The following is a 517,358-nucleotide window of genomic DNA, read 5'->3' as shown; positions in this document are numbered from 1 at the left end:
TGATCGAATGCTAGGATACAGGAGAGGTAATAAAGCTAACACGACGTTTTGTTTTATTTTCCTAGTATTCCGGAGGTAAAACTCCGATGTTTTGTATTTACAGACCATTTCGACAGGTTGACAAAATGCGTGACGAACTGACTTCGACCCATCTTTCCTTCAAATAATTCGAACAAATAACCTTGTACGCAATGGTGTTTGTGTTGTTCGAAAAGCCAACATAGATAATTGTTAAGTGCGTCAATCTCAAATCTTCTTGACAAAATTTATGATAGCATTGGCCATAGCCTCTGGTTGCTCAGGTGCCATAGCATGACCTGCACCCTTAATGACCTGCACCTCAACACGATCACCCAAACACGGCTTCATGACATCCTTCACAACAACAGCATCATGTTCAGCCTGTAGATCCAGAATCGGAACAGTCTCTCCGGCACTAAAGTACTCTTCAACAGGTGTGTACATACGCGCATGCGCCTGAGCATGGTGCGCCGCCTCGTTCCACCCGTCTAGCCACAAACGCGGGTTGCCCTCAGGCCCGAAGAATGCGGCTTGCAAATATTCAAGTCGCTTGGACTCAGGAAGAGACATATCTCCCGACCCGTCAATCTCGGTGCGAAGTCGGCTGAACGGTTCCTCGGTAGAGCCTGGGGGCAATTTCCCTGCTGAGGCAGCTGCCATGACGACCCCGCGGACGAGGTCTGGACGGTCGACGGCTAGCATGCGCGCCGGCTGGCTTCCCCATGCGTGACCCACGATGATGGATGGGCCGGAGTTGATGTGATCTAGGACCATGGCCACGTCGGCGGCGAAGTCGTGTAATGTCAGTTTGTCCATAGGTCCGTTGCTTCTACCGATCCCGCGGGGTTGAGGGCGGATAACGCGATAGCCAGCTTTAGTGAGGATTGGAGCGACGACGTCGTAGTCGTTTGCTCCACGTGCTAGCGAAGGAAGGATGACGATGACAGGACCAGTGCCTTGATCCAGTGCCTCAATATTGATAGGACCTTTGGTGACTGTAAACGAAGTCGGTGTTGCCATGTTGGTGGTTGTATAAGAAGACTTGTGATGGTAATCTGCGCGTATGCACTTGACTTCAGCAATCAGAAAGAGGTTTAAAATATATTGAGGGCTAATTTGTTAACCAAGCTGGAATAAATAAGCCCAGGTTCGGTGTTCGGCGTTTACGGCGATGGACATCACGGAACAAAGAAGAATAGCATAGCCACTGTGAACCTTTCGACGGCAAATATCTGGACTTGTGAATCTTCCACATAGAAACTACAGCGGACTTCAAGTTGTATCAAGCCTTGTCCCTTGAATCAAAGGATGCATGTCTTCAAAGCCAATTTGTACAATTTCGCTATCAGTAGTCCCCATATAACCCTAAAGCTCAAAGACTCTATCGTAATCTACAATCTTGCCTGCACCAACCCAGCCTGAGTCCAGTTCTTCCATACCTGCACCTCAGGAATCTGCTCATATCCAGGACTCGGAACCAGCTTAGGTCCCAGGATCTTCTTCTGTACCTTTCCGGTATTACCCTTGGGAAGTTCCCCCTCTAAAACCCTCAGCACAGTCGGTAGCTTATACCCAGCCAACTGGTTCCTAAGAATTTCCCTAACGTCGGCGAGGCTGACATCTGTCGCATTCACATTCTTCACAGCCAACACTGCACCGACACGCTGCCCAAACTCCTCGTCCTCAACGCCTACTACCATAGCCTCATTTACATAGGGCAGCGTCAGGCATGCGCGCTCAACGTCTAGTGCCGAGATCTTGTAGCCACCAGATTTGATGATGTCGACTGATGCGCGACCGACGATGAAATAGAAATTACCTTCACGTCGTGCGATATCACCGGTTTTGTACCAGCCATCGTCATCATGAGCATTCTTGGTTGCCTCGGGATCCATAAGGTACCTTGGTTGTTGGTCAGCCATGAACATCGAGATAGAATCATGAAATACTCACTTGGCAAACATATTTGGCGTCTTGACTAACAATTCACCTTCAGGTGAGATCTTGAGCTCCACGCCTGGCATAGCCTGGCCTACGCTTCCCTTGGGAGCATCATGAAGATCAACAGAGACACGAAGACAACCAGGAATCTCCGTAGCGCCATAACGTGGAAGGATGGATCTGCCCATGGACTCAGTCCAGAAATCCTGCACATGCTCCTGCAGCGCGCTAGATCCGCAAAGGAAAGCACGGAACTGGCCAGCGGATTGTTTATAGGGGATCTGTTCTCTCTCAGGGCGCTGCTCGATGAACCACTTCAGGCGCATGTAGATGGTGGGCACGGCGGAAAAGACAGTTAGACCGCCTTGTAGCCAGCGCTGCAAGACGGTCGCTGCGTCGAATTTGCCATGGAACTCGATGCACGCGCCCGCGTTGAGAAAGGGAAAGAAGGATGTTCCTAGACCCGTCTGATGATGTACTGGTAGTGTGTGTAGGAGTACATCTGTATGCGTGACGCCATAGCTGTCGCCGACCGAGATGGCGCCCTCGTGCGTGTATGTACGTCGTAGGACTACACCCTTAGGCTTACCAGTTGTGCCAGAAGTGAAGATGACCACGCCGGGTTCTCTAGGGTCTTGTGGAGAGTTGGATGATAGTGATATGTCGTGTGGCTCTAGACGGGTTGTTCGAGGTAGGTTGGGTAGAATGCTCAGCTGTACAATCCCACAGCGATGCGCCACGTCTTGAGCAAGTTGTGATGTTGCCGAGGTGGATAGAATAGCTACCTGTTGTGACTTGGTAGCGTAGTAGACAACCTCGTCTGCAGGTGCCATGGGGACTGATCAGTTAGTTGATGAATGACATCTAGGCACGGGGTATATACGCACACATTGGCACAACCGCTGCCCCAAGCGCCAGAACTGCTAGAACGGCGACCGTGAACTCGTAGCCACCTGCAGCCAACACGCCCACATAGACTTCATTACCGTTGCTCAGTCGTCGCTGCACCTTGGAAGGCAAAGCTTCGCGTAGCACTTCCCTGAAGACCAACACTGCATCGAGAAGTTCCCCGTATGTCTTGGACACACCGAGCTGCCGGTCTTTCAGGGCAATGCGATTTCGATGGGCGTGACGTAACAGTCTGGTGAATAATGGGTTGTTGGGCAAGACATGTGGACCATCGTGTGATGGCACCATCTGCGTGCGGTCTGTGTTGGTAGTTGCAGTCATATTGAGATAAGATGATTGACTTTGTCAAGGGATTGTGTTTCATGCCGTGAAGACAAACACATCTTTCTCGTTGACATCGAGACTTAATTATTAGGGTGCGTTTTCATTGTGATAGCGTCTATGATCTGCCTCCTCTCCCAAGTTTCCCCAGGCTCGGGTGTTGTCAAGTGCCGATAATGTGGGGTTGTGGCCGAGATGAAAATCCCGAGTGTGGAGTGCTTCGGCGTTTGCTAACGCGGTGTCTCGGCGAAATGGATTGACCTGCACTATGACGGATCTATCCCTGGGGGCTGTGGCTGGCTCGGTCTAGAGCCAGGTAGTTAAATGACCCAGCTATGAGCTATTGTGATTGACTTTGCATCTACCAACTTGCCACAAATTCAGCTCTTGGCACACAAGCCCAACACCAACACAGGCATCACTGTGAATCCAGACCGGCGTTCTGACCAGAATCGCAACCATGGCAGTAATAGAGGTCGAATACAACGGTCCCATTGCCGTCGTAACGCTCAACAAACCCAACAAGCTAAATGCTTTGACGAAAGACGAGTTCTATCAGCTCGCGCGCACACTTCAAGAGGTGGCAGAGCACGATGAAGTAGTGGCGACTGTGCTGATAGGCACTGGGAGATTCTTTTCAGCGTAAGGAGATCCTCCATCTTTCCACAAATCTATGGTAATAACATACATCTGCAGTGGCGCCGACGTGTCCGTCTCTAGAAAGGTGGCCGAAGGCACAGATCTGTATCGGCACAATTTGACCGTCACAGTAGCCAGCAACATGAATCTTGCACGGGCCTTTTACACGCATCCCAAGATCTTGGTCGTAGCCCTTAACGGACCGGTAGTGGGCATGGCTGCTGCGCTGATCGCTTTCGCTGATTTCATCTACTGTACACCGGAAACCTATCTTTTGACACCTTTCGCCAGCCTCGGCCTCATAAGCGAGGGTGTCTCGTCGATAGCTTTCGCAGAGCGCATGGGTATTTCCAGAGCGAACGAAGCCTTGATTCTGGGGAAGCGAATCACGAGTAAGGATTTATTTGCGACTGGCTTTGTGAATCAGATTTTCGATTGTCATGCCGAAGCATTTCGGAGCGAAGTCCTCAAGGAGGTTAAGGAACGGTTCCATGATGGTCTGAATGCGTCGAGTATGTTGCAGATCAAGAAGATGATTCGACAAAGGTCAAGACGGGAACTGGATGCACAGAATGTGGATGAGGTTTTTGGAGCGCTGGAGAGAAATGTCCAGGGGATTCCGCAGAAGGAGTTTGAGAAGCTGAGGACAGGGAAGAAGAAGCATAAGCTTTGACGTGACTGGGTTGTAGTTTCATTTAAGGGTCGAACAAGAACCCATCATTAAGTATCCAGTTCTCTACATGCTCGAATTGAATCGCGCCCAAATCCCACGCTTCTCCAGTATCAATGAAGGGACCCGCCTCCAGAGCGTCGCTAAGTGGTTGTTGCATCGGCTCCGACACGGGCATTTGCTCTTGAGTAGCCAGCGGGCTCGACGATAGCTGCTCACTCAGAGTGCTCCATATGCGGCAGTAACTAAGATCTATCATCTTGAAGTATTCCAGAGAACTCTCATTGTCCATCTTCAGTCCGGACGTAGAACTCTCGGTACGTTGTTGTCTCTTGTTGATAGCATTCTGGAGAGCCCTAGAAGCCCCAATCGCCGACCGCCAACGCTTGGACAGTTCTGTGAGTGCTTGTTGTAATACTTCTAGATCCGGCTGGACGGCATCCCAGAGTCTCTTATCAGGCATGACTGAGACTAGTGCCATGCTTGAAATTAGGCAATACCGAACACTGATGGGTGCCGAAACTTTAATCTCATCTCTGGCTAGAAAGTCCTCAAAAATACGGGCGACAAACGACGCGGCCAACGTGGCGGTCAGCGATAGTGATCCCGCTGAGTGCTGCATTCGAGAAAGCACTATTAAGCTGGTGAGGTATGGTAGATACAGTTGACGGGCCGGCAGATTGTGGGTGGTTGCGAAATAGCTATGTGGTGGTTGATTGCTGGGTGCAACCCAGAGCTCTTGAGGTAGACTCGTTGTCCAACGACATAATGAGTTGACGATGTAGAGTCGTTTTGTTCGTGACATGTGTCTCCTCATGCAGCAAGACGATATATCCCCAAGTACGGTGCAGATATCGACCCAGGCCGAGAACAGCTGGAACGAGAAAAGTGAGTCTGGGAAGTCACTTGCCATCGGAGGCTGCACGTCGCTGTCGTCGAGGTTGATGACCCGTGGTCTACCATGCGCGACAGAGATTAACGAGTCTCTCACTACCAAGCTCCACCACAATCTCCGTCGGATTGCTCTCGATGGTCCTTGAGGGGACTCCCTGTGCAGGCCAATCTGATGTGCGATTCCAACCCCGATTTTGAGCCAGAAGCCACTATTATCGAATGAGATATGCTCGGGGGCCTGTGGGTTGTACCATTGGAGCATCAATGAGGCTTTGATGGCGGATAATCCGTCCGTCTCAACTCCAGACCAGAATACCGCTTTGGCCCTGTGGTAGAAGTCGTCGGATGAAGCAAAGGCAACCACAGAAGGCGCATTCGTGACTCTACTGCCGGCCAACCATAGCGATTGAGCCAGGAGCATTGACGTCCTTTCCTGGTCGAAATGCGAGAGCTCCTGAATATCCTTTGGTTCCAAAACAGGCGTCCATAAATTGCAATAGTCTAGGAAAGCACTGAGTAGGCTTTGACGAGCTGCTGGAGGAGGTATGTCCAAGGCTTTCCAAAGAACCAGTGTTTCCTTTTGTGTGCTTGCATGAGGACCTACCTTTATCGTTGCCGGTTCAAATGCCCGGGCACTTGACTCATCTATCTCATCGTCATCTGCGATGTAGTGGCCTCTGCCTATGTAGGTTGTCGCTTGACTTGTACATGGGGTCTGATATGCATCCCTTACTTCAATGCATGGCCTGGCTGACTGCGAGACGTCTCGACTGTTCTCAGTGCTGTAATCCTGGTCAGGCTGTTGGACCGTAGAAGCACCTCCCACGCGACGGCGCTTTCTGGTGCGCGGACTGGATTATCACATCAGCCTTGTCCGGAATTGGATGTGGTGGAATGCCCACATGCACTCAACTCCTGCAGCTTTACATGTTATGCAAGTATTTGAATCGCCGTCAACTTCACAGCGGACCTGGGGGTGTTAGCCTGTCTGGACACCACTGAGCAAGGCCAAACTCAGCAAGGGTTGGAGATCCGGGACGATCTCTATGACTCACTGACCTTGCGATTGTGACAGAGCGTGCACGCGATCATTTTCGATTAATCGCCGGTATTTAGTGTTGCGAATGAGGATTGTGCCGGTCGGGAAAAGTGACGGAGAGTGACGGCGGGGAAAGATTAGATTTTGAAAGGGTATTCTTAGTGCTGTAGTCCCGAAACACCGAAACTCCGGCTGGCTAGCCAGCCCAGCTTTAGCTTACCCCGCGTTTGCACGAGTCAGCAAGATTGTAGACTGAGCTCTCATCTATTCTAGTCTAGACTAAACTAGTGGATATTGAACTTGTCATTTTTGTTTTGGAAAGGCGACAGATTCGGTCTTTCGCCGAATTCCCGGTAGTCACTACCAGTCCCACAAGTCAAAGCGCGATAGTATTTCCAGTGAGCACGGAACTGGGGTCTGGCTACCCGCTACCCGTCACTAAGTGAATCCACATTCAGCTGTTGGAGTCTGATTCTACTTTTGTTATGGTTGTAACAAGATATTTGAGTTAATTGCTTTAAAATAAACTTGAATTGAATGGCCATACGTATTTGTGTACTCAGTGTGCAACAGCGATAATCCTCCAAACCGTTCGCGACAAGTAGAGACAACAGCATCAACAGTCCAAGACTGACAAAATTGATACCCTACTCAACGTATCGCCACCGCTTTGGCAGGTTGTTTGCCACTTCGTGCTCTTCCATCTTCTTGTTAAGTCTCTTGACGTACCATTTGCAAACGAGACAGCCGATGATGCCCATGACACAGCCCGCAATGATCAAAATGCCACCATTCTGATAGCGAGGCTCTTGGGAGCGAAGCTTGACTGGTCAGCGAGAGTTTAGAATACAGAGTATAGGGGACTTACGAAGAAATACGGTGTGAACCAATGCGAGACTGACGCGATGCAGTTGGTGATGGCAACCAGGGCGCCACGCTTTGTGCGAGGGCGGGCCACGTTGGTAGTTTCCCAAGGAATGTGGATCTGTTACTTTTAGCATCGAGCAGTACTTAGAGATGGGGCACTCTGCACGTACATTCAGACCAACAAAAGGTCCGGCACACAATAGGAACATGCCAAAGTATCGGGCACCTGGGTTCAGTGTGGAAATCATGATGACGACGCCAACAATGCAAGCAGCTGTGCTGCCAATGATATGCCAGCAATGCTCCATGTATCTTCCGGACGACCAAGAGATGGCACAGGTGGCGATGTAGGCAAAGATGTATGGTGGCGCTTGGATGAGATAGGTCATGAGGTTCGAGTATCCGAGGGTTTTGACAATCTGGATGGACTTGTTAGTCATTGCGGATAGCTTGACGGTGCGACTTACCGATGGGAAGAAGTCCTTAAATGAAAGGGCGACGATGAGACCAAAGTGAAGAACCGTGTAAATCCAGGTGAACGGGTCTTGACAAGCAAGCTTGACACCTTCCCAGGCACCACCTTCGTCATCCTCAGATCGACCGCCTGCTGATACAATCATACGGTATTGGGCCATCTCGGACATCTCGGGTGTCATGAAGTATGTACCGGTGTTGTGGGGGAAATTGGGGATGCACCAGAATCCCGCGGCAGCGACGAAAAGTCCGACGACACCTGTAGGAGTTAGCGTTGAGGAGCTGTACTTTATGGTAGGGATGGTGTTTACTTACCCTCCAAGATAACAAACCATTGCCAAGCGCGCATACCAGCAACCCCGTTCATATTCTCCAAGATACCAGCGGCAAGTAGACCTGAGAAGATGTTGGACGCGATGTTACCAGCATGCCAGATGGCCATTCGCAGCGGCGCCTCCTCTTTGGTATACCAAGACGAAGTCATCAAGCTAACCATGGGAAGGAAAGGGCCCTCAGCAACACCGACCATAAATCGGCACACCAGGAAAGACCAGCCGCTACTCATAGCAGCCATACAGGCTGTAATGACAGACCATGCGATAACATAGGCCGGCATCTGCCATCGCGGCAGTCCTTTGGCAAGGTAGACAGTAGCAGGAAGCTGAGTGACAATATAGCCAACGTAGAATAGAGATATCCCCGCAGACCACATAGTATCAGACATGTGCAAATCCTCCTGCATACCTGCCAGCCTCGCATTGGCCACGTTGATGCGATCAAGGTAACCCATCAACAGCATGAGCGTGACGACCGGCAAGAAAACCCAATCTAGCTTGCGCTTGAGTTTCTTTTCGATTTGCTGACGTTCCTCGAGGCTCTTGGTTGCCAAGAGGGGAAAAAGGGAGAGGTACTCATCTACTACCGCATCGTTTTCGAGGTGAGTAGTCGCCTCCTTCTCCATCGAACTGGCTTGGGATGTTGTGCGTTGAACGGTCATTGCTGAAGTCAATAGCCTCGTGATATTGTTGTCGAGTGTTGGAAGGCTGCTTGGAAGAGTTCATATCCATCATTATGGCGGCAAGGATAGACTGTTTTATACGTGAAACAAGAAGTCGAACACTTTGTTGAGACGCAGGTCCAGACCATCAACAATCCAATCATGGCAGAAGGCGATGCCACAAGCCTACGAGGTGAGCAGGCTTCCCCGCGTTCCCCATGGGGACCCCAGACTTGGATAAGCCTGGCGTCGTCTAGCGCAGTAACCTTATCTCGATAGTATCGGCGTTTCGGGACTTCGGTCATTTCAGCACAAAGGTAACAGAGGCCGACTGTGTTGGGAAGTACTGCGTGATTAGCAACATCATACGCCAATTTACTTTATAACATGGTCAGTACTACATGGAACAGAATACAGTTAGCTGTCACCCACTTGGCGATGTTAGCTTTTGCTAGTGAATGTCCGTACGCAAACACCGAGGCGATCCAAGGCCGAGTTCTTAAGGTAGACGACTTCTATTTGGCAGTGCATCCAAAGCGCCACTGGCTGCTTTGCAACCTAGACCACGAGCTACAAGCACATGGCAAGTGAGAGTTGGAATGGTTCGAATGGTTCCAATGGCTCAATCGGAAATGCTTGAGGATGGTGCCGGGTTGCTGTAGACCAGAAGACCGCAGTATAGAGAAGCGCATTTGCTATGTTTCACCACCTGCGCTGTCCTGCGAAACAAGCCTATCCCTCCTCCAGTGGTGATTAGTTCCTATAGGTGGGTTCTATTTTTGGGGCCTAAAGAGTTTCTGGCTTTTGCCGTTTAAGTCTACGGTTGGTATCACTGAGAAGTTGAAGGACTTTAGCTTCTGTCAGGCTCTTAGATTGGATGCAAAACTTGATCAAGCTGTTTTTAGCTAAAGAATTCCTCGTTCAGTCATTTTCAGTAAAGAAATTCAGCGTAATTACGTTTACAGTCTGCCTTGTAAGGCGTAAGGCGCATGTGACTGGTCAGACTCATGCCAAGACCAATAGTTGCAAAACATGGCGCTTGAGGTTTTCAGCTTTGAACGCCAGACCAATTGCAGCTCGAACTTATGCCTGTAGGGTGAATTAAAATGTCAATGTTTGATTCCAGACATTGTTATCAGGCGTTCAAAGAGGGCCAACAGAATGCTCGTACTACGTTGTCCTCCATTTTACCCTTTCCTCCCTTTCGCAACTGTACGATATTTACTCAGTGATCTCAAGAGATTCGATTATTCCTTCATCTGTGCCGTAGTTCTACTCAATAATGTCATTCGATATTTACACAGGGACCTGGACTGACTGGTCGCGTGGACCTGTTCTTGGTGCAACTATCACCCTTTCGTCGAGGGACGCTAGCCTGCTCCTCGCCTTCATCGCCGCATTCGTAACCATCGTCGCGATGAGACTATGGGTCATCATCGGCTTTTCTGCCCATCAAGTCTTAGCCACCGGCAACAAGCATGATGGTCTCTACTATCAAAGACAAGTTATACTGCGAAACGCAAAGTCTGCCCCGGCGGCTGCATGGCTGTTTCTGCAACAGGCCTGGTACTGGACCGGTATCGCGAAATCGGCCGTTCTTAGAACTGTTCCTTTGGCGATGTTCTGTGTTCTCTATTTCATAGGATTCACGGTGCTCGCCATCTTCTCTTCCCAGATCTCAGACTCGGCTTCAGAGTTCCGTCTGGCCTTGAGCTCAAACTGCGGTATCAAGAGACCTATTGACAGCGACGCGCTTCAGGACAAAGCGAGGCTTGATAACTTGCAAGCTTCCTTTTATTCCAGACAATGTTACCACAACGCTACGTCCAGTCTCTGCAGAACTCTTCCAGTTTCCCATATACCATGGACGAATTTATCCGTCGAGTGTCCATTTGGAGGAGACATATGCTTGCCAGTTTCTGCTTTCAAGATGGAGACAGGTATGATGGATTCTCATCGCGACTTTGGATTTAATGCCCCAACCCAGGACAGGATCACATATAAGAGGGAGACCGTCTGTTCTCCACTAAGAACTAAACCGGGATTTGTGGAGGAGGTGAAAGAACGAGAAGACGATGCTGATACTCTGATAAAATATTACTACGGACCAATGCAGTCTCAGACACAACCTGATACGAAGATGAACCACACTTTTCAGTACGATACGCACGGTCAGACGATGGACCTTGGCTATTCAGCCTGGGTGTATTACTATCCTTCAACCGGTCCTTGGCAGCCTATAGACGAGTTAATGGTACCAAATACGGACCTTACCCTCATCGCAATCGCACAAAATGGTGTCCGACACGAGCAGGGAAATAGAGATCCGGTCTTCGGTACAATTGGTGACAAAGCAGAGCGGTATGTCAGCCCAATCGCATGTGTGGATAAGCATATCATCTGCAATCCCAACAACAACGAATGCACACCATTGATGGACAGTCGCGGTGTTATCAAGAACGCAACAGAAGCCCGTCTAGCTTTGAACCGCGCGCAGTTTGTGGCAGTTCAACGTCTCGGACTCGTACTGTTAGAGTCTAGTACCTTCTTCCATGCGATCTGGACACGTACCCAGGGATTCCTGCGTGCACAGGAGAAAGTGGCAGGGACCAGAAGCTTAGGTTTACCATCGAACCAGTGGGAGATTGAGATGGCTTCCCTTTTCGATGACACCATGGCGATGCTGCAACATCGCATGATGGAGTATGTAGTTGGATCTTCCGCACCAGGCAACTTTGAGACTGTAAAAGTCTGGGAAAACATGGAAACTGTAAACCTGTGGGAGAACGTTTCCGATATCGATCAATATGCTGGGTCCTTCAAAGATATGTGCTACAATCAGAGGATCAAGGAAACTCAAGGGACACTGAACTTTTCTGTCCTCGGCCTGTCTTTGCTTCTTGGTCTTGGTACCTATGTCATCTTGTTGTCTTTTATCTTGGAATTTCTTATGGCTCGGATTCAGGCTTGGTTGGGACGAGGAATTGGAAGGGCCAAACGATGGGAAAGAGATGGAACTTTGCAGCAGATGAGGTTATTGTACGAGATGCAAGGCGATGGTGTTTGGGCAGGCACCACAGAGGACTTTCCTCGAACAGTGTCAGGAGATTTGTTTGAGCACGAAGGGGAGCCCGTCTCGTCGGTAAGGGAAATTTGAAACCCTGTTTGGAATATCAGTATACCTTTCACGAGCATGTTACTTTACTACAGGCTATAGTGGTGTATTATTTTACTGAAGTCTATTGAGCTATGGAATTTCAAGTCTTTGCAGGTATAGGTAATGGTTGGGGGAGAGTACCACCATATCAATTTCTGGAATTCGGTATGAACTGTGGAGTCAAGCTGCTAAATGTATGCTTCTCTATTGGCCAGTTCGACAAGTTATAAAACGGAAGTGCTAGGGGGGCTACTCTTAGAACTTTCTTCTTAGCCAATGGACGCAGCGGAGCGAAAGACTGGGTGGGGCCTTCACATCCACCGCTCATATGAACTTGATTTAAGACATGCAGGAATGCAAAACGACAAACATCGAAGCCAAAATCGCTGGAAAATATCCTGTTCCTACGATCGCCTAAACTTTACGATTGTTTTAAGTCTTAACCACTCCGTCTTATAGATGTATAGTCTCTTCAATTACATTTCAAACGGCTTTTGTATGCAGATTGAACACAATCAAGGCTGACGCCAGAATGTGTTGTCTCCATACCCTATAGTCTAGTCTACGCCCATCCTTGAAAACCTGTCGCGTGTAAAAATGGACCACTTTACCGAGAACCCCTGCCCTTTGATACGCGCTATGCAACCCCTGCTCATCTGGGGTCGTACACCAATGAATCACAAGCCCGTGTGCGCTCGCTGTCTCACAGTCCTAATTAAAATGTGTCACTGGTGCACATCACGACTAAACCAAGATGGGGCCTAGCCTCTCTGCAATCAGAATGAGATATCCATTAAACTTATAGCGAGATACCAAGCGTAAACAACAACATGTATCAGCCCTAGGATGAGAAGGATGCGTGGTATCTTAGCAAGGGACGTTCGCATAATCTCGTGCGGGGTTGGAAGGATTGTGTTACCGGTCTCGGATCGCGCTGACAGTATCTTACCACATTGCGAAAATCTCACTGCGTTGCCGAAGCAGGGGTGAAGCTCAGCCCCAGGTTGTCACACAGATAAGCTCATCAATTCCTTAAATCTAGCATCCGTTCCATTTCTTTTGTTCCTCAGCTCTCCCTTCCCGTACTGAATTTCCGAGACGTGGAGTAGACAGACACCATTCTAGTTATCGTGAGTAACACTGCTTACCAATGGAGGAGTTTGATCTGGTCGTCGTCGGAGCCGGTAAGTCTCACCCATCGTCACACCTACACGCAATTAACAAATCACAACAAAGGCTACTACGGTCTCGGCGCCGCCAAACAATATCATGTTACGCACCCAGACCATTCCCTCGCAATCTTTGATGCCAACGCCTCGGTAGGCGGCGTCTGGTCAAATGAGCGGGTTTATCCATGCCTCAGATCCAATAACCTGTGGGGAACCTACGAGTATCCAGATTTTCCCATGACCACCGAACGTTTTGGCGTCAAGCTGCGCGAGTATATCCCTGGGGAAGTCATGCACAATTATCTCGAGTCGTACGCACGCGAATTTGGCATTAACCAGTATTTGCGGTTGGGTACTAAAGTCCTTTCGGCGGAGCATCAAAGCGAGGGTGGTTGGCTGCTTGAAATCCAGAGCGAGCAATCAGAGGCGCCTACCAGAGTCATCGCCAGGAGGCTGATCGTTGCAACGGGTCAGGATTCGGAGCCGTTAATGCCTCACATCCGAGGTCAAGAGGAATTTGACAGGCCACTCTTTCACAGCAGAGACTTCCAAAAGTATAGAGATACTGTCAATACTGTCAAGCGAGTGACCGTCTTTGGAGGAACCAAATCTGCTTGGGATGCCGTCTATGCGTACGCCACTCATGGTGTCAAAGTCGACTGGATCATAAGACGTAAGCAATCCTAGCGTAAAACACCGCCAATGACTTGAGGAATCTGAGTTGACGATATATGTATTCAGCAACGGGCCACGGTCCAGTTTGGATGTCGCCCTCTTTCGTAACGCCTTTCAAAGTATGGATTGAGAAGCTCGTTAGTAAGTTGAAAGAAACATCAAGATCTAAGTATTTGTGAGCCCTGTAGCTAAAATTGTTCTTTTCACAGATATTCGTTGGCTTCACTGGTTCGCGCCATGTATCTGGGGCCAGGATAGCGGCTACCACGGCATCAACTACTTCTGGCATCGCACAACTATCGGTCGCGCCATCACCTCTATCTTTTGGAAAGTTCTAGCTGCCGACGTAATTGATCTGATGCAATTCGATACGCATCCCGAACTCAAGAAGCTCAAGCCAACTTCGTCAGCCATGCATACCGGTACAGCCTTTGGCATCTTGAACTATCCAACCGACTTCCACGAGCTTGTACGCAATGGCACTGTGAAGATTTACGAGAAGGATCTATCGCATCTTAGTGAGGGCAAGGTTCATCTGGATGATGCTGAGGAGACTGTTCTTAACTCTGACGCATTTGTTGCTGTTACTGGTTGGAAGCCATTCTCACCTCTTAAATTTCTGCCCGAGGGTATTGATCGCAAGATTGGTCTTCCTTATGTACCAAACACGACCGACAAGGGAAACCTTCCAGACGACGGGCTCGGGAGTTGCACTACCCTTCTTAACAAGGCCGACCAAGAGATCCAGCAGCGGTTCCCAAGTCTCAAGACTCCAATGAAGTTCAACCCGAACTATAAGCACCTCAGCGAGACCAAGGCCTTCAACATGGCTCCTTCAGATGCTCCTATACTTTCGCATACACCTATGATGCTGTACCACTTCATGGTCCCTGCCACGACCGAATTCCTCCGCACCAAAGACCTTGCCTTTACAGGATATTCTACCAACTTCAGCAACGGTACCTGTGCGCACATACAGGGTCTTTGGATCAGCGCTTTCTTCGATGGTACGCTAGCCCGGGATCCAAGTTCGGCTGTGACTGCAGGGGACAAGGGCATGACATTGGACGAGGTCCACCGGCAGACGGTTCTACATAATCGATTTGGCAAATGGCGTTATCCAAATGATGCAGGCGCCCGAGTACCAGACTTCATTTTTGAAGCAGTGCCTTTTATGGATATGATGATGGCGGATCTAGGCTTGGCTGTGCACCGTAAACAAGGGTGGTTTAAGGAGATGACTGAACCGTATGGACCTGAAGACTATAGGACCATCAACGAGGAGCACGCCACCAGAGTTTTCAAGGTCAAATAATTGTTTTCTTATTGGACCTGCTTCGTTTTACCGGCATGGAAACAGTGTGGTCTACTCTGAGAGGGTTGCTTTCAGCGAATACATATAGGTCATGAGCAAGTTTGCGCAAATTTATATGGATGTCTTATAATGCAACCCTATGAACCTGGTACCACGGCAGCGGAAATAGGCTGATTGAATGAGCCAGTTTGCGCATAAATCCTCTTGACCTACAGTAATACTCGCGTTGTCATTGGTCTTGATGTTTGAGCTATTGAATTGGCATTATTGGACCCATTCCCTTTGGCGTCCTGCCAATCTTTAGCTCAGCTCGAATTCAGCCCTATCTATATAACCCCACTCACAAACACTGTCTTTATTTCAAACACTCGCTAGATACCTTCCTGCTTTCACCTTCCAAGATGAAAGTATCTATCGCAGCTCTGTTACCCTTCCTGGCAAGCATAGTGACCGGCTCCAAAACAGGCCTCATAGGCTATGGCCAATTATGGTACGACCCTCCTTGTGCCTACGCCTGTCGCGCCGTCATCGGCAATGCACCACTCGAATGTCCATCATTGGATCATAGCAACATGGATATGGGCGGACACTCACACGGTGGCTCACCCATGGCGCCTTGTATCGCGGAGAATGACGCCTTTCTACTTACGCTCGCACATTGCCTTAGCACTCGTTGCGAAGATATCCCAGCTTCCAAGTTAGAAGCTTACTGGGCTGATCAGACTACGGGTGATAAGAGCGTCGATGCGAAATGGACTTATGGTGCTGCGCTGGCTAATGTTGAACGGCCGGAGAGAGAGTACATTGCTGGAGAAACATTGAACTATACAGCCCTGATCTCGGATGAGAGTTATGAGTATCAGTATGACTTCAACGTCCATTTTGACTGGGAAGAGACAGTCCAATCGACCTTTGTGTGAGATCTGCCATTTTCTTTTGCTTTTATCTGACTGACGAAATTATAGTATCGTTTTGATCTCCACGGGTGTAGCGACACCCGTCTTTCTCTCAGCTATTACATACCTACCCTTCATGACAACCGCCATAGCAAGGATCAAGCCCTATCTAATCTACCCGTCGATAATCCGCGACTACAATATTCGTCCTCTACCTTATCTTCTCGGCAATGCACCAACCATGGGTACTGGCCTCTGGATCGCCATGTTCGTTATACTCAACATTATCCTCGGTGCCGTTTCGTACAAGACCTTCTCATATCCTCATCCTTGGGGCTTTACCAAGTCTACCGAAGTGTTGGCCTATGTCGGCTATCGGACAGGTCACATATCCTTTGCGCTTCTGCCGCTAACAGTGCTCTTTTCGTCACGGAACAACATATTCCTCTGGATTACCAACTGGCACTTTTCCACTTTTCTTGTACTTCATCGCTGGGTAGCTCGCCTTTGCGCCATTCATGCGATTATACACTCTATTACTCTTCTCGCTGCATATGTCAGTCTTGGGACATACTACATAGACGTTCACAAGCCATATTGGATTTGGGGCATTGTTGGAACCCTTTGTCTTCTCCTCCTCCTACTCCAAAGCCTCCTCTGGTTCCGGCGTGCTTCGTACGAGGTTTTCCTCATCCTTCATATCCTTCTTACTCTTTTTGTCATGGTAGGTTGCTGGTATCATATTTACTACTGGAAGCCATACTCTGGTATTTACGAGCTATGGATATATATGGTCTGCGCAGTATGGTTCTTTGACCGTCTGTTTCGAGCTTTTCGTGTCGCCAAGAACGGCATTCGACGCGCGACTGTTGTTGAGTTGTCTGACGAGATTGTCCGGCTCGATATATCAGGCGTGAGATGGTTGAGTGCACCGGGATATCACGCTTATGTTTACTTTCCCACACTTCAACCATTGCGTGCCTGGCAGAATCATCCATTCTCCGTCAACAACAGTGCTCTCTTGCAAAAATGCACTCCATCAACACGAGAGCTGTCGCATGATAAAGACATGGAACTGAATCGGACTGCGCCCCAAATTACCGTATCCCAGAAAGCGACAGGAACTGATAGTATCTCTATCTACATCAAGAAACACCGCGGCACCACAAGTCTTCTCACTGAACGATTCGGCCTTCCCGTGCTGTTGGAAGGTCCATATGGCAGCCCAAGTCGGGAGATACTCAAATGCGATCGTGTACTACTCATCTGCGGCGGAATCGGCATCACTGGACTCCTCTCTTGGGCGCAAGCACACGTGAACGTCAAGCTAGCCTGGAGTCTGAAAGAGTCATCTCAACCTCTTTCAAAGGATCTTGAGACTGCATTGACAGGCATAGATGATAAAACCGTCTTGGTTGGAGAACGGCTTGATGTGAAGGCGCTACTGGAGCAGGAAGTGGAGGCCGGTTGGAAGAAGGTCGGTGTAGTTGTTTGTGGTCCTGCTGGGCTTTGTGATAGTGTTCGTGCAGTCGTTGTTACTTTGGGAAGGACTAGTGGAGTTGTCTTTGAGTTGGAAGTGGATGCATTCAGTTGGTGAGAAGAGTACATGAGATGTGTTGCTTATATTTATTGGAGGCTAAGATGGCTAAATGGGACGCTTGTCTCGGTCTGTGACTTGGCTTATACTATTGATCATCAAGCAAAGGATTGACGATTCCCGCTGCTTCTCCTTCAACTAAGCATCTGATTAGATTATTCACCAGTACAGCTGTCGCTGCAACCACAGTGTTGACACCTACAACATTGTTTAATTGACCAGATTCTAAAAGTTTCCAGTGAAGCAGATTACTTTTATATAAGTCATAGACTCCCTGAGTAGAACGGCAATCTCGAACAAAGAATATGTATTTACAAGAAGACACCAAGTCGTTCAAATGCTCCCACTAACTTCGGAGTCGCTCCCAACCCCTCATATGTCGTTTACAAATCATTAATCTCAATCTTCCAAATCACACACTGCTCATCACCTTGCTGACTTCCACCATATCTCGGCGATCCACTATCCATACCATCCTTGCCACCACACGAGTCCAGCACATCGTACATGGCCTTCTTGCAGTGCTTCGGTTCCGTGCCTCTGGTCCTATCAGGGCACCCATCGCCCTTGACATCCTTAACCCAATTGGCGCTGAAGACTAGCTCCGTAGTCTTTGATCCAGCCTTGGAACTACCGTATGTGGCGACGACTTCCTCCTTGCGGGTGTCATCTTGGCTGATTGTCTTTCCGTCCAAAGAATCACACCATTTGTTGATACGGCCTTCGATGTTGCCTCGGCTAAGAACTGGGCCATTGTTGTCGGTTCGAGCGCACTCAAGGGTGAAGGACTCGTCGGTGTCGTCCCTGGGCACCACGACGGCATCAGGGGTTCCGAACAGGGCCTCGAAGTACTTGAAAGTAGCGTAAAGGGCAAGAGAATCGGCTGCGAAAAAATGTCAGCATAGTAATACTTCAGGCCACAAATTCACATACCATTCTTCTGTGAACGATCTCGCACAGACTGTAACTTATGCATTCCCATTCGTTGAACGACTTCGGGTCCGTATACCGGGATGGGTCTCGGGGCTTCCGGACGAAGCTTTTGGTCAATAACGACGACTGGTTTCTGGTTAGTGACATGTATGACAGTAGGGTATGACTGGAGTCACTTACCGGATTTTGTCTCAGCCATGGCAGCCAAGTGGGTAATTTCATGGAGCAGCATTCTAGTCTTGCCGAGCAACTGATGTGGGTCCTTCTGGTAAGACTTGTGGCTTCGCAGCTCCTCGAGCAAGTCTAAGAGTAGAGGCTGGCCTGCCCGGAAGAAGGGATCGCACATGACAATAAGTTGCTCGTTAATATCGTCACTGTATGACCAGGCATATCCGCCAATCTCGCCATTTTCAAGTTCAGTTTTGCAAGTAACCTGGACGGCCCTGTTTTTCTGGTAGACGTCCTGACAGGCGATGTGGATCTTGCCGTAGACCTTGTTCTCGTAAAGGTTCAAGATATTCTCGTAGATTTCTGTACGACAAACGTTAGCCAATCATTGGGGGACACACTGGGTGAGTGGTGGCAACTCACTGTGGATAAAGTCGCCGGCGCCTGATCTTGTGTGCACATCGTCGCCAAAGATACGACTCTCCAATGTTCCCGGCTTCTTGCTAAAGTCAATAGAATGAGCGACCTTAACAAAGTCGACAACGTCGAACCAGCTGCGAACGATGTCATTCTTTTTGGAAGCTGTGCAGCCGCTAAATTCGTTGAACGGGGTATCCCTATGCTCGTCAAAGCCGACATTGCCGCTGCTGCCGCTACCACTACCGCCCTTGTTGGGCTCTGTGCTGCCCTGACCAGGGCCCAAGACGGGGAGAGCACTGACGTCTTCGGACCTGTGGTTTTGTCAGTTATCTTGAAAGAACCGCCGGGGTGGACATGGCTTACTCTTGGAAATCAATACTCCAGACCATGGTGCCTCCAAAGCAGAAGCCATCAGCCCAGGCCTTCTTGTCTGCAAAGGTCTCTTCGTCTGTGGTGGTTGTTAGTAACGAGGAGACACAAAAGCCAGACCCATGAATATCTTACCATCATATCCGATCCATTGATCATCCCAAGCAATTTGCTTCATCATAGAGTCCTTGAGGTATGTTGACTTGACGCCCCTGTTCTTGATCATCTTCTTGATTTCACCCAGAGACATGACACCATCAGAGTCGGTGCACTCTCCCTTCCTACTGGGACCAGCGAAGGAACATCCAAGATCCTTGCAGCTTGGGTCAGACACAGTGTAACCGCGACCGTACATAGCAAGACCGAAGTTGATCTTCTTGGGATCGAGGCCGGCGAACCAGAGAGGGATGGTGTTGTTGTGGATTTCACGGATATCGGACTGTCCGCGGATGATCTTACCGAGGGTCAGAACATCTGAATCCCAGGATCCATGGAGATCTAAGAAGCATGTTAGTCGTAAAGTAAAGGAGTCGAACAAGACTGGTGCTTACCGTAAGCCATGAAGCCAAAGAAGTCGACATAAGGCTCCATTGCCTTTGCATCAAACCAACGGAGATACCAGTAATCAGGCGCCAAAGTCAAGCTAATACCGTACTTGGAACCGTATGCGGCGCGCATCTCCTTGAGCAGCATGGAGAGATTGCGAGTATCAGCAAGCTTGCGACCACCACGCTTGGGCTCACCAGGGTACTCCCAATCGAGATCAACACCAGTGAAGCCATACTCATCCATGTAATCGCGAACGGATGCGATAAAGGCAGCTCGGTTAGCCTTGGTAGACACCATATCGCTCCATGTAGTGTGAGTAGGAGCTTTCTCGTTGCTCATGTCGTAACCACCGATAGCAATCCAAGTCTTGAGCTTGCCACCCTTGGACAGGTCGGTGAACTCGCGCATCTGCTTAACATCATCGTTGTGAGCAGGAGTGAGTGCGAAAGAGACGGGGTCGATGAAGGCGAATGAGTAGAAGAGATGGGTGTAGCCCTTTGTGTTTAGTTGCTTGGGTGTCTTAGTGTCGCATTTGCGAGCGCGGACGTTCCACGATTGGTAGTAGCCGATCGTTCGTCCGTTTGTGCTGCCACTTCCCTTTGCGCAAGAAGGAGATGAGACGATGTTGCAGCCTCCGTAACCGGCCTGGCAGGGGAGGGTCTTATGCAGGGGATCGGCGTTGTCGCAGAAGACACTGGTGGTCTAAGAGTAGGGTTAGCTAAATGTGCATAGTGACAAGGCTTGTGATGGAGACTTACACCGCACCAACCAGTGGCAGAGCAGCAGAGGTTCATGCCACAAGGCATCTCACCCTCTTCACTGTACTCTCCACACATGGCCGTAGCATCACAGTTGGATGTGCAGCCATCGCCACAGTAGTCAGGGCCATAACCGCAGATGCCCTTGGGACCACAGCAACTATCCAAAGTCAGGCATTACTTTCACATGTTTTGTTATCTGAACTTACCTCTCGTCAGGACATTTACGGTCCTTGCAGTAGAGAGGACCGTCACCGCGCTTCTCGAGAGAACGACGTGATAGACCAGATTTGTTGGGGGTCACACCAGCAGAGGACTCAGTAGCATTCTGAGCATCCTTGTAGTACTGATCAAGACTAACACCGGAGTCGATGGAGAGCTCAAGATCTTCAGTGGGGTTCGGGGGGGCCTCGGCAGGGTTCTGGTGACCAGGGCTCATGACAATCTTCTTGGTCCATTCCGGGGCCTTGGCTATTGGTTGAGAGTCAGTATGATATTGACGTGCTTCGAAGGGAAAGCCTTACTGATGACAGAACGGCGGTTGATGCGGCCATGAGGGTGATGGAGCGTATCGGCATTGCTCAAGGTGACAAAACACAAGAAACAAAAAGCAACCGCCCAGAAGGCGATGCTCGAAAGTCGTGACACCATAGTTATTACCTAGGTTGAGGTAAACAAGTAACTATCGCTGTGTCTGTCTAGCAATAGACTCTATAGGCGCACTCAATAGACTATATACGTCGAAGCATTCGCCCCCAAGGAAAATATACAGCTCTGTATCCGCATCCTTACATGCCGGAAATTGCAACACCCATGTCAATCCAATGGCGAAGTGCACTGTATACGACGTTACAATTCACTTTCACGATAAGCATGAGGGAAAATTTAGATTGCAATCATGTTCGTATCGCCTCTGCCTCGGCAGTAAATTCTCATCATGATCCCATGGTACGGTTCTTTAGTTCTAGACTATGGATATTTCCAGGGCCCATAGAAGGATGGACTCCACAGCTCAACCTGCCAGCCCTGTCTCGGCCGAACCTGTGAAAAAGAAAGTCCCGGGAGTCAACCGGATCCAGCCAAGCGTAGGATCGGGGTGCAGTAGACTCGGCAGGGCAGGATCCTGGCCAATAAGAATGGAGGAGGTTGTGTGACAAAAGGTCCCGAGTAAAAACATGCGCCTGATAATGCCGGCCGTCTGGGCTGTGTATTCTTTTTACCCGACGCGAAGGATGAGGGTCCCATCGACGGGCCGGAACGTTTCTGCAAGGGACGGTTCTTGACATCCTACAAAGAGTTTAGGGTAGAATGACAGGACGAAAACTCTGAGCGACAGGTTGATTCGGATCGGACGGGATCAGTCAATTGATCACAAGAAATGCTCGAACGATCAGTAAATACCCTGGAGGCTTCTGGTTGGATATCCAAAGTAGTTTTAGTGAAGGACATTCATTTCATCTGTGTGAGCAAAATTGTTATTTTATTTGATACACTTATGTAAATATTTACAGATGTGCTTTTTTCCAGACGTGTGTGTGACTTTACTGCATGTGTTATAATTCCAGTCAAATAGTTAGCTATTAAAAAGACGTATCTAACGCATCACAACTCTGGAACCTAAACAAGAGAACCTCAAATGTTAGTAGGTTGATATTAAGTCCGTCTTCTTTGAAGTACTGTTGGTTTCACGAGATCGGATGAGAACGATTAACCTTAACCTAAACCCTATCAGCCCCCAAACGGCGGCCGACTCTATGGGTACTCCACTAAAGGTTACTAGCTCATGTAACGGTATGCCAGTGGCCTGTTCGGCCTGTCGGGCTGTGCTGCGCTAATTAACATTCAAGTCGACCATTCGAGCTTAACTTCAGGCTGCGCTGTTAAATTGTCAGAGCAATGTCGATTCATAGGGCATGTTACGATTCATCCGTTGAGGAAAATAATTTCCTTGGCGGTCCCTGCATGACAAGGACATGGGTCAGGGGTTGTGGCTCAATTGGGACGATCCTTCCGATCGTGTTCGCCGAGAAAAGTGGTGCCGATGAAATTGCCCGATCGTGAACTGCAGACACTAAACGAGTACTCGTATATGAGGACTCTTATATGAGTTACCACTGTCGTCGTAGACGCTGAGAGAATCAACAGCACTGTCAACCACTTCGACACACTCTCACACCATGAAGGTCGCTGCTCTTTTCTGGCTTCTGCCAGCTATCGCTGCTGCCCAGTCCCCTACTCAGACTCTATCACCATGGCAGACTGGAATGGTTACTGAAGACGGTACTTGTGGAGGAGACACTGGTTTCGTCTGCAGTCCTATCTGGGGTGCTTGCTGCTCCAAGGATGGTCAATGTGGCCGATCCAGCAAATTCTGCGGAGAAGGATGGTACGTTCTCTATCTACTCACTATTATTTAAGACACAACTAACACAACGTAGTCAGAGCAAGGCCGGAAACTGCAATGCTGCTGCCCCTCCTCCTGAAGTTCCTCTAGGACCTGGAAGCGTCTCCCCCGACGGTTCTTGTGGCGGCACAAACAAGTTTGTTTGTGGTGGCAGTGCCTTTGGCGACTGTTGTTCTACTCAGGGCTGGTGTGGTAACTCTACCGCCCACTGCGGTAACAACTGCACTCCGGACTTTGGCACTTGTGGTCCCCCCAGCAACATCACCTTTGACGGTCAGTGTGGCGCAAATGGCAAGATCTGTCTCGACTCTGGCTATGGCGACTGCTGTTCTGTGGGCGGCTGGTGTGGAGACAAGGCCGAGCATTGCGGTGCTGGTTGTCAGAAGGGCTTCGGAAACTGTACCCTGACCAATGCTGGAGATATCTCCACTGATGGCTTCTGTGGAAAGAACGGCAAGACCTGCAAGGGAAGCACCTTTGGTGACTGCTGTTCCAAGGAAGGCTATTGTGGCAAGGATGGCCATTGTGATGCCGGATGCCAGACCAAGTTTGGTTCCTGCAATGCTGAGACTGACATCTCCACCGACGGCTTCTGCGGCAAGAACGGAAAGACTTGTAAGGGAAGCACTTACGGCGATTGTTGCTCTGCCGAGGGCTACTGCGGCAAGGAAGGCCACTGTGGTGCTGGATGCCAAACCGCTTTTGGTACTTGCAAGGCTGACTCCGGCACTGTGTCAACCGACGGTCGTTGCGGAAGCTTCAACGGCAAGACTTGCAAGGGTAGCACTTACGGCGACTGTTGTTCCGTTGGTGACTGGTGTGGTAGTAAGAAGGATCACTGCGATGCAGGCTGTCAGTCCAAGTTCGGTACTTGCAACAGCGAGGCCAGCAACATTTCTACCGATGGTTTCTGTGGTAAGAATGGTAAGACCTGCAAGGGAAGCACCTATGGTGACTGCTGTTCTGCTGAGGGCTATTGCGGTAAGGAAGGTCATTGCAAGGCTGGCTGCCAGTCTAAGTTTGGTACCTGCGATGAGGCGTCCAGCAACGTCTCTACTGACGGCAACTGTGGCAAGAATGGCAAGACTTGCAAGGGAAGCTCATACGGCGACTGTTGCTCCGAGTACGGTTACTGTGGCAAGGGCGATACCTTCTGCCGTACCGGATGCCAGAAGGGCTTTGGCCTCTGCACCGGTATCTCCTCTGACTCTGAGTGTGGTACCAGGAACGGCAAGACTTGTGCTGGATCTGGCCTCGGAAACTGCTGCTCGTCCAATGGATACTGTGGAAGCACAGCTTCTCACTGTGGACAAGGCTGGTAAGTGCATATTCTCTATCATATTGCGACTTTTACTAACATCGTTACTTTAGTCAAAAGGGTGCCTCCAGCGCCTGCCTCACCAAGGACATTCCTTCACTGGACAGCACTTGCGGAAGCAAGGTCGGTCTGACATGTGCTGGCGGTCCCTTCAATGGCCAGTGCTGTGGTTCTACTGGCTTCTGTGGAACCACCAGTACTCACTGCGGTGCTAATTGGTAAGCGGCCACTCTTTACTACCGGCCTTATTAACGTTGCTAACTTCGTTCTCTAGTCAAAAGGGCTTCGGTCGCTGTAATTAGTCGTAGTATATAATTTCTTTGTACATAGATTGGAAAAGAGTCCACACTATAGGCAGATCAATTTTGGTAACTTAATTCTCTTTACACCTCCTATACTCTAGAAAGGATCCTTAAAATTCATTGTCTTCTGTTCACTCAATTTGTCTGATTCTTAATGTGGTATTCTAAGTTTTGGTAACTTGACTTTCAGCCTTCGTTAAGCATAATTCACCCCTGTCCCCTTTACATCAGAGGTCACAATTATTCAATTGCCTGGGGACTCGTGCTACCTCCTACCCTGGGCCGCCATTATTTGACAACCTCTATGCAACAGCTAGGAGTTGACCTTTTCCAATAGCTCCGATGATTCGCCATAAATCGTGGCGAATAGTCGTCTGGGTCCACCAGTAAAGTCCTTTTTCCGCGTATGATAGTCGTGTGACACAGCCCACAAATAGGAAAATTTTCCTTGAGCTTAATTTCTACATGGGTTTTAACATTCCGATCTGAGCCTTCAATAGCCACTCACGCTCCAGTAATTGATCACATGCTCATTTTGCTTTTGCCTCCCAATCACCCTAGCTCACAGACTCACCCGATCGCTGTCACTGCTGTGCCTCAACTAATGGGGATATACCCTGCATCTGCCTAGACAAGCCTCTGCCGAACTGAAGGATTTGCCAAGGTATTAAACGAGAGAATGCATACAGGAGGAGCCTTTTACCCTGTATACTAAGTTGCGAAGACGAGACCTTGCAGTGGTAAGGCTATGCGGTGTGAAAGACCAGAGTCTGATTGAACTAGGATCGCCATCCTACAAGTGGGTCAATTGCTGGTAACATCTTGACCTTCCTGTCGCTAGTATGCGACTGGATGATTTACGTTCTTGGGAGTTCTAGACTGCACGGAAAGTGTTGAACGGTATCATACTATTGTTTCACCGCAAAATACAAATTGCTTGTTGAAATAGATATGAAGGTAATAGGTCATTCCTTCTTTTTTCTCATCCACTCATCTTACCATTACTTTAATACTTCCACCGACCACCAACACTCCACTTCACAGACATCATTCTCATATCCAACATGCAATTCTCTACCGTCCTCTCTGCTATCGCCTTTGCCACTGGTGCCCACGCCTGGGCCCAGGCTGGCAACGGTGAATGGATCGCCAACAACCAACCCTACGGTCCCATGCCCTACTCTGGAGGTGCCAGTAAGTCTTTTCCAGCCTCAGTTATGTTCAAAATGAAGCTTACACAATGGAAAGTCAATGCCTGGGAGGCATGCACCTACTATGGCTCAAACGCTTTGGTCCCTGCTGGTCACGGCTGTCGATACTGGACCAACGCTCAGGGCGGTATCTTCTCCGGAAGTAAGTTAAACCCTTTTTTGTTTGACTGTTTGAAAGATGCTAACATAACTATCAGCTTGCCGTGATACTCCTGGTCATGTTATCACTACCCGTAACTGCCAATAAGCTTACAGTCAATTATCGTCTACCTGGGGAAAAGGGAAGGGCCGGGCTTCAGAAAATGAATTGTTTATGGAGTAAATGTACATTTTTCTATCGCTGCAATATATTCATGTGATATTTATGCTCTCTGCCACCTAATCAATCAACATGAAAGAACCAGCAGAACGCCCATTATCAGCCTTTGCAATCAATACGATGAGAAATTGATCTCTAGGAACCTTGGCCAAAGCTGGGTATGTATCAGTGCTCTTCGGCCGAGTAAGACGGCCCGTCCATACCCAGTTGCTTCCCTCCCAACTAACCGCGTTAGTTGGCTCACCATTAGCAAAGACCTTCAAGCTGACTCCTTCGCCAGTTGAAATTCCGAGGTGACAAGCTCCTGTTACTTTGACCACGCGAACATCAGAATTAGGGTCGTCCTCTTCTACAGCTGTTGTAAACGTTACAGTCAAAACAGGTGTCATCAGAGTGGGAGGTTGAGGCTTGGAGTCGGCAACAGAAATATCATCCGAAGGCAGAAGCGGTGCCAAAGGTGGTGCCTCCCGGCGGTTCGACGCTGTCTCATAGGCGTAGGCGTAGCTCATCAACGTAGAATCGTCGTATGCCTTGCCGCAGAAGGACAGGCCAACGGGCATCTTCTCCTCCTCAAGGTTTCCCATGGGCACGGTGATGCAAGGAACTCCAAGATGCTTCAGTGACCGTCCACCATTTGCATACTTGACTCCATCACGTAACGCAGAGATCATCGACTCGTAGTTTTCATCCGCATCAGTCAATGCAACATCGCCATTTGTTGGAAACACGACGGCGTCGTAATTGTTCTCGATCATCCAATCTTCCAGGTCTTTCTTTCTCATGGCTTCCAAGGCCTGGAGTGCATCCTTACATCCCGGCAGATCGATGAGGCGGCTGTCTCCCCGGTTCTTTACCGCTGCGACCATGTCCTCATAGCGAACTTGATTCTGAGACTCGGTGTGCTGCGATGGATCGTCCATAGGAGCAATGTGAGGATGGATCTTGTCAAGCTCGACAGACAAGAAGCCCGGGATATCCTTGTCGCCATTGCCACGAAGGAAGTCATCCCAACTCAAGGCAATTATCTCGCAACGCTCGAGTGCCGCCCACTCTTGAGATAGATTGGGTACATTCATGCTCTGACCAGCAAAGTCTTGTCTGGTGTAGTTCTCAAAAAGTGGGAAATCCGTCTCGATGACAGTAGCGCCCAACCTCTCAAGATCTGCTCGAGCTCTCTCCCAGAGAGCCTTGACACCTGGAGAACATGCGTTATCTGGCTTCGCACCTTCAACTCCAATGAAGCATCGAGGGACAGCTAGTCGCCGACCTTGGAGCGCATTCGGATTGGCGAGTGTAAGATAATCGGCCGGTCGTACCTCGCTGACTCTTGGCAGTGGTACGAACGGCTGAGAGCGCCAAAAGTCAGAGTCTCCAGCCTTGTCGTCATCGGCGGCAACAACATTGAGCACGTGGAACAAATCCATCATCGTCCTTGTGTGGGGAACCACTTGATCGCAAGTCGGATATAAGGGCCACAGCCCTCGGGGAGATATCATACTGCGGGAAGGAGCATAAGCAACCAGTGCATTGTTCGATGCAGGCGAGCGGCCTGAGGTCACGGCTTCTCCAGCAAAGCCAAAGGCAGCTAGGCTTGCTGCTGTAGATACGCCACATCCATAGGAGGATCCAGACGCATAAGCAGTGCACATATACTTCTGGTTATATGGGCTCTCTGAACGGCCATACAAACCACGCTGACAACCACCGTCAGCCATCGGTGGCATGTTTGTCTTGCCAAGCACAACTGCTCCAGCATTGCGAAGAAGCTCGACGATAGCGGCATCCGAGGTTGCTTGAAGGTCAGCAAAAGCAGGCGAAGCAGCAGCGACTGTCATGCCTTTGACCTTATAACTATCCTTGACCGTGAAAGGAATACCTTCCAAAGGTCGTGGCTGCTTTCCAGAGGCGCGATAATCGTCTGAGGCTTGAGCTTCGGCGAATACACCCGGGTTGATTGAACAGACTGAGTTGAGACGTGGACCTCTACAGTCATATTTGCCGATTCGATGAAGGTAAAGAGCGACGAGTTCGACACTTGTAATAGTTCGCTTGTCTAGCAACTGTTTGAGGTCACTGATGCTAGCCTCGAGCAGTTTGATTGTCGGTTGGTTGGTCATGTTGAGCAGAGAATGAATTGGGAGTTGGAGTCTGATGGTTAAAGAGATTTAGATTGAAGCTTTGGGGACAATGATGATACTTATAGGAATTTTCATGGTGGTCTTATCTAATGTTCCCATAGTGAATTCACAGTTGCTTCGTCCTCCGAAGTTGAAAGATCAGCATTCCGACATTCCCCCATTAACCTAGTGGCTCCGAAGCTCAATCGCCGAAGTCACTAACCTCCAAACGGAAGTCCGGTCGAGCTTTTTATGGACCTTGATCGAATCAGAGGTACGAGTCATTGCATTACCCCTCCCCCAAGATCAATCAATCAGCCTTTCCGAACTTCAAGAGACTCTTCCATGTTCGGAAGACAGAAGCCAACGAAGCGAAGTCCCCGTTCATTTCAACTCAGCCATGGAAGAAACCGTGAAAACTCGCTGTTGCTGGACATGCAAAATTCGGCATGTGAAATGCGACGGGGCACCAGATGCTTGTCTCCAATGTACCAGTAGGCAGGTTCATTGTCATGGATATGGGCCAATACCATTGTGGATGGACGGAGGCGAAAATGAGAAGCAAGAGAGACAACGCATCAAGTTTGCTGTTAAGAAGAACTTTAAGCAACAAAAGAAACTGCAGGCACATCAACTAAGAGGTTATAAGCAAAAGACACAGAGGCAAGCAAAGCCTTCTGCAGAGGGCCTACAACTCGATGGGAATTCTCAATGTAAGTACCAAGTTGTCATGTTTACAAACTTTTACCTAAGTCAATAGTGAATGTCAACTCAGGCCCTCCGTCCTTGCAAACTCGAATCCTCGCAGGAGATTCATTCGCAGAACCCCTCCAACACGACGAAGCCAATCTTCTGATGCATTACCTGGATCACGTATTTCCCTATCAATACCCTTGTTATGATAAGGCAAAGTGGTCTCGTGGCTGGCTTCTATGGCTTTTGAGCAAAAACGGGCCTCTATATAGAGCGTCATTGGGTCTCGCTGCGTTGCATCAGCGCTCTTTGGCAGGCGAAGCAGACAACGGCCACCTGGAGCTTGAGTTCCATACTAAAGCCGTGAGACAGCTTCAAGACTTCCTTACGTCTATTGATACTACTGCCCTTGAGCCTGAAAATGAGACTCTTGTTGAGATCATCACTTGTGGTGTAGCTCTGATTAGCTTTGAGGTGAGTTTGGACATGAAGATGATGTATCTTTACTAAAAGACTGAAGGTACTTCGAGGAAGCACGGCAGACTGGCAATCACATTTATGCGCCATGACCTCTATCGCAATCACGATGCATCACCAGCCTCAATTTCCGAAATCGTCAGATCAACTTCTTGGGAGCAGAGGTATTGCCGCTATTGAGTTCCACATTCCTGTTCTGCTCTGGATGGATCTACTAGCATGTGTAGCGACACAAGAAAAGCCGAAGCTTCCATACGATGAATGGCTAGGACCCGATTGCACGTTCCAGCTAGGAGATATAATGGGCTGTAACAACTCGGTCATGAAAGCCATAGGGGACTTGGCAGTTTTGAGTCAGTGGAAGTTGAATTCTGTTACCGGTGACCTTGATCTCGATGAATTCCACCTCAGAGCACGACAAATCGAAGATGATCTAGAAACCGCCCTGGAAGCGACACCGATGGTATCAATGCAGCCTCAAGTATTGCCAATGACGGGCACAACATCTAACTCGGATCAACGACCCAGTCAGAATTGTGTCACTCGCATATTCGCTGCCGCAACGTTAGCACAGCTCGCTTCTGTGAGCTCGAACGCCCGAGATTATACCACATCAACTCGAGTGAGACGAGCTGTGAGCCGTGTGATCCTTGAGATTCAGATGGCGGGTCAAACAGTCACTCCTCGTCAACTCAGCTGGCCTCTATGCGTTGCTGGGTGTCTAGCCGACCAGGACCAGCAGGGTTTCTTTGAAAGATTCCTGGATACTGTACTGTCTGAAGGAATTGGCATGATCGGAAACTGTGGGACTGTTCGTGATATCTTGAAAGCTTGTTGGACGAATAAGATCGAGAGGCCGAATGAACAATGGGATTGTAGTAGTACTATGAAAGAAATAGGCACATATGCGCTTTCGATATAATAGCAACTCTAAAAGACTTGGATTAAATCAATATTTAGATGAAACTAACTAATTGAAGGTATCTCGGGAACATAAGTGATAGGTATTGTCAGAGTTGCAATCATCAGTACCCATAGAACGAAATTAACCAGGTATGGGCTTATGAGTCGAAAAGCGGATTGCCAAAAGAGTATTGGCCATGGTCCAGTGACTTGAAGCTTTGACATGGGAATCCCTTCAACTATATCTGGTGTTAGTGACAACCACACACGGAGTTCATCATCTCTCGACTCGCATGAGACCGCTTTCGAGTGTATAGTTGTCTCTGTCAATGATGCCACAGCATCGAGAAACCTCGTGCTCTTTTCTCCAAGTTCCCATCGGCTTAGGTACGTGGCCGTCACCCAGTGTTCGCTTCCGCTTTCATCTGGTTGCAACTTTCGACCCAATAAGACCAAGATCAGGTCTGAGCTGGTGGTGTCTTTGTAAAGAAGCACAACACGAAAGTTGGGATATGTCTTCAGCACAATATCCATATGTCGATCATCGGGGTAGAAGCTGAAAAAGCGGAGCAGCCCACGAGAGTCTGTCATCATGACACCACGAAGCTTGTATTGACCGAAGATGGTGGAGGGTTTGAGACCATTCGCGCTGATATAGAAACCATGTTCGTATCTCTCTTTCGCAGCCTGGCTCTTTTCAAATTTTGAATGGGCCAGTTCTTCTAACTCGCGTCGGATCGTGTACGAAGATGTCCAGGGTTGATCGTAGAAGTGTCCACGAACTTCGTCTGCATGTCGCAGCCCGTACAGGCTATATGGAGATATGATGCTTCGGAGAGGCTCAACACTGGCCAGCTCACCAGGGCGAATTCGTGCGTAGCGATCTCCATCTTGGCGTCGAAGGTAGATACCCACTATGCGACCTGGATTCCCACCAAAACAACAGTTTAATAACAGAATCACAGTATGGTAGCGCTCATAGTTAGGCCTTAAATCCTGTATCCGACCAATGACTCTGATTCCTCTGTTACTGACAGTCCAGGGCTCCCGGGGTGCCCTTGAGTCCCATAGTCGCATCAAGTTGTCTTTCGAGTGTTCTGATCTCTGTCGCTTCCGGGTTGAGTTCTCCCCTCTATCCAAGAAGTTCTGAAACTCTCTTGGAGAGTGGGCAAATAGCCCTCGGGCTTCCTCTTTATTAGCCCCAGACGCGGTTGAGCGCCATGCAAACAAAGTTTGGTCAGCTGACTGCTTGAGAATCTCTTCTTGTAGTCGCAAGAAAGACCTGTTCCCTTCTCCGTACAGAAGCGGCATATTAACACCGAAAATACCTAGGAGAGAATAGGCAATATCTTCCTCACGGCTAGTCTGTCTGAAAGCCGCCCAGCTCATCCTCCTGGCTATACTGACCTGTTCCAGAGGACCACCTTGGAGAACAAAGGTGTCAATACCCGTTATATTCCGTAACTCGGAGACCATATCTTGTTTTTCTCCAATCAGATTCCAATCCATATCGTAGAATTCCATATTGCATGGTGCTATCAGCTCTTGGAGGGTCCAGCCTCTTGTGAACCACCGGCTATTGGTAAGCCCAACGCCTCCCGATGTTGGTTTGCATTTCCGTTTAGGCTTAGCAAGCTGCTTTGTTGATACGTCTTCCAAGAACGCATAGCAGACAGCTGCTTCACGGTACCACTTGAACATGGAGTTGATGGCCTCTCCGAGCTCTGTGCTACTAGTCTTATCGATAGAGCATGTATCCACCCAGGCGTAATCGAGTCCTTGGGATCGCGCTTGGCGGCATGTAGCGAAGATCTTAGCAATTTCCCTGCTTCCTTTCCTGTAGGTTCGGGTTTGGAACTCCTGCAAGGTTGTTTCGCGATCGCCCCAAGTGTGAGAGAGGATGGCATATGGAGGGACTTTTCCAATGAATTCCTGCAGTTTGAGCGTTTTCGTGTTGATTAGTCTCATTTTTGTTCTTTCTATATTGCATTAGTTAACGAAAGATCTTTATCTAGATACCGCAGTATAAGTATCGCTCGATAACATCGCAGCCTGATTTAACAGTGGCGTTCGCTAAAATGGACACATCTGCTGAATGCTTACGCGGACGAAAATAGAAATGACTGCATATTTTGGAATCAAGATGTGCTAATATTTACCCTAAGAAAAAAAAAAAAAAAAGAAAAAGAAAAAGATACCCTAAGTATTATGCACTCTCCTGTCAGCACCTCATTCGGTCTAACTGCGGGGTAATTGCCATAAGCGATGGTGCCTCCCATTGTTGGAAGAGCTTGACATTTCGAGGGTAAAGTAGTCTGCGGTTGAACCTGTGTTATGTTTTGCGAGCCTAGGCTATTCGCGTAACAGGGATCCAGGCCTCTTGTCGCTATGAGCGGTTTCAAAAGGGCAGGAGTAAGGAAAATAAACAAGAAACACGGGTCTGTTCAAGGAAATAATTAGACCTTTGAGGGGCTTAAACTCAGAGTGGCACAGCCTAATCCTTGTGACATCCTCACTTAAATTTTGTGTCCCGGTTTGTCTTCGACCTACCCAATCTGACAGTCTCGCTCCGTTCTAGACTTTGTTGCTTCAGGACATCATCCCTAGGACAGAATATTGATCAATTAGCAATTACGGACAATAATTGAAAGAAATACTGGTCTGCAAAATTGCAATAGCTCATTAGCAGAGCCTGATTAATATCAAGTAATAAACACTAGGAGGTATAGCGTATGTGGCTTGTCAATCATTTATTAACCTGCCAAAGGAAGGTAAAGATTGATGAGACTCAAACGCGCTACGGACTGCCACAGTTACATGGCGTTGGTGCACGAGTCAGCGCGAGTCATGCGACAGCTTATGAACTCTCGCAAAAAGAAGAAAAGTACAACCAAAGGGTAATCGCAGTGAGAATTATCTAACATTGACAGAGTCAAGACTGATATGGAAATGGCTAAATATGCAACAAGACTGAATGTTATTCTTTTGAGACCATCGAGTAATGGAGAAATCAGCTTCCAAAGCGTCAAATCTGACAGGAAGGTACAAGCGCAATAGAGCCCCAACCGTCAGCCCTGGAGAAAAAGGTCCTAACTCGATACAATGCCTGTCACATTGAAATAAGCCTTGCAGATCACCGGCCTAACGGAAATAAAGCACGTCGCTCGCGAGTCAAATACCAGTAATCGAATGACTAACGCAACAAAGGGATGCACTAATATGCAGATCACCTGGATTCCAGCCTGTTGGACATTACTTTCGCGTAACCAGGGCACAATACGATACGAAACCGACAATGTCATTGGGTCTCGAGAATATGCATATGTCAGCCTCAAAAGAAGAGCCGAGACGCGTCTCCACAAGGCGTAGGCTGCCTTCTTGTTCCACACTAGCTTCTCACAGTGACGACTGCTTCATATCCCGAAGGCTTAACTAAATAAGGCATCTGTTGGACTCTCATCCCCTGAAGATCCCCAGTTTCCTGCTTTATACCAATCAGCCCTCTTACCAATTGACTCTGTTTCTAAACTTGTCTCGGTAGAAGATCGTCAACGGTTTGCTTCCGGTCGAAGATCATGATCCACTGTTGGCTGTTCCCCTGTTGCAGATCAAATCTGCATGAAAGGAGGCCTGTATTTTAATAACTCATAAAGACCGTAGGTAGATAATTCCAAGTCTTGACAATCCTTTTAGGGACGAAGACAATTTTTGTTAATTGATTGTTCATACCAGCGAGCCAAGATGTTGCTGTCCCGAATGTTAACATCTGGTCTCTCTCTCGGTGACGTTAGAGTCATCACTGTCATCCAGCAAGTCTGCTCGGTTCTGTCAATCGTAGGCTGTTTGTTTATCATCACCACATTCCTTCTTTGCGATGCCTTCCACAAACCCATCAACCGACTAGTCTTTTACGCCTCATTCGGCAACATTATGGCCAGTATTTGCTTTATCATGGCTGATTCATTTGTCAAACACCCAAATGGACCTGGCTGTCAGACGCAGGCTTTTCTGCTTCACACGCATGTACGCTACTCTCCTACTCCCCCATCTTTTGCTAACATATTGCAGCTTCGTAGGCGCCGATGCAATGTGGACTTTGGCTATGGCTGTCAATGTTTATCTCGCCTTCTACCACCGCTTCGACGCACAGCGACTGCGCAAGATGGAGCTGCCTTACTTAGCGCTCTGTTACGGGATTCCTTTTCTACCAGCATTCATCTTTTTCTTCATCAAGAATGGGGATGGCGTTCGCGTTTATGGTAGTGCTGTTCAATGGTGCTGGATCACACCTGAGTATGACATATTGCGTATCGCAACATTCTATGGCCCGATCTGGTAAGCCTAGAAGTCTCGTCATTTGTTAAGGAAAGATACTAAATCAGCGACAGGGTTGTCATCACAATTACTCTAGGAATCTACGTTCGATCCGGCGGCACGATCTATCGCAAGCGTCAACAACTTCTAAAAGCCCAAGGATCAGGTTCTGGGTCGGGAGGTCTCTCATACGGCAACCAAAGTTCGACCAATTATGTCAAGACAACCGAAGTCACTATCGTACGCGAGTCTATAAATCAACTAGAGGCAGTTCAGCTCCAGAACCTGGGTCATCAAGCGTCTGTTCGCGTCCACAAGCCAACGTTCGACCGGGAGGACACTCGAGCAAGTGTAGCTGTCAACCCACAACCAAACAACCCCCGACCGACCGTGCGACCGAGCAACGATGTTTACAAGGCAGCATGGGCTTATACAAAAGTCGCCATGCTTTTCTTCGTTGTCATCCTGACTACATGGATTCCATCCAGCGCCAACAGGATGTACTCGCACATCCATCCGGACCAGGTTAGCAAGCCATTGCAATTCATGAGCGCGACAGTCCTTCCGCTACAAGGGTTCTGGAACGCTGTTATTTATGCAGTCACCAGTAAGGCGGCTTGCAAAGCTCTGCTGGAAGAAAGAGGGCTTTGGGTCCAGAAGACACGATTGAACGAGCCGACTTGGGGTGATGAGCAAAGGGAACAGAGAAGGAGCAAGAGCAGGACGATGCTAGGCACCAAGACAGAGGATTCAGAAAGTTTGAGAGAGTTAGCGTGCCCGACCAAGTCTGATGATGGAAGAAGCGTATGAAGTTATGTTAAGCTTCCAATATCTAAGTACAGAATTATTCCTTTATAGTAACACTACAATAATTACTTCAATTCTCAAGCCTTTGAAAGAGTCTCATATAGATTATTCGACGTTTCATATGTCAATCAGAATAACACAGATCCTCCCGAAAGACTTCTCCCAGTCTTTGGCACTTCCAAAATGCCATGCGCCACCAGATCTTGAGCTAGCCTAGGGATAAGACCGTCACAGCCCCGAGCTACCATAATGTCAACAGTAACAGGTAACTTCTCTTCATGGCGAGTAATATTGCTAAAGCCTGAGACTTCTCCAAGAGGATAAACGCTATCTGGCGCTTCGCTGAAGATGGACAACTTGCTGAGAGACCAACCGAATGGAACCCTGGGAGGATCCTTGTAAACGTCGCGTCGGCCAAAACTTCCAGTGCTTTCAGTGTGAAGAAGAATTCGAGTGGAGCATCTTTGAGGGTCCTCGTCTTTTGGAAGAACTTGCTCGTTGAACCAGTCCATGAAGATCGTCTTGTTCTTCAGAGCATCGTCAAGGATGGAGTCTGGTTGGCTCTCGCCCCAGGCCCAACGCACGCTGGGAGCCGGGTTGATGTAGGGCTGTCGACCTTCATTCACGGCTGGTTGTGTATCAGTTATTATACATATTTAGTTCTGGTTACTGAAACTTACCGGCATAGTCTCTGAAGAATGGCCCCTTGACCAATGCGATCTGCTGCTTTGTAATGAGCGCAGGATAGGTCGTGTTGAGAAAGTCAGTTAAGAGAAGATCTCGAACAGGCTCTGGAGCTGTCGAAGCCCAGCTTTGGTCCAGATCATATTCGGTAACATTTGTAGCGAGAAAGTCCGCGAGATCATTGGCGAAACGATGTAGTATCGCACCGTTAGGCGTACTGTTGTCAGGAAATCCCAGAGTGTATATGATATGTGGGTACTTGACGTCTTCCTCAGTAAAGACGGTGTAGTTGTCCTTGTACATAGCCGCTTGAGCCAATCCCCAAAGCTCCGGATCACGAGTAAGAAAGCCTGCTGTATCCATAGCTGGTGATAAAGGCATTGCGTTATCGAGAGTGACAAGGTTATGCGTGGGTCTGTTACCAAAGACTCCGGTAACTCCAGCAGGTCCACGAATAGAGCCTCCCGTATCACTGCCAACAGCGATATCCAACCACGGGTAAGATGCCACGGAAGCTCCTGCGCCCGATGAAGACGAAGAAGGACCTTGGTAGCCGTCTCCACGTGGATTGAATGGTGCAGAATAAGAGACCCAATCTGCTGTAGGATTTTCTCCGTTGGCAAATTGAGAAAGCTTCTGCGTTCCAACTATGACGGCTCCAGCGTCGATCAGGTTCTGGATAGCCGGTGCTGTTTTGTTGGCTGCGGGATAAAGGTTATACCACGCACGGTTTCCTCGAGAGCTTTTGACTCCTTCAATATCGAACAGGTCCTTGACTGCAACTCGAACACCTGCCAATGGCTGATCCTTGGTACGTGTGTAATAGAGGCGCGATGGGACGCCGATGGTTAGAGAAGCGCTGCTGGACATGTGTGCTGAGAGAGTGTGGAATTTTCCGTCCGGCAGGTGAAGAAGTGACTCGGCGAAAGTCCCTGAGAAGTCATCATAAAGTCGGTATACTCTATGGAGCTGTCCACTATGTGTGTTCAAGAAATATGGCCCCGGGGGAGTCTTGATCGACTCGTCGGCGCAAGAAACCGCGGATTCAATTCCATCATGGAAGGTGTCGGTTCCTGATTTGCAGTCTGCAGAGCTCTTGACGATCACTTTATCCAAGAACCCAGGTTGCCACACGTCATCCTTCTGCTTCCAATCGGAGAAGACAGTGTTAAGCTTATCTTGTGTGGTGTTTCCGACCACTGTAATAGGCGTAAAGGCGAAGGAGTCACCAGTCCCAGCTGACGGACGAAGGCCGGAAGGTAGCTTTGTTTCGGGCAAAGGCGACACGAAATAGTCAATCCCGTTGAGACTTAATGATATGCCGTGGGGACGTAAAACCTCTGCCGCGGCTGAGGTGGTCAGACTCAGTAAAGCTATGAGCAGCATCGTGAACAAGAAGCTATACGGAGAACGGCTTCTATGAATTGAGAAGTTTAAAAACCAGGCGATGCCTTTTATGCCCTGTGCAAAAGCTTATCTTGGGGCGGGGTAAATTGAAGTCACGATGCTTCAAAAGTGTAACTTTGTTGAGCGTAACCTTGTCTATGATTATCCCGAGGAGTCGGTCAACGGATGCAAATGCTATAATCCATGTCTGCGATATCGGATCTACTAAACATATAGATTCTGTTACATAACATTATATCGAGCTATTTTATTGCAGTTGATCATATGCCCGTCTAGGCGTAGGTTTTTGAATGCCAAGTTGAAAGTGGTGGTTTCAATGGAACAGGTACGGACTATCCAGGTATAATCCCGGCTATAGATAGGGTAGATAAGCCGTCTTAGGAAGGTGGGAATGGCCAAGGACCACTTAGATAGAGTTATCTGATGGGGCCTAGATAACAAGCCTACGTTTATCCGGGTCGTGGAAGACGATAGCTTATATCCGAAAGGCATTGAGACGATAATCGAGAAAGAAGTGGTATGTTATTGTTGACAAGGAAGGTTATGGCTTCTTGAGAGAAGAGCACGAAGCGACGTAAATATATGAGTTATTGTAGTATATGACATAGCAAACAGCTTCACTGGTCTCTACTCTCAATCTCAAACAGCTGAGGCAGTAATCCCGATAACATATCCTCAAGCGATTGCCACTTGATCCTCAAAGCTTTCTCAGTCTCACTAGCATCAACACCAAAATGAGTCTCAGCCTCTCTCAACCCAGGACTCCCAACAGGTATCTTAGTCTTATGCTTACCAGCGATTCCTCGCGCGACATCGGCGATCTCCTGATTACAGTATACCCCAGCAGCTAAAAGATATCTTTCTCCTCCAGCTTCAGGAACTTGAATTGCCCTGAGATGTGCGAGTGCAACATCTTGGACACATACCCAGACTGGGCCTCGAGTTGGTGGGATAGAACCATCTTCGCCGGCTGAAACAATGCCGTAGACGATCTGGTTGGATGTATTGAGTTCTTTTGGAGAGTTGGGGACGGCGCCTTGCAGGAATGGTCCGAATACCATTGCTGGATTGAGGCTCACGAGGTCGAATTGAACGGAGGGATTGTCATCAATCCACTGCCAGGCCACTTTCTCCGCTACCGTTTTACTGGCTCGGTAGGCTATTGCCGCAGCAGGGGCGTTGACACCATCTTCATAGGTCAAGGGTGACCAGTCCTTGGCAGTATATATCTTCCCAGTTTGAAGTCCCTTCGACGCATCGTAGATCCCAGCAAATGAGTTGGTATGCACAATACGTTTCACACCTCCCAATTGTTTCGCTGCATTGAGAATAGCCGTTGAGCCTTTAACGGCCGGAATCATAAGGTCCTTCTCCAGGTCTGTGGCATCGTAGTTGAATGGTGCAGCGAGATGTAAGATGGCATCTGGTCTGGTTGACCCGAAGGCTGAGAGATATGAGTCGACTGAAGTAATGTCTTCTACCACTTTCACAGAAAGGCTAGGGTCTCTTCCATGGAGGTTCAAGACTTGTTTGGCTTTTGTAGCCGAGCGGACGGTGCCCACAACTTTGTAGCCTTCTGACAAGAGAAGTGTGATACAGTGCTGGGCTATAAAGCCGTTGGCCCCTGTCACGGCGATAAGGGACGGGGGCAGGATGGGTTTGGGGTATGCTGACGGCATCTTCAAACGAGATTATAACAAGACAATTGATTATGATTTGAAGAGGTGAAACTGCACGGCATGGAAATCCAGGTTCAAATAGTTAAGACATCGATATTCTGGCACCCAATTGCTGGAACCTACAATGACAACGGCGGATGCGAGCTTCAACACCGAGTGACTTTATTCCTGTTTGGCTCTAGCGTATGACGATCCCCGTCGGAAAGATAAATTTGCGACGGTAGCAGCGGGGCTGACCAGTGATTGGTTAGCCTGGATCTGGCATCCCTACCGCGCACTCGACGCGTCGCAATTATTGTGTAGCCGCGTCGGTAACCGGCGCTCAACTATCCAACTGGTCATGTTGTGCCGGTTGTATCATCTTTTGACCAAGAGAGGCAATTGATCCAACTGGTCATAGAACCTGGCGGTTCGGGCTGTTAGCACACGTCGCATAGGTTCGGGGTGATTGATGCTATGGAAGGTTTACGTCGCAAACAGTACGCAGCGGTGCTTAGCGCTTTCCCAGGAAGTCTGGCCACATTGATCCACTTCTCAGCACAGCCACACAACACAGCCATGGGTGGCTTGCTTCCTACCCTATGTTATGAGATTAATTAACCTGATAATAACTTTATAAAGTTAAGAAGACTTTTTTATCTTTCCTAAGGTATATCTAATAAATGTAAAATAATAGTATAGACATCTTAGTTTTCTCTTATATATGGGCGGGTGGAACGATAGTAACAATAAATTAGATAAAATAAATTGCAGCACACTTAGACGTCAGCATTGCAGCAAAATATCACAGGAAGAACATTGACAAAAGCGACACATCGCTGAGACAAAGGCTCTTGGATCTATCGATAACATGTACTCAATGACGTCACCACAATCAAGTTTGCCGAGATTAATGACGTCCCTAAATTGGAAGAGGATACCTAGACACCGGCGATAGCCCTCTTCTTCAATACAGCAGAATTCTCATTCAAACCGTCCCAATCATGTGCATCCAAACAAGCCTGCCGACTCAACAACACAGCAACACTGGTTCTCTCCCTTAACTCCGTTTCATAATCATCAATAGCCTGTTTCAAATCTTTACCTTGGTGATAGACTGCTTCTAGACCTTTGCTTAGCCTATACGCGTCCAGAATACCATGATTTGCGGCCTCTCCCCGGTACATAGTCATCGCGTGCGCCGCGTCGCCAGCAAGGGTAATTCTACCGTTTCTATTGTCCCAAGGTGGACATGGCCAGTCTTGGAGGACTATTTCGATTACCTCCGACCCCTCGGGAATAGCGTGTACGACGTCGCGTAGCACGGGATTGAACTCGGTTGCTCGTTGCTTCATATATGCCAGACGTTCCGCATCTGTGGGCTTGACTTCATCTTCTTCTGTCTTCATAGACCATGATATCATGACTTGAACTCGATAGCGTTCATTATTCGTCCCTGCTGTACCGTTGACTTGTGGTGTTTCCAGCATACTGAACCAGAAGAATGTTCCTGTCACAGGATGGCAGCCTTGGAAGAGTAGAGGGTCGATATCCTTCAGCGGCTTAACTTGCTCTGGCGCGAGATCTAGAGCAGCACCGGTGAAACGCATCGGTAGTCGGATATTCCGATATGAATCGGGCACCAAGTGTTTCCTGGTGCTCGAGTTGCTGCCTTCAACACCAATGATGAGGGAACCCTCGGCTTGAGTTCCGTCCTCGAATATCGCTGTCATTTGGTTGTCACCCTCCTGGATAGAAGCAAGACGTTTGTTCCATGTGACATGTTCAGACACATCCTTCATAAGGACCCTCCTCAGTTTCTCTCTATTGACTCGACGTCGGTCGCCAGGCGGAATAAGAAATTTAGGCTCAAGGGTTTCAAGGTTGATAAAGACAAACTTTCCCAGACCTTGACGATCAGCTTCGGGGTCAACCTGGACTGATTCGACGCCTTTGAATGTATCGTCTGATAAGAGCTCACGGAGAAAAGGGAGGACCCAGTGAAGGGTTATGGCCCAGCCTTGACCGCGAGAGCTGATGTGACTGTCGCGTTCATAAATTTTAAACGGAATGCCAAGCTTTTGACATGTTAGCGAAATTCTGTATGTGTATGGAGATTTAATGAAGTGTACCTTTTTGAGCCCGTGAGCTAGGACAAGGCCGACAACTCCTGCGCCGATTATCAGGACTGGTTTGCGGTCTTTGGACATTATGAAGAGAGCGGGGCTGGGGTAAGGCGGAGTCTATGGGTGGTGTTGTTAACTGTACAAGACGGCAACAGAGGATAATGGCAATCAGTAATCTTCTCAATGGAGGATCAAGAAGTGCGCATACAATATAATATCATGTCCCGATGGTTTGAGTATCAGTGAGATAACGATGCTGACGACTGCCCCAAGTCATGATGCCCCGATGAGATAGCGCGTCCCAGCACAGCGGTTCATTCCAGCGCCTGAGAGGGGAACCCCCGTCGGAATCAGCGCTAATCATGCAACCGTCGGAAAACATGAGCTGGCGCTAACCAGGGATTCCGCTCTCTGTAAAGATAGCGGGGTGCTTCGCGGTATGAGCAGTTGTGATCAGTGTGATAAAATTGAGCGATAGATTCAAGCATTAATGAAGAGTAATTAATGTGAAGGCCAGACTCACTCGATTTACAACTTGTCTCACCATTGGCCTTCTTCAATTGCACCATCAGCCAGCAACAACCATGACACAAGATCACAAACACGAGGCCCTCCAGCCCGTACACCCCTCCATGAAAGGCAAACTCGACCCTGTCTTCGAAAAGCTCTACAACGATAACGTCGCCAACACACCCCTCAAACCAATCGACCTCGGCATCCTACGATCTAAATACTCCGTCCTCTATTCCTACGGCACCGGCCCAGCGCCAGATGTCGCTCGTGAATATGACGCCCAGATCGTAACTCACGAGGACATCACTCTTGATATCAGAGTCTACGAACCTGATACCGCTGGCCCGTGGCCTGTTCATATTGATTACCATGGTGGAGGTTGGGGCCTTGGTGATCTTGATACTGAGAGCCATATCTGCAAGCATATTTGCAAAGTCGCTGGTGTTGTGGTTATTGATGTCGCGTATCGTCTTGTACCTGAGAATACGTTTCCTTGTGGTATAACTGATAGCTTTGCGGCTCTCAAGTACATCTACGAAAAGGGTGCTGAGAGATTCAGCATTGATCCGGAGAAGATATCGGTCGGTGGCGTGTCTGCTGGTGGATTTATCAGTCTGGCACTTGCCCACATGGCTCGCGACGCCGGTATCCCTCTCAAGCTCGTTGCCGTGGGCACACCAGTCATTGATGACCTGAGTAAATACTCTAGCGCATCAGACTCGCCTTTTCCATCGATGCAAGAGAATGAACATGCACCTACACTCAATTGGGGAAGATTGGCATGGTTTGACAAGCTGAAATGGAGTTCCCTCGGGTCAAGCCCAGAGGAAATTGCCAGCCGACGCAAGAAGATACCAGAGATTTATGCCAATCTCTTCAAGGCTGATGACTTTAGCAATTTGGCAAAAACAGTCATTTACACAGCTGGCGCAGACCCTTTGAGGGATGAAGGCGAGGCTTATGGTATGAAGCTGATTGAGCATGGGAATGAGGTTACTATGAAGAGGTTTCCGGGTGTGCCGCATCCGTTTATGCATATGGATAAGGATCTTTGGCAAGCGAGGGAGTTTATTTTGCAGACAGCTACTGCGATTCGGGACGCGCTTCATTCTTCGTAGTTACTTAGATCTGATATAACTGAGTTGTATTTAATAATTGAGAAGGGAACCTATTTGACAGTCTTAAAATGTTGCTCTATTAAAGCAGTTACCGAGATAAAGTAATGGTAGTGTCAGCTCCTCCCTCAGATGAACCGTCAATTGCGATCTCGGTCCCTAAAGTTACAGTGCTATCTACCCCGCTTCTTCGTTCTCGATAGCGCCCGATATGACGGGCACTCACTAACTCTTCCCAGCCTAGCCCACCCAGTATCAAGATAACTAACCACGGAACCGACATCCGACAGACCCCATAACCGCTTCCACTACCCCAGCTTTTCTCCCAAGTCAATTCATCCAAAATGACTTCGATTGACGTTTGTTTTCGATGCGCCGACATCAAGCAGCGATGCAGAGGAGGAATCCCTTGCGATCGCTGTACTCGATTAAGCCTGCCATGCCGACCCAAGGGTTTTACAGAGGCGCAGGACGTCGCGCTTCAGCAGCCAAAGGCTAGGATCCGAAGGGTTCAGACGGGTTGTTTGACGTGTAAGAGACGTAAGAAGAAGTGCGACGAGCGGTTAGTCAATATCCGTCAATGATGCGTCTAATCGCAATAAGCTAAGATGTTATAGGAAGCCGCATTGTGGCGATTGTCAAAGGCTGTGTCTGGGATGCACATGGCCAATGGAAAGACAAAGCAGAGGAAGACTCAATAGCTGGACCAGCGAGTCGTGGTTGAATGCGGACCAAGTCATTGAACTATCATCAGACCAATCACAAAGTCCATGTCACTCGACCGATTCAGCTCAATCAACTCTAGACCTCAGTATCGCGGACTTACTCTGTCAGATGTCAAATGCCATTCCCGACGACATGACCGCTCCGCTGCAAGACCTGTCTTGGGATCTTTCGCCAGATTCAGCATGGCTTGACATCCTCCCAGATACACCTGCAGCTGCAGAGAGCCCACCAACGACATCTCTCAGTCTATATACACCCAGTCTGCTTCCGGATATGACGTCTCCGCATGACAAGGCGTTACTTAACCATTACTCCACGATCGTCGCTTTCGTATTATCAAGACATCCAAACACTGCTTCGAATCCTTATACAAGTTACATCGTACCCATGGCTGTATCGAACCAACTAATCCTTCACTGTGTATTGGCGTTGAGTGCGACACATTGGCAGAAGCTCCAGCCAGATATGCGAGACCGAGCCTTATTCCATAAAGGACAAGCGACAAAATCACTTGCCAATCTACTTCCGACCGTTGATTCAAGCTCTGTTGATATCGCCTTGGTTTCGTGCCTATTGCTCTGCATGTCAGAGCTGTTCGACGGCACATCAGCTGGCTGGAAACTTCACTTACAAGGAGCGAAACGCCTTCTGTCCACCTTCAAAGTTCAGACAAGTTCTAGTTCAGCTGGCGGCCATTTCAAGTTCTTCGTCAAGCTGGCACGCTTTCTTGACAGTGCTGCTACGACGAGTACCTGCAAACCACCCTTGATCGATGAGACAACAGCAAGAGCGACTGAAGATACCAACGGTGATGATGCCGCGGTCTACGGGATACCGAAGGAGCTATTCCATATGGTCGACCGAGTCAACAATCTGGCTAGCAAGCGAGGAACAAGAGTGGATGAAGAATCAGAAGCATTGTTTCGTCAAGAGGCAGAACGAGTTCAAGGTTTACTGGATAGCTGGGCATATGACTACGGAGGCCTCGCAGGCGCAGTTGCCTCACTAAATCCAACGAACGACGACGTTCTCCACGCAACGACCGCATACGAATGGGCCCTTCGCCTTCGGCTCCACCAAATCACCGAAGGTTACTCACTAACCGAAAAAGTATCCGATTGCGTACAGCACATTCTGGACTCTGCTCAAAAGATCCGTTATGGCAGCTCTTTAGAGACGTGTCTACTATTTCCACTCGTCATGGCTGGTGGTGCGTGTAATTCCCTAGAGCAGAGAATGGTAGTGCAGGATAGGCTCATGGTTATGGAGCGGACTTGTGGGTTTGGATATGTTCACCAGAGTCGGGAGTTGGTGGAGACTGTTTGGAAGAGGAGGGAGACGGAGTCGATGGTTAATTGGGCTAGAATTCGTTATGAGGAGATGGGTGGTTTGGCTCTTTACTAGCTGGATTGACAGTGGAACCGCTTCAATTGTTATGATTATACAAACTTCTCTTTAAGACCTCGCCTCTTTGACCAGTTCTGCGATATGAGCATGCATGTCATAAGCACACACCTCATCAATCGTCAACATCCCAGGCTTAGTATCCTTACTCGACCATCCAATCCTCTCATTCAGATTTTCCCTAGCACGCTTGCTAGCTTCCTGCAACCTTGTAGCCCGCGGCTTGCGCTCCAACTCATACAATCTAAGTCGCTCCTCCACCGACAAATCGGAGTACTTCTCTGAGAAAAGAATACCCAACGCGCCAGCATCTTCGATGGCCATGCAAGCCCCCTGGCTCTGATCTGGCATCATGGGATGAGCGGCGTCGCCTAGCAGGGTGCATTTACCCTTACTCCAGTAGGGATACGGGTCGTGGTTGTAGAGTCGCCACATTTTGATGTCTTGTGCGTTGAGGAAGAGTTTGATGAGCTTGGGATCTAGGCCTGGAAAGGTGGATGCGAGGACCTCTCCAGTTGTAGAGATGTTCCATCCATCCTCTCTGATATCGTTCTTCTCAGCTGGGTAGAAGCAATAGCATGAGACGACATTGTTCTCGCTGCATGGTGAGAGAACGATCTTGGTCTTGGAATCACCTCCCCAGAACTCGATGGCGTCGTTGTGGAGATATTCTTCTAGCCCGAGTTCATGAAGCTTGTCGGCGTAAATGATGCAGCGATAGCAGCAGGATGTGCTTGGGGCAAACTGAGGAACGACACCAAGTTGCTCACGCATTATACTTCGGATACCATCAGCACAGATGATAGCATCGTGTGTAGCCTCTACCCCATTCTCAAAAGTGATATGTCCCGTCTCAGTGTCGCAGCTAGAAGCTTTGTGCCACGTCTTAAGCTCCGCAGGTCGGCCTTTTCCATGCTTCGACAATGCAACTTCCTTCAGATGATTATGCAGGTCAATCCGATGGAAGTTATTATAATCAGTGCCAAAGCGCTGGCGATAGTCTCCCAAAGGATAAGTCCCTTGCACTTCACCGGTAGAGTATTCATGCCGGATAAGATTGCGCAGAATAACGGGTTTGGCAGCTGGGATGTCGATATCCCATTCTTCTAGGAAACGGGAGCCGTTTGAGGCTACTGATAGAGAGGCGCCGACTTCACCGCCGAAGTCGTAGCGCTCGTAGAGGGTCACGTTGTGGCCTGCGCGACGGAGGGCGATGGCGGCTGAGAGACCTCCTAGGCCGGAGCCGACGATGCCGATTGAGAGAGACGTTTCGGTACGTCCAGGCATGTTGTTTGGTGTTGTGATTTGGTCGATGAGGGGACAATGATTCAATCAGTTAAGAGTGGTCATAGGCAGAATGTTTGGTGATGGTAGGTGTTTGTTCAATTGGTAATGTCTGACTGTCACTCTAAATATCCTTCACAACTCATCCTTCGCGACCAAGAACTCTTACTCTCCATACCCATCCTAGCCAGGATGAACCCCTCCTTGACAATTGAAGCTGAGCTTCCCCATCTTCAAATCCGCGCGGACCGCTATCGTCATAGGTTGAACCCAAAACATCCCCGCAATGTAATCTCGTCGATATTATTGGACGCGCCCGGTCCGACGGTTGCAGCTTATCACAGTCTAGCCCATTTGAGACAAAGTTTACCGACGTATCTACTCCCAGGTCTCGACCGAGGCGAATTGTCATGAGATCTTCACTTATCTCAAGAGCTTCTAGCTCTCTGGCCTTTTGCTATCTTGGATGGCATCGCGAGATCGGGTACTTAACTTGCCTCATGGTCGCTGCTTCAGTTCAGCCTCGTATCATCTCTCCATCGCCGACTGTACCTGATCCTACCAATTAAAAAGTCCAATTGCTTCATTGATTGCCGAAAAAGGCCTTCCCTAACAAACCGGGGAAGTTGTTCCAACGTAAGTGCTTCTCTGTTTGACGTCTTTGTCCACCAGTTAACTTATACTGTACAGCCTGAACTCGACCAGACAAGGTCACCATCCCGTCAAGATGGCTTCAAGCGAAATGGAAAATACCCAATCCAACGCCCGCCCCGCCTCCATCACGAAAGGCTCAGTCGCCGACATAATCAGCGAAGCATCCCTGAAACCCATCACCCGCAAAGTCGACTACCATCTCGTCCCACTCATGCTAGTCTGTTACTTCCTCCAATTCCTCGACAAAGTTCTCATCAACTATGCCAACATCATGGGTCTCTCCGAAAACCTCAAATTCACAGGCAACGACTTCTCGTGGATGGCGACTGCTTTCTTTATTGGATTTGCAGTGGCTGAGTTCCCGCAGGGAGTTCTGATTCAGAAGTTTCCCGTTAGTAAGGTTTTGGGAATTAATGTTGTTCTTTGGGGTGCTGTTATCTGCTGTTCTGCGGCTGCTGTTAATTTTCCGGGTATGACGGCTGCGAGGACCTTGCTCGGCATGTTTGAGGCTGTTATTTCACCTGCTCTTATCATGATTACTTCTCAATGGTACACCAGAAAACAGGCAACACCTAGAACTGGTATTTGGTACTGTGGTCTCGGCATTGGACAGACTGTCGGTGGACTCATCTCCTTCGCCGCTCAGCACGGTAGTAGGACAGGAAGCTTCCAAGGGTGGCGCATCATGTTCGTATCAGTCGGCGCTTTCAACATCATGATTGGCCTTCTTGTCGTTTTCTGGATGCCCTCCAGCATCAAGGATGCCAAGTTCCTGAACGAGCATGAGCAGCTTCTACTTCAAGAAGCCTTAGCAGCCGACCAGGGTGGACACAGTGCCAAGGTGTTCCGCCGTGCTGGAATCTGGGATGCTGTCAAGGATTTGCAAGTCTGGCTTCTCTTCCTCAACACTGTTCTCATTGTTATACCCTCCGGTATCATCACCACATTTTCTGCTACCCTGATCCGAGGATTTGGGTACGACCCAAGACAGGCGGCTTTGTTGAACATGCCCGCAGGCGTTGTTTCCGTCAGTGCGACATTTCTTAGCACTTTTGCTATTCTTTACGGCTTTCCAAGGTGGTTGGGTCTTTGTCTTCTCATGGTCCCAACTCTCATCGGAGCAGGTCTCATGTCATTTTACTCTGATAGCCAAGCTGGGTCCCTGGCCGGTATCTACCTCATCAACTTTGACGTGGCACCGCTTGCGCTCATATACGCACTCGTTGGTGCCAATATTCAAGGCTACACCAAGAAGGTTACCACTAACGCTATCATCGCCATTGGCTTTTCCATTGCCAATATTATTGGACCCCAGACCTTCCAAGCTAAGGATGCGCCGACTTTTATCCCGGCCAAGATCACAGTCTTTTGTGTCTGTGGTGGTTCAGTAGTCGTGACCATTTTGACTAGGATCCTATATGGGGTGCGAAACAGGGCTGGACGAGTATCGCGCGATGTCAGTGAGGTCGATGAGGCTGAGATGACGGATAGAAACAACCCAAACTTCTTCTATATATATTAATTAATTTCTAACAAAGTATATTATAAAAATCTAACTTATAGGAATTTTTTGTATATTTTAAGTTCTTTTTTAGAAAAAGGTAATTTTAGTGAAAAAAGTATACCAGGTCCCAGGGTGTGTGGAGTCGTGGTGACTTGGTCTACTATCGGAGTATTGGCCGCTCGATCCCCTGTGTCTTGTTCTTAAGATGTCCTTATTAGGCAAACATTACTATTACCACAGTGTAAGAGACACAAGAATGAAACTTTTATAATACTAGCCCTCAGCTTACACAACTACGGCTTACTGGAAAGGATATGACACCAAGTTCACCTGAACTTTGAGGAATGTTAGTTGACTCACTCCGTGATGCTATCTCGCTCTGAACCTCAAGGCTCTGCGACCGCATCCCCGTGGCTAGCTGAGAGAAAGCTAGAATTTGTTCCCGCAAGCATAAGGTCTCAGCCACTTACTGAGACGTCACGATAAGTGGAACAAATACGATTCAAATTCATGACCGAGATTGACGTGGCGCCGGGGAGCCGGACTGTAGCATACCTTTGAGAAACAACATGTCTTTCAATTGCCTCGCTGGAAGCCCCTTGGAGTAAGCCAAGCCATATGTAGTAAGCTTATCGCTATTGTCGCATTTCTTACGGTAACACAGTGAGATGCTTGCACAGCCCACAAAGGTAATAACGGGCACATTTCGCCACTCAACTCTAGACCTGCTTGATGCTAATTTGCGCTTGGAGCTATCGAGACCTCATTAGGGCCTGTCAATTGGGACTGACCAATTATATTTGATCTTGATCTACCTAGGGTACACTTTGTAACCTTTGGAGGCTGTATGTGTATTGCTGGAATGTCCTACTCTGTCTGAACGTTCAGCTAAGCAATTGACTAACAACGTTCAGCTCGGAACGGGCCATTCGGCCTAAGTGGAGAAGGGATTTTCCTGAGATACGCTACTCCTAAATCTGCAAGGGATGCCACTTCCCCTCGATCCTACCTTTAACATCCCTTGCCAATTACTTGCGGATCGGCCCTCCCGTCCGATTAACTTTTGTCAATCATTTTGCCGTCCTCTCCTATAGGTTTAAAACACCCCGCGTCTATCTCCCTTGCCTCCGGCCCGTGTACCCATTATGATGTCTTAGATGCGATGCGAGCCACGTCAGCTATCGATGTACTTACATCAAGCTATTCCTAACTGAACTTTCCCTAGACACAACCTTGGTTTCTCCCGGTTTGTTCCTCTTTTTCTTCTACTTCGTCTTTTCTACTCGCTCAAGAGAACAATCTCTTGTCATTTAGATATCTTACACATATATGAGAACTACAAGAAAATAACACAAATTAGAAAAGTAACCTTTGGTTTTCTGAGCTTGGCTACTTTTGTTTACTAAGCTCCCGTCTAAAAACAAGAGCGGTGTGCCAGAGGCTTATATGAATAATGTTACTGGTCAATATGTAATACAGATTGAGTTATTCCCCTTCTGATATACGCTACATATTAGTTATGCAGATCGTTTAACTAAGAAATATTCTCCGCATGTTATCTTCTCCCAGGGGGGTGTAATTACTCCACTACAAAATACTTACAAGTATGCTCAGCAAGCCACTTTCTATGCAAAGAGTTCTTGTTTAAGAATAGCAAGCAGACTCCGTGCTTTTATAAGACATTTATAAGCACTAAGAAATAAGAATGAAACGTGTTGAAGCTGGGGAATTCAAAAGACCTAAACAGAAGATGTGTATAGCACTATGGTAGGGTTTATCGGCTGCGATATCGGCTACGACAGAGGCTTGTGCCTTTTTATCTGAGATTACCGGCCGCTGCTCAATCCATAATTGCGTATAAAGCATCATCTACCGCACACTGCAACCCATCTCATCATTCCCAGAACCTTCTCTATCTTGCACCAACCTTCAGCACTTTACACTTCAAACGATTCCTAAAGCCCACCATGGTCTACTACGCATTTCTTAAATGGGTAAGTCTCAGAATCTCAGAACACGTTCAATCCAAAAGGCTCTAGTGTCCTGGCTCGACTCTTTAGACGGCCAACGAAGCGACGAATCGTTGGCTCATCACGGCTCCCACTCCGGAAGCCGTTGATGAATGGTGGCGTGAGGCTTCCGAGAAATTCGATGTCAAGCGTCTAAGTCCCGACTTTTACACTTACAACAATGGGACAGTTTGGAGCCTTGCTCCGAACGCTTCGCTCAAGATCTTTTTTAATCTGATGTACGATCGGGATTCCAGGATTCCTTTGACCTTCCACCAACCACCGAGGACCGATGTTGTAAGCGGTAATGCGTATGTACACCCTCAGTTCTTGTGTATCTCTATCTTACTGACGTATTGTAAGATACTACGTTCGTTCAAAAACCACTAAGGACCTTTACTGGCTCGAAAGTGATGGTATGATTTACGCTACCAAGACGGGTCGCACTCGCTTTGTTATCCGTATTACTGGACAGCAGAATGGCGAGAAAAACAACATTGTCGTGATAGACAAAGATCCCATCTCCCTCGGCGCCATGGGTAGCAAGGGATTGAGATATGTTACCACAAACGATGATGGTGAACTGATCCTTAGTGGACGCAGTGGTAGCTTGTTCTATGGTGATCTTAAGAAGAACTTCCTTGCTCAAGGAAAGGCTGGTGAACCTGAGAAGGCTGGTGATACTAAGAAGGCTGGTGAATCTGAGGGCATCCAGGTCACCCAGACCATTGGCTACGGAGAAGAATGGGAGCTCGTCCAATAGATTCAGACTCTGGAGCCTAGCTATACCTTTCACCTTGTGATCTATATCACATCTAGTTATGTAGATTAATTTTAATCAAGCTTTTCTTCCCATCTCTCAACTAGTTGCATTTCTACGATCTAATGCACTACACCACACTGCATAAGTGCAATTGTAGCTATTTGGAACTAGCAGTATTTTCTTTCTCATAACAAATTGATCAGAGACACCGGCGCATGATCCCAAATAACCGCAAACAAATCTTGCTGCTAAGCGGCGTGGAGACATGACAGTTCACCCTGCTTGATAAGACATCTTGTAGAGAGTAATTATCCCTTGAGAACTACCTGTCAAAGCTAAGCAATTGACAGCTATAAAAAGCGGGCCGATCTGGACTAGAGGAATGTAACCTTGTAATGCGGCGTTTGACGGGCTGGTCCGTCACAACTGGCAGCTAATAACTGAATGTACTGTACGTACCGTAGTAACTTATGAATTTGGTTAGCGCCTGTGGATCCGCAGGAGAATCCTTCATTCGACCAATCCTGCATACGGCGGAAACGGCTCTTTATTCAGATGCATTAGCCAACTGTGAGTTTAAAACATTACCAGCGGTGTGTACAGTTGTGGCTGGCTGGAAGCCTATCGGCTACGCTATCCCCGCCTCTAGTTGCTCATCTCTATCATTATCCTTTTTAATTATTAAAAGAGGTAGGCTTGATACGATGTCCTTCAGATGATACTTGTGATGTCTTACTAAATTAGAATTAGTTTTGGCCCCTACAATAATGAAAGTCCAATATTGGAGCAGTAGACACAAGTCTTCCATCACACTTCCCCGTGTCTGCTACTTCAACTTGAGTCTAGAGTCACATGTGAAACATAAGGCGCAATTTCTTAAATAGACATAACCCCGATTGCGCTGCCTCTCTGAGGATCCAGAGATTCTGTCTTGCATGATCCTGTAAATTGAACCACTCTCATCACACCGCAAGTCTAGAGCCTGTCAGCCAGCCTCAGCTGCACATATTAAACTGACGTAATTGTAAACAGGCTACTGATACACTGGAAGGTGATGCGGTACATACTGTCTTGGAAAGGCGCTGTCTACAGTAATAACAAACGGAACTCTCAGTTAATGGAATGCTACTAGCCCGTTCTAACCAATATTCCCGGCCGTGTCTCACCAGCTCCCGCAACAAATCAGCATCAAGAAGGTATGAAGTCAGGTGGCAGGTTGCGCCCTTGGCTGCTACTGCGATCGGCGTAGAGGAGGGGCAAGCCTTATGTCTTGTAAATTAACCAGCCACGAGTCTTGATCCAGTCTATTATTGTCCTGTCTACCGACTGAGAATGTCCAGAAAAATCATCGAAGCAGATTTATCTCTGTAGGGATGTCCTTTACGCCACATACCTGTCCACGTCACTCCCCCTAGTGTATAGAGTAACTGGCATTCACTGCTAGCATCCCAACTGACAAATCTTCTTTCTTGTCTCTATACTCTCACTCGACAGATAACCGATACTAGCCCCGGAGCCATACACCTGACTGGATTTCATGAATGTTGTTGAACGTAGTAGCCTTACTCCTGTGAAAGTCACACTCACCTACAGATGGAAGACCACAGAACAATAGAGATTAAATGAATGAACGGAACTTACCCGAGTGGATGAAAGACAAAGGATGTCTTTCCGTTACATTGCGTACATAACGTCCCTATTCTAGCTAAAACCCATTAACACAATAGCGGAAAGCCCGAAAGTACAAAATCTCCAACGTAATGTTATTCCATTCCGGCATTTCCGCCGCAAGACAATTATTCATGTTGATGTTTAATGTGACGCCTCCTTCAATATGTGATTGAGCATCGGGGACGACGAATGAGTAAGACAGAGGTATTAGCAAGATACTACAATGGTCAGTTGTAATATTAGAAGAACGCGGCTATTGGCAACTGACAGACATGTTAATCTCCGTCCCTAGTGGGCAAAGGAGAAGAGCCGAGACACAAAAGTCAAAGTGCGGATGGAGACCCCGACATACGTTAAGCTGAGTCTTGAAACCGTTTCAGATCTTATCTCAGGGTAATCTTAGGGTAGTCTCAGTAAGTCGATCTGCGTTCGATACCTATGTTTAAAGCTCATTTCGTTATAACCAAGGGGGAGGAGTACATAGTAGGAGGCTGGGTTCCTCTGGAATGTAGAATAGTCTAAGATTAATACCAAGTTAAACAGAAAGAATAAGGTACGATTATGCCTTAGAGTACGTACTGAGAGAAGGTTAAGACGGCTATATGTATGCAGTTCTATCTATAAAAGACAGAAATCATTCGCTGTTTTTTAGTATTCATCACCATTCTTTCAACAAACAATTCCAGTCCTTACTCTCTCTTTACATTCACTATACTCCACATGCACAACTTTTCATTTCTTCAGTTAAACATAACTACCAAAATGAAGACTTTCATCCTCTATGCATCCCTTACTTTTATGGGCATGGTGAACGCCCAGAAAGCTTGCGTCGACGGCGAAAAAGTCAATGTTAGCCCAGGCTATACTGTTCAGTATCAATGCAACAAATACCGCGATGGCACACGTTATGATAATGTGATGAGCCACAACGAATGCGCTGTTCACTGCGAACCTAACGGATATGATGTCTGTACCTACCATGAAGGCAGGAAGATGTGCATAGTTGGCTATCCTTACGGCAAGGAAGCTAACTACAATGGTTACACCTATATGATGAAGGTTAAAGAAGAGGACCCCTTCCCGGAGGATCCCTTCCCAAAGACCTGCGAGGAACAAAGGGATGAGTACAAGACGAAATTGGACCAATGTCGTGCTGATGGTAAGTAAACCTGAAACCCTTTTAATAGGCAATGTTGAAAGAAATATACTAATGGAAGGAAGTAAAGAAACGCTCTGAGGAAAAGGAGAAACGCGCTGAGGAGGAAGAAAGAAAACGGGTTAAGGAGGAAGAAAAGAAACGAACTACTGAGGAAAAGAATAACTCGTTTCTAAAAGACTTTACAGCAGAACTAATAAAGGCAAAAGCAGAAGGGGTTATTAAGAACGAGTACTTTTAGGTAGTATAGGATCTATTACTACAGATAAATACTATAGGTATTAAAGTTTAAGATTAAATTTACTTACTCTTTACCTAGAAGTAAGATACTTTAGATCGTTAAGTAACTTAAAAATCACTTAACCTAAATTATTGTAATTTAATTAAATATCTTACAAAAAGCTAATATACTATAATTCTTTTTTAAAGCCAATATTGTTCTTATTCTTTAAGCTAAAATAACAATAGTAGTAATACATGCTTAGGATAAAGCAAGGGCTAACTTCTATAATTCACATGTCTTAACTGCTCCCCGACTCACGTAGCGGGTCCTGAAGTCTCGCCATCTCTAACAGAAGGCGGTAGGTATATATAGTGAGATCGACTTCGCGAAAGGCCCGGGAGTACCATTCCTTACCAGCCTCAGCTATCTGTCTCGATAGCTCGCGACCTGCATTTGTAGATGTCAGGTAGAATACAAGTTCTGGTAGCTCCTCCATACTCTGGCTCACAGGTATATAGTGTAACCAGGGTATAAGTCGATCGTCATGCCATTCCCGCAAGAGTGTCTGCTTTAGTGGCACAGAATTAGAGGCAAGTAGCTTATAATACCTTCCACTTATACCGTTGCCGTCGATATCGAAGGCTAACGTTGACTTCAAAGCCTCATCCTTATCTGCCCAAGCTCTCGTCCTGAAGTAGGCATGTTGGTCATGGCAGACTTTCCATGGACATTGGAATATGCGTGTGAAGGAAATGTGGAACAATCTGCCATTCAGAAAGGGCGACATCACTCTCTTGATACCATTAGGTGTCTTGTGAAGGTAATAGTTTTGATTCTTTAGATTCTCACCAATCTCAACAAATCGTTGACGATGGAATAGCGGCCAGTTGGTTTTATTCGCATAGCCGCCTGTTGTCGAACCAGCCCAGTAAAGATTGTGTTGTTTTTTCTCCCAATCAATATCCTTTGATGCGTCGTACCAGAACTCTTTCTCAATATAGGCAGGACTGGGAAAAAGAATATCGCCCATTGTAGATAGTGTACCTGTTGAGAAAACGGGGACCGGACCTCTGATGGGGCGGAATGACACAGGGCTAACAAAAAGGCCATGCCATTGGCTGTATTCAGGGTGTTGACATAAGTCTTTCGCCGAAGATATAGCAGCAATGAAAGGTAGACCAAAATATGAAGTATCGTCTATTCCATCTGCTGGTTTGTTGTCTGATTGGCAAACCTCTGTCAATAGGTCCCACGTTGGCTTGTGGCTGTAGTCCTGGATAGCGATGGACCCATAGGGAGAGGATGCTGGTTTGTGGATCTGAGGCACGACTCTTGGCTCGTCGATATGATTGACAAGAAATTGGACGTCAGGAAGGTGAGTGACATTTGCCAGAAGTGTGTTAAACAATAGTGAGATGTGTCTATCAAAAGCCCGAAACGGATGGGAACATTTTGTATTTGACGTGGCGCTTGAGAACTGGCAAAGCCATAAATCGGCTCCACGTTGCTGGTACGTATAGAGCATTGTCTCCTGAATCTGCTTTCCGCTTATGGAAAGCAATGGTGCTATTGAATGATGGATAGAGTCGTATTCATCAATAATGGGGGAGTTTGCTAGACTCGCCATTTTGTACCACTCCTGAAATCCCTGTGGTGGCGCCATTGTATACCTTCGTTGGTACTCTTGATAGACGGCCTTATATGTTGACGACTGGTTGTTCAAAATGGATCGGAAGTTATTTCTCGAATGGGTGGCAGGAGACTGAGCGGGATGCGGTTCAAGGTGACTGAAAGCTGGAGCATTGTGCTGGGTGTTGTAGATAGATACCAGATTCCCGAGATATGGGACTAAAGGAAGAAGCACACAGGCATGTAGGGTCCACTTGAGCCTTTGTCCATTTGCAAAACATCCATTGAGTTGTACTAATGATAGTAATGACGCAAAAACGTTGAACAAAGCCTGACACTCTGTCTCGAAGCTCATCGGGCTACGGGTCGAAAAGAAGCTAAACGTGACCAGAATTGGTTCGACTACCCAAGAAGTCCAAGACGCCTGCAAGGATTAGTCAAGTTCGTCGATTCTCCTTTCTCAAGACACAACCAGCAACTCACAGTCAGAGCGATGTACCTCCAGGAAAGAGCTTTCATAACGCCCAATGATAACGCATGTATGACGTCGCTGGGTGGAAAACCGAGGACCCAGACTCGTACTGCCAGCCCCATAAAAAGGAAAGCCATAACCCTAGGGGCAAGGGACCTAACAACACTTTCGAAAGGCGGTAACGCCGGTATGTATTGCTGTCCAGAACCCGACAAAAAGGCCGCGTAAACTGCAAATGAAGCGCAAACACTGACACCGGACGATACAAGATCTCTGTAACTCCAACTTGGGATAGCTCCAATTTGGAAAACTGCAACCAAGGACGCCGCAATAGGATCTTTTGCTAAGCGAACAGGTAGCGTTTCACCAGACCTGTACCTAGCTTGAGGCATGCTGTTTTTCCAGACAAGGATGAGCAACGGAGTCAGTGCAGGCTAAAGTCTTTAGCAACCAACAAGCAATTTGAGGTCAATCAAGGCTGGCTATCAGTGTACTCACCATTAACTTTGAACAGTTCGTCTCTGCTCGGCAGATGGACGAGATGCCGAGGAAGCCGGCAACGGTCCACAAGAACAAAGGTCGAGCTGGTCGAATGGCACCACTGAAAGGCAAAGTCGGAGTAGATTTCTGATGCATGGACTTCGCTTTAACCATCAGGGGTAGGCAAGCCCAGCATATGATCTCTGACCAGATCTCTTGCTCCCTCCTGAACTGATATTGTGTCGCTACCGTTGCAAGAATGACAAGTATAGTTGATGCATGACTACATTGAAAGTCAGTATCATTTCTAGAGTCGGTTCGTGATATCATGGCTGATGGAATAGAACGCGAAAGACCCTGCTGTTGAGAGTATGACCTTTATTGTCTGTCGAGATGGAAAGAAAGCCTAGAGTGCATACCAGTGATGATTTCGTTGAAAAGTTCCAGGTCATCCGGTTCCCCATATCACACGGCACAACTTTGCCGAGAACTCAAAGGATGTCCTATAAGGTCTCGGTCCTTTTGACATGAGTCTGTTGGTTGTACCCTTGTTATGATACAGATTACCGTAGGAGTTTCCGAAAATGGTTGACTTGCAGGCTGTTGTGCAGGGGGGAAGGCCGAGACCGTTCAATCAAGGCCCGGAAGCGACTCACTCAGAAAATGGCCTGCTGTTCACAATAGCTTATCCTTTTTGCATCATTCTATCTTTCACGAAACTCGCAAATAGTATATATACATTTTCCAGGTTGCCTAGAATGTTGTAACTTTCGGCACTTGAATCTGAAGAAGTGGGCTCCATGTCGATGCTGCTGGGGGTCCTTCAACGGATGTCACTGTGCTTTGATTCGGTTAAGGGTCAAAGCGTAGCTAACGAAGCGACTGCGGGTCCGGGATATCTCTTTGGATGGACTGACTATCGCATCTGGACTACTATACTGGGTACAGTGTCTAATCCTAGTATCCAAGATACCTACATTTCGCGAATCACTGGCACCGGGTTGAAGTACTCCTGATTTGTGCCATCTGCAAATTACAACATTAGCTGTGCAGGGCGTCAACCAACAGTCAATTATTACGGGACAGTGGCTCAGATAGGCCACACACCGATTCGTCGTTGACATGGAAGTCCGCAGACATGGCCAGTAGGAACAGCGAAATAACGTTCACGACCAACAACTCATTGATAGACATGGCTTGAACCAACAGTCTAAGATTGTGGAAGAGCAGAGGCGAATGGCCCAGGGTCTGGATCGTGACGTGGATTAATCTGTTCATACAATGAACGGTGCTTATGTGGTTGGGATGGAAAAGAGGTCTATAAAAACCGTCTTGGCATCCCATTAAGATTGAAGAAAAAGCATCCTCAAAGTTCATCTCCATCAAACGATCGATCTATCACAACTTCCCACACTATCCGATATGCAAATCCACAAGCTCGCACTTCTTGCTCTGCTCTCTGCCACCGGAGAAGCATGTCGATGCTACGGCAGCAAGGGCAACCCTAACAACGGCGCAACTCACAAGTGCTGCAACGACTTCAAAGGCGTCTTTTCTGGTGTCGACTGCAAGGCTAGCTCGATCTCTGAGCACCTCAGTGGGTTTGACCGTTGCTGCAAAGGTCAGGGGTCTGACTGCGACTGGCCTCACCGAGCTGCGGCCATGTCTGAAGACAAGATGGTCAAGATGCCTAAGCATGTCGAGATCAAGACCGCCCTCAGTACTGAAAAAGCTGACATGACTTGTCCATATTCGTAAGTTCCTCCTGTTAGTTACACTACTTTCTGGATTAACAAGTTAGTAGGACGATGCTTGCACTCTGGACATTACTAGCAACCCATCATCAATGCGTGTTTCTATTGTGTGGGATACAGCGACAAGAGGACATATGTACTAGTTGCGTCGATAAGCAGTCAACGCTCTACTGGCCAAGCTTCAGAATGCCTGCCTGAGTTTCTCGTGGTCCTATCATCCCTATCTGGCTGGAATTCACTAAGGTCTTTTTGCAACCGACACACTAGAAGTTAGCATAAATTCTAAGTGGTATTACTCCATTATATCATTTCCCTATGTCTCTGAAACCTGATATGTAAACTAAAACTTTATTACAATCCCTTCTCTGTGGATAGAATGACAGACTGTTATTAAACAAAACCGACGTGATTGGCCATGGGGTACTGTACTAGGTTAAACCCGGTTAGCTCAGCTACCCTGTTTGAAACATTCTCTTATTGTTATTGTGGTTCGCAAAGTCCAAGACCTTTTGGTTACCAGCGATAATTTCTGAATACAGCTGGCAATTAAAAGTCAATCAGGGTCTATCATAGTTGACAATATTCAGCACACCATTAGAAGGCACAGTTCTTGAAAACTCTCAGGTCAGAGTTTGACCGCTTTCCTGGCTTTCCTGAACGTGTGAATTTTCGCCACTGCTGTTCTGATCTTAGATCACCGTACACACATTGGAACTTAACATCCTATTCGGTATCATAATTAAATCATTGTTGGCAATATTTCCCAAACTTGTCTACTGCCCGCCGCATACCAAGATGGCTCTGTTGGCTAGCCGAGCCTTAGCTCAATCCAAGCTGGAATGGCCTGATCCAACGTCTAACAAAATTCGGTATCAAACCCGTGTGAAAGCCAGGAAGATCAAACGTTTTCGCATAGCTTTCCACATTAGGAAATGCCCTCAACAGTTGGCGTTCTTGGTAGAACGCAAGCGTTATGCCTTACCACTGCCATGATTCAGGTACCAAGACAAGCAAGCAATCAATTCCATCAACTCATCCATCAAAACCCTCGCTGATAGGTCCCCCGTAGAGAAATCACCGAAAGGATCTGCGCTTGGACTCGAAACGTGACCTCAGCTCGTCAGCCAAGAACCCCATGGGGCAAAACGCCTCGCCGCCAAGCGCGCTTGACGTAGCGCAACCCATTAGCAAAGGAGAATATTCGCGTCTAGTGACATTCAAACAAGTAATGCTCGCTTGGCGCGCATGGCAAATTTGGACTTGGCAGCATTTCCCCGGATCGTCAAATAGTCTCCGTTCCCTCCTCGCTTAGCCTTACTCCTCATCAACTTCAGCTGGATTCTATTGCCAGTCTCTACACTCTTATTCATCCATTATGCCTACCGCTACAGAGTTCTTTGGATACAGCGCCCACAACTTGGGTCCTCTGACAACAACATTCACCGCCCCATCGAGCTGCGCGACAGGAACAGATCACATTGTTTTCGTCAACGCAAGTGATCCTGTACATATCGGTGGCATCCCAACATGTGGCACGACGGAATTCGGCGATTGCCTTCCCAGCGGAAGTGCCAGAGACGATGTGTTTCACCAGACTACTGAGTGGGTGCAGGGCCAATACGTCTATTACTCGCCAGGTATTGCTTGTCCTTCTGGATGGCGTACCGTGGGCGCCCTTAAGCATGATGGTGATGAGTCGAGTGCTTCTGGCGCACTTGCGTCTCCTACGTGGGGCGATATTGGAGGGGCCCTTCGACCTCTTCCTCCCCAAGAGTTCTGGCTTGGACTCCTGGACCCTTCTGAGACACTTGCTTTTTGCTGTCCATCGTAAGTACATGATGACCTCTACTCAACATCTATCTAATGAATGTAGTGACTATCAGGCCGATGCCTACGGACATTGTATCTCCACACTTGGTCCGACCCAATCGTACACCTACTCTGAGATGTGTCTGGTCTTTAGCAGCAACAGCATGGTGCCAATCAGTACATTTGATGGCACAACACTCGGCAGGAACGAGTTAATTTCTTTGGCCTCTGCGACCGATGAGCCTAGAACTACCCTGGATGACATTTTCTTGACCCCGACTGAAGTTGCAGAGTACTGGGGCATTGGTACTTTTGTGCCAGCTATACCATTGATTTACAAGGAGGAAGATGTGAAGAATGCTACTGAAACGGGAACTGATGATGAGGAAGGCGATGATGACCCTGTTGAGATTGATAACAGTGCTCCGTCGCGAGGAGGTGTTGTGAGCGTGCTTGGTGTAACTCTGGGTTTACTCGCTGGAGTGGGTTTGATGATGTAGTGGTAGTTGACGATACCCGTCCTGGAATTTTTGCAATACTTTCTTTTACTAAGCATCCACATAAACGATTTAACGATCAATTGAGCCTCTGCACCTAAATAAACATGACTTGACATTTACTTTGCCGCCCTGCAGCGTAACATTGTGCTGAAACGCTGGTCCTGCACGGATCTAGCGTTCCCTAGTTTCGGTATACGCGGGCTTCAACCATCGTCCAATGACACGAAGCCCGAGGTGTGAGAATGTCGCTCAACCTTGGGCGCCATAATAAAACTCCAATTGATTTTATCGATAATCTGTGGAATTACCCGTCGAAGCTTGCGTAACCAAGTTTCGCATACCGGAGAAATCCGATACCCACTATGTTCTGCCTCCTCATCTAGACCCCATCTGAAACATCTAATCCCTACCACCAACAACGGGGCACTTCTCATCCGAGTTCCAGATCAAGCCTCTCCACTAGGGTTTCGAATCGCCAAGGGAAAGCTTAACTGTAGATCTCTCTGTTCTAAAACTGCGACGCGTTTTCCTGGGTAAACTGATACTGCAAACGAACCAGGCTTGGCGTTTTGTGTCTCAGCGTTGTTTGCAGACAAGCTTTTCGGTAGATCTATTTTGAGATCGTATGAGGTTGCGTAATGAGATCGAGATACTTCTATAAGAAGGTTGTTTTTCTCTGTGGGTAATCTGTTTATTCAATTCATCATCCATTCAGACTTTGTAGATTGCTTGACGCAATCTTTCTTTTCTTCTATTCAACTGCTGTGCGGTCTATTTCCAATTGTTCTTTTTTTCTCTCTCTTCCTTTTCTCTTGCTTGGATCCGAATTACTTTTTTCATCCCTTCCTTCAATCAAGATGTATTTCTCAAATGTTGTCGTCGGCATCCTCGCCGCCCAGGCCATGTCAAATGACAGACGGCCAAACCCAGCTCAGGCTGGCAAGTATGCCGTAAGTGATTTCTCTCAGTATCCTCCTCCAGGGTTACTAATGATAGAAGGCCTTGATGGCTGCTGCAGCCCTTCCTGTTTCTGGTGCACCCTTGATGGGCCTAATTGAACCACGCATGGTAAGTCACAACTTGCTAGCCTTTGTCAGTGTTCGATACTAATGATGTAGCCCCATCACAAGCGAGGCCAGAACGCCCAGGGCGGCCAGAACAATAACAATCAGAACAACCAAGACGATGCCCAAGATCAGGAAGACCAAGACCAAGACAACCAGAATGACCAAGACGAGGAGGAGGAACAAGACAATGCTCAAGGCCAAGACGGTCAAGGCAACGGACAGGGTAACCAGAACAATGGAAACCAAGGAAACAACCAGAACGACAACCAGAATGATAACCAGGACGACGCTCAGAACGACAACCAGGGCGGTAATCAGAATGAAGACGAGCAGAATAATAATAACGGCAACGGCAACGGCAACGACCAGAACATGGGAGACAACAACGGCAACCAGAACGGCGGCGCTGACCAAACCGCCACCGAGACTCTTGCCACTGAAACCCAAACTGATGCCGCTGCCACCGAGGCTCAGACTGACGCTGCCAACGCCACCCAAGATGCTGGTGCTGCCGAGACTACCGCTGTAGTTGAGACTGGAGCCGCTAACGAGACGGCGGCTGCTACTACTACTGCGGATGCTGCGGCGACTGATGCTCCTCAGGGTTGTAATGCCGGTAACAACAATGGCAACAACAACGGAAACGGAAACAACAATGGCCAGACGAATGGTAATGGAAATGGCAACCAGGGCGGTAACGGTAATGGCAACGGCAACGGCAACGGCAACGGCAACGATGATGCCGAGAACGATGACGCAGACGACAATGGAGATGCTGGTAATGATAACGCCAACAATGGTAACGATAATGCAGGTGGCAACAAGGATGACGCTGCAAACAATGACGATGCTGCTGGTAACGATAATGCTGCTGGAAATGACAATACTGCTGGAAATGACAATGCTGCAGATGGTGGTAATGCCAACAACGGCGAGGATGCGGCAGGTAACGCTGGAAAGGGCAACAACGCAGATGCAGGCGCTGGCAATGGAGACGATGCAGCAGCAGGTGACAATACTGGTGACGACGCTTCTCAGGACGGTAACAATGCTCAGGATGGCGCCAAGGCTGGTGGAAACGAAAACGACAACGCAGCCTGCAAGGCCAAGGCTAAGCGTGGTATCTTGGACAACCTCCTTGGAAGCTTGACGGGAGGTGCAGCTGGTGCTGGTCAGGATGATGCTGCAGCTGAGTGCGACAACTAGATGGTTACTGTAATATCTTATGGGATGGTATTGGATCCTCTGAGCAGTGATTAGGTCAGTCTGCTGGTACCGGATTGATATGACTGTTCGGAATGGGTGCTGGGCACCGACGGGCAGGCCCAGGATCGTAGCTAGACTACTACATTTACGTATTGGTAATTGAATCAGTTTAAGTCATACTATATCTGGTATCACGGGCGATTCGAACAAAATTAACATTATCAAGAATAAATGAGATAGACATTGATATTCCTTGCAGGAAGTAACTATCAATAGTAAAGAATGTTAAGAATAAGTGAGCCATCCATGCCAAGCATTCCTCATACGCTCCGCCCTATCAACAGTCAAGTAAGCCGAGTTAGCCAATCTCTGCTGCAACTCCTTAAACTTAGCAGTCGGTGCACCCTTCTCAAACAACATGTCCAGCTCCAGGTATGAAAGACCTTGGGTCTCAGGCAGACGGAAATAACAATACAGGAAACAAAGGAGAGCAGTAGCAGCGTAGATGAAACAGGACTTTCCCTGCATGTTCCACGCTGTGGGGTTGAGCATCTGCGGAACGATCACGTTGTTGATGATCATGAAGACGTTATAGACAACGCGGGCCAGAGCGATGGTCTTAACGCGCAGACGTGTGGAGGGGATCTCGGCGACGATGACGTAGCATGTTGGACCGATGCTGAGGTTGTAGAGGAAGGTTGTTGTGATGAGGATAGCGCCGAGGGACCAGTTGAGACCCTTCTTACCGTCGAGAACGACAGAGAGAACACCACCGGCAGTAAGCATAACTACAGCAGCGGCAAGACCAGTGAGGTATAGCTTTCGACGACCGATGTGAGAGAGCAAGAACCAAGAGATAATGCCTCCCACTAGAGCCATACCGTACATGCCAGTAGACAAGCTGAACGAATGAGAGGAGTCAAAGCCAGCTTGTTCGAGAAAGTACGGGGCATAACCAGTCAAGATCCATCCACAAAGAGCTTGGACAGACCAAACCATGCAGGAAATCTCAGTACGACGAAGGTTCGCACCCTTGAACAGATCCATGTAGGATGAACCACCATAGTTAAGCTTGCGCTCGATACGGTTGGTGTGTTCCATGACAGCGATGGTGTCGTCAATATCAAGCTGGGATTGCTTGGTGAGACGTTGAAGGGCATGTCTAGCCTCGACTTTGCGCTCACGACGGATGAGCCACCAGGGACTCTCGGGTGCGAAGCAGATGCCGATGAGGAGAGGGATGGCAAAGGCCCATTGAAGAGCAAAGGGGATACGGTAGGACCATTCCGAGTCATTATGGACGAGGGAACGGAGGATACCAGTACCGAGGAGCTGACCGATGACCCAGCACATGTTGACGTTGCTGAGAAGACAGGCTCGGATGGCTGAGGGTACAACTTCGGCGGCGTATGTAGCAGCCAGAGTCTGAATAACACCCCATGAGATACCTGATGATAATTAGTAAAAGGATATTCATAGTGAATGTGTGTTACTTACCACAAAGAGCCTGAGAAGCAACCAGAACACCAATGTTATGCGCAAAGAAAGCCGGAAAGACAGCAATGCACATCCAAGCCAGACTGATAAGCATCATCTTCTTGTACCCGATACTGTATGTAATCCAACCATGCAGCAACAGTCCAATAACCTCACACGCAATAGCAGAAACCTGCAGCGCAGTCTGCCAAAGCGGCGAGATTTCGTAGATAGGTCCATTCGGCGTCTCATAGACTTCACCATAACGTCTTCTGAAGGCCGGAAACGCCACAAACCCCGCAACGAGACTCTTATCATACCCCTCCATAACAACAGTCAAGAACAGAAGCAACGACCAAAAGATCGCTTTGGGGAATTGCTTGCAGCATCCCAGGATAGTCATATCCTTTTCATTATTCAGCGCACGACGCACTTTCTCGCCGGTATCGTCGGAGCTGTGCGAGCCGCGGGGTAACCATAGTACCTCGATGGCGTTTTTGTTGGGATGGTTATCGGGGAGGTCGAATGTAGTTGAAGCATCTTGTACGACGGGGATTTGATGACCTTCTGGATCGTGGACTTTTGTCTCGATTTCTGTCACGCGGAGAATGCCGGCTTTGGATTGGACAGGTAACAAAACTATCTCGTCTTTGCTACCATTATCGGTCGAGGAAGTTTTTCCTTTGCCGAACATGGTTGAAAACGAGTGGAAAGTATTAATTAATTAAAAAAGAATGGAATGCCTTGCGGCGCGTGCATCAGGAATGTCAGACATGGTTTTTTCGTTGCATTTGGGCCTGCATATATAGGATCGGCAGAGATGGAGCAGCTGCCCCTCGGTTAGAACATCATCTTTTACTGTGGACAAGGAGCTGGGGTAAATTGACCCATGCACCCCAGGTTCTGTACAGTAGCTTGTAACTATCACGGCGGTTCTTCGGCGTGGCACATTTTCTCCATGGGCAGAAGTGGATCTAGAAACTGGAGAAGAAAGACTGAGTGTTGTGAGCTAGCTGGACATTTACCCCAATTGGCTTGGTTCTTCCGATGCATGGAGACTCGGAGGTTTGGGAAACGGAAGCGAGAAGAGGAGAAATTCCAGCGATGTTACAGTTGCAGAATGTGAGGTTGAGGCTTTTTTCCACGTGGAATTTCTAGAAGCTTGGACAATGTCGATCATTTAAGAGTCAAATGCGGCTCTTTTTATCAGATGCACTTTTTCTGTCTTTCTTTTGGATCGATTGGACGCCAAACGATATCCCCTGGGAAATGACACGTGGATGTGAACAGGATTGGATGGTGTCGTAAATTCCTTGTCTGGTATGTCTGGCTACCGGGGATCCGGATCATCATCTAAATCCTTCGCGGCTTGTCACTGTCGATAGTACACACTCATATAGTTTAGTGTCCATCCTACCTGCTGTATCCGGAAATATCAATACCAATTATTTATGTAAACCATTACAGAGCCTCATTAAATCAAGTCAATGGCGTACCTCCGTACAGCCGTTGGTGCGAATTATTCTCGTGTGCACGTCTCACCATCAAATTTACGTCTCCACTATTTAATCCCATGGGGAATATCGTGCGGGGATTGGCTCGCAAGTAGGAGCTTCGATGAGTCTAGTTTAGCTTGGGCCCCCCTATTACGTACAGACACGATGGAATGCTCAAGTGGATGTTCAGCTCCGAAGCAGCATCAGCAGATTCTTTGTGGCGTTGCCTCTCTTTTTTTTCTCTCCCGCGGGTCCTAACGGGCGTTTTGAGGTACGGTTGACGTCTAATTGGGAAATCAGCCGCGAATGGGTGATCTTTACCTGAATCGTGTAATGTGTGTCTTTCCTACCGAGGTTAGTGGAAGGATTTGATGGCTTGTACTCCGTATCATTTCACCAAATTCACCACTTGATTGACAAGAATGTCTCGCTTGATTCAAAATCATAAGGCTGACCAAACCTGTATTTCTTTCAGAGTGTATCTAGGCTTGTCCTTGTTTCCCTGTTCTTTTCCACATACACTAAACGCCATTCGACGTACAATCCCAGGATCATATCTTCTTCCCCTCGCTTTTCTTCACCCGAGGTTACATCTGACACCAATGCCCGCTAACGATCCACAGTTGCAGTCCCCCTTATTAAAAGACGGTTGGTTTTCCAAAGTCTAGACACAGCCCGTTTTTAGCATCTGCGGAACAGTGTCCCGGATCTCCCGAGCTACAAACCAAATTGAGTCATGAGCCCCGTCTGACATGTTCGCTCCACCGTTTTTTACTTGATAATTATCTGAGACCTGATCTGACATGTCTGTGCTAACCATCAAGGGACGTTATACCCGCGACTACGCTCGGATCCCATCGGCTTTGCAGGCTTGTGTCACGAGATTGCTTCAGCTGTGTCGCTTGGCTAGAATCAATTGAGTTGGTAGGTCTTGCATCAGCCAAGCGTGATGTGCAACAGCTGCATATGAGGCGCATGTTCTAAATCCTTCGTCCGGTTTTCTACGCGTATTCTTCAAGCCAGGAACCTAGCTAGGTTTGAGCTTGGCCTTGATAACTGCCAAATCGGTTATGGCGTCTTCAACGGACGACCTGCGCCATGTGTTTCGTCGGCACGCCTTCGGATTTATGTTTAATGAGGGACATACCTCGTTAGTCATCCTTCTAGAATGATGCTCAGCCTGGATTGGGATGTCTTCATTGACGTGAGTACCCTGTAGTCTCACTATATTAATTCTTTCACACAATTTCGCAACTATAGTACTGAAGCAGGGTATCATTAACTGAAGGAATAAATTCATTTTACCATTTGCTTTTGCGTATATTGAAGTTAGATCATAGGTCCGTTCATAAAGCTCTACGGGCAATGTTGTTTGTTCGCGTCTATGTATCGTGACACGATGCAAATAGCTTCAATTGTGGTTTTTGTATATCCATCGGCCGCGACAAGCTGGAAATGCGTCAAACAATTAATCAAAAAGCAGTAAACAATAGGTGATTTGCAGTTCGGAAAGATTCACCGAATTGAACGTTATTCAATTGCTGAAATGATTGACGCGCAACCTTTTTATCCGGGGCGCGACGTCGAACGTCGTCATTAACAAGCGTTGAAATTAAATGTACGTCAAAACCAACCCCAGAACCCCAGATTTCGCTGTCAATCGCTAAATCAATAAAAAATGACGTGTGCTAGTGGAAGGGTGATTTATTCGGCCCTTCTTCAGCGACATTGAGGGGAAATAGAGTTGGCGATGCTCTGCGGGCCCTTAACGGCCCTTTTATGCTGAGAATGAGGAGGCGGGTACTTGACAGAATCTGGGGTTGGAACGGTGCATGGGTCAAGATAAAGATAAAAAGAAAAGAAGAAAAGTTGCGATAATGGATTTGGCGGTAATCTCGCTGATGATAATTCGGCACTTTTGTTATAAGATGTTGTGGTCGTTACTACGTTGGGACGAGAGATCGCCGACACAATGTAGATCAGAGGGTAATTGTGCGACAACGCTAATCATCATTTCGGCAGTTGTATCAATATCCTAATACGAAGCATTCAGGTGCAACTGGTGTTAACGTTGAGACAATATTGGCTCTTCGCATACATGATGGTCATAAACTCAATAGCAGACCCTGGACTATACAAGAACTTGCAAAGCCAATCATAGCTTGAGTGCTTATTGGGAGGTCTACGACATGGCGATTGAAAAAGCAGACAAGTGATCTTGTTTTTATTCGATGATGTGATTGACAAAACCGTTTGGTTGACATTGGAGTAAAATAACATGCAGGGCTAAATACATAGCGTGTAGAATACTTCAAACCTGGCAGAATGGACGAAAGAAAGAGGCAGACCACAGTTCAGCTACTATTATTCTTCATCTATCTCATGTATTGGCATCGGATTATGTTGTCCACCACCTGGACCAGGCATAACACAAGTTGAAAGGCTGGTATCGAAACGCTCATACTCATGCTGCAACCTGAAGGACACAACGACCAGCAACCTGCCCAGTCGCCAACTTCTCAATCCACTCATCAAGATCCTCAAGCTTACCCTTGCACAGAATCGGCTATAACACGTCAGTAAACATCTCACCACTCTTCATCAAAGAAGACTTACGCGAACAAGCCCTCTGGCCGTGAAATCAAGCGCCTCTTCAACATCTTGCAAACTCCCCGTCACACTTCCCACAATCTTCAACCTCCTCAACGCAACAGCCATTGGCGGTGCCCCAGCCATGATAGTAGGATCCGTAGGAAGTCCCACAGCCACAACTGTTCCATTGGGACGGAGGTAGTTCGGCGCTGTTTCGTATGCGGCGCGTGTGGCCGCTGTTACAATGATGCCGTGGGCGCCGTCTCCTGTGATCTTGAGGACTTGAGTAGCGATATCCTTTGTCGTCTTGAAGTCGATGTAGATCTCAGCGCCGAGGGAAAGACATAGTTCGCGCTTGGAGTCGCCGCCATCGATGGCGATTACGCGCATGCCCATTGCTTTTGCGTATTGGATTGCGAAGTGGCCGAGGCCACCTCCTGCACCTGGAATTACGAGCCACTGTCCAGGTGCAACTCCAGATCTGGGAAGGTCAGTATGCCTTAATGACTGTTATGAGAGGTGACATACCGTCTGCAGGCAGTATACGCTGTAACACCACCACACATGATAGGCCCGGCCTCTTCATCAGAAACACCTTCCGGAATCCTAGAAGTATATCTTCCATCCGCAACAACATACTCCTGGAACGTCCCCGCCGCTGAAAACCCGCTATTCGTCTGCTCGGGACAATGGACTTCATCAGACCCAACTCTACAAAAGTCACAATCGCCACAAGTACTAGCGATCCACTTGACGCCAGCTCGATCACCAAGCTTCCATCGCTTCTCCATGCCTTCACCTACAGCTACAATAATACCAGCTCCCTCATGGCCGGCGATGCCGTTGGTCACGTCCTTCATGGTGAGGCCGAAGTCTGCCCATTCATCGCGGATGAGGGATTTGTCGGAGCCGCAGAGGCCGGTCCAGTTGATTTTGACGAGGATTTGACCTGGGCCTGGTGAGGGGACGGGGATAGTTTGGATGGACGTCTTGAAGTCCGAGCCACGAACAGCGGCGCGTTGTTGGGTGGGGACATGTACCGACATGATTGAAAGACTTGTACGGGGATATAAAATTGATTGCTACGGGAACATGAATCATCTATCAACAGGAGGAACCGACAACGTTTTATACATAGCCTCATAAGTGGCGCAACAGGGAATACCTGACAGAAGCATAGTCGAACAGCCCAGAGTGCGGAAAATCGTCCGCAAAACACAGCATGTCAAATGAGGAGATTCGAGTCGGTGCGATTGGGGAGGGGAAAGTGATCTGATCTCAGGTGGATCCGGGCCTCGGCTTTCAGAACCAATACAAGGAACAATCTCAATACCAAACTTCGGACGAGAGGATTTTTCGTCAGTAATATTCTGTATGTATGCAATTTTCTAGAGTATACATGCCCGTTACCCCGGCTTGCATGATGAATGAATGCGGGGAAGTGGATTGTAATTGTTAAGTAATATTGAAGTCAAGGCAGGGATTAATCTATTAACATATAGCGTTTAATATCCTTTAGTTATTCTCAAGCAAAGGGTTACCAGGTTAAACAAATGATCTTAATGTATACATAAGTATAAAGGTACTTGCTGGAAGTGAGGTTAATGAGCCTGGCTGCCTTGCTGTGTCATTTTGTTGATATGCAGTGAAGATACTGACATGCTAAGCAGCTGGACCCCCAATGTGGTGCAGATCGCCACCGGTGAAGAAGGGCGGAATCATAGACCACTCCCAAGCTTCCTGCCGAGCTTTGAGGCCACCCCCATATATCAAATGCCAATCAGATGGTGGATATACTGTCAAACCCTTCACGTCCCCGTGTCATGCAAGCCCTACGTAGTACCACTTCTTAAACGAGATAGATGCCTACAGAAGACGGGGTAATGTTATATTGGCTTAGTTGCAAAATTCTGAGATGAAGCTTATCACTCATGAATTGTCATGCTTGCATGTGGGGCTGTCCTATCTCTATGGACCACGTCGCCAAAATATGCAAATAAATCAGCTGGCAATATTCACTCAGCCGCTTTTTGCAATGGTCCCTGGTCGAATTGCTCAATAAACAGTCCACGTTGCGACTGATGTAGTTTCTTATATAAGATATTGTATTTCTCTCATGCTGGAGATTTGACTCACCTCTTTACTATACACTATATACAATATGCCTGATGATACTAGTACTACGCCGAATAAGTGGGCGATATTGATCGGAATTGACTGCTACGACAACTCTCCTCGCTGTACCACCGATCACAACAGAATCCAGTTCAAGAGCTTAGATGGCTGCGTTAACGATGCATTTGCGTTACGACAGTACCTGATTAACAAAGTCGAAGTCAATCCTGACAACATAACTACACTTTTGGCTCCTCACGCGGACTGCAACTACGCCTACCCATTACCACCCAGTTACCAGGAGCCCACCTATGCAAATCTCGTGAAAGCACTGCAAATTCCCAAAGGCGCCAAACCGAATGATCTTATCTACATTCACTACTCCGGCCACGGAGCCCGAGCCACCACCATTTTCGACAAGAATGACACGGGGGGTGATAACCTCTTAGACGAGGCTCTGGTCCCAAGCGATGTCAGCCACGGTGGACGCTACCTCCGGGATCTGGAGCTCGGATTCTTCTTGAACCAGATGGCAAACGCTGGCCTTACTGTGACTGCAGTACTTGACTGTTGTCACTCAGGCGGTGGTCTACGGTGGAGTGAGGACCCCCACCTGGGCAAGACCCGTGGCATATCAGATGTCTATGAATCTGAAATTGACAAAGATGTACCAGCCATTGATCAGGATAGCGAACAGTGGCATGAGTGGATTGCGTGCCGAGCACGAAGACAGCACGGGTTCTTTGCTTTGACCGCATGCCAAGCAAGTGAGGCTGCTCGAGAGCGATGTGACTCTGTTGCAACTCACGGTCTGTTGACATATTCGCTACTCGAGATCCTAGCCAATAGCCCCATGGACATCTCGTCTCAATCACTGTTCACTCGTATTGTTAGCAACGTACAACATTCCAATCGCTATCAGACGCCAAGCTATGTGGGAGATAGGAACAGATCGTTCTTCAGTGATGAGCTTCGACCCACCGTTTATACTTTGACTGTAAAGAGTGATTCGGTGGGCTTGCTGAACAAGCACCTGATTGACCGGAAAATACGGTTGGATGGTGGCTCCATTCATGGAGTAAGAAAAGACTCCGTATATTCCATTGTGCGATCTCATCACCAGACGGAGGAGAGGCCTGCCGAGACTGAAGTTCTTGCTCAGGTGCAGGTGACACGGGTTGAGACTGGCGAGTCGGTCGCGAGAGCTTTGCAACCAGAAAACACTCGCTGGGGAGATATTAAGGAAGGCTGTCAGGCTATTCTCCGGTCGCTACCCACCTGTAAGAGATCAACAGTATGCTTCAAGGTTTCTGACAAGAGCAGAAAGAAGACCCTCGAGGAGGACTGGGCCATGACGGATGGCAACAGGACCTGGCTATCTCTCGTCGACGCCCATGCTAAATTTACTGTCACTATCGACGAAAACGACAACTTTCATATCGCTGATGATAAGAAAGAGTTTGACTTGGTAGTCGAAGCTGCTTTGAACCCGATACCGTCTTCAGATCTATCTGCACTCGTCTACCGTCTTGAACACCTCGCCCGTTTCAACATGACCAAGAGACTTACCAATTCAAGGGCGGATCCAGGAGCACCACGTCTCATCAAGGTTAACATCGAGCCCCTTCAATCCGATGATGATACGGAGCTTCTACCAACAAGGGTCGGGGATCCTGTTTCAGGGCTCTTCGAGGTCCAGGAAGGACAAGTATTTCGCATCAAAATCACAAACCTCTCCCAACGGCCTCTGGGGTGCGTAGTCATAGGCTGCGTCTCTGAAATCGGCGTTCATAAACTCTTCCCGGGGCAACAATCATCTTATGAACTTGAGGCAGGAAAGTCTGCCAACCCGAGGTTCGGATTCGGCATCTCGCCAGACTTTCGTGAGAAAGCAGTTCAGGCCAACATTCCCATAGTGGAAGTGGTTAAAGTGTTTGCTTGCACACCAGCAAGGGACCTCAGTCCCCTTGAACTTAAGTCGCTAGTACATAGTGAGCGAGGTGACGAGGACTTATCCCCGGTAGATTTGGATAGTCTCTTGGCTGAGCTGGATACCCAGAGATATGTGTATTGTGTTCCAGATGAAGTGCCGGAGTGGGAGACGGAAGACTTGAAGTTTCTGGTTAGCCCGAAAAGCTAAAGTATCGCACAGAAGACGGTGGATACTAAGTAAGTACTATTTGTTTATATTTATATAGCAAAAGCTTTTAACTGAGCCAAAGTATTACCATAAGTTCCTGTGATGTCGGTACAGTATAGTTTCCCCGTCGATGCCAAATCTCATATATGTCTGATTTCTTTTAGCAAGATAGGCTTGGTCAACCTTGCTTCTTCTCAACCACGAATAGGAAATCTTCCGATATTAAACCGCAAACACTTATTCTCCCACTGCCATATACTTTGTGGTTTGCTACTCTCACTCAAAATAGTAGCGGCTGCTCCGACGTCTAGTCCGGGCACCGGAAATCCTACAGCACCAGTGACAAGTGCAGAGGGGGCCTTGACTGACATTTCGAAATCGATTCTCTGTGTGTGCGTCAGGGAGACATGTGCATCGGTCAAGACTTTGAATCCGCTAATGAGATAGACAGTGCTACGCACCCGCCGGGATTGCCCCTCGAGCCACTTACGAACGCGAAACTGATGGCAGATATTCGTGGAGAATTCATTTGTGTTGGGTATTTCGGATCAGTGACCAGACGGCCCAATTCAATTGAGCTTCTGGGTATCGGCCGGTTGAGCAGGAGGCTCTTTTGGTAGAAGAACAGGGTAAATTGTTAATTCCATTAAGCAGGCCACGAACTCGGACTCAATTTGCTGTAAATCCGAGCGGAGGGTTTGTGATTTCGGCCTTCATGAGATTATTGTGTTGGCTTTAATGCATGTCTCAGTCACACTGCCGTACTTCGCCACAATTGGTTGTTATGACCCCCCAGGGGACGGCATGCCTCGGCTTGCGGCACAGATGAATTGTAAAAGTATTAGACCTTTGAAATGACAGTGAAGCTGTATTGCTTATCGAGAATTGTTGACGAGTAAAACTTCTTGGCTTTGTTGATTCTGAGCTGTGGAGGCCATCGCGTAAGCTGCCAAGAGGTGATAGAAATTGGAGGCCTGAAATCAGCCATCAGGAAACTGTGTGCCTAGTATGCACACTGTATGACTCAGGTTAGCCAGATAGCTTGGCTACTACATGGAGACTTGTGATTGGTTTCGTACGTCGCCTGCTTCCGTGGATGCAGTGAATGACTGGGTAAGCTGAAAATGAGGCCCATTATGTGGGGTGGGACGGGCTGAGTGAAGAAACAGGGTTGACAGGTCATGACTAGAATGAGAACCAAGAGTATGCCTAACTCATAGCGACACCCAATATGGAAGTACCGTTGAGAGTGATATTCGTGGATAATCTTTTTAAATCCTGATTATCGGCCTTACGTCTCTCAGAAACCGCGAGCCAACACATCGTAAAATACAATCGAAATGCCTGACGATAACGCAAATCTTTTGAATGTGTTCCAGGTGGAATATGACCTGGCTTCATATTTGTACGAGCTCGATGCTGAGAAACTGTCCTCGTTCATATCACTACGTGAAGATACTTCCGACGAAGGTCTGAACAAAGCCGCGACTTACGCATATTTTCTTCTCTTCGAAAAAACGGGCTCGACAGATTACTTACGAAAGGGAATTGCAGTAGTTGAAGAGTGGCTAGACAATGCCGAGGAAGGTTATCCCAGCCGTGTTCGTCAGGTGTTGCGTACGCAATTAAATAAGGCCAATGGGTTAGTGTTATTAATCTTTATTTTTTTCTATCAAGTACATACCCTAGCCTAATCAGCATTGACACTATGGTACACAGAATGGAGTCGACGCCAAATGCAAGTAACAACGCCTTTCGAAAAAGCCAGAACCGACCACCTCATGACCTAGACTCCGCTATCAGCGACTTGGAACGTCAGTGGCACTCCTTACCGGACATTATACAAGGGCAGAGGCTGAGCCTCCTCGGCACCTACCTTGACAATCGATATCAAGTAACCGACTGGTTGGAGGATCTGGACAACGCAATTAGGTACACAGAAATGGCAGCTTGTCTACCTTGCGATAACTCTACACTAGTTCTGCGCCTGACGAACCTCGGAGCGTATTATGGTGACCGGTACAAGAGAGCAGGCTCGACGAAAGATATTGACCGTGCGTTAGAGCTTATAAGGAAGGCAATAGAGCTCCAACCCGACGATGTGCTACAGCTCGCTCGTTCTTTTACTGGGCTAGCGGCCTTCCTGGGGATGGAGTTTGAGCGTTTTGGAAATGAAGAGGTCCTTGATGAGGCTGTTCAAGCATCCGAGATGGCTGTTGCGATGACTCCTAATCGCCACCCAGAGCTACATGGGCGATTGAACGACCTTTCCAATAGACTTTCTGAAAGATTCAATCAGTCTAGCTCTGAAGAAGACCTCTTTAGGGCCATAGAGCTCTTTGAACAGGCAATGGATTGGAAGGATGTTCTTAGTAACCATGACATTGCTGTTTACTCCAACAATCTCAGTTTGAGACTCTACGAGCGCTTCAGAAGTAACTTCTCAATCGATGATCTGAATCGCGCTGTAGAGCTTGGGGAGAAGGCGGTAGCTCTCGGCTTGTCTGAGCAAGACCCAGATGTACTAAAATATCTGAACACAGTTGCGATGGTACGCTACGAGCGATTTGCACAGGTCGGTGATCTTCAAGATTTGGATGGTGCTATTGAGCAAGCAGCTATGGCAGTCAGGCGTACGCCCCGAAACCATCCCGAAATTGTGGTCAGAATAATGAATTGGGGGTGTTGGCTTCGATGTAGGGGAGAACGGACTGGCTCTCTCGACGACGTCACTCGTGCGATCGATGTGATGAAGCCGGTATTCGAGTCTCTGCCATCGGATCATCTTTTTCGAGTAGCATTGTTGAACGAGCTGTCCAATTCACATAGCATCCGACACACCAGGACCTCCAATATCGCTGATCTCGAACTTGGCCTAAAGTACGCGAAGGAAGCCTTCGATTTTAGACCAAGAGATCATCACAGGTGGGCAGGTATCCTGAACAACTACGCGAACCTTCTTGGCCGCTATGCCGCGATAATTGGATCAGCTGATTATCTTGCTAAAGCTATTGAATACATGAGCTTGGCTATCAAGGATACTCCAACTACCCACCAAGATCTATCCAGTCGATTATGCAATCTTGGGGATTTATATGGCCAGCAGTTCCGAAACACGGGCTCAAAGCAGGATATACACGATTCAATCACTGCTACAGAAAAAGCGCTGGATCATCTCCCAAGAGAGCACACCAGTCGAGCAAAATACCTGGTCAATTTAGGGACACGGTTGACCGAGCGATACAATTTGCTCGGTCGCCAAGACGACCAACGCCGCGCACTTTCTCTATACGAGGAAGGGTCAGATATCGGAACAGCGGCACCCTCAGATCGAGTAATTTTGGCTCGGAGAGCTGGTACCATTCATGCTTCATACCTATCCTGGAACAAAGCATCTATCGTCTTCGAGAAGGCTGTCGATCTTCTCCCAAGTGTTAGTCTAAGGTCATTGAAGCACACCGATAAGCAGGATATGCTAGGACAGTGCTTTGGTCTAGCTTCTGATGCTGCAGCCGCCAGTCTCAACGCAGGAAATAGTCCGTATCATGCCTTGCAGCTTCTTGAGCGTGGTCGTGGAGTTATTGCAGGCATACTCATGGACATGCGAGGTGATCCTGCTGACTTACAAAGAGAACATCCAGATCTGGCCGAAAAGCTTGTTACTTTGCGGGACCAACTCGCATCTCAGGCTGATGCATCGGATTCCTTTACTTCCATAGATCACGTTGCTTCCTGGGACGATGAGATTCGGAAGCGTCGTGTGGCAGATCAGGATCTGAACGAGCTCATCCAAACAACTCGTGCTAAACCCGGCTTCAAAGACTTCCTCTTACTTCCTTCGGAAACGGAGCTTTTGGAAGCCGCCAAACCCGGCCCGATCGTCATCATAAACACTAGTCGCTACCGATGTGACGCCTTTCTTATCGAGAGCCAGAAGCTAAGAGTTCTCAATCTGCCTGAGCTAAAGGAAGAAGATATAGAAGAGCAAGTCAAAAGCCTTCGTTCTCTGCGTTCATCGACCCATGCTGGTATGAAAGCTCATTTGAACTGGCTGTGGGATACTATTACAGGTCCCTGTCTTGACGCCCTTGGCTACAAGACTGTGGCGCCAAGTGGCACTTTACCCCGAGTCTGGTGGGTTCCCACAGGACTTTCAAGCCAACTGCCACTACATGCAGCAGGGAACTATCGAGATCAGCCTTTCGACAGCGTCCTCGATCGAACAATGTCCTCATACGCACTATCAGTCAAATCATTGATCCACGGACGTGTGGGTCCTGGGCCGCAAGCCGTGAAGCCTTCGGATCGTGGTGTTTTGATCTCGATGAAGCACACACCTGGCTTACCTCATGGCGGAGATCTTGATTTTGCCGAGGATGAGGTTAGAATGCTGAAAGACATGTGTGCCCCACTTGGATTGAGTTCCGTTACTCCGAAGCCGTTCAAGGATGATGTATTTGAGACTCTGAAGACATGTAAGGTCTTTCACTTCGCTGGTCACGGTAACTCAGATCCTACGGAACCTTCGAAGAGCTGTTTGCTTTTGGAAGACTGGCAAACCAACCCTCTAACAGTTGGCGATTTCCGAGACCATCACCTTCGTGAGAGCCCACCGTTTCTCGGGTATCTATCCGCTTGTTCGACTGGAGCGAATTCTGTTGCGAAACTCGCTGACGAAGGAATCCATTTGATAAATTCATTGCAACTAGCCGGCTTCCGTCATGTAGTTGGAACGTTATGGGAGGTTTCCGATAGGCACTGTGTGGATGTTGCCAAGGTGTTTTACAAGACATTGCAGGTTGAGGGGTTGACAGATCTCGGGGTATGTCAGGCTCTGCACAAGGCTATTAAGCAACTGCGAGATGGGAAGCTTCCAGAGGCTGAGAAGTCACGATGGGCTTTTTGTCTGGATGACGGTGGTTCTTCATCATTTACTGGGCAGCAAGAAAACTTTCACTGGGTTCCTTATGTTCATTTTGGTAGCTAGGCAACTTGAATCATTTTGATCTGGATTACGTTTTCCTTGAAGAATCCACGATTTTGAAGTTATGAGTCAGCCTGCTGGACAAAACGCCATGTTTACTCCCTTTTTTCACTTCCCATAAACTATCAGTTTCAGAGCACAATTCGCACGGAAATTCTCGACGTTCTTTTTAGAACTTCCCTTGGCTAGAAAAGAAAGTCAAATTCAAATACGGACTAATGTCGTCACTAATTATGAACAAATACCAGCTCATCCTGCCTCCCCGATATCTTCTCTACCCAAGGAAGCATATCCTCTTTTCCGAGAGCCTTAAGCTTTTGTATCCAAATTTTCTTAATCCTCTGATTCAACAACTCATCCGGGTGTCCCTTCTCCATCAGAACCTCGAGTATATCACGCCTATCCTGCTCCATAGCAACCCAAATAGCCTTCCTCACATTCTTCCTATTCCTCTCCGCACCAATTTTGAAAAGAAGCTGAACCATTTCCATATCTCCTCTGCTCACAGCAAGCGGTAATGAGATGTCCCTAGGCTTCTCACTGTCGACCAACGTCTGGACCTCCTCGTCTTCCAGATCCTTGGCGGAATGGTTAGGGCCGAGATGATAACCCAACTCAACAAGTCTCTTGACTATTGGCATACAATCATCCAATACAGCACGGTGAATTCGCGCCGTGGCCCAAGAACGGATATTATGCGCCCCGTATTCATGCTTATACGTTGACTTGGTCCACCACACACCTTCTTCTTCAATATTCCCCACCATGATAGCGTTATAAGCACTATTAAAGACCTCCAAGCTCGTAGTCGTATCGAGAATGTTGCTCAATTCTTTGGCACCATGTTTTCTACTCCCCCAGCCTGTATGTCCAAAACGTTCCAGGTAAGAATGGAGATCTGTCCCGATGATATTAAACTTGGTGAGCGTTAGGTCTGAATTGATAGCGTACTGCAGCCATTTTAACTTGTCTGGTGTTCCTGACACTTTGATTATATCAGATATGACATGTTCTCGGTCACTGGACTCTTCAGGTAGGTTGTCCAATAGGATAGACGCGCAGGTCATGTTGTCGGTCTGCACAGCCAACACGACTGGGTTAGAGAGACGGATAAGAGAGCGGCCGCACTCTGGACGTTGAAAGCAAGATTTGGGGATCCATTCGTTATCTATCCTGACATGCGGATACGTAAAAGTTGGTAAACGACCGCTTTCTCCCTCTGACGATTGGTCGGGGTTCTGACCGTCTTGCTGATGACTTGGACAAGTAACCTTTTGCTCTTTTAAGAGGATTGTTTTGAAGATATCAGGCTCGTTGAGGTAGACTGCGACTCCGAGTAGTCCATCACGAACAACACAGCATGTCTCATCTAGTGTAATCAAGGTCTCTTCTGGGGCCGCCTGACCGATGAAGAAGTCTCTTCGGTCGTGGATGTAACCGTGCTTGACAGCCACTTCACAAACGACGCGGACAGCATCTTCTTGTGATGTGATGCAAGGCGACTTATGGAGCTGTGCATACTGCATCATGTGTTCTGCGATGGTATTCAACACGGCGTGGTCCTCGGTTGGCGGCTTTGTTCTAATCTTTCCCAATGTACGAGCCGTCAGTAATCTGATCCAGAATTCGTTGCCCAGAACGAATGGGCTTTTGGCGAAGGGTTCTGCTTCATCTTCAGCGCCGTCAGCCTGCGCTCTAAAGTATCGCGGCAGATAGTCATAATCGTCCTCATCGTCAAATTCAGTCGATTCGTCAAGGAGGCATGGGTAAGTGTATTCCTCTTTCTCCACAATCTCCTCGTAGAATGCTTTCGCTCGACGTACGGGATCCCAATATACAGCGTATTGTAGGATGGAGTCAGATTCATATATAGCCTCCATACCCATCTGGTAGAAAGCTTTATTGACGAAACAGACTTGCATCATTTCGCGGAGCGAGAATGATTCGGCACAGCGATAGAGAATTTGAAGGTGTATTTCATTGGGCAAGTCGGTCAGACCACTGGGGCCTTGGCTGTAGATTGGCGACATGTCTAGTGCTGTCGCGTGCAGATGAGAAGACTCGGAAGGAAAGTGATAGGATGAACCAAGTAATTAAGTGTTTGGGTTCTAGTTTTTTTGGAATGCGACGTTAAAAGGGCAAGGGAGGAGGTTATTCTAAAGGGAGGAAATCCTTCAGCCGGCGAGTCAGCCTGAGGCAGTGCACTTCAGCCACCTGACAGCCCTGTCCCCGCACACAGCACCACCAGTAGAGAATGTTACCATCAGATCAATTGGTTAAAATAAAACGCTTTACAGTACAATAAATGTCAAAAAACTCCTTACCAAATAAGCTTATAAGTCCTCAATCCTTATAGAACCCCATCCCTTTGCCCGTTCCCTCACAATCCCCATATCATCCATATTCAACATCCCGATCTCATTGTCAATCAACACCCGCCAGGCAATATCCCTCACATTTGGCGGTTGTTTGGGGGTATCCCAGTATCTAGCCAACAACCCTCTAGACTCAGCCTGTTCAATTTGGGTCGCGGTCATATCCCTCTCTTTCTCGGGCAAAACATCCAATCCGCTCTCATCATTAGACCGAAAGAGCTTGGCATTTTGAAACCGCGTGGATGCGAAATATGAGTTGGAGATATTGAAGCGGTATGTTGGAGGGTTGGTGCTGAAGTTGTCTTCTGATGAGACTAGGCGCTCGAGTTTGGCGTCCCAGAAGATGTCTCGGTGGGTGGAGTCCATGGCTAGGACTGATTCGAATGGTGCGTTTCCGGATAGCACGATGGTGAGGGGTCGGGTAATTCTTGCTGTGCCGTTCCAGTATGTGAGGTAGTTTAGATCTCGTAGTGGTTGCAAGTGTCGGTTCAACTCATCGAAAGTCGTAGCTCCTTTGGTCTTGAAGTCAATAAGCAAAGTCAAAGTCTGCTTTGGTGCTTTGTCGAACAGTCCTCTCCATGTATCATTGAGCCCGTCATTCTGCGCACTGATCATACGCTGCAGAGGATCGAGGTACATAGACTCCAGAGTCTTCGCACTTTTGAGACTCAAGCTTGAGTGCCCAACGAGTAGCTTGGATCCTCGTAGATGGATATCAGCCTCGACACTGATGCAACCTGAACCGAGGGCTTCGAAGAGAGGAATGTTACGCTCGTAGTCATTGTGCGAGTGGACAGGGACGGGATTAGCATTGCGAAGGAACGTTTGATGACTGTCGTCCCAGATCTCGGGGCTCTTGTAGTTGAGATGGCCGAAGCGGAGATCGTATGGGTCGTTGGAGACTCGTCTGAAGCCTTTGTTGAGATGTTGGATGTAGCCGAGTTGGACGATACACCTAACAGTCGTGAGTTATAGTAAGATGAGGCATTTGGGATGGACTTACAGGCTGAATAGGACGCCGACAATGTACCGTAGCCAGTTCCTTCGACAGTGATATCGTAGCATCATCCTTCTACTTGGACGGACCCTCTCATCAACCCTACAATCTTCACAAGAACTACTCTCCTTGTAAACAGAAGCCATTTTGGAATATCAACAGTTCAACAATGTTAGACAGCAGAGCCGTTACGATAAAGAGGGGAATTCGCTCAATTATACGACGGAAGGCGCCAGCAGAAGTTCTAGACTCTCGACTCATGCAACCGAGTTAGTACCGTGGGACCTTTTTTCGGAGGATCAGTGGCTGCATTGGGCAAAGCGGCGTAGGCGTTTACGCCTTGACCAATCAGGGTCTAGCGTACGTCAACGTTGCTCGGGGAGATTCCTCATAGCCACGAATTATAATCTGACGAATCTGATTCATGAAACCGTAAATGATTACGCAAGTACCAATTTCTTAAATGAGGTCTAAATTTCGAGGGAAATCGTCGTTGGGAATCATCTTTGCTGTCGACTTGGTCAGGTGAACAATGAAGGGTTCAACAAGTGGGTATGTTCTAGATCGTGAAGGATTAGGGGCTTGGAATTGACTAACTCGTTGAAGGAATTTTTTGACTTTGCCAAGTGTCAACGGTCTGTGCCTTGTCCCTGCATCAGTCTGGACCGTCAGCTATTGTGCTGTTCGGAAGCAATACGAAAAAGGGAATATCCGAACAGCAGCGCGGGTAAGCATTGTAAGTGGTAATAACAAATTGATGTTAGTGGGGAGAAGAGAAAAGGACAATCAAACAAAGCATTTTGTGCGGCAGCTTGAGCCATATGCATCGTACAGTACGAAAGAGGGAATGGCCGAGAAGCAACGCTTGATCGACAGCAGACAGTCGGGTAAGCATTGTAATTTACAAAACGATGTTTATGGAAAGAAGGAAGCAAGGCTTGTCGTGCAGCAGCCTGAACTTTATGTTATGATAGGGCAAAGACTGGCCTCATACAACCATTCGAGTCATGCTCCTTCCGTATTGGGAAGGAGCATGGTATGCCACAAACGCAGAGACTCGGGTTAATCAACGTACGAGTGCAATGTTTCTCATGCTTACTTTAACATGAGGTCAAGGCTGCTGCATAAAATGCCTTGCTTGATTTGTTGGTCGAAACCTATGCGTTCAGGCAGCCATACATCAAAATACAATGCACACTTGGATCGGGTAAACAACGTAATAACAAAACATCAACAGGCTGAATGTATTGGATGCATCTATGAGTAAATAATACTAGTACAAAACAGAAAATGACGTGATTACAACTTGGCCTTGATGTTGTTCTTTCGGAACAAAACATCAGACTCAGGATAAGGATCAAACACAATATCGTTCACAGGGTTATCCTCTGAAGCGCGCTTAAACAGATCCTCATACACCTTTCCGTCATATCGGCCCAGCGCACTATCAAGCTGCCAATCAGGGAACGACCAGGCATCCACGAGACGAACAGCGTGGGGACGAACCTCCTCGAGGAGAGAAAGAGTGCGCTTTGTTCGTGCGAGTTGGATTTGTCGCACAGTGGTGGCGGCACTAGTGAAGAATTCGGATGCAGAGCTTTGGAGGTGGTGTAGGGCGAAGAGCTCGAAGAGCTTGTGGAGGAGAGCGAGGGTGTTTGCGTCGAGGGAGGATTTGGTGGCTTCGTCCTTGAGAGCTTCGTGGAAGTTCTTGACGACTTGGTATTGGGCATAGGCAGTAGACAAACGCCAGAAGTCAATCAGTAGACTGTTCCATGATTGCTTCTCCTCATCTCTGTGCTTGAGAGCTTCAAAGGTGAGGAATGATACGCGCCATGCGAAAGCATCAACGAGATCTTGATCATCGCCGAGAACATCAAAGGCAGCGCCCATATCTTGTCTTCGAATAAACTCCTTGAAGATCTTCGAAATACCGTTGTTAGGAGCCTTGCCCGCGAGGACGGCACGTGCAGACTTGAGAAGGTATCGTGCAACTTGCTGAGTAAGCATGTAGTTGTCACCTTCCCATGTAACAGTAGGAAGGTAATCAGCGTACCAGCTGCCAATACCAGAAAAGGCAGAGTAACCGTGACCACCGCAAGCGCGACGACAGACTTCAAGACCCTCCGCAGCGGTAGTAGAAGCAAAAGCCTTGAGAGAGCAGGAGATGGCGTGCAGATCAGCCAAGTGATCGCTACCAGGGTTGAGCTCCTCAGGTCCAGGAGCGCGGTTGGAGGCCTTGCCGTCACGGCTTTGAGCCATGCGCTTCTGGTTCGCGTTGTAGAGGTTGATCATAGCACGACCGGTGAAGTGAAGAGCGTAGGCAGACGCAAGCAGGGGAAGAAGGCGGTGCTGAACCATGGTGTAGTTGAGAACCTGGTTCTCACCAGTCTCACCAGCACCGGCATCTCGATCCTGAAACTGGCGACGCACAGCACAGTATCTGGTAGCGATGGTGACACCGCGAGCAAGAACGGAGCCAGACTGGAAAACGATGGAGGATCGGATAAAGGTCAAAGTTCCGTAGATAAGGGCTGGGTTGGAGGGGCGGATGTACTTGGATGTCTCGGGGTCAATGCCAGAGAAGCGGTTTAGCATGTTGGCGTGAGGAATCTTGACGTGGTTGAAGAGGAGGAAACCGTTGTCCATGGTGTTGTAGCCGAACTTGGGACCGATGTCACCCACGTGGATGTTCTCGAGGGGCTCGTGGGTCTTCATGTCGCGAATGGGCACAACGAAGGGGTGAGGTCCGTAGGTCTTGCCATTGACGATGAGTTGGGCGACGACGACAGCGTGGTTGGCTGCCTTGCCGAGAGAACCGATCCACCACTTTGACGCAGTGAGGTGAGGCGAGTGGAGAGTAAAGGTCTTGTCCTCAGGGTTCCAAGTAGCGGTAGTCTCCAGACCTCTAACATTAGAACCGTGACCCAGCTCGGTCTGCGCGTAACATCCAATAATCTCATAATTCCTCGCCTTCTCAAGGAAAAGCTTATGCTGAACGGGCGAACCCTGTTCCTCCAGTGTCTTCAAGAACATAGACGCGTGCAGACCGTAAGGGGTAGGTTCGCTGATGAGATCATTTGCAGCGTGATACTCCTCCTCGCTCCACTGGTGCTGATCGCGAAGACGCTTGAGGTGCTTTGCTCTTTGGAGAGCAGCTTCAAGACGATCTGTGCGTCCGCGGAAGTAGTTCTGGGACTTATCAAACACGGGGTCTGCCTGAAGAATCTTAAGAATTCGATCATTGCGCTCAAGAATTTCTTTTGTGAAGAGGAATGTCGCGAGTTGATCGACATTGATGTCGGACTGAGCGCGTTCTTGCGCGATGAGCTCAGAGCCCTGAGGGCCCGAGGGAGTGAGGGCCTTGACCCAGTCTGGATTAGGAGGAGGCATGATGATTGTGATGTTGTTTACCCCAGATTAAAGTTCCCCAGAATTTAGCTTGATGGCGGAGAGAAGGGGGAGGATAGGAGGTGGACTTTATGGGGCATTGTTCGGCTGAGCGATGTCGGAAAATCGATGAGACTAAGACTCCCAAACCTCGGCTCTTTGTTTAAGGTGGGTCATGACGACGGCGTTTGTCTGAGGGTGCCGAGGCATGTCGATGAGCCAATATTGATATCACCAGAAGATGATCTAAAGTTTAATTAGAAACTACATGTGTTATAGATTGTAATCTGACAACTGTTTCGGTAACTTCTGATACTTTGACAGCGGCACAGAACCGTTCCGACACCGGTTGACGGCCGAGGAACAATGCTGTTCCGTTTGATCTGATAAGATTAGATGACGTGTGGATACGTCATTAAACGCCGTCGGGGTTTCTCCATGCTTGGCTTCCCCTGAGTATAGGGTGGTTTAACCTCATCTTCAGCAGATAACAATATTCCAAGCTCAGCAGTCGGTTCACTCATTATTCTCAGGTGATGATTGATATGCAGATTTTTTGGCAAGTTGAGGTATCGCGTCGTGACACGAAATCTAGGCAGCTCTGCAGGTTTGACCAATCGGAGAGGGATTCCTCCGATAAATCCGTCATCATCTTACATCTCACCGGGCATGAGTTCAAATCGCAACGTGAAGCTGTCCCAACATCTTCCATCATAGCTCGAAATACTGTTTTAGCCATGGCAGAAACTGAACAGCCAGTGATCATCCTCTACGACTTGGCTTGTACCAAGAACGTCTGCTTCTCCCCAGTTGTGTGGAAGGTCCGGTTAATGCTCAATTACAAGAAAGTCCCATACAAAACTGTCTTTCTGGAGTTTCCTGACATCGAGCCAACACTCAAGAAGCTGTGAGCCTTGTCGAAATCTATCTATGATACCTACTGAAATTCGTTAGCGGCGTGGCTCCCCATGACCCAGGATCCGACGTGAACTACACTGTCCCTACAATCCAACATGTTCCTACAGGCGTATTTATCATGGACTCTTTGCGCATCGCTAAATTCTTAGAATCTACTCACCCCGATCCACCACTGTCTTTGCTCTCCGACCTAGGCCTTGAGATAGAGTCCAAAGCCCGCAGAGCTATCGGCCCAGCATTTGCTACTTCAATCGTTCCCCGCGAAAACCTCATCCTCTCATCCCGATCTCAAGAGTACTTCCGCACCAAGAACGAAGCGAAGTTTGGCTGTAAGCTGGAAGATCTACTTGATAAAGAAGAGAAAACCTGGGACGGCGTGAGAGAGAAGATGGAGGAGCTGAGCGAGATGATGATGAAGAATGGGGGGCCCTTTATGTTGGGGGAGACGCCGAGTTATACAGATTTCTTCATTGCTGCTTCGCTTCAGTCGGCGAGGACTGTTGATGAAGGTGTTTTTGAGAGGTGTGCTGAATATCCTGGGTTTAGAAGGATTTATGAAGCTTGTTTGCCGTGGATGGAGAAGAAGGATTAGTTCGGAGGCGTTTTCTCTATGCTACTCTCCACGAGTACATGGAATCCCGCTCTCTCGACCAGTGTTCAATAGGAAAAACGGTTTACTAATCCAGCAATCTGGATAGTCGTTGCCGACCTTGATCTTCGATGTGCCAAGAGCGGCACGGTGTATGTGGAGGTTGACGCCGCATCAGAGCTTACCACCATCGATACGTCATACTTACTCCCGCCTTGGCAGTGACATGAACGAGGCTCTTGGGAATTCTTGTCCCGGTAGTGTAGTACCGCCAAGATATATTCTCTTCCGAGGTTCAAAGATTAAGGAACGGGGCTCCCAGTGATGGTAAGGTTGAAAGGGGGAATAGGTGACACAATGACATTGAGCATCGGAAAACTAGCAGAGAAAGACTACAAATTGAGTATCGATCAATCACCTAACAATGGATCGGTGTTCCACAATTGAATACTATCAGGTGAGCATACTTTAATCTGCCCCTGTTACTAATCTCATGTTGAAGGTGGTGTGATTATTCCCGGTCTGTCTCGGTGAGGCGAGATATGGCACCAGCTGAAAATGGGCTGATCCGAAACATGATGTGTCTACCCGACCGCGTTTCATCAACATACCAAAGTCAACAGATACAATCGACTTATTCTTTCGCGAAATAGAAACCTATTTATCTTGTATCGCTGATCATCTCAACGGTTTGCAGACACCCCGAATTTCACATGTTAGCTTCAAAATCCCGCAATGAGATCAATCTCCGTAACGCCCAGCCGTCGCGAACCAATCACACTCTGTGTTATCATCTTCATCGCCCGAGATAGGGCTGAACGGGTATCAACCCCGCAAGCTTTAGATAGTATTCGTCGGGTATCTATCTCTAGATCTTGCAGGTGCGGATAGCGCGTTGCTAACTTGTGCCCCCGCAATATTGTTTGTGGGGTGCATTCCCGTTCATCAGAGACAATCTGATCCATGAGAGTCTCACTTTACAGTACAGAGACAGTGGAGGTAGTACAATATACCGCGCATGACTCGACTTGGATGCTGTGACATACTACGTGAAACTAGCATTACGTAGCATCACATGATCGCAGAGCACTGCCCAGAATGATAGACGATCGAAACCTGTCTGAGCGATGATTGCGGCGACGCATGACAAGAAGGACTCGGTAATTTGCGGGATTATCAGCGGTATCTGTATGTGTTGGCACCTGACTTGTGATACATAATTAAAGCCTCTGAACGGCTTTGAAAACCAGGAACTGATTACATGCAGATAATTGTACTAGGGAGAGGGTAAAAAGGTTGCAACCTTTTCCGAAAATTGTACCGATGTATCATCTCTTATCCGACTCTTGGTTTCTCGGCACGGGTACCCAGCTCCGAATCTCAATAATATTTAATGCCCAGCAATAAAATGTTGACCTCTAATTAATTAATTGATGCCCAAGTCTTGAACTCATACGATGTTAAACACGACAATCGGAAATCAGATCATAGTTCTTCCTTCAATTAACCTTGCATGTTAAGCTTAAATTATACTCCCAGTGTTTAAAAAAACAGGACGGGGACGGTTAAGGCGGAATCAACCAGTCTTGGCAGCCATGAGTCGATCGTTTGTGGGGGGTTGACCTTAGTGTTGAAGAGAGGCCGCCAGCGCTAGAATTCCTTGTCTAGCCACTGTTACGGTTCACTGCGCAGCGCCTCTTACAGAGGTACAAAAGTTACGAGTGGACCAATGCCCTGGTCATGGTCCTTCGCTATGATCTCATTTTGCTTGGCTTGGCGTCGGCTCATGATCAGAATCTTCCTTCACGTGTGACGTTTTTTCGCACCCAAACGCCTGAGCCCGAAAAAGCCCGCCCACTTCTTGTTTTTTTGTGCGTCCTTGAAGGCGATATTACGGTGTCTTGAGCCCTGAAAAGATCAGTCATTGAACCTGACTCAAAGACCTTTGATCCAATTCAACTCTCTTCTTTCAACTCACACAAACAAACAAACAAACAACCTCAGTACAGACATCATGGGCGTCCGTGTCGCTACCAAAGAAGACATTCCCGCTTTGAAGGAGATCATCCTCAAGGGATTGTCAGAAGATTCCGTCTTCAAATACTGTTTCCCTGCTACACGCTCAGAAACGGCAACAAATCACGTCGAAACCGTCCTCAAGAGAATCATCGACGCAGAAAACCAGAACTGGCTCTGCTTTGTTTGTGATGCCCCCAAGACTCACGACCCTGTCGCCTTGGCCATCTGCCAAACTCTTCACCAGAATGCCGATGGGCAAAAGGGTGTTGCCGACCAGGCTGAGCAAGGTACGTAACATGGAAATTAGCTGCCCCTCACTCACCTCCACTTCACCCACATTATTGCAAGATTTTATTTTGAACCTTAAAAGGCTAACAAATTGAACTGCAGTTTTTGGCTTAGATGCCGATGACAACCAGACAAAGACGATAAAGAGACTCAATGCTCTTCAGCTAGGCATCACGGAAACTCAGCAAACGTATCTTGCTCGCCACGAGCAGGTCATCTTCCTCCATGCCGTCATCACGCACCCACACTGGATCCGCCAAGGTTTCGCCAAGACGCTCTCCAAGCAAACCCTGCAGGTCGCCCGCCAAAAGGGCGCTGTAGTCGTTGCCCTGGCCAGCCCCTTCAGCGGCTACGTCTTCTACTCCGGCACCGCCTTCTCCAACTGCGGCCGCAAGAAGGTCGAGACCGACAACGACATTGAGAACCTTGAGCTCCAAATCATGGTTTGCCAACCTCCCAAGCCTCTAGAACAGCGACGTAGCTCCATTATGGATTATCTTGGTGGCGGTGTCAAGAAGATGTCGCCCGCTGGTAGTCGACGCGAGTCGTATGACCAAGATGCTGCTGGTGCTCAGCAGGAGAGGCGGAGCTCGTTCCTTGACATGTTTGGATTTGGGCCCAAGACTCCCAGCGCCGTTGACGATGATACCCGCAGAAAGTCTCACGCTTAGAATTGTCTCTTTATAGATGGGGGCATTTTCTTACATGTATTTCTTTTTTCGCTATAATTCCAACTATCTACGATTTTACGAGCTGAGAACAATTATACCACTATTCGTTTAACCCCGCACCAATTGATCCAGTACAAGCCCCATTGTCAAGGGCCCAATGTTTGCTTCACCGAGTTTCATGTCTCGAATCATGCGTTTGCAAATGCATGACAACACACCATCAGCTAATTTTCCCCATTTGGCTACTAGCATACGAGCCCTAAACACCAAGAAAATGTGAAGATAATTGCGAAAAATTGATTTGTGCTAATTAGGCAAGACATTCAATTGAAATACTCTCAAGCACATTTATAGTACCCTTTCTTTGTGGATGCCGCTGAGATTTAAGCAGCACCGAAAAAACAGACATTGAGTGTCCTGGGATGCTAGCACTGGCACCAGATATTGAACAACGAATGATAGAAAGCGAATAATGGGCCATTGCCTCAATGCTGAAAGTTTACCAACTACTAACACGGTATATTTTGTTGGAAACCGAGTAACTTAACAGATGTCAAGATATCGAGCCTTCTCGTCCTCAACGTCTCAAGCCTGCTTCTATCTGATCCCTCACAATCCCCGACGACGTATAGTCTATGTAGAGGTGATATCTTGTCGCCTGACAGCATCCTGCGCCGCAATGCGCATACTAGATACAATCCCCTTCTCCCAAACTCTCCTCGGCACAAAATCATTCGTACTCTCTGCCAAACCCTGAGCCTATTGAACATGCAAGCTCCTTCTTCCACACCAGGCTCTCGCAAACGCAGCCTTGACAGCTTCATCAACAGGCCGACTCAACAAGTTTGGCTCTCCAACACCCGCAGTAGTACCTAGATTAACATTCATCACCTCTATATCAAAGTTTCCAAGCTTCATCTCCAACGCCAACGTGTCGGTCATGGTTCGAAGGAACGACATACTTGCTGCGTGCGTGGCTATAAGCGGTAGTCCTCTGTCTTGGGTGGTTCCAACCGTGATCATGAGAGAAGGTGTATTGCGGCCAAGGATAGGGAGGACCGTTTTTATGAGCAGGAGTGGAAATGTGATGTTTGCGTCTATATCTTGAGCTGTGCGTGTGTGCGAGAAGGAAGTGAGAAGGCCAAAGGGGATTTCTTCAAGTCGTCTGCCAGCGTTGTTGATAAGAAGCGTCAAGTTCAACGGCTCCAGCTGACTATGGATAGCCTCGAAATCAACTCCTTCCATCGCAGAAGAGTCGGCAACGAGTGTCATGAATGAGCAACTAGGATGCAGCTTTTCATAGTCAGACTTGACAAGCTCTAGATCGTCCTTGTTACTCCCTTGCAGAACGGCATTGAATCCTCGACTGGCGAGCTCATGAGCAAGAGTAAGCCCAACTGTGCTTGTAACCTCTGTCACGAGAGCCCATGGCTTGTCGCCATTTGGACGGTTCTGCTGGCAGCGGTGGAATTTACTAGACTGAAGGAAATAAATGTTGATGAAGTTGAAGGCTTTGTATAGCCATATTATAAAGGTTATCAGGCCGATGAAGTAAAAAGTGCTATTGAGATAAAACCTGCTGCTCTGTGGATGAGGGGTAACTCGGTTGGAAGGTTTCAGCTGAGACGCAGGACTTTATATGACTCTGCATTGCTACGAAATCTCGACCGAACTTAAAGTCTTGGCTTTTGAATGCAACTGGTCCTTGCAAGGGTTGAGGATGATGGGTGCGGCGCAGCGCCCCGTCAAGATGTCTAAGCACGGGAATAGCCTCATTTCTGAATTCTATGGGGGGGACGTATATCCGGAGGAGCTTTACTTAAGACCAGCAGTTATATACTGCATGTTTCTTTTGCGTACAGTGTTACTGGGCACATAAGCTACTGGTCCTGACGAGTAATCACGGTCCAAACAGTTTAAATTTACAGGATAGGTCTTCAGCCTGGCTATTTCCAGATTCCTTACTAGAAAACATGATTATAAAGAATCCAGTGCTAAGAAGGAGGTGAGGCCTTTCTATATTTATGGGGTGAGATATATAGCCTGGTCTTAGGTCGCTATGCGCAATGTAATAGGCTGGATAAGTACCATATCCTCGGACTTCATTTTCGGCATTTCTCAACACTACAGAGTTAAAGACCTTGACGTTTGACTCGAGTCTGGCTGAAACTATTCCGCAGTTAGTATAAGACGAGTCGTAAGCCTCTGCTGTAAGTTAAAAAAGGAATGAACCAAGTCTCTAGGTCTATGTTTAGATCCACCACGTGGTACGTCGATCCTAATAGTTCGGAAAGGATAGTGCATCCGACCGAGCTACCGAGACATGGACCTTACAAGTAGAAGTCCCCGAATAGAGGGGAAACAGGATATGAACGTTCCTAATACTACCTAGTCGGAGATGCCAAGTTGTATTGCGCCGCAATAAGCCTAATCGACCTAATCGAGTAATCTGTGCGGGCCTGGGTCCGATCCTTCTGTGGGTTCGATAAGCGTTTGAGAACATCATTATAAAGAGCCCTTCCCCTCGCGTCAAATCGTGGGCACAAGTCAATCTGTATTCATTCATCATATAAAAATATAATCATGCTTATCCTCATTGCTGGTATAACTGGAATGGTCGGGCAGCCGCTCGCCCGAACAGCGTTAGCCGACGGCCACTCAGTCCGCGGTCTAAGCCGCAACCCCGACAACCTCCCCACTGAAATATCCTCCCAACTCGAGTCCTTCGTCACTTGCCGCGACTATTTCGACACCGAAGCTTACGCAAAGGCCGTCAAGGGCGTCGATGTCGTCATTGCCGCTTTGCCAACCGTGCCAAGCATTGTCGGCGCAGGCCAGTTAGCTCTGTTGCTAGAAGCAGAAAAAGCAGGTGTCAAGGTTCGGCCCCCAAATTCGACCTGCATGGCATGATACTAATTTTCAGGTTTTCCACGCTGCTTCGTGGAATTTTGATTGGACTAGGCTTAGCTTGGGTGATCACGAGACGTACGATGCTTACATGTCATTCAAGCGTCTCGCTGAGCTTTCGAGCGGATTGAAGCCTATCTACGGATTTTGTGGAACCATTCTTGAGTATATGTTTATCAACTACAAAAAGGACGGCCGTCGTGCTGCCATTGATGTTGAGAACAAGATGGCTATGTACGCTGGTAGTGGTGAGGAGAAGATGTCTTTGACTAGCGTTGACGATCTCGCAAAGTATACTCTTGCAGCCGTTGCTGATGAAGAGATCATTCAGCGGGGTGTCTACTACGTCGAGTCGTTCAGGTGCACGTTCCCTGAGTTAGCCGACATGTATGGTAAGGTACGAGGTATGGAGATACATAAACAATGCGTTGGTGGGCAAGCTGAGCTTGAAGGAATGCTTGCCCAGGCGAGACAGTTTATGAGTCCTTTGCAAGTTAACCAGTATATCGAGTTGGCGTATGGACTTGCGATTTTGAAGGGTGTGGCTGTTTGTGATCCAAGTGATAACAAGAGATGGGAGGGAAAGATTACACCTATTGGATTTGAGCAGTGGCTTAATGAGCATCCCGAAGTTTAAAGTGGTTAGAAGGAGGCCATCTATATGTTTGTTATGTCTAATTGGAATAATGACTACTGTCTGCTACTGGCGTCAAGACCAACAAAGCAATCAATATCCTTTACACTTGGACCCTGAAAATGCTACTGCAAGAATATTGAGCGGAGCAACAATGAATCTGTTTCTATTGAACCCTGAAAATATGGATACATTGTATATTGCGAAAGGCGCATCTGAGCAGCAGCTTGACTTCAGGCAGTCATTGCACAATAACAGATTGCGCTAATTCGGCCACTCTATATTATCATACAGACATAACGTTATGCGAAAAGGTTGTGCTTTGTAGGCTCTGAAGTGAAAACAAGACTTGAGTGTTATTAATAAGGAGATGTGGCAGTAAATAGGGGTAATGCGTCTAGGAAATTGCCTAATTTGAGCTTGCTGAAGCCGCTGACTATGCATTCCTAAAGTACCACTTCAAGTTATTTAAGGTTCCCATTCACCACCATTCTCCCAATGACCGCAGCCTCCATTGCTCAAATGCCATTTCAGGTCCCACTGCTGGTCGGGATTGGTCTGGTAGAAACCGAACTTAGGCTGAGCGTTGTTGGCGCATACGTCCGGGTCTATCGCGGTAAAAATCGTGCATTCAGGTTGGGAGGACGAGAGACTGAACAGAGATGCCTTGCAGCTGGGAACAGCTGCACACGCTTGACAGCATTGCTTGGCAGTCTGAATGCCGTTGATATACTGGGTTACCACGTTGTCTTCGTAGATGTAGCCAGCAAAGTAGCCATTGTTGGCTCCGTTTAGGATGTTATCGTCCTGACATATGTCGTAGACAGTCGCGCGGGGAACCTGGCTTTCAACGGTAACTGGAAGAAGGATGTCAGCGTGATATCAAGGAGCAAGAATTGCAACGCTTACCAGTCTCTGTAATAATTAAAGTAGATGAGGTATCAGTAACCAAGGTCGTTACAGGCCAGGTGACAGTAGTCAACGTTGTCTTGACATTGGGAGGGTACTCTGTCTTTGTAACAGTCGTAGAGATAGTAGATATCTTGGTCTTGGTGACGGCCTTCAGGGTACGTCGAGGTCCTTGGACCGTCGTGCTAACGGTTTTTGTGGAGTACTGGGGTTTATCAACAACGCAACGAACACTCTGAGGCTGCTGATCATCAGGTAGAATCGTCTGGGTTCTAATGTCTCTCTTGTTGAATGTAGGTACAGCAGGCCAATCACTATCGCCGATAGGCGTGAAGCCTGCAGGCCTCGGAAAAGTGATGGTGACGTCTTTGGTGGTGTAAGTCGGCGAGACGGTCGTGCTAACTGTCACAACAGTTCGAGTGATCCAAGAGGTAGACGGAGCTAAAAGAAAACATCAGCCATAGTACAGACAAGCGCTAAATGTGTACTAACAGGTAAGAGTCACCCAAGCAGTGTCAGTCTTCTGGTCAACGGACGTGACTGTAGCGACATGCGTGGTACGAATGGTGGTGGTCTTGGCCACAGGTACAACAACGACATTGATCTTTCGGATGACCTTTTTGATGATGTTGATCTTCTTAATGGCGGTGGTAGTCGAAGTAGGAACGTTCTTGACGGTCTTGGTTCCCAGGATGGTGGTGCAGGACGCAGGCTTGACTGGGCCAGCAAGGGCCTCAGCACCAAGGGCTAGAAGCAACAGAAGAGGCTTAAGAGCGACCATAGTGACTGAAGATTGGGGACAAGAAAGATGCTCTACCACATTGTGAGGGGTATTAATTCGACTTATCAATTTAAAGACATTCTGCAATGCATCTTTCGTGAAAACAAAGCAACGATCCAGATGAGTCTAGATGCCCCTGCATTCAATAAATTCTGTGATGTGTCGGAGCTATTGATTGAGCTAGACCTTTAAACCCCGGCCAGTGGATCTTTATTCCCATAATGACAGGGGCTTTAGCACAGCAAACCTATCGCAACTCCGGTCACTGCATGGATTCGACTTAAACGAACCAATTTATTCCCATTAGCCTCTGAAAACACGCCGGGGATCAGAGGCGAGACCTGAAAATGGGACGAGTGTGTTGGTTGGGTCCGTGGAAGAATATTATCTGGTCAGTCTAGAACGGTCGCTATTCTTAGAGCTTCGTCGCAAAGCGAGAGAGAATTTTACGTTCATATACTATTCGACAAATCAAATCAATGTCGGGGTTGCTGTGAGCGAACTTGAAACTAACAAAGCGCAATTGAAGGTCAAGTCTGACAATATCCTCTGTAAACACAAGTCAAAACTGCCTTTGAACGGTTGGACGGGTAGTGACCATCGGGCTAATTTTAGTGCTCAGCTAGGGGGACGTGGCGCTGTAATATTCCGCCCAACAGGCTTACCCGTCGGGCGTGGCGTTAACTTCATCAGCTCTAATTTAGAAAGTTATTTATTCCTGTACAGTCAACTTTACAGCAAACGACAATTAGACCATATTCTAATTGAAGTCTATTATAAATATCCTTTCTAGATAGATTAATCTAGTCCCAAGTTGCAATTTATTAATTTTCTTTATCCTACCAGACTTAGATCTTGGTTTTGATTGCAAACCATTCCCCGATCAGGAATGCTCGTGCTGCAATCAGACAACACAGCCCTAAAGCGATGATACCTGTTAACAGGCCACTCAAAGCTTGAGTACCCATCTTCTCAACCATAGTGCCACTTGTAGGAATGGCGATTAATAGCGAGAAGCTGATGAAGAAGTTGAGAGTACCATAGTATCGGCCATAGTCTTTTGGATCACATGTTTTTCCGACACATACTAAATCGTGTCAGATGACCCCCGCTCGTTAGAATTAGAAGAACAATACTTACCTGGTGTGATGGATAAAAAGCCTCCGGAACAAAATCCCCAAAGACCACTGAAAACATAAAGGATGACGCTCCTGTTGCCGAAAGGCACAAACAGAGACCCCATGAAGATAAGCGTCATAATCATCATGAATATGAAAACATTGCAGTGGCCCAGCTTATCGCCAACTAGCCCAGGAATAATGCGACCGAAAGCTGAAGCTGCACCAACGATAGAAAGTAAGGTGTAACCTGCCTCAGGCTTTAGCCCGGCCTCAATAGCAAAGGTTGGCAGTAGACCTCCAATGCCATAAAGGACGAATTGAATGGCGAACGCCATAACGGATACCAATGTGAATGCCACAGATGAGAAAGCCGACAAGTTGAGGACTGCTATGCCTCCTTTCTTCGGAGTCGGTAATGCAACGAGCTTGGTGAGTCGTGTATAGGGAATCAGACACAAAGTACCAATGATGAAGATGGCAAGTGAAACAAAAGCCACCACTCGCATAGACCACGCCCATCCGAGCTTTGGAAGTAATGACCGAAGCATGATGGGAAAGATAACAGTTCCAATAGATGACCCGGTGAGGGCGATCCCGATAGCGAGTCCTCGTCTTCTCGTAAAGAGCTTCGCAGCGACAGTGACGCCGATAGTACCAGCAACAGCAGTCGCTAGTCCACCAAGAATCCCAAAGCATAGCATAAAATGCCAATATTCTTTACACTCCGCGAGCAGAATGAACATGATGACGACACCGCCTCCGCCGATAATGCCGACTGCGAAGGGTCCATGTTGGTCGAGAACGGGACCGACTTGTATGGCGGCGAGCATGGAGAGGAATACGTACATTCCAGAAATCCAACCGATTTCTCCGGCGGTGTAGTCGCTGAGTTGGTTCAATTCTAGGTAGGATTGGTACGTCCCGACGGATTGCATCATCCCTGGAAGGTTAGAGACGCAGTTTGATGAGTAGGATGGGGAAATCTACCGAATGTGGGCATCAGGAAGAGGAAGCTCCCTAGTACACATATCCATGCTGCCAAACTTGACTCAATATCGACAGCCGATGTGTCATCGCGGCTTGCTGTTAATTGCGGCGGTTGATTAGACCCATCCCCGGCGTGTTCGGGTGACTTTTCCGTCGGTGACATCGTTCGTGAGTTGCCTCCAAGCCATGAACCAAGTATAAAGGTTCAATGTAACCACTAAATTCAGGAACACTGCTTCGTTAGAGTTGAAGCTCGGAGGGAAAAAAAAAGAGTATTGGGGAAGAAGAATTAGCCTACTACGGATACGTGATCCGACTCCGGTTATTGCACTTCGCTAAGATTTACCCCGAAAGATCGCAGGTGTCCGCGACGTTACTCCACTTTTGATTACACTCTTCCAAAATGATCTAACTGGTTAGGTACCTGGATCTACAGGGCGCGCCGGTGTCGCTGGAGATGACGTTCAATCGAAATGGCTTGTTATTAATTCAGAAGGAGTCTATTGTTCTACTATTATGAATCTATATACATATCACTTGGCTGTTTACGATACCTGATATATTAAGCTACATACATGGAAAAATGGCTGTTTTCAATTGAAGGTTAATTGAGCTTTGCTGACGGCGGCTGGACGACGCCTAGAGTCAGAATCTTAACCATTTTTAACGCTTCTATGGGAATACCACCACGTGTTTACCTCGCAAAGGACCAACAAAACTCTTTTTAATGGTATGTCAAAGGAGAATAATTTTATCTTAGTCCTAGGATTGATCGATACTGTCAGTTGTGTCAGTGACTATTATGGAAAAGATCCCGCTTCCCAGCCAGAGATTTGGCGACGCCGGAGAGGACTAGTGGACATGTAGATACCTTGCTTAGGGAAGGATGCCACCGAGCAGGATATAAAGCGAGTCTTTAGCTATACAGTATGCCAGAGCTTTACAGGTACCGGCTTTCATAATGGTAGAATGGTTCTCATAAATTTCCATGATAATCACAATGCATACTTCTAAGAGCTTTAGGCAGATGAAGGTGTCGAAGACGTGCCAAAGACAGTCACGGGAGATTCTAAATCGAAAGGGATGTCTCTGGGCGCCAGTACAGTCTGGTTCTCCATCTAAAGGCTATCAGCGCGCAATTACAGAAGGGCTTCATTAAGATATTTCCTTTCTAGCATCTTATGCGTCAGTATATTTTTATAAAATGAGACATCGGAGATTTAAACCGCCGAATACCGATCTCTTGCCAGTTCAAAATATAGCAATCAGGAGCGTCGTTAAGAAGATCTGCAAGTTTCATAATTTTAACTACCCATCATATCGGCGTTTATTAAAGCCGTTGACCGTGAATCCTGGAAGCTCCATTGCGTCGTCCCGCTGAGTCAGCGGCACATATCGGCTTTTTTTGGTGCACCGATCTGAGGATCATTCGTATACCGGACAGGTCAACCCCTGTAGTTCAAAAATGAATTGAAACAAACTCATCAATCGTAGAGATAGAAGTATGTCAAAGATACAAGGGTGGAACAGCAGTGAGTTTCGCTAATTACGACATCTGTCGTCGGGTTCATATTTGAACCCGTTCACCGGGTAGGTATGTAGAACAAGTTATAAAGATAGAAGATGCCACAAAGCAACTCAATACTCAACTCTATCCCAATCATCAACTCTCAAGACATCAAGTATCCAACAAATCTCAACAATGGGATTCAAAGTCATTATCGTGGGCGGCAGTGTTTCCGGCTTGTCGGTGGCTAATATGCTCGAGCGTTTTGACATCGACTACGTTCTCCTCGAAGGTTACCCAAACATCGCGCCTCAAGTCGGTGCAAGTATTGGCATCTTACCCAACGGCTTTCGTATTCTGGACCAGCTTGGGTGCTATGAACCTATCCTGGACATTGCAGGGGAATGTCGCTATACACTTGGCTCTGTGCGAGGGCCTGATGGTCTTCCACTGACTGCCGCCTCAGAAACTAGCCTTTCTGTCCACTTTGAAAAGCGGTAATAAAAGCACAAGTCCAACGAAATCTGTAACTCTTGCTGACTGTTCGTGTAGAACTGGCTACCCGTCTATCTTCATTGACCGACAGATGTTACTACAGGTTCTTTACAACAACATCAAGCACAAAGATCGGGTTTTACCCAATAAAAGAGTTACCCGTGTCGAATGGACTTCTAACGGAGCTCGAGTTCACACCAAAGATGGCTCCATTTTCGACGGAGACATCGTCGTTGGGGCCGATGGTATTCACAGCAAAGTGAGAGATGAAATGTGGCGCCTTGGCAAGGAGCAGAGTCCTGGGTATTTTCCAGTCGATGAACACTCACGTATGTTTACCAATAATTTCCCCCATTGGCATTTCTGACAACTTCAAATAGGTATCCCAGTAACTACAAGATGCATATTCGGAATCTCTAACCGGCCGCCTAACTATGGGGGTCGAAGCCAACAGGGTGTGAGAGGAAGAGGTCACTCTTATCTTGTAATCGCGGCGCCGATGAACCGAACCTACTGGTTCCTTTTTGATGGGCTCCCGGAAACCGAATATGGTGATGGTATTTCCAAGTATTCCGAGGCCGATGAAGAAGCTCTCGTGAAAGTCCATCGTGATGACCCTATCACTGAGGACATGACCTTTGGCGAGTTGTACGACAGAAAGATCATGTCGACTTTAGTCCCGCTTGAAGAATACGTCTTTGAAAAATGGCACTATAAGCGCATTATCACCATAGGTGACTCAGCTCACAAGGTAAGTAAGTCCCAGACACAATATTTTGGCAACAGCACTGACAACCTCAATTTTCAGATCGACCCAGCGTCTGGCCAAGGAGGCAATGGTGCTATTGAGGCAGCCGCGCTTCTAGTTAACTCTCTTGTACAGCATCTGAAGACGTCGCCTCAAGGTCTCTCAGAATCTCAAATTGAGACTGCACTATCAAAAGTCCACACCCTGCGATACGAGCGATCGCGTAATCTTGTGGCACAAGCACACCTTCTACAGAAGATATCAAGTCAGAGAATGCCTTGTGCCAGCCTCTTCTCATATCTCCTCCCATTGTTTGGCCCAACTGCATTTGCAGACGTTGTCGTCCCAGTCTGCTCCGCTGCTCCTAGGATTGAGGATATTCCTCTACCAAATCGGCCTCATAGTGTTCCATTTGAGGACGAATTACCTGCCAAGCCATTCAAAGGCAACTTTGCTAAGCAGGTTCCCTGGACCCTTGCATGTGGCCTTGGCATACTGGGATACTTTGCACTTGGAAAAAATGCCATACAGACAGAAACAGGAATGGCGAAGATATTCCAGCAATTGGGCACTGGAGGTGCTTTGTCTAAACTGGCTGACCTTAAATCTCCGACTGGGCTTTTCATCAGTCTGATCCCGACTCTGTCCACATGGATGATTGAGGGGTTTCGAAACAGAAGTGTCCTTGACCCTTTGTCATGGTTCGTACCACCCGACAAGAACCTTTTGAAGTACTTATTAACTCAAGATAGGATGACATTACAATCCGTCTTTTGCACTCTGGCTGGACCAACTTCTTTGCCCACTTTCTTCAGTCTCTTTTCTGTTTTCTTCTCCAGCCCATCCATCACACAGAGGCCAGTGAGAACCAACATTGCCAAGTCCATTGTACCAGGCATGGTTTTGAGCTATATAGTGCCCACTTTGGGAGCTTTTCTTATCCAAGACACTAAGTATGTTCATCAGTTTGGTCTCATATGGCGAGCGTACCCACTGCTTTGCGTCGTTTTCACAAGAGGGATCGCAGCTCTCCGTGCTGGACGTGATAAGAAGGTGGATCGGAAGGATTCAAAGCACAACAACGAGAAGAAGCCACTTGACTTCATTACCGACCACGAGCTTGAGATGTACAAGGGTGAGGATGTGCCAGTCCTCAAATCTGTACATGGCTCTGCTTTTGCTGCTTGTATCATTTTGCCCCTTGCTATCAAGTTTGTATCAAACGTTGGTGCACATGTTCCAGAAAGCCGACTCGACTTGATCTTGCCCATGCTTGGTTCCGTTCCGATGATTGGTGTCATCAACGCAGCATCAAGTCTTATATACTGTTCTTACTCAGCCTGGCAGTTGCGATCGCTTGGGTTCGTGAAGACACGAGAGGCTCTTATCGGGGGGCTTGCTTCGCTCGCTGCTCTGGGTTTTGCAGGACCTGGTGCTGCTATAGCAGCAGTTTCTTATTGGCGGGAGTCTGTTATCTCGGGTTTGGGAAAGCTATATAGCTAGAGAAGGCTGGAGTGAGAATGGGCCAAGTAGGTGTAGAAGGATGAAAAGTGGCTTGGTATCCCGGCTACGGGTGGATCAACTGACTGAATTAGTATTTGAACGTGTTTCAAGGTGCTCAGTGGTAAGTTACACCAGGAAGAAGCAGTTACTGTGCGTATAGCTCGGCAGAAGCTTGTTTTATCTCCCTTTGAATTTAGAGTTTAATTATGATTGAGTTATTCTATCGAATGGTGGTCTGCACGTGATCTCGATCAGTTACACAAAGTCAGCCTCTGGATTTGTCACTGCTTTAAATTAACGCTTAACATCACCCTGACAGAACCTATAAACTATCCTTTCACCCCCATTTCATAGGCATCCACTTAGATGGCACCTCAATGGTCTTGAATCAATGACCTTAACCCTTCAGCTGGAGACATCCATGACATATCAGCAAAACAGATGCTAGGATCTATGTGTTATCGTTATGTATATGTTGCGACTGCCTTGATCTATAACTCAGTAGGGATAAGAAGGTATGGGTTAACTAATTGCAGGAGGAGTCAGGGTTCTTAGGTCCTACACTTTGATGCTTTTAAACATAACTACAAAAGAAGCCCCAAGTGAATACATTGCTACACTAGTAAAAATAGTTATAAAGAAAGACATGAAGATACAAGGATAATACTAAAACCGAAACCTATTGCACGAGAGAATTGACGTAGTTCTCAATGTTTGCGTAGCCGTTTAACGCTATCTTCATGCCATCTGAAGCATCCTTGGGGTTGAGGCCGTTCGCAGTCTCCCACTCATCGGGAATGCCGTCACCATCCGAGTCTTTGAGAGCGTTACCACTAGCAATCTCTCCAACACCACCGATATCGTTCTCGTTAGAGATTAACTTTCCGGTCTTACCATACGACTTGACCTCATTGATAAGGGAGGTGTCGACACGGTCTCTATGTAGCGAGTTGCCCACACCAGTGAGGACAGCATCGACTGCCTGCTCGGCCGTAAGGGTTTTAGCAGGGGGAGGGTACTCATATGGGGTCGTGACGAGGTCCATGTCAGAGTAGCAAGTTGTTTTCTGGCATAGAGCAGCACCATCAAGGTCTCCGTTGCGGTTAGAATCATAAAAATTATCCTTCACATCTGTCATGTTTTTATTAGCTTTCTATCATCATATAGGATACGGTTATACGCACAAGCGTGGAAGTACTTATTTCCCCGTGTAAAGGCAGTAACACTGGTTTCGGGACCAGAGATAAAGTAGTTGTTAATAATGTTAACATAACTGTCGGCCTCGCTACCACCAGCGATATAACCTCCTCCGCCTCCCCAATTGTAAATAACCCATAAGCTGGTCAGTAATGGAACAATAACTTGGTGATTGGTAATGCATACATTGTTTTGGAAGTCGTTGATGCCCTTGACTTTGGGGTTTCGAGTCTTGTTGTCGATGTACAAGTTGCGGAATAAGCTGACTCCACCATCAGTCTGCATCAAGCCACCACAAGAATGTGAGACAAGGCCCTGAGCAATAATACTATCTTGGATAGTGACGTTTGAAACATCACCATTGATGGAGAAAGTCTCGTCACGACCCCACGAGACGCTCACATGGTCAAGAATGATGTTCTTGCCATCCGCAATACCTATGGCATCTTTGCCTGAAGTTCCTCCTCTCCCCATCCTGATGGTAATGTATCGCACGATTGAATCATTAGCATTAGACAGGGACCAGCCATTTCCATAGACAACAATACCCTAAGACAAGTAAGTTAAAGTATGTATCTGTAATTACCATATGGACTTACGCCACCAGGAGCAGATTGTCCAGCGATGTAGATATTCTTGGATACAACAATACGCTCAGAAATCTTTATAATACCACCGACATCGAACACAACAATCCGATTAGGCTGTGATACCGCGTCTCGAAGGGATCCCTCACCCTGGTCACTATTTTTAGGTCAGGTTATTTGATGTTTAGGTTTCAAGATTTATATCAACTTACTTGAGATTTGTTACCTTGTAAACCTTACCTTCACGGCCACCAACAGCATTCCTGCCAAAGCCTTCAGCCCCAGGAAACGCAAGCTGAGCAGCTTGTGTAGCAGGAATAACTGCGAAAGCCAGTAATGTGGTAAACTTCATCTTAGATTGACAATAATAAGATCAGTCTCTACCTGATTTTTAAGTTCCAAGAGTAGCCAAGGTTTATATACCAATTGCAAAAAGAGCCACTGTGCCATTATAGGGGAACCCGGCTTGTGCTTTGTCTACTACTGCTAAGGGTTGCATACGGGACTAAAAGGTCCTCCAATACCTGAATTGCATATACTCGTTTTGCTTAATTAGCCCCTCACCGGCTAGCGAACGAATAATGATAGAGGAATCGGTTTTTCCATTCGAGTAGTGTTGGGACTGTGGTTGGTGCGATTTCTCGACAAGGGCCACCATCAGCCTGTTTCAGCTGCATAAATGTTTCATGCCCATCAGCGATCATTAGTCGATATACGGAGTAAAGTGGACCACTACCACTACCCTACCTGGCTGTTCTGTCACACTCATATGATCTTTCATTGTTAGTAGGCGCTTGAAGGGACTGAAATGTTTATTTCTTATGGCTAGGAAGTTTTTAAAGCTATAATGTTTTGAATCGCAAAGAGACCAATTTGCACTTTAGCCGATATCTAATTCTTTACCCTGCACTCCTTATATGTTAATATCCTCTTAGGATCTTACTACGATCAGATAAGCTTAAGGTTTTCAGTAATATTTACACTTTTCAAAGGGCATCATGACTCCTTTGCCTACACATAACCTTTTTTTTTTTTTACCTTACCTAAACATAAGGTTTAGGCACAGCATAAATGCCCTTCTTTCCTTACTTCTATCTGGCTTTTTTCCCTCTTCCTTCCACCCACATCCACAAGCTACAACACACCACAGCTATACCTCGTCAATAAGGTCAGTAAGTCCCTAGGGATAGTTAAAAGCAGAGACCTAACATAGATAACAGCGCACTTCACAATACCTCTTAATCCTTAGCTTATAGCTAAGATAGGCAGCCCCAGTTACAACAGCAATACAATTAACCTTATCTAAGGAATATCTATACCCCTTAACAGCCTTAACTATAATAAGAAGAGGTACCTAAGAAATTATCCCTCTTTTAATACCCTATGCAAGTTAAATAATAACCCTAACTTAAAGGTCTACGCAAAGATCTTCTATTTTACCTATATAGTTGCATACAGCAGTAACCTATAAGCCTATAACCTAGACCTAGCAAGGAAGTATATAGTTACTGCTAAGCAGGGGTCTAAGGAACCCTTTGGAAGGAATAACCCTTATGGGCTATTGGAAGTGCTGAATTTCTAGATTATCCTGGAGGAGGAATAAGGGACTGCTGGCCTTAGAAGCTATGAAGGAGTCATCTTGTGTTTTTTGGCTGGCGTTGGAAGGGGAAAATTCGGTTGGCAGCTAGGCGTTTAGGCACCTATTTCACAATATAATGCACACTTTGAGGATCTTACCAGACAGAATGGCCCAGAAAGAGTGAATAGTCCAGTCTGTATCTTACAGGCAGAGCTAACCGTATACCAGTACATACTTCACGAGGTAACCGGCCAGGTCAACCCTGGTGAAATGGTAAGTCTTATTGCTTGCTCCAAGACGCGCGTTTGCTAACAAGGCGGCTTTAAGCTCCTTGTTCTTGGAAGGCCGGGGTCGGGTTGCACGTCTCTTTTGAAGCTTCTATCCAACGACCGTAGCGGAGCCTACCAAGTAGAAGGCCAGGTACGGTATGGAAATGTTGGGCACGAAAAAGCAAAGGGCTTCCGTCAACATATGGTCATGAACACAGAAGGTACGAATTACTATGCTATCCATCGCAGATGGCGCTTACAGACAGTAGATGACATGCACTTCCCAACCCTGAAGGTATCCGAAACGATCGGCTTTGCAACCTCAGCCAAGACTCCCGCGACCAGACCCAACGACATAACCTCGAAGCAATACGTCGACCAAACCTCGAATGGTATCCTCCAATCTCTCGGCATCCCCCACACGAAGGATACCATCGTTGGCAACGAGTACATCCGAGGCGTATCGGGCGGCGAACGAAAACGCGTCTCGGTGGCTGAAGTCATGGCTACCCAAGCCCCGGTACAATGTTGGGACAACAGCACCAGAGGTCTTGACGCATCGAACGCTCTAGACTTCGCTAGAGTGCTCCGAAGGTTAGCGGATGAGCAACAGAAGACCATCGTTGCCACGCTGTATCAGGCTGGTAATGGTATCTTCGATCAGTTCGACAAGGTCCTCGTGCTCGCTGAGGGTCGTGAGATTTACTACGGCCCAGCAGCCGAAGCGAAAAAGTATTTCCAAGACATGGGTTTCAGGTATCCTCCCGGTGCTAACATCGCCGACTTTCTCACATCTGTTACGGTTTATACGGAGCGAGAGATCATTCCTGGTTTCGAAGCTTGCGTTCCTCAAACAGCCGTAGAGTTCGAGCAACGGTACAAGGATAGCGCCGTGTTCAAGCGTATGAAGGAGTCTTTGAAATCTCGAAGCGTTGACTCGCTTGAAGCTGAAATTACTGAGCTCCAAGATGCTACCTTTGCTGAGAAGTCTCGAATGGTTAAAGGTTTGTCGCGTGCATCCAGCCCATACGTCGTTTCCTTCCTTGATCAAACCTGGGCATGCACAATAAGGTAAGTCGACCCAGTACATCAATGCAGTACTTGAACTTCACTAACACCATGTAACAGGCAATTCCAGATACTCTGGGGTGACCGCTTCTCCAACGTCCTCCAGCTCATCTCAGCCTTGATCATGGCCACTGTGACCGGAAGTCTCATGTACAACCTCCCCGAGGACAGTACTTCGATCTTCCGCAAGCCCGGCGCCCTGTTCTTTCCTGTATCACTCTGGTGTATGAACAAGATGGCCGAAACAGCAGCTTCCTTCATGGGAAGGCCGATCTTGACACGACACAAGCGTCTGTCTTTTAATAGGCCGAGCGCCTACGCTTTGGCCTGTGTTATAACGGATATCCCTTACGTGTTCGTCATGTTCAGCGTCTTCAACATTGTCTACTATTCCATGGTCGGACTTCAGCACGATGCTGGCAAGTTCTTTACTAATTGGTTCGTTTACTTTGTGGCGGTTCTCTGCTTCACCAGTCTTTATCGGACACTTGGTGCTTGGTGTCGACACTTTGGGTTTGCGGCGCAGATTACTAGCTGGGTCACTATGGCGATGATGGTATACACTGGTAAGTCTCAATCTGTTTTCTTGTCCTCGCTCCACCATGACTAATACTTTGCAGGTTATCTTATTCCTGAAACGAACATGCACCCGTGGTTCCGATGGATAGTATACATCAACCCAGCCCGATATGCATTCAACGGAGTTATGGCCAGTGAGATGGCAGACCTCCAGATGACCTGCGTTGAACCCCAGTTGGTACCATACGGTCCATCGTACAACGACAGTCGCTACCAGAGCTGCACTGTGATAGGCTCTGACGGAACCATGATTGATGGCGCAGACTACATCAGACTTCAGTACGGCATCCAACGTTCAGAAGTTTGGAGGAATGTCGGTATCATCATCGTATTTTGGGTCTTCTTTGCTTTCATGACTGCTATCGGCTTCGAGGTCAATCTTGCTTCAGATGGCGGTTCAAAGATCCTCTATGATCGTCGAGCACAGTCTAAGGAACTGGCTCTGAAGGAAGATCCTGAGAAATCTGTCAATCAGCATATGCCAAACCATGAGACCGGAACCCAGGATCGTTCACGCGAGACCGTCTTCACGTTTGACAACATCAGCTATTTTGTTCATCATGAAGGGCAGGAGAAACAGTTGCTACAGCGAGTCTCGGGATTCGTCAAGCCAGGACAGCTCGTCGCTTTGATGGGCTCTTCGGGTGCTGGAAAAACAACTCTGATGGATGTGCTGGCTCAACGCAAGGACAGTGGTCGCATTGAGGGAAGCATCATGGTGAACGGCAAGCCACAGGGTATCACATTCCAGCGAACAACTGGTTATTGTGAGCAGAACGATGTTCATGAGCCGACTGCCACTGTTTACGAATCGCTACTCTTCTCAGCTCGTCTTCGCCAGCCTTACAGTGTCCCTGATGCCGACAAGGTAGTTTATGTACATGAGGTCCTGGAACTTCTGGAGCTTACACCTCTGAAGCATGCTATCGTCGGTGTCCCAGGACAGGGTCTGTCTATTGAGCAGCGGAAGAGATTGACTATAGCCACCGAGCTAGTCGCCAAGCCTTCCCTATTATTCCTTGATGAGCCTACGTCTGGACTTGACGGACAGTCCGCCTACGAGATCTGCCGATTCATGCGCAAGCTTGCCATGGCTGGCCAAACCATCATCTGTACCATTCACCAACCTTCTGCTGCTCTCTTCGAAGCTTTCGATGTACTCCTCCTTCTTGCCAAGGGTGGACGAACGACTTACTTTGGTCCTACCGGCGAGAGCTCCGCTATCGTTCTTGACTACTTCGCCAACAACGGAGCGCCTGTGCCTCTCGATGTGAACCCTGCTGAGTATATCGTTGATGTCGTTCAAGGACGCTTTGGTACGGACATTGAATGGCCTGAGATCTGGAACAACTCCAAGGAGAGGGAACTAGCGCTTCAAGAGCTGAACGAGCTAGAGCACCGTGTCTCGGAGAAGGACGCATCTGATTCAACTGAAGAAGACGCCCATGACTTCGCAACACCTGTTTCCTACCAATCCCGAATCGTCACAAAGCGAGCCTTGGTTGCACTTTGGCGCAACCCCGATTATATCTGGAACAAGATCATCCTACACATTGTCAATGCTCTCTTCAGTGGCTTCACCTTCTGGATGATTGGTAACGGTTCTTTCGATATGCAGCTACGACTCATGGCTGTCTTCCTCTTTGTCTTTGTGGCGCCCGGCGCAATCAACCAGCTTCAGCCGCTGTTCGTTCGAAACCGAGATATCTTTGAGACGCGTGAGAAGAAGAGCAAGTCTTACCATTGGTTTGCCTTTATTACCGGTCAGCTGATCTCTGAGATTCCTGTCTTGATTGTTTGTGGTACTATGTATTTCGTCTGTTGGTACTTTACAGCCGGGTTCCCTGTTAAGGCTAGTTTTTCTGGTCAAGTCTATCTCCAAATGATCCGTAAGTCAATTCCCTTCCAGTCTCTTCAATGCTAACATTATCCAGTCTATGAATTCCTATATACATCAATCGGTCAGGCCATCGCGGCCTACTCTCCCAACGATTACTTCGCAGCACTAGCAAACCCTATCTTCATCGGCGCCGGACTCATCAACTTCTGTGGTGTTGTCGTTCCATACTCGCAGATCCAAGCATTCTGGCGATACTGGATCTACTACCTCGATCCATTCACCTATCTGATCGGTGGTCTTCTTGAACCTGTTGCTTGGGATATCCAAGTCGAGTGCAAGACAGCCGAGCTGGCTGATATCCCACTGCCAACTGGCAAGTCTACAACATGCGGTAGTTACATGAAGGAATTCATCGCTAGTAACGGTGGTTACGTTACGGATCCCGAGTCGAGCAGTCAATGTTATTATTGCGCCTATGCAACTGGAGCTGAGTATGTCAAAACGTTCAACATTGGCCAGAAGTACTATGGCTGGAGAGATGTAAGTACCTTGTCCCGATATCGCCCTTTGTTCCACGTACTAATATGTCGATTGTACAGGTTGGAATCACAGCTCTGTTCTGTCTTAGCTCCTATGCTCTCATGTTTTTAATGATGAAGCTCCGAAGCAAGGCTACAAAGAAGGCGGAATGATTGGACATTAGATTAGGTCTTTCATACACTGCAAGACCATATGTCGGTCTGTGTGTTACCTCAAAGAAAAGCTTGTCACAGACGAAGCATTTGTAGTGCCTGTCAGCGGGTTGTTACAGGATTCTCAGTTCAGGATTCATATAGGTTAATGTATTTAAAATAGAAAAAGGATAGCAATACTAAAACTTAATCATGAACTTCAGCTGTGTTTGACTCTATTATTTTCTGTTTTTACTTTATCTGCACCGGTGGAAATTTGTTCCCTGTGCGATGTAGTGTAGATTACAGCAAAGTCATTGGGGGCTATTTTTAGATCGGTCGGCTTCAAAAGTGACTTTACTACATGCCGGGGATAGGAAAATCGGGGACCTAAACCTGTTATTAACTTCCTCATAAACGCGTAACACTTTCCTGTCTGTCAGAGTGGCGCTATCCGTGCAACATGTCGCAAGGCTCATTTACCAACACACCAATCGCTGCCATTATTATCATAGAGCTAGCTCCAGCAGTGGACTGTAGGGCGCATTGGATTAGTTCATGATTCCAATGTGCAATCACCGCTGACCTGCACTATTTCTAGTTTGGGTCTAAAATAGAAATTTGTTGGGGGCCGGGGGAGGGAGCTGGGAGACGGAAGTCCCAGTTGAGAAGAATGCCGCGCCCGCCGCTCATTTTTGGCCTTACCCGTTTTAGACTCTTTATTCGACAAACATACGTGGCTATCGTCTCCTTATAGAAGTATTTCTCGGGCACTAGATTATGCTTACTTGCTTTTGAGATTTTTGACTGTCCATCAATCAAGGCATACAAATTAAAGGCCTTACTGTCTTTGCAGTATTACGCTTACTGGGCGGGTCTTAATTATTGCTTTTCCGTTAGGCACTGTCAGCATGGTCGCGGGGAATAACCCTGCCGCGTGAGATTTGTATTGTTGAAGTCATCACTGTAAGCGAAGGACTTTTACACAGCCTCAGCGTGTGAAGTGCAACATGATATAAATGTTGAAGTAGACCTCGATGCGAAATTCATCAACCAGAACCTCAAGCCTGCCTCTCAAGTTTCATTGCCTCTCAATCTACCAATTCTTCAAATCAGCTTCATCCTACACTCTTTTAAGATGGGTTTGATTCCCCGTACTGGTGACACTGGCGGAGCCAATGGTCTTTGTACCACCCCAGCATGTATCAACATCGCAGATAACATCCTTGGAGGCATGGCTTTAGACCATAGTGCCATTGACCCATGCACCAATTTCGATGAATGTAAGTATTTCTCGCCTTGAAGTGAGCATAAACTAACTTTGATACAGTGGTATGTGGCAACTGGCCGGCACGCAACCCTCTCCCACCAGGTGTACCACAATTCTATGCCCTCTCCGCTATTCGGTTCAACACTCTCGAAATCGTCCGCAACATTCTCGAGAAACCATACCCGTCAGAGAGTTGGATTACCGTCAACTTTACAAAAGAGCAGACTGCCATTGACAAAGAGAACTTTGCCAAGATCCAGGGTGCTTATCAAGTTTGTATGAACTCGACAGCCCATGAGGAAGAAGGCTTAAGCCAGCTTCGGGGTGTTGTGAAGACAGTTGCTGAGAAATTTCCTGCTACCTCTAACTCCGTCCGGGGCGCAAACATGACTTACGACCATGCTGCGTCTATGGGAGAGACTTTGGCCTTCTTTGAGAGTCTTGGCATTGAGACAACTCAAAGATTCTATCAGTCTCAATACCCGAAAGATCCCAGCAAGATGATTCTCTCGTTGAACACCGCTGAGACTAGTGGGAACCCGACCGATAAAGATATCATCCCAGAGTGGTTGCTCTTGGCAAGCGAGCTTCTTCGCGTTGCTCACCCAGCCAACTTGACCAAGTCAAAGGCCTATTCCTTGATGCAGTCGGTCTTTGTTTTCCAAGCTGAATTACCTCCTAAGGACGGCGATGCACCGGTTACAAACGCAACGACCGCACCTGAGACAATCTACTTGTCCTTGCCGGAACTCAACAAACTTGCGCCTCATTTCAACTACAAATATGTTATCGAACAGCTGGCCCCCGCAGGCACCGACACGTCGATGATAGCGATGCAAGCTCTTCCCTATTGGTCGCGCCTCTCAAAGACCATCTCAAAGACACCACCCGAGGTTCTTCAAGCATTCTTCATTTGGAGGTCCATCGCTGCCCTTTCACCCTTAGTCGACTCTCCCCAAACAAACGCCTGGAATCTGTTCCAGACAAAAAGACAACAGGGGGACGATCCTGCCAGCATTCAGCCACGATGGGCTAAATGTGTTGTGCTTCTTGATGAAGGTGTTCCGTGGACGAAGGGTGTTGATAATGTTGGCCCTACAGGCTTGACCTGGCTTCTGGCCCGGTTCTTTGCAGATAAGCATATCACACCAGAAGCAAAACAGTTCACGTCTGAAATCATCGCGAATCTTGAAGAAGCATTCATCTCCCGCGTTCAAACTAGGGAATGGGCAACAGATGAGGTCAAGCAGGCTGCCATTGAGAAAGTACATGCTATGGGTGTAAAGATCGGACTGCCCACTACCCCTCTTGTAACTGATCCGAGATCCTTGAAGGAGTTCTATTCCGATGTGACCATTACCAAGTCACATGTGCTTAATGCTCTCTTATTTGCAAAGTCTCAGATCAGGAGAAATTGGTCATCGCTGAACAAACCTTTCGACAAAGGCCAATTCCTTTCTAGTACTCTATTGACCAACGCGTACCACGCTACCCGTGAAAACGCAATGGTCATTCAATCTGGCGTTATGCAGACCCCGCTCTTTAGCCCTAACTATCCTGCTTACCTTGCTTATGGCGGTATGGGCAGTGTCGTAGGGCACGAGATCACCCATGGTTTTGACGGTACTGGCCACACATTTGATAAAACCGGTAACGAAAGTGCTTGGTTTGATGAGAAATCCTCCAAGGGTTTTGAAGATGCTACCAAGTGTTTTATTAAGCAATACAGTAACTTCACAGTTACTGATCCTGACGGGGAGGAGAACAATGTTGATGGAGAAGTTACTCTAAACGAAAATGTCGCTGATGCCGGTGGCATTCTCGCGGCCTACTCAGCCTGGAAGCGATACGAGCAGGAACACGGCAAGGCACTGGATCTCCCTGGACTTGCTAGTTACAGTCACGATCAGTTGTTCTTCATCAAGTATGGGCAGAACTGGTGTGAGAATCTTGGTTCAGACGGTAGCAACGATTTAAAGGATGAGCACGCTCCAAACAGAGCGAGAATCCTGTTGCCTTTGGAGAATAGTGTTGACTTCCAGAAGGCTTTCAACTGTCCTAAGAAGGAGCCTACTTGTGAGCTTTGGTAGACGGCGGGCTTGGGAGGGTTGGAGACGCCGGGTATTCTTCTACACAGTCCTTACTGCACCTTATTTTAGTTAGATAGTACACATGCAAGCACTGGTTCATGAGGTAAAAACTGCCTCCTTCTGTAGAGGTACTCAATTTATAGTTCTACTTTGTGCATCTTCTTTTTTCTCCTTCTTTTTCTTTCTTTAAAGCAAGCAAAAGAACTGCACTAAGACTTTAAAACGAAAATCGTGAATACACATCAAAAAAAGTTCCAGCCCCATCATTTGTGTACTTTGCTTGTTCTGTCTTGCCAAACATGCTCATAAGTCTTACTTATCCCTACGCTTTCGCTCGCTGCGCTCACTGCGCTCTCCCCGCTCGCTTCGGCGGTGCTTCTTGCTCGACTTCTTGGTGCTGCCAGACGTTTGGCTCAGCAGGGAGTGAGCGTCAGAGTCGTCCTTGACCTTGGGTGCTGGCTCCTCTACTGGAGCTGGGGGCTCGGGCTCGGGGATGACTTCTTCGGGCTCGTTTTCCTCTTGCTCGCTGGTTGACTCCTCCTTCTCTTTCTCTTGCTCCTTGGGTTCCTTGGGGGTGTCGAGACCGCCGATGACGCGGGGGTTTCGGCTGCTCAGGATTCGGTTGATGCCGAATGCTGCTATCGTGGTGGCGAAAGTACCGGCGCCGAGGATGGCGAGGGGGAAATACTCTGCACCTCGTACTCTTCTGGCGATGGTGGTCGCGACGGCGGCGACACCGAAGGTCTTGATGGAGGGGAAGGGAGCGCCCTTGACGCGGAGGTTGAAAGCTGCTCCAGCTAGTGATGCTGTCAGACCGATGAGAGATGTGCTGACTGTCGCTGTTGTCTTCCAAGGACTATCTCGACGAATAGCGTTCTCAACGTGGCGGAGAACAAGAGTAGATGGGTAGTCTTCCTGGTTGGGCAAGTTCATCCAGACATAGTTGTTGCCATTGTGAGTCTCGCCGTGAATAGCCAAGTCGCCAATATCGGGGAAATCGATGGCGTCTCGGATGGCGATGGGTCGAGAGCTGGGGATGAGAATGTGGAACATGGCCGAACTGGCGCGTCGTCCGAGACGCTTTCGGATGAACCTCACATAAGCGACAAGAGCATCGAGGTTGTCGGAAAAGCCGAGGAAGTTGCTGGGAAGAGGCTTGTCCTGGAGCAGGTCGTAGAATTCGGCATGCCACTCCGCATCGGGGTGGTAGAGGATGTACAGATGTCGATCTGAAGAAGCAGACCTGCACTGACGACCGACAAATCTGTAAACGTGTCCAGCAAATTTGGCAGGTTCGCTCTGCTCAACCCAAGAATCCGTCTCCTCAGGAGGTTCGATCCCCACTTTCTTAAGAGCTGAGTCATAGATGACGCTGACGTTGCTCCTGCCGAGCTGAAGTCTAGTCAGGAACCGTTGAAGAGGCTTTTCCCACTCAGCGCCACGGCAAGCCTTGTCCAGACCCTTCACATGGGCGTGAACGGTCGGGATGTTAGGGCTGATGACATTGTTCTCAACCTCGGCATCATCGTCGCTGTCAGCGTCGAGAAGCTTGGCTCGAGCTTCCTTGGCCTGCGAAAATGCCTCAGCGTCAAAGGGAATCTCGTAGAGCTGCTGCGCAGGACTGCTTCCGCCTGAGGGGTTGAGGAGACGAGCTGCTGCCTCTGTGACTCTGGACCGTCGCGAAGATTGTCCGCTGCGAGAGGCTTTACCCATGATGATGAGATGCGGGGTGAGCCCGGTGTTTGTATTGAGGCGTGCTGGGAAGAGTTAGCTGGTGCGCCGGGATAGTCTCAAGGACCAGGAAGCGAAACGAACCTAGTTAGACAGGTACTTGAATCAAGTGTGTTTTGCTTTGGCGAGCTTGAGTGGTTCGTTTGCAGATCGCTGGTTTAAAGGTATCTCGGTAGATTCAAAGCTAAGAATTCATCCAGTGACCCGGTATCACCATTAGCTAAGCATGTTGAGCCAATTAGGATGTTTACAGAAAAGCTGACTAGGGCGGTGAGGAAAATAAACGGGTCATGACAGAATAACATGAGTAGTCTTACACTATAGTAGTATGCTACGCTGGTCAGTCCCTTTTCGTTCCTCTTCTGTTTTCTCTCTCCTTCCAAGACAACACATGATGTGGCGAAGGCTTCACCGCCTTTAGGCTTTTTTTGTGAACACTTCACCCTGCCACCTCATCCTTTTCCTCGTGGCACAGCCCAATATTGTTCTTCCCCGCAGTTGTTGCCCAAAGATGACATGACAAACATGAACATCTGGTTCCAAGATGATGGGTTCTTGATTCTGTCATTTTTTTCTCTCTGGGGTCTATTTTGGTACCTGAAGAGCATTGCGTCAGCGCGGGGTCGAATTCAGGTACGCGTCAATTTTTGAGTCTAGTCGCTTGTCTCGGTCGCGTCGGAAGATGCAGGTGATTGAGTCGCGCGATTGAGCCGAGGAACAACCAAGTCTGTGCTTTGCAGAAGACTGTATCTTAGATTTATTCTATAAATAATCAAGTAGTGCTTTGGAACTTGCGATATTTGTTATTTGTCCCTAATAGTTAGAGACGACGCGACGGAAGTTACACGGAAGCTGAAGCCAGTGAACAACCATGTCCCTTCTTCCACGTTTCATCTCATCTCTATGCAGCTAACGAGAGGGGAAATTGGAGACGTGATTGTGCCTGACCTGACGGGCATGGCTGCATGATACCCGTCACGATATCGACAGCGTATCCACCCGATCTAACATACCCTGTCGTTGACGTGGTAGATGCAGGATACAATGCCGATGTCGCAGTGACTCTTGTTCAAGAGTCATCTTTTACAAATAGACATCCTATGACGGAGATGGTCAATGCTGTACAGACCATGACTTGGAATTTGAAGAATTGTCAATTCCACTTCTTTATTTCCCTTCAGCATCGTGTCGTCAATCTTGACATATTTGCAAAAGAACTACCCTGGAGCCAAGAATGCACGGGAAGGACACGGATTCGTCAAACAATTATCACCAAGACTATATACTCAGCAGGTATAACTACATGAAGTAATAACACAGTCATTATGGAGTTATGAAACAGCAGAATATTAACAACACTTTCCAAATTAATTTTTCATCCCAACTCCAACTATCCCAGCTCATGTCAATTTCCCAGTGATGAGGGTTTCATATACCAATCCTTCGAAGACAGCCTCCTTCACAACAGCACCAAATCTAGCGTCCGTTAGCATTCACACCCATATACTCAAATGTGTCGATTTAACTCACCCATGGCATTTCACCGCCTTCTTCAATTTCCTTGCTAGCGCACCCAAACTCCTCGTATCCAGTCCTCCAAAATCCGGTCGCAATCGAATAGTATTCCACGCTTGAATCGGCGTCATCTCACCTTCACTCGACAGATCTGGCGCAAGACTCAATAACCTCTCAAGCATCTGCGTCGGTAGACTGTTGAACGTCGCAGATATAGGCGGAGGCGAGCTAATAGCAGGAGACGGATAATCACAGGCTGCCATGAGTTGAGAGGAGGCACTCAAAGCATGATTACTCGGTTCAAAAGGTTTGTCCAAGTCACCATGTAAATGATCAAGACAGGGCTCTTCGATTCTGTAGCATATTAGCAGGGGTTCTTGCTATCCGAGGGAGAAAACTTACTTTAGGACAAACTCCATGCCTGCGACTACCTGATCCACATCGCTTACACGGCAATTATACGCGACTCCTCCCTGTCCAAACAAAATAGGTGCCCGATCATGACCGTCGGATACCGGAAAGGTATTGAATGATTCCGGAGATATTAACTGCGGAGACGGGATTGTGTTTTGAGCCTGGGAACTCAGGTCGCTGAAGTAAAATGGTGATGTGCCATTTGATGAGCCTGCTGTTCTTGATACAGCGGCACTATCAGAGGGCGCGTAATCGGGCGTGTTGTCAATGGCCATGCCGATTCCCTGCTGCTGCGATAATTGTTGAAGGGCATTGCGTAGTTGTTGGTTCTCGCGCATTAGCTCAGCCTCTTTTGAGCGCGACTTGGCGAGTTCCTCCTCTAAAGTCCTTGTATATCTGTCTTTGCGATTGCGATATGTCCTATGCACGTTAATATGAGACAAGAGCATAACGCGACAGTAAGCTTACTGCTGTGCACGTCGAAGCTGGGCCCGTCTTTTCTCCACAGGATTTTCCTTGGGCTCTGCAAAACATTAGCAAGGATCAAACGGACGCAAAATGAGACGTACCGCCAGGGTTGAAGATGCGGAAAATGTTTTTACTCATCGCGAAAGCTAATACCACGCAGGCGGTAACGAACAAAAAGGGAATAAAAGATGAAAGATCAGATGAGACGAGATTTCAGCTGGTGAGATTAGTCAAGGTATTATTTGTTCGGGTGCGGCACCACAGGAGGGCGGCGCTAGATTGAACCAAGTTTCAGTTAAGTTTCGAGGTTGGACTGGGGTGATGAAAGATCAAAATTACCGGATTGGGAAAGGTTGGGGCTTACTCTCACGCACTCTTCAGACCAGAAACTGTAGTTGTTTAGCGAGAGGACAGACGGTTCGGCCTGTGCCGTTGAGTCTTGGCCTTGTTTGGCAAGATCTTCTCATTTGATGCTATCTCTGGGGTGGGACTTTGGTAGAATTTTGACGGCTAAAGTGTCGATAAGGTATTGGATGGGAGTAATTGAGATTGTTTGCGTTTATCACGTATTCGTGAGAGGTCAATCGAGGTGACTCTGGCGATATTCCGGCGAGAGATTCGCACGTTAATTGAATCAAGACAGCATGCCAATTGAAGCCCTCAAGGCACGGGCGGACCTTGCTATAATTATTTTCGCAATTTACCAAGTTATGGTTATCCCTAACGTTATTTCTCATCATCATCCCTCATCCCTGACACTGTTTCATCAATCGCCAAAGTCACAGTGGACCCTACTCACTATTCTAGGGTCAACCTTGGAGACGACGTTGCATCCGCGGCTCAATCAGGAAAGCGTGATTACTCCGAGGAACGAACATTGTTTGGGTCAGGGGTTGAGCCGACTTCCGTTGAATACTTTTCCCAAAAGAGAAATCTGGATTACTTCGATCTGGGGTTGAAGTGATATTCTAGATATTAAGAAAGGTTGTATAAAATGTAAATGTTTTGCTGTTTATTCCAATCTTCATTCCAATTCATTTCATTTCATTTCATCACACTTTAGTCTTTCATTCAAGCAGCCGGTCTGCCATCATCAAGTGTGCTTTTACATTCTCTCCCGCAACATACTTTTCACAACCCCCAACATGTTCTCCACACCAGTCTCTTTCATCCTCCCTGCTCTACTTTGCATGACTCAGCAAGTCAGCAGCCACCCAGCATGCCGTCCAGAAATGAACATGGCAGCAGCCAACGGCAAGGCTATCTACGTCCTCACCAACGATGATCAAAACGGTGTTCTTGCCCTCCCAATCAAGAAAGACGGTACTCTTGCCAAGGGCCAAGTTGCGATGACTGGTGGTGCTGGATCTATTGCTGTCGATGCTGATGGTAACCCTGCTACACCTGACGCCTTGGTCAGCCAATCTGCGCTGACTATCGCTGGAAACGTAAGTTGTGAATATTCAACCCCATCAAACTTTAACTAATATCTTCTTTTAGATGGTCTTTGCTGTCAACGCTGGATCAAACACGCTCAGCATGCTCACCGTCTCCCGCGACGACCCCACGAAGCTCACAATGGTCGGCGAGCCCGTCAAAGTCCCCGGCGAATTCCCCAACACCGTCGCCGCCTCCGCAAAGAGCAACATCGTCTGCGTCGGTATGACAGGCGCCAAAGCCGGTGTTTCCTGCAGCAGCTTCTCCGGGAAGGGTCTTAGCGCCATGGACGACCTGCGACCATTCGACCTCAAGCAGACTACACCTCCCGCTGGACCTACAAACACCGTTTCCCAAGTCCTGTTTTCAGATGATGAGAGTATGCTGTTTACAATGGTCAAGGGCGATCCTGCTGTGAACAACACTGGATTCATGGCTTCGTTCAATGTTGAACAGGCTGGTAAGGGTATGGCTGTTAGCATGCAGGAAGCGCGAAGTTCGCCAGAAGGAACTGCTGTTCTTTTCGGATCGCAGGTCATTCCTGGTACTTCCAAGGTTTTTGCTACCGACGCTTCATTTGGAGCTGCTATCCTCGAGGTTGATGGCCAGACTTGCGAAGCTACAACTGTTGCCACTGGAGAAGTTGAGGGTCAGATGGCGACTTGCTGGGTAGCCATCTCCGAGATGACCAAGACCGCGTTCGTCACTGATGTTGGACGCAATCGCGTTGTTGAGATGAGTCTCGAGGATGCCAGTGTTGTTTCTGAACTTGACCTTACCTGCAATGGTGACCCAGGCCTGATCGACCTTGCTGCTGCTGGAAACTTCCTCTACGCTCTTTCTCCAGGCAACGGAACCACCAGCGCAGCTGTCACAGTACTTGATGTTTCTGGTGGATCAGGATCAGCGAAGATGGTCCAGCACTTTGAGCTCAAAGGTATGGCAGGCAACACAGCGATGGGAATGAAGGTCATGATGTAAATAGTACAGATTGCGCGGACAGATGAGATTTCGTAAAACGATTTTATTAATAATTAAGCTTTGAAAAAAACAAGACAAGATCTTTAAGAATGTAAACTTTTATCCAAAATGGATATTACCCCCGCAATTAATGCTCCAAATTATTGCCTCCGACAAATGCTTCGCTTAAATCATGATGGCAGCAAGGACAGGAGCGAACATGATGAGCGCAATGCTGGTGATGGTCTGGGTGCTTGCAAGGGAGACCACGACAGGCTTGTCGTCTCCGGGTGCAGAGCTTTCATGCTCATTTCCAGTGCTGGGCTTCTGCTCAGAGCCTTGGTTACCACCAGCAGGTGCTTGACCGGTAGGAGGTGCTTGGTCGCCAGAAGGTGCTTGACCGCCGTTGTTGGATCCCTTGGCATCACTGCCAGATTCTTGCTTACCACCCTCAGGTGCGGGGTAGCCGCTTTCAGAGCCAGTGTTGTCACCGGTAGAACCCTCCTGGCCCTTGGGTGCCTCACCGCCGCTGACGCCCTTGCTTCCAGAGCCTTCCGAGCCACTACCAGAGGACTTTCCACCGTTCTCGTAACCCTTGTTACCACCCTCGGATTGCTTGCCACCGTTGGTGTTCTCATGGGGCTTGGGGTAACCCTCGCTCTCATGGCCCTTGGAGTTCTCATGGGGCTTGGGGTAGCCTTCACCCTCATGGCCAGTCTGTGTCTTGTCATATGGCTTGAAGAGCTGACCAGTCGTATCACACTGATCATGAGTACACTCAGAAGGATAGTAGCAAATGACATCATCGCTGTACTCAGTCTTCTCAGGCTTGTAAACCGTCTTGCCAGTGCAAGATGTGGCATCACAGTAGTGAGGAACGTACTCGACACCACCGGCGCAAGAGCAGGGGCTGGGCAAGTAGACGAGCTCATCGGCGCAGTCATCACCTGGGTAAGGCTTGAAGACGAAAACAATCGTGGGGACCGGGAGAACAGGAGGGATATCACAGCGGCCGCTGTTGCAGATGAGTGTAGCGGTGACGGTAGTGACGAAGGTCTCGGAAGCATCGGTGACGGTGGAGATGAAGGTGGTTGTGACAGTCTCGACGTCAGTCACTGTAGCACCTGGTGCAGTGACAGTAACAGCATCCTGAGTAATGACAGAGCCAGATTGAGTGATGACATCTCCAGACAGGGTAACGACATCTCCGGACAGGGTAACTACATCGCCAGGGAGGGTAACAGTAGCGCCGGGAGCAGTGATGGTAGCACCGTCAGCGTTGATATCAATGTAGATGATCAGAAGGATATTAGCAGCGACATTCTGGCGTCTAGCAAGTCGGCCAAGACGGGCTGGTGAGGTATCTCCACCACAGCGCTGCTCATCATCTCCAGGGCAGGGAATGTCGCATTGGTCATCATCCTCACGATCAGTGGTAGCGTCGTCGAGCTCATCACCACAGTAGCAAGTTCTAAGAAAGATCAGCCATTTATTCCACTCGAAATGAAAAATGTTTTCTTACCCTCTATTAGTACCGAAAAGGGGGCTTCCCTTTGCCGCGCAATTTTCGCCACAGAGTTCTTGGGTCATGGCGCCACTGGTCAGCTCAAGGCTGAAGGAGGTGAAACCAGCAGTGGAGCTGAAGCAACCGAGTAGAATGTAGTCGCCAACCCTGCCGGGGTTTTGGCCAGCCGATGTTGTCTCTGAGGCTGTAGCGGAGGTCGTGTCGGTGGTCTGAGTGGCGGTGTTGTCGTCAGTCTGAGTGGCGGTGATGCTGTCAGTTTGAGCAGTGCTGTCCGAGTTCTCAGCGGTGGTGGTATCGGCACCAGCGTCGGCGGTTGTGGTATCATCAGCAGCATCAGCGGTTGTAGTATCGGCACCAACATCAGCTGTTGTAGTATCGGCAATAACGTCGGCGGTTGTGGTATCGGCAATAACGTCAGCCGTGGTGGTATCGGCAATAACGTCGGCGGTTGTGGTATCGGCAATAACGTCAGCCGTGGTGGTATCGGCAATAACGTCGGCGGTTGTGGTATCGGCAATAACGTCAGCCGTGGTGGTATCGGCAATAACGTCGGCGGTTGTAGTGTCGGCAATCACGTCAGCTGTGGTGGTATCGGCAATAACGTCGGCGGTTGTCGTGGGTTCACCAGGCAGATCAATAGGAAGGCAGATGCCAAGAGGGCCACATCTTGGGAGGAGAGGATCGTCACAATCTTCATCGGTAACACAGCCTAGGTCGATAGGAAGGCAGATGCCGAGAGGGCCACACTTTGGTAGCAGAGGGTCGGTGCAGTCTGCGTCGGTCTCGCAGTCAAGGTCAAGAGGGAGGCAAATTCCGCCTGGACCACATGATGGCAGAAGAGGGTCGGTGCAGTCTGCATCAGTCTGGCAGGTAAGGTCAAGAGGAAGGCAGATACCAAGAGGGCCACACTTGGGTAGCAGAGGGTCGGTGCAGTCTGCGTCGGTCTCGCAACCAAGGTCAAGAGGAAGGCAGATGCCAGCTGGACCACATGATGGCAGAAGAGGGTCGGTGCAGTCTGCGTCAGTCTGGCAGGTAAGGTCAAGAGGAAGGCAGATGCCAGCTGGGCCACATGATGGCAGAAGAGGGTCGGTGCAGTCTGCGTCAGTCTGGCAGGTAAGGTCAAGAGGAAGGCAGATGCCAGCTGGACCACATGATGGCAGAAGAGGGTCGGTGCAGTCTGCATCAGTCTGGCAGGTAAGGTCAAGAGGAAGGCAGATGCCAGCTGGACCACATGATGGCAGAAGAGGGTCAGTGCAGTCTGCATCAGTCTGGCAGGTAAGGTCAAGAGGAAGGCAGATGCCAGCTGGACCACATGATGGCAGAAGAGGGTCGGTGCAGTCTGCATCAGTCTGGCAGGTAAGGTCAAGAGGAAGGCAGATGCCAGCTGGACCACATGATGGCAGAAGAGGGTCAGTGCAGTCTGCATCAGTCTGGCAGGTAAGGTCAAGAGGAAGGCAGATGCCAGCTGGACCACATGATGGCAGAAGAGGGTCAGTGCAGTCTGCGTCAGTCTGGCAGGTAAGGTCGACACCGTCGGCAATACAGATACCGAGAACACAAACTGGCAGCAGAGGGTCGGTGCAGTCCTCGTTAATTGAGCAGCCAATGTCGACAATTTCGGCAACGCAGATACCAAGAACGCAAAGTGGCAGTGAGGCATCGGTACAATCGGAATCAAGGTCGCAACCAAGGTCGATGATTGACTCGATGCATAGACCAGTTGCTTCCTCACAGTCGGACAGCGCGGCGTTGGTGCAGTCGGCATCGGTTCGGCAGACAAGGCCGGGCGCAGGAAGGACACAAAGGCCGAGGCTGTTGCAGAAGGTCAACCCCAAGAGGCTACCAGCGCAATTTGCATTTGACGTGCAAGTAAGCTGTGCATTTGCCGTAACGCCAAAGAGGGCGAGGGCCGCGAGGCCGAGTAAACGAGCGTTTGTATGCATATTGACAAAGAACGAATGAATGTCAAGAAGGAAGAAACAAAACGAAGGTTGGATGTGCTGATGCTTGCTGAATGAAAGATGTTCTGATTGTTGAGAATAGCATCGTTCTTATACCCAGAATCTCGACGCATTCATCCCCTGAGTTACCCTTGGCGATGTTGCTTCCATGCTTCATTTTCCAACATACCTTTGAGATGGTCGAAACCAAGGATCATTCCTTGTAAAGAGACATTGATATTGTTTTCGCCCTCGATGAAAACAATATCACTGTGTGTCGTCGAGGGGCTTTGAGACGCTTTGGCATGCCCTTCTGCACAGCGTCGTGGAATTGCTTCGCTTGGCCAGATACCGATACCCGAGGACGCTTCTAGACGTTGTGAAGTGTGTATAGCCCCGCAACCAGACGTTGATCAAGGAATGTGACTTCACCCTGAGTCTCATGGGAGAAGCATCATTGAAGGAATGAAGACAAGATGGAGGAGGGGATGTTACAAGCAATCAAGGGATCGAGATGCACAAGGGAAGCGAAACATCAACATAGAGCTGGCATTGTCGGGCTTGTGTGCAAGAAAGGTTGGAACAGGTGCCACTTGTGGTCCAGATAAAATTGATTTTAGGATCAATCCCCCCAGTGGCAGGAGGAGGCGGGAAGGTGTATGTCGATTGGTGGACATTCCCAGAGCGACAGCCTTGCGCCCCATTTAAAAACTCAAGAGTTATGATACGCCTGTTCCATCATACAATAGAACGCTCATTAGCCGAAGATTTATTCTTCAAACAGTGCATGCGAGCCTGGGAAAGCGCAGACTGCAAGTAGCCCAACTAGGGAGTCAAATAACAAGCGAAATCACTCCTCGAAAGCCAAGTCTCAAGGCATGCCCATCATAAAGGAAACGGCCCCTGGCTGGAAAATTGGACCAAATTACTTGCATCAAAAACTTCTGATCTTTCGGACGTCCGACAAGGAGGGCTTCGCCCCCCAGCCAAGCAAGGTCGTCCAATCAGCGCTTCGACGGTGACGCGGAGATCGGGGTCCGAAGCCCCTGCCATTGGTCAGCAGGGATGTAACGGTGCTAAAATGACATTTTGACAGTTGGTTGTTGGGTTTCTAGATAGCACATGCAACTTGTTTCAAAGCCACTTCTCCTTGGCCATTTGGGCCACGGCATATTCCGAGTATGATCCAACAGGTCGAGACATGATATCACGAGAGGTGTGCCCCTGGGAACTTGCATGTATCCACTAGCAGAGTACGATGTTTTCCATGGCACTTGGCTTGAATAATTGAACTAGAAACCTCGGCCATGTCAATTTTCGCTCTGGCGTCAATTTAAGGTAGCTTGTCAACGGGAATGGGAGCTGTGAAAGATTATTTCCAAATGAGCCTTGAGCTAGCGTTATCCCCGGCTCTAAGATCTGTTGACCGAAAATGCACAAGCTCGATCTGGGATGTTACACAAGCTACCAGAACCTACGTCTCACCGCACTGGGAAGAGAATCGACACCGGTCATCAAACGTCTTGTGGAATGTGGAGAATTCTCATCCTAATAAAATGTAGGACAGATTAACCATTACGCTACTGGTAATAAAGCGGTTGCAACCCTCCGGAGTGTAAGACAAGAGATGCCTGTACAGGTTGGTGGCGCTTGTGACAAGCCAATTAGTGAATGACAGTTGAAACATCTAGATAACAGTTTGAGATCTGGCCAGCGACGATATTCCCGGAACGATTCCACTAACGCGGAATGGCAGGTGGTTTGTGTAACCATCATCGCTCTGTGAACCAATTGGCGTGTGGATGACAGAAGGGAGGCTAAGCGCCCGCGATTGAGTACAGTGAGACACAAGGTATGGGTCTACACTGTGCATCTAAGACACACACCCCGGAACTGGCATATCCGGCCAGAGACATTGATCAGATCTGGAAACATGATTCGTGGGGTCTCAGCCCTTGTGTCATGCATATATCCTCTTACAGCTCACACGACCGTAGACTGACAACGGAATCCAGCCGCACGAGTTAACATTTGTAACCTTGAAGGGTGAAAGAGGGAGGCACAAGGGTTCATTGTGACCGTTGGTACTTGAGCTGCCTAGCACCAACGGCCCTTAGCGGTGTCCGTGCCAGCTGAGTTGCCTGACCCACCATCAGCCATTACTTTTTCTGCGGAGTGTGTCGATAATTTCGGCGATCCACAGGCTCAGGTACCGAATGTCACTGCAGGGATGAGGAGACACATTGCTACCAAGACCTTATATTCCTCTTTCTCACAACATCATATCATGTCTGGAACTCTATGTTCCTCCGTAATGTATCACTTTACGTGGTCATAATAATGCTTCTTATAGGGTAACGAGAAATGTATTGCATCATTGACCACACATTGACATTTACAGGTGAGGCTTGGTAAAGGCCTAGACTTGAGCTGTACTGTAGCCTGCAGCTGCGATCAACCAGCTGGGGAAAATAACATGTGCGCGTGCAGAAACTGGGGCCAAGACCAGAAAGCGACACGTATTAGCAAACATTTCATAGAATGAGCCATCACGGTTTTACAATTGCAGCACCTTGAACAGTGGGCTACCATTGAATTAAGATGCCCGGGCTTATGGGACACTCTCTCGAGTTTAGCATTACTGGGTACATGTGTACCTTGCGCGTCGCTCTCTAGCCTGGTCTGGATTTACCCAGCCGCTAGGTCCGGCATTCAAACGGCAGATGGAAACCAGCCACAGGAACACTTGTCAAACATTTACAAGACGTTTTCGTCATGACCGGACGCGTACAGGGGTTCTGAAATGTCAGCCCGATTGATTTATGCTTGCATGTCTTTCAGTAGTCCAATCGACGTAACATTGCTCTTGAAGCCTTGGAGGATTTCTGGTAGTAACCTACTCGTGGTTCTGATATGGCTTGGAGTCTTGGATGAGGTTCCTTATAGAAAACCTTTGCAGTGTGTTGGTTTATATTTTACAATTGGCAGCTGCGATTCCTTGATGGCAATTTACTGCTGGTGCCTCACTCGAATAACGTCTCTTGCCTTGAGAAATCAATATCAATAATTAAAACGATTGGACTAGATAAAAAGCTCCTCTGTAGGATAGAAATCGTCCAGTGTGTAGCAGTCTAGGGTATGTCGGTGGGATACTGCGCCTCTTTTTAAATGGCAACCTGTCAGCAAATGCGGTGCCCTGATTGGTCGAGTAGCAGTCACGTGGCTTCCCACGCGGTGACAATCAAGACAGCGTATCTTTCCCCTCAATTTGTTAGAAAAACAAGGCTCTTGAAATGCTATATGTAACCTTAATTAGTCTCGAGAGAGATATTCGTATAAGTTTTAAGTTAAAAAAAAAAAAAAAAGAAATCCTCTTCTGTATGCTCGATTGAGTGAGCACAGCTCGCTTTAAGACAACAATTATCATGCTGCATTTATGAGTACTAATCATATCAGAATCTACTTATAAGTCATCCTGGTAACTTAACTGGCGAATTAACCGATGTGATGTTCGCTTACAGTCAAAGATTCACGTCCAGACTGAAAGATGTTGACACAATCGTCGATTGCAATATACCCAGAAGATGATTTTTCCGTGGATAGTGGGTCGCTGAGGCTCTTTATGGAAAACCCACCAATTTACGCGTATATTGCTCTAACCGAGACTTGGTCGATGCCCTGATATTTTTCGGTGAACAAGATAATCTCTCATACAACAAGCCATTATTCCCAGATCACACCATGAAAACGGCTGTGGAGGTGGGTCAGAAGCCTTTCGCTAGAAATTAACGACGGATTTATCGAGCAATGATCGTCGTCGAAGAATTGGGCGAACAACAGCGATTCGTCTAGAAAGATTGTCGGACCGATACAACACGCGCCAAGTCCATGTTCTCGGTGCGACTCCCCAGTTTCTCCAAAAATCCCACATCATTGACATCACCGTTCTCCAGATCAGCGTGATTCTAAGTTGAGGGGATGCGGGGAAGTCGTTTTTCAACGGGCCGATATATCGTCTGGTGTTTATCTTCTGGGAATATAAAAGGGAAGATTATTCGCGATAAAAAATTGTAGGAAGCAGACTTGTTCTCGATACTCTTAATCATGATGAGAAACGCTTTGTTGTCGACCCTTGTTGGTCTTGTCGCTGCCCAGTCTTCTTCCACAACTATCACTGTTCCTACTGGTACTCCCATTGCCGGTGATTACAATGGCACATACCGTCCCCAAGTCCACTTCTCTCCACCTGAACACTTCATGAACGACCCCAATGGCATGTTCCGAGACGCCGATGGTCTGTGGCATTTGTACTACCAGTACAACCCTACACAGGTAGTCGCAGGAAACCAGCACTGGGGTCACGCAACATCCAAGGATCTGTACCACTGGGTGAACCAGCCCATTGCCATCTTCCCTCCCGACAACGAAACTTTTGTCTTTTCGGGAAGTGCAGTGATTGACGTTAACAACACTTCTGGCTTCTTTCCTGATCAGGATAACGGCGTTGTAGCCATTTACGTTAGTGCTGCGGGAAACTTATTAAGCTTCTGCTAACACCGCCACAGACACTAGCTTCACCAACGGTGCAGAACCAAGCCATTGCGTACTCCCGGGATGGAGGTTATACTTTTGAACCTTATGAGGGAAACCCTGTTATTGACAGCACGTCTAACCAGTTCCGTGATCCCAAGGTCATTCGATACAATGATTCGTGGATCATGGTCGTTGCTTACCCTCAAGACTTTGAGATTGGTATCTTTGAGTCTTCTGATCTGAAGGAATGGACTGCTACCAGCAACTTCTCCCACCATGGTCTGCTCGGTCTGCAATACGAGTGTCCCAACATGATCCCCATGCCTTACATTGACGAGGACGGCGAAAAGCAAGATGATCTCTGGCTCATGGCTATCAGCATCAACCCCGGTGCTCCTCTCGGTGGTTCCGTCATGGAGTACTTCCCCGGCCACTTCAACGGTACCCACTTCGAGGCCATCGACGGTGCTGCTCGCATCGCCGATTTCGGCAAGGACAACTACGCTGCACAGTGGTTCTACGGTCTGTCTGAAGATGAGAACCCTGTGTCCATCGCTTGGGCGTCCAACTGGCAGTACACCCAGGTTGTTCCCTCTGGCAGCGAAGGGTGGAGAAGCGCGATGAGTCTTCCCCGCGAGAACTACCTCACCAAGGCGAAGCGTGTGGGCTGGAAGATGGTGTCCAAGCCTTATGATCTCAGCCCTGTCATGGGTCGCGAACTCGCTTCCAACGATAGCTTTGGCAACTCAACTCTCGCCGTTGACTACTCTGATGTTGAGTCCAACGCGATTTACTGGGAAGTTAACATCACCGGCATTCCGGACAGCGGCATCCCTTCTACCGCTACCGTCAACATGACCTTCCTGAGCACCGTCACCGATGAATCCCTCAGGGCTGGATACTACCTCGGTGGCGACCCAGTCTTCTTCTTCGACCGTGGTAACACCCGTGCTTTTGACAACATTTTCTTCACTGATAAGATGTCCGCTGGAAGTCTTTCCCGAGACGATGGCTCATGGAGTATGAGCGGTGTGATTGACCGATCTATCTTTGAAGCCTTCATCGACGGTGGTGTTGATAGTATTACGAACACTTTCTTTGCGACTCAGCCTTTGACTATGATGGTTCTCAGCGCTAATGACCTGCCTGAGGATGTCAATGTTAGTGTCAAGGTTCACGCTCTGGAGAGCGCTTGGAGGGAGGAGGAGAGTGATGATGGGCTTGTGCGTGGTAACACAACTTCGACCAGCTCGGACTAAGCATTGTATATACAAATGTGTAAATTGACTTAATGATTCCAATAATTATCTGAAAACTGGCTCCAAACGTGGAAGTATTGCGATCATGCGTAAGCTGATGGGGGATGGCTAGCGTAATGGATATCGTGGATACCCTGGTTGCTGACGTTGGATAGGCAGCTGTAAGCTCGGAGACTTCTCGGATCATTTTCAGAACTCATAGACATACTCAAGATGGAGACCGGATATATAATGCTTTCCTCGCTCATTGTCAAACCCAAACACCATACACGTAACATTCGTATCCAGTCTATGGTAGACCTGATTGCGAAATGGCACCTGAACTTCAGAATATTGCAATTGTTGGTGTAAGTAAAGATAACTTCTAGTAACTCGCGATGAGGCTTTCAGTAATGACATGCTACAGGGTTCTGGACGCGTCGGCGCCTTTATCACAAAGGCCTTACATCAGTCCAATCAATTCAACCTCACCGTCGTTACACGAGTCAGCTCAAAAGTAAAAGACTACCCATCACCCATCAAAACCATCCAAGTAGCAGATGATTATCCCTATGACGAGGTAGTCAACGCCTTCCGGGGAAACGATGCAGTGGTCCTAGCTGTAGGATTCGCGGGCGAACATCACCTACCATCCTTGGCTCGTGCCTCAATAGAAGCTGGCGTCAAAAGGCTAATCGCCTCTGGCTTTGGCGTCGATGCAAGCAACCAAGCTGCTCCTGAAGTCTTTCCAGTAGCCGAGAACAAAGTCGCTATGATCGAAGATTTGAAGTCTTTGGAACAGCCGGGGTGGTCTTGGACTGATGTAGCTTGTGGTGTATTCCTTGACTTGTAGGTCATGCCCTTCCAACTCTTCAAAAACAGTTACTCATTTATACCAGCTGTATCCAAGTTGGCTTTTTCGGTATCGACCCAAAGACCAAGAAAGCCGAAATCTGGGATGACGGAAATGCCAAGTTCACAGCCACCACGCGCGAGGCTATAGGCCAAGCCGTCGTCGGCATTCTAAACCATCCCGAAGAAACACACAACCGAACTGTCTTTATCTCATCCACCGAACTATCATTGAACGATACACTTGCCGAAGAGCAAAGAATTGCAGGCGAGGACGGATGGGAGATCTCTTATGTCAAGACTGAAGAAGAGATTCCCCGCGCAAGGGAAGCTGCCATGACAGCGACGGAGTTCATGCCGAGGATGATGGCTGTTGGAAGAATTGGATTAGCTATCAATCTGCTGGATCGGTTTGGGTCTAATTTCAAGGAGCGAGGAGTATTAGAGAATGAGTTGTTGAGTGTCCCACAAGAAAGTCTTAGGGATGTTGTCACGAGAGTGAGAGCGCAAGGAGTTTAGATCACTTGTAGGAGCATCCCCGTTTTAGAACCGAATTAAGCGACTACCTTATCAGTTGATGTAACCACTTGATTAAGCTATTCCAGCGATGATTGGTCAGACTTGACTAGGAGCCCACCCTTACAATTCAAGGCAGCAGAGGAACAAGGGTTCTGAGACCATTTCTCGCACAGCAATTTTGGCGAAGAATTGGCGACATGAGCGATCCGCTGGGGATCACGGCGAGCGTGATAGCGGTTCTTCAGCTCGCAGTAACAGCCACAAAGTATCTCAAAGATGTTAAGAATGGATCAGCCGACAGGCTACTGCTACGGGATGAACTCAGAAGCACAGTCTGTCTGGTGGAGATGCTGAAAGACCGGGTTGAGGACATCGATGATGAGTCTGAAATTGAAGATACTCTTCAACCTGCCTCTATGAAGGCTTTAGTGGCCTCTGATGGCCCTCTTGAACTCTTTCAGCAAGTGCTTCAGGACATCGTTACCAAGCTGGAACCACAAGCTGGTCTGCGACGTCTGGCGAAACCCCTCACTTGGCCCTTTGATAAAAAGGATATCAATGAGATGCTGGCATGCCTGGAACGGCTTAAGAGTCATTTAAGTCTCATAATGCAAAATGATCTTCAGTATGACTTTGTCGAATTCCAAATTGAGATATTACAGCTTACCATTTGTTTAGTGAGCTAGCGAAGCTATCAAATCTCAAGCTTGACGATCTGAAGGACAAAGCCGATGACTTCGAGGCCAGAACGCGAGATGAGGAAGCTCTAAAGGTCATGTCTTGGATTAGCCCGCTGTCGTTCCGTGCGAAACATCAGGACGTTTTGGACAGCACTGAGCCAGGGACAGGAAGTTGGCTACTTGAGCATGGTAACTTCCAGAGCTGGATTGAAGGGGATATTGACAAACTGTGGTGCCCTGGAATACGTGCGTTATATCTTTCTTCTTCTTTATGGTTTAGCTAATATTGTGAATCAGCCGGAGCTGGAAAGACGAGTCTGGTGTAAGTCACCTGTCTGCTTACTGATATTGAACAAACAACTCAAACTTTCTTAGATCCCTGATTATCAAGCACATGGAGCATCAGGATAGAACAACTACCACACCATGCTTATATGTCTATTGCGACTACAATAGACGAGCAGATCAGACGACCTCTGCCCTACTATCCAGTCTGCTCCAACAGCTTCTTCAACACCCCACAGGTCAGCCACTACCAGCTGAAGTCTCATTACTCCACAGTCAACATCAGCGATATGGCACACGTCCTACTCAGACACAAGTCACTGAACTACTTCGAACACTCGCCTCAAGGTTAGCAATAGTGTCTATAGTGATCGATGCACTGGATGAGCTTGGCGAGTCTGAAGAGGATGCTCTCCAGTTCATGGAAATTATATCTTCTCTGGGACCACAGGTTAAGATCCTGTGTACATCCCGGTTCTCAACAACCTTTGAGGAATACTTCACTCAAGCGGCGAAGCTGCAGATTTCAGCACAGAACGACGACATCGCCAAGTTTCTCGAAGCGCAGATCAGCCAGAAGCATAGGCTCTCGAGACATGTGCGAGCGGATCCCAAGCTGAAGGATGATGTTATTGAGACTATCATTAAAAAATCTCAGGGCATGTGGGTCACACTCCCCGTCTTCCCTTTTGCATTTATGGGCGCTAACTGGGCAGGTTTCTACTACCAAAACTTTATCTCGAATCGCTCTCGCACAAGATCAACCGTAAAGAGGTACGGTCAGCTCTGAAGAGGCTCCCTGTGTCGCTCAATGCCACGTACTCGGATGCGTTGGACCGGATATACAGACAAGCGTTAGAGGCAGTAGCTTTGGCCGAGGCTGTCCTGTTTTGGATTGTGTGCGCAAAACGCTCTTTCACTATCCTTGAGCTTCAACAGATATACGCCACACAGGATTTGCCAGACGACACAGGCCTTGAAGAAGACGATCTACCCGATGCCGATATCCTGACCAGCGTCTGTGGGGGTCTCATCATGGTCGATAGTGACTCCCAGACTGTTCGGCTGGTACACTACACGGCCCAGCAATACTTTGAGCAGTTCCAGACCGAGAAACTCATGCAAGCCAGGGCTAGTATTGCCAACATCAGTCTTAAGTACTTGACTTTGCCAAACTTCTCGAGTGGGGTCTGTACCACAGACAGAGACATGGCTCAGCGTCTTGATAAATACCCTTTTATTGACTACGCTGCCAAGTACTGGGGTGCCGACATTAGCCTGATCAACGGAGAGGAGGTGGAGGAGCTCTTTCCGGCGCTAGACAAACTTGTCTCCAGTCCTACCGCATTGGGGGCCACAAGCCAAGCTTTTGCCCTTTGCAACGGCCGCCACTCCAACTGGAGTCAAGAGTTTCCAAGGAAAATTCCAGCTCTTGTACTAGCTGCTACTTTTGAGTTGCCGAGAATCCTCAAACGCATGGTAGAGGGTGGTCATGGCTTGGAAAGTAAAGGAACGGACGAGGAGACGGCGTTGATCCGCGCCGCAAGTTTCGGCCACGAGCAGAACGTACGTACGCTTCTGGAACTCGGTGCTGACAAGGAGGCCCGTGATCATATGAACGAAACGGCTCTGCAGAGGGCCGCTGGAAACGGTGAGGCCAGTGTTGTCGAAGTCCTTCTTAGCAAAGGTGCGAATGTCAATGTCCATACATCCAGTGATTGGACTGCTCTCATGTCTGCTGTGTCCAGTGGGAATATCCAGGTTGTACAGATGCTAGTGGACGCAGGAGCCAGTCTTATGGCAGAGACCGTTTGGGGTGACTCCGCCCTCAGTATTTCGACACGCAACGGTCAGGAGGCTATTGCCACGTTTCTGGCGGACCGAGGAGCGGTTCTTCCTCGTGGTCCAGCTGGCCGAAGAGCGTCGACAGTGGCGTCTCGCAGAGGCTTCACTCAGCTCGTTAAGAGACTGACGGCGGATTATGAGGCCGTCGCTCGACAACCGCTTCAACGACAGGGCTCGAGAATTATGGGCGGGTTACCTCAGATTCAAGAGACTGTCGAGCCAGCTGGGGATGGTGAAATAGTTGAGGATGACTTCTTTGCGGTAATATAAGGCCTGGAGTACAGCATCGGGTTTCCAAGACGCTATGACCTGAAAGAAAAGCTCGGCAAATGCCATTTCGCAGAAGTCTTTGCCTGTACCAATCGGGTGACGGGTATGGTATACGCAGTTAAGGCCTTCAACATACCAGAATGGAAGAACGATAGCTCCAAAGTCACAGGGCTCCGTAATGAGTTCAAGGCTCTTTTGAGTGCCTCGCACGATAACATTTTACGTGGAATCGACCTCTTCGCAGAGTACGTTGAGAACAAAATCTACATGGTCCTCGAACTCGCTCCGGGCGGCGAGCTATTCAATCTAATTGTCATGAAACAACGTTTTACAGAAGATGAGACACGAAAGATCTTTTTACAGATTTTCTCTGCGCTTGAGTTCTTAGTGAGCTTTGGTACGCCATTTATACTTGCATGGACAGCTAACACGATACCAGCATGGTCTAGGTTGGATGCATCGAGACATCAAACCGGAAAACATCCTCCTTTCCGACACGGAAAATCTACATATCAAGTTGGGGGATTTAGGGTTAGCCAAAAAGATCGGAAGTGAACCAGATGAAACGGAATTTGCAACCACGCTTTGTGGCACACCCAGCTGTGAGTTAGAATTCTTCCCTCTGCTTGACGGACAGAAAGTAACGACTCTCGAACCAGATGTTGCCCCAGAGATTCTTGCCGAATCGGCACAAAGAAAGTACGATCTAAGCGTCGACATCTGGTCTGCCGGCGTTGTATTGTATATCTGCCTTTGCGGCTTCCCGCCCTTCTCTGATGAGCTTTACTCGAGAGACTTCCCATACACGCTGTCGCAGCAGATTAAATCTGGGCGGTTCGATTATCCGTCGCCATATTGGGACGATGTTGGAGACCCAGCACTTGACCTGGTTGACTCCATGCTTATTGTCGATACGGAGAAACGATTCGACGTTAAAAAGTGTATGAGTCACCCATGGACCGCATTTAACTCTAGTACCCCAGTTTTACAGGATACTGTTAGGTCAACAAGTCCAGAGGCTATATAAAGAGAAGATGCAGGACTATTAGAGATTGAGTCTCTTAAGCCTGTTGAAAGACTGATGTGCAAGATCTCTTAGAAGGAGATCCTTGAGTAAAGTAAGGATGGGGTTGTTAGTCTGGGTTTTCAGAGGGGGCATGACTTTAGATCAGTAGAAGGATTGGATTAGCTATTAATCTACTAGACCACTCTAGGTCTAATTATAAGGAGTAAGGGGTATTAGATAATAAGCTGTTGGGTGTTCTACAGGTAAGTCTTGGGGAGGTTATTATAAGAGTTAGAGGGCAAGGCGTTTAAACTTTAATTTAACAATCTGCTGTTAACTTTTACGCATTGTTTAATTTGCCTTTCAGATAAACCTTGGATATAAGGCGAATTGGAGAAAATTACTTACCTCGGCTCCATAACATGGATGTTCCTACATATGGTCTGCTAGCGTCACGTTTCATAGTTTAGTTAAAACTCGACCTCGAGGTCGGTTAGGACGCCGGGCTTATATTGTTACTGCATATATTACTTGGGCCTCTGGATGAGTCACAGGACGTTCATAAGAGTATTTGTAAACAAACACAGTACAGTTTATCGCAAATTCTAGAATACTGGATCGATATACTGACTCGTAGGGGTGATAGAACAATCCTTTGATAAAGGCGGTAAGATGACTTTTGACTTTTATTGAACCGATGAGAGCCGAGAGGAAGCAGCAAGAAGAGCTTGGAGCTCTCATCTCGTTCTACCTCAGCTATTCTTTCATTCTTTTAAAACTTTCATTCAGTCTTCCTGTGCCCAGCCCTGTGCCGCAGCCGGTGCCCGGATCGATGCTTGGCAATCATTGGATATGACGCTATGTATTTATATTCCAAAGTCCCTTATAAATGCCTCACTCATGGTCTGCATCTTCCTTCGTCTCTGGCCAAGTAGCAAACCCGAGACTAGGTGAAGCTAAGCATATAAAGTGGATGGCGGGAATTGAAGGATTCGCTTGGTACGTGGGATTGCAAATCCTTCAAGTGTATACCCCGCGATAATCTACCAGATCGGCGATCGAAGTGGGATGTTGGTGTCATGGATTGCACGTCCAGCTTTCAAGCAAGAACATATCATAGCCTTGATTCCAGGTATAAAAGACCTCCCATCGCCTGTGGACAACTGTAAGAGGAAGACAAGACAAACCATATCACTGTTTACAAACCATACCACTCAACCGACAAGTCAAAATGAAGCCCTTCTCCCTTCTAGGCCTCGTGGCAAGCTTTGCTGGAGTTTGCTCCGCGAATTTCGACCTTTACATACAGATTGCCACCTTCTACAACGGACCGGACTTCTCTCAAGTGCAACGTCAGTGGGCTATTTATGAGTCTGACCCGAGTTGCGGACAGGCTGTTGATCAGCCGTGGTATTACGACAGCGACGATGTCTCTGGTGCCACAGGCGTCCGCTGCTCCGGTTCTGGCTGTGACCCCACAGGGGCCGCAAGCGATATCACCGAACTGGAGATGAACTTGGGATTTGGTAATGACGTCTGGCATTGGAGTAAGTGGAACAAAACCCCATGTATAGTGAACTATGCCGGTGACTGATGCAATTCCTCTACCACAGCGATTTACAAGGACAGACCCAGAGGTCAGAACGGAGGCTACTTGATGTACGGCTTAGATGGTAACACTTACGGCGAGTGCATTGTCTTTCCTGGAGACAGTTGGACCTGCGATCAAGAAGCATTCTTGATCCTGAACGGAGCGAGAAAGTTCAGATGCCTGACACAATACACTGTAAGCGATATTCAAGGATAGGAGGTATTCCCGGGGGCGCTGGGTACAGTGACACGGCACAGCCCATACCACACACACGAATGCTGCAGTCAACGTGATTAGGGCCTCAATTCTTATCAGAATAAGTGAAGTTGCAGAGTTGGAAAGTCGCTTTATACAAAATAACGGGGGTATTCTGATAGCATTAGTACGTACATAAGCTAAAGACTATGCTCAAAATAAATATAAGAAGTGACCAGATTCCACCGACGGTCCTAATCTTCGAAACCAACTATACTTACTGTTTCCAATCGCTCCACCGAACCAGGCCTTTATCATAAATTTCATGTATAAAAATAGTTATCGATTTACCCATCAGCGACCGCTTCCAGCGCCGACGTCCCGAAAGCAAAGGAGGGTAAGCTACACATATCGACTGCAGTGCAATTGGTAAACTGATAGGTTTTTTTCCGTCCAGAGGCTGTAACTACTACCATCTATTTCACTGATGGCCTTAAGCAGAGAGAGGCCTTTTACTTGAAGCTTTTTAAGTCTGGTCTTAAGAACGAAACTCTTTCCGATCTTTTATTAAACATCGCTGGCTTAACTGGCAGGATTGAGATGTAAATAATCCCGCCCTGTATTATACAGTGATATATCCTAAAGTGACGAGGCAGTTCTCATTTTTCTTTCTGTGGTAAGAAAGGAGCTGTGGTTCCGGACAACCTTTTCAGTCCAGAACGTCTTGGTGTAGATAGATATTAAGGATGCTCGTTAACTGGCAGGGCTGACATTCTAACTCCGTTGGGTAGATCGACACTAAAAATGCTGAAACTCTTGGACTCTACATGAAAGATGCAGCTACATCCGAGAAACTGGATACTGTAGGATCTGACTACGTTACTGTGTGCAAGACGTACTAAATCTAGCGGTGGATGTAGTCAACCAACGCCGCCAATCTCCTTGGTGTCAACAAGGTCGCATACCTTAAAAAGTCAAGTTGGAGACATCGCTTTCAAATGAATCACTGGAACTCAGGTAAAGTAAGCAGTGTCATAGTCGATGCTAAGAATGCCGTCTAAACTAGGTAGGGTTAGGTATGTGCCTGAGCTGGAACAGCGGGACTGGGCAGCTATCAGTAAGCCGTCTCATCTCTATCTAATTAGTCTGGACCACGTCAGGCTTCCGGCCCCAGACTACCTTCTGTTTAAAGTACGAGTGGATCTTGGGAGAAGAAATCTCACGGCGTAGGTGGGACACAAACGTAGTGACCTCCGGTTCCGTCCAGCCTAAAAGAGTGGCCATCTGTAAGACACTTCCCTTCGCATCTTGGTTAATGGCAGCTTGCATGTATTGTCCTATGCTCTGCAGCTTTGGATCTTTCGGCCAACCGCCAACAGGATTCTATAAATGGTTATTCATTGTATCACCAACCCGATCGATGCAATACTTGCCTTGAAAACTCTTTCTTCAATTTCAACAAATCCAGCTTGTCGCATAGCCTCCTTTTGTATACCGTCTTCGTAGACCGTAAATGGTCGGCCTATCTTACGTCCCCCTTCCCTGAAGAATTGACCCCATTGATCCAATGGGCTCCCTTCGACAACCGTACCGTCATCACTTTCAAAGCATGACGACGGCTCAAAGCTTTCAATGTAGCCTCCTGGCTTAAGGGTCTTATAAGCTTGTTGGAAGAGCGCTGTCCAGTCCATGATACTGCCAAGCATCCAGCGGATATGCACATAGTCAAGAGACTCAGGCTGGAAGGTCCATTCCTGAGTACAATCATCTATCTGACTAGATCGAAGTTAGTTAACATTTTCTTCGGAATGTGCATAAAGCCAACAACTCTCACAATTCTAGGTTTGGCGGGACCCAACTTGGTTGGATGGGCGCGAGATCAGTACCAACTACTGAGGCATTTGGAAACTTATCGGCAAATTCGCTAGAGTACTGTAAGAATATTATCTTAATCTGGTTTGATTCAAGGCCTACTTACATAGCCCAGATTCCTGTTCTATTGTTAGTTTCTTAACGCTGCTGATGTTATACACAATACTTGCCTGTCCCGGTTCCAATATCTACAGCTGCCTTCGAGTTATCATCAGCAATGCACTGATTATGACGCTGTTCTGGGGTCCATACCTGTACGTTGTCCGAGATTGGTGCTAGGTAGAGCTGATCACCCATCAAGAGGGTGAGAACCTGATGGCTATAGGAAATTGATAAGTTACAGCACCGAATTGCTATGCAAAACTCACTTAATGTCCATAGCTTCCTGACTTGTTTCATCAATCGGGCCCCTGTTTCATGGTTAGCTATAAGTAATTTTATTCAAGATAGTAATAAACCAATAATCAGCATTGCCCCGGTCACTGTGGTACGATCTGCCATGTATTGTCCTGTACTCCAAGATGCTAGAGCTTAGAGATCCTGTTGAGCTAGCATTGCCAGATAGGGTTGATTCAGCATCACTTCTGTCGTTGTCTTCCTAGGGAAGAATTCAGCTTTTCGAGGTCATAGGTTCTCAAATATCTGTCACCGCTTACCTCGGTTAAAGCCGCCCAATGTTCCGGAGGAAGAAGACCAGTATCACCGTGAGGGGATTCCGATTGACGAGGGCTCGCCGATGTCGATTTGGGCGAGGCCTGACGGGCAGTTCGATCTTGAGTTGCCGGACTAGACATGTTGCTGGTGATGCTCAAGTGTGTAAAAGAAGAAAGTGGGAGTGGTATGATGGATGGTTTTATTCGAGGGTCAAATGCGGAGATGACAGTTTGAAAATTGTACGCACTGTACTGTTATGCATGTTGGACCAACACACGCCCACCTTTTGTCAAGGTTGTTTGCGAGTTGGCCAACGAGATTTCAATTTGACCCTAGTACCATGCGACTTCCTGTCGCGGGACTCTTCCGGCGTATCCCCATATCTGGAAGGTGCTATTTTGCATGCATTCCTCGCCGCATCTTCTAACCGAGCCTTGGAAGTGAAGCTGGTATGATCTTTAAGTGGTGTGCCAGCTCGGACATTTTACTAGACATGATTCTTCATGAGATGAAGGTAGTTACACAACATAGTAAAGTACCTTCTCATGACGACTGCTGAAGGCGACCAGTATATCAGGATTGCCGGCCATATGATCATCGTGGTGCGGCTAACTGCAAACCTGTTTGTTCAGAAGCCACGCCAGGTGTTTGTCGACGTCGACACAGATTGAGTCCAGTCCAGTGGCATGTTCCATAAAAACCGAATACTCAGTGTCGCCTAGGATCAAATCCAGCAAAGCTAAAAGCATTCTATCGAGGTTTTCGTCAAAGGTTTCATTAGCGACAGGGTTCAGGAATCATGGGCGTGTTACCCCAGATTCGAGAGGTCGCTGAGCTTATTGCAACCCGTATCAGCCCGCTTAGAGGGGCATCAACAGCAATATTAAAAGCATAAGAATTTCAACGATTATAGTCTGGTAAGACCCCATGAGTCTCATGTGCTGTAGTTATGTAACTGTATCTATTTATCTTTATATATAGTGTGTACCTAGATACTACAGACCTGCACCAAGATGCAATAGTAAAGAATTGAGCAGCACTTTAAAGTTATAAATAATTTATAGGTGTTTGTTTCTATTTTGTTTCAGTACTTTTAAATCTCTCCTATCCTATCATCATTGAAATCTATAACAGTAAATTGGCCGTCACCTTTAGCTACAACCAAACGGTTGCCAGAGGCTGCATACACATCAGTAGGCGCGATAGGGAAAACATCATACCCTTTATAATTGACTTTCTGGTCTGTCCCGTTAAGCCCTGGAAAGCAAGCAATATAGGCAGACTGTTTGAGAATTGCTGAATCTGCTATGCATATGTTGTAGGAGTCCAGATCCCAGGCTAGTACTTCTTCCATCTCATGCTGGCGTGAGAAATAAAGAAGAGCGTATCTGCCGCTGTCTGAAAATAGAATTTCCCCTACTGAAGGCCATGTGTGTTGTTGTATCTGTAGAAACTCCCCAGGAAGGCTGACAGTAGGAAAGATGAAACTAGAGTGGCATGTGTCTTTCAGAGTTATATGGGGATAAAGTGACGACCAGCCAACTTTCATTCGGCAATGTCCAGTGGTTGCATCAATCAAGTAAGCTTCGGAGGTTGAGAATGCAACCAAGGTCAATTGATCAACTGACAGCTTTAAACTTGTAACATAGAGCGAGGGATCCTCATAAATCCATTGCCGCTCAGCAGTGGTAATCTTCCAAAAGCTTAAGCTCCCACGGTCGCCAATTGCCAAGCTTGCAGAGTCGGAGGTGAACTGCATGCATGACACAGATTCGAATGGACCAAGGGGCAACTTATTCAAATCCTTTTTGAGATTTGTTACATAGACACAGTTGTCTGGATGTCCACGAACGAGCAAGGTTCCATCGGAAGAGATCGCCTTGATCCAGCTGCCGCTGTCCCTCTGGTGTCGCAAAAGGCCCGTCTCAATATCCCATACCAAGAGGAGATGACTATTCGAGTTGGTCAAAAGAGTCCGCTTATTTGATGCCAGGAGCATAAATGAAACACGATAAGAGGTTGATAGCGGTGTATACCGAGAGTCTGAAAGGAAACTTGGCAAGAGACGACGGAAACGACGCATCTTACCTCGCGGGTGTAGGACAGCACCGGTATCAAAAAGAGTTTGCGAAACTATTGGTGTATTTCGTAATGACTTCAATGTCCTACCCACCCACCCCTCATCATTCCTTTCCAGGGTTAGGTCAGGGGTTGGCACCATGACTGTATTGATACTGCTGCCAACCGCAAGAGCTTGGCCATTCGGAGAGAACTTTATCCTGCTTGCATGAAATGTGGTCGGAAAAGCAAATCCACAGACCAAAAGGAGTGGCCCTCCATACCATCTCGCAATCCATGTTCTATGCAGATCAGTATATGCAATAATTGAGCCGCAAGCTGATATTGCGACCCGGTGGTGATGTTCTCCTCGCGAGTAAAGTGACCGAATGCAAGTCACTTCGCTTTTTACTCCCTCAGATGCCCGCCAGACAAGAATTTCTCCACAGCCATTGATCAAAACTACTGTCCAATCTTCTGGGTTTTTTACTGATAGCGAGACATCAGATATGCATTCTGTGCTGTCGTCAAACCAAACTGGACTTTCGACATCTAAAATGCTTTCAATAACAGAGTGAAAGCCTTGTTGAAAGTTCCAGACATAAACTGTGGTTCTTTTTGTAGCAACAGCCATCGAAAACTGTTCATTTATGTCTCCGTGCTCAAACGACCCGCTGACGGCTTTCAAGGAACCACAACAAACAGGGCGTCCTTTGAGTTGGATATCCCATCGAAAGATCTTTGCGTCATGGGTCAGCCCTAAAATGCGACGTTTATCTTGAGAGAAACTTATAGCGAGGATCGGCGAGATCTGCGCTGTAGGAGGTCGCAAATGCTCATCCATCTCTGGGGATCCGAAATAATGCTCCTTACGGGACCCAGCTATATAATGCGGGATTCTGTCAAGAACAAATCCGGTTTGGCCATCGGCAACCTGAATGGACTCTGTATTGCATCCTGCAATATTTTGGTCGTCCTGAGATATTGCAATACCACATGGAGCGGAGATGTTAACCTGACTCCAACGGCGCATCAACCTTAATGCACCACCACGGATACTCCCAATACTTGCTAGTCGCGTAACTCGAGAATTGGCGAAAAGCTCTTTTAATCTGCTTGCTGGATCTTCCTGTGCCAAGCAGAGGCCGTACACTTGGAGGGGGTACTGCATGATCGTCAGGCCACGTCTGTTCAAGAAGAGTTGGGCCTCTTTGATAATGTCGGGCTCTGGTAGCACTTCAACTAATGAGTGGTTCTAATTTCAGGACGTTAGATATTAGGCGACGTTCCAAAGGTCAGAGTTAGTGGGGTATGGTACCTCTTTGAGAGCAAGGAGAGTTCTGGTTGCGAAACCCCCTTCAGCTAATGAGCGTTCTCCTAATATAGAGAGTACCTCTAACCAGTTTAAAAGATGTTTCTCCAGAAATGGCCTTACGAGATCGAAAGCCTCCTTACTCCTCTCTAGGTGGTATACCCAGTGATTACAGGCGTAAGTAAGGTCTGGAGCAATGAACTTGGCAACCATGGCTGGGTCAAGCTTGTGAGGCTCCATCAATGGACTATCGGCATTGCAAACGTTCTTCCGCAATCTTTGCCTCATCAGCTCGATGCACCGTCTTGTCAATTGATCGTGTATTTGTGAGGGATTGATTTTGAAAATCGATGCAGCCCCAGCTTCTTTTTCAAGAACATAGTCTGCAAATGATTTATGGATAAGATTGACGGGAGAGTCACCGTTTGCGACGTGAACAACTGCATGAAGAGAGTCCAGGGTCATGTTGAATATATCCTTACTTATCGCAAGGAGACAACGTAGAACGTTGGCTGATAGAGGTCTAGCCATAAGAACAAGGGATCCCAAAATGAGTTGAAGGTTGAAGATCTCATTCTTGTCTAACGGCTCTCGGATGCCATCATCCGCATCACCCGCCAATATTGATGCCAATATCGGGTCGTATATGTGATCTAACTGCGAAGCACTGTGTCTGGACCTTTCCAGCCATTTCCTAAGTCGTTTGTTTGGATCCCGGCCATTTATATGTCGTAGGAAAGTTGAAGTATAAATAAAAAGTGGCGAGGGACATGTAGCGTAGTGCAGGATAGTACTGAAGTCTTCAACGCTTGGCCATGGGTCTTGTCCGACATTACGCTGCCGTCTGATCTTATCTAGACCATCCTCAAGAACTGTCTTCATTTCCAGTCGAGTGGCTGCCTGAAACTGTTCATGTAATGCCATTTCACGACATGCCATATTATCCTTGGAGGGTTGAAATCCATTGATGAGAGCACGGGTGTATCGGCTACTGAAAAAGACGCGAATTCGAAAGGTCTCGAGGTCCTTAAGGCGCGCGAACAAATTCACCATCAATTGAATGTTCTTTGGCTTCGTGCATTCATCCAGTGCATCGATGATGATGACCATGTTCCTCGGCATGTGTTTGATAGAACGCAGAGGATTGTATATGAGTGTGTCGAACTGCTCTCGTAAAGAGACCTTATCCATCGACAGGATGTTCAAGTTCCCGGTGGATACTCGGAGAGCGTGGGCGAAAGAAGGAATGGTTCTGATTAGCTGGCTAGCAATTGTAGGAAAAACACGAGAAGTGTCATTTCGCAACTCATGACCTCGTTTGAAGAAGTATCCAGCTGCTAACTGGAGTACTCTCAAATCTTCCACGAGAGTTCGAGCCAGAGTCGATTTGCCTACTCCTGCTGGACCATGCAGCCAAAACAGGGTCTCAGCCTTTGAATCATCGACCCACTGTTTGATGATATTCCGCACTTCATGCCTGGTCTTTGCGTGACACTTGGGGCTATCCTCAAGGTCCTTGCTGTCAAAACGTGCCTCAGGCACCGTCGGAAGTGACTTAAGTAGTTCATGCTGGCCGAAGCTAAACATGCGTTGTTAGTATCATTATTCACAACCTGTGTCGGCCCTTGGATCTCACTCACCCCAGTTTGTCTCTAATATCTTTCCAAATATTCTCTTCACCAATGTTGGAGAGTCGAATGTCTGCCAAGGACTTCAAGAGGAAGTCTATCGACGTCACATCTTGTGAAGTGGACGGGATATCGGGTGTGTCATTGACCAGCGCGTCCAGGTTCATCACTGTTCCTTCGTGCCCAGCCAAGTGGCTAACAGACTTTGGAAATCTGCTTCCATGTTGTACTCCTTCATGGTTGCTTTCGAGCTTTTCCTCCATGCAGGCAACAGTTATCCAATAGAGTAGAGCAGCTCCATGTCCCATGTCGATTATCATCTCGTCCCTACGTGACAGTGGATGCTGTGATCCTTTGTAGAGAAGTGGGTGGGCGAGCTTGTTGTATAAGCTTTCTGCCATAGTGGTAACTTGAATCTCAAAAAGTACTCCGGCATAGATAGTACCATGTGAACTAGACTCCGAACGCAGTAGGTAGTTGCGTGTTTCATAAGCGCCGAATTTCGGGTTCCAATGTTGACCGATAGCTCGGTCTGAAGAAAAAGAGTTGAACCGTTCTACTAGGAAGCTCTTCTCAATTATGCGGAAAGACTCCTTTAGTCCGGATGGATAGTCGACTACAATTCTGAAACCAACAAGATCGTGCAAGTCGTCGAATATACCTCGTGGGGACCGGTACTGGTGTTCCTTGGACTTGGCTCCATCACGACGGTCAATAGACTTCGAGATGGAGTCAAGAGTCTTTGTGCGACTGGCTACGGTCGCGCGCACGCTTGCTTTGTCAAGGAGATCGGCGAGATACTGATGAAGGTCCTTCCGCATGGTTTCGTAGTCCTTTTCTACATCCTGCCACATTTCGATGAAAGCGAGCTTTGGAGACTTTCCTGCTGGTGCATTCTGGAGTGCAGTGTCTATCCTGTCGCGTAGCCTCGCTCCCTCCTTTCCCAACTCTTGGCACATCTCTCAAAAGAATAGAGGATTGGCTTCTGGGTATACCTGAAGTAGGTCAGAAGAGACGGGACCGATAGCGGAACGAAATAAGTACGACGACTCTGTACTCTCAAACTTCAGGAACTAACCAACATAGACGGCATGGAAAAAACTGAGGAGTAAAAAGAGGGGTAATCGCCTGAAAGTCCTAGTCAGGCATCAAGCTGCTTATGAAGTGAAACATCTGGTGGCCTGAAAGACGGCTTGCAGCAGCCACATTCAAATGTGGCCAGTAAAAAGGGTCTATCAGGCACTGCAGTTACACAAGGGACAATACTTGACTCCTGAGCACTACAATCAAAGACACTCGTTGGCTTAGATACTAGCACTAGAACTCACTACGGATCTAGGCTATTGAATGATATAAAATAAAACCACAGTAGGTACCTGCTTGTATTCCTTGGGTTGTCTAAGCTGGCGGAGCCGCCTTCAGGCTAGATTTCTATTATTAGAATCTCCCTAGGATTCCTAACGCGACTGTCCACCAGCCGTTTGGATCACGTGATAGCATAATCCTGGATGCTTAGATTGGAGAGAAAAGAGGTAAGTGATCGGTCTCAAGTGAGATATCAGGATAAGGTTCAAGTCAAAAAAAAAGAAAAATGAGGTAAGTGGGCAATCTCGGAAAATCGGAAATAAGCACATATTATACATTCGGAATTCCCACAGTACATTCCGAGATAACGCGTAACATTTCCGCATTAGGAAAGAAGAGTCGATGTGGGACCTTGTATAATACAATATCAACTAGATACTACAACTGTTAGTACCTTCTCTTCTTGTGATACCCTGCTTCTTATACTCTCGCACAGTTGTACTCTCACTAGTCAATACCATGCCGTCCTCAAAAGAAGGTTACCTGTGGACCAGCGCCGGACTTACGACCGGTCTTGTTACTGACTCGGTCATCAACGGAACACCCGAGTCCCAGATTCTAGACAGATATGATGCTGTCGTGATCGGAACGGGTTTCGCGGGACTTATCGCAGCTCGTAATCTCAGTCGTGCTTCGAATGCCAAGGTTCTCCTCGTCGAAGGCCGCGATCGTATCGGTGGAAGAACATGGACCGCTAAAGCGGTGGGGGAAGAGTTTGAGATGGGAGGAACTTGGGTTCACTGGTAAGGACAATGATCCACTGACTCTAGCATTTTCCTAACAAATGGCTACAGGAACCAGCCGCACGTCTACTCCGAGATCTATCGATACAATCTTCAAGGCAACCTCAAAACATCGGCCGGCACGGTTGACGCCAAATCCACATTATATGCAGCAGCATTCTCAGAACCCGGCAATCTGGACGGCAAGGAAACAGCCGCAGCTGTTCAGAGGGCTGCAGATGCCTTCTTCTCCATCGACGGTCTAACCAGTCGCGATTTAATGCTTTATCCTCATGACCCAATGCGACAGCCAGCGCTCTGGATGAAATATGATTATCTTTCCGCCAAAGATCGCCTGGACCAGCTCGAAATCCCCCAGATTGAAAAGGATTTATTTGATGGCATGATCAGCTCTTTTGGATCAGTTCCTGGCTCGCAGTGTGGGTTCACCGAAGTATTGCGCTGGTACGCACTAGGTGGTCACTCGATGGCCGGCGTCTTTGAACATGCAGGTATCTTCAAGTTAGGAAAGGGCGGCATGACATCACTGGCTCGGGCTATTCTCTCTGAATATCGCGGTCATTTGCTTTTTGGGACTACGATCGACGCGATCAAGCAGGATAAGAACAGCGTTACTTTGACAGCACAGAATGGTCGGACCATTCAGACTCGCTATGTAATCTCAACAATACCTTTGTAAGTTATGATTCATCTTTGAACGTGTCTCCAGAACTGACCACAGAGATAGGAATTGCTTGTCAGACGTCATCTTTACTCCCCCACTCTCGCCACTGCGTCAAGAGGCTGTCAATTCTGGCCACATAAACCAGGGCGCTAAGATTCACTTTAAGTTGAAAGAAACCGAAGACGGCTGGTTCTCAATGGCAAGCGGCTACGGAGCATCGCCATGGTGTTTTGCCTTCTCAGACCACAACGGTACCAGTACTAAGGATGGGACATACTGTATTGGTTTTGGCTATGGTGGTCATCTTACAGATCCTCGCGCAAGCTCCGATATCATCTCCAGCTTCAAGGCTCATCTGAAACCAAATGCAGATGTTCAAGCATATCTTACACACGACTGGATGAATGATAGCCTTGCCAAAGGTACTTGGAGTTGCTGGGGGCCTGACTCTATGAGCAAGTGGTTCAGTGAGCTTCAGAAGCCGCATGGGCGAGTTTTGTTTGCTAGCGCTGACTGGGCTAATGGGTGGAGAGGCTTTATAGACGGTGCAATTGAGAGAGGTGTCACCGCAGCTGTAACTGCAGGACAACTATTGTCTCAAGATAAGATCAATTCTCAGCTTTAGATTCAGAGAGACAATGGCGAGAAAGAGGCTACAAGCCTTGCTGGAGGAACATTCGAATCCTCTGATCATTTTTATTAAAACTCGTATATCTACATTTGATAGAACTCTCCAGCAATGAGTAATGGAGTGTTCCGCCAGCAGTTTATGGAATTTGCGAGTTCGAAGTATATTTTATGCTAAGGATTCAATCGTAAATATTTTCTGTGCATAGGTATGTTATTATTGAAAGTGCCACAGAGTCTTATATTGGTAAATAAAACTTTTGTTGTTAACCCTCAACATCTGGGATAGTTCTTCTGTCTTATCAGCAATGTCGATAGATGTTTGATCCTGAGATGAATTGTAAATGCGAACTGTAGGGTACTACAGCTGTGCACAACTGTGCATAATTTCCATACGCGTCGCGACACTAGCGCGTTAGGATCGGCTGTCGGCGACCTGCGGCGTCTGTTCTGCCTCCACCCAGTTATATCCTGTATCCACCGTGCTTGCCTTCCTTAACAAGTTAGCGGACATTTTGTTGCTCTTACATAACAGAATAGCTTATTTTTTTTCTTCACTTCTGGTGCTGCAACTGAACCGTGAATGGTTTGTGCAGTAGAGCAATTATTCTTTTTTATTATCAGTCCTCAAGTACTTCCGACTTAAATCCTAAGCGCTACACTACTGACATTTGTCTTACACATTGTTGAGAAGACAATAGAAAGATGGCCCATTCCGTTGTGGACGCTTCTATTTTCATGCATGCATGGATGGCTGGCAATGGCGATGGCGATATCCTTGGCACTCCGATTGAGCTCAGAAACACTAATAGTGACCAGATTGCGGAGACTTACGATCACCGGCCTTGTCTTCGATTGGTCCAGACGCCAAAGACTAGGATGTAATTTTTCTTTCCACTTCGGAGATCCACAGAATCCACTAAAACGAAATACAAGCTTCCAGAGATCCCCCTTCCTCTTACTCTAAATATTTTTCTTCACGTAATTTCAACTCCTTTTCCACTTATCCTATCAAATAATTATTGTGTAAATACGAAAAAGATGTCTCCTGTACGAGCTCAAGAAAACGAAGCCAGTGGAGATAAGGAAGCGACGCTCTGGTCTGGAGATGATTGTCCAGAAACAAAGACCGATTGCTATGCGACAACGACCAAACAAGATGCAGCTCGACAAGCTGACATAGAGTTTCGCCAGAAGTTTGGAGATGCTGGTCCCCTCGGTCTGTCTGGATTCGCTTTTGCAACATTTCTAACGGCCTTGGTCAATCTCAATGTTCACGGCGTTACTATTCCCAACATTGTCATTGGGCCGGCTCTGGTTTATGGAGGCCTTGCTCAACTACTGTCTGGCATGTGGTAAGTTCCCGTTCGTAAATAGGATATTTCTGGATAGAATCTCATGGGACATGCAGGGATATTGCAAATGGAAACACAGTTAGCGCGACTATTGCCTGCTCGTATGGCTGTTTCTGGATCTCCTACGCCATCAGTATGGTTCCTTTCTTCAACGTCAGGGATGCATATCCCAGCGATGCCGACTACAACCATGCTAACGGACTCTTTCTGATGGTATGTCCACCACTAATTACTTCATGGGTGACTCAAGACTTACATTCCTTAGGGGTTCTTCATCTTCTCAGTGGCCATAACTCTGTGCACCATGAAGTCGAACGTCTTTTCTCTGACACTTTGCCTTCTTGTAAACTGCACCTGGCTGTTACTTGGTGTAGCTAACCTCTGCACTGAAGAGTCAGGAGCTCCTAATAAGGTACTGCTCAAGTGTGGCGGTGTTACTGGCTTGTTGGTTTCATTTACGGCATGGTATCTTATGTATGAGGGCCTGGCAAACAGGCAAAACAGGTATGTCCATCCACGTATGCAAGTAGAGTTGAAGCTGACTGAAGAAGCTTTGTTCTGCCACCGAATCCCCACCTTCCATGGAACCCAAGCCGACGACAATAAGAAACACAAAGTAAAATATCATGTATAACACAATCATTAGCTATTACAAAAATAAAGCCCGCTTCCTTCTGATAGATCTCAGTGGTTTCAAAATATGCAAATCATCCTAAATCCTGCGAATAGGTAATATATGTATGGGCGAATTATTGCTTGAATGTAATTTTGAATTCGTAAAAGCTCTCTGAAATCATCTCGCCCTCCGATTAAGGGTGTCAGATTGAAGATGTCGAACAAGTACAATTCTGGCCTCGACATTAAGCGCAAGTACCCATCCATCGCAGGATGAGCAAAAACCTTTATCCGATGCCCCCACGGGGCAACCCCAACGGTGTGGGGTACGTTAGTCTTGGATCTGAGGGTTTATTTAGATTGCATGCATAATCTTTCCTCCAATTTCATTTCCAGACGCAACCCAACGCCAAGTAGAAGCTGAGGGAGAGCCAGTTTGGAACGTATTGTAACCATCTTTTCACATCACCATTCCAAAGGCCCACACTTGCAACAGGCCACGACAGCATCATGGCAACCACCAAACCATCTCCCTTGGTAATGGGCGGCGCAGGGTTCAGTTACCAACTCACCCCAAAGCCCGAATCCCTCCCAATCGTCGACATTCTCCTCCGTGCTTTCGATCTTGGCGTACGCACGATCGACACTTCTCCATACTATGAGCCCTCAGAGCAGCTCATGGGAGCCGCCCTCTCTGACTCGCGCATTACTTCCAAATACCAGCGATCCGACTATGAACTCATGACTAAAGTCGGTCGCATCATGGAACATGAGTTCAACTACTCACCAGATTGGATCCGGCTGTCTGTTGCACGATCCATGGAGCGCTTCCAGACTACTTATCTGGATGTTGTCTTTTGTCATGATGTTGAGTACGTTCCTATAGAGGAGGCGGTGACGGCTGTTGGTGTGTTGCTAGAGTTCCAGCGCGATGGTTCCGTTTTGCGTGTTGGCATCTCAGGTTACGACATCGATGTCCTAGCAAAAATTGCTGCGATCGCAAAAGAGCGTTACGGTCGACCTGTTGATGTTATACAGACCTGGGCTCAGCTCACTCTTCAAAACACACAAGCAGAAACTCGAGGTTTCGCTCAGTTCCGCGCCGCCGGTGTCAAGTCAGTCTTTTGCTCGAGCCCTTTGGCAGTTGGACTCCTCAGGACTGGCGGTATTCCTGTGGGTTTGACCGGCGATTGGCACCCTGCCCCTCAAGGTCTGAGAGCTGCTGCTGCCGAGGCAGCGAAGTGGGTGGACGAGAATGGAAATGGGGAGAGCCTCGCATTCCTCGCGATGCAATATGCGATCTTGAAAGCCAAGCAGAATTGTGATGCTTCGTTTGAGGTGTCTACGATAACAGGAATCAGCACTCTGTCGGACTTGGAGCAGAATGTCGCTGCTGCCAAGGCAATTCTCAAATCTGCAAAAGAGTCCGAGAGTCTGCAAGACTATACTGAGCTGGATCTGAAAGCGGTTGAGAGTCGGTCTGAATTATATGACCGTGTTCAATCTATGCTTGGGACATGGGTCGACTATGACTTTGCAGCGAAGAAAGCGAAGGAATAAAACAGCTCTATCAATGTGGCTACCTGTTAAGATATTATGAAAATTGCTTAGAAACCACTCCAAGACACTAAGAAGGATCTGCCCAAAACAGCGGCTATGTTAGCTGCTCTAATTAAGGCGCGTGCTACTACGTCGATAGTAACCTGTATTGAGCCTTCTTTCCCCGCTTTGAGACGGACTTCCGCGGAATAGTGCTTAGTCTTATCTGCATGTTAGGTACATGCCAAAACTTAGTTACCTGGCACGCACCTCGTTTCCGGGAAACGCACTGCGTTGGTTTTTTCCGCAATGTCGCCCGATCAGACAATCCCAATTAGGTATATCTTAGATTTCCTCCTGAAAAGAGGGGAAGCCAACTGCAGATAACAATCAATTAACAAGACAACATCTACGATTTATCACCTTGCCTTAAAGAAGAACTCTACGGACAGACTTTTAATAGAATAGCTTCTAACCAACCTTATGTCATACCTGTGACCACGTATGGTACCTTTGTCCAGCGGTCGGTAATTGTGACGTGGGCTTGACAATGTGGCGTTAGTGTATTCGTGTCGTTCCTTGTTATACGAATGCCGCAGGAGGAGGTTCATAACTTTATTTAATGTGGCACCTCCTCTTCAGGCTGGATGCGAAACTATCCCGAAATAAGCGTTGTGTGTTTCCATTTGTAAACGGACGCCAAGAACATATAAATATGCATCCTCAGCTACTCTTCATTCCTGATCCCAATTATTGTTACGAACTTGACAGCCTGGGCCTTCGAATTTGTTCTACTAATTGCACCTCCATTATCATATACCAATAGCGGACCGTTCCAGCAATAATTCGCCATGAAGGTATCAGCTATCACTTGTGTTTTCTTCCTTGCACTGTCTTCTCAGGTAAGCTCATCACAAACACCTATGGAAAATATCAGGTCGCTAAGATGTTTTTCTATAGGCACAACAGGATAAGGTCTCTTCTGCGAGGGAACAAGTATCTTCTGCTGTTGATCAAGCGTCAAGTGCAGTTGAGAGCGCGCGTGGCGCCGTCTCCAGCAACATCGCGAGCATCAGCAGTGACATTGCTAGTCTTAGATCTAGCATTTCAACTGCGAGGGGCGCTGCTTCCACTTCTCTCAACTCACGTCTTGAATCAGCGAGCAGTGCTATTGACAGTGCTCGAGCTAGCGCGACAGCATCGTCCACAAGCAGCTCCGAGGGCGCTGGTGCGGTTCCCACTGCTGCTGTTGCTATTGGAGCCCTGATGGGAGGCGCGGCTGTTATAGTTAACATGTAGATAGGTATATCGTATAACGGTACATGTGTATTGAGTTCAGTTTGAAATATAATCCAGCTTGCATACATGGAGATGCCAATGCATCTTTGTCACTTCCACTCTGGAGGAAGCACCCTTTGTAGTCGCAAAGTGTTAAATGCCAGCTTGATCGTCCACGTTGAAACCCTATCTCTATAATAAGCATATGACGTCAGCATGCTTCTACCTCCCTCGATCTCCCTGAAAGAATGGAAAACCTACCATAAATAACACCATCTAAGCCGTTCTCTCTCGACCAAAGCTGATGGTGAAGGTTTTACTAAATCGAAATACTTAGGCCAGAAACAACAGCCAAGATCCTCTTCTATCGCAGAGTGTACGCACAATTTGGTCGAAAAGCGTCTAGCGGGTCCAAGTCAATGAAGGTGTGACCGTCTTTGGCCGCGGGAGCCACAGCCTCTCCACCTTCCCCAGTGTCATGTGGGGATTCTGCGAGATGGGAGGCAATAGAGACTTGGAGAACTGGGGTACGGCAATACCGTTAATCACGCACTTGTCATTTATAAGTGGCATTGATGCTTTCATACAAGGCCTGGTGGTCTTATTCCCGACTCTGAATATTGGGAGTGACGCGGCCTGAAGAAAGCGTCGAGGCTAAAGAAATGGTGGTGGACGATGACGACGCTCTCATTTCACTCATCCTTCCCCAGTCCCAAAGATCTATAAGCTTCAATGTAAGACGAAATAGTTACTCCTACTCCCGCAATACGTCCATTTCTAGATCTGTGCGCTGGAAATGATGAATCTTGGAAACAAATTCCGGCGCTCATTCACTCGTCTCTACAGGTATTACATACTTTATGATGAGGAGCGTTCAGTATGGGGATCTTCATTTCACTTCAGATGGCCAAAGAATCGTTTAACGTTTTCAGGTTCAAGGAGGGTGGCAGCTTACCTTCTTCTCTTTGACTTGTTCCTTATCGGACTATTAGTCCATTACCTTGAGCCCCTCATCACTTTGTTACAACGGAACCAAGAGCTTTTTGGACACCATGTGTCTTTGCCTCATCACGGAGAGACTAGCGATTTCCATCGACCAGCTGAGCAGGCCATACCACGGATCCTGCATCAAACCTGCGCTAGCGAGGTGATTCCAGAGGTATGGGTCTCTTCACAGCAAAGTTGTAGAGAAGCGTATGCCGACTTTGAATACAAGGTGGGCTTATCTGATTCCATGAACTCGATCTAGCAATTGACGTGGTACCATTTAGTTGTGGACTGACGAACTCGCTCGCGAATTTCTCGTGTCTGAGTTTCCCTGGTTTGTGTCTAGGTGGGACGATTATGTATTCCCCATTCAACGGGCTGATGCAATACGATACTTCATCCTCTACTACCATGGCGGCATCTACATGGATATGGATACTATCTGCAACAATACCTTCCCTATACACCAAATTCAGCCTAATACAACAAAAGACTATGCCTTGTTCAAATCCACATTACCTACCGGCATTACCAATGATTTCATGATATCCACAGCACAACATCCAGCGTTTAAAGAGGCAATCTTGAGACTGCCTGGCTTTCACGACAGGACTCGGTTATGGGCTCGACTGCAGCCTTATGCCGCCATCATGATGTCGACAGGGCCCCTCTTCATCACCCTTGCAGTTAAGGAATATCTGTTAAGTCAGCCTTTCCTGCCATCGCTGAGCATACAATTTGTGAATTCTTCACAACTCACACCTTATATCACGGATCTGGAAACTGCCTCTTGGCACGGCGATGATGCTCAAGCTTTGATGTGGCTTGGAGACAAGCCATGGGCTTGGTTCAGTCTGGGCATATTGGGACTTGTAGTTGGCGTATACACGGTCAACTGCGTGTTGATGAGAGTCTTTATAGATCCCCACCGCAAAGGGTCATCTACTTGTCTATGAACACTATTGAGTTTTAAGTTGAAATAGGATATCAAGTTGCCGCATGCTTCAATCATGGTTAGAATCTTATATTGGTGATAAACTTGTGACTACTCGTATAAAGCTTTTACAGTGGTCATATCAAGATCTCAGAAGAATCTGAGAATTTCCAGTTGAGCTATCACACTCACGTAGCAGATAAGTTGGTTGAGAAATATCCGAGAGATGTAAACTGTCATGAGAGGGAGGACGTCTGTTTCCCCGATCATTTACTTCTTGGTCCAGGTGGCGCCATCCCCAAAGGCACAATGACTTGACGAAAATGGGGGCTCTTGTTGCGGGGCCAAGTCCTGGGTTTCCCCATCCATGATGATGACGGCCTGGGCCTAAACTAAGCCCTAGGACACGCAAGCAAGTTGAGCGAATTAGATTTGGGGCATGACTGTGCCCAAAACTGCTTCACTAACTTCGTCCAGTTAGGTCAGAAAAAGGAGGGGCGGCAGATGATCTGGTCGTGTCACATCAGACCTTGTCAAACGAATGAACCCGTCTTGGCAAAAAAGCTTGGTATGGCTGAATGATGCCACACAAGACGTACTGATAATTTACTAAGTACACTTGTGGCTACGGCAATCCGAAAATTGACAAATTAATGACATAGAAGGTCCATTCTCCAAGACCTCAATTAAGAGATATGATATATACCACAAATCCAGTCATAATGATTCCTGCTCAGTATGATGCTCCTCCCTTGACATCAAAATCAATTGCTCCGACTTGAAATTCCATCCCGTCTCGGCCCCTGTGTCAAGATCAGACTTTGGCAATACAAGATTTGCTCCACGAATAATTACCGTTCTGATATGACGTTCGCAACCACAAAAAGTGTGATGGAGATGGAAATCAGCACCAGGAAGATAGGGTCCACTGCCACTTGAACTAAACGTTCTAAGATGGATGATGAATGAGGCTTATTAAAAACAATAGCGCAAGTCGGTTTGGCTTCCTGTTGACTGTATATAGCTACAGTGTTTATCGTTTCCTCGTACCTTATCACCGTAATCTGTGTGTTGGGCCCTGCCATCCGACCTCTTGTGGCAGGTGTCATTTTATTAGTCGCATGTCCCATACTTGGACCTTTGTTTGAGTAGCTTGGCAAGTGCAATATTGTGGACCGCATTGCCTCGTCGGGATCGACAGTGTTATGGTGAGTTTTGTCCTCGGGCCAGGGGAGATGTGCATTGAGCTTGTTTCGGTAGATAATGAAAGGCCGGGCTGAGCACTGAAAAGCCAGTCCAATGAGAAACACAATACTGGCTAGGTTCATCTTGCCAACTCTCTTATGGCTGCCGAATGATTGGAGCGTTATAAAGGCAAGGCGGCTCGGTTCAATGTCGAGAGGGAAGTGAAATAGGGATATATCTGCAAATATCTCCTGCAAGCCGTCCTATGGTTTATATATGCTTATACGTAACCTTAACGTCTGATGCCTCAAGGCCGTGAGGGTATCAATGTTCTGCGTGATGGAGAAATGAGGACATGGCCTATCATTCCATGGGTCATGCAATATGATCGATATGTTGGTAGTTGTACTGATATTTTTTCAGCTTGCCAGGATCATGACGCCACCTAGGCCATCGTGGAAGGAAATTACGTATGCTTGAGAGGAGGCTTTGCGGCACTTTCCATCAATTCCCATGATGTATGACGGGTGCCATGGGATTGGTTCTAGCTAAGCAATATTAGGCTTAGCATACTATCGGCAGTGGAGAAAAAGCAACTGATGCGTCAAGCTTTTTTAAAGCAGTGAAACCCTTGCAAGAGCCGCTGAAAGATCTTTTGCTGCATACTAGAGCTCTTTCAGAACATCACGACTAATGTTCAGCCACATTCGCTGAGCCCTACATTTTTATTGCCCAGTCCTCCGTCAAATACACAACCCCACTCTGCTCTACGCAGGCCTCGACTGCTGGGCTAGCCACCATTCGTAGATTACTGACACTGTACACGCACTTCGCCAGTCGAAATATAGCTCAGAGTTCTATATCAGCACGGGCAACACATAGGTAGCGACACATTTAGGATCCCGCGTTAATACCAAAAATGAGGATGCGTCATCGACAGAAGGGCTTATCCAAAACATCTGATCGACTTAGCTTGCTGCAAAATATTGCATGTGGTCTCTACTCTATCCGAACGACGCACAGTTGGGTGTATAGAGTCATCTGGCCAAAGGTTCCCGTCAAATAGTGGGAGGATCACCAAGTGAAGATCTCTGCTCATGTTTTACTGTAATGTCCCCTCCGCTTGCTTCTATATGTTTTGGTATTGGCACTGCACCAATCCCTTTCTTACTACGTGGTAATTTCACATACGATGAAGTATTCGACTTATTTCTGTATCAGACGCCTATCTGGGGTTGTCGGGTACAGGCTACGCGCACCGCAAACACAGACTGGTTTATACGGAGTCAAGGATAATTTTCCACAACACAAACAACGAATATGGAGATCGCAACGAGGATCGGCCAAGTTTTGGCATACTACCTTGCGGATCATAACTATACTCATGTAGGTTTAATTGAATCAGACACACCTTAGCAAGGGTGTTGTATGGCGATTGATACTTTTCTTAGGGTGCCGTTCTTTACTATGTCTATCTTGTTGCCAAGCATACTTGATGCCTACAACGCATCGTGCTTTATGCATGACGACCGATTCGACAGCCATGGAAATGCGACTCACAATGCTGCGGTATGGACCACAGAACTATCAGAGGCTGTCTTTCCGGGGATATGCCATTCCCATAACGACTACTGGAGGCCTCACCCTCTCTTTTCAGGGCTTTCCGTGGGATGTGCAAGTGTCGAGGCCGATGTTTGGCTTAGCCCAGATGGGGAGGATATCCTTGTGGGTCATGATAAGCGATCTCTTGCCCCAAGCAGGACGCTGCGATCACTTTATATTGACCTTTTATTAGAAGTCCTGAACAGAGTCAACCTGCGGTCAACTGACGACTCCACGGGCCAGGCCCATGGCGTCTTTTCGACAGAGCCAAACACGACGTTGATTTTGTTCATCGATGTGAAGGACGACCCGGCGAAGACATGGCCTCTGGTCCTTCAACAACTAGGACCCTTGCGTGATAAGAGATACTTGTCCCGACACGATAGAACCATGAACACAAATCAATCCTTTTGGAATGGTCCAATAACCATTGTTGGAATTGGGAATATTGTCAAGCGTCGCGATGTCAATATTGGTGCCGACCTCGAACAGTGGCAGCAGCGCCACGATGCCTTCCTCGACGCTCCTCTGCATCTGCTGACCGAGACCGGCTTCGCTAATGATGCCTAGTTTCGCAACGCTTCTGAATATGAAAACGAATTCTTCACTGCCTCGGCCCCTTTTAGAAAAGCCATTGGTAGTATTCTGACGGGTTTCAGCAAGAAGCAACTGGAAACTCTGAGGAAGCAGATTCAGATTGCAAGAGATCGGAAATTGAAGTCAAGACTATGGGGACTACCTAGTTGGCCGATATCTCAAAGGGATTATGTGTGGGAAACGCTTACCCGAGAGGGTATCGATTTGTTAAATGCAAATGATATCGCCAGTGCAGCGACGAGGCATTGGGAGTCAAACTATGCAAGGGGAACTGCGTGGGTGTGTGCGACTATATCATTTCTCTTTCTTTACACTCTCGGGTTACTTTGGTATATAACTAAATTTGGTGATACTTCCTCTTAGGTCAAAAATTGTATTAACTCAACCAACAGTAGCAAGATCAAAGTAGAATATAAAGAAAGTGTGTAGGCACTTGTTAGCGATACTTCAACAAGCTATTCAAAACAACTCATTTCGCTCACATCAATCTATCAAGCACTTTCTTTGCAATGGCTTCTCATACACTGGCTGTAAAACAATCTGTCCACCTTGACCTTATAAAGCGCAGGATGCTAGCTGTGACCAACAAGATCAGCCATGCATGGTCAAGCGTCATCACGTCACCCGGCGAATTTGGCCTGCAGGAGCTGCGTCTTCTGCTAGCTGGGTAGAACGGTTTATAGAGTAACCATCAGGACAAGGAAAAGACCATAATAGAGGATGCAACTATCCATGTAAGTACTATAAGTTACCTATATTATGTTAGGTAGATTGTCTACTGATTGTAGCCAAAAAGAAAAAGCATTCTCCATCGCTTCCCGAGGAGCAAAGGCGTCATTGCAGCCAGAGCCAGAGCCAGCTTGTCTCTAGGGCCCAACTACAAGCTCAGAATATCCGCACGGATAGTAGTGGGCCTTCTCAAAACTCGCGAGTTACAAGAGCCAACTATAGCCGAGATGTCATCAAACCTAGACCAGGCGAGCTCTATCATGCCTATCACAAAGATTCTTAGCGCTGGCTTGCAGCTCTTGTTCTGCCACTCACGAACTTAAGAGATATTGACATTGTGGGTACCATTGAGAGTTTGGGACTGTCAAGAAATGTACCCAATTGTGTTGTCTTCAACATAAACTCCGGAGGCGTTATGCTGAGAGTGTAAGAAACTCGTGGCCTCTGCATAAGAATCGGGCCGGGCCCATCAATACTCTCAGTAAGGCTCAACTGGCTGAGCTGATACAGCTCAAGACTATAGAGGTCGGCGACAGAAAAAAAGACAGAGCATAGTGTCTTGGTCAATATTGATCCAAAGTCTCCTCACCCGTTCCGTAACTATACCGACATCCGCCTGCGTCAAGTTCGTCTGTGGCTTGACGAGGAAGACTGCACACCTAACGAGAGTGGAAAGAAACTGGTTACGGCCAGCCTTATCCAGATGGGAGACGAAACAATACAAAACCAATACATGGAAGATCTGGAGTTCAGTCACGACCACGTGCAGATGTCATTCGAGTATCTTGCAGATAAGGTCCTGACTCGGGAACAAGCATCGTATGCCTCTGTCAACGTTCGACAAGAGATTAAGAATTATCACTACATTGGAGCCCGTGCAGACTATTCTAGTTTATACTCATTCAAGCTGCAGTATAGACGTTTCAAATCTCATAACTGTCTTTGCTACTTGACCGGGTTATCTTCTAAACTACCCTATATGGTTTGGTACTTTGGGTTAATAAAGCTATGAATACCCGAGCCTACTTTAATAACATGCTTAGAGCCAGGCATCTTCACTACCGCCCTCGAATTGGGCGGCACCTTGACTTCCAGATGGAAACTTTTGCCTTTCTTCACCGACCAGCTAACTTCAATCATACCATACGGTCCCAAATGCTTCGCAATTGCCGACGTGATCCCGCCACCAGGAATAGGCGCGACTACCACGGTTTTGTAGCCCGGGCTATCCTTATCGGGGGCTAAGCCACCAACAGTCTCGTGCAAGAATTGCGCGACAGAGCCATACGAGTAATGATTGAAGCTTGTCATCTCGCCAGGGTTCAACGTGCCATTAGGAAGCAGGCTGTCCCAGCGCTCCCAGGTCGTGGTAGCGCCCATCTCAACTTGGTACAGCCAAGAGGGAACCTTCGTCTGGAGGAGGATGCGATAAAAGTCTTCGGTTGCGTTGACGGATCTTAGTGCGTCGCTGAGAGCAGGTGTGCCGGCGAAGCCCGTCCCGATGAGGTAATTGTTGGCTGCTACGATGTCGCGCAGCGTTTTGGTTGCAGCCTTTCGCATTTTCTCGTCGTCAAACAGCCCAAATGAGATGGCCAGGGAGTAAGCCGTTTGGGTGCGGTTTGCAAGCGCCCCTTCACCATTCGTCCAAGCCTTCTGGAACTGGGCCTTCAGGTGTGTGTGCTGGCTTGCATACTTCTCAGATAGAGTTGTTTCTCTGAGGGAAGCTGTGATCTGAGACATGACCTCCGTCATACGTACCAAGTAGGCATCTGCAACGAGGAACTTGTGTGTTGTGGCTTGCCCAGGGTCGTCAGGTGGAGACTTGGGGTCAAGCCAGTCACCATACTGGAAGGTTTGGCGGTTCCAAAGTCCAGCTTCATTTCGGTAGATGCCCTTATCCAGCCATCCGACACCTTGCGCAAGATGCTCTTGCAGAAGACCATTATCGCCAAAGGACTTGTACATGTTCCAGGGATTACCCACAACCACATCGCCCCAGACAGCAGTAGCAATGGGTTGATTGGTTGGCCCGTCAAGCATAGGCGTGTACCATCGAGGGACCATGCTCCCGTCTGCAGCCGCCTCGCTAGCGAGATCCTTGTGCCACCCTCGCCAGAATCCAGCTGTGTTGTAGAGGTAGTTCGCTGTGGGCCCGAAGAGATGGGCATCACCCGTCCATCCAAGTCGCTCGTCTCGCTGTGGACAGTCCATCGGAATGGAGAGGAAATTGCCCTTCATGGACCAGCGTACGTTTGAGTGCAGTTGATTCAGGGCCTGGTTTGAACACTCGAACCAGCCGGTCTCCTCGAGGTCCGTGTGTACCACGACAGCTTTGATAGACCCTTTCAATGGTTTGTTCTTGGGCCAGCCGTCGACTTGGGCATATCTAAAGCCGTGGAAAGTGAACTTCGGTTCCCAGGTGATCGGACCATCGCCAGCAAGTATGATGGTGTCGACTGCCTTGGCCGTGCGCAGTGGTTTGAGGGCTAACTCGCCATCCACCAATACCTCTGCGTGTCGAAAGGTAATGTTCGTATTAGCAGGCCCATCAACATGAACCCGGAGCCAGCCTACAAGGTTCTGTCCGAAGTCGATGATTGTCTTTCCTGATGGTGACTTGAAGATCCGCTCAGGTTCCTTCTCCTCTATCCTTCGGATGCCGGGTCCGTCAGGTGGAGTGAGCTTACCCTTAAGCGGAGGGAGTGTGCGAACTTTGCGCCAGGCTTTTGCCTTTGCAGCGAATGTGGCCGTAGACCAGCCCTGGATTTGCTTTGCAAGTCTCGCGTCGTAGGTTTCGCCATCGTAAATTTCGCCCGATACAATAGGCCCTCCGCTGGCCCTCCAGTCCCCATCAGTGCCAACAGTGACATTTCGGCCATCCTTGAGTGTGACCACAAGCTTGTTGAGAAGTCCAATAGAATCACCGTAATTGTTCCTCACGCTTTCTGGCCCCAGCCGACCGAGAAACCATCCTTCTCCAACCACGACTCCAATGGCGTTCTTTCCACTCTTTAAAAGGCTGGTCACATCGTACGAGTCATAGACATGGCGGTGAATGTACGATTGCCACCCAGGTGCCAGAACGAGATCGCCGACCCTCTTCCCGTTGATCTCAGCCTCGTAAATACCCAGACCAGTGATGTATAGCCTTGCAGAAGCAATCGCGCCCCGAGGAACCTGGAAGTCGCGGCGGAAGTAAATGGGCCGCTTGGCGGTGATGTTAGATTGCTCAAATATGTTGGCTGTGATCGGGACTGCTCCGACCCAACTTTTCTCGGACAGGAGTCCCGTCTCCACATGAGCCCAGTCAGACCAAGGAGTGGACGACCCGTCGCTGCCATGGGCGCGCACACGCACAGACGCAGCCTCCGACTCAGCGAGCTCCTTGTCGGGCCACGGTACGTAGAGCGAATCGGAGGAGTTGAAGGAGAACAGAGAGGGTTTATGCGCCTTGGATCCATTGCGCGCAACTTCGATGTCGTAGGCGCTTTGTTCCCAATTCGAAACGGTGCCTTCGAATCTCCAGGTGATGCGAGGCTTCGTCTCAGCAATACCGAAAGCCTGGTGGTGATGTTCAAAAAGAACTGTCGCGATTGCAAGATCCGCCATCCTTGCTAGACGTCTGTGGGTAGGCAAAACCTTAGAAAGAGAGTATTATGATGATGTCTGTATGTACAGAGCAACTTGAGTCTCTTTTAAGCAGTTCATGCCTTCTTAGCAAATTAAAGTCTATCACTCGAGCTTAACCGCTCGGTCCAATATGAACCGAGATTATAATGTGCTAGTCCCCGTGTACTGAAGCCTAGTACAGCCGAGGTATGAAAATACCAGACGACGGCTGCACATTATCCGCTACCCCAGACTTCGGTTGCCTAAAAACGCGGGGAAGATGCGTGGCCCATGGGGCATAATGAAGGGAACTGGGGAAGCGTGAGCCGTAATGATTGGCGGTAAAAAGAAAGTGATGAACATCTAGGTTTACGGTGTATGTTAGTCCGGCGACGGGGTTTGAAAAAGTACAAGTTTATGCGCCATGGGGCTTTGGTCGATTTACAGAGTTAGCTTCTCGTTTTCGGCTATGGGCTATGCACGTGTACAGAGCTTAGTAATGGACGTTTGCTATCGACTAGTTCAGCAAGTTCGTAAGATCTAGAATAGTAATGGAAATCACTTTAGGAATGCGACATTGGTAAAGAACCCAATGTTATTGGAGAATAAGACATGGCACATTTGGAGTTTTGGGACGCATGGGAATGCCAGGAATAATTAACTGCTACTGTACATAATATCATATTTGTGATGTTTAAGTTTCGCTTGATCCCCGTCGAACAAGCCATAGACAGCAAATCTTTCGCCGAGAGTATGAAGAATAGTGTATTATCTTGCGATTACAATACCATTGATAGGTAGAAGTGAGCCAAATATACGACAAACTATATATAATAGCAAAGTGCAACGGAAATACCCTAACATTGAAAAGAGGTGATGATCTGGTTGCAAATAGTTAATCAAAATCTGGCAGAGTATTTGAACTACCTCTTTGCTTGTATCATGCTCTACAAGGCGCAGGGGTTTACCCTTAACTATAACTAGAGAAGAATAGCTATTCGCCAGTGAAGCAAAATGTCACTTAGGGGTGGCCTTTTGCTTGGTATGATAGATGATTTCTTGAGGTTATCCCCGAGGCCGCGTAAGGCAGCCGAGTCGGTGGGTCCGCCCGAAGTGGACCTGTTCAACCGGGGATAAGCCGATCGGTGCCGGACTATATACTTATCCGGCTCATCCGATGTTTCATGCACCAGCCAGATATTGATTTTCCCTCTAAACCACACCACTCGTTTGGACGAGTAAGACGTGGGACTAGCTAATCTTATCTGGATTAGGAAATATGTCATAGCGGCCCGAGCTAAAGCCAAGCTGAACCACCACTAGTCGCTGCCGACTATAGTCTTGCTGTCACGCCAGTTTTACTGGCTATAAACTGTTGAGAGAGACACGATTTCTTATAATGAGACATACAACATAGACAAAGAAATGGACTGGTGGGTTGTGCTTGCTGTAGTCTCAACAAAACCTGCATCTGCCATTTATTAGCAGGCTGGAAGTGCATATATATCCCACTTACCCACCACCTAAACTTTCTTCTTTTATACCCTGTAACATCAGAGTCTCGTTATTGTTCTCCTCTGCGATTTATCCACGCTTCTTTCACTGAATTACCTTATACCGTTTTCTCTAAACCTATCCGCTGTCATGTCTTCTGGTGTCATTGTTAATTCAGCTTGCCTGGAAACGTACCAGGAGCTCAAGCTGAAGAAGAACCACAAATTCATCATCCTTAAGCTCAGCAAGGATTACACCCAAATTATTGTTGATCAAACCTCCGAAAGCAGCGATTGGGAAGATTTTATGAAAAGACTTCCCGAAGATGAACCACGTTGGGCTGTTTACGACTTGACCTATGAACGGCCAGAGGGTGGTGCTGGAGGCAAACTTATCCTTCTCAGCTGGTCTCCCGATGTTGCCCATGCAAAGGCCAAGATGGTCTTTGCCTCATCAAGAAGCGCTCTCAGACGAAGTCTTGTTGGCATCGACGCAGAGATCCAGGTCAATGAATACAGCGAAATTGCATATGAAGAAGTACTGGGGAAGGTTAGCAGCCGTTTCTGAAATGCCTAATTACTGCTCTTCGAGTTCAGAAGGGGCAGGGATGGAAGATCTATGTATGGTATTTTTGATCGTTGAGACACTGAGCTAGATAAATAAAGATGGGCCGGTTATCGAAAAAGCGAGTGTTTCCTCCTGTGTAGACATATATCAAATATATCAGATGAACCGACGTACATATCACCGATACTGAGTGACGTAGTGCAGCTAATACTGGCATCACTAATTCTCATACAAGCCTCGAATATGGTAACAGAGTATTCATACATTTTACAAATACAGAAGAGTCGGAAACGTCTTTCAATTCGACCTAACAAGACAATCCATCCTTTATTCAATACTTGCCCGTTGTTATGAACTAAAACTTGGGAGCTAAATTCTGGTGCTACAGAACGCATTACCCTATGAAGATATCTTCGAGCTTGCAAGGGTGGGGCTTCCCCTCTTCATCGGACCAAGACATAGTGCTAATACCGCGGATCGATTTTACCACCGATGTAACACTGGAGCCCAAGTAGAGTGATAGGCTGCTGATTAATCTTGACATTTCTGAAATCGGTCCTAACTAGAGAAGAATAACTATTCGCTAGATATTAATTTTCCTTCTATAAGCTGTATTATTATGCCTAAAAACTACATTACTTATCTAGACTACTATCACTTGGGCTTAGGTAATCTTACATGGAGGACTTATTGCCTTAGATATCTGTAAACTAAACTGTCTTGTTAGTTGGGGTAATTGTAGCAGGAGGGAAGATAGCGAAGGTTCCCTTGTTTTGCACGGCAGCCTTATGTGTGCGTAACAGCTGTATTAACAATAGTTAGAGTTCAGTAGATGTAGTCGGTACTAAGGAAGTAAGCTGCGTTTGATCTGTTGTATAGGTCAACCTTTAAGTCGAGGAAGCCGAATAATTTATAATAATCGAAACTGATGTATATCTACTTTAAAATAGGTAACGACAGCACAGCCTGTATTAAAGAGAGATAATTTATAAATAAAAAGAAGAGGGAAAACTGGGAGACACCCAGAGGAAAAACCCGTACTCTTTAACGTCTAGCCCTGCATCGAATATTCTGACATCGTGAACCGCCCACATTAACGCGTGTAGAATTCGACATCAGTCCAAGTCACAGTGATAGGCCCTGAACCAGACACAGTAGCGTAGGCTCCATACTTGTCTCCCCAGACGTCTTGCGGTGAAGTAGTAGAGTACCTCTCCTTTCCATTGATATAGACCTTGTAGGAGCCCGTATTGGCATCGTGAATAGTGTTGACAGTGACCGTTGCACCGACTTTGGCCACTCCCTCTGCAATTACTCCTCGACCGCCGACTCCGTACAAGTCACCATTGTTACTTGCAGCTAGCATAAACCATGCACCTTTGTTCCCGATCGTTTGCTTGAGAGAGATTCGGTCGCCTTTGAAAGAGTTGATGGTGAATTTACCACTGAACTGGTGTACGCCAGTGGTATAATGATCTTTGCGGCCGAATTCGGCTCGGAGATGGCCGTTGCGGCAGCCGGAGCCGACCTTGCTGCCGTTGGCCTTTGCTGGAAGATGGAAGACATCGCCCTTGATTGAGCTTCCTGCGCATTGTTGGAGATTGAGGACAGGTTCAATCTTCTTCCATTTTCCACCCCCAACTGGAGAGGCTGCGAGTGCCAGAGGGGCAAATATAGTGATGAGAAGGCTGTTGAAAAGCATGTTTGAAATGAGAGAGGTAGCTGTGCAGGTAAAGAGAAAAGGGTTGAATGATGAAGGTAAGAGGACTAGAATGGTAGTTGGAGTATCAGCAGGTAAAGTCAACGCCTATTTATCAATACAATTCTATCATCTCCCACGAATTATCTCTCTTGATACACCGAAGCATAAAGGGGAAAACAATTCCCACAGAACATGGATTGGTTGAAAACAGGCCACTTATCTGGTTCAACTTCGTTTCGAAACGGGACTAGGCATTAATGACAATATGAATTGTAGTGCTTCCCCGTTGCTTACCTGTCCATTGAAGGATTATAGTTGAGATTTGCGATATGAGACTAGCGACAATTAGAATTGCTGCCTAAACGTGTTTCAATAAATATACCTACTATACTGTATTAAGTGAATAAAAGCGCTACTTAAGTGCGACCCTTGTCAGCCTATCATAAACATTACTTGAACGGGATCTAGTTATAGGGCCCCCCATCTAGCCCTTTTTAGATAAAACATAAAGTCTCGCTATAAACCACCAGGTTCTCAGGCCACTAGGGATTCTAGAGCTGACTTGGAGGATTTTGCCATACCGCCTCTCTTCTGTACGTAACCCCAGTCCGCGATCGACTGTGGCGGCCGACTTCTGCAGAACTCGTGCAGAAACCCTGTTCGCTCCTCGGAACTCGGCTTTAGCTATATGTGTTATGTAGGAGGGGTTTATCGTGAAAGGCCAGCGTTTAAAGTCAATATTGCAGTACCAAGCGACTACATACCTAGGATGATTAGATAGATACTGTGTGATGTACGCCGTGAAGCTGTAACATAGCGTATCAAATAGCCTCTAGGTCTGGTTGAGGTTTTCGGATACTTTGTAATTAAAAATAAGCAGGTAATGTTTTATTTTATTTTAGATTCTATGAAGCCAATTCTATTCTCAGCAGGACCTTATGCTGCAATCAACACCGGTGAGAGCAGTGGGCTGGATATCTTCGCGTGTAGAGGCCGCGGAATCTCCGTGGTTTGGTGACCGACGAGGATTTCTCAAAAGGATGTGGCCCACAGTGCCCAGTGCAACTGTTTCTTCAGTTCCATGTTTAGCTTCAAGATATCTCCATACACTGCTAGTTAGCTGCCGAAGAGAAAACGACAAGGCATTGGCCAATTTCCCGCTGTATCTCGCAAGCCAGAACAAGTTAATCGTGGCCGTGTTGACTGAGTCTAGGCATCCCCTACACTGGGGCGCCTGGCAGGTACTTTGCTGGGCCATTATCCCAATGACAATGATGCAAACCAAGGCCCAGATGTGCGTAGTTGACAAGGTGCAGAAGGGGCTAGATAAGGAGGAGAGCAGAGCAAGCTTACTGACGTCACGTCTAAGTTAAAGACTCAGAAGAAAAGCGAAGTAAATTGATGATATTCTGAGTAATAGTAAAAATGTAATTTTAATTTCAATTTTTGGGAAAACCAGGCAAACTGATAAAAAACCCAAACCAACTTCTAGCTAGTAGATATAGAACCTCCAATACAGGTACCAAGTGTCCTGACTACACATTGACTACTGCTTTCGCTCCAACTAACTTTGAGCCACCTCCTTGGAAGGTCTCTTTTAGGTGCAAAGAGCTGCTGCAATTGGAACACCAAGCCCTCCATAGGGAACCAAGGTTCCAACAATAGATCCAAGAGCACCCACGATTAAATTACAGGCTTTGCTTCCTGTCACTCCACTCAAACCACTTGTCTGCGCATTCATCCAGCCCCACTGAGCACACCCATCAAAAATAGCTGCCTGTTGGAATCTGGGTGCATACGCCTGGTTTAATCTCCCAAAGCCACAAGCCTTGCCTCCACTAGGGCAGAATACTTCTTTTTGCCAGTCCTGATTTTGTTTTGCTGCTTGAGAGAGCGACTCGGCGAGAGCGTTACGTATGTCCCATCCAGAGTACACTCCTTGCGCAGTTATAGAGATAGCCTTTCCGTAAACACCAAGTGCAGTCGCATATCTCGTATTCATGCTATAAGGCGTACCGCTGTCACAGCCGCCGTCCGAGCACACATCATAGACATGGTGGAACAAGTCATAGGGGTTGACAGAGCCAAATTTGACTTTGGTTGACCCAGATGTGATAATCGTATGAATACCAGAGCCTTGGCAGTCGAATCGCTTTTGAAGGCCCGTTTTGTTTGCCTCGACATAATAGGGATTCTCGAGCAATCGCTGCTGACAATCTCCAGCTGCGACACATTTGTCAAGGACCGCTCCTCCCAGCCAGGCCTTGAAGTCATCTTCAGGGGTAGCCGGAGCGGGTGCTGGAGCAGCTACCACGAGGACAGCTGAGCAAAGGGCAAGTAATATGGTGAATACAACCATGATGACTGGGTTGGTCAGAAGTTGTCGGGGTGATAGATAGGCGGTTATGGGGAACGAACCAGGCAGAGTACCAGATAGAAAATTGGAAGTGTCGAGAAAGGTATAATATTCTGTTGGAAGAGGAACGGTAAGATATTTATACTTAAATTGTTACATCTCTTGACTTTGAGACTAATTGAATGTTATCGTTAAATTCCTTCTATAACTCATGAAAAGTCCCATAAGCTGGCTTATCATCTGTAAATTCTCAGAACTCGCTTTCAGCTAGGAGTTTCCTTTTACGGTATGGTGTAGTTCAATGCACCGCTCTGGTTAAGTACGCATTGCGGGCATCTTACCACCAGATGTGTTCAGCAGACTCCGAGTAGCACCGCTCTGGAGTTACGAGGGGGACTGAGTGGTTACGAAAGTAGTAACTCGTGTTTTTAAACATTCCATTATTGCGTTAGATTAAATAGTAACATTAGCAAGGGCAACAATTCCTACCTCCCTACGCTAGACTTTTATACCCAATCAAATCAAGGTAAATAGCGACTGTACTGGGTTTTATCCTTGCACGGAGATAGTAAATTCCTAGCGAATCCTTTCATTTTGAGTTTTTCCCAGGCGTGGGCCCTAGAGTATACATATCGAATCAACGCAAGGATAATCGCAGATTTAGTACATCCTTCAATTTACTTACAGGAAAGTAAATACTTCAAATCAAGACAAATAGAGACTGGACTGGATTCTTATCCTTGCATAGAGATAGCGTATTCCTATTGAATCCTTTGATCTTTTTACAGTAAAGTAAACTCTTAAATTTCTACCCAATTCAAGGCAACGAAATCCCACTAGCTCATGATCCAGATCCACCACTTCAAGAAGAGCGGCCTGATCGGACAGACCAGGACGCACCCGGTGCGGCAAATTTGGTATTGACCCTGCCTGTGAGCTCCCATTGAACTCCCTTGATGACATTGTTCTTGTCTCCGTTTGGATTTCCATGAATGTTGGAGAAGGCGTCAATCATGATGTCAATGGACGCGGGTGTCTAGACACATTTATCAGCAGCAATTTCTGCCAAGTTCCTGGTTTAACATACTCTAACCCATGCATCATCAAATGCGTCGCCAATGTACATCAGCTGACTCTTGCCGGTAGTAGGATCGGTGACCTTAGCTTCCAGACCACAGTACTTTCTGGTCTGCTGTCTCCAGGCATCCTGGTTAAAGCTCCACGTGGCACCACCCATTGCTTTCAGAGACTGTGAATCATAGGTTAGTGATCAAGAACAAAGCGGTTCTGGCAACACCCACAGGAGCAAACACGGGGTCGGAGTTAGAATATCCATAGCCGCACCAACTCTGCGCATTGGTAGAATCCTGATTGGTAGAGGCGCGGTACCACGATCCAATGCCAGATTGGGGACCAGGAAAGAAGCCTGAGGGGACATTGACGTTATAGATATCTGCAGCCACAGGTGACGCAATGGCTCCAATCATCATTGAAAGAGCAACAAGAGAAGGCATTGTAGATAATAATGGAGAGGTTTTAGACGATTTCCTGTCGTTAAAGATAAAGTCCAATGCTTGGACTCCCTGCTTCTCTTTATAGATTTTCTAGTCTTACTATTCTACGTCATATGGACAGATAATTCACAGGCCTGCTGAGTCTTCCAAGGTAATAAAGTTTTATTAAAACACTACAGTCCACAAGGATTACAAACGTTAATTTGTATACATAAGCCAGTAATAATTGCCCTTTGAATCCATTCCCAGCGATCTCCAGTAAAGAACCCCTTGAAGAACCTCTTTTGCCTTTCTATGAAAGATGTTATAGGCCCGAGTGACCTGCGAAATCGCGGAATTTAACGCCTGTAATCCTTCTGGCCTGTAGCTACCTTATCAATACGAGGATATGAAACATCTAATGCATATAACTGGGACTGAGGATACCGTGATGGATTTACATGTGATAGCAGCCTAAAGTATATTATCATGGTTTGAAATCAGTTTATGTAATGAAAGGTTTTAGTTTATCAAGGCCGTATTGCCGAGCATCTTATCGCCAGATGTATCATTAGCAGACCCCGAGTAGTCACTAGCAGAACCGGAATAGAGTACTACACTCAAGGGATAGAATAAAATCATTTCATTAGTAATGCTTTAGAAAAACCAATTTAACAGATTAACTAATATCTTCACTGAAGAGAAAGTCAAACGCTGAAGTATCCATTAAAAAAAGATTATTGAGTGTCGGATCCTGACTGCCCCCAAGTAAATCGATAGGAATGTTTTGTGGATCAGTTGCTGCGTAAGTGTTGAAACCCGCGTTGGTCAAGTCTACGTTAGAATCAGTCGGTGGGACATTGTCGTTGTTACTCCAGGTTAATGAAACCCCCGTTGGTTGTTCAAACGACGGTCCATCTATCTGAAGGTTCAGACTAGGTTCTCCTGGCGCATGCACTCGATCCCCTCTCGGCCTTGACGCTCTCTGCTCAAGAACCTTTAACAGGCCTCCTGCATAATTCCAGTATTTTGCAAGCTCTTTCAAGACTTCCCAGAACGTGTGCAGGGTCTGTCGTGACTTGGCCGCCAGTAATGTTTTGTTTGTATTGATCTCGTTAATGATGTGAATTGTCGCAGTGAACACAACATGGTTGCTATACAGCCATAGAGAAGAAATGAACTTCTTGCTCAGCAAAACTTCAAACATGGATGCAATAGTAACTGTGGCTTCTCTACAGAGAATAGCATCCTCTTGTCCCTCTATGGAGCTACCCTTTCTGGATTTCGGCGAAGGTCGATGAATCAATAAGACAAAGTTGTAGTAGGTGAGATAAAAATGAGCTCGCCATAGATCAAGACAAGAAATCGTCAACTGTAGTCTTTTCGGAATTGAAAGGATTAGAGACCCGAGTAACTCATCGGCTGTTTTAATAGCTTCGAGTTTTGCCTCTGGTGTCGCACGAAGTGACCAACCCTTCCTTGTCGTTTCGGATATAATCTTGCACAACTGTGCATGAAATATGACAAACTCGATCTCTGCCCCAGGAAGATTTTCGACGTGGCAAGGTTGGAGATCTGGTACATCAGAATCATCGAGGTTGCTACAACCATTAGTGAGGGCTAGTGATAATACATATGCAGTTAGACTCACATAACCTGAGGCCGTCCAGCGGACAGGGACGCAATGGTATCGAACTGGAACAGGACCCACCACAGACGAGTGTATACGCGTTTGTAAACCGGCATCATCTTGGAATGGCTGGTATCCCGATGCAGTCCTATCGCCATGGCTGTTCTGGTAGCGATACCAATCCAATACCAAGCATTGGCGTCGGAATACCACGTCATTAGGAGAGGCACTTGGATATAGACAAGCCTGTCGGGCCAAGATTCACAGTCAAAAAGAATTTTTGTTCTTTGGAAGAAAACACGAAGAAGGGGGACCATGGTCTCATCATGCGATGCTAGAGCGTGGGCTCCTACTAGCATTATTGCATTTAGAAGTGTCAAGCAAGTCGGGTTGGCCGGGTCCTCGCCACGATACTGTGTCATGAATAAATCCTCATCGACTATCGGCCATCCCGGATTAATCATATCAAAGTATGCTCTTACCAGCCTTCTTTCAAGTTGTGTGTCTGGACGTTCCAGCGCTTCTCCCGAAACACCGTGTCTTTCATACCAGTCTTCACTCGACTCCAATTGACCATTGTTGAAGTGAAATACATTATCGTAGCCCACATTGGAGGAGCTTTGACGGAACAGGTAATTGCAGTTCGAAAGATCATTTCCGATAAAGTGCGCACGAGTCCGGTGCCCGAGCTCTGCGTCTCTGGCGTCGTTGTCATTCAAGACATGAGCTCCAAGCTCGATCTCGCCACCCTCGTCTGGGGATGAGGCTTCTGTTGCTACAGCAGAAGACGATGCCGTCGTCGGTGCATTGATTGACTGTCGCGGACGGAGAGGAGCTAGCACGGCTGATTGACGCAAAGACTGTCTGAGTTGCTTCTTGTTGGGACACGATCGGCATCCAGGGCGGCTGTGAGTACTACAGTTTGTACAAGGGACGCCTTTATCGCCGATATCACAGCGGACTTTTCGCTGACGGCAGTTGACGCAAGCCCGTCCTGAATGCAACTTTTAATAATGAAGGGAGTGACTGGGTAGTGAATGAACTCACTGCTGGGCACATCTAGGCCAAGTGGCTGTGTCCTTTTCGCCGCGATATTCTGTGACCGTAGTTGGTGCCCTGACATCTCGGCTTTCTACTTTCTGTAGAATGAAATTGCTCAGAAATCAGCTCTTGGGTGACGATGTCTTATCTTGACGGACTGGGTTTAGTAAGTCGTCATTTAATCTCGTTTGACAGCCCTCGGCGAAATGAACCAATCAGCTCTGATAATTGACTTGTTAGACGGCAAAACCACCCAATCAAAACCGTTTGCACATGACACGGCAAAACTACCCAATTAGAACTGGTCTAGCCACGGCAAGACCACCAATCACATTATTAAATTCAAGCCTATCCCGTCATGTTATCAACGACGTAAGGGCGCCCTTGGACATGATTATCAATACATCTTGGAACTACATTAGGACTGTATTATATATCTGAGACTTGTCCGCTTGATTCACATCAACAACCTGGCTTGAGCCATCATTATCCTCCCTATACCGAGCGCAATCTACTCTTCCACAACTGTCACCATGCCTTCAATCCAACACTTGAAGAGACTGACACGCATTCAGCCACGAACAAAACTCACTTGTCAGGTCGAGATCAACATTGATGGGTACCACGAAACCAAGATATTCACCACGGGCTCCACGGTCCAGGGTAGTGTTAGACTCAAAACCCAACACCAAACCACGTTTCAGTCCATCCAAATCAGTCTAAGAGGCACGAGTTCAACTCGCCAAGCCTCTCAGTATGGGCAGCCTTTCACAACCTATACCTTCCTGAACATCGAAATGCCCATATCCGACGAGGCCCTGCCCGCTGGTCGTGTCCTGGAAGCTGGAGAGTTTTACACCATTCCCTTTCTGTTCAAGATCCCCCAGGATCTCTCTTTGCATGCATGCAATCATCAAAGATCGGCAGTCAGGGAACGCCACTTAATTCCACCTCCGAGCCTCGGATCATGGACGAAGAATGATTTTACATATGGCTCTACATATATCGATTATGTGATTCGAGCGCGATTGGTGCTCAGAACAAAGGGTTGTGGCGAAGGAAAATTTGTTGATCAGAAAACCTCTCTCAAAGTCATTCCTATCTTTCCTGAACAACCACGCATTGAGGTTGTTCCCCTGAACTCACAATACTGCTTGTCTCAGACAAAGACGATAAGACGGAAGTTGGTTGGGGCCAAAGAAGGAACCTTAAAAGTTTCAACTACGCAACCTCGGCCAGTAACACTTCATCTGGATCACCTTCAGACATCGGACTCTGAACTCGCGATCAACCTTGAATACACACCATCGTCGCCAAGATCCACGCCACCCGAAATGCGTGTCAAAGGAGCCGTTATTGAGGCCATTACCAGCTTCTGGACGGGACCCGTGGGTTATCTGCCCGACCACGACGAGACGCTACCCAGTGCTATCTCTCCAGTAGCTCCATGGACAGACTCGTACCCTCTACCTTTACGAGAGGTGGGAGAGGTAACGTGGGAGAAGGTTGGAAATTCAGAGAGAAGAGCCTCAGAGCCAATTCAAGCCACACCAGACCATCGTAGCATGCAGAGGCCATCATATTCAACAGCGAGTTCTATTGATATTGCTAACAACCAGCCGGAGACACCTACTTGGAAGGCTACTTTGACACAACCTTTCTTGCTCCCGACAGAGAAATTACTATTTCTTCCCACTTTCCACTCATGTATGGTTAGCAGAAGCTACCGGATTCGAATCATCTTAGCTACGAAGGCTCAAAGCAATATAATATCTCTTATCGTACCATTTCAGATCACAAGCGAAGGACTTACCACCATTGATAGTCCTAGACTGCCAGTCTACGTAAGTAAAATAGTTCAAAATGTATCTAAGGCAGAAAGACTAACTCAGTTGTATACAGTATGACGATGAATATGAGCCAATTGGCGATTCACCTCCTCCATATAGGAAATGAAGAAAGTCAGATTATATTAATAGTTGGGGTTATAGGGTGATGAGAAAATGATTGAATAAAAATTACCATCGGGATACTTTAGCCAAAGAGAGGAATGTACATGTATATACGAAAAATAAAAACCACCCAAGACTAGATCCTGTCAGCGGTTAAGGCATTTCTCGCAGACGAAATATTGCAGTTTGTAGTATATAATAACACATCTGATATCGATTTACTTACGACATATGACAGTCTGCCTAGTTCTGTGTGATTATAACCTGCAGGATTGGAGAAATTCCAAGTTTACTGCTGCCAAGAGCACAGCCCCACCATCGTCTGAGGCTGAGAAGTTCAGTGATTGGAACGTGCTGGCGTGTTTCTGACTGATGCTAGCCGAAGGATTCAATTATATAAGGATCATCGCATTGAACTGGGGTTATGTACTCTGGATATGGAGCTGTCGGCCGACGATGATCTGTGCTCTAGCGCTACGAGTAAGACCCGCATTAACATGCTCGGACTCAGGTTACAATGCTCTCGGATGAGGCGGTGAATCGGCAAGTCAATACTCTACTGAGCCAGCATTAATGACTTACTGTCATTTTGCTTACAGCTGATAAAGTATCTGTATCGTAAGATGGTTAGACTAAGAAACTGCATCTGCTACAAATCCTCTTAAAATACCACCTTATAATAAACTGCTTGTCTTTGTATTAATAACCAGAAAACGATATAGAGGAACCAACAGTATTTCTGTTTGAAATAATTGTATAAGATATCTGCCCTGTTTTTGAGTCCGAGATGTCAAGTCCGAGGCGGGCGTCCATCTGACGTTTCTAGTCTATACTGTAATGCTGTGGGTTTGAGATCCACATATGTTGAATCCTTTAATCCTCTGCCAAGCTACGGGGTAATAGTGGTGGGGACAGGAACGGGAAAGTCATAGAGACAGTGCTCCTAGGTCACTATATAAGTCCAACCTCTCCCAACTGATATCCTTTTCTTATCCCAGTAACAGCTTGTCTTTCCACTCCTCGAATCCCTATTCTATCCAGGTTGATCTACATACATACAAAATGCATTTCTCCACTGCCACAGCTCTCACCGTCCTCGCTGCCATCTCACAGGCATCGGCATGGACCCGTAGGTAGCCCCAGTCCAACTTCATCATATTCCTTTTCTAACCCTCCAAGTTACCTTCTACGACAACGTCGACAACTGCGATGCAAATGACAGCACCCAGTACCAAATTATTGAGGGCAACCAAGGCGATTGTTATACTCTCGGCGCGTCTATGCCCCGCACATCATGTGAGCATTTCACCGACGGTGGCGTCAACAAGCAAGGCTGCAAAGGATTGTTCAAGGCAAAATCTGTCGCTATTCCCCGTGGAAGAAACTGCCAGTTTTATGGATTGGACTTTTGTCAATCACTTAGTATTTACGGGGATGAGACTCAGTGCAAAAACACGTTAGAGCTTCTTGCCGGTCCAGGGGATTATATCCGATCCTTTAAATGCGTAAGTTTGTTACTCTCATTGTGATATACTTTACTTACAAATGGCTAGGAAAACGATGAGTAGGAGTTAAGGCAGACAACTTAGTATAGATATAGATCCTTATTAACTATACTAGCTTTATATAAACATAATTAGATTAAGACACATTTTATTATTTATCCTATTAGAGAAATTATTCCTATTAAGCATAGCTATATAGCTAAAGTGTATATTTTATTATAAATTGCCTAAATACCTAGCTACTAACTAAAGTTTCCTCTTTTAATATTAGTAAAAGATATAAGATAATTCCTTTATAGTTCCTTATAATAGCTTAAAGAGATTAATAATATTATATACTTAATTAATATTTTTACTAAGGGTTACTATATTACTTTTTTTAATAGTAATCTTAAATTAAGTTACTTTTCTTAAGGTCTTTTACTTTTAATTACTTATATAAGTAATAGTTAAAAAGAAAAATACTTTATATATAAATAAATATAGAGAGTTATTTATACCTGGAAGCTAATAAAGCTAATTGTCTTACTGTTTTAAATCTCCTGGATATTAACTTACGGAGAAAGTTACTGTTCCTGGCTTACCTTTCTGCTTGCGGAACAGGAGAGATTCAGAACAAGGATTTAACTAATAAAGGTATCCATCTTATCACTGCGTTTTAGCTGTTGGGATTTCGCCATGTAATTAGTAGATTTGGGCTGTGATGGATTCTTTATGTGTACATTTTGCGAGACTTCTTTATCAGCATCTAAGAGACTATGGAACAACAGACAGAGCGGTTGCTGAAGGGTTACATCATGCTACTAGGAAACTGAGAGACAACTGGTTGGATACAGATGGCAATAAACGGAAACTATTACAGAGAAGCAAGAATAATTGGATTTATGAGAGTGTGGAAGATCGAGGAGGTCAGGAGAGTACAAGGAGTATGAGAGATGTCGTGGCTTGCGAGGACGATGTAGCTTGGCCTGACTGGATTCCATACGTTCATTTTGAAGTGTAGTTATTAGTTGGACTTAATAAGGTACATAGAGAAGACTAGAATTGTAGTTTAATTTGTTTCTTAGGCTGTGTAACAAGTGCTAAAATATATAATAGAGTAAAGTTGGTAAATAAGATATTAAAATGCATCTTCAGCCTAGTAGTAGTAAAACCATCTTACAACTTTACTATTGAATTTTAGTTATTAGTAGACAAAGGTCTAGTAAATAGATAGTTTTACTAGATACAGTAAAGGATACCGGTAGTAGCAAGCTAAGAAAAGGCTAGGTTTAATAATACATTCCGTTATATTGATAATTGAGATATTATTAAAGCAGTAGGAAGATATTCTTTACTTATTTTAAGTTGATTTAATGTAGTATTATCTTAGAGCTGGAACTGTATGTTCCCTGGGGGATGTTACTAACAATATAGATTTTAAGAAGTAAATTATTTATAAGTGTATAGGCTAAATAAGAGATATATTAAGATAGAGTTATAAAGTTGTATTTTAACTATATCTGGTAGAATAATAGAAGTAAGGATCTCTGGAGATACAGTGAAGATATAAAATGAAGCTTGTATGTCTCCGGTATTAGAGTCAGATAAGGAAAAGCATAGCACTGAAAACAACAAATGTAAATATACTACCCAGGGCAAGACGCAAGCTACTATAAATCGCTGCAATATCTTTCTCTTGTGGGTTATAATCATGGATACTATTTGTGCTTGAGTTTGTTGGTGAGGGAAGGTGATAGATGTTGGGTGTTTGAACATGATGCTTTTTGATGCGGTAGGACTGAGGTTGCTTCTGGCTCTCCCTCGTGTCGCTGGAGAGGTATGCGTTTTTCTCCTCACCAGATTGATAGTGCTTGGGGGGTTCTTTGCTGCTCTCAGGCTTGTGGTTAACGGGAGACTCCTCTTGAGAACCAGTCTGATGTTCCTTTGGTGGGTTCTAACTATTGTAACCCTCTGGACCAACTGAGTCTACTTCTCCATCGGAGTCGGCATTGCTGATGTCTGTAGTCTTAGGGGTTATTTATCTATAGAAAGTCCAAGCAGAAAGCTAGCTCATAACAACACTTATGCTCTCAAACTAATAGATCCTTGTAATCTTGAGAATGTTTAGATTACCTATACAGGCAGGCTTCTTTATCACTGTTCATATTACACATTATTCATTAAACCCGTGTCTTCTTAAATATTAAATGATAAATAAAATAAAATAATTAGAGAGTCGCTTATAAATGTAAATATTAAGTCCTTTATGGGTGATAGTCTTGCCGTCCATCATCTGATGCTGGTCGACTCTCATTGGCTAATTCAGTCATACTTTCTGTCTCAAACTTATTCGAGGGATTTGCCCTGAATGGGGGGATAGTATGTCTTTGATGAGCATGATTTCCTCCAATATCAGGCGCCATACCGTCCACAAGTTCTGTCAAATGTGGACGTCGACCTTGTCGCAGGTCAGTGAGAAGATTCTTACAGGCACTCCACGAAGTGACGATATAGATCAGTGCATTCCAAAAGCCCTGAAGAGGGAGTACAAATGCACTCATAAACTCGAGTGGTACGGATGTGCTGTTGGTGTGGAGGACAGAGTAAACACGGTTGGCGCTTGACGGGACCCATGTAACAAGGATGGCAGTGAAAAACAAAAGGGCACACTTGGTATATTGCCAAGATGCATTGTTGAGGTCTCGGTTCCTTTTTCGAGTTGCGTTACCACCCGAACGTTGCTGAGGAGCTGCCATGCTAACTCGAGTCTGTTGCTGTTCAATAGGGATCCCTTCAGATGCAATGTTTCCGGGGTTTCTATGAGCTGAGATGTGAACCGAATAGATACCGTTCGAGTTCGGATCGCTAGGGCCTGGCTCTTGAGGGGTCATGGGTTGCAAACGGATTGCGTCGGCAGGCATGGCTTCAGTTGTAACTGATACCTCGGTGGTCTTGATTGTCCCAAGGTTGTCAGCTCCGTAGGTGAGATCTCGATCCGTCGAGCTAAAGTCGTCAAGCTCTCTCCGTTTTTGGTAAATCGTGTTTCCGGCGCGGATGTAGATAAAAAGGGTGATAGCGATAACAAGCCTAGGACTTTTAGTGTTGTCCGGTTCAAGAGTGGAGGATTGCTTACCAGACAGGGCCGTAGAATGTGATGATACGCCAGATATCCCACTCGGAACTGACCCAGCACCATAGCATAGCATTGCCATACATTCGATCGCCTTCCTTATTCTTGATAAAAATATAGACAAAGGCAGGGACAAATGGAACACCGTAACAGCCGATTAAGTAGGGAACCTCCATCTTACGTAGTCTCTGAGCATCGAATTTTAAATAAAATGTCAGATATACATTGATAGCCATGGAAAGACTCCAAAAGGCATCAGCAGGCATAAACCTGGGCCTTGTTAGTCTCTTGTAGATTAAACGAGATGTATACCTACATTTGGATAAGAAAGGCCTGGAATTGACAGCCTGCCGATTCGATGGAGCCGATGTAGTGTCTCGCCATCAAAGTCCCGACATTACTGAATATATTGCCAAAGGAGGCGTAGAAGACTAGACGATTGATCGGTTTATGGAAAGCTTTGGATGACATAAAGGTAGTAATTATGAAGACGGAGCCGAGTAAAGAAAACACAGAGCATATTCGTTCGACAACGCTGAGAGCATGAAGTTGCGAATCCGTAAGAGCCGCTGACGCCGACATGGTGAGGGAGTTGTGACGAGAGGCTCAATGGGATCGTAGTAAGGGTGGCGGTGATTGAGTCGCAGTTGTCGAAGGGTCGGTTGTCGAGACCTAACGAAAGATCTTATAAGTCGGTTTATAGTAAAGGGATCATTCTTCAGCAGTATTCGGGTTTTGTTGTAGCTGTAGGGCGAAAGTTGAATGAGTAGGATGAACCGTAAGTTTCAGCGCCAAGTCTTCAACTGGCGAACGGCAGAGAGAATCCAAGATATAAAAGAAACCCGGGAATAACGGGCAAGGGTAGTGTCTAGTGTCTCGAGTGGAGTTTGATGTAAGGTGATAGTCCAAGACTAGGACCAAGGGAAGTCAAGGCGATACTGAAGTGCCCATGGAGGCGGTGGAGAATGTTAGTCTGTTAGACAGGAGAAACGCAGATCATCATGGTATGCTTCCACAGAGGAGGAACAAATGGACCATCGTGGGGAAATTATACGCCTATACAGGGGAGGATGTGGGGATGAGGAGGCAAATTTGCAAATGGCCGAGAGGACGGACCTCAAACAGTGACAAATCTGTCAGACAGGTTTATGCCTGCTACCTCAACAATGGTGCATCGAGATGCTCGAGAGTGAGAAAAGGTGCTGTAAACAGACAGTGAGTAGGACTGTTTGCCGAGATGCCGTTTTCTTGCGAGTTGTTTTCTGATAAGTTGAAAGTCTGAATTGCTGATGAGGTCAATCTTCCCCCAAGTTCACTTACCCCAATACCTGACTTGTAGATCTCCAAATTGTTTCATGCGGAGTTGATGAGGGTTGGCACATTTCTTCCCCACACACCCCGGGAATATGGCCTCGGACAAGCAATCAACCCTGGTCTCTGAAAGAGACTAGCCACTGAAGAGGAAGGCAAAAGTTGATTAGCTGTCAAAGCGCCAGTTTTAGTAACATTTACGGCCCTTTTTCATGCTTGCACAACCACTCAAGCCCCTGAACACGCTCCAGACTCATGCGAGACAGACCCCAATAATCCGAAGAGTTTTCAAGCTCTTCCCAATAAGTAGCAAGAGAGTTCCCAACGTAAGAAATGCTCCGACGATCTAACCACTAAAGAATCGCTAGTGATGATATGCACTATCCTAGTAATGATCTTCATCATCCTGACATGAAGCGGATCCGCTTTAGATTAGGATGTCACTGTTGTCTTCAACACGGCATGCAGCAGTAACTAATATCAGCATTCTACTTTCAAGCACATTCTAGCATGTGAGATCTGCTTCTTTCTATTCACCTTCCTTATCTATCTGGGGCCTGCAAATCTGCAGATCCTGATCTCCTGCGCAACACCAAGAGTATCGTGACCCCAGGGCTTTCTTTAGTGCATGTCTAAAGACCCACATTTGCCCCTGACACGTGGTTTGCTGGTCTTGGTTTTATCACTTGGCGATCGCTTTTGAGCACTGAAGATGGACTTGGCACGCGGGGTTCATTGTTGCGGTTGTTGGTTCTGTCACTTTAAATAAAGAAAAGACCGTTTGAGTAACTATACTTCTAAGCTACGAGTTAATTTGTTAGTTTGTGAACCATCGAAGCTTAGTATACAGAGGAAAGTTAAGGTGGGTAGGTAATGAATGGCAGACTTGCAGTAAGAGGCACTAACAACATGGTAGATACTGGAACAAAGAGACCCCTTTCCCTGTAAAATTGCTAGTAAGGAGTTAATGGCAGTAGCACTCCTGCACCTTCGAGAAATCATTAATCCATGTGCGGATCAATAATGCCAGCAGAGTAATTCCGCACTGCTTCCGCTAAGAACCATGTTACATTGCTAACGAACCGTGACCCGAACTCGTTAAGATCGCTGGATCCTATCATCTTGTGTTTCGCAAAGACTCAAACGTCTGTCCGTCCGCTTAGACACGGCCCCATCATTCGTCAATGGTGACATCTTCAAGTGGGACTTTGGGTTGATAGTCACCCATTAGTTGACGCTAATGGAGCCGAGGTTCCGTTACCTATTATTTTTCCCCGTCATTTGACAACCGGCCTCAATTTGGTGGAAATGACAAAGCACTAGCATGGCATGGTATATATGTCGTGTGCTTTGGTCCGGGGCAGGCATTCTTAAAGACAGTCCTTGTCTTTATAACCTTGATGAACTTGATGGCGAGATCTCCTATTTCTAGGTGGGCTGCTGTCAATATTTGGCGGTTACCAAACAGTCATCTGCTTTCACTCAGTGCACTCTTTGACTTAAAGCGCCTAGGTTGTTTGTCGATCACTGGCCGCATACCCATCGAGGCTGAGTTGTGTATTTGCATGATATTGCCACTGACTGAAACGATGATGAACCACGGTCTACTGAGCTGTAATGGCCAACTAATAATCCACTTCTAAATCGATTGGGTTCGTAACTACAGTCGCCACTATATTGAATATCAGCCATTAGTACCTTCTGTCCCCAGTAGTAGCTCTTTTAGTAATTGCTTTATAATTTAAGGTAAATATTTATCCCAGCGACCGAGGCATGGGTTATACATCAGATTCAATACAATAATTTGTTAGTAATAGTTATTGCTACCGAAAGATTAAAAGATAATACTTATCCTTAACTTTCTTATATTAATAAGAAAGGTTAATGCAGATATTGAAACAATTAATTATCAGCTTTAGCTTCTTTATTCACCTATTGTTACTTCAGGGTAGCCCTTAAGGAGGAACTACTGTCTCCAGTAAATAATACTATTAATAATATTGCCTCATATCGTAAAGCTTTCAATTGAGAATGTTTAAATAAACCAAAGAGTTCAGCTATAGCTACTAAACAATAATGAATGCATTTAATAATAAAAGAATAAGAAATTAGTAGAGTAAAGCTATGTAAATAGTACCTAAGGAACAGCTTACTGTTACATATCGTAAGAAAAGAATGCAGCTAATTCTAGATCTACAGCATATATCAATCTTCTGTCTTACCTTTCAACTGGTTCTTCTGCATCTAATAGAAAGGTAGACTCTCCAGCACCTCCCAGCACACCTCCTCTATAGCATCTACTCCTTAAAACGGCATAAAACCTATCTAAAGTCTACAGAAGTAGTAGAGATAAGAGCTTGCTTTCCTTTTTTAAACTCTAGGCTCCTAATCTAAAGACTATACTAATCCTTGTATTAATAGCACTTAACCTTGTTTTCATCTGGAATAGGAAGTCTATCTCCTAAGATTATAATACCTTTAACTTTAATTGCAATAATAGGAAGTTTATTAAAGTGTGTAAGCTTTTTAAAGGGGATGCAGATAGAAGTTGTAGTCTACTTAAGTCTAAACCTATAGATTGCACTGACGATAATGACGGCGAGGTTGTTGTCTGGGGCTACTTTGGCAACGGGAGCAGGTTTTTCAGGAGAAGCAGCTGCAGTAGAGGCAATAGCTGTGATAGTAGTGATAACAGTAGTGAAATGCATGGTGTTGGTATTGAATTTGAGTTGTTGAAGAGGTGTAGAGATAATTGGTAGAAGTAGTAGTTGTTGCTGTAGTATCATTGCTGGAATATGAGTGAAGAACTGATTTTCACTTCTGGCTTTATATAATTAATATTATAAATAAGCTATAATAGTCAGTAATATATAGTAAAGGGTAAGGAATTAAAGTTAATTAACTAACTTTTATCATATTAAGTTATTTAAAGTTAAAGAAAGAAAAAGTTACCTTATATATAGCTTAGTAGTTACTATAATTTATATATTATTAGAGTTTAGTAGTTAATATAACTTATATACCTAACCTTACTAAGATTTAACCTACTAAAGGTTACTATTAATAATATTTTAAAGAGAAAACTTATCCTAGCTTTACTGTTTAGAGATACCCTTGCTATTTATATATAGGTAAAGGAGTTATAATACCCTTGTGGAAAGTGTAAATAGCTTTACAAACCTTATCTGATCGCATAGCTGTATAGCTACGAGCAATACCACACTGAAAGCCATCTTTGACACTGAAAGAGGTAATGATGGTTGTGCCTAGACTGTCTCCTTATTTACGACGTGCTCCACAAGGTGCGGAGTTTTGCCTTCAACCATAACCTCAGCAGCATGCCCAACAACACCCTGAGGACCATCGAAGATATAAGCAATTTCCTCCAGTGACGGACCCTTTGTCTCAGGAAACACAAACCAGACACCAATAAACTCGATCATAACCCAACCAACAAAGATGATGTAAAAGCGCCAAGTGATGTCCTCAAGACCGATAGGTACAACAAAAGTGGAAAGCATCATGAAACAAAACTGGACGAAATAGAAGAAGGACAAACCCTTGGTCCTCATACGATAGGGAAGAATCTCCGGGATGTACAGGCCAAGGTTGCCGTTGAAGCCAAGATTGTAGGCGGGCGAGAACAGGTAGAGGAAGGCTACAACGGTGTAGGCTGCTGCTTTGTTGGTATTGTCCTTAGCGAAGACAGCACTTCCTGCAGTGATGCAGATATCAACAATCCAGATCGCGCCTAAAGACCAGAGGAAGAGCTTGCGACGGCCGACTTTAGCGGGCAACGTAGCGAAATAGATTGCCGAGAACCAAGAGAGCATCTGGTTAGTGGCATTGATGAGGGTTTGCTGAAGGTCCGATTTGAGTCCCACTGAGTGAAGGATAGGAGACAGGTAGTATGAAACAAAGGCGTTTCCGGACATCTGGGAACATATGGCAGCCCAGATCATGATGAACATGCGTCGACGGTTACCAGGAGAACTGCCCAAGTCCTTGAGAAAGGTAAACATGTTGTGGTCTGTCGCCTCGGCACTCAATGTTTGTTTGATCTCGGTGTATTCAAGCTGGACCACGGGATCCAGTTCATCGCCCTCACCATGGTACTTGGCAAGCATAGCTAGAGCATCTTCATCGCGGCCTTTACTGACAAGCCATCGTGGGGATTCAGGCACAAACCAGACGAGGAGGAGTTGGATGACTGAAGGGAGGCCTTGCAAAGCAGAAGGAATGCGCCAAGATGCTGTACTGTCGATGCGGAAGGTACCGAAGGTACACCAGCCAGCAATGATGGAACCGATGGAGTAGAATGTCAGGAAGAGAGCAGTGGCTGTGCTTCTCTGGTCGGGATGTGCGATCTCGGTAATGTAGGGAGCGCCGACTCCCGCAACGACCACGCTTCCGGAGCCGATGATGACTCGGGAGATTATGAACATGGCGATATTAATGGCACCACCCTGAATAGCAGCACCGATACAACAGAGCGCGGCTCCAAAGGCAATACCGCATCTTCGTCCAAAGGTATCAGCGACAGGCGAAATGGCAAAGGAGCCAACGATGCCACCGAGTGGGTATGCAGCGTTGAAGAAACCGAGAAGAGCACCAGTCGGAGACCCGAAGTAAGTTTGCCAGTGGGTCACCGACTGGAGACCGTTCATCATACTCCCATCGAATCTGGAATCGTGTGGTTAGTTGAAAGAGTCAGATCAATGATTTGGTGAATAAACATACCCTTGGGAGAAAATTGAGAGGAGCGGAATAATCATTAGAAGGTTGAGGGCACGCAGATTGGGATGTCTCCACCAACGAGTCGTGTCTACCGGCGACCGTGGACTGTGACCGGCTAGGTCCTTGGAGGGTTCTGGTGCAGACATTGTATTCAAACTTGGTAAGAGACGTAGAAGGATTAGGATCTGCTTGAGCGGGTAGTCTATCAACATCCAGTGGTACGCCAAGTTGGGCATATAAATAAGCATGATTACCCTTAGTCCGGCTGTCAATGCAGTATACTCGGATGTTATTGGGCCGAAGGCGTCTACCCCGGGTCCACGAGTAGTGCGACTTTGCGGGGAAGCCTAGCTCTCGGCGTGATCATCGGTCTAACACGACCGATATAAAATGGCCAGGGTTCCCGCCCACTCACACCTCACACACTCAAAAAGCGGCCCAACATGGTCCGAAGTATGATCTCGTACGTTCTGGACCCGCACCAAGATCGTGGTAGCTGACTCTAATGGTTCTTTTCGCAGGTGTGAACGGTGCAGACAACGAAAGGCAAAGTGTGACCGGCAATTGCCAGCTTGCGAACGATGTGTGCTTGCACAGGTCGATTGCGATTATGCAGGGCGGCGAAAGCCGGGGTTTCCAGCTGGTCACCGCCAACAGCTTGAAGACAAGATTCGTCAGTGCTTCCCTTTCTTAATGATTTTTTGTACGTTGAGCTTTCTAGTCTAACTGTCTTTAGAGAGACTGGAAGCCGAATTGCGAGCCCTTCGAGGTACCCCGGGAAGCAACGAGACCACTGTATCACCAGTCCACCATGATCAATCGCCCTCATCTTCAACCCTGCCCGCACAACAGGCTGCCGCTCCAACGTTTGAGCGTACTCGCAGAATCAAAGAACGCCATCCCCCGACTGACCTTGTCGTCTCTGTATCGTCTCTATACTTCCGCCACATCCATCCATGGTTTCCATTCTTGGACGTGCAACGCGTCATCGCCGACTTGGGCTCTACAGATGAGCCCTCGATGCTCCACCATGCTCTCTTTGGAGTCGCGTTACCCTACTCATTTGACTCCCGTCTCGACCAAATTTCTAGCGACTCATTCTGGAAATACTCCAAGCGCCGGATCTTCGTCGATGTCCTAGAAGAGCCGTCTTATAGTTCCCTAGAAGCGTTGACTGTTCTTACCTTGGACCTTTCGAGTATGACTCATAGTGCGCAGGTCTCCGGTCCTCTCGCGGTCGCAACGAGGTTGGCGCTTCAGTTGGGAAATACAGATGGTCTGATGTTTAGAACGTCGGCGGAGGCTGAGAGGCATGAGACCTTGAGCAAGAGGGACATCAACTTCCGACAGCGATTATTCTGGGCCATCTATGCCCTCGACTCCTGGATCTGCATCACAGCCAATTCCGTCTCAACTTTCAGTTACCTGCAAGTCCAGCATTTTCTACCCTTCCGCGAGGCAGTCTGGAGAGATAGTCTGCCGCAACTTGAGGAGATGGAGTTGTCTCCTACATTCATTTTTAGCTATCAGCTGGAGCTCTTGGACCTCGCTCGAATGGCTCACAAAGCTGTAACGGAGAGTGGTGATTTCTGCAACAATTACGAGGCGACATCCTCTCTGCAACAAGATGTCCAGGCAATCTCTTCAAAGCTGGATGTCTGGATTGAATCTCTTCCCCCTCAGTTGGCCTGGAGTGGCCGAGACACTTCTTTGAGTCGTATACAGAGAGCGAACCGCCCAGCAGTCTTGATGCTGCATGCTTATTTCCACGCATTGATCATATACTTGAATGGTTTCATAGCAGCTCCGGCACCGGGTATCATCCTTCCTGATATCAGCGCCGAGGCCCGGCAAGGAAGTCAGGAACGCTGTCTTCGTAGCTCTAGAGCCCTAGCTGAGATTGTCACCCAGGCCGCCGTGCACGTTGTTGACAAGCTCGGGTGGCCTTTTGCATGGTCTGTCTGGGTTGCTGCTCGTTTCTTGATCTCACAAAAGTGTACCATGGGCTCTAGTGGCCCAGAAACAAGTGCAAACATTTCTGTCTTCTCAGACTTCCTTGCCCGGATGAGTCGCTTTTCTCAGATTAGTTCCACTTATGCTCGGCTCCTCGGTCAAGCCCTTTCCGAGCTCGAGACGTGCGACGCCGGGGGTCAAAGCACTATTCTCCACCTTGTCTCCGATTGGAGAGTTACAACTTCTCGTTTAGAGGACCATCTTAGGCCAGATCCGATGTTGCATGCTGTTGTGAGTCCAAGTCTGGTGGATGGAAACCCAAACGATGCAAACATGCAGCAATTGAACACCTTACTTCCCGTTTTTCAAGATGACGCTTGGATGGATATCTCACAGAGCAGTCCGGATAGTTGGTTCCGTGGTCCTTTGTTTGCCTCATCCGCATATCAACATTTCAATGAGGTTCGGCAGGAGTGAAAATGTCAATCAGATTAAATAATGATGAATACTAGTATAGCAGGGTTTCGTAATTTACTACTTTCTCATTCGCGTGCAACGGAATACCATCTTCTCGAAGCTATTCATCACCTTCTCCGACTGACCGGGCAATTGTACAATGACTGTGACTGGCCTGGCTAACGCTTCGATACGCAGCTCAACAAGCACCTCATCGTCTGACGAGCTCCACGAAACCTCTGCCAAACCAAGTTTCCCCCTTCTGTGGAAAGGCACTGTTGCCTTGAAAGACGGATATAAACTCAACCGAGGCTCAAACCGTACTTGGTCCCAGCCAGGCTTTTCAGGCTTGATGCCCGCTACCTCTGACAGAAACTCATGAAGAGGAGCACTGCCCCAAGCGTGGCAGTCTGAGCGTTGTGATACGCTGTCTTCTTCCCACGTTGTTAAATTGAGAGCCATTTGGTCACGCCATGGCTGCCAAAACCTGGCATACAGGTCGTCGTACAGGGTGCCACCTGCGGTACTCATAGCTCGCAGGGTGTAGAATGACATTGATATCGACGTTTTGACGAGCGAGTCTTTCCCGTCTCGAGAACCATCCTGTACGTCATACAGCAGAATCTGGGCAGCCGAACCACTTATAGCGCCGCAAAGGATTGCCCAAATCTGGCTGTGCTGACTGATATCAGTCTTCGGGTCTGAGCCAGAGGCCAGACTGTCGGTGAAGTAGCGTCCGTCAAAGCAGTGCACTTTTAGTGCTTTTGCAATCCAACTTGCCCGTTGGACATACTCGCTAGCCAGATGAGGTCGGCCAGCACAAGCTGTTTGCAACCCGGAAGCCAGTACTAATGTATACGAGTACAGACTATTGACATAAGTCGAGATGCCTGACCTTTCTACCGATAGAGGAATTCCATATGGCCGCCACTGATCTGCCCAGTCATGAAAGTTCCAAATACCCTCCTCATTTCTGAGAATTACCAGACCGGTTTGTTCTTGAATGCGAGAGTGGAAGAAGTTGAGAACAGCATCGACGACAGGAAGAAAAGGCCGAATGAAGTCGATGTCGTTGTAGAACGTGAAGTGGTCATGTAACATGCATATCCAATAGAGGGAAAAGGCGGGAATAATTTGGAGTTGACTCGACGGCGCTCGGCTCGCTGTGAGTCCGACACGAGGCTGAAAAGAGTTGTGCAGCTGGATTATTGCTTGCCTAGCTAGACGGTCATCGCCAGATACATAGTACGTGAAGAGACAAGAGCTGCGTGTATCCATGGCGTACTGAAGTTGTTCATAGAATGGACAATCCTCGTAGCAGTCGTGCATGCAATTCTGTAGTGTGCGTATGCTTGTGTGGTACAGACCCTTGACATCGGTATCACTCGGGCTCGCACTGACGTTGGATAGTACGTCAAGAGGATAATGGACTGTCTCGATATCGATTCCGCGCAAGGTTAAACCGGAAGATCCCGCCCACAAGCTGATCCTCAGAAATCTGAACGATCTCCAATGGAAAGGCACATAGACCTCGTCCTCGTGTTCGCTTTCATAATAACCCAAATCTAAGTTACCTTCCTGGCCCTGGAAGTTGTAGATGTCTTGCGGTCCGAACAATGACCTTGCTGTATCGATTCGGTTTCCCTTCCGGCGGAGGTACGGGACCAGAGTTGGAGTGTCTTCATAGCTTTCCGAGTATGTAATAATCATTTTGGCGCCTGGACGGTCGGGACGCTTGAAACGTAAACGAATGAAGGCAGTTGAATGAGTCGGAGCCTCCAGATCTAGCTGATGCTTGGTGTCAGGTGGGAGTACCAGGTCAGATTCTTGGTCATCAAGGTTGATCAAGTTTCTCTCCCAGACTTCCGAGGACAATGCGCTCTCAACGTTGTAAATAGCCTTGAATTGAGACTTGCAGACCTTCATGTGAGGGATAAGACGAGGCGATAGCTTCCAGGGTGCTGTCACACCTGTCGAGTTCTGGAATTGTAATAAAATAGCCGAGGTCCACACCAAGGAAGATGCGTCTTTCTCGTCTCTCTCGACCTTTTCGTAGATATGGAGGAAATCATCTTCGGCTTGGTCAATAGGCAGCGTCACAAATCGATCTACTGCCGTTTGCCAGAGAACACTACTGCAAAGCTCTGACGCCCAGAATGGATCATCGATAGTTGTTCTGACTCGAACACCACCGCATCCCAATCTTGGAAAGCTAGTGGCATATGAGGTCCCGTGGAAGAGTCTCAAGACGTGGATCGCTATTAGATTGTGTCCCGTGTGCAGATACGGACTGATGTCGACCTCGTCGTAGAACCAGAGAGTTGCATCGCCTTTGACAGGTCCAAAAGCCACCAACTTTTTGTTTATGTACAATTTATAGCGTGTGTCAGCGGTGATGCTGATTGTGAGAGGCGTCGGTATCTCTTTGTCGACAAAGAGTGTTTTGCGGAAATGAACGAAACGACCAGCGGTGTCGGGGACATTCTCATGGAAATTGGGATGCCACATCCATGACGTGTCAACAGTCTCAGCAGCCATTGCAAATACTGTGACGTAAGACAGGGAACCGGTAAGAGAAGTATTGGTAGGGACTTACGAAACCCCTAGTACTCGGTCACAGGCTTATTTGTGCTCGTTATGAAATTCGCCGAAAGCCCATGGAGGCAGTAATAGCCTCGGAGTACTCATAAGACTGCCTACAAATACCCCACTTACTACGCGTCCCGGACAGAGATACACCGAATGTTCTTCGATCAATCAGACCAAGACCGAGCTGAGCGAAACTGAGCGAGGCTGAACGAGGTTGAACGAAGCTAAACGAATTATAGCCTTGGCGCGCTTCGAGGTTGACCCCACAGTTTAAAGGAACGGGCAAAGACGGTGCGTCTCAAGCCGCTGACTAGCGCGACCAACCCTACACCACATTAATTCGTCAATACTATACCTTCTTACTGGGATCAATTATACCGACAACGTTAACTCAACCAGCGGTAATGCAAGATCGGAGTTGTCTCCCCCGCGATCGTAAAGAATCCCCATGGGGATAGATCCAATTCATCTTGATGCCCCTGTAACGCTGTACCCTTAGGCAAATAAGATCGTTTTTTGAGAATATTTAATTGAAAAGGCTTCCCAGCAAAGCGTACTTCGTAAGCCACTTCACAGTATCAATCCCATACAACCTACTAAAATGGGTGTTTCCCAGTACTTGAAGCTTCTCAGCTTGGTCAGTGCCGCGACTGCGGCTCCAAACTATGCTGTACCTGGGACTCTGCCAAAAAACGCAGCCGCACTGGACGCCTCACCAGTAGGAGCATCGTGAGTTTCCCAGATGTGAGTCGGCAATAACATGACTGATTTATCTTATTAGGTTCGAGTTTTTCATGTGGCCTTCATACGCGACCAATATCTCGTTGACTCTTCCTTGCCTAGAGCACTTTAACAAGCTCTATAAGAAAAAGATACCTATTCGGATTGGAGGCACAACGCAGGATAGAGCGACATATGATGCTGACTTCAAAGGCTATGTCTCGTACAAGGTCGATGATCCATTAGATGCTCCGATGAGCCTCACTTATGGTCCAAAGTTCTTTGATTTAATTGGTCGGTTTCCTTTAACCATTTTGTGATGCCCAATACTGATTGCAGATTGATATAGAGACATTTGGAGCTGAAACAATCTTGGGTAAAGCGAACATCGTGCGGTTTGGTGCACGGCTAACCGTTTCCAGGACTTAACCGCGGTTTGAACAACAGAAACACCACGTTCGCTGCGGCTTCTATGGCCAAGTCCAAAGCATCTGACAATATCTGGGCAATTGAACTTGGAAACGAGCCTGATCGTAAGTCTCTCGACGACACATTGAAGAATACCGTCTTTGCTGACCTTAGCCTTTAGTGTTCTACAAGTATTGGCAATACCCTGTTGCTCAAGCACCGTGGAACGAGACACAGGAGGGATCTGATGCAGCAGACTGGGCACAGGACTTCACAAACCATTGGAAGGGTTCTCTCCCCATTCTTGCTGGTGGCGGATATGCGATTCCCTTCGAGATAGAACCTGGGTGGCCTAATCTACCATATCTGGTTAATGAGGCCTACAACCAGACTGTCAAGGCAGCGACGAAGGTGTACAACGGACATTTGTATGCTTTCTCGAATGCAACCGAAGATGGACTAGATACCGAGATGGCACACCAAAGGACGGTTGATGACCTTGACCTTCTGCCCATCTCAACTGCCAAGTCTGTCGGCAGGCCGTACATCATTGGTAAGTACATATCAAGCTCAGCGGTTTCTGGCATGTTTCCGATTATTGACTCTTTGCTTCTAGGTGAAACGGGCTTTCACGGATTAGACTACGAAATGGACGCCACTTTCGGTTCTGCCATACAAATGGTCGACAAGACCTTACGCGCTTTGTCTATAGGCACTTACCGACTGTTCTACCACCAGGGTACTGTCAATCAAGGTAAGCCCTTCAATCCCATGATTACTATCCTGCACAAACTAACGAAACTCAGCTTTTTTCAACTGGTGGCGAAGCGATCAACTCAACGCCAATTTCTACGGCGCCTACTTCGGAGCTCTTGCTGCAGCAGGCGGTGATCATATCGTGGCGAGCGACGATGGCAGCGACCGGTACGCGCAGTATATTATCTATCGAAAGGGCAAACCGTTCAAACTTGTCCTTGTCAACACTGACTACTACTCGGGTACCGGATCCCGCTCTACGACAAGCTTTACAGCTACTGGGCTCAAGAATGGTGCTGTGAAGGCGCTTCGCATGACAGGACCAAGCAGCGAGACTCTGGTTCCCCTTAAGCAGATCGATCGAGATCTTGAGCCCAGTATTGGAGGTAAGTGCTCGTTCACGTCTTTGTTAAAAGTTTACAAGTACTGATATTTATACAGGCCAATATTTCTCGAACCAGAACTGTGGTCTCAAAGGTGCCCGGAAGTTTGAGACGCTCAAGGTTAAGAAGGAAAAGCTTGTTGTGGATCTCAAAGCATCGGAAGCACTTGTTATCTACCTGTAACGGGGTTCTGTATCTAGTAGTTTTGGTAGCCCCTCGAGGGTTGGAGTACATAGATGGAGGCGGGATTTATTCTAAATTCCTTGTTATCAGGGTTTTTATCCCTGCTTGGACGATGCCCTCAATTCGCTACTACAAAGAGAGATCTCCTTACCTCTAACATCATCTGAACCTCGATGGTAGTATGCACAAGGCCCCTGGTTTCGCCGAACTTGTAGAAATACGTTATCCTTGGTGACACAGCCTTACGTACAGCATTGCAGTCGGTAGTCTTAAAGCAGGTCCTTGTAGCCTGCGGAATGTGATTACCGGTTCCATTACCTAATCTGTAAGCAGGAAAGAGTTTTATCTTGTTATTAACTTTTGGCGAAGGATATTTACTGATTCATCCCAAAGCCACCGACTGTCTGCCATTATTTTGTTGCTTTTATATGTATACCTGGGGACTCACGCCTCGGAAAAACGCAAATAGTAGACTGTCTGTCACACATTACAAGGTATCTATAGAAGCTCAGATATAGGTCCCTGTACAGGCCCACGTAATTAATCACCACAAACCTCACGCGACTCTCTGGACGTGCAATTAAATTTTGTCCTCTCCATTTCAGCCACCCGGATCGGATTTTCAAGTGATTGGGCAACCGATGAGACATCAGCCCAGTCATCGATGTCGTCACTATAATTGGGCTTCAATCCTGGCCGATGAGATTGGTCATAACCTTCAGCCTCATTTTAGAATACCCCTCATCTTCCCTTTCATCCAAACTTACTACTCAGTTGACGACGGCCCGAATCCCAATAAACTGGGCCTTGTTCGTCAAAATGGCAACTCAGCTTGAGAACCCAGAGCTTTACACTATCGCGTGGATTGCCGCGTTACCCATCGAACGAGCAGCCGCAACAGCGCTGCTTGACGAGATCCATAAGGAACCCCAGGGCTTTAGTCAACATGAAGCCGATAACAACTCTTATAGCTGGGGTCGACTTGGGCAACACAATATTGTCATTGCATCACTTCCAGCAGGAGTTTACGGAGTCGTGTCAGCAGCAACTACTGCGTCTAATTTGGTCTACTCATTGCCTCACATCCGTTTTGGATTGCTGGTAGGAATAGGTGGAGGTATCTCCCAGCCGGACCAAGATCAAGATATTCGGCTCGGCGATGTCGTTATCAGCCAACCGGAGGGAACGACTGGAGGTGTAGTTCAATACGATTTAGGCAAAGCGAAAGCTGGCGGGGTTTGGGAACAGAAAGGCTCTCTCAATAAGCCCCCTCCAGTGCTCCTCCATGCATTGGCGAGTTTACAAGCACAACATGAGATGATGCCATCAAAGATACCCGAGTTGCTCGAAGCGATGTGGAACAAGAACAACCGCTACATGACTAAGAAAAAGACCAACTACACCTACCCAGGCGTGCAGAAAGACCGGCTTTTTAGGTCAGAATACAACCATATCGACGGCCATACTTGTGCGAAATGCGACTCTGAATGGGAAGTGGAGCGGGAAGAGCGAGATTCGACTGATCCTGAGATTCACTATGGCATTATTGCCTCTGGCAACACTCTTATTAAAGACGCCGCTGTCCGTGACAGCCTATGTGAGAGACATCGGTTTCTTTGTGTTGAAATGGAAGCCGCTGGGTTGATTGATCGGTTTCCATGTCTGGTCATCCGTGGTATATGTGACTATGCAGACTCGCATAAAAACGACGGATGGCAACGTTATGCCGCTGCTACGGCCGCTGCATTTGTTGTGGAGCTTCTGGAGCATGTTCCAGTCAAAAAGGTTCAAGAGACGCAGCAGGTTATTGAGGCGGTGAGGGGACGTAAGTAGTAACATAACAATTTAGGTAAATGTCGCTTACACAAGGCAATAGTTGAACATAAAATGACCAATTTAAGGCAAGATAAAATGTCTTGATCTTAGTGTTTAATTGTTAATATGTTAACAGCACCTCCGTTGATAAAATCGATTTGAACATTGTTTTTGACCGGTTACCAGATGCAGCAGGCGCCCGTTTCGACTCTCAGGCCGAAGAACACAATCCAAAGTGCTTAGCCAATACTAGAGTCGATCTCCTTCGAGATATATCCAGTTGGATTACAAACGAGGCATCGAAGCAGATACTGTGGCTGAATGGCATGGCGGGAACCGGAAAATCCACTATTGCACGCACTATCGCCAGCGACAGATCTAATCAGCATGATCTCGGGGCAAGCTTCTTCTTCAAAAGAGGCGAAGCAGATCGAGGCAGCCTACTGAGGTTCGTGCCTAGTATTACTCGCCAACTCGCCAGAAACATCCCAGGATTCGCCCTGTCCGTGAGGAATGCACTCGACTCTGACCCTGACATTGCCAGCAAGTCTGTGCCGAAGCAATTCGCCGCGCTGGTCGAGGCCCCAATGGTAGAGCTGATGAAGAAGACATCCCGATTCGTAATAGTCATTGACGCCCTAGACGAATGCGATGGGGATGAGGAGATCAAATCGTTGATTCATCTACTCTCTCGAACCAGTCCTATCCAACATTGTCTCCGAATTCTTATCACAAGTCGACCAGATCTTCCCATTCGCCTCGGGTTTGCGAAGGTCAGCGGAAGCTATCGAACCCTGATTCTTCACGACATGCCAGCAGACACAATCAAGCATGATATCATGACATTCCTTTCATCTGAATTCAACAGTATTCGAGATGAATTCAACATGCTTGCTCCTAAACAGCTGGAGCTACCGCCTCTATGGCCCGGAAAAGATGTTATAGATCAGCTGACGAATATGGCAATACCTTTATTCATCTCTGCAGCTACCGCCTGTCGCTTCGTCAAAGACTGCAAGGTTGACAGCCCCTCAGATCGGCTGTGCAGGTACCTCCAACTGAGCAGTGGCAACTATGGGACTCACCTTGGACAGACCTACGGGCCAGTCCTGCAGTCGATAGTCACTGGGGTCTCTGAAGAGGATCGTAGGCTGATTGTTCAGCAGACCTGTCACATAGTCGGGACTATTGTTATTCTAGCGGCTCCGCTCTCAGTAATTGCCATGTCAAAGTTGCTCGATGTCTCGTTCAGCCTTGTGCATAGTCCACTCAACGCACTTCATTCCATATTGAATGTTCCGCCGGACTTGCACGACCCGGTCCGGTTGTTGCATATCTCACTTCGGGATTACCTCATCGACCCTGACCGAAGCGACAAGAATGAGTTTTGGGTCGACGAACAACATGTCCATCTAGAACTGTTGCAGAACTCGTTACGAGTCATGAACGTCAACTTGAAGGAAGACATATGTCGTCTCGTATGGCCTGGAACAAAACGCACCGATGTCCCCCCATCCCAGATAGAAACTTGCATTCCTGCTGAATTGCAGTATGCCTGCTGTTATTGGGTCTATCATCTTGAGAGAGTCAAGGCCCCTTCGCTCCACGAGGATTTGGTGTTCGGGTTCTTGCAGAGCCATCTATTCCATTGGATAGAGGTATTAAGTCTACTGGGACGATCTAGGGAAATGTTTCACGCCATCACGGTATTGAAACGTCTCATCAAGGTACGTTCCCTCGAAGAGCAATAGGACTTATGACTCTCAGCTGGACAGTGAGGTGTTCAGGTGAACTACATATCATGGGGATGTACAGGCAGGGACTCGTTACCCTCTTCACTTAGACTGTTGCTTAGATCCGGGAGCTAACGATCATACAGAAGGAAGAAGAAAACATGCATGGCCAAGTTTTGAACGAGGTCTCAAGATTCCTCCAAATCACCTCGACAGTTATCGATTCACATCCACTTCAGCTATATCCATCACTGCTGTATTCGATCCCATCCAATACCGTACTGGATAAGATGCTTACGACGAGATTCCCTCCATGGCTGCAACATGCGCCTGAACCGGATAAGACATCGGACCGACCCGAGTTCATATTGGAAGGTCATCAAACACAGATCGGGCATTGCAAAATGTCGCTCGATAACTCACATTTGGTTTCTTGCTCTAATGACGGGCAGGAGATGCGCGTCTGGGATCTTAAAACAGGTGAATGCATTCGAGTCATTACTAACAAGGGCGGGATTGGCTGGCGCGACTTCAGTTTGTCGTACAACGGATTGTGGATAGTCGCCCACAGTTCCGTGGATTCTGAAGCTGCCGGGAGGACTGTAGAAGAGGACTCTTACTCTAGTCCCGAGGATAACCCTGATGATATAAGCGAAGAAGACTCCGATACTAGTAACAACGAAAACTCCGATACTAGCAGCGAAGCAGAATCTGGAACTGACATCCACAACGACTTGCATGTCCCAGGATTGATAAAGCTCTGGAATGTTGAGTATGAACAGTTTATTGAGCAAATGTTTGTACAATACCCCTTTGCAGGGAATATTTTCCGATTCTCGCCGAACTCCAAATTCCTCGTCTTCATAGAAGATACAGGCGCGGCTGTTGTTCGACATTTGGATAAGGCTGGGCCTCCGCGAGAAATTCGTCTCACATTGAGAAAGACTGGCAGAAAGCGGTTTAGGCCTTACCGGAATGCTGAGGCTTACAACGGCGCGTTCTATTACATAGAGTTTTCTCCCGATTCTTCTCTTCTTATAGTCGTTTCGGTCATTACTGAGAAATACGCAATATGGGAAACCCAGACGTTCAAATGTATCCGTTATCGAAAGGTAAACAGGTTTCTTCGAGACTTTTTCGATCGCGATCCAGTGGAACGATATGCAACGTCATTCGCCCTAACCGAAGCTGCGTCAATCATGGTGGCTGGCGCCCTGTCCGGCGATGGTTGGAAACCTTCGTTGCTGCGCAAAGGTCACGTGGAACTAGAGATCAGATGGCTCGAGTCTGGATTGATCATCAGCACAATTCATTGCAAGGCCGATGTTATCAAGACACAGTTCTCGCCTGATCAGACAGTACTGGCATTAACTTTTCGGGATGGATCTGTGGGAACATGGAGAGTTGAAACGGGAGAATGTCTCACGCTGTCTCGATTTCAACCAAACGCCTTTGGGATCTCTTTTTCACCAGATCTCGAGTTAATAATCTCGACTGGGGTCGGCACAACGGCAAGTCTCTGGGCGAATCATCCCCGTGAAACGGACCCCAAATCGTCCAGGGACCGGTGGGACCCAATCGTGTCCGTTGTTCTATCATCAGATTACAGCCTTGCAGCTTCCTTTTCCTCCCGGGGATCTGTGAAAGTGTGGCATACGGATACATGCAATTGTATTTTTCAATTTGATACTGGCCTTCAGGAGCAAATCTCCGGTCTAGAGACAACCCTAGACCTCTTACACTTCACAAAAGATAACCGTTATCTATTTGCTGCTTGGGCTACAGCTATTAAACAACTGAATCTGTATCTCGACGATCGTCACCAGTGGGATGGGCACTTTCGGGGCTGGGATCTAATCAAAGGTCAGGAAATCATCGGCCTGAAAACCAACATCCATGCTGCACGTTCCAGAGGGTCTGCAGTACTTATAACCCCTAACGATCGTTGGATTATCTTTGCATGTGATCAGAATGTGACGATTATCGCCATTGATGCGTTTTCGATCACTCGTGAGGTGGTCTTTCCAAGGCCTATTCACGGTCTAACAATCTGCCCCAAATCACAATCTCTTTTTGTCTTGGTATTCGAAATTGAAAAGTCTGTAATACCTGAAGGCGGAGGCAGAGAGTGGACTTATAAGAGATGTGAATTCTCTTTGTTCACACTCAGCACAGTGGAGAACGAGCAACCTGTCGGCATCGCATTACCAGTGGGCGTCGAGGATATATTCGCCGTATCCCTCGACTCGAAATTCCTGGTCCTGAAAATATACGATGATCGCTGGAGCCAGTCGGTGGCCCTAGCGATGTTAGGTGACCCTGTTGAAGTGCGTTATAGGTTTTCAAACCCTGCGGACTCAATTAGCAGTCCAGCCTTCATGTCTCTAATCCAGGACGATTCAGTTCTGCTTTCATATCATTTACCAAACCTGGATCTCAGAAACAGCTTTACAGGGCAGCTGATTCGCCGCCTAAGGGTTGAGTTTGGCTTTGGCCGTGGCTGTGAGCCGCGGCGAATGCATTTTAACACCAACACTCAACAGATCCACACGAACTTCGGCACAATTGCCACCCTTGACGACGCAGCCGATGGATTGGATGTCTGCTTTTCCATAGATAAGCATCTCACGGGGTATGGGATTAGTGCTGATAGGTCTTGGCTACTCTGGAAGAATAAGCAGATTTTCTGGCTACCACCAACCTTTCGACCCAAAAGTTCCTCTGCCATTGAGGTTTTTGGATCGACGATAATTATCGGGACGTCAGACGGGCGGGTCTTGTTTTTCAAGTTTAATAACAAGGACGGGCCACAACTTTTCCAGTGATATATCCTTTTCTGGCCTGGTTTATGAGTTCAGCTATCTGCATGATAGTTTTCGGGGTGTTACAACTCTAGCAAGGCAGAGAAAAGGTTCTTTGTGGGAAGAGGAGTCATGATGCATTTTGCAAAGTCTAGATCTGGAGACTTTCTCTGATGTATGGGGTGCTACAATAGCTGGGATGTAAGTGTTGTTAGAATGGGTGATACCTAGCAGAATGGAAGACTATAAAATAATAAGATTAAACTGAATAGATTATCTGTACCTACAGGAAACTGGGAACTGTCTTTAAACACTACTTCTAATCTTAGATGTAATAACGAGAAGCGACTGTAATAGCGACTGGTACCAAGATGCCATGGCCGCAGTTAAATTATCATTGTCGGTACTCGGATCAGACTTTTTGATCAACGTTCTCTTGTTCGAAGGTAGCCGGTGTTTCAAAGTTATTATAGATACCCTATAATTAAATCGTGTTACACATAACGAATTTAGCCCGCTTATTGCGCTCGTTCCATGTGACTGTGATAAAAAGTATAAGACCAAAGGCTTGAGGTTGCTGTCGGAGAAGGGAGCCGACCCAAACCTGACATTGCCTGTGTGGGGATACAGCACGGTAAGCAGGGATCTTATATTTGGCCTCTTTTACGTCTTATGAAAAACGCTTATATAACCGCTTTCAACATATGACGATAGGCTGATATCGGAAAGACTTGGTCTGCCGTAGCAACCGCTAAGAGAAAAGAAGAGGCGAGAGTAAAGGATATTGTAAGTACAGGACGAGAGCTAACTTAGATTTCTATTGTTTAAGTACTTGTCTTCGTTGTGCAAGATAATTACATAATATTTGTCTGCCTCAACTGCTAGACAGGCGGTTGTAACCCTACCTATAATACTACCCCTACGTTACGGTACCTAGGTAACAATCAGTTGAAATGTGACTTCTAATATAAAGTACTACTGCTTTTCTTAATGTCCTTTCTTTTTTGTTGAGCTGAGCTAAATCTTATTCTCGTCCCCAGTCCTTCGTTTATACTTCTTTAAACTAGCATCCTCGTGTCTGCTTTAGGGCTCTCCACACAACCAAGCCTGTTTTGTGCAAGTTTGCGGGGCCTACTCAACGGCTTTGTAATGTACCTTGGTGAGAGTCAGACAAAAGAACACGAGTCAGGCTGTCGGCGCCCGAAGTATGAATTTACGGACGCCTTGCTCATTCCGCGGAACCCGGTTACAATTGCATATATTAACTAACATTCGATCTACGATGCTTTTATTCCGCAGGTCTTGAATATCGCTTTGGTTTGCTGCAAAGTCTAACCATGTCGGAGCCTATTATCCGTGACCCTGGACTTGCAAAGATCCATCCCGAATGGGAGGCAGTATGTACTTTCAACTCTTAGCCATCCTTGCTCATCGCTAAAAGATAATATTAGTTCGAGAAACAGTTTCCAATTCCTCCACTACTCGGAACCCCCCAGCAGCTTCGCCAGTTAAAATTTCCAATTGCCAATGATCCTCCCATCGGGTTCTCCATCAAAGACATTGAGGTCCCAGGTTACCAGGGCGCTACCAATCAGCTGCGTCTTTACACCCCTGATGACAGCTCCGAGCCTCTTCCAGTCGTCATATAGTAAGGAAGACCAATCAGATAAATTTATTGTCATGCTGATTGGTAAACAGCGTCCATGGTGGAGGATGGACAGCGGGAGACCTGGATGCAGAGGATAAGGTGTGCCGAACCATGTGTAACTCTGCAGGAGTGATTGTCGTCAGTGTGGGCTACCGCAAGTAAGGCCTCCATCTTCCCAACTTAAGAGAGAACCTATACTGACGCTTCTATAAGAGCACCCGAGAACCCCTTCCCGATTGGCTTGGAAGATGTCTGGCAAGGAGTACTTTGGGTAGGTCTTCCATCCTACTACCCCGACAGACTGCTAAAGAAGAACAGGTGTTTAACCACATTGAAACCTTGGGAGGTGCCAATGATAAGATTATCATAAGTGGTCTCAGTGCCGGTGGAAACATAGTATGCGCGTCCCTGTACATTTGAGTGTTATTGCAAAAGTCCTAACTCCTACAAGGCAGCCGTTCTCGCACAGAGATCCCAAACTGCCGGAAACGTTACATTTCGCGGACAGATACTGCGTGTTCCTCTAGTCGTACACACGGATGCTCTCCCCCAAGACTTCAACTTCTCCAGCTACACCGAGAACGCCAATCCTCCGATACTACCGGCTGCAGCGGTCACTCAGTGTCTCGGCTACTACGGGGCCCCTCCCGAGGATATACGCATCTCGCCACTTCTGGCAAAGGACTTCTCAGGTCTGCCACCAGCTTATATCCAGATTGCTGGAGCTGATCCCCTTCGAGACGACGGATTCGCGTACGCTGAGAGGTTGCAGAAGGCAGGGTGAGTAAATATCCAGACTATCGGCTGGAGAGCATTTTCACTAACTCCAGGCCAGAATCCCGGTTAGTTTGAGTGTTTACGCAGGCTTCCCGCATGCTTTTATGAGCTTTCCCTTGCCGAGTGCTGCGAAAAGTGATGAGGATTTAATTAAGGCAATCAAGTGGATATTAGAGATATAGAATTAGTTTTACTGCTGTTCTCTAAATACTAACTATATTGCATTAAGCAAAGCTTGGGTTATTGAAAGGGTTTTACAAGACAGCGGCTGGAGAAGCAAGTGAATTAAGTCAATCAACGACAGCGGCGTAGAAATAAATCGCAGGATAGCATATCAATACGTTCTTAAGATAGAGAAAGCATTAGAACTGCTGGTAGTTCTTGCCTATATTAGCGGCGGGTCCCCGCTCGGAGTATAGGAACTTCTTATTGTACGGCATCGCAACACAAGTAATGAAGGGATTCGCAATTTTCTGTGTAACTAAGAACTTATCATGATTGTTGTAGGGGCACATAAAGGCTTCACAACAACTGGAAGGCTTAAGGTTATCCACCGCTTCTTGCCGCAAGAGCTTGACACTTTTTGACGTACTGTTTATGGTTCGTTGTGCCGTTTTGGGAAGACATTTTAAGCTAATGTATGGGATAAGTCTATCTTCAACGCTGACTTATAGGTAACATAAGGTACTCAAGATATTGAGAGGCAACAGGATGGTGAACAGGCAGATGCAGCTATAGAAGCCAGTCAAGCTCAGGCTAGCCAGGACGGTGAAGTGGGGGATATCCGCAAGCTTACGAACCCAAATTTTGCATGTGGAGCTATTTCAAGGTGGTAGTGGGGATCTCAAGACTTAGTGGGTTCGATCGTATGTATTGGTAACCTAAGATAGACTAACTCATGCAGGCTATTACAAACTAACTTCCGCTACAGCTCGTTTAGAATCGTTTAGCATCCATCTTTATCGTTTAGACTCGTTAAGCCATTAAGTATTATTACACCCATCCCCCGTTTCGTTTTCCTATCCCTATTTCACATTATTTCCTCGCTTTTTACATCGTTTAATCTCGTTCTTTTTCTCCAAAGCCCTTTTCCACCATTCACCGACCAGATAAGTACATTACCACAGGGAAATGGCTACCAGCGAAGAACCTAGCAAACGGCGCCGACCGCATAAAAAGGCAAAGACTGGTTGTGCTACTTGCCGAAGCCGTCGCGTTAAAGTTTGTTTAAATTCTCTAGTCTTTAAGGGCTTCATGGTTAACTCTAAGTAGTGTGGTGAAGAAAAACCGAAGTGCGCAGCATGTGTTCGTCGCAAGAAAGAGTGTCAATATCCTATTCCAGACCCTTCATCGCCATTGGAAACTTCTTATACATCATCACATGATGATCATTCCTCTGCAGCTCAACCAACACCGTCCTCAGTCGGTGACACAACTCTCCCCTCTCTACCGACCCTTTCAGCGACAAACCAATGGCTCCCCGCATCTAAACTCCAAGACACTCCCGAAGATGTTTTCGGACTCCATGAAATGGCACTTCTTCACCACTGGACTATCTCAACCAGTCTAGAGATTTTCAAGGCTGACGATATATCTATCGTCTGGCAGGTCTTCTTCCCACAGATTGCCTTTCGACATCCGTTTGTTATGCATGCTATTCTTAGCTTGTCTGCCCTACATCTCGCGTTCCTGAATCCCACAGACAAAACACGACATATGGGAGATGCGGCCCATTACCACACTAGGGCGCTGCAAGGGTTCCAGCGGGCTGTCAGCCAAGTTGTCCCTGAAAGTAGTGAGGGCTTATTTGTGTGGACGACAGTCAATGTCCTCTATGTCTTTGGTATTTCGGGTCGCCTAAGTGATGATGTTGATCAACCCGCAACTGGTCTTAGTCATAAAGATCGTGTGCTAGGAATGGAATGGATACCAATGATACGAGGTATTGAGGCTGTATTTTGTACGACTCATAACTTCCTGAAATCAGAGGTTTCAAGGAAACTGATGGATATCGGGAACTGGTTCGAGTTGGATCCAGGTGCAGATCTAGATCCTCAAGACGTTAACTTCCGTTGCGTCAGCGCTTCGTGGGACGGCAGCCCAGAGGCGGAAACATATAATGAGGCGCTCTGGACACTTCGAAAATGCCGTGCTTTCATTGCTCAATTTGCTACTTTCAACGAGCAGATGCTCAAAAGCTGGGGCTTTAATAGAGCATGGTCCGGTCCTCTCATGTTCATACACTTTGCTCCTCATGCTTATTTTACTCTACTAGAACAACGCCAGCCAGCGGCTCTTGTTCTGTTTGCATATTTTGGGGTGTTGATGCGTCTTTTAGACTCTTGTTGCTTTATGAAGGGATGGGGTCATGACATTGTAGCTGCTGTTGATGATTCACTAGGAGGCTACTGGAGGCCATGGGTAGAGTGGCCAGCTCAGATGGTGGGCTTGCGTTAACAAGAGATAGCATTGTTACATAAAACGTATTGTATCGGTTACTTCTCTATCAAAGTTGCGAGAAGAAGTCCCGATCATAAAAGGATCATAAGTGACAAAAGATCTTCATGACCCTCCATACTACACCACAAAAGGAATGCACTCAGTATACAAGATCGCCACCATAACGGTATAACGGGACTGCGAGAGCTATTGATACAGCTTTGTTACGTTGCGTCAATGGTGTCATCACGAAAGTGAGAGGCAATTGTGAATAAGATATACAGCTTTATTACAATGGGTACCTTAACTGTCTATTAATACGAACATGAACCAGTTATAGGGAGTCCCGACTGGAAAAAGCAAGGTAGCTTCAGTGGTTATATTATACTCAAGACTAGTAGAAGGAAGAGTTCCAAGGCCGATTTTCGCGACGCAACAGGATTTAAAAATCGCGACTTTTGAATAACTTGGAAAACCCAAAAATGATTTAAATATATATTTTAGCTCGCCGATGGGGACGACGGAGGCAATCGCCGTTGTAAGCCGCGTTGCGGCGAGGATTTGTTACCCATTTTGAACTAATCCTGTCCCTCATTTTTGATGGAATTACAGTGGGTAAGATTGTAGGTCCTCATGCTCTCGCAACTATTTCCCGCTTTTTGGGCACGAAAAACACCTCGTCATCAGAGCTGCACTATCACTTGTAGTCCTCCCGCTCATTCTGGCTGCCACGCTACAGGTAATGCCTCCATCCTGCTTCTCCCAATGCAACCGCTAAGCTTGCAGACGCGGCTCTAATTGCCTCAGGCGATAGCACTCACAAACGCTCACAACCCCTTCAGCTGGGTGATGCCAGTCTCTAGGTCGTCCTATGTACAGCCCCGCGTACTTTGGATTCCGAGGAAAAATTAATGTTCGAAACCAATGCTTCTGATGTCTCTGACATTTAATATCTCTTCAGTGTTATCTATATTTGTTGTTTGGTACGGCGCGTCTTGAGAAGAGTAATGAGACTGTAAATAAAGACACCCAAAAACAGGATCAATATCATGAATCCAAACGCGACGGCACCAGCAGCGGCGCCACCGCGGACCCATACAGCCATGGCAAGGGAGCCAGAAAACCAAAACAAGCTCGTGATACCTTCCAGAACTGTAGGTGCAATGCCGGAAAAAATGCCAACCGCATAGATAGGAGCTGCTGCGACGTATGCAAGGACAAGAATAGACCAAATAGTGTTGAACAGCATGAAATAAACAGATGAAGGTGCTGAACCTGGCCAGTTATCAAGAAGACTAACACCTAGAGAAAGTTTAGCACACATTCTATAAGGAATTTACTTTGTTGGAATTTGGCATACAATACGCTGTTAACCCAAGTTCGATGACGAGGAACAAGGCTAGGACGCCGTGTATGATGGTGTGCATGTCGAGCTCCATGGTGGTGGCAGCAATAGCACTCAAAATGTGGTTACTGGGGCTGAGAGCGTATGTAGTTTATAAAGCACTGAATCGCGAGCTTTTGAAGTACAGGAGAGCAAAAATGTTGATGCATATGGCGAAATGGAGGTGTGTCGAAACAATTGAGGAAAGCAAAAAAGGGGTGATGGAGGGAACGGGACCATGACAAACACGGTCCAATCTTGGCCGGCAGTGCCAAAGCCTAACAAAAGGTTGAGGTTGACTGCGGGACATGTCGTTTAGGTCTCTTTGCTCGATAAAGTTCGCTTAGAAAACCTCGTTTAAGATTTTCGTTCAATGGCGCCGAACTAGGTTTGGCAGTCTTGTTCAACTAAGGGACACTCTCCCGATTCTCGTTTACAACGAATTTAAGTTAATCTCAATTTTAATCATGTACTTGGCATATTGTCGGGACTCGGTTAATATCCGTAGTCTATACGGAGTACAAACTAAGTGCTTTTGACACTTAGGACGTATTTTGCTGGTTTTTAGAATATTCTCAACAAGTTCAAGCGCTCCTGGCAATATATCTTTCTTAGCCATGGTTGGCGGGCTAACTCGCAAATGCAGGAGATCTTTCGTCATCAGGTACATGGCGGTGCGATGAGATAGATTTGTAGATGTACAGTGGGGGAAGCATGAATCCAAACTCAGGTGCCCTCACCCCGCCCCCACTCCCACTCTGCAGACCGTCCTTTGGCCAAATTCACTTACAGCCAAATTCACAGCAGGTCTCCAGTGCCTGAGCTTGGGTAGGTTCGTTGATACGCGTATGAAAAGATCAATATCAGCGACTCCTCGTATGAAACACACAGCCCCATGGTTGTGTGGGACCAGAGACACGCGGCCAGCTAATAGATCTTACTAGCCATCTCCTGGACTTTCTGCATATGGTGACTATTTAAGATACCGCACGACTGCTCACAGGATGATGGATTATAATCATTCGCTATCAGTCTGGGTTCCAAGGTTATCAGCAAGTCATGATTGCCTCTCTCTTATTAAGATTTGTTGTGTTTGCTACGTCAACGCATGCAACCCAATGTCCCAAACTTCTTCCAGGGTTCGACTCACCAGCCGCCATACATCGTCCAAAGTTTAGATATTGGTTTGTATTCTTTCTAATCGTTAGAGCTACAAGTCTAATTAATTGTGCTTACTAGGCTTCCCGATGCCGGCATCGACCACGAAGTTCTCCAGGATGATATCTCCCAAATCAGGAAGATAGGTGGCGGAGGTCTCGAGTTTGTTCCTTACTATAACTATGGTTTCGGCACCCTCGATAATAGCAATTGGGACCTTTACGCGTTTGGCAAGCCTGCCTTTAAGGATGTCCTCCGAACTGCTCTTGAAACATGCAAGGCCCACGACATGATCATGGACTTTGCTCTTGGTGCCAGCCAAGGTCAGGGAGTTCCTGTGGAGCCACTAACTCCAGGTCTAGCCGTGCAGCTCGTCTACGGTAGAACGACTGTCAAGGGGGGTGAGCTATTCCAGGGGGAATTACCTGAGCCCATTGCGACATGGAAGGAGACACCCGGTTTCATGCAGCCACAAGAGCGATTTGGTGGTAATCGCTTAGTTGGTGTCTCGGCTGCCGCCGTCAAGAATGGTACGTTAAGAACTCTGCATTTGAGCTTGAACTGACATGTTAAATAGTAACATACTCTGATGACGGTAATGCCAAGGTCCTGCTGGATGAGGCGTCCTTGGTTGATCTGTCGAAAGAAGCTGTGAATGGCAACCTGACCTGGAACGTGCCATCTGATCACGAGCAGTATACCATATTTGCACATTACGAACAGTACACGAACCAGAGGTCATGCGTTGGAATACCTGGCGATGTAATCTCCAACGGCTCCTGGGTTACCGACCATTTTAGTGCAGCAGGGCCGAAACTTGTAACCGAGTTCTGGGAGCGGAATCTCCTCGATCATGAAATCCGGGACCTTCTCAAGTCTGTTGTACAGCATTGTGAGTTTTCCTACTGTAGGAATGGGAACCAGGCCCGCCGCTAATGCTAACCCAATTATAGCATGGGAAGACAGTATGGAGATCCAAGCAAGCTTGTACTGGACACCCGACTTCATTGATAAATTCACAGATGGTCGTGGTTATAACCCGATCAAGTACCTTCCCTTGATGTTTACTCAATCCAACTCATTTCATGGATATCAGGATCCGTATAACACAACCTTCTATCTGCAAAGCTCCAACAACGGCGATCACAGCAAGTACTTGGAAGATTACCGCATTACCCTAACCGAAGGTTACAAGGAGTATCTTCAGGCTTTGGAATCTTGGGCTCAATCATTAGGCATATCGCATTCCTGCCAGGTTGCTTATAATCTTCCACTTGACCTGGTCAGTATTCTCGTATGGTAATATTATCTCTTACTGACACCTTTCGCGCAGCCCGCTAGTGTTCCTTTAGTCTCTGGCCCAGAGCTGGAGTCGTTGGGATTTACCAGTGTTGATCAAATGCTACAATTCGTGGGGCCGGCACATCTGGGAGGACGAAATGTTATTTCCACTGAGATCGGGGCTGTTCCTACCGGAGGATATAGCCAAACCCTGCCGTCCCTTGTTAACCTGTTTAACGATGCCTTTTCCGCTGGTGTCAATATGATGGTAATACATGGGATGCAACACAGCGGTGATCAACCTAACACGACTTGGCCCGGATATACGCCTTTCCAATATCGATTTACGGAAATATGGGGTTCTAGGCAACCTGCATGGACTTACATGGGTGAAGTCTTGAACTACACCGCCAGGAATCAGGCTGTCCTTCAGACAGGTATCGCGAAGAGGGACCTAGCATTTTACTATTGGAAGGACCCTTGGGCAATCAGCACGATTCAAGATGGTGCACATCTTCGTCGAAGCGGTATGTTGATGAGGACGTATAACCTGGTCATGATTTTACTAACACTTATCAGGTTTCACATACGAATATCTCAGTCCCTCGAACTTGAATATGGAAACCGTGCGAGTTTCCAATGGGGTCCTCGCCCCCTCCGGTCCTGGATATCGAGCACTCATATTCGACCACCAGAAGTTCATCACCCCGGAGGCATCCGAGGTGTTGCTGAAGCTGGCCAAGGAAGGGTTACCCATTGTTTTCATTGGAAGTGTGCCCAACAGCACCGTAGGATCCTCTGGTCAAAGCGTTGTATCTGAAAGAATGGCTTCTCTCAAATCAGCTAATCACTCCAACGTGAAGTTCATTCGACATTACGACGACTTGCTTGGCACGATTGATGAATTGGAAGTCAAACCTCGTGTCTCTGTGGAGTCTTCAGCGCCTTCCGAAGCTGCGAAGAATTTATACACGGTGTGGCGATCTGATCATGCTATCGATTACATCTTCCTCCACAACAAAGGTCCCTCGGCAACATACAACATTTCGATGGAAACCGACGAGAACAAGACACCATATAAGCTAAATGCCTGGACTGGAGCGCAGGAAGCTATTTCAGTATATGGTCGCTCGCCAACCGGAATTACCATCCAAGTCACTCTGCAACCCAACCAAACCACAATAATTGCCCTAGCCACTGAGAAATCTCACGGCCATGCCATTTCGCATTCCGATAATATCGTGCAAGTCTCCTCCAACTCCGCGGCCGAAGTTTCTGTCTTGGTAAACGATTCCCACACAGCATGGCTTGCGCTATCTAACGGCCAGATACGAAATATCCCATCCCTTACTGGAAACACTACCACTATGCCCAAGGAGTTCGAGATTGACCGCTGGAATCTCACAATCGAATCCTGGACCCCAAGTTCCAATATTTCTCAATCCCAATCCGTAAAGGAGATGCTGCATTTTGGCCCTCAAAGTACTCTAGTCCCATGGTCGAAGATTCCGCGAGCACAGAATGTTTCTGGTGTCGGAATTTATACGGCTAACTTCGCTGTCCAGGACTGGTGCCGGACCCCTGGAGATCATATCGCCTTCATCATTCACTTTGGACCTGTTCTCAATACATTGAGAGTATGGATTAATGGCCAGCAACTGCCGGCAGCGGATATCTTTGATGCACAGGTTGATATCTCGGACTATATAAAACCTGGGAACAACTTCATCCGAGTCGAGACGTCATCTACCCTGTTTAACGCAGTGAAAGCGAGGTCTGATATTGTCAAAACATACAACATTGGGCCTCTCGATCCCGAATTATATGACTCCGCAAGCTGGCAGCCGCACGGTCTGATTGGGCCAGTCCGAGTCACGGCCTTACGAAAGATCTCTCTTGATCGCTTGAGAGACTAGGAATTCAGACTAGGATTCTCCAAACAAGAAACCGACCTAGTTATTTAAATTAAGTAAAATAAGGTATTTATTACTTAAGTATTAAGATTTTAGTAATAACTTATTATTTTTTATTAGTAATTTTAAAAGTTTCTTTAGGTAAAGTTTTAAAGTTTACTGAATTTATATATATATTTTAGGTTTTTTAGTTTTATATTATCTTATTGTTTTTTAAGTAATCTTTCTAAATAAATATAAAGTATTCTCTTATAGTTTCTTCCATTAATCACTGATCAGACGGAAGCTGGCTCTGTGCACTAGAAGTTGAAGTTTAGGGTTTTTAGAAACAGTTTATCCCTACGTTTGATCCCCCTCCTTCAGCCTAGAAACAATTTAGAAATTCTCATTCCTGTTTATAGGTCCTTCTGGTTTGACCTTTCGGACAGGCTTCAACCGGCTCATTTGTGGTCCGTCTCTTCTTTCTTATTGAGGAAGATTTGCTTCCGTGGAAGCATTCTCTCTGCTTTACAAGAAAAAGCTCCCAAGTTTTATGCTTTGTTACAGGCTGTTGTCGTGCACCTGAGTGTCGCGTACATGTATGATGAACAACGAGTCATTGATGTGTTCAAGAAGATGCCCTCAAGGGCTTAAACTGACTGGCCCTCTTGAAGAAGCACCACTTAGAGTTTGAGAGTACATACCAATAGTCGCCTATCGATCTATTTCTATTAGCTGTACTACAGTCTTTGCCTGACATTATGTTTGATTCCTTTCAGACCTAATAGACAATTAGATCGTTTTACTATTGATACATGACACGTTTCAGTTTAGCGATCCATACAATAAGGCCCTCTATCTATATGTAGCTATTGGCTTAAAGTACGAAAAGATCAGTTACCATTAGATGAAAATAATACATTAGCCTCACCAGAGGAACGAAAGTGTGCCTGTCTACGAGAAAACAGCAGAGATAACAGGTGGAACAAAAGATAATGAAAACATGCCTAGACTGTATTGCAAAACGCGACAGCGGCCTATGGTTTTGCGCCAGATGGGCAATTCCAGGATCGAGTCCTGAGTAAATAAGACTGACCCTTGAGGGGGAGACTATAGGTATGAAGTCGTAGAGCAGAAGGCCTAGAAGCGCAGCAGCCAAGAAGAGCCTAGTTCCACAAACATATTAAAAGGAATTGCAGTCTACATGGGCCTTCAAGCACATGAAATTTTGGAACAGCGGGTTATCGTCATTGACGTTGGGGAAGTGTGCGCAGTGCGGAACAATACTAATCCGCTATGTTTCCGCTGTTTACTAAACCCCGTCATTACAGTATTATCCTTTAAACAATTAAAACAGATTCGAATTTAATTAAATCAGTCAATCTAAGTCATCTCTATACACGTACTTCCTGCACGGTGTTTTGTACAATAGTAAGCCCTAACCATTATGGGTTCTTGGCTTATTAGCAATGCACGACGAATAACAAGGGTAAAATATATATAAAATCTTCCTCCAATGATAACAAACATGCCGATACTTGAAAGGGAATAACGCACCTCGCAGGACAAGGATTTAAATGCCAAGATAAGTAAAAGTCCCTTCATCATATGATCCTCCCCTTTGATGAGGGATTTGAATTGAAATGCTATTCTAATTTGTATTAACCTTTATAAACTCCGAAGGAACACCTGTTTTTTCCATTTCACTATACCAGCTCGAGTGACCAGAAAGATCCTCGTTCAACTCACAAAGGTCTCGCCGCTAGTCAACATGGTGACCTCAACGGAATTCTTTGGCTATGAATTCTATAACCTTGGGCCATTAACAAGTACCTTCACAGCGCCTGCGTCTTGTGCAACAGTAAATACTGAGCAAGTCCACTTCGTCAACAAAAGTGCCCCATACCTGTACCATACAGGTCAGGTCAACTGCGATCATTGGACTCAGGGCGGCTGCCGGCCGTCCGGCGTCGACATTGACAGTATTATTTCAGACATCCGTCTTACCACTACTGATCCTGGACTTTCGTTATTCTATCACTCCCCTGGCATCGCTTGTCCAGATAGTTGGGACACTGTGGGAGTTATGGCCAAGTCTGACGGCACATTGTCAGTTTCTGGCTTCATGACAAATACGATAAAGGATTTCGACAAATATTCTACCTATTATCCTACATCTCAGTCAGATCAACCACGATTCATGGAATTCACCGAGCTTTGGAATGGTATTCTTAAGCCGTCCGACACGGTAGTATTTTGCGGACCAACGTAAGTTTATAAGAACTTTGGTTTTGATGTGGGATCTTTCTAACAATAGAATACAGCAGTGGCTACGACATCGATGCGGCTGGTCGTTGTATTTCAACAATAGGAAGCTTTTCCGACTATGATTACAAGACTTGGTGCTATGTGGGCATGGCATATGGAGGTAATCTCACAGATGAACTGATTGTTGTTTCCACAGTCTCCGGCATCACACATAAACCTGGCATCCTCTCCTGGGTTCTTGAAGGAGTTAGTTATTCCAGTCTTTTCACAAGGTCTCAAGACATGGCGGGATCCTGGGACACAAATGTAGGCAGAGATTTTGCAGTTGTTACTACGGTCGAGGTACTGCCTATCATCTTCCAGAAGTCGGACTTGGACGCTGCTGCAGCGACTGCAACAATCACCGAAGAGTCGGTAGTTGAGAAGACCAGTGCTGCCACAGATGATGCTGAGAGTACAGGCTTTACGTTTTCTAAGCCAGGACTTATGCCAGTCTTTACTGTCTTCATCAGTATACTTGGCTCTGCTGGATTCTTCTCAATATGAGAATAGTATAATGCCAGATCTTGGTTAGAGTTTCTCTTTTCCAACTTTGACTTCTTGAACTCCTAAACTAGATACAATTCGAGCTTTTAAGGAGCCGGACTGAACGAGATCTACTCTGATGGATATAACCAGCAGGTGTGGTGATCTATACTTCCTTCTTATGACCTACACAGTGGTCTTTATGCATACGCTGTCTCTTTTGTTCCTCACTATTCGTCCCAACAGCATCGCCATAAGCGCCATGGCCTGTCCAAGTAGGGAACCTTTTATCAGATACTTATTGTGAACTCAGGCCGGCGATAGTTCCTCCTGTCTATCTAGGACGACTTGCATAATATTGGCACTGTGATGTACTACTTATGTTTCTTTACAGAATCAAGACAATTGATAAGTATGTTATGTATCTGAATAACGACGCTGACCGCCGATTCAGGGTCTGAGGACTGTGCTTCATTCGTAAGCCGGAACCTTCTGACAATTTATTACTTTAAGTCAATATTTATTCGACACGCTCGAAACCATCGTCGATAGATACAGTTATGAAGAACAGCGTTCAACAGCTACCCAAGGTATTCAGGATATAAATAGTTTTCTTTAGCTTACCTAGTAATAATAGAAATATTAATTATAGATACAGTAAGGTATAGTCTTATACAATAGATTTGTTACTGAAATCAAAACTGTTAATTGACTATAATTCCTTTGTTACTTACAATATATACAGTAACTTATCTGTCCTATTATGAGCGACTGTCCGCCCTGCACTATCAGCTATTTAAGAAAAGTTTGACTATGGGCTCCCGTACAGGCTCACATTACCGTAACGGGATCAGACCTTTCGATCAATGTTCCCCTGTTCGAATGTGGTCGGGATTTCACTGCCAAAGCCCTTTGATTTGTTGATATCCCCAGTAACATCCGCAGCCCCTCCATCAAAGATAACGGCAATTTCTTCCAAGGCTTTGCCTTTAGTCTCAAGGAACCAGCCATATGCGATAAAACTTTCAACGACCAGAACCGCAACATACACAATGTAGTATCTCCATCCAATGTTCTCCAGGCCAACCGGGTTCACATACTGGTTGACAAACACAGCGCATTTTGTCGCGAGTACATAGACTCCCATTCCCTTAGCACGGATCGAGTACGGTAGTACCTCGACCGAGTATGCAACAGGAAGAGGCGAGAATGCCATGCAGTAGAATATTTCGTAGACGAAGATGAGTGCCATAACTGCGACGCCGGCTGACTTGGCTTCTGTCTCGGCAAAACGTGCCGAGGCGATGGTCCATCCTGTGAAGACTAAGAGCATACCGATTGTAGAGATTCGGAAGAGCGGTCGACGGCCGACACGATCGACGAAGAAGGCACTGGTTAGGGCGAGCGCCCAGTTCCAGATGTTGATGAGGCCATTGACGAGAGCTTGAGTTTTCTTATCTGTGATACCGACTGTGTCCATGACTCGGGAGAGATCTGGAGCATATGATTGTTAGCTGCTTCTGCCTTCAATGGTTCTCGTGGTGGGACTTACAGTAAGAGATGAGACCATTGCCAGACCATTGGGACATCAGACCCATACAGACGACGAGGAACATTCGATAGCGGTTACCCTTGGTGCTAACCATAGATTTCCATGTCGTGTTACCGGACACTACGTATTGTCAGCAGTAGTATCACGAATAGTTGGTCATACCACTTACACTTTTCTTGTTCAATAGCCGCACGGATCTCTTCATATTCCAACTCCACTAATTCAGTTCTCTCGCCCTCCCCATGGTATTGTGTAAGGGCCTCAAGAGCCTCTTCGCCTCGGTCGTTCGAGATGAGCCATCTAGGAGACTCAGGAAGGAACCAGATAGTCGAGATTTGTATGATACTGGGGGCCATTTGTAAAAGGGAGGGTATTCTCCATGACCATGTACTTGGAATGACTCGAGTTCCGTATGTAATCCACGCGGCGGCGATTGCACCGAGAAACCAGCTATATACATTCAGTTAAGAGTTAACATATAGCAGGACCAATACTTCTTACCAGGTGTTGCAGATGGCAGTGATCGTGACTCTATCTTTGGGGTGAGAGAGTTCGCTGACCATGCTAGGAGAAGCAGTTGTAGCGAATGAGAGACCGAATCCCAGGATAAACCGACTAATAACGAACATGGCAAAGTTGACACTCTCACACTGAATTATGGCACCTGCAATCATGACAATGCTGCCAACGGTAATACCCCATCGTCTGCCAAATTTATCGGCGACCCATGGGGCAATAGGTGTAGAGCAAATACTTCCAAGCGCCATAATAGCGCTCATGAGCCCGAGCTGAGAGCCTCGAGGGTTGTCGAAGAAGTCATCCCAGTAGGACACAGTCTGCAACGAGTTCATCATACTTCCATCGTATCCAGATGTTGCATACGATACAACACAAGCTGGGAAGAGAAGAAAGTAGAGTCGTCGTCGAGCTGCGGACTTGTACCAGCTGGGAGACTCTTTCGAGAGCTCGGAAATTCGTGACGGTTGGTAGGCTGAGTCTGTGGTTCCCTGCTGGCGAGCATGCTTTGCGAGCAAGTCCTGCTTGGGCGCCGGAAGGCGATTTCGAAGATAGTTCATAGTACAGAAGAAGACCAATGGTGGTGACAAAAAACAATTGATATGGATACAGAAAAGGCAGGATCATCACAGACAGGATATTAGCATATATACATATTTCTGACAAAATGGACACCAGGACCGAGAATCTGGTTTTTCCCTCTAAGGAACGATAGCCTAAAATGAACCTAGTTAGTATAGGCGAGCTTCTATGACAGTCACCCCATGAATTCGATAGCGTTGCAGCCAACTTCGTGCGGGGTTTATCGTAGTTTCTGGGGAACTCCGCAAATCTGGAGAAGTGTCTGTTTGTCGGGTCATGTTACAGAGTATTCCTGGGGTCATCTGTGAAGTCTCTACTGTACAAGGAACTTGTCGAGTGGAGACGTAGTAGTGGAGTGAGCCAATCATTTATGTTCGGGGGAGCTAAAAGCTATCCCCTCATTGTTAGTGATTTGAGCTCCACTTCAACCTGTTAGGGGCAGCTAAAAGCTTCCCCCGAAGACTCATGATTGGACAGAGGATGCTCCAATGGTAGGATGGGGCAGCTAAATCACTCCCCCGAACCGGTCATGTCTTCACCAGTCCCTCATTTATCCTCGGGAAAAACGCGATATCCACAACTCTCTCATCCGGCAATACCATTGGCATGATCATGATATGGCAGGAGCGGAACAGTTTGTGTCATGGGGTATTTAGAAGACGGCCATGCATGTCTGATCTTTGTTTCTTACCATGCACTTGTGTTTAGGTTTCAACCGCTGGTGACGATATTCTAACACCATGACTACCGGGATTCTAAGAACTGACAATGAGCGCATTGTCGATGCGAACGGCGATGCTGTCCTTCTGCGAGGTGTAAGTCACCATTCCTTAACCCAATCACCTTACTCTGGCTGCCAGTTTCGGCAATAACAATGCCTGACTCCGATTTCGCAGACAGCACTAGGCGGGTGGATGCTCATGGAGAATTTTATGAACGGCTTCCCCGGACGAGAACATCAAATCCGAGCAGCCCTTCTGAAAGTCCTTGGTCAAGAGAAATACGAATTCTTTTTCGACAAATTTCTAGAATATTTCTTTACTGAGAAAGATGCCGAGTTTCTTGCTTCACTCAAGTTCAACTGCCTCCGTCTGTGTCTCAACTATAGGCATTTTGAAGATGACATGAATCCCTTCGTCATCAAAGAAGAGGGCTTCAAGCACGTTGATAGAGTTATTAAAATCGTAAGTCATTATGTAGTACCCTCTTCCAAAGTCTGTAGCTAATTTCGCATTACCAGTGTGCCAAATATGGCATTTACACGATTCTCGATCTTCACGCGCTTCCAGGTGGCCAAAACCAAGACTGGCATTGCGACAACCCTACCGGATACGCTGCTTTCTGGGATCACAAGCATTTCCAAGATCGCGCCATCAACCTTTGGGAGCACATCGCACGACGATATAAAGGCAACCCATGGGTCGCTGGCTATAACCCTATGAATGAGCCTGCCGATGTCGAATGGACGCGGCTACTAGCGTTCTATGATCGCATCGTTCCAGCAATCAGGAACATTGATCCTGACCATATTCTCTTTCTAGAGGGCAATACGTAAGGAGTACCATGTCATCCTCGCTACCAGATATTAATGAGCACTTTATTACAGCTTCAGCATGGACTTCACCGGCTTCGATAAAGTCTGGGATAACTCCGTATATGCGATTCACGACTACTGCGGTTTTGGCTTCCCTAATCGGATTGGCCGATACCAGGGTACCGATGAGCAGAAGAGCTACATTAGGAGGATGTACGACAGAAAGATTGAATTCATGAAGAAGCACAACGTGCCAATCTGGAATGGTAAGTCATCTGAGCACAATCATCACTTGCTTTTTGGCTGATCTGTTTAGGTGAATTCGGACCTATCTACGAACGAAAGGAGTACAACTTGAACTGGGAGGTGGAGAACGAGGAACGTTATAACATGCTCGATCGCCAAATGGCTATCTATACTTCGGAAAGCATTGGTAGGTTGTTGAGCTTTGAACTTAGACAACGTTTGCTGATAAACCTCTAGCTTGGTCGATCTGGTCATACAAAGACGTCAACGTCATGGGCATGACCTACGTTTCTCCAGATTCTGCATGGCTCAAGCTTCTTGGCCCAATCATCAAGAAGAAACGCGACCTCGCAGTCGATTCCTGGGCCTATGACGATGCGCACCTCCAAGAAGGTCTCTTCGGTCCCCTCCACCAGTGGTTCGAGGATAACGTCCCAGCTCAATATTCCAAGAAGTACCCTTGGCAATGGCGCATGCACATGCACGTCTTCAGAGGCATTCGTGGAATCACCATGGCCGAGTACATGATCCCTGAGTGGGCCGATTATTTCAAGGACAAGACATTTGAGGAACTGGATGAGCTGGCGGCGAGCTGGAAGTATGAGAATTGCATGCAGAGAGGCAGGCTGAACGAGTTGTTAAAGCTGTATGCCCCTATGAAGGCGGATGATGGATGCTTGAAAGGCAAGGTTATTGAGTCGGAACAGATCTCGACCAGCGATTCAGTTTCGAAAGAGCAGTCTGTGTCGGGAGTAGGCATTTTCGAACTATCACCTGAAGAAAAGGCAAAGGCTGAGATGAAGAAGCAGCAAAGCCAACCTCAAGCAGTACCCGTTGCAGCATAAACTTTCTTAGATAGAATTATTCATATTTATAAAGACCAACCTTAGGTCCAGATCAGTGACTGATCATATAACTACAGTGGTGATTAATCTAGTGTTGTCAGTCTCAATCTATCACATCTGTTCAGCTAGCTAAAGCCAGATTCTTTCTTAATTAAGATGTTCATCTCATACTTCCAATTATATCCTGCGTCTCGCCTGTCGAGCTAAATCGAGATTTTCCAACACTTTGATATGCCACTCGAATTGGGTCACGCTTTGGCTGAATCGCAAAAGGTTTCTCTTTCCGTTCACGATACCTTCTTCCACGTCTTCCGGTAGAAGCTCGTGTAAAACTGGAAGCATTGTTGAAATCATCAATATTATAGTCATGGTAAAAGTCCTTGAGAGGCCACGTTAGTAATCCTTGAAGCGAAGTCGGGTTTGAAACTTACACCATGCCGGTGGGAAACAAACAGGTCAAACTATTGACTGTTTCCACATCGAATACTTTTATGAAGCCCATACAACCATCCAAGCAAGATTTCGACTTTTTGAGGATGGCCTCTTTGCATGGGTGTGTCTCGAAGTTATCGATGTTGAGAACGATAAATTCGATAAATGGTCGATGAATGATATACTGCCCTGCGAAGTATCTACCTTTGAGTCTGAGAATGTTCCAGGAGTTATTTCCAGTGGGCATATTTTGTATTCGTGCCGTTGGGGACTGGAGACTCGCAGGTGAATTTGGGTCAGTTCCTGTCATGGAGACGTCTTGTGAGGAAGCGGTTAAAAGGAACTCGGGCAGATTTCGGTAAATGGCTGAGTGATGTGACCACAGATCTTCCGAGATCCTGAGAAGCCAAGATGCGTAATTGGATTTCCTTGTCCTGAACTGTTCTTTGTCGTCATAGACCACACTGTTGACTGTGTTCAAGAACCGTCTAATGGCAGAGTTCGTTGTTATCTGGAAGGCTACCAGCTCTTCTTGGACTCGGTTCGACGGCCCAGATGACTCTGGTGCAGAAGGGGAAACTGGAGCAGGCTCTGTTACGAAAGCTGGATATGGAATTTTATCCTCATATCGCGCTATACCAGAGGGTGAGATAATTGATATCTCGGATATGAAGTCACATTCGTAGATGAAGGATATCCAATACAAGCGTCGAAACGCATCCGGGATGGATTCTTCTTTCGCGTAGGATCGAGCCATACTCTCACACTTCACGGCAGTAGCATGTGCCCAGCGGAAAGCTTCAGCAACTAGACCGCAAGCACCCGTATATATGCTACAGAGGATTGTTAGATGTTATTTATACTACAAAGGCGTTATTCACATACCTGGCCAGCATGCTGCTTTGGGCAGTGGCTAGCGACATATCTGTCATGATGTATCCTAGCACAAGCTTCGCTTTGTCCCACAAATGGTACCTGAGTTCATCCTCAGCATTGACCGTTCTAGATGGCGGTCGTTGACTTCCATCTTCCCCAGTTAGGCGGATATTCGATTGACCACTAGCACTCAGCAGCGCAAGGCAAAGAACGACCAAAAGTAGCCCATAATGAGGCATCTCCACGTTATTGTCCATTTCACGACCGTATACCTCTCTTGAAGCTGTAGCATCTAGAATCTCGATGATATCGCTCTTCAGTAACAGTGGAAAGAAGATGTTGACATCAGTGAAGTAGAGGTGGATCAATCCGCGAAACTCAAACACTGTGACATCTACCGAATTGGAGAATGATAAGGTTTTCTCGTCAAACAGTTTCCATGAACTAGGGGGGTATGGTGTTGAATTATTTGGCTGAGGATGGAAAAAGACATCCGTTGCATCGGTGTGGGCTTCCATATCGTGTACGTTATTGCTTGCCTCTGAGAGAAGGTCTTGAACGAGACCCCATGAGAAGACGTGATTTGCATTTGCCGTATGTGACAGAGGTATCTGAACTTCAAACACAGGTTCTTGTGAGACTGTAGTTGGTTCAGGCAAACTCTCGGACTGTTGCTCGGCGATACTTGAGCGGTCTATACCGGAACCTTGAGGTTGTGAAGGGTTATTTCGTGAGGTAGAAAGAAGGCGATCTTCGAGAAGTTGCATCCGCTCTAAGAGAACTTGGGTATTATAATCGATTTTTGGTTGTCTTGCATCGCGATACACACAATCGACGTTCTGCGTGGTGCATAGTCCACATTTTGGCTGGGCAGCATCACAGCGAGTCTTGCGCATACGACAGTTGACGCATGCTTGTATGACCCGCCGGCGATTGGGAAATTGGTTGTATGACATATTTACAAGGATGAAGGTCAGGGGATTCCAAGAGGTCCGCCTATTGGCAGCGTTGATTCCAAGCCAGGGTGGTGAAGCGTGGCAGATTCCGATTCAAGTCTAGTCCTCTTACCCTACATTAGATACCTCCAAGATCTTAGAATGAGTTTTGTCGCCCACTTGCTAATCTCAGCCTTTGGGATATAATTTCTAACGTGATCTATATAAAAGTTGAAATGTGAAAGTCCAAAAAGCTCTGCTAAAGAGAAGGGCTGGGTGATGGGGTTTGGATACCATCGACTGACTGGTTTTACCTTGCAATTGGGATTTGGAGCTACTGACAGGATGAGTATGACGATGTAATAAAAGTCTTAGGTCATAACATCTTGATTGAGAAGTTCTAGCATGGTATTTCTAGGAGAGGGTAGACTTCTTTCTTGCCTACGAACCAGCTAGACTTATACACCTGATAGTATATGTTGAATATTTATTTATCTTAAACCGAGAGGACTGGAAAAGTGGACGGGAGGATCCGTAAGCGAAGAGCTGATAAGTAAGCTTAGAATAGGAATAGCGTCTGGTGAAACCCAAAAAGTGGGTATTTTACCATCAAGTCAATCAATTCAATCACCAATTTTATCGAAGGGTAAACACAGATGTGTCACTAGCAGACCCCGAGTAGTAACAGTTTATTTTAGAAGAATCTCGGTCATAAGAAGTAGCAGAGGACTCATGTAATGGCCCTATTGACTGAAGGATACAGTGAGAAAAAGTATGAACTGAATTCTATAGTCCGATTAGCAACATCCCTTGGAAGTCCTTCCGTTCCGTCTACCTCGTGGAGGAAAGCTGACCTGTAACAAGCATTCCTTTAAGCCAATCACGCTGACGATAAAAACAAGGGCGTGAAGCTCGTAACGCCCCACTGTTTGGGGAGTACATCTCAAGTCGCACAGCTGGTTGATCTAGATATGTACTTAGCTAACTGTCTAGGATGATCTGACACGGGTAGATCCTAGCGGCCAATCTCGCTAACGCAGGAACCGCGCCAGAACATCTGACAATTCCAACGCTATTGCCAATAAACCACCAACTATTGAATCTAGACCATATCAATACAGCAAAAATAAACTCACCAACAGCATAAGCTTAAAAGAGCCTTGCGGCTTTCACGGGAACGACCGACGGGCTGAGAGAGATACTTCCGCTAGTGCCTGCGCTATTGACGTCTCACCAGCAGGAACCATGTCACCGACTCTGAAAGCTGAAAAACAAAGAACCAGAGAACAAGGCTTTCGGAAATTAGGAAATAAGCACAAACTGAAATTGATAGAAGCTAAAAGGAAGACGATCTTCAGGCAATTGACGGAGTATTTCCAGCATCGTCACTCTTTTTTGCAATGCTTCTTCAGAAGGTCTTGTTGGCTGCTGTAGCGGTTAGCACAGCTTATGCCAGTCCTTGTAAGCCTGCGACTGCTAGAACATCAGCGTCTGCATCTTCCGGAATATCCTCTGTCGATGCGACCAAGAAAACCGATACCGGTACTTCCGGTATTGAGCTGCCGACTTACTCTGTGTCGACTGCGCCCGAGTCTCTTACCTCTGGCCCAGTGACGGGGGTTGACTCTGCTTCCACTACAGAGGCCCTCGTGTCAGTTTCGGAGACTAGTGATGCTGAATCCTCCAACACCGACACAGTAACCTCTAAGGCCTTCTCGGTTGACACCACCGCTACTGACTCTACATCCACCATTGCTACCGGTATCACCAGTGATGCTCTCACTGACGGTTCTACCACGGACTATACTGTCACCGAACCGACTCAATCGACAACTGAGCCGGCTACAGCTGTAACAACCGCGGTCACCAGCTCCCTTACCGAGACGACACAGCCTACAACGGAGCCAGCGACCACACTTACCACTGAGCTCACCGGTTCCGCTACTGATGTCTCTACGACCGAGTATAAAATCACCGAAGGGACAACAACCACCGCTGAGTTGTGCTCGGAGCACACTGCTCTCATCTCAGAATTGGCATCTGATCTCACTGCCTCACCTTTCTGCGTCAGCTGGCTGTCCCTAGCCACTCACACCGTGTATGTCTCCTCATTTCCCAGCCTGATCCACTCAAATAATTGCTGACTTTCGACTCACAGAACCGAGTATGAAACAACTGATCCTACGAACGTTTACCAAGTTGATCTCACCACCGTTACGGCCGATGCTCTTACCCGCATCGAAACCGCATACGATGGTGTCACTGTGCTCTCAACATACTTCACGACCACAATTGAGGTAAGAATGCTTTGTCTTCTCAATCCTACATGTACTAACTCTTGGTGTCATAGTGGTCAGAGGCTACCGTTACTTCCACACGATCGGTCGAGACAATTGCTTGCCTCAATTCGGCCTACTCCTACACGACCCCTGCGCCTACTTTCGACAGCAGCAGTGGAACCCCAAGCAAGCGAGGTGAAAACAATGTCGATGTTCCTTTGGCATTGCCGCGCGACTGGACTGACGCACAGACGTCGGAAATCTGCTCTTGCCTCGACTTTGAGGCACCTACAACCACGACTGTTATCACTCAGACAGTTGAGCCAACGACATTCATTACAGCTTCCACAGATGTTGTCACCCCGATTGAAGAATAGTATGCCATAGCCCGTCCGCCTCTCTTCATACATCCAAGACTAATAGGAACTAGCACCGAGATCATTACAACCACGTCAGTTGATGTCGTGACTTCAACGGTGACTGAGAAGAGGACCAGTACAGTCACAGGTTGGGTTGTCGAAACTACCTTCGCAGACAACAACGACATCTATTACCGCCGCTTCACTTCCTCCTATGATGCTAACAAATTAAACGACGGATTCACTACCGATTACTTCAAGGGGAAGAGTCCTTTGTCATCAGGCTACATGCAATCTCTCGAGTTCAGTACATGCACTAGCATGTTCCTCCCTGGCAGCGGGACTTTCGACCACTCTCAAGCAGCCCTTGTCGTCAACGCGTACTTCTACGCCAAGGAGACGGGAACCTATACATTCAACGTTCCAGATAGCATCGATAACTGGGGCTATCTCTGGCTTAATGATGCGGCCTATTCCCGCAACTTTGGATCTTGGAGCATCGAGGGAACAAGGACCGGACCAGACCCGAAGAATTGGAAGGGAGGATCTTTCGCTATCGCGTTAAAGAAGGGTGATGCTATTCCGTTCACTTACCTTTGGGCTAACGGTGGTGGCTGCGCTGGAAACAGTCTGAATGTCCGTACCCCTAGTGGAGCTGTTGTTCCAGGCATGAAAGGCTCTACTGTCAAGGCTTGCAATGCTGGCCAGTTCGCTTGAGTATAATATTATTTACTTCTTAGTACTGCCTTTACACTGTAATTTATTTAGGTTGTATCCGCCATTTCTCTGCTCGGAAAAAAGCTGCTAAAATAAGCGAGATGGTCATGCAAATTACGCATAAGTCCGTCTCGGTATCATTTCCACGGTAGCTGGGTCTGATAACTAAGCTTGACAAGAAGGTAGTCGTAACTAGGTAGTCTGTGCCAAGTTTGCGGGGTGATATTCTGTAGGCTTTACCCCGCAAATTAGCCTGCACCGGTAACGGATTCTTTCGGTGAGAAACCGAATGGCGGCTTCGGGGTTAATCCGAAAATGCCGAGTAATAATTCCTTCGACATCACTTTCGGCCGCCTAGTAAAACTGCAGCGATATCGTTAACCGAATACTACATCCTTCTTACATTACATATTACCCTGGCTATCCGCCCATTCTTACATATCCTATCGGTCATATCCAGGCTAAAACATTATTTCAACGCCAAGATGGAGGTTCCCGAGTTCAGCAGCCTGAGCCACACCCGTGAGACCAATGGCGTTAAGGGCATGACAACACCAGGCTCCTTAGACGGACAAGTTGCACCACCTGCCAACACTGCCTTTGATCGTACCAACTTTATTGCTCGTGATATTGTACACGAGATATGGAAAGGTCTTTCGCTTCCTCCCAGCGCCCTCACGTCTCTGGAGCTTCCCGGTGATGATGGAAAGCCAGGACTTCCTTCTTCCTACAAGATCGGATCTCTGGCGCAAGGCACCATAGCCCTTTCGGGATTGTTGGCAGCTCTTATCCACTCTCTACGAAACCAAGGTCCTGTGCCAAAGGTAACTGTGCCTCAAAAGCACTCCGTCATCGAGTTCAAGTCTGAGAGGCTTTACATTCTTAACAGGAAGCCTGCACCCTCTACTCGGGGTCTTATCGGAGGTCTACACAAGACTTCAGATGGGCATGTTCGTATTCACGACTCGTTTCCTAACCATCGGTATGGGACGTTGAAGCTTTTAGGGTTACCTCTGACTGCCAGTCGCATCGATGTGACCAAGAAAACACAAGGTTGGGCGAGCATTGATCTGGAGTCTGTCGGCCTAGAATCCGGCTTGGCAATTTATGCTCTCAGGTCATACAAACAATGGGACATGTTGCCCCAATCCAGAGCTATCGACGACTTCCCTATTTCTCTGACGAGAATTGCTTCGGCACCTGTTGGACTGTCTCCTCGGCTTACACCAGGCAACGACAAATGCCTTCGAGGTCTACGAGTCGTGGAGATGAGTCGAGTCATCGCCGCACCCTTGGCCGGCAGAACCTTGGCCGCTCACGGCGCTGATGTCATCTGGGTTACTTCTCCTGGACTTCCAGATCTGCCAAATACAGATCGCGATCTTGCCCGGGGTAAGCGCACAGTTCATATCGATATCAATGATGTTGAGGGTCACGAGAAGTTAAGAGAACTTATCAAATCATGTGATGTTTTCATCCAGGGTTTCCGCCCTGGTAGTCTAGCGGCCAAAGGATTTGGTCCGGATGAGGTGGCGGCTCTGAACCCAGGTATAATCTACGCCTGCATGTCTGCATTCGGTCCAAAGGGACCTTGGTCGGAGAGGCGTGGCTACGACTCTCTTGTGCAAACATGCTCAGGTATGAATGTTTCCGAGGCTGAACATTACGGCGCTGGTGAAGCAGCTCGACCAACACCGTGTCAAGCGCTAGACCATGCTGGAGGCTATCTACTGGCCTCAGGCGTCATGGCAGCTCTGCATCGACAGTCTGTTCAAGGAGGATCCTACCGTGTCGACGTGTCACTGGCTGGAGCGATGAAATATCTGCGCAGCATGGGTCAGTACCCCGGAAAGACAGGATTTGAAGTTGGCGACTACGAGAAGCCTTCCGACGTGGAGGACTATTTGGAGACCCGCCAAAGTGGTTTCGGAGAGATGAGAGCTGTCAAGCATAGCGTAAGTGTACAGGGGGCTGAGCCATCGTGGGATATTATGCCAAAGCCACTTGGTAGCGATAAAGCTCAATGGTTGTAGTATAGGTAGATTGCTTTAGTGGTGTGTACCTAATGGACATGCATGTAGAAAGAAAAGGGTTACGCTAGTTGATCACATACACCGTTCTCGTCGCCACCTACCCTACGTACGTCCCTCTGTTGAATGACGATGAAGTGTGTTTATTCCTGCGGCCAACAAACCACATTTTCAATACTGACGAATGTGGTGACTAGCTTGACATCAATACCCAGGATTCTACCTACTGGGATAGCCTACGACACTATCCATGCCAATTCCTTAACTCTACGCCGCCTAGTCCAGTCCAGTCATCTCTCTTTACTGACTATCTACAATCCTATGCAAATCCACTCTTAACAGCCTACAATCGCATCGTAGTTCCAGACGAGGAGAAAGTTCCTGAAACAGACGGAGGCAGTTACAATGGTGGCTGGGAGGAGGATAGATACATTACTGAATATTCTAGAAGAAATAACAGAATCCTCTACACAACCTAATTTCACAGCAATTAATTGACCAATATGTTTCCCCAAGTCACAGGATTGTATGCACAGGTTGAGAGTATGCAACCTACCCTCGACTCTCCTAGTCTAATTAGCAAGAAGCACATAGATGCCGTTGACAAAGGCGACACCCACGGACGTGCACAGGTGTCCTAAATATTATTCGCAACAGTATCGAGTTTAATTATAAAGATACCTTAAGAGTCTAGGGCGGGGATGGCCTAAACTTTGCAAAAATCACACAGGTCTGAAGATGCGCTGGCGTAAAGATCTCACGTATCAAACACCGTTCAATATCCAATCAAACTTAATACATATTATCTACCTTCAAGATACATATTACTTAACTAAATACATAGGAAATGAAAACAAAAAAATCATGCATTACAGGAATATTGCGCGATGATTACATCGCAGTAAGATAAGTACCTCCTTTTCGCGCTATCGAAGCCGCCTTCCGCTGCGCATTACTCGTAGACAAAGTTGTGATATCGTCTGTCTCAATGTATGCACCTTGTGATGATAACAAATCGGCTAGCTGGACAGCATGCATGAACGTGCCGCCTGCTTGCACGAAAGAGTCGCAGGTGGACCAGGCGGTGCTGCTGCCTAGGACATCTGTCCACGCCGCTTGGACAAGCCGTAGCGATTCTGCGTCGATGTCCTCGCCGTACTCTTCGTGCTCTTGTCTGCTTATTGAAGAATATTCCTCGCGAGGCGGTGGCGGTGGCGGCTCGATTGTGTCAAGAGGAAGCCCCGCGATTGCGCGCCCAAGCGCACTTAATAGCGTATCGGCATATTCGGGCGTGATGAGGTCCTCAGCGTAGGAAAGGGAAATGCGAGAGCTGTGTCCACCGGGTTCGGCATTTGAAAGCACCTTGATGTCGATCATATCGTAGTTGTCGGGTAGAGAGTGTAGTGTGTAGGTCGTACCGCCGAGAACTAGGTTGCTGCCAATGTCCAAGTTGTGGTGCGCCACGGCTGTGTGCAGGTTCGACAGGGTGGGCCAGTCTGTGCAAGTACGGGCTAGATCTTGGAACCCTAGACTTTCGTATGGGAGACGGGCGACTTGCTGCTCTTGGAGCTGGCGCATAATGGTAGCGTGGGAATCGACTTGAACGCGAACAGGAACATAGTTGACGCAGGGCCCCTGGACGAGATCTGTGGACTGGCTTCGGCCGTTGACTAGATGCCAGAAGATGATGTCGGAGTGACCAGAAACGGCTGATAGCACCTGGCTCCATGCGCCTTGCAGGACGTTGGAAAAGGTGACGTTGCCCCCGATCGGCATCACAATTTGACGTGTGTAGTTGACACGCGATGGCGATGTGCGGGCTCGGGCTACGGGGTGCGAGCCGTTTGTGACTGATGTCAAGGAGCTGCCCTTGAGGAAGTGACGCCAGTATTGTACACTTGCCTCGCGCTGGGAATCTGCCAGTGCGGCTGAGATGAAGTGTGAGAAGGGGACAGTTGTCGGAGCTGGAGCTGTGCTTCCATTGTAGAGGGACTCAAGATGACGCCACATGGTGGGAAGGCTGATGCCATCATACAGCGCATGGGAGATGCGGAACACAATGCGGTGCTTGTCGCTGCCGAGTTTGCGGATCAGTGCCAACCGTACAAAAGGCGCACCCGTAACCTGTCGCTGGTCCATGTCACGAGCTCGAAGTGCATCGGTGTAATCTTCAATCGTCGTGGTTGTGTCAGCGCCAATATTATGCACTGTGAAGCCGAGATCGACGTTTCGCAGGACGACCTGTATCAAGTCGCTGTCCAAGAAGACGAAGGTGGTGCGTAGGATGTCCTGACTGTTTACGACCTGGGTCCAGCAGTGCTGCAGCCGCTCGATGTCGATGAATCCCGTGCCATCGAGGCATTCGTACACCAGTGACCACCTCGATGACGATAGAGCGAAGGCTGCCGAAAATTTTTGGAAGTCTGTGCTGGGATATGCGTCAACAATGTCGGCTAATGGTTGGGTTCTCTGAACCAGGGGCATGATTCGTCGTCTGATGGACTCAACGACATCGTCATTCCCGTTGCTTGTCAAGGTAGAGAAGGGCTTGACACCGGCGCGAAGAGTCAAGCCACGCGCATTCGCCTCGACGTCGGCTGTTGTCGTTGTTGTTGTCAAAGCCATGTCACAGAATTTGGGGTATTGTAGAATATTGGCGACTGTCAGCGAAATGCCGCCGGACCGTGCCAGGCCGACTAGCTCCATGGCTGAGATGGAGTCGCCGCCCATAAGGAAGAAGTCATCATCAGCCCCGACGGTACTCTCTTCCACACCAACGACCTTGGCCCACAAGGGAAGTAGCAATAATTCTTGCGAAGTTGAAGGCGTGCGCCTAGATACCGTACTCAGTCTGTACGACGCCAGCTGTTCGTCGTCCAGTTCGATCATGAGTTGACGGAGCTGTTTGCGGTCCAGCTTACCGGACTGACTCATTGGGAATCGGTCGATGGGTATGAATAGTCCAGGCACCATATAGGAAGGTAGCATTTTGTTTAAAGCGTTCTGTACATCGCGCATCTCCGCCTGGAAAGCCTCAGAGATAGGTAGCGGAACAGGTAATCCACTTGAGTTCGTGGAGGTGGAGATGTCGGTCTCTGCGACTCTCGTGACAATGAAAGCGCCAAGCGTCTGTCGCTCGAAGTGCTCATCGGAGCGCAGACGGAGCACCTCCACGGCAACGTCTTCCGACCTTTTGAGCACAGCCTTTACATGGTGTTCCACTTCGGCCAACTCGACGCGCTGACCTCGTATCTTGACTTGGGCGTCTTTTCGTCCCACGTAAACCATTGACCCATCGGAGCAGTACCGGACGAGATCTCCCGTCTTGTAAAATCGTCGCACGTGTTCATAATCTTTATCAGCGGCCCAAGATGGGTTCACGATAAATGCCGCACGCGTCTTCTCCTCGTCTTTGAGATAACCGCGCGCAAGTATGGGCCCTTCAATTAACAACTCGCCAATGTCGCCAATGCACGACAGCCGGTTCTGATTCGTTGGGTCTACAATCCATAGCCTGCACCCGAGGCCTTTGCCTATGTTGGCAGGTGACAAGTCGCCGACTGGGCCACTAGGAAGAACCGCCATGGACGTCCAGATGCTGGATTCCGAGGGCCCGTAGCTGTTGATGAGTTGCAATTTGTCCCCCCATTGACGTATAAGACTGTCCGTTACGGCTTCGCCACCCAATGCCAGGTGCCTCAGAGTAGGAACAGTGTCGGGCTCAATCTTGGATGCAAGGCTCGGTGTCATGAAGAGCCAGTTGACGTTGAAACGGGAGACCGTGTCAGAGATATTGTTAAGGCGGTCAGATTCTGATGGCATACAGACGCAGCCGCCGTAAGATAGCGTTGTGAAGATCTCGCTATTACTTACATCAAAGCTCGCAGCTGCGAATTGGAGCGTTCGGGTCGTATCGCTGAATCCCATTCGAGAGCCTTGTGCTTGGATCATGCTGCTAAGAGAAGAATGTGTTAGAACCGCACCTTTGGGCGTACCACTGCTGCCTGAGGTGAAAGTGACAATGGCAGCGTTTTCCGGAGTGGCGGCGGGCGATATGACGGCGGAGGCGGAGGTACCGACGGAGCACGGAAGAGACTGCAACAGGGCGGCGTTCAACACGACAACATGTGCATTGTAAAGGTTAAACTGCTCAGCATGGTGACCATCGGTAAGTATCAACGTGGGCTCCACTTGATCGATCATGGTCCTGATGCGCTCTAGAGGATGAGCCGTGTTGAGGGGGACGCTTGCGCCGCCCGCGTACAAGACAGCAAGCATGGCTACTACTGTGTACAGAGACTTGTCAAGGTAGATCGGCACCAGAGACTCAGGGCCCACGCCAAGCTGTCGCAAATGCAGTGATAGCCGGATTGCCAAGTCTGATAGTTCGCTGTATGAAAGGTCGCCGTCCCACGCGCATACGGCAGGGGCCCCGGGCTGTTTGACGACTTGACGTACCACCATGTCATGGACGCATTCCTCAACTGGGGAGAGGACCGTGTTGTTCCACGCTGTGATCTGATCCAGCTCTTGGGCACTGATGAGGGTCAGGTTGTGCAGCTTCGTCTGGTGGGTTGCCGGGTCCAAGAGGATGCCGCTGAATCGGGCCAGTTGGTTCAAGAGTTTCTGAACAATTTCCAGAGTCAAGACAGTGTCATCGTACTTGGCCTCAATCTGAGCGCCTTGGTCCGTGAGACTGCACTCGATGACGAGAGCGTAGGACTCGAACCCTGCAGATGCGACAGAAGCCATCGTCCCGGTATTTGTACGAAGGACACTCGCCCGACCCATCTTCTGTGCATTTGGCTGAACGACGAACAGATGCCGCAGCTCCAACGACTGGTGATTACCTACTAGCGATTTGCGAATGTTGCGAAGTCCAACGTGCTCATGCGGCATCATCTCGACGGCCTGACGGTCGATTGCCTCCAAGTATTCACGCACAGTGTCATTCTGGCGAAGTGAGATGCGCATTGGCACAGTTGTAATAGTCGGCGCAGCCATTTCGGCAATATAAGGTAGCGGAGCGTTACGTCCCGACAGCGTCATGGCGAAAATCACGTCCTCACTAGACGTGTGAGTTGCTATCACTAAAGCCCAAGCAGCGCGAAGGACATTTGCCGTCGATGAGGTTGAAGTAACCGACGACGCGATTGTGATATTGTGGATCATGGACCTGTTAGGTCTGGCCTGGTACGTCGTCGAAGGCAAAGATGGGAATCCTGAGGGCAGATCGCCCCGACCGATTTGCGAGTCCCAAAACTTGCGAGAGGAAGTGGCATCTGTCTCGCTGACGAAGCGGATGAATCGGTTGAAAGGCAATGCCTTTGGGATCTTCTGCTGATTGTACAGCTGGCTGAGGCTGCCGAGCAAGATGTCAAGCGTCCACCCGTCGTAAATGGAATGGTGGAGAGTCCAAACAAAAGTCCAACATCCTGAATCGCCGCTGTTATTGGGCTGTGGCCGCACAAGGCCATACCGGACAAGCGAGTCCCCATACCGCATAGGTCTCTGCTTGTCTTTACTTATATATTCGTCCACCGAGTCTGGGTACTGCCAGGCCGTCTGGTGGTTGCGCGTCACAACCTGGACCAAGTTCTTGCCGCCCAGCGAAGGCACGATGCGTGTCCGTAAGATAGGGTAGTGATCGAGAAGCTGGGACCATGCCTGCTGGAATACTACGATATCGGTCACTGCGTCCAATGGGAACATGTTGCGGTTGATGTACGTGTCTTCTTGCAGCAAAGATGTCTCCATGAGACCTTCTTGCAGAGGGGTGCAAGGGTAGACATCCTCGATATCCTCGACAGCGACGTCGCATTGAGCGGATAAATGCTCGAGTGCACTTGACAGATTGTCATGTGTGTAGGACCAGAGCGCAAAAGGAGCAAGATCGACGGCATCATCGTCGGGGAGGAGTGTTGATTTTGTCTCTTCCAAAAAGTCTGTCAGTTCGCAGAGCTTGGGGTGGCTGAATACATCAGCCACAGCGAAGTGTAGGCCGAATCTCTGAGCTGTGGAGACGAGTTTAATGGCACTGATGGAATCGCCACCTAGCATGAAGAAATTATCGTCTAGCCCGATAGACTCAGCTGCGACTCCGAGCATATCTGCCCAGAGTGACTGCATCTGTGACTCGAGATCCGTAGCGGGATTCCTCTTATGGGCAGATGCAAGACGGTACGGCGCCATTTCCTCTTCACTTAGACCGTGTAGCATGCGTCGAAGGTATACTCGGTCCACTTTGCCGGACCTGCTCAATGGCAACTTGCTCAATGGCACAAAGACGGTCGGGATCATGTAAGGCGGAAGCAGTTCGGCCAATGCAGTCTGCACCATGACCATGTTGGTTTGGAACGTTGTCGTAACTTGGCTGAGGACTTTGTCGCTGTCTCCGCCTTCCATCGCCACAAATGCAGCGAGAGCCTGCCTTGAAGTGTGACCACGCGCCGTGGTGTTGCTGTTCACCATCTCGACAGCCACGCCCAGACTACTGGGAACAAGAGACTGGAGATGGTGCTCGACCTGGCCGACCTCGACACGCTGTCCACGGATCTTGACCTGTGTATCCTTACGGCCAACGTATATGAGAGTGCCCGATCCATCGGCTGCATAGCGGACCAGATCTCCCGTCTTGTACATCCGCCGACCGTGACCGGCTGCAGTTGACCAGAGCGGGTCTTGGATAAAGGACTCCCGTGTCTTTTCAGCATCGTTGAGGTATTCCCGCGCTAGGATTGGACCCTCGATGACGAGCTCGCCAACCATTCCGATTGGCATCAAACGGTCGTGGTTGGCCGCATCCACGATCCACAAAACACACCCCAAGCCTCTACCGATATCAACAGTCGTAGTACCAGAACGGAGATGAGACATCGAAGTCCAGATGCTCGCTTCAGAAGGGCCATAGCTATTCAACAGACGAACTCTCGGTGCCCATTGCGCGACATGGTCTTGGGTGACGGCCTCACCGCCAAGTGCGAGGTGTCGGAGACTAGGGAAAGCTTCGGGTTCGAGCTGGTTCGCGAGACTAGGCGTAAGGAACAGCCAGTTGACATTGTACTCGCTTGTGACCTCGGAAAGCCGGTTCAGACGGTCATACTCCGAAGGGACGCAGATACAACCACCGTGAAACAGAGTAGTAAGTACTTCACTATTACTTACGTCAAAGCTTGCGGCTGCAAAGTGTAGTGTGCGTGTATATGTATCGAAGCCCATCAGAGGTCCCTGCGCGCGCATCATAGAAGATAGCGATGAATGGGTCAGGACGATGCCCTTAGGCTTGCCTGTGGTTCCTGATGTGAAAACCACGATGGCGGCGCTGGAAGGATCCGATGATGAGAGATGACGGCTTCCAACAGAGGGAAGAGACTCAATGAATGATCGATCGATGACAATGCCATTGTCGAACAGAGACAAGTGATCGCTGCTCGTCAGAACAGCCTTGGCGTCGACGGCATTAACGATGGACTGGTTGTGCTCAATTGGGAATGCAGTATTGAGTGGCACGTACGCGGCGCCCGCTTTCAATACTGCCAACATCGACACGATAGCCCACGCTGATTTATCGAAATAGAGGGGGACGATGACCTCTGGTGCGAGACCTAGATTGTCCACTAGATGATGAGCCAACTGAGAAGACAAAGAATCCAGCTCGCGGTACGACAGCTCGGCGTCCCAAGAACAGATGGCTTGCTTGTCTGGCTGGCTCTTCGCCCATTGTACCACTACGTCGTGGAGACAGTCGCTCGAAGGGCGGAGGGCATGGACATCGTTCCATTGCATAATCTGATCCAAGTCCTCTGGTGGCGCTATCGTCAGGTCACAAAGGCGGGACGAGGTTTTCGTCGTCGTTGATAGAAGGGTAGCCAAGTGGCCGAAAAGCACAAGTAGCTGTCTGATTTGAAACTGATCGACCGCATCGTCGTCAAACCGTGCCGAGACATGAACAGCGCGGTCGTCCTCGCCCTCGACATGGCACTCCACGACCAGTGCGTACGAGTCAAAGCCGAATTGGATATCCTCTTCACCATCGTTGGTGCGCAGTGGACGCATAATTGTAGCATCGCCTTCGGTCGTCACAGACGCAGAAGCTGGCTGCACAACGAATAAATGCTTCAAGTCCAGAGGGATACGGTTGCCCGTCTCTGCGTCTCGGATGTTTTGCAGACCAGTATGCTCATAGGGTATCATCTCAACTGCTTGCTGCTTGGCTTGCTCAAGATATTGCTCGATTGTCTGATTGGCATCTATGCGGGAACGAATGGGAACGGTTGTAATGGTTGGTGCAGCCATGTCTACTACATTGGCAACAGGGGCGTTCCTACCGGAAAGAGTTATGGCGAATATGACATCGTCTGATGATGTGATATGGGTTAGAGCCAAGGCCCATGCGGCACGCAAGATTGTGGCGGCCGAGTGTCGGTTGATTGTGTGGGTTGATAGAAGGGTCAGCGAGAGTGTCTCCTCCTTGTTGGGACGTGGCTGATAGGTGGCAGAGGGCAGGGTAGGGAAGCCGAGTGGTAGGTCTCCATCAAGCTGCTTGTTCCAAAAGTCAAGAGCTCCTTGCTGATCGGTCTGCTGGATGTACTTGATGAAGGAGTTGAAAGGTACTGGTTCGAGAGTGCCTAATTGGCCGTTGTATGATCTGAGGAAACTCTCAAACAGCAGCTTCAGAGACCAGCCGTCATACACGGCGTGGTGTAGGGTCCATACGAAGACACGTTCACCTTGTTCGCCCTTGACGAGTCCGAAACGCATCAGTGGATCCCCGTGTAGCATCGGAGCATTGTGGTCTGCTTCCATGTATGCCTGAAGTGATGTCGCCTTGCTCCATGACAGCTGGTTATATGTCACAACCTGCACAGACTTGAGCTCCCCGAGTCGAGTGATGCGAGTTCTCATGATAGGGTGAGTCCGAACAACCTGGGCCCAGGCGGATTTGAAAGCTTCAATGTTAACTGAGTCATCGAGGACGAAGACGTTACGACTGATGTATGTACCAGGGTTGAGGAGAGACAATTCGACCAATCCTTCCTGCAGGGGAGCACATGGGTACACATCCTGAATATCATCAGCGGTTACATGACACTGATCGGCGACCGTCTCGATCGCGGTTGGCAGATCTTCGAATCCATGTTCCCATAGAGAGAAAGGTGGGATCTCCGACGGTGCCTCAGAAGGCGGCAAGGCTTGTTGCGTCTGACTAATAGCCGCAATGTCGCAAAGCTTCGGGTACCCGAACAAATCAGCCACGGTGAAAGCGAGGCCAGCCTTGGACGCAAGGGACACTAGGAAAATAGCGCTGAGAGAATCGCCGCCCAGTTGGAAGAACGAATCGTCGGCCCCGATCAAGTCTTCGTCGCCGATTTGCAAGACTTCGGCCCACAGGCTGCGCATCCTGAATTGGATTTCGGATTGAGGAGCAGTCTTGGCAATCGAAGCCAAGCGGAAGGGCGTGAGCTCCTTGTCGCTGAGATCCGAGAGCAGGTTACTCAAGACTCGACGATCCAGTTTGCCTGATGCGGTCATAGGGAGACGTTTCATTGGGATGAAAACGGTGGGGACCATGTAATGCGGGAGTGCATCCAAGAGTGCGGTCTGGAGCTGATGCATCTCTTTTTGGAATCTTTCCGAGGGGATCATCACCCTGTCGATGTTGAATGAATCGGCTGATGACGAACACTCATCGTCCACCACCTCAATGTAGGCGCCCAGAGTCTTGCGAGACGGCTGGTGTTTGGAGAAGACGAGGTCTACGGCCACTTTGGCCGTTTCAGATTGCTGCAAGAGTCGCTGCAGATGATATTCAATTTGGCCGATTTCCACGCGCTGGCCACGCACCTTGATCTGTGTGTCCTTGCGACCCATGTATATGAGAGATCCGTCTGTCGAGTATGCAACCAGATCGCCCGTTTTGTACAGACGGCGGTCGGCGGCTTGCTGATCACCACGATTTTGCCCTTGAACGTCGAGCTTGGTCCAAGAAGGGTTCAAAACGAAGGCTTCATCTGTGCGGTTGGGATCGTCGAGGTATTCCCGAGCCAGGATCGGGCCCTCAATGAGCAGCTCTCCGGTAGAGCCGATGGGCGATAGCCTATTGTAGTTGGACGGGTCGACCACCCAGAGCTTGCAGCCAAGGCCTCTACCGATATTGGTTGGGAGAACGCCCGGCTCCTTGCCCAGGAGTGCCATGGACGTCCAGATGCTTGCCTCGGAAGGGCCATAACTGTTGAGTAGTTGGAGTCTGCTCGCCCAGGTGTCCACGAGACTCTGAGTAATGGCTTCGCCACCAAGGGCTAGGAATTGCAACCCAGGAACAGAGGCTGGGTCGATTTGCGAAGCTAGACTTGGGGTCAGGAATAACCAATTGGCATGAAGCCTAGTTACTGCCCCAGCCAAGTCGTTGAGTCGATCGTGCTCAGAAGGAACGCACACGCATCCACCGTGATAGAGGGTTGTAAAAACTTCACTGTTGCTGACGTCGAAGCTAGGGGCTGCAAAGGCAAGGGCTCGTGTGTTTGAGGAAAAGCCCATTGATGGACCTTGGGCACGCATCATAGTGCTGAGTGACGAGTGGGTCAGGACGACACCTTTTGGTGTTCCAGTGGTTCCTGACGTGAATACAATCACAGCTGCATTGTCGGAGTTGTGTATGACCGTAGTCCCATCCTGATCCTCAGCGTTTGGCAGAGGCAGCGACCCAAGAAGCTCCGAGTCCACAGAAATTGAGTCCTTGAATTTGTGCGCATTGTCTTTTGTAGTCAGCACCACCGGGGCGGCCACTGCTTCGATGATGACCTGAACGTGTTGTAGTGGATGTGCCGGGTTGAGCGGGACGTATATGCCTCCGGCCTTAAGGATAGCTAGCATCGCGACGATAGCCCAAAGCGATTTGTCAAAGTACACAGGGACCTTGACCTCAGGCTTGATGCCAAGACTCTTAAGATGACCGGCCAGTTTCGTAGCAAGCCAGTCAAGCTCTCGATATGACAAGTTACCATCCCACGCGCAGACGGCCTGAGCCGACGGCTGTTGTAGTGCTTGTCGTCTGATCGCATGATCGAGACGGTCGTTTACTGGCTCCAGGGTAGTGCCATCCTCGCCGTTCCAAGCCAATATCTGCTGCACATCCTCCTCGGACGCCATGGGAAGGTCAACAAGCCGGGTCGTGGGAGGTTCAGTCAGTAGCAGGAGAATCAGTCTCTGAAATTGACTGATGAGCTGCCGTATCTGTTCTTCGGTGATGACTTGCTTGTTGTATCTGGCTTCGATGCGAGCTCCGTGTTGACTGAGACTACACTCCACCACCAAAGCATACGAGTCAAAGCCTTGTAGCGGCGCTGCGTTTGGATCCAATGAAACCATAGGGTCCTCGCGCTCCTGCTTCTCCTCGTCATGCTCAACACGAATGGTGGGCTGGATGACAAATAGGGTGTTCAGTGCGAGGGACTTGCCGATGTTCTGGAGACCCGTGTGTTCGAAGGGCATCATGTCAATGGACTTGCGATGTGTTGCCGAGAGGTATTGCGAGACCGTAGTGGACGAGTCAATCCGTCTCCTGATGGGTACTGTTGTAATAGTCGGGGCCGCCATCTCTGCAATGCGCGGGACGGGCGCGTTACGACCGGAGAGCGTCATGGCATACATGACATCGTCGGTCGTTGTGTGCATCGACAATGCCAATGGCCATGCAGCTTGCAGGATGTTAGGAATAGACTGATGGCTGGCCCCATGAGGTAAGGTTACGTTCCGAGCAACGGAGCTGTCCGGACGGGGCTGGAAGTTCGGCGCAGGTAATGCTGGGTAGCTCGTAGGCAGTTCGCCGTCGAGTTCAGAATGCCAGAATGCCGCGGCGGCTATGTTATCTACATTGCGTAGATAGTGCACGAATCCATTGAAAGGAACGCAAGGAGGAAGCGTGTGGCCTTCGTAAAGTTGACTGAGGTCTTCGAGGATGAGCTTGAGTGTCCACCCATCATAAATTGAGTGATGGATGGTCCACACAAACTTCCTTGGCTGGCCTTCCAGACTACTGACAATGCAGAAGCGAGCGAGCTGTGAACCATGAATAAAACCTTGGGCTTGGTCATGCTTGATGTAGTCGTCGAGGTCCGTGCTATGCTGCCATTCTAGCTCCTGTCGAACCACAACTTGGACGAAGTTTGACTCCCGATCGACATCGGGAACGATCCTAGTGCGCAAAATGGCGTGGCGCTGATAGTTCAATGACCATGCTGCCATGAATGTCTCTGTGGGCACAGAATCCGGAATGTCGTAAATGATGCGGTTGGTGTAAGCCTGTGACTGCCTGATCGTGATGGCCATCAGGCCGACCTGAAGTGGCGTACAATTGTAGATGTCCTCGATCTGAGAAGGCTCTACTCCGCACTGACTGGCAATGGAGGCAAGGTGTTGCTGGTGATTGTGCATGGTATGCTTATCCCACAGGCTGAAAGGCTCCAGAGGCTTCTGGTGCTGGGGGTGACTTGCGGAAAGATCATTAGGTGCTCGGGCGGCAGTGGCAAGGTCGCGAAGTCGCGGCTGATCGAATATGTCTGCCACAGTCAGGGAAAGACCCTGTTTCTCGCACGCAGCGACGAGACGCATCGCGGCGACAGAGTCACCCCCCATCTGGAAGAAGCTATCGTCGGCCCCAACGGAGTCAGGCTGTACACCTAGTACCTGGCACCACATGTCTCGCAGTTGTAGCTCCATTTCTGTTGATGGCTGTAGTCTGGGACCATTGATGGGAGTCTCCAAAGAGAAGTCGTGTGCATCCAGGTGATTGGCAATCTCCCTCAAACGCTTTCTGTCCAGCTTGCCGTTGGTATTCTTGGGCAAATTGGTGATGGGAATGTACATTGAAGGGATCATATAATGTGGCAGGTGGTCTCTCAGCATGAATGGCAGATCTGACAAAACGGAACGCATTGAGTGATTCAGAGACAGGGAAATACTCTCTTCGTCTTCCTTTCCTTTCGTCACTACGGCCTTTCCTCCGCTGGTAACGATGAAAGCCGCAAGAGTCTGCTTGCTGGTATTATTGTCGTCGTCGTCCCGGGTAGTCGCAAGCTCCACTGCTACACCACCACAACTAGGAAGAAGCGTCTGCAAGTCGGCTTGTAGCTGACGCTCAATCTCTCCAAGCTCAATGCGTTGAGCATTGATCTTGACTTGTGTATCCTTACGCCCCAGATACGTGAATGTGCCGTCTGCATTGATTTGAGCGAGATCGCCCGTTTTGTACATGCGCTTCCCACTGGGCAGCCCGTATGTCTTGACCCAGGTTGGGTCAGTGACAAAGCTTGTAGAGGTCAAATGTTCGTCGCCAAGATACTCTTTAGCAAGCAACGGACCCTCTGCCAGCAGCTCACCGATACAGCCAACTGGGCTCAAGAGATTGATGTTGTCCAGATCCACGAGCCAAAGCCTGGTAGCAACGCCTCGACCAATGTTGGATCCCTCCGACTCGTGTGCAATTGATCGATTGAGTGAAGTGTTGAGACCGGCCTCGGCTGGGCCATAGGCGTTCATAAGCTGGAGTTTTCCCATCCACTGCGCAATTGTATCACGAGTGGCCAGCTCGCCAGTCAGGACGAGAGTCTTCAAATCGGGCACAGATTCGGGTTCAACTAGTCCCGCAACAGTGGGAGTCAGCTGCACCAAGTCAGCCCGGGCAGACGCCAGCGCCCTCCCGAGTTCGTTCATCAATTGAGCCTCTGATGCAATACAAACGCAGCCACCCCGTGACAAGGTACAGAAGACATCTTGTAGGTGAACATCAAATACGTACGAAGTGAACTGAAAGACCCTGGTCCCTTGTTTGATATCGAGTGCCGTGGCCATAGCCGCCACAGCTGCGGATAGTGCTCCGTGTTGGAGCAAGAATCCCTTGGGAACACCGGTACTGCCGCTTGTGTACATAATAACAGCTGCGTCGCTCGGCTTTGCGGTCACGGCGCGGAGCGCGACATCATCTGCCTGAGAAAGTGTTGCAAACAATTCTTGGTCAATTGGGACGACGACCGCGCCCTTGTCGGGATGGAGATCCATGGCACCTCGGAATTTGGCTTCGTACTGGGCTGCGACAAGCACGATACGAGCTCGACTGCTTTGTAGAATCGTCTTGGACCGGCCGATTGGATGCTTCGGACTAAGCTGCACGAACGCAGCCCCGGCTCTCAGAACCGCGATCATGGCGATGAGGGCCCATTTCGACTTATCGAAGTAAAGGGCTATCGAATCCTCCCTTTGCACACCCAGGGCGATGAGATGAGTCGCTAGTCTTGCCGTCAAGTCATGCACCTCTGCATACGTGAGCTGGCCATCCCACGCGTCAATAGCGAGCAGGTCTGGCGTCTTGTGTACCTGCGATTCAACGATGTGGTGCAGTGTTTGATCAGGAGATGGCAGCTGGATGTTAGAATTCCAGTGCACCATCTGCTCTACGTCTCGAGGGCCAGCGGCACTGAACTGGGCGACGTCGAGTTGCTCTTGAGGGGCTTCCGTCTGACTGATGGCTGCGAGCTGAGTGGTGATATACGCAAAGTGATCGGTGAGCTGATCCACGATGTGATGAGATAAGATGGTGGCATCGTACTTGACATCTACAAACACCTCCGATCCATCGATCCCACACTCCACAACAAGTGGGTAGGAGTGGAAGTCATGCTGCGAGACCGGCATTGCCTGCAGGTCGGATGTGGCTGACGACGGTAGCTGAGCCTGATTCTGTTGCTGGAGTGGCTGCATGACAAACAAGTGATTTGGCTGAAGTTGTCGTGGCTTGATCGCCGCCTGAATCGCCTGCAAGCCCGAGTGCTGGAACGGCATCATCTCGATCATCTTCTCATGCACAGACTCGAGGTAGTCCATGATGGGCTGGTTGCGCCGGACTTGTAACCTCATCGGCACCGTGGTAATAGTTGGTCCAAGCATCTCTATGATGCCTGGAACGGGTGCGTCCCGACCCGACAGCGCCTCAGCGAAGAGAACGTCGTCGGTGCCTGAGAACTGGGCGACGGCCATGGCCCAACTGGCGCGAAGGACAGTAGCTAGTGAGACGTTGTGGGTCGGCGATATGGCGGCAGTGAATGTCTTTCGTAGGTCGCTGTTCGAGTGTGGTTGGTACGAAGATGTTACGTTCGATGGGAAGCTCACAGGATCGCCCTGGCCTAGCTGCGATCGCCAGTAGGCAGCTTCAACCTCTGGATTGGTGCGCGACAGGAAGTCGATGTAACCCTTATAAGGTACTGGCTTCTGCTTCGGAGCGAGTCCTCGGTAGAAGACCTCTTCGACCTGTTTAAAAAGTAATTGGAAAGTCCACCCGTCGTACACAGCGTGATGAGCCGCCCACATGAATGTCTGCCCGATGACAGCGAAACTGAAAAGCGGCTTGCCGTATGACATGGCTTCTCGCTCCACCATGTATCTGAAGTCTTGCTCATTACGGCAAGGTGAAGATTGAAGGTTGTCTGCTTCTGCCTCGCTCTTGACGACAACTTGCAGAGACCTGGCATTGTGTGTCGCGACTGGGACGATGCGCGTCCTCAGGATGGGGTGCGCCTTCACAGCACTATTCCAAGCATCAAGCAATTGATCCTTATCGACAGTGTCTGCAAGTGTCATAGACCCATGTCCCACATATGCCTTGTTTTGTCGCATGGTGATGGCCAGGAGACCCTCTTGAAGCGGCGTACACGGATAAACATCTTCGATCTGGCTTGCTGAGAGGCCACACTGCCGAGCTACTTCTTCCAGCTGATCTGCTCGCGCCTCAGACCCGTCGATTGGCCAGAGTGCGAATGGCTCAATATCCTTCGTGTCGCTTGTGCTGATACTCACCCTCTGCATTCGTGCTGCGACATCCCGGAGCTTTGGATGCTTGAAGATGTCCGCAACGCTGATGGCGAGTTGCTCCTCACGACACATGGCTACCAAGCGCATAGCTGATACAGAATCTCCACCCACTTGGAAGAAGCTGTCGCTGGCGCCGATCTGATCGCGGGATATGCTCAATACTCGAGCCCAGAGGCCCTGTAGTTGCCTTTCCAGGTCCGTGGAAGGTGCCTGCTTTGTCGCGCCGACGAGGCTGTACGATGCAAGTTCCTCTGCCGATAGACGTGAAAGGGCCTGGCGAAGTGCTGTCCGATCCAGCTTTCCTGAAACGTTACTAGGCAGCGTGCGGACTGGAATGAATACCGAGGGAATCATGTACCGGGGCAGCACATCTCCCAAGGATGACTGCACGTCTAGCAGACGATCCCGGACGCATCCAGATAGTGGTAAGATGAGACCATTGTCATGGCCCTTTTGGTGTTCTCCATCGCCTCCTTCGCATCCTCCCTCGGAAGGCCCTGTTTCAACAAGTTGAGCCATGAAGGCCGCAAGTACGGGCCGACCCGAGACTGTGGCAAGCTCGACGGCCACACCGCTCGACGAGACCCGGCTTTGTGGAAGAACCTTAGTAAGACACTGCTCGATCTCGCTGAGTTCCACTCTCTGCCCACGTATCTTAACCTGGTTGTCCTTACGACCGATATAGATGAGGGATCCGTCCGTATCGTAACGTGCAAGATCACCTGTTTTATACAACCGCTTACCGGTCGGCAGATTGTGCAATCGGACCCAGTCGGGATCTTCAATGAAAGCCGCGGCAGTCTTGAGTTCATCGTCGAGGTAGCCTCTTGCTACCAGGGGACCTTCAATCAAGATCTCGCCGATGCTCCCGGTCGGCTGTAGCAAGTTGTGGTCCTGGGGATTAACCAGCCAAATGGCCCCGCTCAAAATACACCCAATATTGTTCGTCTGTCCTACGGCAAGCTTGGGGTTACAAGTGGCAGCAATCGAACATTCCGTGGGCCCATAGCCGTTCATAAGCGTACTGCAATGCTGCTGCCATCGTGTCACAACAGCATCGCTTGGTCTCTCGCCCACCAAGACCAGCGTCTGTACGAGAGGTAGGTTCGCGGGGTCGAGGAGGCTCGCGACCGTGTCCGTGACAGCAAGGAAATTGACTCGCATATCGCGCAGAGCGGCCGATAGGTTATTGGCCCTGTTGTGCTCTGACATGGTGCATACGGTGCCACCGCGTTGGAGCGTGGTAAAGATCTCAGAGATACTGGCGTCGAAGGTGTAGGCGGCAAACTGTCCAACTCGAGTGGTCGGACCGATACCGTAGGCTGCGCCGTGAGCTGCCGCAGTGGTGACCAATGACTTGTGCTCCAAGACAACGCCCTTAGCAGTTCCCGTAGTGCCGGAAGTGTAGATGATAAAAGCAGCGTTGTTAGACCTGGCTTGTGATACCATGGTCCGGTCCTCTCGAGTCGTCTTGAGCTCTTGTCTTTGCTGGAACAGCGATTCTCCTACGGTGATGGTAACAAATTGATCGCTTTTAGAGAACGCTGTGTCGCCATCCGTGTCCGAGTAGACGAGAATGACTGAAGCCCTGGTCTGCTTGATGATAGCGTCGTTGCGGGCCTTTGGCCATGCCGGGTTCAGCGGGACACATGTACCACCCGCTTTAAGCACGGCCAGTTGCGCTACAATTGCCCATGTTGACTTCTCAAAGTGCAGAGGAACGTTCACTTCAGGCTCGACGCCCATTTCCTGGAGATCAGACGCTAGTATCGTCGAGAACTGGTCGAGTTGCTTGTAAGTCATATCACCGTCCCAAGAGCGTAGTGCGACCGCTTCTGGACGAAGAAGTGCCTGATCCCGGAAAACATGATGGATGCAGGAGTTGATGGGCTCTGTGGTAGGTAGTGCGTCGGTCCAAGACAGAATACGACGCACGTCGGTGGGTGTTGCGGCCAGCAGGTGGCTGATCTTTGTCTCTTCGTGGACCGCGGCCAAGATCGAGGAAAGGAGAAACTGGAAACGTTCGAAGATAGTGTTGATCTCAGTTGAACTCAACACGGCATCATCATAGGTGAAGTTCACGGTGATCTCTGAATTGGCCTTGGTATTACACTCTATGACCAGAGCGTAGGATCCAAAGTCAACCAGTGCAGGCGCCTTCTGTGCCTCCATGCCTAGTGACTGCTCCTCTTGGTCGAGCTGAACCTCGGGCTGGACGACAAACAAGTGATTCATATCCAGTCGGCCCATCATGCCATGTCTCCGCATGATCTCCTGGATGTTCTGCAGGCCGGTGTGCTGGAAAGGAATAAGCGCCACGTCCTGCTGGTAGATGGCAGCAAGATATGAGCTCATGGTCTGCTGGCTGTCTAAGCTCATACGCGCTGGCACAGTCGTCATCAGCGGAGCAGCGATCTTATCGATGCCATGCACAGGCGCGTTACGTCCCGAAAGAGTCATCGCGAAGATGATGTCTTCGAAGCCGGTATGCGCGGCCACAACCAATCCCCAGACAGCGCGCAAAATGGTCGGTAGGGGTGTTGCAAGCTCCATGAGCCCCTTGTTGTCAAAGCTCCACAGATGGTGACGAAGCTGCTGCCGAGCCCGTGGTTGGTAGGTGGCAGATGGCAAGCGGGGGAAACTTGAAGGCGTTTGTCCCTCGAGCTGCGACGTCCAGAAAAAGTCGGCGGCTGTGGTCTCGCTGTTCGTGATCAGGTGGCGGATGAAGCGTTTGAACGGCACCGCCCTGCTTGGCTCGTCTCCGCGGTACGCACTTGCGAGGTCATCCAGGATCAGCTTGAGTGTCCAGCCATCGTATGCTGCGTGATGGACTGTCCACACAAAGTAATTGCAGCCGCCCTCGCCTTCTGAAACGAGAGCAAATCGCGAAAGAGGATCGCCGTAAGAGAACGGGTGACTTTCGTCGGCAGAAACATACTCCATGATGCTGCTTGGCTTTTGCCAGTCGATGGGCTTGTCAATTACGGCTTGGTAGAGCTTTGTATCCGCACCACCAGTGGCCCTTGTATCAACGACGATCCTCGTCCCAAGGATCGGGTGAGCAGTAGCTACTTGGTTCCACGCCGCAACGAAACGGTCCAGATCGATGGACTCGGGCAGCTTGTAGACCATCCTATTGGTATAAGCCCCCGCCTTCCTCATCGTGATGGCCATCAGTCCTTCTTGTAGGGGAGTGCAAGGGTAGATGTCTTGAATCCGATCCGGCGAGACACCGCAAAGTGAAGCGATCATTTTGGTAGCTTCGGCGGGAGTCTCCGTGCTCTCTTGCCATGGACATAGACTGAACGGCGGATCATTCTCCTCGTCATTATGGTGATCAGAATCGTCGATGATTGTCACCGACCTGGCCACATCTCGAAGCTGGGGCCGCTCAAAGATATCGCTCACAGTCAATGCCAGGCCCTCCTCCTGGCAGGCTGCCACAAGCCTCATAGCCGAAACAGAGTCACCACCAAGCTGGAAGAAATTATCGGTCGCCCCAATCGCACTTTCTTCCACCGTCATGACCCGGCTCCAGAGGCGCTGCATGCGTTTCTCTATCGGAGAGGCCGGTGGTAGCTTGGCCACGCCCGACAAGCTGTACATTGACGTTAGGACTTCGGAGAGGCTCTTGGCGAGATTCCGGAGCCGGACACGGTCAAGTTTACCAGATGTATTGGTGGGTATATCTGAGACTGGTATGTAGATTGAGGGGATCATGTGTTGCGGAAGGACGTTACCAAGTGAGTCCTGGAGTGCGCGGAACCGAGAGTGGAGCGGCCTTGAAAGAGGAAGGAAACCACATTCGTTGTCAGCTGGATATTCGCTGCTGTCGGTATCCGAGGGTCCCTGCGATGTTTGAATGAATGCCGCAAGTACTCGCCTAGAAACCTCAGATACAGAGTCTGAGACTTGAACGAGTTCTACAGCGACAGTAGCGCCAGTAGTTTGTTCGGAAGTTGAGGCGGATATGGTTTCTGGCATCAAAAGGTCTTTGACGTGCTGCTCAATCTCGCCAATCTCAACGCGTTGTCCGTTGATCTTAACCTGGGTGTCTTTACGGCCAAGGTAGACCAGCGTCCCGTCCTCCTCGTAGCGCGCCAGGTCACCAGTCTTGTAAAGTCGTCTTCCGGAGCTCAGGCCATACTTGGCCACCCAGGCCGGGTCATTGATGAAGGCACTGTTGGTCCGTACTTCATCATTGAGATATCCTCTGGACAGCAGTGGGCCCTCGGCGAGAATCTCACCGATACAGCCAATGGGTATCAAGACGTCGGAGTCGCCTGGCTTGGTGAGCCACAATGTTGTGGCGATACCGTTGCCAATGTTGGCAGCTTGCGTGCGACGCGTCACTTGCATGGACGGGTTGAAAGAGGTGTTCATTCCGCACTCGACGGGTCCGTAGGCATTCATGACGCGCGCAAAGGGCGCCCATGTTTCAACGAGGCCCGGAGTTACAGCCTCACCGGCCAGAGCAAGCTTGTTGATTCTAGGGACGCTATCCGGGCGTAGAAGCGCAGCGACCGTGGGCGTGACGTTGATGAAGTCGGCGTTGGTTCTGCGGATGGACCCCGCGAGATCGTTCATCAGCTGGTCTTCGGACGCAATACAGACGGTTCCACCGACACTAAGCGGGATGAAGATGTCTTGGAAGCTGACATCGAAGAGATACGACGCGAACTGGAAGACGCGTGTCCCGTGCTGGATGCCAAATGCCGGGCCTTGGACGTCAATAGCCAGCAGTAGAGCTCGATGATCAAGCACGACGCCTTTCGGGGTGCCTGTACTGCCGGATGTGTAGATGACGGAGGCCACGTTACCGGACTGAACTTTGATATCCGGAAGAGATTCAGGGTAGGTTCCGAGTCCAGTACTGGTGGATTCATCAACCACAAGAACGTGTTCGGCAAGTTCGTGTTCCAAGAGCTTTGGTCTGTATGCCTTGAAGGTGAGAACAAGGTCGATACCACTGCCGCGCAGTATAGCCGCAGTTCGAGCCGTCGGATGCTTGGGGCTCAAATGCACAAAAGCGCCTCCAGCTTTGAGCACTGCAATCATCGAAACCACCGCCCACTTCGACTTGTCAAAATATAAGCCGATCTTATCTTCGATCTTGACTCCAAACTCGTTGATGAGGTAACCCGCAAGCTTCGACGTCACTAGGTCCAGTTCCCTGTAAGTGAAGCTGCCATCCCATGAGTCAACGGCCACTAGGTCGGGGTACTTGCTGGCCGACGCGGAGACCATATCATGGAGTGTCTTATAAGATGGCACCATGCTCATGTAGTTGTTGGAGTTCCATTCGAGAATCTGTTGGATGTCTTTTGGGCTGGGTTCACTGACACTTCCGACAGTGACATCCGCTCCATTGGTGTTTGAGGTAGCGGCACTGATACGTGCAGCAATGTGGCAAAAATTGTCGATAAGTCGGGCAACGTACGCACTGGACACGACTTTCTCATCGAAGCGGGCCTCGACATTGGCGCCTTCGTCGTGGACACCGCATTCCACGAGCAGCGGGAACGAGTCAAAGTCCCTTTGCTGCGTGGCCATCTCATCTTGACTGCCGCCAGAGTTTGGCTGGGCTCGTGGCTGAATGAGGAAGAGATGGTTCAGTTGCAGCTTTTTGGCTGTCATCTCTTGGATCGCGAGTAGTCCAGTATGTTCGAAGGGCATCATGTCAATAGTCTGCTGATTGATCACATTGAGGAGATCACTGAGTCTCTGCCCGGAACTGGCGTGCACTCGCACCGGCACCGTTGTAATGGTCGGGGCAACTAACTCTGTAATTTCACGGACTGGAGCATTTCGGCCTGACAAGGCCTCGGCAAACAACACATCTTCTGAGTTGGTGAAGTTGGCCAGGGTAATAGCCCATGCCGCTCGAAGGATTGTAGCGAGCGACACGGTTGATGATGCATTCAATTGGGCTTGTCGCACGAGGCGCGTGTTCGGTCTTGCCTGGTACCGTACAGGAAGATCGGCAGGCAAGCTCGCAGGCAGCGTACCTTCAAGCTGCGCCTGCCAAAACCTGGCCGTCTCCTCATGACTAATCTCGTTAAGATACTTAATAAACTGATTGTACGGTGCTGGCTGGGCGGGCCTTGAGCCGTGGTAGAAGACATCCTCAATCTGCTGGAACAACAGTTGGAAGCTCCACCCGTCATAGCTTGCATGGTGAGCAGTCCAGACGAAGGTATATTGGTCCTGGTCCTTGTCGTCAACGACAATGGCACATCGGAAGAGTGGCCTGTTGTAGAGCATCCGGTCCGATCGATCGAGATCCTCGTACTCGGACATCGTGCGGCAGTCCAAGTAACCGCTCGTACCACTGCCACTACATCCCTCGTGAGCAACAAGCTGCATGGGCCTGGAGAATTGTGATGCGACATTTGACAAGACGATGCGAGTCCTGAGAATCGGATGGAAGGCGATTGCACGCTCCCAGGCGTCAGCGAACTTGGCCCTGTCTATGTGAGCCGGTAGACGGTAGGAGCCTCTGCCGACGTAGGCACTGTTCTGACGGGCGGTTATGGCCATTAGACCTTCTTGTAGAGGAGTGCAGGGGTAAATGTCCTCGATGTCGTCTCGAGCAATGCCGCACTGTTGGGCTATATGGTCCATCTGGCCGTTCCTGTCTTGTGGGTCCACGTACGCCTCCCAAAGGCTGAAGGGAACAATTGGCTCATTATCGTTCTGATCCTCTTCGGTCGTAGCACTCACGATACCCTGCCGCTCATCTATTGTTTTGGCCAGCTTGCTGAGCCTCGGGTGTTGGAAGATGTCGGCGACGGTCAAAGCCATGTCTGGGTCCCCTTGCTGACAGGTTGAAGCAAGACGCATGGCCGACACTGAGTCGCCGCCTGACTGGAAAAAGTTGTCGTCTATGCCGATGGTCTGGGGATCTCTATCAAGAATCTGCGACCAGAGCTGGCGCAGGCGCGTCTCCGTACGAGTCGAGGGCGCTCTCTTGATCTTGTTTGCAAGACTGTACATGGCCACCTGGTCCACGGTGAATTTGCTGGCCAGAGGTACAAGCTGCTTCCTGTCTATTTTGAGTGAGGCGTTCTTAGGAAGCGACTGTACCGGCACAAATAGAGATGGCATCATGTACTGAGGAAGGTCCTCGATCAGCTCATGCTGAAGGTTGGTAAACTGGGCCATGACTTTGGTAGACATGGGTAATAAGGCTGACTCTGCCCAATCTTTCGCATTGGGCGTGCTTGCATCCCGTTCGGCAGACATGGAAATGAAGGCATGCACGCGCCGAGTTGTAGAATTTGATCCCGAGATCGATCCAGATGTCGATCCAGAGTCCTGCGCAGCCATTACTACGGCCACATCGTCAGCGCCAGGTAGCGCCTTTGGCAAAACGCGCCGTATTCTTGTCTCTATGTCGCCCAGTTCCACGCGCTGCCCGTGAATCTTGACTTGGTTGTCTTTACGCCCGATATAGGTAAGGGACCCATCATCGTTGTACTTGACGAGATCACCCGTCTTGTAGAAGCGTGTAGCATGCTGTGCTGGAAAGTAGCCACACGTCTCGGCCCATTCCGGCGACCTGATGAACACCTCGTCCGTTCTTTGGCTATCATTGACGTATCCTCGTGCCAGAAGCGGGCCCTCGACCAGCAGCTCACCCTGCGCTCCTATAGGAAGCAAGTGGTGGTGGTCGTCTGGACTGACGATCCAGAGTGATCCAATGGAGCCGAAACCGACATTCGCCGTAGCGTGTGGTTGAAGACGCTGGTTACCAGTGACGCAGACGGAACACTCAGAAGGCCCGTAGCCGTTCATGAGGCGACAGTCCTTGGACTTCGACCACGATTCCACAGTGCTCAGACTCGCGAGCTCGCCAACTAGCGTCAGCGTCCGCAGCGATGGCACTTCTGAGGGTTGTATGAGACTGGCGACTGTGTTTGTCAGGAAGACCGTGCTGACCTGCATACGTCGCACGGCGGCAGCCACATTGTTGACACGTTCTTCGTCGGAAGGGATACAGAGGGTTCCTCCCTGCTGAAGGGTGGTGAACATCTCGAATACGCTACCGTCGAAAGTATAGGCCGCGAATTGAAGGACCCTTGAGCCAGGGTGGATGCCAAATGTTGGCCCCCATTGATCGGCAGTGGTGCACAGTGACCGGTGCTCGAGCATGACGCCCTTCGGCACGCCCGTGCTTCCGCTCGTGTAGATAATATATGCTACATGACCGGGTTTGGACTCCTCGACCACCGACAAATCAACCGCTGATGGACTGTCGTCGGCGGCTGTAGCCTGGTTGAACAGTGCCTCATCAACCGTCCAGACTTGGCAGCTCTGGCTTTGGCCGGAACTCTGCAACTTGGTAAGGTATTGAGGACTAGAGAGGATGAGCTTTGGTTTGATGTCTCCAAGGATAGCCTCATATTGCTGTGCCGGCCAGCTGGGGTTGAGAGGCACGCACACGCCTCCGGCTTTGAGCACAGCGAGCAACACCACAACCGTGAATTTGGACTTGTTGAGACAAAAGGCCGCTTTTGAATCATCGCCAGGCTTGAACCCTAGTCTGTGCAATCTAGGCACCAGAGAGGTAGCCAGTCGGTCAAGCTCAGCATAGCTGAAATCGCCGTCCCAAGCACACACCGCAGACACGTCAGGCTGGGCTACAGCCTTTCTCGCGATAACATGATGTATGCAGTTCTCGACAGCCTCATCTTCACCGGCCAGTTGGCGATTCCAAGCCATGATCTGCTCCAGGTCGCTGGGAGGGGCGCTTGTAAGGCGGCTGATCTGGAGCTGGTGATCCGCATCGGCATCCATGACCCGTGTCAACGCTGACTCGTACCGTTGGAGCAGCATCTCTACCTCGCGACGGGGAAGCACAGCCTCGTCAAAGAGAGCATGGCATGAGACGCCATTTTTGCCAGTCATATTGCACTCTATCACAAGGGCATGCGATCCAAAGGCAGGGGCGTTTGCGTTCGTCGCCGATCCTGATTGCTGCTGCCTGCGTGGTGTAAGCAGTGCTCCAGCTGGCTGCTGTTCCTGCTCTACCGCAGGTTGAACAATGAAGATATGCGCTGGCTCAGCCCATCTTCCTCCATTTTCTGATGACAGCATGTGGCGGATGTTCTGAAGGCCCGTATGTTCGAATGGCATCATGTCAATGTCCTGCTGGTACGTTTGATCGAGGTAGTCACGTAGAGTAGTAGTGCTCTTCTTAATCTTCATGCGCATCGGGACGGTCGTGATGGTAGGTCCTACAATACCGGTCATGCCCTGCACCGGCGCACTCCTACCCGCCAAAACCATGGCGAAGAGTACATCCTCTGAGCCGAGATGAGATGCGAGGACCAGGCCCCATACGGCGCGCAGGATCGACGGCAAGGGAACACCCAGCGATCGCAGCGTTTGCTGATCGATAGAAGCTAGTATCTCGCGGTTCAACTCCGAGCTGGGCTGAGGCTTATAGTTGGCGTTCGGTAGCGCAGGGAAATCGGAGGGACCTTCGCCTTCGCCCCCGAGTTGGGCGGACCAGAAGTCATGGGCGGCCTGATGATCAACACTGGCCAAATGACGGATGAAGTGGCTGTACGGAGTGGTGGTGATGGCTGGCTGCTGGTGGTATCGCTTCTCCATATCTTCTAGCAGCAGCTTCATCGTCCAGCCATCATATATGGCATGGTGTACAGTCCACACGAACGTCCAGCTGGATGTAGTAGTCTCACGGGTGAGGGCATAACGTGCAAGAGGACTACCCGGCGAGAATCCGATAGTCTCGTTCTCTTCCAAGTAGTCTGCGAGGGTGCCCTTGCCTGTCGAGCGAGTCCATTCCAGGTCATCGTCGACCACCACCTGAACGGCCCCTGTCGACAAGGACGCAAGTGGAGAGGACGAATGGTCGCCACCGCCGCCACTGGGAACAATGCGTGTGCGCAAGATTGGGTGCGAGCGTGCCATTCGCTGCCACACGCGCATGAAGCGTTTAATATCGACGGTGCTAGGAAGGTCATAGACGAGCCTGTTCGTGTAAGAACCCGTCTGGTATGCCGTAATGGCCAGCAGCCCTTCCTGGAGCGGTGTGCACGGGTAAACGTCTTCGATCTGGTCCGTGGACACATCACACTGCAGTGCCAGCTCCTCAAGGCGCATCGGTCGTGCGTCTTCTTGCACGTTCCACAGTGCAAAAGGTTCTATGTTGCCAGACGCAGGAAGACGGCTCCCGGTACCTACTGACTCCGTTTTGGCCTCCGCGGCGGTGATTGTCTCGGCCATGTCCCGCAGCTTGGGGTGCCGGAGCACGTTGGCCACCGAGAGAAGCAAACCCTCCTGTTCGCAGGCGGCCACTAACCGCATCGCAGAAACAGAGTCACCCCCTAGTGCAAGGAAGCTATCTCCAGCGCCTATCGATGAAGCCTCCACGCCTAGGATCCGGCTCCACAAAGCCTGGAGCTGCTTCTGCATGCCGTTTGAGGGCAACTGCTTGACGTCGTCAATCAGTCTGTAACGTGCCCACTCGTCTTGGGTGAAGCTAGTAGCTATCTCCCGCAGCTCTCTACGGTCCAGCTTCCCGGATGTGTTGACAGGTAATCGCTGAAGGGGCACATAGGCTGCCGGCACCATGTACTGCGGGAGCTGCTCGCCTAACGAGGACTGCAGGTCTAATAGCAGAGCACGCAACCAAGGTGGCAGTGGCAAGATTGGCTGCTCTGGCCGAAGTATACCACCTAGATTGGCTGCTTCGGCTTCAAAAAAGACCGCCAATGTATAACCCGGCAGAGGAGACGCTGTCTCAACCACTTCGACAGCCACTCCTTTGTCTCTGGACAAGAATGGGGGTAGAAGCTGCTGCACCTTTTCCTCAATCTCGCCCAATTCGACCCGCTGTCCGTGGATTTTGACTTGAGTATCCTTGCGGCCGAGATAGGTGAGCGAACCATCGCGGTTGTAGCGCCCGAGGTCTCCAGTGAGGAACAGTCGTCTCCCCATAGCCGGTCTGAGTCCAGCCTGCGTCGTCCAGCGAGGGTTCTCGATGAAGCGCGCCTTTGTCATTTCCGGATCTTGCAAGTACTCTCGGGAGAGGAGAGGACCCTCTGCTACAATTTCACCGACACATCCGATGGGCGCGAGCGAATCTGGATCATTGCTGTTCACGATGTAGAGCTTAGACTTGATTCCATGACCAACATTGGTCGCGTCTCTCGCGTGCATTACGCTCGTGTTCAAGGCCGTGTTCAAGCCACACTCGGAAGGGCCGTAGGCGGTGATGATCTGAACGTGCGGCGCCCATCGAGTGATGACGTCTCCTTTAATGAGTTCACCAGATAGTATCAGCGTACGAAGAGACGGTAGAGCTGACGGATCGAGAAGTCCCGCGACTGTAGACGTCAGGTGAATGACATCTACGCGCGCATCACGAATGGCATGGGTTAAGCTGTCCGTCAGCTGACTTTCCGAGGCGATGCAGAGACAGCCGCCTGCACATAACGTGGCGAATATGTCTTGGAGATGCACATCGAAAACGTAGGCGGCGAACTGGAAGACGCGGGTATTGTTCTTAATACCATAGGCTTCGCCAAGTGTCTTCATGCCCGTAGCAAGAGCGCCATGCTCCATCACGACGCCCTTGGGGGTGCCTGTGCTTCCGGAGGTGTAAATTACACAAGCGGCGTCACCAGAACCCACGCAGAGAGATGCGTCGCCGTTGAGTGAAGCGCTGCCAAACTCTTCCCTTTCAATCGCAAATAGTGAATCATCAGGCACCATAACTTGGTCGACAAGACCACCGAGTCTCGACGTGTGATTCTCGGATGTCAGTACTATACAAGTTCCGCTGTTCTGGATGATTGCCTTGATACGGCTTTCAGGATGCTTCGGGGACAGTTGAACAAATACTCCCCCGGCTTTCAGAGTGGCCAACATTGAGACAATAGCCCATTTCGATTTGTCAAAATGCAAAGCAACTCGATCCCCAATCTTGACACCAGCGAGCCGGAGCCGAACCGCCAGACGGGATGATACTTGATTAACCTGGTTATAAGTGAGCTTGCCGTCCCAAGAGTCAATGGCGAGCTGATCAGGCGAGCGTGCAGTCTGTTGTTCGAACAGCCCATTCGCCGTGGTGTCAACGCGCGTCAAGTCGACAGAAGCCTGCCGCTCGACGATCTGGCGGACATCCTGCTGTGACGCCACACCAAGTTCAGCGACCGAGGCATCGTTATTATTGCCGGTGGTGCCGAGAAGGTTCGAGAGTACGTAGAAGAAATGGTCGACGAGACGCGAGACCTGCTCCACGTCCAAGACGGACTCATCAAATCTTGCTTCGATGAGGACGTCGCCGCCAGTAGCGGCAATATTGCACTCCACCACGAGCGCATACGAGTCAAACCCGTCGACTCCGTCCTCAATGGGCGTCACCTCCTGGTACTGGGGGATCTTGGCCGCCATCTCATCGCGTGACAGCGGCTGCACCACGAACAGATGCCCGAGATCAAGCTTTGTATCCACCATGGCTTGGATCCGCTGCAGACCGCAGTGTTCAAAGGGCATCATGGCGACTGTCTGTCGATGGATATCCGCTACGTAGTCGACCGCGCGCTGTGCTGGTTGCAGGCGTACGCGGAGAGGCACAGTGGTGATGGTGGGCGCGACCATGTCCTCGATGCCGGGGACGGGCGCGGTGCGACCGGACAGGGCCTCGGCCAAGATGATGTCGCGTGAGCCGCTGAAGTTTGACACGGCGATAGCCCACGCGCTCCGCATGACGGTCGCGTGCGATGCCGAGAGCTCGGCAGTAGTAGGGTCGGCCACGCGAGTTCGCTTCGTCACCCGCATCGTCGTTCGCGGGATGTAGGCGGAGTGTAGACCCGATGGGTAGGTCACTGGCCGCTGCTCTGCACTCGATAACTGAGCGCGCCAGTAGGCTGTCTCGGTCTCGACGCTCGAGTTCTCGATGTACTGGATGTAGAGATTGAATGGAATAACAGGGGGCTGCAGGCCGTGGTAGAAGAGCTCGTCAACTTGTTTCCAAAGTAGCTGAAAGCTCCGACCGTCGTATACGGCGTGATGAACCGTCCAAACAAAGTGACGGTCGCCACTGTCCTCGTCCACGACAATAGCGTACCTGAACAGCGCTTTGCCGTGGGAAATTTCCTCGAGAGCGTCCGCCTGCTTGAACTCGGCGAGTGTGCGGCAACGCATCTGGCAGTCCTGGTTCCTGATGACGACCTGGAGTGACTTGGCGTCCTTGATGCCCACGGGAACAATTCGCGTTCGCAGAATCGCATATGTCCTTACAGCGCTTCGCCACGCCGCTTCGAGCCGACTCGTCTCAATAGCGTCGGGGATTATGTGAGAGCTGCGGCGTACATATGCCTTGGCTTGGAAGGCCGTCACAGCCATGAGACCCTCCTGGAGCGGCGTGCAAGGATAGACATCTTCAATGTCGTCGGCCAGGACGCCGCACTTTGCTGCGATCTCTTGGAGGCGCGCAGGTCGTTTCGTCGGCTCTTCGGCCCAAAGCGCAAAGGGTTCGGGTACGCTCACTCCATTGACCGAGGCCACTTCCGGTGTCGCCTCCATTGCTCCTTCGAGCTCCCTAGATAAGTCTTGAAGGATGGGATACTCGAAAATCTGCGCGACACTGACAGTGATGGAGACATCCCCATCGTCTCGGGCGAGCGAAACAAGACGCATTGCCGCTACCGAGTCTCCTCCAAGATGGAAGAAATTGTCCGTGGCACCGATTCCATCAGGCGAGGACATGCCCAGGATGCGGGCCCAGAGACTTTGAAGCCTCTTTTCCATGACCGTTGATGGCGCCACCTTGACGACGCCGTTACCGCCCGCGAGGCTGTGCGAGGCGATTTGGATCTCGCTCATCGACTCAAGCATGGAGCGTAGCTGTCTGCGGTCCAGCTTCCGCGATGCGTTCTCGGGCATCTTGTTGACAGGTACATAGACGGATGGGACCATGTAGTGTGGCAGGACAGAGCCAAGCGCCCCGTACACTTCCGAGAATCGCCGTCGCAGCGAGTCTGTGAGCGACAGAGCCCGGGCTCCATTAGCAATATCCTCATCGCCATTCTCACGGTCTTGATCCGCGTTGTCCTTCAGGGCCACGAATGCAGCCAAAATGTGCCGTTCGGGATGTGACGGGTGGTGGATCAATTCGACAGCGACAGTCTTGGCCGTAGGCACGAGGCGATGCAACTGGTGCTGAATCTCACCAATCTCAACACGTTGACCGCGGATCTTGACCTGAGTATCTTTTCGGCCAATGTAGGTAAGCGACCCCCGGTCGTCATTGTACCTGACTAGGTCGCCCGTTTTGAACATGCGGCGCCCGGCGCCAAGGCCGTACTGCCGGATCCATGCCGGGTCGTAGATAAACGAGCTCCTCGTCTTGGCTTCATCGTGCAGGTATCCACTTGCCAGTATGGGGCCCTCGATGAGTAGCTCGCCAACGGCGCCAAGCGGGCATAGTCTGTCGCTGTCTGTGGGGTCTACCACCCAGAACAAGTTGGCGAGCGGTCCTCCGATGTTAGAAGCGCGTGCCGCGTCCTCTATCGGGGGACTGCAGGATGAATTGATTGAGCATTCTGAAGGTCCGTACGAGTTGAGCAGCTTGACGTCGCGACGGTTACCCCACAGCGCAACAACCCCGGGTCGGACAGGTTCACCAGCTAAGATGATGGTCTTGAGCGTCGGCACATGGTCAGGACGCAAGAGAGCAGCCACAGTTGAGGTCAAATTGGCGAAATTGGCTTGTGTCCGGTTGATTCCTGCTGATAGATTGTTCATGCGTTCGTAGTCAGATATGACACACACGCACCCGCCCTGCTGTAAAGTGGTAAATATGTCCTGAATGGACGCATCGAATGTGTACGCTGCGAACTGCACAACGCGAGACTGAGGGCCTAGTCCAAAGGCCTCGCCGTGTGCTCGGCAGGATGTTGCGAGTGCCTTGTGTTGCAAAACAACGCCCTTTGGCACGCCGGTACTACCGGAAGTATGAATAATGAAGGCATTGTTCTCAGGCGTCGCGACCTTGCGCCGGAACGGTTGCGCACTTTGAAGCTTCCTCTGTAGAGTATCGTCAATTGGCAAGACATTGCATGAGCTGTTGCGGAAGAGGTCCTCGTGCTGTGGGCTAGCGAGGATGATCACCGGTCGGACGTTGCGCAGGATCGACTCGTTCTGGACGGCCGGGCGCGCGGGATCCAGCGGCACGCAGACACCTCCGGCTTTTAGCACAGCTAGCTCAGCGACAATGGCCCATGGTGATTTTTCGAGACAGAGTGGGACGTTGACTTCGGCTGCCACGCCAAGGTCGACCAGCTGGCCCGCAAGCTTAGCAGCAAGCTCATCCAGCTCACGGTATGTGAGATTAAGATCCTGGGAACAGATGGCGGGGGCATCAGGTTGTAAGTCGGCCTGGTTTTGTACAATCTGATGGATACAATCCTCCAGAGCTGGCGGCACCTCTTTGTTCCATTCCAGCAGACGCTTCATGTCCCGTGGGCCCGCCGAGAACAAAGAGCCTACTGGCTCTGTCTTTTGCTGTCCAGCAGATGTAAGCTGCGCCAGGACGTGCTGGTATTGCGACAGGTACGATTCGACACGTTTTACATTGACAACATTGTCGTCGTACTGGACCTTGAGCGTCACGCCGGTCGACTCCACGCAGCACTCGAGGATAAGCAGGTATGCCTCAAAATCTAGGGTAGCCGCACCATTACGATCCGAGACCATGAGTGCTGACTCTTGTGACTCGGCGTCCGCCGGCTGCACAAGGAAGTTGGTGGTGAGACCGAGACCGAGCGCGTCGTCGGCCTTACCAACCAGACGACGGATACCCTGCAAACCCGTCTGCTCGAAAGCAATCATTCTCGTCGCCTGTTCGTTTACGGCACGCACGAAATCCAGAGTAGAGCCTTGCCGATCAATTGTGATTCTGATGGGCACAGTGGTCATCGTCGGACCTGTGATGTCTGCTATACCTGCCACAGGTGCACTGCGCCCAGACAGTGTTGAGGCGAATATAACATCATCGGAACCTGAGTACGTCGCCATAACAACTGCCCAAGCGGCACGAAGTATTACAGACAGTGGCATATCCCACCCACCAATCTTCGCATTATTCATGTCCATCCGCACAAATGCCTGCATCTTTGCGTTGGGCCGTGGTATATACGCCGGTGATGGTAGTGCAGGGTAGCTCCGCGGCACGTTACCCTGGAGCTGATCCTTCCAGAACGCTTCAGCTTTCTCAACCGGGGACCGGGAGAGGTATCTCATGAAGCGATTGTACGGCACGACGGGAGCAGCCAGCTCATCGTGCATGTACAGGTGCTGGAGCTGACTCAAAAGAGTTTGCCTGCTCCAGCCGTCGAAGAGGGCGTGGTGGACCGTCCAGACGAAGAAGACGGCGCTGTCTCCGCCGGAAGATCGCGACTCCACTATCCCGTAGCGCGCTAACGGACCACCCAAGGACATTGTAGTTCTGTCATCCTCAAGCCGGTACTCGTCGACAGAAGTGCCGGTGCGCCATTGAACACCTTCCTTGACGACCACCTGCAGGGACTGCGATCCAGCGCTAAGTCCCGGCACGATGCGCGTTCGTAGGATGGGATTCTCAGCCACCAGTCGATCCCACGCTGCTTTGAAGCGCGCCACATCGACAGTTTCCAAGATCCGGAAAGCCACGCGCCCGATGTAGGCCCTCGGTTGACGCATCGTAATGGCCATCATGCCCTCTTGGAGTGGTGTGCAGGGGTAAATATCTTCAATCTGCTCCGGCAGGACCTGACACTGCACCGCGACCTGGGCCACGCGTTCGGAACGCGATTCAACGCTCATATCATCAACTTCGTCCCACAAGGCGAAAGGAGCGATAGTCTCCTCATCAGCAGCAATTTCTCTGTTTGCGCCGCCGATTCGTGCCGCCTCCTCCAGCTCGATGACCACCGCCAAGTCGCGGAGTATCGGGTGCTCAAAGATGCTCGCGACGGTGGTGACGACTTGTTCTCGACGCGCCAGCGCAACAAGCCTCATAGCCGCGACCGAGTCGCCTCCGAGCTGGAAGAAACTGTCGCTTGCGCCGATGAGGGTCTTTTTAACCCCAAGGATTCTGCTCCACAGGCTCTGCAGGTGCTTCTCCAGGTCAGTGGAGGGCTTCAGTTTCGTCGCCCTACTGCTAGCCCCGGTATCGCCGTACGCGGCCAACTGTCGCTCGTCGATGGATTTGGCAATGTCGCGAAGACGCTGCCGGTCGACTTCGCCCTTGGACGTTCGTGGCATACGAGCCAGGGGCACGTAGACGGTAGGAGTCATGTATGACGGGATAGCATCGGCCAAAGATGCGCGAATCTCGGCCAAGTCCAATTGCAGTCGATCGGAAGGCGGCAACGGGTGTATGCCATTAACCACCGGGCCAGGTTTTGTTGTCCCGTTCGTTGTCCCGTTCTTCTGATGCCCGTTCGCCAGTGTCGATGAATGACCGTTCGTGCCGTTCGATCGGGGTGTCTCTTTCTCCACTAAGAAGGCCATCACCGTTGTCTTCTTTACCCCCTTGAGCGGTACGACAACTTCAACCGCAACTGATTCATAACCCTTGAGCCGTTCCAGCAGTCGGGCCTCAACTTCTGCGCGCTGGCTGAGAATCTGGATGTACTCATTCTTGGACCCGACCGATGTGAGTGACCCGTCCGCATTATAGCGTACCAGTTCCCCAGTCTTGTGGTACGTTCCCTGCTTGCCGCTCCGGCCTAGCTGGGAAGCCCATCGCGGTTGCCATGGACGATCGGTCGTGGTGGCAGAGGCTTCGACAAAGGTGCTTTCGATGAGAAGCTCACCGATGCTGCCTACAGGCTGTAGTCTGTCGTGGTCTCGTGGGTCAACCACCCAAAACAACGACGAGCGGCTGATCGGCAGCCAGCTTGGGCTCTGCTCCTGCTCGGTGTCTGCATGGAGTCTTCGATACGCCATGGGACCCCGACCTCGGACGGTGCCATAGACTTCGAGCATTCTCATCTCCTCGCCCCATTGCTTCATCGTGTCTCGGTTCCTGCTCCAGAGTCCCGTCGTCAGCTCGCTCGAATGAACAACCAAGCTCCTGAGCGACGGTGCATGCTCTGGCAATGCTGTCATGGCACTCAAGCTTGGGTGATCCAAGCAAGCAATGGTCACTCCTGACCTGCCAATACCGCCAGCTGCGTCGTCAGCACACTCTTCCTCCGACAGAACACAGATGCAGGCGCCGCTCAGAAGCGTGGCGAATGTGTCGTGGATTCCCTGGGCCGATGCGTATGGCACGAAGTGTGCGACTCGGGAGCCCTTGCTTAGACCAAGGACCTCCCTGTAGGCCTGACAAGTGGTGACGAGTCCTTCATGACTCAGAGAGACGATGCCATCGGCCGTCTCCGCATCGTTGTCAGAAGTATTGTATAGCATGAACGCCGTGGTTTCTGATGAGGATTCAGATTGGTGTCCATTTGTGCCGTTTGTCCCATGCCCATTAGTTGATCTCTTCATAAGCTCACCAATGAGCCCGGCATCGATCGAGAGAGCCTGGCAGTTGAGTTTCTCAAGCATAGTCTGGTATGACCGATCGGTCAAGCATAAAATTGGCTTCACTTGTTCGAGTATGGCACGACCGCTGGTTGCATCCGACAATTGGTCTGGGGTCAAGGGGACGCAGACGCCGCCAACCTTCAGCACAGCGAGCTGTGACACAACCGCCCAGGCCAAACTCTCAAAACAGAGCGCCACTTTGGCACCTTTGGTCACGCCCCGATGACCGAGGTACGTTGCGAGCGCAGTCGAGAGCGCATTAAGATCGGCATATGTGAGGTCCTGGTCTTGATCCCACGATTGTACGGCCAGCGCGTCGGGGTTAATAACAGCTTGCGCCTCGACAAGCTCGTGGATGCACCCGAGCTTCTTGACCTCCTTCGGGTGAGGGTGGCCATTGGTGTGTGTGTGTTGGTTCCACTGCTGTATCTGACGGATATCTTGGGGACCAGCGCACGCTACATCGCCCACCGATAGCTGAGCATGAGCATCATTGGCTAGCATGCTCACAACATAGGAGAAATACCCCAGAAGCATCTCAGCCATGTCGTCCGAGACGACAGTCTTGTCGTAGCCCATCTCAACATCCATAGCACCGTCACCTTCAATGCCACAACTGAGAATCAGCGCATAGGAGCCAAAGTCCTCGGCTATTTGGCCATCTCTGGGCTCCTCGGTTAAGATGGACGGCATCTCATGTGCCTGCTCGTTCGGCAGACGAACCATGAAGAGGTTATTGAGCTGCATCGGGGTCTTGGCAGCATCCGCGTCAGCCTCTCCATCTCGAAGAAGGATGCGGCGAATGTTCTGCAGACCTGCGTGCTCATGAGGTACCATGTCCGCTGATTGCTGCATAATAGCCCACAGGTACTCGTTGACGGTTTGGTGGCGGTCCAGGAGTACGCGAACCGGGACGGTCGTCATGGTCGGGGCGGCCATGTCGGCAATGTTGAGGCCTGGTACGGCGATGTTGCGGCCCGACAGCGTTACTGCAAAAGCGGTGTCGTCAGAGGCGGAATACGCTGCCAGCACGACGGCCCAGGCAGCTCGGAGGATGACCGACGAGGGAACGCCGGATCCTTCGGAGCCAGTGGCACGCGACGGCAAGGGCAGAGGCACGACTCTCTGTAATCGAGCGTTGGGTCTTGGTTGATACGTCGTTGACGGTAGAGCCGGAAATGCGGGAGCCCTGACACCTTTGAGCTGCCTAGTCCAGAATGAAGAGCTCGCTTCCTGGTCATTGTCGAGGGTTATCTGCCGGATGAAGTGCGTGAATGGGACAGGGTCAGGTATACTGCTTCCGTGGTACCATTCCTCCAATTGCCGCAGCAGGATTCGCTTGCTCCAGCCGTCGTACAAGGCATGATGAATCGCCCACACGAGGGACTTGGAAGTGGTTCCGGAGTTGACAATGGTGAATCGCAGAAGCGGCTCGCCATATGTCATACCACCGCTGCCGTCCAAACAGCTCTCAACATCCTCCGCCTCCTCCCACTCGATATCCTCCCTGACGACGACCTGCAGGGATGCAGCTCCCGCAGCAATGCCCGGGATGATGCGTGTCCTCAAAATGGGGTTTGCGTTGGAGACGTTTTGCCAGGCTGATTTGAAGCGAGGAAGGTCGATGTTCTCATGTAGTCGAAAGACGGCACGACCGACGTAGGCTTGGGATTGACGCATCGTCAACGCCATCAGACCTTCCTGCAAAGGACTGCAGGGATAGATGTCTTCGATGCGATCGATAGGTGTGTGGCAGAGCGCGGCGATCTCCTCAAGTCGCTCATTGCGAGTCTCTCGAGGCTCATCCCAAAGAGTGAAAGGTTTGACATAAAGATCATCTGCGCCGTTGTTGTCAGCGGTCTTGACGAGTCGGGCTACTTCAGACAGCCTGGGACTCTGGAACAAGTCCGCCACCGTCAGAGTAAGGCCCTGCTCGTGGCAAGCCGTGACTAGACGCATGGCCGCCAATGAGTCGCCGCCCAGCTGGAAGAAACCATCGTCAGCGCCAATGGTGATCGCCTTGATGCCCAGGATGTAGCTCCACATGTCGCGCATCCGGCGCTCCATGTCTGTGTTGAGCTCGTATTGTTCTTTGCGTGCTCCCGTCAGACCGTACACAGCGAGCTCCTCGTCCTCCATGGTCTCGACCACCTTGTGAAGCCTCCTACGGTCCAGCTTGCGGGACATGTTCTCCGGCATCCTTGCCAGCGGAATGTACATGGAAGGAATCATGTAGGCAGGCAGGTGCTGCGCCAGCGCAATAGCGGCATCGGCAAAAGCGTTGTGTAGGGTCGCCGATGGCGGTAAAGGTGACAAGGACGAAGATGTTTGGGTGGCCTGGACTGTCACCCCATCTTCTTCGCCATCCACGCGCAGAGCCAAAAACGCCGTAAGCATCAACCTATCGGGATGACGAGGATGCGTCACAAGCTCGACGGCCACGGTCCTGGCGGTGGGAATCTGCTCGTAGAGACGAAACTCGATCTCGGCGACCTCCACGCGCTGACCGCGGACCTTGACCTGCCTGTCTTTGCGACCGATATAGGTCAAGCCTCCGTCGTTATTGTAGCGGACGAGATCACCAGTCTTGTACATGCGGCGACGCACAGATCCGAATCTGGACGCCCACGCTGGGTCACAGATGAAGGAGGCGCGCGTTTTGGCCTCGTCATTTAGATAGCCCCGAGCAACCAACGGCCCCTCGATGAGGAGCTCTCCAATGCTGCCCACGGGAGACAGGTAGTCGTGGTTTGCCGGGTTAACGACCCAGAAGTGGTTGCACACCAAGGGTTTACCAACGTTGGCAGCGTTGTGCTTATCAGTGACCCTCTTACTGCAGGACGAGTTGATAGAGCACTCGGAGGGTCCGTACGAGTTGTAAATGACGACGTGCTCGGCCCAGAGCTCTACGGCGTCAGGTCTTACTGGCTCTCCAGCGAGGATCATAGTGCGAAGAGTCGGGAGCTCACGCGGGTCCAGCAGCACGGCGACAGTGGACGTAAGGTTGATGAAGTTGGCCTGGGTGCGGTTGATAGCGTTGCTGAGATCGTTCAGACGCTCGTGATCTGAAATAACGCATACGCAGCCGCCGAGGAGCAGCGTAGTGAAGATGTCCTGGATGCTTGCGTCGAATGTATAGGCGGCGAATTGGGCTACTCTTGAGTGCGGACCCAGACCAAAGGCCTCACCATGCGCTGTACAGCTGCTGGCGAGAGCTCGGTGTTCTAGCATTACACCCTTTGGAACTCCTGTGCTGCCGGAGGTGAAGATCAAGTACGCGAGGTTGTCCGGGTTCGCTCTTGGCTGCTGCGCGTGTGATGGGAGGCGGTCGTGACACGAGGCAATCAATTCCGCATCGACAGTGACGGTACGGTACCGCGATGACGCGAACGACTCGAAACGAGCGCGGTACTTGGGCGCCACGAGCACCACACTGGCGTTCACATCTGTGATGATGGCATTGGCTCGGGCGTCGGGGTAGTCTGGGCTCAGAGGCACACAAGCACCGCCGGCCTTGAGAACCGCCAATAAGGCAATGGTGGCAAAGGGAGACTTGTCAAAGCAGAGCGGCACCATGACCTCGGCGCCTACGCCCATCTGGACGAGGTAGCACGCGAGCCGCGACGCCTCATCATCAAGCTCGCGGTACGTCCAGTCTCGCTCGGCGGAGCTAAGAGCCGGAGCGTTCGGTTGCATCTTGGCTTGATGCTCAACGATGCCGTGGACACAGTCCTCCACTGCTCGAGGTGTCTTGCTGTTCCATAATTGTACTGTTTGCTGATTGTCCTGGCTGAAAAGGTCAAGTTGTCCTAAGGTACAAGTTGGGGAATCAAGAATAAAGGAAAGGGCGGTGCGGAAAGTCGCAACTACGTTACCTGCCATCCATGGACTTAAATGCGACGTCCAGTATCCGAGACTCACGCCAAGTGTGTCCTCACTTGCTTCCAGGTTGAGTGATATGTCGTACTATTCGGAAGCTATGTCAGCATATTGAACTGACTATGAATCAACAGGTTTGAGGGCTGGTGTGCTCGGCATACCTCGGTCGGATTGTAGCCCTGCTGTAGTCGAACTCGAAGTTCCGAGATGAGACTCGTATCGAGGTCCGGCTTCCGCTGATACGATACAATGGTATTACAAAGGGCTTGTCCTGCCGACTGCTTGCTGCCCTCCGTCTCACTCAAGGGAAAGTACTCATGCTCGAGAGCTTTGAGTCGACCCTGCTGTAATTCCTTGACGATGTCTCCGAGGGTGACATTGTCACCGTCCAGACGCTGACGACATATTAGGGTATTGAGTAATGGTCCGACTGCTTCTTTGATGTTATCAAGCACGCCTTGACGACCGGCGGTGGACACGAAGAAGCACACATCCTGCGACCCCGTGAAGTACTTGAGCACCAGCGCCCATGCCGCCTGGCAAATTGTGGCAAGCGTCACTTTGTAGCGTTCGCAGAAGGCTTGGACATGTGTGGCATCCAGGGGAATATTGGTGCGCTCTTGCTGCAAACGCCTTTCGGTTCGATCGCCGTCGGCCGGAGGGAAGTAGCATGGTTCGATATCGGCGAGATACTGCTCCCAGTACGATCGTGCTACACTGTGGTCGATGCTGTGAAGATACACAATGTAATCTCCAAAGTGAGGTGCAGGCTGAAACGGAAGGCTGCCTTGGTATGCCAGGCACAAGTCTCTAGCAAGGGCCGGCAGGGATTCACCGTCAATGATTGCGTGGCTGACGTCGAGCGTGCAAGTGATGGCGCCCGAGTCCGTGGTCGAGATGGTGAAGCGGTACGGCACTTGGAACGAGTGTATGAGCTCACTCAGGGTTCCGAAGGGCGTTTGCGTTTTATCGCTCTGTGAATGGATGACGTTATCTCGCAGCGAGGAAAACACCACCTGATCAAAGTGGCCGCTGCGTGTCGTGCTATTCATCAGCACGGTCCGCAGGGCTGAGTGACGATCCACGACCTGGTTCCAAGCGGCGTGGATCCTCGCGGCGTCAACATGATGCCCGGTGGTAAGAGCTGTCGACAGCATTTCGAACGAGTACGAGCACGTGTACAATCCTGGGTTTCGGATCTGGCTGAACATCATAGCCTCTTGCATAGGTGAGCAAGGATAGACGTCAACGACTGCATCACGCATCGACACAGGTAGGCTTGCCACTGTCTGCAACAGCAGATCACGTCGGTCGGTACTGGTGGGTAAGGCCCGCGTGAGATTCGCTCTCGGGTCATCGTGTGCTTCGCTCGATAGTACAGAGCGAAGCATAGTCACAGCGCGAGCGAGCCATCTTTGCAGGTCCTCACGCTTGGCGGTCCGGATGTCGTAGCTCAGGCGGAGTCGTAGTGACCCTTGTATGAAGCTCGCGTGTATGCTAATCGGTGTCGTTGGGTGTGAACTCGTGTTCTTCTTATTGTTGGAATCGTCGACCAAAGTCTCGTGGAAAGTGGTGCTGGCATAGGATGCTTGAGTCGGTCCATCGTAATGGAAATGCACAGCACTGCCGAGACTGTCTGTCACTTCCAATTCCGTGTTCGAAGTAGAGTTTCGAGAGGCTGCCACTCGAGTAGCGACCTCAGTCAACGGCTCGTCAATGTCTTCTACACCAATTCGCAGGCAGCGCAGCCGAGTGAAGTTTCCTAGTGTCCTCACGAACCGGAAGTCACCCTTGCGCTGATCTTCGCTGGGGAGGTTGTGGGAGATTGCCAGGACGTTCTTATCGGCGAAAACCGCCTTGAACGAGGCGATCAGCGCCCCGAGGAGGATATCGACGGCATCGACATGGTGAGTTGCTCGGCAGAAGCTGTCGTTCAACAGACCCGCCGTGTTAGACTCAAGTGTCTCGTCAACATGCCCAAATTCCACGGCAGGTTCACAGTTTTGCCAAGCCGTGTTATCTGCGGCCTCCTGCTCATCGCTCCATACTTGGAACGATGCCGCAGGTTGGAGGGTCAGCGCTTTCCTCTCAAGAATCTGTTCAAGGTCGGCGATGAGAATAGCCCAGGACGCTGCATCGATAATGAGCGATGGAGCCACCAAGTACAATACTCGACGACCATCAGGCGTGGTCTCGAAGAACGTCGCTCCGAAGACCGGCCCGTTCGCGTAGTCGATCGAGTCATGCAGGGAAGTAATAATCGATTCGTACTCGGCAGTTCCAGGCGCTCGCTCGACACGGAACATGTAGCTCTCTGGATTGTAAGGGCTGATTGTTTGAAGCCATTGCTGGGATTCTGATCGGACAAAGCGTGCGCGAAGCATGGCGTGCCGCGAGACACATGCGCCCAATGCTGCTTCAATCGCCTCATGCGGGACATCAGTGACTAGCTCCAATCGTCGTCCTTGGTGGTACTTGTTCTGAGTCGCTTGCTCTTTGCCTCCTTTGGTCTCGATCTCATTCTCGATAGTCCTCATGAGCAGAGCCTGGGCGGGCGACAGCGCAAAAGGCACATTCTCATCGATAATATTGGCAGTAGTAGCGCCTACGACCACGTCGAGTAGCTGAGACAGCGAGTCGGCTTCAAGAATCTGCTGGATTGAAACATCGCAGCCATGGTCTCGGAAAGCCGATAGAAGCTCAATGGCGGCCATGGAGTCTCCTCCCAGTCGCAGAAAGGACTTCTCCAAGTCGATCTTTTTGGTGGCCACGTTCAAGATCCGGGCGCATATGACGCGCAGGTTCTCTGCGCCCAAAGCCGTCATCGTAACCGGTGGTATTATGCAAACTCGTGAGGTATTCGGTGTGTTCAAGGTGGTATATGTCGTGGTTGGTCGGTCGATTCTTCGATCTGGTTTCAATGATGCTATTCAGAAACGGTTAAATCGCATAGCAATAATTGAACGAACTGTACTTTTGCTGGTATACAGCAAAGGTGCTACAAAACGCGATAGTAGTGAAAGAACCGCGATGGCATCGTGCAGCTGCATGAACTCTTGCACGTGCTGCAGGGTCCAACCGCTGAGACGATGCTTAGACGACACCATCACCATAAGTCCCGAAAGGGAAGTGAGCTCCCGACAAGGGTAGTAGTCTGATCCCTGCGGAGATATTGCTGACTGCAGCTTTTCCTTCAGGATTGCATCCATTCGATCCTTCGTGCATTTTCTGGACAGGGGCAGTGGGGTGGATGGAACTGTGTGAATGTATGTCGTCAGCGTTGACAAGGGTGGTAGTCTGGACCCTGCGGAGATATTGCTGACTGCAGCTTTTCCTTCAGGATTGTATCCATTCACTTATCCTTCAGGATTGTATCCATTCGCTTAATCTTCATGCATTTTTTTTTGGACAGGGGCAGTGAGGTTGTCACCATTCCCCGTATCCTTCGCGGCCGTCCTTCGCGCATTCCTTGACAGGGGCGTGGCTTCGCAAGTGGTTGCCGGATCTCCTAGCTACGAAACTCAGTATCCTGGCATCGCGTCATTGCACCATCGAAAGACGGCATTTTCACACCTTTAACTATTTCCCATCTGAGGTTCGTGAACGTTCGCGTTCATAACGAAATCAGAGATGGCGCAGCCCAACCCTATGCTGATCCAGCCGGCACCGCCAGGCTTCAAACGGCCACCTCTGGTATTGATTCACGACGGAGGAGGTTCAGTCTTCAACTACTTCCTCCTCAAATCGCTCGGACGTGCCGTGTACGGCATCTACAACCCTCGGACAAGCGACGGAGAGCAATGGCCGGGCGGCATCACCGAAATGGCTCGCGAGTACTGCCAGATGATACTCCGAGCCGTAGGTGAGGGCGAAATCCTCATCGGAGGATGGTCTTTAGGTGGCATGGTTGCGCTTGAGGCAGCGCACATCTTAGCCCTCATGCCGCGCTGTCCCATCAAAGTCAGAGGAGTCGTCATGATCGACACCGACTTCCCACACGGTCCATCAACCAGCGAAAAGAAGTCAGCCGAGTCGCGTGTGGCAAACTCCAAGGCCGCAATAGGGCAGCACGTCAAACCGGAGATACGACAAGCTGTTGAGCGCTCAATGGCGCAAGCGGCCAAGTTGATCGACGAATGGCAACCACCCATATGGACAGCACCGATTGTACCACCACGAACTGTGCTCATTCGCGGGCGAGAGAAGATGGACGAAAATGACGTCTATCGGGAAAAACGGGCATTGGGCTGGGAGAACTATGAATCGGACATCATCGCGGCGGTACTGGACGTGGACGGCACGCACTACAGCATGTGGGAGAAGCAACACATCTCTACCGTGGATCTGCAACTACACCGAGCATGTACTTTGTTAGAGCATTCTCCAATGTACTAAATTACAGATAATGACATCGTATTTCTCATTTAAAGCTTCTTGATCCGCGCAGCAGCCTGCATAACCGCCTCGGAAAACGCATATCTAGCTGCGGCCTTCTCAAGCGCCAGGATACCTCCGATAGTAGCCCCTTTGGGACTGGCAACACTCTCCCTCAGTATGCCAAGGTGTTGACCCTCCTCGGCCATCAGCTTCCCCAGCCCAGTGAGCACCTGCGCCATCATGGCCGCAGCCTCGGACCTCCTCAAGCCCTCGGAGACAGCTCCGTCGAGGATGCCGTCAATGGCGATGGCTAGGAAGGCCGGTGTCGAGCCTACGACGACCGTCGCTGTGTCGAATAGATCGGCTGACACCATGCGAACCTTGCCTACCATTCCCAAGACTTGTGTCGCTCGTTGCGCTAAAGCGGGCGGCATATTGACCGGAAAATCCTCCAGCACGGTCATCGACTCGCCCACCGTCGCCGACAGGCTGGGCATCGCCCGCACGATCCAGCACCGGTCTTTCTCTTGTGCTAGAGCAGTTGAGATCGGGTAAATGTACTCACTGAGCTGTGCGCACGTCTTGCCCGCCAGCACACTGATGACGAGCTTGCCCTTTACCGCCTCACTAACACCTTTCTCGGAGAGTAACGTCTGCACCTGTCCAGGCTTACACGCCAGCAATATAACGCTGGCTCGCAACATGGCCTCAGCGTTGTCTCCGTGAGTGATGTTCAATCTCTTTTCACGAATGGCTTGCGTGAACCGCGCGTCGTTGGACAGGCGCTCGGCTGATCCGTTGCTGCTCACGCAGGCGACAAAGGCATCGAAGTTGATGACTTCCGTATCTGCTGCATCGATATTGGTGTTGGTTCTCTGCGTGCGCTTGAGCATACAGGCAAGCATGGAGCTCCCCATAGCACCTATATGCAGAAATCCGGACCGTCAGTCTCTGTTCATCTGACTGTCACATGAATGATCAATAGGCACTCACCTGCTCCAATTACCGCCAGGCTCGTTTGGTCTTGGCCATGATAGTCGCCCATCATTGCAATTCGGAGTTTCGTCAGAAGTGGCTCAGCTTCGACACGTTGGGGTTTCCCACGTCGATTCCTAGCAGATGTAATAATCGGTAGAGCGATCTTGATGACTGTATGCAACTCTCAGATGTGAGGTGAATAGGGTAGCGCTGCGTTTGCGACCGTTAAATCGTAGATGATCTGAATTCTTCCTCAATTGAGATAATATACATTTATCCTCCTCTCTTTTTAGGGAATAGTTTAAGCTATACTTATTTAGGATTTATATAATTAAATAATATTATAGAAATAACTAATACAGTGCATTTCCAGGAAATAGGGTGTACTCCAGGGTAGCTAGGCTTTAACACATGGCACCTGCTGTTAGCATCAAGTTTGCCAACCATCTGCAGCAACAAGCGGCACATGCACGGAACTTTTCAATGCAACAAGCGGGCGGGACCGAACCCGGGCTGACTGCATTGAAGAGGCCCCGCATAGTTCTGGACTATTGTGCTGACCGGGATCTATTCTTCAAGCCATGGATGCTTTCCTTCGCGCGTCCCACAGCGCTTGTTCCCACGTGGACCCCTGGTTCCTGACACTTTGGAGGGCGTGTATGTAGAGGTCTTGGCTGACTCCTTTCTCCGCAGTACGTACTCCTATTCAGAATCTCGCAATTCGATTCCCGTGCGGCACTTTGTGAATACTGTCTCCGAAGCGATTATTATTCGTTCGAGAAGAACTGGCCAACGACAACATTCACGCCTTCATCATTCGTGAGAACACAAGCTTGTTGACATGGACGAAGCATGTCGAACGACCACGATACGTTCGTTTGGTCCTTTGGCCGCAGGTTGTAAGGGTGTCTTCGACTTCACCCTTCTTTTCGAAGAGACGATTCTGGGCCTTCTGCCCATGCTGCTGTCGCTGCTGCTAGGTTCGTTCCGACTGCTGGCGCTGCGGAGAAGGGAAAAGCTGCTTCCCCGAAACTTGCACTTCTACCTCAAAACGGTATGTATTGACCGTGTCAACTTTAATTGATCCCTTTGACTGCTCCTGGGTGCTAAGGGTCCGTTTTCTAGGCATCATGGGCCCTCCATGTGGCATTGGATCTTACTTTGACGTTGGTCATCGCCCTCTCGCCGTCTGTGCGGGCGACATCTGCTTCCACGGCAGTATCTGCCGTTGGTATCGTCTGTTCTCTGGCGTTTCTTTGGCTGGCAGCCACCGAACACGTGCGATCGCCGCATCCATCAGCCATCTTGACACTATATCTCCTCGCCTCCATCCCTCTGGACATCCCTCGAGCACGCACACTATGGTTTCTCGACGATTCGGTCGTCCCTGCCATTTTCACCACGCGCCTGGTTCTAAAGGCTTGGCTCTTTGCCCTGGAGGTGAAGGAGAAGCGGGATTCATTGATCAAGGCGAGACACGACTTCACATCTGAGGAGACTGCTGGGATCATCAACCGCGCGTTTCTCTGGTGGCTGAATAGGCTGTTCTTGATAGGGTTCAGGAAGCCGCTGGTTCTTGGTGATCTCTTTCCTGTAGATCGAGAGCTCAGATTCCAGCCCAAAGACTTGATGTCGCAGATGCAGGAGGATCCAGGTACGATAAGTGCTTCGAACATTGGTCTCATGGTGTATGCTTACTATCAACCTCTCTTTTACACTCATAGCCATCATACAAAGCCAAAAACAGCTTGTCAAGTTCATATTAAAGGGGCGCGTATCATTGCTATTGATTGGTCTTGTGGCGCGATGCCTGCTGCTGGGGCTCAACCTGGCCCAACCTTTGTTGGTCAGTGCCGTAACTTCATACCTCTCCAGTTCTGAGCGGCCAGTTGGCCAAGGGCAGGGCGCAGGACTCAGCATCGCCTATGCGCTTGTGTATGTGGGCATCGCTGTAAGTAAATCTGGACACACAGGGTTGCAAAACGCTTTATAGAAGCTCTGACGGCTGACTGTGGCTCCGTATTGTCTAACGTAGGTTGTTGGAGTCATATACCAATCGAATGCTGCCCGTCTCATGACAGCTCTGAGAGGCTCTCTGACGGCACTGCTCTACCGCCGAACAATATGCAAGACGGCATCTTCATCGACCGACAAAGGTGTGGCGACACTCATCAGCGCGGACATGGAAAAGGTTGTGCACGGTTTCGCAGTCGCACATGAGCTTTGGGCAAACCCCACAGAGATGGCTGTGTTCACGTGGCTACTCGTAAAGCAGCTACACGTCTCTTCCGTTGCTGGAATTCTTGTCATGCTTCTCTGCATTATGGCGACACTCGCGCTCACGGCCACAGCCAGTGGGCGACAAGCAGTCTGGTTCGAGTCGATCAATGATCGCGTCACGACGACTATCAACGCCATTACATCGATCAAAGGCGTCAAGCTGACTGGCAACACGGGACCGGTGCGCGAGCGTGTGTCTCATCTACGAGATCGCGAAATCGCACAGTCGCAGTCGTTTCGTAAGCTACTCATCGGCGTGTTTACATTCACTTACACATCATCCATCATGGCCCCGGTCTTTGCCTTTGGCACCTACAGCATTCTGTCTCTGGTCCAAGACACTGTGCCGCTCACGGCTACAGTGGCGTTCACCTCATTGACGGCATTTTCTCTTCTCAGTTCCGCAATCTCTTCCTGCATCAATTGCGTGCTCGCAGTGGTGACAGCCCGGGGAAGTTTAGAGCGCATGCAAGCACATATGAGTACAGAACCGAGAAGCGACGAGTATAAGGGAAATGGAGCCGGCAACAAGAAACTTCGCGGTAGTTTTCCTCATCCGGGCGGCAGCGACGTTGACATTGAGATCACGCAGATGGAGCTAGACAGCGAAGAGAACCCATATGCTAATATGGGTGAGAAGCCCAGCAATGCCGCAATCATGACGTCCGACGTGACGGCCACCTGGAACGCTGACCTGACGCCAATTATATCTGACATCAATCTTTCCCTGCCGAATTCAAAGCTGACGATGATCATCGGACCCGTCGGCTGTGGCAAGACGACATTGCTCAACGCCATACTCGGCGAGGTGCCGCACGCTACCGGCACCATCACGTTGAACCGAGATGAGCTCGGCTACTGCAGCCAAACACCATGGCTCACCAACGCAACCGCCAGGGAGAACATCATCGGCATGTGCGCCTTCGATGCGACATGGTACGCCACAGTCGTCCGCGCCTGTGGGCTGGACCAGGACTTCCAGCAGCTGGCCCGAGCGGACGAGGCCATGGTTGGCAGCAACGGTACGACATTAAGTGGCGGCCAGAAGGCTCGCATCGGTCTCGCGAGGCTCGTGTACTCGCGAAAGCGGATCGCCGTTCTTGACGATGTATGCAGCGGGCTGGACGCGACGACCGAGCAGCAGATTTGGGGCAGTCTGTTCGGACCAACGGGTCTCCTGTCGCAACAGGAGACTACAGTGGTCATGGCAACTAACTCGATGAACAACTTATCCAGTGCCGACCACATTGTCGTTCTTAGTACCAAGGGCATTGTTGCGTGGCAAGGCACCTACGACGACTTCAGGGCAAGTGACGGCGTTCAATCGCAAGTTCAAGATGTGGCTACGACGAACTCCAACGAGGATAGGGATGGTGAGATTGCTGGGATCGATCTACCTGCAGACGGCGCGGTGCAGCCACCAAATCCCACTACCATCACGAAAGCTATCCAATCCGTCGAGCTATACAAACCCAGCGACAAGGCCGTCTATGTGTATTATGCCAAAGTGATTGGTTGGCCACGCTGGGCCGTCTTCGCCGTTATGTGTGTAGTATTCGTGTTAGGAGTCGCTTTTCCGAGTAAGTTATCATGGTTATAGTCATAGTCGGGCCATGTGAGTTGAACGTTGGCTAACGAAGGATGACTTCCTCCCTTCATCAGGTGTGTGGATTCAGTGGTGGACGAGTGAGACCATCAAACGAGGAAACGAGCGTCTTGCGTTCTACCTTGCGATATATGCGTCCATGGGGCTGGTGGCCGTGCTGGCTTTTCTCTGTGCCAGCTCGTACTTCATGATGAAGATCGTACCCAGGTCGGCTCGGAAGTTCCACTCCACATTGTTGGAGACGGTCCTCAAGTAAGTACAGGCAACACAGGGCAGTAAGTAAGCGAGCCATGCTGATAATTAACCGCAATTGACAGCGCACCCATGGCGTTTTTCGACGTGGTCGACATAGGTGAGACCTGTAACAGGTTCAGTCAAGATCTACAGCTTATTGACACGGAGCTACCACTGGCACTGATCAGTACCACCATATCCCTCATCTCGTGCATCGTCCAGTTCGTCGTCATCATCATCGGGTCGCATTACACAGGCATCATCATGCCATTCATCTTTGTCGCCATCCTGCTCGTGCAGCGCTTCTACCTGCGCACCTCCCGGCGACTCCGGATCCTGGACATCGAGTCGCGCGGACCGGTCCTCTCCCATTTCCTCGACTTCATCAGCGGCGGGCCCACGATCCGGGCTTTCGGGTGGGCGGAGCAGTACATCTCGCGGGCCAACCAGGCCCTGGACGAATGTCAGAAGCCCTTTTACGGCCTTGCATTTGCGCAGCAATGGCTGAACCTCGTGTTGGATCTGCTCAATGCCGGCATGGCCATCATCGTGGTCTCCATCGCCGTCAACACAAACATGTATAGCAGCGGCCTTACAGGCCTGGCGCTGCTTGGCATCGTGGGCTTCGGGCAGAATGTGAAGAGCTTCATATCGACGTGGACCGCGCTGGAGTTGGCCATGGGTGCCGTCGCCAGGATTCAACACCTCGAGACCACGGCAGCCTCGGAGCATTTGCCGGCTGAGAAGGAAACTCCACCGCCAAATTGGCCGAGTGCAGGCCACATTGTCTTCGAAGCCGTGGAAGCCTCGTATAGGTCTGATTTGCCACCGGTGTTGAAGGGCATATCATTTCAGGTCTTCCCAGGACAGCGCCTGGGTATTTGTGGTAGAACAGGAAGGTTCGTCGCCTAAAACCCCTACATGAGATCGGAGGGGGTTACTTGCGAGAGAGCATATCATGATCAATGAGGAGATGAATGACTGACACGGGCTCTTTATAGCGGAAAAAGCTCAATCGTGTCAGCGCTCCTTCACCTGATTAACATGAGCGCAGGAACGATATGGATAGACGGCGTCGACATCAGCACAATCCCTCGCAACGAACTACGACGGCGGCTCATCACTCTACCGCAGGAGCCATTCCTCGCGCACGGCACGGTGCGGTCGAACCTGGATCCCAGCGGCGCGCATACTGACGAGGAGCTCGTCACGACACTGACCAAGTTCCGGCTTTGGAACGCCTCCAGGTTGCCCGATGGACTGAGCACGGAATTGACGGATGCGTCTTTCTCTCATGGACAGCGACAGCTGTTCTGTCTCGCGCAAGCCACGCTTCGCACAGACAGCAGGATTCTCATCATGGACGAGTCGACCAGCTAGTGAGTATTCCCCTACGATTAATTGTACAAGCATTTGTACGCATGACAGGCTGACAAACCACTTTGCTTCTTAGTGTGGATCAGGAGACGGATGAACTGATGCAGCATCTGCTGCGCGAGGCTCTCCCGCACTGCACTACCATTTCTATCGCCCATAAGATCCAGACGATACTCGACCACGACTTGGTCGCCGTGATCGATAATGGTAGTGTGGTTGAGCTGGATAGCCCTGCGGCGCTGCTGAGTCGTGAGGACTCTATCTTTTCTGAGCTTTGTAGACTGTCGACTGCACCAAGATAGGGTGCTTGTTACCTAGGTATACGTTTGTTAGCGTAAGAAAATAGCGATCGTATGGCATCCTCTCCCCTTTGCCAGTTATATATTCTGAGCATGTAGTAATGCCTCTTCTATGTGTGTGGTTTGACTTATAAGCTTTTGGTATTAAGGGTTCACAGCAATCAAGGTAAATAAGGTTTGTACGATTGTTATTGACTTAAGCATTCGGATACAGCTAAGACTGCCTTTTGCCTAGTGGCTTAGATAAGCTGATATTATTGTTACAGGTTAACAGATTCCACATGTACGGGTAGAATCATAAAGAAAGGTGTGGCAAATTAAAAAACAGTAACTTTATAACTAGCTACATAGCTTTATGTATAATTACATAACGTAGAAAAAGCTAAGGATCTTCGAATGTCTTTTCTTTTCCCTGTATAATAATAGGTTAAAGCGTAAGGTTGTTTTTAGTATTAATATCGAGGTAGTCTAGGGTAGGCAGGATCAATCTGCCCACCCAGTAGCTAAGCTTCGAAACGACCTAACGCCCGCTATAGACCTCGCTTAAGGTTATAAGGTATACCATCAAGATTACCTTAGTCTACTTAATGTACAGCACATAGCGTGTTCTACGGTGCGTGTCAATAACACGGCCACCTTTAACAGTAAGTCCTCCGTCTGCATTGCGGGAAAGTATAATAAAATTTAACTTCAAGTTCTATTCCCAATCCTACTTGAACAAAACGCACACACTGTAACGCGATAGCTTTATTCTAGACTCATCGAGTGCCATACTGCTCACGCAACACCTTTTTCAGCACCTTGCCGGCCGGACTGACCGGAATACTCTCCACAAACACGATGCCACCTTTCAGCCAATGCGATGTACTCATTCTCTCCTCAATGACCTGGGCAATGCTGTCTTTGAGTGCTTCCTCCCCGTCCTCACCTGCTTCTTCCAGGCCTTTGAGAGCATCCTGCTGCAAGACGATGATGGCGCGCGGCACCTCGCCCGACGCGTCATCGGCGACCCGGATAACGGCAGCTTGTGCTACGGCCGGATGCGAAAGTAACTCGGCCTCGATCGCAGCGGGTGAGACTTGCAAGCCGTAGACTTTAATCAAGTCCTTCATCCTGTCCACAATGCACAGATGAGCGTCGCCGGTCGCAGGACTCTGTCGGAACACCGCCATGTCTCCTGTGCGCAGCCATCCATCGGCGGTAAAGGTAGCTTGGTTGGCTGCGTCGTCGTCGACGTAGCCCTCGACCACGCTCGGTGACCGGATGCACAGCTCCCCGACGGTGTCAAAGTCCGTGACCTCCTGGCCGTCGGCAGCCTCGAGACGGGCCTCTATGCCCGGCAGCAAGGTCCCCGAGGACCCGACCCCGAGCAGGAGGTCGCTGGACTTGGAGCACGCTATCACCACGGCGGACTCGGTCACGCCGTATCCTTGCAATAGCGCCCAACGGGGACACAGCGCCCGCATTTGGTCCGCGATGCGGCCATCAAGGAGCGCGGCACCCAGAACGACGTTCTCAACAGTGCTCAGATCAAACATTTTCAGCAGGAAAGGGTTCTTGACCAGCGCCGCCACGACCGGCGGCACCAGGTACAGCCGGTTGATGCGATGGACCTGCACGCTCTTGAGCATCTGCTGCATGTCGAACTTGGGCAGCAGCACGATCGTGTCGCCGCGGTAGAGCATCACGCAGGCCACGACGAGGGCGAAGGCATGGCTGAGCGGCAAGAGGCCCAGCATCCGGTCGAGCTTCTCGCCCGTGGCCTTGCGGTTCTCGAACGCGCACGACTGCAGAACATTGCTGATGACGTTGTAGTGCGACACCTTGACGAGCTTCTGGAGCCCCGACGTCCCGCTGGAGGCGAAGTAGAATGATGGTGTCTTGGGAGACGCGGACCCGCGCGGTGGCAACTCAGGAGCCTGCCTGCCTATCTCGAGGAGCTGCGATGACGATGTGAAGGACTGGTCTGCTGGCGTGCCTGGGAGGTCGAGGATGTACGTCCGGGCCTTGGGCACCTCGCCGTCGCATGCGGTGAGGCATTCCGCGAGCAGAGGAGCGCAAGTGAAGACCGCGTCGGCGCGCACTTTGAGGAGGTGCTGCTTGAACTCGGCGGCTGTGCTGGTCGGATGGATCAGGAGAGCGGCCGCGCCGAGTCGGTGGAGCGCGAGGGTCACAACGAGAAAATCCATCGCGTTGGCACTGTACAAGGCCACCACTCTCGACTCATGCCTGCCACTCTCTTGGTCTTGTTCCTCTTGCCATCCAAGCTCTTGCGCGAGCGCACGCGCCATCAAGCTGGCATTTTCCTCCAGGTCGTCGGTCGAATAGACCTTGCCAGATAGACCACATACCAATGCCTCGCTCGACCTGCGGACGCGCAGGTGCGCATACTTATCGGAGAATAGGAACTCGTCAAGCGTGAGTCCCCGAGGTGGCTCAAAGGGCAAGGGCGGCGTCGATGGGGAAGCAGTAAATACCATGATGACGACTTCTTTGCCGAGTTCTGAGCCGTTGTGACGTTTGATCAAAAGACTAAGTAGCTTGAACGACCCAGTAAATGAAGTGTACGAAAGTTGAGCCCTGTGGGCAGCAATGTTCCTATGGAGAACCTCAGTCACGGTTATTTGATCATAAATCGCAGAGCCCTGCTGTAAGCACGTCTTTACTATTAATACCCTTACACTATTTAATGCTTAGCTCCCCATTCTCCATTTTCCTTCGCCTGTTTCCTTCGCGGGCCCACCCTGTCCGTGGCGTCTGCTCCCAGTATTGGCATCTTCTTGATACGCACACCCCCGATGCGACGCAAATAATCGTCAAGTCATGCTATTCACAAAGCGGTGGCCGCTGCAATTCGCCGGCTGTATGGATGCCGTTTCCCAGATGGAAGGGGGAGGGATCCCATTAGAATGTCGAAAAGGGCATTAAGGATGATGAGCCCGTCAAGTATTTGAACTTTGTCCAGATGCGCAATGGCATTAGATGGCTCCATTGCCGTGAACTGTTTCGAAAGGTGTAGTATCTCGATTATTCCCTCAACCCAAGAGCTCACTCGTGCTTCTTCTCTCGTGATATATCATGGGCATACCACTCCTCGACTTTCGAGCCTATGCTCAAGGTAATGAGACTGAGAAGGCTCGTTTCTGTCAGGATCTTCGCCAGACGTTGGCAACATATGGATTCGCCAGACTTCGCGGCCACAACATCTCCAGTGCTACCATTAGGGAGCTTTTCTCTCAAGTACGTGCTCTTATGTTCACAGGGTGGATCAACAAGTTCTGATACCTAACGCGGTTTACTAGGCTCAAAGATTCTTCGCCCTGACTACCACAGTCAAGGCCAAAATCGCCCACGGTCCAGTTCCAAACCCTCACCGCGGCTGGACCGCTGTTGGAAAAGAGAAGTTGTCAGAACTTCCCAAACTTAATGCGGCACGCGATGGTGAGAGGGGTGTCTACGATGTGAGGGAGTCACTGGATCTCGGATCAGAGCAGGACACGGTCACTCCGAATCTCTGGCTGCCCGAGGCAGACCTGCCGGGCTTCCGCGAGTTCATGGGCGACTTCTACGAGCAGTGCCATTCGATGCACATCCTGCTCCTCGAGGCCCTTGCGCTGTCCTTTTCCCTTGATCCGCAGTGCCTCGCGCGTCAATGCCAGAAGGACAAGACGGACAACCCGAGCGAGCTACGGCTCAACCACTACCCAGCCACCCGCGCGGCTTCTCTGGCAGCCGGCAACAAGACGATGCGTATCTCACCGCATACTGACTTTGGTCTGATCACGCTGCTGTTCCAGGACAGCGTAGGCGGACTCGAGGTCGAACGACAGGAGCCTGAACATCGCGGCTGCTACATCCCCGTCGAAGCTCCCGCGTCTTCAAACGATGATGCGGATGATGATTTATCGTCATCAACAATGATTCTCAACGTTGGCGACTGCCTGGAGCGCTGGACCAACGGCCTGTTGCCATCGGCCAACCATCGCGTCACTCTGCCGCCGCGCCTTAAAAATCAGCAAGATCCCGATGCCATTGCCCCGGATCGCTACTCGGTCGCCTACTTTGGCAAACCCGACCGACAAGCGTCTGTGTGCTCGTTGCCTGAGTTCTTGCTGGGCGAAGGAGATGTGCCCAAGTTCACAGAGCCGATGACTGCTTGGGAGTACAACCAGTCGAGATTGCTGCACACCTACTAGGTTCGATGGAGTATTTTCAAGCCACTCTAGGGTATTAATTCATATTCTTTGCATACCACGTAATAGTAGCAGACTTTTGGCTACTTATTTCATATACTAGTACCCGTAGTACAGCGAACACTGACATCTGTGGCCCGTGGCTTGACATAGGTACGCCGCCATGGCTGCCACTGCCTCTATCTTCACCTCCCCGTGTCTAAAGTGGTCATCGCCGCTGATGCTACTACTGCTGGAGTCACTAGAGCCGCTATAAGTAACAGCAGGTGTCTCAGACGGGGCGGACGCCGTTGCCCTCAGCCACTCATTGTTAGGATTGGGGTTGGGGTTATTGTTGGCGTTATGAATGGCATTAACGCCGCCGCAGCGGCCTCGGCTGAGATGGACATTCCTTGCTGTTGAGCGCGTAAATGTTTGGTCACAGTAAGGGCATTGGTATCGTCGTGCCGATAGGCCCCGGCTTTGTTCCTTTTGGTGGCGGACCAGGTTGCCGATGGATGAGAAGCGTCGGCCATCGCAGCCATGGTCGAAGCAGCGCAGGTCTTGAGGCCATGCTGACGCTGATGCTTGAGGCGCATTTTGTCGCTGTTGCTGTTCGACAAATTGGTCTGCTGGTGGTGCGAGAGATTCCAAGGCCGACCCCGGCGCCGTGTAATTAGTGAACATGTGTTGGTCGTCCGCCTGGCTGACGGTTGCTGCAGGCATGGCACCGCCGTTGATATGATTTGACCCGAACGCATGGCTCGTGCCGTCACCACCCCACGCCATCTCTGCCGCCGTTGAAGCAGAGCCAACGTTGATATTTGCATTTGCCCATGTCCAGTCTGTCATTGACGTTGCCGTCACTGGAAGCCATACACCACCACCGTTGATAGCGTACATGGGCTGCCCAGACGCTAACGGCATAGCGAAAGGCCCATCAGTGTCAGCGAGAGCTATGGTCGCCGCACCAAGGCACGATCTTACACCAGGCGTTGTTGGTTGCTGGGCAGGCATTAGTACTGTTGGGTTTGCCTATGTACTCTGGACCTAATTTACTTTTGATCTTGATCTGGTAGACATGCCGTGCACTGTGTGTATTTTTCTGGGTGCATAAGTGTGTATGTGTGTTTCAGAGGTAAAGCGAGACGATGGATGCCGCGAAGGAAAAGGGCTCCCTCCAGTCATGCTAATGCTGGCCGCAGTGGGACTTTTATAAAAGCTACTTAGGTACCTATTTCTTAATGCTCGCATATCTACAGGGTGAGGACTAATTGCTGGGTTTACGCAGGTGTAAGTATGCCTAACATTGATTGGTGAAAAAAATATTCTGTACACGTGACGTAACCGTTGGGGTTGTAACACTTAGGCCTTTAACAATACACCTTGTCCAAGGGTTTACAAGGCTGGATTGGACTCCTGGGATCTTGCAAGTAAGTAAAGCATGGTAGTATATCCTTCGTGGCTGACCGCAGCATCGGGGAAGCAAGAAAGATGCTACCTTCTATTCTCAGCACCTCCTACCTTCCCAATTGGACGGCGCGAAGGAACGCGGGTAAACGGGCGTCAAGCAAGGATCTTCCTGGTAGACCCCTGTCCGAAAGTCACCTCGTATGTTTTCTGGGTCTATTCTCAGTGGGATGATGGTGGCAATGCCGGGAAAGGCGTCGCAACAATATGCGCGCTAAGATGCTTATATGGACCAGGGCCAGAGCACACGCGATATGCATTGCAGGATCGTACAGGAAGATCAGAGACAGTGAAGTATTAATGCTAGGAATTTCTGGAGACTGCAGTATGCAAGCTGTCTGGCACTACTTTGTCCTAATTCATCCTAATTCCATCCTCTGACGGCGGGCAACGACTCTGTTCAAGATCGCACAATGTCTCAACCACCGCCTAGCATGAGCCCGGAGGAGCCCACCTCCATCCATGACGCACAGCTGCCACAAATCAAGCTGGCAGGATTGATAAAGGGCGATCTCGAGACACGGCGTGCACTGCTTGCTGCATGCGAGAAGAATGGATTCTTCTATCTCGACATTGTTGGCGGCGACGACCAGTTCCTGCAGACGTGGGACAAGCTGCTCGAGGTCATGGCTGGGTACTTCCACCAGCCGCACGAGGTCAAGATGCTGGACGATCGCCAAAGCGATACACACGGATACGAGCCCATGGCGACATCGGCAGGAGCCGCGCCGGGACTTCCAGATTACTACGAGTCGTTGAAGGTATCGCGGGATGAGCTCTGGCAGAACAGCCCGAAAATGGCCAGTATCGTCAAGACTCAGCGGGCGATCTTCGAGGCCTACATTGCCTCCGCGAATGCTGTGGTCTCGAGAGTTCTGCGCGAGCTATCCGTGGCCCTAGGTGACCAGTATCCTCTCGCAGAGGCCCATCCAGACGACCGGCCATCGCGCAGCACGCTGTCTGTTTTCCGGTATCCAAAGCAGGATGAGGGCGTTGAGTTGAGCGGCCTGGGCCACAACAAGCACACGGATTTGGGCACGCTGACGCTGCTGCTGTGTCGGCAATGGGGCTTGCAGGTGCTCACGGAGGACAATGGCTGGCAGTTCGTCGCGCCCAGGCCGGGTTGCGCCGTCGTCAACGTGGGAGACTCGCTGCGCTTTCTTTCGGGGTTGCGGCTGCGATCTGTCGTGCACCGCGTCGTGCCGCGCAATGATGCCCACCGTCAGGACGAGGACCGGTACAGCGTCGCGTACTTTCTACGCCCGGCCGACGATGTCACGTATTGCGATGTCAACGGGCGCACTGTCTCGGCCTGGGACTGGCATAACGACAAGTTTGACATGTTCCGCCAGCCTCATGATATACAGGAATCTAATGCTGTCGCCACTGGGGGCATGGAGCGTGCGGACACACTTATCTTTTAATCCAGGCAGGGAGGATGTAGACAGGTCATTCCGTTTGATTAGTTTTGGAGTATCGCATGAGAGCATATTAGATATCTATCCACTCCGCTGGCAGCAATTGAGAGCGTCAACTCATTCATTTCATCTCAATTCCGTGGCACTCTTTCGCATTGTCTTACCTACTAATATAGCGAGAATCATAGACTAGACTTTTCATATAGCTGGACTAACACCAGCCCTAACCCTCACCCGGATTGCCTGGTTGAGGTTTTCTACAGCTACATATTCTGGTCACGACTTAATGCATAAGTACCGCTGAGTAAGCAAAGGATAAGATACAGAACAGGAACAACTATTCAAGTGATGTTCGGCGAACGGCGAAGCTTCTGCATCGAGTGTTGAGTCTCTCATGTTGAGCCGCCGGGTCGGATAAATATTGGTCCTCTCCTCAAGATCCAGAAAGACAGTAGTGTAACATTGGTCTCATGTCTAAGCAACCAATCATATTCTCACGAGTGCGCAAGGCCCCGCAATCCTCACAATGCCTCCCCTGCATACCGCAGCGATTTGGGATCCTTTCGGACCCGCATTGTGTCCGCGCGCGGGGACAGAACGGCCGAGCGAGCCAATGTCGCCGTCAGAACAAGATGCTTATGTGAGCTAAGAACGGTAGACCGAAGTCCCTGAATATGCACGGGACTTTGAGAGAACTACTGCAGGGGTGCTGAGACAAGCTTTCGGAGGATTTCTGGTGTGGGTGGGGTGAAGGAAAAGGATCTTTGGTGTGGGTGGAGTGAAGGATCTCTTGAAGGATCTCTGGTGTGGGGTGAAGGAAAAGGATCTCTGTGGGTGGGGTGAAGGATAAGGATCACGACTACGGATAACTTACCGGGCGTCCCGCTTCGACCTTGATCGCATCTTGCCAAGCCGTTTTCCCGGGGGCGTGAGATGAGGGGCACCAGGCGCAGGGTCCGCAAGGGTCCAAGTAATTCACATGTAATCTACTCAGCCTGAAAGATCCAAATCGACCAACCCTATACCGGCTAACGTCTGATGCAGTACCATTCATATATACAAGAGTTCCATGGGCCTTAGTATGCAGAGACTACAAGTTTTATGCTCATTTTGGTACAACTCTTGCTCATGAGCCGAGAAGTCTACGCCCTATCATCATCCCATTGACATCGAGGGCTCCCATTTCTGTCCTGCGACGAGCTGTTAGGTGACTAAACAAACCATGGATACCAATGTACCAACAAGCGCAGCAGAGCCCGTCGCCATCTGCGGCATGGCTCTGCGGCTGCCCGGCGGGATCAACACGCCCTCACAATTCTGGGACTTCATCGTCTCCAAGCAAGACGCCCAAGGTCCCATCCCCGAGTCCCGATTTAATGCGTCGACATATTATTCCAAGGCCGGCAAGCCAGGCTTCGTCAGGACGGACCGTGGCTACTTCCTCGACGAGTCAGTAGACCTTGGGGCCTTGGATACCACACTCTTCACTATGCCCAAGAACGAAGTCGAGCGCGCAGACCCCCAACAACGACTTCTCCTCGAATTGACGCGCGAATGCCTCGAGAGTGCAGGCGAAGTCAATTACAGAGGAAAGCCCATTGGAACATACGTAGGCTCTTTTGGCGAAGATTGGCTCAACCTGATGGGTAAGGACACCCAAGTTCCTGGGCTTTACAAGGTGTCCGGAGCGGGGGACTTTCTGCTCTCCAACCGTATCTCGTACGAGTACGATCTCCGCGGCCCGAGTATGACCATTCGGACTGGATGCTCGGCCGCCCTGATAGGACTGCACCAGGCTTGTCTAGCCATCCGGGCCGGTGACTGCGACTCTGCCATTGTCGGCGGGTCTAACCTGCTTATAGCACCAGGTCTGACTGCCGACCTGTCAGAACAGAGAGTGCTCTCACCAAACGGTTCATGCAGATCGTTCGACGCCGATGCGGACGGTTATGCCCGTGGCGACGCCGTCAATGTCGTGTACCTCAAGCGTCTGAGCACCGCCATCCGCGACGGTAACCCCATCAGGGCCGTCATCCGGGGAACATTCAGCAACGCGGACGGCAAGAAAGCCGGACTCACGTTACCCAGCTACGAGGGCCACGAAGCGCTTATTCGACGAACATATGAGATTGCGGGCATCAGCGATGTAAATGCTACAGCCTTTGTCGAATGCCACGGGACAGGAACGCCAATAGGCGACCCGATCGAAACGAGAGCCGTCGCGAGTGTGTTTGGCGGCGAGAAGGGTGTCTACATCGGATCCGTCAAACCAAACGTCGGCCACTCGGAGGGTGCGTCCGGCTTGACAGCGCTGATCAAGATGGTATTAGCGCTGGAACATCGCGTTATCCCCCCGAACATTAAGTTCGACAAGCCGAATCCCAAGATCCCCTTCGCAGAGAAGAACTTGGTCGTGCCCGTTGAGCCCATGCCCTGGCCGAGCGACCGAATGGAGCGTATATCCGTCAACTCATTCGGTATCGGTGGCGCCAACGCACACGTCGTAGTTGATTCCTTTCGATCCTTCACCGGCACCGTCAGCCAGAACGGCGAGCCGGCGCGCAGCATTGCTGGTGATCCCCAACTTGCGGTGTTTTCCGCCATGACTGCGGATTCGCTAAGAAGACAGGTGGTCAACAACACCAAATACATTGAACAAAACAGCGACCGCGTGCCGGAAGTTGCATACACATTGGGGGCGCGACGAGATCACCTGCCTCACCGTGCCTTCTCAGTGCTGCATGCGGGAGCGACAACCACAAGCCCGTTCGCTAAGATGCCCAGCGGCACTCCTCCTCGGGTAGTGTTCACATTCACCGGCCAAGGTGCACAATGGCCGCGCATGGGAGCAGAGCTTTTAGCCTCAAACGCCTACTCTACCTTTGCGAAGAGCATCAAACGTATGGACAAGGCTTTGAGCCTCTTGTCCGGCGGACCCTCTTGGTCCATTGCCGACGAGCTGTCGAAAGCGCCGGAAGAGAGCAACGTGAACCAGGCCGCGTACTCGCAGCCGTTGTGCACGGCTGTGCAGATAGCGCTGGTGGACATGTTGGTCGAGTACAACGTGAAGCCATACGCAGTCGTTGGCCATTCGTCCGGCGAGTTGGCCGCAGCCTATGCGGCAGGGAGACTGACCAATCAAGAAGCTATCATTGCTGCGTACTACCGCGGCGTGGTCTCGGAGTCTGTCCAGAGAAAAGGTGCGATGGCGGCGCTCGGCCTGTCGCGTGAGAAGATCGAGCCTCTATTGCTGGACGGGGCTGTCATCGCCTGTGAGAACTCGCCGTCGAACGTGACCATTTCGGGTGATCGGGATCGTGTGGACGACGTGCTAGCCAGAATAAAGACAGATGATCCCGCTGCGTTTGCCAGAGTGCTGAAGGTCGACAAGGCGTATCATTCTTACCACATGGAGGAAGTGGGCGAGACGTACGAGTCGCTGATTGCGCCGCATTTGGAGGTGAAGATGAATGGCTCTGCTCTTACAAACGGCCATAAAACCAATGGTATAAACGGTACCCATGGAAACAATGGAATCAATGGGACCAGAAACCACCACCTCCAACAAGATGATGGTGTTCAAGTTCTTATGGCATCCAGTGTCACTGGCAAGCCGCTGCCAATGTCCGACAAGACAGATGCAAAGTACTGGCGCACTAACCTCGAGTCGCCCGTCTTGTTCCGCAAGGCTGTCGAGAGCATCGTCAGTCATGCAGGCAAGGATAAGGAGGCAGGCGGTCCGCTCGTCTTCCTCGAGCTGGGTCCCCATTCAGCACTCGCAGGTCCTTTACGTCAAACACTGGCTCAGACGCCCATCAGCAGCTCGCCTTATACAAGCTGCCTGGTCCGCAGCAAGCACGCAACCGAGACGTTCCTCACATCACTGGGCTACCTCTGGCAACAAAACCACCCCATCAACTTTGACCGACTACTCAACCCGTCAGGATCGCTCCAAGTCGTCCCTGACTTGCCGACGTACCCATGGCAGCACGATCACTCGTACCTACTCAAGTCGCGCCTCATGGACAGGTGGAAGTCCCCGGCCGCCAAGAAGCACGAGCTGCTCGGCGTACGAGTGGCAGAGAGCACCGACACCGAGCCGCTGTGGCGAAACGTGCTTCACCTGTCCAGGGTCCCGTGGCTGCGGGACCACAAGGTCAAAGGCGACATCATCTTCCCTTGTGCGGGCTACGTCGGCATGGCAGGCGAAGCTGTGCGGCAGATGGCGGCTGCAGGCGTCGACGATGCCGAGTTTGCAGGCTTCAGCGTCCGAGGGGTCGTTATTGATGCTGCGATGCTTCTACATGAGAACAAGTCCACCGAGGTTCTCACGACACTGACCAGGCATCGACTCACAGATACGCTGGATAGTGAGCGATGGGAGTTTGTCATCAGTTCGCACAACGGTGCAGCGTGGACTAAACACTGTACCGGGCATGTTTCCGCCATCTCTCGACGACCATCGAGTGGTGATGTTGCCGTCTTGCCAGAGAAACTGCCCCGGCATGTCCCTGCCTCCAGGTGGTATATGGATATGGACCGCGTAGGTGGCAACTACGGTCATTTCTTCCAGGGGTTGACTGATATCACCGCCGCTACAACGGAAAACAGAGCGCTGGCAACGGCTATCCAGACGACGTGGGACGAGGAGGAGTTCTACGCCGTGCATCCCACTCAGATCGACGCATTCTTGCAGCTGGTGCAAGCGGCGGCCGTCCGAGGCGTGGGTCACACATTGCGGACGATGGTGGTGCCCACATACATTGAGCAGATGGACGTGTTTGCATCGACCTCTGATCCGGGAGCATCGTCGCCGCTGGTGCAGGCCGTGAAATCCACAACAACTCCCCATGGGTCCGTCACTGGTGGCGGTACAGGCCATTTCCCGGCGGGACAACTTGGCCTCGATGTCCGGGGCATCAAGATGAGTCCTCTGGCTGGCGATGTTATGGAAGAAACTCCAAACCCGCACGCCGCAGCGCGCACACACTGGCGTGAGGACGTCGACTTTGCCAGCATGGCTTCCATGGTTCTTCCCAACGAGGATCAGATGGCCTACACAGACGACCTGCGCGAGTTGACGTCGCTGTGCATCCGCGAGTCCCTTCGAGTGCTTAATAGCCAAGAGCGACCGGTCGATCCACCCGGTCGGCATCTGCAAAGGTTCTTGCAATGGATGCAAGCCCAGCCAGCAGCGTCAACAGAGATGCAGAACGGCCATGGCACAGATCGTATGGGTGCCTTGTTCACCAGACTGCTCGGAACAGATCTAGACTGCTTCGCCGTGGCGCTCAAACAGGTCCTGGACAACATACTCCCGCTACTCCGCGGTGAAGTCGAACCACTCGAAGTCCTCATGCAGGACAACATCCTCAGTGGCGTTTACAAAGCCTTGAATTGGAGCAAACGTCCAGCCATATTCCAGGTCCTCGCCCATTCCAACCCACATATGCGCATCTTGGAGATCGGCGCCGGCACAGGCGGGACCACAGAGATCGTCCTCAACGCCATCCACGACTCCGCGGCCCAGCACAGGACGTACGCAAGTTACACCTACACGGACATCTCCGCAGGGTTCTTCCAGACGGCCGGAGAGCGCTTCAAAGAGCATGCTTCCACCATGGACTTCCGCGTCCTGGACATCACTCGTGACCCAATAGAGCAAGGATTCGAACCGCACAGCTTCGACCTCATCATCGCTTCGAACGTCCTCCACGCTACACAGTCTTTGAGTACCACGCTTCGCAACGTCCACACACTCCTATCCAACGAGGGTCGACTTTATCTCGAGGAGTTGACCACAGAGACAAAAGCATGGAACTACATCATGGGCATCCTACCCGGATGGTGGCTCGGTGAGGCAGAAGGACGCGTGGATGAACCGTACGTCACCCCCGAGCGATGGGACAAGGAACTGAAGATCGCTGGCTTCGAAGGCGTGGATGACTACGTACTCGATTGCCCAGCTGGCAAACACAGTAATGCGTTTATGCTGGCGCGGCCTGCTTACGTGGACACTGGCAAGAAGAAGACCGTGACGATTGTCCTTGACGAGGCCTCGAGGGAGCTGGCCAAGACCATCCTACAAGACTACCTTGTTTCGCAAAACTACGAGGTGACGCTGCATGACTTCGACGACAAGGCCGGGCTTCCCTCGATGCAAGGCGGAGGAGATCTGGTCTGCGTAATGGACATGTCGTCGACGCGACGACCGCTCCTGGACGACATCTCCCCCTCGCGACTCCGTTCATTCCAGGACCTAATGTCCGCGGCGTCGAGCTCGAGCACAGGTGCAGGCATCCTCTGGCTCACGCGGCCTTCTCAATTGGAGACCGAGGGCGAGCTATGCTCGGATCCCCGATGGGGTCTGATCCAAGGCGCGGCACGTGTGATCCGCTCGGAACTTGCTCTGGACCTGGCCACTTGCGAGGTCGAGACTATCGATGAGCAGACTCTGCCCGTAGTTGAGGGCGTGCTTGCAAAGTTCATGCGAAGAAGAGAAAGCCGTGATGACTCCATTGGTCCAGAGTACGAGTTCGCCATCAGTCGCGATGGCAAAGTGTACATCCCCCGGATCTACCCTTTCCACCTCGGCGACGAGCTCAAGAACGTTGCCGCGGCTGCACTGACTGCTGCTGCCGCTGATGATGGTGCAGTTCAGAGCTCCAGGTTAGAGATCGAGAAGCCCGGCCGCTTGAACACGCTGCGGTGGGTGACGCAACCTTCGAGCACACTGACACTCGCCGAGGATGAGCTCCTCATCGAGCCCAAGGCTGTGGGCATGAACTTCAGAGACGTCCTCAGCGTAATGGGCATCATCGAGGTCGATGTCCTGGGCCTTGAGCACGCCGGCGTCGTACGAGCCGTGGGTGGCCCCGGCGGGGATGTGCAAGTCGGGGATCGGGTCATGGTCATGGGCGGCTACGGCTTCTCGACCATCTCCAAGGTGACGCGGGACCAATGCGTTACAATCCCCGATGCACTAAGCTTCACCGACGCAGCGACGATGGGGACAGTGTTCGCGACGGTCATCTACGCTCTTCTTGACGTTGGAAGGCTACACGCTGGCCAGTCTCTGTTGATTCACTCTGCCTGTGGAGGCGTCGGTCTCGCAGCGCTACAGATTGCACGTATGGCCGGTATCGAGGAGATCTACTGCACCGTCTCGGTGGAGGCCAAGCGACACCACCTCGAGACGGTATGCGGCATCCCGTCTGATCGTATCTTCAACTCACGCGACGCCTCATTTCTTCCAGACATCCAGCGCGCTACGCACGGCCGCGGCGTCGACGTTGTCTTGAACTCACTCTCTGGCGAGCTACTGCACACGTCGTGGGACTGCGTTGCTGAGTTCGGCACCATGATCGAGATTGGGAAGCGGGATCTTATCGGTCATGGAAAGCTGGCGCTGCATCCCTTCCTGCTCAACAGGAGCTACCAATGCGTAGACCTCGATCATCTCATGCGGCGCCGGCCCTCTGAGGGCCATCGGCTCCTGAAGCTGGTCGTGCAGTATTACCGGGAGGGCCACATCCAGCCTATCAATCCCGTCACTGTGTACGATGCAGATGATATCGGAGACTGTTTCTTGTACATGCAGAAGGGTCAACATATCGGCAAGATTGTTGTAAGCATGGAGAGTAATGACGGCAAGGGGTCAAAGGCGTCCACTGCAACCAAGCAACATAACTACCGTTTCAATCCAGCTGCATCATACCTCCTCGTTGGCGGCCTGGGTGGTCTCGGTAGAGCCGTGTCCAGCTGGATGGTCGAAAACGGCGCAAGACACCTCATCTACCTATCTCGTTCCGCCGGCGAGACTGAGTCCGACAAGGGTTTCTTCGAGGAACTGCGTAGCCAAGAGTGCACCGTAACGGGGGTCAAAGGAGATGCCACGAAGCTTACTGACGTCCAAAGAGCCGTGACAGAAGCAACTTCAGTTAGCGTACCACTAAAGGGCGTGATCAACATGTCCATGGTCCTCCGCGACCACAACTTTGGCACGATGCCCCACGAAGCTTGGACGGAAGCAGTGGCACCCAAAGTCCGTGGAACGCTCAACCTTCACGAAGCCACCAGCTCGCTCCCACTGGACTTTTTCCTCCTCTTCAGCTCCGCATCTGGAACATTCGGTCAGCGGGGGCAGGCCAATTACGCAGCGGCCAACACGTTCCTTGACGCGTTTGTCAGATACCGCCACCGCCAAAACCTACCTGCGCAGTCCATCAACATCGGTATCATGCTGGATCACGGATACGTCGCTGATAACGCGGCGCTGCGCGAACGGCTGCTCGCCCGAGGAAACTACGGAATCCGCATAACTCAGCTCCTTGACGCTCTCTCCGCCGTCCTGAGTGTTCCGTCATCATCGTCGTCGCCCTCATCAACAAGCCAACTCATCCTCGGCGCAGGGTCCACCTTGCCGCTCTCCGATCCTACGAACCGCGTCATGTTCAAGACTGACCGACGCATGGCGAGTTACTGGAACGACGACAACGATACCAGTGGCAATACGACCAAGACTGGGGGCTCAGCACATGGTAGCAAACTCGCTGCCTTCATCGCGCAGGCCACCACGTACGGCGACCTCTCGGCCCTCAATGGCCCCGACGCACCCGCATTCGTGGCCCACCAGATTGGCGCACAGCTACTGACCCTTCTTCTACGGCCCATGGACGATGACAGCGTGATTGATGTCTCGAGGTCGCCGCAGGAGCTGGGACTAGATAGTCTGGTGGCGATCGAGCTGAGAGCGTGGTGGAAGGCGACCTTACAGTTCGATGTAAGTGTACTAGAGATGCTGGGTATGCCAAGTCTGATGGCGATGGGCCAACGGGCTGTGGAGGGGTTGAAGGCGAGAGTGGAGGCTGAGGGAGATGTTGCAGATGGAACGGAGGGGACGGTGAATGGTGTCGATCCTAGGATTGAGTTGTTGAAGATGCCTTGAGTGGTGTTGGGAGGTTGAAGAGTAGGTAACCGATGAGCAACAGGTGCAATGTACGCATAATGCAAACGCGCATATCCTTAAAACACTTACATATACGGCAACTCTTTTGATTATCTAGGACTCTGGGAACCATATCAAAGAATGTTATTAAAAGAACTAATACATAAAATCTGAGGTTTATGATTTGAATGTAGAGCTTGCTGCACATAGAGGCCAATACCAATAAGTATTCTAGCTAGTTCAATGAAAGGAACTTACATTCCTAAGTTAGTCACAAGCTACAGCTACAATGTGGAGATTGAAGGAAGAAAAGAAAAGCCGGATAGAAGCAAGGAAGGTATTTTGTAGCTTGCTTAAACTTTATGTTGGGGCAAGGGAAAAAAGGTTCCGTGTAGGCATAGGAGTCATGATGCCTCATCTAAAGTGTAAATATCTTCAGAAACTCTGTCTGATGGTGAAGAGCGAAATAAGGAAAAAGTTTAAGCTTATTAATCTAATCTTGTACACTGTATTGTCGGTCGACTTTAACCTCCACGCATCTTGGTGGCTTCATCGTTCAACCATTGGGGGAAGCTCAAAGCAAGAACCATCGTGTGGAGTTTATGTAAGCCGCGTGCGATCAGGACTGAGATACTGTCGCTGTATGTACCGATGAGGCATTTGGAGATTACCGGCATACCGACTGCTGGCGTTAGCCGATCAATAGTGCTATCCCCACACAAGGAGAGTCAGCATCTCGTCGGTGACGTTCAAGACTCTTTATCGTAAGAGTTTAAGGGTTGACCGTAGAGACAAGAGTAGGAAGCATAAGAGAAGCCATCCAATACATCATCCACATAATGCAGTCGTTTCACTACTCTGAATATCCTAGTACGGCAGCAGAACCTTTCCACCAATCGGCTCCAGAGCTTCTCCTTCAAGATCCCTTGCTTCCCACTCCAATCCTAGCTTTCGTAACACAACGGCCAACCCCTTTAGCCAGCCCTGCCGTGCTGGCATATACTCGTCCGACCCTTCCTCTATAGTTAATAACTCTATGTACATATCCAAAGCACCCTTCCAGTTCTTCTGCTTTTCGTAAAGTGCGGCAAGATTCTGCCTGCACCTTAAGGATTCTGGATGGGTTTCTGCAAGACGTTCCTTCACCATCGTCAGCAGCTGGATGTATAACTCCTCGGCCGCATCCCAACGCTTCTGACCGATATATGCCTCTGCCAAGTTCGCCATCGCTAGCCTTGTGATTCGCTGTTTCTTTCCACAAACAGTCTTGCTCTGCTCAAGAATTGCAATAAACAGTTGTTCGGCTTCCTTCCACCTGCCCCTCTTCATATCTAGTATGCCGAAGAGACTACTGTATTCGCATAGCCTCTGGGGATCCTCCTCCTCTGCACTCAACAAAGTTTCACTGACTTTAACCGCTAAATCACTCGCGTCCGCAAGTTTACCTTCATGTGAATAGGCAAATGCCAGCCAGGCTGCTATATCTATCGTCAAGAAATGTTCCGCCCCAAAGGAAGTCTCGGCCGCATCAAGTGCTTCTGGGCCCAGTTTAAGGATTTTGTCCCACTGGCCGCTGTGAGCGTAAATCTTGGCTAGGAAGTATGTATGGAGCATGGCCATTGGATGCTTCTCTCCGAATGTGTTCCTAGTCGTACCCACTACTTCAACAACAAGCCTCTGGGCTTCTTGCCACTCTCCCAGCTCGAAAAATGTCGCTGCGAGGTCGTAGACTAACTGTTGAGTTGCAATGCTTTCTTTGCCTTGAGTTCGCTCTGACTTTCTCATGTTTCGTGTCTGAACCTTTAACACTGCTCTCGGGGGCCGCCCTCGGGAGGTATATATGTTTGCCAACCGTTGTGCACTGTCCTCACGATCCACTGGGCCGAATCTGTTTTTACTTATGATTCCCATCTCCTGTAGCAGGAGTCTCTCGGCCTCCTCGTGCCGCGATTGAGCGATATAGATCTCTGAGAGTAATTCTCGAGCTCGAAAAGCGTCGATATCTACTTCCCCATGCTCAACCACGATGAGGTTAAGTGCTTCGCAACACATCTGTTCCGCATCCTCATGCCGATCACATATGACATAATCAACCGCAAGGCAAAGCCTCAAATTGTTCAAAATTCGGTGTCCCGGACTGAAGACCTGTTTCAGGTTGTTTATGTCTTTTAACAAATGGTCCATCCTGGCAGTCGGCTTTTTGGCACTCATGAAAGATTCAGCGAATGTTGGATCCATTGTGGCGCTGGTGTGAAGTACCTCGAGTTGCTTAACTCGGTACTGAGTTAGGCCATGACCTTTCAATCGATTAGGGCTGTCATTGACATCAGGGTCGCGCCTATCATTGCGCACAGCAGCACCAGTTGTGGCCTCCCAGGATTTGACAGCTTCCTCGATCTGAAAAGTCGATTGCCGTCTGCCTCGAAGTACATCCCGTAAATACACTTCATTTTTTGTAGTGCCAAAGCCAAGATAGTAGCAGATGGCAAGTTGTTCATACACTGAGTCTGGGTCTGACAAATGGTGGTCAGATAAAAGATGGAAGATATGTGATCGAACGCGAAAGTCACATTGGTAAAAGTCATTCAGTGACTTCAAAACCTAGCCTCTGTGAGATACTTGTGGCGATGCCATTATTTAGTTAACGTACCTTGAAGTCACACGCAAACCTACGTTGGGCTACTTCGTGGATGATACTCTCGGGGCAGCTACGACGAGTTAGTGCAGGCCGATCAGAAGGATAAAAACGGTACCCACATATCACATTCCAGACGTGCCAAGAGCCTTTCCATACTAGCTTCACGCTTTTCGGGACAGGCACTCAAGCTCGAGGAGAAGAACGAACGGAGACAATGGCGTTGTTGCTCATCCGGTCCTTCGACTTCAGCGAGAAGATGCAAGGAAAAGGATAAAAGGCCATCACCGGATTCCTTGAGGCGACCAAGGATAGCGATCTCGTTCACTAACTCTTCTGGATCCGTCTTTGGAAGAGCCCTCTCAACAATGATGGCAATGTCTGGTGGAAGAGGTATTTGCCTAGTCAAGTAGGGCGCGAACAAGAGCCACAAAGTGATCATTCCAAAGGAGAAGTTGTCAACAAACTTCGCTTGGGTTGCAGTCCACTCTCGAGCTGGTCTATCATGCTCTGGAGGGTTCCAGGGGTAGGAAATAGGCAATCTTATATCACATTCGTCCTTTGAGTACAGGCTGGAATACCCAAAGTCAATGACCTTTGCCTGGTAATCCCCTTCTTTATCGAATATCAGAATATTCTCGGGCTTGATATCGCCGTGGACGATCCCTAACTATAAGTTATTATGCAGTGAGACAGGCAAAAGAAAAAAAGCACTTACCACTCTGGTGAAGAATTGAGATGCCTTTCCCTATGTCCAAACAAAGCCGGAGCCGCTTGGGAAAGGTAAGCTCCCGCCCTACATTCGAATCCAAGAATGTTCGAAGATCCCCATGTCGAGACTTTTCGAAGATTAACACCGGCCACGGTATATTGTCGCGGCTAGAGATATCCCAACAGACTCCCAGTAAGCGGCCTATGTTTGCACTTTTTTCAATACATGGAACGCTGAGAATGACTATCTCGCAAATGAGAGCATCGTAAATATGCCTTTCAGACTTGTTGCGGTTAACACGTTTGAATGCAAAGCTCGTGTTGCGGTTGACAAACGACTCGTGTACCATGGAAGTAGCGCCAGAACCAATGGTAGGTCTGCCGCCGTCCCAGAAAATAGGCACGAAGTGGATTTTTAACGCCTGGACCGTTGCGAGGAAAGCAAGTAGATTGCTTTCATCGTTGGATCCAGCTTTTGGAGTTGATACCTGGACATCTGAAGATATGAATGTAGAGAAAGAAGCTGATGTGTAGGACATACTTGTGGATCCAAGAAGGTTGATGACTCGTTACAGCTATCAGGTTTGGTCAGAGAATACAGGCTAGAAAGAGATAGGAAAAACGAATAAAAGCTTAAAGATCTTACTGTCTAGACTATGTCGACCTTTTCAGGTTGCAATTTCGCAAGGTGTAAATGATAAAACAACACATTGCTCGGGTCTTACATATCCAAAAAGGATTTCCCCAAGTCAAGTGACCGCTGACAGTATCACAAATGCGGGGCACCCTCCGAAGGCCTACAGGAGTGCCTAATTGCTGCCTAAATTAATGATGCACTGTCTCAGATTGGAGCAGTCGCAAGACCCCTTAGTGGCTCAACAACAACCCGACTAAAGTGGCGAAGTACGTCCTCTCTCCCTGCTTTCGGACCAGTTACAGCCACAGCCTCTTCCTCGAAAGCTAAGCATGAAACAACCACATCACGATAAACCCTTCCCATCTTCGATCCCAGTCTGTTTTTGGCCAGGCCACACAAAGCTGAACTGATCTCCTCTGCCCCCATTCTCCTGAAACGCGGACTGGCCAAAAACCTGTCAAGCGGACACCACAAGCCAACTTCGAGGAGGACAATACCAAGACTATAGTAGTCAAATACTTGTTTAAAGCGAGTTCCATTTTTGTACCTCGGGTGCCTATAGTCGTGTAAAAAGGCATCTGAGCCTGTTGTTTCCCAGTAGCTGCCGTCAGGACGAGTTTCATGCAGCCCAACTACATAAGGACACTGGTACTTGGGCGTGATGCTGGTGCCATCAGCGGGAAACTCGAACAACAACACGTTGTGCGAGTTGAAGTTTTTGTGAAGCCAACCAATGGTATGGAACTCTTTCATGAAGTCTGTGAGTGCAAATGCAAGTTGAAACCTGTCTTTGAGGTACGGATGGCTGCTTTGGCTGTCGACTCCAACTACCAAGCACTTCAGTAGCGTGGTGGGGTCAGAATCAACCTTGCCGGGAAACTGATAGACAAACCTGTCTCTCTTGGAGTCGCCCGGATGCTCTTCTATGGCTCCCAAACACTTGAGTGTTCTTAACCCAGGTGGCCTTCCATCGATGCTCAAGCTTTTGCTCATAAGGTAAAGTACCAAAGCCCTTTGCTGAGATGACACATCCTTGGAATTGACGTTCAAAGTTTCCACTAAAACTCGCCTATTATGTAACTGGGCGAATTGATGGTCGCTTTCATTAGGCTTAGGCGTGAATTTGATCTCACTTGGTTCGATTCTGCCAGGCTCCTCCTTGGACTGAATGGTATCCGGATGCAGGCTCTTCAAGTGGAACTTTTTCATTAGAGCCATGGCGCTTGCCATGTCATTCGCGGTATATCTTGCCTTCAACTTGTGATGGACATGGTCCAGATCCTCTACACTGTCTGTAGCTAGGATGTTCTGATGCCAACAATCGACTGCCCGTTCTTGGTCGTTTCCTGGTAGCAGGCCCCAAAGCTTTTCAATAAGCTGGTCGACCTCAGACTCAATCGCAAACCAAGCGATAGAGTCATCGGCGCTTGAGTGTCCGAGTTCGTTATCGATCTTTTGAAAGATGTTCAGCATTGTGGTAATCGCTTCGGTGTAGATCTGGATGGAAACATTCTCCATATGACTAGACGTATCTTCCGTGTCTAAGCCCAGGGTAGTGCCCCATGCCCCGAAGCGTTGCAGAGAAAACCAGGTATTGCTCATTCGGGGTTGTGAATGATGTAGCTTTGATTGGACGTCGATGAATCGATTTTGTATCGTTAGGAAGTGGGCTCGGAGGCTTAGCGCAGTAAGTCGATTGCAGACATATGTCATGTTAGGACGACGATCCGGGTCTCGTAGGAGAATTCCGAGACAAAGTCCAGCCAAAGAGCATATGGGATCTGACGTATCATCATTGATGTAGTGCCGGAGCCAGTCGCTGACGACTTCCTTTACAGATCCATCAGTTTGATAGAAGCCACTATCAGACCAGCCAGGTGCTCGACCTGGTGATAGTCTGTTTTTGCGGAAGTCCTCGATTCCTCTGGAACCCGCTTTGATGAATGTGATAGTTTCAGCAATCAAACAGGCAAAAGCCCAAACATCAATGGCTCGGCTAACGCTTTGCGACATGAAATTGTCATCCATACATTCAGGGGCGATATAATCTCCAGTTGTTGGCTTCCATGGTGTTGCAGACCACTCCTCTACCGTCTTCAGATTACCAAACCCAAGGTCAGCCAGGATGAATGTATCGCGACTGACTAAAACGTTTTTAGGCCTGAAGTCATGATGGTAGCCGATTGCTTCGAAATCCACGCCGTGCCTTGCCTGATTTAGATGAAGCCGATGGGTCTGGGCGAGGGCGGAGCTTAGACCCCGTAATGCGGAAAAGAAACTGAAATCATGCTTGAACTCTCCAAATCGATCATTTCGTTGGAAAAAGTTGCTTAAATCCATTTCGATGCAAGGAAAGAGGAAGCTTTGCTCTCCTCTGTGTGTGTAAGATCCCAGTAGTCGGATGATATTAGGATGTTGAAGATTGTTTAGTAGACGTAGGCACATCCGTTCATGCTGAACAGCTTTGGTGATGTCTTTGCGCTTCAACTTCTTTCTGATAACCTCGACATGGAACCCCTGAATCTATTAGCAAGTGCGCCAGAGAAGCGGCATGTGAATTGCAGCACTGATCCGACGACACACATTTGAGGGGAAAAAGGCCTGTTGTGATGTTATGACCTTGATTTTATGGATTTCACCAAAACCACCTTCTGTTACGTATTCTGGGTCACCGACAAATGGCATTATCTCCTGGTCCCGATAGACCTGGTGATGCTCCCACATGTTTTGCGGTAGGTAGCGAGGTAAGACTCTCCACTGATACTGGTCGGCGAAGGAGAGTGCAATATCTGCATCGATCCTTTCAACATCCACCTTGCTTAGAGGGAGCCGAGAGTCCAGGCAGCCGTGCTGACGAAACAGGATAATGCGTTCTTCTTCTCTCATGAGGATAAGAATGGCAAATGTCAATTTGCCTTTATCGTAGATTTCATCCGTAAGGCCAATGCGATCATCTGGCTGGCAGTCCAATTCCAACAGAGCATCCTCGATCGATCGCATGTTGAATATTGGTTCCAAACTCGCCGTAGGTATAAAGTGGAGACCAGAGTCAGATGCTATCATTGCTCGGTCTAAGTCACGTCGCAACAAACTGATATTGGGTCGGGGAGCCATGGTGGAGACACAGATAGGCCCGGGACCCGTCTCGATACAAGGTAGTTAAAAGTGAATATTTACTTCGACTTAAATTGCACAAGAGAAAAAGGTAAACAGGCAGTCGAAGTTCAAGGATAGATCACTGCACTGACTAGTAGGCCTGAGGTTGGTTAGGCATCAATGTACAAAACGAATCCAGAGTAAGACATTCGCCAAGGCCGGTTGATACCCCAATGTTCCACCTCCTGCACCATTACGCCTGATAATCTTTCCACTGTTTCAACTACTTGTTGTTACGGACTGAATTTCCGCCTACACGGCTATTAGCCTTTATCATGTCTGACTATGATACAATTTACCTGAGTAAGTTCCCTGCTTGCCGTGATCTCAATCACATCGTTCTGGGCCTTCGGGAGTATTTAGACACTTCTACCATCCTTCTCCGAGGCGACTTACTGCAACAGTCCAGCTGCCTCCAAATTCCCGTTTGAGAAGAGCGTCTAGCTTTGAACGGTCAACATACCGTGCCTCTAGTCGAGAGATGGCCATGTTGTCGTTGGGGAAAGTGGTTTTGTTTGCTGAAGTTAAGTGAAGGATGCAAATGTTAGCAAATGCTGAGAGAATAAATAGTAAGCTGTTTGCGACTGTGAACGGAATTCCAACGCCATTCCGTCAGTTACAAAGGCGTGTCTCAGAAAGCCATCCTCGTATCCATCCGTTCCACAAAGTCTAGGCAGAAACGCATGTCGTGCCAAGCTGCAGTAATACCCATCCGTCCTGTAGTTTTTAGGCAGCAATCCAGGCTATGCAAAGCAGGCTGGGTTATGCGCCTAATGTACATGTATAGGGTACAGCATAGGTACTTCCATAACGGATGCTGTTCTTACCCCACTCTCGACATTTGCATGACCAACAGGCACACCCTCGTTCATAATGCTTACCTAGAAACACGGACATATGTACCGGATGAAATCCTGCTAGAATTGACTTTGTCGATAATCTATCTCTGTTTGTAGCATCCGAAAAGTCCAAATTTGTATACCTCACCTGGCTGAAAAGACAATACCCTGTAATTTCAAACACCTAGATGGCAATCCTACTTAATGCATTACACTCAAAGATCGACGTGGCTGAGTCGTTATAGCCACCCTGCACAGCCTTCACTGCTCTTTGCATCGTACACTTTTACCTTGTGATACCCCGTTTCATGGTTCTTCCTATTATGTGCCAAAACATTGTACTATACTGTTGTGTCATGACTATCAACGGTGACAATGGCGTGTGCACTAAAAGTCACTAGATGCTTCGACGATGCTGATTTCGAAGCAATAAAATCAGAAGTCTTCATTGATGAAGCAAAGAAATGTCGGGTTGGCTTTACCGCACTTGAGGATCATCCAGGACTGGGCCCAGCCGTCAATGGTACCATTGATAACACTTTAAAGTGGATATATACTGAACAGGATTTAGATACTGTTTTGCAGGTTAGTTCACAATGGAATGTTAAACACTTCAACGGAATTCGATGGCTGATTGATGTTACAGGAAAACAAGGCGGCGGGGGCTTCTCAGATGCTGTGAGTGATACTGTCGATACTGATATCACACTACTGACTGTTTGTAGAATCATACGACGAGACAACTCGTGGAGTCGACTCAATGTAACCAGCAATGTGTTCTATCACCTATACAACACCCTCGAGATAGACCCGCAGTTCTTAAAGATTATAGGTGGCTTCCAACGGAGATGGTCATCACACGTCGAAGATATTATGAGGTGCTATGGCAGCGCTACCACGGCGACAGTGAACGAAGGCGATAATCCTGAAATGGTCGATGGTACAACAGGACTTAAAGCAGACTACTGTATGTTTAAATCGACTGACTGGGCTTGCGCGACGAGTAATAAGTATCATCAGACATCTGCTATTCGATCTACCATTTCGAGCTTCACGGACGCGCCTTGGACGATCCTTGGTCATGTCGTCAGTCAGCGATATACCAAAAGTACAGTTCAAACAACGCTAGGAGCGACTTTATCATCATACAGCCTCCTGCCCGTTTTTCATCGTACACGACAGGCCAACCTCACCCCATGACTCTACATCTAGAGTTTATTTCCGCTTGTATTAGCAACTGGCAGAACTACATGAATTACGTATCGAAAAGGCTGGAACCATGTGTAAGTAAATGTGGCCCTTCTACAGTCAACAGTTACAGCAAGATCCTGTGATCTAACAAAGCCCTTCTCTATCATTTCGTAGTTTATAATTCTACTCTGTGTTTCCTAGCTCTTTGCTGATCTATCATCTTTCTTTTGGGACAGAACATGGAGCTCGGCGTTTGTAAGCCTTACAAAGACTTTGACTTTGACTTTTCTTCGAAGCATAGAGTTTACAGTATCCGAAAAAGGCTCTTCAATGCACAGCTCATTGTCGTCAATACTATAAATTTGTTGAACAGCCTACGAAGACATGCAAATGCCCTTCAAGGGTTAGCAGGGATCCCCCACAGAGTGCAAGCAGTGTTCAATACGGAGGTCTGTAACATCGTCGGTGACTTAAAAGCATACAAGCAAGTCATTCAGAAGCAGATTCTCGTTTCAGGCGACCTTGAAAAGATGGTATAGTTTCGGAATGGACTATCGCAATAGCTTTAGAAGACACTACTGACATCCCTATGCCTATAGTACGATGATGTTCTAAGGTTTCACGGGCAGGAGATGGCATATACCAACAATTTGAAACTTACCGCAATCTCCGAGGCAGGCTCTGTGGAAGCTAAGACAATGGCATGGATAGCTAATGAGACCTACCGAGACTCTAGGTCAACAAGAATCATGACTGTCATAGCTCTGGCTTATTTGCCGGCAAACCTAGTACTGGTAAGTTCTGATCTGGTGACATAACTTGATCCTGCGCGGATAGCGCTAACACATTGTAGTCATTCTTCAGCACGTCCTTCGTTTGGTTTGAAAGTCGCGGTGAGCCGAACGCACAAGAGTTCAAAGGATTTAGTTTACGAGTACATGATGAAACATGGATTGCAGTTCTAATAACCCTAATACTTGCCAGCATAACAATGGTATTGTTTTGGATTTGGCAACGAAGGAGCAGGTCTTATGTTAACCAAGGAACTTGCTAGACGATGAATTCGGGTAGGATTCTCGTATACTGCTTTAATGCATGAGAATGCACATTCCCTTATCGGTAGATAGAAATAGAGTTTACTTACTTTAAAGGGTTAACTAGTCGCTCTTAGGATAGCCCTAGTCACTGACGTGAGACGCCATAATACTAAAATAATGTTTATTATTGAATGCAAGGCAAAGGTTCACAAAAGACCTAAATTGTTATTGAAGAGATGATTACATTGAGAGGCTGTACTATTATAAACAGAAAGAACTAGTATTCATCGACGAGGGTTGAAACGATTGTGGGTCAGTGATACTTAAATAAGGCCCCGGAGAAGTAACGTCAACTCCGCACAAACAATTCCATCGCGAAAAGAGGCTACAAATCCCATCAATATATGCAATCTTCCTCAGGATCGATATAGTCCTCATTAACCTTCCCTCTGGATGTAAACAATTGCCGTGAAACGGAAGTTCCGCCTTGTCGCGCCAAGCCTTCGAACATCTCCTTCCGAGCTTTCGATTTCTGTTCATCCTCGCATTGATATATCAGCCATCCGGATAGAGGTTGAATCACGGTCAGTTCTGTATCATAACTCGCGACTTCAGGTTCTCCTTGCTGAGGGCTGGCGACATTGTCGGTTTGTATTGCCGAGGGACCTTCTGGCGAAGACATATTCATTCCCAATCTTTGCTGATTCATTGTCATCGCCTGTATGCCCAAGGAGCCAGCAATCATGTTACTGCTGATGATTGTGCCATAGTTGTCAATCTTGACTGGCACACGGGCAAACCCAACAGGCACACTATCGATATGGACAATAGGGTAAATCACGCCGCCAAGGGTCTTTCCTGAAGATCGGTATTTGGCTTTTCCCTGATCGTCCCAGAAGCAAAAGGCAGTTATCCACCCAGTATAGTAATCTGTACCACTGCTCATAGGATGGTGTGTAGCGATGGTATTCCAGAATCGCACGACTTCTTCATCTTCGGGTTGCTCAAAGGATCGAATCATGTTATTCAGGATAGGTCTCAGCATCTCGACAAACTGAGTAGGTTCATCTCCAAGCCGTTCCAACATAGGCAGCTTGTTAATAATAGCTTGCCAATCTGAGATCTCCCCTAGGAGTGTAACAGAGGGTAGACCGCAAAGTATGCCGAAGGAATAAGAGAAGTATTTTTGCATGGCACCCATGAAAAGAACCGAGGCAACCACACGATCGGTATCAGTTGTAGTTGAAAAGCTGGGCATAACCCAGTTACCCAATTCAGGGTCTTTGACGTTCTTTGTAATAAGGCCCGCCATTTGTCGAGCGAAATCACCAAAGTCGACACTATCCAGAGTCCCATATTTGATAACTTCAAGCTCCTTCTGACCTTCATGCTCAACAAAGAAGGAACGCAATTCCTCAGCATTAGCATTGATGAAAAAGCTTATCTGAGTAAGGATAGCGAACCAGACATCTTCGGGACGAATGGTTAGGTGGTGATGTTGGTTGTAAGCATGGCAGGCGGACCATACGAAGCCATTCTCAGAGGGAGATATGTAATTTTCTTGGAGCAGGTCGGCGTTGAGAGAGGTTTGAATGATGCGTTGGCAACGTTTGTAGTCGCTGGGTGATACTTGTTTCATGAAGTCCTTAGGCCATTCGACCGGAGTCCCTTTCCAAGCTGTGGCAGCATGGTTGACGATTGAAAGTGTTACTGGCATGTTGTAATTTAGTGATATAGGATAAAAGTGGAGGAGCGAAAGCGGAACTTGAGGGTTCAAATGCTTATGAAGGGAGGTAATTGAACCTAAGTCTGTCTGTTCGTATACAGTCCTAGGCATCGTGCGGGGAATGTTGTTGATGACTCAACTTAATTTAGTGCTTATGGTGGATCAGATTGGAGGCCTAGCAACTGCCTACGTTGAAATCGTTCCATTCAGCCAATGTGGTAACGTTAAACGTACGACGACACAAAATGTGGGGTGGGAATAGGCAGCAGCACGCAGAAGAACCCTGCCATACAAAACGCGACAAGTAGGTATTTTATAGCGAGGCCCGAAGGATATAAAAGGGAAAAGAAATAGGGAAATGAACCAAGCTTGATTATTTATCCTCGTACATCGCATTGTGACTCAACTTCAACACCCACGCATTTGATCCCTGGCAGGACTTCCCAGTCATAAGGTACAGATCCACTTACATAACCCTCGACCTCCCTCTCAATTCCGTCGCTTCCTGTAGAACTATTTGAACGTGGAGATAGACCAATAGGCCCACTGTCTTCAGCCCTACCAAACGATAAGACGAGATGCTGGGCGAAGTTCATATCAGCATTCACCGACGCTTCGACGATGGTTGGATAGTGAATGTTGGTCTCTTTGCTTCCTTTGAGCAGATTCAACGGGTAGCACAGCATCGCCCATAGCTCGTGCACCCGCCGGTCAAGTTCTGTGGTTCCCTGACTTTGGGCGAAGAGATAGGAGCTGTCAAGGGAGTCGTCATCAAAGGATCCAGAATCAACATCAACAGCAGCCGTCTTTGGCAAGTGCTCTTTGAGAAGGCTCTGATATTCAGAAATGCGAAGGTGAAAGGCGTGTGCTATCCTATCCCTGGTGGCGCAGAGCTTGAGAATCTCAACGCATTTGTCTGAAAGCGTAATATCCTGTTGGCGGAAGAGGCTAGTGCCACCGACAAGGAAGCTTTTGACAGCAGCGTAGTTGAGTGTTAGCCATGTAATATAGCATTGATAACTTTTTCTTGTTTTAGTACAAATTAAGCAGAGTTTGTGTGCGATCTAGAGGAAAATCAAAGCGGGATGATAGGATAAGATGGGGTGGAAGGACACTTACATGGTCAACCAGCAATTCTTCACCACGGCCTTCTCATCAAGTATAAGCCCTAGTAGTCGCGCTGAACTACGGGCTGCATGAACCCCTTCCAGTATGGCAGATGCTGCTTCCGAATCTCTAGAGCAAGATACGATCTCTCCTTGGGTAGCCAGCAAGGCTCTAGCCTTGAGAATAAGCGCCGACATGTAGAACAAGTGCATGTAGAACGTGACCCGTCGCTGGTCGGGAGAGATCGTTGGGGACTGGACCAAAGCTTCGAGACGCATATAAACAGGAAGACTTGACCGCCATAGCTCGAGGTCGGTTTGCATTTGTCTTAGAACAGCGGAGGACAGGACCTCGAAGCATGCCGCTGTTCGGAGGATGTTGGCTTTGAGGACTGTAATTTGCGCCATTTTCTGCTGGAGCATGTCTATCATGACGTCCTCTCCTGTACAGTCCAGCTTGTCATCATCCATCATTTCCCTTGTTTCCTGTTGAGATGTTAGTGGAGAACCGACGAGAATCTAGCAGCTTACATGAATGCAGCGTGAAATCTCAGGACTGGGAATATGCCCAAGAGTGGCCGTGACCCAACTTCTCAAAGTGACAAGTGCTTTGAGCGTCCTGATGTATCCCTTGAATTCGGTTTCCGGGAGGTACGACGGTCTTTCCCCTACGTTTAATCCAGTCGAAGAGCCAATAAGAATACCCCGATCTAGAGAAAAAGGTAAGTGAGCAGTTTATTTGTGTACTGCCTTGGAGAGATTTTACCTGTGTAGGTTATAGCCAGAGATGATTTGGCAATGACATTGTAACAACCCAGACAGAAGCATATCCGCATCGCACGCAGCGGCGCCTTCTCAAGGACATAGTCCACAAACAACTGAGCTTTCTCAAAGAATTGGGTACAGATGTCCGCGCTACCGTCGGGTAACGTCTGCTTGTCGTAAACTAGCCCCAGTGCACAAATGGCTAGTAGCTCACCGTAGGCAATCCTTCTGTCAACGAGATCATCTGAGCTTGGCTCGCTTGCGAGGAATGTAGTCATGATCAAATCGACTTCGGATCTCGTGTAGATGGGGAACATGGTGCCAAGGTAGGAAAAGAAGCATTCGACGCCATGGCGTAGGGCTTGGATAATCGCGTCTGAGGCCTCGATCGACGACGTGTCATCCCGAAAGAGTACGTTGAAATCTTTGGTCTGCTGAGTGCATTTTAATCTAGAGTTGGGTAAATCTCGAGAAGCCAATGTCGAGTTGCCTCCCTCCGCTGTGACAAACTCGAGCGCACTGTCTATACTCAGCCCGTCGCGAATCCGCTCAAACAAACTGTTAGCCTCACTGGCAGGTCTGTCCTGCAAATACCTAAACAGCGAGGTGAAAGATTCGACATTGTCCTGCAGGGCCTTTTGCTTTTTTATGAGGTTTCCTACAAGGAGTTCTTCGTCTGGGTAGTCGCAGCTTCGCATTTTGTGGCGACAAACACCGCATTCTGGTAGACCGCCATCACACTTGATCTTCTTGATCCTGCATGGTCGACAGGCAGTAATGACTTTATTACGAGACACTCGGCGCCTTGGCGGAAGGCCCTTGATGTCGCCAGGGGTAGTGATGTTGTCGGGACTTTCTGATGATCGTGGGAGCAGCGATCTTAGCTTCGTGGAGGATGGGGACATGATTGATGGATTTTTATCCTTGCCGGAGCTGAGCATTGGAGGCAGTGGAGGAACAGGAGAAAACCTGGTAAATTACTCAGCTAACGCCACGCGGGTATGTATTGAGGACAAGGTTCTTATCTTATCGCCTCGTGCTTTTACCGATACCGTCGATATTATTGGCCACTCATCTCTCTGTTGCTAGTTACCATCGTCATTTGTTCGTCACACCCAGCAGCTAACCCTACATCCGATTTTCCGAGTGTTTCACTCTTCCAGCACGCCTCGGCTATAGGGTACATAATCTCATACACCGCTTTATTTTTTATATAACATATATTTCCCAAATATAGAAGATATTGCTCTTACTTAAAGCTGGACTCTACTATATATTTAAGGTTATCTCTCTTTATAGCTTAGCGTAAGTCTTAGTGTAAGTTATGCTGACTTATAGCTATAGCTATCCAATAGAACAACTTAGAATCCTTTGGTTTGTATTGGTACGATTTTAAACCTGCCAGGTCCTATTAATTGATACTCCCCAACGATGCCTGTCATAAACTGTTGAATGTGCTACTCTCTAGTACTTGGTTAACTCGGCCCACATAGCCTTCGTCCAGTCCAACAGAGCATCTGAAGTCGTGTTAGAATTGCCAGCGATCTGAACCATGAGGTTCTTGTAAAGAAACAAATCAAAGTGATAAGTCCCGAATACCATAGCGCGTGAGTCATGAATTCCTTTGTCAGATGTAGTTGATGTCCTCTTGATGTTAATCTTCTTTTCCGTCAACCAAGCTGTTGACAGTGTGAAAGCATTGAATCGCTGCTGGAGTCCGCTCAGAGCATCTTCGAGCCCGCCAGAGAACTCAGAGATTTGAAAGGAGATGAAGGTAGGACTGCCACCCACTACCTGCCCTGCCACGCTGAGCTTCGTGGTAGAAGCACCGGAGACAATGGTGGAATCGTTCAGGGTAGTGTCAACGCTAGACTGGGGTTTCAAAACCACGCCGGGACCAGTGTTCGCAAGGATGGGGTCAAGAATCGCATGGATAACCGTTTCGGCATTGAAGTCATCAGATACCAGTGAATCACTCGCAAATGCGGTGCTGAGGCCGGAGACCGCTTTAGATACATGGATAGTATCATCTGGGTGCAAGCTCTCGAGTTTATTGTTGAGAGTCGAACCATGCTGTGTCCCAGTAGTCGTCACGACTCCATTCCAAGGCTTCTTAGGTAGGTCGTGGCCCTGCTCCAATAGGCTGATACCATCATGCAGAGCCTTCTGGGCTAGGTATTGAGTGTATGTTAGGTCACCCGCAACCGGATCTGCGCACGCGTCTACCACCATCGATTCCGTTTGAACATATGTCGTTTCGGAGGGGGAGATGGTGATGAAAACGTGGGTACGGAAGGGAGTTCGCATGGGATCACCGACATTCTTGAATCTGATGTTCTGAGTGTCTCCCTCGAAAAACGGACTGTTTGTGCTCCCCCAGCCAGTGAAATCCTCGTCGATATACCCAAATGGTGCCATGACCTCCCAGTGAAGACGCTTATATGAAAAGCCAAGCCCTAGAACAGTCTCGACGATGGCAGCTTGATCAAAGCAGTTTACGAGTCTCAGGGTCTTGATGGTATCGTGTTGATGATCAAGGTATGTATTCACCCAGCCCATGAGCGAGAGCTGTCCCCCTCTATCATCAATAAAGGAGAATTGGCCGTCCCAGACGTTGTAGCGCACTAATATTGGAATGTTTGAACGCCACAGGCCATCCGTGGCTAGCTGAACAGCTAAAAGTAAACAGCTTATCTCGCACCGCCACTACCTCGCCACAACAGACCCTTGTCCTTGGTTTACCCGTTTTGTGCAGGCTTGGGGGTTATTCCCACAAACTTTGCGAGATTGGCCCAATGAGTCCTCCAATCCTTGAGCCTAGCCCAAGGCGTTCTGTCTTTCTTCAAACGTGTTCCGCCAAAAGTCCAGTATAAGACCATAGCAATGGTAAGCCCTCCGTCATCCTGAGTTGATGCGTCGTAACCCTATTCTCATGTTAGCTTACTATGCCAGCATAGCTGAGGAGTGGAAAACTAACTGGAGAGTCATATCGTTCGAGGGAATATTGCATTCTCCAACGTCTTCCAAATCTGAAAACTCTTTCCTTTTCCTTGTTGTAGGAATACTCCTTTTTCATCTCACACACAACGCCTGCATGCTTCATCAAGTTCAATGGGTTTGCAGGGCTGAATAAGCCTTCAACAACGCGTGAACCTGGACAATCCCCTTCACTCTCGTCATCGGAGGATATAGATTCGTAGGATCGAGGAACCGCTCCAAAGAACAATAAGTAGTATATCGTGCCAACCGTGATCAAGCTCGCGACGACGACTGGATAGCCGTAGCCAGGAAACACGATCTTATCCCCACTGGTGCTCGTATAAGGGGGGACGGCGTTGATCACGAGGATGGCAAGATTAAGAAGAATATATATGGGGGTGCAAACAAGGACCAGCGCTTCGACGAACCGTCCGGTGGGAGCTGACTGTTGTCCATTCCCAGCAGAGTTGAGAAGTTCTTGTTGGGACTTGAGTTTAAAATACCCGAATCCAAGAACCACTGGAGGATACATTAGAGCTGGTCTTTGTTCAATGTCTATCTGTCCAACTTACTCAAAATGAAACAGTGGGTATAAGTCTGGATGTAGCCAGCTAGGCCAATTGACTCAAGGGTACTTTGAATGGAAGCCGAGATAGCAATCAAGACTACACTGGCGAGCCAATGTGCGATCAAACCGCCCTGTGGAGACTTGAAGCGGAACGCATTACGTTGCGATCCTTGCTTCCTGTCTAAGCAGTCATCCTTTTTGAGAAACTGCGACCACGGAAGAACTTCAGCTTGTCCAATAACCTGTTTTACTAAGGAGTTGTTAGCAAGGGGTGCATCAATCACCGTAGAAATAACTAGAACTACCTCTCGAGAACGTATAGATGATGGCATTAAGGCTTCCAAAAGCAGAAATGCTTATAATAATAGCCCATGCTCTTCTTGCTGTCGCCGTGTCTCGACTGAGCTGGATGGTAGGGACATGTTAATCATGTAACCATATAAGTGCTTTTGAAACTAATCGACGTACCATGGGGGCGTAGTTGATATTGTCAGCGTCTACGACCTCTTCCCACGACAGTGCGTTGAGCTGTGATCAGTAAGCCAAGTGTTTGCGAATTCCACAGGTTCGACTGGAAGCTGTAGTAGCTTACCGAGACAGCAACGACAATCATATACAGGGAACCAACGGTAAAGGCCCCGGCGAGAAACCCTCGGCGTAGATTTTGCTGCTTATTTGGTGGTATTTCCCCGGCAACCTGTTCAGATATACGCCCGGTTAGCAACGTGGTCACTGTGAATCAAAAAGAAGGAATGAAATTGAGGAGAACTAACGAAGGTAGCATTCTCCCATCCCTCGAAGCTGAAAAGAACAACAAGTAGTGCTTTGGCGAAGGATACTTTGGAACGAACTTCGCGTCGCTCGGACCAATCCCCTGCTCTGTCCAAAGAGGAACCACCGCTGCTCTTGCTGTCGAAGTCACGGCTGAGTGCAGCCAGGCCAACGGCGACTAGTCCAATGAGGAAGCCAATCTTAACCACGGCAAGAAACTTATTCAATCTTCGACCAAACGGAGGACTGAAGAACTGTGCAAGACAAATGATGGAAAGAATCGAAACAGCGATGTATCGCATGAGGTGTTGATCCTTCTTGACGTCATCATCATTATCCACCTTATTTGCATGGAGGCAAAGAAGGATCATACGACCGAATTGCTGGCTGTTGGTTGCTGAGTTGAACAAGGCGATGAATGCTAGAGAGTAGATGATGTACGCCAATAGGCCATCACCTAGCAGCTTCTTGTACCATGGCGTAGACCTGGCTGCTGGGCCAGCGGAACGAGCTCTTGCTTCTCCTGGTGGCAAAGGTGGCATCTCAATGTTTCCCGGTTGAGGATTCACATTCGTTGCCGTTGCGTTGGGCAGCGTATCGGTGTAGGCGGGTTTTTCCGAGGACGTGATCTCATCGAGCTGCTCTCGTTAGCTTTGCTATGGACTGGAAATAGAAAAGGGACAGCCTCACATATACCAGTTCACCGCCGTTGTACGGAAGGACGTGGGCGTATTGAAGGTAGATAGCCGTGCTGTTAGTACGTCAGTACGCGATGCTGTAGATTGAAGGACTAAATCCCCACCTCATCAGGCAATATACGAAGCCAACACCAAACAAAGCCAGCGTAATGCTCTTGCTTCCTGTCATTCGGTACACTACAGCAGGGGATGTATAGATACCGGTGCCTATCATCTTGTTGACGATGAGTGAAAACACATCGAATGACCCTAAGCCTTCTTGATGCGGTGTTTGGTTCGTTTCATCTTGGGGAGCACGTGCTTTGAATGGACCATTGCTCGTTACATGAATGTCAGTTTCGGATGCCATGTTACTGGCCATTCATTTGCGAACTTGACGAAAGGCTGTTTGCAGAAGATTGAAAAATGGAGTTGTGATAAAACTTCCAATGAGGGATAACTTCACATTACTGGCATGGTACAAAGGGAAAGGACTGATTATCAGTAGCTAAAGTCATTGTGAGCGCGGCGCACCACTTGCGAACCATGAAGGGAACGAGGCTCCGCCAAGACATCCAGGCGACCGAAGGCTTTGAAACTATTCCCCCGTCCTCGAAGCAAGGAGGCCGAACGCGGAGGGAATGGCAGGGGACAGGGCGGCTCGACATCAGATACAATGGTGGTGTCGCAATGCATTCCAGAAGGGGCTGATCAGCCAATGCAATCACGCCGAGACCTGCTAAAATCTTACTGTAGCACGAAGAGGAGAACTGTGGCTGGATCAACGAGAGACTCATCACATTATTGAAGGGAGCTTGAAAATCAGGCTCTCCTCTCTCGCCCGGTCAGAGTGTGAGTGGCGTACTGTGGCTGGCTGCGGGTTCACCAACCCCTATTTTCAACTATCGCATTGGCTGCGCTGGGCAAGACACGAAGCGCCCAGCCTATGTTGCCGTAGTATACCTGCAGGTAACGCCATTGTGACTTGAGCGCCAAGAACAATGGAACTTTCAGCTTTCAGCCCAGGTTGCACTTTCAACCCGTGTCTGAAAAGTCGGTCAAGTCTGACTAGGTTCTCTAGGTAATAAGGCATCCAGGCGCGTCTATTTAACTGTTTGACTTTTGACAGCAAATACCCATTGAAAGGGGAGATTGGCAAACGCGTAAGAACTAATCAGTGGTGTGATCCAGCCCGCTGCGAAGATCTTGCTCTTTTAAGCCTCCGTTCTAAAGTTCTGCCTTGGATCGACATGGCTGTCACAACAGCTCTTCAGAAATACGTACGGGAGCATGTGCTGGTGACATGGCTGACTGAGACCTTTGGGGAACGCGATACTGGTGTTTGGTCCATCGAGGTAAGGAGAAGCCCCCCCTCCCATCCTCATAGCCCCTCTCCTGAAACTGTATGCATTGTCGCAAATAGCGCCTGGCTAAAAATAAGAATTCCAGGAGATTGTGGGCGGCAGAGATGGTACTTGGAAGGTCACTGCACCAGAGGCAATTACAGAGGTAGGCTTCACACAGCCTAGAATCCATGCCAGTCTGACTTGGATTACAGGGCCAACAAACTACATTGGCGGAAAGGTCACAGCCCAAGAGGGCACTCACCTTTGGGGCTAAGAAGTAATTTGGAAGAGTAGGCTACTATCAATGGGCAGTTGAAGATGATGGAGACTGAGTCTATTTTACGGAAGTAATTCGTGTTTTATTGACTGTTCAATTATGTTTGAAAGGCACATTCACAAAGGCGTACACACAAAACAGTGCATTGCCAATCTCTCAGTTAAATTTCCGTTCATCGAGTGAGTGGTCAGTGAAGAAGCTGAATAACTTCATCTAAAATCTAAATGCAGTGGACAGTGGATCGTAGTTACAAGGTTTACTGGAGGGGCCAACGTTCGTGGCAGGTGGCCTAAGGTACTGATCCGTCTTTTGGTGTCCTGACGAGCTAGCAAGTCCACCTGGGCAAATTCCGTTCCGCTGACTACACACAGCTTCTACACATAGCCTCCAGGGAGGTGGGCACCTGTATCATAGGGTTCACCACAGTGTATAGTGGAGCGTCCATAGCCTTAATACCCCTCCTACTAAGGCAGGTTTAGGCGCCACATAAACAAACGTGACATAAGGTAGGGCAGTATTCTTTCGACACAGATAGCCTTGCCAAACCGAAGCTTGTAGAGTACAAATAGGGCTTGCATGTGAGCACAACGGTTTTGGAAAGACTTTCATCTCGGAAGCTGATGATATGCTCGATGTCTGAAATCGGAATGTGGCCATCTTCAGAAACCCGGTATGACGTGCGAGCTGCCTCCGCTGCGGAGAGTCTCGAGCATGGCCATGAGAAAGTCTTCTCGAACCCGAATGAACTATTCGAAATACAAGTCGCTGAAACAACCTCAAAAGGTAGTTTCACCACCACTGTGGATAGCCGATCTAACATCAAAGGGAGTAGGAATTGAAGAGGATTGTTTACAGAGTGATTGTCAACTCGATGAGCATATATCCACATATCACATTCCTTCGACTCTTGCCGCTCGCACCGAGGATGGTCCAGTCAAGAAGGAAAAGGCTTCATTTTTGTAAGTACCTTGAATAAAACAAACTATAGCACTGTGTCCTCAAACTAAGCCCAGCTTGTTAGAGCCTGCTTACGGATGGAGCCATCTTCCCGTAACAAAGGCTGGTGCCATAAAGCTCTTTTCAGCCCTCCGTGCTTTCCCGGAGCTGTATCAATATGTCTCAGCGTTTAGTAACAAAACATTCCCTCGTGATGAGGGATTTGCTGGGTTTGACTCTCGTACTACCATCGGTGACGACGGAACTTGGACTTCATTCGGTACGTTGACTCACTCTGTATATCAAGTTCCAAAGACAAAGAGTTTTACTGAACGGAGAAACTAGAATCATGTTACCTCTTGAAGTACATTGATAGACGAGATGGAATCAAGCGAGGCGCTAATCCGTGGGCAATTCGTCATGCACTCATTTACCAGAAGGTCGATCGTGATGACAGCAGAACCTCTCATCTCCTGGCAAGACTCCCAACAGCAGTGAGCAAATTGCTGGGCGAAGGCCTTCGGAGCTCTGGTACGGAATCAGTCTTCGTGCAGGATTGGTCTCATCTCCACACGACAAGCTTTAGTAGCATCAAGGACAATCTTCGCCAGTTTATCAACTATTTGGATCATGAAATCACAGACCTGGCAAGTCAATAATCCCAACTTGCAAGGCACTAGAGCTGACATCGTCCTACTAGTTTCACCGGGTAATCATGGCTGGTGTGGAACCCGAAAAGCTGAATGAGTTTGATAAGCTCCAAAGTACGGCTAAGGACTTCAAGGAGCTTCAATATCTTTCTGATCAAATTCGAAGAGTTATCAGCATCGTGGAGCTGAACCTTTTGACGTTGGAGTCTTTCCAAAAGAAAGTCCAATATCTCATAACCCTTAGTCCTCCTGCATCCCTACAGGGTTTGATTCTGGAAAGGTTCTTGGAGACGTTGGCGCGATGCCATACTGAACACAAATTCGGTTTACGGAACGCATCTTCAGTTCTCGACCGTGCAAAAGCAACTTCCGATCAGGTATGAAATCTTATTGTGAAGGTCCATTATGGGCAGGGCTAACAACTTACAATAGTTGAGAGACACTGTATCGATGAGAAACGGAGAGTTCAACAAGACCAGCACAGAAATGACGAGCCGCAATACGTCTGCCATGTGTGATCTAGCCAACAAATCAGGGCGAGAGGCTCACGTCTTGAAGACGCTGACAGTCCTGGCACTGGTCTTTGTACCAGCCGGGTTCGTCGCGGTATGTCTTTTCAAACTACTATCAATCATGCAGCTAATGCGGAGAAGGATTTCCTACAGATGGGTTTTGTCTCTTTGAAGCAAGAGAGCCCTATGCAGTGGTCCGCAACACCTGACTTGAAGATCTATGCCATCCTATCCATTCCCTTGATTTCACTCACAATGTTGATTTACGCAATGGTGGAATTGGTTCAAAGAATGAAGGAAAGGAAGTGGGAAGCAAATGAACAAGTTATTGTTTAACTGAAGGTAGGTTTAAGTTATCTGTTAACTGCGCTTTGCAAAGACTGTATAGATGTGTATAAGAGACAAGGTTCCGTGGTACCACTCAAGGGCCTGGCATAGTGGCCATTAATCCTCCTCCCACTCGCTGTTTGTTCCTTCTTGAAGACGGTTGAAATCTGGTAGTATGTCAGAATGAAGAAACATGGAGGTTACATATCCAATCTCACCGTTCCCGGTCTCCAGTAGGATTTGCATACCCTCCACCTTGAAGGAGTCATCATTATCCACTCCCGGAGTCTTCTGGTAGTCGGCCTCGAGCAAGATAGACGACGACGCATGCGGTCTCTCGTTCAGGTTCTGAAACTGCCACGCTGGTCGTGGTGGTAGTTGCCAGACTAAATATGATTCGTGCTTTGTAGCGATATTGTTGACGATATTGACGCAATGCTTGCCCGCAAAGTTCCCGCCATCCTTGAATACCTTGTGGCCATTGTTCACTATACCGCCGTGTTAGCAGGGCTATGCCGGGTCTTTAGAGGTATAGGAAACGTGCCGGCGATTATCAAAGGGCTTAACCCTTCCAAGAAAATTACCATTGTATTGGACTCCTCTGTGCTCGAATTTCCTGCCGTTCTGGACGGCGGAATTGAGCTTGATTCGGAGACACCTGTTGATATTTGACCATTGAAACTTAATCCGGCAGGCTTATAGTACTTCGGTTTGTCGTCAGCCCACAACTGGATGTGTGACGGGTTTTTGTTGAAAGCAGGTGGTTGACGTTGTTCCCTGGACCACATGCTTCGTCTCTTTGGTATTATGCCTTCGACTGATGCTCTGTTTATCCTGTTAGTTGTGTGACAGAACCTTGCACAGCGTCACCATGTATACCTAATGGCAGGAAAAATAGCCTTCTTTAAGAGTATACCTTGGAACAACAAAACATCTATATTCGTTAGGTTAGAGTATTATACCACACACGACGATGCGAAGAGTGCCACACGGACAGCTACATGCCTTCAAGGGACTCGAATGCGAAAATGAATGCCAGATCATATGACATTCGTTGACCGGGAAGCCCCATTATGGGGAAGAGTCTACACTCGAACCTTCCATTGCTGTTGGCCCCATCTCGGAATAGGTAGGTTGGTGAAAAGCACCATCTCGATAATTCGACTATCAACAAGTCAACTTCTATCTTCTGGTTAAAGTGCTGGCAATATACTTACCTCTTTTCTGCTTTACATCTAACTTTCCTCCTCGATCAACCCCCCAGACCAGAGCTATCTCGACTGGTGCTTGCTTCTGTCTTGGAGTTCCTCGAAAGAGTCTGATCCGGCAAGGTCTTGGTGGTTCCACCCGATGCCCATCGCTCTGATCGACCAGCTCTACAGTAATTCCTGTTCTTTCTGAGAGTTAGCAAGCCTAGTGTGAAACCGATCCGACCAACTTACTTGTCGGCAAATGAGACAATTGATTGTCCATTGTCCCATCCTAGCTCCTTGAACCCTGTTCCATCTAATAGATTGTATGCCTTTACCGCCGGGGTGATCCGATCGCGCTGTTTGGATGGATCCACGAACTCTTTCTTCGCCCTTTCAAGCTCGTCAAACACTTCCTCGGAAAATGGTCTTTCTTTTATATCGTGACTCAGCATCCTGCCGATCAGTTCCGATACTGTTACCATATACTGTCCCTGGGGTGTATCGTGGAACATTGCTTGAAGGTCCTGCAGGAATGAAGCGACACATTGCTTCAATTCGGTTCCTGTGAAAAACCCAACAGGCTGCTCCTCGGCAAGTCTCTGGTCAAAGTCCTCAAGGGTTTGTAGGGGTAGCATGTGAATAAGAACCTCGACCATGATGCATCCTAGTGACCATACATCGTAATTGAGAAGCACCTTGATATCTTCTGATCCATTTTTCGTGTAATCTAGAGTTGGACGAGACTCCGGGGCTGCGTAACGGGAATCTCCTGGGCTATGAGGAACAAACATGTCTTCCCCCTTTCCGAGAATCTGGATGATAGATTGCCCGAAGTCAGTTATCTTGAGTTTCCCGTCTGTGGTAACAAGGATGTTGGCAGGTTTCAAGTCAAAGTGTAGCCCTATTACAATGCCCTCGATATCTGGGAAGGGGTTTTTCATCATCTTATGAAAGACCTTCAAAGCACAACAAACACCCTTCATCTCGCGCCATAGCCAGTGTTCTAGGAGTTTTTCCTCTGCTCCAAGTTTTGATGGTTGCTTCCGGGGGAACTTCCCGTGTCGCAACACGTGGTCCAGGTTCCATTCGATAAATGGAAAAAGGAAATGCATTTGATCTTTCCATTTGTACGCGAACAAAAGAGTAATCATGTTTTTTGATGCAGGCTCTTCGATTCGCGAAACCATGTCCAGGACATTTCGTTCCATACTTCTTAATGGCGACTCTGGACCCTTCATTCTCACAGACTTTAGGGCAAACAAGAGCTGTCAAATGAGGTTAGCATGAGGGTAGCATCCTTTTTCCCATTGGCAACAGACCTTTCGATCACCTCCGGCATCAGTTCCTGAGGAAGGATAATCTTCCATAACGAGATCAATGATCCTTCCATCCAGATACTCTGGTACTATCTCCACTTTGGTCATGACGCCGTAGAACCCTTTTGTTGGTATCGGTTCCTCCTCCGAGTATGGGAACCTGCGAGAGACAGCAAGCTCGCGGTAGGGGCAAGTCTCGTTGTTTTGGATCTGGAAGGCCATTGGGAAGAACATGGAAATAGCGCGGGTGTAGGCCTTTTGGAAAATCGATCGACCAAGTTCTGTCTCGATCAACTCTTTTTCTACAAACCCATCGTCAAGAATCTCGTTCTTAAGTCCCCCTCTGGAATTAAAGAAATCCCACCTCATCCAATAGTATATGAAATGCAGCCTTCCAAGATATATCATGAAGCCGAGGACCCATGGGTGGCTCTGAAGTTGGGTTTTCATGGCTGAAATCCCCATTATATCCATGTCCGCTTCCTTCGCTGCTTTGCATTCCTGGCAGTTGCAATTTAGGAGGTCGTTGATAAATCTTCCGAAATAATTGTTCAGTTGCATTCGAGAGAAAAACATTTTGGCATCCCTCTGGGCATATTTATCAAACGAGAGCTGCTGGAGGTCGATTGTCGGGTATGCACAGTTGAGAAGTCCTTCGATGTGGTGTCTCTTTCTGCCTTCACATCCCTGCGCGTTCTCACTGAAAGCGAGGAGGCGGTACAAATCCATGGCTAGCACGATCCCCCGCTTTGGTTTAGGATGTACCCTGTTGATGCTACGGGGATTCGGTAAGCGGCACTAATTGTCTGCAAGGATTGGTAAGTAAGCGAGTGCCTAGTGGAGTCGGATCCAGAATGTACTGTAGTCCTGACAACTTTGTGGAGTTGGGGTCGATCAAAGGATAATATCTGTCAAGAATTTTTGGAAAGACGGTGCAGTCGCATTAAAGTGTAGAAGATTGGAGCAGTCAGCGAAGATGGGATAAAGGGAGGGAATGGCCGCCTTTTCAGTGTCTTCAGTGATAAGGCTGTGTAGGTTAGTCAGCCAAGGCAGCCAGCCACCAGCCACCAGCCACCAGCCACCAGCCACCGGCGGTAAAATAAGCAAAGTGATTGTAGCAGGCGGGCAGAGACTGGATACACTATTTTGTTGTCATTTGGAGCAGATACATAGCATAGGAATACTCTTATCTATTGTTTACAAATGGTCTTGGCTTTACGCATATGCCTTGATAGAGAGATGCATTAAATAAGTGCATTGGTGGAAAATAAAATCACAGCCGCAGGACCAACAAAGCACCGGCAACATCACTACTGTTGCAGCTAAAAGACAGGTGTATTGAATAGATGTGATTGGTTACTCCTAGTCGCTTAGGTCCCTTAGAGAAGCCCCTCAATTCTAGCCCAGCGGTCCAATAGGGCACTAACAAAAATGACCAAGCTCGTTTACATGCTGACTCACAGTAGTGCTTAACGTGGAGCGACAGCTAGAGATTGTAGGGTAACCCAGTACTTAATGAACATACGCCAAAGTATCAATAGTTGGTGCTTACTGCTGGCAGCAATGTACGGTAACTAGATACTATAATAAGGTAAGCAAGAAGCTTTGTGAGGATTAAGACTGTTGAATTAGACACTTAGAATAAGTTTTATGCATGAGCGTTCAACTGATGAACCTGCATACCACTGACTCAATTTATGCGAAATAAACATAAGCAAGCCAATATTATCGCAAAATTCAGCCACATGCAGCTAGGTCCTCCCCAGTACTTAATTGAACTGGAAAAACAATTAAGACCACGACCTTGATTAAGTTTGTTTCTTTGTAAACTGGGCGGGTTTTCTATACTTATGTATGTACAGGTGAGCAATTCTTCCAGTCGAATAAATGTAACTATCGGGGTGAGTCACAGCCGCCGCAGCCACTGCGCACCGCTGCTCGATACATGCGATTTTTTGGTTTCACACAGGCTGACTAATCCAAACCTATCTCTTCCCACTACCATACAAGCAATCGTCTTATTGACTAGAGCAAGATGGCTAATCGTGAAGCTACTTATTTCTATGCCCCTACATGGGATAGCCCACCAGATCGCCCGATCAAAGTTGGCAATGTCATTAGCTCAGTCAAAGAGCCTCATCGACCCCGCTTCTATTGTCCGCCTTCTGATGAGTCGGATGTCAGCAGGTTGGAAAGAAGGCTTGTGCACACTGGCTTCAAGAGAAGGTACCTATACTTGCAGTACGAGCGACCAAGAAACATTCTTCTTCAAAACTCTTGAGACTACCCATTTTATACCAACCACTGAGTATCTTCAGAAGTGCGTTGAGGCGGAGACTTTACAACGCTACCTGGAGATCACCAGCTATCGCAAACCCGTCTACATCATCACAGGGGTTAAAGTAGTCACAGGCGCCGAGGTCAACACCTCCAAGTCTGGGACTATAGGCGGAGACATTACTGTAGAGGTTGATGGGACAGTCTGGACTGGTGGCAGTGTACCCATCGGCGGTGGTTCTGGGATTGAGGGCAAGACAGCTAAAAGTCAGGGCACAAAATGGGAGGGCAGCGGCGATTTTGTGTTCGCCTTCCGTGTGAGCAAGGTTGTCGTGAAAAAGAGTGGTGAGGTCAATGAAGAGGAGTATCGAAAGGGAGCCATCCTGAATAGCGGAAGGGAAGTGAAACAGGCGGACTTTACATTATGAGTGTTGAAGAGGCAGATGTAGAGGCTGAAGGGTTTGCTGAAGAGCAAGTGATGGAGGATGATCAATTGATCGTCTATGGTATGCCGAAGTTAGAACCACATGACGGCTGATCTGGGAAAGTACCACATCGAGTAAATCATATCCCTATGGGGCTGGCCATCTATCAACTGTTATGATTCAGTTATACCCACATAGCCGTCATACATAATTGGTATTGCCCAAGCGACCAAGCTCCTCCTATTATGCTTGCATCGGCTTCACTATCTCATAACTCACCCACTCGGGCTTCTGACCAAACAGATTCTGTTTATCTAAACTGAGGTCCACCGAGAAATATCAATCCCGAGGCTGGTACGTCGGGCCTCGCACGGCACAACGTTTGAGCACCGCCTCCATCTTCTCTCTGCGCTTCATAGCTAGTGCCTCATCACTCGTCAAATGAAGACTAGCGTACTGTAGCAAAAAGGCCGCGGTACCCGCGATAATAGGCGTGGCATACGACGATCCACTTCGAGATTTGACACAGTTGTAGTTCAAGCTATTACAAAGAAAAGTTGGCCATGCTGATTCTACGCACTCACCAACCGTTACGAGATTGATCTCACTGCGATAGCGGCTGAGATTACTCGCCTCAATAAGATTTCGAATACTGTCCGTCACGCCAGCAAGGATACACAGTCTATGACAGCCAGCAAGTTCGGTATCAAGGATGATGAAGGGAACAACGTGGATAGGGTAGTGTATACGCCAAGTCTCAGGACACAATGCCAGCTATTCCAATCACGGTTCCTAACGCGAAAGCGTTCGTGTCTATCGGACAGTCTAAGTCAGCGGAGTCAAAAGTTGAAAGCTCTATCTCAAAGACAGCTACTACAGCCCCGTCACAAATCAAAAGTGCGACAACACTAGCTCCTGAAAGGTTCAGACTTGCTGCCTCGACACCTTCGGCAATTTCGACAAGTAAAACAATAGCTTTAGGCAGTCACGAAAGCCTTGCCTTTCCTCCGGCTCCTGGCTATGTTCTCAAAAGGTGATACGACCAGCTCAAGCGTCAGTGACTAGCTGACTACGAGCAAGGTTAGAACCCGGAGAATGATGAGGCCGTTGGCAAAGCAAAGCTGCAGGAACCAATGGCGAAAGACCTGCAGGGCTTTGGCGAGATTACTTGCTCATATTGTCTATGCACGCTCCCAGTCGAAGATGTTTTCGATGAAAGGAAGTGGCAGTGAGTATCCCTTCAAAATCCAGTCCGAAAGAACTCCAGATGGTAGCAAACAAGAACGATCGCGCTGCAAAGCTCTTTCTGGTGTGTCCACTCTGCGGGCAAGACAATGTCGAGAGCAATAGCCGTCTCGAAGATCATGTCGCTGGATACCTACGCTCTCTTGCCCTCAAGTCCTTACCGAGCTACCACGAAGATATACTAGATGAAGATCAGAATGGCAACGATAGCATAGGTGTATCGTGCCCGAAACGCAGGAGCACAGTGAGGGATCTGAGGGAAGACACAGACTATGTACCCCGCTCTTTGTTCACTTCGGAACGTTTTTGGGATAGTTCGACGTCACCCTTGGGTCCAGATTGATGGCTGAACTTTATGGATCAGGCTTACGAATATCTCGATTTGTCTATCAATGATACCAGCTCATTCTTCGATACATATTCGTTTAAGCATCTGCCAAACAGCGTTGAAAAGGATGCCATCATTCAGCACATTATGTAACACCAAGAAAAACACCGAGAAGCCGTTGAAACGGAGGATAGCAAGGATGAGAAACCCGAGGGTTCACAAAAGCCACCGGTCCAATTTGATGGTGTAGCCTGGTTAGAGTATAGCCATCCGCTGGTTGGAGACAAACCCCCATGGGTGTTGCCATCAGGCTATGGAGCCCGTGGGTCACCGTTGACGCTCACAGCAGAGTCAACAATTTATGATTCCGAAGATGACGATCCTGCGAGGTCGTCTTCCGGAGTGCAGATAGAGACTGTGCGAAAGGCGAATTTGCCCTCGATACCAGAATTGTTAAGGCCGAAGCAAGAGACTGGCGATTTCGATTCCAGTGATCAAGGGCCACATCAAACGCGTCAGAATCGAAGAAGAGATCAGGGGCCAGGTATAACACGTCAGGAACGGGAAAGGGAGACTTCGGCAAGTACAGGACGCTCTGGAGGTGTCAATATCCATGGTAGGGGGTTGGAGGATCTTGATAGATGCAACAGCTATCGTCCCAGAGAGTACAACGCATTTACAGCAAACTCCCCGCCATTATTGTTAGTCCCCGCTAACATCCCTAACGATCGCCATGTTACGAATCCTCCTGTCCTTATTCGAACATGGAGGACTTCCTATGAACAGACGGAAGATCTCAAAGATGTACGGGTTGATGACGATAGGCCATCGGGTGTAACAATAGATGAAAGGTCTGCGTCATCGGATAGTCTTAGGAACAGGTTTGAGCGACATAGGGAAAGTCTTGATGATGGCGAGGCTCGTCGGCTTGAAAGACTCAGACGGAGAATCTGGAGAGAGAGCGAGGGCAGAGAAGATAGTGGTTCTTATCGTTGGGAATAATCCCGATATGTATGTAAAATAAAGATTATTAAAAAGATGTAACTTCAATCAGTCTAAGTAATACAGTAATATCTTGGTAAGTCAGACACAATAATTGGGCTTATCAACCTGCTTGTTTCACGTAGTCGGCGCTCATATGACATGCGATCTCAGAGTATTGACTTGTTTACATGGGAGCATCAGGAAATGACCATACTTTTTGCAGCTGGTAATGATGGACAGGATGCTGATCTGGATCGTAAGGTTGACGGGTCCATAAATGAGCGGTCCCTTGGAGCTGAAGCTACGTCCAAGAACTGCAGGACCATTGGGGTCACTGAGAATTGTCGGCCGGACTTCCTTGTTGGTGACGAAAATCGCCCTTACACCTGTGGAGGCTTCTGAACAAACCGATTTGCAGTCAACACCCTTCGCGGTGACCACATGGCCGACAATTCCGACGGGCTGGTCGCCTTCAGCAGTCGTGGTCCAACAGCAGAGAACAGGCTGAAGCCGGACGTTGTAGCTCCCGGCACAGCGATCCTGTCGGCGCGGTCCCAGAACAAAAATACTTGGCAAATGTGTATCTTGTGGGACTTTCTGAAGATGAGAAGTATATGCATCTGGCTGGCACAAGTTTGGCAACGCCCCTTGCCGCTGGCTGCTGCACGGCCTTGCGCCAAGCCTTAGAGGCTAATGGCTATCGTGAAGCACCTGACAGGCCTACGGGATCGCTAGTAAAAGCGCTCCTGATCAACAAAGCAGTGCCAATTGGAGATCCATATATGCCAGGCAGCCTCGGCGAGGGCTACAATCCACATTCAAGCTTCAGCGACACGGTTCCCAAAATGGTCAGACCTACATCATTGGCTCGAGGACTGACTTTGGCCGTACCAACAATGTCGAACAGGTAGTCTGAAGTGATAGAAGTGCTGGAAGTATGGCGAGCATTAATGTCAAGTCTTTTCCATTCATGGTGGATTATGTACCATTTGCTTACGCCTGGCGACTATTCGTTGGAATGCATGATAACCTAGAACTAAACACGCACACAACCATGGAAGTCTACAACGTTTACCATGCCGTTGCTTCAAACCTGGCAGTGTCGGGGCGATGCAGGCTGACCTCCTGATTTCTAGTTTTGTTATGATAGGCTGCTTGAAGGCTGTGCCGCATTTAGATATCCCCGTATGCACATGTGCCCCTTTCCTCTTTTCGTTGCTCAGGCCACCATCTCCCTCTACCCTCATTCTCTATTAACGCTACGTAGTGGTAGGAATTCCAGGTCAGGGCATAACGAGTAAACTGGCATTCTGTAATAGACGGAAATAATGCAAGTAGTGGTGGCTCTGAAAATAAAGCCTTGGTATACATAACCTGAGTTACAGGAACAGTCGCCTGATTAATCTTACTTGTTGGTTCTACAAGGATCGTAGCAGTGGGGCAGTGTATGAGACCTGCAGGTCAACAAGGGGAATGCCGTTTGATCATTGGTTGTTGAGAGGACGTTTTTATATGTTGGTTTTACAACCAACACACGTTAGCAGGGCAGCACTGCAAGAGCAGGGTTCAACATTTGGCTTAAATGCGCTCACCTCGCGTGCTATTTTCACAAGAAAGAAGTATGCAAAGCCAGGATGGACTCCCCGGCGTCCCCTGAGAAAGTGCGACTCATGCCAACTGTTTCTCACTCTACGGAGACAAAGAAACCACCTAATGATGAGATGAAAGACTTTTCCACGCTGAAGGAATGCTCTCCAACATGGTTATGGCGCGTGGGGGTGCACACCTTACTGGTAGTGGTCCCTACCGCGTATCTTGGTAAATGACGCAAAAGTGCTTTTTAGCATTCAACTCTGACCGATTTACAGTGCTACTTGGAATTGTTGGACACCTTAACGGTCAAAAGGAAAGCTCTTTTGGGGACGATATACTGGAAGTACTCCAGCTGGCGTCTACCCTTTGGCCTATAACCTTTGCCGCCGTTCTTGGTCCGTTTCTCAAGACACTAGCTCTCTTTCAAGCTGAACGAGGCGCCACGGTTGGCTCGCTTGAGTTCTTATTGACGGGCCAAACGACTGTCGCTGTTTTTAAAAATCTCTTCACTTTGCAATATATCAGGGCCTGGACTATAGCGATTGCAGCAATTTGGTGTCTCAGTCCACTGGGCGGCCAAGCTATAGTCCGGTCTTTAACCCTGAAGAAGAACATAGAGACTGCCGATATACCCGCAGCCCATTATTTTTCCCAGGTACCACTCAAGCACATGGGAACTTCCATAGCAAATCTCACGGGCGACACGAACGCATTCGGCACTGGTACTGCCGCCATTACTGGAATCCCCGATTTTCGCAGATTAGTCGTGGCTGCATTATCTGGGCCTGAAGTCTTAGTATCGCATGCCAACCGGTCTAGCTTTGGTTTTGAAGCAGCTGTTTCAGGAATAGGCGGATACCCTCAGGCAGCTCGACTCGGTCAGCAGGATATGTGGCACAATGTGCGTATCCCTTTCATGGAATATCTGGACGATTATGATTCCGCAAACCCAACTGTTTGGACTTCGGTACCGGAAGACAAAATAAATTCCTTTTCCTCATTCATTGGAGTTCCCATACGTGGGGGTTCTCGTTCACGGGTAGGAAATTCAAGTATGATTTTGAATTCTCGATACCAAACTCTCGCTTGCAGCGATCATCTCAACGGCACGAATTGGATGCTGGTTAACAAAAATCCTTCCGCTTACTTTCACGAAAGCATTCTTAACGCCACTGGTGGTGTTGGTGCTCCTACACACTTGCCAGGCTACGACGGGCGCGATATTGGGACAAAGCCAAGTTTATGGCTAGACGTCTTGAACAACAACGAAACAAACGCGCATTTCTATGGCTCTATGTTGTTTGAGCCGTCCTCTGCGCTACAGCTGCTTATTGGGGGCCAATGTCTCCATGGATCTTCAAACCCGTATACTGGTATTCGTATGTGCAACGTCAGTACATCGTATGTAGACGTTGCAGTCGAATGTACAAGAGCGTATGACGTCAGTGACCTCAAATGCCAAGTTGGAAGAATCCGACGAAGTCAAATTGGGAATTTCTCGTCGATGCACTCTGACCTATCGGAACTCTATATTGCAAGAGCAATATCGTTTGAGATGCCAGCCATTACAGCAACGTACAACGCTATGAAGCCCAGCCTGCTGGAGAAATACATAAAGAATCCCCCCACTGCCTTCGGTAATGGAGAGGATCACAAGCACAGGATGTATGGAGCCTGTTTTGAAGACGTATCTCGACAGAGCTTTGAAGCCAGAGTTGCTACAGCGCTCAACACCTTCCTGATGGCGTCTTATAACTACAGTGTCCTGACAGGGACGGATGGTATAAGCCTTAGTCAGCGCAATGATATGTGGCAGAACTTTATCGCCACCTGGACAGAGTACACGGAGCCTGTGTATACTTTGAACATTGCATGGTTCTGCATATCTATTATTTCAACTCTCATTATAATGGCTTGTACTGTTTCTAATGCAGTTATTCGGCACGTAATTATTGCGCCGGACTTCTTAGGAAGTGTCGACGGGCTTATACGCGATTCTCCCTTTGTCAAGGTTGATATTGAGTCTTCAGATGTTGGCAGTGGGGTCAGCTCACATGATCGGATCAAGTTCACAAAGAATACACAGGTACAGATACAGGATATTCAGCCTGATGAGAACATGGGAAAGATTGCATTGACATCCGATATACGGAACTCCAGACTTGAATGGAAGCGAGTATACATAAGTTGACTGGTGGCAGGCACCGATGGCCTTTGTCGTTTAGACTGTAGCAAATATTTCTAAAATTCTCAGTTCCTTCCAGTAACTTAGGTTTGCGGTTCCTATCTTAGATTCTATAATCCTGGTCTCTTGGATCTGTTTCGTATCTGCCATAGCGTCCTGAGATCTAGTTACGAAGATGAGCAAAGGGAATTCAGCTTCCTCCCTCCCTCGTTATCATAACACCGTCATCATCAACCAAAGCAATGTCAATCAATAATCTGTTCTGACTTATATCAGCTGTAAGCATCTGTTATTCATATAATAGTAGAAGTGCTAACTGCTGCAAAGTCCGCTAGTTCCTGTCGGGCCTTGATTGTGTTGCGACGTCTCTGCCCCGCGTTTTTACATGTGCGACAAGCCTTCCGCGTGGTCGATTGACAGCCTGGACAATTCGACCGATTACGAGAGCAATCCTTGCACTTCAAACTTGGTTCGCAACTTTGACACATGTCAAGTCCGTCGATCTCACGCTGTATCTGGAAGAGCAATGCATCGGTATCTGACGATGATCGATGATCTCCCCACTTGCGCTTCCATGACGACAGGGTCAGGCATAAGCCAATGGCCCTTATACGGCAAGTACTATCGCCTTCTCTCAGCAAACTGATGGTTTCCATCATAGTTCTCTCGCAGGCACTAAGTTCCGCCCTCTACTGCTGTATTGTTGCAATTATCTTTCTTGCGACTGTAAATGCCATAGTGCTGCTGTTCCAGACAGGATGGGGCGTGAGGTCAGGCTGGGTATGCTCTATGACATTGCGGGCCATATTTTCTGCTAGATCTGGTTCACCACAAACCCAGAACGCTGCATAGGCATAGTGGTGACTGATGCGCAGGCAAACGCTCGATTGACGCCATTGACTAGGTGGCAGTTTCTCTGGGTTGTAGCATTGCTGCCAGACTTGATTAAATTTCAGTAACATGATGTCACCTTGTATATGGTCCCTAACCCGCTTATGGGGCTCGCTCACAGACGCACAATGTCGGGCTGCTTTTGTGGAATACTTTGGGGGTGGTGCTGGGGTTGACAATAGTGGCTTGACGTATGGTTTACAGAAGTACTGAGCGTATGTAGACCAAAGTTTGAGCAGCACCATGTTCTTCCGTATAACCTTATCTTCAAGAGCTTTAAGACTTTCTCGAAAGCCGAGTTGCATCGTGGTCCTGAAGTCAGCCTCTTCAACACCAAGAACGCAGTTGAGAATTGCGACCGGAGGGCTTTCGCGACCATGTCTGATTTGAGAATAGAGTCTCATACTCCCAAGTACCGTCGATACCGCTTGGAGTTGAGGAGCTCGTCGGTCGAAGCCATGTAGAACCAACGACAGCTTCCACATCTGACCAAGGAATAATGGATCCATCTCTTGAATGACGTCGACAAGATCGTTCTTGAGCAAAAGCAGAATTTGTTGAGAGGCCTTTATCTGGTTGCAGCGGATCATCGTGGATATGGAATTGCAGTAAGCCTCTATGGCTTGCCCTTTGTCAGACGACAGCTCTGTGCCATCAGGGCAAATGAATCCGGTTGGGCTTGCTGTCCAGGTCGCCGAACCCCCTTAGTCAAACATCGGGTTGAGGAATTGTTCAATAGAGTAGATCGCCCTTTCCTGAAGATCGTATCGCTGTAAGCGAGGTTGTGATTGGAGCAGCGGCCAATAGCGAGTTAAGATATTCGTATTTATAAGCTGCAGTATAGCCTGTTGTTTTATCTATATAAGAAGTCAGTGGGCTATGGATGCGGGTGACTAGAATGGCTTTGGGGGTCTCAACTGCAGGTAGCGTTCCAGCTGTGTGATGGCAACATATTGTGGCAGAGTCTATCTCAGAGTTACAGAGAGTATACAAGGACTGGTCTCATCCATACAGCCAGTCTCAATTGTCAGTGAAAAGGTGCGGCTCCAAACTTAAAAGGGCATAATTGGTCAGTTACCTTCAGACTCGCCACTATTTCCATCACTAACCATCATTAGTACTCGTGCTACCATTAGTCTTCCGTTGGTGCCTTCTATTCCATAATGTGTCTACGAATGATTGGGCGAACATGACGTATGGTCCCGGTGTGGAGGGGAACGCGTATCTGAACGAAGAAACATCTTGCGCGGATTTCTAGCCGATGGCCTTCATGGTTGGACTTGCTATTCATAACCAGTAGGAGCTGTCCGCGACGCTATAGTGTGGCAAATAATTGTTAAATCCGGTTGGAGCTGACTGTGGTCGTAATAGCAGGGTGGTTTGTTCATCAGGTCGAAGCCTTGTAAGGTAGGTGATTCGTTTTGGGACTTTAAATTTGGGTTTTCGGTAGTTTCCATTACATTGAAGAGGTGTTTGACTTTTAAAGAGTGGCATGGACGGCCAGCTAAACGCTTTTAACAAGCAATAGCATCTGTCAAGGCTCCCGACCCTTGTGCCTGCTTCTCTTTTCCTTACCCCCGGCTAAATTCGGGCGCATCCTCCTAACAGCTTGTCTTAATAACCTCTCCATGTCCTCCATTCTGGTTACAGCCAAGCACGTATCGGGACTCAGTCACAGCAGGACCGTCGGGTCGGTTTCTGGTGCAGCACCCCTGATCCATCATTAGCATTAGTCAGAGCAAACTATCAATCATTATGCTTACTCTGTCGCCCTGGAAAATTCCGCCTGCTTGGTTGCAGATATTTGGGCTTGGGTTCAAGCTTCCATTAGGCATACGGCAGCCAAGGACACGCTGCGAGAGAGCTCCCGCTGGTAGGAGGAGCATAACGAAATGGTGGAACTGCATACTGGTAGTGTGATAGAGATAGGTATATATCTCGGGCTTGACCTGAGTCAAAGTCAGATGGTCAGATGGTCAGATGGTGATAGAGATAGAGGACTTCTGTAAATTGACCAGCAGAAAAGATATGGAAGTAAGTAGTACTTTATATACTTTCGGGATAAGACCAGTGGATTATAAACGTTTGACTGTAATTTTACTTTATGTCTCCCTGGGTATCTGTTAGGATCTACCTAGTAAACCTTGAATTATCTAGCGTATTTCCTATATAGATATTAGCTTTAAATAATTATAAACTAATATATACTTCGGACTTGTCTAATGTCGACAATTCAAAGCATCCAGGGCACCGTATTATAAGAACTATTATATATTAATGAGTTTATAAAGTTTGTCTGTCTGTTAATAAGAACTCTTTATATAAGCTTGATTTACAGGTGGTGCTACGGTATGATAGAAGTCTGTTGTGATCGGTAGTTACGTAGTATATTATACTGTATCGAGCATGTTCAAGAGGTTCGAAAAAGCCTTGATATTTAAGAACCCGATTCGGTGGTAGTGAGCTGTTGAAATACAGCACAGCATCTAAAAGGGTGCCCTGAGCTCAGCCAATCAGAAGGCTGCACTCACCGACATCTGTGTATTAGAAGAAAGCGTTAGCCCCTGTTATTATAGTTTATCAGTAGTCTCGCAATATCCTTCTATAAGCGGTAAATAATTGCGCTTATTAGTTTATCAAGGCAGTCTAGTAGTCTCTGTCTTTCTGAGGTATTTAATTTCCTTTATATGCTTGTGACTTGTATTTTAATATATTAAAGTTTATACGAGAAGACTAATTACGCGCGTGCCACTAGACAGTCATCCTATGTTACCGACGCAAACTCACGCCACGTCATTTTACGCCAAGCTACTTACTGTAACGTAGACAGTGTAGATTTGAGATGCTGATCGGCGTGGAAGTTCTATTTCCTTACTAGCTTTAAAGTATGTTCTACTTACGGGTGGGTCAAGTGATAAGATAATTGTCACTAGGTTAAACCTTCCGGCTTCTATCTAATAAGTCGCACCCTTGTTCCAGTTGCATTTTCAACTCCACACTGCCGTTTAATAAGGCAAGACTCACTACCTCTAGGTTCATGGGACCGCTGACGGGGTCAGGTAGCCAGGCTGGCCTGGAAAGGTAGGCACATCATGTTAGTCGTCCTGAACTCTAAAGCGAACGAACACGAGGCGGTCTAGAGAATAGGGGATTTCTTTAGCTATATAACTCGTACAGCCTCCTCGAACAAGAGGTCTTCTCTAATACAATCACCTTTATATTTCATTATAATCCTTTTCGATCAGTCGGCGTCATGAAGCCTACCTCTTATCTCTTGGCTATCGCCCATATGGCCGGTACAGCTCTTGCTCTTTCTGGAGACGGCGCCAAGTGTCAGCTCAATACCGAGTGTCTCAGTGGATACTGCATGCCTCGTACAGGCTCAGAAGAATACGTATGCTGGGGCGCCCGCCGTAGGGGAGGTCAGTATAGTCTTGCCATTTACTGTCAACTTTACATTAGGAAGCTACTAAGACTTGTTACTTCTTCTAGACTGGTGTAACGTCAACTATACCGGAACAGTGTGTAACAATGGGCTGAGGTGTGTTTCTCACCAGGGTAAGTGGCGTCTAAAGGCTAGAGCCTTCTTGCAATTCAAGATAAATTATAACGGACGCTGATTGTGTTCTAGGAAGCTTTTTTCTTGGCAAGTGCACCTGAAGGTAGCTAGAGGCTCTCAGCTGTGTCACTTAGTAATATTACTATTTTCACTTGTCTCTCTCCTTTATATTTTCGCACCTCTATCAGTGATTTGTATGTGCTAAGAAAATGTTTTAACTTATTACTTTGGTAAACCTCTTGCCTCTCAGTCCATAGTTTACAATTCCAATCCGCTTATTTCCTTGTCAATCGGACACACAGAGAATAGTTTACCAAGCGGATTGTTGATGTTCCTTGTTTATCGATCTCCATGATAGCTATAGAAACCATATGCCCATAAGCTTGCTTGATTAAGAGCTGAAACACATGCCTGCGAAGTTGCGTGACCATAATAATAACATAGAGTGAATTTCCGCCGAGATGGACAAAGTCGATATTACAGCCCAGGCTCTCCTTCTTGCAGGCCAGGACGCGTTCCCAGAATTCCGTAAAGATAAACTTTGTTGGGGTTCTTAGTGGTTCTCGAGATGGAGCGGGACAAAGCGACATCAACTTGTCTCTTGTCATTTTTTGGCAGCATCTACGCAATGCCAGATGGTCGATCTTGCCGGCTCTAGTCCAACGCATGTTTGATACAAGAAAAAGGACGCTGGGAACCATGTAAGAGGGAAGAGATGTCCGTAATTACTCAGCGATGGTAGAGATCACAGCTGTTGGCTCCGTGGAGACCATCTCGGGACTTAAAACACGCAAGGTCTCAGGGTCGGGGACTTTTGTTGTCTATAGAAGGATAGAGAGCAATCCTGCTATATGGTGTAATCTGACAGATAAACGACGATACCTGCATGTACATTTCAAATACAGAAAGTCGACGTAGATCAATAATTAGGGATAGAATAATCGTTTCAGTAGGGCAATGCAAATAAATAATTAACTTTAGAAATACCAATTTGAGATTTTCCGCGTTTATGATAGATCACAAATATGGCATTCTCTCCAGCTCCATAACATCCCCAGGGCACCCTACATCGGGTAGTAGTCCTCAACAGGCGTTAGCCCGATCATAGGGGAATCTCCATTCTCGTCGGCCTGCAGCGCATAGAACGCTTTGACGCTTTCCACATCGGTATCCTGTACCTCTGGAGGCTGCCTGCTGTAAGTCATAACAGACTTCGGGTTACGCGGTCCCAGCTGCACCGCATTAATCGTTTCCTTGCTATCTCCCGTAGTCGAATCAATGTCCATCGCAAACTCATGTCTCAATCCCAAAACGTGACCCAATCCATGCATAAACACCTTCCACATTCCGTCCTTCCATTTGGGCATGGAAAAAGCGAGGTTGTAAGCCATCATGACGCTTATGTCGTTGGGGTTGGGGAAGAAAGCTGACGCCAGCGTTCAGCTTTGAAACTCTTGGCTATGAGCCCACAGGATGGGACTATGATCATGTGAGTGATCCCGATGCTCCCCCCAACCTTGAGGAAGAGTTTGAGAACCTGCAGCCGCATCACGGCCACAACAAAATTTCGCAGCTGGTTGCTATTCCCATCTCGGATGAGGAAGTTGAAGCCGCTAAGAAGTTTGACTATGTGAGATGGAAGCAGGAGAACGCTGAGAAACCGCACAGGGGTAAGTGCCCAACCATCCACTGGAGCCATACTAAGATGTCGCATAGCCGGTAGCTTCGCGTTTGCGGAGCACAGCTACATCGGAGACTCACTTACTCTCGCCTGAGATGACGGTCAATCGTACGTTGCCAAGTACAAGCCTTTCAAGCTGCCCAACGGTCTGGAGGTGACCTACGGCCAAATCAACGGTCTCGCGGGTGACTTCTACGGAACCGCGAACCCTATCAGTGACAGCCAAGACCTACAGGACCAGCGGAACCGCTTCCTGAGAGCATGGTTCTGGCTTGCCCAGGACACAACGCGCAACCCGGCCGAAGCCGAGACAATCCTTGGCACACTATCGACTGAAGTCGACATGGTATAGGCTGCTCTTGACAAGGGGCAGGACCCATCCACCGTCTATCCAAATATTCCCGACTTGAACGTGCAGATGCAAACCTTAACCATCACTCGCCCTGGTGAATGTCCCAGCTACCTTGACCTAGCCAAGATCAACTGGGATCATTTCGGGCAAGATGCGAGGACAGCGTACAATGCTTGCCACTCTGTAGCCCTACAGGTTGCAGCCAGCGGAGATCTGACTCTTGCATATGCCATGAATGCCTTTGGCGACCATTTTTTGCAGTGCTCATTTGCGTCGGGACACATGCGCACCCCTCGTCGCAAGTTGCACGATACCACTGGCGCCGCTGATCTCCGCGCGAAGGTATGATACCACTTCCCTAACTGGGCTCCCGTACGACTAACACCTCTCAGTTCATGCACGATGAAGACAACGCCATCGGACTGTCGGTCCGTAGTCCTATTGGCCGTGAATGGCACACCTTTGTCGATAAACGCCTCCTCGACAAGGAGGATGTCTCGAACAAGAACGAGGCATAGAATTCCGTCCGTGCATCCGCTGATGAGATCTACAACGCGTGGAAGAACAAATCGGTACCGGAGTACCCCCAGTATGCAGCATGGAACTATGCACCTGTACTGAGCGAGGTCAAAGGCATTGTGGCACCTCTTTTCCGAGAGGATGGCCAGCGCAGAGCTGATATCCGGAAGAGGTGCCAGTCGAAGTATACCAACAGCTATTGGTATTGGTCGACCGCTTTGGATCTTAAGGCGAGCGGATTGTGGGATTACCCCATTGAGCCAACGGCGGACTGCAAGATCTAGGCGGGATTTGGGCGCCAACAACCTCAGAATAAGGATCTCTCGGATCCCTTTCCTTATCTACCGTGGGATATTGGTGGAAAGTAGCTAGTTAATTAAATTGTGTTGATCTAATAATGGGGTAATTGCTTAGCAGAAGTAGGACTATTTTAAGATATGACTAACCAATAATAATTGAACAAGTGTGGAATCTGACTCTCAGCCGCAGGGGATCAACCGTGCGTTCATGATACGATTATGAGCAAGTCGGGTATTCACAAATATGGGACATTCTGCCGAGCCCTGCTATTTCTTCAAGCACGGGGTATCTCTTTAGCAAATCTACCTAGCATCGTGACGTTACCTCAGTAAAGTAGAACTGCTCTAGTCGGTCGCTGTTCATAGTCAACGAAGCCTCGCTTACCTGTCGCCTATCGGATTGGAATCTGACCGGTACAGCAAACATGTCGCCCGAGCGGGGTTCCCCCCAAGTTGAGGATTCGACTCAACTTTCATCGCTACGTCTCCGCCTTCGTGGCCTGATCGACGAAGGGAAGGCAGGCTATGACCCCAAAGATGCCTTTATTAAATATGTCTGGTCGGAGGTAGAGGATGAATACCAGAAGATGGCAGATGAGCTGGCATCAGTTTGTAAAGCAGAGCTTACCCGCCGCAATGTTCCAGCAACCGTCGAAAGTCGAGTCAAGTCACGCGACTCCATCGCTAAATCTCTCGACAGACGAGAGATTTACCGGCAAAAGATAGATGAGGGATTCTATGAGAATATTCATGAGATCCTTCACGACCTGCATGACTTGGTTGGTATTCGCATTATCGTCGACTACCTTGACCATCTTGACGCAGTTTCTGAGTTTGTAACTGGCACATTCCATCAGGAAAGAGATCCTAATATCTTTTCTGCGAGCCGCAAAGTTGGCCAGTCATGGAACACCTGGTTCGGAGCATATGAGTGTAAAAACTACCATATCAGTGCCAAGTATACAGAGGATAACCCATTGAGCTATTACAATGGCGTCATATTTGAGATCCAGATCACAAGTCTTCCCGCCAACTTGTATAACAAGATTGCCCACCCGCTACTTTACAAGGGAGAAGCTGGGGAGTTATCGCAAGGGGACGAAATTGTCATTGACCTCACCAAAGGCCTTGCTTTCTGCTACTCTCTCTGCACCTACTACAAGAGACACAAGCTCGAGGGGAAAGCCATCGACACGTACGAGATAGAACTCATGCAAAAAGTCTCATCAGCCTCGGAAGGACCACAGTTTGAATCCAGTATAGGTCGCTTAGCAGAGATGATTCCAGGTGTCGCTGGAACAGATACCAAGGGCAAATTTATTCCGAGGGAGACATTGGAACTGGTCCTTAAGAGCCTTCTCAACCAGGACATTCCGAACAATATTGGGCAGTGTCTTGTCGACAAACTGAGGTACGGCAATCCATCTTGCTATGTTCTGATCCCATATCTAACTAAAGCTACAGACGGGAGATCCAAGACATTGGGCGACCTCGAATTGAACTACCCTCTTTTGGCAAGGCGCGTTTCGACAGCCAAGACGTCTTTCAAAGCCCAGTATGTCAGGAGGGTACACAGACTCGGGCCATCGAACACATCCACAACTGGATTGGAAACGGCAAGGAGCCATTGCTCTGGATCTGTAGCCATGCTGGAAGTGGGAAGTCTACTCTGGCACGGACAGTAGCCAGGGACCTCATCGAAACTAGCCAAATTGCCGCTGGGTACTTCTTCAGACGAGGCGACGTAGGTCGGAACCATATATCTCATGTGATTCCCACCATCGCGGCCCAGCTCTTATGCACGATTCCTCATTTTGAACCTTGCCTAAGGGCTTCCGTCGACGCTTGCAAGAATGTGGACTTCGAAACCATGCGCCTCGATGAACAGTTCAAGGTTCTTCTCAAGACCCCATTCTCACAAGTGGGCCATATTCCTTCCACCAAAGTCATCATCATCGACGCACTCGATGAATGCGTTGATCTCGTTCAAGTGGATAAGCTCATCGATCTTTTGGTCAATCTCAAGACGTTGAATATGGTGCAGATTCGTCTTCTACTAACTAGCCGTGACGAGGATCCGATACGTGCAGCGATTGTACGTCAGGCACACGAAAGGCTATTGTTAGCAACAACCTATCACGATGACAACATCACAGACATTGAATCCATTTTAAGAATCGGCTTCCAAAGAATCAGGAAGGAGGCAGGAATTGAGCCGACCTGGCCAACAGAAGAGCAGTTCCGAGAGGTGTTACATCGATCGACCAATCCGTCCCCCCTGTTCATCTATGCAACAACCCTTCTCCGTTTTTTGGGTGATGGGACGAGACTTAAAGTTCCAAAGAAACGTCTAAACAGTTGGATTGAGAAACGCGCTGGTAAAACATTCACTACGCAGCTCGATGAGATGTACACGACAGTCTTCGAGAATCTGGACCCAGATTTTGGACACGGGAGTTCGGCAAACCTCATGGAGGACGAAAAGGACGGTCTTCGAATAGTCCTGGGTGCTATTGCTCTTGCAGTAGAGCCATTGTCTATCAACTCGCTTGCTGATATTCTAGGGATCGATCTAGATATTTTGGAGCTTCTGAGGTCTTGTCGCGCCGTGTTATATATCCCGGAGAGCAACGACGATCCAGTTCAGATGCTACATAAGTCATTCAGCGACTTCCTTTTCAGACGCCTCCCGAAAGGAACATGTTGGTTCAACGTTGATGAGAGGCAGCAAAACGAGCTTTTGGCACAAGGGTGTATTACGCTTCTGAAAGGCAGGCTGAGAAATAACATTTGTGAGCTCCAGGACCCTGCAATATTGCGGGTAAAGATCCAGCCAAGCATCATTCAAAGGTGCATACCCAATAGCCTTCAGTACGCTTCATCCTATTGGGTCCAGCACGTACGAAAAGCTGGCGGTATGACTCTCCTGGGCGGTGTTGTTGAATCCTTTCTTTATAAGAGATTTCTTGAGTGGATGGAGTGTATGGCAATTCTGGGGCGCCTTGATAGCGCCTCATCTGCCATAGAAGAATTGCGAGTACACACGCAGGTATTCGTATCCTTAGAAGGTGTTGGCCGTTGATCTAATCATTCTGCGCAGTTGGATGACGATCTCGGACGTTTCTTGTACGACGCCTATCGTTTCTTGTTGAAGCATAGTCCAATAATTCAGAAAACCCCGAGGCAGACTTTTGGCTCGGCCTTATTATTCAGCCCGACAAAAAGCATCATACGAAATTATTTCTGGGGGAGGAGACTTCCAGAGTGCCAGAGTGTGCTAAACCTGCCTGACCATTGGGATTCTGTCTTGCAGCAAATTTGTTTGGCACCCGAACAGATAGGTGTGGACGCAATTGCCCTGTCTTCAGATGGCAAGCTATTGGCTTCGTCTCATTACAATTATAACCTAACACATTTTCCCAAGTTCTATATCGAGCTGTGGCAGTCTTTAACAGGAGCCCATCTGGCAAGGGCTAAAGTCCCAAACCAAGTTATAGCCATGTGCTGGGCGAAACACGAGGGGAATCTCATTTTCGTCACCAAAAACGGACAGGTTTACATGCATGATTTTCTCCAAGAGGACCCTGTCACCCTGACCCCTCATCGCTTCAAGATATTCCGAGTCATGCTTGCTGCAATATCACCAACTGGTGTAGTAGCCATGGCTCACTCTACCGATTCCGAGATGTCGCTTCCCAAATATGCCAAGGACTGTCAAGTTTATGTTTGGGACGCTATTGAGGACAGACGCTTAATGAAATGGAGTTCAATGGTTACGCTGTCCGCAATAGCAATATCCCATGACTCATGTCAGGTCGCTGTTGTGACCGACGGTACGGTCAAGCTAGGAAACACAGCAACGGGGTCTTTATTAGATTTGGCGAAGAGCAACTCGAATACCAGTCTTGCGTTTTCCGCAGACGCAAATCGCCTTTTCGCGTTGGATGGCGAATCCTTGACTGTGATTTCCATCCATGAAGGGCTTCTCAGGACCGTGCCTGTGCCGCGAAACCACTCATATTCAGCGTCGGCTGTCTTTCCTGACGAAGCTATGGTCGCAGCATTGTGCAGTCACGACCTTTGGCTCTGGTCTATCAAAGACAATAATCCCCATCACTCCGAGACTACCACAGATCACATACGAGATGTCTGCCTCGATGGGACCTTGAGCGGTTCAATGCGAATTGAAGCTTCTAGTTACGCGAGAGAGATCGGCATGTCACCAGATGGTCAGTACTTAGCCTCACTCTTGGACAATCGCATATATCTCTGGCTTCTTCCTGGGGGCACATTATACAAACTGTTAACACCGAAAGGCCCGCCGCCTCGCCCATTCATATGGGAGTTCAATGATTTTATGAGCTTTTCAAGAGACGGAAGTTTAATTTTGGCCGTGTGCGATTCTGTTGTCTATGTCTGGACGCTGGAACAAAACCAGAGCTCTGAGGTTGAGCTTTCAACGACGGCTATAATCCCTTTTCAACGTTCTGATAGTGAGGGCCAGCGTTCACCGTTCGGAATCAGGACTGTTTGGATGAATGGTAAGAAGGTTGCCATATTTTCCTTCAGCAGAGTTGAGATTTGGAATATCGAGGATAAGGCTTACTGCCTCCAGACTTATGAAACGCCACATAGAAATTACATTAGCGCTTTCGCATTCGCACCGGAATCTGACCTCCTAGCGATGGCGTATGATTATACTTTGACTGTCCTGCCCCCTGGCAAAGATGCCCCTAGACAGGACATTAAGACACCCATTTCAGCCACTGGGATGTCATTCTCTCCGGATGGATTGATGCTCCTGTTTTCTGGCCCCGAAAGAGACCGCTCAGAAGACGCCTCTCCAATCGATGGTGTCATCTGGGCGTCCCTAGTATATAGCGGAACTCGCCCTTCTTGCAATGGTGGGGGGTACATATTGCCGCCCATCGAAGTCCTGCCATTAAAGAGCGAGGCTATAGAGGCTATATGGAAAGATTCACAATTCACATATCCCAGCGACCCGCATTCATCAGGCTTGGGGGCAAAAATGTATTCATTCTCGACTGATGGAACGCTTGTCAAATTGAGATGGCCTGGGAAGGAATGGTACAGTATTCAGCACGCAAGGAATGTGGCACCTACCCCTCAACAAATGTCTATGATTTGTGAGATACATAGTCAAGAAACACAAACTTGGATCCAGCGCGGCAGTCAGAGGGTTATTCAAATTCCACAAGGTTATTGGCGGCGTATTGTCGGCTACGGTGGTAGACATGTGGCGATGATAGACAAGAGGAATAAGATAGTATTGCTTGAGTTTAACTAATGGCCCCGGCTACAACCCTTACCATCTTGTATGTGCGTTATTGATACTATCTGTGGGATAATCACTTTGGCTATCTGGTTTTTGAAAGACCTTTTATCGCCTCGCTACTTCTACCACCTAACCACGAAGGCAAACCGCGAACTCTATCTATGAAAATGCATGAGAGGATAACAAAAGACGCTATCTGTTAAGCACCCAGTCGTCGATTGCGTTTAGATAAGTTCAATAGTGCTCGAAGGAACACTGATTGTCTCAAGGCTGGCCAATTCACCTTGATAATCGCAAACTCCGCATGCTGTGACTCCCATAACGCAAAGCCGCTCAGCCGGTTCTCTCCACTTGTTCTTAAGATTGCGTCAATCTTTGGCAGTCCGAGTCGTGATGAATAGATCTGGTTAGAGATTTCTGCTTCCGTGATGCTCTCAAGTACCTCCGATGATGGCAGCCCTGTTCTCTCTACCCTTGCTGCAACCGCTAACCTAGTGGCGAGAATAGTCTCAGATCTGCCGCCATAGCCTAAGGCAAGTTGAAGATTGAATTTGGTGTTGTGTCTTGTCGCGGCCTCGGCTTCTGTAATTATACCTTGAAGGTGCTCTGGAAGGATAGATCTATCACCAACTACACGAAATCGAACAGCAGGGATCGAAAACGGTGCGTCATTCAAGACCACCTCTTGAATATACTCTGCCATCATCTTGAACAAAGGGTTCAGCTCTCCAGGACCCCTCTTGAGGTTGTCGTTTGACAATGCCCAGACAGTAAGATTTGAGATACCAGAGCTGAATACCCATGACATGACTTGTATGAGCTTATGAGCGCCGGCCTGATGGCCAAGTAACACACTGCCAAGGCCATGACTTCTCGAGTAGCGGCGATTTCCATCCATTATAATACCCAAGTGCTGGGGTTTGCTGATTGCATCCGCCAGTTCACCGCGGTAATAAGCACAGTTGATGAGCTCCCTAACATCTTCTCGAAACCCAGGCATCTCAGGCAGAGCCCTCTGGTCAATGTCCATACTTGGTAGATGGGCTTCAAGATCCGTGTGACTTTGTAGGTCGCTGGTAATACGGTGACCAACTTTGCTGCCGAAGATTTCGCTGTGAAGCTCTGTCAAAATATTCTCCATCCGAGGACTTCCTGTAAGTAGGAGATCCATTGTTCCATCGAATGTGAGGGCTCGCGGACAGAGGCTGTAATGGAAGGTTGAGAATAGAATGTTGAGATTCCGGATCATCCACCAGACACCCCGTTCGATAGTATTGCAGTTTCGGGGGGAACCAGCCAGGACCCTTTTCGACAGCCGGAAAACGAACAGATTGAAGATACCCCAGCGTAGTAAAGTAAAGGGCTTTCTGAGCGACCTTCGCACCCCTTGTCTTTTTATCTCCTTCCAAATACCGCCCAGTTCTGAGCTTTCGGAATGTATCGTCAATAGCTCGGCTTTACCAAATGACAGGGTTTCCTCCAGAAACTTCTCAACGTCTTCCATCGTCTTTGGGTATTCCCGTCCAAGATCTTTCGGATCCAGCTTGTCAGCCATACTCATAACGCCAGAGGCAATAGCATCTGCCTCATCCTCAGCCACATCCCTCAAGAACCTATGTGTGTTGACCAGAGCGTACGCAAATGTAGCAAAAATCATAACATTATTTTCGAACGTGAATATAGAAACGGGGCGATGTAAATTCTGGAGCCACGCTATAACCTGCTGCCGTTCTGAGCTATTGGCCCGCACTATGGTATACATAAAGGCGACAGTGCGGATAACCCTTCGCCAGTAGTCTGACTTGTATGTGCTGTGGGCTTGAAGAACCTTGGATATCTTGGGGTGAGAAAGTTGAAGTGTGGCTGCTGCCAAGGTTGCAGCGAACATGATGTCGCCTCGGTCGAAGGCGGCGTGGAACTCTTCGAAAGAGACATATTTGTTCCTCCATATCAGTCTCTTGGGATAGAAGTTGCGCCATTTTGCTCGGAAGCTTCGGACCCATCTCGCGAGAGTAACGATTGCATGTATTGTCACAATCAAGTAAACAAATAAAAGAGCCGTATTCATAGTCATATTGAGTGTTTCTTTTCAACTCAGTAAGAGTCGAGATGGGATTGGGAAAGTTGACAATGGAACCATTTCAAAAAAACAAGAGGAAAGCTGGACATTAATCTCCTTTTCTAGACCCGTATCGGATTCCAAGCTGCCTCTTGTTCTGAACATTGCAGCTGAGTGAGACATCTGGAGGTAACCAACCGGCAGCGTCGGTGACAGAGGACACTCTACAACGAGCGGATCCTCAGCTGTACATAAAGCGAATTTGTAACCAATAACGACGAATAAACATCATTCTTGTGAGGTTAATATGTATGATAAGAATAACAGTAAACCCCGAAACCTAATAATAACAACACAGAATATAGCTGATACTGCACCGTAAGCGGTGAAGTGAGATAAATGTCAACCGATCTAGCCACTTTGGGATAAGAGGCAATCCAAACGACAGCTGAAGGTCGGTACATCCGAGCGTCAGCGGGACAAGCACACTGGGGCATGTGAAATGTAATGCTACGCGTCGACGCGTCTGGGTAAAGTATTTCGCGCCCCCGTTTTTCCCAAACAGAGGCGTAGCTTATCGATTGTAAACGCCACTTTTATTTGGCGCTTAACTTTGTCTTTTCATTGGTAGGTAGTCTCTTGGTTGTGGGGTGGTATGATAATCTCCCTCGGGGCAGAAATGAAACATCGTGCCTTTGGGGATCTGTTTCTCAAACACGGTTACATAGAAAGCGACCTACTATTCGGGCAAATATTGTTTTACAGTTCGCTGTGAGCCCTGTTCTGCGCAGAGTTGAAAATACAATTGCCAGTGGCTGTGCTACACCCCCCGATGAAAGTGTGGGGGTTGATGCGTGTTCTTAATCCACGGAACCAAAATGATCTTGCCTGATGTTTTGGTATCCAACACCCACCATCATGAATCCAAGCAAAGATCACGTCTCATACAAAGACTATGTCGAGCTTCGAGCTCAGTCAAACCCGTGTATCAATGGACTCGAGCGATATCTGCAACAACGAGGAACTCGTGCAAGCAATGCCGTCTACATCGATTACCCTACAGCTAAACGGCATCCACCCGAGCTACAGCCAATCACAGTGGAGGAAGATAAGATAACCAACTTAATCGACACTTTACCACCGGCTACTACGCGATTGATCATAGTCGAGGATATCAGTCCTCAACTTATAAGCCTTGTTGGAAATGCTTTAGATATCGACCCAATTTTCTTCGCCGACTATGTCAACACTAGTTTTGAGAATATTGAGATAGCGCCACCACCGCCTTCACTTGCGATATTGCCATCATTACTGTCCGAGCGCGGTCATCTGCATCTCCACTACCAGCAGGTATTGGATTTGGGCATTGCTGAGAAATTTGAAGATGCTGCTTACGCTCTTAAAACGGACTCCAATATTACTCGTAACATCCGCCGCCTTACTCCATTATCGGGCAAACAGCTAGCCCTTGCTCGCGCGACCTGTTCCCTGCTCATGAAAAAAGTTGGGAGCTCTTCTATTTGTAAGTATTCCAGTACCGCGCTGAGAACATCTGCTAATATGTCCAGGTCTTATTCTGGTCGATCGTCCGATAAGAAGTGCGATTGAAGGACTCGGAAAACAGAATCAGGAGAGCTATTCCGCTCAGCATCTCCATGGTGGGTTTGAAGATGTCGCGACATCACACAGAATATCCACTTCCACATCTCAGTGGAATAGAGACTCAATGCTTGATAGCTTGACGCATTACCTCTGTTCTCAAGGCTCTAACGATATGCCTCTTAAGATTCTGGACTTCGCCTATTATCCTATTCGCATAACCCTCTCCGAATGGAACCTCTACATGCATCTCATAAGCCGCTACTCCAAGCACTATGAATACTCTCTTCAAGACATCACAAGTCGTCTTCATGGTGAAGACATTGTCGACTTGCAGCGATGGAGGCGCCGGCTCAAACAGAGTCGACATAAACTGACCCTGGTTGCGGAGTTTGTTGAGCAAAACGACGATGGTAAGATGGCATGGAAAATGATCTTCAAGGATATCAACTACCTACAGAATCAGTTCCAGGATTATGGTCAATCACTTGAACAAATGGTAACTGTCGCGACGACAATGATACAGCTTCTCGATTCACGACGCTCAATACTTGAGGCAGTCAACGTCCGACGGTTGACATATATCGCTTTGGTTTTTGCACCATTGGCTTGGGTTGCGAGTTTGTTCAGCATGGAAGACGCGTACTTGCCGGGTAATGACAGGTTCTGGATATACTTTGCCACGGCGCTGCCTTTGATTGCTGTGGTTATTCTCTTCTCAGCCCTTCAATGGGACGAAGTGATTCGGCCGGTAAAGCAAGCATGGAAGAAGCTTTGCGGCGATAAATTTATTTTAAGCTCTAGGATAAAGGAAAGAAAACCTGATGTAGTCTAGTATAGTCTCGTATGCCTATTTTGTTCTTCTCACTTCCGTTCCAGTGTAGAGTAAAGCTTGTGTTGCTTGATAGGCGTGATGCTGATTAAAGCCAGTACGGCCCAGATAAGTATCAAGATCCAAACATGCTCAAATGCCACCATTAACGACTTGATGACGCCTTCGTGCCACCCATCCGGAAGGCGCTTCAGCTCGGTAAGGTCATCGCGGATATGCTGTATTTCTGCCGCGGCATTGGGATAGTCGCTGAACCGATCCCAAAGGCCACTTGTTAAGCTATGCTGGTACACAACCGAAGCGATTGTTATTCCGATAGTACTTCCAAGGCTTCGAGACAGCACGGTGAGGTAGTTAGAATTATATATAATACTTCGATCGAATGGTAAACTTACTGATGGTTGATGTGACCATAGCCAGCTGCGAATGCTCCACCGCCGCAAGGCAAGCAACCTGCGTAATGCTAAAAACAGCATTGTAGCCAAGGCTAAGGATCAAAAATGCCAAACATGTCATCCAAGTCGGACTGATGTCATCTTGAAGCGTGAACATGATGGCGCCCACAATCATCGTGACGATGCCGCTGACAATGATTCCAATGTACTTCCCTGTCTTCTTCATCAAGTATCCAAGCGGCAGTGCCCCAATCAATCCAAGCGAAGAAGGCATGATCTTTAGTCCAGCATCGGTTGCTGAGTCTCCCCGTGCTTGTAAGTAAAGTGGGATGTAAAAAATACTCGTCAAGTTGATGGCTGCGCAAAACATACTGGACAGGCATGTGGCCAGAACGGTGCGGTTCAGCAGGAGTCTGACTGGGATGATTGGCTGGGCGACCTTGACTTCACAACATATGAAGGCGACGAACAGGCAGACTGCAACTGCAATTGCCGTGATTGGGAGAGGATGCGACCAAGGCACGATATTGCCTCCCATGCTGAGACCAAGAACGAGACTTGCCAAAAAAGCAGTGACCAGGAAAACACCACCAAAGTCGATCCGCTTGATGTATGATTTGTCGGATTGTTTCGGCGGTACCTTAATCATAACATACGCAATGACAGCTGACACCAACGACGGAACAACCTGGACAAGAAACGCCACTCTCCAGCCGTTATCGCTGTAATCACCCAGCATTCCACCACAAACAGCACCAACCATAGTCCCAGCTCCATACCAAAGATTCGCAACACCACTCACAATAGCGCGTTTCCTCAACGGTATAAGATCCGAACCGAGAAACATGGAAATACTCATTAAACCCCCACCACCAACACCAGCGACCACTCTTCCCAGTATCATAGCATGCTGGCTGGTAGCTAATCCACAAAGAAGATTGCCCGCCGCAAAGGCAAGGTTACAGAATACCAAGCCAGGACCACGGCCGAAAATGTCCGTTAGACGGCCTGAAATTGGTTGACTGGCGGCGTTGCCTATCAGGTAGGCTGTTGCGAGCCAGGAGAGAAGGCTGAGGGAGTTGAATTCGCTTGAGATTTGCGCGGATAAGGTTGCGATTACTGTTGTGTCGGCGGCACCTAGGAATACGCCTAGCCAAGCTGTTGTCAGGATGACTGCTAGGCGGGCGAAGGATAGGTCTTTGCTGATAATGGTTGTCTCCTCCTCTGGGCGGGCTGATGGAGGTGGAGCGGAAGACGTTGTTCCATAGCCCGTAGCTTCGGAGCTTGGCTGAAGCAGTGGTGACGCCTCGGACATTGTTGTTGTCGTCAGCCCTGGTAGTGGTAGGCTGAAGTCCAAAATGATCGTCCAAGCTTTAACAGGAACCACTGAGAAAAATCAGGTTGGTCGAAGGGTAGAACTCATTTTAATAAAGACATGGCTGAAGGATGGACTTTATACCGACGGAACAAGATATGGACAATCCTAGCCACGTCTCAAACCTTCCTCCCTTGGACATGGTAGATCTCGGTATTTTACCAAATTTGCTTTCATCATGACGGTTCTACAGAAACCATCACCAATCGTGGCATCACTTGTCTCAGCCTCTACCCAATGAAGAATGGTGTTTCTCACCTCAGCTGAACCAAGAATATCATTTAAGCGGGGCGAGGGAGCTGGACACCAGTAAGACTTCAGCTTCTCCGCCTCGTCAATATTGATCTGCGATATTTTCTCCCGTGTCTCAGTTCCCCTGCAAATCTGTCTTCACCTTGCCCTTTCCGCCTTTACCAGATCTTGATCTCAACAAATATACCAGTTTCTCGGGTACCAAAACTTTCTCACAATCAATTCGGTTGGTATAGTCATCGATCTTCCGACAAAATTCCTGTGTATTCCGAGGATATCCGCGCAAAATCCAAGATGAAGACACTGGGTTTAATTGGTGGCATGAGCTGGGAGTCAACCACGACATACTACCAAGAGATAAACCGTCGAGTTCGCGAGGTCCTCGGTGGATTGCACTCTGCTGATTGTATCATTATCTCATTCGACTTTGCCAAGATTGAGGCCCTACAACACGCCGGCAAATGGGAAGAAGCAGGACTGTTACTGGACGACGCAGCAAAAAGATTAGCGCTCGCTGGTGCAGATGGTCTTGTGCTTTGCACTAATACTATGCACTTCGTATCTCATGGCATTGAGACGGCAGCTGGGCTACCGCTTATTCACATCGTTGACCCAACTGCCGAGGCCATCTTGAAAGCAGGATACAAGTCAGTCGGGTTGCTAGGAACACAATTTACCATGGAAAAAGACTTTTACAAGTCACGTCTGGCGGACAAGTTCGATCTTGACGTTATTGTTCCGGATGATGAGGACAGAGATACTGTGCACGAGATCATCTACACAGAGCTTTGCAATGGTATCATCAAAGATGATTCTCGGCGAGCTTACCAAGAGGTTATCGGGAGGCTCAAATCTGCTGGAGCCGAATGCTTGATCCTTGGGTGTACTGAAATTGGGTTATTGATAGACAAGACTCAGAGTGAGTTAGCAATTTTTGATACGGCGCGGATCCATGCGATAGCTGCCGCCGACTGGGCTATAGAGGACACCAAAGAGCATTAGAGTAGAGGCAGAGCAGATTTCATCGGTCGTTTATTTATACAAACTGTTTCTGCCCTATGACCACCTCCGACCTTTGCGTCACGACCGTGATCGTCCCATCAGCAGCCTCAATATCAACCCTCCTCTCAACGATAATCCCGTTCGACGAATCATAAAGCGGCTCTGGTCGCGTCGGAAGTCCTGAGTCTCTCATGACAATATCCTCTTGGCTCTCCGATATCGACTCAATGGCAGTGATAGAATAAGGGTCCGGTGCTGCGTAATTTGGCCGTCGTGCTAGCCAGTAAAGAGGATAGCTATCACGCCTATTGGCGCCTTGCTCTTGTCTACTCTTCCTCCTAGATTCTGTCGTTGGTGATAAATAGCCTGTATTCACCCAGAAGCGACGTTTGAAGAGAGGTGTTATCATGGGGGCTTGGCCGACAACGATACCAATGCAATCTTCGCGGAGAGACCACAGAACAGATTCGCCTCGCTGGTCCAGCTAGAATACGGTTAGGAATGTCTTGTAAGTGACCGATGGCGACTAACCTTGAATATGAGGACAAATCGTAGGATGGCGGCGGTCATGCAAAAGAATCCCAAGCTAAACAAGATACAAAGGCCGAACTTTTCCCAGGGTTTCGCTCGAATGCCCATGACGACTGGAATCGGGACAAGAATAATACTGATATCTGTGCTTAGATTAAAAGACAGGATAAGAATGAAGAATGTCAGATTCTGCGGAGTGCAATGTGCTGCCGTTGGCATTAGCGCAGTCCCAAATTCATCTATCCCACGTTAACTTACGTCCAGGATCTGGCCAGACCTGCCACAGGTGATAGAAAGGCCGACACGTCAAAGCGAGGGTCAAGATGATGACAACTAATGAGACCACGACCTGCACCATCAAAGGTTTAATGAACCTCTCCGTCCACAACCCTCGAACAACTCGCTTGTAAAGCCATAGCATGTTGAACTTCAGTGTCCATAGAACAACAACATAGAGGACCAGGCTAAGCATGAAGATCTGCGTTCCAAAAGCCCACTTTCCGTACTCTTCTTCTGGCATATTTTCCCGTTCTTCGTGGTTGAGATCGGAGGTATGTAAGCCCTTCGCGGAAGCGATGAAGATGTGGCCTGATATTGCTGTTCCGGTCCAGAGTAACTAAGAGTGTCAGCGAATAAACAATTTGGTGGGTGAGAACTTACTGCAACGATCAGAACGAGGTAATCATCTGGCTGATACCCTCTCCAGCCGACCAATTCCGTGCGACAAAACACTCGCGCGGCAATCATGAGAATGCCAATACCGTAAAGAAACCATATCTCAGCCAGCTGTTTGGCAATAGTAGCCATAGTAGCAGAGTATATGAAAGAGGAAGAAAGAGAATTTCCATGGAAACACTGGACATGTTGTGCATGTTCGTATATCAAGTCCCTGTTTGTACGGATACTCCAACGGTGTTTAGTGTCGCAAATACAGAGGCTTACTCTTGGCTAATCTATTACCGATCGGGACAGGTTTTACCGGTCTTTGGACTTGCTTTTTTGGGAAGGAATTTAATTTTTCGTAATGTCGGGTACTGTTTCCCGAGATGGTGGCGATGCCAAGATATGAACAGAAGTTCTCGATGCTGGACACCGAAAAAGGTGGAAGCAAAGACCTCACGTTTAACCAGTAATTCGACATTCTTATGTCACTTTATATCAAGAGGATATGACAAACATTAAAAATGCATTTCTGGCACTCATGTGGTAAGTGACGTCTAACGGCTTCGTGCTTCGTGATCCGACTTGTCACTTGGGCCGATGTAACCTCAGCACCAAGATGAAACGACTTGGTCCTGGGTCATCATGCAAATTGAAGAACATGCCTGTTTCGGCATGACACCCCGTTATAAGTGATGATCCTACCAGGGTGGTCTTCCCCGTCTTGATTGATAGCACCCCAATCAGGCTGTTCTCCGTATCGATAAGAGGCATAAGTTTGATGGAACAGATCATATGTACATACCCTGTAACCAACAAGAAAACAAACGAAACATACACCTTTATAAGGAAAATGGTCTGATCTGCGGGACATATAAATCTGTTACGAGGCCATCCATTAATTGTAAGATCTTCTTCCTTTTTTCTTCTCATATTGCTTCTCCTCAAACATGTCCGTCCCCATCCGAGTCGCCGTTACGCAAGCAGAACCAATTTGGTTGGACTTGGCTGCCTCGGTTAAGAAAGCTTGCACTCTCATTGCCGAAGCGGCAAACAATGGAGCCAAGCTCGTTGCTTTTTCTGAATGCTGGATCCCTGGGTACCCAGCATGGATCTGGTAAGTTTGTTCCGTTTCAAAGAGTCATTCCACTAATCATCATTATAGGGCTCGATCGGTGGATTTTGAACTGCAAACGCGATACATTTACAACTCTGTGGCGATTGAGTCCGATGCTATAGAGGCGGTCAAAACTGCTGCGAAAGAAAACTCAATCGCTGTCGTTCTTGGCTTTTCGGAGAAGAGTCCTTCGCATAGCATCTATATCTCGCAGGCTATTATCTCGCCACAGGGTGAGGTGCTGCTTCATCGACGCAAGATCAAGCCAACTCATATGGAACGCACCGTCTTTGGCGATGGAACCAATTCTGACTTGAATAATGTTGTTGAAGTGGACTTCGGCCCAGGCCATGGTAAGATCAAAGTCGGATGTCTTGCGTGCTGGGAGCACACGCAGCCTCTTCTCAAGTACCACAGTATATCACAAGGGGAGGTAATTCATATCTCCATGTGGCCGCCAATTGACCCTACTACGGGTGTCGACCATCCTGGTTTATGGAGCATGACTGCAGAAGGCTGTCAGAATTTATCCCAGACGTATGCTATTGAGAGTACTTCTTATGTCCTTCACTGTACATCTGTGTGTACTCAGAAAGGTATCGATGTGTTGAAGACGCAGGATGGGCTGCAATGTCGACAGCCGGGTGGTGGACATAGTTGTGTAGTAGGACCCGATGGTCGGCGTTTGACTGAGCCTCTGGGGGATGGCAAGGCTGACAATGAGGGTATTGTTTATGCTGATCTTGATCTTAGCAAGGTTGTGGCTACGAGGGGATTTCTAGATATTGTTGGTCACTACAGTAGACCAGATCTTCTGTGGTTGGGTGTTGATCGGGAGACTAAAGAGAACGTTGTTGCCAAGGAAAAGAAGCAGATTGGTAATAGGGTTCTTCCAGACCCCAACCAACCCAAACCGATGGTTTCTTGAAGGCAAGGCATTAAGTCATATGCATGGATGAGAATAAGGTGACAGATATTTGGTTGCAACCTATAGAGCACAAAGACGAAACAATCTCGACTTTGCTCCAATCCATCGTTCACCTCTTGAGTGACATCGAGATACAAGATAATGGCCATCTGGTGAGATGGCGACTGCTTCTACCAAACAGTCTCCTTGAAGGCTCATTGGCTTGGTCAGAGACTCCTTCTTGTTTCCCTCCACGTTGCTAGCCATAAGGGCTGAGCACCCATTGACGGAAGTGGCTATTCAAGTTGATGCAACGATGCCCAAGGGTGCAACGCAGGCAGCGTCGCAAGCACCATAGTACCCAGGAGGGGTATGCAGCTGATGAAGAGGGGGATACATTTTCAGCTGAACTTACCTTTAGTAAGATATGAAATGAAAGGTCCAAAGGATTTGTTTGGTAGGTTTAAAACACCATCAGGCAGCCCGACAAGCATTGTAGCTAAAGCGGTTCATGGCAGTAGAAGAAACCTGCTAAACTACAACCTAACGGTAACAGTAAGATTGGCACGGCCTAGGCCGAGGATGATGAGAGCGAGCATTCATGATCTGAAAGAAACCGCTTCTAGAGACTTACGTGAAACACGTTCAGGGTGCTCCTGACGTTTGTGCCAGAAGTGAACATGGTAAAGGCGGGAGGGACGGCTCCTTCGGACAGACCGAGAAACAGTGGCGCAGCCATCGGCCCCCGAAAGTATGTAAAGGACTGACGCAAATACACTTTACACCCCAAGCTATGACGGTGCAGCCTACACTCCGCACCAAATCAGTCAATGTGCATGGACATCCAGCTTACCCTTAAGATAGATATCTACCAACTTAAGCCTAGCATTAAAGCCATAATGTTACGCATGAACAGGGATTCAATTCAGCTGTAAAGAAATGTTTGAGGCCCCCGACCCTTAGTCTTTTTACTCACCGCTAATCTGTTCCTAGTGCCGATCCCTCTCCATAAACAATTAGTCCCTTCTAATTAATTGGTATTACTAGAATGGCTTTAATTGCTATCACTGCCCCTGCTACTAATATTGCTATAGTATGGGAAGGTCAGAGTGTATGAAGTCGTACAGTGAATCAGAGGTTTTAATACTTAAAGACTTATCTTTACATTTCTTTGAAATGTTTATAGCTGGCTGCAAGATGATGTAGCTTGCGGAAAGGGGAATTATTGTTTGAGGCCCTCTACATGTGCCGGTAGACGGCAGGCAGATCTGAGGAGCTGAACTTCTTACGACATATAACTTGGAATTTGTGGCTTTCCATAAACCAGTAAGCACATTAAATCCTGCTGAAGGATGTCGATCATTTTTTAACTTTAGAACGGCACAGCAAATTCAAGATGCAGATCTGTATGACGCCTTAAAAAAAATAAGTCTTAGACTTCTAACACAGCTTACTTTCAGTAGAGAGAGAGTAGTGTTTCAAGTGAGGGGAAGCAGTAATCAGTGCATTATTCAAGGCAATGAGAGTACAATACAAAGTGTAGAGGGAACTGAATATATAAACCCTAGACCGCTACCTTAACTCTACAATCTTTATACTGTACAATCCTTTTTACAAATTATTATCTCTAAGAATTTTTAAAACATCTTTCCTTCTTCCTATCACCATGCCTCAAGAGCAGACTGAGTTTTTTGGGAAAGACACCAACCATCCCTTTTCTCTTTACCCCGACGATGATGAAAGTACTGTAAAGTCCATAACAGTATGGGCTGGGCTGGGATCTGGTGATGCCGAAGGCTTTTCGGTCTTAAAGGGCATCCAGCTCACCTGGGAAAATGGGGAAGAGAAGAGGATATACAACCACCCGGTAGATTCAGACACCTCTTCGACCTATACATTCAAGCCAGGCGAAACTGCTGTCTGGGACGTACGCGCAGGATGGCGTGTTGTCCAGTTCAACATCCGGACAAGCTCTACAAAGATCTGGTCCGTTGGGAAGGATGATGGCACACTTCACCCAAATGTTGCGGACGGTCGCCTTATTGGTTTTGAAGGAAGTTCAGGCTGGGAAATCGATTACATTTCCCTAAGATATTGGACAATAGACTGACAAGCTTGCAATGGTAAGCTCTATCCTTTGAGAAGAAAAGACATATTACTTACTACGAACATTAGCGACACTGGATGCCTCGGTGTAGGTTTTTGTCTCGGCATATGATCAAGTGGGTCTGAGTTTTCCCTACATCATACTGCAAATGCGAGGTACTACTGTTTTTGAAGGGGCTAGATATATCAAAATCAAATTGTCTTAACCTCTAACTGAACCTGCTCCGTTAATTAGCATCCCTTTAATAAGTAATCCCGCAGGGCTACTAGGTACTTCATCTTGGTAGACTCTAGGCTCCAGCGTATAACTACATAGTTCTAGATATTATTGGTTACTATAGTAAGCTAGACCTTCCGTAGTTAGGTGTTAATAAAGAGCTAAGGAAGAATGTTAAAGGGAGGGAATAGAAGTAGAACGGGAATTGAGCTTATTACAAGTCTAAATAGCCCGAAGCTCCCATCCTCTAAAGACATAAAGATGGGGTCATAACTAGAATATATAAGTATATCAAGAGCTGTCCGCTGCGATGCGCTCCAACACAGTCTCCATCTTGCCAAATAATCTCTGCAAGATGGCAGGTCCCATTGAAGCCTGGCCTGGAATTATAGCGCGTCCACCGTCCAACTCACCCCAAAGCACCTTTTTTTGTTTTGCCGTCAACAAACCCTTGTGACTAGTACCAGGTCCCGAATCGATTCCCAACACGCATTGCATCTTCTTTAACACATGAACGATGGTTCTCGAAAAGAAAGCACCCTGAGTACAAAGACTCTCCAGAACCAGGGTATCGTGACGAAGGATCGGAATAGGAGCGATAGGATCGATTGGTAATCGATCGACACGGGTCGTGATGTGTTCGAGGGTTAGCTCGTATAGTGACAGTAGCTGGATGAATATACTGGTGATCGTAAGCGCCAGGGGGGCGGACAGTGGCTCCAATATGCCGGCGTGGTGAGATGAGGGCGAATGCGAGGGTGGATTAACGTGCTTCATCTGGGGCGATTTCGATTTACTTAACGACAGCAGCTCAAATATCCGGCTATCCGCTGTCGACGAAGCAGGCAGCAGGCCAGTGATAACCTGAAGGAAGCTTTGAGATATGTTCAGTATAAATTCAGCGAGGGTGTAGTTGTCGATATACAAAGGACCCTGTCGATAAACCAAGTCGTCGAATGTCAGGTGAGAATTGTTTGACTTGGCAGCTGAGATTCGTGCATGTAAGTCGATGTTTATTTTGGAAAGCTCCATAAGTGCAGTGTGGTCATCAATGGTGCTTGCATGACACTCCTTCGGGATGTCGGGGCTGAAGTGTGGATCACTCGATACTGTGCTTGATGGACTCTGAAGCAGATACAATGGTGACGTATTCGTGTCTGTAATTGGTGGTGAGGCACCGAAGAACGAGTTGTAGGCGAACAGGGAAGCAGACTCCACAAAACCGAAGCCATTATTCCAAGATGACGAATCATTATCCGCCGAGCCAAATTCCAAGGGAGACCATGTGGGTGCCGAGCTACCGAACGTGGGTTCCACGGCCTTGCCGATAACTTGCAATGAGGTAGAAGCTGAAGGTCCAGGGTTTGTCCAGTCAATCTGGTATGTACTTATATCGAGGATGGAATTTTCGTCCGGAGATGTGCTGGGTGGAGTTGGCGGGTTGTACGTGGCCGAGTTGCTTTCCCCGACAGCCGAATTCGGAGAAGTCCTCGCCGGCCGAGGTCTTCCAACTTTCTTCTGACGTCCATTGGTGCACTTGACTCCATATAATGTGCACCTTGCGCATGAAGGATCACTCTGGTGAAAACGTTGACACCTTGCTTTGTGCTTTCTGCATAATTCACAAGCGACACGCCGCTGCGTTGGATGAACTGTTGGGGCTTCCATGTGAAGTAACCAATTGTGTCGCGTCGATGAAGAAGATGGTGCCAAGCAAGAAAATCTCAAAACGGCGTTGAGGCATGAGGGTCGGAAGTGAAATGAGTGAGGGACGAAGTAAGAGGATCACGGTCGGAGGCGAGGCCGGTCTATAAAAGCCTCCGCGGGGGGTTTAGAGTTTTTGCACTAGGGGATTTAGTCTCTTTGGCAGGGGTGATTACTCATATTTGGCCGTCACTACACTAGACCGCATTAAAGTTTATTAATCAAGCCCGTCCCGATAAGAAATTCGCTTAGCTGGCGTGTCTTTCGTCCGAGATGAGAACCCGCATTCGCATTCGACAATTGATTAATTAAGCTGTCATAGACCTTGTACCGCGGAGGGTTTACAGACCAAATTCTTCAATCCTCATGTCGTCAGCCTAAGTGTTCCGAGTTGCGAGGTCCGAAATTTCGCAATGGTTTCTTTGTAATCTTCAGCTTGTCTTTCAAGACGCAATTGATAGTTCAGTAACTTAATTCCGAGCCAACTATTCTCTATTTATACATTGCAGATTTACTGGATTTTTAGTGTCATTCTTTGTATACTCATCGTTCATTTCCTACAGCCAATCCTTCTTTCTCATCTAATCAATCTATTTCTCTAATCAAGTAACAGCGCTCTTGGATCGACCATGAGTGCAAGCTCCTCAACTGTGGACCAAGTGTCCAACCTGGCGGACGAAGACGCAATGGACAAGACTACGATATACCGTGATAGATCAGCATGGCCTATGGCGCCCGAAGTTCAAATGATGCGAGATCGAGACGAGCAAGGCGGCGAAAAGCCCAAGAAACTCGGCGTGAGCTGGACCAACCTGACAGTCAAGGGCCTCCGCGCCGATGCGAGCTTCAACGAAAATGTCCTTTCGCAACTCTACCCCTTCCACAAAGGCAATAAGACCGAACCGATCAAAACCATCATCGATAAGTCAAGCGGATGTGTCAAGCCCGGAGAGATGTTGCTGGTCCTTGGCCGCCCCGGATCAGGCTGCACAACATTACTCAACGTCCTTGCCAATAACCGCCGTGGTTATGAAGAGGTCGCCGGAGACGTCCATTACGGTAGCATGACGGCCGACGAAGCGAAGCAATACCGCGGTCAGATCATCATGAACACTGAGGAGGAAATCTTCTTTCCAACCCTTTCTGTCGAGGCAACTATCGACTTTGCCACCCGCCTCAAGGTTCCCTTCCACCTGCCCCCAGGAATCAAGACGCGTAAGGAGTATGCGAATCTGTATAAGGACTTTCTCTTGCGATCCGTCGGTATCTCTCACACTGCCCATACAAAAGTCGGCGACGCTTTCATTAGGGGTGTTTCGGGAGGAGAAAGGAAGCGTGTATCGATTCTGGAATGCATGACGACCCGCGCAAGCGTATTCTGCTGGGATAACTCAACCCGAGGTCTCGATGCTAGTACTGCTTTGGAGTGGATCAAGGCTATCAGAGCCATGACCGACATCCTCGGCCTCACCACCATAGTTACACTGTATCAGGCGGGAAACGGCATTTACGAGCATTTCGATAAAGTGCTTGTTCTTGATGAGGGCAAACAGATCTTCTACGGACCTCAGAACGCTGCTGTCCCATTTATGGAAGACCTAGGCTTCATGAGAGATGGTGGATCCAACCGAAGCGATTTCCTGACAGGTGTGACGGTTCCTCATGAGCGAGTCATTGCTCCTGGGTATGAAGACACCTTCCCTCGCACAGCTGATGCAGTTCGTAACGCATACGACAACTCGGCTCTATCCACTGACATGCTTGAAGAAGCTCGAAGCTACCCGAAGACCCAGGAAGCCAACGACAACACAGCTATCTTCAAGGAGATGGTTGCTCGGGAGAAGTACAAGGGAGTCTCTAAGAATTCACCTATCACGGCCGACTTTCTCACTCAGGTCAAGACCGCCACCATCAGGCAGTACCAGATTCTTTGGGGAGACAAGAAGACCATGTTCGTCAAGCAAGGTGCCACTGTCATACAGGCTCTTGTTGGTGGTTCCCTGTTCTACAATGCCCCCGACAATTCTGCTGGTCTGTTTCTCAAGGGCGGTGCCCTTTTCTTCTCGATTCTATATCCTGCCCTTATTGCTCTCTCTGAAGTTACCGACTCGTTTACTGGCCGACCAATCTTGGCTAAGCAACGCCAATTCGCTCTTTATCACCCTGCCGCCTTCGTCATTGCCCAAGTCGTCGCCGACCTGCCTATCCTACTATTACAAGTCTCTCATTTCGGCATCGTCCTGTACTTTATGGTTGGACTCAAGGCTACTGCCGGGGCATTCTTCACTTACCTGATTATCAACTATGTATCGGCCCTCTCCATGACATCCTTCTACCGCTTCGTCGGCGCCGCCTTTCCTACCTTCGATGCCGCGACGAAGGTTTCTGGTCTTGCTACTGCTACCTTGTTTGTTTATATGGGGTACATGATCGTCAAGCCTGAGATGCATCCATGGTTCGGGTGGATCTTCTGGCTCAATCCCATGGCTTACGCGTTTGATGCCTTGCTGTCCAACGAATTTCATGGCCAGACCATTCCCTGCGTCGGTCCGTACCTTGTGCCTAATGGTCCGGGTTACATGGAAGGGCAGGGTGGTCAGGCGTGTGCTGGAGTGGGCGGCGCACTGCCAGGCGCGACAAGCGTCACAGGTGAACAGTATCTGAGCCACATGTCCTTCGGCAAGAGTCATATCTGGCGCAACTTCGGAATCATCTGTGCGTGGTGGGTTCTCTTCGTGGGCCTCACGATCTTCTTTACCAACGGTTGGAAACAAGTGGGAGAAGGCGGCCGCAGCTTACTCATTCCTCGGGAACAACAACGCAAGTCCAAGCATTTGGTTCAACCCGCAACAGACGAGGAATCGTCATCTTCCGAGAAGGCCACGGCCAACTCTCCGTCTGATAGCAACGGCAACATCGAGAACGACCTTGTTCGCAACAAGAGCATCTTCACATGGAGGAATTTGACATATACTGTCAAAACCTCTGATGGTGACCGCGTACTTCTGGATGATGTACAGGGCTACGTCAAGCCCGGTATGCTTGGTGCTCTGATGGGCGCTTCTGGCGCCGGTAAGACCACACTGCTCGATGTCCTTGCACAACGGAAAACTGAGGGAACCATCCATGGATCGGTATTAGTTGACGGCCGGCCTATCTCAGTCTCCTTCCAACGTTCAGCCGGTTATGTCGAACAGCTCGATGTCCACGAACCGCTTGCAACCGTCCGAGAAGCCCTTGAATTCTCAGCCCTCTTGCGCCAGCCTTCTGATGTAAGCAAGGAAGAGAAGCTACGATACGTTGATACCATTGTTGACCTCCTTGAATTGAACGATCTGGAACATACCCTTGTCGGACGGCCAGGCAACGGGCTTTCCATTGAACAACGCAAGCGTCTCACCATTGGTGTGGAATTAGTTGCGAAGCCCAGTATTCTTATCTTCCTTGATGAACCTACGTCTGGACTTGACGGACAGGCGGCGTATAACACCATTCGATTTCTTCGAAAACTAGCTGCAGCCGGACAGGCTATCTTGGTTACCATTCATCAGCCATCAGCGCAGTTGTTTACGCAGTTCGACACACTTTTATTACTGGCCAAAGGAGGGAAGACCGTCTATTTTGGTGATATCGGTGACAATGCATCCACTATCAAGTCATATTTCGGTCGTCACGGCGCTCCGTGTCCCCCTGAAGCCAATCCTGCTGAACATATGATCGATGTGGTTTCAGGTAATGGTCCGGCCTCTCACAACCAGGATTGGAACAAGGTCTGGCTTGAATCACCTGAACACGCCGCCCTCACCAAAGAACTGGATCATATGGTTGAAGATGCCCTGTCCAAGCCTTCACGAGCCAATGACGACGGGCGCGAGTTCGCCGCCTCCATGTGGACTCAGGTCAAGTTAGTCACGCATCGTATGAATGTCTCGCTCTTCCGCAACACCGAATACATTGACAACAAGCTGGCAATGCATGTCTTGCTGGCCTTTCTCAACGGTTTCACCTTTTGGAAAATTGGAGACAGTCTTACCGATCTTCAGCAGAACCTCTTTACTGTTTTTAACTTCATCTTCGTTGCACCCGGTGTTATCTCCCAGCTACAGCCTCTCTTTATTGACCGTCGCGATATTTACGAGGCACGGGAGAAGAAGAGCAAGATGTATCACTGGGCGCCTTTCGTTACCGGCCTAATTGTCTCGGAATTTCCTTACCTGATAGTTGCAGCTTTGTTGTATTACGTCTGTTGGTATTTCACTGCTGGTCTTCCAACTGGTCCAAATCAAGCTGGTGGTGTCTTCTTTATTGTCGTAAGTGGCTCTCACATGCTAGTTAGGATGGGACTGACATTTGATAGGTCTTATATGAATTTATCTATACTGGTATAGGACAGATGATCGCGGCATACGCCCCCAACGCTGTGTTTGCATCTCTTGTGAACCCGTTGGTCATTACTACTTTGGTCTCTTTCTGTGGTGTCATGGTTCCGTATGGCCAAATTACAGCATTCTGGAGATACTGGTAAGTAGCATACATTGACTCCTACCTGGCGCTGTTCATAACCTCATATTATTACAGGATCTACTACCTTGACCCTTTCAACTATGTTATGGGCTCCCTTCTCTCCTTCACGACCTGGGACAAGCCTGTCAACTGCAAGGAAGATGAACTCACCATCTTCGATCCGGCTCCCAATCAGACCTGTGGCGACTATCTTGCGGCTTATAAGAAGGGCATGGGTGCCGGTATCAACCTTCTCAACCCAGATGCCACCACATCTTGCCGCGTGTGCCAGTACACGGAGGGAGGAGATTACCTGAAGACAATGAATCTGAATGTAGAATGGTATGGATGGAGGAACGCGGGCATTTGTGCCATCTTTGCATTTGGCTTTTACGGACTTGTGTTTTTGATGATGAAGCTTAGGACCAAGGCTACAAAGAAGGCCGAGTCCTAGAATGAGGCGATGAGCCTCATAAGTTTCCAACTCTCTTCTCAGCCCTATTCCTTTGCCATGTACATAAATTCCTATGATCTTTCTTTTAGTCGCAGTCCTTGTGTCTTTTATTTAAAGTTACTATTCCTGATGATGTTTGGAGGGATCTCCGATCCCGCTACTCGATGGCTGCCAATATGTGTATGTAGATAGATATCAAATGAAACAGACGTCAGAACCTACCTCCTCAATGATATCCTGGTACATCGTAGACAGAACCCGCGTCCTGTTGAATTACTGGTAGTATTTTGCTAACATAGCTTTAAATAAATGGTATAGTCAAGTTTTCCAAAGGTCACATCTCTCAACGCGTACAGGTTAAGTCAACACTATGAGTAATATAAATCAATGGTAAGATAGAAATGAAAGCTAAAGCTACCTCTAAGTAGGACAAATAGATTAAGATTCAATCTTATCCTAGTTACCACGCCATTCTGCCTAAGACGCTGCTAGGCCACTTTCTCACAGCAAACTTCCTACCCTCGTCAAGGAGGAGCTGGAACATACCAAAAGCGAAAGGTAAGAACCAGTGCTCAACGGGCACAGCTGTAGTACCAAGCACAGGCTGTAGAGGGGGAATGTAAAGCCAGAATATAGCCATAGCAAGAGAAAAGATGATCGCTGGGAACAGATACCAATTCTGTGTATCTCGGTTGAACAAGGGAGGATGTTGGAAAATGCTGAGACGGCGTGTTCGTGTTGCCATCAGATTGAACCACTGCATGACAACCAAATTGACAAAGTAAATGGAGGAAGCCTCGTTGGTCTTGGCCAGGTAGTAGTCCGGATCGATTCCATCAGGAATTTTACCAAAGGAAACCCAGAGCTGATTGAAAGGGATGCCTTGACGTTCAAGGTACCAGAATGACATGGCAAATGAAGCTACGGTTTGCAGAACGCCGACGATGCCGTATGATTGTACGATAAGCTGCCAGTTGACAAGACGATCCTTCTTGATATTTCGGGGTGGGCGAGTGAGAACATCTGCTTCAGGCTTTTCGTACGAAAGCATTGTTGCGGCAGCACAATCAGTGAAACAACTATCAACAGTTAGCTGAAACCCGACAGTCCGGTTGACAGCCTGGGAACACATACCAGATGATAATCATAAGAAATGAAGAGAGAGCCTGAGGAAGTCCAAAGGCGACAAAAGCCATAACAGGCCAAAATTCAGAAAACGAGCCGGCAGGAAGGAGGTACGAGATGACCTAAAATATTATAAGGATCAGTTATGGTACGAGGATTTTGTAGTAAGTCTCACCTTTTTAAGGTTGTCAAACACAACACGCCCATACTGGACAGCAACAATGATAGAAGAGAAGGTATCGAGGAGAACCATATCGGCAGCTTCCATTGCAATGTCGGAGCCACTACCCATGGAGATACCAACATCTGCAGCCTTGAGGGAAGGGGCATCATTGACACCATCGCCTGTCATGGCGACAATGCTGTGACGCTGGAATTCTCGGACGATTCGCAGCTTTTGCTCGGGCGTTGTTCGCGCAAACACAATTTCCTCGTACCGTGTCAGGTTCTCCCATTGGTGTTCATTGAGGGTCATGAGTTCAGGGCCACTTAGAACGATCGCACCAGTGTGGATCTTGTCATCATCCTTGCCATTACTTGAGACAGAACTCTCGACAAGATCTGTTGGAGCAAAGCGATATAGCGCCTTGCTGTCGTCCACGACACGTGCGGTGACGATACCGGCATCTCGAGCAATAGCCAAAGCAGTAAGGGCAAAGTCGCCAGTAACCTATAATGATAAGCATCCTCATCAAAGAACTGAGAGCACAGCTGGATGTCACTTACCATAGCAATCCTAATGCCAGCGCCACGCAATGTACTGACAACATGGGGAATGTCATCTCTCAATGGATCAACGATTGCTACAAATCCTACCAAAACTAGACCAGACTTGGATTCGTCAGTGATAGCCTTCTCGTAGGCCTGACTCTCGGTATCATTCGGTACATTGCCAGCCTTGATGACCTTACGAGCAAGCAACAAGCATCGTTTTCCTTGACTGGAGTAGAGATCCTTGAGCTCTTCAAGTCGAGATCGCATTGCAGCGTTCAACGGCATAGTTTCACTATGCTCGGAAACATAGTAAGAGCAGCGACCAATTAGAACATCTGGCGCTCCTTTAATCGTCAAGAGTCTAACAACCTTGTTAGTGATAACGAAAACAAGATGCGTGGAAGAAACTCACGTATCCTTCATATCAAAATTCGTGTCCTTGTTGAGAGTTTGTGAAATGCCTTCATGTCTGGTAGAGCTGAAGCAACGAATCATAAACTTGTTCTTGCTGTTGAAGGCAAGATCATAAGTCTTTCGCCAACAGGAGCGGAGATAGGCGACACTACTGGTCTCGACGAACTCGGCGAAGCGAAGGATGGCCTGATCAGTAGCGTCACCAAAGATCTTCCTTTCAGCTAATGGTGCGTCAACAGTGGCGGCGTCAAACTCGGAAGCATTGCAAAGTGCCGATATCGCCCTTAGCTGGGACATAGGATGCCCTGTTGACTTGGACAAGCCCATCTTTGCCCGAGCATCTTCGATGGTCATGTTAAGACCGCCAATGGCACAGTCAGACACCGTCATTTTGCCCTGCAAGTACCAGTTAGAGAAGATGGAAAGCGGTACGGAGATATATACTAACAGTAGTGAGAGTCCCAGTCTTATCGGAACAAACAACAGAGACCGAACCCAAAGTCTCGACTGTCTTGAGTGACTTGCAAAGAATCTTGTTCTTTTTCATCAAGTTTGCGGTGATAGTCAGGCCAGCTGTGATAGAGATAGGCAGACCTTCGGGGATGAAAGCAATAGCCACACTGACGCAGTTGACTATGAGAGTAGGAACGTTGATGAAGTCGGGATGTTCCTTTCTCAGAAATGTGGCCCTATTTGAAGTTAATAGATGTAGTGCAGTAGCTTTCAAGACTTTTACTCACCAGATGACACAGACAAGGGTAATCATAACAATCATGATGCTGGCAATGATGACAACAAAGTAGAAAACTTCCTTCTCGAGGGTCGTCATCTTAACCTTTGGCTCGTTTGTAAGACTCGCAATGCGACCAAAGACAGTTCTGTCACCGGTAGCAACTACAATACCAACGCAGGACCCCAGGATGCAGTGCGTACCCTGCAAGCCAATGTTGTGAGTCTCGAGGTAGTTGGTGTCAGTATGATCAACAGTTCCAGCCACAGGCTTCGACTCGCCTGTGAGAACAGAACGATCGAACTTGAGATCGGATGAAGCTTGAACTATGCGCATATCGGCGGGGAGCTTGTTGCCAGCTTTAACCCGGACAACATCGCCAGGAACCACATCAGCCGCACTGAGATGAATCAGCTGGCCGTCGCGGATTATGTCACCCTCTTCGGGCAGCATCTCCTTGATTGAGGACATTGTGCGTGACGTAGACCAGTCTTGGAACATGTTGAACAGGGCCTGAATAAAGAACACCGCAAGAAGAACTATGGCGAGCGCCTTGAAGAGGATTTGTTAGCAAACGGTCGGTCAATGTGCGACGAAGATGGTGCGTACCAGGTTGGCGACGGCGGGAGGGTCTCCCAAAGGCTTCCAAGAGATGAAGACAAGAATACAACCGGTAAGAAGAATGCTACCGAAGCCACCAAAGAAATACAGGAAGATGGTTCTGAACCAGTGTGTTTTGGCGGGTGACGGAGCATTTCTGCCGTATTCTCCCTGTCGCCTCTTGGCTTGATCACTTGAAAGACCGTCGGTAATTGAGGTGGTGAGTCGTTTCTCAACATCGATCGTGGGCAGGGTGTGCCATTCGAGGTCCGTCAGGGCTTTTTAGTGCACGCAGCCGTTAGCATCATTCCATCTTCCGTGGTGTTTGACTCTCACTCACCTTTTGTAGCTGTGTCTCTTGCCTTGGCAAGTTCAGCCTGCTCCTTGCCTTTCGACTCTTCGATGTTAAAGGAGCTAGTGGAGACGTATGAGCGAATCGTTAGGATGCGCAACGGAGCTGAAGCTTACACAGTACGATAGGTGATGGGCAAAGCCAGACTGGGATCGCCACGGCTCATGGAATTTGCTCGATGGATGCTGAGAGACCCTCGAGAACGGGGGCGACTGCGACTTCGAGATGACCTGTTGCGACGACGCGATCGTCGCAAAGTCTCATCGTCATCTTCCCAGTTGATGCGCTCACCCACCTTGACGGATGATATCTTTTCGTCTGGGTCGGACATAATGGAGATGATCAATGTATGGAATTGAGAGGGGATTGAGGAGGACAGTAAAAGTAGAGAAGGTAGTAAGGGGAAGTTGCTGGGACTGGTAAAACTCAAAGGAGGTGACCTTTGTAGAAATATTACCCATAGCCTGGCGCTGAGGGGTTTACCTGATGGTCGATCTATACCCTTTGAAGCTATTTGTTTGGGCACTTTGTTAGCTCCCCTCATCCCATCTTGTGTGGTCCGTGGGGGGTTTATTGGACCCCTATGTAAGCTGTGAGTTAGCTATTACGGTTTAGTGTGACCCGGGCCGGGATAGAGATCGGGGCTAGTCTACCCTTGCAGCCACACCAGGGTTTGTATATGCGCGATATGCAAGTCATGGATCATCTCTGAGTCTTTGTAATTTGACTCAGTCGAGGCGCAGTTGAAGGAAGGACTCAAATTTGAGCGGGGGAAGCACGATTCAGCTTAGTACAATGGTCACGGGCGATGGGTGGTGAAAGATCGGCGACTGTAGGATCGCTCACTGGCTTTTTGTGTCGAATGGAATTTCTGCTCACCGCGACATATCTTGGAGACCTCCTTGTTTAGAGCTGCTACGCTGCACACATAATTGCATCAAGTCACACGCATCCATATCTATCACACTGGCACAAGTATACAATTAAGCTTAATTCTACATCTTAGGTCAAGGCACAAAAGGCATGCTCATGTAGTGATGTTCCAAACCTGAATGCACATATGTTCTGACGTTATTAGTCGTATCTAAATGTATAAGAGACTCTCAGATGTGATAGAAGAAGCTCCAGTCGTTACGTTGTTGGTGCTTTTCGCTTGTACGTTACTTGTCAGTAGTCCAATTGTAGGACGCGACGGTAATGCACAGGGAACAATGTCTCTAGGTTTGGGTATAGCCGCAGAGTAAAAAGGGAGGTTGGCAGCTATTTTGCTGCTGGTCTGTGGGGGAGTCACCAGTACAGGGTGTCCTTCCTGGTCGAGGTTCCTGCAACTTGAGGTTGTTAATGATGGATCATATTACCGTGACCGGGCCGGTACCTACCCTTGCGAGCAGTAGAGGAGCTGATGATCCCTAGGAATGAATTCCTTCTCACATCTCATGCTAGCAAAAAACAAGGGTCAGCGTTGACTGTCAACTACGTCATCTCAGACTTACCAAAAGCAAGGAAATCCATTGTCTTCCTCTTCTGCAAAGTCCAGACTCTCGACTTTTTGTTTAGTTGGGTACCTCGGTATCCTTGAGATCGTATGACGACGAATCATAGGAATTGCTCCAACTGGAGGTGCGGGATCAAGTGGGCGGTGGCAGTGCTTGACACGGCGGTGAACCATGATAGACGAAATAACGTGGAGAGAACAAGAGCAATAAAGCGGTAAAATAAGGGCACCTCTTGAGAAGGGTCACAGGACGCTTCTTATCTTTGAAGCTTGTTTATATGCATCAAAATCGCAGTCTTTGCTTGTGATTAATATGACAGGGTCAATCAACGTGAATTAGCGCAAGTTAGCCTAAATCCGACATTCATCATTTCATTTTATCCCTGCTCACTCATCTCTCAATTCTTACGATTCAACCAATCACAAGCAACACAATTCAGGGCCGAGGTCAATGCGTGAAACAAGCATTTCGTAGCCCCTCGCTTACATACCAAGCTTTTTGGGCTAGCGGCTCATGCCATCATCCCCGGTCTTGGCAGGCAACGGGAGGGAGTGCATCAGCTAGAATCACACCCAAGAGGCCTCCTCTGTTCTCCTCTCTCATCAGCATGAGATCGTGTCAGAGAAAACAACTTATCCCTTTGAATCCATTGGATCCGCTGGATGTTAGCTGGATTCAGTGAAAAGAGGGGTCGTTTTGCATCCTCAATGAATAAGGGATCACCATCAAATCGCGCATAATTTTACTCATTTCCGTAGCCGAGATAATCGAGACACATTCGTGAATGTGAACATGGGATGGTCACAAGTTGAAGTCTCTAGTGTGCGTCTTCTATACCTCGTGAACACAACAGTGAAAATCCCTCATTCTATCTGAAAAGAATACTTTTTTTTCGCACTTAAGTGCGACATTGGCTGATGATACGACTGAATCTCGTAACTTACCCTGTGGCCTTTTACATGCACAGGTCTAACTAACAAGAACCACGGTACCTTTGTCTTTTCTACTACTATGAATCTCCCATCTGCCATCTCAGATGACTCTTTACCCAATTCACCAGATGATGATGCCGACCAGCCGCACTATTTCAGTGTAAACAACCCATCTCTTGTTGAATCATCCAGACATTCCAAAGTCTGGCGCATCGTCTGGCATGTGAGAGGTCAGTTACCGAAAGCCCTAAAAACCGAAGCTTCTCCTTTGGCTGGTTATTGATCAACACCATATCTGCTTATAGACACCTTTCGAAACACGTATCAGTATGTCAACGATCGTGGACGTGAGATTCCACCACAAGAACCGACGGTCCGAGTACCGTTACTTCCAGCATGCTTAGAGCCATGCGATACAAATGGCTGCTCTGTATTATCATTTGGAACAAAGCCCTGTATCAACGGGCTGCTTGTATTCGTTGCCGCAGGAATTGTGTCATATCTATTGGAAGCAAGCCCTCTGTTGGTTTTCATCTGCAATGCCATTGCTATTGTCCCATTATCCGCACTTCTAACAGACGCCACTGAGGAGATTGCTGCTCGGGCCGGTGATACTATCGGAGCTCTACTCAATATCACCTTTGGGAATCTTGTTGAGCTTATCCTGTTGTACGTCCAGCTCTCTTCAATCTTGATGTATTTTGGAGCACTAATAATTGCAGTGTGTACGTTATTAATTCTGTATATGAGTTGATCTTATTTTTATAACACTGACGAAAATAGCATTGCTCTCAAGGAAAACAAAATATATGTAGTACAAGCCTCGATCCTTGGATCGATTCTGGTCAATCTTCTGCTGGTCCTCGGTACTGCTCTCGTGGCCAGTAGTGTCGCCGGTGTAGACATGATGTACAACACAGCCGAGGCACAGCTTCTCGCGTGTCTCCTCTTCGTTTCTATTTTCGTGGTTCTCATACCTGTAAGTTATGATACAGCTTAGGCTGGGTATGTGACTAACATCAACAGACAGCATTCGCGCAAAGTATTAGCGATCAGGGCAGAAGCAAAGCAGCAGGCATCAATATGGCCAGAATTTCTGCATTCATCGTGCTATTAATCTATGTTCTGTACTTTGTACACCAGTTGAGGTGTCGTCCTGACAATGCAGACGATGTCGAATCTCAAGACGACGTTGGATCAAATCGCCATCTTTCTCAGTCTTTGGAACGAAGATCCAGGTCGTTCGGCCCCCAGGTCTTACCTCCCCGTACAATCAGGTTTGCAGACGATAGTGTCGCAGATCCAAGGGCCGATTCGATATACAAATTGAACGATATGTCCGAGTCGGGTATCATCGAGCCTACGGAGTCCGATGAAGTGGTAGTCGATCGAGGTCGCAGGAGTGGAGAGATGAGTCGAACAGACCTTCGTCGCGCCAGCTCGTACCAAGCTATACTCGGCTCGCGACGGCATTCACGCTCATTCTCGATTAGCAGCAGCAGAGCGTTCCGCAGCCGAGAGTCATCTATGAGTGGAGACAGACGCCATACCTCTTCTCTCCATCTCTTGAGAGATGCTCGAGTAGAGATGGATGACTTCGTCTATAAGGATAACGAGCTTGGGATGAAGACATCAGTGGCCCTCTTGATCATCACCTCAGCTTTGATGTCACTCTGTGGAGAGTTTCTTGTCAGCACCATCGACGATGTTACACATGACGGTAGCCTTTCTGAACCGCTCATAGGCTTGGTCATCTTACCTATCGTTGGAAATGTGGCTGAATATGTCACTGTTGTGGCAGTAGCCATCCGCGGCAATTTAGATCTTGCAATCGCGGTCGCTGTTGGGTCATCTATCCAGATAGCATTATGCATCGCACCTCTGACTGTACTGGCAGGGTGGGCAATGCAAAAGGACCTGGATCTAGCATTTGACAATTTCGAGATGGTGACTCTTGTCGGTGCAGTTCTTTTGGTTAACTTACTTATACTTACGACTGGGAGCTCCGACTCAAGGACGGGTGGTTTAAAGGGTGCCTTGATGTGTGCATGCTATGTGATATTTAGGTGAGTCCAGGAAGGTATTTTTCAAGTACACTTAACATACTAACAAGAACAGTATTGGATCCTTTCTCTCTATATAGTAATAGTAATAGAAAGGGTTATAACAAATACAACTAATATCTGTACTGAATCGTTATAGCCTTTCTGTATCACATCTGTTGGTATTTTACCGCTGGCCTTCCTGCAGGTCCTGACAATGCTGATAGTGTTTTCGGGATTGCACTAAGAGGATATGATTAGTATACATTCAAAGTTAATTGATGACCAAAAGAGTTTGGAGCTAACTATTCATTCCGAAGGCAAGACGGATCTTAAGTAAATCACTCCGCAAATCCGCAAGTCCGCCACTCCGCTTCCCCACTCCTGTGCTCCTGATGGCTAAATCTTTAACCACAGAGAAGCTTTGTGCTTCCTTAGTTAGATAGTCTACCCATCGAGATAACGTTATTGCTTTGCTTTAGTTGCGGCTTGTTTACTAACTGCACCCAAGATTAGTAACCAGTCTAGTAACTCAGATGGCTATAAGTCAGTCGCTTCCGTAGTTCATTTCTGTGACTGAATAATCTCTTCATCACCGATATCGTATCTGCTCAACATTCGTAATCATGGCTCCCACCTTCCTCATCGTCGGGGCTACTGGCAATACCGGCAGAAGCGTCGTCGAAACCTTATCAAAGATTCTGGACACTCATACCACCTTTTCTGGCTACAGGATCCTTGCTCAAACACGCTCTTCAAGTGGAACTACGGCACAGCAACTCGCTCAGTTGCCTCATGTTGAGGTCGTAGAGCAGAACTGGGTTGATATCACCGCCGCCTGGCTCCGGGACCGCAACGTCGTCAGAGCATTCATTGCATCACACAATCAGCCTAATCAATTCGCTGAGGAGTCTACATTCCATGTCGCCGCGCTTAATGCTGGCGTGGAATATGTCGTGCGAATCTCAACAACGGCCGCGAATGTGCGCCCGGACTGCCTTGCCTATTACCCAAGGACGCACTGGGCGATCGAGGCTCTGTTGAGTTCGCCTGAGTTCGAGCATCTGCGTTGGACTTCTCTTCAGCCGAATGTATTTTCGCAGTTCTGCCTCGCTCCTGCTGCTGAGCTCATCAAGAATTTCCAGAAGACGGGAGAACAGGACACCTTGCGATTGATGGCGTCGGAGGATACGCCAATTGGTATGATCGACTCGAATGATGTTGGTGTTTTTGCAGCCCATCTCCTAGCCATGGACGACATCACCCCACACCATAAGGCCAAATATGTCTTGAATGGACCCGAGGATATCACGGGACGCCAGATCGTTAGAATGGTTGAGGAACGCATTGGCACTAAAGTTCAGGACGTCATCTTCAAGGACATGACGTTCCTTGACGAAATGGCCGCCGGGTCTCAGGAGTCCAAGAATGTCATTATGTCGATTGTGCATGCGGTGGAATCAGCATGGGAAGGGAAATGCACAGTTTCTACCACAAGCAAGGAGGTCTTTCAGATCGCAGCGCCAAAGCGTGTACCTGCAGAGGTTCTTGCGACCTTGCTAGATGGATAGAACATTGTTGGCCTGAGCATTGAGACCTTGTGTTGATTTGACATGTATATTGGGGACTTACCCCTCGGAAAAAACTTGAAAATAGAGTATTGAGACGTCATCTTATTATTCGTTTACATATTACTTTTTACTAGATAGGATCTCCAGAAGCCATAACCATATCCTGCTGTTCTCAAAAGGGACTAGAAGAGGATCTTCGGAGTTCAATTCAGTCGCAGTTAGGTATACAATGCAACCTATCATCTTGAGAAAATCTGTACCTTCGAAACTATCCAACATTAAGCGGTTCAAAGCAATGCCACGTCCACAACAGTTGTAGTAATTAACCGACTATTTCTAATACTGCACTATTTGGGGTTCACATTCCCCCTCATCATGTATTCTTTATGCGCAGGTTCCTCAAAAAGTTCATAGAACCAGGTCGAGTACCAGTTACCACCTCTTAGGTTCCCCAGGTTTTCGCCTTCCTCCCCATCATCAAATCCAATGCCACAATCAAAAAGGTAAGGTGACAGAATAGCTGTCACGTTGACCCGACCAAGCTCTCTAGCCTTATCATCTGTAAGTGAGTCCACGGTCCCAATATCAGTCGCAAACCCAGACTTTGCGCTGTCGACGACGATCATTGCTGTTTCACGGCCCTCATGCTCAACTACCCAGCAAGAACCACAGAACGGAGAGTCTGGTCCATCGACGCCCTCGTAGCCCGCAATCGCAAACGTTACATCCTTCAGAGATGCCCAGCCTTGATCCTCAATAACACTGCCTGGTTTCCCATTCCAGCATGCAAACTCTTTGACAGATGTATTAATGTCATCGAAGATCCCGTTGTATGTAATTGTGGTAACTATGATCGTAAGCAATCGGCTCAAGTGGAGGATTACAAAGTCTAACCGATATTCGCAGATGTTAGAGGAAGCAGGGAAGCAATGCTAGCGAATGTGGATATGTACATCGTGAAAAGTATTGTCAGGATGGGGAAGATAGCAAGAGAATTTAGTCAAAGACTTCAGTGGGGGAGAGACGAGGTTTGGGACAAAGCGAGCGTGTGAGGTCTGATGGAGCCTTTTATCCGACCCCGGCATGGATACGTTGGTTGATTGGGGGGCTTGTAACGATTTCTGACTGTTGGTTGTTGGTTGCAGATTTTGGTTCGTAACCCTTGAATATTATTTGTGTCTAATTGGCTCTTATGATCTTTTCAGTTGATTTGACCCATAGGGTCCGCCTTTCGTACCTATCACGTACATTCGGTAGTTCATATGTTTTCGTATTGCTATCTAATGTGAGCTCAGTCTAAAGGTCTAGACCGTCTTGGACCACAGATAGACTTCTTCTAACTACATGTAGTGCGAGATTGTCCATTCCGCCGAGTCATCCGCCTCGGTATCCTCACCCAAGTCAAGTGTGCTGCCAGAAGAAAGCCTATCGACCTCCAAGGCGCGATCATAACAGGTTACCAACAATTTGAACACTGGTCCTCCATCCCGCCTAACAAATTTCACAAGCTTGCCCATCACGATATCCGTTTCATATACGAGGGATTGCTTTTCGTAAACCGATATCTCATCGATAACGCAAAGTACCACACCGCCCTGGGGTACCTGTTCGACTATGCGCTTGAATACCGAACAAAGAGTACGAACTTCAAGCTCTTCCAGCTTTCACCACTTGAAATGACTAAGGAACGATATGTCGATAGCTATAGCTTTATCCAACATCTGGCAAACCAGCTGGCCGATCAGGTCGGACAGCATACCAGTTGGTGATGACCATCGGTTCCGGACACGCGCTCTCTGATGTTCACTGCAGAAATATTTGATGACAAAGATAGGAGTCCTATATGTAAGCCCTTAGTTTGACTCTCGTGCCATCTCTGCAACTGCAAGGCTGAAAGGTGAGACTCCATCGGCGGTAGATAGATCACCGCGTCCGTTGACGAGGAGAGACGTAGAATTCCGAGTTTATGTCATAAATGCTTGGAACTTGTCATTGCGAAGTATGGATGCCGCTCTGGACTTTGACTTTTCGCTTAGCATATAGCTGGACGAGAGGATAGAGTCAACGTCTTCGGTCAAGAATTCTGGGTGGTAGTAGAGACACTGGAGGAGTCGAGTTATTTGAGAAGCGGTGTTGGATGAGGCTGGTCGGTCAGCCTGTCTCGAAGAGGTTTTCAGCATGTTCGGAGTTGTGCTGCCACTAGTTTCTTTATCTTGCAAAGATGAAAGGTCTACGTTTAATAAATCCTAGGGTGATGTATCGAGTCGGGTAGTATCGCGTTCGAGGCCAGTTGGATCTTCAAAAATTGTTCTTTAATGGGAAAGTAGGGAAAAAGCTAGGATGATGGATATGGTACCTGGAATGGTTGTTTGGAACCTTGGGTTAGTTAATAAAAAGTTCAAGAATCGGTTGAACACTAGTTGGATCTTTTCAGTGTTCTCATAGACCCTTGAAACCATGCGCTCTTGGCACTGTGAGGTTTCTTCATTCACAGCCTGGGCGCACGTCTTCACAGCATCGACGCTCGTGAATAGTTGTTCCTTTTTTAAGTACCCTGCTTCATCATGCTTCCAAAGAAATTCTCTGTAGTCAGTCAGTATAAGCCTGGTAGTCCGTCACTGTAACCTACTTGATTTGTCGTCTAAGAAGAACTGCATGATCTGACGAAGGAACGCCAAGATGGCTCTGAAAAGCTCGATGGTTCGCTGTTGAAGAGCCTGCTCTCGCCTTTGTCTATACAAATCGACATATCTTGCGCTTTCCATGATCCTCTGAATTTCTGACAATGCTTCATATACCTCTTCCTCAACTTTGGTATACTGGTCGGCGGCCTACACCTGGTTAGCCGCGTCTAGTCAAGAGTCGCAACTCGGTTGGTTCATCGGCATTGCATACCCCGATAGCAAGTTTGAAGACGCCACATATGCTACACGAAAAGTCAGCATTCTCCATGAACTTCAATAACGACAGAAATCGAATTTGGGCAGGATGCCTATACCTTGATCCGTAATCACCCATCGGCAGAAGGCCCAACCAGGCCTCTAGAGCTGCAGAATGCCGCCCGACCTTGTCAACAAACACCATGACTTTACTCTATTTACTCGGTCTGCTTTTCCATCGCTGCGCTGTTCTCCCAACTTCGCTCATAACAGCCTTCCAGTCGCACTTGCGTAGATTGACTTTGTTTCCGGCATCAATGCTAACACCCTCTTGGTCAAGCCTGGTCTAAACCTTCTCCATCAACTGAAAAGACTTTCCATCGCTTGGCGCACTTCATTCCATCTGGCGTTACTGTCGTATGAGCCATTAGTAAAATCGAAATTAATACAAGGCGTCGCAGCAATACCTTTCCTCCTCCTGGAGGCGGGCCTCATCAAGTGACACAAAGCCGTTCGCTCGCTCACTGTAGATAGGCAGTAGCTGTCCGGGCAGAGCAACGTTGTTCTCGATGCATGTGACGGCTTGATTAGGCGGATGCCGACCACGGCCGGCTAGAAATACTGCTCTGGGGTCCTCCAGCATGATGCCTACTGTGGCACCAGAGGTAACATGGAAGATGGAAGAGCCACAGTAACAATCTTTGAATATACTCTTGTCACGGTTTTCGTTGTGTGTCAAACTTATCTCGGTATCCCTCTAGTTTGACCAAGAAAGAAAACACATTTTCTCAATACCGAACACGATAAGCATCCCGTGATCCTTTTGATATCACACCCTTTAAATATCCTGACTTTACTAGACAAATTCGAAATGCTTTCCAGACTGCCATTGCACTTTCCGAGCACCAGAGTATGGTCATGGCTCCTGGAGATCCTATCCCCACTCTAGGAGAAGAGCAATTCGAAACTGTAGCTCGGGGTTTCACGCAATTTGATGAGTACCTCAACAAAACGCTCTGAGGAACAGATGCCGACGTAGCTAGGAGAGAAGGACATCGCAACGACAACTTCATGAATGCAGGAAACCCACCAGCACCTCCGATGCCACCTCAATCATCCTACCAGAGACAGACACCTAACAAGAACGTAATGGACCTCGATAGTGACGACGAGAGCGATTCAGACACGAAGAGTGACAAGGACTCTGATGATGAGCTTGGGCAAACTAAGAAAGCGAAGAGTGGGACGGCGGGTCAGAAAATACCCGCGACTCCAGCTCCAACAGTTGATGATATGGACGAACTTCGCGAGTAATATGATGTGGAAGCAAAAGAGGTCACAGTTCAAGTGACTTTCAACTATTTATCAGATGAACTAATTAATAGCCATATGTATTCCGTATTCTCTACTTAAACCTTTTTATCTATCATATGTCTGACGTCCTGTCAGCATCAAGAACCACGAAGACTACCGTCTGATGCGACCAGGTTTACACGATGTCAGTCACTGAGGCGTCTAATGTTGCCGATATTTATCTAAGTGGATAACCTCTAAATTCTGCTGAAAGCTTGGCCATAAAATTAAACGATAACAAGCGAGGGCGTCAATCAAGGCACTCCCCGATTTTAACCGTCAAGTATAACTTGTTCCTTGATAATATCTATCAGTGCGTTGATGCATTAACTGCCCAACGATCCCTTCATTATAATCCCAGTCCATCAATTAAGAATGCGAAAATTTTCACGTCAAAGCAACTCAAGGGATATGACAAGGGATGCGATACCATCGATAAAAAGAGGCAACAAAACTGATCCATCAGTCGAAAGATAATCTTATCAAGGACTTTAATTATGGGAGTCCACTTTGAACCCAGCAAGCCAAGCGTTGGGCTCAAATCGCAAGGGTAAATGCTGAGACAATCTGGAAAACTCTTTAAGTCTGAGACATTGTGTTTCAGTAGATGGTTGAAGCTCAAGATGCGAACCCGATGATGCCCGGTAGCTAATTTAAACCCTTGAATTGGGCGCGAAAAAAGGCTTGGTCATGGCAGTTGGGCGGCGAAACGGAATGACCGCCGGGGACTCCACTATTCATGATTCATGGATTCAGCTCTTCAATCCAGCGACGAGAGGGAAGAGCAATTACTGCCATCAGTTCAAAGATTATTCTTACTGTGGATTCGGTTGACAACTGGTCTCTGGAGAGTACTAGTATATTCCATGCTGTGTTGTATTGTTACGGTCAATGATACGAATGGCATGTTCTTGCGCTGTCATGGTGAGGCCTCTTCCTCTTATCATAACCGTGCGTGGCAAAACAGGTTTAACAAACTTTGAGGCTCGGTCTTATCTCAATCACCCTTGTTTAGGTCTCTCAGATCAATTGGCTACCGGGTCCGGCGCACCGGGACTCCCTTCCGCGTAGCCAGAACATCACGTTAACTCCCGTCAGGACATCAAAATCCGGCCACTACAGGGGACTAGCCCTGTAGACAGGATTAAATTAGCGCCCTTAGCACCCGATGAGCCTCAGCGAACCCGCTTTTACGCAGGGAATAGTGAACCTAAACTTTTCGAGTCACGGTTTCATCACGAGATTTTGTCGTTGAACTCGATGATTCTACTCGTAATCGCCCCCTTTTGACGAAGCATTAGCTGAGCTTGGATAAACTTAGTCCGCGGCATTCTCAACCTCGTCTACATAAATACAGCATGTCGCTACTCTAATGCCGTTTTAGTTACTCTGCAGATACTCACATTTAATCACATCAATGATATCATATACCAACACTCGTTAATACTTTAATTACTAAAATGGATCGTCTAAGAGATCTCGAAACACCCTGGGTAGACTCCAATACCCCCACCCGTCGCAACTCAATCGATCTTTCCGTCCCTTCGCCACCGGATCACGAAAATGATCCCAAGGCCTTTTTGAAGCATCACGCTGCTAAAACAGCTGCAGCCGAAAAACAGCCCGATCCCGAACAACCTTCTGATCTCAAGCAGCCTTTTGATCTCGAAAAGGGCAATGACCCAACAGCCCAACAACCACTGTCTTTTAGACAAAGATTGCATCACTTTACATGGGCTTGGTTCACACTCCCCATGTCAGCCGGTGGATTAGCACTCCTCATCCACGTCCAACCTCATCAGTTCCCTGGATTGAGGATGATTGGGACTGTGCTTTATGCCATTAACCTACTTATCTTTACCCTCTGCTGCATTGGAATGATTCTTCGATTTTCGTTTAATACGGGAGATTTAAAACGATCGGTTACGCATCATCGAGAAGGTTTCTTCTTACCAACATTCTTCCTCGCCATCGCTTCGTTAATCACAAGCACACAACGCTACGTCATTCCCAAAGACGACGCTTCATACGCATGGGCTACACAAACCATTTTCTGGATTTATGTCATCGTCACGTTCATCCTAGCAATCTGGCAATATTCTTTCCTCTTTGCTGGTCATAGTTTTAGTTTACAAGCTATGATGCCTGGCTGGTTACTTCCTATCTTCCCTGTCATGTTAGCTGGAACAGTCGCTACCGTTATCCTCGACACGCAGACCCATCTTAACCCGCTGCCTATTATTTTTGCGGGTTTGACGTGTCAGGGTTTGGGTTTCTGTGTGTCGATGATGATGTATGCCCACATGATCGGTCGACTTATGCAATCTGGTCTTCCGAACCGGGAACATCGAACTGCGCTGTTCATGAACGTCGGTCCGCCATCGTTCACGGCTTTAGCTCTCATTGGAATGGCCAATGCTTTGCCAAAGACCATCTCTGGCGCTGATAATCTCGCTCTTAACGTCGATACAGTCCGCACGGTAGCTCTTCTTTGCGCTGTATTTCTCTGGGCGTTGAGTCTTTGGTGGTTCTTCATCGCTGCTGTGGCAGTAATTTCCTCACCACCAAAGTTCTTCCACTTGGGTTGGTGGCCTTTGGTCTTTCCTAATACGGGCTTTACGCTTGCTACTATTTCCATTGGAAACGCGTTTAAGTGTGAGGGTCTTCTTTGGGTTGGGAGTGGAATGTCTATTGTTCTTGTTGTTGCATTCCTGGTTGTTGTTTCGTTTAATATTAGGGCCGTGTTTGTAAGGGATATTATGTATCCTGGCAAGGATGAGGATGCGGATGATCACTAAAAGGCTATAGATGGAGTTGGGTTTTGTTTTGAGATACCATGGGATACAGGATAGAGTGCTAGATAAAAGTACAGGCTTGAGATTACGGATAGATAGTCCTCAAAGGACGCCTAATAATTCACCACATCACATCTTCACTTCATCAATCATCACCATTATCATGACTCTTACTACGCCATGCGTTGTTCAATCAAGACATCTGCAGCCCATTCGGTACAAGCCGGGCCAGAACCTTCGACATGAACAAGGGTCAGCATTAGGCAATAAAGGACGATCAGGGAACTTTTCCTGAATCAGTCGAGAATGCTTGGATCGTAATCGCTGGGGCCACGGTCTTACGAGTCCGTGAAACAGGGCCGATATGACTGACTTGCTGCTCCCCCTTTCTAAATCCGTCCTTCCGGTTTTCGGCGAGGGTCGGGTCGGCAAACGTTGAAGTTTCGCCGATAGTTCGAGTTGGTTAACCTAGAGTCAGCCGGTCAATCGAGGAATTTCACTGTATCAGCAAAAGATGGAACGACACCCTGGAATAATATCAAAGCTAAGGATAAAATTAATACTTCCGATTATACATATAGCCTATGGAATGTATGGACTAGAGCCCCCACATGTGCGGTGCTTTTCCTTGGTTTATAGCACGCAAAGCTCGTGTGACTCGCTGTCAGGAATAGCATTAAATCAGGAAAGATGAGAGATATTGAACTTGTCGATTTAACTTACTTATCTAAGCTTTTGTTACAATAAATCAGTCCAGCTATTAATATTCATCCAATCCTGCTCCGACACAAAATTAAACTGCTGCACGCCCTCCGCCCCAAGCAACCGATTCCAATCCGGCGGACTCTCCGGAACCATAACCTGTTCACCTTGCAACCTCTGCGTCACAAGGATCTCATACTCCCGATGCAACTCCTCAAAAACACTATGCACAGCCTCAGCATTCGGCCAATGTCTCGCAAGCATAAGCGTGCATCTTAATAACCGTGATAATCTCTCCAAAGCGTTAATGGCTACGAGAAAAGTCTGCGATGTCACAGCTGCGCGAATCTCGCCTGCGAATTGAATACCGGCTGCTGTTACCGCGCTGACGGATGTGAAGTGGCATTGTCGTAGTTCGTCGCGTGCGGAGAGCTTTTCCAGGGATGTTACGATTGCTTGGGCGGCGGCTGAGCAGATGGATGAGGAACTGGGGGAGGGAAGATTGCGGTGGAGATGAAGGAGGAGGAGGTTGTAGTGCATTCGGAGATGACATGTCCATGAGTCGTCGTCTTCTGCGACGGTGGATATACCAGATCTCAAAGACCAGAGACCAAGACGAGCATCGATAGATGAAATATCTATCATCCTGTCTCTGGCTGGAGCGTTGAGAGAGATGACGTCTAGACCGATGTACGCCAGATCGACGAGATGGTTGAGGAAATCTGGAGTAACACCTGATGTTTCGGTCATTGCAGGATCGGTTGTTCCTGTATCTGTCATATCCTCCTGTCGGAGAGGCAGTTGATCAATATCTTCTGCTCGTACCGCACAAGGTCGTCCCGTTTCTAACGCGGAGAAAACTTCGCAGAAGAAAGCAGACCACCAACATCGTCGATACTGCGCCGTCTCCGCAGCAGGTAAATGTGGACTATTCCGATGAGCGCCAGAGCCTGTGCCTATGAGAACGGCTATACCAGCCCAGTACCACGGTCCTCCAGCGACAGTATCTCCATCTCCGATATGCCACGTGAACAGCGCAGCAGCTTGGAGGAGATGCATCCTGTCAGATTCATGACGCATATGATATAACATACTCGCCCTTCGAAAAAGGATATTCTGCACAGCATGACGATCATTTGCGACGAGTGGATGAGGACAAGCATGTGCACCAGCCATGAGAACAGACTGAAAAAGAAGTAATGGCGGCGGATTATCAGGAGTTCTGTACCGAGCAAGAAACTCTGGTTTTGACACGATCGGTAGAAAAGGATGGATATGATCGAAATACGCTGTAACAAGCGCATCCCTAACTTCCTGCGCAGGAAAAGACAATACTTCAGTGACAAGTTCCTGACTCATCCAAGAACTAGGCGTCGGTTTCCACGAATTAACCTGACGAATAGGCGGATATGGATAATGAAGTGGCTTCCCACCAGCAGTTCTATCACTCCCAGATGAGCTATGCGTATCCGGTCCACTCGGACCTTTATCCCCCAGGTTCGACGAGTAAGGCTGTCTGAATGATCTGTGTAGATCTACTAAGTGGACTAGATTTGATACTGCTGTGCCGACGTAGGCGATGCGGAAGCTTTTCGTGGAGGCGAAGACGGCCCATGCTGCTGCGCCGATGCCATGTTTGAAGAACCGGGCTAGACCTTCGCGGGCGAGTTTCTCTTGATTGTCTGATTGAGTGAGTTCTTGGGGTTTGGGTGCTTGTTCGGGTCCGATGATGGTGAGTTGAGTGCCGGGGTTGCCCGGGTTGGTATCCCGTCTTGTCACGGCTCCGGGTTCCGGACCCGGATGCTCTGATTCCTGACTTTCTCTCTCATCTTGGAAAGAATGTCTTGATAAAACTGAACTTCGTCTCTCACTTGTCCATTTCGATCTATCAAATCAGCATTATATCCTCTCTCACTCTTCCCACGGATGTTGTGGGATCTCGGAACCGTGCCCGTTACTTACCGACATTCCAACCCCGACTTTTCACACACCGAACAAGGCCCTGTCGGTCTATCGACGATATCACAGCGGACTTTGCGCCGACGACATAAATCACATGCTTTTCGCTGTTGCCGACGACGTTTGTCGTGGAGTTTTCGAGGGGTCGGGTCCATGATGATGCGAGGAGGGAAGAGAAATCAATCGGAACCGGTAGCGGGGATTGACAATGTGGGTAGGTTCGGCTCCAGAGGGCTGAGCCGAGACGGGAATTGGACGGGTATATCATTTTAGACAAACGACTATCGCGGCCTTTGGTTGCTGAAAAATGTCTTGTTCTTTATTGTCTTTTGATATATGCTATCTAGGAAAACGAAAGTAGTTTCATATATTACTTATTAGTATTTCAGTAATAGCTGGTAATGGTAATCGTGGACTCAATTGCTGGAACTCCGCTTTCGGCTCTCATGCTACAATGCGGGGGTCACCGTAACTGCAACTTTTCACACTACCTCAAACCATCAACAGCATCCTAACAACTACCATAATGACTTTCGAAATCAAAGACTCTACCATATTAATAACGGCGGGCACGTCGGGTCTTGGCCTATGTGTCGCCAAAAAGCTCATCGGCCTCGGCGCAAAGGTGGTAGTAAACTACGCCTCCAACCACGTCGGCGCCGATTATGCCCTACAGCAACTTATACAACGAGCATCTGAAATGCACCAACCCGTAAGGTGCACCACCATTCAAGCCGACGTGACCAAAAAATCAGAGATTGAGCGGCTGGTAGCGGAAACAGTGAAGTGGTCGGGCGGCAGGCTCGATGCTGTAGTGTCGAATGCTGGTTGGACCAAGTTTGCCAACTTTAATGACCTGGATGATAATGTCGACGAAGAGGTCTGGGATAAGTGTTATGCGGCGAATGTCAAGTCTCATCTGTTCCTTTGCCATGCTGCGAAGAAGTATCTTGAGGAAGCGAAGGGGGCTTTCGTTATGACTTCCTCTGTTGCGGGTGTCAAGCCTAGTGGAAGTTCGATTGTAAGTCTCTCTTATAACGGGGTAAGTTCCCAAGTTGATCCATGCTATAGGCGTACTCAGTCACCAAGGCTGCTCAGATCCACCTGGCTAAGTCTCTGGCTATGGTCATGGCACCTAACATCCGCGTCAATGCTGTATCGCCCGGATTCATGGAAACGGTATGGTCACTGACCCTTACTATAAAAGACGGCTAACTTGTATACAGAACTGGATTGCCGACTTTCCCCAGTCCAAGATCGAAGAGGCGAAAGAGAAGACTCTGCTCAAACAGATTACTCAGGTCGATGTAAGAAAGCACGTTTCTTCTCAGACCAAAGCTAATCATTATTAGGACGTGGCGGATCAGATTATTCTACTGCTCAAGTCGCAATCTATAACGGGAACGAACGTTGTTATTGACTCAGGCTTCTCTGTCTAGTCAAGGGTTTTAAGAGACACATTCTCAAACACGTCCACAGGACGATACTGAATAATTGTGACAACGCAAGCCGCGAGACAAATATCAGCACACTATCTGTTGCCCATTCGATGGTTTGGGTCAAGTATCTTTCACAATGGGGCCACATATCCCACCCAAGTACAGGTGCTTGTGATGATGGAGGTTAGGACCTTCCTCAACAAAGTTGCACATTGGACGTATCGTGACTCCGAGGCTTGTGCAAGACCAACTACGTGTACCTAGCCCGATGCAGTAAGTGACTGTATAACACTTCTTGGAGACCTGTGCATATTTCCGTCGTGCATCGTACCATATCCCAAGCTTCTGTTGACAATGGCGCCTGGACAGTAAATTCGGAAGCAGTATTTCAGCTATATGCTTTCTAACTCCCATTTCTTTCTCAGTCTTCTCAAGCCTCATTATACGAAAGTCCATTCAGAATTGACTCCCATCAGCTCATGAGAGCCTTGAGAATAGGCATCAAAGATATCGAAGCTGTTATGCAAGGGGGCCTCATTCGGGCTAGGTCCAACGACCCGACAAATCAGAAATCACTTCGTGTCTGCACATCGCTGTGTAAGACACGCATGAAGCCACCTCAATTCTTGGCTTGAAAAGAGCACAGCAATTGGTGCAACCTGTTATCGCTGACGTTTTATGGTGGAACGGCGGTTAAAGGGAAGAAATAAAGCACGAGACTTCAGCATGTACTCCGTCACCAAATTGTGCCCGGGTGAGCCTTTTGTTATTCTTTCACCCGATGAGGTGACGACTGTAATTGCATCATCATAAGCGGAGGACTATTGTATCCCCACCAATAACAGAACATTGAGGAGGGAAAAGGCGGCCGAGGCAGCCAAGGGATCCGATTGTGGAGGGATATCACCAGGTCAAGCAAGGGAAGGTAGTTTCACGCGTTGAATATGTCGACGCATTTGCGTCGAGACGCAAATGCGTCCAGCCTTCCGCTTTTATTAAAGGAGTACCCTTATGGCATATATACAGTAGATATCAAGTAATAATAGATTGTAGCCAGCTTATAATTGCAAATTTCCCACTGACATTCCGATAACTTGGTTGTCCCTTTTTCCCGATTTTTTGCGCCTTCTAAACGCCTTCGACGCTTTCACGATCCGACCGATTCATTACCTCCTCGTTTCCGCCGTTCGAACTATATAAAGTCTTGATCCACACTTGAGAAGCTATAAACCCTTCTAGAGAAGCTTCTCCAAGTCTTGCATCATCTTGTTGTGTTCCAAATCGGGCGATACCTCTTTTTGGCCAAGGTCTTTCAGCGTCTTGTTCGTCTCTTCAACCCTTTTGGCAACTGAAGGGGCAGGAATGCTGTTGGCTAAGCGATGGTGAACGTCCAACTGGCCGTGGCTGTTGCCGTCGCGGAAAAGGTTCTGCTGAAGGTTTGAAGGTTGGCCGGCTGCTGGTGCTGGTGCTTTGTTGGTCGTCATTTCTATTCCACCCAGAGCATTAGCCCATTACCCAAGCCTTCCTCCATCGACCATCACCGTTGGCCATCGTACCTTGTTTCTTTTGTTTGTCTCTTTCAATATGAGTGGAAGGATAGCAGGTAACGGTAGGAGAAATGCTTCACGTCGCCCTTCAGATTTTATTGCGTTCAATCTACCCAGCTTACTACGTATAACATTGTTTCTTCTCCGACAACCTGCAGCGACACTAACGACGGGGCAGCACGCCGACTTCCAAAATTACAGGACGCTGTCATAGGTTGGACTCAACACTCCCCAACATCCCAGACAAGGCAGATTGTCCAGTTCAAGGCTTCCAGCGCCCCGAGTCCACTGGCCGCCCGGCACCAAGCCGTTGATGAGGGGTAATGATACCGCATAACCCCGTGGCTTGCGATGTTGCTGCTGCGTTCACCATTTACTCTAGCTTGACCGAATCCAGGTTCTAGTGGACGAACGATGCATGATTTCCCTCTTATTGGACTGTAGGATCGAGACCGTGACGAATAAAAGGGCTCCCGTATCTGCAAACAGATCATCGCAACGGTGTTTCTCCCTACGAACGAGCTTGAGCCCTACCGATATTAATAGTCGTGTTTCATTACTATGCGACACGATGGATGCAGCTGTCAAAGACCAGGATATGACTTTTTACACTTCGATTGCCAAGCTTTGCGATGTGTGCACTTCTCGCCCTTCTATTTGACAGGATCGCGACAACAAAGCTCCCCATCGACGCTGTATGACCACACCATCGAGGCATTTACTCAACCTTCCAAACATCGGCATGATCGCCAGACATCAGCTCGACGGACGAGGATTCAAAGACTTGGAAGCTTCACCGCCTCAATTGTTGTTTTGACATTACTTACAAAACGCCTCGAGAACTTCCCCAAGTCGCCGCCCTCTAACCCCCCCTTTCTTGGACTAAGCCGACCCAAACATCAGCCCACTCTGGCCGGGCGTAATTAGTACCGGCAGGCCTCATTCTAGAAGCCTGCAAAAGAAAGGTGCGTCATGACTGCAGTTATTCAATGAGACTTGTAATATCTTAACCCCAAACTCTCTTACGGGGAAGTTGATGGGTCATGCCGAAGAGTCGAGTCGAGTCGAGTCGACTGGTCCCTTGGCGCATTCAAACATGCGACTGTATGCGACCATTATCGCATCTTCCATGAACCTATTAATTTTCCGCTCGACTTCATGAATCACATTCTGGCGTAAGGGAAGACGGACGGATATATACGGGTGATCACTGTATCGATTCAGGAACTGTCGATGGCCCGGCGCCGTGCGTCCCATTGTTGGTCAGTCTTTCCGCAGTTAGGCACAGCCCAGCATCAGCATTGCAAAGAGCTTGGTCCTTGCTTTTGTTGCAATGACAGTCCAAGCCTTCACGCGGCCTGCGGACTTCAGTCCCAGTAGGACCAGCGTATCTCAGAAGGCCACGTAACAGCTGTAGACATGACGACACCATCTTCTTGGAATCACCAATGATAAGTATTCAGTAGCAGTATTACTTGCTGTACGCTCGGACGTTGTTGCCTTGGGCGCTCGTGAGATGGCTCATGATACGTACCCCGCGGTACGCAGATAAGATAATGCGCTTTGAGTGCATGCGGGGGGAGGGAGATGCGGCTTAAAATGTAGTTTGTCAATCACGAAACATAACCCAAATTGGAATTTCTATTGACCAGAAGCTCGGAAAAGTTTTCCCCGGCTACTGCACTTTGCTTCAGCGCTGAAATCTCATGGGCGAACCGTCAGTTACGTAGTGGTTTGTTGCCTGGCTTGGTTGAGACGCGGGGGCTGAGACATGCATGAAAATGAGGCCTGTTACCACACACTGAGAAATATGTAATAAACGAATAGATACCTCTCACGCCATATAGCTCAAAAGCCACTATTAAACTTGTAACGGGGGATAGATAACTCTTGATACTGTAGCCTGATAGTTCCTACCAACATGTATCTAACGAGGAGTTACCGAATTAGTGAGTAGGTACATCACGGAAGCCTCTTATCAGAATGAAATTAATCTTCAAAGAATTATTTAACAAGCCAAATCTATAGTCCATATATAAAACCTATGCGCCGAAACCCTCCCGACTCTACTTATTCGTCCGGTTGTTGTAATCAGTTCTTAAATCCAGGAATTCCCGAGCCCGCGAGGTTTGATGAAGAAGTCTATCTCATGTCAGCAACAGCATCACCAAACAAGCGCAAAATTACTTACACAAGCGAACGACTTGATAGTCCACAACTCGAAACCGAAACCGGCGATATAAGTATCGCAAGTAGGCTCTTTTTTCTTAGGGTAAACAAATCGGCCACCAACTTCACAATGGTCGTCGGAATAGACGTAGCAAGCCGTGTCTGGCTGAACGAGGATCGCCTCGATTTTGAATTCTTCGCCGTCGCAGGCTCCTTTGTTGGCGCCACCATTTGTGAACTTCTCGCAGCCAGTGCCTGGCATGTCTTGGCCGAAGACATAGCATCCACCATCGACGTCGCCTGAGATGATACGGTACTGTGAGTCGTCCTTTGGAGAGCAAATCATGTCATCGTGAAATGTTGCTGTGGGTTTATGTTAGTGCTATGCTATATTGAGCGTGATGGGATAGATGACTTACCTTGCCATGCTGAGACGGGAGTCATGACTGCCAGAAGAACGGCAAGAATAGTGCTGGCGGAGAAATGCATTATGTTGGTATTGTGTAATGGAGGATAGAGAACTGTTGAGTTGATGTATGAAATGGTAGACAATCTGAGATCTGTTGATAGAATGAGATGGAGAACAGAAAGACGAGGAAGATGGACAGCAAGGACTTTATAGTTGAAGAGAACCTTGGTGAATTACTCAACTCATTGGCTAATGTCTTTGTGGGCGGTGCATAGTTGAGTCCGAGAAGTTGAGTCCGAGCAAGCCAACGAAGGATTTCAGAATAATTTTAGTATGATATCAGGAGGATCGCCGCTGGATCTCTAGGCCTTTGCGAATGGATCTCTAAATGGTCTCTCCCGCAGGTTAGCGCTAGTTCCAGCGGCCCTAGTGGTTTGAAGTTGGAAACAGCGCTGACATAGCAATGTCAGCCAATCAGCGATGGTCAATTCGGGATTGCGGCGGAGCTATCGTGATATCATTGGGGGCTGAGCCGACTCGTAGGATCTGGCTAAAGTAACCCTGGATAAGGTTTCCCACGCTATTGCAACGTTCGTGCATAGATTAGACATTTTAGTTTTAATTATAGCTCCATAGGGCGGCCGACGGGTTTTGAAACTTCTATGGCGATAAGCCTTATCGTGAATTTGTTTCCAGCTTGGTTCGTACAAGTGATCGGAAAAGCTTTACCAGGCCGTCTATTAATCATCTTGGCATATTGCCACAGTCGTAGAGGATTCTGATCCTCGTTATCCACGGATATCACTATTACTCTCTTCGTCTCCGTCCGGTTTGCCTATCGACACTGTAACCTGATGTGTCATCATTATTCCTCCACTCATGGTATTCAACTCGGTCTCACTACCCGCCAAACTCTCTGATCCAACTTGCACAACATGTCTTCTGGGAATCTTGTTGCTGCCTGGCCAGTATATAGAATTCCTTGTAGGTCCAGTTCGGTCATCGCTGCTTGTAGACGCGTTGTTGGTAAATTTGCGGAGGAGCGGACGCAGGGCTGTGAGGGCGACGATCATTACCGAGATACAGATCTCGGCAGTGGCCCAGATATCTAGAGGCTGTTAGTTGAGAGTGAAAGTTGATTGGGGTGGAGGGAGATGTACAGATGGATATGTCGTTGTGAACGTAGAGCATGGTCACGAAGCGGCCAACGCTGACAATTATGGTAATCAGGCCCATTCCGAAGATGACAGCTAACCCGATCTTCTTCCGTGTCGATGTCATAAGACCTGATAGTAGTGGGATGGGGAAGACGAGATCTATCAATGATCTGTTAGTGGTACTCGCAATACAACAGGAATTGACTTACTCAGAACTTCGGTTGTAAAGTTCAGAGACCAATTCAACCTCATCAGCGTCATGGACGTAAACACCGTACACGTTTGATGTCCTTCCGCCCAGTTGATCGAAGGATCAGCTCCACACCAAAATGTATCGCACAGAAAGGTCGTCAACGCAAAGGCAGCAGTTAGCCCAGTCAGCGCATAAAGAGCCTTCCTCATGCTCGAATTCGTCACGGGCACAAGGTTGAAGTAAAAGGCGATAATGCTGAATTTTGGAAAGTAGATGCCCGTGTCGAAGAAGTAGTTCGTCGCGAAGCGGATCTATGTGGATGATCAGTAAGGGCTTGGGTCGAGGTTATCTGATTGTTCGGTCGGATTATTTCGCACCTTCTTGACAGGTGTACTCGTACTCGCGAGCGAAAAGTCATCCATCGCGTTCATTTGGTATGTCAGAGTATCACAGATAAGTAAACCCTGGCAGGCTACTAAACCAGCAATTAACAAGTAGTCAGCCGCGTAGATACCGAAGCCTCGGAGGAATAGTTTGACATATATGCGACCGGCGACGAGGATGTATGCAAGGATGAGAATGATCCATTCGAATGCCTACAAAGGGTCAGCACAGCAAACAATACACTACTGTCAACAAACGCACCATAACGGCAGTGCTGGAAATCATCTTCGCAAACACACTCAGCCTGCAAGGGCTGGCATACAAAACAAGACACAAACAAAAAAGAAATACTAGGAATAAAAGAAAGGATGAAAGCTGCATATAAAGCACTACTGCAGCGGATTAGGGGCCCATAGGATAAGGTTGGCCGCTCGAGTCAAGCAAGCCCGTGCGGGCCAGAGATAGAGTAGCGGATCAGGCGATGGGGAAGTTATCCCCGACTAAAAGCTTACGCGGGCGGCGCCACGATCTTGTGTGGCCAGTTAAGTCCAAACAAGGGCATCTAGCTGGTAAATGAGAACACCATCATTGGGAATAGCGTAGAGGGGACAGTGCTACAGTGTAGGGATTGTATGATTTCTGGGTGGAATCTGTACTGGGTAGGGAAGCATGTTTCCTTAATGAAGGATAGTGATCGCAGAAGTCTAGGCAGAAAAGGGATAGCAGGATCTCGAGGTCGGTATTTCCCAACAATATCCCAGCGAACTAATCAGTCTGCAACAACAATCTAGTGTTTGATAGGCGAGAGTACGTTGATCTGGCCAATCATATGCCCTATCCCTGTGGCTTATTTCTTCACGAAACTCTATTTCACTAGCGGCACCATTGAACCGGGGAAGATGGCCGAAGGATTTTATTGATGCGCCGTCCAATATTCTAGATGCCACCGTTTCAATTCTTGTTGGTGAAGTTGCGCAGGGGCCGTTTATGCCAAGATGCGTGACATTTCATCTTGACGTTCTAGAGGGAACACTACTGCAGCCATTTCTACTTGGAGATAAATAAAGAATGCGCGTGAGACAAACTCTCGGACTTGGCCGGACAGTTGCAAGGGTCTTTTAAGCGAGGTGAGGCTATTGAGTGACTCTTTGATGATATTTTCTTGGCGGTTCGTTGTGGCTGGTGGAACAGGGAAAGATGTAAACTCAATTTTGACTGGTCCCTCACTTGTCGCTGGTTAGAGAGGCTTGAATTGAAAATCTTGACTCTTGCAATCTATTCCCGCTTTATAGCCTCGATAATCTCATATCTTATCTTCTGAGTGGAGAGTTGATAGCACTAACTATTTGGGTTTTTTTGAGATGCAATTCCTGGAAGTGTATGTGATAAAACAAGGCATTAGTTGATAGTTTTGGTCAGCACGATCACCAATGTTTTTCGAGCTCATCCTTTAGAGCCTTGGGAACCTTCCTCGATAGAAATGGTTCGAATATGTCCCTGAGGTAGATGCGTGGACATGGCTTGATGCTGAAAACGTGAGTATTGCAATGTTCCTTGGTAATAAGACCAACCAAACGCTGAAGCATATATGTATTTTCTGGTTCGAGGAACTGTTCTTCAACCAATATGGCTGAAGCTAGTGGTTAACAGTTTTGGAGTTCCATCGAAGCTTATGTATCTTCACTTAGGTCACAGTTGATGCAAGGAGATCGAAGAAAACGGATAGCAGGTGGTGGTCAGGCAAGTCTCTTTGAGGGCTTGACCAGCTACGCTGATACTAGTATGAAGTAAGGTTGCCGATTGTCAAGAGGCAATTTCTTACTGTCAACATATAAGAACGCAAGGATCAATAAGTCGCAGGACATTAAACTCATATCCCAGATGGCATCTCACGTAATTTAGATCTGACTGTATAAACTTCCATCAACCATTGCACAGAGATGTGGGGTAATCCGCAAACATAACGTCAGCTCAATCTTCTCAAAACTTAGCCAGTTTCATGATCTTCGGCTTGATCTTAAATCGTCAGATTGGTATGGGAGAGGGACTTGGCCGTGGGGAATAATCCGTTCGTTGGGTTCTCGCCGATATCATGAGGGCAGAAGCTCGAACTTTCAGATGAGGACTTGCGCTTTAACACGATGAGGTAAGCAGAGAGAGGCATGGATATTTTAGAGCCAAGTCAGTCTCTTATCATCCTCCATCGTATCAACAACTACATTTATTTCTTTCAAGCTGGTAAGTCTCTGAAGGTCTCAACAATGTAAGTTGCTTATAGCAGCTAATTATCAACTATCGCAAGTACCTGTGTTCAAGACAAACTGTTTAGGGTTTGTCGGTGACAGATCTACAGACGCCCGTAATGCGTACTAAAAGAAACCAGACTTTTGAACACACAGAAGACGAACGAACGTTTCTGTCCTCTGGACTGTAGTCCTGGCTACGCTGCTGTTGCGCACCAGGTCGTCTGCCGTTTTCAACCTTATCGAATTCCATCCGGAAAACAAGTCGACGCTAGCAGTGAATGCTGCATATATGATACCTCTTAGTTATTTCTCGATCAGGTTGCATATAGCTACCAAACGAAATTTACACATGGCTCTGCATTGTTAATTCATTACTATTAGGCTTATTTAGATATTGTAACAAGCAATCAAGTCGCCTATAGCTTACATTAGCTTTACGTCTACTTGTACGATGTGATATAGTTGGACAAAGTAGTTGTAATACGTTACAACGCGGGAAGGAAGTCCTAGGATGATTGAGAAACTCGATGCGCATGACGCATGAAGAGAAAACTAATTCAATGCTGGCCTCTTCAAGCCCATTCTGAGCGTGCTGATAGGTGGAAGACTTAATGTGGCACACGCTTATGCACAAGCTCCCTGCAGTTCCCATACGCCAGAAAAAAGCACAGCAAATCAGTAATCAGCTGCTACGTTACCTGTTGTTTCCAGGCTATTCTACTTGTCCCCCCTTCTTTCTAATAGTGACTATGGATGCCTGAGTACGCATGGGTGCCTGATTAGTGATTGGATAGCAATGCAATACGCTCAGGCTGAATCACATCAGCTTTTTCGCCTTGAAATAACCCCTCGCTGCCACGTCACTTTCTCGTCCTACATTATCTTAAAGTCCTCGCGACTTCTCTCGTCGACCTTGATGTGGTGAGTGCCCAAATCCCGATTTCTTGAATCTACTGACCAAAACGTCTTCACTACAACAGATTACAAGTCGACCACATATTTCAGATGTCTATCGATTTGCCACTCGGGCGCCTGATGTGGACAGGCGTTTCCGACGAGAAATCAAATGGACGCGTCAAATGCGACCCAACACTTGGACGTTCTGCCTTTCCGGATCGAAATCCGACTGTATATATTCCTCTGGGCTTCAGGAAATCTGAGGTGATCCAAAGAATGGCGGGAAGTCCTGCACCGGGACAAGATGGGCTTCGGATGCAAAAGGCGTCAGCATCTAAAGCTGACGTTATCGCGGCCATCCGTCTGGAAGCTTTAATCCAGACAGCGTACCATGTGTTAAACAGCCCAGGGGAGCTTTTGTCACTTCCGTCTACAAGCGATCTTCTTCCTCGCTATTTTTCTTGGCTATGCCAATATTGCGACACGCACTATCTTCATTTTCTACATGCTCATGCTTGGAGCAATCCTTTGTGCACGTACCCTACTCGATTGGCCGATCAGCAACAGCTGGGCCGCCGAAATAATGAAGGCGGCGACTCTTCACGGCGGCAACTGTATCTCCCGTTCCCTAACAATGATGACGATGTAAAACTGGGTAAACCAGCCAAATTACCAGTTAAATCTGGTGCGACTGAGCAGTGTAAAACGTCGTGCACCGAAGAAAGAACTTTTGAAGTCTCTTCAGAATGTTCTAGCAGGCAAGAGAACAAAGCTTCACCCGTATACAATGCAGTCTGCTCCCCCATACGAATATTCAATGATATTTTGAGTTTATCTGAGGCCATTCAAAGTTTCCATGCAAAACAACGAAGTGTCAATGCAATGAGGGAACTGGCAGAGTCCGAGGGATTTACCGCCGTTAACATTATCCTCCCGCATTTAAGAACTGCGGCCAAGGATTCGGAGCAAGACGGTGAGGCGGAAACCCAACGAATCGGCACTAGCTCTACTCAAGGACAGAATGACCATGGAAGGAGTGTTCAAAAACACCATAGAAATGCCACATGGCCTTCTGTGGTGGGTAAGAAGAGATCTACAAATGCTGAAGATTCCTCAGATGACGACGACGACGAAAAGAGGCCTAGAAAAATCATCGCCCAGAATGAGAATTCCCCAAAGTTTGCTTGTCCATATTACAAGTACAACCCTCATCGGTTCAGTAGCGAACGATCGTGTTCTGGACCAGGGTGGCCTAACATGCAGAGGCTCAAGTATGGATATTTCGATTCCACCATGCCCCCAAAGAAGATTGACTCAAGGCTTAATTCTTTTTGTCTGTATGGTGAACTATACTGATCATTATCTTGTTTTAGAGAGCATTTATTCCGCAGGCACAAGGCCCCAGACCACCAATGCCCTAGATGCCTCATGGAGTTCGAGAATAATCTGTCGAAGATGCAGCATTGTCAAGCCCAAGAAATCTGCAATGTTGGACAAAGTCCATCTACCACGGGTCTGCTCGATGAGAACAAAATGAGACTACTGAAGCAAAGGGGCAAAACTACAGCTTCAGAAAGCGAAAAATGGTTTAGCGTGTATAAGATTCTCTTTCCAAACGAGACATCATTCCCAAGCCCTTGTTAGTTATAGTTCACTGGGCACTTGCGTAGGAAATAATTACTGATATCTAGGTCAGATTACGAGCAGAAAGAGAAGAGGCCTGAACCTCCTCCGAGGGCCGTTGCCCAGGAGATGTTCAGAGAGAATCTAGACGGAGTACTTTCGAGATGGGGTTTAGTCGAAACACCTTTGAGAATGGATATGCATGTCACTCAAGTGATGAACTTAATGAAGTCTGGGGCCATTGCCGCTTTTGATGAGACCCTGTCTGCTCTGTACAATCAGAGAGTGGACTCTCCGTTAGATGATAGGACACCGGCCACAGCAGCTTCAGGTTCAGAAAGAAAGCATGATGAGGAATGCCTTCGGCCATTGATGTCTTTGGATACTACAGGTAAGGCCTCATCTGAAGCACGCAAACTTGAAAACATATCAGAATGTGCGTTGACTCGCTGTTCGGGATCCGATTTCAATACAGACCCAGGGGAACCTGATGTGGCCGACGAGTCGAATTTACAGATGGCAAATATGAAGGTCCATACGGCTCCTGTTTCAGGGGTCGTTCGGCAGACAATTGAACCACCATTCTGGCAACTACAGCAGCAGGCTTCACCCGTCAGCTTACAGCATCAGGTACTTCAGCAGCAGCAAAGTCATCTTCTACCTCAACAACGATGCCACAAAGCGCCTCGGAAGCGCCTCGAATGCAGTCTCTGTGGAGCTTACTTCTGGAGATACGATAATTTCCTTGCTCATCAACGTAATTAAAGTAAGCAAATTAACAATAAGCACAACTAACATTGAACAGGTGAAATATGCTGTGATCGATCTAGAAGAAGATCTGTTCGCAAATCTACCTTGGCTTCATATCGGCGAAAGGGACGAGCCGGCTTCAATATTGGCACTCCAACACTGTTTGAAACACCGACGGATCAAAACACCAGAGATGGAAGGCCGATACTTAATAGCGATCTACCTGACGTTGGTTTAGGTCACAATGATGTACTGAACGATGGCCAAGGAATTGCAAGTAATGGAAACGTCGATAGGTTACAGGTGGTAGTACCAAATTTCAGCTTGCCGTCCGTGGGCTTCAATTTCGAGCAGCCAGGGGGGCTCAACACATGGCACAGCGGTTTAGGCAGTATGTGGTGTCCTAACCACGACAATGCAAGTTCGCAGGTCGTGGCTGATAATCTTGGTTTTGACGCCGACTTTTCTATGAGGGGAGAGTACAACGATGCTTAAAAGTCATTACATAAATATCATTATCTTTTTTCTGCTTGAAGTTATTACCACTAAAATATCCACGTCGAGCATGATACGGCAAACAGTAAGAAGGGAGCTACATTAATCCAAGATCTAAAGCCTCTTGATCAACTTCTTACTCAACAACATCCTGGAAACAATAATAAGCAACGTAGCAACACATCCAACACCAGCCGCATAGAAAATAGCAGCCCTATACGGCTCAATCGAGTCAGCCTCAGAAGCACGCTGTGAATCGATCAGAATTCCTGCAATAGGCGCTCCCATCAAATACCCCGGCGTCCAGAACGAAGTCATCAAACTGATAGACGCTGCAGCAGAACCAGGAGCCAGCGTCGCCACAGCCGTCGGCAGCGCAACGAAAAAGCTCCCATTCGCACAACCGTTGATGATAGCAAAGGCGAAAAGTGGTGGCAAGGATGAACTGACGGGCCAGATCGCTAGCATGGATACGCTGTTGATCAAAGCGGCGAGGGCGAGGGCATTGAATGACCCAATGCGATCGCAGATCCAACCACCAGCAAAGCGTCCAACTGCCGTCGAAGCACCAAAACCTGCAACTAACCCGGCACCTGTTGAAGCCGAAAGGCCGATCGACCTCGCAAACACGGGCAGGAAGAACGGAGGTACGAATAAGGCAAATACTCCGACAGCACCAGCCATAGCGAGTGTCAGAAAAGGCATGCTCTTTAGCTGTGACCAGTCAAAGCGAGATGTCGAACTACTCCGCGCAAAGTCCTTGAGCATCAAAGCGCACGGAATTCCAGTAGCGAGGATAGAGAAGCCAAGAATGCGGAACGTCCATTGTAATCCCACCTTGTTGATCATCGCTTGTGTTGCGAGTGGGAGGACTGTCGCGCCGACGCCACCACCTGCTTTGACGATCCCGTTTGCGGTGCCGAGTTTACTGCTGAACCATTGAACTGGGAGGGTGTTCGTGGCGGTATACAGTAAGGAGGTTGAAAGGCCGACGAGTAATCCCGCGATACAGAACAAGCCTGCGAGATGCTCGAGCGTGAAACTTGTGATGATCAAGCCTGCGCCGAATAGAATAGTCGCTGTAAGACTTGTATATCGAATGCCATATTGTCTTGAAATCCTCACTGAGAGAAGTCCAAAAGCGACCATACAAGCCATGTACAAACTCCCCACAAAAGTAATAGTGCGAATATTAGTGTGCAGTCTCGGTGATTGAACGATAGACGCTTGAAGAACACCCCAAGCAGTAGTATATCCGTTGATCCAGAACAAGAGAGTAAAGCACGAAGAGACAATCGTCCAGCCGTAGCCACCATCGGGAATTGCACTCGTCGCATGATCCGGCACTTGATCTTCGGCTAGTGGAGTGTCATTTGACGGGTCTGGGCGTATGATCTGCAGTTCAGTGCCGTCAGAACCTGGCCTAGAGTCTGTCGATCTGCCGAGGTCCGAGATTGGAGTCAGAGTGCTTGTGGAAGTCATTTTGATGTGCGGAAATACAATGAGGATCTACTGAAGTCTGAGAGCCATGTCACGGACTCGTTTCAATTTATGTGATCGTCACGACGTGCCAAGCAATGTCGACAGAGTTGACAGTCACATGAAGGGCGCGCCTCGATTGCTTACATCGACAGGGATCGACGATTCTGACGTAGTGGAAGGATGGTTTGTCAGATTTGTCTTGAGCTTATCTTTTCCGACGGGCTTGATTTCTACGGACTTGGCTTCATTAGGCCAAGAATGCGACGCCAAATTGGGCTGGTGCTTACATTCATTGTAACATCAGGATCTATTCAGTTGTTCACATTTCCAAAGCAAGATTCAATCAGAAATTAATGTATTGGCTATTCCTAAGGGTATTGTCGTTTACGCCGAAAGATGTCCAATTGAACATCTCATAACAAAATGATTAACTGCGAGCGGCAAAAGTAAAAGGACCGACAGCGCATAATGTACAAGAGGTCCAATTAAACCTCATTTGACCTCGCACTGCTCCTGTCCATATCCTTCATATAAACCAATTGCACCTCATCATTATGACCATATTCAACCTCATAAGAGCGATCACAAGTGATACCAACAGGATCAACGCGTGAATGCGAATGGTTGGTCTTATCAACCTTGGAGGTTGTTCCCAAGGTTTGCGCGCGAGAGCGGTTGACACCCGAGTTTGGACCATTCTTGTTGCTGGCGTACTGATCGCTTCCGTAGTTGTAGTAACGACGCTTCGATGTGCCCAGTACCTTGGGGAAGATACGGACGAGAAGGATTCGGAGGGAGGGCATGCAGGCGCAGACGATTCCGACGTTGGCTTCAATGGTGGACCATTTTGTTACAGCGAGGTATTCCCATGTTGAGTTGGCGCCGCTTGTTCCGGCTTGGACGGTGGCGCTGAGACGGAGGATACTCATGATTGTGACACTGAGATATGTTAGTTGATATCAAGAGGAGATCGAAGGGTTACTCACAAGACACCAACGCTGAACATCATTCCTACACCCCACTTCTTCTTCCAATCCAGGTTCATCTTCTTCAACTGCGAAAGCGGAATACCCAAGATCCAAACGTCAAGAGCAATGTTGATAACAGCGCCAGACCACGTGATAGCGTTGATATCAGCGCATGTTCCGGGGTGGTCAGAATCGTGCATCCACTTCGTCCAGAAGTAACTAATAGGTCGGCATTGAAAAATCGTAACAAAGACGAAGACAATGCCGAACAAAGCTGTAAAGCCGACGCTAGTCCAAAGACTCTTCCTAACGCCCTTGGTTGGGAAAATGCGAAGATAAAAGAAGATCATAGACAGCTTGAGGCAACATTGTAAGCAAAAATAAAGAATGGCCATGACGTAGAAATAGCGGCCGAAGTTGGTGATTTGTTCTGGCCTTAGCGTCCAGACATCGCGACCTATGCCGTTGGGTGCCAGGAAGTGTGAGTTGATGACGAGTGAGGGGATCGCACAACACATGACCAAGGCGATAAACAGATCGTCAAGGCCAAAGGGAAGCTTGTAGAAGAATTTTGTTGCAAATCGTTGGAGGACGAAGACGCCTGAGATGGTACCCATTACGTCGTTGAGGGTAACGAATTCGACGCGGTGGTCTCGGACGGGGGCGCCACATGTTGTCAGGGTGGTGTTCTTGGTACCTGTCAATTGTTAGTAGAGGTCTAGTGCTGACGGCGGATGACATACTAAGAGCTTCTGGGACTGTGCAGGACACCAAGACGCATTTCTCAATCTCTTTTGTAAGCGCCTCATTCGTGCATGTGCATTTGACATCGCCAAGCTCACATGTCGAAGCTTCGACGGCAGGAACCATGCATTTCAGCTGCACCTGTCAGTTATCATCCCAGCAACGACAGAAGCAAAACTTACAGCACATGGAGGCAATGTAGCCAATAGAGCCATGGGGTCATCCTTGCCCCATGCTAAAGGTAAGCACACCAAAAGGTATGCAAGAATCCCACGAAACAGCTTCATGATGTATAAACTAGCTAGGACACAAAGACACAGATCTTGGAGTAAGAGGCACACATTTCTTTTTTAACATCCCAGGGGGGTGGTCGTCCCCAGATATATGCGCCGATCATCTGCAGGGACGGGGCTTGAGACTAGAGAGAGACCGAACTACTCTGCCCCTTGGACCGCTTGGACCAGTTTTGCGATCAGACATGCACAGACGACACATCGATTCAACAATCCACGTTTTTGACCCGCTTGAGAGTCAGGTTTCGTTGGTGTTATCCTGACCCTGTGGGTATTATAGTCTGAAAGAAGCTAGATAATTCCGTGATTTCGGTTATATTTCGCCACCAAACTGTCAAAAGATCAATCAATTTGTCAAAAGATCAAGCATTGTAGGAAGGTGACTACCAACATGGAACTGCTCTTGCGTGATATAGGGTTCTAGGCGATGGTCTGCATAATAACTGAAGCAGATAACGTTTGAAACCCCTGAAGAAATGCAGGGGCGGTTTGGAGTGTCATTGGATGAACAAGTCTCATGGGGACTGGGGACAGATCGGCTAGCCCCTGTGTCTGTGGCGAATACGTGTGAGAGTAGTAGCGGAAAGGAACCGCCGCACGTCCATCTCGTATTTTGGTTCATGGGTGGCTAGAAACTTCGGACATTATGGGAAGGTGCCAAGCCAATTGAACGGTATGGCTGGAATATTTCAGGGTGCTATAGCAATATTTCCGGTGGTAGTGATAAGTACGTAGCATTGCAGTTTAAACGATAAGGTTCGGTCACTTGCTCGATACCCGACTCCACTCGGCTGCAGATCTGTTACCTCGGGACAATCGGGATGAAAAAATGATTAACCGCCAAAAAGGAGAAAAAAAACTCAGTGGAGAAGTACATGACGCCATACCATCTTGACTACTTATTTCCGCGGGTGATTTCATCGCAGTTCGCCTGAGCGGATACAATCATCACTTTGGGAAAACAATTCGCAAAACGTCTTGTAACCGTTGCGGTAGTCTCGGGGGGCTTAAACACTACTTTCTGCGGCACAGAAAAAACGTCATCAGATCATGGTGCGTGTTTTTCCTTCAACCTCGGAGCTCAACGACTACTTGACACTTAGTGTCTGTGCGGCTTAGTGGCACAGAGTCAGAGACCCCTGAGTTAGTACGCACTAGTCCCCGTGGCATCGGACCTATTTCCTCGACAGACTTCTAGCGTGGAAAAATCTGGCAAAAGGTCCGGTAGACGGTTATATCTGAGACCTTGAGTGCTGTAAATCAGACATTCTGCAGTCACGAACTGCTGTATGAAACATATTAGTCCTGATACGGGGTGATCTCTGATAATCCGGTTCGCATTGTAACCGATGTTACCTTGTCAGTGGTCCGTGAACTATATCCACCTAATGACTCTGTCTTCATCAAGCGGATCAGTTAGTTGGTCAAGATGCGATCTTGACGTGACTGCGGTGGAACCGGTAGAGGAGCAAGTTCGAGGCCTCATGAGTCAAAAAATGTACCTATTTGGGTTTAACCTTTCGTCTGGACAGAGGATGCCAAGAGCTGAATAACTTGGCTTTTCATCTACCCTACGAATGCCAATTACCTTTTGGAGAAGTTGTGTTCCATCGGTTGGTCATAGATAATGCAGACTTCTTCATTCGGATGTATGTTTCAGCAAGATTGATACTGCAACACAGTTGAAACATGACACAAAACGAAAACCTGCCATTTCCTTATCTTTTGCAGAATTCCAGCCGCATGATGCCATTCCCAAGTTCAATGATCTAGTTGTCCAAACCTTCCCGCGGGACGCCCAAACGGTCGCATGAATCGCATGGCGGCAAAAGCGGTATCGCGAGCGTTTATATGGAGATAGCGATGGATATAGCTTCAGAAAATTCGCCACTCAAGATTTTATCTTAGGTCAGGGTCTTGTGAAGCCGGATTTGCTTAGGCGAACGTGTCTAGATAGACTGCGTGGACCAAGCTCTCCGACCAAGCTCATCCGTATACCGGGCCAATTACTTCTTCCAAGCGGCCCGTGTTCTAGTTACCCCGAGACAAGCTAACTAGTCTAGCTAGTTTAAGTCTTCAACTCAAGGAAATACGACGACAGCACTGCCACCGGATTACCAATTATTTCCTGTCAGTCCGATGCTAGCGGACTGTTGCATTGTCCGGAGTCAAATTGACTATTTTAGATCTCTACCTTAACGGACCGGATGAAGTCCTTGTGGGGTTCTCGAGTTTACTATAATAGCGACAGACTAGAGAGTGACCACTGAGGGCTGTAAGAGTGCACAGGCTAAATGGCTAGATCGATAGCGTAGAAGAGATTGCACTGGCAAGACTGGTTAATATCCGTCCACGTTTCCTTGACTGGCTTGGTGTTGTCAAGTTTATAAACAGGGTTCGCCTTGCAAGGCTTGGCAGGTGGGTTTGCATCTTTATGCGAATCTGCCCCTGGAAATATGGATCTCACGGAGATACACCGGGAGCCTATGACTATGTTTTGTTCAAAGTCATAGCTTTTTATTTTGGCTGAGTAACAGGTCGTTCTATATTAGAATTTCAAGATGTAGGTTGCATGCTTCAACCAAGACTTCTCAGCTGTCCATGAAATCAACGATGTGTTAACATTCTTCTTTTGATCGCGATGGGACCGTTGTGGGATCCGTCAATGATATCGTCGCCACGGCTGTTGTGGTACCACTCAAAGAGATCTCGTCACCAGTCCATCAAATACGCTTAGCGATCTGTCCTTTTGTCTGTACCCCTTGAAAATTCTGTCTCTTGAGAAAGGAAAAGGAATTGAATTGATTGTCCATTCGCTCCGCTTTGCTTGCACATTAGTGGAGTTGATATCCTGGTCTCTGATCATGGAGGATGCCTACTGCAAATCCACGTCGATGGTCAATGCTGTTGCCCGTCCGACTCCATAAAGAATACGACACGATTCAGTAACTGCCATCTATACATGGCCCAACCTCGCTCGTCGGTATTCATCGGCACTTGATGCCATATTCCGGATGAAGGGAATATATCTTGACCTTCTTGTTGTCCTCGAAAATGCAGCGACCCTGCATGGACTCTTGGCAAGACCCTGAGTCGTCTAGTTGAAGATCTTCACGGCTCCGGGATGGACCGTCGTCAGTGGTCGTTTGAGCGTTATCATACCAGGTACTAGTGACACCATCGAAGCAAATTATGTTCCTTCTGATGCATCCTATTCTCCTCCACGCATGACTAGGTGCGCGAACCAGCCCTAGCGTAAGGCTTAGGATGCTCTTTAGCAGCGTAATCCGGCAGGCAATTGAAGATACCATAACTCACGTGCTAGAAGCGTTATTCCCTTACTCGCTGTATAAGTCTGTACCAAGAGTCTAGGCTGAGTCATTCGGTTTTCTAGTACAGCATGACGATGTGGCGGATGTGCCGAGGTTAAGCGTCAGCACTTGGCCCGTGAATGATTCAGGAATAAGTTGATGTTTTCTAGAAATTATGTAGAACAATGGAAGGTTAGAGTGCATGTTTCTAAATACGATTCTTTATGACTGGGCTTCAACATGACGACGAGAAGCCCATTGGGATGCCGGCTTAGGCGAAAGATTGGTTGGGCGACAAATTCTTCCAACGTCATCTAATCTCACACTTGTCCCTCAATTAACTTCAGAGCTATTCACAGTCTTCTCAATGAAACTTGAGATAGACCAACTACGCTTTTTCAATTGCCATAGAGTCAATCACCGCGTTCTGGGTCAATTACCATGAGTTCAATTGCCGTATTTCAGTTGCCGTAGGGTAAGGTCAGGGATCCTTAGCGCGTTACGCGTTCTATATGAGGGATGGTGACACTAACGGCACCGACAGCCGACAGAGATTTTCAATGTTAGTGCAAGACTGAGCTCGGCTGCTTCGGTAGGTAGGAATTCCTCTGTGAAAGAACGTTATAAATGCAGAGAAAATGATGATATTCAAAATCAAGTCTTTTTAGTAGGGAGGTTATGTTCTCTCATGCTTCCGAAACTATTTGTACTCTATCCATGGCATATATCAGATACAGCCTCTTGGTACTGTACTAACATCTGAAATCTTTGCGGGCTGTGCACCGCGTGCGCCATGTCATGCTCAGCCCGCTACGCGACAATTAGCAGGTGTCGGCAATTGACCCTCTGAAATAACAATCGGCAGACCGGAATTTCCACAACCAATACTATCCTTTATTTTCCGAAGAATAATCAACTGATGACCTGATCTCACCCGGCAGATGTTGATAGCGTCTAGATAACACCCACAGCCCCCAGATTATCCCCTCACTAGCCCCAAACAGTCAAGCCGGGCGCCTGTCACCCTTGAGCTGTTCCCAGTTTTCCAGTGAAGCATGAATCCTTCGAATCCTTCGTCCTTACATACGAGACTAGCAGAGTACGAATCTTGGCTTTTGCCTGTCATTTACCCCAGATCTGAAGATCATGGACGTCATTTGCCGTCGTATAGCACCATTTTGGGAAACAAAGCTAGCTTGTTTGCTGTGATTATGCCTTAGTGCTCACCCTGACGACGGGCTGAAAGCTTGATGGGATTGGCCTGGTCTAGATTGCGATGTTACCGTTGCTACGTGTAACATGGCTGAGACCTTGTAAGACGATTATTTATATGAATGATGCCCAATCCCAAATTGTTTTGTTATGCTACTTATCTCGTCAGTCAAAGATGCTCCTTCACTCTTTTGCGTTGCTGCCGTTGGTAGCTGGCGCATTTGCCAAAACCCAAATCCACGATGATACCTTCACGCCAGACTACGTTCTCGAAGCCACCCTCGACGATATAAAAATCAACTGTAAAACGAGGTCATCCGTCACATTTAACGGCACATTCCCCGGCCCAACGCTGTATTTAAAAGAAGAACAGACGACATGGATAAGAGTGTACAATCACATTCCCGATAATAACGTCACCGTCGTAAGCACAACGAATCAATCTCTTTTACTTAAGCTGACGTTATCAGCACTGGCACGGTCTGAGTCAGCGCGCAGCACCTTTTTCTGATGGCACACCACTCGTTAGCCAATGGCCCATTCCCAAGGGTCATTTCTTCGATTACGAGATTCGACCCGAGAGGGGAGATGCTGGATCTTACTTCTATCATTCCCATGTTGGCTTTCAGATCGTCACTGCGCATGGCATTCTGATTGTCGAAGATGCTGATGAGCCACAGTATGAGTATGATGGTGATGTTGCGCTTATTGTCGCGGATAATTATGCTGCTGAGGATGGGGTGATTGAGGGAGGACTGCTGGCGGATCCGTTTAAGTGGTCGGGTGAGCCGCAGGCTATTACTATACAAGGGAATAGCGGGAACAAGAGTTTCTGGGAGGCGGATGATAAGAGTTGCATGCCGCATGTCATTCATGTTGATCCAGGCAAAGTCTATCGTCTTCGAGTCATCAGCGCTACCGCGTTGTCGATGATCAAGCTTGGCATTGATGATCATGCCAACTTTACTGTTATTGAGGCTGATGGATCATACACCAAACCTGCGGCAATTGATCATGTCCAGGTATCCTCCGGCCAACGCTTCAGCTATCTCATGACCACCAAGCCCGCAAAGGAAGTCTGCCAAGGCGACAAATCACAATTTTGGATCCGTTACGAAAGTCGCGATAGACCACAGATGATCAGCGGTTACGCCTTACTCAAGTACAACTGCGACGAGTATCAAGACCTTCCCAAGACACTCCCTGAGAAGTCACCTGTTGTATTATCCAACGACACCTCTGATTACCTTGAGTATGCTCTGGAGGGATTGTCGGAGAAGAACAATCGGGCGTTCCCGAGGTTATCGGAGGTTACGAGAACGGTAACCATCCAGATCAATCAGATTATGGAGACGGGTGCTTATGAGAACGGAACTCTAAACGGCACAGTAGCCTGGGCGTAAGTTACCCATAAATCTCCACATTCACTTTACTAACGATACCAGTCAAAATGGTTTACCATGGAAGGAAAGCGTTCAAGCAGAACACCACCAAGTCCCGTATCTCATCCAAATCTACGAGAACGGCAAAACACCCAATTACACAGCCGCCCTAGAGCACGGCGGCTTCGACCCCGTTACAAAAGCCTTCCCCGCCAAAATCGGTGAAGTACTGGATATAGTCTGGCAAAACAACAACGGCCCAACAGGCGGCTGGGACTTCCATCCCATGCACGTCCACGGGTACCACATCTACGACTTAGGGTCTGGCAATGGAACATACAACGCCACCTCCAACGAAGAGCACTTCAAGAACTTTACACCCGTACTGCGCGATACGACGAATCTTTACAGATATGCAGTCAAGGGCGTTCCGCACAATACTGCCGGGTGGAGAGCGTGGAGGATAAGAGTGACGGAGGAGAATGTTGGGGCTTGGATGATGCATTGTCATGTTGCGCAGCATCAGGTTATGGGCATGGCGACAGTTTGGGTTTTTGGGAACGAGGAGGATATTAAGATGAAGTTCCCGGCTGTGCCGTATACGAAAGGGTATTTGGATTATGGGGGCAGCGCGTATGGGAGTGAGGACGTTAAGCCTCAGGTGAACCATTACTGGAGTAGCGCTGATGATTGAGAGGGCCTGTTTTGTTACTAGAATTAAATTAGATACACATGCTAGCGAAGGGTAAGATCTCAGTTTCAACTTGGTTTCGCGCTGAGAGCAACGGTTCCAGGGAGGATACACATGAATCTAGACCCTTTAATTGTTTCACATTTGCTTCATCCAAAGGTAAACGCCGCTGGAGTTTAGCAAAACATTACAGGGATCAATTGAGCCGTGCTTTCAACCCCCGCAACCAGATATCGCGGCTATACCATATTCAGCATGCTGTGTCCCCAAAAGCCATGTGATCAATAATTGAAGCAATGATCAGCCAAAGCTGAAAAAACGCCAAGGCTATTGACATGAGATTGAGGTGGCTGAGACCTTGAAGCCTCCCAAGCCTCCCTCAAAATACCGCACGAGGATAAATACTTGCTGATCCCCACTTCAAGGCTTTCAAGAGGGAGGGTGATGCTGTAACGAAATAATGATATTCGAAATACTGAGGCTTTGCAAGCTTTGGCTTTCGGCCGGCTGGCGAAGGACAGCGCTCATCAACACGATCCTCATTTGGACTCTAACCACAATCCTCCTCGTGCTATTCTGTATATCTTTAATTGGCTTCAAACATGAGTCTACTGGAACCAGCGAAATTTACAAAGGAAGTTGTTCGCGCTCTTCAAAAGTCGACATAGCAGTCCATTTAATCATCAATATCCTCGGCACACTAATTCTTTCGTCGTCCAACTTCTTCATGCAGATTCTCACGGCGCCGACAAGAGAAATTATCGATAAAGGTCATTCGCGCGGTGAATATCTTGAGATCGGTGTGCAGTCGATACATAACCTCACACGATCGTTCTTCTCAAGGACGAAAGGGTTCTTCTGGGTGTTATTAAGTCTAAGCTCAATTCCTATTCACTTGTTTCTTAACGCGAGTATTTATACGGTTCATGTATCCACTGAGAATTTCTTTGTTGTCGCGACGGAACCATTTATTGGTGGTGCGGAGTTTGAGATTCCGGGTGTAGGAGCGAACTCGTACGATTGGAAATATCCCGGAACTCAATTTCCTGTATCTGGACGTATAGAGCACGCGAACAGATTTATTGAAGAGGTGGCAGGGAATGCGACGCGTTGGAGCAATATGAGCGTGAATGCTTGTATGGATATCTACAACGATCCATACCAGGCTCTTCGGGAGCACCGGAATGTTGTCATGGTTGTTCAAGAACCGGGTAACTCGTCAACGAAAGGGTGGAGAACATCTGAAGTACGCTCCGACTTGAGCTCTTCTAATCGATCCGATACCCTCAATTCTCTGTTCTTGATGACAGAGCTTAGTCTGACGGATGACTACATCCAATGGAGCGAAGCAGGCGTCGGAGTCGGCCAACCCTTCACTGAAAAAGACAAAATTGCATCCAAGCTCAGACTAGATCTCAACGCGGGGATTATGCAAACTAACTTTACTTCTGGACCCGATGAACTTGAAGCATTGTATTGTCTGGCCGAACAGATTGAGGAAGCCTGCGGTGTACGCGTTTCCAACATTGCGCTACTGGTTAGTTGGATTTTCACAGCGCTCAAAGCACTGATCTGTTTAGTGGTGGTCATCAAATATCGACACGACAATCCGCTTGTTACTCCGGGCGAGGCTGTCGATTCGTTTATCAGTGCACCAGATGCTTCGACGGCTGGGATGTGTTGGGCAGGTGCGCCTGGTGACAAAGTAGGGAAGGGCAAGAAACGTGATGCTGGGGCGAGAGAATGGCGAGGAGAAACGAGGAAGTTGGGATGTGCTGTTCCAAAAGCACTGTGGATATCGTCATATCTCCTGTTCGCAGTATTCCTTGGTATTGGAGTTGGATTGTTAGCTGAAGGATCTCGAACACAGCCAGTGTAAGTCCTTCCCCATCTCTCGAACAACACATCGTCTAACCAATGTCTCCAGAACCAAATCCAGCTTCGGTCCAACCTCCCAAACCTTGGGTCATAATCTCAACGCCGGCCCAGAACGATCAGACAATATGGGCGACATCCACCGAGCTCTCTTCGCAAACCTACCTCACCTCGTTCTGGCCTTGTCATATTTCGCTTACAACAATATCTTGACACGTATGCTCTCTGAGCGCGAACTATCAGAAATCGGACGGAAATTTGTACCTCTTCGCGTTTCTGCGCCTAGAGGGTCACAGCAGGGAACGCACCGGCTACAACTGCCATACATGTGGTCGATTCCTCTCATCGCGATGAGTGGTATCTTACACTGGCTGTTGTCCAATTGTCTATTCCCGAAAGTTAATATTGGGTATGAAGCTTATCCGCCATATGGAGAAAGTATCTGGAGTGGTAGGGGACTAGGCTTTTCGACGCTTGCCGTTCTCATCACTATCGCCATATGCTTTTGCGCTATACTTATCCCGATATTCATCGGGAGGAAGAAGTTGAGTAAGGATATGGTTGTTTTCGCAGGGAATTCTGTTGTCCTGTCGGCTGCGTGTCATGTCATGAGGTTGCAGACGGCGAAGCAAGAGGGGGATGTAGATACTGCTTTGATACAGAGAGGTCAGGCGAGGGAATCGGATATAGCTGCTAGGAAGCTGAGATGGGGTGTTGTGGTGCCTTATCAGGGAGGTCGACCGGGTCATTTATCGTTTGGAGTGGCGGAACAGCATCTTGGACCACCGCAAGAGACGCATTACTACGCAGGAAACAATAACTAGCAAGGTGTTGGAGTAACACGTCACATTTCAACTATCAGATTCAACGTTAAATATTGCGAATCCTTCTTTAAACAAATCATAAAGTCAATTTCTCATGTATCCTAAAAGATCCCAAGCCGAAAACCAAATCTAACAACCGTCTATGCTTTCAACTCTCTATGCATAATTCTCCTGCATCGCAAGAGGCGAGGCCTCCTGAGCATGATGAGGCTGCAACTTCGTAGTCTTGAACTTTCTAGCAGGAACCCTCATATCAAACATCTGGTCAATCTCAATCGCACTTCGTCCCTTCATCTCCGGCACAAACAACCACGACAGAACCGCGCCGATAAACGAAGTTCCACAGAACACGAATGCCGTCTTGGCTCCAAGGGCTGCCTTGTCCCGACTGAATAGCATAGGCAACGCAATTGCTAGTGCGATCGAGAAACCCTTCTCTGCTACACTGGCCAAACCTTGTGTCAGGGATCGGAGTTGGAGAGATGATGTTTCTCCAACGATGGCGAATCCTGCTGGCCAAGCTCCCAAGCCGCAGATTATAATGACGGACATCATGATGCCACCAGCGACCCAAGTAAGAGCTTCACTGGTCCAGAAACCGGTGATTCCCATGACTCCCCATAAAATTCCAGCCGCGGCGAGAGAAGGGATGATCATGTTTCGACGACCCGTTCGTGAAAGAAGCCAGAAACCGATACCATTACCCAGCATACCAGCAACAACACCCGCAGCCATGAAAATGAGAGAAGGCGTGCCACCCATTCCCATACTTCTGAGGAAGAGATTCGCGTTGGAGAGAAGTTCCATACCAAAGAGTCCAGGGAAGATAGAAGCCAAAGCGACGATCAAGGTTCTTCGCAGGTTTGTACCCTTGAGACAAGACCAGTATGTAGCATTCGCGGTCACGGCCTGTTCCTCTTCAATTGTAGCTCGGATACGCTCGAGTTGACTATAGGGATTGACCTTGGGTGCGTAGAGTCGTGTGGCTGATTTGATTGCGCGTTCTTCCTGACCTGTTCTGATGAGGTGCGCTGGACTTTCGGGCATAAAGATTGACAAAAGAAGAGGGCCGATGGCGAGAATCCACTGTGATCCAAAGGCGCCTAGATAGCCGGAGTTTCCTTCGATGCTGTTGATGGCAAGTGTGACGAGAAGACCGATTAATTGACCGAGAAGCGTGAAGACGGGGAAAAGTGCCATCGCAGATCCACGCAGTGCAGTGGGTGTGTTTTCTGATACCCAAGTCACGCAAGCGCCCCTGATGATACCAACAGTAAAACCTTGAATGGTCAACCCAGCGGTAAGATACATCCTCTTCGTATCCAGCGGCTCAGGAATGTGCGAGAAGAACATACAGGCGATAGCAATGACAGAAACAAGCGTACCCATCATAAGGGTAAACTTTCGACCAATCTTGTTCTGCAGCCAACCACCAAGAATAGAACCAATAGCCGCACCAGCAGGCGGCAAGCCCAGCCAAAGCGAAAGCCAATTACCAGGTGTATCCATTTTTCCATGGATCATTTCACCATAGTCTTCCAAGAAGCTATCTGTACCGACGATAGCGCCGACGATGACGAGATCGTAACCCCAGCCGATGATGGGAATACTCATTGCGAGACAGTATGCTGCTACCTTTGGGTAGAGCTTTATAGCTTGACGGAGAGGCATTTGAGATTCACCATCGGGTTGTTGTGCTGGTGCTGATGTTGTGTATTTTAGATCTTGGGTTTGAGATGTGTAGGGGTCGTAGTTTGTGATATCTTCTTCAGATTGGGGAACTTGATGCCATGATCGCGAAGTTTCCATTTCGTGGTGGGTTGGTTTGATGGGGTCACTACCATCGCTATCGCGCCTGTCGTGATAAGCCATATTGAGTAAGCGTCGATTTCAGTGAAATGAACGGTTGAAGATTGGCGAAATTAAATGAGAAATAACACCGTACGGACTAATGATATGGAATTGTAAGATGGTAATTCCAGAAATTGAAGGAGAATTGCTGGGTATTAAATTAATCATCCCCTCGCACTCTACACCCTCGGACTTGAAGATCAGCCCTGCGGACTCCAAAAGCGTGGAGTTTGTGGAATCCTATCGTGAATCCTTCGGAACCAAATGCTACGCTGTTAAAATGCTTGACCAATTACGTGAAGACCAGTACGATGATGAAACAGGGATGGCTGTATTTGCTGACAGGGCGCAGTCGATGGACTAAAAGCAATACAGACAGTCTAATGGTGGGATTGGCTGTGCTTATGCGCGGGCTTTTTTGGACGGGAATGGTGGATAAGCTTAGCCCTGGTTCTTTAAGCCCTACGGACCTCGGACTTGGGAGACCCTGGAAGGAATTTTCCGAGTGAGATACGGTTGCTGATGCGAAAAGGCTTTCGCGTGCTAAATGCCTACGATAAAGGAAATTCGTGAGCCTAGTCTAATTAATAATTATGCTTATCTGCAATCGCGTCTAGACGTCATCTCAATTTCCTTTTTCCTTCGGTGAGCAGGCGTTGTTAGTAGAGGTAGGTAGCTCATGGGAGACTCGTGAGTTGCGACCGATATGCGTCAGTTCAAGATCTGAGTTTCAGAAATAGATATGGATCTGATAGATCAATCGACTGGCATTTGGTATCAGTTTAATTGAACTACCGAGGCTAGTAGTTAATGGTTGTCCGTAGGACTATGCACAGCTTCTGCTTATCCGTCGGACTTGGCTCCTGTACGGGTGACTACACCATGCTTCAATATCTACCGTATCGCGCAATCGATGCTTCTCAGTTTGGTCTTAGCAAGTCGTTTGAGTACGCGTCAATGTAATAAATAGCTCAATGGGATGGGATAAAGTAGACAATTGTTTCGGCGCAGTAGATCTTGTGTTACCATTCTTACTCTGCTGTATCATTCCTTATTATTTGCTCATCCTGACTGCTACATTATGGCTTACACTCAAGATTCCAACGGAGGATCAAGTAAAATGGACAAGCCAATCTGTCAAATCATCACACCAGTCGGCATGCTAGGCTACGGCTTTGACGAAAAGCTAACATACCATGAACTCACCTGTCTCGACCCTAACATACCAACAGCTATCATCCTAGACTCTGGCTCTACAGACAGTGGACCACAAAAACTAGCCCTTGGATCAATGACCTCCCCTCGGTCATCATATGTTAAAGATCTATCTAAACTTCTGAAGCTGGTTCACATATTCCATGTGCCGCTCATCTTTGCTTCTGCTGGGGGTGATGGTACTGATGAGCATGTGAGAGAAATGGAGGAGATTATTAAAGAGATCACTGAAGAGGTCGGGAATAGGTGAGTTGCCAGTTAAGGTTGAGTATATGGACTAATGTCGATGTAGTGATTACTCGTTCAACACTATTTCTTTATTCTCAAACATCAACAAAGACATTATCCTTGAACGATTCAAACAAGGCCGTCTCACAGGCTGCGGCTCCTGCGTCCCTCCCGCCTCCGAAGAAGAAATCCAGTCTTCTCTCCGCGTAGTAGCTCAAATGGGCTACGAACCCTTCCTCGACGCCATGAACGCCAACCCAAACTTCGACATCATCATCGGCGGCCGAGCATATGACCCATCGCCTTACGCAGCATACTGCGTCCATCAGCTCATGCGTCAGACAGGCATAACCGATGAACAACTTCACTCCAGCTTAGGAGGGTTTCTACACATGGGCAAGATTCTAGAGTGCGGAGGTCAATGCTCTACTCCCAAGTCCCACGGCGCTGTGGCTACTGTTTATGCGAGTGGGTTGTTTGATGTTAGACCTTTGGCTCCTGATTCGGTTTGTACGCCTCTTTCTGTTGCTGCGCATACTCTTTATGAGAATACACGGCCAGATGTCCTTCGTGGACCTGGCGGATCCATCCATCTTGACAACTCCCATTACGAGCAACTCTCCGATGGAAGAACCGTTCGGGTAAGCGGTAGTAAATATCGGTCCTCAGAAGAAGACGGTACACCATACCAATTCAAGCTCGAAGCAGCACGTATAGTGGGATATCGATCTATGTTCATGGGCAGCGTGAAAGATTGTACGTCACTCCCCGGTAACAAGAATCTTACCTCTAACTGACATTCATAGACATCCTCATTTCTCAAATCGACAAGGTTCTCGCCCGCGTAAAACTCTACGTAGCGCAACAACACCCCGAGATAACAAGCCATTGGAAATTGGACTTTCACGTCTACGGAAAAGGACAATTTCCTGGACAATTGTTCATTGTTGCGGAGGCACTTGCTTCGACGCAGCAGTTGGCGAATAGTATTGCGTCTAAAGCTAGAGTTGGCATGATTGTGAGTCAATTCTTTCTCGTTTTCTTTAAGGCAAAACTAATAGTGGTAGCATGCTCCGTACCCAGGGCAGAAAGCTACAGCTGGGAACTTTGGCTTTGGAATTGGTGGACTTATGGAGCTTGAGTTGGGGCCTTGTGCTGAGTTTTCGCTTTATCATTTGATGGAGTTGGAGGGTGGTGAGCAGCGTGTTTTCCCGGTTGATGGGAGGCTTGAAGGGCCGTTGTTGAGAGGGACTGTTTCTCGAAGTGGCAAAGGATCTAAGCCAAGACCCAGGAACCTACCTCAGCGAGCTGATATGACTCCTCTTACGCAAGGTGTTGAGCATATAGCATCAACTCCTTCCCAACCCATCACAAACCCCCAAACCCTATCCGACCTGTGCCGCGTCCTCCGTTCAAAAAACGCAGGACCCTACGAAATCACCATCGACGCGATATTCTCATCCAAAGAGATCTACGATACCATCAAAACCTCAGGCCTTCTCTCAACAAGCAACGTAGCCAAGGCAATTGGCGTTGCAGAAGAGGATATTATTTGGATCGGTTTCTTTGATCCGGCTATTGCATTGAAGGTAACTATCCCGAGAGTTAGGATGGGTGTGAAGAAGTCGGCTGGTGGGTTTATGGAGAGTGATATTCATGGATCGCAGGAGCATATGGGGCTTGCGAGTATGAGGCTTCCTGATATGGTTTTGTCACTTTTGTGATGTGTAGTTAATTTTTGTACTTGTCCTGAGTCTAGAGTGTTGAAGGATTCTTATCCTTATCGTTATCGTTATCAGCTTCCGTTTTGGTGTTAGTGTGTGATCCTGCGAGCGGACTTGAAAATGTCCGTCTGACTGCCAAGCTACCCTGCGGAGAAGCCGAGTCCGCGATAATTAAGATAAATAACTTCAAGCAACCATCAATAGCACAATAACTAGCTCAATTAGATCTGACCGACAAACCTCAATCATACTCAATATGGCTATTCCGCAAAGACGAACTCCTCCAATTGAGGACCTCCGTCAATTCTACGTCGGCAAAAATATCCACGATGTCCCCAAGCCAGCAGTTATTTTGGACAAAGCCAAGATTAATCGCCATTGTCAATCCATGCTAAAGGCAGTTGACACACTTGGTCTTGGATTTCGTGCGCACGTCAAAACTCACAAGGTCAATTGTCCAATAATTCTTCAAGTGTCAAGGCTAACATTTCCCAGACGATAGAAGTTGCGCGTCTTCAATTCGGTCAAGGAAGTGGTGGTGTCAAGCTCATCGTCTCCACCATCGCAGAAATCGACCATCTCCTCCCTTTGTTCAAAGAATACAAAGCCGCAGGTCGCCGTCTTGACATCCTCTACGGCCTTCCTCTTCCGCGCTCTCAAATTCCTCGCTTAGCAGCCCTGGGCACAGAGTTAGGACCAGGCAGTATCTCCGTTCTCATCGACCATCCCTCCCAACTGCAATCCGTCAAGGATTTCTCTCAGCATGCTGAATTCCCTGCGAGGGTGTTTTTGAAGGTCGATACGGGATATCACCGTGCAGGACTACCGCCTTCTTATATGAATAAGAATGGGTTGATTGAAAGTCTTGCGGAACTTGAAGCGAATGGGGAGGCGGAGTTGTTGGGATTGTATTCGCATAGTAGTCTTAGCTATGCGGATTCAACGCCTGAACAAGCGATGGGGAATCTGGAGGGTGAGATTCAAGGATGTTTGGAGGCAGTTAATGCCCAAGCGCATTTATTCGCCAAGGAGAAGGAACTTATCATCAGTGTCGGCGCTTCACCTCAGGTCACGGCTGTCGAGAATCTGGTCACTTCCCAAGGCGACTTATCACCGGCAGCTGCCTCTCTTCGCAAGGCTATTGAAACAGTTACCACTGGTAAGCCCGGTGGTTTGAAGACCAAGCTCGAGCTTCACGCTGGTGTATACTCCATTCTCGACATGCAACAAGTTTCCACCAACTCAAGGAGACACCTAGGCTCTGCCGAAGACGAAATCGCCATCGCCGTCATCGCAGAAGTATGCAGTGTCTACAACGACAAGGAACGCGCACAACCTGAAGCTCTAGTTGCTGTCGGCACATTAGGTCTTGGTCGGGAGCCTTGCGCTGCTTACCCAGGCTGGGGAGTCGTCAGTCAAGTTTCTGGGACGAGACGACTGATCGTTGATAGGGTTAGTCAAGAGCACTCGATATTGGCGTGGGAACATGGAAAGGGTGAGGATACTTCTGACTTTCCGCCTGTGCCGTTGGAGGTTGGACAGAATGTGGTGGTTTTCCCGAATCATGCTTGTGTTACGGGGGCTCTGTATGGGTGGTATCTTGTTGTTGATTCGGAGGAGGGTGATGGGTCGAAGATTGTTGATGTTTGGGTGAGAGCTAGTGGGTGGTAGAAGTTCGTATTGGTGAAAAAGTAGGTATTTGTTGTTATTTTCCATCTCTCCATTTAAGCCTGCTTGTTAGATCTATGACCAAACTGAGAGCCCATAGAGAGACGCTCAAGTCGTAGAGTCCCCGGGCCTAGATGTCACTCAAAAATTCACCGATGTCAAAGTCAATGCAAGGGATTATTAAAAGCGGTGTTAGGGACCATCAATTCCTACGTGAGACAAAGACTGAACTAGCCACGCCGTTGGAATGGTTAAGCTTTTTTCTCGCTCGGCTAGCAATCTTGGCCATATTCCCGTTGGTGACGAGACTAAGGGTGCTTCAATTTACCAGATTTCAAGTGGCTGGTGGGATCTCCCTTCATTTCTCAACGCTTTATCCTAGACACTTATGCCCCTTTACTATTCCGCAATTGGAAATAACTGTTGGTTGTAACAAACTTGTGAGACATTGGCTAACTTCAACTCCAAAGTCCCACCTGAAAAAAAGTAATTCGACTTAACGATGGCTGGCTGGACTTTAATCTATCGACGCCACATGCAGGGATGAAATAGGAGGAAACAACAAAAGTTCAGGTCTGTCCGTCGCGCTGCTCTTCTTGTAGATTGTTCTCCGACAGTAGTCACCCTCCGCTTACATCCAGCCAATATGTTGAAACCGAGAAAAGAGAGCATTCTGGTGCGATGGATACTAATCACAGTCTTCATCGTTAGCACCTTGTCGGCATTGGTGGTTCTTCTTCAGCCCAGATACCGGACTCTACCGAAGAGCAGCAGGATATCATTCGAAAACGACAAAACACTACCAAATGAGCGCTATCTTGTCGCCTTGTATGTTACCCGTCAAGTTCACTAACATAATCAACTGAGATTTACCAGTGGCGATTCCTACACACGAGGTGGCTTCAAATTGAACTACACATATACCAACACCGGCCCTGGCATGTACGAAATGGACCGAGTCGACCGAGTAAAAGGCAAACTCCCCGGCCCCAGCGCCAAAAACCCCATCGGAAACCCAAAACTACCAGGTAAAACATCATCCGGCGGTAAGAACTGGGCGACGTACATGGCGACAGAATTCAACAGCACGCTTACTCTGCTCTACAACTTCGCCCGATCAGGCTCCACCGTCGACGCAGAAATAATACCGCCCCGAATAGACAAACGGTTTACCTTCGCGAATCAGATTGTTCACTTCAATGATAGTATTGGGCATAGACCTGATTATGCTGCCTGGACTGCTGAGAACATGGTTGCGACGATTTGGTTTGGGATTAATGATATTACACTTAGTTACAAGATACGTGGTATTGAGAAGAAGTACAAGAATGCGGTTTGGCGGATATTCGACTTGGCAGATATGCTGTACGAGATGGGAATTCGACAGTTTGTTTTTATCGAGGTGCCGCGTAAGTTTTACCTTGTGTTAAGATCAAGATTATACTAACGCATTTAGCGGTCGATTTGTCTCCGACACGACAGAACCAGAAATACAAATACAACGAGACCAACAACTATCACGAGCTTCTCCAATATGGTATTCACAATTGGAATCGAAATTTGAGGAAAGAGACTACTAAGTTTGAACGAAGACATCCCGATGCGAGTGTCGGATATGTTGAGGTGTGGGATATATTCTATGAGGCTTTCTTGGACCCTGAAACTTTGGGGGCTCCAAATGCCACTTGTTATGACCCCAAAGGGGAGAAATGTGTAAGTCATGTCATCTTTTTTTAAAAGATTAGTGTTTGGGTACTGACGTCTTTAGCTGTGGGCGAACACTTCACATCCCGGGACAAGGATTCATCATCATATCGGGAGAAGAGTTGCCAAGACAGCGTGGAATTCGGTTTCTCCTTCCTATCATTACTAATAGAACATGATACTGGAAGCATCCTCTTTATCTTCTTTTTGCTGTCGCAGCCATTCGCAGTATTCATCGACACACGTCTGACATAGTGTCCATCGCAGTAGCCTTCTCTCCTCGCTGAAGGTACATTTGTCCTGGGGACGAACGATGATAGGATTAGGTGAGGTCTCTTGGGCTTCTTTGCATCTTCGACTGTTGGTTTGATGTGAGACTACATGGCTACGACGTTCGCAGATGTTGGTTATGTCAATTATCAGGCACATTTCGGGCCGGAGAGAATTCGGGTCACATCGGGATTAAGTAATGTTTTCAGATGCGAGAATGAGAAAGTAAAAATGGAGTTGCGTGATTAGTTTATATAGTTAAAGGTAGCAGCGATTCAGAGGCATTTTGTAAAGTGAATATATGTTGAATTCAACGTTCTATTCTTGCAGCATGACAAATGACCTATGAATAACCACTACCGCTTTGCCGAAAATAAAGCCATTTACTGTAGTGCCCTTCGTCTCAACCACTCGTTGTATTCATCGACGCACGCCCAACAGTATGTCCAGGCCAACCTCTTGGTCACCTCACTCTCCACGCAGTGGTCATCCGGACAACGGTCGTTCACATCGCGTGACCGTGATCTAGCCTCTCTGCATCGTCTGATATCCCAGTCTCCGGATGACCAACGGCCGCAGCGCGCGCAGACGTTGTTGATGTGTATAAGGTGACACATCCTGATGTCGTTGTTGGTGATGTATATAGTAGAACAGATATAACACTTGGAGTATAGATTGTTTCAAAATCCTTTCACTTAAATTATGTTAGGAGGAAAAGTTCTTCCAGGACGGAGACTAGCACGACTTTTATACCAGATTGTGCATTGCGATTCAGTGTAGAGACTCTGCTACCTGCGTGGAAAACACGTATTGAATAAGAGATTATAGTCTTATTCGCAGCCGACCCCGCCGTCTTAGAAACTCATTATACTCCTCAACACATACCCAACAGTACGTCCAGCTCAACCTCTTGGTCACCTCACTTACTTGGCATTGGTCATACTGGCACAGAACGTCTGCATCGCGTGACCGCGCTCTGGCCTCTCGACAGCGTCGGACATCCGAGTCTCCGCCCAACCAATCGCCGCAGGCATTGCAGATGCTATTGGTATTTATAATGTGACACATCTCGATCTTACTGGGTGTTGATATCTAAATCAAGAGGTGTAGGATAATATATTTAATAAGCTTTTAATAGTATCTTTATAGGTAACGCTTAAATAGGTCGTATTATATTGCATGAAGAGAAAAATGCAGTCCCTAGAGACTGACGCGTCTTTTATACCTGAGAAGGCCCTGCGATTCAGTGTCGGGACTACAGTGTCTCTGCAGAAATAATGCTTGTTGATTAAGAGACTATTGTCGTTTGTGGTGTTAACCACCATCATTTCTGCACAACCTTCGTATAACCTCCAAATCGTTTGTTCTTGGTGGAGCAATCAATGCAGCCTGTCGAACTGGTAAATTGCCGCTGAACACTGAAAGACGAATTTGCTATGGCGCAACTCCCATCCTCTCTTCCCTTTCCGCAAAGCTCGGTATGGAACTCTTCCAACAATTTTCTTTTGCATGCCGGACACATATGTTCGATCTTCGCTATGTGACACATGATTGAATGGACTGCGCGTTTCTAGGAAGAAGAAAAGTTCTTAAGATGTTGGGCCTCGTGGGATACAGAACAGGGGAAGGGGACCGAGTGGTACTTATATCTTTATCAACTGTTTGTGATTAAGAACGTTGCTGGATGGAAGGAAAAAGAAAAGCCAGATGGAAGCAAGGAAAAAGGGCATTTTATAACCTGCCTGAACCTTATGTGAGGGCAAGCCAAAAAGGAAAAAAAAAGAAAAAGGTTGTGTGTGGGCAAAGGAGTTATATTAAGAACAACCATGAGGTCTCATGCCTTTGTATGTGGCGCAAAGCTGTCACTGTCGTACCGTATCTGCTATCACATTAACAGGTAATGAGCGTCTGATACGACGATCATATGAAACAAACAATTGAGATATCGGCGGCTGATTGATTCAGCATTAGTGCTAAGCAAACAGGAAGAAACTTAAACATCAACTACGACAAGTTGTCAAGGGTGATTTTATCATTTACAAGCAAAGTGTTGACAGTAATTATTACCGAGCATCTATGTTGAAAAGGGCATTTTAGGTTACGAACTCGATGTAGGAACGTTCAATCAGTACGCAATTAGTTGTTTCATTCTTCACTTACAGCGGAGGTTTACGCAGTAAACACGAAAGGGTTGATCTATCTATACCAGTACTCTAACCTATTTCTTACCATCATCCTTCTTTTCTTCTTCATGCAATCAATGCAACCTGTCACGCTAGCATCCGTCCTCTGAACGCTGCAAGAGGTCACAGGATTGTCGCAGTAAACACCATCTTTTGTTGCCTTTTCGCAAGGCAAGGTGACGTCCTCTGTCCTAAGCTTCCTTTGGCACTCGGGGCAAAGGTATTCGGTTACCGTTCTGTGGCACATGATTGTGTAAGTTGAAATGCAATTTCTTAATTTTGTTAGAATCTTTGGTATATAGTGAGATAGATACCCGGGCCGCTGTTGGTATTTATATATTTGTGAGAGCGTGGTGATTAAGTAACATTGTTCCCTTTAATCACTGTAACCTATTTGACTTTTGCTCCCTTTTCTCAAAGTCGGGTAACGGCGCTCATCCTGGGCTTCTTCTGGGCAAATTACCCAGACCGCGCTATGTGGCACGCATTTCTTTGAATAGATGTAAGTACTCCATAGTATTGAATCTTGCGATATTCTAGTATAGCACTCAAGCGACATGTGACCTATCAGAGGTCGCCTGTACGCCATCTTTCTTCTGCCTGATAATAAGCACAACGTAGCCACACAGCCTCAGCCTGAATATCTACAGACCTAACTACCCCTCACGCTGATCTAGTCAATATTTCAACCTCCAATTGACCAAATAACCTGTGCCCTACCGCGTGAACATAGGAGAGTACGTTAGTTTTGAACTTCTCGTGACTATTCAGAAATTCCAGTTTTGGGCCCATGCAATGGATGCTCTCGACCGTATCATTGAGGCTGTAGAAAGGATAGTTGCGGGTATCCCGCCGGGCCACTCTGATCGAGCTATGTTTTTGCACGGCCTTGGAATCGACCTATTCGAAAGATTTCATATGACCAACTCGATGGCAGATCTTGATCGCGCCATTGAAGTCGCCAATGAAGCCATCGACTACACTCCGCAGCAACATCCAGATCGACCACGCCATTTGGACAATCTTGCCACAAGGCTCGGTACGCGGTTTGGGTTCGTTGGCTCCATGGAAGATCTGAATCATGCTATTGAACTTGCCAATATGGCAGTGGAGGCGGCACCACCTGACCACCTTCATCGAGGCCGCTTCTTAGGCAACCTCGCTATTTGGCTTTGTAAACGATACGAGGAAATCAGTTCGTTTGATGATCTGGATCGTGCTGTCCGGACTGCCGATATGGCTGTAGAGGCCCTATCGGAAGATTCATCTCGCCGGGCCAACTATTTGAGCATTCTAAGTAATTGCCTCGGCAGACGATACCAGCAGACGGGTTCCAAAGATGACCTCGACCGTGCGATATCAGTGGCTGAGCTATCGCTTGAGGACACAGACCAAGATGTCATTCATCGAGTCGCTTACTTGAACACTCTCGGGTTGTGGCTTGGTGAACGATCTGATCGAACCGGGTCAAAAGCTGATCTTGATCGTGCCGTCGAAGCTACCGACATGGCACTCGAGGCTATATCTTTTGATCACCCTGACCGAGCTATTTGTCTGATCAACCTTGGCAAGCTTCTCGGCAGGCGATTTGAACTGACTGGGTCCATGAGTGACCTTGATCGTGCTGTCCAGATTTCTGATGCTGGACGAGAGCTCTTGTCCTCTAGCAGCCCTCATCAAACCGCTTGTCTTAATAACCTTGCCATGTGGCTGAGCAGGCGGTTTGATCGAGTCGGCTCGATGGATGATCTTGATCGGGCTATACAAGTTGCTGAAACTGCGCTTCAAGTCACCGCTTGGGATCACCCTGAGCGGTCCGTTTGCTTGGATACCCTCGGAGCTTGTCTTGGCAGGCGATTTGATCGGACTGCCTCGATTGACGACATCAATCGAGCCGTTGAAGTGGAAAACGTGGCAGTAGAGGCTATTCCTTCCGACCACCCTCGCAAAGCAAGTCATTGGGATGCCCTTGGGGTATGGATTGACAGACGATTCGACCTAACCGGCTCTATGGACGATCTCAACCGTGCCATAGAGGTAGGTGAAAAGGCAGTAGAGGTAACTCCTCTCGAAAATATGGATCGAGCCAGCTATCTTAACAATCTCGGATGCTATCTCGACAAGCGACACGAGCGAACTGGTTCGACGGATGATCTTGCCCGCTCTCTGTCATCCTTCAAGGAAGGTTGGAATTGCCCAACCACGCCCACGTCTAACCGTATTCGTCTGGCACTCAGTGCTGCTGGGACATACGCTTCGCAGTCAAACTGGGAAGAGTCAAGCCAGCTTCTTGAAAAGGCCGTAGAACTGCTTCCGGTTGTTAGTCCGCGGTCATCATCACACAAGGATAGGGAGCATATGCTCGCCACCTTTGTAGGTCTCGCTTCCACGGCAGCAGCCGTCGCCTTGAACGCAGGCAGGGATGCCTACCATGCTTTGAAGCTCCTTGAGCTTGGCCGCGGCATTATTTCAAATCTACTGATGGACATGAGAGGTGACATTTCTGATCTGAAGCAGAGACATGCTGGTTTAGCGGATGAGTTTGTATCCCTCCGGGATGAGCTCGATTCACCGGCGGATACATCTTCTTTAATCCCAAGCAATGGTGCGAGCTCCCTGGAGTCGCAAGCGAAACGGCGTCGCGAAGCAGATCAGCGATTCACCGACCTCATCACGGAGATTCGTGCTCAGCCGGGATTTGGCAGCTTTTTCCTTCCGCCGACTGCAGAGGAACTGATGGCTGCTGCAACCCTGGGTCCCATCATCGTTGTCAACCTAAGTTCATATCGCTGCGATGCCTTCCTTGTTGAGGTCGATCGGATTTCAGTAGTGGAACTTCCAGATCTTACAATGGATGAGGCCCAGAGACGAGCTCGCGGCTTGCAATTAGAATCACTGGAATGGCTCTGGGATGTCATCTGTCGCCCGTGTCTACATGCCCTTGGCTTCAAACACCCGCCGTCTGATGATAATTGGCCTCGCGTATGGTGGATTCCTACGAGACATCTCAGCCGACTTCCTCTTCACGCAGCAGGGTACCATAATGTAGCGTCGTCTTCCTTGGATACCGTTATGGACAGGGTTATGTCGACGTACGCGTCATCTATCAAGGCATTGATACATGGACGCCGACATGCCATTCGGAGTCATGAAACTCCCGAGCCAGACTCGGCCGTCCTGATTGCCATGCGAGAAACACCTGACTTGACTGCGGGCGGACTCCTCCCATTTGCCATCGACGAGGTAGATATGTTGGCGGAGTTCTGCCCCTCACTTGGGCTAAATCCCGTCATACCGCCGCGACGAAGAGATGACGTCCTGGAGCATCTACGAAAGTGCAAGATATTTCATTTTGCTGGTCATGGACAGTCAGATCCAGCGGACCCTTCGAAAGGTTGTTTGCTCCTCGAGGATTGGATGGTAAGTCCGCTGACGGCGGGCCACCTCCGTGACCACAGGCTGCAAGATAACCTCCCGTTCTTCGCCTACCTCTCTGCTTGTTCAACGGGGACTAATGAGTCGGACAAATTCGCTGACGAGGGCATCCACCTTGCCCAGGCCTTTCAGCTCGCCGGGTTCCGGCACGTCATTGGCACCCTCTGGAGAGTATCCGACAGACATTGCGTTGATGTGGCGAGGGTGCTCTATGAGACGATGCAGCACGAAGGGATGACAGACTTGGCTGTTTGCCGGGGCCTCCACCGCGCAGTCAGGGCGCTGCGCGACGGTCGGATTGAGATGGGATGGCGAGAGATGAATGCCACTCTTCAAAGACCAGTTGCCGGGATTAGAGATATCGTTCCTTGCAACGAGGATGTCAAGCCATTTTACTGGGTTCCCTATGTTCACTTTGGTGTGTAGCGTCCTATTTATGTAGTTATGAACATCCTTGTGTTGGGTCATATTGGAGAAGACTGTCAGTGCTGTATTTTATTGCTGCACAATTCTGCCTTAGCTCTAGTGCACTGATGTTATCGTCAGCACGTGATGGGAGTGAGACTGAGTCATTTTCACGGGCTCAGCCGCATTCTTGTCAGACTTGCCATTCGCTATACCTGATAACCCAACATTTATAATGGATAGAACTACCATCGGATCAAAGGCCGAAGCCTCCGTTTCATTGCCATCTGAACAGAAATGCGCAGTATGTGAAAACTTGGACGTTTGGCCCGAGCGAACGGCGCGCGAATACCGTTACAAACCGTCCACAGCAATGCACTTCAGGAACCTGGTCGATGACTGCGGATACTGCCAACTGATTAAATCCACCATCATCCACTTTGATCTGAAACCCCCTCATGACTCTGTATTCTTCGTGAGAACGGAAGAAGGTCTCATTGGTATTTCGGCTATTGGCTTCGAGGACAGTCCGCCATGGAATGTTATCATCTATACACCAGACAAGGTATGCGTCTTGGTAGATTGGAGTGTACTGTAGTACTGATACCCTTTCAGAGTCAGATTATTCCTCATCTACGAACCTTCTCACCCTATCTGGAGTCTTGTGATCTTGATACATCGGTAAGCTTCATTAAGACGCAATTGTCAAAGTGTCAGGAAGATCATCCTGCATGGGAGAAGACCGAGACTCCCCTCCCAACTCGGGCTATTTACATCGGTCCGTCTAATTCGTACATACGCCTTTTTGAGGCGAAGGGGATGACGGCTAGATATGTGACTTTGAGTCATTGCTGGGGAGGTGAACAGCCAACGATAACTACCGTGTCCAATTTAGCAGCCTTGTCCGACTGCATCGACTTCGACAGCTTACCGATTGTTTTCCAGCAAGCCATTCTAGTTGCACGAAAGCTAGGGGTTGAATATATCTGGATCGACTCGCTTTGCATTATACAGGACAGCCAATCAGACTGGGAGCTCGAGTCTGCTAAGATGTGCGATTATTATGAGAATGCTTACCTCACCATATCTACCGCTACATCACCAAATCCGAATGTGCCATTTCTTGGTCCTAGAGATATCAAGTGGAGACCTTTTGAGCTACAGCTCGTGACTGAGCAAGGCTCTGAGCCGATGATGGCACAAAGAATTGCGACGACACCTGAAGAACAAGGCAAACTTTTCACGAGAGGCTGGGCATGGCAGGAGTCCGCCATGTCGTCACAGATGGTATATTTCACTCCGTCGGAGCTTATTTGGGAGTGCAGCAAGTGCGACGTACATGTCGTGCCGCAGAGGTACATTCCGGATAGTGGCAGCTCGCAAAGATTGGGCTTCTCTTCGACAATGTCTAAACTACGCTTCGGCTTTGCAAGTGGACGGTCTCGGTTCGCTGAAAAATCTAAGTTTGCGGGACAAAAGGCCTATCCAGATGATCACTGGGACGGCGAATGGTCTTTCGATGATAGCACAGAACCGGATGAAAGAGACTTCGACTATATTTGGGATATGTGGAATGACCTCGTAGGCTACTATTCCCGTCGGGAGCTTACTTTCCTCCTTGATCAGTTACCGGCCCTCAGCGGTGTAGCGTCTCGCGTCTATGAGGTTACAACATCACAATACCTTGCTGGAATATGGGAAGACAGTCTCCCTGCCAGCCTGTGCTGGGTCCAAGAAGACAGCAACGATGAGGCGCTACCACTTCCCAAGGAATATTTGGCACCTTCTTGGTCATGGGCATCAGTAGTCCGTGGTGTGGAGTTTCCAATCGAGAGAACGATTTCACGGTTCGAGCCAGCTATCACCATTCTCGAAGCCAAATGCCATGTTCCCGGCCTGAATCCTTTCGGCAGAGTCTCGGACGGGTACATCAAACTACGGGGAAAGGTTTTCGAAGGGACATTGACTTGTGACAATCCGCACAGCACCGCGCACTACGACTTAGTTAGCTCAGAAGGAGAGTGGTGGTTCCGCCCTGACAGTGCGCTGGTTGTAGAGGATGGTAACGTCTCAAGGTCTAGGAAGGGCCAGGCGCTATCAGAATTTACTGCAAAGGTCGCTTGTATGTATCTTGGGACGTGCTACTTTTCTACTTATATAGAAGGAGACAAGCCGACGCACTATATAATGGTCTTTGGCGCTGGAGATAAGGAGGGAAGTTACTGTCGTATTGGACTGGCGTCTCTACAAACGGATTTACCTTTTGAGTTGGAACATCATCTATATCGGGAGATGAAGATTGTATGAAGCTGTAGATAACTCTGTAAAGCTTTTTAAGACGACGATACTCAAAGATGTACAGAAAGGACACATTGATTAGACTAATCCTGAACCCAATGCTTATCAAGGTTTAGGTCCAAAGATATACATCGTGAGTCACATGAAGTTGTACCGATAGTATAATTTGTACAACTCACGATACATACCTTTGAACATAAACCTTCATTAGCATCGGCTTCACAAGCAATGCGTTGGTTTGTTTGTACGCCTCGAAGTATCTGCCTCCAAAAGAAATTTGAATGCATTTAGCCCAGGACACTTGTCCAGTCCGGATTGACCGTTCCAGTTCCATCAAAGTATACCAGGTAGTACATAACTGTGGTAATCAGGTTGAATACTGTAAGTGTGATGCAGATGCTGGCTGTTGAATGCAAGGCAAGACATTGAACAACCCAGTGATCAACAACAACGCCCAATCTTCCCACGAAACTGCCCTTTGGTACAGATGATGACTCCTCCGGCTCTTTTCCATCTTCCTTTGTCCCTTCTGTACCGCACTGTTCTGTCTGTGTCGAAGCGTCCTTGGTTCGCGCATGCGCAGAAAGCAATTTGCTTATAACGTCGAGAACCTTTGCCACAGCTAAACTGGACAAAGCAGTTAATATCAATAAAGTCGTAGCCTGCAAGAAAACCCTCATAAATTCTGGTGGCGGTGGTAATCCGGATTCGGTCTCCGAAGTCTTGCGTCTCTCTTGTCTCTCAGTCAGCGACAAGACCATGAGAACCACCCAAAACAAGCGCATAGGCACAATGTGAGGAGTAGCCGAGATGTCGAACCTGCGACGAGTGATAACGAATGCCAACCAGATCAATCCTTGTAATATCATCGAGAAGGCGCAGAATAGTGATGTTATGGTGAGGAAAAGGGAAAGTCCTTCGGATAATTGGAAGTTGCTGACTGAACGACTGATGTTATGCCAGATCCAAACTTCGAATGGGAATTGAAGGAGTATACTAATGAGAACAACAATCTCCGATGTGTCCTCGTCATTTTCTGGGGGTGTATACGGCTCCTCCCATTCCAAGCCACATAAATCAATAAGTAATCTCGTGACAAACGCGAAAAAGAATGCGAACGCGCAGATTTGCGTCGCGGGAACTCCCTTCAAACTGAAAGCCTTTATGATTTGGGGAAAGACGGTGAAGATTGCCAGCACAAGCTTCGCTGCGATAATGGTAGCGTGTCGCTTAGGCTTTGTCGGTTCTGGTGAAGTGAGCGCTTTGTAGGCGCTTACACAAAGATATATGGTGTCGATGGTGCCATCTAGCAGACAGACTCCCGGGATGCATCGTACAAGATCGATGTTACCGCCGAAAAGATCGCGGCCTTTGTTGCGACTGCTTGTGGAAGGAAGGACGACTGCGGCAGCCGCTAGCGAAGCGAGGATCCAAAATGCCGCTTGGCCGCTGACTTCGTCGGGTGAATGCTCGTCAGACATCGTTAGTGTTACTTGGGATTTTTACATGCTTGTCAGTCCAAGGGAGTGGGGAGGGGAAATAAATGTATTTGAGGATTGTCAGCATAAGTGATAGGCAGGCAGTGAGCGGCACAGCCAGAGACACAGCCCCCAATCCTGCGCAAGAGCAATTGTTTGGATATGTTATAGGTATACATGGCTGCTATCACCGTTGCGCTGCATAGACTGTATATAGTGCTAGTAGCTTAAGTACCTTGCTAGCGCGGGAACGTCCCCACTATCACGAATGCGACGTCATCCAAAAGGAGGCTGGAATTGTGTATATCAGTAACTAAATTCTGCCTTGCAACCTGGAGGTAGAGGAATAGATACCGATGAAATGTTGCTCTTGGCAAGCGCCTTGAAGATCGCTGTAGAGCTATACAAGTCCATTGGATTAAATTGCCGCCATCGACCAGGCCTGGCTGAACATCTTCAGGGTAGCTAATATGCCTACGCCTGGCTTTGGTGATCGTCCTGACTATGATAATTTAGTGCGAAACTTGTTTGCTTGCTTAAACGGAGCTAGAAGAATGTTGACAGATGTGTTCTACTCTGAAGAAGTGCTCATGATTGGGTAAGACCGGACTAGATAAACGCATTCTGAAAGGATGAACAGACTGATGGTACCCCTAACAACAACACCAAGATAGTCAAGGAGGTAAAATACGACACTACAGGGAGTATCCGCCAAGGAGTTCCAAAAGAATTCTTCAATAAACTAAACTCATCTACAACTTGGCAGCAATGTTAACATGCACAGCCTTAATATTCGAATAAGCCGCCAACCCAGCCTCACCAAGCTCCCTCCCAATGCCACTCTGCTTGACACCCCCAAACGGGATCCTCCAATCGCTATCATTACTCGAATTCACCCACACCATGCCTGCCTCAATCCTCTTGGCGACCTGATGCGCGCGAGCCAAATTCGTAGTAAACAGCGCACTACCCAGTCCAAACTGTGTATCATTTGCCAAATCCACTGCTTCATCTTCTTTGGAGAATTTGGTTACCACGACAAAGGGCCCGAAGACTTCTTCTTGGAAAACGCGCATTTTTGGTGTCACGTTTGTGAAAACTGTTGGTTCGATGAAGTATCCCTTTCCAGAAGAAGACTTGAAAGGTGCGCCGCCGAGGGTCAAGTTTGCGCCTTCAGATTTACCAACGTTGACAAAGTCCAAGATACGATCGTACTGCGCCTTTGTGACCTGCGGTCCTTGGAAGGTTGACTCCTCAAAAGGATCACCGACCTTGGAAATCTTCTGCACCTGCTTTTTAAACGCATCCATGAACTTGTCATAAATGCCCTCCTGAACAAGAATTCGACTAGTCGCTGTACAAACTTGACCCTGATTATACATAATACCAGCATGCGCCCAATAAGCAGCAAGTTCAACATCCGCATCGTCAAAAACGATGAGAGGACTTTTACCCCCTGTTTCAAGGGTGATGTTTTTGAGATTGCTGCTGGCCATCTTCATGATTTGACGGGCTGTGGGTGTTGAGCCTGTGAAGGCGATTTTGTCAACGTCCATGTGTGAGGCCAAAGCTGCGCCGGCGATGGTGCCTAGACCGTTGACGATGTTGACGACGCCGGGAGGAAAGCCGGCTTTGACGATTAGGTTGGCGAAGTAGAGGATTGAGAGAGGGGTTTGTTCGGCTGGTTTGAGGATTACGGCGTTGCCGCATGCTAGAGCTGGACCGAGTTTCCACGCAGCCATAGCAAGAGGAAAGTTCCACCTAAACAATTAGTCTTTGTTCATAATCTCAAAGAATGGAGAACTTACGGAATGATCTGTCCACAAACACCAACAGGTTCCCGAATAGTATACCCAAATTTATCACCTGTGGTCTCAATGACTTGGCCAAAGACCTTATCCGCAAAACCAGCATAGTATCTCAGCGTCTCAGCGACTTCGGTCACATCATCGTTGAGCGCAACGGAGTAGGGTTTTCCATTATCCCAAGTTTCGATCGTTGCGAGAATCTCTTTATGTTCTTCAACCAATGAAGCGAGACGGTTGAGGAGTTTGCCGCGTTCTGTGCCTGGGAGGTCGCGCCATGATGGGTTGCGGAGGGCGCGACGGGCGGCGCGGACGGCTTTGTTGATGTCCTCGGCAGAGCCGGCGTGGACGGAGGTGATTTCTTGTTCGTTGCTAGATCAGTCAGTATCAGTTCGGTGGTTGTATATGTGGTTTGTGGTGAGAGTGGCTTACGTAGGGTTTATGGAAGTAATCTTCTCCCCATTGGAAGACTTCACCCATTCGTTGTTGATGAATAGACCGGTGGGTTGTTTGTAAGTTCGGCCGTTGGGCGCAGTGAGTTGAACGTCTAGGCTCATTGTGGGTGGATGTTTGTCTGGATGCGGATGTGCTTGGAGTTCAGAATCTGGGGAAATCAGCTGAGGAGAGCTATCCTTGTATACCCAGTAGCTATCTCAATTCGTGCAATCGACGCGCTGTCGTTCCTTCGCCGATCATCTTTATCTTGATCCGCGTTCGTGTAAGCACAGGAGAGGACGAAAACATGAGAAGTATTGCCCGTTTTCGGTATAGCGGCTCCAGCCGGTCCGGTGTGGGGAGAAGCTGGGATACCCTGCATTAATAAAGATGCTTCTCGTGTCCATATCGGGTAGCCGTCTTGCAGAAGATTTAAGCTGTTTTTGGGCAAGGAATTGCAGAAATGCTATCTCTGTTACAGCTTTAGTGTTACTGGAAGTGGAGTCTGTTGGAAGTTGTTCGCTGGAGTTGTTGGTTGAGGACTCCGTTGTAACTGCCGAACCTCAAGTTTGGTCATGTTGGATCAACTCGTATGATGGCTGCTGTAAGTTGGGAAACATTGCCCAAATCTGGGGTATCACATTCAAAAAGTCGATCTATCCCGAACAGGGTAATAAGATAGGACAAAGATACGTTCAATTTAAAGAGACATCCTCCCACATCCCTTTCATTCTCGTTCAATCGCCTACCAACATTCGCTATGATACACCCACAATTTACTGTCCACTCGCCTCTCCCTGCCGTTGAGTCGCACTATCATCCTTATGAATATCAACATAATTCGCCCTCTCAGCTCTCTGCGCATAAATGATATTCCCCTGCGCCTCCTCCGTCTCAAGATACGTAATCCGGCCCTTCACCACCCAAAACACAAGCGTGATAACCAGCATAATTCCGAAAACGGCAATAGCGTAGTTCATATCCGCTACAGCCGGGTTCGGAGCGCCGGGGAAGAAGAAAAATACTGTGGTAATAGCGCAGTAAACTACTCCGACCCAGTTGATCACCGGCCCGAGACGACCCAGCGAGAATTCCCCGGGTGGCAGTTTGTCGCGGCCCACGAGGAGGAGGGTTAGGATGGGCATGCCGTAGGAGACTGTGAGTGCGATGGTGCTGACGCTGAGAATGGCTTCCAGGACAGTCGAGGCGAAGGTGTAAAGGATACCGATTAACGCCATGACACCACCCTGAAGCCAGAGCGCGCGAACAGGGACCTTCCAGGTTTCGTCCACGTGCGCAAAGTACCCGCTGAACGGCAACCCACCATCTCTCGCAAAACCCCAAGTCAAACGCGAAGCAGTCGTGACGATTCCAATACCCTGACCAATACCATTAACGATGAATAGTGTCAGAAGAACAGTGCCGCCCTGCAGACCGACTGTCTGCTTGAGCAAGTCCATGAATGCAAGACCGGTGGTTGGGGCCAGGTAAATGCTCGAGTCGACCATGCAGAACAAGCAGACTACCATGAAGATGAAACCAGTGATGGCGCCGATGGTGACGGATAGCCAGATGACTTTTGGAATGTTGGTTCTCGGCGAGGGAATTTCTTCAACGAGATGAATCGCTGCGTCGAAAGCAGTAAGTCCGTACGCTGCTTGCACAAGACCAATGAACCAGGTAACGCCATCAGGCCAACCAGTCTGGTTTATCCATCTCCCAAACACGAAATCCGCTGGTTGAAAGTCCAAGTCGCTCTTGACGCCCACGGAAACCAGCATCGCGATGCTGATGATGAAGAACAAGCTCGCGAAAGAGATTCCGACGAAATTGTTGAACCAGGGAAGGATCTTATCCTTTCGACAGGCGACAATGTTGAATCCTGTCATCAGGAGTGTGACGCCGAGGTAGACGAGGAATAAAACCCAGCCTTTGTCTGCACCTGCCCAGTCTGGCTTGAACAAGACTTTCATCTTGAGCATGAACTCGCCCATGAAGGCGATTTGAGATGCTGATAGAGTAATCCAACCCGTCATGTTGATCCACGCGCATAAGTAACTCGTAAACCGTCCGGCAGGTGTAGGCCAAAGTCTTGAGATCCAGTACGCCTGACCCAAGGCCGTAGGCATACTGCTACACATTTCTCCCAAGCTCACAGCAACGCAAATGTTGCAAACAAAGACGAGCACCAAACCCCAAAGGATGGCGATGGGTCCGCCAGCAGATAAACCGCTGTCGATGCCTTGGGCGAATGTAGACCATGTTCCTAGGACTGAGAAAGCCAGGGCAAGCATGCTCCACATGGAGAATTTGCGGGTGAGGGATTGGTCATGGCCAAAGTTTGCGAGATCTTCTGCATCGCGAATTTCTTGCGAGGTAGGAGGGCGTTTGAGGGTTGTGTTTGTTTCAACGTCCATCGCGTTTGATGCCGCGTCGTATGACGTATGTAGATGAAGGCGACGGGCAGCCTGATGATGATCCTGAATGGTATGCAGGTAAAGTCAAGGGGATAAACTTTGATGGTGGTATTGCAGAGGGGAAAGGAAATAAAGAGTCCGACGCGCTGCTTATATCCAAATCACTCGGCGACCGGACCACCTCAGCTCTTGTGTTACAGAGTAAATATTGGGCGCAGATTAGGTATCTCGTACGGATATTGGGACCGGGTTTGTTTATCGTGTGACAACCAAGCCGATAATACTGTACAGACCTGCTGTAAAGAGCGTAGACTAGAACCCAATTGCGCCCTACTCCTCACTGTAATCAAAGGTAACCTCCCGTGGCTGTGGGCAGAAAAACCTGGTTGCGATAAAAAGGGCGCAGAGATAAGGGTGTCACTGTTATCTTGATCCTAGTCCATACTGGTTCTGTGCCCTGGTGAAAATTCTTCAGTGCGTCATTGCCCATTTTTTCAGTCAGTGCATTCATTCTACGCGACGCGACAAAACTTCAAGTTCAGCGATAAAAGCATCAATTGTCTCAAAGTTCAGCGATGTTTCAAGGTACCATCCGGGGAAAAAAGTAAAACAATCGTCTACCCCATGGGGAATCACGATTGATGGCATTCCATTACGTGATGAGTGATGCAAGCCAGTTTTCTTCTATTCCCTATAGGGACACAATCACGTTGTTTCTGACCGGGCCGGTCAGCATGACAATCAAGGGGTTGGTTGAAGACAATCAGTGGGTGAGAACCTTCAGCTGTCAGTGGCGACAGGCATGGGACCTCTCTCGGTTATCTCGCCTTTCAAAAACCTTCAATTCTTTACCCGGAAAGGGTTTAGTCTACAGGTGACCAAAAGCTGAGAATCTGCTACCATAAACGGTTAGACAGACATAAAATGAGGGGAAAGGTAAGCTAGATGGATCGGCAGTCAAGTGACGAGAGCCTCAGCAAACAATCCCCCCAACCACTAGATACGATAACCTGCTAGATAACGGCAAGATAAGGCAATTAGCGGGTCATCCAATTCTTCAATATTATACCCTTCTATGGATAGCTCGCGGATGGAACTGCCGGTTGGAGATGGAACTTGTCATAGAAACTACCCAGAAATGCAATTGTTTGACGGTTTTGGGGTAAACCGTTGCAATCTGATCTGATCTGATCGCGGCTAACTCTATACCGCAGTAAAAGATAGGGCGGAAGGCGGGCAGTACAGGGCGGACAACCGAAGCGTCGTCTTACCTACAGCGGAGCGGCAGAGTGGAGATCCATTGCAAGCGGAGCGGTGTCACGGAGCGGCGCTACAGTGGATTTTTGTTTGTTCCTTTGTCTGGACCTTTTTGTGTATAAGAAGCTGTCATCCTCAATTGAAGTTATCGTTTTGCTAAGATCATCCAAGCTTATCTTACATACTCCAAGTCACCGCTTATACACAACACTCTCAATCACTACCAGGCTTACACCTTGGACTCAACGCACCCGTATGGCACAGTACACAACTTCAAACAACAACCATGATTCCAGACACCTCTTCTATCGCCGGCTACACCATCTTTCGGGAAGAGCCCAACGATGCCGCTCCCGATCTGTCTTCAATTGAACACACCCATCCTCTTGGTAAATATCCCCAATACTGCCCCCAATTGATCCATTACTTACATATTTAGACCCCCTCTCAATTGATGAAATCCGCGCCGCGACAAAAATAATTCGCAGTTATGCATCCCCCAAAACCTTGAAGTTTAACTGTCTCACCCTCCGCGAGCCCCTCAAGGCCGAATACTCCGCCTTCAAAGCCCGCACAGGTCCCCGTCCCGCTCGTCGCGCTTTCGCAATCGTGATTGAGCGCGGAAATGGGCAGGTCTCTGAAGTCATTGCCAACATCCGCGAGGGTAAGGTTGAAGAGTGGAAGAATGTCAGCGACGTTGGTCCTACTCTTACCCTTGAGGACCTTGATGTCTGTGAGCGTATCGCTCGCAAGGATCCCCGAGTGATTCGCGCTTGTGAGGAGTTGGGTATTACGGATATGGAGAAGATCTTTATTGATGCTTGGGCTATTGGATTCGATGATCGATGGGGCTATGAGCGAAGACTCCAGCAGGGTCTGGTGTATTATCGTGCTTCCCCCAACGATAACCAGTACGCCCATCCTCTTGACTTCTCCGTTGTTCTCGACACCGAGAAGGAGGAAGTTCTCGCCGTGGACGTCCGTCTCGTCAACGGTGAGCGAACAAAGATTCCTCTCACTTCGCATAATTACATGCCCGAGTTCATCGGCGAGAACTACATCGACGGCACCCTCAAGCCCATCAACATCACCCAGCCCCAAGGCGTATCCTTCCGCATGCGCGGCAACGAAATCTCCTGGGCAGGCTACAAGATGCACATCGGCTTCAACTACCGCGAAGGAATCGTGCTGTCTGACGTCAGGATGGAAGACCACCACGAACATCGCGAGCGCACTCTCTTCAACAGAATCAGTGTTGTAGAGATGGTCGTTCCCTACGGCAACCCCGATCCTCCTCACCATCGCAAACACGCTTTCGATGTCGGCGAGTACGGAACTGGTCTCATGACCAACTCTTTGAAGTTGGGATGTGATTGCAAGGGTGCTATTCATTACCTTGATGCTGTCATGGCTACTGGCGATGGTGACCCAGCTGTTATCAAAAACGCCATCTGCATCCACGAAGAAGACAATGGTCTTCTGTACAAACACACTGATTATCGCGATGGAAGCGTTATCTCCGCACGGGATCGCAAACTTATCATTTCTCAAATCATCACAGCTGCCAACTACGAGTATGGCTTCTACCACACCTTCACTCTCGACGGAACATACAAGCTCGAGATTAAGCTGACTGGTATGTTAAATACATACTGCATGCACCCCTCCGAAACAGCCGCTCCGTACGGAACCGAAGTCGCACCCACCATCAACGCGCACAACCACCAACACATCTTCTCTCTACGCGTCGACCCCGAAGTTGACGGCCCGAACAACACAGTCGTCCAAAATGACGCTCTTCCTTCAGAGGCAGAAGTCGGATCTGCCGAGAATCCCTACGGAAACGGTTTCTATGCGAAGAACACCCCGTACAAGACTTCCAAGGAAGCTTCGTCAAATTACTCCCATGAGACACAGCGTTCTTGGGCTATCACGAATCCCAACAGCATTAATCCCTCGGCCAAGAAGCCTGTTGCGTACAAGATTCTCAACAACAACTGTCCTCCCCTCCTCGCCAAGCCCGGCAGTGTAGTTTACAACCGCGCCGCCTTTGCTCGCAAGTCCCTCTGGGTGACACCATACAAGGACTACGAGATTTTCCCCGCCGGCGACTATGTATGTCAATCAACCGGTATCGAAAACCATCCTCACAACTCCAACATTGTTGACTGGGTGAATCGGGACGGCAACATCGAGAACACGGATATCGTGTGCTATATCCAATTCGGCCTTACGCATTTCCCCAGAACGGAGGATTTCCCGGTTATGCCTGCTGAGCCTGTTAGTGTGATGCTTCGCGCGTCAAATTTCTACCAAAAGAATCCTGGTCTCTGGGTTCCTCCTTCGGCGCTTTGTGTTGATGCTGCTTCGAAGGACGCTTTTGGAGAGAAGAAGGAGGAGGGTGGTTCGTGCTGTGCTGGTAAGGCTGGGCCTAAGCTTTAAGGAGTTTGAGGATTAAAATTGGATAGCATTGCATTTGTTTGGTTATTTAGTTAATAGTAGGGTTATAATGCCAGCAGTTTGATCACAGTCTTGAGTTTAAATGACGTCTCTTTCATGTGCTTTACTCGTCGTGTCTCACATGTTTCGGTGACGCATGGGACACCAACAGCCAATATATGCACGAAGTGAACATTTTAGCTTTATTCTTATCCCAGGTAATAACTTACCAAACAGTTACCCTTTCGTCCCGATCAATCCCGACAAGATGGTTAGACCTTTACCATAAGAGACCCACGCAAACCTTAATCTCAGGGTGCAGAGAAGAGGCTAGCGGTGATCTGGAAACTATAAGGTCTAGGCTAATGAATGGAACTAAAAGGGATGTATAGTTAATGTTCCAATATCTGATGAACCCTTTTGAAGTTTCTGATTTCAAATTTGCGCATTGACAGAACGCTTATGACATGATGAGAACGTCTTCCTGAGCCATGTTGATGTCAAAGTCGATACGTATGTATTTATGGGTTACATCAGCAAAGCAATTGAGCTATAAATGCTATTTCGACAGGGTCCTTCTTCTCAATATCTCTTCAGAGCGGTGTTTTGCTCTTGATGGACATCCTTACCAACCCAACTTCTCCAGACCAAAACAGCAATCAACCCGAAAATCCACTATTTCTTTAAGAAGTCAAGCCGAACTCAGTCTATCCCACCTTCGGCAGATTAAGCAGCAAGATTCATGACTTGGAGCGGGGGCGGACCCGCGCGGGGCATCTGCAACTTTCCGAATCAAGGTATAAGTGACGAATCACAACAAGAGGGGTGAACAACTCAGACATCAAGGTCATATGATTGTTGTCGGTTGCTGAATTTGGGAATCCGCATATGCGTGTTGCTACTTACCTTGTTGATCGAAAGTGAGGCTGTAGACAAAATCCGTATGAAGCGGGGTCCGGAGTAAAGGAAGATGATCTGAGATGAGAAACCCTCTATCATAGAATCAAGATGGCGATAGCTTCACAGACTCTGAGACATAAACCTCATAGCACAAGGTTGAAATGAGTGTTCATCAATATTATAATCCCACCATGTACATCTTCAGAAATGGAAGGTCGAAAAACTATAAATAGATAGATTCACAGATGAGATCCCCAAATCTCCTTCTCCCCAAGCCATCCCCAAGCATTCGCATCACCCTCTTCCCAATTACTAGTCGAAAAGCCCTTGGTTGGATCATGGTAGTCTGGTCCCGGATCATTGAAGACCTGCACATGTCTCGTATTTCCCTTTCCAATTTCCAAAACTGTTCCTCCGGGGTGTTTATCACTCTCCGCACACTCAAGCATGGCTTCAGCGCATTCAAAGGGCGTAACCCAGGCATCGTCTTTGCTCACGTACTTCAGTTTCTCGGGGTGCTCTGTCCAGAGTGGAGTTCGCACAACCCCTGGTGCTACTGCATTGACGCGAATGCCGGTGGTTTCCAAGTTCCAAAGACAGCGAACGAAGCCTGTTATGCCGAATTTGGAGGCACCGTACATAGGGGCTCTGAAGACAGGGATTTGACCAGCGATGGAGGAGATGTGAATGACACGTTTGGGATTCTCAAGCGATGCTTTCTGCCCCGTACCGTGTAGCCAAAATGAAATTGCCATTTGAGTAGCTCTTATCGGGTGCGTAAGGTTGATATCGAGTAACTTATACCCGTCACCCTCGGCATCGTCTTTACTTTCTGGCGATCCAGGCGGATGCCAAAAGTTAGACCAGTTGGGCTCGTAAACCCCGGCACCAGGACAAACAATGTCAAAGTCACCAAACTCATTGATAGTGGTGCGGAAGGCGTTGCCGAGGTCTTTCCAGGATGTTACGTCTGTTTTGACAAAGATGGCTTTGGGGGACGAAGCGTGCTCAGAAATGAGGGCTTCAGCCTCGGGACGGAGGGCCAGATCTGCTATGACGACGTTGCAGTTCTTTGAGAGGAGGAGCTTAGCGAATTCATAGTTGATTCCTTGATAGATGTTAGTGGTTTTGTCCGAAGAATGGTGAATATACTGACCTGACCCGGCTCCAGTGATGATGGCTGTCTTGCCGGAGACGGAGAACGGCTTGGCTTGAGAAGTCATGTTTCATGAACAAGAGTTATGGTTAACTTGAATTGAATCTTAAAAAGCAAATGACAATGGAGTATATCAAGTATGAAGTCAATATATATCCAACTCTCGGCATCAGATCAGTCAGCTCAGGTGATCTACAAGCCCCCGCCATCGGTCTTCGTGGTACCGAAATCTCCACTTTTCTTCCTCGCCTTGATGACCTCTTCCGTCAGCCACTTTTTCCTCTCGGCTTGGCTTCCCTCTTCAGAACTCACAATCCACAGCCTCCACTTAGCAAACTTGATATACATACAGCTCGGCTCAATAACCTCTCGCTTCAATTTCCCCTTCTTTCACATTTCAAGACGGGAAATAATGCGTTCGTTCTCTGGATGGTAAGAATTGCCTCACTGGGATGAAATGTTAGCTAATTGATGGCATAGTGAAACTTGTAGAAGCAGGAAATTAAAGTGTGATGAAGTAAAGCCGATATGTGGGGCTTGTACGAAGAGTTCAAGGGAGTGCAGCTATTCGAAAAGATCTGTTTTCCGACCGTTCCAGAGCTACACCGGGCCCTCAAAGAGTGACAGTCAGGATGTGTTTGATGAGGGCCATGTGTGGGTTGAAGTCCCAGATGAGCGTAAGTATAGACATTCTAAGTGATAGTTGGTAGCTAATGAGATGTTTTAGTTCACTTCGTTCATATAGAAGATCCATATGCTGAAGAGACGGTAGTAGATACCACTATCGAAACCGAAGAAACATCTCAGTCACCGTGTCCTCCAGTCGACTTCTGGGAAGAGCAGAACTCTATCACCCTGGATGAGGAACTCCAATTTGAAACCAGCATACCTCCAGATACCCCTACCCACAGCGACTATGCTATAACATCAAGGCTAGCAACATTACATCTAATAAAGCATTACAAAGAAGGACCAGGAACATGGTAAGCCCCACTACCCAAGCCCAACGACCGGTATCTGACGGACAAGGTTCGACATATTCGACACAGGTTGTTACTTCTCCGGCAAAGTCCCCGTCAAAGCAGCTACATCGCCTCTCTTAAAGTCCTCCATCTGCGCCATATCTGCCAAGCACTTATACCGTCTCAACAAGAACAAACCCAATCCATCTTCCGACACCCGCTGGCTCTCATACGACTGGCGCTACGAATCGGCGAAACACTACGACGAAGCAATCCACCACCTAAAAACCGCAATTGATCTCCAGTCTTACGAGAATGATCTAAGTGAGAAAGAAGATATGTTAGCTGCTGTTGCTATTCTTTGCATTTATGAACTTATGAATGCGCCTGGTACGGCTTGGAGGGCGCACTTGAGTGCGCTTCCTTTGTTCCAAGATACGGGTGGCTCGCCGGTTGTTATTCCCCGGACGGCTATACAAGGTCCTATTCTATGGAGTTTAGCAAGGCAAGACTTGTTGTGCGCTTGTGCGTTACTTCCCTCACCCCAAAATCACCAGCTAACACTTATAGTTATAAGCGAGACGCAGACACGCCTCGATCTAAAAGACGTCCGTCTCTGGCAAAATGCAGGCCTGGCAACCACAGAAGACGGGAGTCTGATGCCCTTCAGTCCAGTTGACATTCGCACATCAGCCGATATAGAAGAGGATACCAAGAGTAACGAATTGAAATGGCTGATTGGCAAACTCTTGAATCACCTTACATCAGGTGATGCTATAAATCCGACGGATTATGCACTACCACATGGTCAACGTCCGACTGTTGGTGTGACTCAAGAGCGGTTACTAGAGCGCTGGAAAATGCTTTTATCGGAATTCAAGAAGTGGCATGAAAGTCTTCCTTTGACATTTACACCACATGCAAGAACACCTTGCCCTTCTAACCCTCAATCTTGTTTCACTACTTTTGAACAAATCTGGTATGAACTCCCCATCTGTGCCGCAACAATGCAGAATTACTACATGGCCATGATTCTCCTGCTCGTCAATCAACCACAAGAATCAACCTTTATCCGCTCCACCGTCTCAGCACGGTTAAGCTCTTACCGCAAGATCCAAGAAGATGTACATCACTACGCCAAAGAGATCTGTGGGATTAGTCTTGCAGACCCTAGTGATCCTGTAAGAGCGAATTCTGTGCAGGCGCTGTTTGTGGCGGGACAAGTATTTTATGGAAAGGGTGAGCGAGAGGCTGTTTTGAAGTTGTTGGAGGATGTGGAGAGGGATTTGGGTTGGACTACGAGGTTTCATAGGGCGAAGCTTGTTGATGAGTGGCCGGGGGATAGCTGAGATGGGGATTGTAAATGTTCGTTTAAAATTATGTACCAAGCCAGCGTTGTGACTGACTTAAGCGAATAGAATAAAAGTTAAATGTACAGCGAGAGCACGTATTGCGTTGCAGAGATTACTTCTCAGACCTTTGGTCATTCAATCTTGGGTTTCAAATCGACATCGCAAACCTTCGTCAGAGTAATGTCATCGAAATGAAGTTTGAGCTCATCGTAATTTCCAAAACATCCAACTACAAGCTTGAACACAGTAACGCCCATTTCCTCTTCATTAGACCATTCCGCAGTGCCCTCAACAAAAGGATCACTGAGTTGGTCAACATAAGAAGCTGTAAGGAAAGTGCTTCCAATCTTGGGTCGGACGCTGCATTCGAAGCCGAAGTCATTGACCGCCTCCTGGGCCTTATGGCGGTACGACAATAGGTATTTACCCTTCTTAACAAAGAACAAAGGTTGTGAAATCTCAATGTCGCTTCCGTCTCTAGCAAATGACACACGCCTGTATAAACTGTTAGTATGCGCTATTGATAATTATGGGCTGTACTTACATCGCGTTGGGGGCGGAATAACTCTGGTAGTCCACCAGTTCACCGTACACCGACCATGGGGTCCACTCTCTGCTGTCGTTGTCAAAGCCCGGGTTGGCGAGTACCTGGGTCTCCACACAGGCTTCCGCTTTGGTAGTGGTGGTGCTTGCAGCAAGAGTGGTGGGAGTCTCTTCGATCAGGGCGGTGGAGGTAGTCGCATCTGTAGTAGGCGTGGTCTCCATCAACTCGGTAGAGGTGGACTCAACCAGAGTGGTCAAGGAAGTCTCGAGGAGCGACGAAGACGAAGCCTCAGCAGTAGATGTGGTCTCGGTCAATGCATGGGACGTATGCTCAGTTGACAGCGTCAAAGAAGTCTCAACCAAGACAGCAGAGGTAGCTTCCGACACAACAGACGACGAAGTCCCACTCTGGACAACTGAAACAGCAGCCGATGTCGCAGGCTTACAAGGACTAGCGTCCGCTCCTAGCAAACTAGCAGCGACAACGGCCACGGCGAGGATTGATCGGCAACCCATCTTAAAAGATAGCGAACGAAAGCGACTGGAAACAGCACAAGTTTGAAAGAGGGTAAGATCCAAGAACAGCTTTTCAGAATAAACAATGTTTTTCATGCGGCCTCCTATTTATTTTACCTGAATATGTTGTTGGTCGTGTTGTGAAAATGGGCCTGTGCTGATATTGCCGGGCTAGTGCCAATAATCTCACAATCTATTGATGCCAAGCCGTTTGCGTTTTATTTCCACTGCGGACTAGAACGGTCTACGCAGGGGCTTGACAGTTGTAAGTATAATTTTAGTAGACTTCTTTTGTCTGTTCTGTTGGTTGGGGAAATCAGTGCAGCTAATATGGATAATTCATCTTCGCTATTGCCGGGCTCTAAGCTAAGCCTGTCTCATCTCAGCTGGGTCAACATCCAACACGCATTTTGCAGTGGATCCTTCTTTGGTCCAGAAAGAGTAGAGTTGGTATTACAGCGTTCGTGGTGACTGTTTGTCCCTTCCATACCATAACGTGCGCTCTTATTGGCCGCAGAAATGGCTCGAGCAATTGGAAATGTCTTACTAACTTCAACGGTCAGAAGGATAGTCAACTTGTGTAATTCAGGATCTTTATTCTCCTAAGCTCTTTCCGAGAAGAGAAGAAGGATCACGGAGCATGCAGTGATTCTGGCGTCGGATTGCATTCATGGTCGGGATAGTTACCGATACAAACAGAGGATATTTTATTCTGCTGCCTGATTGCAGTTGCATCTCGCCTTGATAGCCATTTTCGGAACGACACCAAAACTCAAACTCAAAATCGACCTCCACAAATGCAGTGTTACATATCAGGCATTAAAACAAGAAACCCGATATTTGACGACAGCAAACATGTCGATCAGACCTCGGAGTTATATCCATAAAAAGCCTCATATCCTCCAAATCATCACTTTAAACAGATTACTTCAATTGTCCAGTGTACCACCAAACTCATACTTTCGAATCGTCCCAGCCATTAACCTCGCATCATGATCCGCCTCAAAGACAAAGTATGCATAGTAACGGGCTCATCCTCCGGTCTTGGCCGCTCCATAGCCCTGTCCTACTCCTCCGAAGGCGCGCACCTCATCTGCGCAGACCTCCAACCGCATCCCCGCCCCGCCAATCTCCAAACAGAAGAAGCCATTCCCACCGATGAACTCATCAGAAAGAATGGTGGGAAAGCAATCTTTGTCAAGACAGATGTCAGTAAGGCCAAGGATGTGGAGGAACTGGTAACTCGAGCTGTCATCCAATTCGGCAGAATTGATGTGTAAGTCACTCCCGGAAAACATGATACAACAACTGATTGGTCAGCTTGGTAAACAACGCAGGAGTTTCCCTCGAAGCAGGCCAACCTCCCGTAAGAATCCACGAAACATCCGAGGAGCGCTGGGACACAACCATATCCGTGAATCTAAAATCGATCTTCCTAACAACTAAGTACACCATTGCCCAAATGCTCAAACAAGAAAAGAATGAAGATGGTGATCGAGGGTGGATTATTAATATTTCTTCTATTCTGGGTATTGTTGGTGGCTACACCGTTCGTAAGTCTACCTTCCAATCCAGTAGATGTGTACTGACAGAATAGCTTCATATGCCGCCTCAAAAGGCGCAGTCACGAACCTCACCCGGTCTGTGGCTTTGGAATATGCGAAGGATGGGATCCATTGTAATGCGATTTGTCCTGGTTGTAAGTGGCCCTTCCCCCAAACTTGAACTCCACACCAACACAGCAATACAGACACCGAAACAGCTATCTTCGCAGACACCATCAAAATGCACAGCAAAGAAGACATCCGTGCAAAACATCCCCTTCACGGAACCGGTAAACCGCAAGACATCGTCGGGGCAGCTATATTCCTGGCGAGTGCGGAAGCAAGATGGATTACTGGAGTGAACCTCCCCGTCGACGGAGGATATACAGCGCAGTGATCAAGAACCAAGTCCAACATTCAATCCAATAAGGACAGGCTTCAGGTCTACCTCGGTGAGCTTAGAGGGTCGAGGCTAAGATCACCAGCAGTATCACAATCAAAGACAAGGACACAGGTACTCAGACTCAAGACTAGATAATCCATCAATTTATCTCAATAAACCCATTATCATCCTTCATCTACCTCATACACTAATACAATCCCATCGCTATGATGTTTTAAAATGTCCCTTTCTACATGCTATGCCCGCTGCCCAATATAACAGAAATCCAACCCAAGACGCAAAGAAAATGACAAAGCGAGAGTACAAAAGAGAAATTGACAAAAGAAAATGTTCAAAAGAGTGCCGACAATGACCTTCCTCTATGTTGAGGTATGTTGGTGATGTCGTGTTGTTGTGTTGTTGACCAAGTGGTCTTGTAATGTTATTGACCGATCTCTTCATGAGATTGTTAGTGGTCTTTTTGTCGACCCATCTCTTCTGAGATGTGTTAATGGTCTTGTATGTTATGTTGTATAAGTTTCGCATCAAAAGCAAAACGCCCGTGTAACTCATGGTTGAAATCAGAAACGCCCGTGTTGTATCCAAAGTCTCAGTATAGCATCATCTGTTCATGACACGTGCAAGACCTCCTTCAACCATTCAAGGAGTCACGAATCCGCAGATCCATCACTCTGCGAACTACTTCTCGCAGCAGCAGAGTTCAAGTTCTTTCTTCTAACAATAGAGCTCCTGCAAACAGTTAGCATCACGCCATACACATTGAGGTTTCAGGGGACAAACTTACAATCCCTTTCCTCCATCTCGAGGATCCCGAACGATAACAAGCTCCTGCGCCCGCTTGGGATCCTTGGGTCCCTTTCGTCCCTTTGAACTAGAGCGCACGGCAGCGACGCCTCCGCCGCTGTGGATCTGTGCGACGAGGGCGGCGATTTGGGTTTCGAGAGAGTTCACCTTGGAAGTAGCTTGCTTCTGAGCCTTCTTGGCTTCATCGAGCTTCTTCATGAGGTTATTGTTCTCAGTCCTCAAGGCATTCAGAATAACAGCTTCGCGCTCCGCGGTTTCGAGTTTCTTGTTCAACTCATCACGCTCGGCAATAAGGGTAGCGATCTGCTCCTCAGCAGCGGTGAGCTTGCCCTTGAGATCATCGCGGTCGGTGGTGACTTCATCAGCCTTCGCCTGGAGCGCGGTGGCTTCTTCTTGCAGGGTGGTGAGCTTCTGGGTGATCTCGTCGCGCTCGGCGGTTAGGGTGTCGACGCTGAGTTGCAGACGACCGGCGTTTTCGGCGGTGGCTTCGAGTTTGATGGTGAGGTCGTGGTGCTTCTCCTTGAGTTCGGTGTGCTCGGCTGATTCGGGGGCTGGGGCGGGTTCTTTAGGTGCAGGAGGGGCAGGTTCGGCTTCGGGCTCGACTGAGCGAGCTGCTGGCTCGGGAGCTGGGTCCTCGGCCACAGGCTCAGGAGCGGGCTCAGCAGGAGCTTCCTCGGGTACAGTCTCGACTGAAACGGGCTCAGGTGCAGGAGCAGGTTCAGCCTCGGGGGCAGGCTCTTCAGGAGCAGGAGCAGGAGCCTCAGGCTCGGGAGCGGGCTCAGCGGGAGCTTCCTCAGGTGCAGCTTCAGCGGGTTTCTCCTCAGACGCGGGCTCCTCCTCGACAGTCTCGAGAGTCTGCTCAGTCTTGGCAGTAGCGTCCGATGCGGTAGTAGAATCGCTGATAGTGCTGATGCCACTGGAGATAGTCGAGATAGAGCTGGACACAACACTACCCGCATCGTCCCTCAGACTCAGATTCTCAGACCTCAAGCCGCTGACCTCAACAGATAGTCTCAGAACCTGGGCCTGCTGATCATCCTGTTGGTTCAGGAGCCCCTTCACCTGCTCCCTTAAACCTTCGCGTTCACCGTGCAGCTTCTCGTACTTCTTCTTGAGCAACTTCCTCTTGGCTTCCATCTCCTCCATTTCCTTAGCAACACCCTCCTTCTCCTTGCTGATGGATTCGATCTGCGACTTGAGCGCTCCGTTCTCCGAGTCCAAACCAGCTATTTGAGCTTCCTTGGCCTCGGTGTCCTTAGCCCAGGTCTCCTTGTCCTTCATCAGATCGTCGATAGTCGCTTGGAGTGTCGTAACCTGCACCTCGAGAGCCTTCTTGTCGGATTCGAGTCCTGTGAGCTGTTCCTGGAGTCGAGACTTGTCGGCAGTCAGATCAGTGATTTGGTTGAGGAGGTTCTTCTTGTCCTCCTCAAGACCGAGCTTGTCCTTGTTGAGAGACTCGACCTGACCCTTGGAGTTCTCGCTCTCCATCTTGTAGCGGTCGCGGTCGACGGACATTTCACCAAGTTCCTTAGACTTCTCGACGAGGTCAGTCTCCATGTTGCTGACGCGGAACTGCATAGACTCCTGCGAGATCTCCATGGTGGCGATGCGAGCTTCGTAGGCTGTCTGCTGAGACTTGCGAATAGCCTTGATGTCCTCAAGCTCACGCTCCAGGTTGATGGACTTGGCTTCAAACCTGGTGTTGTTCTGCGTCGCCTCCATGCTGTTCTTCTTGAGATCCTCGTAGTTCCTCTCAAGAGCAGCCTTGAGTTCACGGTGCTTGGTGAGATGGTCCTCAAGCTCCTTAACCCTGTTGCTAAAAGCAGCCTCAGTCTTGATGAGCTCATCACGCTCGAGAGTCAACTTGGAGACGATCATATCACGCTCCTTCTTGGCCTGATGAATGATCTGATCTTTCTCCTTCTTGACCTGCTCAATAGCATAGTCGCGTTCCTTTTGAAGCTTGGAGATAGCTGCATCACGCTCCTTCTTGGACTTGGCGATGGTCATGTCAAGATCCTTCTTGGCCTTCTCAGCAGTGGAGTCACGCTCACGCTGGAGCTTGTCGACGACAGAGTCGCGTTCGCGCTGGATGCGGTTGACCATCTCATCGCGCTCACGCTGAAGACGGTGCAACTCTTGGTCGCGCTCCTTCTTGGACTTGGAGATGGTAGAATCCAATTCCTTCTGAGCTTGCTCGACAGCGTGGTCGCGTTCGCGCTTGAACTTGTCGACGTTCTTGATGGCTTGGTCACGTTCGTACTTGAACCTGTCGAGGACCTGCTCGCGATCCTTCTTGACCTTGTCAATTGACATGTCACGGTCCTTCTCGAATCGCTCCAGTGTGCGACGCTGCTCATCAAGTCTTGTCCTTGTCCTCTCAAGCAGACGAGTCTGCTCTTCGAAGTCGGTGACAAGTCTGTCACGAGTAGCTTGAGCCTTGTTCCTCTCCTCGCGCAGCTCATCCTTGTCAGTCTGCATGTTGGACAGTCTGTACCGGGCATCACTCAGGTCCTTGTGCGTCTCCTTCTGCTTCTCCTTGAGGGTCTTGAGTTCTTTGCGGAGGTTCTCAAGCTCAGCCTGCATGGTCTCTTCCACATCGTGGCGTGAGCGAGCTCGAGGTCGAGAAGGAGGACGCTCAGGCTGAGGAAGCTGACGTTCCTCAGGGATGCGTTGAGGTGGAGGTGCAGTCTGTGGTTGTTGCTGGATGACATGTTGGACCAAGGGTTGTTGGATGGGCTGGGTGATGGGAGGGCTGATGGGTGCAGTGAACATGACTGGTTGGGCGGGCATGATGGGCTGGGTCATCATTGGTTGAGGAGCGACAGCAGGCTGTTGAGCCATCATTGGTTGACCAGCTGGGTGCTGAGTGTAGGTCGACGACGACGATGTGGTGGTCGTCGTCGTGTTGGAGTGGACGAGGGTGCCATTAGCCTGGTTGGTAGCAGGTTGCTGGATGGTGGCTTGCTGGGTGATCTGCTGAGGCTGTTGTGTGATGGTCTGTTGCTGCTGCTGCTGTTGTTGTTGCTGTGGTTGAGCATTGACGAGGGCCTGTTGAGCAGTAGGCTCAATGTGAATGTGATAGGTGCGACCGCGACTTCGTGATCTCTCCTTGGTCCTCTCCTGCTGACGCTCAACCTGACGTCCAGAAGACCTCTCCAGTTGACGGTCCTCCTCAAACTCAACCCTCTTCTCACCCGGACGAGATTGTTGTCTAGAGAGGGCACCAGTCTGACGAACAATAGATCGTGATCGGGTAGGTGTCTTGGAGTAGTCATCCTCACTCTCACTCATTACAGTAGTAGCCCTTGTGGAGACGGAGACATTGGATGAGCTGCCCCATCCTAGTTCAGAAGCAGAGTCCCAGTTGTCATCAGACATGTACTGAGCTCTTGGTGAAGGCTCCGGTGATCCAGTGTCCTGTGTAGATCGGAAGCGCAGCTGGGGAGGCCGAGGTTGGAAGGGAGGTTGAGGTTGGAACCCGAAGCGACCAGACTCCGGTCGTCGGTACTGAGGTGGTGGTGATATGGACGAGACGTCACTGGCTGAAGAGACGGTGGAGACCTCGGATGGGGCAGTAGTGGCTTCGGAGACGGTAGACAGGCCATCATCATCTGGTCGACGAGATGGTGGTGGACGAGAGACTGATCGGTTTCTTGTGAGGGCAGTTGAAGTGTTGACGTTGTTCCTTGAGTTCCTTGAACTGTCGTCGGAATTGTTCCTGGGCGGGTTACCCCGGATTGTGAGGGCCATGGCAGTCTCCTGCTGTCGTTGCTGTTCAAATTGTGACAGCGGATCAAAGGGCCGACGGGATGGCGCCGGCTTTGTCGCCGTCTTCTGTGATGATTTCCTCATATTGAATGAGACTGTTTGTGTGTGTATGTGTCGTGGTGATAATATTAAAGAAAAAAGGCGAGTTTATTTTCCTTCTCTCGCTCGTGGGTACAAGGGTCCGTGGGTGATGTGATCGGCAGTCGGCGGTGAGGATGGGATGGATGTGGTGCACTACATAAATGATGAAGAGGTCACAATAAAAGAGACTCGCTGGATTAATGTTTGTTTCTGTGCAGAGCTATTCTCAGAAAAAAAGAGAAAGAAGAAGAAGAGGGAAAAAAGGAATCAGCTCGGACTGGAAATAAGGTGTGCAGCCGCCAGTTTTGTTCAACCTCTTTTTTGCCTTGATCTACAGCAGGCAGACCGGGGACACAGAGCCCGAGCCAAGCCCAACCCATTCTGAGAGTCTGTCTGTTAGAATCAGTTGGTTGATCCACCACCAACCACATTCACATTGGGCACGGCCAGGCGCAGGACAGCTGGACCAATGTCTACCGAATCGGCTGTGACCATGACGCGTGAAGGCATAATCCCTGAACGGCAGAGCGGGAACAGAAAAAAGAGGCCCTAGTTTAGTCAACCAGGTCTCGATTGGTCTTGACGCGGGGTGAGGCTAAGCTCTGACAGTTGAGTCTACAGTAGACCACGCCTTAGCCCATAGACTGAACAGTGGCAACTGGCCATGTGGACAGGCGTGGTTGAAGGGAATTATCCCCGGTAAGTTAACAAGCGGCAGGGGTAATCCCCCGGCCCCTCCGCTGTCGAAACAAGGCCGAACGAAAGATGTCTGTGCAGTGACTAGCTAGTCACCGGAGAACTAAGCGATAACCTCTCTTCTGCAAGAAAGGGGAGAAAAGAAATGCAAGACTCCATACCGCTGTGTGTCTTACGTGTACAAGACCATACCAGAAATACATACATTACATTACATTACATGAGAATCCATTTTGTGCACAAAAGACTCGCTTATTTATGCCCTATTCATTGTCCACAGGAATGCACTGGATCTATGCATATTCTGTCTCCATGTTGTGTCTCATTCAAGACGTGATTGTTCTTCGTGATTCTCCTCCCCCACAACTCAGCATGCCCAATCATCAAAATCAGGGCATCCAATGGCTATTCAATAAGGTGATCAGCGGCTTGGGCTCTAAAACTACAGGGGGGAGTCCCTGTAGTTTTTGAGGCCCCATTCCACCTTGGGTCCGTCGGGCTGCAACGTTTATGTGGGGGTTTCCGATTCGTTCGAGAAGGGTCATAAAAATGGGCTCTTTCTGCACAGCACTATTCTTGAGCACCAAGAGACTCAAGTGAGGCAGAGAATTCTTTGGATAGAAACAACGAGGAATGTGAGTAATAAGTATACGTGAGTCTTTTTCTGACTCACTGACAGTTCAGCTATTCGGTGGCTGGCTGAGCTGGTTAGGCGCGTAAAAAGCCGCAGGTCAGGAAAACAGGCCCTCGCTTAATAAATTTGAGGCTATTCACGTCCGCACGCTGATCACTTCCAACTACCGTATCGCTATCAATCTCGGCGGCTTCAAAACCCCGCAAACGGGGTTCCAGTTTCAGATCGACTATGCCCAACCTCTTCTAAACCCTTAACCAAGGCCTCGGTGATTTTGCATGATTTTGTCTGTGTAATTCCGAAACGAATATGGCCTCGGATGTTGTCGAATGTCATTGCTCTTTGAGGAGGCCGGGTAGTAAGCTGAGGCGTCTAGTCATCGCTGGCAATCGTAGTCATCACAGAGCCATAATTAACAGTGACAAACAACCTCGCCACAAGGCATTGCCGAAAGATAATCGCGGCAATGTAAATCAAGCTTATTCCTTGTCTTGTCATGTGGATCAAATCCAGACCGGACAATACCGAAAAAGCTAGATCAATCGAGAACGGTTGAACAATTCATTCCATGGTCAAAGCTGCCCGGGCCCCTTCTCTCCACGATAAGCGCTGCAAATGGCCTCGATCTCATCAGGAGTTTTCTATGTTACGCGTGTGCATGAAGCATTCTGTTGCCTGGGTAATGCACTCGGTGATTAATGTATGTACAGTAGGATCGTGAATGTATGCGCAGTGAGTATCGTATCACAGTCACACGCACAGAAAATTGAAAAAGAGCTCCGGATTTACTCGCCTGTTTTGAGGCCATCCAGTGCTGAACCTGGTCTTGTCTCGCCCTATTATATGGGGAGAATGACTAAGGTTGAGGAGACATGCACAATTGATATATGATCAGTAGATATCGGGATTCGCCTTGATATTGTGTCGGCTGTGAATATGCCACGCAGGATGGACAACTGTTAAATCAGGTGGCGGAAGAATCAGCTATGGAGAAGATGGAGACAAAAGAGGATAATCATTGGACTAAAAACAATGCAAGATTATGCAGTACGATACGCAGAGCCACAGATAAATCAAGCCACATCAACAGTTACACCAGGAACAACCATTCCCGTACTCATCGGTCCCCTATATCCCTTCCTAGCACTAATAAACCACCAAAGACTCACCAAAAACGTCAATCCACCCCAGATAACGCAAGTATAATTCATACCCTCCGGTGTCGCAGGCAGACTATAAGGAAAGCAATAAATGACACTCCAAATAATCAGATAAGCACAAGCAATGCCGTTGATGATAAAACCGGTGATTCCATGCATCTTGAAAGGCCCGTAAGTGATATTCTTCCTCCCGCTGAGAAGGTTGGGAAGAATGCAGCATAAGAATGAGCAGCTGCAGAGTAGAATGAATGTTCCGACGAGTGCGTTGAAGGCTGTTGTGCTGCCGACTTGGATGGCGCCTAAAATGGTGACGAGGACTGCTGTTGCTAGCGTGGACCAGAGTGGCATGTCGAGGGATTCTTGAAGATGGCCGAAGACTGATGGGAAAGGTGTCGCTCCATCGCGGGCAAGAGCCCAAAGCGTTCGGCCGCAGGTAATGTAAAGTCCAACGACCGTCAAAGCAATACAAATCATAACCAATGATAACAACCCCGTAGCACCAGCCGCCGAACCAGTTGCCTGACGATAGATCTCCGCAATAGGATACGCAGATTGTAACAGGGCATCGTAATCGCTGATGGCGTACATGATAGCAATGAGATAGCAAAGCCCAGTAACAAAACCCGTCACTACTTGAAACAGAATAGCAATGGGTACATTCCGACTTGGGTTGGGAATCTCTTCAGCTAATTGCGTCGTAGCATGAACAGAGCCCACACTATACGCTCCATTCAACATCCCCATGACAAACACAAATCCATCAGGATATCCCATATCAGCCGTCCAATCCTTCCACACAAATGCAGAACTCGCATGCGGCGGACGACCTCCGTGGCCAGGCATCGCAGTAACTGTAACAACCGTGATAACAAAACCTGCAAGGATAATGAAAACGCCAAATTTGTTGAGGGCTGGCATAGCGCTGTTCCAAAGACAAACAGCTGCGCAGGATAACCAAGTGGTGATGATATACGTGACGAAAACATGCCACGAAGACGCCACAAAACCATCATGATTGAGTGCATACATCTGCACAAGCGTATTGGCGAGAATACTAGACATACTAGCACACCCCAGACACCAAGCAAGATAATTCCACCACCCCGCAAAGAACCCCAATACACGACCCCATTTCTTGCCAGGTGTGACAGAAGCCCAGTGATATACGCCTGCAGATGATGGGATGGCACTGGCGAGTTCTGCGACGCTGGCGGCGACGGTCCAGTAGAAGATTGAAACCACGATGAATTCGTACAGGACGCCGGGTGGTCCGCCGTTGAAGATGGCGACGAGGATGGAGCCGCCGATTGCGGGCCAGACGTTGCCGACGACAAGACCTACGCCGGCTAGGGAGAGGAGATTGAAGTTCTTGGGAGGCGCTTGGACGTGGTCAAGGTCCAGATCCCGAGAGGGAGTTCTGATGATGGAATCATGGTCGTCATGTCCTTTGGACGTGTCCATCTTTCGCGTGTCGTCCATGGTCAATGCCGTTTGAGAGAAGTTGAACGACAGTTGGATTGCCAATTGAGGGAAACTCAGACATTCTTAAACGTCCCGAGCTCTTGGGTTTCACACTTTCGCCCCCGGACATTGTCGCATGTTCCTTCCAAAAGCGGTTTGGATCCCATGTCTAATCTACGTAGCGTGGTATTTCCCCAGGATGGATTTACGACTTATCTAGAACCCGACGCTAGATAAGGTGGCGAGCTGTCGGCTGAACTATCCTAATGAGTCCATGGTTGATATTTTCAATGAAGATGGATGGACTGATAAGAGGGAGTTGAAGGGTTTGTGGCTGGTCTAGAATGTAGAAAATACGAGAGAAGCCAATCAGTCAATTGCTTCGATGGTGAACGCGTCTGGTCATCATTCTTTATCTGATAAGGATATCGGGAGTGGAGCCGAGTTCGGAGATTCTGGATCTGGGGCCAATCGTGCGGGGTAATTTCTGTTAGTCATCGCTGTCCGGAGCATCTTGGGTTCAGGGTAAGTAACGCGATTTGGTGTCCAAGAATTTGTCAAGGAACGCGTCCAATTAAGGCTATTCCTATCTTGAACTTCGTGTTTACCATAACTTAGTGTTTTATGGTCATCACTGAGATAGAAAGGCAGTTTTGAAAGTGGGCTTTGCGGCTTGTTGTGCTCTTCAGTCGCAGTGAATACATTGGACTATAATTGCCGATTGCAATCTCAAGCCCACACAAATCCGCAGTGTCCAACAGCGACACGATGGATATAACAGGCAAGTCAGCACAGTGAATCAATATTCAATTGGATACAGGACTGCAGAGATATACAGATCTGAATGATATACCTCATTTATTTGTAGCGCGGATATTGCTATTCTCCAGGCTCTTCAAGGTTCAGTTGATCTTATCGCTACCTTATCCTTATCTTCGCTTCTTATCTTATCACGATAACAACAACTATCGATTGGGAATCTTGTACAACAAAGCATCAGTCGATATAGATCTCAATCTATATCGCAGTATGTCATGCATGTGTTATGCATCTGCTGATTTATCCGCAGTATGAGCTGATCCCTCAGTTCATCAACAACAAAAAAAAAGTGAAACCAGACAAAACAATACATACTATGTCGTATTGTCGCTATCTAACCTAGTAAGTATTGCCCATAGGAGCAGCATTCCAATCATTCTCAAATCTATGCCAACCACCATACTCGGGCTCACTCCCCATATACAAACTATGCACAACAAAATCATAGTACCCATCACCAGGCGTCTGACCTCCACAAACATTCCCTCCCATAGCAACATTCAAAAGAATATTCATATCCCTCATCGGCCTCGTTCCTTCGGGTATATCCCCCTTCATCACAGGTCTTCCATCAATGTACCAGATCATTCTTCCTGAACCTCCCTGCTGAAGCCACGCAAGGTCGTACCGCACAGGCCGATGCTGCATGTCGGGAATCTTGGTGCCAAGCACGCGATGCTTGTCCGGCTCATGGTGCTGTCCCCAGTGGAGACAAGAGTGATTCTCCATATCACCGTTCCACGTCTCCGCTATGTCGACTTCGCCGTCTGTGGGCCATGAAAAGGGCTCCTGCGGAAGAAGCCAGAATGCAGGCCAGATGCCGCTTGCGCAGGGTGAGGTGAGGTAGGCGGTGAGCACGCCCTGATCCCTTGATAGCGTCTGGCGACTTACGAGTCGGGCAGAGGTATACCGCTTCTCATGATCAGACTCGCCATTCTTTGCAATGGCTCTTAAAACAAGCTTTCCATCAGGAGTGCTACAGATATCAGTAATATTCGTGATATTGAGGGAGGGGCACTTACTGGAAGGCGTTTTGTTGATCGGCGGTGTAGTACTGTAGCTCCTGATTACCCCAGCCATCCGGACCGTTACCGATCTTTGCGTCCCACTCAGCGGAAACGGGAGCATCGGGGCGGAATTGGGGCTGCCAGTAGACGTGGCCTTGTTCCTGAGGTTGAGGTGGATGGGCAGGTACAGGAGGCGGTGGAGGATATTGATGGGGGTTCTGCTGGTCTTGGTCTTGAGCTTTTGGCTCACCGACTAGGTTTTCGAATTCATTCTTGAGACGTTTGAGATGGTCTTTCCACGGCATGATGGCGATATTTGAGATAAATGATAGCCAAATAGTCTAGGACTGTGTGTGGATGGTGTTTTATGGTCTATATATCTTTCAAGGAAGAAATATCATTGACTCCAAGACTTGGCATGACGTCACGAGCTTGCGCGGTTTAGTGGCTGGCGGTGCCAAGTCTCAACACCATCACTAACAATAAAAATCACAGATGAAGCTATACAAACACAGCAAAAGGGAATAAATGATTGACTGTATGATGTTGTGGCAATTGTTGCCACTCATACTCAGCGTTGCATGACATTCTGTAATCATCGAATCATAACAAAACTTGGAACACGATAAGAAACATTCGGGCCTTATCTAGCGATAAAAAGAACGGTGAATCTAAAGCCAAGACATTGCCTGATGTGCGATCAGATCGGATTACGATCCAGTTAAATTTCCTTGCTTCGGCAGACGCCGCATTGAGCATCAGATGGTTTTTTTGGTACCTGAAAATTTATTTAGACAAGGGCTTACGCGATACGAAGTTGGAATCATTTACATGCCATTTAGCAAGAGTATCGGCGGATTGAAATAGTAATTTGGATGATGATTGAGTATCGAAACGCTATAAGGTGCGAAATAGCCGGTATCAGAATAGTACCGTGTTTCGTCTCGCTGTTGTGTGCATTATTTCGTTTTTACGCGTCGCATCTTCAGTGGATAACCTCACTGAAACTCAGCACACGCGTTCGCTAAATCATCAATGACCTGACATCTCGAATAAATATTGCGCGTAACACGGCTTCTTATCGGCAATCGAAATAAAACCCACAATCGTAATAATACAAGTTTCAATAGTCGGCACATCGCCCACAAAAAACCACAAGACACTTCAATCCACAATCTGTTGATGGCCCGATTCTCAGCCTCCGGAAGATCCCGACCAGGGGTTCCGGCCAATTTTCACTCTCATGGCACCACCCAACGGCCTCGAAACGCCGTCCACCACGCCATGAAAACAGAGATTGACAATGCAAGATACAGACATAATATATAATAAATAAAGACATCTCTTGTTTGGATTTGGAGTCATTCATATCTACAGTAATTCACTACATCAATTGATCATCTATTGACTGGAAATACACATTATCCAATATGCAACCCATCCTAAGAGCCATGCCCGTCGAAAAGTAAGACTCTCTTATCTTATCTTTGGTATCTGTACTAACAAATCAGGATTGTCCCTCTTCTCTTGACATTCGGTAGCGCCACAGTTGTCGTAGGCGGTGTTCGAACGACGCTTAAGCCACAGACACGGTCTTTTGATAGAAGACTCACTTCATCATACAGCACAACACAAAGTGAAAAGGTATGCTCATCTCAGTACTTAATTGAACCGTTTGAGAGTGTGAATGCTTACATGCGTTGGTAGACTATGACAAATATGATCTATAGCACTTGGCTAGAAGATTAAACCACCTCATCAGAAACGCGGGCGTTTCCATACCGACATCACGATACCACACTTAATGCAAATATTACGAAGCAACACATACATACAAGCAACACATATACACAGGCTTAAAGACTTGCTGGCAAGATCAACCAGCGAGAATATTAGCCTATTACGATTCAAAGATTAGATAAAGATAAACAGCGAATGATAGAATTTATGGGATGAATCCCGCTTGAAACAATTCGCCTACCTCACGATAACATTCCGCGATTCGTTTATGACATCGTGATGTGATGAAAGGGCGCGGAATCTCTTGGTTTGACAGTTGTGACTCACGTTTAATTTGACTGACCATTGTTTAAACTACTTGAGGCAATTGCCGACTCTCAGCCGCAGCGGAATTGAAGCGCTGACAGCCATCTACCGAGAGTAGCGCGTTTCAGGAAGCGTTTAATTTAACCATCATATTGGCGATTTCTCATGAACTGTCCACGTATCGAAACCGTTGTAATATTCGATGAAGATCTTGTCATGACCAAAGAGAACATGACAACTCATACTACCGTGCAAAGTTTATCACCATGTGAACAGATCATCTCCAATTCCAACGACAAACGTCAATGTCCAGGTCCAACGCCCTACCCCAAATACTACGTACCGCAAATTGGTGGCGCTTCAGTTCGCCATGTCAGAACAGCTGAGCCCAAGTGCCGAATTAGATGCCATTTCCCCTGCCGCAGGGCTGAAAAGCCGTTCCGCATGATGTGGGTGTGATTGGATGTTCCGCGCCTCTGCAATCTCGTGTGATGCTTTTGGGATAAGGCGTGTTAATCAGGACGCTAGTATCAGGCAGTTAGTCTGGCACTTGAGCTGAGCTGAACATGTGGAATGTGATGGGCTTGGGCTGATAGCTGGCTGTGGAAGGATAAAAGAGTCGGGTTCTCCATGGTTTGTCTCGCTTTTGACCAGCTTCCTATCTGACCTTGATCAACACCATTCCTGCTCAATAAAGTTCTATACACACTCAAGCTCACTCCATCCCATCGTCTTTCGCTCCACCCAACACTCTCCCCCAGACTCAATGGCTACTCCAGCTCCAAATAACGGTCCCATTGACCACAATGATCTCAATGAATGGAAAGACCGTTTCAACGACGTCCTCACCCGTCCAAAAGAGCACGTCAACTCCAAGTCCCCCACGACATCCCAATCCTGGCAAAACAGCCTCTTCAGTTGTTTCAGCCCCATCGATACCTGCGCTATAACATGTTGCGTTCCTTGTGTGACCTTTGGAAAGACACATCATCGTCTACGAAAGGGTGGAAATCTTGCTGGTTACGAACCTGTTAATACTTCTGTATGTACGAAGACTCTAATGGTGGATATATGCTAACGATGCAGTGTCTTATGTTTTGGGGCTCAACTTGCTTTGGTCTTCACTGGATTCCTATCGCTCTTCAGCGCGCTAATCTGAGGGAGAAGCATAATCTTCAGGGAAGTTGTCTTGTTGATCTTGCTACCGCTTGTTGTTGTGGATGTTGTGATTTGATTCAGCAGGATAAGGAAGCTGAGTATCGGGAGGCACAGGCTGGATCTACGGAGGGATACAAGGCTAATGATGGAATGACCGTGCCTGCCTGAGCTTCTTGTACAGATGGATGAAAGAGGGAGCTTTGAAGTGTATAGTTTGCAGTTTCTTGTACTATGGATGATACCCTGCGATGGATTAATGGATTGTTGGTGACAGATGTCGTCGATAGCAATACCCTTCACCACGTGATATATCGTAATCAAGCTTTTGCCCGTGAAAAAACCATCCTCGTCTTAAGACCGCACATTTGTTATACCCTACGTCGTTGAAGCGCAAAGAAGATCAGGCAGCATCGCAAAAGAGGGGTCCTGCAGAGTAAGCTTTTGTCGCAAAGTAAGTTTCTGTCGCAAAGGAAATTTCGACGTCAGATGACATGAAACATTTCCCCGCGTCAATTAAAAAACTAATTCAACTGGCTGTTGCTTGACAGGGCTGAAGGTTATTGTAGACGATGACTCTTATCGTGCGGATCTGCCCGCAACGTACCCCGTAAAACGTGATGATTCCCCACAGAAAATTTGGCAACTTCATTCCCCCCTTTACAAGCCGCACTAACCTCTTTCTGTCACCGCATCAACTTTCTTCAACGACATACCGACAAACAATAGATAGAGTAGGTATGGAGTCTAATCGGGATGAGATGCAGGATGCCCTGCAGTATCTAATAAGTCCTATGGATGCTGCGCAAATATCAGATGGGATAGATGGGTCAAGTCACGGTACGCCTTTCTCCCTTACCACCATGTATAAAGACTCACATAGTATGGATAGACAATCGTCCTCCAATTCCTGGTACCAGCAGTGAGATCTACACATTCATAGACGAAGAAATCGTTCCATCAACACCACCAAAATCACACCCATATCTCCTCGTCAACATCGGCTCAGGCGTGTCCTTTTTCCAAGTCTCAGAAAACGAAACAAAACGCATCTCCGGCTCTTCCTTCGGCGGCTCAGCACTCTGCGGTCTTCTAACTCTGCTCACCAGGGCACGTACCTACGAGGACATGCTCAGCCAGGCAGAAAAAGGAAACAATGCAAACGTGGATAAACTCATCGGCGACATTTACGGCATGGACTACAATAGAATCGGAATGAAAATGACCGCGGTCGCATCAACCTTTTGCAAAGCTTTCAGCCTAGAGCATCGCCAAGCAACCGAGGACGAAAATGGTGCCGATTCGAAAACCTTTTCTGACGCAGACATTTGTCACTCGCTTGTATTCGCCGTGTTCAATAATATTGGACAGCTTGCTACGCTGCATAGTCGCATCCATGGAAATCCGGATATTTACTTTACGGGGCCTTATGTGCAGAATTGTCAGCTTTTGATTCGGACGCTTTGTATTGCTGTGCGGTATTACAGCCAGGGCGAGAAGAAGGCCCATGTCGTGGTGGACGGGAACACGGTGTAGAAGTTTGAAAAAGTCTGCTCCATCACAAGGGGAGAAGAGAAAATAGATGAAAATTCTAAAGGATAGACCCAGCCACTTCTAGACCATTGCCGTCTTCTTAGATTAGGCAGGATAGAAAATTGAAGAATATCGTTTCATCAAAAGGACAAAAGAGGGGACTAGATCGGGCCTTAGGTGAAAATCTTAAAGGAACAAAAGTGTCTCTATAGTGATAGACAAATTCTATATTATAGAATTGAGTTATCGTTACCTGATATCAGCATTAACATTTGAAAAGAATGGCCTCAACTACGTAATGTCCCAGAAGGGATTTCACGATATTGAAACCTTCTGAAAAGAAAGAGCGAAGAGGCCGTCGATATTTACAAATTAACCTTCATGTTCTTGTCTATAAAACACGTCCTTCCCCTTCGGACTTGGATTTTCTACTTGGCAGATTCATCCACATCCATCTATCAGTCTTCGCACCGCAAGCCTTTCTTCTTCGCTGGCAAGCCTGTTTCCATCAAACGATCAATCTTTCTTCTTTTTCCTTCTCTTATCTCTTTGATCAACCCTATCCTGACATCTCTCTCAATCGAGAGTCACACGTTCGTCTACACTCTACAGATACTTGTCTAAGTCTTAGGACATTTATCTAACGTTCGTCTATACTCTTTAGACAATTTGTCTAAAGTCTTCACATCTTTATCTGCACTCTTCATCACATTCTTTCCGTCTACAAGCACTGTCTTGCTTCTTCTTTGCAGACATGTCCTACTTTAACGATATGCTTTTTTGGGAGCAGCAGAATGGTATGTACAATGACAACCCATTCGCTGAAGTACCTCCTCCATCTGCTCCAGCACCTGCCCCTGCCCCTGCCGTTGACGCTCCCTCCCAAAGCGTCACTGTCCCTGTCCCTGCCTCCGCCCCCGCCTCCGCCCCTCAGTTCCGCCATGATCCTTTCGCCGCTTTTGACCTGGGCGACTTTCTTCACCTTCCCGCCGAGGAAGGCGAGGATGAGCAGATGGAGGAACCTTTCGGGGCTGAGGTCCCCGCCGACTACGAAGTCGATGCCGCAGCTGAGACAGAGCCACAGCCCAGTGCTGCCGACGCATGCTTGGTCGAGCCCAGTCTACACAACGCTGAGGTCTCCCCCGAGATGGATGTCGATGCTCCAGGCGAGGAGGTAGAGCCAGAGCACATGGCCAACCCAAACCTCCTGTGGCTGGAGCCTCAGCCACACAATGCTGAGGTCTCCTCTCCTGACAACGAGTCGGCTCTGGCCCGTGCTCTGGAGGAATGTCTCTTCGGGGATAATGGCGAGGAGCAGATCCCCTCTTCCGACACGGGAGCCAAGGCACAAGAAAAGCCTGCTCCCAAGACTGCCTCAGAGCTCACTGGCATGAGGCTTCCTTCCGCTCCTGTTCAACATGCAGAGAGCAAAGCCCCTTCTGCTGAGGCAGCTGAGGCAGCCAAGGCACTGGACACTCCTTTCCAGATGCCAGAGCCCGAACATGTCGGGGACCCTTTTCTCGCCCTTGAGGAGATGTTTGCCGACATCCCTCTTCCTGCCGCCGCTCCTCCTCCTGCCGCCGCTCCTGCTCCTGCTGCCGCTCCTGCCCCTGGGGTCGAATCTCGTCCCCCCATGACCCCCAGGGGCAGCCAGGGCATCATTGCTGCCGCCTGGGACGACCCTGCTACGCAGGCTGAAGCAGATGCATTCCTTGCCAACATGTACGCGAGGATGAATGCACCTGTCCCTGCGGCTGGCAATGTGTTCATGCCACAAAATAATATGTGGCATGGCCGGGGCATGCAGCCTCAAATGAATGGCATGTTCCACCCTTCCCCTGCCGGCAACAGGTACATGCCGCAGGCCTCCCCCAACGTCATGGCAGCACAGGGAGGCAATAATCTGATGGCCATGAACGCCCAGATGCAACATCCCTATGCTGCCTGGCCCAACGCATTCACCGCTCCTCAGCACCATGGCATGCACCCTCAGGTCCAGAACCTTGCCCAGCCCGGTGTTCAAGCCGGTAATCCCCTTAACCCTAACTGGGGTATTCAGACCGGCCACCTTCCCGCCCAGAGCCATCCCCAGCTCAACGGGCACATACATTCGGCCGGACAGCCTGTCATGCTGAACGTTCCGGCGCAGCATCAAGCTCTTCCGTTCTTTGGCCAAGCTGCGCCTGCCACTGCTCCCAACGGGGTTCGGTTTACGAACGCACAGGCGCCGGTGTTGAACACCCCAAGCCAGATGGCTCCCGCCGCCCAGGCTCCCGCGGTCAACGGTATGTTCAAGTATCAAGCCGCTCAGTCCTTTGACCAAGCTGGGTCTGCTCCGTTCGTCAACGGGGCTATGAACGCAAACGCACAAGCTCCTGTGTTGAATGGCCCCAGCCAGATGGCTCCCGCCAACCAAATGATGAACGGTATGGGGCAGCATCAACCTTTCCAGCCCTCTCTCCAAGCTGCTCCTGCTCCTGTCTTGAACGGAGTTATGAACGCATCAGCGCCCATGATCAACGGCATGGCTCAATTTCACCAACACGACTTACCAGAGAAATACCGGTTATTCTCCCAAAGACCCAACAGCAAGCCAGGCCATCAACCCCTTGCATTCTGCATCGGCTGCAAAGTTCATATGAAGCAATTCGGCGTCCGATGCGCCAATTGCCGAGATATACACAGGCAAGCGCCTAACACTCAGTCTCGTTCGTGCATCGACTGCAGGGCAATGCTTGAACTTGGCACAAACAAGATCTTCTGCGACGAACACCACGCGGGGAACTACCAATACACAGACTGGGAGAAAGCGAAGTTTAGGGCTGAAGGCATTTGCAACAACTGCTACAAGGTCGATGCAGAGAAGGGGCGCGTGACTTGCAAGGAGTGCAGGACGTCCAGGAATGCCGGGTACAAGGCACGAAACGACGAGGCCAAAAGCAAGGGCCTTTGTACAACAGGCGGATGTGGGAATAAGAATCCCTCTGGGTTCGACAAGTGTGATCCTTGTCGGGAGAAGGGTAATGTGAAGCGACGAAAGAGGCCTAGTCCGGAGAGGGACAATGAGGGGCGACAAAAGAAGCCCAGGAAGGCGTAGTTCATTGAGAGGAAATGAGGATATCTCCTGGTCGGCCTTGAACTTAGAGGTTCACAGCTGAGGAAGATGTCTCAAGTCTAGCTCTGTGCGCTATACCTTTAGGCTGTTGTATTCTGATTGATGGACATAAATTATCTAAATCATTATTATTTTAGTTTAGCCGGCGTTACTGGGAATTGACACTTAATCACACACATACACACAATCTTTGCATATGAATCAACCGTGACATGATCTTCTCTTCACCCACCTCACAAGAGGTCACCACAACTTTACTCTGTCACGGCATTACCTTACAATGACTTTATCACGTGAGATGCCTTTTACTTTCACTCCTACAGAACAGAAGGTGATGGAAGGTGCTGCCACGAAAGTATCCTGTTCACGAACCAATGACGCGCGCCTTCCCCGTGAACAAGCGACGAGTGTATCTTTGATAAACTCAACCAGAAGGTGCACCTGTCCATTTCAAGCTTTCGGTAATGCAACTCACACACAGATAAATAGGTCAAGATGGACTTTCTCTCGGGCGCACTCAACTTCTCTTCTGCACAGCATTCGCAAACATGGACTCTACCAAGAAATCTTCCACCAACATGGGCTCTACCAACAATTCTTCCGCCAACATGGACTCTACCAATAGCTCCACCAACAGCTCTTCCAACACACAGCATATCCCCCTTGGAGAACCCGGACCATCCAACATTCTCGACTTCGATAGTATGGAAGCGTACTTCAAACACTGCAACGAACACGAGTACAAGCCGTCCGAGGATGCCGACTACAGGATGTTGGATTCGGACCAAGACTTTACGACTTTGATGGGTGATGCCACCGATTTCATGAGTGACGTCGTCGATTGGGGTCATTGGGACGGCCCAGAGTTCAAGCCGTTTGTTGACAGCGTCAAGCCGATCGCTAAGAGTACCAAGCCGGTCGCTAAGCACGTCAAGAACCTGTCATCGATCCAGCCGCCGCCTCGCCCTCGCCCTCGCCCTCGTCCTCAACCTCAGCCGTTCAATCACCAACAGATGTCACAAAGCGCCGTCTCCAACCCTCCGAGTGGCAGCAGCAGCAGCAGAGTGCAGCCTTATATTTAGGAGCCCGAGACTGCAGCCGGAAGCAATCCTCCTCCCGCTATCGCAGCCCGAGATCCTGGACGACGACTATACTGCCTAGACTGCGGTACACTTCAGCATCAGCAAGAGGTCAAACTGCGTTGTGGAAGCTACGTGCAACCCCCCGAAGACCGATATTGTATCAGATGCGCAAAAAAAGGACTCGTGGAGCCGCGTCTTATCTGTGACGGGCATGGGGTGCGTTTCTTCAATTCAGAGGAAAGGACCAAGCTGCGCCAGGACGGCCTGTGCGGCAACTGTATCTGGAACGAGAAAGCTGTAAGGACTGAGGGAGAGCGTAAGGGTGAGCCATATTCAATCTGCTCTGAGTGTCTGGCCAAGAAGAAGGAAGGTAGTAGAACGGAATATGGGCGTCGTTAAACTTAGACTATGAGTAGTAAGGCATGGACTAAAGGAATGATAAAATCATAAACCTTTCTCTAATTTGCATAAAATGCCCTAGATTGTTTGGTCTCTTAGGCTTTATTCCAGTGACGATTGGCATCGGACTAGATAATTGGTCACCCAATGCCAGATTAGACAAGCACTCAAGTTGTTTATTACAGGGATAGATAGCCGTTCTGTTTCCATATCAATCGGGCGTCGGCCACTGACCAATTGGGTAGAAGCATTGCCTAAAGTAGGCGTGCTTCGGGATGCCCGATGCCGAGTTTGTCATGATCTGACTCAGTGACAGCTACCAACAGCTTCTTCAACATCCTTGTCAACCCTTCTATTCGCCGCTTTACTGAGAAGCTGTGAAGTGAGCCCTCAAGACTGAGCCATAGGAATGATGACGGTGCAGTGAGAGTTGACTGCTAATAGCCTAAGAGATAAAATAATGTGATCACTTTATGCTAGTTTAGACCGGCCCTTAGACCAATTATTTCTGGCATCCCAAACCCAGCATCCTTTGGGTATTCTTTGGCAATTTTATCGCCACTCCATCGCATATATTAGCTGTATGTCCTGTCATCGGATATTGTTCTATCCCCCACAAGAACAAATGAAGACCAAAATGGCCCACGATCCTCGAACAACATACTTCCTCTCCCAAGTCACTCTCACTCCTCCTCTCCGTCTAACCCGTCTCACAACACCTCCATCCCAAGATTTCTTCTACCAATCCTCTCCCAACAGCGAAATAGCCCACAACCTCCTTGTCCAAGCCCGAGTAATTTCTCCAAACTACATCGCCCCCGAACGTCAAAAACTACACTTCCTGCGCTCGGAAAAACAAAGAGCCGCTGCCTGCGATACGTCGACATGGACGTTCACCAAGCATGAAGTTGCGATTGCTTTTGGTACGCTCATGGAACAGCCTGTTTTGCCTCCTGCTGGTGTGGCACAGGCTTTGTTGATGAATGGGAATTTGGGGAGTTTGGAGGAGCTTTGGGCGCATTTAGGTGATGCGACGCTGGAGAAGAGGATGAAGAGTAAAAGGTTGAGTGTGGAGTTTGATGTTCTTAAGATGGGTTGGTTGGATAAAGCTGTGGCGCATGATAATTTGAACTACATCCATCTTCTGTGTCAGACGAAAGTCAGTCAAGAGAGTTTGGATAGAGCTTTTGGTATCGCCTTGTCCAAAATGTCACTTCGGGCAATGAAGCTACTTCTGAGCTTTGGAGCTGTGGCTTCTGGGTATGGAGAGGTTATCAATAAGCAAATCAAGGACCGAAATTTGGAGTTGGTAGAGCTCTTACTATCGGCTCCTGACTCTATGGACGGTGCGACATGGAAAGAATGCCTCGATGGAGAATTGTCTAGAGCGGAGACTGGAGAAATTTTATCGATATCATTCCTTCTGCTTCTTCTATCCAACCGCCCAGGACTGGTCTCCGAATCCTTACTACTCAGCACTCTTCGACTACACAACGTCCAAGCCACAGCAATCGTCCTAGCATATGCGACCTCAAACGAGATCTTTTTCAACATTCGTCATCAAGCATGTGAGCTCGCATCGCAATGCCAAAATGACAATGACCGATTTATGCTGTTCAAGCTACTCTCTGATTCCGACCTTGTTGGAGACAGCTTGCCTCTTCGCGAAGAGCTCGTCAAGGATACGAGAGCACGTCACATCCCACTTGTCAAGCTTCTCGTACAGGCAGGTGTTGAAGTCGACGAAGCTCTGAGTTGGGCGATCTCTTATGTTGATATCGAGTTAATTGAGGTTCTCGATTGTGGAAATCGGCCCTCTTCGTCTACGCGGATTGTTACTGGTGGGGTCTCGGAACAGTCGGACTGATAAAAGTTAAGCTTTTCCCCACTGTTGCGAGGCATCATAAGCCGTGGTCTCCTGCCATACCCCAACATAAGGTTCAGGCAACTACACAAAATGGCTTGCATACTTCCTCCCGGTCATTCTTTTTTCCACCCACCGGCATTAAACACACTATCACATCACCGCTCAGCCGATGCAATGGGGGCCTCGGAACGGGAGATTCTCTAGTTCGCCGTTATGTTATCACTATATAGGTATATCTACGTAGCGGGACTTGTCTCGGGCACGCCGAGTTCCGCCAATGCTTTGGCAGGGCCGATCTCTATCCAATTGTCAATCTCCTTTTGAGTCGCAACAGCGATGACTCCAATCATGCCAAGCGCGTTCGCACCAGCCTCTTTATTGACCGCTGCTCGACGCCGTGGAAGGACGGCCATCCAGTTCTTCGTTACCAACATGTTATGTGGAATCGCAGCACCACGTGGAAGTGTCTTCGCGTTCTCAGATAGTCCTGCTCCAACTTCCGTCGCCTTTTGTAGAAGTTCGTTGTAAATATCTAACAGATCCTCTGGCGTCACGTTTGCAGAACCAAACCGATGGTAGAACCACTGAAAAGGCATATTAGGCTCTTCTGCATCTTCTTCATCCAGAAAGGCTGCAAAGCTGTCTTTCGGCTTGGGTATCAACTGCATATGCTTATGCAATCGACTACAACCTCCATCTTGACCACAGTTGTAAAAGCCAACGTATTCATTAGTCTGACCGCGTAGGATACTGTGCAGTGCTTGCCAGTCGTTTTGATCCAATGATTCGTACTGTCTTTTGTATCCGTCGAGAGTGAGCAGCATTAGATGCGGCCTCGCGTAACAAAATTTGTTGGCAGCGAGGAAGTGAGTCTCTCCAATTCGGCATATTTCATAGTCCGCAGTATCTATGTCGCTCCCATCCAGGTTCCGCGCGAATACGTTGACGTGGCTTTCTGGCTTAGGAGCATTTGTCTGGAAGGTTGGTTTCTTTAAGAGAGCAGATGTGAGAATGAACTGGAACTGTTGGTTGCCTCAGTATCAATGTCACCGGGCAAAAGGCCAGCTGTTCATACCTTCAAACTTGTGTCCATATGTTCAATAATCTGTTGTTCGTCATCATAGAAGACAAGGTCATTTTCAATTAGCAATGCAAACTTTTGTAGAACACTCGACTCGTCCATCGTGTCGTCAGTGGCGTGGTGGTCAAATTACAGATCAGAGGGGATTAGAACGCGCTGAGCGGGGTGTTGCGGTGGCCCGAGGACCCTGGTCTCGTGATTCCCTGATTCCAAGGCACGACTGAGACAGATACGAGTAACCCCCTTGCCGCGCAACTTGGTATTTCTATTGCGATCTTCAGTTCACACCCGTGAAAGGTTGGAATCGCGTCAGTTCTCGTCGCTGACACTAAGTTCACACGACGCGTTATTGTGAGACTTCATATATTGTTCGCCAGACAAATTAATCCCTGTACACAAGCTATGACGTAGTTCTGAGGCGCTATAATAAAGTACCCAAGTACCGGTGCAAACTGACATAGAATATTTGTACTGGTTAGTCCACTAGGCAGATCCTCAAACACTGATTAAATAATGGTATAATTCTTTCATTCTGTCGATTTCTATCCTCCAGACGCGTACATATACTTGAAACCTTGCTTGGATTCGACTATAAAAACGCAGTTCTCACCTGAATACCTCTCATCATGTTTTACTCCTTACACCTACATCTTTCACTATCAAGCCTTCTCAACTGCCCGAGCACTTAAAGAGTACCTACTATCCTTACATCTTACACACAGCCGATATGGAAGAGGAGCATTGTTACTGCGCTATTTGCGGTGTACCATGCGGTCAACTGACCAATGAGATCTGCGATGATGAATATTCCTATTGTCCTCGCATTCTCAAACCGATGACATCTACTGGATATCCGATGTTAGGCTTCTGACTGTGAACCGAAAGACAGGAAGGTAAGAAAGTCATTTCATTTACAAGGTAGACGTTGATATCAACTGCAGTAGGACCGTCACTTGCAACAACCCCGAGCACGAGGGGGGACGGGAATTCAGCCACTGGAGTGAGTCACGTCTCCTGACGCACCCTAATAATTTCGGAAGAGGAGTTATCGAAGTGTACGTACCGTCACAGCATTTCTCGAACAAATCACTAACTGGAGTAGATATCGAATTACAGAGGATAGGCCACCGGTCATTCCCCTCCATCTCTCCTGCCTCAAGCTTCTCGGAAAAGCATCAAAAACAAAGATCAACCTCAAAGTTCTCCACGCCGCGCTCTCAAAGCGATGCGTACCGAAACATGGCATGGATCCCGTCGCTCTGAACTATGACTATGGTCAGGTCAATAAGTTTCAAAGGGACGGGCATTGGCGAGTGGAGAAATGGTCAGAGTCCGTAGTCATGGATCCTACTGAGGTTGATGGGACTATAGTCAATGGGATGCTAGATGAGGCTACGAGAGATTCGTCTACTGAAGCATCTCCAGAAGACGAATATTGGAAGAGCAATTTGTACGGGAATCATGGTTGGTTTACCATGTTCCTCCCCTCTGAAACACAGCTCAAGAAGCGTTCTATCGACTGGCGCACGCTCCACTTTCTTATTCAGGACCTGGGCAACGGCAGAGGTCGATATGGTCATAACAAAGCTCGCCTTCAGTTTCGGAACAGAGCGCGTGTTTGGAGGGTTTGCTCTTCAATCTTAAAAGATTACAAAATTGCTTTTGAGGAGGAGAAATTGAAGCCGAAGATTTTGAGCATGCGACAGATCAAGGTGGAAGCTTTGAAACGTCGGGCTGAAATCAAGGCGATGGAAAGGCAGAGTGAGATCAATCTCATGGAAAGCTTGAGTCAGATGCATCCTTTCGAAAGTCAGGAAGGGGTCGATCTGTTGGAAGGTCAGGTTTGGATGAGTCCGATGGAAAAGGAACGACTGATCAGCTCATCCACAGTCCAGAGCAAAATCAGTTAGTTTTTGGTTCGTCCTCACTAGGCCTGGCGCTTCATCGGAAGATAAAGGACTTCGCAAATGCTTATCTATTGCTCTTTTTAACATTTTCATTTGTATCCCATAAACTCTTCTTATTCTTATATGGCCTGATTTCTGTTTCTTCAAATAAAAAGGAGAAGGAAAAGAGGAAAAAAGAAAAAAAGCATCGACTTCTACGGTCCTTATGTTAATATCAGCAAACGGCTACGCCGGGACTTGAACCCAGAATCTTCTGATCCACTCTCAGATGCCCTTCCATTAGGCCACGCAACCTCTTATTTACAATAACAAAGGAACAGTCTAAGTAAGCAACTAAATCCTACAGTTGCTGTTCTTAGATTAATCCTAAAGCCCCCTAGTATAGAAATAATAGCACAGATTATACAGTCTAACCACTAGATCCTGTGGCTAGGATAGTAAGACATGTAACTAAAATGCCAAGCATCTGGAGTGGTTGAGTTATTGCTTACGGGGTGCAAGCACGGCATGTTACTAAGGTCAGGAGATATAAGATAATAGATATTCCTCATAATGATCTACACTTAATATATATTTCTGGCTCATGTAACGGTCAATTAGGCCAATTCTGAATGGTGTGCTACGGAACTAGTTCGGAGCAAGAAGACTTTGTCTGAGATAGCATTGATGCCATTGATCGGCTGCTCAGCTGAATACGGAAGTCGAACGCTGGTGTATGCCTTGACGTCTGGAAATAAAACGCATGGCTGCTACGTCTCAGAAAATCAGGTCAAACAAGAATCCTCGTTTATTCAGAGCAGAAGGGCCGGGAAATGGAGGAAAGATTATGGAATCTCCTTAAGAGGCTTAGTGAAACTGAACCTGAGATCCTGAAGAACGCTGGAATTTGAACAATGACCGTCACTGCGATTGTATCGAAACAAGCTCTAGGTAAGAATTGTGGAATCAAAGTTGCCGTTGGTATTTTTGCGACTTGTACGTAAAATTATTGCTGTCAACGCAAAAGGTTTAGTTGGAAGGACGCAGGTATATAGAATTCCAATATATATAGAATAGATCAAGGATGTATACCTTATAGACGCAAACCTTATATTTTCTTTTCTTCAGATAGCATGACATTTGACCCTTCCTGCAATAAAACTATGTAAGGGGTTACCCTGTATCAAGAATTGATCACTTATATCTGTGGGTCGCACTCGAACAGCTCGGCTGTTTCAATCGGAAAATAAGAATATGCTCTTTTAGTAACTAATATCTTAGAACTTGTGACCCAGCAAGACATATGATAATCTCGTAACATGTTAGTTGCGTACTAGTGGGAAAGGCCACATGAATCAACTTGAAGATTAGACTTCTACTGCATGCGGAAATTTTAGGTCGGCTGGTCTGTTCACTAGTTTTATGACTAAAACAACCGGGTGGGATGAATGGGATGGATGCAATTTTTCACACCATAGTTTCTACGGTTTCTCTGAGCCTTTCTACACATCATAACGACACAAATCGGATCAGAAAACAATGGCGACTACGAAGCTTCGAGTCGAAACCCGCATCAGCCATGGCATTGCTCAAGATATGGCATCATCTTTGATTATAGGTAGTCAAGCAGCTGTACTTATTGATGTTCCCTTGACTATTCCTCAAGCAAAAGAGCTTGTCCCATGGATTCGCTCGCACACCAGTCTGCCATTAGTTGCGATCTTTGCCACGCATTTCCACCCAGATCATTATCTTGCTGCTCACATCATCTTGGAGAGCTTTCCTCAAGCCAACTTGTATGCTACCGAGAAGACAGTGGCTTTGGTAAAGGACATCATCGAGGGCAAAGTGTGTAATTACCCAAATCAGATGATTGACTAGCTAACTTCGAAATAGACTATGTTCTGGAAGTCGGCGTTGGGTGATGAAAACATCGCCAACTCGCCAATAATCCCTCAAGTCTTTCAATCGACCTTCTTTTTGCTCCCAGGGGACGACATTGTCCATCTACTTGGGCCCGTCAACGGAGACAGCCCTGAGCAGACTATGTTCTGGATCCCCTCTATCAAAACATTGATTGCCGGCGATGTCGTATACGGTCATGGAATGCACATGTGGCTCGCTGACCTTGATGATCCGTCGATGACGAAAGCATGGCTTGACTCTTTGCGATTAATCGACTCTCTTGGAGCAGAGAGAATTATTCCGGGACATGCCCTTAGTGACAAAGAAGGTTTTGATGGAACTAAAGACACTGACCACACACGAGCATATGTTAGCTTTTTCCAAAAGGAGATCGAGTCGAAACCGAGGGATGCCTTTACGCCAGAAGAAATCATTGCCAAGTTTGACGATGCGTTTCCCGAGTTGGCAAAAGCAGAAGAGGGCTCGACCTCGCAGCTTTTACTCCAGATCAACGCTCAGCATTTTGGCAAGGGAGGCGAACGACAAAAGCACGATGTTGATCTGGTTTCACTCCAAAGGTCTTACAACTCGACCTGGGATTTCAGCAAGAACTGACTCACGGCGACCCAATTTGACAGATTACCTGGCTGGCATGGATAAGTGCAGGTAGAAAATAGACCGATATTGGCCACAAGACATCATCTTCTGTTACAAAAACTTCACTGCATCTGAGGCCAATCAGAAGAGCATAGGCATATTAAACCGCAAAATTCAACATTATATTCGTTTACTTTAAGAGCTTCTGCCGCTAGAAATGCTGCGCGTGTTTATAATTATCCAGTTGGTGCACATCAAGTCTAACAATCTTAGCTGGCGAGACCTAGTCACATTATGTCACAACAAAGCCAGTCTCAAATGGATCAGCGGGCCTACAATGAGGTTAACAATAACGCGGACGGGCCCAGTAGTCTCGGAGCCTTTGTCATCATATGTATCTCTGTTGCTGGTTGCTACTATTACGCCAATAATGTGGGAGCAAATTTATTTCATACGGGCACAAGGATTGAGCGACGAAAGCATTCGTGTGAAGTTCTTCTAAAGGGCACTTCAGCAGTGTGTGGTTAAGACTTGAGACTTTCCAAATCCCGCTTGATTGTCGTTTCTTTTGTATTCAATCACTTGAGGGCATCACGCTTGGTGCTCCGGGTGAAACCCATTTTCGGTATTCATTACAATTTTGCTAGTTTACTTTATTCGCGTCATCTTTACCCTCAGGACCCTTCTCAGTATTAGCCACGTCCTGCTTTGCTGTGTCCATTAATGTCTGGGTTTTTCTCGGTATCTAAGCTCTGTATCTATTTCAAACATTTTTACAAAGTCACAGACCAAGAAGCGGTCAATTCCAGTAGCGAAATGGCTTGGATATTCTTCTAAGTGCTTCTGTTACGTGATAGAATAAATGGAGATTCAGATTTCCCCTATAATTTTGTTGCCATAATTGTCCTCCACTATTATCGCTCTCGCCTTACATCAGCCACAATGACCCGGGTGAAACAATCACGACATTGTCCCCACAGATTGCCAATCGATGGTGCAACCAGCAAATCCAATGCATTCAAGCTAGATGATCGAATTTTCTTCATTATTCCCTGTATCTCCTCGGGGAGTTCGGGGAATTGCCTCATATTAACCTAGATAGGCAATTTTCATATTACTATCTGTCGCGATGTGCCACTCCATGACCCAGACTACTACGTAAGGCGTATAAGGGTGTCACCTAGCTTATTGACCCCATTTATCGCAATACAACCTTTTCCAGGGTGTTGGAATGATCGACAGTGGTTTAAATATTGTGCGGTGACCCTGTATTACAGTGTTCAGTACATCTTACTGTTGAAATCTATCATCGCTACAGAGTGAACGGGCTGCATAATTCGAAAATGTCGCCTCAATCACCTGTTATTGTCCCTTCGCCTGGACAGTCAGAGCCTCACTCCGACGATGGCAGCATTAAAGCGAAAGACAAGGTAGATAACAATGGATCCATCAACGATTCCGTACCTCCTACAGCGCCAGCATTGGCAGCACAGCAGGGTCAACGAATGGAATCAGCAATGGGCGACGCCATTCTTCGATTTATCCGGATCAGGAAGCCTCGAAAGGATGATGTCTACGACCTCGATGCGGTACGAAACTTGTTCAACCATGGTATGCCAACATAATCAAGGTCCTAACTCGAACTAGATCGCTACGCAGCCAAGTATTTGGGACTCGCCAGACCTCGAGCGATACAAAGAACTCTACATCCACCCGCAGTGGGAGAATTGGTCAGCTTTTGATCCCAACTTTCGCTGGACCTGGCGTGAAGAGAATGAAGTACGACGCAAAGTTGACTGGAAGATCATGGTAAGTAGCGTCTAAGAACAGTCGCGGAGTGAGACTAACGTTGATAGATCTGGATGTGTGTCATGTTTGCAGCCTTGAACATCGACAGGAACAACATTCAGAACGCTGTATCAGACAACATGCTTGATGATTTAGGTATCACGCAATCTGACTATGTAAGTTGCTGTATGGCACAAACCCACCCCAATAGTACTGGGAAATTCCAAACGAAAGTACTTACCTACTGCAGAACATTGGACAAACCATCTCTCGTGTCGGCTTTCTCGTGGCCGAGTTACCTTCCCAGCTGATATCCAAACGGTAAGTCACATAACTACCGCGAATTCTTCCGCTGAGCTCACGCTTTATCAGCATTGGCCCCGATATGTGGATCCCAATCCAGCTTTGCATCTTCAGTTTCATCTCAGCTATGCAGTTCTTCTTAAAGGGCCGTGCATCTTTTCTTGCCACCCGATACTTGATGTAGGTTTCTCCCAAGTCGTGGTTACTAGCCTTGCTAACTTCTCAGTGCCACATTTCAAGGCGGTTTTATTCCGTAGGTCACATCTTTGCATGAGGCATCTATCGCATGTCTAACAAGCCACAGCGACACAATTCTCTACCTCAGTTACTGGTACACTGGCACAAGAGTATGTTGGTTCGGACCAGAGCTCACTCGAATCACCACTGACCATCCTAGCTTCCAATTCGACTAGCCTGGTTCTGGATGTCATCTCAACTTGGTATGTGATGAGGCTATCGTTGAATACGGATACTTACAAGAATGACAGTGGACATAGCTGTTGGTTTTGCAGCCGTCGGCCTGGTATCTATGCGAGGACTGCTTGGATATGAAGGCTGGAGATGGCTCTTCCTCATTGAGGGCGCCTTCACATGTAAGTACTCGATTTATCTTTCGAGCTGATTCTTTCTAACATCACCATAGTCCTGATCGGAGTTGCATCCTTCTTTCTGATGCCTCAGTCACCTGCCAGGACCGAGAGCTTTTGGTGTCCCAAGGGTTACTTCAACAAAAAGGAACAAAAAATCATTGTCAACTCTGGTAAGCCGATTAACCGTCATGAGTAACGTCCCATTCTAACCCGCCCCAGTTATTCGAGATGACCCTCAAAAAGGAGGCATGTATAACAGACAAGGTTTATCTCTCCGACAAATCTGGGAATGCACCAAAGACTATGACATGTGGCCTCTGTATGCTCTCGGCTTGCTCTTTGGGCTGCCCAAGTACCCCGTCAACCAATACCTCACACTATCCTTCCGTGGTCTCGGCTTCAATGTCATCGAATCCAACCTGTTATCGATCCCGTACATTGTTGGATCCTGTATTACAATGCTGGCCATCACAGCCTTCAGCGAGCTTATTAATAACCGAAGCTTTGTGTCTATGGCGGAGGATGCATGGTTGCTTCCGTGCTTCGTGGCATTGATCGCTCTGCCAGATCCGATTGGGCCTTGGGCTTACTTTGCAATCTCCACTGTTCTGCTGTCATTCCCTTAGTAAGTGGCTTTACAGCTGGAGGCTGACTATTCTAACAATATCCAGTACTCATCCGATTCAAGTCGCTTGGACCAGTAGGAATGCTGGGTCAGTACAAAACAGGACAGTATCTGCATCGTAAGATAACCCTTCATTATACTCACCACCGCTTCTAACGACCTGTAGTCTGTACAACATGTGGGTTCAAGTCAGTGGAATGATTGGGGCCAATAGTAAGATTTCAAGTCTACCTTGAGAAACTATTCACTAACAATTTATAGTTTACCAGCCTGATGATTCTCCACGATACTTTAAGGCAAACAAGGGCCTACTTGTTATTTGCATTTGGATGTGTGTGAGTATCATCCACCTCCATTATTACATACCGTGTGGGAATGAATCTCACATTTTATTAGTTTATCCAATACCCAGGCACATTCTTCTACTACAGGTGGCGGAACAACCAAAAGGCCAAGAAATGGGACGCAATGACGCCAGATGAACAACACCAGTACAGGACAACCACCTCCGACAAAGGCAATAAACGGTAAGTATCTGTTCCCTATTAACATTACCTGTCAACTGATTTTTGAAACCAGGCTTGACTTTCGCTTTGCTACCTAGATATAGTTGTATTGCCCGGAAGATGATGGCCTGAAATGAAGGAGGAGGCTGTAGCTCAAACACTGGCAGTTATATTCAGAAATGTCGTAACTCGGCCAGAATTCAACGAGTCTCTACGCTAGGAAACATTTTGTTTGTATTTTCTTCGCATACCATTCACAATCTGTGGTTATGGATCCTACTGGTCATTTCAATTTCCTGGTCAGTGAAAAGAGTGGTTTCAAAACGTTGCTTGGAAAGCTTGTGCCTGTCCCTAGTTCAAGCAGGCTGCTTATTTAACTCAATCGTCACGGAGCCATGTTGTCCTTCTCAACTCGAATTATTCTCACGCCCTTCCATTAGACCACGCAACCTCGTATTTACTATAACAAGGTCATGATTCTAGTGAGCAGCTAAATCCTTCGGTTGCCGTTCTTGGATTAGTTTCAAAGCTTCTGGCAAGGAATTGATGACATATATCATGCGGTCTGACCATCAGATCCTTAAAGGCTCTGATAGGGCGGCTAAATGTTTGCTTACTGGAAGTAAGCATGGAGGAATACCGAGCTGAGGTATAAAATGACGGGCATTCCTCTCAATGATCTCTCTTGGGAAAGCCTTCCGCCTGTTGTTATCTTATCTCAACTGTACTCCAATTTCATCATGAGCTCTACCCAGGGCCAAGTTCGCATTGCCATGCGCGATGACTATTACAACGACCACTGCGAAATTCAGCATGCAGCTGTAAAAGCAGGACTTGGTCTTATCCCGGACTTCTCGGGACGTAAGTCAGAACAACACAAACATCCATCGGAAGTGTATTGATGCTAATTGAGGCCAGGAGAGAGTCTCGTCGTGATTGACTATGGATGTGCTCAAGGAGCTAACTCGTAAGTTTCAGCTGTAACTACAAGTATTATTGTGGTAACGGTCTTGAAGTATTGAACCTGTGAAAAAGATCATATCGACATTACCCCATGGCACAACTGCTTCTGTCATCTTTGAAGACACACCCTTCAACGATTTTGGCAGTCTGGCGAAGACAGTCTCAGCCCACTTTGCCGACACTAGTGAGAAAGTCTTCATCGCACCTAGCCTCGTGCCCGTTGGCTTCTACCAACAAGTCGTCCCGGCAAGCTCCGTCGATATAGGATTCTCTTGGTCATCCTTCAATTATCTCGAGAACACTCCAACTATCGCTCTCGACGCGACGGCCTCACCAACTGACTACGCCATCGCTCGCCATAAAGCTCTCGCAACAGCTGGTCACACAGACCTGATCAAGCTGTTCAAACTCAGGGCCAAAGAAATCCGCGAGGGTGGGTACCTTATCGCTGCTATCGGCGGCCAAAAGCCTGAAGGGGAGACAAGACCTTCCAATCCAGGTGGGCATATCCTCCAAGCTGTCACCATGCGCATGTTAAGCGAGGGAAAAATTTCACTTCCCGAACTGATGCAAATGGCCTTATTCCCAAGCCACGAACGTACACCAAACGAGATCCGCGCTGCACTTGACGACGAAGCTGTTGCACCGCTTTGGGAAGTTGAGGTTTTCGAATCCAAGTTAATCGTGCAGCCAGCCTGGGAAATTTACGACAACGCAGCTGAGACCGGGAAAGAAGAAGCTTTCAGAAAGTATGCAACTGTGGTGATAGAGAACTTGATTGCTGCAGCTGGATGGTTCTGGATTGACATACTGAGGAGGTCAAGAGGTGAAGACTGGGATGGTGCAGATGCTTGGCTGAAGGAGTTTGTTGACATGGGTGTTGAAGAGATGGTAACTAAGCATGCGGACTTCAAGGCTGAGATTTGGTGGAATTATATGAGGTTGAGAAGAACTAACAGGAAGGTCTAGATTGGTTTACCGTTGCTCTACGGGGAAGGAAATAGACATCACCGGAAGCCCACTGTGGCTGAACTTGGTGCTAGGTCTCAATACGCGGCCCTTAATATGAATATGCGCTGAGGCTTGATCATTAATTTATCAAAACTGTGCTTGATACAAAATCATTGTTAGTTCATAGTGCCGACACCAGTACTGCACTGCGAATTCAAAGAATAATCAAGTGACCACGACCTTGACCCCCATGGTCCTCAAGACCAGGTTCGCTAAGTGTGATATGGATGATTGGATATGCGATGACCACTCTCTGCTCCTTTTCGGATAAGAAAGTTTGCAGCCTCCTCGTTACCGCTATTTATGGCAAAGTCCAGTGGCTTGTCCCCTTCATTATTGCAATGATTGATGTCCGCACCAAGGCCAAGCCAAGCGTCCAACACCTCATCCCTAGAGTTTATTGCGGCAAAATGTAAAGGCGTATTGCCGTGACTATTACGGGCGTTTATATCCATCCCGTGTCTTTGAAAAATATGGAAACAACCATCATCACCCAAGTGACTCAGTTGGTCTATCCGCCGAGCAAACTGATGCAGGAATGTCTCGCCCTCTGCGTTTGCCGTGTTCGGATTTGCTCCATTTTTAAGAAGGATTTGAAGTACCGGAACATAATTGTGATGGATAGGAACGCAATGGAGGCATGTATTGCCTCCATTGTCTTCAACGTCAACGTTTGCCCCATGATGGCAGAGGAGGTCAACCTTTTCGGCGTTCCCAAGCTTCACAGCTGTGAAAAGACAAGTTTCGCCGTCATTCCTTCGTGTGTTGATATCCACGTCTTGTCTGACCAACCAATCGAGTTCTTCAAGCCCAAAGTAAGTTGTAGCGTTCCAGAGGCACGTCTGACCCATTTCATCGCGGCGATGTATGTTAGCTCCATGGTGAACCAGGGCTACCATTGCTGCCTTCGACCTGGCATAGTGTATTGGGCGCTTGCCAATACTATCTGCAAATTCAGCATCCCCTCCTTTCTCTAGTATGACTTTCGCTACCGCCTCATAACCACGGTCTAAGGCGACTCCGAGTATTGACACAGAACCATGGTAGCTGGGAGTCGTCAACTTTGGTTCGAAGATGGTATGATTAGCATCGACACCCCGATCCAGAAGCAACTTCACAATATCTGCATGGCCATTCTCTACAGCCAGCGAAACGACTGAAGCGCCTTCGGAGTCTTCTCCAATGTCCACCAGCCACTTGACTGTGTCGAAATTGCCACCTTTTGCCGCGTGCATTAACAACGTCATTCCGCCGACCCTTCGTCTGGAAGCACCCCGCTGGACAAGTAGTTTGGCAATACCAAGATAACCATTCTGGCAGGCCCAAACAAGGGGAGTGCGACTTTTACCACTAGAATGAATCCTGGACTTCATTCCCTCCATAATGTCTATTCCGTTGTGAAGTGGAGAGGATAGCCCCAGAAGGGCTAAGGCACTATCCCCATGACCTTGAGCCATGGCAGCTATGAGAGGGTACACGTATCTCTCTCCATGAATGGCCAGGTCTATGCGTGAGTCGGCTTTGAGCCGCGTCTGGATCAAAGACGAATATCCACCGTCCGCGAGAATGTACAACAGTTCTGCTTCTGGAGTATACCTGCGGACTCTGTGTTTTTCAAACATGTTAAAAACATCAATCCAAGGTCTAATTCGGAAGTCGCCCATAAACCCCTGTTGACAGTATGTAACAGCAGCACGGTTTGCGTGATATAGAACGAACCGACAAGCATACTCCAGGAAGGCGTAGTTCTCGATACTCTCACGAAGCTCTTTGGATGTGGGCCGCTTATTGGTATCTTCACAAACCAACTCTGCGGGCTGATTACCAGTAATCTCCTCGTTCAAAGTCACATAGGATCTGAAATAGAAATCGCAGCAAAGCCTCAGCTTGTTGTGGCCAAAGCTTTCCCAATCAGCTTTTAGCTCCGGCCATACCTCAGCAAGACCTTTGTCCTTGACAAGAAAGTCACGAACGGACTCGTGAATGAACTGAACCGTTGGTTGCTTCGCTTTGGTAATCTCGGCAAGTCCTTTGGAAGAGCTTACGACACTTTTGTAAAAGCAGTCAGTGGCGTCGCTTGTATAAACGCTTGGCATATCAGAATCCGCCAGTCCTTGTAATGATAGCCCGGACCAAAGAGCGTGGTAGTACTCGGCTGGTCTGAGAGGTCTTTTACTGAGAAGGATCCAAAGAAAGCATAGTTGAAGCTCTTCGGCGTTAGCCTTGTCTCTTCTAAGAATGTCTTTGAAGAGCTCGCTCAGGCCATTGGGCACTTGTTCGAGTCTATTTCGAAGGTTGAGTCGTCCACGACGATTCTCATCGTTCAATACGTCAACGACCAAAACGACCCACAAGAAGACCCCAGATGCTTTCACTAACATCCTCTCCTGCAGTTGTGCAACCAGAGGCGGGTCCTTGATTCGAAGGTTAGACTTGATGTAACTCTCCAGATCACCCGCATGGCCCTCTTGGTTCTCAACCGTGAGCCGCATACCCCGGTCAATGTCGATGTAAGGATAATGGCGACTTGAGAAGCAGATTCGAAGGCGGACGCCGCTCTCTGTACATGTCTCTGCGACGTCCTCAAAAAAGTAAACCAAGTCCATGACTTGCTGTTCGTCGCACTCGTCAAGGGCGTCTATAAAGCATGTGAATGATCTTCGACCAAGCTTCAGAATAGCAGTGCGTAGAAGGTCCTTAAGAGAATTCAAGGATGGACATGTGATTTGGCTCTGGGGGACGAGATCAGAGTCATCCAGGACGCATTCAAGATCGGGAAAGCCTTTGAACAACTGCAGAAGTAGAGATCGATACATGCCAGAGATAGTTTTCTCCAGGGCTTCGCCGCGGGCGTTGAAAAAGAAGGATGCTGTCAGAATCTGGTTCTTCTTGTCTTTCTTTCTGGTCTGGAGGTAGACAAACTTCATGATGGTGGACTTGCCAGCTCCGGGTTTGCCACGTAGCCAGAGGAAGCCATGATGTTCCGATACTTTTGCAGGATCATTCCATGCCAGATAGTCTTCGTGTTTTAGGAACCAGTGGCACGTTTTTGAGTGAGCAGCCTTGATGGTGGTCTTTCGAGCATCTATTGCTTCGAAGTTTAAGGACTCGAGTAACTGGCCATGGCGTTCTGTTGAAGCAGATGATCCTTCTCCCGCTGGAGCTTCAGTCAGAAGTCTAATATCAAAGGTCATGACGGAAGATCATATACTCACGAGTGCTCGGGACGTGGTCAGGCTCTACATCCCTTGCATCCTTTCCTCTCACTTCCAAAAGCTCATAGGCGTAGGCAGCTGCGGTCGCCGCGGCATACCGCTGCCAGCCCTTAGCCTTATGAGAATCCGAATAATCACAAATGCCACGAATGGGCAAACATGATTCAATATCCATCAATCCAGCAGCTTCCATTTCAAAACACAGGACGTCTAGTTCACAGGCTATCTTATCTCTGCAAGTGGCGTCCTTCATCACCTGGTTACTGGATGCGATGCCCCCATAATAGATGCTCGGATCGGTGGAGCTTCGTGCGCTTCTGACCTCTAGCCTGTCTTGATCGCATTCGTCGCAAGAAAAGTCAGGACAAAGATGATTGTAGGACGATTCGAAGAGGCGATCTGGTTCTTCTGGTCGGCCATACGCTGGGTGGCCTTCCATCTTGTTCTTCAAAATTGTCGGTACTCTGCTTCCTTCAAGCTCATGTCGAGAACGCAAATTCGATATGACAGTGAGGATAGAAGAGCCAGGATGCTTGTAGACCCCGGTACGTTGCAGCTCCCCGTTGATCGTCTTCCCTAGATCATATTGCATAACCCTCGTTCCAACGACGATATCCCCGAGCCGTATGTCAGCCTTGCCAGGAACCCCACCGCCAATTCCAACCATTAAACACACGTCGACGTTGGGGAAAGTCCGCTTCAAATTGCTCATAACAATAGCCGCGTTATTGGTACCATATGCTGAAGCTGGTAGACAAGCTATGACGACGTTCTGGCTTTGGATAGTCCCGAGAACGTAAGAGTTACTATCTGTCTTTGGGGGACTGTCGTGCTCTTCGTCGAGCATTGCGCGCGCCGCCGCCATTTCGATGTGAAGCGCGCACATCCAGGCTACGGTGTAGCGGTCATACGAGGTGAGACCAGAGCGAGGCCTTTTGTTATGGTAAGATAACGTGATTCCATTGTCCTCAAATGCGCGTCGCCGAGACATTTAGATGCGTGTGATGGTGACTGTGGTTGGAAGGAATCGTTGCTGGAGGACAAGAGTGAGATGGATTGGAGTATCCAGCTTTGTCAGCAGAAAAAACAGAATCAGGCTGTGCCCCAGACCATTGTGCCTGCAAATCTGCCTCACCAAGGCTGTTGGTCGCCTCCAACCAATCATGGTTGAATATACCCATGCAAGCCAAGAGCCTGATCAGAAATCTCGGCCGTGAAAAGAACAGGAATCATTATTCGGTCACGTTATACGGGAACTCATACCTGCAATGATGGGATTGAACGTAGGTAGTTAACCTCCACACTGGGGCCTTACTAATTGCACCGCAAGTTATCTGAGGAACTGCGCTAGATATTGAAGTAATAACTGTACTGTAGAGGCTACTGATTGAGCTTAAAGTTGGGCTGTTAGCTGTACTAAAATTATAGAGCAGGAGATAAAAGGGTACTTTTTTCTGAGCTCTTTAAACTGTGAATTAGAGTAGTAATGAAGGCTCCAGCTACGTCTTACAGAGCGTCAAGTCTTTACAGCTACAGCAGTTGCTATAGAGTATTGTAGCTGTTATTTTAGCTGCTGTAGCTGACTGGCTACAGCGCCTATCTTTAGTCGCTATCGCGATCGTACAGGGGCCATCGATAAGTACCTCTCGGTATACTGCCCAGTATAAATACAAGTTTACCAGACTGCTTAGGAAAGAACTATTAATTCTTTAAATCCAAAAGTATTATGAGTTTCAAATGCTATACGCTTTGAAATAGAGTAAATAGAACAGTGCCTTTTTCTTAAAGATATGTAAACTATAGTTTATGCTTATACTTGTGATAGTTAATAATATACACGAATCTTCCACAATATCGCATCCCCAACTTCAATGACAGATTGTGTGTCCAGATTCTATCAGAGAATTAAACGGGTGGACATCCTCGTTTGTAGCTGTCATCTTCGTCGACAGTGTATGATTTCAACGTCCTTATTCATCGCACTTGTAGGTCATGAAGGCGGTCCTAAATGAAGTGTTAGCTATCAAAGTTACAAATTCAAAAAAGGGAGGAAGGCGACTTACTCATACATCCAGAAACCATCGTTTCCTCTAGATCCCGAAGTGCACCCGTTGATACCAAGAGAGAGCAAGTCTCGGCATTTTCCACCAGTGAGACCAGCCCAGCTTCCACTAGTGGTCTTGGTCATAAAGGTAAAACTGCCCTTTCCGGAGGGCGCATTGATACATGTCTCTTTCTTTTCATAGGCCTCGTACGTACCACCACCGCCACCACGGTAGCACCATTCGTTTGCGGCAGCAAGGGCATCCGCCTTGTCAGCCCCCCAAGGGTGAACAATGCTGCTCCCGTAGCACTTCACAGTCTTGGGAGGCCTGTACCCAACAGTGTGGGTACAGACATAGGCATCTGCCCACATGTATTCGCATTGATCGCCGACAGTGGGGTTCCATTTCTTGAACTGCTCAAAGCTGATACCGTAGTTGTCGGTGACTTCGAGACAGACTTCATTCTTTTGAACGAGATGGAAGCGATCGCAGTCCTTCACCATGCCGGGCTGGATGGGGAGAGGAGTTGTGATGTCGTTGTCACCTGTTGTGGATTCAATGGCTGTGGCTTTGAGAAGGACTTTGCTTGGCTCGTCGGCTGGGGCCTCGGCTGGGGCAGCAAGGGAGAGGCCGGCGTTAGCGAGAAAGAGGGAGGCAATGGTAGAGAACTTCATTGTGATGGTTGAAGAGATAGAACAGTGTTGATTGAGTGATTGTGAGCTGATGAGAAAAGATAATTGCTCATGGAATTGGGGGCCTTTTATATCCATCACAACTCCATCAGGTTACCATCGTGAAGTCTTAGCCTTGCAAGGCAAATTAGGCCACCACTACTGTGCCTCTCAAAAAGTCCTCAGCCTAATTCTCTTCCTTCCAATAACGAAGATCACCGACGTCGCATGGTGTGTGGGTAGTCGGATGATAGTACCGGTGATTACCTAGTTGAGATGTTGCCGCGAAGGTTAACGGTTAGACTTTCCGGAGTAGAGTCATTTTAATGAGCTGTTTCCTCTTTAGCGTGTGCTAAGATCTCACTCGCTTGTGCAAGATCCACTGTTAGCCTCAGCCACCCGCTGTAGGGCTACAGGGGAAAATCAGGGACCTTCGGGTCATCGGAGCCGAGTATTAGAACCTGAGCGTTTGACTAGTAGTTTCGACACTTTATTAGATATGGATACTTGAACTGCAGAATCCACGATTGAACAATACCGTCGTGCTTATGTCTTCGCAATTGTCTTCTAGAATGGTGAGAAAATTCTCGCAGAGTTCTCAGCCCCAGGCAAACGATCCACAGTCCCTGCACCTAAGGAAAATTACCACCTTGGCATGCGGCGTAGTCCACTCAGGGCCAGGCAGTCTGTCCAGATGGTGCCGTCGCTTCCTTCATTTCTCAGCCTATACGAAGTTTTCCGAGAAAAGTCACCCATGTTCTAGAGCGCACCGCTGGTTGGTCTCGCTCCAGATTGAAATGATCTTGACTAAGTAGGTCAGCATTGCGAAGAATGTGACGATGATTTAGTGCCTGTTGATTTGAAGTAACGTTGCGAGAGACAAAGAATTGAGGCTGTGTTTTCGAGGTAACAACCTGGGTATGCTTCATCCTCGGTTCATACTGCTATGAATAGTATTTGTGACCAGTTCTTGAGTATCTTGGAGAAGAGAGCTAGCAAGCTTAGAAATATCTTGTTTTCTCTCTATAGGTGACATCTTGAGGATCATCCCAAGTCATTCGAGAATACCTCCAACGGACAATGTCTACCTATCTCGCAGGTCATCCTCCCAACAGTCTACGACGAGTCGTCCTCCTACCATAACTCATCATCTATCCGTTGTTCAGGTTCCACTATCAGCTCGTTCAAGATCCAACTGCATGCGCATCATTTCCAACTCTACTTCTTCCAAGTCTAAAGGCAACTCGTTACGCTCCGTCTGTACAAATTAGTTAGTAAGACAATCCTTCCAAGTAAAACGTCACTCAACATACCCGTGCAATCTTCCAGTTTTTGTGCTTCATTGCAACACTGAGCAACTGAACCGCCACAACAACAAAGTCAACACCCTTGCTATTCCTCTCATCCGATCCAAGGAAGAACTTGAGTGCTGGGCCTGTTTGGTATGTATGTGGTAATTCCACCTCCACCGAGCAATCCGACGGGCAGACTCCCCATGCAGGACTCGTTCTGTCGTTCTCAGCTACATATTGCAGACCTGTCAAACGTCCTCCTTGGTTCATCCATAGACGGACAGCCTTGAGGCGTGATTCACCAACTTCCCATGTGTTTGTGGTATAGTGCGATCTTGTCGATAGTTCGCTAATCGGAGCCCCGCCGTAAGCGCAGTGACACCAGGGATATTTATTCCCTGAAGTATTCCTCAAGCTTCGGACACAGGTTGGCCCAAATCCTGATCGCTTCGACTCGTCGGCGAAGTAGTGTGTGATTGAGATTATTGGGAGACGTGGTTTTGTCGTGTTGTGGCAGAGATTAAACTTGATGGTCTGAATAGGTTTGGTGCAGTCTAGCCAGGTGACTCTTGTTTGGGAAGGAGTCGTTATTAGGCCATATATCGGGTCAATTTCTTGCATGGAGGGTTTGTGGGCTGGACCACTGGGACACCAGGGATAGTTATGAGAATCAACCTCTGTATCCTTGATAACGTAATCTGGCGGTATCACCCCGTCACGCGTAAAAACACCAAATGATACCAAGGTCGCGTGAGGAGTACCGCGGTTGGTCCAAGTGCAATAAAAGCCCATAACACACTGCCCTTTGTCCTGCTCAACAAGTGACTTCGCGTTCGGTCCGTCCTTCCCCATGATGATCTGCCGCCCGTGGGTGGTGGTAAGCCGTATACCCTCAACTCGTTCAACGCCGGTGACGTAGCATTGAACAATGACTTCGCGGTTTTCAAAACGAATATGTTGTACCGCCGGCTTGAAACTGCCAATCCAGCGATTCTCTATACCTTTGCTGGCATGGAAATAGACCTGGAATAATCCGAGCTGAGGGTCGATACCAAGCTTGTGCACGCCATGATCTTCAAGGTTATCAAAATTGAAAAGAAGATGTTCTGTGATCAGGTGGGGGTCTGGTTGGTGAGGATAGCAGGGTGATAGCTTAAGGTTGCTGTTTGGTACAGATCTTGCCCAGAGGAAGTTTGCAGCGAGGGGATCTGTAATATGTAACTTTTGTGCTGGGCTTCTGACGTCGGGGTTGAGTCGATGTGTGGATGCCTCGATGGGTGCTTTATCAAGAGGTTGTTCCAGTAGCGCAAGCATGTGTAAAGGCTTTCAGGGGTTCCAGACTCCAAAAAGACCAACGATGAATGAGTCGGCCTGGGGAACGAATACCCTCTTTTCGCCTCGAAGAAGTTGAACTCGATGCCCACGACCCGACGCTGGAGCGGTCCGTTCTCGAATTCTGGACTCTCGTGGGTTGTGAGAGTTAGACTACACAGCCAATCATTCTCGGGAATGACGATGAGTTGACTCGTGTGGAAGATCTCCGGTGAAGCGATGATGGTCTCTATTTGTCCCAGTTCATATGCTATGCCTATACCAGCAAACACCATGTCCTCCGTCCAGAAGATCTTGATAGCTGGCTTTGCGTCGATAGCATTGTCGAATTTTGGCAGAAATCCGATGGCTCCGGACGTTGCTGACATGTTTGGATCGAACCATGCAACTTCTGGCATGTACCCAGAGACGGCGTCCGTTAGAACCTCATCCACATTCGACTGCCCAGGAACGAATTCCGCTTGAACAGGGTTCAGGTGTTGCGGTGGTGGTTGAGCAGTAAATGACTGTCCGGGCACAGATTCCGCCTGGGAAGGATTCAACGAAAAGCTTTGGTCATATATCCTCGTCCCAAACTTATTCTGCGACGCAAGTTCAGCCTGAGTAGGCAATAAACTAGTCGCCGTCGCACAACCTTCCTCTAGAATCTTGCCACATAGCTGGGCTACACGGTATCGGTTCGTGATTTTGTTCGAAGCTGGCACCCGTATATGACCATATTTGCCAACAAAATTCATAGCCGCATAAAAGGGGTACCAGTTATTCACAGCCCGGGTCGGTTTCTTAGGAAACCAGCCCGCTGCCCATGATAAGTCAGTGTAGAACTTGTTCCTCCAGAAATCCTCAAAGGCCGGGGAATATTGCCATGATCCGCCACCCGATCGCCAAAGCACAGGGGGCGGGTATGCAACGCGTTGCGTGCTCCGAGGTCACCACTATTTCTCGCGATCCCTTAGCGACAGAGTACCTTTGGAATAATGAACTACCGCCTCCGGAACTTCACATCGAACGTCTTTTTGAGGACCCTTTCTTCAGAACCCAGACCTGTTCATTAGAGTCTCTTGTTTTCGGAGCATTTGACGCTGACCTAGCGAAGATCATAGCCCTTGGAGTGAACGCTTGGCAACAAGGCATCGCAGTCCTCTATGCTGACGGTTCTCAACGCGGCATCGGACCTGTTAGAGTTGCCATGGAGTGGCACTCCATCGATGGCCCCGGCGGCGAAAGAATTATATCGTGTCACCCTAGCCTGAATCGCGGCCAGGACCGTATGTCCTTGTGGAGCTTACGCTTTATCACCAACCTCAATAGACATCTCATCATTGGGAACGGCCCGTATTACGACAGCGATCCAGACAGACTCCCGAGGAAGGAGAACCAGGGACGTATCCTGATGGGCCTTTATTGCCATTGGGGACGAATCGATAGTATGTGGCAGCCAATCAAAGAAATCGAGCAGCTGCAAGCTATCGGAGCCTTCTCTGCTTACCATGATAAGTTCATCGGTGGGGATATCCCCACTGATGAGGCTGATCGCTTCTGGTATCCCAGTCCTCCTCGGGGCGAACAACGCCTAATTGGCCCTGTTTTCGGAGATCCGCCTCAGAAGCCTGAGCGACCGTTCAATGAAAAACATGAATCGCAGTTGACCAAATGTGCTTCAGTCGCTTGGTTCGACTGCGGCAAACCCCTCGACTCGATAAAGCTGACGTTCTGCCACACCCAATACGGCGATCGGTTACCTTTGACAAGCATGACATTCAACTACACCGATGGCACGAGACAGTCTATAGGCCCGACACACTTTAAAGCAGTTGATAAAATCACCGAGCGAGGCCATCCTTGGTGTCCATGCGAGCTGGACCTCAACAAAACAGATGACATGAAGGAGCGAGCGCATTACAAACGTTGGGAATGGGATGTCAACGGGTATTATCTTACGGGCCTCAGAGTCTGGGAAGGAGAGAATGGAGGGATCGTGGGGCTACGATTCATTATGGATGACGGGACCGAGAGTGACACTTGGGGATTTGAGGGATGGAACTCAGATAAGGAGGAAGAGGAGAACGGAGATGAAGACGACAAAGAGAAGGAGCCTACAGCTCCCATCATTGAATTGAAGGCTAGTCGTGATGGATTCTCCCCTGCTTTGAAGGTTTGGTACGATTATGACAACGGGAAATTGTTTGGTGGTCGGATTATTGCGGCGATGCAGGTCATGGAGATTGAAAAGGGACCGAACGATGATTTAGCTGAGTCCTTTTCTGGGATGACTACTTAAACTTGTTCTTTTACAAACTGGAGCCTTGAGAAATGGTATATACATGGGTATTGTTTGGGAGTTGATAACTAGGTACGATCAGATAAACTTTTTGAGGATATTTACACATTGCACGGGGCATTATGGCTCTTTGCCCACATGACTAGGTACAATATCGCCATGTGTCTATATTTACATATCGCGACTTGTGTTGGATATCATAAGTGACCTTGGCAAAGGTCCGTCATGAGAAGATATGGTGTAACCAGCTACAGTGGCGTCTTGCGAGCGAACAACGTCACATTACCAGGAAGCCCTTTGGCCCCCAAATATGTTGATCAACAGAAGCATGCCTAATTTAGAGAGCTGAAAGATTACAGGAACAAGATCGCTGGAAATTAGTGCTTTGTGCACCAATCAGCCTAACTCCGCTCGTGTTTATCTGCAGTCAGCGTCTAAAAATACAAAGTAGGCGACCAGTCACAGTCAAAGCGAAACGAGGCTCTGTGTTGCGGCTTTAAACAAAAGATTTGCCATCCCCCGCTTGATGACCTTGTCATTTCTACTGCTACCTTTGATCTGTGGTTCAAATGTCTTACGAGTCGCTCCCAGACACGCTCCGTGTTGATTACACAGGGCCTCAGCATACAGATCACAAGACGTCTATCGCAACGAATTGGCATGATGGACCCAACAAGCTTCGTCTGGGTAGGATTGAAACTGTCATATCATGGTCTTATGATATTATTCTTACTCTAGCACCGGCATGTTTCTTTGGTAAGTCCAGCACACATCGCAGTGTCAAGCTCCTTACTAATCGCATCAAAGGCCTGGCATTAGCAGCACTCCGTCTCGACCACCAACCAATCACCCCATACGGCGAAAGAGTTGTAAATTTGACTATTCTCAGTCCATCAGTCTACCCTATCGTTTTCGCCGCCGTCGCTAGTCGCTTCTTCAAGAACCTCGCACGCTGGCGTTTGGAGAAGCGCCAAGGTATCGAGTTAGGCACTCTTGAACAGGTCTTTGGCAGCCAAAACCTTGCTGGCGCTGTCGAGCGGCTACTCTTTGTCCGTGCCAAGATCCCGATTGGTATCGCAATCCTTTTGATTTGGTGTCTATCCCCCATCGGCGGGCAAAGCGCTGCTAGACTTCTACGAAAGGAAGGCCTGATACGAAACGGTACCATCTTCTACACGCACGCTGCTTCACAAGATCCAAAAGATGTAGCTTCTTATATCAGCCGGACGAGCGTGACGGCGCTATACAGCACTAGTTTCCTGTCATCTCTCACTATGAAGAAGAACGTTGTAGATTTCTGGGACTGGCCAAAGATTCCTCTGTGGCCTGAGAACGCAGACCCGAATTCGACGCGAGTCATCGATCTAGATGCGATTGTTAACGGCGAGGAGTCTTATACTTCGCTTCTTGGCGTTCACATCCAGGGTTTGAACGAATTCGATGCCGAAGCCCAATACCAGTTCAGTGTCGAGTCGCTATATCATGACTTCTCATGCCATGAACCGGAAATTAACGTTTACTTGAACGAGACGAAGAACGAGATACCATACTCATGGAGGAGAAATTTGACTGAGTTACTGGAGCCGAAAGACGGTGATCCCAGTTCTTTCGCCGCCCTCATCTCTGGTCCGAATTTAGAAATCCTGTATCCAGATCCCGAAAGTAACCCAACATTATTGGACAAATTGCCGCCCTTCCACCTTCTATACCTCACTGTGGACACTAAAATCGACGTTAAGAATAATACGATGCCCCTAATGATTTTCAACTGCAGTATCCATCCAGTTGTTGTTGAGACAGATATTGCTTGTAACTCATCTGCCGTCTCAACCAACTGCAGGGCGACGCATCAGCGCAAGATACGAAAGTACTACGATTGGATAGACAGTCCTTATACAGCTCTCATGACCACTTTATCTCAGGAAGATAGGATGCATCCACAGTGGAGCGCCGCACAAGGTGTAGACAACCAGTTTTTAATCACTCAATACATTGCGAACGCCTCGACACCAGGGTTTGGGTTCGGTGACGGCTTCAACAAGACGCTCTTCTCAACTCGTATGACAACAGCTTTCAATACCTTCGTGGATGCGTCGGTTTACTCCCTTGATCATACATATGCATCATTTCGACTGCAGCCTGGCGAGGACATACTGCCGGGCGCAAGTAGAGGCTCAGTAATGAACACAACCGAAGCGGTGGTCAGAAGCAAGGAAGAAGTTTACCGCGTCAACAAGACATGGCTAACGATTCTCATCATCATCACGGAGTTGCTAGGTCTCTTGGGGATTTTAGGGCTTGTGCTACAGTTGTTCATTCGGGGACCTGATATACTAGGCTTCGCGAGTTCTCTAGCTCGTGAGAATGTCTACATGGACTTACCGCCTGGAGGATCAGCGTTGGATGGACCTGCAAGGGCGAGAGCTCTAGGAAGCTTGAGGGTTCACTTGGCGGATGTCAAACCGAAAGATGAGAAGGGCTATATCGCGTTTACGCCGGCCTATGCGTTTAAACAGGATGATGGGGAAGAGGAGGGATCATGGAGGGATCTAAGTCTCAAACGACATTATCAGTGAGGATAATAAAGAGGCTCTAGAAGTGCTAAAGATTACGTCTAGAAGAAGTATATGTGCTCATCTCACTCTAGCATTATTCTGATAAATATCATTTAAAATAACAGTAGGTATTTTCCAAATGAATCTGTTGTACTGATGTCTTGTCGAACCATTCCGGATACAGGTCGGGGTTGAGTTGCGATCTTCATGAACCTTCTTTCTGCTGGCTTGAATATGGACGGTGATGTCGACGACCAAGACATGAATTCTCAAGAGGTCTCTGTTGATACGTAAATAATAGCTTGAAAGCTTAAAGATGGTGCTTCGGCTAAGGTACGGTTATTTTTAAGAACATTTCAGATCCACTTCGATGCCAGGGTAGATGACTCGAGAGATTCCCCAAGTTGACCTGAGAGGTGCTCCACCTTTTGACCTCACCTGAGATGTGCAACGAGACATATGATTGGCTAGATCACGTCATTTATAGCATCTCTCAGGTCAACTTCGTGGGCAACTCTCGGGTCAGCTTGAGTCTCATCCCTCAGGTCAAGTATGAACTTAGTACTGTAGATGCGAATGCATTGTCCATAGTGGGGTAATAGTCCGACTTGGGGCTATTTGTTAAGTGGTTTTTATAACACGATACAACATGGGAATTGTACTTGCTCCGCGCGTGGTAAAACCGAATGATCAAACTTTTACAAGAGTCAACGCTGTGCATGACAACATTCTTGAATGTTGGTGAAGACAATACGCACAGAGCAGGCCCAACATCTTTGATACTATATGGTGTAAGCATTTCATCATTCTCCTACGAAGAGGATTTATATCTTGACGTAGATATGAGATGATTTAGCTGTCACGCTACCATCACTACCCTAGACATCCTCCATATTAAATGAAGCCTGTACCCAAACATGGTCTGATAAACAAACCTTCCCTTACAATCTAGTCAAAAGCATAGCACCTATGTTTCGATCTCTTACCAATCTTCACCACCGAAACTCAAAATTATACTTTGCATCACCGATCAGATAAACCGATCTCGGCATTCCCACCGTCCATTTCCGACAGATCTCCACTTAGTCGGCGGTTAGATCCGCAACCATTGGATAATCTTATCAGATTTCCGAAAGTCCGCTTTGTCATGCCTTGCCATGTCACAAGGCCCAGAATCAGGTGTCACATTGTCCATCAGGCACCCAGCACCTGCTGCACATGACAGGGATTTCTGTAACAATGCGCGAAAAATGATACCCCTGTTACCTGATATTTGTTTTTCGTGTTTTGTGACCTTTTCTCTCTTGCAACATCAGAGCTCAGTTATTTTGAGATACTGAGACCATGTCGTCAGTTGAGACAGCGCCTCTTTTAGGCGCACCCGGCCCGAGTACCCTCCCAGAAACACCTCAAAATGCGAATCTTTCTCGGCCAGCAAATCCAAAACGTCTATCCGCCGGCGTAGCCCGCATGGCCCTGATATCCCGCTCCCTCACACGCACCCACCGAATCTGGTTATTCACCGGTATCTTCCTCGTCGGCTACGCCTACGGCCTCGAATCACAAACCCGTCTCGCTTACCAATCCTACGCAACATCCAGCTTCGATCTACACTCGTACCTCTCCACCATCAACGTGCTACGAAATGTCATCGCGGTCGCTGTGCAGCCTAGCGCGGCTAAGATCGCTGATGTTTTTGGTCGGTTTGAGGTTATTGCTATAAGTACCGTGCTATATACACTGGGTATCGCTATTGAGGCGAGTGCGGGAAGTGTTGAGGTTTTTTGTACGGGGAGTATGATTTATCAGACGGGGTATACTTGTATTGTTTTGTTGCTGGAGGTTCTTATTGCCGATTTTTCGAGTATGCGGGCGAGAGTATTCTTCAGCTATCTTCCCGCCGTTCCGTTCCTGATCAATACGTGGATCAGCGGGAATATTACCTCTGCAGTCCTGGAAACGACGAGTTGGCGTTGGGGTTTGGGAATGTGGGCGATTATATATCCCCTCGCTTCTCTTCCTTTGCTCTCATGTCTATATTTCCTGGAACGCAAAACCTGGACAGGTGGAAAGGAAAGTGAAGAAGTTGCTCTTCTTTCCCTCAAGACGAAGAAAGGAAGAGAAGATCTTTTTCATCAACTGGATATCATCGGTCTTGTTCTCCTCGTCACAGCATTCTCACTTATCCTTGCTCCTTTGACTGTTGCGGGAGGAACAGCAAGTCATTGGCAGAGCTGGTACATTATTCTACCTTTGGTATTGGGTGTCTTTTTGATGGTTGCGTTCATCACATGGGAGCAGCGCGGTGCCAGACATCCTCTTATCCCCTTCCATCTTCTTCGCGATAGAGGTGTTTGGTCAGCTCTCGCTGTGCGAAGTTTACTCAATCTCGCATGGTGCACACAAGGAAATTATCTCTACACGATCCTCATCGTCGCATTCGACTTTTCTATCGAGAACGCAACTCGCATTCTATCATTCTTTTCATTCTTTGGCGTTATCACAGGTGTACTCGCCGGCCTCGTCATTTTCAAGATCCGACGACTGAAGTTTATCATCGTTGGAGGCACACTTCTTTTCATGGGCGCTTTTGGACTCTTGATAGCATATCCTGGCGGTGCATCGGTATCTTCAAAAGATGGGATTATCGCGGCGCAGATTCTGCTTGGTGTGGCTGGTGGATTCTTTGCTTATCCGACACAAGCTTCCATTCAAGCTTCCGCATCACGAGAACATGTTGCGATCCTAACGGGATTATACTTATCCTTCTACAACGTGGGCAGTGCTTTTGGAACATGCCTCTCCGGAGCAATCTGGACACAAACACTTTACAAATCACTGAAGCGCAATCTATCTTTCCAACCAGACGAAGGTCTTGCCAAGGCGATTTACAACAACCCTTTCTCTATCATCCCGGATTATCCAGTCGGAACAGAAATTCGAGATGCGATAATCAGCAGTTATAGTTCTGTGCAGCGATTGCTTTGCATTGCGGGTATTTGCGTTTGTATTCCTATGATTATATTTGCTTTGGCTTTAAGGAATCCGAGATTGTCGGAGCAGCAGGTCCAGGACGAGGATGAGAGCGAAGATTGAGAACATTTAGAATTATAGATCATTTAGATGCATATAGACAAATTGATATAACGCCAGTATTTACTCAAGCACCCTGCTCCCACCGCTTCTGCAACCGTCCAAGCATCATCCTGACGTAGTCCACATCCGTAACATCAGGCACATTCCTCAGCGTACTACTATCCTCCCTCGAAACGTCCGTCAGATAATCCAAAGGCCCAGTCTCAGCTTTTGTGGAAGCTTTGTTACCGTACTTGCTCTCAAACCAGTCCAGAAGTTTGATAGGTGGATTCTTGGCAGGATCACGGTCGGAGGAGCGTAGACGGTCCATCCATTCGCTTGTGGGAAGGGTCTCGAATTTGAAGCCTGCTGCCGCCATGGCGGGAAGCATTTGTTTACCCCAATGGAAGCGTTGGGGATGGAGGATGTGGTAGACTAGACTGGGATCTGGACGGGCTGTGCTGGAGAGGTCGAGGATTGTTGATGCTGCGAGATCAACTGGCAGCCAACTCATTTCCTATTCTTCATTAGCAAGTGTCGATAACTCGGACATTCTGAGTACTTACCTCGTTCAATGCTGGCAAAGCACCAAGCGTAACAGCAGTCTGAATCATCAAAGGAATACCCTCAGTAGTATTCCACTCCCCAACCTTGGTATCACCAACAAGCTGTCCCAATCTCAACACCCTAGCCCTAGCACCTGCCTTATACGCATTACCAGTGATATGCTCAGCGACATACTTCGATCTAGCATAGCCAGTATGCTGTGCATGCTCTGGACTCGGTACCAAGCTTTCCTTAACTTCGCCAGGTCTTGGTGTACCGCCAGCTGACGAAACAGACGAACAGAAGAAGAACTTAGCTGGCTCAGGTGTCTTCACATCAAGACTTAACTGGATGAGGTTGTGTACTGCTTTGATATGTTGATCTTCAAAACTTTGTACTGAGATATTGAAGTTGACAGCCCATGCGCTGTGGATGATGGTTGTGAGCTTGGTGTGAAGTTCGGCGACGTGTGATTCGCTGAGGCCTAGGTCTGGACGACTGAGATCGCAGGGCAAAGCGAGGACTTTGCCGCGTTGCGAGTCAGAAAGAGTGAGACTGCGAGTTTGAAGGGACTTTTCGAGGCGGTCGCTGGCGGCGTGGTCGCTTGAGGCGCGGATAAGAGCCCAGACTGCGCCGACGTGAGGTTGGGCTGTCAATTGAGCGAGCGTATGAGCGCCGAGTGCACCAGTCACGCCGGTGAGTAACTAGTCCGTTAGCTTCACCACCAAAACAGAACGGTTGAACTTACCACAAGCTCCTTCTCAGGCTGGCTCACGGAACCAGCGACATGCGGTCTAAACGAAGAATACTTCTCAACAAGATTCTCCATAATCTTCAACTGATCCTCACTCTCATCCCCAGCACCACTCCTTAACCTCTCCAGCTGACGAGCCAGTAACTTGATGTTTCCAGTCTCGTACAACACATTCTGTCCGAGGGAAGATTGGTTTCCTCCAAGGTCGATTTCTCGCTTGATGAGACTCCACATCTGGATACATTGCAGACTGTCCACTCCACCTGCGAAGAAATCTGCTTCTGAGGATTCGAGTTCGACACCACACTTGATCTTCAATTGTTGCAAGAGCCAAGACTCGAGTTCTTGTCCTTCAAGAGTAAGAGAACCTGCTGTTTCGTCGGTTCCTTCATAGCGCTTATACGCAGCTTCAATCTCCTTCTCGAATTGCTGATACGTAGGAACTCTGATAAAAGTTCCCTTATCAGTCTTAGGATACACCACGTCCGCATTAACAACAAGAACCAACTCCTTAGGAATCCTCGAGAAACTCTCCGCTCGTGAGTTAGCATCCTCAACAGAAGGCCAAATCGCTTCCAAAAATTCCTCATCAGACATTTCGTTCACACGATCAGCCTTGACGATAAGAATTCCAGGATACGTCCTCCCGTCGCCGAAAACAATCGCTTCCTTTACGATTTCCTCTTGACGAATACGGCCTTCTATCGGGAGAGGAAGGACCTTTTCGCCGTTGATTAGTGTGAACCGGTCGTCCAGTCGACACGCGAATTTCCATAGATCGGGACGTGTTGGGTGACGTGTGAAGAGATCGCGTGTGCGGAATGAACCGGGTGGGTTGTCGGAGTTTGTGGTACTTTTTGAGGGGAGGCCATCAAGTGCTATGCATTCGTAGAGACCGGGTGCTACTTCGTCGAAGATGGTGTATGGTTGGGCGGGAGGGAGGATGCGGATGTAGTTCCATGCTTTATCGCCTTCTGGACGTTGGGAAGTAGCCAATCTTCCAGTCTCGGTTCTACACTGGTCAGTATTATCGTAAACATCCGGGATGGTATACTCACGCTCCATAGTTTCCACAGAGGTTAACACCCCGTTCAACAAGTCTGTCACCCAAATCATCAGGACATCCACTACCCGCATAAAGAACCATCTTCATATCAGCCAACATCTGAATACCCTCCTCACTCTCAGCAAGAAGCTTGATAACATAAGGCACACAGTGAAAGATTTCTGGTCTAACAGCCCTAAGCTGCGCCATGACAGTTTCTCTCGTGAGCGGCAAGTTGTAGTTCGTAAAGTAAATTTGTTTTCCAGAGTAAATCGATCTGAAAACTTCGTAGAATCCATGGCTGTGGAAGAATGGCGAGGTTAGAAAGCCGCGCATATTCATATGCACTGCAAATGCACCAATACAGCTCCCGTTGGTAAGGTAAATTGGCTTGGGTAGGCCTGTTGAGCCAGAGGAGTGAATTATCACTGCTACTTTGCGAGATTCTGCTTCAGGAGAATAGTCTCGTACAAAGCGCGGTGCATCATGCCGGAAGACATCCTCTGGTTGTAATAAAGGTAGTATTTCCAACTGGCGATTTTGTTGAACTTCTGCAAGAACGGGATGGAATGTTGGTGTGGTGAGAATAATGCTGCAATCTGCTAGACTCAAAAGTTGCGTTATAGCAGGACAAGCAAGACGCGTTGAGATGAGAAACGCTGAATAGCCAAGACGGTTTAAAGCGATGATTTGAACGACGATGTGAATTCCTGATGAGCCTAGCATACCTACAACAGGCGCTTTCTCAAGCGTAGGATCCTAAACTGTTAACTCACCATCTTAAACTCAGAGATTGATTATAGATACGTACCACGGACTTGAGTCCCAGACTCAAGAATCTCGCAACAGCCGCATCAGCATATCTGTCAATATCAACAGCACTATGCTCTTTGAAATCATCTACACCCTTCTCCGGCGCTCCGAACACAACTGCATTGCCTAGTTCAGTAGCGCGGCGTCGGATCATTTCATCGAGCGTAAACAGCTTTGCCTCTGAGGGCTGCTGAGGCGCTGGTCTCGCCTCTGCGGCGGTGTCGTGTCTGATAGTCATATTTGCGATATTCTTTACACTAGAAACAGCCATTGTTGTTGTTTGTCAATTGAGGAGATATATATCGTTCGAAGACGGATATCTAGATCCCCACTTTACGATGATCGTGGGTTTTGGGGGACGGAAAAGTAAACCCCCGCAGTTTCGGAAAAGGATTTGGGAACTCGGCACCAAATTTGGGGTCGGAAAAGTTCCGTTGATGTGGGGAGATACAACGCCAAGGTATCCGATTTGGGGTTTCCGTTGATATAGAATTGCCGTGATGCCGTTATTCGGTTATCTTTTGCTTTCCCCGCGATACTGCACGACATTCCTGGGTTTCAGATGATAACGGATGGGAGATCGGCAATAGCATCAAGATGCCGAAGATTATATCCAGCCAATGAAGAGAACTGTATTGGCACCAATCAAACTTATCCGGTCATCAGCTACATGATGAGATTACAACTAAATGAAGAAAGTCGGGTTAGTGATAATCTCATCATCGACTGGATGGACCTATTGCAGTATTTAGTAGAAATCTTATCATTGAGATGACGAATCGGTTCATCCGGTCGATGATAAGATTATCAAACCTGACTTTCTTTAATTTAACTGTTGAAATGATCATTGGCCTGTCATGTAGATGATAATATTATCACTAATCCGACTTTCACTCAATTATTGAATTGGCTAAAGGCTTCGTCAGCTAGATGATGAGATTATCACTCTAGTCTAGACCGATCACGCTGAGATATAACCTGTCACCTCCGCCCTTTGGGCCCGTTTATTGTTCTAAACCTTGGCAGTTGACAGCTTGAGAGGTGGTCCTGAGGATGCATGAGAGATTTGAGTGCTATGGTAGCATTGAGCATGTCGTTTGTGCCTTGAGATTCTTCCTAAGCTCCATCGTAGTCTATAAGTCTATAATGTTCACGAAGTCTATCAACAATGGCTCTCGTAGCGCATTCCCTTCTAGATAGCCATAGCCCGTCTAAGGCTTCATGGACCTCCTAGCAACCCAAAACTGCGCATTATAAGCACTCGTCGTCAAAGCCCTATCATCGAACCCATAAGCCGCCTGCATCCCTCTTACCCCCCTCCCCTCAATCGTCCTCTCTCCCCATCGGTCATCCGTCTCCAGAAACTCAAATCCCAACCCCTCACACACGATTAAAATCTCTTCCAAGCTTAACTGCACAAACGGACCAGTTCCGTAAAGGAGCGGACCGAGATTGATCCAGTAACCACCCGGTTTAAGCACCTTTTTGATAGTGTCAAGATAGCTCATCAAATTCCGTGCTGTGTCGATGAAGAAGTACGTTACCACTACGTCGAATTCACCGGGTTGGGGGAAGACGGTTGTGAAGTCCCCTTCGACTACGACGACGGATGTGCTGTTGAGGGGAGCGTCGGGGAAGGTGAGGGGGCGTAGTTGGTTGGAGTGCGTGGAGTGGTGGGACCATGAGTCGACGAAGGGGTGGAGGGAGTGACTGTTTTTGGCGCGGTTGGATTCGAGGTAGCGGTAGGCTATGTTCATGTACATTGACCATTCATTGATGGTCACATCGAAGCCTAAGAAGTTAGCAAATCATCCTCCAAGGAACCTCCAATATCAGCTTACCTCCAAGATTGGCAATATCATGTCCCAACCTTCCCAATCCAGCTCCCGGAACAAGCACCCTAACAGGTTTATCTCCCGTCCTCTCAGGAAACAGCTCCTTCATAGTCGTAGTCAAACACTCAAACGTAGTCTTCCTCTCACTCTCACCAGTCTCAGTCCAATCCCGAACATAATGCTTCAAAGCCTGTGATACAGAGATCTTATCAGCCAGCTTTCCAGAAGCTTCAAGACCCTTGACATGCTTGTCTAGTTCATCTTGGCTGATGCCGTAAAAGGCCATAGCGTGTTGCACGATTTGTGTGCAAAGTTCTTGGTTCTTTTTGAGAAGGCTGTCTATCCTGGTGAATTTCTTGGAGTATTGGATAGATTTTTCGAGGAGCTGGAAAGGTCAGTGTTTGTGAAGATAGTGCAGATTGGGGTGACTTACCGATTTTTGAGCTTTGGACACATGTTTATAAAGTCCTTGTAGCCGATCAAGCTCGGCTTTTTGACGCTCATAATACCGACTATATCCATACAACGCATCCAAAAGTCGATGTCTAGGATGATGCGCATTCCAATTCCCCCATCCTCGCGCCATGCTCTTATCCAATTTCTTCTTGGCTTCGACATGGGCAGCTGTATTTGGTGCACCAGAGATTTGATCCAGTGGTACGATGGCATCTTGCAATGAGCCTGGCTGTGAGTGGCGATGAGTCAGTTGCGTGTTTCCGGGATACATGGTCCTTCGGATGACGATTGATGCCGTAACGAGAAGGAGTGAGAGACAAACCAGGTTGGGAATGGAGGCAAAGTCGGTATCAACCTTTCTGTTCTCTGCAGCTGAGCACAAGGGTGCCATGAGCCCTAGAAGGGCTATCATGTGTAGTTTCATGGCTGCACGAGACACCTGGAGAGAATGACCGTGAATGTGCAGAGTATTATCACATCCAACAGAAAAGAGGGCCAGATATCAAGGTATTTAACCGACGTCAATTGGCCAACTCACACTCCAGCGCCAACCATTCAGGACCTTTATTTGTTGTCGGATTAAAAGTTTCCTGATTTGTTTCTTGCGCCGATAAGTCAGCGATACGATAGTGGGGCGGATCCAGTTTTTAAGGTGAGGACCTTGATGGACATGCCAAGACTGCCAAGATTAAATATTGAGTCCATGGATTGACTACAGAGACAGAAGAAAGACAGAGAAGACTCTTTGGGACATGAATCCCTCATTAATTCGTCTTGTATGAGGGATGGGGTGGTTAGAGTGATTGAGCTGGGTAGATGGGAAGAGAAGTGATGGACTCGAGATGACTTACACCAGAGAGGCATCAACACCAAGACACAGTATAGAGCATCGTCACTCAGGAAGAGACTCAACAAGCTAGCATTAAGGTCATTCACCCCTCTGTCACTGTCCCCGTAGTTAATCCCAATCCTTCACACCCCCACGCTGACCTACCTGCGTCCTTTTGTCGACCAACACTCCCTGTCTTGCATTTGCCCGAGTCTATTAGTCCGCATCTGCCCATCACTCCAGCCCTCGCAGTGGCAAGCACCCTTGGCAATTAGACTACTGTACCTTGTCTTACTCTTTTTTGCGCCGTCGCATTTGTTTATAAAAATTCCACTCCCTTGCGCTTTCGTTCCTGCATCTTCATCTTCGCCTCACTCTCAATCGTCAACTCCTTTGTAAACACTCTCTTTACAAACCACCAAGATGAAGACCGCTACCTTCGCCGTCGCCCTTCTGGGCCTTTTCCCTGCAGTCTTCGCCGAGACTCTCGCGCCTTCTCCCACTGAGTCTACCGGCTGTGAACCTCACGGTGATCACTGGCACTGCGAGGCTGCTCGTACTGCTGAGGAGTCTCACGCTTCTGGTGCGACTGAGTCGCTTGCTCCTTCGCCTACTGAGTCCACTGGCTGCGAGCCTCATGGCGACCACTGTATGTATACTCTTGCGCATGTTGAGGGAATGGCTGGCTAATTGATGTAGGGCACTGCGAGGGTGCTAAGTCTACGCTTGCTACTGAAGCAAAGGCTACCACTGAGGCTGAGCACGATCATGACCACGATGAGCATGACCATGACCACACTGGTTCCGAGTCGCTTGCTCCCTCTCCTACTGAGTCTACTGGCTGTGAGCCTCACGGCGACCACTGGCACTGCGATGCCGCCAAGACAGGCGCTGAGGCAAAGGCTACCGACGACCATGACCATGACCACTCTCACGCCTCTGGCGCAACCGAGTCTCTCTCCCCCTCACCCACCGAGTCCGTCGGTTGCGAACCCCACGGCGACCACTGTAAGCCTCCCTCACCTCTCTTTTCCCGTACCCTACTAACTCCTCCCAGGGCACTGCGACGGTCCTGCTACCGCTGCTGCTACTGCTACTCCCACCGAGAGCGACTCTGCCGCTGTTACCGACAGCGGTGTAGGCGCCCAGATTATTCCTCTCGCAGGAATGGTTGCTGCTGCTGTTCTGGCTCTATAAGGGGAGTGCTTAAAATGGAGTGTCTGGGATGGTCTTTCGTGTCGACGCCTGGATTGCAGAGGAGGATAGAAAGACATGATAGATGTGTATATCTTTCTGAGGATAGATCATGATGATCGTTAATGATGACTTCTTTAACATGTTTAATTGCCCTGCTGTTGTGTTGTCGTCTGTGAACATGCTGCTGTAGCTGCGATGGTGATAGAGTGACATGCTTCAATTGACCAACTTCAATTGAGGTAGCACCTAGACAGTCGTAGTATCACAAGACAATTAACTCTAATAAACTACGTCTTGGCTTATTGACAGCTGAGCCTCATCGTAACATCCCATATCGTCCAACGTCAATCGTCCCGTAGTGTCGTACCGACAAAGCATGTCAGTCAAAACAACGTTTCACCCCACGCAAGACCAAATTATCCATAAACATAACCTTGTTTTCTCGTCCTGCATTAACTAACAAACTCTTATAGCCCAACCAGTAGAATAAGCCCGAAATAAAGCGTTGGAAAATCTCTCATTCTGCGGGTCTTCTTGTGGTTGTTCTGCGCCCATCAAGGTTCTCACAACCGGTCATCACCAACTAGTGGAGAGATCGCAAGGGTACCACTACCTCGGAATAAGCTACGATTTATCACCGTCGTAACCTTGTTTACAAGCTTACCTTTATTAGTGGCAGATGGGTTATAGTATGGTGGGTTGGTTGGTGTAAGTGCGAATCCTCCGCTAAAGATCCATCCGTTGCCCGACTTGGCGGGTGAACACTCCCTTGCCACTGGACATATTGCAGCTGAAGAGTCTTCACGAGTTACTCTTCCAGTAAGATCCTCCGTAGGCCAGTCGTCCAGTGTTGGGCTATCCAGGTGACCGGCCCCACGGTTCACAAGCCCGCCAAGCATCCGATCAAGTTTCACTGACAAACGAGGACCTTGATGTTCACTTGACATCTCGGCCGATTAACAATTTGCCCCCACGCAGATTTTCCTTTCCTCGGGTTGGCTTCCGTATTTACAGTGATGCAGACTACATAATACCCCTACTCTCCCGCCTTGTCTACTGCTCGGTACCGAATCTGTATGCCATCACCCACCATGGCTCGCGTCAAGACCTTCTTCCAAAGCCGCAAGGCTACTGCCATCGCAGGTGCTCTCCTCTTCGTAGTGGCTGTGTCTGCGACTGCACCAGGAGCAGCGGTTAAGAGACAGGCGAGTAAGACGGAGACGGGATTTGAGTCTTTGACTGGATGTCATATGCATGGACCTACACAGTAAGACACTCCCTACAGCACAACACTCTTGAACACTGGTACTAATGGTAGCAGGTTCTGTATGGCTGGTTCAGACGAATACCAAATCGTCGCAGAGGCTTCAGCGACAGCTACTCAAGATCTCCCATCTTCTTACACGGATTGTCACAACCATGGCTCAGACACGTACTGCATGAACCCAAGCGGCGGAGAAGTCCAAGTCCTCGGCGAAAACGCAAGCGCAACTCAAAGCGCTGCTAAGGAGACTGGGTCTGCGACAGCTGAAAAGATCACTGCTGTGTCGGATTGTCATATGCATGAGACGTCTCTGTACTGCATGGGTCCCAGCTCTTCAGAGTACTACGTCCAAACGACCATCACAAACACAGAAGAGTATCCCGCTCAATTGACAGGCTGCCACAGCCACGGCGACGAGACGTATGTCCAATCCTTACCTGTAATGAGACGAAGCTGACTGTTTAGATACTGCATGTCCGACGACGGTGAAGCACCAATCCTAGCAGCCGAAGATGTCGAATCCGGAAAAGCAGACCCCCAGGAAGAACACTGCCATTTCCACGCAGGAGTAGAGTACGTCTCCCCTATCCTCCCTTGCCCCGACTACCCATCACTAACACTTCCAGACACTGCGTCGGCGCCGGTCAATCCGAAAACTCAGGAGGATCACGATCCTGCACCCGAACAGACAGAGACTACAAAATCGGCATTCGAATCGGCATGCTCTTCGTCGTTCTGGTAGCTTCATCAATCGGTGTCTACGGACCTATTTTACTCTCGAGGTTTACGCCTGTCAAGTCGAATATGTTTCTTATTGTGTTGAAGCAGTTTGGTACGGGTGTTATCATCTCTACTGCCTTTGTCCATGTATACTCCCTCTGTCCAAGTTCAGTGTTTTTGGTGACTAACTTCCCCAGCTCTTCACCCACGCACAGATGATGTTCGGCAACGAATGTCTCGGCACATTACTCTACGAAGCTACGACAGCCGCTATAGTAATGGCAGGCTTGTTCATCTCCTTCCTGATCGAATTCCTCGTCCATCGCGCAATGCGCTGGCAAGCTAGCAAGAAAGCCGAGACGGATTCGGTTTCTTTGTCGCCCAAGGCAGTTGAGAAGGCTGAGATGGCGAATATTAGTATTATGGAGGCTGGTATCATCTTCCACTCTTTGCGTGAGTTTCCATCTTTTTGTGGTTGGAGTGGGTTAATTGACTAATGGCGTAGTTATCGGTATCACCCTCGTCGTGGCGGGAGACTCTTTCTTCATCACCCTCTCAATCGTTATCATCTTCCACCAACTCTTCGAAGGCATCGCCCTAGGAACTCGCATCGCATCACTGGGCTATGGCTCCATGCCTCTCGCTCTAGGCCACTCCCACTCGCACTCCCCCACACCCTCCGTCGAACGAACAGGAACATCCACTGTACCACTCTGGAAGAAGCTCGTCCTGGCCTCCGGCTTCGCCATCATCACACCCATCGGAATGGCAATTGGTATCGGTGTTCTCAACGTATTCAACGGCAACGACCCTTCTACGCTTATCGCTATCGGTACGCTGGATGCGTTCTCGGCTGGTATTCTTGTTTGGGTCGGTTTGGTCGAGATGTGGGCACAGGATTGGATGCTTGGTGGTGAACTTAGTGATGCGAACGCGCTGACTACTACGTTGGCTATGTTTGGATTGCTTTGTGGTATGGTTCTGATGAGTCTGCTTGGAAAGTGGGCTTAGATGATCATCGGAGAAGAAGAGGAAGAAAAGTTCGGTCATTTTTATGCGATGGTGGGCGACATTACAAGTCGTCACTACCATCGCGGCTTTGATACCACTCATTAGATTAGACATAGAGTAGCATGCTACAGCATTCGTTTCGGCACATACACTTAACATAGCTTTCATCGAGAGGCATTGCGACACTCTCAACCCATCTCAATTGACCCGACCCAGCCATAGTGACAGAACCCTAAGCCCAAATCATCCCGCTCAGCTCGACTTCTGCCTGGCATTCTGAATCCTCTTACTCAAACTCCCAATGTTAAAGAAGATCCCAATAACACTCTCACTAACCCATCTAGGCAAACAGCTCAAAATCCACACCTTAGTAGCCATACCACCCGCATAAAACCAATCCGGTGTACCCCCAATCAACCCACCCAGGTACCCCTCTCCCTTAAGCGCAGCAGTAACAAGCTTTCTAGCATAAGTCTCAGTCTGCATCGTCGCCGTACGCTGACTGAACGTCAACCGCTGCTGAAAGAAATCCTCAACAGGCTTGTACAGTGAGTTCTGGGGAAGAGAGCGATGGGTGCGGCTGGCGATGTTGGAGCGCACTGTTCCGGTGACGGCGTTCATGACGCGGACGTTGAAGGGCTTGAGTTCCAGGCGGAGTGCGCGGGACCAGACATTGATAGCGCCCTTGGAGGAGGAGTAGATGGCGCCGAAGATGTAAGGTACCAGAGTGGAAGTGCTGGAGATGTTGATGATAAGACCTCGAGCTTCAATTAGGAGAGGTGCGAAGATTTGAACCATGGACATGGGGCCGAAGACGTTGACTTCGTAGGTGGCGCGGACGTCGTCGAGGTCCATATCCAGAGCGGGGATGGTATGAGTTCGGCCGCTGGGGATGTCAGTGAGGTTCAATCGATGAGAGGTGGGACATACGCATTGTTGACGAGAATGTCGAGACGTCCTCCGGTGAGGTCAGAGACTTTCTCCATACACTCCTTGATACTCTTGGGGTCTGTGACTTCAAGAGGGAAGCAGCTCATGCCAGGACCTTCAAGATCCTTGATCATGTCTGTGTTTCGCACGGTCGCAATGACATGGCAGCCTTCAATTTATTAGCTGGTCATTCTTCAGTTTCGACTCAATAAGTAACTGACCTTGGCGATTGAACTCTTTGGCGAGAGAGTGCCCAATGCCTCCAGGTGAACATCTATACTCATTAGCATCTGACACTCAATTTTTCTGCGATGGGGTTCTTACCCTGTAATCAGGACGTAGGTCTTTTTCTCAGCCATAATTCCGACAATTGAAGTTCAGTTCAAGTCTCTCGATACTGGACAATTGATGTGTTGAAACTGCAATTGAAGATAATTGAAGTTCAATGAGGAGAATGTTACATGTGAAGGTGGCATACGTTGTTCTCTGAAATCCGCGGGTCCCCGCTGACCGAGGTTCGATGCACAGCCACAATCAGCGGGCAACAAGCCACATTTTGATGAGCAGCTGTCCAGCAGATGGGCTTTGGGTCCGAGATCCCCTGTCGCTGTAAAAATTACATGATGCTGGAACTTTCGTGCTTTGAACTTGGATGCCGTTCTCTTTTTTTTTCCCCTTTGGAAGCGACATGCGGAACGTCGTGTTCAACTTGTCATACCTAAGTGCTAAGTCAAAAGCAGGAAGTCATTCAATTGAAACGAACCAGTCTCAACAACCACTCCATCTGATCCTGGTCGCCGTGGACAAAAGCATTAAACGGCACTTTAGGACTGGCAATGAGATTCATCCTCCCTCAGACAAGCTGAATAGTCATCCATTCAGCCTTGGCCGTGCCCTTCTCTTCTGTGTCGCCATCATCATTCTCTGCTTCTTTCCATGCTCGTGCGGAGTCGCGCAACCTCTGCTCAAACTCATCACCTCCAACAGGAAGGTTTTTCACTAACGCATGGATCACTTCGTCGGCGCCGAGACCATAATGCTTAGTGAAGCTACCAATGCGAACGAATTCTCTCATTTTCACGCTGCCATCATTTTGTGGTCTCTCCTGGACCACCAGACCCATGATCCTGGGCATGTTCCATGTCCTGGTATAAACAAGCGGTACGATGAAACAAGTCGGCACAATGTTAACGCATGGCTCGAGAATAACATCGAGTGTCGATGCTTCATTGCTATGAGCCCGTGGGTAAGGGAGTGGAAGTAAGAAGCCGTCCGTGGTCGCGTAATAGTTTACATTCTCGGTCTGATCAGTGGAACTCACGATGCGGTTGTAGTTACTAGGCTCGCCGATATTGGTGTACCGAGCCTGAACAAGGAGGCCTGATATTTCCAGTGACGCTGATTTGGGCAGACCGTAAGCATCGCTCCCCAAAGGCTCAAAGTTAATGCTGCGCAGGTATGCCAACGAACCCCCCTCAGTTCCCGGTATTCTTTTGGTCCGTCTTGCCGCCCGAGGGTTAAAGTGCTCCAGTGACCATCCGATAGGTCCTGGGCAGGCAGCCCATGACCACGAGGGAACGATATTACCTGGTCGGCGATCGAATGGACCTGAGCCAAGCAGGAGCGTTTGTGTTTTGACTACCGGATACCAGAGAAGATCTTCAACCCAATGAGCGCTGTTCAAACCAGCGACGTACTCGACAGCTTGATCGGGTTTCTTTGTCTTCTTTTCATACAGGTCCGGATTGCTATCAATAGATAGAGTTGTCTCTAGCGGCCTTAGTAGAAATCTTGCGATGCCTGATATAGCAAGCAATCTATCTCTCTCAAATGTCAAATCCAGTTCCATAAATTGGACCACAAGATTTTTCCAAGCCGAGTGGTTTCTGTTCTCATGGTCAAGAAGATTCCTCCGCTCATAATCCCCTGCACCTGTATAGGTTTTTATGGGGGCAGTCTCGGAAGCTGTTGCCTCATCACATTGCCAATAAAGTTGGTCGTCCCCCAAATATAGAACCCTTGCCGACAGAAGCTGTTCTTGCAGCACCCATCCTCGTCGATTGACTGGTGTTTGATCAATAGCTGTACGCAATTCCTTTTGATCTTGCACAAAAATGTACCGATCAGAGAGAGCGCTTGGTTCTGGATTCCCGCCGTCCCACCGAGCAAGTACACGAGTATCTCGAGGCCGAAGAAAGCCGCAAGGAGATTCCCAACAGATGCTGAAAGTGCAAAAGGCATTTGCATAGACCTCCGTCATGGTCGCAGCTTCATGAAGAAAGTCATCGGCTGAATCTTGGAAAATGCAAAGTGAATCGATCCAAACGTACTGAATACCCAAATTTCGACAGAGTACGAAAACGTCTTGGTAACTACGTGGCAAGATCATGTCGGATTGGTTTGTTTGGAAAGTGAGATAGTTGCTTCTCAGAAGGCGCGGCGTGTTCGTTGTCCACTGGTGCGATAGCGCGACATACTGAGAGAAATCGTGGTGATTTCTGGTTTCGATGAGCGACCATGTTTGAGAGTCATAGTTGTGGACATCGATGAGTCGTGTCGGTACGGTGGGCTTATTCACAGCACGCCTCTTGGTAACACATCCATCGCCCCCATGGCTATGGCCCTCGTCACACTGGGAAAGCCAATTCTTAACCGTCTTCATGGTTGTTCCTGATCCCATATGCTCCTCCAAAGGCGTTTCGTCGACAACTTCTAACGAGCGGTCAGTCGCCGTTCATGTGTCTGTGAAGTAGTTACCTTCAAATCGCTGTTTCGTAGTTCTCTTGAACCATAACACAATGGCATCCCAGGTTTTTGTGCCATGAGAGCACTGCAATTCCAAGGTCCCAGAGACATTCGTCAAATCATGTCCACCAGTAGGACAGAGATAGAACTCTTGGCGCACTTCATCATGGTAGGAAGCCATGGGCGACTCCCTGATGTGCCGCCAAACAATCCAACAAACTGGACAGAAGCTGTCAAGGGACTCGCAGAATGATTTCCAAGACGAATGAATGAGCCCCGGGGGTTGCGACAATGTCATTGAGAAAGAGAGGCAGCCATGGAACTCCGTGGCGCTAGGAGAGTCATCATTTTCATCTTTCCATACTTCTTTGACGGTTTCCTCTTCACGACGCTGATCTTCAGGAATGTCGTCTCGTTTGAGAATGCGAAACAGGTCATAACACGGATCACAAAGTGCCATTCTGATTTAGCGTTCTGTGAAACATTAGAGAAAGGTATTGACGCGGAATGTCGAGTAGCTTGAGCAATATTTTGCATCTACTGAATGTTGGCAGTGGTCATTCCCCACCTCAAGGCACACAGCTAACTACAGCTTCTCGAGGCTGACAGGGGAGGACAGGCCAATCAGAGCCAGATATCAATCGGTGCGGCGAACGTCGCATCATTTGCGGTACCGATCATGGGCGAAGGCATCGTGATGCCATGGAAGCGCAACTTCAAAGACGGGTTCACGCTGTCAAATCTACCTACGGTGATGAAAGTTGAAGCGACCTTGGAGAAGTAGGTGGGAGAAGAGATAGCGGGGCAAGTCCGACAAGGACGCAGACAGGGCAGGAGCTCCATACAGCGAACGTTCCCTCAACATCTGCGTAGAAGCAAATGACACATGGCGAATAAATCGTAAAAGGCATTGCGGCGAACTTGTGTGACATTGGGTATCCAGCGGGGGGTTTGAATGCTGTTGAATCGTGGTTATAGACGTAATTCATGCATTCATGTTTCAGATGAACAACAATGAGGGTTGGGGACTAAAGGAAGAGGAGAATAGGAGAAGATACGAAGATTGGAGAAAGGCCAGTGCGATGAGGGAGGAAGAGGTGCTGAAGCAAAAGATCGGGAAGGAGGCAGGAACTTGACGAGGAAGGAGCCTGACAGAGCAGCCACCAGCCACCGTACACTTCCTTATCACAGCGAGCAAACACAAACCAACCAAAACACAATTGTAAAGACTCAATATGTACGCTAAATGCCATAATGACCATATGATACACTATCCCAAACTCCAAGGCTAATACCTCATTCTATGTATCCCATTAAATCCCTTCTTTTACTTCTGCATCTCCCCATGCGGTCGCCACGGCGTACCCGGCGCAGTCTGCGGCGAAACCATCGCCGAATCCCCCGCCGAAGAATGCAATCCATCCCTACTAAACCCTTCTCTAGCATACGCATCAACAGGTGTAGACCCAGGCATCTCCACAGCAACAGATGAAGTCCCATCCATCTCAAATATAGGCGCAGGAGCAGCAACAGCGTTATCAGGCGGTAATTCGACAGGGCCTGCGTTGGGTTTGTATTGCGGTGTGTAGTAGCCTCCTGCGTTTGGGTCGGGTGTTTGCCAGCCTGAGGGTTTGGCTTCGGAGGGTGGGTAGGGCGAATTGTGTGTTTCGTAGTTGGGAAGCATGGGGTGTGATTCTTCGGCGTTCTTCTTGCAACGGTGTAGCCAGAACCAGACGAACAGCCCAAGTACAGCTGCGCCACCTGCTGCTGCACCAACAGCCACACCGATTGTTGCGCCCGTTGTCAATCCCGTGCTTTCATCCGCAGCAGCATCAGTTTCTGTAGATGCAGCAGCGGTATCGCTAGTCTGCGAAGCACTCTCCGTCGCACTAGCAGTAGCAGTACCACTAGTCGTAGACACTCCATCATGCGCAGCCTGTTCAAACTCCTTTTTCGTAGTCTTCATAGGTGTTTTTGATTCCGAACACGCTCTATTCATCATATCGTACGTCTTATCAATATCATTAGGCGATTCCTTTCCGATACACGCCGCAGACCCAAGAATGAAGTCATTGTTGTAATTTCCCAGACCGCAGAGACAATAATTCAATTCTTTCGCGTCGTTGCCGGTACAGGAAGCGTCTTCGGCGTTTTTCTCGAGGCAGGATTGGGCGCCGGATGGGTAGAAGGAGAAGTCGTTTTTGAGAGCCAGTGTTGGCGTTAGGAGGAGGGCGAAGGTGAACCAGCGCGACGCCATGGCGGGCAGAGTAATTGGTTGGTAACGATCGTGATGTTGTTGTTGTTGTTGTTGGGAAAAGCTCGAAAGCCCCTTGCTGACAGGTCGACAATTGGTGATATACCCGGTTTCAGCTCCAGCCACGGTAATAGCTAGATCTTGGTAGCACCAGAAGAGCAAGACCCAATTAAAAAGTAACGCAATCAAACTCTAAAAGCGAATGACTTGTACGAAAAAGCGAGTGTTGGTAGGTTGGATAATTAATTATGTAGATGCTGTTGAATTGGTGTAGAGAGTAAAAAAGAGGAGAAGAAACAAAAAGAGGGAAAAAACAAGAAACACGGAAACTAGCCGGAACCAATAATATACGTACAGCAAGCCATCATGAAGTAATCGGCACTCCCATGGATCTAATTTAATTACGTTCGACGATCCTTTCGTCAGCACCAGTACGGAACGAGTTTAAAACAGCCCCAGATGGTAAGATCGACCGCCCCATTAAAGCGCAGCACGGATTCATCTGGAAAAGATCTGATTCGTTGTAAAAGTGCTTAGAATAGCTAGGCTGGTTGGATTGTGGCTTGTGATGCAGGGTAAGATGGACGGATTCATGGGAGTCATGGAGTGGATGAGATGAAACCAGATGATACTCCTGCAAGGCAGATTATCTTCAAGATCTTTTACTGCGAGATTGATGGGTTGGTAAGCTTTTACAGCCCTACGGACACGGAAGTGGCTTGGCAGGGACACTGATGCACATCATCTATGCATGTTGGTTCAGCAGCCAACTCGGTGAAGCTCTCAGCATGGCAAGGACATTTCCGCACTGCAACAACACTTGAACTTGATGCACAGACTCAAATTAAGGGTATCATCTCATTCATTATCATTCACCAATTTAAAATAAAACCCATCTCACATCATCAAGCGTTAAATGCGTATCCACCTCACAACATGTTTCCCTCCCATCATCCGGCAGTCTACCACAATCAGTTTCGCTCATCCTCGACCCTACAAAGCATTGGAGTCCCATCTACAACCGTCCAAAAACCTTTGCGAAAATCTCCCTAGCCTTCAAAAGATTCACCAGACAAATCCGCTCATTATCCAAATGGGCAGAATCACTACTCTGCCCACAAGGCAAATGCGCAGCCGGCGCACCAAATTCCTTCTCAAGAAATCGAATCGCGGGAATACTTCCGCCCTCCCTGATATACAATGGTTTGCGCGGTTTTCCCATCTTTGTCTTCACCGCTAGAGCATCTTCTTCGGTCTTGGATTCATCGGGTGTTGCTTCGCCGGATGTCTCGAAGCACTCTTCCCATGTTTCCAAGATGGCTTTCTCGAGGGTTTGGAAGATAGCGTTGGTGGGATCGCCGAGCCAGGGTTCTGCGCGATTGTCCACTGTGATTGTGATTTGATTCTGCGATTCTAGCTGCGCGAATTCGTTTTCGAGGAATTTTGTAAGGGCTTCGATTACGAGATCAACTTCTTGACCTGGAACGACGCGGAGACTGATGTGTGAGCTGGCGTGACTGCTAACAAGACTGCCATCCGGTCCAGAAACTTTGTACCGATGAAGTGTAAGATTAGGCTCGCGCCATCGTGCCATGAGGGATTGCTTGAGTCTATCCTCTGGTCCCTTTTCCGGATTGCTGCGAATTAGAATACGAGCTATGTCATCGTAGCGCGCTTCCTCTTCGGGTGTAATGGGAAGAATACCGTCGTAGAAACCGGGGATTTGGACCTTGTTGCCAGGTCCTTTGAGTTTGCCGAGGATTTGGGTCAGGTCTGACAGAGGCTCGTTCATCATGTAGGAACCGTCGACACCGGAGTGGATATCTGGACGGGGCGCGTCTACGCAGACTGTTGTGTGCAAAACACCACGAAGACCGTAGGTTAGGCATGGAACTTCATCGTCGAGCCAGTAACTGTTGGCGAGGAGGATGTAGTCCACTTCGCCGATGAGATCTTTGTTCTTCTTGACAGCTTCTTCAAAGCCCAGTGACCCAAATTCTTCTTCACCTTCAATCAAGAAGATGACATCGTTCTCCAATTGCTGGTTCTCCATAAGATCGGTCACGGCGTATAGCGCAGCGATGGTAGGACCCTTGTTGTCGCTGACTCCACGACCGTACAGGTAACCATTGGTGCCCTGCATGGTAAATGGATCAGTCTCCCATTTACCCTTGCGGCTATCAGCTGCGACGACATCGTAATGACCGTAAAAGAGAATTCGCTTTCGTGTCTCAGCAGCTTCTTTCTTAGCCGAGAACCTCGCGTAGACGACAGGGTTGTGATGCTTCTCCGTGCTAAGCAACTCGACATGTCCACCCAGTCGCTTGAACAGTGCACCGAGGTATGTAGCACCCTTGCGACAATCCTCCGCGAATTCAGGTCTCGAAGAAACGGTCTTGTATGATACGAAATCTCGTAAAGACGATAGCAGAAGATTATCCGAGGCTTGCGAAACCTCCTTCTCCTTGGTGCCGCATTTATCGGTGTCGATGGACCAGACAGAAATATTATCGTCGTTCGCGCCCGTGATGAAGTATTGCTTGTTCTTGTAATTGGTCACAGCCGAAGCGAGGACCTTGCCCTGGTGAGCTTCCCATCGAAGAAGACACTGGTATTTCTGGGGAACGGCTCCGGAGGCGACGTGTTGGTATTTACCGTAGTGGGTGGTGCTGTATTTCTGCAAAGAGTCAGTAAAGTCCCGGTTTTCAGCTGGGAAGTACTCACGCTGGCCCAACCATTAGTTGCAGCAGTCCACAAATATCCCCAACCCATCTGAATCGACATGATATCGCAGTCATGTGCCTTGATAACTCTCAATCGCTGCGCGGTATCAAGATCCCACAACTCAACGATACCATCAAGTTTGCCGGCGTACAAGAATGAGCTATCGAGCGCCATTGACAAAACAGACTCGCCATCGTCGGTGCCCAATGTCATGATCTCTTGTATACCGCCGCCAAGTTCCTCGTCGTCCTCGACTGTATGTCCCAAACTCCAAAGCTTGATTGTTCCATCGCCCGCACCGGAAATAAGGACGTCGTCGTCGGTTCCAACGTCAACGGTAGGTCCCTTTGCCATGAGCATACAGTACACGTAGCCGTAGTGCGCAAAGTTCCTCACACAACCAGAGTGCATCTCGAGAACATTATGTGCCTTGGGAATTAATCCCCATCGATCGTCGTTGCGTCGGGGTGTACTCGCGCCGCCGCCGACGGCCTTGGAGTCGAAGAAGCGATGGTTTCGTCGGTCGGGATGTTGTTGTGATTCAGGCGATACTCTCGCAGTAACATCATTAAGCCCAACCCATTGAATAGTAGCATTCTGCGCACCAATATACACCGTTTCATGCTGAGGACTATACGCCGTGCAAAAAATATCACCAACATCATACGACCCATAGATCTCGTACAAACGAGTCAAAGTTTTAGGATCCCAGACATTGATGATAGGATCTCCAGCACTCGAGAACAAGAGCGACGCATCAGGCGATAGAGCGAGGGAAAGAACACTTCGTTTATGTGCTTGTACGCGCTTGACTTGGCGGAAGGTATCGAGTGACCACGCTACGATTTCGCCATCTTGTGTGCCAGCGTAGATGGTTTCGTGCTGTGGACTGACGGCGAGGGCGAGGATGGTGCTTGTGTGGGAGAGCGAGTGGACGAGGTCGGGGCTCGTGGCGGGATCTTCGGCGGCTTCGAGGGGGGAGAGGATTGGGGATGATGGACCGGGAGACATAATCGGTGATACCGTCCGTGAAGGCATTGTGAGGGTTTCTGTGGGTGGTTGTTAGGTTGGTGATTGAAGGGAGGGGCAGAAACGAGATGAGGATGGGATCGCAGCTGGAATAAAGAAGTATGCTGCTAAGAAGAATATTCCCAGTGGGAGAGAAGAAGCATAGAAGGTGGTATATCACCAGACGGAATGTAAAAATGTGGTGTTGAAGTTGTGATAAGGGAAGAGAGTCAATCGGCGGTAGCTCGAGTGCCGAGACCGCTCACAAATTGGGCCCCAGTATGACGCGATCGCGCTGGGCCCCATTCAAGGGTCCATCCCTTGCGGCTCTCGCAACGCCAACAACTCCAGAGAACAGAAACATACTCCGAGTCAAATGGCGAAATAGGGGATGAGCTTTCGCAATTTGACTTTCTCAAACGTTGAGCTTCTTTGCTGTCAATTGCTGGTTGGTAGAGCTACAGCCTTCTGTCGAGTACACGTACACTGTCGACAATTGGCTGTGACTGCGCCACTTGGACAGCCTTATAGCTCACCAGCCACAATCTGTGTGGGAAGCTACCCGGGACTAGCCTTTCGGAGACATATTGATGGGGATTTGTAAGTCGACACACTTGTTGTTAATGTGAGATGAAGCCAGAGTGTCAATTAAGGTGAGGTGAAGTGAGTCCTCGTGTGAATACTCAAAGTTGCTTGTGATGATGGAGTTGACCGCTTGATCTGGATATGATAGGGGAAACAAAGGTTGTTACTTTTATCGCGATACAAGAAATAGCACCATAACAAGAACACACGGGTGGAAATACAAGGGAACATATGCAGTAAATTGCCAACTCACCATGTTCAGAAACCATCGTTTCTCCAGATAAACGCTTCTCATTCAGTAGTATCTTTGCGCAGCCTAGACAGCCATCGCCGTTCAACAGCGAAACGTCAGAATACATGTTTACGTGCATAAACAATACAGCATCAACGAACAAAAAGGCGGATGTTATTAATAAAAAAGGAAGAGGAATTGGGTAAAGACCGGAGAATAAAGCAGAGTTAAGATGGCAGCTACCTACCTGAGATAAGACATTCCTCCCCCCAACAAACGCCCGATTGTACCACAAGACAGCTGTGTCGCGTCAACCCCGACAAGTGTCTTGCTTGTGCGACACATCAAAGACAAATAAAGCAAGATCAAAGACACTGGCTCACCGATATTTTAAGCCACCCCTGAATATGTGTATTGATCTGCTCTTTCAGCTGGGGTTGGCGATATCGGGGGACCGGGACGGCGCGGTGGACGGGACACACACCAGCTGCAGGTGGGGGTTGCAATCGCCGTTGGATCGGACCCTTGTTCACGTCATGTCACTGTGAGATTTAGTCGGCGATTGTTTATATGTGTTTATTTCTTATTTCTATCTACTGTAATATCTTGTATGCTCTGTTCTTGATTCTATGGTGGATTGTTGTTTATATCTGATGTCCTTGATATGCGCCCGGGGTATGATGCTTGATTGACGTCAATTGAACCCAACCCAAATTATGGCGTTTCTGCAGCGCATCGTACTAGAACCGATAGAGGAATGCTCACATTCCGTTGTCATCAGGCTCTATGAGAACTTATACGGATACTTCTAGGTTGATATGCCCTTCAAAGACGAGACAGCCCTTCGAGTCCACGACTGCAACTTGCAGGAGGAGGTTTCCAACAGCTCCAGTGTCGGTGGGTAGACGATAATGCGAATGTCACCCAAGCGAGCGGCTTTGAACTTGAGGATCAATTGGTTGACTGTAGCTGCGTTGACGATTTGCTGGACTTTTATGACAGACCCCACGTGGATCTTGTTGCATCGAGTGCCCGCAGCTCCGTAGATGACTCCAGAGTCACGCTATAAGAGCATTCATATTGGAGGTGGGATCTCTAAAAGCCAGCATTGCTTGAATATATAATACTGAGATCCGGTACTAGATACTTGGCGTCATTTCGTATAGTCTTTAGGTTTTCTCTCGTCTCATTGTCAAGGCCGGTGATGATATCCTACTCAGCCTCTAGGGCACATAAGACAGGAAGGTTAGACTCCCTATCGCAATCGCGCTCATTTTCTTCGACAGCGTCTAGGATAAGTTGTAGCCAATTTTTAATATACTAGTATCTTTCTGGGTGATGTTGGCATGTTTTAATCGTCGGCAAGCATGTGTACGCTCTTCGTGTTTCGCCATGTGCATTTTCAGAGTTGATTGCAACATATACACTTTGCCACAATGTTCGCATGTATGCGCCAGGGTCGGTTGGATTTCTGTATCATTTCTGATCCCTTTGTACTTGGACGGTCAAGTTATATATAGGGCCCGTACACCAGCATGGACTAGGGCACCAAGCTCCTTGCATACCAAGTTATGGGTTGAGAGCGAATACGTTGTATTCTCCCTCGAATCCTGCCAGTCGCGCGGCGAGGAACGCGGACAAGTGCTCACAACGTCGCCTCGACGAGATTCCTATTGTCTAGTTCAACCCTGGCTTGTTGCTTCACTCGGTATATCTCTTCTGAGATGTCGAGCAGATTGTATATACAGCCATCGTCGCATAATGGCCGCAGCATCAAGACATCTACTTCCTGCAAACCGTAGAATATATGGAAACATAAACGGTCTTGTGGACATAAGCGTGTTCGTTGTACGCGTGCTTTGTAGAACTGGTTCTGAGCCCCAGGATTCTCGATGATGAACGACAGGTGCTCTTCTTGGATCTCGATACGCGGTCGAATTCAGACTGTAGTCGTAATGTCAAGTCGCGCCCTTCGTTGGCTTCATCTTCTGTCATGATCCTCCCTGGGCTCTCCCAAGGATGTTCGTAGCGCAAACATATTCTTGGCAAGGCCATGCGTGATTGTCGACTGACTAGGGGAGGGTTGATGGTGCCTCGTCATCCCAGACAGCCTTGGCCAGGATGGCATCAGTCTCACTTGCCCGGACTTTCTTGGTAGGGTTTTCTGCTAGCCCCCCGTTTCCACCGACGACTCCCTACACGTACACGCCACCTTCCTTTTGAAGAGGAGTCCCTTTGATACTGTAATCAGGGAACTGCATGCAAGACATATATTTTCACGAGTTGTCTCAGTTCCAATACACGGGTATTCCTCGAAGCGCGCATCCCTTAGGAACGTAACGCAGACGAAGAGTCGGGTCATTGTTGCGATATACTATATTTAGTCGTTCTGGAGATAGGCGACTAGCTTGGTACAGTCAGATTTCGCCTTGTAGACGCGGACGTGGAACATTTCGTTCTCATTGGCACTGGCATAGGCATCGCGGGCTTATTATAGTATAGACCTTCCAGAGTGAACGGTGGTGTAATGAGACGTGGATTGGTAAGGTGGAACGGTGTACCCTTGTTGCGAGGGAACTAGAGCCGATGTTCGGCACTGCGAGCGTCCAGGGCCTTCGACACAAGACTATATAGATAGACGCTTTCGGGCCAGCCGGTCCGACATACGCTGGACAGCGAAGTCGTGCCTTTTCGTGTCGCTGGGTGATCCTACGAGACTCAATTTCGTCTGAACTCTCCAACATACTCACCACACCGGATCTTCATTTGTAGCATTGGATGAGGGTGGTTGAAAAACATCGCCGAAGCCATGACTGACATGACCATGATCGAGGGAAAAGAACCGGTCGGTGGTGGGTTCGTCGGCGCCAACGTGAGGAACGACATGATGTTTTCCAGGCTGAGCGGCAGAAGCAGAGCGGGATGCAGAGAAGACAGTCTCGTGCGTATTGGTAACTGCAGCGCGCGAATCTCCTGACTCAGTTCAGCGAAGAACAGGGTACATGATATGTATGTATGGATTATCCGCGCGAAGGTCACGAAGCTTGAAGCGTATTGGGTATAAGCCACCTGATCTTGGGATTGCCTTGTCTCCGGATCAGAGAACTTCGTCGCCTTGTATAATATAGAGTTCTTATATGGAAGAGTGACACAATATTGTGTTGATCCTTACACGGAAGAAGATATAATTTTGTATAGATCCGATAAATGCTGAGTGGCGAAGACGAGTGGCATTGTGTGTCACTGGATGATCCTGCGAGACTTGATCTCGTCGCTAAACTCCCAACAGACTCGCCGCACAGATCCTGATCTCCATTTGTGCGGTCGATTGGGTACCATAACCCACAGCGGCCAACCTACATCTCTTTGTAGACGTGACGCTCAACACCCCGAAAAAGAGTTGACACTTGCGGCTTCCGATTGGACGTTTTCTCTTTTGGCTTGGGTTGGACATTCTTGTTCCGGTCACAGTCGTACACAATCAGTACCATTGCGCGAGAAGACTTGGCCACAACACGCGCAGCACTGCAATGCGACATTACCTTGTGTCAGCTCCTGAGATCTTTCTCTCTTGCCTTGTCAGCTTTCGAATGGTCCATTGATACTTATCAGCTTCTACTCCAAGGAGATACCGTAAACGTGTACAGTCGTCGTAAAGCCTTTGGCATTGCGACTAGCCCTATAAATCGCTGGACCGCCGAACTCTGGTACTGTTTTGTGTACAGAAAGTGCACAATGATATGTGCTTTATGTAATGTATACACCAGCCTCAAATTTCTCGCAGCCGACATTGTAAGGATGTGTCTGGGACGGTAGATAGAGCGAGATTGCGTAGGTATCCTCCGTAGCACCACCGCCGTCAAGCGTCAAGTTCATTGTGTTGGCTTTAGCGAGTACAAGACTTCCCACGACAGATCACAACTGTCGCTTTCGCTCGCTCCAAGATCTTTCGGTGTTGGCGTTGTTGGCAAAGATTGAATCTCCCATCGTCGTCACGATCGTGGTGGTCCCACGAGGTCCGAATCGTCTGATGACATTAACTTCGCCAAAGATCACAGCAGTAACTCATCAGTCTCCAGCGCAAGGCGGAAAACGCAGGCCATCGCTGCCATCGCTGCTGTCGTTGTCGTTATTGTTGTTACTAGTATCGGGGTCATCTTCAAGTCCAAGTTTGAACTCCGTGGGAAGCTGAAGGTTGTTCGTCTCGAAATAGGCTGCAACAATCTTGGGAAGTATATACTAAGCCCCCCCAGGGCCTTTCAGGTCCGATGAACTCAACAGGCCCGGCAAGTGCGACGATGTCCGGGGTCAACTCAGGAACTAGTACTCGTCGCTGGATTTTGTACGTTCAGAAGTCCGCTCCCCTGGCGCAATATATAGTAACGTTTGATGGGGCGCCAACCACCTGTGCTGTAAAAGGATGCTTAACAGTGCGGTCAGGTCCCTTACTAATTTGCAGTAAATTATAGTCCAGCCAGGCCTGGATTGACTCGATTGCCCGGTGGGCACCGGTAGTTTCGTCGCTATGTATTCTGGTAAAGGGATCAACATATATATCGTGTTTGAGAAGTCTTCATTTTGTAGGACTGGATCCTTTGTTTAAACGCCGCCCGCATTCGAACAGTTGCGTTCTCCGCTTCAAGTTCAGCTATGGGCTAGGCGGGGTCGACTTTACTGTCAGAGAGCTCGGGACTCTCCCTGCAACCACAGCAGTGGCTCATCAGTGCTTCCACTGGTAGTGCTGGAGAGGGATGTTTCAAAGAGCGCACAGCCCGCAAGGTTGGATCCGTAGGCGGCAAGAGACCTGTAGGCGCTATACAGACAAACCCGAGGTCAACTCAAGCGTCAGGTATACGCCTGCGGCTTGAATGGCCAGGTTTAGGGGCACAGGAACCAATGTATATATATAGTAAGAAACGCGCTCATTGCAGAGCCAACTCTTTTATCTAAAAGACGCCCATATCGCGCCAATTGCGTCTTTCGCTTGACAGTAGAACCATGTGTCGGTAGGCTTCCCGTATCTGAAGACCTTAGAGAAGATCTGCATCCTTGAAAGGGCTGCAGGACGTGTTAGTCGTTCATGCTGACCTGTGTCTTGACTGATCGGCGGTATGCATTGCACATAGTGGTGCTGCGCCCCCCCTGGCAGGTTGATGATAGGACCCAGAACGCGAAGGAGGTGTGGCGTATCAGTTGCCTGGTTGAAGAACCAGCTGCCGGGACGTACCAGAAATTCGTACTCCGGAAGAGACTCCAAAGGGATTCGTTGGAATTCCCGCTCCTCGTCCTTGCCTCTTATGTCCCAATAACATAGCCCAATAGAAAATCCTCTGAGTTGTCAAGACATAATTCGTAGTCCGTAGTCCGTAGTCCGTAGTCCAGTGTAGACTGTTCCTCCGCTCAAAAGCGCTCTTGAGATATTTACAGAGCGATAAGGTTATCTTCGCAGCTTCTGGATATGTATCCGAGGGGGAAAACTCTGAATTGCTGGCGATACCTCTATTGTAGTAATCCACAGCAGACAAGTCCATTGTGGTGCTTCTTTGCGAAGTGTTGGATTCGAAGGTCAGAGGGCTCGGCTTGACTTGTACTATACTATCGGTTGGAAAACCTCGCATGCGGCCTATAAAGTATATAGAGGGAGGAAAACGTGTTGGCAAACGTGGCAATGTTGTGTTCGGTTTCGTCGATGGGCCAGGACCCAAAAGCTCCGACACGCCCAACATCGATTTAAAATAAGCCGCAGGTGAGATGTTGCTTATGTATTGCGCCATGGTGATGCACTCGTGGTCGTGTCTGTATATAGTAACATCCGGCTACAACCACAGTTCGTTGTGTTCTCTTCTGTTCAGAGCGACTTTCTTAAGAAGCGGGGCTGAGGTGATATTTCGCGTTTGTCAAAGATGCTTTGATGGCAGGCTCGGGAAAAGTAAGCTGTACTTAGTTAGATATATACCGCTTGGAAGTTTTGCTTTACTTACCGGGCGCTTCTTGAGAGTAGACATAGAGAGTAGCTGACCGTTGAACATAAGACTGGGGATATGATCCTTCCCTTTGCAAGCTACTTCCTTGGAAGGATACTCAACAATGCAGTATCCAAAATACTGCTAGTTTCCTTGTATAGGTCGAAACCCCCCTGGCGACCAATAGACAGTGATGTTGCTATAGCCCTCTCCGTGGAGGTATCTCACGACGTTGGGCCTCTGGATACTCGGAGGTATGTGCTTGGCTGATTACGAACGTGGTGCTTATATAGAAAGGAAAAGAAAAGTCAGAAGCAAAAGCTATCAGAGAAGCGAGTTTCCTGTAGCCCGAGTGGGTTGGGAAGAAGGGGCACAGCAGTTTGACCATCCCTTCCCATTTTCGAGAGGTGGGACGATGGGGAGCTGTAAACTGATTGAAGTCGATATATATATATAAGGGAATGACATGTTCAGCCTTCCATTAGTGTGTTCGTCCCGTAAGAGCTGTAGTAATATAGTCTTTATGTCCCATCCAAGAAATATTTGTTGCTCCTTAGGCTTAGGGGCGTTGACCCCGCATCCGGGTCTTCGCGACTCGGAGCAACATGTGCATGGCATTGTTTCGCCGGAGGTGTCGTAGTTGGGAAAAGGTAGAAATGATGAACGTAGAGGTAGTCTAGGACATAGATGAACGTGTATTTATCTGTTCCGTTGGCTGACCAGCTCCTCGTTAGCACTCTCAGTGCTCGTCTGGCTCGTCTTCAAGATGATCTTGGTCTTCTTGTTGGACTTCCCTGCCTCTGCCTCTGCCTGTGCTTGAGGTTCGGCGGCCTTAGGCTTTCGTTGTTTGTGGTAGGCCCAGAAAGCAGTTCCGCGTTGTCTCAGATTCTTACTTGGGGGCGCCTAATATTATATAGAAGCAGACGAAAACAAACAACATCGATGGTCTGTTCCACCATTGTAATGTATAAGAAATTAGTCCCTCCATGTCGCTCTGCTTCAGCAGATCCACTTTGACAGCAATCGCCCCTTCATAGTAGACCCAGTGCAGACTAGTATCTTACAATGAACTCCTGGTAGATTCTTTTCTTGTAGTGCACGGTCTTATGCTTGACTCATACCTTTTTCTTAGTATACGTTGGCTTCTTTCGAGTTTTTGGCGAAGGGGTTTCTCGAAATCGTTGTAGTCATTCAGCTAAACGTAGCCTTCCTTGTCCGGTCGGAAGACGTGGCATGCGGTGTGTATAGTATGGAGAGCGAGGGTTGCTTTTCCTCCGCGGATGTCTTGATGCTCATAGCTGTTACGTCAAAGGAAGTGGCTTGGATGAAGCGCAGCGACGCGTCAAACCCCGGCACGAGTCCTGTCGTTGTTGAATCTTGGTCATTCGTTGCCTCGATTAAACAGTGTTGCAAGCTCGTGAATCCTTATAGACCACAGCTAGTTGTGCATTGTGTTCCTCAGAATGACATGGCTTTCTAGAGTGTGGGGCTGAGGCGGTAACTGTAGCGTTTGTTAACGAGGCTTCCTCGTGCTATATAGTCTCTTTACGTCAGAGTAAAGAGGTATTGGTTGTATCAAGTAGTAAATAAAACTCCGTGTGTGCAAGCGACGCAGAAAGCCTGATGCAGATATGGATATAGATAAGGAGAAGTAGGCACTATCAACTTTCGAAGTCTTGCAACAAAAGCTTTGAAGTACGAGGAAAGTAACTCGTACCGAAAACCATCGAAGCTCATATGGATGAGCTTGTGGGCGATGGTTTGGTTCAGCTTGCTATGGTAAAGAAGAAGCTGTTGGTCGGTAGTAGACATTGAGGTCTTAGGAGCAGAGAAAAATAAACACGAGCAGAATATTTAAAATGTAACGAAGTACTAACGCGTAACGCGAAGTTATATCTTCTCAAGCTCGTCGAATGTGCCTTTCTGTTACATCGTGGAAAGGTCTTGTCTTATAGTATAGGTTGGGCATTTGTAAGTTGCCTGTTGTGGTTTGCAAGAAGCAAATGGTAGAAGTATAAGCAAAGATAGAAGCGTGTTTGATGTAGCTTGAGTCCGTTGGGAAGAAGGGAGATAGAATCTCCGTTTTGGGGCATCCATACTCCTAAATTGTGACGAGGGGTGTTCGATACGCGCCCATTTCTCAGCATGCGACCGCCACTGAACTTGGCGATAGCAGCATTTCGCATGGAGTTCTTTGCGCTTTGAACCATGGGCGACTCGGAGTTGGACTTTCGGTCAGGATTCTCCTAGTGCTTTCCAGTGATGTTTGAGAGTTCGTTATAAAGCCGAATCTGGGGGTGAATGTTGTCAAGATCATGAGTCAGATTGCCACTATCGCTGTCGTTTCGAGCGTCCGCGAGCCAGAAGTCGAATTTGAGGCCTCCGATTGCATCATTGGGAGACCAATGCTTAGGACCGTCGGTGAGCTTTTTAGAGAATCTGACGTAGTTCTTTACATACATAGCAGATCGATCTCATCCGGCAAGTCGACTTCCAGGCACACCGCGAAGAGTCTTGTCGGCATGGCGGAGGGCGACAGACTGGAAAGTCAGCATATATAGTAGTATTTCCTTCCACTTTCCATCAATTTCCGACGGCGGCACCCATTGAATAGCGAACTAGGAAGCTTCGCGCACCGGATGGTCTCGCGTTCATCGTCTGTCAAGGGTGCAGAGGACTATATACTCTTCCGGTTTACTGTTATCGATGTGGTGTTGAGTGTAGGGTTTACTTGTTGGGAAGGGGTGGAAGGTAATAACATTGTTCTCGGCGCCAGCTATATCTGAGCCAGAATTTAGATCATTATATATACCCGTACGAGAGGCAAGGTAGTTGTTGTGATGTGATGGAACGATACTGGTCACCACACGAAGTCAACGACTTCCCTTCCCAGTTCCACTCATCACCACCCAGGTGGAGAGACGGTAGTTTTTGTCTTCATCTGCGTCTTCATCTACGTCTTCAAGATGAAAGGTGTTTCCTCCATCTTCGAAGGCTGATAGAACTGTCTTATTATATAATTTATATGACTGGAGATTCGTCCGTTCGAATGCTTCGATTGCACGATGGGTGTCTGCGCTGGGCATGCAGACGACGCACAACTCATTTTTGGCGCAGATGCAACCTCTTATCGTCGCGTCGGGTATGCTCAAAGCCAGCCGAGATTGGCTGGAACTGGATGTTCAAGAGCTTCAAATGTTCGGCGGTCGAAAAGAGGGCATGTGTGCATATCCAGAGGTTCTTCAAAGTAAGATACCAAGTCACCTATAACCTTTCTAGCGCCCAGCCAGATCACTGGTGCACCTTTAGAAAGAGTGGGGAAATATATAACGAGTTTTATCAGCGACGCCAGTCGGTGGGCATTTGTTGTCGCCTCCGCTAGCCATCGACGGCTCCGTCATGCTCTGCCTGCTTGCTGCCATTGGGCGAAGTCCAACGTGGTGTCGCATCAACGCTATGTCGGGTAAACATGATGGTTGTCTGCAAGGCATGATGGACGTTGTTGGTGAGAGAATCTGCATCGCGAGGTAACTCGACCGTTGTTGAGAGTCGTCTTGAGAGCCACCTTGATTCTTGTAAGCAACAGCCCGTTACATATATAGACCGAGACTCCACCACCGAGATCCGATCATAACACATCTCCCTCAGCGGAGTACATATAGAGCCTCCCAGGGCTTTTAGTAGGGCGATGGTAGAGCCTTACACGCGGTAGGTATAATTGATGGATCAATATGATCTGATCAACGTTTCCTATATAATATATAGTTAATCCACGTTTCACCAGTGGCTCTTCTAGAGTGCCTTCGATCGCTTAACATGCTCTCGATGGTAACTGATGAGTCGGAATAGTGAAATATGCTCGAACTATCGAAAGGGCATCGAATCGAGCTTTCGAAGGAGTCCGCGTATATATTGACCAGTTCAAGTACCGCCTTCTCTTTAGGTGGAGATAGCGACTATATAAATGCTGATTGCGTTGCGGCAGCCCTGCGACCCGCTTCGGATTCAAACATCTCGTCGCATTCGGTCTTTGAGTCCTTCATGCGTACAACTCGTATGGTACCGATGATGCTCTGACGAGGCTAGGCTTTGAACAGAAGAAGGAAGGCGTCTTCACAACATTTCTTACCCCTACTTGTACTGCTATGAATTGGCCGCTTGCAGGCAAGAGAAAGGGCAAGACCTTATAGTAGGAGTAAATTTGGCCTTCTTGCGATGGATTGTCTTATCGCTGGAAGTTGTTTTTGTTGCTCGTTTCATTTCGAGCCTACTGTAATGCGTTAGTCCTGTATAGCTACTACACAAGGATCAGAGCTGTGATCGTCTGGGGTCGCCTGATGACAATGACGCCAATCCTGGGGTTCTGGCAATCCGAAGAATGCCCTTATCTACTGAAGATGCACATGGAATCATCATAGGACATGGGGAATTCATGGCCATGGAGCAACAACATGGAGGAGCACGGCCTTTGTCTCCTGATGGGTCTGCCGCAGCTCCAGTCCTGGGTGATATATAATAGGAAGGGGTACCAGTACGGCCTTGAGTCGACGGATCTTAGCGGTTTCGATGCGTGGATCTGGCGCGAGAAGAAGCTGTCGAGTGGTACAATCGGGAAGAAGACGAGCGCAATCTCGTCGCAACGGAAGAGCCGGAAACCGGGAGGCGAAGAAACTGTGCACAGGAGTGTTCATGCTACCGCGTGGTTGTCAAAAGAACTCGACCATCGTCAATAACTCGACATTGGTATCTGTGTAATTTAAGAAAGCGTTTTTGGGTATCGCCTCGCACCTTCCACGGCTGTTCGTGTGTATATAAGCATCCGATGTGCGATCGTGCTGCTGTTATAATCAGCTTCGACTTGCTGATGTGCGTTGTACACAGGTTCATAATCTTCATCGCCTTAGGACTGCATTCGGCAAGCATGGTTTGCCCACAGGCCCTTAAATGTCTCAAAGGTTACTACCAAAGCATCTATGCTGCAGGTAGGATCGATAAAAGCTAGGACTGCTTGTTCTCGATTATGGATAGTCGTCGTCTCGATCAACTTGTAGGAGTCGATATCCGTGGCATTTGGTGGCAGGGCGCCTTTGGCTCCCTACATTCATGGGCCTCAGCTTTGGCCTTCGTAGTATTGCTGCTTATGCCTGCTTGTCATTGACACGACACACCGCCTTCTGATAGCATAATCTGGCTTGCTTGCAGACGTACTTAGATCAAGAGAGGAAGAGAGGAACAATGCAATGGCTGACCATTTAGTAGCCACGGCATCGGAATCCTGTCTTGGCCCATGCATTCTGGAATGCAAGTAATCTGGTATAGTATAGAGAGGCTCGCGCCAAGGGCCTCGGGAAATATGACAAGAGCCACATGTTAAAAAACAGTTCGCAGCCCAGAGGTGTGCAGTCTCTCAAGTAAGAGACCCTGGA

At 48.4% G+C, this 517,358-nt stretch overlaps 180 protein-coding genes and 1 non-coding gene across 181 annotated transcripts; 93 read left to right on the top strand and 88 right to left on the bottom strand.

The window, feature by feature from the left end:
- Positions 1-246: 246 nt before the first annotated feature.
- On the bottom strand, positions 247-3,192 carry B0J16DRAFT_353329 (uncharacterized protein; the record flags this gene model as incomplete). The annotated part of the gene is made up of 4 exons (XM_046129304.1): positions 247-1,062; positions 1,461-1,923; positions 1,975-2,800; positions 2,850-3,192. The coding sequence occupies 4 exons, from the start codon at positions 3,190-3,192 to the stop codon at positions 247-249; spliced, it is 2,448 nt and encodes an 815-aa protein (XP_045990645.1).
- A 460-nt stretch (positions 3,193-3,652) lies between these two features.
- On the top strand, positions 3,653-4,504 carry B0J16DRAFT_258828 (ClpP/crotonase-like domain-containing protein; the record flags this gene model as incomplete). The annotated part of the gene is made up of 2 exons (XM_046123197.1): positions 3,653-3,834; positions 3,889-4,504. 2 exons carry the CDS (start codon positions 3,653-3,655, stop codon positions 4,502-4,504), a joined length of 798 nt encoding a protein of 265 aa, XP_045990644.1.
- An 11-nt stretch (positions 4,505-4,515) lies between these two features.
- Positions 4,516-6,535, bottom strand: B0J16DRAFT_47941 (uncharacterized protein). The gene is made up of 3 exons (XM_046133917.1): positions 6,455-6,535; positions 6,298-6,365; positions 4,516-6,246 (listed from the first exon to the last, which is right to left on the bottom strand). The coding sequence occupies exons 1-3, from the start codon at positions 6,485-6,487 to the stop codon at positions 4,527-4,529; spliced, it is 1,821 nt and encodes a 606-aa protein (XP_045990643.1). The 5' UTR covers positions 6,488-6,535; the 3' UTR covers positions 4,516-4,526.
- Positions 6,536-6,980: 445 nt separating this feature from the next.
- Positions 6,981-8,772, bottom strand: B0J16DRAFT_392939 (major facilitator superfamily domain-containing protein; the record flags this gene model as incomplete). The annotated part of the gene is made up of 5 exons (XM_046132036.1): positions 6,981-7,255; positions 7,303-7,419; positions 7,472-7,720; positions 7,769-8,057; positions 8,087-8,772. The coding sequence occupies 5 exons, from the start codon at positions 8,770-8,772 to the stop codon at positions 7,082-7,084; spliced, it is 1,515 nt and encodes a 504-aa protein (XP_045990642.1). The 3' UTR covers positions 6,981-7,081.
- A 1,282-nt stretch (positions 8,773-10,054) lies between these two features.
- Positions 10,055-11,929, top strand: B0J16DRAFT_353324 (uncharacterized protein; the record flags this gene model as incomplete). The annotated part of the gene is made up of 1 exon (XM_046129303.1): positions 10,055-11,929. One exon carries the CDS (start codon positions 10,055-10,057, stop codon positions 11,927-11,929), a length of 1,875 nt encoding a protein of 624 aa, XP_045990641.1.
- A 1,064-nt stretch (positions 11,930-12,993) lies between these two features.
- On the top strand, positions 12,994-15,218 carry B0J16DRAFT_331473 (uncharacterized protein). Its single transcript, XM_046126596.1, has 4 exons — positions 12,994-13,113; positions 13,166-13,771; positions 13,840-13,914; positions 13,983-15,218. The coding sequence occupies exons 1-4, from the start codon at positions 13,080-13,082 to the stop codon at positions 15,086-15,088; spliced, it is 1,821 nt and encodes a 606-aa protein (XP_045990640.1). The 5' UTR covers positions 12,994-13,079; the 3' UTR covers positions 15,089-15,218.
- Positions 15,219-15,389: 171 nt separating this feature from the next.
- On the top strand, positions 15,390-17,880 carry B0J16DRAFT_331471 (ferric reductase like transmembrane component-domain-containing protein). Its single transcript, XM_046126595.1, has 2 exons — positions 15,390-16,004; positions 16,054-17,880. The coding sequence occupies exons 1-2, from the start codon at positions 15,490-15,492 to the stop codon at positions 17,579-17,581; spliced, it is 2,043 nt and encodes a 680-aa protein (XP_045990639.1). The 5' UTR covers positions 15,390-15,489; the 3' UTR covers positions 17,582-17,880.
- B0J16DRAFT_331469 (uncharacterized protein) lies at positions 17,881-19,090 on the bottom strand. The gene is made up of 3 exons (XM_046126594.1): positions 18,695-19,090; positions 18,515-18,640; positions 17,881-18,464 (listed from the first exon to the last, which is right to left on the bottom strand). The coding sequence occupies exons 1-3, from the start codon at positions 18,858-18,860 to the stop codon at positions 17,965-17,967; spliced, it is 792 nt and encodes a 263-aa protein (XP_045990638.1). The 5' UTR covers positions 18,861-19,090; the 3' UTR covers positions 17,881-17,964.
- A 377-nt stretch (positions 19,091-19,467) lies between these two features.
- On the bottom strand, positions 19,468-21,429 carry B0J16DRAFT_392937 (glycoside hydrolase superfamily; the record flags this gene model as incomplete). Its single annotated transcript, XM_046132035.1, has 6 exons — positions 19,468-19,550; positions 19,607-19,969; positions 20,023-20,722; positions 20,779-20,938; positions 20,988-21,249; positions 21,303-21,429. Coding segments are annotated over 6 exons (1,695 nt in total), but the record flags the coding sequence as incomplete, so codon positions are not given.
- A 1,506-nt stretch (positions 21,430-22,935) lies between these two features.
- Positions 22,936-24,875, top strand: B0J16DRAFT_410432 (uncharacterized protein). Its single transcript, XM_046133148.1, has 4 exons — positions 22,936-23,164; positions 23,217-24,500; positions 24,554-24,718; positions 24,775-24,875. The coding sequence occupies exons 1-4, from the start codon at positions 22,956-22,958 to the stop codon at positions 24,800-24,802; spliced, it is 1,686 nt and encodes a 561-aa protein (XP_045990636.1). The 5' UTR covers positions 22,936-22,955; the 3' UTR covers positions 24,803-24,875.
- A 943-nt stretch (positions 24,876-25,818) lies between these two features.
- On the top strand, positions 25,819-26,306 carry B0J16DRAFT_331467 (uncharacterized protein). Its single transcript, XM_046126593.1, has 3 exons — positions 25,819-25,996; positions 26,051-26,155; positions 26,211-26,306. The coding sequence occupies exons 1-3, from the start codon at positions 25,867-25,869 to the stop codon at positions 26,258-26,260; spliced, it is 285 nt and encodes a 94-aa protein (XP_045990635.1). The 5' UTR covers positions 25,819-25,866; the 3' UTR covers positions 26,261-26,306.
- Positions 26,307-26,391: 85 nt separating this feature from the next.
- B0J16DRAFT_367981 (amidase signature domain-containing protein) lies at positions 26,392-28,449 on the bottom strand (the record flags this gene model as incomplete). The annotated part of the gene is made up of 1 exon (XM_046130176.1): positions 26,392-28,449. One exon carries the CDS (start codon positions 28,447-28,449, stop codon positions 26,392-26,394), a length of 2,058 nt encoding a protein of 685 aa, XP_045990634.1.
- A 538-nt stretch (positions 28,450-28,987) lies between these two features.
- On the top strand, positions 28,988-30,541 carry B0J16DRAFT_379444 (fungal-specific transcription factor domain-containing protein; the record flags this gene model as incomplete). The annotated part of the gene is made up of 3 exons (XM_046130999.1): positions 28,988-29,162; positions 29,210-29,616; positions 29,663-30,541. 3 exons carry the CDS (start codon positions 28,988-28,990, stop codon positions 30,539-30,541), a joined length of 1,461 nt encoding a protein of 486 aa, XP_045990633.1.
- A 16-nt stretch (positions 30,542-30,557) lies between these two features.
- B0J16DRAFT_331463 (heterokaryon incompatibility protein-domain-containing protein) lies at positions 30,558-32,668 on the bottom strand. The gene has a single exon (XM_046126592.1). It carries the CDS (start codon positions 32,488-32,490, stop codon positions 30,586-30,588), a length of 1,905 nt encoding a protein of 634 aa, XP_045990632.1. The 5' UTR covers positions 32,491-32,668; the 3' UTR covers positions 30,558-30,585.
- Positions 32,669-34,278: 1,610 nt separating this feature from the next.
- B0J16DRAFT_353317 (uncharacterized protein) lies at positions 34,279-35,646 on the top strand (the record flags this gene model as incomplete). The annotated part of the gene is made up of 3 exons (XM_046129302.1): positions 34,279-34,541; positions 34,591-34,857; positions 34,911-35,646. 3 exons carry the CDS (start codon positions 34,279-34,281, stop codon positions 35,644-35,646), a joined length of 1,266 nt encoding a protein of 421 aa, XP_045990631.1.
- Positions 35,647-35,672: 26 nt separating this feature from the next.
- On the bottom strand, positions 35,673-37,771 carry B0J16DRAFT_410427 (amidase signature domain-containing protein). Its single transcript, XM_046133147.1, has 2 exons — positions 36,324-37,771; positions 35,673-36,271 (listed from the first exon to the last, which is right to left on the bottom strand). The coding sequence occupies exons 1-2, from the start codon at positions 37,711-37,713 to the stop codon at positions 35,772-35,774; spliced, it is 1,890 nt and encodes a 629-aa protein (XP_045990630.1). The 5' UTR covers positions 37,714-37,771; the 3' UTR covers positions 35,673-35,771.
- A 580-nt stretch (positions 37,772-38,351) lies between these two features.
- Positions 38,352-39,413, bottom strand: B0J16DRAFT_367978 (uncharacterized protein; the record flags this gene model as incomplete). Its single annotated transcript, XM_046130175.1, has 1 exon — positions 38,352-39,413. The coding sequence occupies one exon, from the start codon at positions 39,411-39,413 to the stop codon at positions 38,352-38,354; it is 1,062 nt and encodes a 353-aa protein (XP_045990629.1).
- Positions 39,414-40,245: 832 nt separating this feature from the next.
- Positions 40,246-41,782, bottom strand: B0J16DRAFT_47868 (uncharacterized protein). The gene is made up of 2 exons (XM_046133916.1): positions 41,525-41,782; positions 40,246-41,470 (listed from the first exon to the last, which is right to left on the bottom strand). Exons 1-2 carry the CDS (start codon positions 41,600-41,602, stop codon positions 40,334-40,336), a joined length of 1,215 nt encoding a protein of 404 aa, XP_045990628.1. The 5' UTR covers positions 41,603-41,782; the 3' UTR covers positions 40,246-40,333.
- Positions 41,783-41,999: 217 nt separating this feature from the next.
- Positions 42,000-43,196, top strand: B0J16DRAFT_47867 (Alpha/Beta hydrolase protein). The gene has a single exon (XM_046133915.1). It carries the CDS (start codon positions 42,103-42,105, stop codon positions 43,147-43,149), a length of 1,047 nt encoding a protein of 348 aa, XP_045990627.1. The 5' UTR covers positions 42,000-42,102; the 3' UTR covers positions 43,150-43,196.
- A 295-nt stretch (positions 43,197-43,491) lies between these two features.
- On the top strand, positions 43,492-45,307 carry B0J16DRAFT_280987 (fungal-specific transcription factor domain-containing protein). Its single transcript, XM_046123924.1, has 2 exons — positions 43,492-43,708; positions 43,764-45,307. The coding sequence occupies exon 2, from the start codon at positions 43,816-43,818 to the stop codon at positions 45,274-45,276; it is 1,461 nt and encodes a 486-aa protein (XP_045990626.1). The 5' UTR covers positions 43,492-43,708; positions 43,764-43,815; the 3' UTR covers positions 45,277-45,307.
- A 20-nt stretch (positions 45,308-45,327) lies between these two features.
- B0J16DRAFT_298771 (uncharacterized protein) lies at positions 45,328-46,563 on the bottom strand (the record flags this gene model as incomplete). The annotated part of the gene is made up of 1 exon (XM_046124507.1): positions 45,328-46,563. One exon carries the CDS (start codon positions 46,561-46,563, stop codon positions 45,328-45,330), a length of 1,236 nt encoding a protein of 411 aa, XP_045990625.1.
- A 724-nt stretch (positions 46,564-47,287) lies between these two features.
- B0J16DRAFT_298767 (major facilitator superfamily domain-containing protein) lies at positions 47,288-48,736 on the top strand (the record flags this gene model as incomplete). The annotated part of the gene is made up of 1 exon (XM_046124506.1): positions 47,288-48,736. The coding sequence occupies one exon, from the start codon at positions 47,288-47,290 to the stop codon at positions 48,734-48,736; it is 1,449 nt and encodes a 482-aa protein (XP_045990624.1).
- Positions 48,737-50,685: 1,949 nt separating this feature from the next.
- On the top strand, positions 50,686-51,490 carry B0J16DRAFT_379434 (uncharacterized protein; the record flags this gene model as incomplete). The annotated part of the gene is made up of 3 exons (XM_046130998.1): positions 50,686-50,712; positions 50,779-51,038; positions 51,091-51,490. 3 exons carry the CDS (start codon positions 50,686-50,688, stop codon positions 51,488-51,490), a joined length of 687 nt encoding a protein of 228 aa, XP_045990623.1.
- Positions 51,491-53,923: 2,433 nt separating this feature from the next.
- On the top strand, positions 53,924-54,558 carry B0J16DRAFT_315275 (uncharacterized protein; the record flags this gene model as incomplete). Its single annotated transcript, XM_046125236.1, has 2 exons — positions 53,924-54,320; positions 54,383-54,558. The coding sequence occupies 2 exons, from the start codon at positions 53,924-53,926 to the stop codon at positions 54,556-54,558; spliced, it is 573 nt and encodes a 190-aa protein (XP_045990622.1).
- Positions 54,559-54,815: 257 nt separating this feature from the next.
- Positions 54,816-57,583, bottom strand: B0J16DRAFT_280977 (uncharacterized protein). Its single transcript, XM_046123923.1, has 3 exons — positions 57,140-57,583; positions 56,653-57,075; positions 54,816-56,593 (listed from the first exon to the last, which is right to left on the bottom strand). Exons 1-3 carry the CDS (start codon positions 57,449-57,451, stop codon positions 54,839-54,841), a joined length of 2,490 nt encoding a protein of 829 aa, XP_045990621.1. The 5' UTR covers positions 57,452-57,583; the 3' UTR covers positions 54,816-54,838.
- A 769-nt stretch (positions 57,584-58,352) lies between these two features.
- B0J16DRAFT_410419 (uncharacterized protein) lies at positions 58,353-59,225 on the top strand. Its single transcript, XM_046133146.1, has 2 exons — positions 58,353-58,875; positions 58,926-59,225. Exons 1-2 carry the CDS (start codon positions 58,544-58,546, stop codon positions 59,071-59,073), a joined length of 480 nt encoding a protein of 159 aa, XP_045990620.1. The 5' UTR covers positions 58,353-58,543; the 3' UTR covers positions 59,074-59,225.
- A 1,025-nt stretch (positions 59,226-60,250) lies between these two features.
- Positions 60,251-61,424, top strand: B0J16DRAFT_367970 (uncharacterized protein; the record flags this gene model as incomplete). The annotated part of the gene is made up of 3 exons (XM_046130174.1): positions 60,251-60,702; positions 60,749-61,166; positions 61,320-61,424. 3 exons carry the CDS (start codon positions 60,251-60,253, stop codon positions 61,422-61,424), a joined length of 975 nt encoding a protein of 324 aa, XP_045990619.1.
- Positions 61,425-62,041: 617 nt separating this feature from the next.
- Positions 62,042-63,457, top strand: B0J16DRAFT_392912 (uncharacterized protein; the record flags this gene model as incomplete). Its single annotated transcript, XM_046132034.1, has 3 exons — positions 62,042-62,134; positions 62,184-62,252; positions 62,303-63,457. The coding sequence occupies 3 exons, from the start codon at positions 62,042-62,044 to the stop codon at positions 63,455-63,457; spliced, it is 1,317 nt and encodes a 438-aa protein (XP_045990618.1).
- A 198-nt stretch (positions 63,458-63,655) lies between these two features.
- On the bottom strand, positions 63,656-65,704 carry B0J16DRAFT_280972 (uncharacterized protein). The gene is made up of 2 exons (XM_046123922.1): positions 64,955-65,704; positions 63,656-64,905 (listed from the first exon to the last, which is right to left on the bottom strand). Exons 1-2 carry the CDS (start codon positions 65,625-65,627, stop codon positions 63,743-63,745), a joined length of 1,836 nt encoding a protein of 611 aa, XP_045990617.1. The 5' UTR covers positions 65,628-65,704; the 3' UTR covers positions 63,656-63,742.
- Positions 65,705-66,825: 1,121 nt separating this feature from the next.
- B0J16DRAFT_331449 (uncharacterized protein) lies at positions 66,826-67,769 on the bottom strand. Its single transcript, XM_046126591.1, has one exon. It carries the CDS (start codon positions 67,727-67,729, stop codon positions 67,457-67,459), a length of 273 nt encoding a protein of 90 aa, XP_045990616.1. The 5' UTR covers positions 67,730-67,769; the 3' UTR covers positions 66,826-67,456.
- An 877-nt stretch (positions 67,770-68,646) lies between these two features.
- Positions 68,647-70,181, bottom strand: B0J16DRAFT_331448 (uncharacterized protein). Its single transcript, XM_046126590.1, has 3 exons — positions 69,550-70,181; positions 69,046-69,502; positions 68,647-68,995 (listed from the first exon to the last, which is right to left on the bottom strand). The coding sequence occupies exons 1-3, from the start codon at positions 70,065-70,067 to the stop codon at positions 68,894-68,896; spliced, it is 1,077 nt and encodes a 358-aa protein (XP_045990615.1). The 5' UTR covers positions 70,068-70,181; the 3' UTR covers positions 68,647-68,893.
- A 991-nt stretch (positions 70,182-71,172) lies between these two features.
- On the top strand, positions 71,173-73,357 carry B0J16DRAFT_47813 (caspase domain-containing protein). Its single transcript, XM_046133914.1, has one exon. It carries the CDS (start codon positions 71,183-71,185, stop codon positions 73,274-73,276), a length of 2,094 nt encoding a protein of 697 aa, XP_045990614.1. The 5' UTR covers positions 71,173-71,182; the 3' UTR covers positions 73,277-73,357.
- A 1,259-nt stretch (positions 73,358-74,616) lies between these two features.
- Positions 74,617-78,263, top strand: B0J16DRAFT_410414 (CHAT domain-containing protein; the record flags this gene model as incomplete). Its single annotated transcript, XM_046133145.1, has 2 exons — positions 74,617-74,918; positions 74,996-78,263. The coding sequence occupies 2 exons, from the start codon at positions 74,617-74,619 to the stop codon at positions 78,261-78,263; spliced, it is 3,570 nt and encodes a 1,189-aa protein (XP_045990613.1).
- A 208-nt stretch (positions 78,264-78,471) lies between these two features.
- On the bottom strand, positions 78,472-80,372 carry B0J16DRAFT_331443 (uncharacterized protein). The gene has a single exon (XM_046126589.1). It carries the CDS (start codon positions 80,288-80,290, stop codon positions 78,488-78,490), a length of 1,803 nt encoding a protein of 600 aa, XP_045990612.1. The 5' UTR covers positions 80,291-80,372; the 3' UTR covers positions 78,472-78,487.
- A 175-nt stretch (positions 80,373-80,547) lies between these two features.
- On the bottom strand, positions 80,548-81,844 carry B0J16DRAFT_331442 (uncharacterized protein). Its single transcript, XM_046126588.1, has 2 exons — positions 81,639-81,844; positions 80,548-81,590 (listed from the first exon to the last, which is right to left on the bottom strand). Exons 1-2 carry the CDS (start codon positions 81,776-81,778, stop codon positions 80,594-80,596), a joined length of 1,137 nt encoding a protein of 378 aa, XP_045990611.1. The 5' UTR covers positions 81,779-81,844; the 3' UTR covers positions 80,548-80,593.
- Positions 81,845-82,865: 1,021 nt separating this feature from the next.
- On the bottom strand, positions 82,866-85,136 carry B0J16DRAFT_331441 (uncharacterized protein). The gene has a single exon (XM_046126587.1). The coding sequence runs from the start codon at positions 85,020-85,022 to the stop codon at positions 82,932-82,934; it is 2,091 nt and encodes a 696-aa protein (XP_045990610.1). The 5' UTR covers positions 85,023-85,136; the 3' UTR covers positions 82,866-82,931.
- Positions 85,137-85,546: 410 nt separating this feature from the next.
- Positions 85,547-86,961, top strand: B0J16DRAFT_331440 (uncharacterized protein). Its single transcript, XM_046126586.1, has 2 exons — positions 85,547-85,926; positions 85,974-86,961. Exons 1-2 carry the CDS (start codon positions 85,556-85,558, stop codon positions 86,527-86,529), a joined length of 927 nt encoding a protein of 308 aa, XP_045990609.1. The 5' UTR covers positions 85,547-85,555; the 3' UTR covers positions 86,530-86,961.
- Positions 86,962-88,310: 1,349 nt separating this feature from the next.
- On the top strand, positions 88,311-89,838 carry B0J16DRAFT_331437 (uncharacterized protein). Its single transcript, XM_046126585.1, has 2 exons — positions 88,311-88,832; positions 88,936-89,838. The coding sequence occupies exons 1-2, from the start codon at positions 88,541-88,543 to the stop codon at positions 89,502-89,504; spliced, it is 861 nt and encodes a 286-aa protein (XP_045990608.1). The 5' UTR covers positions 88,311-88,540; the 3' UTR covers positions 89,505-89,838.
- A 425-nt stretch (positions 89,839-90,263) lies between these two features.
- Positions 90,264-91,610, bottom strand: B0J16DRAFT_392895 (uncharacterized protein; the record flags this gene model as incomplete). The annotated part of the gene is made up of 2 exons (XM_046132033.1): positions 90,264-90,983; positions 91,593-91,610. The coding sequence occupies 2 exons, from the start codon at positions 91,608-91,610 to the stop codon at positions 90,264-90,266; spliced, it is 738 nt and encodes a 245-aa protein (XP_045990607.1).
- Positions 91,611-92,067: 457 nt separating this feature from the next.
- B0J16DRAFT_280950 (uncharacterized protein) lies at positions 92,068-93,159 on the top strand. Its single transcript, XM_046123921.1, has 2 exons — positions 92,068-92,381; positions 92,428-93,159. The coding sequence occupies exons 1-2, from the start codon at positions 92,088-92,090 to the stop codon at positions 93,046-93,048; spliced, it is 915 nt and encodes a 304-aa protein (XP_045990606.1). The 5' UTR covers positions 92,068-92,087; the 3' UTR covers positions 93,049-93,159.
- Positions 93,160-93,222: 63 nt separating this feature from the next.
- Positions 93,223-94,782, bottom strand: B0J16DRAFT_47775 (uncharacterized protein). Its single transcript, XM_046133913.1, has 3 exons — positions 94,447-94,782; positions 93,955-94,395; positions 93,223-93,902 (listed from the first exon to the last, which is right to left on the bottom strand). The coding sequence occupies exons 1-3, from the start codon at positions 94,733-94,735 to the stop codon at positions 93,514-93,516; spliced, it is 1,119 nt and encodes a 372-aa protein (XP_045990605.1). The 5' UTR covers positions 94,736-94,782; the 3' UTR covers positions 93,223-93,513.
- An 865-nt stretch (positions 94,783-95,647) lies between these two features.
- On the bottom strand, positions 95,648-97,089 carry B0J16DRAFT_280945 (major facilitator superfamily domain-containing protein; the record flags this gene model as incomplete). Its single annotated transcript, XM_046123920.1, has 3 exons — positions 96,844-97,089; positions 95,876-96,796; positions 95,648-95,822 (listed from the first exon to the last, which is right to left on the bottom strand). Coding segments are annotated over exons 1-3 (1,257 nt in total), but the record flags the coding sequence as incomplete, so codon positions are not given.
- Positions 97,090-98,545: 1,456 nt separating this feature from the next.
- On the top strand, positions 98,546-101,112 carry B0J16DRAFT_360567 (uncharacterized protein; the record flags this gene model as incomplete). Its single annotated transcript, XM_046129705.1, has 5 exons — positions 98,546-98,847; positions 98,903-99,174; positions 99,226-99,596; positions 99,654-100,294; positions 100,346-101,112. 5 exons carry the CDS (start codon positions 98,546-98,548, stop codon positions 101,094-101,096), a joined length of 2,337 nt encoding a protein of 778 aa, XP_045990603.1. The 3' UTR covers positions 101,097-101,112.
- A 663-nt stretch (positions 101,113-101,775) lies between these two features.
- B0J16DRAFT_298728 (pectin lyase fold/virulence factor) lies at positions 101,776-103,232 on the bottom strand (the record flags this gene model as incomplete). The annotated part of the gene is made up of 4 exons (XM_046124504.1): positions 101,776-102,227; positions 102,281-102,842; positions 102,893-103,030; positions 103,137-103,232. The coding sequence occupies 4 exons, from the start codon at positions 103,230-103,232 to the stop codon at positions 101,776-101,778; spliced, it is 1,248 nt and encodes a 415-aa protein (XP_045990602.1).
- A 1,998-nt stretch (positions 103,233-105,230) lies between these two features.
- On the top strand, positions 105,231-108,907 carry B0J16DRAFT_353294 (multidrug resistance protein CDR1; the record flags this gene model as incomplete). The annotated part of the gene is made up of 5 exons (XM_046129301.1): positions 105,231-105,799; positions 105,857-106,362; positions 106,417-108,264; positions 108,310-108,755; positions 108,815-108,907. The coding sequence occupies 5 exons, from the start codon at positions 105,231-105,233 to the stop codon at positions 108,905-108,907; spliced, it is 3,462 nt and encodes a 1,153-aa protein (XP_045990601.1).
- A 1,052-nt stretch (positions 108,908-109,959) lies between these two features.
- B0J16DRAFT_392874 (uncharacterized protein) lies at positions 109,960-112,323 on the top strand (the record flags this gene model as incomplete). The annotated part of the gene is made up of 3 exons (XM_046132032.1): positions 109,960-110,169; positions 110,217-112,232; positions 112,316-112,323. Exons 1-3 carry the CDS (start codon positions 110,025-110,027, stop codon positions 112,321-112,323), a joined length of 2,169 nt encoding a protein of 722 aa, XP_045990600.1. The 5' UTR covers positions 109,960-110,024.
- A 22-nt stretch (positions 112,324-112,345) lies between these two features.
- On the bottom strand, positions 112,346-114,084 carry B0J16DRAFT_331427 (uncharacterized protein). The gene has a single exon (XM_046126584.1). It carries the CDS (start codon positions 113,957-113,959, stop codon positions 112,559-112,561), a length of 1,401 nt encoding a protein of 466 aa, XP_045990599.1. The 5' UTR covers positions 113,960-114,084; the 3' UTR covers positions 112,346-112,558.
- Positions 114,085-115,503: 1,419 nt separating this feature from the next.
- On the bottom strand, positions 115,504-116,181 carry B0J16DRAFT_353291 (uncharacterized protein; the record flags this gene model as incomplete). Its single annotated transcript, XM_046129300.1, has 2 exons — positions 115,504-115,846; positions 115,895-116,181. The coding sequence occupies 2 exons, from the start codon at positions 116,179-116,181 to the stop codon at positions 115,504-115,506; spliced, it is 630 nt and encodes a 209-aa protein (XP_045990598.1).
- A 1,144-nt stretch (positions 116,182-117,325) lies between these two features.
- Positions 117,326-118,875, top strand: B0J16DRAFT_47700 (uncharacterized protein). Its single transcript, XM_046133912.1, has 2 exons — positions 117,326-117,822; positions 117,875-118,875. Exons 1-2 carry the CDS (start codon positions 117,520-117,522, stop codon positions 118,790-118,792), a joined length of 1,221 nt encoding a protein of 406 aa, XP_045990597.1. The 5' UTR covers positions 117,326-117,519; the 3' UTR covers positions 118,793-118,875.
- A 7-nt stretch (positions 118,876-118,882) lies between these two features.
- On the bottom strand, positions 118,883-120,799 carry B0J16DRAFT_331421 (uncharacterized protein). Its single transcript, XM_046126583.1, has 2 exons — positions 120,294-120,799; positions 118,883-120,242 (listed from the first exon to the last, which is right to left on the bottom strand). Exons 1-2 carry the CDS (start codon positions 120,359-120,361, stop codon positions 118,958-118,960), a joined length of 1,353 nt encoding a protein of 450 aa, XP_045990596.1. The 5' UTR covers positions 120,362-120,799; the 3' UTR covers positions 118,883-118,957.
- A 5,525-nt stretch (positions 120,800-126,324) lies between these two features.
- B0J16DRAFT_410398 (glycosyl hydrolase) lies at positions 126,325-128,063 on the top strand. Its single transcript, XM_046133144.1, has 2 exons — positions 126,325-126,754; positions 126,802-128,063. The coding sequence occupies exons 1-2, from the start codon at positions 126,341-126,343 to the stop codon at positions 128,026-128,028; spliced, it is 1,641 nt and encodes a 546-aa protein (XP_045990595.1). The 5' UTR covers positions 126,325-126,340; the 3' UTR covers positions 128,029-128,063.
- Positions 128,064-128,339: 276 nt separating this feature from the next.
- B0J16DRAFT_410397 (uncharacterized protein) lies at positions 128,340-129,378 on the top strand (the record flags this gene model as incomplete). The annotated part of the gene is made up of 3 exons (XM_046133143.1): positions 128,340-128,375; positions 128,435-128,856; positions 128,907-129,378. The coding sequence occupies 3 exons, from the start codon at positions 128,340-128,342 to the stop codon at positions 129,376-129,378; spliced, it is 930 nt and encodes a 309-aa protein (XP_045990594.1).
- A 173-nt stretch (positions 129,379-129,551) lies between these two features.
- Positions 129,552-133,763, top strand: B0J16DRAFT_360560 (uncharacterized protein). The gene is made up of 8 exons (XM_046129704.1): positions 129,552-130,003; positions 130,057-130,304; positions 130,356-130,380; positions 130,434-131,006; positions 131,060-132,420; positions 132,460-132,845; positions 132,898-133,060; positions 133,118-133,763. Exons 1-8 carry the CDS (start codon positions 129,576-129,578, stop codon positions 133,483-133,485), a joined length of 3,552 nt encoding a protein of 1,183 aa, XP_045990593.1. The 5' UTR covers positions 129,552-129,575; the 3' UTR covers positions 133,486-133,763.
- A 932-nt stretch (positions 133,764-134,695) lies between these two features.
- On the top strand, positions 134,696-135,271 carry B0J16DRAFT_379404 (uncharacterized protein; the record flags this gene model as incomplete). The annotated part of the gene is made up of 2 exons (XM_046130997.1): positions 134,696-135,011; positions 135,078-135,271. The coding sequence occupies 2 exons, from the start codon at positions 134,696-134,698 to the stop codon at positions 135,269-135,271; spliced, it is 510 nt and encodes a 169-aa protein (XP_045990592.1).
- Positions 135,272-136,262: 991 nt separating this feature from the next.
- B0J16DRAFT_331407 (S-adenosyl-L-methionine-dependent methyltransferase) lies at positions 136,263-137,940 on the bottom strand. Its single transcript, XM_046126582.1, has 9 exons — positions 137,779-137,940; positions 137,581-137,720; positions 137,491-137,532; positions 137,375-137,441; positions 137,293-137,320; positions 137,229-137,241; positions 137,085-137,174; positions 136,684-137,026; positions 136,263-136,633 (listed from the first exon to the last, which is right to left on the bottom strand). Exons 1-9 carry the CDS (start codon positions 137,914-137,916, stop codon positions 136,388-136,390), a joined length of 1,107 nt encoding a protein of 368 aa, XP_045990591.1. The 5' UTR covers positions 137,917-137,940; the 3' UTR covers positions 136,263-136,387.
- A 3,170-nt stretch (positions 137,941-141,110) lies between these two features.
- On the bottom strand, positions 141,111-143,733 carry B0J16DRAFT_379402 (uncharacterized protein; the record flags this gene model as incomplete). The annotated part of the gene is made up of 2 exons (XM_046130996.1): positions 141,111-142,725; positions 142,787-143,733. 2 exons carry the CDS (start codon positions 143,731-143,733, stop codon positions 141,111-141,113), a joined length of 2,562 nt encoding a protein of 853 aa, XP_045990590.1.
- An 818-nt stretch (positions 143,734-144,551) lies between these two features.
- On the top strand, positions 144,552-146,327 carry B0J16DRAFT_298700 (uncharacterized protein). The gene is made up of 3 exons (XM_046124503.1): positions 144,552-144,882; positions 144,934-145,557; positions 145,610-146,327. The coding sequence occupies exons 1-3, from the start codon at positions 144,599-144,601 to the stop codon at positions 146,169-146,171; spliced, it is 1,470 nt and encodes a 489-aa protein (XP_045990589.1). The 5' UTR covers positions 144,552-144,598; the 3' UTR covers positions 146,172-146,327.
- Positions 146,328-147,153: 826 nt separating this feature from the next.
- B0J16DRAFT_360557 (GPR1/FUN34/yaaH family-domain-containing protein) lies at positions 147,154-150,132 on the top strand. Its single transcript, XM_046129703.1, has 4 exons — positions 147,154-147,528; positions 147,585-147,741; positions 147,794-148,032; positions 148,623-150,132. Exons 1-4 carry the CDS (start codon positions 147,215-147,217, stop codon positions 149,701-149,703), a joined length of 1,791 nt encoding a protein of 596 aa, XP_045990588.1. The 5' UTR covers positions 147,154-147,214; the 3' UTR covers positions 149,704-150,132.
- A 270-nt stretch (positions 150,133-150,402) lies between these two features.
- Positions 150,403-150,981, top strand: B0J16DRAFT_367944 (uncharacterized protein; the record flags this gene model as incomplete). Its single annotated transcript, XM_046130173.1, has 2 exons — positions 150,403-150,584; positions 150,643-150,981. The coding sequence occupies exons 1-2, from the start codon at positions 150,534-150,536 to the stop codon at positions 150,979-150,981; spliced, it is 390 nt and encodes a 129-aa protein (XP_045990587.1). The 5' UTR covers positions 150,403-150,533.
- A 739-nt stretch (positions 150,982-151,720) lies between these two features.
- Positions 151,721-152,945, top strand: B0J16DRAFT_280903 (nucleotide-diphospho-sugar transferase). Its single transcript, XM_046123919.1, has 2 exons — positions 151,721-152,176; positions 152,232-152,945. The coding sequence occupies exons 1-2, from the start codon at positions 151,757-151,759 to the stop codon at positions 152,901-152,903; spliced, it is 1,092 nt and encodes a 363-aa protein (XP_045990586.1). The 5' UTR covers positions 151,721-151,756; the 3' UTR covers positions 152,904-152,945.
- Positions 152,946-153,589: 644 nt separating this feature from the next.
- On the bottom strand, positions 153,590-154,534 carry B0J16DRAFT_331395 (uncharacterized protein). Its single transcript, XM_046126581.1, has 2 exons — positions 153,737-154,534; positions 153,590-153,684 (listed from the first exon to the last, which is right to left on the bottom strand). Exons 1-2 carry the CDS (start codon positions 154,207-154,209, stop codon positions 153,615-153,617), a joined length of 543 nt encoding a protein of 180 aa, XP_045990585.1. The 5' UTR covers positions 154,210-154,534; the 3' UTR covers positions 153,590-153,614.
- Positions 154,535-155,258: 724 nt separating this feature from the next.
- B0J16DRAFT_360555 (uncharacterized protein) lies at positions 155,259-156,628 on the top strand (the record flags this gene model as incomplete). The annotated part of the gene is made up of 3 exons (XM_046129702.1): positions 155,259-155,452; positions 155,518-156,133; positions 156,239-156,628. The coding sequence occupies 3 exons, from the start codon at positions 155,259-155,261 to the stop codon at positions 156,626-156,628; spliced, it is 1,200 nt and encodes a 399-aa protein (XP_045990584.1).
- A 1,304-nt stretch (positions 156,629-157,932) lies between these two features.
- Positions 157,933-161,023, bottom strand: B0J16DRAFT_331393 (bacterial alpha-L-rhamnosidase-domain-containing protein). Its single transcript, XM_046126580.1, has one exon. It carries the CDS (start codon positions 160,601-160,603, stop codon positions 157,970-157,972), a length of 2,634 nt encoding a protein of 877 aa, XP_045990583.1. The 5' UTR covers positions 160,604-161,023; the 3' UTR covers positions 157,933-157,969.
- Positions 161,024-162,165: 1,142 nt separating this feature from the next.
- On the top strand, positions 162,166-162,751 carry B0J16DRAFT_47582 (actin depolymerizing factor). The gene has a single exon (XM_046133910.1). The coding sequence runs from the start codon at positions 162,248-162,250 to the stop codon at positions 162,662-162,664; it is 417 nt and encodes a 138-aa protein (XP_045990582.1). The 5' UTR covers positions 162,166-162,247; the 3' UTR covers positions 162,665-162,751.
- Positions 162,752-163,629: 878 nt separating this feature from the next.
- On the bottom strand, positions 163,630-164,642 carry B0J16DRAFT_280895 (uncharacterized protein). Its single transcript, XM_046123918.1, has one exon. It carries the CDS (start codon positions 164,364-164,366, stop codon positions 163,758-163,760), a length of 609 nt encoding a protein of 202 aa, XP_045990581.1. The 5' UTR covers positions 164,367-164,642; the 3' UTR covers positions 163,630-163,757.
- A 1,133-nt stretch (positions 164,643-165,775) lies between these two features.
- Positions 165,776-166,857, bottom strand: B0J16DRAFT_331390 (uncharacterized protein). Its single transcript, XM_046126579.1, has one exon. It carries the CDS (start codon positions 166,723-166,725, stop codon positions 165,964-165,966), a length of 762 nt encoding a protein of 253 aa, XP_045990580.1. The 5' UTR covers positions 166,726-166,857; the 3' UTR covers positions 165,776-165,963.
- Positions 166,858-167,465: 608 nt separating this feature from the next.
- On the bottom strand, positions 167,466-168,272 carry B0J16DRAFT_331389 (uncharacterized protein). The gene is made up of 3 exons (XM_046126578.1): positions 168,024-168,272; positions 167,810-167,971; positions 167,466-167,758 (listed from the first exon to the last, which is right to left on the bottom strand). Exons 1-3 carry the CDS (start codon positions 168,234-168,236, stop codon positions 167,585-167,587), a joined length of 549 nt encoding a protein of 182 aa, XP_045990579.1. The 5' UTR covers positions 168,237-168,272; the 3' UTR covers positions 167,466-167,584.
- A 622-nt stretch (positions 168,273-168,894) lies between these two features.
- Positions 168,895-171,012, bottom strand: B0J16DRAFT_367935 (fungal-specific transcription factor domain-containing protein; the record flags this gene model as incomplete). Its single annotated transcript, XM_046130172.1, has 3 exons — positions 170,893-171,012; positions 169,867-170,839; positions 168,895-169,816 (listed from the first exon to the last, which is right to left on the bottom strand). The coding sequence occupies exons 1-3, from the start codon at positions 170,966-170,968 to the stop codon at positions 168,895-168,897; spliced, it is 1,971 nt and encodes a 656-aa protein (XP_045990578.1). The 5' UTR covers positions 170,969-171,012.
- Positions 171,013-171,419: 407 nt separating this feature from the next.
- Positions 171,420-172,842, top strand: B0J16DRAFT_392828 (uncharacterized protein; the record flags this gene model as incomplete). The annotated part of the gene is made up of 2 exons (XM_046132031.1): positions 171,420-172,730; positions 172,789-172,842. The coding sequence occupies 2 exons, from the start codon at positions 171,420-171,422 to the stop codon at positions 172,840-172,842; spliced, it is 1,365 nt and encodes a 454-aa protein (XP_045990577.1).
- A 909-nt stretch (positions 172,843-173,751) lies between these two features.
- On the top strand, positions 173,752-174,406 carry B0J16DRAFT_367934 (uncharacterized protein; the record flags this gene model as incomplete). Its single annotated transcript, XM_046130171.1, has 3 exons — positions 173,752-173,967; positions 174,018-174,343; positions 174,392-174,406. Exons 1-3 carry the CDS (start codon positions 173,901-173,903, stop codon positions 174,404-174,406), a joined length of 408 nt encoding a protein of 135 aa, XP_045990576.1. The 5' UTR covers positions 173,752-173,900.
- Positions 174,407-176,589: 2,183 nt separating this feature from the next.
- B0J16DRAFT_410381 (uncharacterized protein) lies at positions 176,590-178,037 on the bottom strand (the record flags this gene model as incomplete). Its single annotated transcript, XM_046133142.1, has 3 exons — positions 176,590-177,412; positions 177,459-177,725; positions 177,772-178,037. 3 exons carry the CDS (start codon positions 178,035-178,037, stop codon positions 176,590-176,592), a joined length of 1,356 nt encoding a protein of 451 aa, XP_045990575.1.
- Positions 178,038-181,951: 3,914 nt separating this feature from the next.
- Positions 181,952-183,649, bottom strand: B0J16DRAFT_392822 (general substrate transporter; the record flags this gene model as incomplete). The annotated part of the gene is made up of 2 exons (XM_046132030.1): positions 181,952-183,449; positions 183,507-183,649. 2 exons carry the CDS (start codon positions 183,647-183,649, stop codon positions 182,033-182,035), a joined length of 1,560 nt encoding a protein of 519 aa, XP_045990574.1. The 3' UTR covers positions 181,952-182,032.
- Positions 183,650-183,946: 297 nt separating this feature from the next.
- On the top strand, positions 183,947-185,974 carry B0J16DRAFT_410380 (uncharacterized protein; the record flags this gene model as incomplete). Its single annotated transcript, XM_046133141.1, has 3 exons — positions 183,947-183,956; positions 184,025-184,180; positions 184,240-185,974. 3 exons carry the CDS (start codon positions 183,947-183,949, stop codon positions 185,931-185,933), a joined length of 1,860 nt encoding a protein of 619 aa, XP_045990573.1. The 3' UTR covers positions 185,934-185,974.
- Positions 185,975-185,990: 16 nt separating this feature from the next.
- Positions 185,991-188,450, bottom strand: B0J16DRAFT_392809 (Six-hairpin glycosidase-like protein; the record flags this gene model as incomplete). The annotated part of the gene is made up of 1 exon (XM_046132029.1): positions 185,991-188,450. One exon carries the CDS (start codon positions 188,448-188,450, stop codon positions 185,991-185,993), a length of 2,460 nt encoding a protein of 819 aa, XP_045990572.1.
- Positions 188,451-189,102: 652 nt separating this feature from the next.
- On the top strand, positions 189,103-190,951 carry B0J16DRAFT_353272 (uncharacterized protein; the record flags this gene model as incomplete). Its single annotated transcript, XM_046129299.1, has 8 exons — positions 189,103-189,230; positions 189,283-189,515; positions 189,571-189,597; positions 189,644-189,754; positions 189,811-190,182; positions 190,246-190,383; positions 190,436-190,771; positions 190,827-190,951. 8 exons carry the CDS (start codon positions 189,103-189,105, stop codon positions 190,949-190,951), a joined length of 1,470 nt encoding a protein of 489 aa, XP_045990571.1.
- Positions 190,952-191,685: 734 nt separating this feature from the next.
- On the top strand, positions 191,686-197,324 carry B0J16DRAFT_360547 (uncharacterized protein; the record flags this gene model as incomplete). Its single annotated transcript, XM_046129701.1, has 6 exons — positions 191,686-192,780; positions 192,903-193,079; positions 193,227-193,912; positions 193,946-194,493; positions 194,646-196,509; positions 196,675-197,324. Exons 1-6 carry the CDS (start codon positions 191,771-191,773, stop codon positions 197,322-197,324), a joined length of 4,935 nt encoding a protein of 1,644 aa, XP_045990570.1. The 5' UTR covers positions 191,686-191,770.
- A 1,265-nt stretch (positions 197,325-198,589) lies between these two features.
- On the top strand, positions 198,590-199,907 carry B0J16DRAFT_392784 (Alpha/Beta hydrolase protein; the record flags this gene model as incomplete). Its single annotated transcript, XM_046132028.1, has 7 exons — positions 198,590-198,697; positions 198,752-198,948; positions 198,999-199,106; positions 199,162-199,219; positions 199,249-199,344; positions 199,400-199,728; positions 199,784-199,907. Exons 1-7 carry the CDS (start codon positions 198,638-198,640, stop codon positions 199,905-199,907), a joined length of 972 nt encoding a protein of 323 aa, XP_045990569.1. The 5' UTR covers positions 198,590-198,637.
- Positions 199,908-200,856: 949 nt separating this feature from the next.
- On the top strand, positions 200,857-202,188 carry B0J16DRAFT_392778 (uncharacterized protein; the record flags this gene model as incomplete). Its single annotated transcript, XM_046132027.1, has 2 exons — positions 200,857-200,946; positions 200,998-202,188. The coding sequence occupies 2 exons, from the start codon at positions 200,857-200,859 to the stop codon at positions 202,180-202,182; spliced, it is 1,275 nt and encodes a 424-aa protein (XP_045990568.1). The 3' UTR covers positions 202,183-202,188.
- A 943-nt stretch (positions 202,189-203,131) lies between these two features.
- On the bottom strand, positions 203,132-203,603 carry B0J16DRAFT_315220 (uncharacterized protein; the record flags this gene model as incomplete). The annotated part of the gene is made up of 2 exons (XM_046125235.1): positions 203,132-203,466; positions 203,525-203,603. The coding sequence occupies 2 exons, from the start codon at positions 203,601-203,603 to the stop codon at positions 203,132-203,134; spliced, it is 414 nt and encodes a 137-aa protein (XP_045990567.1).
- A 1,053-nt stretch (positions 203,604-204,656) lies between these two features.
- B0J16DRAFT_379379 (uncharacterized protein) lies at positions 204,657-207,903 on the top strand (the record flags this gene model as incomplete). The annotated part of the gene is made up of 6 exons (XM_046130995.1): positions 204,657-204,736; positions 204,788-205,236; positions 205,284-205,598; positions 205,660-205,988; positions 206,040-206,514; positions 206,567-207,903. 6 exons carry the CDS (start codon positions 204,657-204,659, stop codon positions 207,901-207,903), a joined length of 2,985 nt encoding a protein of 994 aa, XP_045990566.1.
- Positions 207,904-209,650: 1,747 nt separating this feature from the next.
- B0J16DRAFT_315218 (uncharacterized protein) lies at positions 209,651-210,693 on the top strand (the record flags this gene model as incomplete). Its single annotated transcript, XM_046125234.1, has 2 exons — positions 209,651-210,147; positions 210,204-210,693. 2 exons carry the CDS (start codon positions 209,651-209,653, stop codon positions 210,691-210,693), a joined length of 987 nt encoding a protein of 328 aa, XP_045990565.1.
- Positions 210,694-211,522: 829 nt separating this feature from the next.
- B0J16DRAFT_392776 (general substrate transporter) lies at positions 211,523-213,431 on the bottom strand (the record flags this gene model as incomplete). The annotated part of the gene is made up of 4 exons (XM_046132026.1): positions 212,726-213,431; positions 212,394-212,674; positions 212,225-212,344; positions 211,523-212,166 (listed from the first exon to the last, which is right to left on the bottom strand). The coding sequence occupies exons 1-4, from the start codon at positions 213,298-213,300 to the stop codon at positions 211,523-211,525; spliced, it is 1,620 nt and encodes a 539-aa protein (XP_045990564.1). The 5' UTR covers positions 213,301-213,431.
- A 465-nt stretch (positions 213,432-213,896) lies between these two features.
- Positions 213,897-215,981, top strand: B0J16DRAFT_331380 (glycoside hydrolase superfamily). The gene is made up of 7 exons (XM_046126577.1): positions 213,897-213,970; positions 214,031-214,137; positions 214,219-214,506; positions 214,563-214,873; positions 214,929-215,122; positions 215,173-215,289; positions 215,340-215,981. Exons 2-7 carry the CDS (start codon positions 214,063-214,065, stop codon positions 215,945-215,947), a joined length of 1,593 nt encoding a protein of 530 aa, XP_045990563.1. The 5' UTR covers positions 213,897-213,970; positions 214,031-214,062; the 3' UTR covers positions 215,948-215,981.
- A 9-nt stretch (positions 215,982-215,990) lies between these two features.
- B0J16DRAFT_392774 (uncharacterized protein) lies at positions 215,991-218,211 on the bottom strand (the record flags this gene model as incomplete). Its single annotated transcript, XM_046132025.1, has 3 exons — positions 215,991-216,326; positions 216,379-217,212; positions 217,265-218,211. The coding sequence occupies 3 exons, from the start codon at positions 218,209-218,211 to the stop codon at positions 216,125-216,127; spliced, it is 1,983 nt and encodes a 660-aa protein (XP_045990562.1). The 3' UTR covers positions 215,991-216,124.
- A 3,678-nt stretch (positions 218,212-221,889) lies between these two features.
- B0J16DRAFT_331377 (CoA-transferase family III domain-containing protein) lies at positions 221,890-223,655 on the top strand. The gene has a single exon (XM_046126576.1). The coding sequence runs from the start codon at positions 222,031-222,033 to the stop codon at positions 223,576-223,578; it is 1,548 nt and encodes a 515-aa protein (XP_045990561.1). The 5' UTR covers positions 221,890-222,030; the 3' UTR covers positions 223,579-223,655.
- Positions 223,656-224,354: 699 nt separating this feature from the next.
- On the bottom strand, positions 224,355-264,692 carry B0J16DRAFT_392759 (uncharacterized protein; the record flags this gene model as incomplete). Its single annotated transcript, XM_046132024.1, has 2 exons — positions 224,355-261,954; positions 262,029-264,692. The coding sequence occupies 2 exons, from the start codon at positions 264,690-264,692 to the stop codon at positions 224,467-224,469; spliced, it is 40,152 nt and encodes a 13,383-aa protein (XP_045990560.1). The 3' UTR covers positions 224,355-224,466.
- A 403-nt stretch (positions 264,693-265,095) lies between these two features.
- B0J16DRAFT_47492 (Alpha/Beta hydrolase protein) lies at positions 265,096-266,277 on the top strand. Its single transcript, XM_046133909.1, has one exon. The coding sequence runs from the start codon at positions 265,498-265,500 to the stop codon at positions 266,260-266,262; it is 765 nt and encodes a 254-aa protein (XP_045990559.1). The 5' UTR covers positions 265,096-265,497; the 3' UTR covers positions 266,263-266,277.
- On the bottom strand, positions 266,278-267,243 carry B0J16DRAFT_331360 (pyrroline-5-carboxylate reductase). Its single transcript, XM_046126575.1, has one exon. It carries the CDS (start codon positions 267,159-267,161, stop codon positions 266,292-266,294), a length of 870 nt encoding a protein of 289 aa, XP_045990558.1. The 5' UTR covers positions 267,162-267,243; the 3' UTR covers positions 266,278-266,291.
- Positions 267,244-267,911: 668 nt separating this feature from the next.
- B0J16DRAFT_331358 (putative ABC multidrug transporter) lies at positions 267,912-273,172 on the top strand. Its single transcript, XM_046126574.1, has 8 exons — positions 267,912-268,276; positions 268,348-268,876; positions 268,947-269,173; positions 269,258-271,082; positions 271,165-271,360; positions 271,426-272,241; positions 272,344-272,721; positions 272,796-273,172. The coding sequence occupies exons 1-8, from the start codon at positions 268,064-268,066 to the stop codon at positions 273,019-273,021; spliced, it is 4,410 nt and encodes a 1,469-aa protein (XP_045990557.1). The 5' UTR covers positions 267,912-268,063; the 3' UTR covers positions 273,022-273,172.
- A 419-nt stretch (positions 273,173-273,591) lies between these two features.
- On the bottom strand, positions 273,592-275,633 carry B0J16DRAFT_331354 (acyl-CoA synthetase). The gene has a single exon (XM_046126573.1). The coding sequence runs from the start codon at positions 275,496-275,498 to the stop codon at positions 273,777-273,779; it is 1,722 nt and encodes a 573-aa protein (XP_045990556.1). The 5' UTR covers positions 275,499-275,633; the 3' UTR covers positions 273,592-273,776.
- On the top strand, positions 275,634-277,250 carry B0J16DRAFT_331353 (uncharacterized protein). Its single transcript, XM_046126572.1, has 2 exons — positions 275,634-276,258; positions 276,321-277,250. Exons 1-2 carry the CDS (start codon positions 276,097-276,099, stop codon positions 277,212-277,214), a joined length of 1,056 nt encoding a protein of 351 aa, XP_045990555.1. The 5' UTR covers positions 275,634-276,096; the 3' UTR covers positions 277,215-277,250.
- On the bottom strand, positions 277,251-278,362 carry B0J16DRAFT_331352 (uncharacterized protein). Its single transcript, XM_046126571.1, has one exon. The coding sequence runs from the start codon at positions 278,205-278,207 to the stop codon at positions 277,311-277,313; it is 897 nt and encodes a 298-aa protein (XP_045990554.1). The 5' UTR covers positions 278,208-278,362; the 3' UTR covers positions 277,251-277,310.
- A 538-nt stretch (positions 278,363-278,900) lies between these two features.
- Positions 278,901-280,208, top strand: B0J16DRAFT_331351 (putative 2OG-Fe(II) oxygenase family oxidoreductase). The gene has a single exon (XM_046126570.1). The coding sequence runs from the start codon at positions 279,074-279,076 to the stop codon at positions 280,082-280,084; it is 1,011 nt and encodes a 336-aa protein (XP_045990553.1). The 5' UTR covers positions 278,901-279,073; the 3' UTR covers positions 280,085-280,208.
- A 966-nt stretch (positions 280,209-281,174) lies between these two features.
- Positions 281,175-289,207, top strand: B0J16DRAFT_410366 (KR domain-containing protein). Its single transcript, XM_046133140.1, has one exon. It carries the CDS (start codon positions 281,301-281,303, stop codon positions 289,023-289,025), a length of 7,725 nt encoding a protein of 2,574 aa, XP_045990552.1. The 5' UTR covers positions 281,175-281,300; the 3' UTR covers positions 289,026-289,207.
- Positions 289,208-289,857: 650 nt separating this feature from the next.
- Positions 289,858-293,047, bottom strand: B0J16DRAFT_367919 (uncharacterized protein). The gene is made up of 5 exons (XM_046130170.1): positions 293,018-293,047; positions 292,379-292,946; positions 291,783-292,326; positions 291,676-291,733; positions 289,858-291,626 (listed from the first exon to the last, which is right to left on the bottom strand). Exons 2-5 carry the CDS (start codon positions 292,908-292,910, stop codon positions 289,893-289,895), a joined length of 2,868 nt encoding a protein of 955 aa, XP_045990551.1. The 5' UTR covers positions 292,911-292,946; positions 293,018-293,047; the 3' UTR covers positions 289,858-289,892.
- A 165-nt stretch (positions 293,048-293,212) lies between these two features.
- Positions 293,213-296,122, bottom strand: B0J16DRAFT_392738 (kinase-like domain-containing protein; the record flags this gene model as incomplete). The annotated part of the gene is made up of 2 exons (XM_046132023.1): positions 293,213-295,525; positions 295,592-296,122. 2 exons carry the CDS (start codon positions 296,120-296,122, stop codon positions 293,213-293,215), a joined length of 2,844 nt encoding a protein of 947 aa, XP_045990550.1.
- Positions 296,123-297,378: 1,256 nt separating this feature from the next.
- Positions 297,379-299,286, top strand: B0J16DRAFT_392732 (uncharacterized protein; the record flags this gene model as incomplete). The annotated part of the gene is made up of 10 exons (XM_046132022.1): positions 297,379-297,526; positions 297,575-297,588; positions 297,650-297,681; positions 297,729-297,970; positions 298,015-298,286; positions 298,396-298,449; positions 298,533-298,727; positions 298,794-298,988; positions 299,048-299,188; positions 299,266-299,286. The coding sequence occupies 10 exons, from the start codon at positions 297,379-297,381 to the stop codon at positions 299,284-299,286; spliced, it is 1,314 nt and encodes a 437-aa protein (XP_045990549.1).
- A 154-nt stretch (positions 299,287-299,440) lies between these two features.
- Positions 299,441-301,045, bottom strand: B0J16DRAFT_331342 (uncharacterized protein). Its single transcript, XM_046126569.1, has one exon. It carries the CDS (start codon positions 300,946-300,948, stop codon positions 299,629-299,631), a length of 1,320 nt encoding a protein of 439 aa, XP_045990548.1. The 5' UTR covers positions 300,949-301,045; the 3' UTR covers positions 299,441-299,628.
- A 210-nt stretch (positions 301,046-301,255) lies between these two features.
- B0J16DRAFT_331339 (uncharacterized protein) lies at positions 301,256-303,772 on the bottom strand (the record flags this gene model as incomplete). Its single annotated transcript, XM_046126568.1, has 4 exons — positions 301,256-301,977; positions 302,077-302,549; positions 302,595-302,773; positions 302,830-303,772. The coding sequence occupies 4 exons, from the start codon at positions 303,767-303,769 to the stop codon at positions 301,335-301,337; spliced, it is 2,235 nt and encodes a 744-aa protein (XP_045990547.1). The 3' UTR covers positions 301,256-301,334.
- A 520-nt stretch (positions 303,773-304,292) lies between these two features.
- Positions 304,293-305,387, bottom strand: B0J16DRAFT_392731 (uncharacterized protein; the record flags this gene model as incomplete). Its single annotated transcript, XM_046132021.1, has 1 exon — positions 304,293-305,387. The coding sequence occupies one exon, from the start codon at positions 305,385-305,387 to the stop codon at positions 304,293-304,295; it is 1,095 nt and encodes a 364-aa protein (XP_045990546.1).
- Positions 305,388-305,566: 179 nt separating this feature from the next.
- B0J16DRAFT_392729 (amino acid permease-domain-containing protein) lies at positions 305,567-308,193 on the bottom strand (the record flags this gene model as incomplete). Its single annotated transcript, XM_046132020.1, has 9 exons — positions 305,567-305,752; positions 305,806-306,326; positions 306,380-306,625; positions 306,681-306,780; positions 306,844-306,903; positions 306,968-307,072; positions 307,149-307,784; positions 307,837-307,897; positions 307,949-308,193. 9 exons carry the CDS (start codon positions 308,191-308,193, stop codon positions 305,567-305,569), a joined length of 2,160 nt encoding a protein of 719 aa, XP_045990545.1.
- A 795-nt stretch (positions 308,194-308,988) lies between these two features.
- B0J16DRAFT_331337 (uncharacterized protein) lies at positions 308,989-309,492 on the top strand. The gene is made up of 3 exons (XM_046126567.1): positions 308,989-309,178; positions 309,273-309,332; positions 309,382-309,492. The coding sequence occupies exons 1-3, from the start codon at positions 309,074-309,076 to the stop codon at positions 309,448-309,450; spliced, it is 234 nt and encodes a 77-aa protein (XP_045990544.1). The 5' UTR covers positions 308,989-309,073; the 3' UTR covers positions 309,451-309,492.
- Positions 309,493-310,093: 601 nt separating this feature from the next.
- On the top strand, positions 310,094-311,880 carry B0J16DRAFT_353255 (uncharacterized protein; the record flags this gene model as incomplete). The annotated part of the gene is made up of 6 exons (XM_046129298.1): positions 310,094-310,229; positions 310,468-310,662; positions 310,728-311,029; positions 311,083-311,409; positions 311,465-311,638; positions 311,698-311,880. 6 exons carry the CDS (start codon positions 310,094-310,096, stop codon positions 311,878-311,880), a joined length of 1,317 nt encoding a protein of 438 aa, XP_045990543.1.
- Positions 311,881-311,988: 108 nt separating this feature from the next.
- On the bottom strand, positions 311,989-314,956 carry B0J16DRAFT_353254 (kinase-like domain-containing protein; the record flags this gene model as incomplete). Its single annotated transcript, XM_046129297.1, has 6 exons — positions 311,989-312,038; positions 312,120-312,359; positions 312,877-313,035; positions 313,089-313,264; positions 313,314-314,329; positions 314,384-314,956. 6 exons carry the CDS (start codon positions 314,954-314,956, stop codon positions 311,989-311,991), a joined length of 2,214 nt encoding a protein of 737 aa, XP_045990542.1.
- A 1,174-nt stretch (positions 314,957-316,130) lies between these two features.
- On the top strand, positions 316,131-317,342 carry B0J16DRAFT_331335 (uncharacterized protein). The gene is made up of 2 exons (XM_046126566.1): positions 316,131-316,232; positions 316,432-317,342. The coding sequence occupies exon 2, from the start codon at positions 316,444-316,446 to the stop codon at positions 317,083-317,085; it is 642 nt and encodes a 213-aa protein (XP_045990541.1). The 5' UTR covers positions 316,131-316,232; positions 316,432-316,443; the 3' UTR covers positions 317,086-317,342.
- A 507-nt stretch (positions 317,343-317,849) lies between these two features.
- Positions 317,850-319,657, top strand: B0J16DRAFT_392720 (uncharacterized protein; the record flags this gene model as incomplete). The annotated part of the gene is made up of 4 exons (XM_046132019.1): positions 317,850-318,115; positions 318,168-318,310; positions 318,357-318,542; positions 318,816-319,657. 4 exons carry the CDS (start codon positions 317,850-317,852, stop codon positions 319,655-319,657), a joined length of 1,437 nt encoding a protein of 478 aa, XP_045990540.1.
- Positions 319,658-319,789: 132 nt separating this feature from the next.
- On the bottom strand, positions 319,790-320,717 carry B0J16DRAFT_392719 (uncharacterized protein; the record flags this gene model as incomplete). Its single annotated transcript, XM_046132017.1, has 3 exons — positions 319,790-320,236; positions 320,499-320,645; positions 320,688-320,717. 3 exons carry the CDS (start codon positions 320,715-320,717, stop codon positions 319,790-319,792), a joined length of 624 nt encoding a protein of 207 aa, XP_045990539.1.
- A 556-nt stretch (positions 320,718-321,273) lies between these two features.
- On the top strand, positions 321,274-323,423 carry B0J16DRAFT_298625 (uncharacterized protein; the record flags this gene model as incomplete). Its single annotated transcript, XM_046124502.1, has 2 exons — positions 321,274-321,457; positions 321,508-323,423. 2 exons carry the CDS (start codon positions 321,274-321,276, stop codon positions 323,421-323,423), a joined length of 2,100 nt encoding a protein of 699 aa, XP_045990538.1.
- Positions 323,424-324,106: 683 nt separating this feature from the next.
- On the bottom strand, positions 324,107-324,954 carry B0J16DRAFT_410355 (uncharacterized protein; the record flags this gene model as incomplete). The annotated part of the gene is made up of 1 exon (XM_046133139.1): positions 324,107-324,954. The coding sequence occupies exon 1, from the start codon at positions 324,896-324,898 to the stop codon at positions 324,107-324,109; it is 792 nt and encodes a 263-aa protein (XP_045990537.1). The 5' UTR covers positions 324,899-324,954.
- Positions 324,955-325,625: 671 nt separating this feature from the next.
- On the bottom strand, positions 325,626-326,316 carry B0J16DRAFT_331332 (uncharacterized protein). Its single transcript, XM_046126565.1, has 2 exons — positions 326,072-326,316; positions 325,626-326,020 (listed from the first exon to the last, which is right to left on the bottom strand). The coding sequence occupies exons 1-2, from the start codon at positions 326,213-326,215 to the stop codon at positions 325,910-325,912; spliced, it is 255 nt and encodes an 84-aa protein (XP_045990536.1). The 5' UTR covers positions 326,216-326,316; the 3' UTR covers positions 325,626-325,909.
- Positions 326,317-327,376: 1,060 nt separating this feature from the next.
- B0J16DRAFT_47373 (uncharacterized protein) lies at positions 327,377-328,060 on the top strand. The gene is made up of 3 exons (XM_046133908.1): positions 327,377-327,730; positions 327,801-327,883; positions 327,940-328,060. Exons 1-3 carry the CDS (start codon positions 327,562-327,564, stop codon positions 327,976-327,978), a joined length of 291 nt encoding a protein of 96 aa, XP_045990535.1. The 5' UTR covers positions 327,377-327,561; the 3' UTR covers positions 327,979-328,060.
- On the bottom strand, positions 328,014-328,667 carry B0J16DRAFT_47371 (uncharacterized protein). Its single transcript, XM_046133907.1, has one exon. It carries the CDS (start codon positions 328,566-328,568, stop codon positions 328,143-328,145), a length of 426 nt encoding a protein of 141 aa, XP_045990534.1. The 5' UTR covers positions 328,569-328,667; the 3' UTR covers positions 328,014-328,142.
- A 565-nt stretch (positions 328,668-329,232) lies between these two features.
- B0J16DRAFT_367908 (uncharacterized protein) lies at positions 329,233-330,845 on the top strand (the record flags this gene model as incomplete). Its single annotated transcript, XM_046130169.1, has 5 exons — positions 329,233-329,249; positions 329,311-329,497; positions 329,901-330,242; positions 330,293-330,328; positions 330,419-330,845. The coding sequence occupies 5 exons, from the start codon at positions 329,233-329,235 to the stop codon at positions 330,701-330,703; spliced, it is 867 nt and encodes a 288-aa protein (XP_045990533.1). The 3' UTR covers positions 330,704-330,845.
- Positions 330,846-330,950: 105 nt separating this feature from the next.
- Positions 330,951-334,009, top strand: B0J16DRAFT_47357 (uncharacterized protein). Its single transcript, XM_046133906.1, has 2 exons — positions 330,951-332,129; positions 332,183-334,009. The coding sequence occupies exons 1-2, from the start codon at positions 331,144-331,146 to the stop codon at positions 333,798-333,800; spliced, it is 2,604 nt and encodes an 867-aa protein (XP_045990532.1). The 5' UTR covers positions 330,951-331,143; the 3' UTR covers positions 333,801-334,009.
- A 2,019-nt stretch (positions 334,010-336,028) lies between these two features.
- On the bottom strand, positions 336,029-338,400 carry B0J16DRAFT_331327 (putative undecaprenyl diphosphate synthase-domain-containing protein). The gene has a single exon (XM_046126564.1). The coding sequence runs from the start codon at positions 338,086-338,088 to the stop codon at positions 336,214-336,216; it is 1,875 nt and encodes a 624-aa protein (XP_045990531.1). The 5' UTR covers positions 338,089-338,400; the 3' UTR covers positions 336,029-336,213.
- Positions 338,401-338,815: 415 nt separating this feature from the next.
- Positions 338,816-340,507, top strand: B0J16DRAFT_367905 (uncharacterized protein; the record flags this gene model as incomplete). The annotated part of the gene is made up of 2 exons (XM_046130168.1): positions 338,816-339,595; positions 339,642-340,507. The coding sequence occupies exons 1-2, from the start codon at positions 338,965-338,967 to the stop codon at positions 340,505-340,507; spliced, it is 1,497 nt and encodes a 498-aa protein (XP_045990530.1). The 5' UTR covers positions 338,816-338,964.
- Positions 340,508-340,536: 29 nt separating this feature from the next.
- B0J16DRAFT_392707 (major facilitator superfamily domain-containing protein) lies at positions 340,537-342,214 on the bottom strand (the record flags this gene model as incomplete). The annotated part of the gene is made up of 2 exons (XM_046132016.1): positions 340,537-340,834; positions 340,878-342,214. 2 exons carry the CDS (start codon positions 342,212-342,214, stop codon positions 340,537-340,539), a joined length of 1,635 nt encoding a protein of 544 aa, XP_045990529.1.
- A 412-nt stretch (positions 342,215-342,626) lies between these two features.
- B0J16DRAFT_331325 (Asp/Glu/hydantoin racemase) lies at positions 342,627-343,582 on the top strand. Its single transcript, XM_046126563.1, has one exon. The coding sequence runs from the start codon at positions 342,821-342,823 to the stop codon at positions 343,526-343,528; it is 708 nt and encodes a 235-aa protein (XP_045990528.1). The 5' UTR covers positions 342,627-342,820; the 3' UTR covers positions 343,529-343,582.
- Positions 343,563-344,866, bottom strand: B0J16DRAFT_298619 (uncharacterized protein; the record flags this gene model as incomplete). Its single annotated transcript, XM_046124501.1, has 4 exons — positions 343,563-344,012; positions 344,060-344,265; positions 344,318-344,675; positions 344,720-344,866. 4 exons carry the CDS (start codon positions 344,864-344,866, stop codon positions 343,563-343,565), a joined length of 1,161 nt encoding a protein of 386 aa, XP_045990527.1.
- Positions 344,867-345,661: 795 nt separating this feature from the next.
- Positions 345,662-346,828, top strand: B0J16DRAFT_280828 (carbon-nitrogen hydrolase). The gene is made up of 2 exons (XM_046123917.1): positions 345,662-345,836; positions 345,885-346,828. Exons 1-2 carry the CDS (start codon positions 345,670-345,672, stop codon positions 346,762-346,764), a joined length of 1,047 nt encoding a protein of 348 aa, XP_045990526.1. The 5' UTR covers positions 345,662-345,669; the 3' UTR covers positions 346,765-346,828.
- Positions 346,829-348,379: 1,551 nt separating this feature from the next.
- B0J16DRAFT_392705 (uncharacterized protein) lies at positions 348,380-348,888 on the top strand. The gene has a single exon (XM_046132015.1). It carries the CDS (start codon positions 348,410-348,412, stop codon positions 348,851-348,853), a length of 444 nt encoding a protein of 147 aa, XP_045990525.1. The 5' UTR covers positions 348,380-348,409; the 3' UTR covers positions 348,854-348,888.
- Positions 348,889-349,180: 292 nt separating this feature from the next.
- Positions 349,181-350,895, bottom strand: B0J16DRAFT_367902 (C6 zinc finger domain protein). The gene has a single exon (XM_046130167.1). The coding sequence runs from the start codon at positions 350,732-350,734 to the stop codon at positions 349,358-349,360; it is 1,377 nt and encodes a 458-aa protein (XP_045990524.1). The 5' UTR covers positions 350,735-350,895; the 3' UTR covers positions 349,181-349,357.
- A 504-nt stretch (positions 350,896-351,399) lies between these two features.
- B0J16DRAFT_298614 (putative ABC transporter) lies at positions 351,400-355,727 on the top strand (the record flags this gene model as incomplete). The annotated part of the gene is made up of 3 exons (XM_046124500.1): positions 351,400-355,080; positions 355,128-355,291; positions 355,349-355,727. The coding sequence occupies 3 exons, from the start codon at positions 351,400-351,402 to the stop codon at positions 355,725-355,727; spliced, it is 4,224 nt and encodes a 1,407-aa protein (XP_045990523.1).
- Positions 355,728-356,049: 322 nt separating this feature from the next.
- B0J16DRAFT_280820 (uncharacterized protein) lies at positions 356,050-360,174 on the bottom strand. Its single transcript, XM_046123916.1, has 10 exons — positions 359,779-360,174; positions 359,651-359,724; positions 359,320-359,588; positions 358,721-359,262; positions 358,429-358,669; positions 357,979-358,376; positions 357,579-357,927; positions 357,028-357,522; positions 356,862-356,974; positions 356,050-356,806 (listed from the first exon to the last, which is right to left on the bottom strand). The coding sequence occupies exons 1-10, from the start codon at positions 359,991-359,993 to the stop codon at positions 356,188-356,190; spliced, it is 3,315 nt and encodes a 1,104-aa protein (XP_045990522.1). The 5' UTR covers positions 359,994-360,174; the 3' UTR covers positions 356,050-356,187.
- A 460-nt stretch (positions 360,175-360,634) lies between these two features.
- B0J16DRAFT_47331 (uncharacterized protein) lies at positions 360,635-361,412 on the bottom strand. The gene is made up of 3 exons (XM_046133905.1): positions 361,156-361,412; positions 361,042-361,101; positions 360,635-360,990 (listed from the first exon to the last, which is right to left on the bottom strand). Exons 1-3 carry the CDS (start codon positions 361,329-361,331, stop codon positions 360,747-360,749), a joined length of 480 nt encoding a protein of 159 aa, XP_045990521.1. The 5' UTR covers positions 361,332-361,412; the 3' UTR covers positions 360,635-360,746.
- A 643-nt stretch (positions 361,413-362,055) lies between these two features.
- Positions 362,056-364,160, top strand: B0J16DRAFT_410343 (Sodium/calcium exchanger protein-domain-containing protein; the record flags this gene model as incomplete). Its single annotated transcript, XM_046133138.1, has 4 exons — positions 362,056-362,320; positions 362,396-362,759; positions 362,871-363,069; positions 363,117-364,160. Exons 1-4 carry the CDS (start codon positions 362,170-362,172, stop codon positions 364,158-364,160), a joined length of 1,758 nt encoding a protein of 585 aa, XP_045990520.1. The 5' UTR covers positions 362,056-362,169.
- Positions 364,161-364,758: 598 nt separating this feature from the next.
- B0J16DRAFT_392694 (uncharacterized protein) lies at positions 364,759-365,703 on the top strand (the record flags this gene model as incomplete). Its single annotated transcript, XM_046132014.1, has 1 exon — positions 364,759-365,703. The coding sequence occupies one exon, from the start codon at positions 364,759-364,761 to the stop codon at positions 365,701-365,703; it is 945 nt and encodes a 314-aa protein (XP_045990519.1).
- Positions 365,704-366,000: 297 nt separating this feature from the next.
- Positions 366,001-366,724, bottom strand: B0J16DRAFT_331319 (Cerato-platanin-domain-containing protein). Its single transcript, XM_046126562.1, has 2 exons — positions 366,598-366,724; positions 366,001-366,550 (listed from the first exon to the last, which is right to left on the bottom strand). Exons 1-2 carry the CDS (start codon positions 366,656-366,658, stop codon positions 366,051-366,053), a joined length of 561 nt encoding a protein of 186 aa, XP_045990518.1. The 5' UTR covers positions 366,659-366,724; the 3' UTR covers positions 366,001-366,050.
- A 1,404-nt stretch (positions 366,725-368,128) lies between these two features.
- B0J16DRAFT_392692 (uncharacterized protein) lies at positions 368,129-368,787 on the bottom strand (the record flags this gene model as incomplete). The annotated part of the gene is made up of 4 exons (XM_046132013.1): positions 368,129-368,286; positions 368,333-368,534; positions 368,599-368,629; positions 368,702-368,787. 4 exons carry the CDS (start codon positions 368,785-368,787, stop codon positions 368,249-368,251), a joined length of 357 nt encoding a protein of 118 aa, XP_045990517.1. The 3' UTR covers positions 368,129-368,248.
- Positions 368,788-371,139: 2,352 nt separating this feature from the next.
- B0J16DRAFT_331313 (voltage-dependent anion channel-domain-containing protein) lies at positions 371,140-373,057 on the top strand. Its single transcript, XM_046126561.1, has one exon. The coding sequence runs from the start codon at positions 371,396-371,398 to the stop codon at positions 372,731-372,733; it is 1,338 nt and encodes a 445-aa protein (XP_045990516.1). The 5' UTR covers positions 371,140-371,395; the 3' UTR covers positions 372,734-373,057.
- A 405-nt stretch (positions 373,058-373,462) lies between these two features.
- B0J16DRAFT_331311 (fungal-specific transcription factor domain-containing protein) lies at positions 373,463-375,739 on the bottom strand. Its single transcript, XM_046126560.1, has 2 exons — positions 375,395-375,739; positions 373,463-375,317 (listed from the first exon to the last, which is right to left on the bottom strand). Exons 1-2 carry the CDS (start codon positions 375,544-375,546, stop codon positions 373,469-373,471), a joined length of 2,001 nt encoding a protein of 666 aa, XP_045990515.1. The 5' UTR covers positions 375,547-375,739; the 3' UTR covers positions 373,463-373,468.
- A 178-nt stretch (positions 375,740-375,917) lies between these two features.
- Positions 375,918-376,830, top strand: B0J16DRAFT_315174 (uncharacterized protein; the record flags this gene model as incomplete). The annotated part of the gene is made up of 4 exons (XM_046125233.1): positions 375,918-376,412; positions 376,463-376,570; positions 376,618-376,698; positions 376,744-376,830. The coding sequence occupies 4 exons, from the start codon at positions 375,918-375,920 to the stop codon at positions 376,828-376,830; spliced, it is 771 nt and encodes a 256-aa protein (XP_045990514.1).
- A 3,638-nt stretch (positions 376,831-380,468) lies between these two features.
- On the bottom strand, positions 380,469-381,128 carry B0J16DRAFT_367894 (uncharacterized protein; the record flags this gene model as incomplete). Its single annotated transcript, XM_046130166.1, has 3 exons — positions 380,966-381,128; positions 380,569-380,909; positions 380,469-380,519 (listed from the first exon to the last, which is right to left on the bottom strand). The coding sequence occupies exons 1-3, from the start codon at positions 381,033-381,035 to the stop codon at positions 380,469-380,471; spliced, it is 462 nt and encodes a 153-aa protein (XP_045990513.1). The 5' UTR covers positions 381,036-381,128.
- A 455-nt stretch (positions 381,129-381,583) lies between these two features.
- On the bottom strand, positions 381,584-383,035 carry B0J16DRAFT_360523 (uncharacterized protein). Its single transcript, XM_046129700.1, has 5 exons — positions 382,951-383,035; positions 382,683-382,901; positions 382,322-382,616; positions 382,116-382,271; positions 381,584-382,063 (listed from the first exon to the last, which is right to left on the bottom strand). The coding sequence occupies exons 1-5, from the start codon at positions 382,972-382,974 to the stop codon at positions 381,744-381,746; spliced, it is 1,014 nt and encodes a 337-aa protein (XP_045990512.1). The 5' UTR covers positions 382,975-383,035; the 3' UTR covers positions 381,584-381,743.
- A 2,745-nt stretch (positions 383,036-385,780) lies between these two features.
- Positions 385,781-388,710, top strand: B0J16DRAFT_331289 (uncharacterized protein). Its single transcript, XM_046126559.1, has 4 exons — positions 385,781-387,103; positions 387,206-387,471; positions 387,529-388,212; positions 388,261-388,710. Exons 1-4 carry the CDS (start codon positions 385,941-385,943, stop codon positions 388,698-388,700), a joined length of 2,553 nt encoding a protein of 850 aa, XP_045990511.1. The 5' UTR covers positions 385,781-385,940; the 3' UTR covers positions 388,701-388,710.
- B0J16DRAFT_331287 (major facilitator superfamily domain-containing protein) lies at positions 388,711-390,213 on the bottom strand. The gene has a single exon (XM_046126558.1). The coding sequence runs from the start codon at positions 390,180-390,182 to the stop codon at positions 388,815-388,817; it is 1,368 nt and encodes a 455-aa protein (XP_045990510.1). The 5' UTR covers positions 390,183-390,213; the 3' UTR covers positions 388,711-388,814.
- A 358-nt stretch (positions 390,214-390,571) lies between these two features.
- On the bottom strand, positions 390,572-392,406 carry B0J16DRAFT_298593 (uncharacterized protein). Its single transcript, XM_046124499.1, has 4 exons — positions 392,077-392,406; positions 391,894-392,029; positions 391,169-391,847; positions 390,572-391,121 (listed from the first exon to the last, which is right to left on the bottom strand). The coding sequence occupies exons 1-4, from the start codon at positions 392,179-392,181 to the stop codon at positions 390,668-390,670; spliced, it is 1,374 nt and encodes a 457-aa protein (XP_045990509.1). The 5' UTR covers positions 392,182-392,406; the 3' UTR covers positions 390,572-390,667.
- A 4,479-nt stretch (positions 392,407-396,885) lies between these two features.
- Positions 396,886-398,786, top strand: B0J16DRAFT_379321 (multicopper oxidase-domain-containing protein; the record flags this gene model as incomplete). The annotated part of the gene is made up of 3 exons (XM_046130994.1): positions 396,886-397,134; positions 397,181-398,109; positions 398,156-398,786. The coding sequence occupies 3 exons, from the start codon at positions 396,886-396,888 to the stop codon at positions 398,784-398,786; spliced, it is 1,809 nt and encodes a 602-aa protein (XP_045990508.1).
- A 385-nt stretch (positions 398,787-399,171) lies between these two features.
- Positions 399,172-401,555, top strand: B0J16DRAFT_367889 (uncharacterized protein). The gene is made up of 2 exons (XM_046130165.1): positions 399,172-400,658; positions 400,711-401,555. Exons 1-2 carry the CDS (start codon positions 399,244-399,246, stop codon positions 401,480-401,482), a joined length of 2,187 nt encoding a protein of 728 aa, XP_045990507.1. The 5' UTR covers positions 399,172-399,243; the 3' UTR covers positions 401,483-401,555.
- Positions 401,556-401,565: 10 nt separating this feature from the next.
- On the bottom strand, positions 401,566-403,447 carry B0J16DRAFT_298586 (uncharacterized protein). Its single transcript, XM_046124498.1, has one exon. It carries the CDS (start codon positions 403,352-403,354, stop codon positions 401,639-401,641), a length of 1,716 nt encoding a protein of 571 aa, XP_045990506.1. The 5' UTR covers positions 403,355-403,447; the 3' UTR covers positions 401,566-401,638.
- Positions 403,448-404,382: 935 nt separating this feature from the next.
- B0J16DRAFT_280795 (uncharacterized protein) lies at positions 404,383-406,479 on the top strand (the record flags this gene model as incomplete). The annotated part of the gene is made up of 4 exons (XM_046123915.1): positions 404,383-404,794; positions 404,841-405,532; positions 405,583-405,794; positions 405,844-406,479. Coding segments are annotated over exons 1-4 (1,920 nt in total), but the record flags the coding sequence as incomplete, so codon positions are not given.
- A 191-nt stretch (positions 406,480-406,670) lies between these two features.
- B0J16DRAFT_367886 (uncharacterized protein) lies at positions 406,671-408,440 on the top strand. Its single transcript, XM_046130164.1, has 2 exons — positions 406,671-406,948; positions 406,996-408,440. Exons 1-2 carry the CDS (start codon positions 406,757-406,759, stop codon positions 408,169-408,171), a joined length of 1,368 nt encoding a protein of 455 aa, XP_045990504.1. The 5' UTR covers positions 406,671-406,756; the 3' UTR covers positions 408,172-408,440.
- Positions 408,441-408,683: 243 nt separating this feature from the next.
- Positions 408,684-410,441, top strand: B0J16DRAFT_331276 (uncharacterized protein). The gene is made up of 4 exons (XM_046126557.1): positions 408,684-408,996; positions 409,045-409,577; positions 409,625-409,881; positions 409,937-410,441. The coding sequence occupies exons 1-4, from the start codon at positions 408,815-408,817 to the stop codon at positions 410,039-410,041; spliced, it is 1,077 nt and encodes a 358-aa protein (XP_045990503.1). The 5' UTR covers positions 408,684-408,814; the 3' UTR covers positions 410,042-410,441.
- Positions 410,442-412,753: 2,312 nt separating this feature from the next.
- B0J16DRAFT_298579 (CHAT domain-containing protein) lies at positions 412,754-416,186 on the top strand (the record flags this gene model as incomplete). The annotated part of the gene is made up of 1 exon (XM_046124497.1): positions 412,754-416,186. Exon 1 carries the CDS (start codon positions 413,121-413,123, stop codon positions 416,184-416,186), a length of 3,066 nt encoding a protein of 1,021 aa, XP_045990502.1. The 5' UTR covers positions 412,754-413,120.
- Positions 416,187-416,400: 214 nt separating this feature from the next.
- On the top strand, positions 416,401-418,472 carry B0J16DRAFT_379314 (heterokaryon incompatibility protein-domain-containing protein; the record flags this gene model as incomplete). The annotated part of the gene is made up of 2 exons (XM_046130993.1): positions 416,401-416,730; positions 416,781-418,472. 2 exons carry the CDS (start codon positions 416,401-416,403, stop codon positions 418,470-418,472), a joined length of 2,022 nt encoding a protein of 673 aa, XP_045990501.1.
- Positions 418,473-418,611: 139 nt separating this feature from the next.
- On the bottom strand, positions 418,612-420,009 carry B0J16DRAFT_47156 (uncharacterized protein). The gene has a single exon (XM_046133903.1). It carries the CDS (start codon positions 419,942-419,944, stop codon positions 418,751-418,753), a length of 1,194 nt encoding a protein of 397 aa, XP_045990500.1. The 5' UTR covers positions 419,945-420,009; the 3' UTR covers positions 418,612-418,750.
- Positions 420,010-420,676: 667 nt separating this feature from the next.
- On the bottom strand, positions 420,677-422,437 carry B0J16DRAFT_331272 (aldehyde dehydrogenase domain-containing protein). Its single transcript, XM_046126556.1, has 3 exons — positions 422,179-422,437; positions 421,750-422,118; positions 420,677-421,702 (listed from the first exon to the last, which is right to left on the bottom strand). Exons 1-3 carry the CDS (start codon positions 422,301-422,303, stop codon positions 420,694-420,696), a joined length of 1,503 nt encoding a protein of 500 aa, XP_045990499.1. The 5' UTR covers positions 422,304-422,437; the 3' UTR covers positions 420,677-420,693.
- A 405-nt stretch (positions 422,438-422,842) lies between these two features.
- Positions 422,843-424,938, bottom strand: B0J16DRAFT_331271 (amino acid/polyamine transporter I). Its single transcript, XM_046126555.1, has one exon. It carries the CDS (start codon positions 424,596-424,598, stop codon positions 422,958-422,960), a length of 1,641 nt encoding a protein of 546 aa, XP_045990498.1. The 5' UTR covers positions 424,599-424,938; the 3' UTR covers positions 422,843-422,957.
- Positions 424,939-425,981: 1,043 nt separating this feature from the next.
- Positions 425,982-428,450, top strand: B0J16DRAFT_331270 (copper amine oxidase). Its single transcript, XM_046126554.1, has 2 exons — positions 425,982-426,244; positions 426,295-428,450. The coding sequence occupies exons 1-2, from the start codon at positions 426,142-426,144 to the stop codon at positions 428,295-428,297; spliced, it is 2,106 nt and encodes a 701-aa protein (XP_045990497.1). The 5' UTR covers positions 425,982-426,141; the 3' UTR covers positions 428,298-428,450.
- Positions 428,451-429,298: 848 nt separating this feature from the next.
- On the bottom strand, positions 429,299-430,512 carry B0J16DRAFT_298566 (uncharacterized protein). Its single transcript, XM_046124496.1, has 2 exons — positions 430,351-430,512; positions 429,299-430,302 (listed from the first exon to the last, which is right to left on the bottom strand). Exons 1-2 carry the CDS (start codon positions 430,415-430,417, stop codon positions 429,434-429,436), a joined length of 936 nt encoding a protein of 311 aa, XP_045990496.1. The 5' UTR covers positions 430,418-430,512; the 3' UTR covers positions 429,299-429,433.
- A 111-nt stretch (positions 430,513-430,623) lies between these two features.
- Positions 430,624-432,669, top strand: B0J16DRAFT_298563 (uncharacterized protein). Its single transcript, XM_046124495.1, has 5 exons — positions 430,624-430,782; positions 430,831-431,027; positions 431,078-431,333; positions 431,380-431,837; positions 431,883-432,669. The coding sequence occupies exons 1-5, from the start codon at positions 430,763-430,765 to the stop codon at positions 432,659-432,661; spliced, it is 1,710 nt and encodes a 569-aa protein (XP_045990495.1). The 5' UTR covers positions 430,624-430,762; the 3' UTR covers positions 432,662-432,669.
- On the bottom strand, positions 432,670-433,774 carry B0J16DRAFT_410319 (uncharacterized protein). The gene is made up of 2 exons (XM_046133137.1): positions 433,209-433,774; positions 432,670-433,159 (listed from the first exon to the last, which is right to left on the bottom strand). The coding sequence occupies exons 1-2, from the start codon at positions 433,721-433,723 to the stop codon at positions 432,796-432,798; spliced, it is 879 nt and encodes a 292-aa protein (XP_045990494.1). The 5' UTR covers positions 433,724-433,774; the 3' UTR covers positions 432,670-432,795.
- Positions 433,775-434,651: 877 nt separating this feature from the next.
- Positions 434,652-435,796, top strand: B0J16DRAFT_410318 (uncharacterized protein). The gene is made up of 4 exons (XM_046133136.1): positions 434,652-434,999; positions 435,044-435,276; positions 435,321-435,422; positions 435,474-435,796. The coding sequence occupies exons 1-4, from the start codon at positions 434,716-434,718 to the stop codon at positions 435,662-435,664; spliced, it is 810 nt and encodes a 269-aa protein (XP_045990493.1). The 5' UTR covers positions 434,652-434,715; the 3' UTR covers positions 435,665-435,796.
- Positions 435,797-436,450: 654 nt separating this feature from the next.
- B0J16DRAFT_353221 (uncharacterized protein) lies at positions 436,451-440,329 on the bottom strand (the record flags this gene model as incomplete). Its single annotated transcript, XM_046129296.1, has 18 exons — positions 436,451-437,119; positions 437,156-437,423; positions 437,460-437,503; positions 437,537-437,543; positions 437,580-437,604; positions 437,635-437,749; positions 437,789-437,954; positions 437,988-438,010; positions 438,041-438,096; positions 438,142-438,253; positions 438,284-438,370; positions 438,404-438,502; positions 438,545-438,712; positions 438,755-438,853; positions 438,890-439,042; positions 439,073-439,213; positions 439,253-439,489; positions 439,520-440,329. 18 exons carry the CDS (start codon positions 440,327-440,329, stop codon positions 436,451-436,453), a joined length of 3,279 nt encoding a protein of 1,092 aa, XP_045990492.1.
- Positions 440,330-442,607: 2,278 nt separating this feature from the next.
- On the bottom strand, positions 442,608-444,659 carry B0J16DRAFT_331260 (amino acid/polyamine transporter I). Its single transcript, XM_046126553.1, has one exon. It carries the CDS (start codon positions 444,293-444,295, stop codon positions 442,730-442,732), a length of 1,566 nt encoding a protein of 521 aa, XP_045990491.1. The 5' UTR covers positions 444,296-444,659; the 3' UTR covers positions 442,608-442,729.
- A 682-nt stretch (positions 444,660-445,341) lies between these two features.
- On the bottom strand, positions 445,342-446,557 carry B0J16DRAFT_47050 (concanavalin A-like lectin/glucanase domain-containing protein). The gene is made up of 2 exons (XM_046133902.1): positions 446,119-446,557; positions 445,342-446,072 (listed from the first exon to the last, which is right to left on the bottom strand). The coding sequence occupies exons 1-2, from the start codon at positions 446,406-446,408 to the stop codon at positions 445,436-445,438; spliced, it is 927 nt and encodes a 308-aa protein (XP_045990490.1). The 5' UTR covers positions 446,409-446,557; the 3' UTR covers positions 445,342-445,435.
- An 881-nt stretch (positions 446,558-447,438) lies between these two features.
- B0J16DRAFT_331253 (uncharacterized protein) lies at positions 447,439-448,332 on the top strand. Its single transcript, XM_046126552.1, has 3 exons — positions 447,439-447,568; positions 447,615-447,747; positions 447,811-448,332. Exons 1-3 carry the CDS (start codon positions 447,534-447,536, stop codon positions 447,850-447,852), a joined length of 210 nt encoding a protein of 69 aa, XP_045990489.1. The 5' UTR covers positions 447,439-447,533; the 3' UTR covers positions 447,853-448,332.
- Positions 448,333-448,809: 477 nt separating this feature from the next.
- B0J16DRAFT_360504 (fumble-domain-containing protein) lies at positions 448,810-450,965 on the top strand. The gene is made up of 4 exons (XM_046129699.1): positions 448,810-449,191; positions 449,236-449,463; positions 450,051-450,144; positions 450,197-450,965. The coding sequence occupies exons 1-4, from the start codon at positions 448,916-448,918 to the stop codon at positions 450,838-450,840; spliced, it is 1,242 nt and encodes a 413-aa protein (XP_045990488.1). The 5' UTR covers positions 448,810-448,915; the 3' UTR covers positions 450,841-450,965.
- Positions 450,966-451,591: 626 nt separating this feature from the next.
- B0J16DRAFT_392657 (uncharacterized protein) lies at positions 451,592-453,934 on the top strand (the record flags this gene model as incomplete). Its single annotated transcript, XM_046132012.1, has 1 exon — positions 451,592-453,934. The coding sequence occupies one exon, from the start codon at positions 451,592-451,594 to the stop codon at positions 453,932-453,934; it is 2,343 nt and encodes a 780-aa protein (XP_045990487.1).
- Positions 453,935-456,059: 2,125 nt separating this feature from the next.
- Positions 456,060-457,418, top strand: B0J16DRAFT_47024 (uncharacterized protein). The gene has a single exon (XM_046133901.1). It carries the CDS (start codon positions 456,071-456,073, stop codon positions 457,298-457,300), a length of 1,230 nt encoding a protein of 409 aa, XP_045990486.1. The 5' UTR covers positions 456,060-456,070; the 3' UTR covers positions 457,301-457,418.
- A 118-nt stretch (positions 457,419-457,536) lies between these two features.
- B0J16DRAFT_379296 (ATP adenylyltransferase-domain-containing protein) lies at positions 457,537-458,483 on the bottom strand (the record flags this gene model as incomplete). The annotated part of the gene is made up of 2 exons (XM_046130992.1): positions 457,537-458,322; positions 458,376-458,483. The coding sequence occupies 2 exons, from the start codon at positions 458,481-458,483 to the stop codon at positions 457,537-457,539; spliced, it is 894 nt and encodes a 297-aa protein (XP_045990485.1).
- A 724-nt stretch (positions 458,484-459,207) lies between these two features.
- B0J16DRAFT_367869 (uncharacterized protein) lies at positions 459,208-460,416 on the top strand. The gene is made up of 3 exons (XM_046130163.1): positions 459,208-459,274; positions 459,326-459,436; positions 459,484-460,416. The coding sequence occupies exon 3, from the start codon at positions 459,626-459,628 to the stop codon at positions 460,289-460,291; it is 666 nt and encodes a 221-aa protein (XP_045990484.1). The 5' UTR covers positions 459,208-459,274; positions 459,326-459,436; positions 459,484-459,625; the 3' UTR covers positions 460,292-460,416.
- A 94-nt stretch (positions 460,417-460,510) lies between these two features.
- On the bottom strand, positions 460,511-460,582 carry B0J16DRAFT_t26. Its single transcript has one exon. It is a non-coding gene; the product is annotated as a tRNA-His (tRNA).
- Positions 460,583-461,806: 1,224 nt separating this feature from the next.
- On the top strand, positions 461,807-462,787 carry B0J16DRAFT_410308 (beta-lactamase-like protein; the record flags this gene model as incomplete). Its single annotated transcript, XM_046133135.1, has 2 exons — positions 461,807-462,115; positions 462,164-462,787. The coding sequence occupies 2 exons, from the start codon at positions 461,807-461,809 to the stop codon at positions 462,785-462,787; spliced, it is 933 nt and encodes a 310-aa protein (XP_045990483.1).
- A 1,325-nt stretch (positions 462,788-464,112) lies between these two features.
- Positions 464,113-466,679, top strand: B0J16DRAFT_258409 (major facilitator superfamily transporter; the record flags this gene model as incomplete). The annotated part of the gene is made up of 16 exons (XM_046123183.1): positions 464,113-464,358; positions 464,417-464,578; positions 464,626-464,733; positions 464,808-464,878; positions 464,930-465,040; positions 465,087-465,113; positions 465,165-465,207; positions 465,258-465,300; positions 465,349-465,453; positions 465,504-465,620; positions 465,670-466,075; positions 466,122-466,193; positions 466,242-466,288; positions 466,337-466,410; positions 466,472-466,602; positions 466,655-466,679. The coding sequence occupies 16 exons, from the start codon at positions 464,113-464,115 to the stop codon at positions 466,677-466,679; spliced, it is 1,788 nt and encodes a 595-aa protein (XP_045990482.1).
- Positions 466,680-467,219: 540 nt separating this feature from the next.
- On the top strand, positions 467,220-468,625 carry B0J16DRAFT_331246 (S-adenosyl-L-methionine-dependent methyltransferase). The gene is made up of 3 exons (XM_046126551.1): positions 467,220-467,442; positions 467,500-467,548; positions 467,598-468,625. The coding sequence occupies exons 1-3, from the start codon at positions 467,238-467,240 to the stop codon at positions 468,511-468,513; spliced, it is 1,170 nt and encodes a 389-aa protein (XP_045990481.1). The 5' UTR covers positions 467,220-467,237; the 3' UTR covers positions 468,514-468,625.
- B0J16DRAFT_410306 (uncharacterized protein) lies at positions 468,625-472,635 on the bottom strand (the record flags this gene model as incomplete). The annotated part of the gene is made up of 2 exons (XM_046133134.1): positions 468,625-471,712; positions 471,771-472,635. The coding sequence occupies 2 exons, from the start codon at positions 472,633-472,635 to the stop codon at positions 468,768-468,770; spliced, it is 3,810 nt and encodes a 1,269-aa protein (XP_045990480.1). The 3' UTR covers positions 468,625-468,767.
- Positions 472,636-473,541: 906 nt separating this feature from the next.
- B0J16DRAFT_47006 (uncharacterized protein) lies at positions 473,542-474,530 on the bottom strand. The gene is made up of 2 exons (XM_046133900.1): positions 473,834-474,530; positions 473,542-473,774 (listed from the first exon to the last, which is right to left on the bottom strand). Exons 1-2 carry the CDS (start codon positions 474,487-474,489, stop codon positions 473,741-473,743), a joined length of 690 nt encoding a protein of 229 aa, XP_045990479.1. The 5' UTR covers positions 474,490-474,530; the 3' UTR covers positions 473,542-473,740.
- Positions 474,531-475,648: 1,118 nt separating this feature from the next.
- Positions 475,649-477,847, bottom strand: B0J16DRAFT_379289 (uncharacterized protein; the record flags this gene model as incomplete). Its single annotated transcript, XM_046130991.1, has 3 exons — positions 475,649-475,744; positions 475,800-477,101; positions 477,203-477,847. The coding sequence occupies 3 exons, from the start codon at positions 477,845-477,847 to the stop codon at positions 475,649-475,651; spliced, it is 2,043 nt and encodes a 680-aa protein (XP_045990478.1).
- A 128-nt stretch (positions 477,848-477,975) lies between these two features.
- On the top strand, positions 477,976-479,391 carry B0J16DRAFT_379288 (uncharacterized protein; the record flags this gene model as incomplete). Its single annotated transcript, XM_046130990.1, has 1 exon — positions 477,976-479,391. One exon carries the CDS (start codon positions 477,976-477,978, stop codon positions 479,389-479,391), a length of 1,416 nt encoding a protein of 471 aa, XP_045990477.1.
- A 569-nt stretch (positions 479,392-479,960) lies between these two features.
- B0J16DRAFT_392642 (uncharacterized protein) lies at positions 479,961-481,967 on the top strand (the record flags this gene model as incomplete). The annotated part of the gene is made up of 2 exons (XM_046132011.1): positions 479,961-480,147; positions 480,199-481,967. 2 exons carry the CDS (start codon positions 479,961-479,963, stop codon positions 481,965-481,967), a joined length of 1,956 nt encoding a protein of 651 aa, XP_045990476.1.
- A 1,149-nt stretch (positions 481,968-483,116) lies between these two features.
- B0J16DRAFT_331241 (major facilitator superfamily domain-containing protein) lies at positions 483,117-485,099 on the top strand. The gene has a single exon (XM_046126550.1). The coding sequence runs from the start codon at positions 483,291-483,293 to the stop codon at positions 485,040-485,042; it is 1,752 nt and encodes a 583-aa protein (XP_045990475.1). The 5' UTR covers positions 483,117-483,290; the 3' UTR covers positions 485,043-485,099.
- On the bottom strand, positions 485,100-488,417 carry B0J16DRAFT_280745 (uncharacterized protein; the record flags this gene model as incomplete). Its single annotated transcript, XM_046123914.1, has 5 exons — positions 485,100-485,538; positions 485,588-486,271; positions 486,316-487,333; positions 487,380-488,125; positions 488,178-488,417. The coding sequence occupies 5 exons, from the start codon at positions 488,415-488,417 to the stop codon at positions 485,107-485,109; spliced, it is 3,120 nt and encodes a 1,039-aa protein (XP_045990474.1). The 3' UTR covers positions 485,100-485,106.
- Positions 488,418-489,212: 795 nt separating this feature from the next.
- B0J16DRAFT_331237 (N2227-like protein-domain-containing protein) lies at positions 489,213-491,060 on the bottom strand. Its single transcript, XM_046126549.1, has 3 exons — positions 490,448-491,060; positions 490,021-490,399; positions 489,213-489,971 (listed from the first exon to the last, which is right to left on the bottom strand). Exons 1-3 carry the CDS (start codon positions 490,892-490,894, stop codon positions 489,391-489,393), a joined length of 1,407 nt encoding a protein of 468 aa, XP_045990473.1. The 5' UTR covers positions 490,895-491,060; the 3' UTR covers positions 489,213-489,390.
- A 662-nt stretch (positions 491,061-491,722) lies between these two features.
- Positions 491,723-492,496, top strand: B0J16DRAFT_379283 (uncharacterized protein; the record flags this gene model as incomplete). Its single annotated transcript, XM_046130989.1, has 3 exons — positions 491,723-491,948; positions 491,999-492,307; positions 492,357-492,496. The coding sequence occupies 3 exons, from the start codon at positions 491,723-491,725 to the stop codon at positions 492,494-492,496; spliced, it is 675 nt and encodes a 224-aa protein (XP_045990472.1).
- Positions 492,497-493,587: 1,091 nt separating this feature from the next.
- On the top strand, positions 493,588-495,491 carry B0J16DRAFT_257998 (ZIP zinc transporter-domain-containing protein; the record flags this gene model as incomplete). The annotated part of the gene is made up of 6 exons (XM_046123162.1): positions 493,588-493,763; positions 493,818-494,180; positions 494,226-494,333; positions 494,387-494,627; positions 494,678-494,933; positions 494,986-495,491. 6 exons carry the CDS (start codon positions 493,588-493,590, stop codon positions 495,489-495,491), a joined length of 1,650 nt encoding a protein of 549 aa, XP_045990471.1.
- Positions 495,492-495,617: 126 nt separating this feature from the next.
- Positions 495,618-496,867, bottom strand: B0J16DRAFT_46933 (uncharacterized protein). The gene is made up of 4 exons (XM_046133899.1): positions 496,746-496,867; positions 496,643-496,695; positions 496,422-496,590; positions 495,618-496,377 (listed from the first exon to the last, which is right to left on the bottom strand). Exons 1-4 carry the CDS (start codon positions 496,778-496,780, stop codon positions 495,744-495,746), a joined length of 891 nt encoding a protein of 296 aa, XP_045990470.1. The 5' UTR covers positions 496,781-496,867; the 3' UTR covers positions 495,618-495,743.
- Positions 496,868-497,274: 407 nt separating this feature from the next.
- Positions 497,275-499,626, bottom strand: B0J16DRAFT_379280 (heterokaryon incompatibility protein-domain-containing protein; the record flags this gene model as incomplete). The annotated part of the gene is made up of 2 exons (XM_046130988.1): positions 497,275-499,133; positions 499,179-499,626. The coding sequence occupies 2 exons, from the start codon at positions 499,624-499,626 to the stop codon at positions 497,275-497,277; spliced, it is 2,307 nt and encodes a 768-aa protein (XP_045990469.1).
- A 755-nt stretch (positions 499,627-500,381) lies between these two features.
- On the bottom strand, positions 500,382-501,764 carry B0J16DRAFT_331228 (uncharacterized protein). Its single transcript, XM_046126548.1, has one exon. It carries the CDS (start codon positions 501,421-501,423, stop codon positions 500,494-500,496), a length of 930 nt encoding a protein of 309 aa, XP_045990468.1. The 5' UTR covers positions 501,424-501,764; the 3' UTR covers positions 500,382-500,493.
- A 494-nt stretch (positions 501,765-502,258) lies between these two features.
- Positions 502,259-505,541, bottom strand: B0J16DRAFT_331227 (uncharacterized protein). The gene is made up of 2 exons (XM_046126547.1): positions 504,145-505,541; positions 502,259-504,097 (listed from the first exon to the last, which is right to left on the bottom strand). Exons 1-2 carry the CDS (start codon positions 505,180-505,182, stop codon positions 502,436-502,438), a joined length of 2,700 nt encoding a protein of 899 aa, XP_045990467.1. The 5' UTR covers positions 505,183-505,541; the 3' UTR covers positions 502,259-502,435.
- Positions 505,542-510,911: 5,370 nt separating this feature from the next.
- B0J16DRAFT_392631 (uncharacterized protein) lies at positions 510,912-512,469 on the bottom strand (the record flags this gene model as incomplete). Its single annotated transcript, XM_046132010.1, has 3 exons — positions 511,951-512,469; positions 511,197-511,785; positions 510,912-511,027 (listed from the first exon to the last, which is right to left on the bottom strand). Exons 1-3 carry the CDS (start codon positions 511,996-511,998, stop codon positions 510,912-510,914), a joined length of 753 nt encoding a protein of 250 aa, XP_045990466.1. The 5' UTR covers positions 511,999-512,469.
- Between the last annotated feature and the right edge of the window lie 4,889 nt (positions 512,470-517,358).

The sequence above is a fragment of the Fusarium flagelliforme genome (assembly GCF_020744385.1).
Source record: "Fusarium flagelliforme strain FIESC 12 MPI-CAGE-AA-0113 chromosome Unknown B0J16scaffold_1, whole genome shotgun sequence".
In the NCBI taxonomy this organism is placed as follows: Eukaryota; Fungi; Ascomycota; class Sordariomycetes; order Hypocreales; family Nectriaceae; genus Fusarium; species Fusarium flagelliforme.
Note: the sequence above shows the minus strand (reverse complement) of the source record. Positions and strands in the feature narration are given on the sequence as shown.

Coding starts and splice junctions, on each gene's coding strand:
- B0J16DRAFT_47941 (XM_046133917.1), bottom strand. CDS start 6,487: ATGATCGCGTGCACGCTCTGTCACAATCGCAAG. Junction 6,366..6,454: donor CGCTCTGTCACAATCGCAAG/GTCAGTGAGTCA, acceptor TAACACCCCCAG/GTCCGCTGTGAAGTTGACGG. Junction 6,247..6,297: donor GCTGCAGGAGTTGAGTGCAT/GTGGGCATTCCA, acceptor GTGATAATCCAG/TCCGCGCACCAGAAAGCGCC.
- B0J16DRAFT_331473 (XM_046126596.1), top strand. CDS start 13,080: ATGGAGGAGTTTGATCTGGTCGTCGTCGGAGCCG. Junction 13,772..13,839: donor AGTCGACTGGATCATAAGAC/GTAAGCAATCCT, acceptor ATATGTATTCAG/CAACGGGCCACGGTCCAGTT. Junction 13,915..13,982: donor ATGGATTGAGAAGCTCGTTA/GTAAGTTGAAAG, acceptor TTCTTTTCACAG/ATATTCGTTGGCTTCACTGG.
- B0J16DRAFT_331471 (XM_046126595.1), top strand. CDS start 15,490: ATGAAAGTATCTATCGCAGCTCTGTTACCCTTCCTGGCAAGCATAGTG. Junction 16,005..16,053: donor ACAGTCCAATCGACCTTTGT/GTGAGATCTGCC, acceptor ACGAAATTATAG/TATCGTTTTGATCTCCACGG.
- B0J16DRAFT_331469 (XM_046126594.1), bottom strand. CDS start 18,860: ATGTGCGATCCCTTCTTCCGGGCAGGCCAGCCTCTACTCTTAGACTTG. Junction 18,641..18,694: donor CATGGCTGAGACAAAATCCG/GTAAGTGACTCC, acceptor ACCAGAAACCAG/TCGTCGTTATTGACCAAAAG. Junction 18,465..18,514: donor AGATCGTTCACAGAAGAATG/GTATGTGAATTT, acceptor ATTTTTTCGCAG/CCGATTCTCTTGCCCTTTAC.
- B0J16DRAFT_410432 (XM_046133148.1), top strand. CDS start 22,956: ATGAAGGTCGCTGCTCTTTTCTGGCTTCTGCCAGCTATCGCTGCTGCC. Junction 23,165..23,216: donor AAATTCTGCGGAGAAGGATG/GTACGTTCTCTA, acceptor AACACAACGTAG/TCAGAGCAAGGCCGGAAACT. Junction 24,719..24,774: donor ACTCACTGCGGTGCTAATTG/GTAAGCGGCCAC, acceptor TTCGTTCTCTAG/TCAAAAGGGCTTCGGTCGCT.
- B0J16DRAFT_331467 (XM_046126593.1), top strand. CDS start 25,867: ATGCAATTCTCTACCGTCCTCTCTGCTATCGCCTTTGCCACTGGTGCC. Junction 25,997..26,050: donor GCCCTACTCTGGAGGTGCCA/GTAAGTCTTTTC, acceptor CACAATGGAAAG/TCAATGCCTGGGAGGCATGC. Junction 26,156..26,210: donor GGGCGGTATCTTCTCCGGAA/GTAAGTTAAACC, acceptor CATAACTATCAG/CTTGCCGTGATACTCCTGGT.
- B0J16DRAFT_331463 (XM_046126592.1), bottom strand. CDS start 32,490: ATGAGACTAATCAACACGAAAACGCTCAAACTGCAGGAATTCATTGGA.
- B0J16DRAFT_410427 (XM_046133147.1), bottom strand. CDS start 37,713: ATGCTGCTCATAGCTTTACTGAGTCTGACCACCTCAGCCGCGGCAGAG. Junction 36,272..36,323: donor ATTCTTCAGAGACTATGCCG/GTAAGTTTCAGT, acceptor ATACACAACCAG/CCGTGAATGAAGGTCGACAG.
- B0J16DRAFT_47868 (XM_046133916.1), bottom strand. CDS start 41,602: ATGTCCAAAGACCGCAAACCAGTCCTGATAATCGGCGCAGGAGTTGTC. Junction 41,471..41,524: donor TAGCTCACGGGCTCAAAAAG/GTACACTTCATT, acceptor ACATGTCAAAAG/CTTGGCATTCCGTTTAAAAT.
- B0J16DRAFT_47867 (XM_046133915.1), top strand. CDS start 42,103: ATGACACAAGATCACAAACACGAGGCCCTCCAGCCCGTACACCCCTCC.
- B0J16DRAFT_280987 (XM_046123924.1), top strand. CDS start 43,816: ATGGAAAGACAAAGCAGAGGAAGACTCAATAGCTGGACCAGCGAGTCG.
- B0J16DRAFT_280977 (XM_046123923.1), bottom strand. CDS start 57,451: ATGATATCACGAACCGACTCTAGAAATGATACTGACTTTCAATGTAGT. Junction 57,076..57,139: donor CGAACTGTTCAAAGTTAATG/GTGAGTACACTG, acceptor TAAAGACTTTAG/CCTGCACTGACTCCGTTGCT. Junction 56,594..56,652: donor GGAGGTACATCGCTCTGACT/GTGAGTTGCTGG, acceptor TAATCCTTGCAG/GCGTCTTGGACTTCTTGGGT.
- B0J16DRAFT_410419 (XM_046133146.1), top strand. CDS start 58,544: ATGCAAATCCACAAGCTCGCACTTCTTGCTCTGCTCTCTGCCACCGGA. Junction 58,876..58,925: donor GACATGACTTGTCCATATTC/GTAAGTTCCTCC, acceptor ACAAGTTAGTAG/GACGATGCTTGCACTCTGGA.
- B0J16DRAFT_280972 (XM_046123922.1), bottom strand. CDS start 65,627: ATGTTCGGCAAAGGAAAAACTTCCTCGACCGATAATGGTAGCAAAGAC. Junction 64,906..64,954: donor TGCTTCTCAGGCTCTTTGTG/GTAAGTAACACA, acceptor AATTATCATCAG/GTATCTCATGGGGTGTTATT.
- B0J16DRAFT_331449 (XM_046126591.1), bottom strand. CDS start 67,729: ATGAATTTATTCCTTCAGTTAATGATACCCTGCTTCAGTACTATAGTT.
- B0J16DRAFT_331448 (XM_046126590.1), bottom strand. CDS start 70,067: ATGTCGGTACATGTCCCCACCCAACAACGCGCCGCTGTTCGTGGCTCG. Junction 69,503..69,549: donor GCGTATACTGCCTGCAGACG/GTATGTCACCTC, acceptor TGACCTTCCCAG/ATCTGGAGTTGCACCTGGAC. Junction 68,996..69,045: donor CGGCCAGAGGGCTTGTTCGC/GTAAGTCTTCTT, acceptor GACGTGTTATAG/CCGATTCTGTGCAAGGGTAA.
- B0J16DRAFT_47813 (XM_046133914.1), top strand. CDS start 71,183: ATGCCTGATGATACTAGTACTACGCCGAATAAGTGGGCGATATTGATC.
- B0J16DRAFT_331443 (XM_046126589.1), bottom strand. CDS start 80,290: ATGTCGCCAATCTACAGCCAAGGCCCCAGTGGTCTGACCGACTTGCCC.
- B0J16DRAFT_331442 (XM_046126588.1), bottom strand. CDS start 81,778: ATGGCTTCTGTTTACAAGGAGAGTAGTTCTTGTGAAGATTGTAGGGTT. Junction 81,591..81,638: donor GTCGGCGTCCTATTCAGCCT/GTAAGTCCATCC, acceptor CACGACTGTTAG/GTGTATCGTCCAACTCGGCT.
- B0J16DRAFT_331441 (XM_046126587.1), bottom strand. CDS start 85,022: ATGCCTCCTCCTAATCCAGACTGGGTCAAGGCCCTCACTCCCTCGGGC.
- B0J16DRAFT_331440 (XM_046126586.1), top strand. CDS start 85,556: ATGATTGATATGCAGATTTTTTGGCAAGTTGAGGTATCGCGTCGTGAC. Junction 85,927..85,973: donor GAGCCAACACTCAAGAAGCT/GTGAGCCTTGTC, acceptor GAAATTCGTTAG/CGGCGTGGCTCCCCATGACC.
- B0J16DRAFT_331437 (XM_046126585.1), top strand. CDS start 88,541: ATGGGCGTCCGTGTCGCTACCAAAGAAGACATTCCCGCTTTGAAGGAG. Junction 88,833..88,935: donor TGCCGACCAGGCTGAGCAAG/GTACGTAACATG, acceptor ATTGAACTGCAG/TTTTTGGCTTAGATGCCGAT.
- B0J16DRAFT_280950 (XM_046123921.1), top strand. CDS start 92,088: ATGCTTATCCTCATTGCTGGTATAACTGGAATGGTCGGGCAGCCGCTC. Junction 92,382..92,427: donor CAGAAAAAGCAGGTGTCAAG/GTTCGGCCCCCA, acceptor ACTAATTTTCAG/GTTTTCCACGCTGCTTCGTG.
- B0J16DRAFT_47775 (XM_046133913.1), bottom strand. CDS start 94,735: ATGGTCGCTCTTAAGCCTCTTCTGTTGCTTCTAGCCCTTGGTGCTGAG. Junction 94,396..94,446: donor TGCTTGGGTGACTCTTACCT/GTTAGTACACAT, acceptor GTTTTCTTTTAG/CTCCGTCTACCTCTTGGATC. Junction 93,903..93,954: donor TTTAATTATTACAGAGACTG/GTAAGCGTTGCA, acceptor TCCTTCTTCCAG/TTACCGTTGAAAGCCAGGTT.
- B0J16DRAFT_331427 (XM_046126584.1), bottom strand. CDS start 113,959: ATGGGTAAAGCCTCTCGCAGCGGACAATCTTCGCGACGGTCCAGAGTC.
- B0J16DRAFT_47700 (XM_046133912.1), top strand. CDS start 117,520: ATGTTCTCCACACCAGTCTCTTTCATCCTCCCTGCTCTACTTTGCATG. Junction 117,823..117,874: donor CGCTGACTATCGCTGGAAAC/GTAAGTTGTGAA, acceptor ATCTTCTTTTAG/ATGGTCTTTGCTGTCAACGC.
- B0J16DRAFT_331421 (XM_046126583.1), bottom strand. CDS start 120,361: ATGACCCAAGAACTCTGTGGCGAAAATTGCGCGGCAAAGGGAAGCCCC. Junction 120,243..120,293: donor CTTTTCGGTACTAATAGAGG/GTAAGAAAACAT, acceptor GATCTTTCTTAG/AACTTGCTACTGTGGTGATG.
- B0J16DRAFT_410398 (XM_046133144.1), top strand. CDS start 126,341: ATGATGAGAAACGCTTTGTTGTCGACCCTTGTTGGTCTTGTCGCTGCC. Junction 126,755..126,801: donor ACGGCGTTGTAGCCATTTAC/GTTAGTGCTGCG, acceptor ACACCGCCACAG/ACACTAGCTTCACCAACGGT.
- B0J16DRAFT_360560 (XM_046129704.1), top strand. CDS start 129,576: ATGAGCGATCCGCTGGGGATCACGGCGAGCGTGATAGCGGTTCTTCAG. Junction 131,007..131,059: donor ATTAAAAAATCTCAGGGCAT/GTGGGTCACACT, acceptor CTAACTGGGCAG/GTTTCTACTACCAAAACTTT. Junction 132,846..132,897: donor TCTCTGCGCTTGAGTTCTTA/GTGAGCTTTGGT, acceptor ACACGATACCAG/CATGGTCTAGGTTGGATGCA.
- B0J16DRAFT_331407 (XM_046126582.1), bottom strand. CDS start 137,916: ATGTCTAGTCCGGCAACTCAAGATCGAACTGCCCGTCAGGCCTCGCCC. Junction 137,533..137,580: donor CGGGGCAATGCTGATTATTG/GTTTATTACTAT, acceptor ACCATGAAACAG/GGGCCCGATTGATGAAACAA. Junction 137,442..137,490: donor CAGGAAGCTATGGACATTAA/GTGAGTTTTGCA, acceptor AATTTCCTATAG/CCATCAGGTTCTCACCCTCT.
- B0J16DRAFT_298700 (XM_046124503.1), top strand. CDS start 144,599: ATGCCGTCCTCAAAAGAAGGTTACCTGTGGACCAGCGCCGGACTTACG. Junction 144,883..144,933: donor GGAGGAACTTGGGTTCACTG/GTAAGGACAATG, acceptor AAATGGCTACAG/GAACCAGCCGCACGTCTACT. Junction 145,558..145,609: donor GTAATCTCAACAATACCTTT/GTAAGTTATGAT, acceptor CCACAGAGATAG/GAATTGCTTGTCAGACGTCA.
- B0J16DRAFT_360557 (XM_046129703.1), top strand. CDS start 147,215: ATGTCTCCTGTACGAGCTCAAGAAAACGAAGCCAGTGGAGATAAGGAA. Junction 147,529..147,584: donor CAACTACTGTCTGGCATGTG/GTAAGTTCCCGT, acceptor TGGGACATGCAG/GGATATTGCAAATGGAAACA. Junction 147,742..147,793: donor CTAACGGACTCTTTCTGATG/GTATGTCCACCA, acceptor TACATTCCTTAG/GGGTTCTTCATCTTCTCAGT.
- B0J16DRAFT_280903 (XM_046123919.1), top strand. CDS start 151,757: ATGATGAATCTTGGAAACAAATTCCGGCGCTCATTCACTCGTCTCTAC. Junction 152,177..152,231: donor ATGCCGACTTTGAATACAAG/GTGGGCTTATCT, acceptor GGTACCATTTAG/TTGTGGACTGACGAACTCGC.
- B0J16DRAFT_331395 (XM_046126581.1), bottom strand. CDS start 154,209: ATGAACCTAGCCAGTATTGTGTTTCTCATTGGACTGGCTTTTCAGTGC. Junction 153,685..153,736: donor GCGAACGTCATATCAGAACG/GTAATTATTCGT, acceptor ATCTTGACACAG/GGGCCGAGACGGGATGGAAT.
- B0J16DRAFT_331393 (XM_046126580.1), bottom strand. CDS start 160,603: ATGGCGGATCTTGCAATCGCGACAGTTCTTTTTGAACATCACCACCAG.
- B0J16DRAFT_47582 (XM_046133910.1), top strand. CDS start 162,248: ATGTCTTCTGGTGTCATTGTTAATTCAGCTTGCCTGGAAACGTACCAG.
- B0J16DRAFT_280895 (XM_046123918.1), bottom strand. CDS start 164,366: ATGCTTTTCAACAGCCTTCTCATCACTATATTTGCCCCTCTGGCACTC.
- B0J16DRAFT_331390 (XM_046126579.1), bottom strand. CDS start 166,725: ATGGTTGTATTCACCATATTACTTGCCCTTTGCTCAGCTGTCCTCGTG.
- B0J16DRAFT_331389 (XM_046126578.1), bottom strand. CDS start 168,236: ATGCCTTCTCTTGTTGCTCTTTCAATGATGATTGGAGCCATTGCGTCA. Junction 167,972..168,023: donor CCGACCCCGTGTTTGCTCCT/GTGGGTGTTGCC, acceptor TATGATTCACAG/TCTCTGAAAGCAATGGGTGG. Junction 167,759..167,809: donor TTGATGATGCATGGGTTAGA/GTATGTTAAACC, acceptor AAATGTGTCTAG/ACACCCGCGTCCATTGACAT.
- B0J16DRAFT_331380 (XM_046126577.1), top strand. CDS start 214,063: ATGACTACCGGGATTCTAAGAACTGACAATGAGCGCATTGTCGATGCG. Junction 214,874..214,928: donor CTCTTTCTAGAGGGCAATAC/GTAAGGAGTACC, acceptor ACTTTATTACAG/CTTCAGCATGGACTTCACCG. Junction 215,123..215,172: donor CAACGTGCCAATCTGGAATG/GTAAGTCATCTG, acceptor TGATCTGTTTAG/GTGAATTCGGACCTATCTAC.
- B0J16DRAFT_331377 (XM_046126576.1), top strand. CDS start 222,031: ATGGAGGTTCCCGAGTTCAGCAGCCTGAGCCACACCCGTGAGACCAAT.
- B0J16DRAFT_47492 (XM_046133909.1), top strand. CDS start 265,498: ATGGCGCAGCCCAACCCTATGCTGATCCAGCCGGCACCGCCAGGCTTC.
- B0J16DRAFT_331360 (XM_046126575.1), bottom strand. CDS start 267,161: ATGGGGAGCTCCATGCTTGCCTGTATGCTCAAGCGCACGCAGAGAACC.
- B0J16DRAFT_331358 (XM_046126574.1), top strand. CDS start 268,064: ATGGACGAAGCATGTCGAACGACCACGATACGTTCGTTTGGTCCTTTG. Junction 271,083..271,164: donor GTTAGGAGTCGCTTTTCCGA/GTAAGTTATCAT, acceptor TCCCTTCATCAG/GTGTGTGGATTCAGTGGTGG. Junction 271,361..271,425: donor TTGTTGGAGACGGTCCTCAA/GTAAGTACAGGC, acceptor CGCAATTGACAG/CGCACCCATGGCGTTTTTCG.
- B0J16DRAFT_331354 (XM_046126573.1), bottom strand. CDS start 275,498: ATGGTATTTACTGCTTCCCCATCGACGCCGCCCTTGCCCTTTGAGCCA.
- B0J16DRAFT_331353 (XM_046126572.1), top strand. CDS start 276,097: ATGGGCATACCACTCCTCGACTTTCGAGCCTATGCTCAAGGTAATGAG. Junction 276,259..276,320: donor TTAGGGAGCTTTTCTCTCAA/GTACGTGCTCTT, acceptor GCGGTTTACTAG/GCTCAAAGATTCTTCGCCCT.
- B0J16DRAFT_331352 (XM_046126571.1), bottom strand. CDS start 278,207: ATGCCTGCCCAGCAACCAACAACGCCTGGTGTAAGATCGTGCCTTGGT.
- B0J16DRAFT_331351 (XM_046126570.1), top strand. CDS start 279,074: ATGTCTCAACCACCGCCTAGCATGAGCCCGGAGGAGCCCACCTCCATC.
- B0J16DRAFT_410366 (XM_046133140.1), top strand. CDS start 281,301: ATGGATACCAATGTACCAACAAGCGCAGCAGAGCCCGTCGCCATCTGC.
- B0J16DRAFT_367919 (XM_046130170.1), bottom strand. CDS start 292,910: ATGTCCTACACATCAGCTTCTTTCTCTACATTCATATCTTCAGATGTC. Junction 291,734..291,782: donor GCACGTCTGGAATGTGATAT/GTGGGTACCGTT, acceptor AACTCGTCGTAG/CTGCCCCGAGAGTATCATCC. Junction 291,627..291,675: donor GGTTTGCGTGTGACTTCAAG/GTACGTTAACTA, acceptor CACAGAGGCTAG/GTTTTGAAGTCACTGAATGA.
- B0J16DRAFT_331342 (XM_046126569.1), bottom strand. CDS start 300,948: ATGCCAGTAACACTTTCAATCGTCAACCATGCTGCCACAGCTTGGAAA.
- B0J16DRAFT_331337 (XM_046126567.1), top strand. CDS start 309,074: ATGGCTGTCACAACAGCTCTTCAGAAATACGTACGGGAGCATGTGCTG. Junction 309,179..309,272: donor CTGGTGTTTGGTCCATCGAG/GTAAGGAGAAGC, acceptor TAAGAATTCCAG/GAGATTGTGGGCGGCAGAGA. Junction 309,333..309,381: donor CACCAGAGGCAATTACAGAG/GTAGGCTTCACA, acceptor CTTGGATTACAG/GGCCAACAAACTACATTGGC.
- B0J16DRAFT_331335 (XM_046126566.1), top strand. CDS start 316,444: ATGCCCCTACATGGGATAGCCCACCAGATCGCCCGATCAAAGTTGGCA.
- B0J16DRAFT_331332 (XM_046126565.1), bottom strand. CDS start 326,215: ATGCAGTTCCACCATTTCGTTATGCTCCTCCTACCAGCGGGAGCTCTC. Junction 326,021..326,071: donor GAATTTTCCAGGGCGACAGA/GTAAGCATAATG, acceptor ATGATGGATCAG/GGGTGCTGCACCAGAAACCG.
- B0J16DRAFT_47373 (XM_046133908.1), top strand. CDS start 327,562: ATGAAGCCTACCTCTTATCTCTTGGCTATCGCCCATATGGCCGGTACA. Junction 327,731..327,800: donor GGGCGCCCGCCGTAGGGGAG/GTCAGTATAGTC, acceptor TACTTCTTCTAG/ACTGGTGTAACGTCAACTAT. Junction 327,884..327,939: donor AGGGTAAGTGGCGTCTAAAG/GCTAGAGCCTTC, acceptor ATTGTGTTCTAG/GAAGCTTTTTTCTTGGCAAG.
- B0J16DRAFT_47371 (XM_046133907.1), bottom strand. CDS start 328,568: ATGGTTCCCAGCGTCCTTTTTCTTGTATCAAACATGCGTTGGACTAGA.
- B0J16DRAFT_47357 (XM_046133906.1), top strand. CDS start 331,144: ATGTCGCCCGAGCGGGGTTCCCCCCAAGTTGAGGATTCGACTCAACTT. Junction 332,130..332,182: donor TGTCTTGTCGACAAACTGAG/GTACGGCAATCC, acceptor CTAAAGCTACAG/ACGGGAGATCCAAGACATTG.
- B0J16DRAFT_331327 (XM_046126564.1), bottom strand. CDS start 338,088: ATGACTATGAATACGGCTCTTTTATTTGTTTACTTGATTGTGACAATA.
- B0J16DRAFT_331325 (XM_046126563.1), top strand. CDS start 342,821: ATGAAGACACTGGGTTTAATTGGTGGCATGAGCTGGGAGTCAACCACG.
- B0J16DRAFT_280828 (XM_046123917.1), top strand. CDS start 345,670: ATGTCCGTCCCCATCCGAGTCGCCGTTACGCAAGCAGAACCAATTTGG. Junction 345,837..345,884: donor GGGTACCCAGCATGGATCTG/GTAAGTTTGTTC, acceptor TCATCATTATAG/GGCTCGATCGGTGGATTTTG.
- B0J16DRAFT_392705 (XM_046132015.1), top strand. CDS start 348,410: ATGCCTCAAGAGCAGACTGAGTTTTTTGGGAAAGACACCAACCATCCC.
- B0J16DRAFT_367902 (XM_046130167.1), bottom strand. CDS start 350,734: ATGGAAGCCCCAACAGTTCATCCAACGCAGCGGCGTGTCGCTTGTGAA.
- B0J16DRAFT_280820 (XM_046123916.1), bottom strand. CDS start 359,993: ATGTCCGACCCAGACGAAAAGATATCATCCGTCAAGGTGGGTGAGCGC. Junction 359,589..359,650: donor AAGAGACACAGCTACAAAAG/GTGAGTGAGAGT, acceptor TGCACTAAAAAG/CCCTGACGGACCTCGAATGG. Junction 356,975..357,027: donor TGTTTGACAACCTTAAAAAG/GTGAGACTTACT, acceptor ATAATATTTTAG/GTCATCTCGTACCTCCTTCC.
- B0J16DRAFT_47331 (XM_046133905.1), bottom strand. CDS start 361,331: ATGGTTCACCGCCGTGTCAAGCACTGCCACCGCCCACTTGATCCCGCA. Junction 361,102..361,155: donor AATGGATTTCCTTGCTTTTG/GTAAGTCTGAGA, acceptor GTTTTTTGCTAG/CATGAGATGTGAGAAGGAAT. Junction 360,991..361,041: donor CTCCTCTACTGCTCGCAAGG/GTAGGTACCGGC, acceptor AACAACCTCAAG/TTGCAGGAACCTCGACCAGG.
- B0J16DRAFT_331319 (XM_046126562.1), bottom strand. CDS start 366,658: ATGTACATATCCACATTCGCTAGCATTGCTTCCCTGCTTCCTCTAACA. Junction 366,551..366,597: donor TCTAACATCTGCGAATATCG/GTTAGACTTTGT, acceptor TTACGATCATAG/TTACCACAATTACATACAAC.
- B0J16DRAFT_331313 (XM_046126561.1), top strand. CDS start 371,396: ATGGATCGTCTAAGAGATCTCGAAACACCCTGGGTAGACTCCAATACC.
- B0J16DRAFT_331311 (XM_046126560.1), bottom strand. CDS start 375,546: ATGGACCCGACCCCTCGAAAACTCCACGACAAACGTCGTCGGCAACAG. Junction 375,318..375,394: donor AAGTCGGGGTTGGAATGTCG/GTAAGTAACGGG, acceptor CTGATTTGATAG/ATCGAAATGGACAAGTGAGA.
- B0J16DRAFT_360523 (XM_046129700.1), bottom strand. CDS start 382,974: ATGATTTCCAGCACTGCCGTTATG. Junction 382,617..382,682: donor CGAGTACACCTGTCAAGAAG/GTGCGAAATAAT, acceptor TCATCCACATAG/ATCCGCTTCGCGACGAACTA. Junction 382,064..382,115: donor TCACAACGACATATCCATCT/GTACATCTCCCT, acceptor AACAGCCTCTAG/ATATCTGGGCCACTGCCGAG.
- B0J16DRAFT_331289 (XM_046126559.1), top strand. CDS start 385,941: ATGTCTATCGATTTGCCACTCGGGCGCCTGATGTGGACAGGCGTTTCC. Junction 387,104..387,205: donor CCTAACATGCAGAGGCTCAA/GTATGGATATTT, acceptor ATCTTGTTTTAG/AGAGCATTTATTCCGCAGGC. Junction 387,472..387,528: donor GACATCATTCCCAAGCCCTT/GTTAGTTATAGT, acceptor TATCTAGGTCAG/ATTACGAGCAGAAAGAGAAG.
- B0J16DRAFT_331287 (XM_046126558.1), bottom strand. CDS start 390,182: ATGACTTCCACAAGCACTCTGACTCCAATCTCGGACCTCGGCAGATCG.
- B0J16DRAFT_298593 (XM_046124499.1), bottom strand. CDS start 392,181: ATGAAGCTGTTTCGTGGGATTCTTGCATACCTTTTGGTGTGCTTACCT. Junction 391,848..391,893: donor CACAGTCCCAGAAGCTCTTA/GTATGTCATCCG, acceptor AACAATTGACAG/GTACCAAGAACACCACCCTG. Junction 391,122..391,168: donor ATGTTCAGCGTTGGTGTCTT/GTGAGTAACCCT, acceptor AACATATCTCAG/TGTCACAATCATGAGTATCC.
- B0J16DRAFT_367889 (XM_046130165.1), top strand. CDS start 399,244: ATGATATTCGAAATACTGAGGCTTTGCAAGCTTTGGCTTTCGGCCGGC. Junction 400,659..400,710: donor GGATCTCGAACACAGCCAGT/GTAAGTCCTTCC, acceptor CAATGTCTCCAG/AACCAAATCCAGCTTCGGTC.
- B0J16DRAFT_298586 (XM_046124498.1), bottom strand. CDS start 403,354: ATGGCTTATCACGACAGGCGCGATAGCGATGGTAGTGACCCCATCAAA.
- B0J16DRAFT_367886 (XM_046130164.1), top strand. CDS start 406,757: ATGGCTATTCCGCAAAGACGAACTCCTCCAATTGAGGACCTCCGTCAA. Junction 406,949..406,995: donor CGCACGTCAAAACTCACAAG/GTCAATTGTCCA, acceptor AACATTTCCCAG/ACGATAGAAGTTGCGCGTCT.
- B0J16DRAFT_331276 (XM_046126557.1), top strand. CDS start 408,815: ATGTTGAAACCGAGAAAAGAGAGCATTCTGGTGCGATGGATACTAATC. Junction 408,997..409,044: donor GAGCGCTATCTTGTCGCCTT/GTATGTTACCCG, acceptor GAGATTTACCAG/TGGCGATTCCTACACACGAG. Junction 409,882..409,936: donor ACCCCAAAGGGGAGAAATGT/GTAAGTCATGTC, acceptor TGACGTCTTTAG/CTGTGGGCGAACACTTCACA.
- B0J16DRAFT_47156 (XM_046133903.1), bottom strand. CDS start 419,944: ATGTCTGACGAGCATTCACCCGACGAAGTCAGCGGCCAAGCGGCATTT.
- B0J16DRAFT_331272 (XM_046126556.1), bottom strand. CDS start 422,303: ATGAGCCTAGACGTTCAACTCACTGCGCCCAACGGCCGAACTTACAAA. Junction 422,119..422,178: donor ATTACTTCCATAAACCCTAC/GTAAGCCACTCT, acceptor TGACTGATCTAG/CAACGAACAAGAAATCACCT. Junction 421,703..421,749: donor GTTTGTGGACAGATCATTCC/GTAAGTTCTCCA, acceptor CTAATTGTTTAG/GTGGAACTTTCCTCTTGCTA.
- B0J16DRAFT_331271 (XM_046126555.1), bottom strand. CDS start 424,598: ATGGACGTTGAAACAAACACAACCCTCAAACGCCCTCCTACCTCGCAA.
- B0J16DRAFT_331270 (XM_046126554.1), top strand. CDS start 426,142: ATGATTCCAGACACCTCTTCTATCGCCGGCTACACCATCTTTCGGGAA. Junction 426,245..426,294: donor TGAACACACCCATCCTCTTG/GTAAATATCCCC, acceptor TTACATATTTAG/ACCCCCTCTCAATTGATGAA.
- B0J16DRAFT_298566 (XM_046124496.1), bottom strand. CDS start 430,417: ATGACTTCTCAAGCCAAGCCGTTCTCCGTCTCCGGCAAGACAGCCATC. Junction 430,303..430,350: donor CATCACTGGAGCCGGGTCAG/GTCAGTATATTC, acceptor ACATCTATCAAG/GAATCAACTATGAATTCGCT.
- B0J16DRAFT_298563 (XM_046124495.1), top strand. CDS start 430,763: ATGCGTTCGTTCTCTGGATG. Junction 430,783..430,830: donor ATGCGTTCGTTCTCTGGATG/GTAAGAATTGCC, acceptor TTGATGGCATAG/TGAAACTTGTAGAAGCAGGA. Junction 431,028..431,077: donor GGTTGAAGTCCCAGATGAGC/GTAAGTATAGAC, acceptor GAGATGTTTTAG/TTCACTTCGTTCATATAGAA.
- B0J16DRAFT_410319 (XM_046133137.1), bottom strand. CDS start 433,723: ATGGGTTGCCGATCAATCCTCGCCGTGGCCGTTGTCGCTGCTAGTTTG. Junction 433,160..433,208: donor TATTCCGCCCCCAACGCGAT/GTAAGTACAGCC, acceptor CAGTTTATACAG/GCGTGTGTCATTTGCTAGAG.
- B0J16DRAFT_410318 (XM_046133136.1), top strand. CDS start 434,716: ATGATCCGCCTCAAAGACAAAGTATGCATAGTAACGGGCTCATCCTCC. Junction 435,277..435,320: donor TGTTGGTGGCTACACCGTTC/GTAAGTCTACCT, acceptor CTGACAGAATAG/CTTCATATGCCGCCTCAAAA. Junction 435,423..435,473: donor TAATGCGATTTGTCCTGGTT/GTAAGTGGCCCT, acceptor ACAGCAATACAG/ACACCGAAACAGCTATCTTC.
- B0J16DRAFT_331260 (XM_046126553.1), bottom strand. CDS start 444,295: ATGGACGACACGCGAAAGATGGACACGTCCAAAGGACATGACGACCAT.
- B0J16DRAFT_47050 (XM_046133902.1), bottom strand. CDS start 446,408: ATGCCGTGGAAAGACCATCTCAAACGTCTCAAGAATGAATTCGAAAAC. Junction 446,073..446,118: donor GATCAACAAAACGCCTTCCA/GTAAGTGCCCCT, acceptor TGATATCTGTAG/CACTCCTGATGGAAAGCTTG.
- B0J16DRAFT_331253 (XM_046126552.1), top strand. CDS start 447,534: ATGCAACCCATCCTAAGAGCCATGCCCGTCGAAAA. Junction 447,569..447,614: donor AGAGCCATGCCCGTCGAAAA/GTAAGACTCTCT, acceptor CTAACAAATCAG/GATTGTCCCTCTTCTCTTGA. Junction 447,748..447,810: donor GCACAACACAAAGTGAAAAG/GTATGCTCATCT, acceptor ATGCGTTGGTAG/ACTATGACAAATATGATCTA.
- B0J16DRAFT_360504 (XM_046129699.1), top strand. CDS start 448,916: ATGGCTACTCCAGCTCCAAATAACGGTCCCATTGACCACAATGATCTC. Junction 449,192..449,235: donor ACGAACCTGTTAATACTTCT/GTATGTACGAAG, acceptor CTAACGATGCAG/TGTCTTATGTTTTGGGGCTC. Junction 449,464..450,050: donor AGGCTAATGATGGAATGACC/GTGCCTGCCTGA, acceptor GTAGGTATGGAG/TCTAATCGGGATGAGATGCA.
- B0J16DRAFT_47024 (XM_046133901.1), top strand. CDS start 456,071: ATGGCCCACGATCCTCGAACAACATACTTCCTCTCCCAAGTCACTCTC.
- B0J16DRAFT_367869 (XM_046130163.1), top strand. CDS start 459,626: ATGGATCCCGTCGCTCTGAACTATGACTATGGTCAGGTCAATAAGTTT.
- B0J16DRAFT_331246 (XM_046126551.1), top strand. CDS start 467,238: ATGACGGGCATTCCTCTCAATGATCTCTCTTGGGAAAGCCTTCCGCCT. Junction 467,443..467,499: donor TATCCCGGACTTCTCGGGAC/GTAAGTCAGAAC, acceptor AATTGAGGCCAG/GAGAGAGTCTCGTCGTGATT. Junction 467,549..467,597: donor TGTGCTCAAGGAGCTAACTC/GTAAGTTTCAGC, acceptor ACGGTCTTGAAG/TATTGAACCTGTGAAAAAGA.
- B0J16DRAFT_47006 (XM_046133900.1), bottom strand. CDS start 474,489: ATGAAGTTCTCTACCATTGCCTCCCTCTTTCTCGCTAACGCCGGCCTC. Junction 473,775..473,833: donor GATGGTTTCTGGATGTATGA/GTAAGTCGCCTT, acceptor CACTTCATTTAG/GACCGCCTTCATGACCTACA.
- B0J16DRAFT_331241 (XM_046126550.1), top strand. CDS start 483,291: ATGTCGTCAGTTGAGACAGCGCCTCTTTTAGGCGCACCCGGCCCGAGT.
- B0J16DRAFT_331237 (XM_046126549.1), bottom strand. CDS start 490,894: ATGAAACTACACATGATAGCCCTTCTAGGGCTCATGGCACCCTTGTGC. Junction 490,400..490,447: donor TGTCCAAAGCTCAAAAATCG/GTAAGTCACCCC, acceptor TGACCTTTCCAG/CTCCTCGAAAAATCTATCCA. Junction 489,972..490,020: donor TGATATTGCCAATCTTGGAG/GTAAGCTGATAT, acceptor CTAACTTCTTAG/GCTTCGATGTGACCATCAAT.
- B0J16DRAFT_46933 (XM_046133899.1), bottom strand. CDS start 496,780: ATGGCTGAGAAAAAGACCTACGTCCTGATTACAGG. Junction 496,591..496,642: donor CAAAGAGTTCAATCGCCAAG/GTCAGTTACTTA, acceptor AATAAATTGAAG/GCTGCCATGTCATTGCGACC. Junction 496,378..496,421: donor GACATTCTCGTCAACAATGC/GTATGTCCCACC, acceptor TGACATCCCCAG/CGGCCGAACTCATACCATCC.
- B0J16DRAFT_331228 (XM_046126548.1), bottom strand. CDS start 501,423: ATGGCGTCGCGCTGGTTCACCTTCGCCCTCCTCCTAACGCCAACACTG.
- B0J16DRAFT_331227 (XM_046126547.1), bottom strand. CDS start 505,182: ATGCCTTCACGGACGGTATCACCGATTATGTCTCCCGGTCCATCATCC. Junction 504,098..504,144: donor CAACTAATGGTTGGGCCAGC/GTGAGTACTTCC, acceptor GACTCTTTGCAG/AAATACAGCACCACCCACTA.